This window comes from Neovison vison, chromosome 6 (assembly GCF_020171115.1).
Source record: "Neovison vison isolate M4711 chromosome 6, ASM_NN_V1, whole genome shotgun sequence".
Lineage (NCBI taxonomy): Eukaryota > Metazoa > Chordata > Mammalia > Carnivora > Mustelidae > Neogale > Neogale vison.
This window is the reverse complement of record NC_058096.1, coordinates 107,431,294-107,928,469: the sequence shown is the minus strand read 5'-3', so window position 1 is coordinate 107,928,469 and position 497,176 is coordinate 107,431,294. Positions and strand designations below refer to the sequence as shown.

The 497,176-nt window shown below is 44.2% G+C and overlaps 3 protein-coding genes and 2 pseudogenes across 6 annotated transcripts; 2 read left to right on the top strand and 3 right to left on the bottom strand.

Annotated features, from left to right (window-relative positions):
• Nucleotides 1-10,380: 10,380 nt before the first annotated feature.
• VPS8 (VPS8 subunit of CORVET complex) lies at nt 10,381-264,862 on the bottom strand. 4 transcript variants are annotated; one of them, XM_044251922.1, is made up of 48 exons: nt 264,782-264,862; nt 253,254-253,500; nt 252,241-252,309; nt 246,760-246,890; nt 241,513-241,606; nt 237,904-237,936; nt 236,888-236,942; nt 233,166-233,171; nt 228,774-228,898; nt 226,550-226,636; nt 224,121-224,188; nt 222,531-222,684; nt 222,364-222,423; nt 221,032-221,139; nt 218,530-218,610; nt 215,358-215,528; nt 208,439-208,513; nt 207,432-207,467; nt 206,025-206,115; nt 205,567-205,613; nt 204,301-204,390; nt 184,601-184,647; nt 176,810-177,032; nt 173,399-173,488; nt 170,388-170,439; nt 156,988-157,030; nt 155,479-155,551; nt 155,069-155,188; nt 141,456-141,527; nt 135,700-135,819; nt 134,363-134,419; nt 130,502-130,584; nt 129,681-129,765; nt 128,774-128,872; nt 110,400-110,489; nt 106,712-106,758; nt 90,605-90,752; nt 86,531-86,620; nt 82,965-83,007; nt 79,609-79,712; nt 74,598-74,679; nt 74,161-74,243; nt 64,075-64,155; nt 62,281-62,450; nt 59,239-59,404; nt 41,709-41,762; nt 13,947-14,027; nt 10,381-11,122 (listed from the first exon to the last, which is right to left on the bottom strand). In XM_044251922.1, the coding sequence occupies exons 2-48, from the start codon at nt 253,404-253,406 to the stop codon at nt 10,973-10,975; spliced, it is 4,287 nt and encodes a 1,428-aa protein (XP_044107857.1). In that variant the 5' UTR covers nt 253,407-253,500; nt 264,782-264,862; the 3' UTR covers nt 10,381-10,972. The 4 variants fall into 4 exon arrangements, with proteins under 4 accessions (XP_044107857.1, XP_044107858.1, XP_044107859.1 ...); XM_044251923.1 differs by lacking the exon at nt 264,782-264,862 and adding an exon at nt 264,232-264,383; XM_044251924.1 differs by lacking the exon at nt 264,782-264,862 and adding an exon at nt 264,263-264,383.
• On the top strand, nt 118,663-119,713 carry LOC122908768 (annotated as a pseudogene).
• Nucleotides 264,863-272,117: 7,255 nt separating the features above from the next.
• On the bottom strand, nt 272,118-272,243 carry LOC122910900 (annotated as a pseudogene).
• Nucleotides 272,244-348,920: 76,677 nt separating this feature from the next.
• MAGEF1 (MAGE family member F1) lies at nt 348,921-350,652 on the top strand. Its single transcript, XM_044251920.1, has one exon. The coding sequence runs from the start codon at nt 349,146-349,148 to the stop codon at nt 350,121-350,123; it is 978 nt and encodes a 325-aa protein (XP_044107855.1). The 5' UTR covers nt 348,921-349,145; the 3' UTR covers nt 350,124-350,652.
• A 109,910-nt stretch (nt 350,653-460,562) lies between these two features.
• On the bottom strand, nt 460,563-479,112 carry EPHB3 (EPH receptor B3). The gene is made up of 16 exons (XM_044251919.1): nt 479,004-479,112; nt 470,604-470,668; nt 468,591-469,263; nt 466,471-466,626; nt 465,340-465,690; nt 465,066-465,190; nt 464,733-464,892; nt 464,540-464,648; nt 464,180-464,232; nt 463,009-463,131; nt 462,631-462,878; nt 461,911-462,126; nt 461,650-461,799; nt 461,364-461,557; nt 460,891-461,046; nt 460,563-460,771 (listed from the first exon to the last, which is right to left on the bottom strand). The coding sequence occupies exons 1-16, from the start codon at nt 479,110-479,112 to the stop codon at nt 460,663-460,665; spliced, it is 2,997 nt and encodes a 998-aa protein (XP_044107854.1). The 3' UTR covers nt 460,563-460,662.
• Between the last annotated feature and the right edge of the window lie 18,064 nt (nt 479,113-497,176).

Genomic DNA, 497,176 nt, shown 5'->3' with positions numbered 1-497,176 from the left:
GTGACAGGAATGAGAAGTTAAAGAACCGAAGGACTGGTTAAACAAGACGGGGGCTAAAGAAGAGTCACTTGATTTGAACAGAAGTTCTGATATTACGAAGAGCTTTTTTTCTTCAGACTATAAAATGAAGAAGGGCCATCACCACATTTTGCTTTGAGAATATCAAATGCCTTTGGCTTTAATTTCAGGCTCATTGAGAAACCTGATATGTAATTTGGACAGGGAGCATCAGCTGCTCTGGAGTCACAGTTCTGAGTTCAAATCCCTGATCTACCACTTAAACTATTACGATTGGGTGTACAGCTTTAAAATTCGTTGGTGTGCATTACAAAGTGGTCACCACCATCCATCACCGAACACTTGACTCCTTCAGCCATTTTGCCCATCTTTCAACCCCTCTCCCCTCTGGTAACCACTAGTCTTTTCTTTGTATCTTTGAGTTTGGTTTTTTTTTTTTTAGGTTCCATATTTGAGTGAAATCATACAGTACTTGTTGTTTTCTGACTTATTTTGCTTAGCATAAGATCCACAAGTTTCATCCATGTTGTAAATGTCAAGATCTCATTCTTTTTTTTTTTTTTTAAGATTTTATTTATTTATTTGAGAGACAGCAAAACAGCACAAGTGGAGGGGGAAGGGCAAAGGGAGAGGGAGAAGCAGGGTCCCTGCTGAGCAGGAAGCCTGACTCAGAACTCGATCCCAGAACCCTGGGATCATGCCCTGAGCCGAAGGCAGATGCTTCATGACTGAGCCACCCAGGTGCCCTCTTTTATGGCTGAATAATATTCCACTTTGTAAATATACCACATCTTCTTTATCCATTCATCTATCAATGGATACTTCATTTGTTTCCATATCTTAGTTATTGTAAACAATCCTGAAATGGACACAAGGGTGCATATAACCTTCTGAATTAGTGTTTTCATTTTCTTCAGATAAATACCAAGAAGTTGAATTACTGGATCATATGGTAGTTCTATTCTTAACTTTTTGAGGAATAAACATGCTCTTTTCTGTAATGGCTACACTACATCCCCACCAATAGTGTACAAGGGTTCCCATTTCTCAACATCCTCTCTGACGGTTGTCCTATCTTGCCTTTTTGATAATTCCGGTAAGTGTTAAGGGATATATCATTGTGGTTTTGATTTGCATTTTCCTAATAATTTGTGCTATTAAGCACCTTTTCATGTGTTTGTTGTCCATCTGTATGTCCTCTTTGGAGAAGTGTCTATTCAGATCCTCTGCCCATTTTTTTTTTTTAAGATTTCATCTATTTATTTGACAGAGATCACAAGTAGGCAGAGAGGCAGGCAGAGAGAGAGGAGGAAACAGGCTCCCTGCTGAGCAGAGAGCCCAATGCGGGGCTCGATCCCAGGACCCTGGGATCATGACCCGAGCTGAAGGCAGAGGCCTTAACCCATTGAGCCACCCAGGCGCCCCCTCTGCCCATTTTTAAATCAAGTTTTGTTGTTGTTGTTATTGTTGTTGGGTTCTATGAATTCCTTGTATGTTTTGGATATTAATCCCTTATTGGATATATGGTTTACAAATATCTACTCCATTCAGTAGGTTGCCTTTTTGTTTTGATGATGGTTTCTTTTGCTGTGCAAAAGTTTTTTAGTTTGATATAGTCATGTTTGTTTATTTTTGCTTTTGTTTCCTTTGCCTTTGGAGTAAGATCCACAAAGACGTTACTAAGACCAATATCAAGGAGTTTATGCCTATGTTTTTTTCTAGGAATTTTATGGTTTCAGGTGTTACACTCAAGTGTTCAATCTATTTTGAGTTACTTTTATGTAAAATAGTCGTTTAGTTTCATTCCTTTGCATGTAGCCATCCAGTTTTCCCAGCACCATTTATTTAAGAGTTTCTCCTTTCTCCATTGTGTGCTCTTGGATCTTTTGTCATAGATTTATTGTCTCTATATATGTGGATTTATTTTGAGCTCTCAGTTCTGTTCCATTTATTTGTGTATCTGTTTGTTTTTTTTTTTTTTTACCAATGCCATACTGTTTTAATTAATCTCGCTTTGTGCTATAGTGTGAAATCAGAGAGTTTAGTATCTCTGGCTTTGGTATTTTTACTTACTCTTTCTCAAGATTGCTTTGGCTATTTGGGATCTTTTGTGGTTCCATGAAAATTTTAGAATGATTTTTCCTCGTTCTGTGGAGTATGCCATTGGTATTTTGATAGGTATTGCATGGAATCTGTAGATTGTCTTCTTCAATTTCTTTCATCCGTGACTTGTAGTTTTCAGTGTATAGGTCTTTTACCTCTTGGTTAAATTTATTTCTGCGTGTTTCACTCTTTTCAATGCAATTATTGTTTCTTTTAAAAGATTTTTTTTTGTCAGAGAGAGAGCGAGAGTGAGACAGTGAGCGATCACAGGGGGAGCAGCAGGCAGAGGGAGAGACAGGCTCCCCGCTGAGCAGCGAGCCTGATGTGGGACTTGATCCCAGGACCCTGCGATCATGAACTGAGCCAAAGGCAGATGCTTAATTGACTGAGCCACCCAGGTGCCCCCTTTCAATGCAATTATAACGAGGATTTGTTTATTAATTTCTGGGTATTTTTGGTTATTAGTATATAGAAATGCCACAGATTTCTGCAAATTGATTTTGTATCATGCAAATTTACTGAACTCATTTATTAGTTCTAAGAGTTTTTTGGTGGATTCTTTAGGATATCCTATGTAACATCATGTTATCTACAAATAGTGACAGTTTTACTTCTTCCTTTCTGATTTAGATGCCTGTTATTTTTTTTTCTTGCCTAATTGCTTTGGGCAGGACTTCTAATACTATGTCGAATGAAAGTGGTAAGAGTGGGCACACTTCTCTTGTTCCATTCTTTTTTTTTTTTCTTGTTCCCATTCTTAAAGGAAAAGTTTTCAGCTTTTCACCATTAAGTATGATGTTAGATTGTAAGACTGTCACATATGACAATTTGTTGAGGTACCCACTTTTGGTACTCAATACCCACTTTGTTGAGAGATTTTTTAACCATAATTGGATGTTGCATTTTGTCAAATGGTTTTTCTGTATCTATTGAGATGATCGTGTGATCTTTATCTTTCATTTTGTTAAGGTGATGTATCATGTTGATTGATTTGCTGATATTGAACTATCCTTAAATATCTAGAAAAAATAAATAAATACACTTGGCCATAGTGCATGACCATTTTAATGTATTGTTGGATTTCATCTGCTAATATTTTGTTGAGGACTTTTGCATCAATGTACACCAAGGATATTGGCCTATAATTTTCTTTTTTTGTAGTGTCCTTGTCTGGTTTGGTATCAGGGTAATGTTGGCCCCATAAAATGTGTTTGGCAGCTTTCCCTCCTTAGTTTTTTGAAATAGTTTGAGGAGGATAGGTAGTAAATCTTTGAATGTTTTGTAGAATTTACCAGTGAATCCACCTGATCCCAGACCTTTTTTTTTATATTGGGAGGCTTCTGATTACTCTTTCAATCTGCTTACTAGTAATTGGACTATTCAGATTTTCTACTTATTGGTAATTCAGTCTTAGAAGATCGTATGTTTTTAGGAATTTATCCATTTCCTCTAGGTCGTCCAGTTTGTTGGCATGTAATTGTAGTCTCATGATCCTTTGTATTTCTGTGGTATCAACTGTAACTTCTCTTTCATTTTTGATTTTATTTATTTGAGTCCTCTCTTTTTTCTTGGGTTGTCTAGCTAAGGGCTTGTTGATTTGATTTATCTTTTCAAAGAATCAGCTTAGTTTCATTTATCTTTTCTTTTGTCCTTTTAGTCTTTATTTCATTTATTTCCATTCTGATCTTTATTATTTCCTTCCTTTTATTAATACTTGACTTTGTTCTTTTTCTAGTTCTTTTAGCTGTAAAGTTAAGAGAGATTTTTTTCCCTTTTTTTTTTTTTTTTTAGGCGGTCCTGTATTACTATGAACTCCCCTCTTAGAATTGCTTTTGCAGCACCCTCTAGATTTTGATATGTTCTGTTTCTTTTTCCATTTGTCTCTAGGTAATTATTTATTTCTTTTTGATTACCCATTGGTTGTTTAGTAGTATGTTATTTAATCTCCACATTTTCGTGGTTTTCCCCATTTTCCTCTTGTAAATTAATTTCTAGTTTCAGGTGAGAAAAGGTACTTTATGTGATTTAGCTTTTCTTGAATTTACTGATACTTGTTTTGTGGCCCAGCATGTGACTGTTTTGGAAAATGTTCCACCTACATTCCTACATTCATGTTGCTTTAGGATGGAATGTTCTGCATATATCTAGTAAGTCCATCTGATCTAATGTGTTGTTTAAGGCCAGTATTTTCTAATTATTTTTTTGCTTGGATGATCTATCCATTGATGAAAGGAAGGTATTAAAGTCCCTTACTATTACTGCATTGCTTTCAATTTATCTCTTTAGTTCTGTTAATATTTGCTGTATATACTTTGGAGCTCTTATGTTGGGTGCATATATATTTATAAATGTATATTTTCTTGCTGGATTGAACTCTTTATCATTTTTTTAAAATTTATTTATTTGATAGAGAGAGACAGAGAAAGAGGGAACACGAGGGAGAGTGAGAGAGGGAGAAGCAGGCTTCCGCCTGAGCAGGGAGCCTGATGCGGGGCTCGATCCCAGGATCCTGGGATAATGACCTGAGTGGAAGGCAGACACTCAATGACTGAGCCACCCAGGCGCCCCTCTTTATCATTTTTTTAAAAAAGATTTTATTTATTTATTAGATGGAGAGAAAGAGAGATCATAAGTAAGCAGAGAGGCAGGCAGAGAGAGAGAGTGGGGGGAAGCAGGCTCCCTGCTGAGCAGAGAGCCTGATGCAGGGCTTGATCCCAGGACCCTGAGACTATGACCCAAGCTGAAGGCAGAGGCTTTAACCCACTGAGCCACCCAGGCATCCCTCTTTATCATTTTTTAAAAAATATTTTCTTTATTTGAGACAGAGCAAGAGAGTGAAGGAGCACAAGCAGGGGAAGCAACAGAGGGGGAGGGGGAAGCAGGCTCCTCACTGAGCAGGGAGCTGGACATAAGGCTTGATCCCAGAATCCTGGGATCATGACTTGAGCCAAAGGCAGATGCTTAATGGACTGAGCCACTCAGGTGCCCTGACCCCTTTATCATTATGTAATGCCTTTTTTGTCTTTTATTAGTCTTTGTTTTAAAGTCTGTTTTGTCTGATATGCATATAATTACTCCAGCTTTCTTTTCATTTCCATTTGCATGGAATTATCTTTTTTTATCCCTTCATTTTCAGTCTGTACATGTATCTAGATCTGAACTGATACTCTTGTAGTCACCATAATAGTTCTGGCCTTTTTTTTTTTTTTTAATCTATTCAGCCACCCTCTAGGTTTTGATTGATGAATTTCGTCACTTCCAGTGAAAGTAATTATTGAGCATATTATTATTATTGCCATATTGTTGTTTTCTGGCTGTTTTGGTAGTTTCTCTCTGTTCCTTCTTTTCTTGGTCTCTTCCCTTGTGATGGTTCATTGCCTTTCTTTTCCTTCCTTCCTGTCTCATTCTCTCTTCTTTTCCTCTTTCTCTTTTTACCTCTCTCTCTTCTTTCTCAATATTGTTTGGGCTCCTTTCTCTTTCTTTTTCATGTATCTATTGTAGGTTTTTGGTTGTGGTTACCATGAGGTTTATATATACTGGAACAAACAGAGCAGTCTATTTTAGGCAGATAGTTGCTTAAGTTTGAACGCATTCTAATAGCACTACATTTTTACTCCACCTCCCTAGTTTTGTTTTGGATGTCCTATTCTACATCTTTTATTTTGTGTATCCCTTAACATCTTATAGTTACAATTGATTTTATTATTTTTGCCTGTTAATCTTCATACTAGCTTTGTAAGTGGCTGATCCACTGTCTTTATTATGTATTTGCCTTCACCTGTGATATTTTTCTTTCATTTGTTTTATTATTCCTGGTTATAGCTTTTTCTGTTCCACTTAAAGAAGACCCTTTAACATTTCTTGTAAAGTTGGTTAAGTGATGAACTCCTTTGGTTTTTGCCTATTGGGAACCTTCAATTCTAAATGATTATCTTGCCAGGTAGAGTATTCTTGGTTGGAATACTTTTAATGCTTTAAATATATCTTGCCATTCCCTCTGGCCTGCAAAGTTTCTGCTGGAAAGTCAGCTGATAGTTTTATGGGGTTTTTCTTGTATATGATTGTTTTCTTGCTGCTCTTAAGATTCTCTCTTTAACACTTACCATTTTAATTATAAGTGTCTTCGTGACTTTCTTTGGGTTCATCTTATTTGGAACTCTGTGCTTCTTGGACGTGGATGCCCTTTTCTTTTCCCAGGTTAGGGAAGTTTCCAGCCATTATTTCTTGAAGTAAGTTTTCTGCCCTCCTCTCTCTCTCTGCTTTTTCTGGGACCTCTATAATATGAATGTTAGTGTATGTGTTTTCCTAGCAGCCCCTTAAGTATCCTTATTTTTACAGAATTCTTGTGTCTTTCCCCTCTTCTGGTGATTTCCCCTATTCTCCCTTTGATTGCTGATCCATTCTTCTGCATCATCTTATCTGCTGTTGAGTATCTCTAGTGTATTTTTCTTTTGAATTATTGTATTCTTCAGCTCTGGTTATGTCTTACATTTTCTCTTTGTTGAAGTTTTCCCTGTGTTCCTCCATTCTTCTCCCAATTTCAGTGAGCGTTTTTTATGACCATTACTTTGAACTCTATCAGATGGATTACCTCTATTACATTAGGATTTTTTTTCCTGGAGTTTTTATCTTGTTTGGTTTAAAACACATTTCTCTGTTCCATTTTTATTTTCTATGTTTGTTTCTATAAATTAGGTGGAATGGATGCCTGTCCTGGTCTGGAAGGAGTGGCCCTGTGTAGGAGCATTTCCTGTGGAGACTATTGTGTGGCTGGAAGCTTTGGCAGGCTGGCAGGAGCTAAGCAGGTGTGGGCTGGGGTGGGAGGGGTATATCAGGGCACTCACTCCATTTCAGGACTGCCTTGGCATAGCGGTTTTAGCTGGAGTACAGGCCAGGGCGTTCTTAGGTGCACCATGCCAGGGCCACCTTGATGGGACAGCTGGATTTGGAGTGGTCATGGGCTGGGGGACCTAGGGTGTGCCTTGTCAGGGCCACCCTGGAGGCAGTCCCTGGGTGCACAGTGCCAGAGCTGCCCTGGCAGGCTGGCTGGAGCTGGAGCATGCTGGGGGTCCTGGGGCACACTGTGCCAGGGCTGTCTTTGAAGGATATGGGCTGGGAGAGGCTCCTGGGTGTGATGCACTGGGGCTGTATTCGTGGGATGACTGGGTTGGGTGCATGCTGGGAGTGGAGGGGGTAGTCTTTGTGCCAGAGACCATCTTGTGAGGGTTGGCTGGAGCTGGTGTGGGCTAGGGGTCTAGGGTGTACTGGGGCAGCCCTAACAAGGCTGGCGTGAGCTCCTGGACCCTGCTCCTGCCTGTGCTGTCAAGGTGGAGGGTGAGTGTAAAAAATGGCACTCACAGTGCCTCTTACCCTGCAGAGAGTTCCAGCAGTTCCCTTCCAGTTTGGTGGATGCCCTGAGGTTAGTAAATGAATTTGCTTTGCTTCTAATCTAATTAGCCTTTAAGCCACTGTTGATTTGACTGTGCCTCAGGGTAGGGGAGACTGGACTGGGACCCTCAGTGACATGCCTTCCTATTGCACTGGGGGGTGTGTTCCCATTGTTACCATGTCTCCGTCTCTTCTAGTCTTCTGTGTGGTCCCTCTATTATGTACTGGGTAGAGGCTCTTCAATCAGCCCTCAGTTCTTCAGAAGGAATTGCTCTGTATGTAGGTGTACATAGTGTGTCAGTGGGAGGAGGTGAGCTTATTAGGGTCTTTCTCTGCTGCCATCTTGGACCATCTTCCTTGATTTTACTCCTTTTGTCTTTTAACCTTCATGCTTGCTTTCGAAGTAATTGATCCACTAGTTTTATTATACTTTTCCAGTGAGATTTAAAAAAAATGTTCGTTATCTCTAAACCCAATGTGGGGCTTGAACTCACAACCCCCAGATCAAGAGTTGCACCACTATCCTGACTATCCTGGCCAGACGCTATTTTCTAGTAAGATTTTTGCTTTAATATGCTTTATTAGTGCCATTTCTTTTCAGCATAAATAAATCCCTTTAAAACATTGTAAGGCTGGTTTAGTGCTGATGAACTTCTTTAGCTTTTGCTTACCTGGAAAGCTTTTAATTTCCCCTTCAATTCTGAATGGTAATCTGGCTGGGCAGGGAATACTCGGTTGGAAGTTTTTTCCTTTCTGAACTTCGAATATGTCATGCCATTTCCTCTTGGCTGGTAAAGTTTCTGCTGAAAAATCTGATTGCTTTATGGGGTTTTCCTTATATATTACAAGTTGTTTTTCCTCCTGCTGCTCATGATTCTGTTTAATTTCTACCATTTTTTAAAAAAGATTTTATTCATTTATTTGAAAAAGTGAGTGAGACATTATGAGCAGTAGGTGGGTAGAGAGAGTGGAGGAGCAGAGGGAGAGAGAGAAGCAGACTCCCTGGTAAGCAGGGAGCCTGTTGGGGGCTGGATCCCAGGAGTCCAGAATCATGAACTGAGCCGAAGGCAGACACTTATCTGAGCCACCCAGGTACCCCTAATTTCTACCATTTCAATTACAACTGTGTTAGTGTGGTTTTCTTTGGTTTGTCCTGGACCTGGATGTCTGATTCCTTTCCCAGATTAATTTTCAGCCAGTATTTCTTCAAAAATTTTTCCTGCCCCTTTCTGTCTTCCTCTGGGATCTATATAATGTGAATACTATTCTGTTTGATAAGACCCAAAGGTCCCTTACGGCATTCTCACTTTTCTTAATTCTTTCTTCATTCCAATACTTTGTCTGGGTGAGTTCTATTGCTCCTCCTCCAGCTCCCTGATCTGTTCTCCTACATCATCCAGTCTCTTGGTGGGACTCTCTAGTGTATTTTTTACTTCAGTTGTAACTTCTCTTTTTTACTTTCTTAATATATTCACCTTGTTGAAGTTCTGTGCTCATCCTTTTTTCTCCTGAATTTGGTGAGGATCCGTATGATCACTTTATCAGGCAGTTTGCAAATCTGTTTCATTCATTTCTTCTCCTGAGGTCTTGTGCTTTTGTTTGGAGCTATTCTTCTATCCCCTAATTTTGCCCAACTCTGTGTTTTTCTATGTATTAGGTAAGTCAGTGACCTTTCACAGTATTGAAGAAGTGGCCTTTTGTAGGAGGTGTCCCATGGGATGCAGGACGGTCTCCTCTGGTCCCCTCCATAAGCCGTGAGCTCCCTGCTATCGTGTGGGGCTATGGCTGGGGTGCGCTGGTGGGCGGGCTGGTCCCTGGCTTGACTGTGGGGTGTCGGGACTACTGTGTGTAGGTGGGGCTCTCAGTGGCGTGTAACCTCTCGGGCTGGCAGATTGCAGGGAGAATTCCAAAAGCGGCCACCAGTGCTGGTACTACTGAGGGAGACTGAGATTACAGATGTGGCTCCCACCAGTATCTCAGTCCCCAAGGGGAGTCTGCTGTTTCCTGCCTCTTTGGCAGATGCTTTATGGTTAATAAATGGGTCTCCTTTACTTAGTCTATGTGCTTTTTAAATTGGTGTTTTTGCACTGGTTTCTGGGTACAGTGAGTCTGTGCCTCAGCCGTTTAAGAGTGGGTTTCCCAGTTTTCCTGGACATAATCCCTATTGATTTTCAGAACCTGGTGTTTTGGGGGTTCATCTCTCTTGATCGCCTGTGGAGGATCTGAGGTTTGGGGTATCTGATGTAGAGCTCAAATCCCTCCCTCCTCAGGGAACAGTTCCATACCTTTGCGATCCCTCACTACTGTGCTTCCCCGTGGTTGAGATTTTCTCCCCCGACAAGTCCACATCTTTGCCTCTTTCCCACCTTGATGCTGTCCTTTCAGGCTTCGCTGTGGAGGCTCTGTTCATTCAGCTTTCAGTTCTTGTCAGAGGGAACTATGGAGTTGTTGATTTGTTGTATTCATAGGAGGAGATGGGCTCAGGATCTTGTTACACTGCCGTCTTGAACCCCACTTTGTTCTGCCATTTTTCTTTTTTGAAAAAGAGACTGCACGTACAAGCCAGGGAGGGGGTGCTGGGTAGAGGGAGGGAGAAAGTGAATCTTAAGCAGAGTCCATGCTCAGCACGGAGCCCCGTGTGGGGCTCGATCTCACAACCCGGAGACCACGACCTTAGCGGAAATAAAGAGTTGGATATTTGACCGAGCCCCCCTGCCACTTCTCGAGTGTGTTGCCTTCGTTATTCCTCATGTGAGTCTCAGCACTTTTATCTGGGAGAGGGTTGAGTGTGAACTAATAAAACTGAACTGTGGCAACAAGGGCTCTAAGTGTCCTTCACGACCCGACAGACGGAGAGCTAGCCAGCAGGCCTGCAGAACTTAAACACAGAGGCATTTATTGTTAGGGCAAATCTTACATTCAAACGGATTTTAACATAAAATCATCAAAAGGGAGATGCCCTGCCCCCAAGACTTTGCTTTCTGTTCCCCCTAGCCTGGCCCGCCACTGCTCTATCTTCCCGACAGCAGCAAGAGCTCAGGTTCCTCTGTGTTACTTAGCCGCTGGAGGGGACCAAGGAGGACAGACTCTTGAATGCCATCTGCCTGAGTTCCATCTATTATCGAAGCTTCAGGGAAACTGGAAAATATCCCCAAGGGCAACACTCACGTTCTTAAAAAGCTGGATGGAAGTATGGGACATCCCTTTGCTGAACAAGCAAAATAAAATCAACTGGTCTGATGACGTGGTGCTGCTGCGCTTCCTGAGAGACCATGGTCTCCCTGAGGAACAATAGGGAACAATGGGCATGGGAAAGGCCCAGCACTGACATCCTCCTCGGAACCTCTGCTTGGAATGGGGAAGGTGGAGGGGGCCAAGCCAGTTGCGGCGGGGAGGGGAGGATGTCCCTCCCTGGCTGCACCAGGGTCGTCTCTGATGTCTGGTGCCAGGCCCCAGAGAGGCCTCAATCCTCAGTCACAGGCGGGGGAATGAGCTGCAGCTGGAAATTCTCATTCTGGAAAATGCTGTTGAAAGCAGGGCCACTCTGGGAGCCACTGAATGGCCTGTAGCTCTCACTGCTGCGATTCTGGGAGAGTTCTGTGAGGAGAGCCAGCTGCAAAAGAAAGGCCACAGTTTAGCCCCAGTGTGTGGAACAGAAGCGAAGGGTCCTCGACTCCCCCACCTCAGATACCCAAGGGACAGCACCACCCCACAGGAAGAGCATAAAGCGGGCTCTGGCTCCCAGGTCTGCATCTCATTAACCCAAAAGGAAACCTGGGGCGAGTTTGCTGTACTTCCAGGGCCCGAGTTATTTGAGCAATGCCGTGCTGGACTGGGTACATCCCGCCGGAACCTCCCCCCCCACCCCCCAGCACTCTGAGCATTCCTGGCCGGGCTGGCGCTGTAGCCCCGGGCCTGCTGTCCCCCACAGACATGCCCCATGCCAAGGTGCTCTGCTCCCTGTACACTTCATTCCACGCTCTCCCTCTCGCTGAGCTCCTCTCAGGACAAACGACCCTGAATCATGACCCCTAGCTTCCATGCTGCCAGCAGCCCGCCCCGCCCCCCTTCAGCTGAGAGGAGGGAGGGAGCAGGCAGACATGGCCTGGCTGCTGGGTCACGGTCATGCTCTGGACCCCAGGCCCTCAGCGACTTCTGCTGGCGCGAGCTAGCTGCACCGCGGGCGCTACGCCAGGCCCTCCATGTGCGCAGTCCTGATCTTCCACAAGAACCCTCTGTGTACAGAAGCCCATGTCCTCAGAGGCTCTAAGTCACCAGCCCTGAGTGGTAGCGTAGGGCTCAACCTCTATGCAGCTGAGCCACCTGCGGTCCTGCCATCCCTGCTCTGACACCCATCCCCACTCACCCACCCTGCCAGGTGCTTTGCCCTCTGGCTCATCTAGCCACTGAGGGGCTCTCTCTCCCTCCAGGCGGTAACGGCACAAGGGTCACACAGATCCATCTGTCACTTCTGGTGAAAACGCACTACCAGTGACTGGGGGAACTGGAGAGACAGCTGGAGGGACTCTCAGTTCTCGCCCCAGGCCCTGGAACTCCACCTGCCAGGTGTGCAGCGGGCTAGGTCACTCACTCAATGTGCCGGGGACTCGCACTACACCAGGCCGGGAGACAGATGTCCCCTGGTCCACTGAGCCCTGTCTTTGCCACTTCTCGTCCTCTCTAGCCCTCTCAGCTGCCTATCAGCCTGTGAAGTCCTTCCTAAGAACAGTTCTGTATAAGACTAGGAACAGAAGAGGCGACAGATGTTACATCAACTCGAAGTTCTCTCACATTCAGACCCTGTGAGGTTTAGGAAGATCAACCGCAAAAATATTTTCCATTTCCTAAGAGAAGATCTGCATTCTGCTTCTGTAACTTTGTGATCTGGAAATCAAGGAGTCCTGATTGATGGCAGAACAGTGTGAAGCAGAATGTGGCTGAGGCTGAGAAGGGATGGAGAGGCTGCCGTCTCCGTGAAGCCACCGGGCCCTGTACCGGAGACCCCTGGAGAAGTTTCTCTCCAAGAGGGAACACGGTTTTTCCTCAGGAATATGCTAAGCCCCCCAGCAGCTATTTGCACAAGAACCAGGAGGAGAAGCAGGGAGTCCAGGCTCAGAAGCAGAGCTGCACATGGTCTGCACGAGCTCAAGACAACACTGAGAACAAATCAGGCCTGGCTGGAGTTTAGGGGCAACTTGGGGTGTGGAGGAGGTGGTAGTCTGGACTCCACCTTCCAGTGATGAGATGCAGGAAATAAGGGGGTAACCAGATACTGGGGTTCAGAGCGAGCCCCCAGGCAGCAGGGACAGAAGACCTGCAGTGACCATTTGGAGGGAAAGGAGAGAAAGCCGCAGGAGGTACAAACAAGGTGCCTCCGGGAGCTCCTTGGGGAGTTGGGGGAGTAGAGGGGTGCTGCCAAGCTTCTGCTTTAGGTGACTGGATGGGGAGCCAACTCCAGACAGCCACCAGACAAGGGGCAACAGGCAGAGAGGCTTATCGGGCCTCTGGGGGCCATGCAGACGGACACGGGGGCAAGGCTGCTAGTAGCTCTCCCGGGCCGTCTCTTCTTCGGGTTTATACAGGTGTCGACCACTTTAGCCCATGCCATTGGCAACAAGAGCCACTGCCCAGTCCTCGCTGCAGTGAAGTGTGGTCGTGTGTCTAAGTTCTGGACAATGGAAATGACACATGCAACTTCTAGAACTGTATTTCTTCCCGCCCTCCTTTTCCTCCACCTCACTAGCCCGCAAGCAGCTGTGACCAGGAAGCAGGAGCAGCCCCGTTAAACCATGAGAATGGGAGCCCTGTGCTCAAGGCAGGAGAGAGGAGAAAGCTGGAGGCAGGCTCATGGCGGGGGCCCTGGGCTGCCTGTGTTTCCACTTCTGTCTTGGGCACCCATGTCACTCAGCATTTGGGTTCCATTGCCAAAACACATTCAGCCAGCACAGATGCCCGGCGGGGTCTGGGACTTCAGGCAGATGGGATCATCATTGGCATAAACAAAGGCCTCCAGAAGGGAGTACACATGCAGATGCCCTTCTGTGTCCTCAGCAAGTAAGGGATGACAGTCTGCCCACTTCCTCTGTGTCCTCTGCAATCCGGAGTGCTCCCTGGGGCCAGGGCTCCACACCACCTTAATCAGGGTTCCAAACTAAGGAGGAGGCTGGAGTGCGGACTGGAGGATGCTGCACTTCCCAAACAGTAATTATACATCAGGAAATAAAAATATAAACCACTGGGCGCCTGGGTGGCTCAGACTGGTAGGCGTCTGACTTCGGCTACAGTCGTGATCCCAGGGATCGAGCCCCACGTCAGACCCCCTGCTCCATGGGGAATCTGCTTCTCCCTCCCCTGGCCTACTGCTCCCTGCTTGTGCTCTAATAAATAAATAAAATCTTTTATTAAAAACAGAATGTAAACCACCACAAAAACATTACCCTGGAACTTCCTCGGTAGAGACGACAAAGCTGATCAAAAGCTTGGATTTGCTGTGGGTCCAGGACAGGTTCTGAGGCTGCCTGGAAATCAGAAATGAGAAGGTAAATACCACACGTGGGCAGCCTCTGCACTTGGCCATGCTGACACAGAACATGGCCTTCCTTCACGCCTTTCTGAGGCAAACCATGCTACCAGCAGTTAACGAGAGAGACCTTACTGAACATTAATTAGGAAGGATACATCCTTCCGAAGCCCCTTGGTGCCAGCCCCCAGGTTGACCTGTGTATGGACCGTCCCCACTGTGGTCTAAGTGTCCATATACAAGCTTTGCTCGGGGCTCCTTGACCTCAACCCTTTTGTCTTTACTGTGCAGAGCAGTTCCATCCAGGCTCACCCTCTCATATCTGCTACTGAAGCTGATGGGCAGAGATGCTCCTTCTTAGTGCTGGTTGGGGAGGGTACATTATAAACACACAATCACGCCCTTTCCCAGTCTCCTGATAAAGCTGGCAGCCACCTAACGGGCTGCAAGGCTAGTCTACTGCTTTTTTGGAAGAGGTGAAGTCTAGCTTATTTCTACAGCTGTCCTGCTTTGTTCCACCTGTCACTGTGGTGGACACGCTGATACTGTGGTTCTAGGCTACTATGGGCACATCTGGTCCAATGCTCTCACCTAGAGAAAAGAAATGGGATCGGGCAGAGGCAGCTGCAGGCTTTGGGGTCTGAGGTAAACTGGAGCACCAGTTCTGACACTAACTTGCTATGTGAGCTTTGTGTCTGAAGTCTCTTTTCTGAGCCTCAGCTGCGTCATCTGTGAGAAGAAAATGCTTTCCTTATGGGATCACTGAAAATTAGATGAGGTACAGATTTAAAGTGTCGCTTACATGCCTGCTGCCTCACAAGGGCTCCGTGCATGCTAGCTTGTATTACTATAATTCAGAGACACTCTTAAATGTTGCTTTCAGGAGTTTTTATGCTTATGTGTAAGATTAGTAAAAAGAGGTCTTTGTTCTGTATTTATTATGAACCTCTCTAGGCATGAATAAAAGCATCACTAAGTACACACTGAATTTCTCTCTGAAGAAGGATTTCAGTGATGAAGGGTCTGGGTGGGGACAGGGTGCCACGCTCTGAGGAAGGCACGGTCATGTCCCTTTTTTCCCCCTCAGAAGGATTCTAAACTTTGAAATAAGCATTATGCAGAGACTACATAAATTTATTAATTTGCCTTCCAGGAAGGACTTTGCCTCTTTTCCTCAAAGTTCTTACTGTCCTTAGGGGAAACAATGTACTAAGATCTCAGAGAGAATAGAAAGAAGCATGACCCTTGAAATCACTCACGCCAGCCTAGCGGGGAGCTGTTCCACCACTCTACCTTCTGACCAGGCGAAAGGCTCTCCTGGAAGGCCCAAAAGGCAGCTATCAGAGAGGAGGCCCACATCTCATGGCCCCTGGGACCCACAGTGCTGCCCCACTAACTACGGTAACGCAGTCTTGACGCCCACGGCGATGGGACAGCTGCGGACAAGGCGGCTCGGTGGAAATCCCAACAAGGGCAATGCGATCCAAAACAGCCAGAAAAGAGAAAAGGGGACCCACAGAGGCTCTGCTTTTCATTCCATTCCATGTCTCTGGGTCTGCCGGACACATGGAGAGCATTCTCTGAGATGTTTAAACTTGCCTTGACACTTTTAAAAGATGCTTTTTCTCTGTAATTTGGTAGGAAAAACGATCATATTTTGGAGATAAAATATGTAGAGTATCACACTTCTGACAGACACTAAGTAAAATGCACAGGAAGGATCCAAGCTCAAGATGATTGGAAAGTCTGAGAAATATTACACACCTAGCTCAAACAAAGCAAAAAGAGAAAAAAATATAATTACCATCGAGAGACTTAACGAAAAAATATGGTTTTACCATCTGACTTCTCAAATCCCTTCAGTATCGCTGGCATAAACTGTGGAGCAGCATGGGTTAAGGACAGGGGTGATACTTGTCTTTCTCCAGCCATTCAAAACCTCAGCTGTGGGGCCTGCCACCACCCCAGTCCACAGGACAAGGGCCCGGTCACTGGATGTCCCCTTTGCTCATTCCCCGGTTACTCTATGATAAGGTCTCACAACGAAGGTCCAAACAGAAGCAAGTCAATAGTTGACTTGGTAAGGTAATGGAGGATGGGGTTCATGGTGAGGGGAAGGCAGTTTCATTACACAGAAGGTTTACATGCCAGGTTAGCATATGATGATGCAGCAAGAGCCAGGAAAGGTCTCTCCTTATGGAGCTACTTCTATAAAGCAGCCTTGGCCTCGAAGGGATATTTTAAGAAAAAAAATTTCATGAAATGTACTACTGTACTTGTTACATAAATGTGGGTGGTACTGGCCATTTAATGGTGACCCACTGAAGAAATGCCCATCAAACCTTGCTGAGAAAAGCTGTACTGGACACTGACCTGCTAATAACTGTATTTTCTTTTTTTGTTTTTAGCACTATGGAACTCGGCTAAATGGTTAGTTACGTGGAACTAGCAACTATTTAGGGCTTGGTGGCAAACATTTATGTATGCAATTATACCCCAGTTTTATAATAAAAATTTCCCCATATATTTCATCCTACTGGATGTGTTTTGGAAGCCAACTCAAATCATTCTGGCAAAGTGAAGGTCAGGTCAAAAGTAGAAAATGCCACTGCTAAAAACAGAATCCTGCTTTCACCACCCCCCCCCCCCCAGGAAATACTATGGGTAGATGAGTCTATTCTAGGCATAGAATAAATGGCTCTAGCCCCGGGGAGTTCGCTCACTGAGCCAGAAAGTGCAGAACTCATGCTTTCTGGTCCAGGACTTTTCGGATGGGAATGTGCAGGAGAATCCCTGGGAGATCTTGTTAAAATGCAGAGCCCAGTGAGAAGGTCTGAGGTGGGGTCTAAGGTGCTGGGTTTCTAACACACTCGCAGGCAATGCTGAGAATGCTCAACCTCAGCCTACACTTGGGGCAACCAGGTGCTACCCTGTGTTGTTAGACTGGCTGGAGGGGGGGACTTCATGTCCTGAGTCCCGCGGTAACAGAAAACTCTCTGGTTGCGGGAATTTCACCTACTGATCCCATTGCACCAAATCAATCATTCCACTAGCATTTCTCTTTCCCTAAGGCACCCATGGATTAGGGATGTTGGTTTTCAACACTTACTAGGTTCACAGGCATCTTCATAACCCTTGGATAGAATAAGAAAGTTTAATAAGGATGCTCTTGCCACCTGGTTTATTTTGAATCTTAATGGAATTGCAAGCCTTGCACCTGTTTTACTAAGTAAGGGAACTGGACTGTAAACTGAGGAAGAGAAGGCTAGGAGACTTGCCTAACAGGAATAAAAAAAAAATCATAACCAATTAAGGGTCACAAACAGGGCCTTTACCTTATAAACCCGAGTCCCCCTCTGCTCAGAGAATAAACAGGTAAGCACAGAGACACATATACACACACCCATAATTTCAAACAACATGATCTGCCCAGAGGGGTGTAGGGACAGCTTGACAGAATCTTGTTTTTGTTTTTTAAGATTTTATTTATTTATTTGAGAGAGAGCATGAGAGAGGAGGTCAGAGGGAGAAGCAGACTCCCCATGGAGATGGGAGCCCAATGTGGGACTCGATCCCAGGACTCCAGGATCATGACCTGAGCCAAAGACAGCCACTTAACCAACTGAGTCACCCAGGTGCCGCTCGCTTGCCAGAGTCTTATTCCTCCGTTAGGCCCTTAGACTCTTTGGCAATACCACAAGAAGGGGCTTCCTATGATGATGTCCTTTAGGAACTGAAAAATGTCACTGTTGCATGGGTGTGAAGTACCTGAGGATTACAGTCCTATTGTACCATGCAAGCCATCACCCTGGGTCACTTAGCTGAGGAGTGGCTGCTGGGGCTGCCCTGGAACCCTCCGGAAGCCACAGGATGGACATGCCCAGTTTTTGGCTGGGCCGCACTGGCTCTTGGGTAAAGTGAAGACAAGTCATTTGAGGCAAAATGGCTGAGCTCTTTATACACATGCCTCGGACCTAGGAGATGCTCACCTGTCTTAAAATCCTTCCTGGAATGAGACTGTCTTTGAAAAAGGAAGCACACAGGAAATGACTACTAATCACTGAGGCAGGGATTTCTGGACTCTTACTCTATGTTTCCATAGGTTCAGAAAGTGGGGTGGGGAGTCTGTGAGGGGAGGCACAGGGCATTCACGAAGTCAGTTTGTCCACAGAAGACTCCCTGCCTCTGCGGGCTCCTGTCCTCTCCCCTCCTCTCCCCACCAGACCTCAGAAACTAAGGTCTAGCTCTCTGGGTTAACAAACCTCTCTCGAGTCCCTCCCAGTATTTGGGTCTGGGGCACAAACGTGAACAAGAGCAGATTAATGTCCCAGAATCTGTGGGACATTAAAACCCCACGGAAAGATTCCATGTCCTCCAGTGCCGACAAGCAATGCCCGAGAGGTCACTGAGCCACCAACAATCAGTCACTGTTCCTCTGCAGAGCACACCTCATCTGCCACATGCTCTCCTGTCATCGATGGAAACCAGCAAAATCTCCGATGCTACAACATTTGTGGGCCTGGATCAGACTCTTACATGCGAGACATGGAGGCCTCAGCTCCGCACCTTTCCAGAATGCTCCTGTGTGCGCCCCGGTCCTGTCAACAGATCTGCTTCCACAGGCCCCATGTGCTGCCATCTGTTGCACTCACTGTGGTGTGATTCTCTGGGTATTGGGCTCATCTGTTAGACTGGGGGCTCCCCGCACAGCAGAACTGTGTCTTGGTCACCCTTCTGTTCCCCATGCTCTACAGCCGGCAAAAAGGCAAAAAATAGCTGCTGAAGAATCCCATCTCCCGGCTGCTCTGGAACCATCCGTTTTAGGTGTCTGAGCAGGCAGCCACTCGGCTGGCCCAATGTGATGTCACTGGCACTAGTCTTCCTTGTTCCAAGAACTGGGACTTATAAAGTTTCTTTGTGATTTCTGGTATATTTGTCCTGTATTTCAGTGAAAAATGCCAATTTCATTTTACTCAATTCACTTTTGGGGAGAGGATTTTTTTTAATTGTCAAAAACATAGGTAACGCCCCTTTTAAGAAGATAGGAAAACGTACCAAGCAAGCAGGACTTGTAGTGACAAGCCCCTCTCCATGGCTGCCCACTACTTCCAGTGCCGATGCCGCCACTCGGTGTGACCGCAGCCTGTGGCAGGGAGGCTGGGCCCGCTGCCCTGGTGCCTAGGACACCACAGCGGCTATGGTGAAGGGCCCCCACACAGTCTGCCTGAGCCCAAGCCTGGCATCGCCGGGCACTAGACAACACTCGGAAGCAAGTGGCCTATTCTTTGAGCTGGCTGGGGTTTTTTGCTTTTTGTCACAGGGGTAAGAGAAAAGCTATGCCATGGGAAGTGGTTCAGATGAGGAAGGGAAGGACTCCGGCACAGGGTCACTGGCCAGGACGCTGTGACTTCCTGGAGGGGGTCCGGGAGGGCCCTGCGGGCGCCACACACAGAGTCAGTTGGGATGGGATATGGGTCATGTGTACCTAGCCCTCACATGGCACCGAGAAGGAAAGAAAGGAAACCTCAGAGCACAGTGCCATCCACAGCAGCAAACGTGGCAACAGAAAAGGCCACCGGGGAGAGAGACCGGGGAAGTGAGAAGCTCTAAGAACACAGGGCCTCTCTCTTGCTTCCCGGCAGCCAGAGCTGCGCTCAGCACAGAGACACGGGAACAACTTCATTGCTCTCAGACGGAGGAAGGGGTGGGAAGGGCAAGCAAGCAGATTTTCTCCCTGTTACAGGTTTCTGTAGCTTCCACAAGCCCTCTACATGCAGGAAGAACACAGGGCGCACGCTCAGACAGCCCTGGGCTCCGTGTGGATTCTGCAACAACTAGCTGAACGCCTCTGGCCCACTTACTTAGCTTCTCTCAGTCTCTTTCTCTGCAAACTACAGAATTGTGAGGACTGGAGACCACATACAGGCCTGGCGCCTATTTGATGTTCAGTACATGGCTGCGGTGACTGCCACTGTGTCATCTATTCTCCCAAGAGATGTGCCCTGGAAGAGAGAACAGTGGGCTGGGACTCAGGAACCCTGAGCTCAAATCCTGTCCCAGCTCCGTATGTCACCTGGGCGGGTCACCGCCCTCCCAGGTCTACGCTCTGATCTAGAGAAAGGCAATGTCACCACCAGCCACTCTCTCCCACTCAGGAAAGACTCGCAGGAGGTAACAGGCATGGGAAGACATGCAGGTTTCAAGTAAGAAAGCAACATTCACTGAAGGTACTCACGGCTTTTATGGCATAATTACATGCAAACTAGAGCTAGGCATGAGAGGCCCCATCAGGAAGCCCCAGGACAGCCCCAACGAGAAAGAAGAACTGGTCTAAGATGCTGTACAGAGAAAGCGATCTGCCAAATCAGCGTCCAGCACATCAAAGTGTCAGTGACCAGATATGAACGCTATCTCCATAGGGCAAATGCCTCAGCAGGAAGCCCCCTGCCAGTGTACCAGCCCCTCTGACCCCTGCCCAGAATGGATCATGAAGCGTTTTCCAACTGGAAGAGAAGGGAAAAACACGTTCGATGCTATCTGCCAGAGCCTGTTTTCTTCTTCTCATGTAATGAAGTCTAGTGATAAAAGCTGAAAATTAAACTGTGGCTGAACATCAGAGGGACAGCTGGGCAGTGACCCCCCCACAGTGCCCCGCCTTGCCTTGCAGAGGGAGGCAGGGGCAAGAAGCAGACCTGGTGGCCCAGGAGAGCCCCAGGGGAGGGAGGCAGGGCTGACTTGCTGCACCAGCATATTTCAAAGCTCTAACTCCCACTCCTACAGAGCTGGCAGAAAGCAGAGCTATTCTTACAGCTGGAAGGAAGAAAACCACCCAGGGCCTTCAGGATCCACAGACTCAACTAGCACGTCAAGCTTTGAGATCGGAAAGCCACCGGAATCCACTGCCAGGGGACTGGAGCCCCAGGAACAGGGATGATAACGTAATGCCAGGGAGCCTGGATCCAAAGGCTCCTGCACCATCCACGGACATTAGGCGGCCACGGGATCTCTATAGTAAGCAAGGTCCTGCAATCAAAATCCCAACATTTCTTTTCCTAATCGTTTTCCCACACGAGCAGGCCAAACCTAGTTTCCCAGAGATGTGGGACACTTTATCTAATTCTGCAACACAGCTACTTGTCTTTCCTTCATTTCGGGAACCTTCTACTGGCATTTTTATAATTTGCTGGTGGGGCCAGAGCTGGAGGTGGAGTGGGATGAGTGGAAGGGGAACTGTATTTTCCCACTCTTCTCCCTTTCTGCCGTTGGCCTCACTTTTCAATCTTTCTTTCTAGCTGGTATGGGCTTCAGTCAGACTTCTGCCACTACCTAAGCTGTTTCAAACTAGAGGTCCTTAACATTTTGCCTAAAATGAAACCCTGGCTTCAGAGATAAGAGGGAACTGACACTTCCTTCCTCCCTGCAAACAGAAAACCCCTTCCTAAAATTCCCCTCTACACACACTTTGCTCCAGAACCCTGACCATTCACTCATGCTCCTTTTCGAATGCCTCCTTTTCCCTCGCAATTAATACTGAATTAGGTAATGAAAGGACAAAATAAGCAGGGATGTTGCTAAGCTGCCTGGAGAGAGGAGGGAAACACTGACAGGACAACTATGAAGAAGCTTTCACTTGGTGCAGTACCGACAGCTTTGGAATGAGCAGCCCTCAGGCAGAGGGTGCCTGAGATGGGCGACGGAGAGGACAAGCAGCTGACTGGAAAATACCCACAAAAGCGGAGACCTTTAGTACCACAATTAAAAAGAAACACAGTGACTTCATGGAAGCAGGAAGAACATGCTAGAGTAAGTGGGCTAAGATATGAAAGGAGTCAGCTCAATTACAGAGCAAGCAACCACTGTCCAGCCCATGTTCGGGGCACCGTGCATCCATTAGCTCATCTGATCATCACAAGAACCCATGAGGGCCGTACTTCTGGCATCCATATTTCCCAGCTAACGCAACTAAGGTCCTGGGGTCCAGTGCTTTGCCCATGGTCACTCTGGGTGGTGGCAGAAGCCAGACCTGAATTTGTGCAGTCTAGTTCCAGAGGTTTCTTTCACTTGCCTTGCTCCTGGCATCAGTGTGAATAAGCCTGACAGCCTTTTGTGTCACTGAAGGGACACAGAAGGCTATGTCAGGAGCAGAGTAGGACTAGCTGGGTGGTCAAGGTGCCTTAGCCATGCTCCTGAAACACGGATGGCCTCTGATCTCTTTCTGAAATCCTTCAGGATTCTGCTTTCTAGCTAAAGAAATTCACCCCATCAGGCCCGTGAAGTCTTAATAAAAGGCTCTGGAGAGAGAAGAGTTGATGAAATGAGCTACAATGATTAGCGTCATGCTTAAAAATACATTTTGGAGGACTGAGCTGAAGAAGCCCAGTGAGAGCTGACAATGTTAAGGACTGAAGTGAAGTTCTTAGAACAAATATGGAACCACAAAAGACCCCCAACAGCCAAAGACATCTTAAAAAAGGAGAAGAAAACTGGTGGTATCAATCCCAGATTTCAAGATAGACTACAAAGCTACAGTCATCAAACAGTATGGTATTGGCACAAAAACAAATGCACCGATCAGTGAACAGAACAGAGCCCAGAAAAAGACCCATGATTATATGGTCTGCTAATCTTTGACAAAAGAGGCAAGAATATGCAACAGGAAGAAAGTCTCTTCAACAAACTGTTAGGAAAACTGGAGAGCAACATGCAAAAGAATGAAACTAGACCACTGTCTCACACCACACACAGAAATAAACTCAAAATGAATTAAAGACCTAAATGTGAGACTTGAAACCATAAAAATCCTAGAAGAGAGCACAGGCAGAATTTCTCTGACACTGGCTGTAACAGCATTTTTCTAGATATGTCTCCTCAGGGAAGGGAAACAAAAGCAAAAATAAACTATTGGGACTACATCAAAATAAAAAGCTTCTGCTCAGCAAGAGAAACAATCAGCAAAACTAAAAGATGGCTTATGGAATGGGAGAAGATTTTTGCAAATGCCATATCTGATAAATGGTTAGTATCCAAAATTTATGAAGAATTTATACAACTCAACACCAAAAACCCAAATAATTCAATTAAAAAATAAGAAGGCCTGGATAGATAGTTCTACAAAGAAGACATACACATGGCCAACAGATGTGAGAAGATGTTCAACATCACTCATCATCAGGGAAATGCAAATCAACACCCCAACGAGGTGTTAAAATAAAAACCTCAAGAAATGACAAGTGTTGGTGAGGATGTGCACAGAAAGGAACCCTAATGTACGGTGGGTGGGAATGCAAACTGGGACAGCCACTGTGGAACCATGCAGGTTCCTCAAAAAATTAAAAACAGAACCACCATATGATTTAGTAATTCCACGACTGGGTATTTACACAACGAATACAAAAACGCTAATTCAGGGGTGCCTGGGTGGCTCAGTGGGTTAAAGCCTCTGCTTTCAGCCCAGGTCATGATCCCAGAGTGTCGGGATGAGCCCCACATCAGGCTCTCTGCTCGGGGAGCCTGCTTTCCCCTCTCTACCTGCCTCTCTGCCTACTTTTGATCTCTGTCTGTCAAATAAATAAATAAATAAATAAATAAATAAAATCTTAAAAAAAAAAAAGTATCAAAAACCTAATGCAAAAAGATATATGCACCCCTATATTTACCACACTGTTACTTACAATAGCCAAACTATGGAAGCAACCCAAATGTCTATTAATAGATGAATAGATAAAGAAGATATGGGATGAGTGTGTGTGTGTGCATGTGCTCACACATCTGGACCAGTATACACACACAACAGAATATCATTTAGCCATGAAAAACAATGAAATCTTGCCATTTGCAACATGGTGGATATACAGGGTATAATGGTAAGTGAAATAAGACAGAGAAGAACAAATACCGTTATGATTTCATATGTGAAATTTAAGAAACAAAACAAATGAACAAAGAAGAAAAGAGACAAACAAAAAGCCAAACTCTTAAATACAGAGAACTGATGGTTCCCAGAGGGAGGGGATGGTGAAAAAGTTAGAGTGGATTAAAGAGTACAATTATTATGATGAGCACTGAGTAATGTACAGAACTATTGAATCGTTATACTGCACGCCTGAAACTAACACAACACTGTATGCTAACTATACTGGGGGGAAAAGAAAAGAACTAAAGCTAACTTCTTTACAACAATGTGAAGACCGTTTCCTGCATACACTAGTTGCTCATGAATATTTTCTGCCATCACGGAAGAGATTCTGAACTTGGTTCTGAATCATTATTATTAATATTCTGAATTAGTGACATTAATTAGTTGTGTTGATATCCTTGATGTTAGTTAGTTAGTCATCACCAATGTGGGATAGCGGGCTATTGGATCAGACCTGTCTAATAGATCAGTTTTCTCACGTGTCAGAGACAACATAGGCTAATGCAAACATTGGGCTAATGTGTGCATTAAACATAAAAGTAACTAGAATAAGCCAGAGACCACTCCAGTTCCCTCATAAGAGCCTCATGAAGTAGGCTATGCAGATATTTTCTCTGTTGTCTACACAAACATAAGGTACTATGGGTGTATAAGGTATTCTTCCCATGGGGTACCTGTGTTACTCAGTGTGCTGGGACTGCAGGTACCGAGTACCCCACCAGCATCCTCATTGGGCCCACCACAGTGTTAGGGCCCCATCACGCTGTGCCATTAAGGTAATCTTTCGCTTGTCTACTCATTTTGCTCCCTCACAAAAATGACTATCACCAGATGGGTCTGAAGACTGACACGTGTATATTCTACCTGTCCACGCTTGGCTACTCCTTGCCTAACCTGCTTTGAAAGGCGACAACCTGGGGAAAACTTGTAGTGGCAAAAACTAAAAATCTCATGATGCCAAAAAAAAAAAAAAAGACTTTTAAAAACTTTTAGGCAACTATAGAATGTAGTTTAAATTTTAAAAAATATTGTTCCTTGGTCAAATGTGTTAAAACTTTCCTGTTATCTTGACAGGGATTATTAGTATTACCATAAAACACTGGTCATCAACTGCCTCACGGGTATGGGAAACTCAAATTCTCAAGCACATCAAAAAATAACCAATGGATGTTGTTGCCTCCAGTGTTCGGCAGCATTAGAAACAGAAATAAAAAATGGTAGTCCTGGGAAATAAAATGAATGACAGCTGGGGCTGGAACCCCTACCTTCTTTCTTCCTGAGGGAACTGTCCTGTGAAAGCTTAGGTTCCCGCACTGTGGTTTATTACAGTCTTTCCTTTTAGTCAGGAAAGGAAGATCTAAAAAAAAGAAATCTGGTAAGATTTATTTTTATGGGAAGTGGAGTTATAAAGAAAGCTTCTTCGTGGGGTAGCATTTTTCTATCGCTAGTCAGAAATCCTCCTTTGTCTTATCATTCCTTCCTATTATCTTGACAGGGATTATTTAAAAAATAATAAAATGACCTTATTAAAAAAAATAAAAACAGGGAAAGCATTCACTTCATATATGTAATTAAAGCTTGCTACCCTTTGATTACCTAACTGATTGTTGCCTACGTAAGAAGAAAGTCAAACAATTATTTTGATAGATGCCACTGTGGGCTAGCAATTAAGACAAAGAGCTCTTCTGAGGGCAGAAGAAAATGGAACTCACAGAACTAAATGAGGAGAGGTTAGCAAATGGACTTATAGCACTGCAAGTTTCCTGTATTTTATAATAGGTAGTAAAATAGTAACTCTAATTAGATTGTGATAAGGTAAAGATGTATTCTGTAATCCCTATAGCTACCACTAAAAAAAAAAAAAAAAGAACAAAGAGATATAGCTAAAAAAGCAATAGAAGAATCAAAGTCAATAGTAAAAAATAGTCAAATAGGGGCACCTGGATGGCTCAGTGGGTTAAAGCTTCTGCTTTTGGCTCAGGTCATGATCTCAGGGTCCTGGGATCGATCCCAGAACCTACAAGGTATTACGGACTTCGGGCTCTCTGCCCGCCTCTCTGCCTACTTGTGATCTCTCTCTGTCAAATATATAAATAAAACTCTTTAAAAATTAAAAATGAGGGGCGCCTGGGTGGCTCAGTGGGTTAAAGCCTCTGCTTTCGGCTCAGGTCATGATCCCAGGGTCCTGGGATAGAGCTCCGCATCGGGCTCTTTGCTCAGCAGGGAGTCTGCTTTCCTTCCTCTCTCTCTGCCTGCCTCTCTGCCTACTTGTGATCTCTGCCTGTCAAATAAATTAAAAAAAAAAAAAAAAAAAAGAAAAATGAAAAAAAAAAAAAGTCAAATAACTCCAAAGAAGAGAGGGAAGAAGTAACAGAGGAGAATACAGGTAAGGAAGGTTGTTGGGTCCCACAGGGCCTGCCCAGGACTATGAGGCCTGGGAGTGAATGGCACAGGTGTTCCCTCACACAGCACACAGGCCTCTGGACGCTCTTGTCAGCAGGTTTCATGGCAACCACTGTAGTCTTCACCAAGTATTTGACTGTGTAAACGGTGAGGAATCAATATCCTGGGTACACACAAAACTTTCTTCCTGGGAACCAAGGTGAATGTGAAGGACAAAAACGGAGGCAATGCAAATGTGGGTTTCACAGGGATGTGACAGTAATGATACACATATATTCCAGTTTCAGTCAACTACCCTGATTTAGGTAGTGGAGATTTCAAGAGGTTTCATTCAAGACTCTTCTTCCCCAAATGCTTTAAGCTATTATTGAATTCTAATCAGATTTATTTTCATTTTTTGAATGAAAATACCACCAGAATGGGGGCTCTGTGAAGGCAGAGACTGGTCTGGTTCCCTACAGGATCGCCTGCACTTAGACCCGTGCCTGACACATAGTGAGTGCCCAGTACGTGTTTTGTGAATGTATTAAAGCAGAATTTGAACTGGAGGCTAAAAACAAGGCATCACAAAAGCAGACATATGGACATGGGACTGGTTATGTTTAGGAAATGAGAAATTTCCACGGATTAATGAAGGAAGGAAAGAAGATGAAGATGAAGAGCAGGCCGGTGATGCATCCAAAGCCTACACTGTCAACCTAAACCAATTTGGACTTCATTTTGCTCGTGACAGGGTTCCACTCAAGTTTTCCAAGCATTAGAAGAGGGGGAGCATGGACTGGAGCCCTGGAAGACAGAGACCGTGGAGCTGGTGAGGACTTTCGGGGCAGCAGAGATACACACTGACTGGGGAGTGACAAAACACTGCTGAGGTAAACAGGAAGTACAGAGGGCTTCTCGGAAGCGAAGTGAAACGCAGGGAGAGGACATGGGAAATACAGAAGTTCTTTCCAGTGATTACAGGGACTTTTCTGTATAACTTCACTATTCTCTTATATTGCTATGAAATTGCCAGAGGCAGATATGGCATGACCTTTAGTACCATAAAAAGGCAGTCTTGGGGTGCCTGGGTGGCTCAGGGGGTTAGGACTCTGCCTTCGGCTCGGGTCATGATCTCAGGGTCCCGGGATTGAGCCGTGCATTGGGCTCTCTGCTCCACAGGGAGCCTGATTCCTCCTCTCTCTCTGCCTGCCTCTCTGCCTACTTATGGTCTCTGTCTGTCAAATAAACAAATAAAATCTTTAGCAAAAAAAAAAAAAAAAGCAGTCTTAACTGATTTAGTCAATATATGGAAAAGTTAAGTGATTTCACCATGTAGAGGGAGTCTCTCCTTTTAAGAATATGCTGCATTGAAATTCGTTTACCATCAGTAGAAACTTCACACAAGACGGGGCGCTATAACTTACTTATGGCACAAGGGAAGAACCAACGTAAATCATGACTACAATGTCCCTACAATATGCAAAACAACAAAACACAGGAGACCCCCGGCAGTGGCTTCTGTCAGAGAGAACAGAAGGTGCTCAGCACCAGCTCACATTTCATCTTTCCTTTTCCTTCCACTTTACTCAAAGACTTCTGCTGTTTCTTGAACAGACTCGACCCCATGTTCTGATACTATACACAAGGAGTGAGCTTTCAGGGATGGCACGTGAACTGATCAGGAAATGAGTCCTGATAGAAAACTCTACTCCGCAGTGATAGCACAACAGCCGCTTGAAAACAACATACATCAGAGCAGCTCAAACCTCGCAAAGCTCTGCTCTTCGGTTCCGTGACCTTTCCAAATAGAGGATCTCTCAGTGCAGTACAATTAAGAATGGCCTACTGAGTTGTTTTAATGAAAAATAATAGGCTGTTAGCTGCTCTGTCACGCATACTGAAAAGCAAAAACACCCCTGCCACATATTGCAGGAAATGCCCGAGAGCTTCCTCAGGATACTCTGTTGGAAGGGAAAGGCCCACATCTACCTTGAGCAATACTCAAAACTTCAGCTGTTTGTTATGAGGACAAGGGGCGTTAGAGAGGAGTAGGGAATTTGGGTAAATTGGAAGGGGAGGTGAACCATGAGAGACTATGGACTCTGAAAAACAGTCTGAGGGGTTTGAAGTGGTGGTGGGGGGTGGGAGGTTGGGGTACCAGGTGGTGGGTATTATAGAGGGCACGGCTTGCATGGAGCACTGGGTGTGGTGAAAAAATAATGAATACTGTTTTTCTGAAAATAAATAAATTGGAAAAAAAAAAAAAACTTCAGCTGTATCCCCAACTCCAAGGAGATGGTGGATATGGGGACATTACTTATTTTGGTAAGGGAGTGCTCCCCCACATGCTGAGAGGGCACCAGCTTGGAAGAGACAGCAGCCACTGGCTGGGATGTGGTCTCACATACAGCTCCACTGTTAGGATTGGACTCCGCTCTGAAAACCATGTCAACTGTTTAGGAAGGAGTGTCCTATTAGAGGCAGAAAAATCACACCCGTTAACACTCAATTAACAGAGCCTGGTGACTAATAAGCAATGCTATCTTGGTCTCCATGGGGCTCCCTCCCTTGCTCCGCTTTATACAAATATTTTATCAGTTAGCTGGATAAAGATAAAAGAGGCCAAAGCATGGAATGAAAAAACTCGATTCCCAAAGGGCTAATCTGAAACACTACAAGAAGAGTCTTGCATCTGGCTCTGGAAACCAACAGCAGTTACAGGAGGAGTCAATGGCATGCGTGAACAGAACCAGGAGTTTGTGATCACCATGTTCATTGAGTCACCCGTGCAGAATGGGTGCTGATAATCTAATGTGCTTTTGGTTTCCTTTGGAGAACCGAGAATAAGGACAGGGATGATCTCGCTGTGCTCTAAGGTGACCTGCCCTGAAGCGGCACGGTGGGAGTAGAAGAGATAGGGTATGGCAGGGCAGCGGTGAGCAAGGAGCTAACTGTCCACGTTCTGCCCACGCAGGAGAAGACGAAGGGCTGGGGACTCAGGACCTCACCTCCAGAGAGCACTGGGATAAAAAGGAATGAGCTATAAAAAGGAATGAGCGATCTTTCTGACGGCTTCCAGAGGAAGGGACAGGAGCAATAGGTAGAGAGGTGTCAACCAGAATAAGGAATAACTCTCAAACATGGGAAGTCCTGCCTCAGGAGGTGATTTTCACTCAGAGGCAGGATACTGCTTGTTAGAAACAGATGAGGAAAGAGATAACTCCTCTAGCATGACAGCAAGAGATGCTCTGATGACCTTTTCACTACTGAGGCTAGATGGATGGATAGAAATAGACACACACACACACTCCAAAATCAACCTTTTACAGACCTTAGAAACTGTCCTAAGGCCAAATAGCAAATGAAGAAATAAATATTTTTTAAAAAACAATGTAAAATCATTAAGAAAGGCGAGTTTGTGGTTTCTGAACCAAGACTGCTCCCCGCTCCCACCTGAGCATAGTGAGGTAGAAACACCACCCCAGGCTGCTGTCACCAAGAATTCCAAGCTCCTTCTCTCTCAAGCTCCGAGTTGGAGGGCTTTCTTTTCAGTAGAAGCAGGACTTGAGAATTTCTCTTCTTGCCTCCAGCTACCTGCTGCTGAGGCTAAGTCCTAGGCAAGCGCAGTCAAGAAGTGGTGAGGGCTCCCTTCTTCCACCCAGACTCCACTCATGGAATCCAGGCTCCTTCCTGGGGACTGTCCACTAAAAAACAAAAAAAACCTGGCTCTCTGACCACCCCTGCTCCAGTCTGTGAGGCAGTTGTTCCATCACAGGAAAGGCCAAGAGGACCTCATGCTGTTCCCTCTTCCAGCATGCATTCAAGTCCTAAATGGGGGTGTCATTCAGAGAGAAGCTACCTATCCCCAGGAACAGAGTTCTGGTTCAGAGATTATTCCTGGGGGAGGAGCAGGCAGTAAAACAGAGAGGTCCTAATCTCTTCTCAAAGCAACTGACTTCATTTGCAACTGAGTGTGGAGAAGTTTGAGCCCAAGAATAGTCTTAAGAACATGAAGGTTGTGGTGAGAGGCAATGAGGAGATTTCATGGATTTAATGTAGATACAACCTACACAAGGCCAGCTACTCTGTAAAAGAGAACTGAGAGAAATGATAGCTTGGGGGGGGCACCCCTAAAAAGGAGGTCAGAACAAATACTGAAAACAGACCTCAGAAACGATTCCTTCAAAGGAGTCACAATTTCACTGAATCAGTGTGTAGGGCAATTTATGCATCCAGGGTATTGCTGAAAGGAACAGAGCAACCAGTAGAGTTTAACAGCTAGTTTGGCCAAGGAAGAAGAATGAGAGCCCTACCAATACCACTCCTATCCCAGCTGTCTGTGGGCACACTCAAGGCTGTATCTCCCAAGGAGCAATATCAGAGGCTTAACACTTGGGGATGGGTAGGGGGAAAGACTTCATGAAAATAACCCAGCCAGTCATTGAAAGTAATAGTAATAGCTTGGGCTACAGCAGCCTGGAGTGGAGTGGAGCAAATAAGAATAACTCCAGTAGTTGGGGAGCAATGCACAGAGTTGCTACATTACCTAAAATATCTAGTTTCTATCCAAAAATTACAAGGCATATAAAGAAATAGTAAAGTGTGATCACATACTGGGGGGAAAAAAGCAGGTAATACAACTTGCTTGAGAGTGTAACCAGATGTTACACTTAACAGAAAGACTTTAAAATCGGCCATGATAAATATATTTACAGAACCAACCAACCAACCAAACAAACAAAAAAAAACCCACCCCCAAACAAACATCAATAAAAAAACAAAAACAAAACAAAACAAAAAAACCACATACCCCTACAGGGAATGGATGAAATGTAGGAAAGCACGATTTTAAAAGTAAAGGAATGTATAATGGCAATATTGCACCCTTAATAAAGAATATCAATAAAGAGGGGCACCTGGGTGGCTCACTAGGTTGGGCATCTGCCTTCAGCTCTAGTCATGATCCCAGGATCATGGGGTTGAGCCCCATGTCTGCTGGCACCCTGCTCAGCAAGGAGCAAGCTTCTCCCTCTCCCTCTCCCTCTGTGCCTCCCTCTGCTTGTGTATGTGGGCATGCTCTCTCTCTTCAAATAAGTAAATAAAACCTTAAAAAGAAAAGAGTATCAGAAAGGGAAATAAGTTACAAAAAAGATCACATGGAAATTCTAGAGTCGAAATAAACTAAATAAATTCTAATAATAACTAAAATAAATTATAATTTATTTTATAATAATAACTAAATAATACTCATATAATAACTAAATTAATAACTAAATAATAATAACTAAAATAAATTCAGGAGAGAGGCTCAATAGTAAATCTGAACTGGCAGAAGAGATAACGAACTTGAAGATAAATCAATAGAGTATGCAAGCTGAAGATCAGGGGGGAAAAGAGTGAAGAAAACTGAACAGAGAAAGGCAGGACACCATTAGTACAAATACATAATGGAAGTAAGAAAATGAGAGGAGAGAAAACGGAGAAGACAAAATATTTGAAGAAATTATGGCTGAAGAGTCACTAACTTACTGAAAAGCAGTAACCTAGGGGCACCTGAGTGGCTCAGCTGGTTAAGTGTCTACCTTCAGCTTAGGTCATGATCCTGAGACCCAGGATGGAGCCCCACATCAGGCTCCCTGCTCAGTGAGGTGTCTGCCTCTCCCTCTGCTCCTCCTTTGCCCTCCCCAACCCTGCTCATGTTCTCTCTCTCTCTCGCAAATGGATAAATACAAATCTTTAATAAAAAAAGGAAAAGAAAAGAAGAGCAGTAACCTACCCATCCAGAAAGCTCAACAAACTCCAAGCAGGTTTAAGGCCGAGACCCACAAATATCTCACAATAAAAATGCTATAAGTCAAAGACTTGGAGAAAATCTTGAAAAGCAACAAGAGAAAAATGATGAGTCACTTATAAGGAAACCCCAATAAGATTAGTAACTGAATTGTAGGCAGAAGAGAGGCCAGAAGACAACAGGACAGCATATTCTAAGTGCTCCAAGAAAAAAAACTTGTCAACCCATAACTTTATACCCAATAAAGCTATCTTTCAAAAATGAAGATGAAAGAAACACTTTCTCAAGATAACAAAAAAAGAGAGAAGTTGTTGCTAACAGACCCACCTTATAAAAAAAAATACTAATGTAAGTTGACTAGATACTGTTCACAGTCATTAGTGGAAAGTAATTCAAATCCATGTAAGAAAAATCAAAAGAGAACTGGTAAAAAGAACTAGAAGGCAACTGTATAATAATATGTACATAATATAATGTTGGCCTATAACATGCACAAATGAAATATATGTATAATGTATTTGCAAAAAGGAGATGGGTAGGGACAAAGCTTTACTGGGCTAAGAAAGTGGCTACAGACAGTAAAGCAATAATTATCACAATGTATTGTTGGATTTGTAACATTAATAGATATACCATGCACAAGAGTATCACAAAATGTGGGAAAAAGTAGTAGAGCTAAATGGGAGTAACACTTCTATATATAACTTGAATTAAGCTAGTTTAAATCAGAAGCTGAATCAGAAAAGTTAAGATGTATAGGGTAAACTCTAGAGCACCACTAAAACAAAAAACAAAACCAGAGAAAACCCCCTCAAAATCATTTAAAGACCTCACCAAAGAAGATACACAAATGGTAAATAAGCAAACAAAAAATACTCAAAATCGAATATCATTCAAAACACCACTACTAGAATGGCTAATATCCAAAACACAGACAACACCAAATGCTGGCAAGGATGTAGGACAACAGGAACTCACGCTCACTGTGTGGGAATGCAAAAATAGTACAGCCACTCTGGAAGACAGTTTGGTAGCTTCTCAGACCACTGAATGTTCTTACCACACAATCCAGCAGCTACTCCTTGGTATTTACCCAAATAAGCTGAAAACTTATGTCCACACAAAACCCTCCAAATGCTTTATTGACAACAGCTAAAACCTGAAGCAACCAAGATGTCCTTTAGTGGATGAATGGATGGACAACAAATTGGTATATCCAGATAATGGCATATTATTCAAAGCAAAAGGAAATGAGATAGCAAGTCATAAGAAGACATGGAGGAACCTTAAATGGGTAACAATGAGTAAGAGAAGCCAATCTGCAAAAGCTACATACTGTCCGACTACATGACATTCTGTAAAAGGCAAAACTATGGAGACAATCAAAAGATGAGCAGTTGCCAGATGTTTGCAGGGTGGGAGGGAAGGCTGAATAAGTGATGCATGGGATTTTGGGGACAGTGTAACTGTTCTGCATGATACTGTAATGGAGGCTACATTTCATTATGCATTTGTCAGAACCCAAAGAATGTACAACACAAGATGTGACCGCTGTTGTAAACTATGGACTTACATTAATAATAACATATCTATGTTAGCTCATCAGCTGTAATATATGTGCTGCCGAAGCAAGCACAGCTCATCAGCTGTAATAAATGTACCACAGGAATGCAGATATTAGTAACAGGGGGACGTGAAGGGGGAGGTGTATGAGAACTGCACTTTCTGATTGCGTTTTCTATAAACCTAAAGCTGCTCTAAAAAAACATTACATTAATGGGGTGCCTGGCTGGCTCAGTTGGTTCAGCATCTGACTTGAATTCCCTGAATTCAGCTCAGGTCATGATCTCAGGGCCATGAGATTGAGCCCTGTGTCAGGCTTTGTGCTGAGCATGGAGCCTGCTTAAGATTCTCTCTCCCTCTCCCTCTGTTCCTTGCTTGTGCTCTTGCTCTCTCTCAAAAAAAAAAAAAAAGTCCATTAATTTAAAATATCATTAAAGAAATCCAAATGCTACATTTGAAAATACTCACTTAATACAAAAGAAATGGGTGAGGAGTAGATTTGTACCTTCGGTAAGAACTCTGAGATCCTTTGAGACCCTCAGTCAATCTCACTTTTTAGACCAGAAGATAGGCCCAATCATCAGCAAGAGGGAATACCAGAAGGAACACCACAGTCCTCCCCTGTAGCTCTTTCCAGCTAACAGTCTCTTCCTCCACATGAGGACTACTAAGCAGGTTTCAGAAAGGCCCTGGCCACGGACTTCAGATCATAATCATGGAGAAGAGTAAAGAAAGAACATGGCAGCACAGTCAGACCCATGGTTACTTTATGCTTCACCTGTGCCCTGAGTTCCTGAAGAACAGTTCGAGTTAAGGAAATCCCCACACCCCATTGTGGGAAACAGCCTACTGCAAAGACCACACTTCCCCGTAAGTCTGAGACAAATCCACCATGCTACCAAGTTCATCTATAACAAAGCCAGACATAGATCCACCAAATTTCCACTCTTGGCCTCTTAAAAGATGAGCAGAACTGTTTGTCCTGATTCAATGGAACAAAATGCTTGTTAACTGATGAGCAAACTTCAGTTAAGCTTCTTTCCCGCCCCCAAGTCCCTGACCCACCCTCAGCCTGAGCCAGCCTACAATCTTTAATGATCCCTTCCAAGAATCAGCTGACTGCATGAAAGACATTTTTAATCAACTCTCACCTACTCCCCACATTTGGTTCTTTCTACCCTTGTTTATTTGCCCCTGTTTAAAAAAAAAAAAAATTCCTTTCTGCCTAATTTTTTTTTTCCCCCAGTAACCTCTATGCCCAGTGTGGGGTGGGGCTCAAACTCTCAACCTTAAGGTCAGGAGGCAGACGCTCTACTTACTGAGCCAGCCAGGTTCCCCACCTGATTTTTGACACCCTTGTGGATATTAAGGCTGGAACCTTCTCCTCATAGCAAAAGCCCCTCCTCTTTCTGCAATTATTCTTTCACATGAAGTCTCTCCTTCCCTAAGTCCAAACCTGCTTTTGTTGTTTTTGTTTTTTTATAGACTCTACTTGTTCAGGCTAGATGACGGGGTCTAACTGAAATCATCCAGCACATCAATGAACACATCACTAGAATTTAATACAACTGCAGACTCATAAAATCCTAACACACCAAGGGATCTAAAAATTATCCGGCCCACCTTCTACCCATGGCAGGAAAAGCTCAGGGACAGTTCTGAGCAGCAGCCTTGCTGCGGGGGTCAAACGCCTGTGGTAACAGATCACGGGCTAGCTCACAAGGCATCCTGTTCCACTCTCGGAAGATGCTCCGAACTGAGCTGACATCTCCATCTACACAGCAGCTACCCACAGGCACTGGTTCTGTCCTCTGAACTACAAAGAATGCCTATGTTTCCTTCCACATCTTTCGGCTGTCTGAAGGCAACCGCACCCCAGCTACTTCCCACCAGCATAAAAGGGCACCTGGCCTGTGGAGATCTTCCACCCTGTCTACGCCAAAACAAAGACTAAATCCTGTCCTCGGCTTCCTTCTGTCTTTTTAATCAGCAGAGGCATGGAAGTCACATGTGGATATAAGTCCTACTAAGAAAATAAGGAAAGAGGCAGCAGACATCCATCAAGGGCTATCATTTTTTGCTCATGAGGGGCCAGTCAGCTGAGACACTGCAGCCAGTTTTTTCTGTTGTTATGGAAACTGTGGCTCTGTGAGGCTTTTTTCCCTTAAAAATACCACCACCCCAGACCGCCCCCTGCAACTGCCAATGATTTAATAAAAATCATGATTGAGTTCAGTTGTCTACATTCCTGACATGAGTGGCAAGATCGGGAACGGACTATAAAAATTTTACCTCACCAGAACACTTGGACAAAACAAAAAACTGCTTCAAATTCCCGTAATATGCTTGAATACTTATGGAACTGCTAATCAGCCTCTGGGAGGTTTGGCTAGTACATTAAACAGTTCAGTCACTATTCCCTTGGAAATGTGTCTACAGCAATAACTGTATTTCACTGACCTTGGTCACTCCCAGACCTGGCATCGGGAAGTATGTGGAATATTCACTGAATTTACCCTAGACTTATGAGAAAGCCTTTCTACTCTACCTCTCCAAGTGCCTGTCCTAAACTGGAGAATTCACTCTGGGAATACCATCACCCCAACTGACTCTTCCAGTGGATGTCACTAGCTTGAGGATACTCATTAGTCAGAGCCCCTGACTCCTCAGGCTTCTGCAAACACACCAGCAGAGAAAGCTCATCTAAAACTGGGGAAAGCTCAGGGAATATAACTATGATTTTGTGATTGAGATGTAAGACAAAACTGCTTTCTTTGGTGACCATGCACGTAACAATCCCAATCTTGCAAATTCCTGGTAGGTGTTTCTTCAGTAGTTGAGAAAAGATGCATCAGAGCTGAGTGGTTTTTGATGCTGCCTTCAACTAACTCTCTAAACCCATTTATCACCTTAAACATTATCAACACCTCCCATTTTAATCTATTCTAGTAAGTTAATTGCAAGAGACTTTTACAGTAATTTTTATCTTAGGAAAGTGCTTCCTGATTTTTAAATTTCCGGCCATCCATGAACAAACACTGAATAAGCCCTTTAGGGCTTTAGTAGCATGTGCATCTTCTAACTTTACTGAAGTTATCAGAGCCACTTAATATTTATATAAATATTACACACAAATTTTATATGTCACATATATATAATACACAACAAGTATTTCTAATCCAGAGCTTTCTACACAAATACCTAAAATGCAAAATGCTTATGTTGCAAAAAAGAGTTACGTATACATACTCATAGAATTTGCTAGATTCTGACAGGTGGTAGTGTGGAAGAGCAACTCTTACATGAGACATTCATCTCAGGAAGTTAAGCAGAACCCTACAGAAAATGGCTGCTTCCTCAGCACTTGCATCCAGCTCTTGCCATAGCCAATATTGACAACACAGTCATCAAACACTTTCTTGAGTTATTGGTCAACAGAGAATCTTTGGCTCAAATCAAGAACACTACTGCTCCTTTGTGTTTCTTACACATCACTTTGGCAGTCAACTGTTCAACAGACACTGCTGGTGCCTCCATCTGTCAATGTAACTTTGACAATGGAGCTCCAGGATGATACCCAGAATATACATGCAGACGTCCACATATATGTACACACAAACACACACACACAAATACATATACAACTAGGGAAGTACCAGTTAGGTATTGAGTTTCACACTGGTCTCAGTCAGAATACTGCTGATGTAGCTCAAACAGTAAGGGACTCACCACACTGGGAATACAAGCGTGGGAGAGCAACGAGGTTTCATTTGTTCTTTATTTATTCAGCCCCAGAAACTTCTTTTTCCCCCCTCCCTTCCCGTAAACAGCTATGAAGTCCTATGGAGTCTCTTTCATGTATCTCTTTCATTCACTTGACAACTACTGACTGACTATTTGGTTCCACAGGGAGGGATACAAGAGCAAGCAAGTCTGAGGCAGGGGCTGCCTTCCTGAGGTGGACAGTCTCCAGTACGGCAGACATGTAAGTCACAAGGAAATTTTTATGCAGCCAGGTAAACATTTTGGTAGGTGGAGACTACTTCAGGGCACCAGAAGAGAAAGCTCAAAATGGGAAGGACATCTGGCTCACACTTAGGGTCTCAGAAAGAGTTTTGGGGAGGAAAAATAAGACTTGAATCTATCTCCTCTCCTCATTCCAATAATACAGCACAGATACAGACCTTTTTCTTGCCCGGGCACACTCTATTCTTTTGCTTTCCTGCCTTTAATCTTACCTTGGACAGAAACCCTTACCCTCAAGATAAGCAAACTTCACAACATAGGGTTCTTTTAAGATATGGCTTCCCATTCATTTCTTTCTTTCTTTTTTTCTTTCATTTATTTATTTATTTTTAAAATCATTTTGTTTTATTTATTTGACAGACTGAGATCACAAGTAGGCAGAGAGGCAGGCAGAGAGAGGGGGAAGCAGGCTCCCAGCTGAGCAAAGAGTCCGATGCGGGGCTCGATCCCAGGATCCTGAGATCATGACCTGAGCCGAAGGCAGAGGCTTAACCCACTGAGCCACCCAGGCGCCCCTCATTTATTTATTTTCAGCATAACAGTATCATTATTTTTTCACCACACCCAGTGCTCCATGCAAGCTGTGCCCTCTATAATACCCACCACCTGGTACCCTGACCTTCCAACCCCCGCCACTTCAAACCCCTCAGATTGTTTTTCAGAGTCCATAGTCTCTCATGATTCACCTCCCATTCCAATTTACCCCAACACCCTTCTAACTCCCCATGTCCTCCATGCTTTTTGTTATGCTCCACAAATAAGTGAAACCATATGATAATTGACTCTCTCTGCTTGACTTATTTCCATTCATTTCACCAAGATTCTGCCTGCTTCTGTATGTAAGACATACAGAACCATCTCTGTTTCTGAAGTGTCCTGTACTCACTCATGTCTACCTGAAGTATCTTTCCCTTTGTGATTCAACACTAGATCAAGCTTTCTCTTCTTTGAGAAGCCTTCCCTGATCACTCAGTCTGGGAGAGGAACCTGTTTTGATGTATTTTAAAGTTATTCTAGACATCATAACAGTGTAATATTAAGTATGCATTATTTGATTTAAGCTTCAACTTAGGGACGGTCAGCGGTCCTAACCAAGCATCCATATTTCAGAGACTGCTAGCTAACACGAATTCCCGAAAGTGGCTACTCAAAGTCCTTTGGCTGTTCATTATTGACCAATACCTAAGATCTTGCTCATTAGCTCAAAAAACACAGAAATTTTTCTACTGGTGAAATTAATGTTTGCTAATCTGAATGGTAAATATGAGAGATGGGCTCTCATTGCTAAAATAAAACATATTCAAGGTACACACACACACACACACTAAAATATTTTAGAGATAACCCCAGTTCTTGCTTGGACAGTGAGTAAGTCTGTACCTGATCACCTAGGAATGCCACCTGGGGCCAGTCACTGGCTTTGGAAGTTTCTGTTTGGCTGATGCTGATTACAAGAATAAGAGAATCCTACTTATCACACTGCTACCCCCCGACAGTAGTAAGACACTTAACATGACAGAGAGTTAGGCCATTACTAAGTTTAAAAAATAAGTTACATGAGGCTATTTCTAAATGACTATTTAATAAACATCTTTAAGTATGGCTGGGTTTGCTTTCCTTATAATTAGTAACAAAGCTTTAAGGAATAGCTAAGCATTTCTCAAACTTCTTCATTGGGCTTTTTACTGTAAGAGCAAAAGAGTCATATTAAATCCACTTAAGTCACCCCACACAGCCCCTCCACTCTGCTCTTGTGTACCCCAGACATCTTCTGTAGCATGTATCAACCTGTACAGTCACTGTCAGTTTACATGTCTACCCTCCCCAGTAAGTGCTGAGGTCTTTGAGAACAAGAACTATGTTTGTCATCTCCATAGTCCCTTGCTTAGTTCAGTATCTACATACAGAAATACCTGCAGAATGGACAATAAAAAGCAGCAATAATAAAGTGATAGGACATCTGATAGGACTAGGATTGGGGGATTTGGGTTTTAACACCAGTTTCAGTAATACCAGTAACACCTGAGTCCCTACTATGTGCCAATAACTTACCAGGGATTTACTTCTTGTCAAACACAGGGTTAGGCCCTTAAATAGTATCTCATTTAGGGGCGCCTGGGTGGCTTAGTCGGTTAAGCGTCTGCCTTTGGCTCAGGTCATGATCTCAGGGTCCTGGGATCGAGCCCCACCTCAGGCTCCCTGCTCAGTGGGAGCCTGCTTCTCCCTCTCCCACTCCCCCTGCTTATGTCCCACCCCTCCACCCTGGTCTGTCAAATAAATAAATAGAATCTTTTTAAAAAACAGTATCTCATTTAGTCTTCAGAATACTTCTGAGAGGTAGCACCATCATTTACAGCAGAGGAAGCAGATAGGCTGACTAAGAGAGTTGTTCCATTAGGGGCGCCTGGGTAGCTCAGTCAGTTAAGTGCCTGACTCTTGATTTTGGCTTGGGTCAAGATCCTCTCTCTCTCTCTCTCTCTCTCTCTATCCCTCTCTCTCTCTTTCTCTTAAAAAGAAAGAAAGAAAGAAAGAAAGAGAAAGAGAAAGAAAAAAAGAAAGAAAAAGTTATTCAGATAAATAAGCAGAAGAGTCAATCTTTGAACCCATGTCTGGCTGAATCGAAAGCACATTTTTAACCTGTACCTTAGAAGTGTGTCCCATAGCTAACACTTGAAAGCTTAGGCAAAAAAAGGTCCCTCTGGATTCCAATTTGCTCATCTGTATATGGAGCGAGGAGACCCGGTGATTCAAGTCCCCCTTCCCCCCGTCACAGTGCGGGGGCTCCAGGTGGCAGCAGTCATCGCCTCAGTCCGCCTGCCCTTGTGCTCCTGACAAAAATGGAAGAGATTTTCCTGGGCAGCATGGAATAGGGCTTTTCGGATAGCATATTTTGTTTTTATTCTTTTTCTCTTTTAAAAACGTCTCAGGGGATTCTACAGGCAGAGAAAAGGGACCCATTTTTGGCACAGGGCTTTGAAGCTAGAACCTGCTGTTAGTTACCAGAGCCAGCAAGTTGTTATTTTTGTTCTACAATTCTTCACTGACACGGATGCTGGCTGAAATTATAAAAAGGGCAAGGAAAGAAAACCTACATCCAGGGACACTTCAGTTGTCAACAAAATAAAAGCGGTAAAAGAAAACAGTAAAAATGTCAGCTTGTTAACCACATTTCAACTGCACTGTTGCAGCTGTATACAGAAAAGGATTTTAGACCTGGTTCTCTTGACACCATCTGAGAACTGCACAATTGAAAGACTCACACCCTTTCTGTGCTACAAAGTTCACAGTCAGGGGCTGAAGTGGCATAAGTAAGAGTTCCATCCCACAAGTATTTATTGAGCACTTGCTTATGCAGTATGAAATGCTAATATCTTGGGCCAGTCTTCTTTAGGCACAGCTATCTGGGGGGAAACACATCAGTAGGGAACGAATACCTTAGGCTATCCTCCTTAGAATATCTTTTATCTGCTACCACTCACTGATCAGGATACCTGCCTGGTAAGGAGAATGGGAATTCTAGAACAATGAAAGTTCTTAGTTGTCAACCCCCCCATTTGGCTTCCTGGAAGAGCCAAGGAATACTGGTGATATGTTATTTAGGCATCCAATCAGAAAGAACCTTTGACAGGACTGAGATGATTAAAAATCACTGTCATTTTGAGAAAATTGCTCAAGAGAGGAGAATTAAGACACAGAAGGGGTAAGGTGGATTTGTGCCTTTAAAAGTCACTACCATCTACAAATGAGCAGAGGGGAAAAAAAGAGAAAAAAAACAAGAAACAGACTCTGACCTATAGAGAACCAACTGATGGTTACCAGAGGGAAAGAGGTTGGGGGGATGGATAAAATAGGCCGTGAGGATTAAGAAGTGCACTGGTCATGATGAGCACGGGTGATGCATGAAGTGTTGAATCATTATCTGGTACACCTGAAGCTAATACAACTGCATGTTAACTGGAATTAAAATAAAAACTTAATAAATTGGAAAAAAAACTCACCTTCTTAACAGCAGAATCTCCTTTGGATGGATGACAAGAAGGAGACATTTTTACCTAGAAAAAAAAGGCAAACACTTTAATATTCTTTCTGTCATAATCTAGTTTTATTTGATCCACACTCAAAATAACTCAAATAGAATTGGTATAACTGAGAAAAAACAGGCATTTTCAGAGGAACAATGAATGGATCTTTTTTTTTTAAGTCCCTTTGAAACTTTTCTGGAGATCAAAAGTCAGTAGTTAGCCAAGATAAAAATATGATTAGGGTAAGAAAAGTAGAACAGATGGCCCAGACTGGTTTTAACCGAATGGTGAGGAATCAAACAGACACATATTTCTGTTGACAATGTTAATCAACTGATGCAATATGCAATGGTCAGCATTTCTTACAGAGAACAACTCAGAGTATCCTTGGTGATATAATACCCCCTTTAGGCAAGACATGCAACAAAGAATTTCATAAAATAGTGAAAGATTAAGAAAAAGTATCAGCCAAACCATATCAAAAAGATGTTTGGAGCTCAAGAAAGAGAAGACTAATGGTGTAGGGATATCTTGAAATACCTGAGGGTTGAAAAAGATTGTCAGATCAAAAAAAAAGAGCAAGACTCAACTATATGTTACGTGCAAAATCACATTTTAAATGTGCACATTTAAAATGTGCCTTTTAAAAGGCACAAATAGGTTACAAGCAAAAGGACTGCAAAGATCTACCATGCTAGCAATAGATTTCAGAGCAAAGATTATTACCAGGGATAAAGAAGATCACTTCAGAATAATAAAGAGGTTGATTCATAAGGAGGACATAACAATCCCAGATATCAATGCACCTAATAGCTTAAAAATAAGTAACAATTGATAGAACTGAAAGAAGAAAAAAGATTTTATAGTCAGGGAGTTTCCACACCTTTCTTTTTCAATATATTAAAGAATAAGGAGGCAGATATTTAGAAAGGATTTATTAGATTTGCAGGAAACAATCAACTAACTAGATCAGCTGGACATTTATAGAACACTCCACCCAGCAAAAGCAGAATACACATTCTTTTCAGGTACACATGGACCACCACACAGACTATTTCCTGTTAATAAAGTAATTCTCAATAAATTTAAGCAGATCCAAGTCATACTAAAGAAGGTTCTCTGATAACACTAGAAGTAACTTAGACTCAGCAACAAGAAAGATCTCCAAAAAACATTTCCAATTATTTAGGAACTAAGTTATATTTTCAAATAACCAATGGGTCAAAGAAGAAGTCAAAAGGAAATTAGATCCTAGAAACACACAACCTACCAAGAATGAATCATGAAGAAACAAAAAATCTGAATAGACAGCAACTAGTAAGAAGATTGAATCAGTAATCAAAAACCTCCTAACAAAGAAAAGTGCAGGTCCATCCAGAAAACTTATTGGTGAATTCCACCAAACATTCAAAGAATACCAAATCTTCCAAAAACTCTCCCAAAAAATTAAAGAGAAGGGAATACTTCCAGCCTCATTGTAGGAGGTCAGCATTACCCTGATATCAAAGCCAGACAAGGATACTACAAGAAAAGAAAATTACAGGGTACCTGGGTGGCTTCATGGGTTAAGCGTCTGCCTTCAGCTCAGGTCATGATCTCAGGGTTCTAGTATTGAGTCCCACATCAGGCTCTTTGCTCAGCGGGGAGCCTGCTTTCCCCCTGCTCCCACCTGCCTCTCTGCCTACTTGTGATCTCTCTCTGTCAAATAAATAAATAAAATCTTAAAAAAAAAAAAGAAAAGAAAATTACAGGCCAATATCCCTGGTGAACAAAGATGGAAAATCCTCAACAAAATACTAGTGAACAGAATTCAACAGCATATTAAAAGAATCACACACCATGATCAAGTGGGATTTATCCCTGGGATGCAAAGAGGCTTCAACATATACAAATCAGTAAGTGTGGTATCCACATTAAGAGAATTAAGAGGAAAAAAACTATATGATCATCTCAGTCAATGCAGGACAAAGTATTTGCCTTTTCATGATAAAAACACGCAACAAACTAGGATTAGAAGGAAACTACCCCAACACAATAAAGGCCGTGTATAAAAAAAAAACAAACCCACAGCTAATATCACACTCAGTGATGAAGACGGAAAGCTCTTCCTCTTAAATTAGAAACTAGAATGCTTGTTTTCACCACTTCTGCTGAACATAGTATTAGAAATTCTAGCCAGGGCAATTGGGCAAGAAAAAGATATAAAGACCATCAAATTGGAAAGGGGAAAAGTAAAATTATGTTTTCAGATGACAGGTTTTATGTAGAAAACTCTATAGAGTGGGCAAAGTAACTGTTAGAACAAACAAATTAAATAAAATAGCAGGCTACAAAATCAGCACACAAAAATCAGTGTTTCTGCACACTAATAATGAACAATTTGAAAAAGATATTAAGAAAACAATTCCATTTACCATAGCATCGAAATGAACTTAGGAATAAACTGAGCCAAGGAGGCAAAGATAAAAAGAAAACATCCTGTATTCCTGGACTATTAAGACTTAATTGTTAAGATATCCACACTACCCAAAAAATCTACAAATTCAAGGCAATCCCTATGAAAATCCCAGTAGCATTGCAGCAGATATAGAAAAGCCCATCCTGGGGCGCCTGGATGGCTCAGTGGGTTAAAGTCTCTGCTTTAGCTCAGGTCATGATCCTAGGGTCCTGAGATCAAGCCCCGCATTGGGCTCTCTGCTCCGCAGACAGCCTGCTTTTGCCTCTCTGCCTGCCTCCCTGCCTACTTGTGGTCTCTGTCAAATAAATAAATAAATAAAATCTTAAAAAAAAAAAAGAAAGTCCATCCTAAAATTCATATGGAACCTCATGGGACCCTAAATAGCCAAAACAATCTTGAAAAAGACCAAAATTGGAGGTTTCACACTTTTTTAAATTTCTAAACTTACTACAAAGCTACAGTAATCCAAATTGTGCTACTGGGATAAAGACAGACATGTAGACCAACAGAATAGAGAGACCAGAAATCAATCTTCACATATAACGTCCACTGATTTTTGACTAGTATACCAAGACCATTCAATGGGAGAAGAATAGTCTTTTCAACAAATGATGCCAGAAAACTACATATTCATATGCAAAAGAACAAAGTTAGACTTTTACCTCACACCATATAAAAAAACTAATTCAATGTGGATCAAAGACCTAAAAGCAAAGGCCAAAACGATAAAACTCTTCTTTAGAAGGAAACGAAAGTTTCATGCACTGGATTTAGCAATGATTTCTTAAAGATGACACCAAAGACACAAGCAACAATTAACAAAAAAACAGACAAACTGGACTGCATCAAAATTTAAAAGTTTTGTATACCAAATATGTAAATATAATAAAAAGGCAACTCATCAAATGGAAGAAAATATTTGCAAATGAAATGGGATAAATATCCAAATTAAAGAATTAATATCCAGAATATACAGACAGCTCTTAAAACTCAACAACAAAAAACCAAAGAATCTGATCAAAAAAAAAAATGCACAAAGGACTTGGACATTTCAGTAAAGGTGTATGGATACTCAATAAGCACAAGAAAAGATGCTCAACATCATTAGTCATTCACAAAATGCAAAGTAAAACACAATGAGATACCATTACACACCTAGTAGATAGCCGAAACTGAAGAGACTATACCAAGGGTGTGGAGGAACTGGAACCCTCATACAACGCTGGTAGGGGAATAAACTAGTACAACCACTTGGGAAAGCAGTTTGGTAGCTTCTTCAGATGATAAACACACATTTGTCATATTTGTCAACCATTCCATTCCAAAGGTATTTACAAGAGAAATGAAAGTATATGTCCATATGAAGACCTATACACAAATCTTCAAAACAGCTTAATCTGTAACAGCCAGAAACTGGACAGCTGGAAACACCTATCACCAACTGGTGCTATCATAAACAAACCATGGTATATGCATTACACTGAAGTACTACTCCATAGTAAGAAGAAACGAATTCTCATAACAACATGGGTGAATCTTAAATAATTATGCTAAATAAAAGGAGAACTTACTTGATGGTTCCATTCATGTTAAACTCTAGAAAATGCAAATTATTCTATTATAACAAAAAGGCAATTTGGTGGTTTCTGGGGAACAGATGGGAGAAACTGAGTAAGTTTTTAGCAGTGAGAGGGTAACTATCTTAATGGTAGTGATGAATTCAAGGATAGATACATGTCATATTTATATGCCTTTGTATATGTAAATTTATTTAATATCAGTTATACCTTAATAAAGCATTTAAAGAAATTTGTAGGATGCAACTAAAAATAGTGCTTAGAGGAAGATATTTACAGCTTTTTATACTGCACTGGAGAATAAGAAAGGTTAAAATGAAGGATCTATATGCTTCCAATTTAATAAGCTAGAAAAAGAAAATCAAAGTAAAATAAAACTAAGTAGAAGGAAGGAAATAAGGAGCAGAAATCAATCAACAGAAATCAAACAAAACACTATAGAAAATTGACAAAGCCAAAAGTTTATTCTTTGAAAATATCATAAGACTGATAAACTATAATTCAGATTGATCAAGAGAACATATAACAATAATATCAGCAATGAAAGATATATTACTGCATACTGGAATACTTATACACATTAAAAAGAGGCTATTATGAACAATTTTATGCGAATAAAATTGGCAAAATAAAGATCTGACAACTTTTTTAGGAGGGGAGAGAGGCAGAGCGGGAGGAAATGAGAGAGAGAACCTTAAGCAGACTCCACACCCAGTGGATCTGGGGTTTCTGATCTTGAGAGCCTGAGATCATGTCCTGAGGAGCAATCAAGAGTCAGATGCTTAAGACTGAGCCACCCAGTGGCTCAAATATGACAAATTAAAAGGACATGTTCCTTAAGAAACAGCTTATAAAGATGGACCCAAGATGAAACAGAAAATATGAATAACCCTATATTTATTTAAAAAAAAACCCTGAAGCATATCTAATTATCTCTTAAAGAAAACTCCAAGTCTACATGGTGTCAGCAGTGAATTCTAGCAAATACTAAGCACACAGGGATTAGTATCTGAGATTGGAATAGCAACTTGTTAGTTTACAAGGAAAAATAGAATCCGTATTGCAAGCACTGCAACAGACAGTAGACAGGATCGGTCTAGGATGATGTAGCCAAGGTGTAAGTATAAGGCAAGCAATTGGATTCAAGTTCTCCAACCCCTTCGGTTCTGACCGTCTATTTCTAAGAGCCTCCAGTACAGACAATGAAGGCATTTCCTATCACCGTGGCATCAAGCTATTCAAAAAAGACCACGTTGCAGCCCTTCTTTTTTTTTTTTTTTTTTTCCTCTTTCCCCTCTAACTTTCAGAGTAACTTTAGAAAACATACCTCATCTCAGGGGTCAAAACAGCTGGCTGCCCAGACTGTCCTTTTGGTCTTAGCAGGTCTGCAAAAATTAGACTTGACAGTCTTTGCTTTAACATACCATGACATTAATACTCTGGAATTCACTCCAGATGTATGATATAGCTTGCTAAACATGATCCAATTTTAACTCCTGGTATGCTCTTTTTGAAAAGGGAGAAAATAGATTTTCAAAGCAAAATAGATATTTAAGCTTAAAAAATGACCTCATGAAAGAATCTGCAGATTTTTAAAAAAACAAGCCAAGAACTAGACGTGATGCTGGACAATTTATCTGAGAAAGCTGTTCTCTGGAGATTAAGTTAGAGAGTGTTTGAAGTGGCAACAGAAATGGTTCAGCATCACCCATGAAAGGTCTTATTTTTCATTTAACAGGATTCCTTCTGGAAATGCCTCAGGCAATGCGGCTTGAAAGAGACACTTTAAATCCAGGTATGCACACGCTAGATCTGGGGATATGGATGATATATTAAGCTATGGCCTTAATAATGTTAAACTTTTGTGATCTTTGTTAATGATTTCCGACTTAGAGAAGCAATGTGATCTGAAGTTTAACAGCAATAGGGATACCTTCCTTATCACTTTTCTTTCTTTCTTTCTTTCTTTTTTTTTTAACAAGCCTTGGTTGTTCTGGTTACCAAAGGAATATATGTTCACAGACAGAAATTTAGAAAATACTAAAAGGCAAAACAAAGGAAATAAAAATCACAATCCGATTGCACAGCAATAACTACTATTAACATTTAGAGTCCCATTGTTTTGTGATCTTCCCATGTGACCTGTTGAAAATGTTTATTTCACCATATCGGTATTCTTCCACCACAGGATTTTTCTATTAAGCAGTCCCTTCATTGCAGAGATAGGCTATCACTAATTTCACCAACTATTGGAAAGCTACTGGGGCATTTAGGTTGTTTTCAGATTTTTTTATTTAAAAAAATGCTGTCATAAACATCTTATAAATACTTGGCACACACTCTTGATGTGTTATTTCCATTGCACCTATAAGTCCCTGCTTCAAAAAGTATAGGACATTTAAAAATACATACTGCCAATTTTTCTCCTGACAAGGAAGATGGACCCACACCCCTTTTCCTGTAATTCTGAAATCCCCAAAACACTGAAACAACAACAACAAAAAAATACATACATTTTTAAACTTTTGGCACTGATAGCAAAACCCCACCTGAAGTGAAGTAAGGCTATTTATAGTCTTTATTTATCCCACATATCCCCATTGGGAATGTTCTATAACAATATATGTACCGTATTACCTTTCTTTTCAGCACTTCAAATATGCCAATTTTTTTTGTGCAGTCATCAGAAACTTCTGCTTCCTTCCTAAACATTTTTTCATATTTTGTTAAGGGCTTATAAATGTTTACCAGAGAGGCTGTCCAATACAGGTTACCCTGCCATTACTAGAACTGGAGCTCTCTATATTATATTTCAAATACTTTTTCTGAATGGTCCCCACCCCTACTTTGTCCAGGACTCCAATTACAGGTGTATTTTGCCACCTGAAGTTGTTTCATAATTCACTGCTGCTCTATTCATTTCTTTCCAGTCTTTTTTCTGTTTGACCTGGCATAATTGTCGTGCTACATATTCAAGTTCACTAATAATTTCTTCTGCAATATCCAGTGTGCTGTTAATCCTATCCAGTGTGCTCTTCAACTCAGACACGAAGTTTTAATCATTAGATGTTCTATTGACGTTATGACTTCCACATCTCTTTCAAACATGTCCAGCCTCGCCTCTAGCTTCTCGAACATATGGAATATAATTATAATAACTTGTGATGTTCTTGTTTACTCATTCTATCATCTGTGCTATTTCTGGGTCTGTTTTTATTGATTGCTTTTTTTAAAAGACAATTTTTTAGGACAGTTTCACGTTCTTGGCAAAGCTGAGAGGAAGGTACAGAAATACTGCATACATCCTATGCTCCCATCCATGCACAGCCTCCCCTGTCATCCACAGGCCCCATCAGAAGGCTACACTTGCTACAGCTGATGACACGTTACACTGACACATTATTACCTGAAGTCCACAGTTTACATTAAGGTTCACGTTTGGTGTTGTGCCTTCTATGGGTTTGGACAAATGTGGAATGATATATGTCCACCACTACAGCATTATACAGAGTATTTTCATTGTCCAAAAAGTCTCTGTGTTCCATTTATTCACCCCCACCCCACCCCCACTAACTCCTGGCAACCACTGTTGTTTTTACGGTCTCCATAGTTTTGCCTTCTCCAGAATGTCATATAGTTTATTTTTTTCCCTTCGCTTTATGACTTGCATTTTTCCTGCTTTCTTGATCAAATGCCAGACATTCTGAATTTCACCTCACTGGGTTAAATGCTTTTGTAATCCTTAACATATTCTTGAACTTTGTTCTGAGATGTAGTTAAATAGTTGGAAATAATTTGGGGTGCCTGGCTGGCTCAGCCGGAAGAGCATGTGACTCTTCATCTCAGGATCGTGAGTTCAAACCCCATGTTGGACATACAGATTACTACAAAGAAATAAAACTTAAAGAAATACTTGGAAATAACTGGATCTTTTTTAGGTTTTGCATTTCAGTTTGGTTAGATAATTGGATCTTTTTTAGGTTTTGCATTTCAGCTTTGTTAGGTGGGATCAGAACTGTAGTTGGTCTAGGGTTAACTTTCCCCAATACTAAGGTTCAGACAGGACTTAGTTAGTACTCAGTGCACCCAGGAAGTATGCAGTGCCCCGGCTGGCAGTACTCCTGGCTCTGGATCTGGGGGCAGTGCTACTCTAATCCTTTTATGGGTTCTTCTGGCCTCGAGTATACACTATTTCTTCACACAGTGGACAGTATTCAATCTAATACTGAAAGTTGTCATCTACAGATCTCTGGGCAGCTCTCTCCCATCTGTACTCTGTTCTGCAAACTCCAGCCACCTTGCTGTCTCCTCAACTCTGACAGACTGGTGAGCTTTGCCTCAGTTTCCCCTCCCTGGGCCAGGGTGTGGAAACTTTCTCCTGGCAGTACACTAAAAATGAGCCAAGGGCTCACATTTTTTATTTCTCATCTCTCAGGAGTCACACTCCCTCACTGCTTGATGTCCACTGTCTTGAGAACCACTTTGTCTGTACATTGTCCATGTTCCCCCGAGAAACTCCAAATGAATCCTGTCAGAAGCTGAAGCCCCTATATTACCTTCTAAAATGAAATTTAAAATCAGAAAAATGCTCAATTCTGAACCTGTCTGGTCAGAGGGTTTGCTCGGACTTGTAGCAATATGCACTCCCACTGCTAATGCACAAAGTGTTGGTCTCTTCACGTCCTCATCAATATAAACGTGTCTGTATTTTGAAATGTATGACAGTGCCATCATTTAATATTTTATAATAAGTTATTTTTAATAACTTGCCAGTTCATTAAGTTTAAGAAATGGCATCGTATTGCTGTTTTAGTTTGTATTTCTTTGATCACTGATAGAGTTGAGCATTTTTTACATTTCACTGAATAGAATTTTCAAATGTCATCTGTTCACATTCCCATCAAGACTTTAGCTCTACGTAAAGACTCGAAACACTCTTCAGGCACTACTGTTATCATATGGTCTCTTGGACAGAAGCCATCTCTGGATCAAAGGGAAGTCAGCCAATTTCCAGGACTTTCAGCATCTGATTTTTAAACCGCGCCAGCAGCGGTGACAACGGAGCTGCTCATCGTGATGTGGCTCTCGATCCATTTTCCACAGTCACAGGAAGCGCACCGCAGCAGTCTGTTTCAAACCCTTCAGTGTTGCCTACTACTCTAAGGAAACTTCACCAGACCTTCCCGGCTCCTCAGGACATGATTGTACCTCCTCAACCGCATTCCTTGCCAAGTTCCCCTTTAGTTTCTCCATTCTGACCACTGAGCTTCTCTCAGGTCCTCGAATGTGTCATCGCTCCCCTCGGTTCTCCTGATGGCACGGTCTTCACATGGCTGGCGCCTTTCTATCCTTCGGGTCTCAGCTTAAACACCACCTCTGCGAGGGCGATTCCCGAATCACCCTCCAAAAGCAGGCTGCCCCTCATGTTGTTCTTCCCACAACATTCTACTCTTCGCCCTGATGGGACTCACAGCCTAACACAAGTTGGAATTACAAATCTGATATAGTTTGTTTACAATTTAATTATTGTCTAGCTACATAATGGGAAGCTACATAATGATAGGAAATATATTTTCAGTTTTAGGGGGGGTTGTTCAGTAATGTGTACTTAGTCCCAAGAATATAACATTTGCTCCAAATGAATCACTGAATACTAGGGTATAATAGAAAGATTATTGGAAAAGGGGCAAAAGTCTCCTCAAAGAGATTCATTTAAATTAGAATCATTTACCACCTCTATGTACTTCTAAGCTACATTAACCCTCATTTAACTTGTAAATTTAAGTTATAGGATATTCTTTGGAGAAATGCTGCTGTCACCAAATACTGAAATTTCACTGTTTAGCTTTTAATTTCCATCTAACTTGTTTGTAACAGGGAACTAACACTCTTTAAAAATGGACAAATGAAAACAGGCATTAATCCCAGTGTTCTAGTTTCATTAAGTTTGGTTTAGAGACTAAATCTCTGATTTACAGCAGGGATCCAGACTAAATAAGCAGTGGACCATGGTTAATAAAAAATTATGACCAGGGGCACCTGGGTGGCTCAGTGGGTTAAAGCCTCTGCCTACAGCTCAGGGTCATGATCTCAGAGTCCTGGGATCGAGCCCTGCATCAGGCTCTCTGCTTAGCAGGGAGCCTGCTTCCTCCTCTCTCTCTCTGCCTACTCCTGATCTCTCTGTCAAATAAATAAATAAAATCTTAAAAAAAAAAAAAGAGATCTTATTAAAAAAAAAAGAAAACTATGACCAGTGAGCACAAATAAATGTCATTTATTGAATAATTTCTTGGAAGTTATAAATACTTCCCTCTGACATTATTTATAAATCTACTCCAAAACATAAAACATTTTCTTAGACAACTCTAAAAATCAAGAAATAAAACCAACTCAAAGTGCCAAGAAAAGTATCAGCTTATTTCACTTAATTCTTTTCTGTTCTGATTATTAAAAGAGGAGGAGGTGGCTATATGTTTATTTCCAATCCCCTTCTCCTCAGATATTTACCTCTTAATTGGGGGGGGGGCTTTGATATTTGACTAATGTACATGCCTTTCTACCAACAGGAGATGATTTATCCAACCCTGTAAAAATACCAAGCAATAGGTTATAAAACTTTCTAATGAGTCTCTAAATACTCGTTTATTTTTTTTTAAAGTTTTACAAGGAATAACAATTTGAATGTTTCTGGCACATAAAATGTGTTCGCTTAGGGGTATCCTAGGTGGCTTAGTTGGTTGAGTGTCTGACTCTTGATTTTGGCTCAAGTCATGATCTCAGGATTCCTTGGGATCAAGCCCCTCACTGGGCTCCATGCTCAGTGGGGAGCCTGCTTGAGGATCCTCTCTCCCTCACCCTCCACCCCTTCTCCTGCTCACGTGTTCTCTCTCTAAAATAAATAAATCTAAATAAAAAAGTGTTAGCTTAATACCAGCTCTCAAGTATTCTAAGCTCTGTTAATAATATAATGTTAAAACTACAATTTAGTAAATCTTCAATTATGTTTCCTTGAATTCACATGTCGCCTGTTGATCAATTATTTTAAAATGGAATCGCAGGTTAATTTCTCCTATTGCTCACCAGTGCCAGTGAAGATGGTTATTCGCTACTATAAATTTAATATAGGAGTAAACAAATAATCTAAGAAAACCATTACATTATATTATATAGCATATGGGAACAACACTTGTGGAGAAAATACAGTAGACTGATAAGTACTTCAATTGAAATTTATTTCTCCAATGTAGTTTGTCTGAAATCAAACTAGAGAATCAGATAGACTTGCAAGATCTAGTTATGGGTCTAAACATTTCAGATTTAGCTATTGTAAACCTGAGGCAAGGAAAGGAGATAAGGAAGGAAAGAAGGAAACTTGAGTCATTCTTCCCATTCATAAGGAATAAAAGTAGTTATTCCAAAGGAGAGTAGGCTTTCTGGGGGAATAACTCCCTATCATGTCTGTGCACACATGCTATTGGGAGGCAACTAATATGACAGAGTTCTTGTTTATATATACTGACCACTTATGCAAAACAGAAATGAGGTAGGGAGCAGCAAGAAGACAGGCCTCATCCACCAAAGCCACAGTTTTGAGGGTAACTATTGCATTTTGTTGGGCTGGAGTCAGAAACCGAACAAGTGAAAAATTATCACAAGTCTTGGAAAAGAAGGAAACAAAAAGCTGATTGGACTGAAAGATCTTGTTACAGAGGCAGTGAGAAGGTTCAAGTGTACTCAGTGCCTCCTGGTAGTAGCGAGCAACAAGTGGGAGCTGACAGGCAACCTCAGCTTGATTTTGGAGTCACTGGGGTGGGCCCTCACTTCTCTTCTCCTCCACGCACTGCTTGAAACTTAATGACCAGGGCTGGGAGAGTTTTCAAAGGAAATTAAGTGAACAAAGGAGAACTTTCTTTTCTTTCTTTTTTAAAATTTTATTTATTTATTAGAGAGAGAACACGAGCAGGATGGAGAGGAACAGAGGGAGAGGGAGAAGCATCCCCGCGGAGCAGGAGCCCAATGTGGGGCTCGATCCCAAGACCCTGAAATTGTGACCAGAGCCAAAGGCAGATGCTTAACTTACTGAGCCACCCCGGTGCCCCAAAGTAGAACTTTATTTAAATTTCATTTAATAAAAGCTATCAAATACAAACCTAGTATTTTCATTTTAAATTTTCTTATAATTAAAAACAGAATGTCTCACACATGGTAAGAAATCTTAATTAGCACAGCCAATATGGTATGGAGGTATTTTAAAAATTGGTCTTACAGGTTTCAAGAAAGCCAAAATGCTAAAAATAGAACAGGATGGAGGCAGGAAAACTGCGGGTGATGACGGTCCTACACAAACCGAGTTCAAATACTGGCCTCCCTTCTCTGTTCTGCAAATAGTTCCTTCAGTTGTAAAAGAGGAAACATATCACCCTCGAAAAATAGTGAAGATTAGGGTAAACACATCTACAGCATATGTTTGATAAATTTCATTGTCTCTTTCCTTCTCTTGTTACCAATCCACTAGATCTTTTCACCGTGTCTTAGTAACAAAAATGAGACACAGACAGCTAGGAGAAAATTTAAGAAATCCCAAATAGTTCTCATTAGAGAACTATTACTTCATATGATTCAAGAATCACTGCTTCTTTACTAGGAAGTATCAAACAAAGATTTCCAAAAGGATCTGACCAGCAATCTTACTGGAGTTTCCTCCACAATGAAAAGGCTGAGTCATCTCTTTTTCCTTCCAGAATGGGAAAGCCTCAGATAGCTTCAGAAATAAAGCTGCCTTTGACATGTAGGTCCAATTTGAAGAGAATTCCCCCTTTCTAGGTGCTCTGAGAGAAGGTAAGAAGTCAGTGAAAGAGAGTACTGTCTTTCTTCACTGTCTGAGGTATGTGGAATTGGGTACAGGCCAACCAGTGCAGTATAAATGGCTTCAACATTCAACATCTACTTAGGAACATATTCTCAGCCAAACATTGGAATAAAAAAGAATTTCCTAAAACATGATAAGAATGTTACACACACACAGTCTGTGATTAACATCAGACTTGATGAAAAATTTGACATCTTCTCCCTAAAATCAGTAACAAGGCAAAGAGGTTTCTTCTCACCATTCCTATTCAACACTATACCAAAGGTCAATGCAATAAGGCAAGAAATAAAAGGTATAAGATTGAAAAGAAGAAAGAAAAGTCTTTATTTGCATATGATATGATTGTCTATGTAGAAAATACCAAAGAACCTATTAAAAAATAATACTAGTACTAACAAGTAAGCTTTTTAAGGTCACTGGTCCCTGGATACAAGGTCAATATACCAAAATAAGTTTCATTTCTATATTCCAACAACAAATAATTAGAAGGCAAAATATAAAACAATAAAATATACAATACACCAAAGGTCATTACATACTTAGAAATAAATCTTAGAAATAAAACATATAAGACTTACATGCCCAAAACTATAAAACACTGGTGAAATAAATAAATAAAGATTGAAATAAATTGATAGATATACCATGTTGATGGACTGGAAGACTCAATATTGTTAAAACATAAACTCTCCCCAAATTGATCAATCAATAGATCTAATACAATCCCAATAAAATCCCAGCATGACTTTTTGGTAGAAATTGACAAGCTGATTTTAAATTTTACATGGAAAAGCAAAGGAATTAGAATAGTCAAATGTTAGTAAGAATAAAGTTGGAGGGCTCATACTACCTGATATTCACATTTACTAAAAAACCACAGTATTGGAGAAAAGATAAGTATAAAGACCACTGGAAGAATACAAAATCAAGAAATAGACCTAAACATACATAGTCAATGGATTTTTGACTAAGATACAAAGGCAGTTCAATGGATAACCACATGCAAAAGAATAAAGTCCAATCTTTATCCTGTAGCCTAATAAAAATGAACTCAAAATGGATCTGTGGTTGCCAGGGATAAAGAATAGGGAAAGGTTGACTACAAAGAGATACAGGAGACATCCAAGAGTAGGTAATAATACTACAGCTTGATTGTAAAGGTGATTGTCAAAACTCATGGAATGTAAATTTTACTGTTTGAAAATTATGTATTAAAATATGTAATTACATGGATAAAACAAATTTTATTTTTTTTTTAAAAGAAAAAAGGTCTTTCTTAGCTGCTTGGGACTATCTAGAAAGACAAATTTAATTGGTAATATCCAAACAATTGGCAATATCCAAACAATTATATAATACAATTCATTCATGAATAGGATATAACTGAAAGAGAGAGAAAAAAAAAAACAACAACTAAAATGCCCCAAGATGTGACTTAAGAATTTGCATAAGAATCTGGATTCAGCTTGGAAGCATTCTGGATGACTAGTTAATAAAATTTTCAATCTGGAAACCATACTCAACATCTTTACGTGTAAAGTCCTGCCAAAGTCTCTAAATTCAACAATGAATTCTCTTATTCCCAAGTCTGTTCTTTGTTTACTGCTTCCTATCTCAGTAAGCATCCATCAACTGTTTAAGTAAGAAATCTGACTCCTCCCTTTGTCTTACCTGCTCTATCCAACACATTTATCATCAAATCCTGATAACTTCTCTCTCAGTTACATGCTATGAAACAGAAAAGAGCATGGAACTGGAAGTTGAGCGTGATTGGATAAGAGGGTAAAAAGAGGGTGGCCTGAGATGCAGGTGGTGAGGAAAGCAGGGGCTGTATTAATTATTCTGATGTTTGTTCACATCTCAAACACATCTCAAATATGTAGTATTTTCCCCATCCCAACTTCTATCATTCTAACACAAGTTATCACTTCTTTCCTCTAAATTACGTCAATATTCTTGGTCTCTCTACATCTGTTCTTGCTTCACTTTTCAATCCATTTTCTATACTGTAGTTAGAGTACTCTAAGAATACTGCTCTGGAAGAAATTGCTATTCTGATCAGATATCATTCCTTCCTTAAAACCCCTTAAAAATCCCTTTTTTTTTTTAAAGAAAAATAAGATTTTATTTGCCAAGGAGAGACAGCGAGCATAAGCAAGGGGAGCTTCAGAGGAAGAGGGAGAAGCTGGCTCTCCCTCTCATTGAGCAGGGAGCCCTACATGGGGCTTGATCCCAGGACCCTGTGGTGAGTTATGACCTGAGCTGAAGGCAGACACTTACCCGACTGAGCCACCCCGGCACACCATACCCTCCCCGTTTCTCTGGTACAATTATCAGAGTAATTAATATGATTCCTTTATACCACAGCAGCCTTACCTCATACCACTCACTCTCCATATTCTTGATCCAGTCATGCTCAATATTTAGCTTCACAGCAGAGATGCTATGTTAGTTCTACCCATATTGTTTCCTTGGCCTAGAGTATACCTCATTCTAACTACCACCGCACCTAAATTTGTCTAGCTTACTTCTCATTTTCCTTCAGGGCAGCTAACATGGCACTTTCAGGATGCCTTCTGTGATTTCCCATGTTGATTAAGTCCACTTATTACCTGCTCTTACAGCACAGTTCATCTGCAAATACTTGTGGCATAATAATAAAAGAATATATATAAAATAAAAAATATATATATAATATAGAAAATAAATAAATATATATTTAATAGAAAAAAAAAATATATATATATTTGGTCTTTGTCCCCAGTTTATGGTACTTTGCTCTTTAAACTCTTGGAATCTCTGGAGTGATAAGAGTGCCTTCTGTATGCTAGTGAGATGACTGGTATCTCTGGTCTCCTAGATGGCTTCAGGTTGTAGGTTGGTCACTAGAGGGTGGGAACTTTCAGCTCTACGATCCCCTGTCCTGCCCCCCTAATCCCCAACTTCTGGGGAGGGGAGAGAAGCTAGAGACTGAGTTTAATCACCAATTGTCAATGATTTAATCAATTATGCCTATGTAATGAGACCTCTACAGAAACCCTCAAATGGCCAGGTTCAAGGAGATTTTGAGTTAGTGAACATATTGAGGTATTGGGAAGTTAGCGTGCTGGGAGAGGACATGGAAGCATCCTTCTCCTCTCCCTACCTCATCCTACACATTTTTTCCATTTGGCTGCTCCTGAGCTGGATCCTTTCATAAACAGGTAAATGTAAAGCATTTTCATAAGTTCTAGGAGTTGCTCTAGTGAATTATCGAAATACAGGGGGGTTGATTCTGGGAACTTCTGAGTCTGCCAAGTCAGACGGAAGGGTGGGTAACTGGGGCATTCCATTTGCAAGTGATGTTTGAAGTAAGGGTAGTCTTGTGTGAATGAATCCTTAAACCTGTGGAATCTGATGCTAACTCCTGGTAGTTAGCATTGTTAGTAAATTATTGGACACCCAGCTGATGTCGAGTATTGATAGAATCAGTGTATGACCTGGTGTTGAAAAAAACACCATATATTTGGTGTCAGAAAGAATTTGAGAATACTAATTCAAAATCTGTTTGTAACTTCACTGGTTATATACTCCACAAGACAAAATGTCTTGTCATTGCTGGATCCCTGGCACTAAGCACAGTGCCTGGCATACTGTTCCATATACACTGGATGAACAACAATGAATGCTTACAAACAGAGTATAAAAATTCTGAACTGTTATTTGGGAGAAGCTAAGGCATAGTTTTTTTTTTTTTTTTTTTCTGGGTACTTCTAAAATGGCACTGAAAGCTGATGAAACAGAAAATCAACAGGTTCAACTTTTCACGAAGTGATGTTAAGGCCAACTACAGGGTAGGGGGCACAGAGGACAGAGCAAGAAACAGCAAATGTGACACCTCTTCTCTCTCTGAAGAGGAAATAAATCGAGAACAGAATAATGATCAAGTCAAAGCAGCTAGCAACTGCTCCTCCTCCACACTGGGGCCCTCGTGTTGTCAAGTTCTGTTGTCCCAAAAGTTAGTATGCAGTGGAGTTCAACTGCACTACTGCTTGCTTAAGAAGAAGAAAAGAAAGGCTGTAAAATAAGCAGAAGTTGTATCTACTCCATTAGTCAGACTCCAAAAGCAATGCCTATTTCTCAAATGAACATGACTGTGTGACGTTCTTTGAAGAGAGGTACCCAGCTGAGGAAACCATGTACAGAGCACGTGTGTACTTACCTTGTCTGCTGGCCCCACTTCAGAGTGACAGCTCCGCACTCTTCAGCACACAGCTACTATGAGGATAGCTACTAATGAGGACTACAGTGTTTGGACTTGCTGACCTTGTACTTGGTCAAAGGCTCCTCAGTGGGCTCATGGCGGTACATCCCCTCTGTTCAACTAGCTCTTATGCTTTTTAAGGGCATAAAATGTCTTCTCTTGCTCCTAAGCCCCTGTTTTTCAGTGTGGGGCAAAGAAGAGAGGGTCTTCAAATACTGAACAGGGCTGAGCAGAAGATGACATGCACTGGATACCCATGAGGTAAAATCTTTGGAGGTCTACCAAGAAAAATGGGGCCAGGCCTGCAAGACATCGGTAAGAAAAGACTAACTCCATCTTGTCATGAAAAGAAGTCTTACCTGGGATGGGACTGTCTTCCCCTTTTTAACTTCAGATGAATTTTCACTTAATTTCCCTACTTTGTTACTTGAGCTGCATTTGTAGCAGGTCCATCTCGTCTGCCCCTCGGTCTCTATGGTGCATTCTTTGTTTTGTAGACAGAATGAGTGGTACAAATGGCCACAGCTGCAAAATGAAGGCAACCAATTTGCACTTTTCTCATAAAAGCCACGAACTTACGCTACGTGAGAGTGTATTTGTAAGTGATGAAGATTTCTAATAAGCTGGAATGCACGGACTGTGGTACAGTTAGGAAGAAAGGAAATTTACTTCTTGTTGTCCTCTCTTCTAAAATCTGGACTCACATATCTGTACACGTACATTGTGAGTAGCAACAGAATCAAAGTACTCTGATTACAAACTACCTGGGAGAGGACTTGAACTTCTGTTCATTTCTCAAATCACGACATATTTTTAGATAGTATAAAAAACGCAATTGGGGAAAATCATAATGATTCAAGTAGCTTGATGACAACATGAGTGGTCTGCCTCATCAAACCCAAAGCAACAGTGGTGATTTGATTATTTACAAAAATGACACTGCTACAGTAAATTCTTACACTATCTGTAAGAAGAAATTCCCTGTTGATTACTAAATGAGCCTCCCAGAAGTGAGTGTTGAATAGAATTCTCAGTCATCTATAACTGAGTCCTCCTTAATTCTCCAACCTGAAATGTTGGACCACCTCAGAAGTCAATTCTTTTCTACAGTCTTTCTCTACTCTTTCTCTTCTATGGCTACGCTTTGCTCCTTTGGTGATTACTTTCAGTACCATAGCTTTAACACACCACCTATATGTGGATGGGATGTCTTACAGGCATCTTAACACACATCAAACCAAATTCTTTTTTTTTTTTTAAAGATTTTATTTATTTATTTATTTGACAGGTAGAGATCACAAGTAGGCAGAGAGGCAGGCAGAGAGAGAGAGAGAGAGGGAAGCAGGCTCCCCACGTAGCAGAGAGCCCGATGTGGGGCTCGATTGAGATCATGACCTGAGCCGAAGGCAGTGGCTTAACCCACTGAGCCACCCAGGTGCCCCCAAACCAAATTCTTAATTTCCACTCTGCTCTACCCCTACTGCATGGTTCTCATCCAACCTTCCACAATCTCAATAAAAAGCAACTAAGGAGATGGAGAGGATAGGAGAGCTGGGGAAAATTAGAGGGGGAGACAAACCATGAGACTGTGGACTCTGAGAGACAAACTGAGGGTTTTGCAGGGGGAGGGTGGGAGGTGGGTATTGAGGAGGGCACATATTGCGTGGAACACGGAGTGTGATGCATAAACAATGAATTTTGGAACATCGAAATAAAATAAAATCAAATTAAATAAAAAAAATAAATAAAAAGCAACTACATTCTTCCAGTTGCTCAGGCCACGAATGTGTTTTGTGGGTTTTTTTTTGTTTTTTAAGATTATTTATTTATTTATTTGACAGAGACACAGCGACAGAGGGAACACAAGCACGGAGAGTGGGAGAGGGAGAAGCAGGCTTCTCACTGATCAGGGAGCCTGCTACAGGACTCGATCCCAGGATCCTGGCAACATGATCTGAGTGGAAGGCAGACACTCAATGACTGAGCCACCCAGGTGGCCCTCAGGCCAAAAACTTTGGCATCATCCTTGACCATTCTCTTTCTTTCACACCTCATATCCGATCTATAAAGAGTCTTATCAGCTCTACTTTCAAAATATATCCAAAATCTTACCACTTCTTATTTCATTAGTACCGCCTTGGGCCATCTCTCCCTTGGATTACTCCAATAACCTAACTGGTCTCCCTGCTTTCACCTCTGACCTTCTGTAATTCATTCTCAACACAGCAAAGTGATACTTTAAGACATAGGCCAGATTATGTCAAACCTATCCTCAACCATCCAATGGCTTCTCATCTCAGAGTAGAACTTTAACTCTCTATAATGACCCAGATCCTACATGATTTGGCCTATCTTCCTCTGAAGCCATCTCTTATCATCTTCCCTTTCCTTCACTCAGCTCTGACAACACACCCCACTTACTCACTGTTCCACAAGTCACGGACTACGCTCTAGTCTCATGGTTTCTGTACTTGGTGATTCTCTGCCTGGGGCACCCACTCCCTGATACTGCATGGCCACTTCCCTTAGGTCTTTACTCAAAGGTCACTAAACTAGTGAGACTTTCCCTAATTACTCTTTGGATATTAGTAGCTCCCAACATTCCTTTACACCATATGTTATTCTATTCATGGTAATTATTGCATTTTTATTAATTTTTAAATTGTCTGTTATTAAGTCACCGTATCAGTGATGCTTTTCCTGATCACCCTATATACCATATACTCCCCCACCAAACACTGTTCTCACTTAGCAGGTCTTATTTTTTTCCACCATAGTCACTAGCAGGCATTTTACTTGTTTGTTTGTCCCTGCCACCGGACTATAAACGCAATGAGAACAGATCCTTTGTTCTGTTCATGTTGTACCCTATCCCTTTGAACAGTGCCTGGTGTACAGTGTGAGCTCAATAAACATGTGTTGAGAATGGACTCTTTGTGTGATGAGAACTTCTTCCTTTTCCAACCATCAAATCTACCAATTATCCTATGTCTATAATAATAGAAGCTATAACATTTATATAGTGCTTACTATATGTCAGCACAATGACACCTGTAATCTTCACAAAACCCTAAGGACAAGGTCATTATTATCCCAATTTACAGATGAGGAAACTAAGAAGTAAAGAGATTAAATAACATGTCTGAAGTCTCATGGGTAGTAAGTAGTAGAATCAGGATTTGAACTCAAAAAGTTTGGGCCCAGAGTCCATCTTATATTGTCACCACCCATATATTCCCCCAACTCCTATGCAGAATGTTAAGGTCTATGACAGGAACTTTGCCTCATTTTGTTCACTGCTAGAGTGATTGCTTGAGGTTGTGTATTCACGTGTATCCCTGCCTGGTAATACCATACAAGTCACACACCATACTGTATAACATTTCCTTTCTCTTGCTTACCTAAAGACAATGATTTCATCAGCCATTTCTTGGCGTCTCTTGTACTGCTGCAAACATATAGAGCAGTAATCCTGCTTGGGATTCAGTCCTCTGGTGACTGAAGCTCTCAGGTTACACAACGACCAATGGAGATCTTGGTTTAGAAGGCTAGTAGTTGTTTCCAGCAGGGTCTATGAAAGACCAAAAGAACACACACACATACACACAGACAAATTATTAAGTGAAAGAGAAAGAGAGGGTGAAGGAGGAATGGCACTGTTGAGTTTTCAACCACAAACGGTGAAGTTAGAATATACTATGAAGGCAAAACACTGATAAAACAAACACCAAATACTACGAGACTGAAGTGGTTAACTTTGACATGCAAGTAATGACAACTGCCTACATTAAGAGTCTCAAAATACTTATTAAAAGGCTGTCGTTAGTTTCTACTGAGAAATGTGTGCTCTGCCATTCTGTGGCTTAATTGAGTACTGAAGGCTTTCAAATGACTAGATAAACCCAAACCTGTTTATTTATTTTATTTCTATATAAGTTCCCTCTGAATGACTCAAAGTGTTAGCGAACAACCAAAAAATGCTGTGTGGTTTGTTTGCTTGTTTGTTTGTTTTTAAATAGAAACTGCATCTGTGGCAATATTTCAAATAACCTTTCAATGAAAAAGCTAATGGCCATTACTCAGTTTTCATCTCCCTTGGGCAGAGAGATCACATTTTCCTGATCACTTACAAGTCATTTGAATCTACTTAAGACTGCGACATCTGTCAGTAAGTCACATAAAGACATTTTCATAGCTATTACATTAAGTCATTTTAAGGCTCTGTGTGCTTGTAAAGTATTGTTTTCCTACTATCTAATTTTCAACATTCATATATATCATTTAAATGTGCAGTCCCAAAGGGGAGACATACTGCCCATCCTCTTTGCTCGTCCTTTAATTTTATCTATAATGCAGAATTTTTAGGTCTAACGGTCATACCATTGTAATTCTCTCCAATCAACCCCATCTTTTCTCCTCTTTGAAGAGTCTGCAAGAACTTCCTACCTTGCCCTCAGCTTCCCTTCTGCTAACACAGAGTCCATGCCTGCAGGGCTGTCTGTTCCCCTGGGCACACTGAGCAAAGCCGCAGTTCTTAAACACCCCAAGAAAAGTCCTGTCACCCCAATTTTTCTTTTCTTCTCTTGGGTTATTGAAAAAGCAGATATTGTATCTAACATGCCCAAATTATGCTTTTCCTAGGTGGCTTCATGAGTCACTTTGATATATAGTAAGGAAAAAAATCTGTTACCATGCTGGTTCTCACAGAGAATTAAGCTATAGACAGTTCTGAGTTAAAGGAAAACCAATGACCATTTTTGGTTAGTGGAAATTATCTGCTTCAGAATGTTTAATAAAAGACAAGGAATTTTTTTCCTTCAATTTTCTATACTCAGGCTGACTCTTTTCATGGGTTACATCTTTGCATTAAATTATTTTTCCAGAAAGTTTCTCACACTTTTCATTTGGGGAAAAAACAAACAAACAAAACTGTTCCATTGCTGAGTCAAATGAATAAAATGAATCCAAGTCTGATGCATTTCCACATTCTAGAATATCTATGTGTGTATGTGTATGTGCGTGTGTGTGTATTAATTAAGGCCAACGGATTTAAAAATTTTTTAAAAAGCATACACTTCAAGCTACCAAACTTCCATTAAATGGACAGGAATTTTTAAAGAAAAAGTATAGATGCAAAGAAAAAGAAATAGCTTCTTTTTACCTTAGGACAGTCTTAGAAACAGAAAATAGCTTACTTGCTCATAGTTAAAGGTGTCCAACATTCCCAGAATAAGTCCCTGGATTTCTCCAAGTTTTCCTTTTCCATAAACTGGATCCTAATTACAAAAAAGTTGCAAAAATGTTTAACTCTGTTCTTGGTATTTTAATATTACTTTAATATATGTTATCTGAAAACGCTGAATACTCAAATACTTTTCTACACTCAGTAAGTATTTATTCTTTTTTTTTAAATGATTTTTTATAGATTATTTATTTATTTATTTGATAGAGAGAGATCACAAGTAGGCAAAGAGGCAGGCAGAGAGAGAGGGGGAAGCAGGCTCCCTGCTGAGCAGAGAGCCTGACGTGGGGCTCAATCCCAGGACCCTGAGATCATGACCTGAGCTGAAGGCAGAGGTTTAAACCACTGAGCCACCCAGGCGCCCCAGTATTTATTCTTCCATGAACTTTAACTAGAAATGTGTATCAGTATCCCTCTGGCCATCACAAATATTTTGAAAAGATAAATAAAATTTAAGTGATACAAGCCCCTTATTGACATTGTCTTTTTCAAGTCTCATTAAAGTTCACCCAGGTTTTGTTTTGGCAAGAAGCTTCTTCTCCTTCATATTAAACATCACCGTCCCTCTCTGCAACCTTATTTATCTGCTACATTAAAACAACGTTCACCTGAATACCAGAACCTGTCCAACAAACCTTTCCCGCGACCCACATTTGGCCACCACCTGGCCCCATCAACTAAATCGCTTCAGTTTAGGAGACAAGACTTTCTGGATCCAAGGAGCAGCTTTCAGTTTTTCAAAGCTTTTTTAAGTAAAGTCCCTACTGATAAACAACAGATATGTAGATACCAATCTCTCTTCCGCCGCCTTTCCTCTGAAGTATGCCAAATAACTTGTTTATTATGTACAATCTGCAAAACACTGAAGTGTACAGAAACAAATAATAAACAGACACAAAAAACTGAAATCCAGCCATACAGAGATAAATACTATTGATACTGTTTTCCAGCCTTGTTTCTGGGAAAGGAGAGAAAGGGTAAGAGACAGAGATGTATTTCCTAGTGTACAGAATAGGAGTATTTTACATCTTTCATGATAGTATCTTGTGAGCAGTATCCGCAAGTATGAATAATGTGAAAATACCATGTGTCATTTTCTCTTGTTAGACATTTAAGTTTGCCTCCCTCTTCCCAAATCCCACTCATGATGGTTAAATGCTGGTAGTTGTAAATTCTGGTCTGAATCTCTGATTCTTTCTTTAGAGAAGATGTCTGGAAAGGAAATTACAGATTCAAAGAAGAATTTTTATGGGTATTGATATATACTGCCAAATTGCTCCACCACAAAGTCGTATTATGCAACTTTTATCTCCATCAGCATATTTGTGTGCTCATTTTACTGTACCTTTGGCTAGGCTGAGAATTATAATTAAAACATTGCTAATAACTGAGTATGTCAAGTCTATTACTTTACTCTAATATGAGGTTATGTCTGACATAAATGACTCTCCCATGCCAAAAAGGGGAGCCCAACTCTACAGAAACGATGAAAATAGCTGCTATTTATATGTGCCACATCATTACATTCCTTCCAGAACATTTATAAATGAAGAAATTCAAGCTCAGAGAGGCTAAGTAAAATTCTCTAAGATCACAGAACTAGTAAGCAGATAAACTGGGATTTGAAATGAGAGAGAAAGAGAGAGAAGGAACATGCAGTGGGGAGGGGGAAAGGGAGAAATCCATGCAGACTCTGTGCTGAGTCCCTGAACATGGGCCTCAATCCCATACCCCAAGCCAAGCCAAAATCAAGAGTTGGACCCCCAAAGGACTGCTACCCAGGCACACCAGAAACCACGTTTTTAATTAACATGTTTTACTGGTCTCCCAAGTATAGATACCTAAACTAATAAACTAAATAATAAGCTAATGTTTGTTGGAAAATACGGGCAACATTTCTGGTTACTTCTTAGGGAGTGGTTGTTATTAAATTTTTGGTGCATTAGGGCACCTGGATGGCTCAGTTGGTTAAGCCTCTGCCTTAGGCTCAGGTTGTGATCCTGGGATCCCTGGATAGAGCCTCATGTGGGGCTCCCTGCTCAGCGGGGAGTCTGTTCCTCCTTCTACCCCCTGCTGTTTATGCATGCAGGCGTGCCCACTCTCTCTCTCAAATAAATAAAATCTTTAAAAAAAATCTCAGGGCCTTGAAAGTAATTGTGAGTTCAAATGTTAAGACAAGACTGTAAAGCAGGAACAATGTAGGAGAGAGGTTCAGAAATATGAGAAGAAATCTTGTCTTCCTGCTCTTAGAGCACAGTCTGAACATTTCCTTCTTTTTCTCTTCTAGATTCCGACGATGGCTCCTGGAAGACTGGCTGCGTACAGTTTCTAACCAAATCAGTCTGTAGTAATTTCAGGTGCTCTAAAGCAGCAAAAGCTTGTCTGCCATAGGTTCCTGGTCCCTGCTGCTGAGCTTATGCTTAAGGAATGAAAGGCACAGAAAAACTATGTATTTGTGTACTAATTAGCACGTTTACAAGTCTGGATTAAACTGTCACTGAAGCTTAATGGGGACATTTTCTGTTTCACAGGTAGAGATTGTGTAGCTAAGGTAAAGGTACCTGTCAAACATGTGCAGGCCATTTACAAAAGGCCTGACTGTAGATATCTCAGACTAATTTTTTATTAGAAAATCAACTTTGGCATATACTCATGAGATAATTTTTTCTTTTATTTTTTGCATGAAAACAGATCCTTGTTAATGCTTCTGAATTTACACTCAATTATGCTTTGGGTCAAACTCTTAATAAATACACCTGTTTCTCAAAGTATCAAGGGACAGTGTGATACCTTAGCATAAGAAGCGTATTATAGCAGTTACTGCAAGACGTGCGTTCAATACACTAATACAGCTCTAGCACAGAAAAGCTCTCATTTGTTTCTGACAAGGGTAGTTTGGAGAGTAAAAGGTCTTTAAAAGGTTAAATTCTGGGAAAAGGAAGAAATCTTTATAGGTCATGTCTATATTTGTATCAGTACATTTCACTTTAATATGCATAATTTAAAGGCAAAATCATGAAAATTACCTCATGCTGGGACAACATATAAATTATAGAATGCAAAAGGGAGCTCAAGCCTTCTAGCACAGCATGTATGCAATCCAATAGCTTTTCAAATTATTTTCCAAAGATGTCTGTTAGATGCTTCGGCAATGAATAACTGCTGAGGTTTGTCTTCAACTTATTTGTAAGCCATAAAAGAAGAGCACACATGGGTACTTCACATAAACCTGGTTTCTAAAAAGCTTTTTAGAAAAAGATGTGACGCCCCCCCCCCCGCTTTCTGAGGCCTACTGTAGTATGTATGCGGTTTGTTTTGTAATTAAAATCTTTCCTAATCAAGCATTACTTTAAAATATGAATAATGCCCTCCACAGGCTAGCATATAAGTCATTTGTTTGCTTTAATTTCCTCAGTAAGACAGTCACAAACAGCTTCTCAGAAGCCAAGAATTACTTTTTGCCGTAGAGCAGAGCTCAATAAAAGCAAACTGGGAAGGCCGAATCTATAAAACACAAATATGGTCCTTTCAAAACACTCCCAACTAACTTACCATCTACTGCTCACGGAAGCAGCCTGCACAAGTCGGGTTCCAAGCATCAGTTGAATAAACATTTAGAGGTCAAGAAGCTCTTGGAGAAACCCCTATCAGGAGAACATCTTCTCTGGAGAAACAGTATCTATCTGAGCAACTGCTCGTCTAAGAAACTGTCACTCCCTCTCTTCCGTCCAGGGGACTTGGTAAAGAGGGGTGGATCTGAAGTATGCCAGGGCTGATGCTGGGTACGCAAGGCCTCAACTTTGGAGCTGGAAGACCCAGGTTCAAATTCCAGCTATGGCCACTTAATAACTGAGCAGACTAAGGAAGCACTTTCCTCACGAGCAACATGGGGATCTCACTACTTCTCCAGCTTAATGTACACAGAGGTCAAAGGAGATAAAGAACACAGAAGTGCTTATGAACTGCTGAGAACTACTGCTGAGATGACTGAGCCAGCTAAAACCCAGTAAGAATACACTATGTGCCCTGCATGGTGCTGGAACACAGGAAATAATCTAGGCAATATTTTAGTGGAGAACGCTTGGCAATGGATTGAAAATTGGTTCTAATGAAAAAAAAAGGTGATAAGGGACAAGATTAAAAAAAACAAAACACACACACACACACACACACACAAAACCAAACCAAAACAAATAAACAAAACAGAAAACCCCCAAACCTAAAGATATAAAAACTCCTGGTTTGAGTACTTGATAACTTAGATGGAACAGATCAACTCCTTGAAAGACACACTACTGAAACTCACACATGTAGAAACATTTAATAATCAGGTCTGGTCTCTTAACCAAATTGAATCCTTAATAACATTTCAAAATAGAAGACACCAGGTTCACATGGTTTCACTGGTTTATTCTACCAAATATTTAGGAAGAAATTATATCACTATCCTACAATCTGTTTTAGAAAATAGAAGCAGAGGGAACACCTAACTCATTTGATGAGGCCAGCATTACCCAGACAAAACCAGACAAAGACAATCAAAAAGCTGGCAAGTTACTTTGTGGATACAGACAATATGATTCTACAGTTAGGCAAAAGACCCAAAATAGCTAACACAACATTGAAGGAGGACAAAGTCAGAGGACTGACACTACCTGACTTTCAAAATTACTATGAAGCTGCAATAATCAAGATAATGTGGTACTGACAAAAGACCAAACAAAGACATCACTGGAGAAGAACAGAGCACTTAGCAATAAACCCCCATAAATATAGCCAACTGAGCAAAGGCTATTCAATGAAGAAAGGGATAGTCTTTTCAACAAATGGTGCTGGAAAAACTGGACATCCACATGTAGAAAAATGACTCTGGACTTTGACTTTACATCTTTCATAAAAATTAACTCAAAATGGATCACAGACCTAAAATGTAAAATGCAAAACTATAAAACTTCTAGAACATGGGAAAAAAATTTAGGTGAACTTGGGTTTGATGATGAGTTTTTAGATACAACATTAAATACACAATCCATGAAAAAAAAATCCCTGAAAAGGTGGACCTCATTAAAGTTAAAAAACCTTCTGCTTAATGAAAAGACACTGTTGAGAGAATGAAAAGAAAAGCCACCAACTGGGAAAATACATGCACAACATATCTGACAAAAACTTCTATAAAAAAATATACAAAGAAATCTTAAAACTCAATAATTAAAAAACACGACCCAACTAATGGGGATACACAGATGGCAAGTGAGCACATAAAAAGGTGTTCCAAGTCATTGTTCATTACGGAATAGCATATTAAAATAATAAGACCACTACAAACCTATTAGAATGGTTAAAATCCAAAACAACGGGTTTATGAACACTTGCTTTATAGCCCAGAGTATGGCCTATCTTAGTAAACATTCCATGTACAACCTGAGAAGAATGTGACTTCTGCCATTAGAATTAATATGTAAATGTCAACTAGGTCAAAGTGGTTAAAACTGTTTGACAGAAAAGTGTTACCATCTTATTTTTGTTCCTCTTTTCTTCCTCTGGTGCTGTTAAGTTTTTCTGTTAACCTGATTTTGAACAATTATGATGGGCCTTGTATTTTTCCTCATACTGCTCAGGTTTGGGATTATCAATCTGTGTGCTAATAGTTCTCAATAAATCTGAAAAATATTCAACCAGTTTTTCTTCAAGTATTTTTTCCTGACTCCCTGTTTTCAGGATTCCAAGGACACATATTCTGGGCTGCTTGAAATTGTCCCAGAGTTCATGGACTCATTTTTTTTTTTTTTTCAATTCACTTTTCTCTGTTTCATTTTGGATAATCTGTATTGCTAGGTTTGCAAATTCACTTATCTTTTCTTCTGTTTTGGTGTCCTTGTCCGCTAATTTTAATATCCAATGTCATATGTGGGTTTCATTTTCCAGTTTCTCTGAATACCTTGTAATTTTTTTATTTGATATAATATACCATAAATTTTACACTGTTGGGTCCTGGGTATTTTTGTATTCCTTAAAGTATTTTTAATCTTTGTTCTGGGAGGCAGTTAAATTACTTGGTAAGTTTGATCCTTTCAGGTTGCTATTAAGATTTGTTAGTATGAGTGGAGCTATGTATCGAGGGCTGCTTCCCACTATTGAGTACTTCTGAGTACTCTACCCCATGTTCTGTGCATTACGAGGTCTTCATTCTAGTCTTGCTATTGGCTCTGTGTACGTGCAAGTATTATTACCTCCGATCCTTTCAGGTGGTTTTTTCCTTGGCCTAGCTAGCTTCCTTATACCATCCACTTACACTTGAGAAAGGGGCCTTCTGCACATCTCCAGAGTTCAGCTGCCTGGTACTTGCCTGCAAACTCTGGCCACCTCAGTCTCTTGATTCTCAGCGACATCTCCTCAAAGCAATGAATATGCTGGAAACTGGCTGGGATCCCCTCCCTGCACTATTGCCTAGGAAGTCTCTCAAGACATTAAGGTGGGACAAACACAGGGCTTACCTTGTCTGTTTCCAGTCTCTCAGTTATCAATGACCTTTACTGCTTGATACCCAGTTTTTTAAAAAAACTATTTCAAATACTCTGTCCAATTTTTTGGCTGCTTCAAGCAAGGGGGTAAATCTGTTACTCCACTTGGGGCAGAAGTGGAATTCCTGCACCCTTGGCTTTTATTCACTCTAAAAATATTTAGTTCCTACTGTATGTCAGGTACCTCTGGGCTAGGTGATGGTGACAGAGTAGCAAAATATAGTCTTATTCTGAAGGTCCTTCCGTTCTAATGGTAAATAAAGATGGGTAAATAGACCTGATCCTTAGATGTTTCCAAGAACTCCACTTTTAGCCTTCTGCTTTTCTCGCTAATTCATTTCCTCCTAACATTAACCTAGTTTCAAGAACTGAACTACCACTTCTGTGCTGACAACTTCCGAGTCTATGTCTCCACTTCTACTTCTTCCCATAAAGTCCGGTCCCATGTTTCCCCACTGCTCATTGTTAGTCACATGAAACATGAGTTCTTGTGTTTCCTTACCTCTAAACGTCAAAAAGTCAAGCGGATTCTACTAACTAACCTCCAAATCCATCTTCTCCTAGCCACTCTATGCAACGCAATTAACAAATTTTGAGTACCTATTACATTCTGGGTATTCCTAGGCCTTCAGTCTTATCTCTTCCAATTTATCCTGTATAACATATTGGATGAATGATTTTTCTAAAGAGAAACATTATTCCATCATTCCTCTGCTTAAAATCCTTTGATGAGAATCTACTAATGTTAAAATTAAATCCAAAGTCCTACCTTATGGTTCACAAAGCAATTAAGAACACAGTCCCTGCCAGTCTCTCAAATTTCAGCTCCGTGACTCACCTTTATTCTTGTCCTATGTTCCAAGCATACTTAACACTTGCAACTCCTCCAAATATACCATGTTTTACCTCACATTCTTTGTATATATAGTTCACTCCGCTTAGAATAGCCCTATCTCCATTTTTCCCCTAATTCCTTTAGGCTATTTAAGATTCAGTTCAGACATTTCCTCCTCCAGGAAATCTTCCCAAATTCCCCAGTCTGTTTCAGATATACTTTTATTGGTACTCCTTTGACTAGATAAATTCAGAAACCCAACTCATTTCAACTTATTAAAAAAACTAACTGTTGTAAAGATACTGGGCTGTTTCAAGGATCCAAGCAAAGGAAAGCAGTGAGCCTTTACAACTAAAACAAAGGACTCAAATGCCATCAGGATTTCTGTGGTCTCCTCTCCCTGTGCCTTGTCTCTTCTCCTGGTGTCTTCTCTTCTTTTCTTCATGCATCTTGTCTATTTTCCTCTTTGTGTGTCTGCTTTACTCTTCCCCTTCTCTCCGTGATTTTTTTTTTTAACTATTTCAGTCAATATGATGGAAAAGTAGTCACTGTCAGTTGCTGAACTTTGTACCTTATATAACTCAGAGGCCTGAAGAACGGCTCATTCATCCTCTTCAAGTTCAGTTCTATAATTTCCTGGAAAAGGCACTGATTGGCCCTACTTAGTGGCCAGTTAGTGGCCAGTTGCTCACCCTGACTCAATCTAGTGGAGTCAGGGTCCTGCTGTCAGACACTGCTCCTACTGTAATCATATGGCCTGAAAATGTAGGGATGAAGTGGCAATCACCCTAGCGGGGGTTCACAGCAGATAATCCTTCAGGTGGCCACCATTACTTGCTTAGAGCCCAAAGAAGAGCTACATCAGAACATTTTCTGTCTCTCCTAAAAGCTCTTTAGGACAAGAGCTAAGGTTTTCATCTACATAGGAAATGACCAAACAGGGAAACATATTTAATAAACAAATTAGTTAACGCCTCAAAAGACCAGGCACTGAAACAACTGAAAAGCTTACACAATATAATAGGAACCAGCATAAATTAGAATGTGAGAGACTTTTGTGGTAGCCCGGGTTCTGCCACAAACAGCAAACCAAGTACTAGCTTTTCTATACTTCAGTTTCCTCCTTCATCAACAGAAATTTCTGTAGTAGCCCTAACTACCTGAAGAGAATGTTCAGTTTCAACTGAGATACTATCTGTGAAAGCAACTTGAGAAAAATAAAAATCTCTACACAAATATAAGGTAGAGTTATTACTACAGTAATCACAAACGTGCAAATAACAAATTTAAGAAAGAGCATACCCTCTTGATTCATGGGAAAAGAAGGTGGGACATACCTTTTCTACCACTGAAAATAGAGAATGCTAAGAACACAATTAAAATGAATGCCAAAAAAAAAAATAAAATAAATGCCAATAAAACTCAAAATAAAGGGAAGATTTTCTAATATCAAAAGCCTTCAAAGTCAGGAGCCTTGAAAAAACAAAAATTTTAAAAATCACCTGCTTTTGCCAAGAGAAAAACTGATTTTTTTTCTTGTAATTTATGTTCCAAAGTGTGGTTAAAGCTCAATATAAAGCAAAATGCATACACTGAAAGTGAAGCTATTTTTGACCTTAAGATTTCATTTTTTCTAATTTACTTGGTAAATTAAAGTATTTCTGCCTTATGGAAGTACTACTTTATATTCAATTAAAAACATTATGACTAACGTATTCTAAAATGGACATAAGAGAAGTGGTTTATATCAAAGACTTTGCCACCACATGCTCAGGATCAAACGAAAGAGGACGTGTGCAGATACATAACTGTGATGAGAGCTTAGGGATACAGCAGTCTGTATCAGCAAAGCCCAGACACTTCATACCAGATGCAAGTGGAGCTTGGCAAGTCTTAAAAGAGAGCTGCCAGGGACATTCTTGACAGGAGAAAAGTCATTTGAGAATTATAAAGACCAATGGCATCATAGTACTGTTTTTTGATGGTTTTGGGGTATGTGTGTGTGTCTATGCTGCATAAAATGAAGGAAGACAAAATGGATTCTAAGGATAATTCCTGCTATTTCCCCAGGAATGTTCACAAAGTTTCTGAAAAATTTATCCTGGGGTATTTTTGGTGTTCTTTTAATGATATTGGGAACATACATGCCTTTTGCTGAAGGAAATAGGTACTTCCTTCAAATGATATTTCCTACAAAGGCTGTGGACGCAAAGTTGGGTAACAATTAGAATAGGAGATGAGGGCTAGACATAAAATTTTTTTTATGAGTTGGAAAACTTAAGTTACAACCTATGATTCAGAAATGACTATATTAATGTAATTTTTAGGTTATTATATATTTTTTTAATCTAAAAGGCACAATTAGCTGGCAATAAATGGTGATTCTCTCCCAGTTAGCATATGAACAGGAAGCCTATATATCTGAATCCCCAGATGCCGGTGAACACGTGAAGGCTGCACACCCACCTGGAAGGTCCCCAGCCTGTGCCAGGAAAACCCACACTCTTGGAGCACCAGGAAAGGCTCAAGGATGACAGTTGTTAAGTTAGATAGTTAGCAATGACAAAAACCAGCTGCATTACTCTAGAGACCCATTTAAACATTAGCTTAATTTGTTATTTAAACATGACTAGAATATGAGTTGAAACTTATCAACATTGAGTTTTCTCTCCTTTTAACTCACCTGTAAGATTCTTTGCAAGATCGATGGAAGGGCAATAAATGCTGCCATGCTGTTTAGAACTTGCATGGTCAGAGATTTCAGAGCTGTTATAATAATAAAATGTTAATATTAAGGTTAGTTTAAAGTAAGTGGTTTTGGTTTTTCCTACATGTCAGTGTAAAATAGTAGATTTATATAGTTTCCTAGAAACTCAGCTAACCAGGGCCAGTTGGATATTTTAAAGTTAACTGCTGATAAATAACAAAGCTCCTATTATTCAAGACAAATGACACAACTGGTGCCACAGAAAGAACTGAATAAAAGATGAGATTAACACTATACAACAATTTCATTAAGAAAAACACTAATACTATGATACTGGGAAAAGGTATCGTAATGATAATTTTTTGCAGATGAAAGTTGGTGATGGTACAGGTGGATTTTGATGATGTAATTACCTTCTGGGTGCAGATGAGGTGCGGTTGATCCAGAGAGCTTCTGGGGGGCCATCATTGCCTCCAGTAATGGAAACCAGAGTGCCTACAATGTCAGAGGAAACCAAAGCACTCTATTATATTTAAGATTGGCTTCAGCATAGTGCTTTACAGGTTGAGATGTACCTCTCACATACATTTGTTTATAAACATTTTATTATTTTTAAAATATTTTATTTATTTACTTGACAGAGAGAGAGACAGTGAGAGGGAACACAAGCAGGGGGAGTGAGAGAGGGAGAAGCAGGCTTCCCACTGAGCAGGGAGCCGGATGCGGGGCTCAATCCCAGGATCTTGGGATCATGATCTGAACCCAAGGCAGATGCTTAATGACTGAGCCACCCAGGCACCCTGTTTATAAACATTTTAAAAACAAAAGATAGAACACTTGACTGGGAAGGGAAACAACAATAAAGAAGCAATGAGCACAGTTACAATAGGTATCTTTACTATGCCCTTTAGGAAAATAAAGAAACCGCAGTAAGTCTAGACCCTGGAACTGCAATCTTCTGTGTTTTAGGACAAGTCCTGTTGAAAGGCAACACGGTCGAGTTACCAGCCGGGTTCTCATATACAGTGCGGTACACGCACCCCTGACCAAGTCTAAGTGACTCTATGTACTGCAGGACAGGACACAGGACCGCCCCTCTGACACCTCACCTCCTCCACATTTCTCTTTAGCTGCATCAAGCAAGAGAAATGAATAAAGGTTGTCCAAAGTTTTCCCCTCTCTAAAGCGTTGTTTTGTATTACGTTAGTCATCATAGACCAAGATGTAGAAGTTAACATTATTTCAATTAACATTTCCAACCACATCAAGAGATAAATTAATAGATCCACCATTTATTTATTCCTATTATGCTGGGTCCTCAATTAAATGATTTACACAACTTTCTCATTTCAATTTCGTAACAGCCTTATACAATAAGCACGATCTTCACTTGAGATGAAACTTAAGTTTAGAAAAATAATTTGCCAAAGATCACACTACCAGTTAACTGGTACTCTGACTCCAAATTCTGTCCTCTTCCTTTTTGGGGGGGAGGAGGGCAGAGACCTTTAATCAAAAATCAAACTAATACATTTTAGGTTTCAGACATGGTTTCTTGTTGGACAATCATTTACAGAAGGTCTTAATTCTATGTCTTGGGAGGAACATATTCCTGAAAACACCTGGGGGCCATGAAGAAAGGTCAAAGCAGAACAAGAGTGGTTATTTACAGAAAAGGGCATATTCTGCACCCCACCACCTGACCCCATACAAATTTTATGGCAGTGGAGATATGAGAGCCTCTGAAGGCAAAAAGAACAGGCTGCAGGTCCAGTAACCACTGGTTTACCTCCCAACTGAAGAGCTCTACTAGGAAGCCTTTATCTGCCTCCATTTAAGGTTTTATGAGGTCAAGATTTCATACTAATAACTTTTGATGTATTTCTTTAAGTTCTCAAGATACTGGTTTTAACTATATTACATATGGCAATTTTTTATTTTATTGAAATTTTAACTTATTTAGTACTCATGAACTATTAGTGCTGTATTTTATTCTTGGATAGCTTTATTTAGCTTACCTTTTTTTTAACATGTTTTTATAACCACATTACTTATTTCTGTGTAGGTTATTCTAATTGTGTTATTTATTGTATAATTTATTTTATTTTGTATAATATTTTGTATAAATCATAATAAAATATATATAATACAATCTTTTATATAAATTATAATTTATTATACAAAATATTTTATAATTTATTTTAATATGGGATACATTTTGTTTTTATATTTATTATGTTTAGAAATTTCAATTTTAAATTTTCTTATTTAATCCAGACAATTCAGGAAGAATTACTTTTGTAAAGATTAGCTGTTTCTTGACTATAAATGGTAGACTGGGAGAAGCATGTTTGTGGAGGTAATAGCCATGGGATACGTTCACACTCTACACAGAGGAATTATTTTTCTTTAATTAGATCTCCACACAAACCATCCCTTGAGAGCAACACAACTAAACCTGAATTCCTTTCTTATGCTGTGTAATACACAGCTTCCTTTTCAGGGAATTATATGCATAATAACAAAGCCAAACTCTTTGTTATATGTAATCACCGTGTATTAGGGCAGCCCCATAAACACACAGAGAAAAGTAGGACAGGCAGAGATTCTACTTGAGAAAGGATTAACAGCCCAATTTCCTGTAGTCTGCTTTAAGTAAATACTCATAACATTAAGTCTTATGATGATAACTTCTGGAAAGAGATACTATGAACAGTCTACTGTCAAACTTCAAACACTTCAAATCTTCTAGTTAGTTGACTGTCTGTGGTAACAGCTTTTGTTCTCACTCTCTCCAAAACAAAACAAAACAAAGAGAATCAAGACAAACCACCATTAAAACCCCCCAAATTGAATGTTTGGTATTACATAAGATCAGTCTAGCATTTTTCACACAAGACAGTATTTATATAAAATTTACATTCAAATATTTCTGTTGTTATAATGAAACTTATTCAGAAATGAAGCAGAAACCAGTTGTTAGAGGGAGGGACCACAAAGAGGGTGTGTCTCTACACAGGAGAGGCAAACAGACTTCTCTCACACGCAGCCAGTCAATGGCGTAATAACAGCCATAAAGAAGTGAAAATTCCAAAGGACAGGAAGAAGTCTAACATCTAATATTTTTACTAAAACAAATCCCAACTCGGGGGGTGGGGGGGAGATGAAATGAGTTTTCCTTTGGCCACATCAAAAGAAGCATTGTTCCTATCTCTGATTAAGAGATACAGAGTTCAAATACAGTCGGAATAATCCCTAGAGCTCTGGAGGCATGGATTTTTATAACTAATTCTACTAGTTAATACATGTGAGTCATATATTTCAGCTTATGTGAACCTAAACAGCCCTACTTATAAAACATATAAACATATCCTTTTCCCTTAAATTTTCCATGAGAAGATGGAGGAGTATCAAATAGATATTGGAGAGGAGATGGAAGGGTTGAAAAGTGAAAAAGATTTAGAATTAAGTATGTATGAACATGGCTTAAAGAATTCTACCTTTTCATGTTTCTCTATCAAAATATAACCATGTCCAAATATAGGCAGCCAACCAAAAGACAAATGAAAATAAAAACTCAGGAATAGAAAAATCATGGCAAAACGACTGATTAAAAGCTCAAAATCCATTTTCAAAAGATTAAACAATTTATGGGAATTGTGGACACAGAAAAGAATGTATGTGTTACTGGCTTCTATGAGGTTATTTAAAATTAAGAGGGATGGAGGAGAGAGGTGGGAGCAAGCATGAGTTTACGTGTTTCCTTACTGGCTTGGCATCACAGATACTATAAAACAGAAATGTAATTATAAATAAATAATTCCAATCTGTTACAGTCATTCAGATTTTTTTAAGCTGTAGTGATATTTATTAAGAAATAGTATGGTGAAGAAATATTAATTTGAAATTCAGAAAGCTTCCTAATGGAGACTGACTACTATATTTATTTGTAAAAGCAAGCATTTCCTGATTTAGGCTGATAAGAAGTACCTGGACTGATGGTTCCCCCAGTGATAATGATGGTTATTTCTGGGTGATAGGATCTTACAAGGTAATTTTTATTTTTATTTTTTTTTAAAGATTTTATTTATTTATTTGACAGACAGAGATCACAAGTAGGCAGAGATACAGGCAGAGAGAATGGAAGGGAAGCAGGCTCCCTGCTGAACAGAGAGCCCAATATGGGGCTCCATCCCAGGACCCTGGAATTATGACCTGAGCTGAAAGGCAGAGTAATTTAACCCACTGAGCCAGGCACCCCTTATAAGGTAATTTAAAAAAAAACACATTGTTTTTTGTAACTTTCTGTTTTGCAGGATTTTAAAAAATAAAGAATATGTCTATCACACAAAATGTTTTTTTAAAAATCACCTCTGTTATGTAAATGTGCTTGTTGTATATAATTTTTCTTCTGAAGGGTTTCTGGAATGTATGGTCTTAAAAAATCTTTGACAAAAATGTCAAGTTGCAATTTACCCAACTCAAAAGAACAGGAAAGAAAAATAAGTTTATAATTCTCACTGTAACATGTATGGCTAAATATATTTAAAAAAGTCTGCCTTACTCCCCATATCAGAACCCTGGGAAGAGAAAGGCGCCGGGTGGTGCAAAGTCAGAGGCTGCAGCCCGGAGGGGCAGGCACTGAGGAGTTACAAGGAGGCCACATCACGCTGCACCTTCTCTTCTGAAAACTGCAGCAGAATGTGGCTGTCAAGTCCCATCCCACCCCCTTAGTCTCTGCTTCCCTGCTGTAACTCCCACCTGCACCAGGTGCTCAGCCGTGCCTCCTTCAGTTCTGTGCTCTGCCTTTTGGCAGTCTGGAATCTATTACAGCAGTGGTTCCAACCTTGGCTGTACAGTGGGATCATGTGGGAAGATTTAGCACTGGGTCCCCATCCAAAAACTGTAATTTCGTTGTTCTCGGGGTGCAGCCTGAGTGCTGGGATTTTCTCAAAGGTCCCCAAGTGACTATAATGTGCAGCCAGGGTTGAGAAACTACATCACAGCCTTCTTTGACCTTTTCCAGTGTTCTCTGTATCCCCTAAAGGTTTCCCTCCAGCTCCTCATGCTCATTTTCCTCCACAGAGAATAGAAGAGATGATAAATGACAACACATCCATAGAATATAGAATCGCTACACGGAATACACAGAATCACGGTCCAAAGAGAACAAGGACATCCAGTAATCACGTGCTTAAATCCTGCAGCACAGCCAGATCCAGGAATATAAAGCCTTTTGTGAGAACAAAGAGGACAAGCACTCCTCACAATAACTTTAGGAGGCTTATACTCCTGGGAGCACTAAACAGTGATTAAAATCTAGTTGAATTAAACTCAGGTGGCTGAGAGGGCAGAAGAAATAGAATTAATTCCTAGTTTCAGATCAGAACCGACTTTGATATGCCTAAGTAGTCATTCTCCTACCTCTCGTTGCTGCTGGTTCAAATTATGGGAATTTCTCTGGCAAAGGGCAATTGTCTCTACCATGGTATCTTCAACATCCTTCAATGAGAGCTCCTCTTTGGTCTCTAAGATTCAGAAAAATTATTAACAAGACTTAAGGATGTATTACTGAGAATTCTCAGAGCTTCTGTAAAAAAATTATCTTTTTCTTGGCATAGCACTGTTTGTATTATGAAATCTTCCATAAGCATGATACCAATGCTTAATAGATTAAAAACAGATAATTTTGTTTCCATGTAAATGCCTGACATTCACAGGACATATAAAGCTCATCACATTTAGCATTTTAATACACTTTAGCTATGGAACAGCTCTAATCATCTGTGGGTTAGTCAGCAGAAAGATGACCTTTCACCTTACTTGTTCTACCATTTCTTCTTCCCTCTATCTCTTAGATGTAAGTCATCCTTCAAGATACTATCTTAGGCCCTCTCCTTTTCATTTCCCAATAATTCACTTCCACTTGTGGTTTCAACCTCAGGTCCTTGCCAATAACTTCTGAATGTACACCTGCAGCCCATGTTCCTTTCATCATCTGCAGGGTGAACTGTCCACAGATTCTATCCATCTCTCCACGGATGTCCTGCGAGCACCTTGAGTTCATATGCACAAAAACCAGATCACTTTTTTTCTCACTTCCCAAACTAAGTTAATGAAACCATCTTCTTTAAGTCAGTTTATAAATCTTCATCGTCCCTGACGTTCCGTCCCCGCTTTACCCACACATCGAAATAAATTGCCACTTCCGTGGATTCTACTTCTGTGCCCTCACGTGTCATGACTTTTACCCTATGCTGCTCTTCACCTCCTGTGAACTACAGCAACAACTCTCAATTAAACTTCTGACTTCTAAATCTTGCCTCCCTCATTCTCTTTGTCACAAGCAAATCTATCAGTCTCATCCACAAAAATCATTAAAGGCCTTGAAGTTTTAAAAACAGAACATAAGTAAACCTCTGACCCTAAGTAGACGCAGTAACCATCTGGCTCATGTTCTCACCCTCTGTGCTCTTACTCCGCTGCGCTGTATCTTACTCCTGAGTTCCTGGTCAAGTACTTTCATACTCACATTCTGCTCAGCCCAGGTGCCCTTTCCTTGCCTTTCCCTATCAAACTTCTAGTCATCATTCCAGTCTTACATCAAAGGTCACATCTTCCACAAATGACCTTTGATTCATCAGTTATAAATCATTCTCTAATTTTTCACAATCATTTTCCACTCTCACTGCATCTCTTTGATAATACTTGATTCCTCCAGCATTCAAAGTTTTTATTTACATATCTGTCTCTTTCACAAGACTATAGTTATTTGGGTAAGAGCTGTGTTTTAGCCATCTGTGTATTACCCTCACGAGCACCATGTCTTATAATTAGCAAATCCTCCAAAATTCTTAGGCACACAGAAAAAATTAAATCTGAGAGTAAACAGTGGACATGAGACTATTTCTGAAAAATTGATCTTCAAAGAAATTTAAATTCAAAGAACTGGCTTCTCTACACATATCACTTGCAAATCATTGTAGTGGTTTTAGGGAAATATTCTTCTTTTCCCTCAACATCCCATGTAACGTGTGCAAAAATTATTCTAACAACAATAACAAAATATCATAAATGCAATAAATCTAATACAAATTGACTAAACAGAGACTAACAGTACAAAATTAACAATTAAATGCTTAGTTGAACTAAATATGGAAAAGTCAACCGTTTACTAAGGCTCCAAGAAGATGCCGTGTAATACAAAATGATCCAGATACAACACAGATCCTATCACCTAAGACCGAGCCACAGAAAACACAGATGAATGTAATTTATAGAGAATTAGGGTAAAGGAGTTTAAGGAAATGTGTGGGCAAAGGGGGTCTAAGAAATGTGCTGATGTGTTGAAGAGGTAGGGCAATCTAAAAATCACCTATCGAATGAACTTTGGAAGAGCTATTTTGGAAAATTTCAATAATGTGAAAAGAAATCATCCTATTCAAAAGCGGGCAAAGGACTTGAATAAACACTTGGCCCAAGAAGATACACAAATAACCAGTAAATATGTGAAAAGATGCTCTCCATTACCTGTCAATGGGGAAATGCAAACCAAAAGCGACTAAGCTATCACTTGGCACCCAGGAGGATGGCTATGCTCAAGAAAAGAGAATAGCACAAGTGTTGGTAAGGGCTTGGATGGACTAGAATTCTCACTGGTGTGCCGCTGACGGCCACATACACTGAGGCGGCCACTGCGGAAGCGAGTGTAACGGCCGCTCAAAAATTAACATTAGCATTACTATTTAATCCAGCAGTAACACTTCTGGGAATCTACCCCGAAGAAATGAAAGCAGGGTCTCAGAAGATACCTGGACAGCATGTTCACAGCAATATTCTTCACAAGGGTCGGGGAGAAACTGAAGTGTCCATGGACAGACAAAAGGATGCAAGATGTGGTACATACATAAATCAAAATATTATTCAGCCTTTTTAAAAAGGAATGAGATTCTGACACGTGCTACAATGCCAAAAAATTGTGATGACATTATGCTAGGCCAACACACCAGACTGAAAAGGGCAAACGCGGGACAATTCCAGTTATAGAAGGCCTGTCATCAAATTCAGAGTGGGAAAGCACAACGGGAGGTGCCAGGGACAGACAGGGGCAAGGAATGGGAGTAATTGTCTCACGGGTACAAAACTTCAGTTTGGGAAGTTGGAAAACTTCTAGAGATGGACGGTGGAGATGGCTGCAGGACAGTGTGAATGGACTCAATGCCAGTGAACTGGACCCTTACAAATGGCCAAAATGGTAAAGTTTGTGTTATGTGTATTTTACCACAATTAAAAAAAAAATGAATCTATGTCCTAAAACGTCAAGGAAAATAATGGGAATTTTACATCTGTCTGTGACAAGGCCATCTAAGATTCCACACTGTCAAGTTTTACTGCTTTGTGCTAAAATTATAGAAATTCACTACAGAAACCCTGGCTATTACTGATTAGAAGTTCGATTTGTTATTGCTCAGTACATTACAGTAACTTTAAAGACATTAATTATGCACCTCATTTATATATAACCAAAAATTGGCACAGAAATAAAACAAACAACAAAAAAATCAGTATTAGTGAACCCCACTGACAGCTGGCATCACAAAGCTGCAATGGTTTCCATGATTCCCCATTATGAGCCCTTGAAAATGAGCTAAAATTGGGATCAGTGTTTAAGTATTTATACAAGGTAATTATTATTTAGTAAATGCAGTTTCTTAGACAACATCTTTTAAAACACAGGGTCCACGGGAAGAAATAATTGTAAATCACACTCAAGAACTTACTTTCATCTTGATGTGTTATCTCTTGAAGTTTGCTTTGCAGTCTCTAGCAGGTGAAAAAAAAATGCAGGAGGTAAGAAGGATACAGTTACCTAATTCACAAATATTTGAACAAATACATTTTGTTTATTTTTTTATTATTTTTAAAAATTCTTTGTTGTTGTTGTTTTTTTTAACACCCAGTGATCATCACAACATGTGTCCTCCTTAATAGCCATCACCCAGACAAACACATTTTAAAGGAAAACCTTGAAGAAACAACATGGTGAAACAACAAGGTTAAGGATAGGTCGCTTACTGTCATTCAGAAGAGAATTCTGGGGTATACATAAAGCAAAGCTAGCAGTATTGGAAGGGACCCAAAATACTAAGTGTCGCCTATCTGCAGCACTTCTGCTTCTGTTGTACCATTATACCGTCATCAATGACATTCTTTAGGCACAGTAATAAAGAGCAGGATTTATCCAGACTTTGGATAAGGGAATAAAAGTCATAGTGGGCTATGAGAAAAAGGAATAAAAAAAGAACATAAAGTATGTCTCCAGAGCATGGGGCACAGACTTGAGTATGACAGCTCTAAATATGCAAATTTCAGTGTCCACTGCTACACCAAATACTAGATCCTTAGAAAGCCTTAACTGATGATATTCCAAAGGATGCTTTAAAAAAAAAAAAAGATTTATTTATTTTAGAGAGACAGTGAAAGAGAACATAGAGAGAGGGGTGGAAAGAGAGGGAGAGACAAAAGCTCAGGCAGACTCCCTGCTGATCAAGGAGCCCCACATGGGGCTTAATCCCATGATCCTGGGATCATGACCTGAGCTGAAATCAAGAGCTGGATGCTTAACTGACTACACCATCCAGGTGCTCCTCAAAGTCGTCTTAATATACACTGAGGCTGATCTTAACATATCCTTTCTAGTCCAAACTTGTTCCTTTCCTTGAGGTCCCTTATAGGCTAATAATGTAAAGCTAAAAATCACACAACTGTCATTAACCACTCCCTCTTATTCCTTCCATACCATATTCAAATGATCAACAGTTCTCAAGTCCAATCCTCTCCCCACTTCACCACCACCACTACCCCTAGCTTAAGCCTCATGGATTTATTACCTGTACTACACAGCCTCGCAAATGCTCTCTGCTTCCTCCCCAAGTTTTACCTCCCCCTTCTCTAGACCCCCATCCTCCTACAGTTACCAGAGCAATCTTCATGAAACATCATCATGTCAGTTCTTTTGTTTAACAACCTTTAAGTGGTCTCATGTGATAATAAATCAGTCCTAATTCTTCAGGGTGTCCTACAAAATCTTCCCAAATCTGGACCCAGCCCTTGCTTCTAACCTCACGTGTCTATTGATAGTGGAGCCCCAGCAAAGCTGCTGGATTCTCTCCTAGCAGCTCATATTTCTCAGTATTTCCATGCCTTTGTAAATGCTGGTCTTATTCCCTGCAAGGGTATCCTGCTTCTCTTCCCCCATCCATGCCAGGAATATGTTTAATTTATCCTTTAAAAATAGATTCATGGTATCTTCAACAAACTGCAAGGGAAAAAGAGATATAAGGATAACTTACTCATTAAAAGAGGCTGAGAGCCTACGCAAGCCTCTGTGGAATATTCTTCCTGGCCTGTTTGGTGACTACATAGCTTGAGAAAAACTAGAAGCCAATTTGGAACTTTTTTTTTTTAATATAAATAGGATATCCCTAATACGTAAGTAGATGAAAATATTTAAAATCACTGAGTAGATGACAGTATTTAAAATGGGTACTTCACACCCATTAAAATGGCTACCATCAAGAAAACAGTTTTGGAGAAGATGTAGAGAAATTAAAACCCTTCTGCACTGCTGATGAGAATGTAAAATGGTGCAGCCACTATAGAAAACAGTATGGCAGTTCCTTCAAAATTAAAAATAATATTATCATTGAATTCAGTAATTCCATTCTGGTTATATGCTTAGTAGAAATGAAAGCTGGGTCTTGAAAAGATATCTGTATACCCATGTTCATAGCAGTATTACTCAGAATGGTCAAAAGGTAGAAGCAATCCGAGGGTCTATCAATGGATGAACAGATAAACAAAAAGTGGCATATACACATAAAATGGTATACCACTCAGCCTTAAAACTGAAATTGTGGCACATGCTACAATATGGATAAATCTTGAAGACTTTGTGACAAATGTACACAAAAAAGCAAATACTCTGTGATTCCAAGTATATGAGGTACAGCAGTCAAATTCATAAAGTCAGGAAGAATGGTGGTTATTTGGGGATGGGGAGAAGGGGAGGTTATTATTTAACGGGTACAGAGTTTCCGTTTCAGAAGCTGAAAAAGTTCTGGAGATGGATGGTGGTAATAATTGCAAACAATGTGAATATACTTAATTTCACCAAAATGGTAAATTTTTGTAATATATATTTTATAACAATTTAAAAAGTGGATAAAAATTTTTGTAAAAAATAGACAAACTGTTGGGGAGAATGTGTAGCAAACCAAAACTCATACATTATTGGAGAGGATGTAAAATAGAATAGCTACTTTGGAAAGAGGTCTTATCATTTCTTATAAAACTAAACCTACACCTATCCTGTGACCCAGCAATTCCACTCCTTGGTACTACCTTCAGGAAAATGAAAACATTTATGTACAAGAGTGATCATAGTAGATTTATTCTTTTTTTTTTTTTTAAGATTTTATTTGTTTATTTGACAGAGAGACACAGTGAGAGAGGGAACACAAGCAGGGGGAGTGGGAGAGGGAGAAGCAGGCTTCCTGCTGAGCAGGCAGCCAGATGCGGGGCTTGCTCCTAGGACCCCAGGATCATGACCTGAGCCAAAGGCGGCCCAGTGACTGAGCCACCCAGGCGCCCCCATAGTAGATTTATTCTTAATAGCCAAAACCTAGAAATAGCTCAGGCATCAACCATCAAGAGAATGAATAAACTGTAGTATATTCAGACACTTAAATACTACTCAGTGATAAAAGAAACAAACTCCTAACACATCTCAAAAATATCATGCTGAAAGAAGAATTATACAAGAGTACTATTGGAGGACTCCATTAATGTAAGTGCATAAAAAAAGTAAAACTAATTCACAGTGAAAAAAATCAGAAAAGTGAATATGTGTGGGGGTATGGGAATGGAAACTGAGTGTGAAGGAACATGAGGAACTTTCTCTGGTGAAGATAATGTTCTCTGTCTTGTTAGGAACTAGGAGTACAGGTGTGTGCATGTATCAAAACTCAGTACATGATACACTTAAGACTCATACATTTTACTGAATGTAAATTTCACTTTAAAAAATACCAAAAAGAAATGGTGAGCTCTAGTCAGTGACTAAACTCTAGTCATGATAAAATCTAGTCATGATAAAATGCAAATATTTTTACATTTTGTGGTAAAATGTAGTATTGTCTGCAACTTATTCTGACACACAAGAGATTAAGATGAGTGAAAACTTACGCAATGTTACATGTCAAGTATATCTCAATTAAAAAAAAAAAAAGATGGGTTGATGAATGGAGGTCTGGAAAGAAACATGACAAATCAAATAAAATACTACCTTTAGCATTATTAAGAAGGCACCATGAATATCTCCTTTTTTTTCTAATAGGTAGGCAGTGACTTCATGAAGTTGATACTTCTGGGTAATCTAGGAAATAAGAAAAGATAAAGATTTTTGTTCACAAATCTTGTTTGTGGATCCTATTAAGGATAAAAACAACATGACAATAAATAATAAATTCATACCTCAGTAGTAGTCTATGGTCCAATATAATATGAAATTCTTGACTTTCTAGTCTTTTTTTTTTTTTTAAAGATTTTATTTATTTATTTGACAGACAGAGATCGCAAGTAGGCAGAGAGGCAGGCAGAGAGAGAGGAGGAAGCAGGCTCCCCGCTGAGCAGAGAGCCTGATGCGATGTGGGGCTCGATCCCAGGACCCTGGGATCATGACCCGAACCGAAGGCAGAGGCTTAACCCACTGAGCCACCCAGGCGCCCCTTGACTTTCTAGTCTTATAAGTGGCCCATCTTGGCAGTTCTTAACTAACCCATGTTCATCACGGATTTAATCTAAAACTGTCATTTACCCGAATGAGTATATCCACAGGAAAAAAGTAACACATATTCATAATAGGAACAATATAAATCAGAAAATATTTACAACAAAATGGCAATGAAACACAACAAAACAACTTCTGAGGTCTTAATAAACTAAGAGTTTCTAATATGTAAAGGAAATACCAAGCAAGCTCAGAAGAGAAATTAGAAAGAGAAATGCAAAAAATAATGCTATTGAAAAGAAACAAAGGAAAAACAATACAGAAGTTTAACAAGCCCCAAAATAGTCTTCCAAAAGACTAATAAAGTGGGATAAAAACTTTCTTAGCAAGAAGAAAAAAGAGAGGCACAAATAACATATTAACAGGTTCAAAGGAGAAAAACCTATGATCCTCTCAATAAATATACAAAAAAGTATCTGATAAAATGAAGTACCCATTCTCAAGAAAACCAAAAACAAAACACTATTACCCAAACCGAGAATGGAATTTTAATTTAATAAAAATTATCTATCAAAATCCCAAAATAAACACTACATTTAATATAAGATGTTAGACATCTTCCCTTTTAAATCAGAGAAAAAAACAAACAAAAAATTTTTTTTAAATCAGAGACAAGGCAAGAATATATACTATCATTGCTTCTATACAGTAATATCTTGGAGCTCTTGCACATCTGATAAGAGAGAGAAAGCAGGGTAAGACTGAAAAGAAACAAAAACAACTACCCTTATTCTTGGAAAGTAGTATTACCGTAAAAAAAATCTAGAAACTATTTGAATGAAGAATTCAGATTCTTTTTGATACAAACAAGGTAAAAAATTAGTAACACACAGCAGCAGCAATCAATTAAGATGTCATTTCAAAAACTTTCACCCTTAACAAAAAGTGTAAGTATTTAGGAACAAATGTAATAAAACACATGCAAGAACATGTATATCATATAAAAGTTACTAAAACCTCACTAGAGAGAATCAAAGGCTTTTAAAAAGACAACCAGGTTCTTGAATGTGAAGACTCTACATTGTGAAATGTCAGTCTTCCCTGACTGAACTCATCTAAAATTCAATATATGTATTTCATAAAAACACTGAACTTTTTTTTTTTTTTGAGGAACCTGACAACGTGATTTCTAATTTGATGTGAAACAGTAAGAGCCTAAGAATAGACATAGAATTTTAAAGAAGAAAATGAGGGACGACTTTCAAATAATAAGCCTTATTGTAAAGCTGTATTAATTAAAATATGCAGTAATGGTATAAGGAAAGACATGACCAAAGGAAGAGAAGAGCTCCCACAGACAGATCTACATCTCTGGGAGTTTGGTACATAGCAGTAAGGAATTCTGAATCAGTGAGGTAAGGACACCAAAATATCACATGGACCATTGGTTATACACAGGGAAAAAAATACATAAATCCCTCTCTTGATCTGTTTACAAAAATAAATTCCAGATAGATTAAAGGTCTAAATGTAAAAAGCTCAACTATAAAACTCATATAAGAGGATATCTTTTATACCATCAGAATGGAAAAGGAAATAAGACACATACAAAAATCTAAACTTTAAAGGAAAAGACTGGTAAGTTAAAACAGAAGTCACTAAAAACCAAGTTAAAAGACTTGCCACAACAGACTGGAAGAAGGCATCTCCAACACATAACATCAGCAAAGGATGAGAGATGCAGAAATTAGAACTTCTACAAATCAGTAAAGGCAAAAACTCAATAGAAAAAAGGACAAATGATACAAAACAGATAATTCAGAGAAAAGAAAACCAAAAGAGTCATTCAACATATGGAAAGATGTTTGATGTCATGAGTAATCAAAGATACCCACCACACTGGCAAAAATTAAGAAGTCTAAAAATGTTAGGTATCAGCAAGAATGTGGAAAAACAGCAAATAACAACCATGGGTGATGAGAACAGAAACAAACAGATCACTGTGGCAATAACAATAGAATAAAGCTACTCTACTGTCTAAGAATTCCACCTCCAGATAATTACTTGGAGAAACCTCACATGGGCACACAAGATTGATACAAAGATGTAAAATGTAGCATTGTTTATAAAGGTAAAAGATTAGAAAGAATACAAGCGTCTATCAATAGGGAAATAAACTGTGGCACATTCATTCAATTGATATTAAATGGCTATTAAAATGAAGGAACTCAATCTACATGTATAAAAGTGATAAATTAAAAAAATAATGAAGAAAGCAATTTTTCGGGGTGCCTGAGTGAGCCTCTGCCTCCGGCCCAGGTCATGATCCCAGGATCCTGGGATCAAGCCCTGCGTCGGACTCTCTGCTCAGCAGGGAGCCTGCTTCCCTCTCTCTCTCTGCCTGCCTCTCTGCCTACTTGTGATCTCTGTCTGTCAAATAAATAAATAATCTTTTAAAAAAGAAAGAAAGCAATTTTTCAATGGGATATATACTATATGATACCATTATACAAATTCTAAAAACATGTAAGACTGTATCATGCATTTTATAGGTGAATACCTATACAGATAAAATAAAATAACATGGAGGGGAAGGCTCCACTCCCCATCTTCAGGTTGGTGGTGACCTCAGTGGGGAGAAGGGAACAGACAGATAAAAAGTACTTTATTTCGGGACGCCTGGGTGGCTCAGTTGGTTGGACGACTGCCTTCGGCTCAGGTCATGATCCTGGAGTCCCGGGATCGAGTCCCACATCGGACTCCCAGCTCCACGGGGAGTCTGCTTCTCTCTCTGACCTTCTCCTCGCTCATGCTCTCTCTCACTGTCTCTCTCTCAAATAAATAAATAAAATCTTTAAAAAAAAAAAAAAAAAAAAGAAAAGAAAGTACTTTATTTCTTAAACAAACAATGAAGATCTGAAGCCAGTATGGTAAAATGTGACCATGTATACAATTGGATTGGCAGGTACATAGATATTTGATATTCTGCACATTTCTATATATTTTAAATACTTCACCATGTAAAATGTGTCAAGTGTGTGAGCAATTCAGGAGGTGGTACAGAGAACACGGGCTACTGGTTCAGAGCACTGACAGTAACAGAAAGGAGGGATAACAGTAGCTGACAAACTTTAAGTGAGGAACAACAACCTCTTTCAGATTAGAGTGTGTCTGTGTGCGTATGTACACACGCGTGCACATGCACAGTCATTTCCATTTGGAAACAGGAGAAAACAAGGGAAGGGGTTCAAGGCAATGAGTGGGAGAAGGCTACTGACCGCCTGAGCCCAAGTCTTAAGCACCACAGGACTAGCTAACTAATCAATGCCCACAAACAAGACCTTGGCTTTTCCTTTTAATATATTTTTATTGCATTCCTTCCTCCAGGCTTACTGTGCTGGTTAGAATATCTGTGAAACTTGATTAATAACAATGATGGACACATGCTCTTTCCGACTTGACTAGAATTAAGGGGCAGCACGATGGAAGGCATGTGCTATGGAGTCAGACCAGCCAGGTTTAATCCCACGGGCTATGTATTGGAACATGTGAGTATCCTTCTGCCCACGCGTAAACTGGTGACCGATGAGTATGAGCGCTCTGTTGTCTGCTCCACGTTACCGCTCTTACCTGGATGGTTTCTTCCAGGCGGTAGCACTCAAGGACCTGCAGTGTCTCTATAACCTGGTTTGGGCTGAACTGACACAACAGCTCAATGAACTGCTCCGTCACACATGGAGACATCTGCACCAATTCCTGATGTACGTGAACGCCCTCCCTGAAAACATAACAGGCAAGAGAGAAGCATTATTTCACCACATCTGTAATTAAGGCTACAGGTAAGAAGTACGAAAGCCTTGAAACCAAGACTGCCTCCTGGTGAGGGAAATCATGAAGCCAAAGTCTCACTGTTACTTGGGTTGTTAGGGTGAACCGTGGCTTACATCAGAGACAATCTACATCACAACAGTACTCCGTTTATACGGACTACCTAAGGAAATGGTATTCAGTGAAAGTGCCTCTAAAGGAACAACAAAATTGAGTAACTATATATATTAAACCAACTTCAGCCTAAACAGGGGTCCCTACTGTACTTCCCTCAGAGCACCAATCACACCACGGTGTAATTACTTCTTTAATTACCTTTCTCATGTAAAGACTATCAACTCTTGGAGGGCAGGCACCTGGTATCTTCTCATTAACAAATTCCTAATGCCTGCAATAGTGCCCTGTATGTTGTGAGGGCTAATTATTTAGGTATTGTTAAACCAAATGCAGAAAGTGGATGAATGGCAGGGTACACAGTATATATGTGTTCATTTGTCTTGTATGTCAGTGATTCGCAACACCCACCAAGCACTGGGGATACTGGGGCGCCTGGCAGGCTCAGTTGATAGAGCATGCAACTCTGGATCTCAGGGTTGTGAGTTCAAGCCCCCCCACCCCGGGCATATGGCTTACTTTAAAAAAAAAAAAAAAAGCTAGAGAAATAGGGTGTTAGTTTTAATCATGATGGACACTCAACTACCAGTGGCCAAAAAGAACTATTTAGAAAATCAATTACTGTTCATTACAGAACAAGAATCATCTCTGGAGCTTCAAGAAGTCAATTGCTTCTGGGAGCCCTGTCTTCTCTTCAACACTCCTCAACCAAAGCTCCTTATATAATGATATCAGGAAAGGGTTAATAAGATACAGAAATGCTTGGGAAACTAGCCTTCTGAAGAAATGGTAAGGTAGATGGTTTAAACCAACATCTCCCAGCTTTTCTCACGTCATGGCACACAGAGGAGGACAGTGCTCATATGGCCCATCAGAGTAAAGACGACTGATCACAGGGGACTATGGGTGCCCCAAAAGCCACCCCAAGAGCTGAGGGGATGGGTCTCGGGGCACACCTGTAACCCAGGCACAGCACACCAACAGTCACAGTGGGGCGCTCTGGACTCCACTGAGATTAACCTGAGGTTATAAATTCTCTACAAATGATGGTAAATAGCCCTCCTATTTTTAGTAGTAAGAGACTTCAGTTACAAAAAGAGAAATTATATTTAGACAAAGGAAATCCTTCCTAAATTAAGAGTCTTGTGACACTCTGTCCAAACCTGAGTGCTAAACTCATTAATTACGTTCTGCTGCTTGGGGCTGTCAATACTTGCTGATGGGCTAATTCAGTGTGTCCTCAAATTGGCTATAAATCTCTCAGATCAAGTTTCCTTTCTTTTTTCTTCTCTTTTCTTTCTTTTGTATTTCACAACTGCCTTTAATGCAGAATTTCATAACTGGTTATTTCCTATGTAGACCATCACCTTAATTCTTCCCAAAAATTATCTTCTGGAAGGCAGAATTTGAAAATTATCTGTTTAAGTGTCCCTGTCCCAACTACACTATAAACTCTGAAAGCAAAGGCTATGTCGGGGGCATTCGATGTCTCCCAGCACTCACATAGTCTTGGCACATAGTAAATAACTACTTAGTAAATGTACACTGAATTACACTGAATTGATTCGCAATAATGCACTGGATTGCCTTCAGAAAAAGGGAACCAAATACAAGATAGAAGGGAGAGAATTACAAGGACTAGGGCTCTGAATTTAGATTGAGCTACGAATGAATCTTGTCAGAAAGTTCTACATGGACAAAATAGTAAATGCATATGATAACGCAGGGAAATGATGGTTCTTTATGCAGGATTAAGATTTTGTCTCAAAAGAATGCTCAGTAAAAGAAAAAGGGAATGCTAATCAATGATCCTTGACGTTAAGGTAAGCCAGTGTTCTTTTCAGATGTTCATACCACACTATAGGTAGTGCTAATACTTTATCTACATCAGACTTGTTAATATGTCTTATAAATGCAAAATTATGGAGCAAATTAAGACTAGACGTTAGCATCTGCCAATGAATCTGGTAGTTGATTCTTTCCAGAGCATTTACTGACAAAACTCTTTATAAGTACTGAAGGTGTGACTATGCATCAAACCAAGCAAATCTCTCAAACAGACTCTGATGCATTCATTTGGGAGGGAAATAATAAGTCTGCTGGAAGATGACCAGGCAACATCAATATAATCAAAACTTTAATAAATAAGCTAACATTAATGAATTTATATCCATTGCTGACTATTGCTTATCATTCTGGTACACACATAGCATTTGTTACATCCATTTCTCAAAGCTACTTCTGTTACTCTTCTATTAGCCACCTGCTTTGCCACTGCTAACTTTATCAAAATTATGAATTTTAGACATAAACCTTATCTACTTTTTAAGTATTTTAATATTAACTTTAATATTTTAATAATAGCCCTGACTTACAGATATGAACATTTAAGTCTATATAAAAGGTAGAATTTTACAAGGCACACACAAGACTTTTCTCTTGTCAGCTTTAAAAGAAAGCATACACATGCCTTGTCAAACACACACACACACACACCAACCATGCACCAAAATTCACATTGGGGAAAACATTCATCCTTACTTGGGTTGTGAAAATAATTCAAAATTATGATCTTGTAGTACATTTCGCTATTTCTGGGGAAGGATAAACTATGTTTCAGTTTTAAATAAATTATATCATTAAAATGACTCAAATTCAAATTTTCTTTAAAAAATTTGACAAAGAATATAAAGGTTGCATGGGGACAAGTTAAGTCTAGTCCAGTCTCTCTCCTTCACTCTAAATATTGCACAAAAATAGGCCAGTCTAGACTACTCGAGATTTCTGAGGAAGAGAATTTCACAGTCTCCCTATAACTTGTTTTGACAATTTAGGGCTACCTCAGCTTAGACTAAATCCTGCCTGCTTGAATTCCCTGCTCATCCCCATAAATCCAGGTGGTAGCATATTGATGACTACGTGGTACCTTTTAGACTGAGAACTCAAATACATCACTCAAAACACAAAAGAGTAAAAGCAATTATTCTCCCTAAAGTCTTCATTCTCATCAAGTTGTTTTACAAGGTTGTTAGGCTGAACTTCCAGCTTTTCATATACATTCCAAGTTAAAAATGCCACAGTGGAGGGGCATCTGGGTGGTTCAGCTGGTTAAGCACCCAACTCTTGATTTCGGCTTGGGTAATGATATCAGGGTTGTAGGAATGAGCCCTGCGTTGGGCTCTAAGCTGAGCGTGAACACTGCCTAGGATTCTCTCCCTCTCCTTTTGAGCCTAACCCCCAACTCCGATTAAAAAAAAAAAAAAAAAAAAAAAAAGCCCACAATGTAATCCCATGTCATTCGAACAAAACAATGAATGTGCCCATCTGCCCGGTAAACACTGTTAAGTGGGATCATTAAAGGTAGCAAAGACAGTACCTACAAAATATATATGGAATTGTACCAACAGTAATGTCCCGCAAACTGGATAGGAGAGGCTTAGATGGAAACCTGTCCTGTGGCAAGAAAGAATGTAGTAGCTCGTATCTCCAGGATGGTCCTCTACCTCGTGCAGAGCAGCCAGTAGTCCTCACACAGAACAGCCACACTCCCTTATCAGCTCGTAGGAGGCACAGAGCAAAGCAGGCAAGCACACCATTGTGTCTAATGGCAAATATTCTGCCACATCCAATCGACCTAAGAGCAGATGTAAGCTAGATCTGCAGGGGACTTGTTCACTTTTCATTTCCCTAGTCTGACTGCTACTCAAGTGTCAAAATGTCCTCCCCCGATCTTAATAGAATTCTTTTTATCTCTGATACTCACAAAAAAGAAGGCACTGTTTTGAATGTTCTCCTGCATTAGCAGGAAAAATGGCTTTTATAAGCTAACAGAAATAAGAGCCTAATGATTTTCCTAGAAAATTAATTTCGCTCCATAACCTTATCATGTATAAAGAGTGCCTGGATCATTCCAATGCTGTACAGACTTTGATTAAAAACTCAGAGAGTAAGCTCAAACAATTCTTCCAAAATACACTATTCATGGTGATAGTAAGAACCAAATGCTGAGATTATCTTCAATGTGTATTTTCTTGCCCTGCCGAGCTCTCCTTCACACTAAAATCCACCAGTAATCCCACTAGCAAGAATTGTTTCAATGCGGCCTAAATCAAAGAAAGACCGGAAAGGGGCAGGCCCTGTCACCTCAGCATAATACCCAAACTGGGGCATTTCCAGGTCTGGATGAGACTCGAGATGCCATTCTCTCCCCAAAGTGACAGACACAATTGGAGACAAAAGAGATGCAGTTCTGTGACCCTGCCACAGGGACATTCTTTATATGGTTTTCAGAAACTGTTTTTGAACTGATCCTGCGTTGGCCTACTATAAACCTAATGTGATATCCACATATAATGTTGAACATATAGAGAACAAAGGCATTTTGTTTCTGATCTGGCATGGAAAGAGCTTGGAAGTTAACACTTCCATCCTTACAGGAAAAGTGCTGAATAAACCGAAAATCAACACCTCTTCTTCAATCTGCCAGAGAGCTGAGGTCCTAGGGCAAACTGCCACCCCTGAATTAGAGAGCAACAGGCAGGTGGCTATAAATAACCAGCGCCCACTGGAGTAGAGGCCAGGAGCAGAGACCACTGCTGCGGGAGCCAGTACTACAGTAGGAAAACCTCAACTAGAAATGACAAAATGCCAGAGATTCGCTGTGGACAAATTTAAGGGTTAAATTCTAGGGAGCCAAGTCTTAAGGGATTGTGGGGGAGTTCCCACATTGTCTTGAATTTTATCTGAGGAGCCACCAGGTTCTCACGGTGAAGACTAGAGAAAAATCCAGTCAGGCTTCAAGTGGAGAAGAAAAGTAGCCATTTAAAAATAGATCCAGAGCATTTTGTTCTCAACAAGGCCTACTGTTGTGGACTTAGGCCCCCTACAAATTCACAGGTTGAAGTCCTAACTCCCAGTACCTCACAATGTGACTTTATTTGGAAATAGCCACTTTGTCAATATTATTAGTTATATTAGAATGAGATAATGCTGGAGGAGGGCTAACTCATAATCCAGTATGACTTGTGTTCTTAAAAGAAGGGGAAATTTTGACACAGATGTACATATAAGGAGAATGCATGTGAAAATGAAGGCTAAAATCAGGGTGATGGCTTCTGCAAGCTCAGGAATGACAAAGATTGCCAGCAAATCACCAGAAGCTAGAGGAGAAACATGGAACAGGCTCCTTCTCACAGCCCTCAGAAGGACACAACCCTGCCACCACTTGTTCCTGGATTTCTAACCTCCAAAACGGAGACAATAAATTTCTGTTGTTTAAGTCGCACAGTTGTGTGCTTTGTTAAGGCAGCCCTAGCAAGCGAATACAACTGCCCTAAAGGAGAATTAGCTCACTCAAGCCTAAACAAGCTGAGGGAAGAGAAATAACCAAAGTCCAGCCCTTTCTTAGCCTTTCTGTCTCACTTAAAGGGCAGAGGGGCTACTGAGAAGTACTTGGGAGGGTCACTACCCAGAGACACAACTCACCAAAAGAGTGTAAACGAATCACAGGACTATGGAATACCTCCCCTTCACCATACCTCACTACCACATCAACAGGGCATGCCTATATAATAGGGAAATACAACTGAAAGAACACGCAGCTTGGACTTTAGGAAAAGTCTCTAGGGAAAGCCAAAGACAACCAGGGAAACAAAAACGAGGATACCCAAGGAATTTTTACCCTCAGACAACTACAGCTATAGTAAGCGGTAAGCGTAGCCTCATTCCGAGCCAGATAAACATTAAAAAGTCATACCAAAGGCTTAGTTGTCTCAGTTCCTTTCATGCGGTACCTCATTTCGAGCTTTCAAGAAAAAGTTAAAAGAACATCCTAAGAAACAAAGAAAGGATACAGTCTGAAGAGATTCAGCAAACATCAAACCAAACCAAACTGGATTTATCAGACAGGGTTTAAAACAACTATGATTAATATGCTGAGGGCTGTAAAGGAAAAAGCAACATGTAATAACAGATGGGTGAAGTAAGTAGAGAAATGGAAACTCTAAGAAAGAATCAAAAGAAAATGTTAGAAATGAAAGACACTGAATAAAATGAATTCCTTTGATGGCTTCACCAACAGCCTAGACACAGCTGAGCAAGGTATGTCAGTAACATGTCGAAGAAATTTCCAAGCTGAAATACAAAGGAAAAAACAAAACAAAACAAAACAAAACTGTGGGCAGGGGGGCTCAGAATAGAATATCCAAAAACTGTCGGACAAGTATAAAAGTAACACCTAAGAAAAAGAGAATATGGGACAGAAGAAATATTTGCAATAATAATGACTGAGAATTTCCCCCAAAATTAATAACAGATACCAAACTACCCCTCATGAAGCTCAGAGAATACCAACTAGGACAAATAGCAAAAATATATAACTGGGCATATCATATTCAACCTGCAGAAAATCAAAGACAAAGAGAAAATCTTAAAAGACATCAGAGGGAAGGAAAACACCTTACCTGTAGAGGACCAAGGATAAAATTATACCAGACTTCTCTCATAAACCATGCAAGCAAGAAGAGAGGAAATGGAAGTATTTAAAGTGTTGAAAGAAAAAAACCCATCAACCTAGAATTCTGTATCCAGCAGAATTCGCTCTCAAAAGTGAAAGAGAAAATACTTTCTGAGACAGACAAAAACTGTGAGAATATGTCATCAGTAGACCTGCCTTTCAAGAAATGTTAGAAGTTCCTCAAATGGAAGAAAAATGAGATAGGTCATGAATTTGGATCTACGTAAAGAAAGAGCATTAGGGAAGGAATAAATGAAGACAAAATGAAGTGTTTTATTTTTCTTATTCTTAACTGACCTAACAGAAAACAGTCTGCCCAAAATAGTTATATTAACAATGTAGTCAGTGATTATAACTTAAGGATAAGTGAAATGAATGACAGCAATGTTAAAAGGGACAAGAGGAAGGAATTAGGAATCCTCTGACATAAGGCACTGATCCTATGTCTGGGAACTATGGTGTTGATATTGGACTTGGATTACTTATATATGTATATTGCAAACTAAAAGAAAACCACTAAAAAAAAATACACAACTGATATACTAAGAGAAGAGAAAAAAGTGGAATCATATAAAATGCTCAATTAAAACCATGGTAGAATACCAAGACCAAAAAAAAAAAAAAAAAAAAAAAGCAAGGGGAATAAAAGCAATGAATAAAAAATAGTAACATAAATAGAAAAGAAAGGGTAGGATTATAAAAGCTACACAAGCCTTAAAATTTGTTTTTGACTGACTTATTTCACTCAGCATAATTTTCACTCTAGTTCCATCTACATCATTGCAAATGGCAATATTTCATTCTTTTTGATGGTTGAGTAATATTCCATAGTATATCTATACACCACATCTTTAGCCATTCATCAGCCAATGGACATTTGGGCTCTTTCCATAATTTGGCCATTGTTGATAATGCTGCTATAAATATCAGGGGATGCATGTGCCCCACTGAATCACTATTTTTGTATCCTCTGGGTAAATACCTGGTAGTGCAATTGCTCAATAGGGTAGTTCTGTTTTTAACTTTTGGATGCACCTCCATACTGTTTTTCAGAATGACTGTACCAGTTTGCATTCTTACCAACAGTGTAAGAGGGTTCCACATTCTCTGCATCCTTGTCAACATCTGTTGTTTCCTGAGTTAATTTTTAGCCATTCTGATAGGTGTGAAGTGATATCTCATTGTGTATTTGATTTGTATTTCCCTGATGATGAGTGATCTTGAGGATTTTTCCACGTGTTTTTTTGCCATTTGCAGGTCCTTTTGCAGAAATGTCTGTTCATGTCTTCTGATCATTTTTAACTGGATTATTTTGGGGGTGTTGAGTTTGAGAAGTTCTTTATAGATTTTATCCAATATGTCATTTGCAAATAACTTCTCCCATTCCATAGGTTGCCTTTTAGTTTTGTTGGTTGTTTCCTCTGCTGTGCACAAGTTTTTTATCTTGATGAAGTCCTAGTAGTTCATTTTTGCTTTTGTTTTCCCTTTCCTCCAGAGATGTATCAAGTAAGAGGTTGCTACAGCAAGGTCAAAGAGATTGCTGCCTGTGCTCTCCTCTAGGATTTTTATTTCCTATTTCACATTTTGGTTGCCTATCTTAGGTCTTTCATCCATTTTAAATTTATTTTTTGTGTATGGTATAAGAAAGTGGTCCAGTTTCATTCTCCTGCAAGTGGCTGTCCAATTTTCCCAACACCATTTATTGAAGAGAATGTCTTTTTTCTATTAGATATTCTTTCTTGCTTTGTCGAAGATAAGCTGTTGTGGGTCCACTTCTGGGTTCTCTATTCTGTTCCATTGACGTAGGTACCTGTTTTTGTGCCAGTAACATACTTTTTTTTGGAAATATTTTACTTATTTATTTGATAGAAATCACAAGTAGGCAGAGAGGCAGGCACAGAGAGAGGGGGAGGCAGGCTCCCCGCTGAGCAGAGAGCCCAACACGGGGCTCGATCCCAGGACCCTGGGATCACAACCTGAGTCGAAGGCAGAGGCTTTAGTCCACTGAGCCAGCCACTGGTGCCCCAACATACTTTTTTAATAACTACAACTTTGTAATATAACTTGAAGTCTGGAATTGTGGCAGCTCCAGCTTTGCTTTTCTTTTTCAACATTCCTTTGGCTATGTAGGGTCTTTCCTGGTTCTGTACACATTTCAGAACTACCTGGTTCTCTATGAAAAATGCTGGTGTTATTTTGACAGGGATTTCATTCAATGTATAGACTGCTTTGGGTAGTATAGCCATTTTAATATTTGTTCTTCCAATGCATGAGCATGGAATGTTTTTCCACTTCTTTGTGTCTTCCTCAATTTCTTTCATAAGTGTTCTACAGTTTTCAGAGTACAGATCTTTTACTTCTTTGGTTAGATTTACTCCTAGATATCTTATGGGTTTTGGTACAACTGTAAACGGGATCGATTCCTTGATTTTTCCTTCTGCTGCTTCATTATTGGTATACAGAGGTCAAGAGATTTCTGTTGATTTTATATCCTGCAACTTTGTTGAATTCACGTATCAGTTCTAGCAAATCTTTTGGTGGAGTCTTTCAGGCTTTCTACATAGAATATCATGTCCTCTTCTGAGAAGAGTGAAAGTTTGACTTCTTCCTTGTTGATCGGCATGCCTTTTATTTCTTTTTGTTGTCTGATTATGGAGGCTAGGACTTACAGTACTATGTTGAACATCAGTGGAAAGAACTGACATCCCTGCCATGTTCCTGACCATACAGGAAAAGCTCTCCATTTTTTCCCACTGAGGATGATATTAGCTGTGGATCTTTCATATATGGCCTTTACTCCCCCATCTTCTTTTTAAAATAGCTTTTTTACTATGTAAATGCTAATATGGGTAATTTAATATTAATTACTTTTTTTTTTCACACTATTTCCTTAAAAAATATTTTCCAAAACTGAATCACTGGATCAAAGCATATGTGTAACTTGAGAGCTCTCAATAACATATACAAACTAAATATATATATATATGTATATGTGTATACATACACACACACACACAATACATATATTAAATTGCTCTTGAGAAAACAAAGTGGTCTAATGGAGAAACGCACAGGCAAAGAGAGAAATGACAACATGTAGTGCCTCCTCTGAGCAAACAGGCCAGTACTGCCAAGGAATACAGGGGCAAAGAGAAATGGGAACAAGGAAGAAAATGAAGCTGGACAGATATGCCTGAATCACATCAAAGAGGGCCATGAGGAGTTTGTATTTTTCCTCATATAAGGGAAGGGAAAGAACTTTGAGAAGGAGAACTTTGCCTGTTTAAAAATGGAAGGAGAATCAAGAAGGTGGTTAGGAGGCCAGCAGGAGGGATCAGGAGAGAGACTGTGCGGCCAAACTAGGGCAGTGGGGGAGAGAAAAGAGAAGCCCATATAGACAGGAGGCCCCCAAGAGGCTGACGTCATGACTGGTTCTGTGTGGTGTGGCTGAGAAGGTGGAGTGGAGCGGGTAAAGCAAAGTGAAGAATCCATCATCACTTTCAGAATTTTATTTAAAACACTTGAAGGAAATTGCCTGCTAACTTATCTATTTCCTCCATTAGAGTGTAAATTCCCTTAAGGCAGGGCCCCATCTTATTCACTATTTCATCTTCCATGCCTGTCAGAGTGCTTAGCATGCTGTAGTTACTCAGTAAATTGTTAAATGAAATAAATGGGCAGATAATGCCATTTGCTAGGAGAGATAATAATAAAAGCAGCAGGTTTGGATTGAGAAGAAGTAAGTACAATTTTGAGCCATTTCAACTTCTAGCATAGTACTTGGCAGACAGCAATTTCATTATAAAGAAGTCTTGAATAAAGGAATAAAAAATAAACACATGTATACTATTTTCTTTCTTGCTTGCTCACTATAATCCATCCATCCACCTGCAAGGCCTGGAGATTAGGAAATGATATGTTATGATTTAAAAGACTGAACCTGAGCTGCTGGCAAAGTACTAACCAAAGACACTGAAGGGTTCAGAACAAGTCTCCTCAAAATGGGTTTCTATGGCATATGGACTATTTTGAGCTAAAGGCAATCAAGGCCCTGTGAGCTAAAGAGAAATCCTGCCCCTCCATTAGCTACCTAAAAGAATCTAAATTGAGAGCCTTTCCCAGAGTAAGAGTTATTATCAGAGATAAATTTTATCTGAGTGACCCATCTGTATGGCAGGGCAAACACCTAAATACTAAACATTTCCTCTTCTTCTTGCCCTGTGAATTGCCCCCCTCCCCTCAGAAGCCCCAGGTCCTTATATCCCATTCCTTAGCCCACGCCGGCAATATACACTTCATTTTACCTTTCTGTCTTTGATACTCTCATGTATGTGTAGTTTTCAGACATATGAAATTAAATTTTTCTCCTGTTAATCTGATTCATGTCAATTTGATTCTTAGTCCAACCAGAGGAACCTCTGAAGTGCAGAACAAAATTTGTCCTAACAGTATGATATCTGGTGGTAAACCTGGACAAGCTGATAAGAAATCACTCAAGTAGAAATGAATTTTCCTATGTCAAAGTTCATGAACATAATATTCTAATTTATCCTAACAATATGGTATCTGGTGCTAAGCGTGGATGAGCTGATAGGAAGTCGTTTGAGTAGAAATGAATTTTCCTATGTCAAAGTTCATGAACATAATATTCTAATTTTTTTAAAGATTTATTTATTTTAGAGAGAGTGTGTGCTTGTCCGCATGCTGCGGGGGGGCGGGGTGCAGAAGCTGTGGGGGGGTGGGCAAGAACCTCAAGCAGATTCGCTGTTGAGCAGGGGTTCCCCACGCAGTGGCTCCATCTCATATGAGCTGAAATCAAGAATTGGATGCTTAATCTGCTGAGCCATCCAGGTGCCCCTATAACGTTCTAATTTTTTTTTTTTAATTTTGAAATATGTTATTTCAACAATGAATGTTAATATGTTAAAATATCCTTTCAAAATTACCCACAGAAACACAGGTTCAACTTAAATCCAAGATATAACCATTTCCATAATCTATGTTACTCATTTTCTTAGTAATGCTCAATTTTTACTTTATTTTGATTAAAGATTAGAAATACAATGTGACTTCTATGTGGTTTTTTTTTCCCCTACAAGAAAACCGTACCACATATTTCAGAGGCCTCCAGGACATGGCTGACAAAAGCTAAATCGACATTACCAAGAGAAGTGTACTGAAGAAAATATTGTGAATATAAATATACTCGCACATTCTCTTTATTCCTTATGTAGCGCATAGCCCCACAAAAATCATCAATGTCCTTTTGTATTATCCTTCAAGCATCCCCACTGCACAAAAGGCCTACATCTGGATGTAAATACATCAGCAGAACTCCCAGGAGAATGCTTGGCCTGGCAGGAGGGCACACAGGGAGTGGGGGTGGGGTGAGCTTTGTGGAGCAGCTGTCCCAAAGAAGGGAATTGGAAGAGAATGCAAATCCGTTCTCTCCCAAGCTGTTGGCCTCAATTCAGGCAAGTAATTTGCTTCTGTAGGATTAACTCCCCCACCAAAAACTATCTAATCTTTCTATGTACAGATGCCACCAATATCTCTGTATGTCAATTAATTCTACTGAGGACATCATATACATAGTAAAGATAACATAGAGAAATTGAACAAAGACAACAGAAAAATATATGTAAGAACTCAAATAGATGATTTGTCCCTTTAAAAATGCTATAGACAAAATAAAAGGCTTTTTAATTTTTATTTATTTATTTATTTTTTATTTTTAAAAATAAAGGGCAAAATAAAATAACTCAACGAGTATTTGTAAATGTTAAATTGAAGACACACACAGGCCCCTATCAACTCGGGTTTTGTAGGCAAAAGTTAAAAAAAAAAAGGCAATATTCTGACACGACATACATATACAAACAATCTCTATCTGAAAATGACTCTTCTCTTTAATTTTCCTATCTTGCCAAAATGCTGCTAAAAGAGCTTCTTGAGTGGTGGGGGAGAACCCAGTTGTTTAAAAAATATGTATATCTATTGCAAAAGGACAGAAATGGAAGAATCAAAGGCAAGAACAGCCTCCACTATCTGCCGGTGAAAACCACCAGGCAGGCAATTTCCAGTCTATGTATTCTTGCGTTCTTTTTCCTCTTAGTATCTTTTCCATACTCTCTTGTTTCCCAGAACCTGACAATACTCTAATGCCTTTTTCAGATTATTCAAAAAGCATTTATTTTGAAAAGCTAAAATGTGGTGGAAAATCAGTCATTCCGAGTAGTAATTGTATTGATATTTATATAACCTAATATTGGTATTTTTTTTATTTATGAAAAGTAAGATTTGGTCGATATTACCTTCTATATTTTATTACATGTGAGAAAAGACCAAACACAAAGCTGAACTTCCTCTGTCCTTCTAGCTTGAGTCTCTCCACGTAGGACAGTTGGGGAAAAATGACCTGATCAAATAAATGATTCTAAGGGAAGAGGTGCCAGGTCCTAGTGAGGTAGGGAACAAAGGCCAAAGGAAATATAGAAGAAATTAAACTTCCTTATAACTGCAGCCCACTGACAGATACTTGAGGTGGGCAGAACACAACATTCTTCCAGGAACTCCCAATCTTAAGGTTAATGTCTTGCTAGAGGGGAAAACAACCTTAGCTTGACAATAGCTAGGCTGACAGCGTCCCAAGAGCCTTCTTTAGCATATGAAAAACCTTTTGGAAACTTCCCCCAACTCCATAGTGTACAATCAGCTGCTCCTCCCAATCTCAGGGTAGCCCTTTCTGCTTCCGGGTCCTGTCCCATACTATAAAAACACATTTTTGCACCAAAGAAGTCCCAAGAATGAATTCTTGAGGCTCCGTACCCCAACATTTCCATATCATTAGGAGAATGGACATGGCACAAGAGAGGAACAGAAGGAACTGTGCCATGGGAAAAGAGGTGCATAGGATCTGAAGAAAGGGCTGGAGCTGGAGTTGGCTCCTTCCTCTGCCTGCCTAGAACCTCCACCCTTCCTTCACATCTCTGTCCCTAGCTTGGCCCGTCTTTTCCCCACCAGCCCCCAACTGATCTAAGATGTTTCTACCCGTTCATTATAGAAGTTCATTATAGAAGTAGATGTTGGCCCAGAATGGCTCTGAGGGAGAGCCAAATGATGAACAGAAATAAAAATAAGGGTACCTAGCCTCGTTTGATATTATGAGAACAGGGAACTAAAATACTGGTAATTTGAATGATGTGGAAAACAAGGCAGGAGAAAATTTATTAAATTTCCTTACCCACTGACAAGCCCTTAAAACAGCAGAGTGACATTCCTCTAGGGACTCAACCGCCTCTACCTTAACACTTTGCTAAGGGATAAGGGCAAAGGGCAATCATAGCCTGACCGACCTCCTACCCCCAACCAGGATCCTGTAAGTCTACTCTAACAATTCCTTTGGAAACATCCTTTATCTCCAGACCCTCCAAGATAGTGTTGACAATCATTCCCAAGCACACCGCCCACTGATATACAGCTAAAGGGTCCCACACAAAGGTTTTATTACTGGTAATAAATAACCTTTTTCCCAACAATAGCTAGCCCCTCAAGGTCCTGGAAACCTTGTTTCCAAAACTCCTCAGAGACTTATACCATCCCTAACCTCCTCCCCAAATTGCAAGCATATAATGGACCACTCCTCACAGCCCGGTGGCAGCAGCTCTTTCTGCCCATGGGTCCTTCCCCATGCTTTAATAAACCACCATTTTCTACCAAAGATGTCTCAAGAATTCTTTCTTGGTCATCGGCTCCAGATCTCACCCCACCGAATCTTATTTATATTCTAAGACTTCATCATGAACACGTCTTGAACAGGGGTGCAGGGAATATAGTCAGACTGCTTTTCTAAACATCTGCATATGCACATGTGGATGACTGACTTCAATGCAGCCCAGTCTGCTCTAAATTCAAATGATGGAGATTTCAAAAATTATTACAATCAACAAAACTACTGGCATTTTGGTATATAAAAATAGCACCAAATACCAGAATAACCCAAACTGTGATTATCACTAAAGTAACTAAATGACTGTTTTCAATGGCTGGTGTACGTTCTAACACAACATGAAAGCTTGGATGTCTGACACGAAAGCTCTGTCAACTGCCACTCATGCTTAACTCTGAATGCACATCAAAAATATTCCTGCCCACAATGATTCTGTGGGTTTGGGCCCAGATGTCAGTATTTTTACAAGTTTCTAAGGTGATTCTGACACATACTTCCAGTTAAGACACAGTGACTGTATTAGAGGATGTTAAATATTATTCCACTCAACTCCCAAATAGTCCACTTAGTCATAGCAAAATGTTAAGATCTCACACACAGAGCTGCTTTGCTTACAAATCCATTACTAATCTCATCATTTCCCTGGCTTAGTTTTATTTGATGAGTACCACAGTAGCACTAAAAAAATAAAAAATTAAAAAAAAAATTAAACTTCTCTTCTCACACCACCACAAGAAGTTATTTTAAACTAACACCTCAAACGAGGATTTAAGAGGTAATTAACTGAAGGGTGAGCTGGGAACTAGCCGTTTACTTTGAAAGTAAAGCTATCAACCCACAGCGTGGAATAAGGAACAGGAAGGAGTGAAGTTAGGATAGAAAGGGGAAGCTAGATAGTCATCAGATTCTTCCTAAAACACGACTTCATGGCACAGATTCACTATTTTTTTTTTATAATGATAACAACTCAACATGTATGCTTATGTTCAAATGCAAAGAAAAGCATTCCCTCACAGTATAATCTACTTTCATCATATATTTTACTATAATCTATGAAACTATTACTCAAACTAACACTAAAAATCAAAAGTTGATTATACTATTTGGATATAGTGGGCCAGTTTCTCTTTTTCTCTTTTTGGAGAGTGGAGGGGCAGAGACAGAATCTTAAGCAAGCTCCATGACCCTGAGATCATGACCTGAGCCAAAAATCAAGAGTTGGACACTAAACCTACTGAGCCACCCAGGCGCCCCACAATGGGTCAGTGCTCTTTTTTTTTTTTTAAATATATATATATTTTTAATGTGACAGAGAGAGAGCACAAGTAGGTAGAGAGGCAGGCAGCGAGAAGTGGGGGGAAGCAGGCTCCTCACTGAGCAGAAAGCCCGATGCAGGGTTTGATCCCAGGACCCTGAGATCATGACCTGAGCCGAAGGCAGAGGTTTAACCCACTGAGCCACCCAGGCGCCCCAGGCCAGTAGTCTTAACCTCAATTTATTTCCTTTGATTTTTCATCTCTGTATAATGAGAAACTTAAATTTATTAACATACCTTGGGTCAAGAAGACTCCTCAGAAATTTGAAAAGCAAAACCTGGTTCTGAATTTAAAAAACAATAAAAAATACAAATAAACATTAAAAAAACAAATTCTTCACACTACGCCAAACTAGAAAACCCCTTTACTTCTTTTTAAAGATTTATTTATTTATTTATTTATTTGACAGACAGAGATCACAAGTAGGCAGAGAGGCAAGCAGAGAGACAGGGAGAAGCAGGCTCCCCGTCAAGCAGAAAGCCTGATGCAGGACTCAACCCCAGGACCCTGGGATCATGACCTGAGCTGAAGGCAGAGGCTTTAACCCACTGAGTCACACAGGTGCCCCTAGAAAACCCCTTTAAAGTGCACAAATTTCCATTAAGTCTTCTGTACAGATCTAAGAAATTCTAAAGAGTCATTTGGAGGTCATTTCCTCCCAGTAATTCAAATCACTGTCACACATCCTATTGTGAGAGCAGAAGAAACAAGTGCATTGTTAACTGCCCCTCCCTCAATGGCTCTCTACTAAGATACACCCCTAAGTGGTTCTCAGCAGGAGGACCCTGGGAATGGCAGGTGCTCTGAACTGCTGTGATGACAATGTGTTCTGGCCACACAGAGGGCTTCACACTGCCTCACCTGGTCCTCTTCTTGTGAGGATAGCCTATTGGGAGATCATCTAAGTAGGGGGGTAGTTTGAGGCCCAAACAGCAAGCAGCACCAAAAAAGTTCATTAACTCCCCCAATGTAATCAACTACAGAAGAGACAACACACTGCAACATGTTAGCAGGTAATATGCCATAAAATCTGGGTTCTGTTTCTTCCACTTATTTGCTATGTGACTTGGTATAAACCACTGTCTCTCTTAGCAATTCAGTTTACTTATGTGAAAAAGAGAACAGCAATTATCTTCTCTGCCTTCTGCACAGGGTAGAGGTGAGAATTAAATGAGACACACCTTAAAATACCCTATGAATATAAATAATGTTTTTAAGTTCTTAAGAAAGCTAAGCAAAATTTATAGCTTAGTTTTTCTTTTTTCTTTATTTTTGGATACATTCAAACTTTACCTGTACAAAGCATGGATCTCAAAACTGGAAAGGATTAATGTAATTTAGAAGGTGACATTTAGAATATATTTATCAGTTTTGATTTTCTTTGACTTTCTATCTTTTCCCTGGTCTATCATTTTGTTTTATTTAATATGATCTTCCTTCTGGTTATAACTTAATATTCTGGCTTTTGTTTTCATTTTAAGAATTCTCAGAATGATTAGTCAGAAGCATATTTCTTGCCACCAAGAAAGGTACGTTATAAAATTTGTGTGGGATTCTCTCATATTCAGTAAATCTCTGCAATAAATAAACACTTCATTTCCTTAAAAGAAATGTGTATGACTCTACAACCACTCCACAAAAAGCTAGTTAAAAAAAAAAAATCCATGATACTTCAGCTTTTTTATATTTGTCTGATGAGTGACATTATATTCATTTACTTGTCTTCTCTGTCTCTAAGGATCTTGAGAGACTAAGGAAAATAGAAAATGCTGCACTGGGTAGGCTTACAATTTAAATGACAGGAACAGCACTAAAGATGAGGAGATTCATCAGAAATTGCTGACTTTTTTTAAAGAGAGGAGAGGTTCTGTGGACTGAGAGTAGTTTTAGCAGAAATGTCCCCCTGCCTTCATCATTAGAATGGACTGGCTGACTCTCACACACTTCCTCAGTATCCTGAGCAATGCTCTATCTTCATTCAAGTCCAACTATTCTGCAACTGTCTTTTGGCTTATCCGTCTTCTTCCTCGAGCACAGGGATACATGTATATGTTTTTTATATCCTTGGCACGAAACAGTGTTTCTGGTTCATAGCAAGGACGTAATATTTGAATCCATAGATGTGTCTTTATCTTGAGTTCAAGGACCTCATCAGGCTGGACAGCCAAGCCTGATGTCTGGGAGTCACTTTTAACCTCTACCATCACCTACAACTTCATTTGAAGCCCTACATGTTTTACTTCACAAACACATCCTGAACCCGTCCATATCACTGCCACTTAATCCCCAACCTCACCATCTTCTGCCAAGACCCTTCACCTTCTAACTGGCCTAGGTGGTCTCTGTTCTCCATACGCTTTCTTTGCAGGTCCACTCCCTACATGATAAAACTAATTTTCTATATAAAATGAATCTGATAATGATTTTTGGTGGGAAACTTTAATAATTCTCTAGGTTATCTAGAAGATACAATATAATTTCTTAGAACTACACATAAGATAGTTCAGTATCAGAGTGCAAACTCTGGTTTCTAGGCCCTATACCTTTAACTCCTCCCTCATTCAGACCTTTTCTGGCTCACCTGAATGCTCCTCCCACCACTGCCCCCAGCATGTCAGGCTTCACAGACCTGGCCATTCTCTGGATATGCATGTTGTTTCATGCCTTCAAGTCTTTACATACGCAGAATCCTCTACTTAGAAAGCTATTCTCAATTCTCTGACTGGAAAACTGATGTCTATCACTCAGGACCCAACCCAGGAATGTCTGGGAGCTCTTGCCAGCCTCAGACAGTCTCTCTCTCTCTCTCTCTCTCTCCCTCTCTCTCCTCTTGCTTCTATAACACTTTCTCCACGTGTCTGGTGTGGCACTTATAACCTTGCATGTTATGTAAGTGCTTCTTTCTTCCATAGGGAAAATTAAAGAAAAAGCTGCACTCTTATTTGCAAACCACAGCCTACCATCCTGTCGTACATGGTGAGGCCACAGTTAAGTGTTTAAATTAATAGATTCCATATCTTTGTCTCTCATGCCAGGTGCCCTCCACTCACTGCCTTGGCTTTCCTCTTGCATAGTTATCCCCTCCTACAATTATGGGCACTTGAGGACTCTAGGTCATGCTTTATGTTGCCATTGTCCTGTTCCCTACCCCTACAACTTGTGGCCCCAACAACAGTGAGCAAAACACACTACCAGCACCGCAATAATAGTGACAAGTGGAATACTATGTTCACTAAATCACACTTCAAACTGAGCATCTCAATATTCAACATTAATATAACTGTATTCTAGTTAAGATTTTCCAAGAAAGGGGTGCCTGGGTGGGTCAGCGGTTTAGGCCTCTGCCTTCAGCTCAGGTTGTGATCTCAGGGTCCTGGGATTGAGCCCCGCGTCGGGCTCTCTGTTCGGCATGAAGCCCACTTCCTTCTCTCTCTGCCTGCCTCTCTGCCTACTTGTGATCTCGGTCTGTCAAATAAATAAATAAAATCTTAAAAAAAAAAAAAAAAAGATTTTCCAAGAAAAATTCTAAATAGTATTAACCCAATTTGAGGATGACAAAAGTCTGAATAAATAATAAATAACATTAACCTCAAAGAGAATAGAGCTGTAGTTTCTATAGCAGAAAACAAAAAAAGAAAGGGGGGTTGGAATCTTCTATGGATTACTAATTCTAGATTAAGTACAGGGCATAGTTCTAAAAATGTTTTGGTGATGTTACTATTTATTATACATAAAGATGAACTCTTTCCAGATGCAGAGATCATCACACAACTGCTTCCAAATATATATACACACATACCATGTGTAGAAAATGCTTAAACGGCAACTATCTGTTGTGGAAATTACTACAAAGTTCTTAAGTGAATATGCAATAATTGTCTCTCCACTAGATGCTTCTTCCCAATGTATTTTTGCAATATTTACCTGAAGTTTTTTAATGACTGTTTCAATCTGTTCAGAAAAGTGAATAGCAACCAGCTCTGCAGCTTTACAAGGCCTCAGGGATACAAGTTCCTAAAGTGAAAGGAAAAGATAAAATGATCTTTTATGTTAAGTTTAAATAGAATTTCCATAGATGTGAAGCATAATTACCTACTTCAGTATTTTCATGAGCTTCTACACTACACTTCAGAAGACCTCAATATAAGGTCCCAATTCAAAGGCACATTACAAGTGAACAAAATTAGAAATATGCCAGGTAAAACATTAGATTTTGATATAAAAGGTAATTCATGCTTAGAAAATGAAGGCACTAAAACTCTGGATTTAAGCCTTGATATCTACAGGATAAACAGAAGGAACAAGAGCTTTCCCAAATTTCCTGTCAGTGAATTTCACCCTTGAGCTTAAAGTAATAACTGAAGCAAAGAAAAAAACGGGGATAGTTGCAATTTTTCCAGCTAAGAATTTGAAAACTTTACTCCTAATGGCTGGTAGATTTTGAAATAAGGAGTGTCTTAAAACATTTTAAGGTTACAAGTCTTAAATGAGACAAAGAAATTGACAACTGTTTATTTACCACTGTTAATAAGATCTATTTCTATTAAATTTAAGACTTCCAACCTGCCCTCTCCTTGAACTTTCCTACACATTACTGATACTTATCTTCCTGAAACTCTCTTCTAACTTGGTTTCTGTGGCCTACTCTTCTAACCTTCCCACTGTATGTTTACATCGCAAAAATGCAAAGACCAACACCACATCAATGCGGCATATTCTCAATTAAAAATGAGACAAGTTATTGTGACTGCAACATTCATGATATATCTAATATTTCTGTGTAGTACCTCTTCTTTAATAATAGTGAGCAGACACAAGTAATTATAGTTTAGACTACTTTTATATAATACGTATCAAAATAGAGAAGGCACAACCAATGAACAACACAAATGAAAAGGGGATATTATTACCGATCTGAAGGTATTAAAAAGAAATTATTATGAATTTATATCAAGAACTTGAAAATTCAGACAAAATGGATAAAAGTTCCTAGAAAAAATTGTTTAATAAACTGACTTAACCATTAGAAAAACCTACATTGATTTTTAATCACTAAGGAAATGAATGAATACTCAAAAATCATTCTATATGGAAAACTCCAGGCCCAAAGAGCTTCACTGGTAAGTTTTAGCAACCATTTAAGGAAGAAATAATGCCAACATTAATTAACCTCTTACAGAGAACAGGAAACAAAACAAAACAAAACCAAAACTTCAGCTCATTTTATGAGACTAGCACAATTTTTGACACCTAAATTCAAGAGGACAAAAAAAAGGATAACTATAGATAAGTCTTAATCATAAACATTGATACAAATATCCTAAATAAAAACAAAGTCCAACAATATTTGAAAAGGATACTATCAGGATCAAGTTACATTTATCCACAGAATTCAAGGCTGGTTTCATACCAATAAGATTCACGATAACTATATACGAAGAAAGAAAAGATGAAAAAACTCATTTATGAAAAAACTGTTAATATACCAGAAACAGAAGCCTTCCATAAAAATCCTTATAATAAACGTACTTATGTTGGAAATAAAAATTAAAAACAAACCATTAACAACAGCACTGTTACCATAAAAATATAAAATTATAACAGTTAATCTAATGAAGAATAGAGACGTATTTTCTCTATAGAGAAAGTTGTAAACCTTTACAGAAGCTCTTGAATAAAGGCTTATTAACCACAAGGTCATAGACTGGAAGACTCAATATTGTAAAGATGTCAATTAAATTTAAAATAACAGAGATTTAGTGCAATCCCTGTCACTATCATAAGGATAAAATAATTTTTTTTTTGGTAGAACCTGTCCAGCTAATAATAAAATATATTTAGAAGTACAGAAGGTTGACAGGCAGGGAGGATGGCAAAGTAAGAGGACCCTAAGCTTACCATTTCCCACCAATACAACTAGATAACACCTACACACCTACATTAGTGCAAATTACCCAGAAAATGACCTAAAGACTGGCAGAACAAACTCTCCACTGCTAAATATAGAGAAGAGACCCCAATGAAGCAGGTAGGAAAGGTAGAGACACACTAGGGAGCTAAATGGACTAACAGGACTGTCCACAGGAGGGATGGACACCTCAGGCACAGAGAGGGAAAACAGACTCTTGCATCAGGGAGCCTGCATGGGAAGATGAATCCCCATAACATGGCTTTGAAACCAGAGAGGCTGGATTTGTGAATTCTTATAATCACAATTTTAAACTTGGAATTTTAAACTTGGAATTTTGGGATTTTAAACTTGGAACTTTGAAAATCAGCATTTTTTAGTAAGAGAGCATGGAGGGTGAGAGGAGACTAAGCCTCCACCTTTAAAGAGACAGCACAATAAACAGTCCTGAGGAGACACACAAAACAGAGCAGCACTAGTCTGAAAAATGCATCAGACATAGGGAAGGGAGATTTGTTTGCTAATCTCAGAGCGTGTACTCAAGGAGCAGGGATCATTAGGAGACCTCTCTAGGAACAAAGGAGCTGGTAGGCACCATTTCCTTCCCCTGCACCACTCCCCCCCACCCAAGCATGAACACACAGCCTCCTGCAGGAACCAGCACAGCACCCATATTCTCTAACTTACATATACCACCACTGCACCCCAGCTCTCCTGTGGACATGCCTCCTCCAGCCAGGTCTCCATTCCAGGTCCCCTCCCACAGCAGATCCATACATACCTTGCTAACAGCATGCATCCTGCCCCAGGGCACTTCAAAGAACCTGACCCCTCCAATCCAACCAGCCTGGATCCCCAGCAGCTGCAATTTTCCTCTGGCCAGTGTGGACCTTGCTAGCATGGCACACCCCACTTCAATAGTCTCCCGCAGTTCAGTGCTACCACATCTCTGGCAAACATATGGTCTAACTCACCTTAAGACCAAAGCAGCCCCAGACTGACCCACTAACAATACTGGGACAAACTCTGACCACAAAGGGCAAAGAGCTATTGCAGATAACTGGACTGAGATCAAAGGCAGCTCAACCACAACAGTAGGATACAGGCAACAGCCATAGAAGACCCACTAAAGCACCAGGTTCTGGTGAACAGGGGACATCACACTGCAGGCACTATATGACCTCTTCTTCATAAGGCCACGACTTTCAACAGCAGAAGACACAGCGGACTCTCCTAAAACACAGAAGCAGACACAGAGAGTCCAACAAAAAGAAGAGACAAAGGGATATGCCTCAAGTGAAAACAGGGCAAAACCATGGCAAGAGAGCTAAATGAAAGAGATAATATGCCTAATAGATAATTTAGGTTAGTGGTCATAAAGATACTCAGACTTGAGAAGAAAGTAGAGGATCTCAGTAAGACTCTTAACAACGAGACAGAAAATATAAAAAAGAGCCAAACGGAGATGAAGAACTCAGTTACTGAAATTAAAAATATATTACATGAAGTAAATAGCAGACTAGAAGAAGCAGAAGAATGGACGAGTGACCGGGAGGACAGAGTAATGGAAAGCAATCAAGCTGAACAGCAGAGGGAGGAGGGGAAAAAAAAAGGAAACAGACTTAAGGAATTCAGAGACACCATCAAGTAGAACATTTACATTATGGGGATTCCCAGAGAAGAGAGAGAAAAGGGTACAGATAATTTATTTGAAGAAATAATGCGAAAAACTTCCTGATTCTGAGTGCTGTGAAGGGTAAACCTGGCAATTCACAGACCTGTACCCCTGGGGCTAATAATACATTATATGTCAATAAAAAAATTAAAACAAAAACAAACCAAAAAAACCCTTCCTGATTCTAGGAAAGGAAACAGAAATCCAGATCCAGGAGGCACAGAGATTTAACATAATCAACCTAAATAGGTCCTCACCAAGACACAGAGTATTTAAAATGGCAAAAAGTACTGATAAAGAGAGAATTTTAAAAGCAGCAAGAGAAGACAGTTACGTATGAGGGAAACCACATAATGGTATCACTGATTTTTCAGCAGAAACATTGAAGGTCAAAAGACAGTAGCAAAATATATTCAAAGACTAAAAGAAAAAAAAAGTCTTCAGTCAAGAATACTCTATCTAGGGGTGCCTGGGTGGCTCAGTGGGTTAAAGCCTCTGCTTTCAGCTCAGGTCATGATCCCAGGGTCCTGGGATCCAGCCCCGCATCAGGCTCTCTGCTCCGCAGGGAGCCTGCTTTCCTTCCTCTCTCTCTGCCTGCCTCTCTGACTACTTGTGATCTCTGTCAAATAAATTAAAAAAAAAAAAAAAAAAAGAATACTCTTATCTAGCAAGGCTACCCATTCAGAATATGAAGACAGATAAAGAGTTTCACAGACAAACAAAAGTTTACGGAATTCATTACCATTAAAACAGTCCCACAAGAAATGTTCTTTGAATGGAAAGAATGACAATAAGTAAAATTAAGAAAGCAGGAAACACAAAAGTCTTAAAAATAAGTATATCTATGAAAATCAGTCAAGGCATTCACAAAATAAATGGATATAAAGTATGCCACCTTATACCTAAAACCTAGAAGGGAAAGGAGTAAAAAATGGGTTCAAACTTAAGTGACCATCAACCTCATATATGCATAAGGTGTTATATATAAACCTAAGGTAACCTCAAATCAAATCAGGAAAAGATATGCAAAAAATAAAGAACAAAGAATCCAATTATACCACAAAGCCAACAACAAATGACGAAAGAAGAGAGCATGAGAGAAAGGAACAGAGGAAAATTACAAAAGCATCAGTAACAAAATGGCAGTTAAGTACAGACCTATCAATAATTACTTTGAATGCAAAGGGACTAAATGCTCCAATCAAAAGATACAGGGTGACAGAATGGATGAAAAAACAAGACCCATCTATAGGAGACTCATCTATAAGAGACTCATTTCAGACCTAAACACACATGCAGATCAGAAGTGAAGGGAAGAAACAGCATTTACCATGCAAATGGAAGTGAAAAGAAAGCCAGGGTAACAATACTTATATTGGTCAACTAGAGTTTAAAACAAAGGGTGTAAAGACAGAGAAATAAAAGACACTATATAATTATAAAGGGACCAATCCAACAAGATGTAACAACTGTAAGTATTTATAAACCCAACATGGAAGCACCCAAATGCGTAAAGCAGTTAATAACAAAAAGTCATTTATAATAATATAGTAATTGGGTACTTTAACCCCTCCCTTACATGAATGTACAGGATCATCCAAACAGAAAGTCAACAAGGAAATAGTGGCTTTGAATGAAACACTGTACCAGATGGAAATCCACAGATCCATCCAGATATATTCAAAACATTCTATCCTAAGACAGCAGAAAAGACATTTTTTTTTCAAGTGCACATGGAACATTCTTCAAAACCGATCACAAGTTAGGTCACAACAAGTCCAGACAAAATGAGAAAGACTGAATTCATACCATGTACCTTTTCTAACCACAATGATACAAAACTAGAAGTCAACCAAAAGAAAGAGTCTGGAATGATCACAAATACATTGAGGTTAAGTAACATGGTACTAAACAATGAATGGGTCAACCAAGAAATCAAAGAAAAAATAAAAAAATAAATGCTAATGGGGTGCTTGGGTGGCTCAGTCGGTTAAGCGTCTCCTTTTGGCTAGGGTCATGGTCCCGGAGTCCTGGGATTGAGCCCCATGTCAGGCTCCCACTTAGTGGGGAGTCTATTTCTCTCTCTTGCTCTACCCTACCCTTGGCACATGCTCTCTCCCTCGTGCTCTCTCAAATAAGTAAAATCTTTAAAAAATTAAAAAAAAAAATGGAAACAAATGATAATGAAAATACAATGGTCCAAAATCTTCAGGATACAGCAAAAGTGCTCTAAAAGGGAAGTTTATAGCAATACAGGACTACCTCAAGAAGTAAGAAAAATCTCAATAAACAACCTAAACTTATACCTAAAGGGGTTAGAAAAAAAAAAAAAACAAACAAACCCCAAAACAGTAGAAGGAAGGACATCAAGATCAGAGCAGAAATAAATTATATAGAAACTGAAAAAACAGAACAGAGCAATGAAACCATGAGCTGGTTCTTTGAAACAAATCAACAAAATTGATAAACCTTGAGATAAACTCATCAAAAAAATACAGCAGGCTCAAATAAAATAAAAAATGAAAGAGGAGAAATAACAATGGACACCACAGGAATACAATTATAAGACACTATTATGAAAAATTACATGACAATAAACTGGACAGTCTAGGAAAAAATGGATAAATTCTTAGAAACATATAACCTCCCCAAAATGAATCTGGAATAAATAGAGAATTTGAACAGACTGATAACCAGCAAAGAAACTAAATCAGGAATCAAAAAACTCCCAGCAAACAAAAGTCCAGGACCAAATGGCCTCACAGGGGACTTCTACCAAACCTTTTTAAAATTATTTTTTAAATTAACATATAATGTATTATTTGCCCCAGGGGTACAGTCTGTGAATCATCAGGCTATCAAACATTTAAAGAAGAGTTAATACCTATTCTTCTCAAACAACTCCAAAAAATAGAAGAGGATATTCTATGAGAGTATGCCAGCATTACCTGATACTAAGACCAGATATAGACCCTATGAAAAAGAGAGCTACAGGCAGATATCTCTGATAAACACAGATACAAAAGTTCTCAATAAAATATTAGCAAACTGGTCATTCTAACTGGTATAAGGTGATATCTCAATGTGGTTTTAATTTGAATCTCCCTGAGGGCTAATGATGATGAGCATTTTTTCATGTGTCTGATAGCCATTTGTATGTCTTGATTGGAGAAGTGTCTCTTCATATCTTCTGCCCATTTTTTGATATGTTTGTCTGTTTCGTGTGTGTTGAGTTTGAGGAGTTCATTATAGATCCTGGATATCAACCTTTTGTCTGTACTGTCATTTGCAAATATCTTCTCCCATTCCGTGGGTTGCCTCTTTGTTTTTTTGACTGTTTCCTTTGGCCAAAATTAACAAAACAGGAAACAACATGTGTTGGAGAGGATGTGGAGAAAGGGGAACCCTCTTACACTGTTGGTGGGAATGCAAGTTGGTGCAGCCTCTTTGGAGAACAGTGTGTAGATTCCTCAAGAAATTAAAAATAGAGCTTCCCTACGACCCTGCAATTGCACTCCTGGGTATTTACCCCAAAGATACAGATGTCGTGAAAAGAAGGGCCATCTGTACTCCAATGTTTATAGCAGCAATGGCCACAGTCGCCAAACTATGGAAAGAACCAAGATGCCCTTCAACGGATGAATGGATAAGGAAGATGTGGTCCATATACACTATGGAGTATTATGCCTCCATCAGAAAGGATGAATACCCAACTTTTGTAGCAACATGGACGGGACTGGAAGAGATTATGCTGAGTGAAATAAGTCAAGCAGAGAGAGTCAATTATCATATGGTTTCACTTATTTGTGGAGCATAACAAATAGCATGGAGGACAAGGGGCGTTAGAGAGGAGTAGGGAATTTGGGTAAATTGGAAGGGGAGGTGAACCATGAGAGACTATGGACTCTGAAAAACAGTCTGAGGGGTTTGAAGTGGCGGGGGGGGGGGGGTGGGAGGTTGTGGTACCAGGTGGTGGGTATTATAGAGGGCATGGCTTGCATGGAGCACTGGGTGTGGTGAAAAAATAATGAATACTGTTTTTCTGAAAATAAATAAATTGGAAAAAAATATTAGCAAACTGAATGCACCAATACATTAAAAAAATCACTTATTATGATCAAATGGAATTTGTTTCTGGGATGCAAGGGTGGTTCACTATTCACAAATCAATCAACGTGATTTATTACAACAAGAGAAAGGATAAAACCATATGACCATTTCGATAGATGCAGAAAAAGCATTTGGTATAAAGTACAACATCTGTCCATGATAAAAAACACTCAACAAAATAGGCGGAGAGGTAACATATCTCAACAGAATAAAGGCCACATATGAAAGACCTGCAGATAACGTCATATTAAATGGTGAAAAACTGAGAGGTTTTCCCCTATAGGTTTTCTATATTTCAAAATGAAAAATATTTTAAAGATTTATTTATTTATTAGAGAGAGTGAGTGTGCACATGTGTATGAGCGGGGTCAGGGGGAGGAGGAAGGAAAAGAATCTCAAGCAGATTCCCTGTTGAGCGCAGAGCCCAACACAGGGGTCGATCTCTGAACCTAAGACTATGGTCTGAGCCAAAAATCAAGAGTCAAATGCTCCTTTCTGCCCGTGGACGCCGCCGAGTAAGCATCGTTAAAGTCTCCCCGCCCACCGCCGTCATGTCTAAGTCAGAGTCTCCCAAAGAGCCTGAACAGCTGCGGAAGCTCTTCATCGGAGGTCTGAGCTTTGAAACAACCGATGAGAGTCTGAGGAGCCATTTTGAGCAATGGGGAACACTTACGGACTGTGTGGTAATGAGAGATCTGAACACCAAGCGCTCCAGAGGCTTTGGGTTTGTCACATATGCCACTGTGGAGGAGGTGGATGCAGCCATGAATGCAAGGCCACACAAGGTGAATGGAAGAGTTGTGGAACCAAAGAGGGCTGTCTCAAGAGAAGATTCTCAAAGACCTGGTGCCCACTTAACTGTGAAAAAGATTTTTGTTGGTGGCATTAAAGAAGACACTGAAGAACATCATCTAAGAGATTATTTTGAACAGTATGGGAAAATCGAAGTGATTGAGATCATGACTGACTGAGGCAGTGGCAAAAAGAGGGGTTTTGCTTTTGTAACATTTGATGACCATGATTCTGTCGACCAGATTGTCATTCAAAAATACCATACGAGTGAATGGCCACAACTGTGAAGTAAGGAAAGCACTCTCTAAGCAAGAGATGGCTAGTGCTTCATCCAGCCAAAGAGGTCGAAGTGGTTCTGGAAACTTTGGTGGTGGTCGTGGAGGTGGTTTTGGTGGGAATGACAACTTTGTCGCGGAGGAAACTTCAGTGGTCGAGGTGGCTTTGGTGGCAGTCGAGGTGGTGGTGGATATGGTGGCAGTGGGGATGGCTATAACGGATTTGGTAATGATGGAAGCAACTTTGGAGGTGGCGGAAGCTATAATGATTTTGGCAATTACAACAATCAATCCTCAAATTTTGGACCCACGAAAGGAGGCAATTTTGGAGGCAGAAGCTCTGGCCCTTATGGTGGTGGAGGCCAATACTTTGCCAAACCACGAAACCAAGGTGGCTATGGTGGTTCCAGCAGCAGCAGCAGCTATGGCAGTGGCAGAAGGTTTTAATTACTGCCAGGAAACAAAGCTTAGCAGGAGAGGAGAGCCAGAGAAGTGACAGGGAAGCTACAGGTTACAACAGATTTGTGAACTCAGCCAAGCACAGTGGTGGCAGGGCCTAGCTGCTACAAAGAAGACATGTTTTAGACAATACTCATGTGTATGGGCAAAAAAACTCAAGGACTGTATTTGTGACTAATTGTATAACAGGTTATTTTAGTTTCTGTTCTGTGGAAAGTGTAAAGCATTCCAACAAAGGGTTTTAATGTAGATTTTTTTTTTTTTGCACCCATGCTGTTGATTGCTAAATGTAATAGTCTGATCATGACGCTGAATAAATGTGTCTTTAAAAAAAAAAAAAAAAGAGTCAAATGCTCAACTGACTGAGCCACCCAGGTGCCTCAAAATGAAAAACATTTTTTAAAAATCTAAAGAAACATGTTTTCTCTATATTGGAAAAACCACTGAAACTAGAGATTCTTTACCCGGAATCCACAGACCCAATCTAAGAATAGCTTTTAGGAGGTCTGTGGATCCCTGAGATTGTAAACAAAACTATGTAGCTTGTGTACACGCACAGTATATGAACAATATATGGATCCAAATCTTTCATTAGATTCTCACAGGAGTTCTATAATCCCTCAAGTGTTAAGAACCACTAATCTACTAACAATTATCCAGGCAATAGCTAGGTTGGAGAAAGCCATGGATGACCAAACAGAATTGATTAGGGCTGAACTGAAAGCGACCAGACAGGATGTTCACAATGTTAGGGCGGAGCTTAAAGCTACCAGGGAGGAGGTCCACAATGCTCTTAATGAGTTCCAACTAATCTAAACTCTCTCAAAGCTAGGGTAACTGAGACAGAAGATAGAATTAGTGATCTGGAAGACAAACAGATAGAGAGAAAGGATCAGGAGGAAGCCTGGAACAAACAGCTTAGATCCCATGAAAGCAGAATCAGGGAAATAAATGATGCCATGAAGTGTTCCAACGTCAGAATTATTGGAATCCCTAAAGGGGAGGAGAAAGAAAGAAGTCTAGAAGATATAGTGGAAAAAGTCCTTCATGAAAATTTTCCAAATCTCGCGAATGAAACCAGCGTTCATGTACTAGAGGCTGAACGGTCTCCACCCAAGATTATACATTCCAAAAAAACATCACGACACCTGATAGTCAAATTGAGGAATTATAATTGTAGGTATAATCTCTTGAAAGCTGCCAGGGCAAAGAGGCTCCTTACTTACAGAGGGAAGCCCATCAGAATAATGTCAGACCTGTCCACAGAGACCTGGCAAGCCAGAAGAGGCTGGCAAGATATATTCAGGGCACTAAATGAGAAGAACATGCAGCCAAGAATACTTTATCCAGCAAGACTGACATTCAAAATGGATGGAGAGATAAAGAGTTTCCAAGACCGGCAAGGCTTAAAAGACTATGCAACCACCAAGCCGACACTGCAGGAAATATTAAGGGGGGTTCTATAAAAGAGGAAAAATACCAAGAATAGCATTGAACAGAAATATAGAGACAGTCTACAGAAAGAAAGACTTCAAAGGTAACTCGATGTCAATAAAAACGTATCTATCAATAATCACTCTCAATGTGAATGGCCTAAATGCACCCATAAAACGGCACAGGGCTGCAGATTGGATAAAACGACAGGACCCATCCATATGCTGTCTACAAGAGACCCATTTTGAACCTAAAGATACACGCAGACTGAAAGTGAAGGGGTGGAGAAGCATCTTTCATGCCAATGGGACTCAAAAGAAGGCTGGGGTAGCGATTCTCATATCAGATAAATTAGACTTCAAACTAAAGACTGTAGTCAGAGATACAGAAGGACACTACATAATTCTTAAAGGGACTATCCACCAAGATGATCTAACAATTGTAAATATCTATGCTCCCAATATGGGAGCAGCCAATTACTTAAGAAAACTGTTAACCAAGATAAAGAGTCATATTGATATGAATACACTAATCGTAGGAGATCTTAACACGCCTCTTTCAGAATTAGACAGATCATCAAAGCAGAAAATCAATAAAGAAACAAGAGCATTGAATGACACATTGGACCAGATGGACCTCATAAATATATACAGAACATTCCACGCTAAAACAACAGAATACTCATTCTTCTCAAGTGCACACGGAACCTTCTCCAGAACAGACCACATACTGGGTCACAAATCAGGACTCAACCGATACCAAAAGACTGAGATTATTCACTGCATATTCTCAGATCACAATGCTTTGAAACTGGAGCTCAATCACAAGGAAAAGTTCAGAAGGAACTCAAACACCTGGAAGCTAAAGACCACCTTGCTTAAGAATGCTTGGATCAACCAGGAGATCAAAGAAGAACTGAAACAATTCATGGAAACCAATGAGAATGAAGACACTTCGGTCCGAAACCTATGGGATACAGCAAAGGCGGTCCTAAGGGGAAAATATATAGCCATCCAAGCCTCGCTCAAAAAAACTGAAAAATCCAGAACACACCAGCTGTCTCTACACCTTAAAGAATTGGAGGATCAACAACAAATCAAACCAACTCCACACATAAGAAGGGAAATCATCAAGATTAGAGCTGAGATCAATGAGGGAGAAACCAGAGATACAGTAGAACGTAACAATGAAACTAGAAGCTGGTTTTTTGAAAGAATCAATAAGATCGATAAGCCACTGGCTACACTAATCCAAAAGAAAAAAGAGAAATCCCAAATTCATAAAATTATGAATGAAAAGGGAGAGATCACAACTAACACCAAGGAAGTAGAAACAATCATCAGAAGTTATTACGAACAGTTATATGCCAATAAGCTTAGCAACCTAGATGAAATGGATGCATTCCTGGAAAAATATAAACTACCAAAATTGAACCAGGAAGAAATCGACAACCTGAATAGACCGATATCTAATAACGAGATTGAATCAGTGATCAAAAACCTCCCAAAAAAAAAGAGCCCAGGACCTGACGGATTCCCTGGGGAATTCTACCAAACCTTCAAAGAAGAAATAACACCTATTCTCCTGAAGCTGTTTCAAAAAATTGAAGCAGGAGGAAAACTTCCAGACTCTTTCTATGAAGCCAGCATTACCCTGATCCCCAAACCAGGCAAGGACCCTACCAAAAAGGAGAATTTCAGACCAATATCACTGATGAATATGGATGCTAAGATTCTCAACAAGATCCTAGCCAACAGGATCCAACAGCACATTAAAAAGATTATCCACCATGATCAGGTGGGATTCATCCCTGGGCTACAAGGATGGTTCAACATTCGCAAATCAATCAATGTGATACAACAAATTAATATGAGAAGAGAGAAGAACCACATGGTCCTCTCAATTGATGCAGAAAAAGCATTTGACAAAATCCAGCATCCGTTCCTGATTAAAATGCTTCAAAGTATAGGGATAGAGGGAACATTCCTGAACCTCATCAAATCTATCTATGAAAGACCCACAGCAAATATCATCCTCAATGGGAAAAAGCTTGCAGCCTTCCCGTTGAGATCAGGAACAAGACAAGGATGCCCACTTTCACCACTCTTGTTCAACATAGTATTAGAAGTCCTAGCAACAGCAATCAGACAACAGAGAGAAATAAAAGGTATCCAAATTGGTAATGAAGAAGTCAAACTCTCTCTCTTTGCAGATGACATGATTCTTTATATGGAAAACCCAAAAGACTCCACCCCCAAACTACTAGAACTCATACAGCAATTCAGCAACATGGCAGGATACAAAGTCAATGTGCAGAAATCAGTGGCTTTCTTATAAACTAACAATGAAAATACAGAAAGGGAAATTAGAGAATCGATTCCATTTACTATAGCACCAAGAACCATAAGATACCTGGGAATAAACCTAACTAAAGAGGTAAAGGATCTGTACTTGAGGAACTACAGAACACTCATGAAAGAAATTGAAGAAGACACAAATAGATGGAAGACCATTCCATGCTCTTGGATCGGAAGAATAAACATTATTAAAATATCTATACTGCCTAGAGCAATCTATACTTTTAATGCCATTCCGATCAAAATTCCACCGGCATTCTTCAAAGAGCTGGAGCAAATAATCCTAAAATTTGTATGGAATCAGAAGAGACCCCGAATTGCTAAGGAAATGTTGAAAAACAAAAATAAAGCTGGCGGCATCACCCTACCTGATTTCAAGCTTTATTACAAAGCTGTGATCACCAAGACAGCATGGTACTGGCATAAAAACAGACACACAGACCAGTGGAACAGGGTAGAGAGCCCAGATATGGACCCCCAACTCTATGGTCAATTAATCTTTGACAAAACAGGAAAAAATATACAGTGGAAAAAAGACAGTCTCTTCAATAAATGGTGCTGGGAAAACTGGACAGCTATATATAGAAGAATGAAACTCGACCATTCTCTTACACCTTACACAAAGATAAACTCAAAATGGATAAAAGACCTCAACGTGAGACAGGAATCCATCAGAATCCTAGAGGAGAACATAGGCAGTAATCTCTTTGATATCAGCCACAGCAAATTCTTTCAAGATATGTCTCCAAAGGCAAAGGAAACAAAAGCGAAAATAAACTTCTGGGACTTCATCAAAATCAAAAGCTTCTGCACAGCAAAGGAAACAGTAAAAAAAACAAAGAGGCAACCCATGGAATGGGAGAAGATATTTGCAAATGACAGTACAGACAAAAGGTTGATATCCAGGATCTATAATGAACTCCTCAAACTCAACACACACGAAACAGGCAAACACATCAAAAAATGGGCAGAAGATATGAAGAGACACTTCTCCAATCAAGACATACAAATGGCTATCAGACACATAAAAAAATGCTCATCATCATTAGCCATCAGGGAGATTCAAATTAAAACCACATTGAGATATCACCTTACACCAGTTAGAATGGCCAAAATTAACAAAACAGGAAACAGCATGTGTTGGAGAGGATGTGGAGAGAGGGGAACTCTCTTACACTGTTGGTGGGAATGCAAGTTGGTGCAGCCTCTTTGGAGAACAGTGTGTAGATTCCTCAAGAAATTAGAAATAGAGCTTCCCTATGACCCTGCAATTGCACTCCTGGGTATTTACCCCAAAGATACAGATGTCGTGAAAAGAAGGGCCATCTGTACTCCAATGTTTATAGCAGCAATGGCCACAGTCGCCAAACTATGGAAAGAACCAAGATGCCTTTCAACAGACGAGTGGATAAGGAAGATGTGGTCCATATACACTATGGAGTATTATGCCTCCATCAGAAAGGATGAATACCCAACTTTTGTAGCAACATGGACGGGACTGGAAGAGATTATGCTGAGTGAAATAAGTCAAGCAGAGAGAGTCAATTATCATATGGTTTCACTTATTTGTGGAGCATAACAAATAGCATGGAGGACAAGGGGCGTTAGAGAGGAGTAGGGAATTTGGGTAAATTGGAAGGGGAGGTGAACCATGAGAGACTATGGACTCTGAAAAACAATCTGAGGGGTTTGAAGTGGCGGGGGGGTGGGAGGTTGGGGTACCAGGTGGTGGGTATTATAGAGGGCACGGCTTGCATGGAGCACTGGGTATGGTGAAAAAATAATGAATACTGTTTTTCTGAAAATAAATAAATTGAAAAAAAATAAATAAATTTAAAAAAAAAAAAAAGAACCACTAATCTATGCACTGTGTCTACTGTCAGAAAATTCTGAGGACCTTTCCCCCTACACAATGAAGGTTGTGTAGATTTTATTCACATTGAATCTTCACATGAAGATTTTATTCACATTACTGCAGCCACGGAAGTTCTTCAACAAAAAGCCTACATATTTGTAATTGTAGCCTTAAGAAATACTAAAAAGTTCAAGGTAAAATATGTGCGGATGTGGGGAAAATAACCCGCAGAAGTAATTTTTGCGCAGAAAAAATACTTCTTGTTTCTCCAGTATGAGTTTTCTGCTGCATGGTTTGTTTACTCATTGATTAATTCATCACGAGGCACAGCTTCATTTTCAGGTATCTGGAGCCCATGTGCTCAAACCACTGCGTAATGCAGATGAAGTGAAATGAAGAAGAAGCCATAATGCAACTATGAAGACAAAGGGAATGATGAAAGGAAAAAGAACACAAAATGATTAAAGAAACAAAGATATAATGTATACAGAGAAAGATTTTCTTGGATTCTTTCCACATCTTGAAGATGTATTCAATTTTTTGTTAGCAGGAATAGGGTAACATTAAGTAACATGTATGTTCTCAATCCTACAGATGAAAAAAGCATAGCAATTACTTCAGACCACATACCTGGTGACTGACTGCCCCACCGTTCACATCACATGTTTCACGTAAGATGCTGTGCACATTTTCCATCTCTCTAAACTTTACAACCGTCAGGAACCCGAACAAAGAATTCACATAACAAGCAATGTTTCCTCAAAGTTTCTGAGCTCATCCTTTCTTATCAATTTCCATATGTATAACAATTTTTTAAAGATACTGAATAATCAAAATGGATAAAAGACCTCAACATGAGACAGGAATCCATCAGAATCCTAGAGGAGAACATAGGCAGTAGCCTCTTCGATATCAGTTACAGCAACTTCTTTCAAGATATGTCTCCAAAGGCAAAGGAAACAAAAGCGAAAATGAACTTCTCGGACTTCATCAAAATCAAAAGCTTCTGCACAGCAAAGGAAATATTCAACAAAACAAAGAGGCAACCCACGGAATGGGAGAAGATATTTGCAAATGACAGTACAGACAAAAGGTTGATATCCAGGATCTATAAAGAACTTCTCAAACTCAACACACACAAAACAGTAAAAAAAAATGGACAGAAGACATGAACAGACACTTCTCCAATGAAGACATACAAATGGCTATCAGACACATGAAAAAATGTTCATCATCATTAGCCATCAGGGAGATTCAAATTAAAACCACATTAAGATACCACCCTACACCAGTTAGAATGGCCAAAATTAGCAAGACAGGAAACAATGTGTGCTGGAGAGGATGTGGAGAAAGGGGAACCCTCTTACACTGTTGGTGGGAATGAAAGTTGGTACAGCCACTTTGGAGAACGGTGTGGAGATTCCTTAAGAAAAAAAATAGTGCTTCCCTATGACCCTGCAATTGCACTACTGGGTATTTACCCCAAAGACACTAATGTAGTGAAAAGAAGGGCCATCTGTACCTCAATGTTTATAGCAGCAATGGCCATGGTCGCCAAACTATAGAAAGAACCGAGATGCCCTTCAACAGACGAGTGGATAAGGAAGATGTGGTCCATATACACTATGGAGTATTATGCCTCCATCAGAAAGGATGAATACCCAACTTCTGTATCAACATGGACAGGACTGGAAGAGATTATGCTGAGTGAAATAAATCAAGCAGGATGGGACTGGAAGAGATTATGCTGAGTGAAATAAGTCAAGCAGAGAGAGTCAATTATCATATGGTTTCACTTATTTGTGGAGCATAACAAATAGCATGGAGGACATGGGGAGTTAGAGAGGAGAAGGGAGTTGGGGGAAATTGTTAGGGGAGGGGGCACCTGGGTGGCTCAGTGGGTTAAAGCCTCTGCTTTCGGCTCAGGTCACGATCCCAGGGTCCTGGGATCGAGCCCCACATCGGGCTCTCTGCTCAGCAAAGAGCCAGCTTCCTCCTCTCTCTCTCTCTCTCTGCCTGCCTCTCTGCCTACTTGTGATCTCTATGTCAAATAAATTAATAAAATCTTTTAAAAAAAAATTGGAAGGGGAGGTGAATAATGAGAGATTATGGACTCTGAAAAACAATCTGAGGGGTTTGAAGTGGCGGGGAGGTAGGAGGTTGGGGTACCAGGTGGTGGGTATTATAGAGGGCACGGATCACATGAAGCACTGGGTGTGGTGAAAAAACAATGAATACTGTTATGCTGAAAATAAATAAATAAATAAATAAATAAATAAATAAATAACAAAAAAAAAGAAATAAGTCAAGCAAAGAGAGTCCATTATCATATGGTTTCACTTATTTGTGGAGCATAACAAATAACATGGAGGACATGGGGAGATGGAGAGGAGAAGGAAGTTGAGGGAAGTTGGAGGGGGAGATGAACCATGAGAGACTATGGACTCTGAAAAGCAATCTGAGGGTTTTGAAGGGGCGGTGGGTAGAAGGTTGGGGCAGCCAGGTAGTGGGTATTATGGAGGGCAAGTATTGCATGGAGCACTGGGTGTGGTGCATAAACAACGAATTCTGTAATGCTGAAATTTAAAAAAAAAAAAGATACTGAATAATCATGTATCTTTCACTACAGCACTAAACCCATCACCAGAAGTTCCTCCACCAGCAGATCCATGCTACAAGAAGAAAAGCTGTAGATTTGTTATCTCCAAAGCAGTATTACCTCGGCATCTTTCATTATACTTTTGTTTTTTTTTAAATTATCAGTGATCCATTAAACAGAATAGATTTTAAAAAAACGGCTAACTCTGTTGGTTTTTGAGATGCAGCATACATGATGAATCTAAGGAAACTAATTGCAGGACTGATTCTGGGGCCCCTCCTAAGAATGCACTGTGACCACATGTTCATCACACATGCATTAGTCTCTCCATTTAGGTATCTATAAGCTTGTTTTCTAAAAAGTTCTTGCTCCAAAGTCAATTCCTGTATTCTTGTAACACAGCATGCATAAACAAAAATGAGAATCGCCACTCTGCTACATAAGAGAGAGAAATACATCGGAGAGAACGACGTATTAGAGGACTGTTTGTAAAATTCCACTGGGTGACTGGGGGGAATGGCTCCCTATCCCATTTCAGGGAGAACGACCAATGACCTCAGAGTCATTCTAAGGTTCTAAAAACCCACAATATTCCAGCTTGTCGTCCGGCTGATTGAACTTGGGTTATTTTCAGAAGTCGTGATAGAATACATTGTATTATGACATGGACTTTATGAATATGAATACGAGGTGAAATAAATAATCTGAAAAAGATGTTAATCCTCAAGTCGATCAACTTTATATGACACTGGGCGTTACTTAGTTAGCGTATACTTGATTTGGGTCATATCCATACAAATGGAGAAGTTTCAAAAGTTTTAATTGAATCAGCACCTCTATATGATCCATAGCTTTCTGCCATACAGACTGCTTCTCCTCTGCACTGTGTCCAGGAATGGATAAGATATTGTGAATGTAGTTAAAGACTTCTTCCTGAAGAACACAAGACAATGCAACTTATTCATTCATTCACTCAAGCAATAGTCAATCACTATCCACTATCTGTAACAGTCTTGGTAAGTATCTACTATTTGGAGATGGTAAGCCACTTGTAGATAGTTAAATTGTTGGAAAACTGACACTAAAGAGAATGAATTTAATGTTTAGGGTAGACTCTTGGAAGTTTCAAATCCACTCCAATTAATTTTGGTCTCAATTCATTAACCAAATGAGGGAATATCATATACTTTTATGTTTGGTGGAACCTATCTACATTCCTAATTTCATCTCACATCATGCCCTTCTCTATTATCCTTGTCCCTATCCTGCAATACTTTGCTGCTGGCTGTTTGCTTGACTGGCTTCATCTCAAATTCCAAAACCCAGTCTCTATGTCACCTCCTCCGAGATTCCTTCCCTGGCTTCTCTGTAGAAGTCAGTTTCCCCAATATCTTCCCAAGTTGCGCCCATTTTCTCCCCTCAAGCAATCATCACATCTATAATTAAGTATCTGGTTTCCGTACTGTCAGTCTCCATCACTAGATTGTAAGTTCTAAAGTTGCAGCAACTAGATCTATTTTAATGATCAGTGTATACTGGGCTAATAGTAAGCACTTGATAAAAACCTGGTGAATAAATGAAAAACAACAACAACAACAAAAACAAACCCAACATTGAATCAGCAAACAGATGTCCCAACATTTCTCCTGAATAGTTATACCTACTTAATAGTTATGTCTACCTAATGAGGGGAGGAGAGGACTGAGTAAGAAAAAAAGGGTAAAGCAGTCTCATAACTCACCTCCCTTAGAGGATCACGTAAGTAGCAATCAATTATTTTGTCATATTGGTGTTCTCGTTCATACATAAACTCACAAATTTGATAGCTATAACATAAAAGGGAAAACTTCAGAGTACCAAATAGGTGGTTATTAGCTTATTGTTTCAAGAGCTTTGCTCACAGAGGTTAGTGTCAAGAAAAATGAATATAGTAGATGTTATTTCTACCGTGAGATGAAGTTACAGTATTTAAGGGACAGGAGTGGCTGCCATTCCTCTAAATACACATTTAAAATGCTGCTGAATATGAATACTATATGTTAGAAGAAATTTCAAAGCTCGGTACAAAATAAATGTTAAAGCAACAATGTGTCACATAAAACCAGTTAATATATTAGTCATCAATTAAACTATATGATGTTTCTCTGTTGAATTAAATATGGCAAATGAAATAGTCAACAAATGAGATAAATGTTAACATACTGTATCTTATTTGTTATCTCAAATTCTGCACTGTTTAGAATATGTTTGAATAAGGTAACACAAAAATCTATAAAACAATGGAAGTTTTAAGTAAAGAAAAACTAAACTAGTAAATCATTAAGACTTACTTCATTTTCATACTAAAACAAATGCACAAGCACTTCAAATTTACTTAGTGTTAATTTACGCAAGTGTAACTTAATTTCTAGACTTGAAAGACCAGAACTTTTGCATTTAGGCTTTCTGCTGTTATTTATATAGCTTTCTTAATCAAAGATTGGCAATGCATCAACTGGGCCTCCAGGTAGAGAAGTCTAACTTAGGATATGGGAACTAATGTATACGTTGAAAACAACTTACAATTCTGCTTTCTCTGCCATCCGGATGAGCCGACTCTCTTCAAACTGAACTATGCCTCCAGCCTGCAGCAATTCTAAAAGGACCTGAACATTTAAAATAAACACTTTGGAATCTACTTTTATTTATTAGCTCTGTAACAGTCCACTCAGCTACACAAACTGTAACTTTTTTTTTTTGGTTGGTCATATTACTTGAAGTTTTGGCTTGGCTTTCCCATGTATGAGGACCAGAAGACTACCATCATAATGTTAGTGATACTGTAATTAAGTCTCACAAAAAGATAAATGGCTCTATTTTTCAAACATGGAAGGAATGTCATAGTGTTTATAAATAAAGTCTCATTAGACTATCTAATTAACCCTCCACTAAGCCAAAAATGTCTATATATTTATCTGGTGCTTTAATAGCTCATGGTTCTTTAAAATCTAGTGTCCACAGGCAGTATCCATGTTTACATGTTAATTTCTATAATTAAACACTGGGGTTTCTCATGGCAGCATTACTCACAAGAGGCAAATGGTGGAAACAACCCAAATGTCCCTTAATGGACAAATGGATGTACAAAATATGGTATATGCATAAAATGGAATATTATTCAGTCTTAAAAGGGAATGAAATCTGACACCTGCTAGAAGATGGATGAACCTTAAAAACATGCTAAGCAAAATAAGCCAGTCACAAAAGGACAATACTGTGTGATTCCATTCATATGAAGTACCCAAAGTAGTCAAATTCAAAGTAGTCAAATTCAAAAGTGGAATGGTAGCTGTCAGGGGCTGAAAAAGGTGGTACTGGGGAGTTACGGTTTAATGGGTACAGTCTCAGTTCAGGAAGATAAAGTTCTGAAGATAGACGGTGATGATGGTTATACAACAATGACACAGACTTCAAGCCACTGAATTATATACTTAAAGTGGTTAAAATCAATTTTATGGTATATATATTTTACCATAAAAACAAACACACCCTGGAGTTCATATAATTAATCCTTACCACACCAAGTAGATGAATAAAAAAGTGACTAGGATGTTGAGACTAAATCATTAATATTTTTAAATAAACCTTAAAATAGAATAGAATCATTCATTACATAGTCAATAGGACAATGTGAGAAAGATTTCTCTTATACTTAAGTTCAAGATCCAAAGGAACATGACCCTTCCAGAACTTTAGGAAACCATTCAACAAAGTACTTTTCTAACACAGGAAACTGATTAACTTTTAAGTTAAACAAAGACAAAAAGGGGGAGAAGAAATGAAACCTATCTCTATTTTACTTTTCAGAACCCTAATTTGGTCCATTTTGAGCACTGTAATGTACTGTTAGACAGAACCATGGAGTGAACCCATCTCCTGGGAGCCTCAATTTGGAATAACATAATAGAAATGCCATTGCTGGAGCCAGTCTTACCAACTCAATAGAGCTGACTGTTACATTTTCAGGAATTGTGTATGCCAGTTGTTAAGCACAGCAATTGTTACAAAATTAAATTATATAAACTTATAATACACTAAATTTTAAAAAGTAATTAACATTCAAAACTTACCACTTCCCAATTATTTTACTACATTTTACTATGCATGCTCTTGGGGTTAGTTACTGCATCTGTATGGTGGAAATATTATATAAGGGGATGGTACTATGCATCTCTTCCCAGTTCTATGTTTAAAACATCATTTTGGGGGACGCCTGGGTGGCTCAGTTGGTTGGACGACTGCCTTCAGCTCAGGGCGTGATCCTGGAGTCCCGGGATCGAGTCCCGCATCGGGCTCCCAGCTCCATGGGGAGTCTGCTTCACTCTCTGACCTTCTCCTCGCTCGTGCTCTCTCTCACTGTCTCTCTCTCTCTCAAATAAATAAATAAAATCTTTAAAAAAAAAAAAAACATAAGCTCTAAAAAAAAAAAAATAAAAAAAAAAAATAAAACATCATTTTGGTAGGCTGAAATCGGCCATAGAGATCCGTACTTACACTAGCGAAATTATCAAATGCTGTAAAAATCAGGTGTTACTGTATCTTTAAGGGATGTAAAACAAATAAAAACAAAAGCCCACATGCCTTCCAAAGACTAAAATATTTACTCTTTGGCCCTTTACAAAAAAAAAAATTTTAAAAATTTGCCAATCCCTGGATAAGAGAGTGATGGAAATAAGGCAATCAAACTTAAAAGTGTGCATGTCAGAATCATTATACTGTGCATAGCACAAAAAACTAAGTTATTATTTTTCCATTATTCAAGAACTAAGCACAGAAGTCACTTCGCTGATGGATCTGTGGGTTCTGTCACGCTTTCACTGTTGTGTCTTCATTTTATTCATTTAAATATTGAAAATATCAACCAACATTTGTATCAGAACTACACCTGGGGAACCAGTTGTTAAAATTTTATCAGCATACCACCAGAAAACACTCAAAAACACTGCAGACACCAATTTTTATACATAACACATGACACAAGAGTGCTAGATTAGAAGGGACGGAAGGGGGTTCTGATCTTAGTTGTGAACTTGAGCAGTTTACTTTATCACTTTTCTTATTTCTCAAATGAGTTAAGAAAAAACCTGGATAGTCTCAAAGGGGACTTCCAAAAGTACAGCACTACTATATGAGGATTACTTTTCAGTTTGACTTTTACATTTAGATTTGATTTTTATTTCTGTGTAATTTAGCTTTTTATATTAAAAGCGCTTATCATTTTATATAGTAACACCACACATACCATCATTCACTTTTCCTGCCAAGAGAGAAATGGGGCAAAGTGAGGGGGTCCACATTATTAGCTGTATTCAATATAATTTGAGATAACCAAAATGTTATCAGTCATTCTCTCTCCTAAGCTTGTCTGCAGCAGTCATTGGGACACAGCTGTGCAGGCAAAAGGGTCACCTTGCTATCCTCTGTTCTTTATCCGAGTCTCAACATTCCAGCTGTTGGGCACTATTACAATAAAAAGAAGGCCAGCATAGCCCTGCAAGTACTTATATTTTGTAGCTTGCTTATCTGACAGACTCTGGCCATCAATTTTAAATAGGCTCTCTTGGGCGCCTGGGTGGCTCAGTGGGTTAAAGCCTCTGCCTTTGGCTCAGGTCATGATCCCAGGGTCCTGGGATCAAGCCCTGCATCAGGCTCCCTCCTGCCTCCACCCCACCTCCTGCCTGCCTCTCTGCCTACTTGTGATCTCTGTCCGTCAAATAAATTTAAAAAAAAAAAAAAAAAAAAAAAAAGACAGCTGCAAAGGCTTCTATCCTTTAAAAAAAAAAAAAAGTAGGCTCTCTTCGTGCTCACAGTTATAGTGGGGTAAGCTTTGAAAGCTACTCCTGGGAGAGACACTCAAAGTGACTTAACTAGAAAGAAGTGGTAACCAAACAGTTATAATCTCATAGTGATTAGTGGAGAGACAGATGGGATTCTAGTCTCCAGAAATGTTTACCCCTAATGCAGGGGGGCTATAGGACACTCCCTAAAGTTGGATGTCCCAATACTCAGGAGCCTGCAGCCTTTCTGGTTCAGAGCCACAGCAGCTAGGGTGGTTATCAGATAAAAGGCCCAGGCAGAAAGCAGAACACAACAGGTGCCAACTGCTGCGACTTCGTAGAAAAGGATGAGTAACTCTTTTTGATGTCATGCTGAATGCAGACATGTCCAGCCTGCCTAAGAATTTAGTTTGATATAAATTGTTTGCAAGTGTACCTTTAACAACAACCCACACTATTTTCTGGTTGCCACCATCTAGCACAGTATTAGGGTTTGGCACAAGTAACTTTCCCCTTTCTTTCATGATGTCTAGCACAGAAGGATTCTTTCTAGCTTTTTCTGTCCTCTTTCCCATCCTTTAGCAAAAAGAGTTCCAGTAGTTCATACCTGCTGTCTTTCAGAGTGTCGGGAGTCATCATCAGGACTACAGAGGAATTCAAGGACCTGGTGAAAGAAAAGGTATTTTCTTTATTGGATACCAACATGGATGCCATAACACTGTAGTAATGAAAATAACAGGAAACACCCTCTCTGTATCATCAATTTACTCACACTTGGCCATAACAAGCCCCACAGATATATGGCTTCCGGACTAGCCTGTCAGAAGGCACAGCAGGCTCAAGGATGTTAACAACTTAATATGTATCTATCTTATCCTTACTATTCAGAAACCTGGCAGGAAGACAGCGCCATCTGTACACCTTAACCTTAAGATCCCTGAATACAATGGACCAGGCAAAGCATGGACTTTACAGAGTCAGGCCACCTGAATTTGAGTCTTAACCTCTTTAACATTTAATAACAACACTTACTACTGATAATAATACTTATTAAGTACGGACTTGGATGAGTGACATAACCCCTCCAAAGCTTTAGTTTCCTCATCTGCAGAACAGAAGGTACCAACAATACCAATCTCAGGGCTACCAATACAATGGCAATGAGTCAACACATACATATAAAACCCTGGAACAGGAGCGCCTAAGTGGCTCAGTTGGTTAAGCGTCTGTCTGCCTTTGGTTCAGGTCAGGAACCCCTGATGCTGGGATCAAGTCCCGATTTGGGCTCCCTGCTCAGCCAGGAGCCTGCCTCTACCTCTCCCTCTGCCGCATCCCCTGCTTGTGCTCTCTCTCTCTCAAATGAATAAACAAAATCTTTAAAACAAAACAAAAAAACCCTGAGCCTGGTACTATGAAGTGTCCAATAAATGCTAGTCATTACTGGGAACTTTCTCCAGATAAAAAGTGTTTTCTTTGCCACCTGCCTATGGATATACAGAAGATATCTAACTGGGATTAGGAGATACCTTCGGAGACAAAGTCATGTATAGGGAAATTCAGACTTTCTAATAATGATCTGTCTTCCAGATGATCAACATCATAGACGTGATACCAACGAGAGGCATGAATTCTTAAACTGAAAAATTCTTGAGCAAAAAATTCTAGGCAATTTAGAGCAACAGAATAACAGCGAATGAAAATTTCTACAGACCAATCTCCACAAGCCATACTCCCAAGATAGCAAGTTACTAGGCAAAGTCATACTATCCAGACACAACATCAAAAAACAGACAACTAATTTAATCCAAATTAAAAACCAGACCAGGCACCTACCTGATAAGACATTTACCTGCTAGGCTATTACATTAAGAAAATGTATAATCCAGTCATTTTCTATGAGCAGTAAAGAGAATAAAACCAATTCTCATCATTAAAGACACGCACCTGATCAAAAAGGGTTCTGTTTACAAACAAGGTATTGTCAGGCTTTGCAAGCTGCCGGGCAAGGAATGTGAAGAGACACCCAACTTGTGAGGGAGTGAAATCGGAATTCTCCACCATAACCTGGTGAGCAAAAGAGACCAGTTACTCCATATACCATCTGGTTTGACACAAAATTATACCATTAGAAAGGTGGCGAGAAGCACTATTACTGAAGATTCAATGGAATTCAATGCCAGGAGCACAAACTATTTTCATATTCTGAAAGGAAAACATTTCAGTGATTTTTGGTATACTTCTAGGCACAATTTGGGTAAGAACTGAATTGCCAGAGCTGGCTTTTGAAGAAATATTAAACATGTTTCCCTCTGGAATTCTTAAAAGAGAATCCTTCTAAAGTTAAATTTAAATTAAATTTAAGTAACCGTACCAAAAAGCTGCCTACCAATACAGGAAGAAGAGAGCAATTCTGGGGTTTAAAAGTACGTTAACGGAAAGGCACAGGAAAAGATATTCAACATCACTAATCATTGGGAAATGCAAGTCAAGACCACAGTGAGGTACCACCTCATACCTGCCACATTGGCTAGTATCAGAAAGACAAGAAAGAGCACCTGTCCAGGAAGGATGTAGAGAAAAGGGAAGACTCATGCACACTGTGGGAAGGAATGTAATTGGTGCAGCCACTGTGGAAAATAGTATGGAGGTTCCTCAAAAAACTGAAAGTAGTATGATCTAGGAATTCCATCTCTAAGTATTTATCTGAAGAAAACAAAAACCCTAATTCAAAAAGATACATGCACCTCTATGTTTACTGCAGCATTACTTACAATGGCCAAGCTATGGAAGCAGCCTAAATTCCATCGACAGATGAATGGATGAAGAGGTGGTATGTCACACACACACATACATGTATATATACACACCCCCAAACATACAGTGGAGTATTACTCAGTCACAAAGAAGAATGAAATCTTACCAGGTGTAACAACACGGATGGACATGATGCTAAATGGAATAAGTTAGAGAAAGACAAATACCATATGATTTCACTTATATGTGAAATCTAAAACACAAAGCAAACAAAACAGAAACAGACGGATAGGCACAGAGAACAAACTGATGGTTGCCAGAGGGGAGGAGAGGACGTGATTAAACAAAACAGGCAAATGGGATTAAGAGGTACAAATTTCCAGTTATAAAATAAATAAGACACAGAGATGAAATGTACAGCATAAGGAAGTCAATAATATTGCAACAGTTTTGTGTAGTGACAGATGGTAACTAACTAGACTTACTGCAATAGCCATTTCATGTATGTAAATATTGAATCACTTGTTATGTTATATACCTGAAACCAGTATAATGTTGTATGTCCATTATTCTATAATAAAAATTATTATTTTTTTAAAAAAAGCAAGTTAACTTGAGAGTGAAAGTGTCCCAGAAAAGGAAGTCCACTAGCCCAGGAATCAGTGAAGTGAACGGCTTCTGCCCTGTCTACAAGCAGTTCCTTAGACAAATGGTTTCGGGCAACAAGCTTGTTACAAGCACATACAGTTATCCAATCATAATCACTCCTCTGGTTTGAATGAGCTCTCACCTCCTGTCTACCTCCTGGGTGTAAGATGGAAAGGGAAACACGTTCAGTTAATCAGTAAGAAAGCAAGGAAAATCAAGTAACAAATCTGAAATAAAAGGCACAATGTGGGGACGTCTGAGTCGCTCAGTCAGTTAAGCATCTGCCTTCGGCTCAGGTCATGATCCCAGGGTCCTGGGTTCAAGACCACATCAGGCTCCCTGCTCACTGAGGAGCCTGCTTGTCCCTCTCCTCCCCACTCGTGTACTCTCTCTCACTATCTCTGTTTTTCTTTCTCCAATAAGTGAATAAAAAATCTTAAAAAACAAATAAATAAAAGGCACAATGTGACCAATATTATGAAAGAACATATGGTTATAAAAGCATGGTGGAGAAAATGAGAAAGGGAATTTGAAAAGAAACGAGAAAAGTTTGGAAAGGAGAGAGTTACCAAGGCAGAGAGAAGAGTGTGAGCAAAAGCATGGACACAGGAAAACACAAGTGTGTTTGAAGAAACGATGTGTTCCACTAGAATGTAGCAGCATGCATGAGGAGGAGAGAGATAGCAGACTGAAAAGACGAGGCCTCAAATGTCATTCCAAGGAATCTAGAGTTTATTCCACAGAAAACTGGGGTGCTACTAAACATGTTCAACAGGAGATCTGGTTGTGACCAGCACTGCACTTGGGAAAATTATCCAGTTGGCAGTGAACAGGACAAAATAACACAAGGAAGAATTAAAAGATAAAGAGCCCAGGTGAGATGCATGTGACTACAGGGGTCTAACAGAGAGACAAGGAGGTCTGAACCAGGATGGTGATCATGAAAACAGAAGCAGGAACAGGTGCAAAAGGCCCTGCAGAGAGGATGGCAACAGGACAAGGATTTACCTGAGTGGAAACGTGTGGCTAAAGGAGGAATAAACAGCGACAGACTTGGGCCTGAGAGGCACTTCCGATGATGACACCATCAGCAAAGAAAGAAAATGCAGAATACAGGGAAGGAAGATCAGGTATTTCTGGGATTAGCCGAACAACCAACTGTCTCATCCATTGATGGTCCTGTTCCCTTGGTTGTCCTGTTCCCTCTTGTACTCTCACCCGAAGATCAAGTGTAAGACTGCTCCTGTTGTAAAATGTTCCCTCAGGGCACACAGCTTTTGGCCTACCTCTTCCTATTTTGCTAGCAGTGTACCCCTTTCTTTAAGTCGTCCTGCTTTAGTCTGGCAACCACAGCTTGCTCAAGTGCATAATTCTTCATTACCACAGTTGGAGAATACTTCAAGTTATAATCTTTGAGGTTTCTAAGTTCCAACTGACAATATTCAAAGAACTCTCTATCGCTTTAAGATACTCCATCATCACTCCCTTGCCGTGCGCCTTTCCTAGACTCAACTTCCTTGCCTTTCCTAGACTCAACTTTTGGGCCCAGCTACTGCTCCGCTTGGCTTTTCCCCATCCTTTCACTCTCTAGGTGTGGACCACTTTACCAACTGATCCTAGAAACACCTTCTGAGAAAACACTTCTAACTCTCAGCCAATTCCCTTGGCACCTCACCAAGTGTCTAACAGTTATCATCCTCGAAATTCTGGTCTCTCTCCATTCTTCTCTTACCTATTCCAGGAACCAGGCTTAAAAAAATTTTCTGAGCAATCTTATATAAAGTCACAAAGTAACATCTTTTCACTTCCATGTCTGTAGTCATTCAGACACATAGTATCACCTTAGCTCTGATGCTCATCTAGTTCTCTGGTGCTTGCTGCCATTCCCATGTTCACTGGCTCTGTCAGCAGCACACTTGTTAATAGGACTCTCTCATCAGAAATGAGAAAATAATCTCAAGAGTTCAATCTTCAATGACCCAAGGTAGGCAATACAAAACAATATACGAGGGTAGCAATTCACCAACTGTAATAGTTTAAGTACTTCACGAAGCACTATTTTCTTCATCTGGATTGTTCCTCCAAGTTGGCACAGTTTTAAATTCAAACTCCCACTCACTCAACTTGCAAACATGTCTTGACCACTTACCAGCATGCACGCATTGTGCTGGACATACTCAGGGCATGTTAAAACAATGACACACACAAAAATCCTCATAGTCTCTGCTTAACGGAAACTCAACTTTATTTTCCAGGCAGGAAAATAAACCTGTAAATAATTCCCTTACAGCGTGCCATGTGCTGTATAAGTATGAACACGGAGAAGGGGCAACTAATCAAACTCAAATTGTGGAAAGGATTCTAAAGGAGTTTCTCGTGGATGATATTTGAGTTCTGTCCTAGAAAATGGTTAGGAATTTGCCAGGCGGGGAAAGGGAAGGAAGGGCATGATGGGATGAAAGGAAACTCACACAAAGAACGTAAGACATACAGATCATGCAGTTTAGTGAATCGCAATAATTTAATACAGTTGAGAAGTTCATTAATACAAAGAATGTGTGTGCCACAGGGGGTGTGTCAGGGACAGGAGAAGAGAGCGATTATAAAGAAGTAATCAGGGACCAGAAAATACAGAAGGATCTTGGATTCATATTCGACAAACTTCAGATGAGTATGACAGAAATCAGGAATTGTGCTCTAACATCTGCTCTTCCTTCCTAACTTAGAAACAGAACTCCTCATTTTAGGCTAAACACATGGTCACCCATAACATGGAGTACATTTCTCAATCTCTCTTAGCAGCTGAGAAGCAATATATCTAAGTTCTGATCAATATGTTGTAAGCTGAATTGTAGTATGCAAATTCTAAAAAGTCTTCTTAGAGAGAGGAAACTCTGCTTCATCTCTTTCTGCATTCAGACTGGCTAGAATGTTCAGGTGATGGCTAGAGCCGTCCATTGGACCAAAGACAGAAACCATGTACTAAGAATAACAACAGTTAAAGCAGAAGGCATCTGCATCCTTGGTAAGTCCGTGAAGCCACTCTACTAGAACAGGTTGCTGACCTCCAGACTTTCATGAGAAAAATAAACTCCCATCACAATTAAACTATTGTTACTTTGATTTTCTCTCACAGTGGAACTTAATTCCAACTGATCCAATAGGGAGCCACAGAAGAATAAAAGAAAGGCAAGATCACAAACTAAAGGAGGACAAGATTAGGTATAGAGAGACTGTTTAGGAGACCCAAGTAAAAATTCTCCACACCCCCTACCTGGATCAAACTGGCATTATTTGGAGGCTGAGCAAATCCTATTCTCATATTCATCAGTGCCTATCTTACAAGGTCAATAAATAGCTCAAATAAGATAATGTATATAAATGTGTTTTGAAAATTATAAAGAGCTATTATAAATGTAATGCATTAGTGTCATACACAATTAGGGAAAGTTTTGATTTGCTCTCTTGCCCAAAATAATCTAAAATTCACTAAAAGGAAGAAACCTCCATTTTACAGCCAAATGAACAGGATGAAAATTCTAAGATTTCAACTACAAGAAGAAACTGGCCTGGTTCAAGCTGTGCAGATGGAAGGGAAAAGAATCTGTCTCTGCATTCATTCATTAGCAGTAGCATGGATCTCAAAATAGCTTTGGACTGAATCTGGTTAGATTTAAACTGAGATGATCATCTCTGTGTGCCTCTAATCATTCTGAAGTTGTGCCCACCATCTCAGTGCCATGGTCAGATGACAGTACCAACTAAGCAACACAGCAAGGCTGGTATGAGATGGAAGAAGATTCTTCACATTAATTATTTTCTCAAAGCATTCTGAGTTAGTCACCATTATTTCACATAATCATACTGATAAAGCAACTACCATAATATGCATTTCACAGTAGTACCTTATATCCTATATCTAGTCTACAGCTGAAATACATTTTTTAAAATGATTAGTATTTTATTCAGGTTAAAGACAAAGATATCACAATAAAATCTTTAAATGAATTGAACACACTGCTTCATTAAAGAGGATCATTTTAGAACTTGCTATAAAACAATTCAGCTTTCTTAAAATAAACACCAATATGGGGCACCTGGTGGCTCAGTTGGTTAAGTATATGACTTGATTTTGGCTCAAGTCATGACCTCAGGATATGTGATTGAGTCCTGCATCAGGATCCACACTGGACATGGAGCCTGCATAAGATTTTCTCTAACCCTTTCCCTATAACCCTCCCCCCAATAAACAAACAAACAAACATCAATACAAAGACATCTATTCTCAGAATACTTACTTTCAATAAAATATCCACAATTCTTTGTTGATATTCTACAGCTTGCTTGTCATTTTTAAAATCTTCAAAGGTCTAACAGGAAGAAATTTTTAAAAATAATTATTTGCAAATGTTAGAAGGAAACAAGTTATTAAATTTTTATTAATAGTCTGGCAAAATCCCAAATAAGGTAACTATTCCTCATCAGGTTTTTCCTTATATACCTTTAAATAATAAGTTGCTTTTAGCGAGTTAGGTAGAAAGCTATAGCATATACTATTGCATGGTATCCTGGGACTTGAAAAATTAATAGTAAGTATAAAAATATAGCAACTATCACACTACCAAAGAGCGACTTGAGAAAGTTCATAGGCAATGAAAAAGAGAAAACACTAATGACAAAAGGCAACTTGTGAACAAGGGTTTGAGAAGATGAACCACAGGTTACATGCTCTGCCATCATTCCCACTACACTTTGGAAATAATAGCTGAAGTACAGTTCATTAACTTTCCTGAAAAATAACTTTCATCATTTCCATGACAACTAAAAACAAAATGATGTTCAATGATAGGTATTTCCTAAAAATTATGCTAAAACCATCACAATGTTAAAATCCTCAAGCCTACACACACAAAGATTAGGTATTTTATTTTCAAAACACTGCCAACTATAGCACTTTTATATCCCTGTGCAAGTAGAGCCAAATATATTTTCAAAGAATATACACCAAAGTAAATGACAGCGTCAGATTCTGAAAATACCTAATACTTACAAAATGCATATATGAGAATAAGAATTGTGTTCAATATCAAAAAACTGAAATAAAATTATTTATTAAGTAATAAAAATAATGAAAGAATTGAAGATCTTTCCCCCGGTTTTCATGTAGCACATGTGGGTCTTAGAAATATTTGAATCCATACACCAATAATTTACTGCTTATTTTCCTAAAAAAACAAAACAAAACAAAAAAACTATATATTGTCCCACTTAAAAATTAAATGATTACGGGGCACCTGGGTGGCTCAGTGGCCTCTGCCTTCAGCTCAGGTCATGATCCTGGAGTCCCGGGATCAAGCCCTGCAACGGGCTCTCTGCTCAGCAGGGAGCCTGCTTCCCCCTTTCTCTCTGCCTGCCTCTCTGCCTACTTGTGATCTCTGTCTGTCAAGTGAATAAATAAAATATTTTAAAAATAAATAAATAAATAAATAAATGATTAGATTAAAAAAAAGGAATTTCACAGCCATCAACTTCCAAGACTACATCATAGTTACATTCAACCCAAATACTGCTACCCTGTAAATGGGCCCTGATCTTCCCAACTTCTCCCAAGTACCTCTCCTCGTGATGTTTTCCAGTTAGCATGCCCTTCCTTTTACTTTCCTGACACACACTAAGTGCTTTAAACAAATGGATGCTTGTCTTCTTAATGACAGACAAAAACAGAATCTTTTCTTTTTTAAAAACTATTTCTTCAACTAAACTACTTTGCTGTCAGTTAATTGAAAAATGCTGACACAAGTTACCAAGGAGACTGTAGGAACTCTCAATCTGGGAACTCAAATAAAAGATATTTTAATGTTTAAGTGGGTTAAATATTACCCTGTCTAAAGACAGAAAGATGAACCAGAAAGTCTCTCAGTTCTATCTGCAGGTTTACAAAAACAACAAACATGAACACACTAACACAAACACATAACTCTACCCTGACCCCATCTTGCCAAAGAGAGAGGTCACTTTGCAGATACAAATAAACGGTATTATCTGCTAATACAAATGCTATTCAACGAAAACACAAAATCATGGAGAATTAACATCTGTATTAAAAAGCAAAAGCAGTGACAGCTAGTAAAAAAGAACTTCTCGTCTATTTTCCTTTTTGGCAGCATGTACTCACTACTTTGAAACAGATACTGAACATTTACTTCTATAAACATAATTAAGTGGTAATATACCACAGTATGAATATTATGATATACATAATGACATATTTTGGTTGAACTTAACAGCTGCTACTACCATGGTGTATCACTATTAAAACACTACCATTCCAGGGGCGCCTGGGTGGCTCAGTGGGTTAAAGCCTCTGCTTGCAGCTCAGGTCATGATCCCAGGGTCCTGGGATCGAGCCCCACATCGGGCTCTCTGCTCAGCAGGGAGCCTGCTTCCCCACCCCCCTCTCTCTCCGCCTGCCTCTCTGCCTACTTGTGATCTCAACAAAAACAAAAACAAAAACAAAAAAACACTATCATTCCACAAAGACGCTTCTACTTATACAATGCTTGGTGAGAGGAATAACATGCAAAGATGTCCTAATGGAGAATGACACAGTGCGTGAAGTACAAAGGCATACAAGCCACCCTTGGGAGAAAAGACATGACCAAAAGTAAAATAGGAGAACTAGAAAACATAAATGAAAAGAACTAAGAAAATGAAATTTAAATAAAAAGGTAAAACATATCAAAGAAAAGGTGACAAATAAAGAAAATACAACACACAAATAATTGCAGTTTAAAAATACAAAATAATGAAGTAGAAAAAGCACTTAAATCTGTAATTCAAGAAAACTTTCTTGAAATAAAGACATGAATTGACACCCTGAAAAGGCCTACAGTATACATGGTAAAAACAACCCCAAACAATCAATTCTGAGTGATATCTTTGAACAAAACTGTTAGTCTTTAAAGACACACTAGACTGGTAGAAAACATTTGCTAAGCTTATGTAATCTGATAAAGAACTTGTATTTAAAATTTGTAAAGAAGGCGCCTGGGTGGCTCAGTGGGTTAAGCTGCTGCCTTCAGCTCAGGTCATGATCTCAGGGTCCTGGGATCGAGTCCCGCATCGGGCTCTCTGCTCAGCAGGGAGCCTGCTTCCTCCTCCTCTCTCTCTCTGCCTGCCTCTCTGCCTGCTTGTGATCTCTCTCTGTCAAATAAAAAAATATAATCTTTAAAAAAATAAAAAAAAATTTGTAAAGAACTTTTAAAACCAGACAAGAAAATAAACACAATTTTTAAAAAATGAACAGATATTCTCACCAAAGAGAGTATATGGATGACAAACATATCTTCTCTACAATCTATCTTAATGAAAAGATGCTTAATATCATTAGTCAGAAGGAAAATATAGATAAAAACCATGAGATACCACCACATACCTTTTAGAATGGTCAATTTAAAAAAGATCAACTATATCCCAGTGTTGGTGAGATGAAGGAACGATCGATACTCATCTATACTTCTAGTAGGAATGTAAAATGGTAGAACCACTTTAGAAAACAGCATGTCAGTTTCTGACAAAGTAAAAGAATACATTTAACAAAAGACCCAGCAATTCTAGCTTTTAGTATTTACTCAAGAGAAACAGAAATGTATGTCCATACAAAGGCCTTTATGTAGATGTTCATAATAGCTGTATTCATAAAAGCCTAAAACACAAAACAACTCCAAGGACCATCTACTGGTGAACAGAACAGCAAATTGTATACTCACAAAATGGAAAATTATACAGCCATAAAAAGGAAAAAACTGGTTAGGAAGAAGACGGCGGCAGAGTAGAAGGACCGTAGGCTTGCCTAGTCCCACAAATACAACTAGGTAACTATCAAATCATCCTACATACACCAGAAATTGACCTGAAGACTGACAGAACAAACTCCACAACTAAAGGGAGAAAAGAGGCTACACTGAAGAAGGCATAAAGCATGGAGACGTGGTTTAGAGGAGCAAAGGGTTGAAGCTGCTGTGAAGAGGAGGGAGAGAGGTCATAGCGAAGTGAGAATAAGAGTGAGAGAAAGAGAGAGAGAGAGAGGAGCACCCAGGGGAATGCATAAGGAAAACATTTCCCTAGAGCCACTGGCTTAGGAAATGAGAGGGGCTGAGTTTTATGACTTCTTGCAACAAGCAGGGCTTAAAGCCTGGAATTTTAAAGGTCAGCAGGTTTGGCTGGGATAGAGCCTAGAAGGTACTGCAGTACTCCTGGAGAGAAGGCAGACAAACAATTTGGGGGCAGATACCATGGAAACAGCAATCTGAAGAGTGCCTGGGGGACACAGTGGGAGATTATTTGCTCTTCTGGAGCATATCCCTGAGAGGCAATGTTCATGGGCATACTCCCTCCCAGAAATGAGATGGCTGGTGCCACAACTCAGTATAAACACAGAGCCACCTGCAGGTAACACCGGCTGACTAACTTGCTTTCACCCAAGCCCAACCCCTCTGAGCTCTAGTAGAACTGCCCTTCTCAGTCACATTTCCCTCAGTCCCAGCTTGGTGAGCCCCTCCCCAAGAAGACCAGCATAAACCCCTACCCACACTAAGTCGCCTGACCAGAGAGTTTTGCAGGGCCTCAGTTCCAGTGTAGGTGGTGACAGGTCTCATTTTACAAGCAGATCACAGTAAACCTACTTAAAACTCACCACATTCAGGCCAGGGATGAAACAATGTCCACAGCAAGCAAGGAAAGTCTCTGCAGATGACTGGCATGAAGGATAGAGCAGCCAGAACACAACAGAACACACACAGTACACATTGATGACATTCCCTGAAGTGACAGGCCCTGGACACTACATGACCTCTTCATCATAAGGCCATTACTTCCAGGACACATAACTGGCTTTTCTAACCCTCATAAGGTGGCAGCAATTTAGACCAAAATGTGAAGACAGGAATTTATCCTAAATGAAAGAAGAAGACAGAGCAAGAAATAACAGCCAGAATCTAAGTGAAACAGATACATGTAATATGCCTTATGGAGAATTTAAAGCAACAATCATAGGACTACACGCTGGGTTTGAGAAAAGAACAGAAGACATCAATAAGACCCTTACCACAAACATAAAAGAGTTTAAAAAGAAAGATGAAGAGCGTAATAAACGAGATTAGAAACTCATTTGATACAGTGAACAGCAGGCTGGAAGAGTTGAGGAATGAATTGATGACCTAGAAGAAACAGTAACAGAAAGCAATGAAGCTGAACAAAAGAGAGAGAAAATTATGCAACAAGAATAGACTCAGGGAACTCAGTTACTCTACTAAATATAATATAATAACATTCATATTAAAAGAATCTAGAAGAAGAAAGAGAAAAGGGGGCAGAAAATTTATTTTAGGAAATAATGGCTAAAAATTTCCCTAATCTGGGTACGGGAACAGACTTACAGATCCAAGAGGCAAAGAGAACTCCCATCAAAATCAACAAAAGCAGGCCAAAACCAAGACATACCATAATTAAAATGGCAAAATATAGTGATAAAAAAAATGTTAAAAGCAACAAAAGAAGTCATTAACTTACAAGGGAAAACCCATAAGGCTAGGGTTTTCTTTTCAAAGAGATTTTTCAACAGAAACCTTGGCAGGCCAGAAGGGAGTGGCACAATACATTCAAAACGCTGACTAGGAAAAATCTGCAGCCAAGAATATTCTATCCAGCAAGGCTACCATTTGGAATAGAAGGAGAGATAAAGAGTTTCCCAGAAAAAAGCTAAAAGAGTTTGTGATGAGTAAACCAGCACTGCAAGAAATATTAAAGGGGACTCTTCGAGTGGAAAGGAGAAAATAAAAGTGATAGTATAAATACAGGAAACACAAAGCAGTAAAAATGAGTATTTCTGTAAAATTCAGTCAAGGACTCACACACAAAAAAGGATATAAAATGTAATAACATATACTCAAAATGTGTAGAGAAAAGAATCAGTGCCAATCTGAACAGCCATTAACTTAATACAGACTGCTATTTACAAAAGAGGTAATATACAGGGGCGCCTGGGTGGCTCAGTGGGTTAAGCCGCTGCCTTCGGCTCAGGTCATGATCTCAGGGTCCTGGGATCGAGTCCCGCATCGGGCTCTCTGCTCAGCAGGGAGCCTGCTTCCCTCTCTCTCTCTCTGCCTGCCTCTCCATCTACTTGTGATTTCTCTCTGTCAAATAAATAAATAAAATCTTTAAAAAAAAAAAAAAAGAGGTAATATACAAACCTAATGGTGACCAATATCAAAACCCCCTAATTAACACATGAAGAATAAAGAGAAAGAAATCCAAATACATCATGAAAGAAAATCAGTAAAAGATGAGAGAAAGACAAGAAAGGATCAAAGAAAAATCTTCCAAAACAAGTAATAAAATGGCAATAAATACATATTGATAATAACTGAATATAAATGGACTAAATGCTCTAATCAAAAGGCATAGGGTGTCAGAATGGATAAGAAAACAAGACCCATCTATATGCGGCCTACAAGAGAGTCATTTTAGACCTAAAGACACCTTCAGATTGAAAGTGAGGAGATGGAGAAATAACTGATCATGCAAATGGATGTCAAAAGAAAGCTGGAGTAGCAATACCTAGACAAAAGTCTAGACAAACTAGACTTTTAAAATGAAGACTGTAACAAGAGACAAAGACGGGCACTATATAATAATAAAGGGAACAATCCAACCAGATATACCAACTGTAAATATTTATGCACTGAAAATGGTAGCACCCAAATATATAACACAATTAGTAACAAACATAAAGGAACTATTAATAATACAATAATAGTAGGGGACTTTACCACCCCACTTACATCAATGGACAGATCATCTAAACGGAAAAATCAACAAGGAAACAGTGGTTTTGAAAGACACGCTGGACCAGTTGGGCTAAAACAGCAGAATACACATTCTTTTCAAGAGCACGTGTAACATTCTCTAGAATAAATCATAACCTAATAGGTAACAAAACAGGTCTCAACAAGTACAAAAAGACTGAAATCACACCATGCCACTTTACTGACCTCCACGTTATGAAACTAGAAGTCAACCACAAGAAAAGTCTGGTAAGACCACAAATACAAGGACGTGAAACAACATGCGACACAATGAACAGGTGAACCAGGAAATCAAAAGAAGAAACTAAAAAAAACACATGGACACAAATGAAAATGAAAACACAATGGTATAAGCTTTGGGATGCAGCAGAAGTGGTTCTAAGAGGGAAGTACACAGTAGTACATAGTAGGCCCACCTCAAAAAGCAAGAAGAATCTCAAACAATCTTAACACCTAAATGAGCTAGGAAAAGGACAACAAACAAATCCCAAAACAGTAATAGGAAGGAAATAATAAAGATTGGAGGAGAAATGAATGATATAGAAACTAAAAATGCAATAGATCAATGAAACCAGGAGCTGGTTCTTTGAAAAAATTAATAAAATTGATAAACCCCTAGCCAGTCTTATCAAAAACAAAAGAGAAAGGACCCAATTAAACAAAATCACAAATGAGAGCAAAGAAATAATAACCAACACCACAGAAACACAAACAATTATAGAAGAATGTTATGAAAGACTATATGCCAACTAATGTACAACCCAGAAGAAATGGATAAATTCTTAGGAATACATAAATTACCAAAACTGATATAGGAAGAAATAGAAAACTCGAATAGACCAATAACCAGCAAAGAAACTTAATAACTAAAAAAACCTCCCAACAAACAAAAATTCAGGACCAGATGTCTTCTCAGGCAAATTCCAAAGAAGAGTTAATAGCTACTTAAAACATTTAAAGGAGAGTTAATACCTATTCTTCTCAAACTATTCCAAAAAATAGAAAAGAAAGTAAAACTTCCAAATTCACTGTATGAGGCAAGCATTACCCTGATGCCAAAACCAGATAGACATCACAAAAAAAGAGAACTACAGGCCAATACTCCTGAGGAACACAGATGTAAAATTTCTCAATGAAATACTAGCAAACCAAATCCAACAATACATTAAAGAAAAATAATTCACAGTGATCAAACAGATTTATTCCAAGGTTGCTGGTTCAAAATTCACAAGTCAATCAATGTGATACATCACATTAACAAAAGAAAGGATAAGAACCATATGATCCTTTCAACAGATACAAAAAAAGCCTTTGACAAAGTACAACAATCATTCATGATAAAAACTCCCAACAGGGGCACCTGGGTGGCTCAGTGGGTTAAAGCCTCTGCCTTCAGCTCAGGTCATGATCCCAGGGTCCTGGGATCGAGCCCCACATCGGGCTCTCTGCTCGGCAGGGAGCCTGCTTCCTCCTCTCTCTCTGCCTGCCTCTCTGCCTACTTGTGATCTCTGTCAAATAAATAAATAAAATCTTAAAAAAAAAAAAAAAAAAACTCCCAACAAAGGAGGTTTAGAGGAAACATACCTCAACATAAAAAAGGCCATATAAGAAAAGCCCACAGTTAATATCATCCTACATGGAGAAAAACTGGCAGCTTTTCCTCTAGGTCAGGAACAAAATGAGGATGTCCACTCTCACCTTTTTTATTCAACATAGTACTAGAGGTTCTAGCCTTAGCAATCAGATAACAAAAAGGAATAAAAGGCATGCAAATTGGCAAGGAACAAGTAAAACTGTCATTATTTGCAGATGACATGACACTATATATAGAAAACCCTAAAGACTCAACCAAAAACTGCTAGAACTGATAAACAAATTCAGTAAAATTGCAAAGTTGCAGTATATAAAATAAATGTACAGAAATCTGTTGCATTTCTAAACACCAATAATGAAGCAGCAGAAAGAGAAATTAAGGAATCAACCGCACCAAAACCAGTAAGATATCTAGAAATAAATCTAATGAAAGAGGTGAAAGACCTGTACTCTGAAAACTGTAAAATACTGATGGAAGAAACTGAAGATGACACAATGGAAAGCTATTCCATGCTCATGGATGGGGAAAAACAGGTGTATTTTTTTTTAAATGTTTTTATTTATTTATTTGACAGAGATAGCAGGGGGAGCAGCAGTTAGAGGGAGAGGGAGAAGCAGACTCCCTACTGAGTAAGGAGCCCAATGCAGGGCTCAATCCCAAGACCCTGGGCAGACGCCTAACTGACTAAGCCACCGAGGCACGCCTAGAAAAATACTGTTAAAAATCTCTACTACCCAAAGAAATCGACAGATTTAATGCAATCCCAATTAAAATACCATCAGCATTCTTCACAGAGCTAGAACAAACAATCCTACAGTTTGTATGGAACCATGAAAGATCCTAAATAGCCAATGCAATCTTGGGGAAAAAAAAAAAAAAGCAAAGCTATAGACATCACATTTCTGGACTTTAAGTTATAGTACAAAGCTGTAATCAAACCACTATGGTGCTGATACAAAAACAGACATGTAGATCAATGCAACAGAATAGAAAACCCACAAATGAACCCATAATTCTCAACAAAGCAGGCAAGAATATCCAATGGGGGAAAAAAACAGTGTCTTCAACAAATGGTGTTGGGAAAACTGGACAGCCACCTGCAAAAGAATAAAACTGGAACAATTTCTTACACCATACACAAGAATTAACTCAAAATTAATTAGGACTTAAATATAACACCAGAAACCAAAAAATCCTAGAGGAGAGCACAGGCAGTAACTTCTTGGACATCAGCCATAGCAACTTCTTTCTAGATGTGTCTCCTGAGGTACTGGAAACAAAACCAAACATTAACTACTGAGACTACATTAAATTAAAAAGCTTCTGGGATGCCTGGGTGGCTCAGTTGGTTAAGCAGCTGCCTTCGGCTCGGGTCATGATCCCAGTGTCCTGGGATCGAGTCCCACATCGGGCTCCTTGCTCGGCAGGGAGCCTGCTGCTCCCTCTGTCTCTGCCTGCCATTCTGTCTGCCTGTGCTTGCTCTTGCTCCCTCTCTCTCTCTGACAAATAAATAAAATATTAAAAAAAAAATTAAAAAGCTTCTGGACAGTGAAGGAAACAAACAATAAAACTAAAAGGCAACCTATGGAATGGGAGAAGATATTTGCAAATGATGTATCTGATAAAGCGTTAATATCCACAATACATAAAGAACTTTTAAAACTCAACACCTAAAAAAAAATACAATTAAAAAATGGGCAGAAGACATGAACAGACATTTCTCCAAGACATACAGACAGCCAACAGACACATGAAAAGATGCTCAACCTCACTCAGGGAAATGCAAATCAAAAACTACAATGAGGTATCACCTCACACCTGTCAGAATGGCTAACATCAACAACACAGAAACAACAGTTATTGGCAAGGATGTGGAGAAAAGGGAACCCTCTCGCACTGTGGGGGAATGCAAACTGGTGCCGCCATGATGGAAAACAGTATGAGGTTCCTCAGAACGTTAGAATTATCCCACAACCCAGCAATTGCACGACTGAGTATTTATTTACCCAAAGAATAAAAAAAATACTAAATCAAAGGGATACACGCATTCTGATGTTTATAGCAGCATTATCTACGATAGCCAAATTATGGATACAGCTCAAGAGTCTACCGATTGATGAATAGAGAAAAAGGATATGGTATATACACACAATGGGATAGTACTCAGCCATAAAAAAGAATGAAATCTTTCCATTTACAATGGCACAGATGCAGCTAGAGAGTATTACCTAAGTGAACATAGAGAAAGACTAATACCATATGATTTCACTCATATGTGGAATTTAAGAAACAGAACAAACAAGCAAAGGGAATAAAAGAGAGAGAGGCAAACAAAGAAGTGATCTGTTAACTCTAGAGAACAAACTAATGGTTACCAGAGGTGAGGTGGGTGGGCAGGGATGGGGGAAATCGGGGGTGGGGATAAAAGCGTATACATGTTGTGATGAGCATGGGTTCATGGAAGTAGTGGGTCACTATACCATACACCTGAAACTAATATTACACTGTATGTTAACTAACTGGAATTTCAATAAAAACTTCAAAAAAGGGAACAACCTATTGATATAAGCAACAGCATTGATAAATATCAAAAGCATTATTTTAAGTGAAAGAAGCTGCCAAAACTACAAAGCTTATGATTTTATTTATAGGACATTCTGGAAAAGGCAAAATTTCAGTGTTAGAAAGCAAATTGGGAACTGGCAGTGGATGGGGTTTGAGACTAACCACAAAACTGCAAGTGTCATGGAAGTGTTCCATATCTGGATTGCAGGAGAGGTCACAAGACTATACATTTGTCAAAGTCTTCTCTTGAAATGGATGAACTACATTTAGCATAAATTATACCTCAAGGAAGCTAAAATTTTAAAACTTTACTTGAAAATATTCCTAAATGAAAAAAGGTGGTAAAATGTGATTTAAAAATCTGTCATGTAAATTATTTTGTGTCTCCCTGAAAATGTTTTTATTAAGATATATTAACTGAATTAGGAAAGTTATATGATCAATCAATCATAGCAAAATAGGTAGTGAATTCAGGATTTCAGATCCTAGGCCTTACCAATTTCTCCAGCTCTGGTACTTGGGCTTGCGACCAACACTTGATACAAGCACGGAAGAAAACCTCCACATATCTTTCAGGCATTTCAAATTCATTAAGTCCAAAGGAGAATTAATATCTGTACTCCCCCATCCCTCACCATAACCCTGTCCTACCCCCTCATCTCCCAAGAAATTGGTTTCTCCTGATTGCCTACTGAATATATAAACCACTATACATCCAGTTAACCAAGTCAGAAATCTAGGAATCTTTGATGCTTCCCATTTGTCTTAACCTTCACATCCAACTATGCAGTAAGTCCCAAGTTTAAGGCCAATTTGCTTCCTAAAATATCTTTCAAATCCTTTCACGTCTTATTATGCCTAGAGTCACTGCCCTAATTCAAGTCACCTTTAATCTTCTACCTATTCTTTTAAGATTTCATCTATCTGAGAGAGAGAGAGACAAAGAACAGGGGTAGGGGCTGAGGGAGAGGGAGAAGCAGATTCCCCACTGAGCAGGGAGACCAATGTGGGGCTCAATCCTGGGACTCTGGGATCATAACCTGAGCCAAAGGCAGACGCTTAACCCACTGAGCCACCCAGGCACCCTTACCTTCTACTTAGTAAGTACAAAAATTTGCTAACAGATCTTCTTGCCTTTAAAGTTGTCTTATTTCAACCCATTTTCATACAATAGTCAGAGGGAATTTTCCTAAACTATAAATCGTGATATTCCTTTGCCTAAAATGTTTTAGTGGCTACCTACTGCTCCAGCGTAAAATCCAAACTTCTCACCATGGGTTACAAAACTCCATCTTCAGCTACCTCTTCAGATTTGTTTCTTACTATAGGCTTCCATACACTTTGGGATGTGGTCACACTGATTCCCCCCTCCCCGCCGCCCAATTCCTTGAGCCTACCTTGCTCTGTCTTGTTTCCAGGTCTTTTTACATATTTTGTCCTCCTTCCAAGAATATTTTCCCCTAACCTTAACCTAACTTCTATTCATCCTTTGAGACTCACATGGACATCATTTCCTATAAGAAAACTTCTTTAACAAACCTCCCATGAGATTCTCTCGTAGGGGTGAGCACGGCATCCTGCACTTCTCCAATGGCAGCACTGCATTGTGCATAATTACTGATCTCAAAGTCTACATCCTCTACATTCTCCACCAACACAGGCTTTAGAGCTTGTAAGGCAATGGTACACCCCAGACAGTACAGACCATGTGATATACTAGGTGCTCAACTATTTGTCAAGCAAATGAGATTGTACTACAGCCTTACTGTCAATCCTCATAACATAATTCAGATGTCAGCACAATTCCACATGGTCTTCAGTGCTACCAGAGCCCTTACAAAAATGAAAATGAGTTAGAATTTTTTGTTGCTCTCCAGCACTCTTTCTGTAACCCTGCTCACGACTTTCTCTTTCTCATTTTCTGCATGCTGGATAGCAAGTACCCTTATGTTCTCTAAAGTTTCTTAAACCAACTAGGTCGGACTTCCACTTCTAAGTCTCTTCTCCCTTCTTTCTGTGCAATTAAAATTACCACTTCTGATGTCAGATATTCAAATAAATCAATTAAAAGTATAATATAATTGGGAATCTTTTCCTTCTCACAGGCATTTTTTAACAGTTTATTACATTATTCAACTTATAAATGTACGATCATTAGAGAAATTTGCCCCATTTCACAGTTAATCACTAACAATATTTAGTTGTATTTCCTTCTGGTCTTTCTTCTCTAAATACCTTGTATATATAACATTTGTGTGCGTCTTATACATTGTGAGGCTCCGGCTTCACTAAACACTGTAATATAAACTCTGTTCATGTTATCAAAATATTTTTTAAAAACATTATAATCCTATTTAATTGGAACGATATATTATATAATATATATATTACATAATTATTCCCTTGGGAGCATTTGCATGGAGAACCTGGCTCACTCAAATCCATCTTTAATTAAATATGCATAACATCACTTTTTTAGCAGGAAGCTTCCATGTTCCATTTAGACTCCAGTGATTTCCACAATCATCACCACTACAAGTCCGTCAGAGCCTTCTTCCATATTCAGTATGTCAACTACTATAATTTATGAAACCAAACATGCTACACATATCTAATACTGCTTTAACTTTTTGATAAGGATGTGGTAGAAAGAGACAGACACAGGGGAAGATGGGAGGGAGGATGGGAGGGAGGGAAGTGGGATGGAAGGAAGGGAGATAAAGAATTAGGAAATATGGGGGGCAGAACAAAATTAAACATGTTAAAATGTTTACTGCTCACTGTTAGGGCATAAAAATTGTACCTGCATACACATCCTTCTTTCTATTAAAAAGAATTTATCACCCTGTTTCCTCTAAAAATACCTTAAAATCATATTAGCTCTTACCAGTGCCAATACATTTAGAAATTCTCTTGTGTCAAAATGTAGCAGAGTCCGAACGTAGGGGTAGATTTCTTCCTCGGGGGAAGCTTCTGCTGAATGCAAGCGAATCAGAAATTCAAAAACCTGCAAGTTGAAAGAAATGTTGATTATTTTTTCTCCTTACAAAGTATCTTGCTGAAGCAAGGATTCCCATTTGGACAAAATAAGGGCAGGTCAAATTTGGCCTAAATTGCTACCACTTAATAACTTTTCTAACCTGTCTCAGCTCTAATTCCTGGCGGCCGTGATGAGGGGGGAGGCTCTCTGCTACCACTGCAGACAGCTCCTGACTCACATGTAACCCTCAATTACAGTTCCTCTTTCTTGCATTTAACAAGAAGTGATCATAAAAATGCTGTGGAAATAGCACCAACCTGGTTTTTAACCAAGGGAACAAGATCTTCAGGGATATCACCAAGGGGATAGGCTCGGCCTGCAAGACAACAGCTAGGAGAAAAGAAAGAGAACAGAGTTGGTGACTTTGTAGTGGGCTGACTTCAGGTAGCACACTATTTCTCAAACCCAACATAGTCATTTGATTTTTAAGCAGGCTCAGCTTTTGTCAGGTCAAGTTCAAATTCGATCAAGATGAGAGCCCGTTCAGAAACTGGGGCCAACAGGGATGGTGGTGAAAGAACACATCCCGTGACAGAGTAAGCACTTTCATTTCTCCTCATTTTTCCTAAGAAAAACCCAGGCTGCAGAAGTGGACAGAAAGGAATGAGAACAGACTATCTGAAGGTCTCACACCCAGCACCAGAAAAAGCCTAATAGCACCACTGCACTATGATTTACCGGCAAAAAGCCTAATGTTCTCAGGGACTTTGAGCCAGTGGCTCTAAGAACAGTGATCAAAGCCAGGGAATGAGCTAGGCTAACCAGTGTGTGGAAAATGTCCTCAATAGGACAAGTCTTCAGGGAGAGGAGGACCTGATGAGAAATTAACTGCTCAGTTTTACTTCTAAATCAGACCTTCCTTATAGCTAATGCTTTATGGGTTATGCCTTGTGGGCTGAACTATAAAGATGTCTTCTGAGTATGTCCTCACTGGCGGAGGTGGGGGGTGGAGACTGATCTTAAACTTCTTGAACTAGTCATCAATTCTGAATGTTGGATTAGGGAGAGCATCTTCTAAGAAGTGTAAAGTACAGATAATAGAGTACCAGGCAGATGCTGTACTGTTTTCAAGAATCAATGTAACAAGTGTGAAACAAGTCTCAAAGCTAACTCTGAAACTAGATAGGAGCTACAATAACACTGTGGCAGGTTCTGCCATCTTCCTGCCTGCTAGTCTGGCAGCCAGTCATCTGTCTTAAAGTTCTATCAGGACACAATTCTGAGCCTGCACAGTCTCCTGTTGGGAGAGTAAGGAGATAAACAGTTCACAGCTTAACCTCTGTCACTAACTTTCTCAAGATCTAAACATATCTCTTGCCCTTTTATATAAAACAGAGACAACACATCGCAGAGCTGACAGTAGTAAATGTAAAATACTCCACCGCCAGCCTTTCTCAACCTCAGTCTTATTGATATTTTGACAGAGACAATTCTTCATTGTGTGGACTACCCTGTGCACAGGAGGACGCCAGCAACATCTCTGGCCACCACCCCCAAGATGCCAGCTGCATCCCTCCCCCAGCCCCAGCTGTGACAAACAAAAATGACTCTAAATATTGCAGAAACTCAGGGTGGGAGGGGGGGGTTCAATGAGGGGGCACAAAATCACCCGCAGTTGAGAATCATACTGTACATGTGAACACGGAAACATGGAAAGCACTATACATAGAGGAGATGACGACACCTATAAGAATATGGTGAGGGGGGCAGGGAGAGGCGGTTATGGAAGGAGAACACAAATAAGTTTTTTTAAACAGATCTCTTACCTAATATATACAAGAAGCTTGTTGCCCATAACAACTTGCTCATCTGAAATAGAAAAGTATCTTCAGCAATTACCTCTCAAAACCTTTTCAGAAATACAATCTTTATGTGGAGAAAAATAAAACTTGGCAATTAAGGTATCTCCCTAAACAATACACAATTTGAGATAAGACCACTTTAATTCTTGTTTTTAGAATTTCCGTTAGATTCTTTTCACAGATACAGAATCCATGAGTCAAACAAGGTTACAGTAGAAGGCGTACATCTGAGGGTAGAGAACCATGCACTGTTGGCTTAACCAGTAGCTTGGGACCAGGGGAAGGTGTAGAACAGGCAATGAGTTGATGAGTTAAAGACCAATTAAGTAGTATTAAGGTATAACTATAATGTCTTCTCATTTGTAACATGGACTCTTACTACTTACTGTGCTCTAGGGCTGAGAAAGCAACTGCTCACAAGTAAGAGACTAAGATTAGTTTTAGGCCAAGGGGTTAGGGGCAACATAGAACAGAGCAGGAGACTCAAGAATGGATCAAGTGATCAGTAATTCTTATGGTGTGCAGATTATAGGAATCTGTAATTGGTAACAGTGACGATAAGCTGAAGTTTTTATTTTTGATACATGAATAACAGGCATAATGCAAGCAAGTGTACCTCTCTTAATCAGTAATCTTTTCTAAGTACTCCAAATCTATGCTGTTTGAAGCACAAATAAACTTGAATTGCTCAAAATTATACAAATAATTACATACTGCTTCAATTCCTTTTTGAAACTTTTAAAAAATTAATAAACTTCATTTTTTAGAGAAGTTTCACTAGGTTCAAAGCAAAATTGAGAGGAAGGAATAGAGATTTCCCATATGCCCTACCTCTACACCACACAATCTCTTCCTCTATCAACATCTGCTCCAGAGTGGTACATTTCCTATCATCAATGAATCTACAGTGACACATCATCACATGAAGTCCGCAGTTTACATTAAGGTTTACTCTTAATGTCGTGCACTCTATGGATTTTGGTAAATGTATGCTGATGTACAAACACCATTACAGTACTGTACACAGACTCTAAAGTCCTCTGTGCTCAGCCTATTCATCCCTCCCTCTCCATCAAGCCCTAGCAAACACGGATTCTTTTATTGTCTCCATAGTTTTGCCTTTTCCACAATGTCATGTAATTGGAATCACAGAATATGCAGCCTTTTCAGCTGGGCTTCTTTCACTAGTGATAGGCATTTACGTTTCCCCCACGTCTTTTCATACCTTGACACTTCATATCTTTTTAGTGCTGAATAATATTCCACACTACAGATGTGCCACAGTTTATCCATTCACCTACTAATGTACATCTTGGTTGCTTCCAAATTTGGGAATTATAAAGAGAGATACTATGAACATCTGTGTGCAGGTTTTTGTGTGGACAGCAGTTCTTCAACTACTTTAGGTAAAAACAAAAGAGCAGTAATTACTGGATCACACAGTTTAGTTAGAAACTGCCCAACTGTCTCCCACAGTGGCTGTACCATTATGCATTCCCACCAGCAACTAATGAGAGTTCCTGCTGCTCCAAATCACTGCCGGAATTTGGTGTTGTCATTGTTACAGATTTTAGCCATTCCAACAGGCATGTAGTGGTTATCTTGCTGTTTTAATTTTTACTGGCCTAATGATGTTGCACATCTTTTCATATGCTTACTTGACCTCTCTGTATCTTCTTTGGTGAGATGTCTATTCAGATCATTTGTCCATTTTAAAAATCCAGTTGCTCATCTTCTTATTGCTGAGTTTCAAGAGTTCTTTGTATACTTTGCGTAACAGTCTTCTGCAAATATTTTCTCCCAATCTGTGGATTATTTTCTCTTAATACTGTCTTTTATAGAGCACAAGTTTTTAATTTTAACAAAGTCCAGCTTATTATTTCTTTCATGGACGGTACCTTCTTTCCATTGAATGCTGCCTTATCAAAAAATTCATCACCATAACCACAGACAATTGGGTTGTCTCATATGCTATCTTCTAGATGTTCCCCTAGTTTTGCATTCTATAATTAGGTCTAAAATCCATTTTGGACTCATTTTTGTAAAGGGTGTAAATTCTGTTTCTCATTTTTTTTTTTTTTTTGGTGTATGGATGTCCAGTTGTCCTAGCACTATTTGTTGGAAAGACTACCTTTGTCCAATGCATTGTCTTTGCTTCGTTGTCAAAGTTCACTTGACTATATTTGTGGGAGTCTATTTTGGGGCTCTCTATTCTGTTCTACTCACTTTTTTTTTTTGCCAGTACCACCCTGTCTCAATTGTTGTAGCTTTTATACTAAGTCTTGGGTAGTGTCAGTCTGACAGCTCTGTTGTTCTCTCAATATAGCTCTTCTGCGTCTTTTGTCTCTCCATATAAATTTTAGAATCAGTTTATCAATATCCAAAAAGTAACTTACCTGGGATTCTGATTGGGATTATATCTGAATCTGTATAACAAGTTGAGAAAAAAAAATGATATCTTGACAATACTGAGGTTTCCATTCCATGAACATGGAATATCCTTCCATTTATTTAGTTCTTTCATCTTTCATCAGTTCCTCATATGGATTTTGTTCATATTTTGTTATATTTATTCATGTGTCATTCATTTTTTAGGGGGCTAATATAAATGGTAGTGTTTGTCATTTCAAATTCCACTTATTTATTGCAAATGTATATAGTAAAGCAATTGCCTTTCGTATATTAACCTTACACCCTGCAACTTCGCTAAAATTGCTTATAGTTCCAGGAGTTTTTTGGTCAATTCTTTCAGATTTTCTATATAAATGATGTCACCTAGGAACAGTTTTGTTTTTTCCTTCACAAACTCTATAACCTTCTTTTTCTTTTCTTGTCTTTTTGTATTACATAGGACTTCCAGTATGATGTTGAAAGCAACAGTAAGAAGGGGACATCCTTGCCTTGTCCCTGATTTTGTAGTAAAGCTTCGAATTTCTCACCATTAAGTAGGATGTTAGCTATAGTTTTTTTAATAGATGGTCTTTATCAAGTTGAGAACATTTTCATCTATTCCTAAATTACTGAGAGCTTTTTTGTGAATGGGTGTTGGATTTTGTCAAATGCCTTTTCTGGATCTGTTATTATGATCATGAGATTTTTCTTCTCTTCCTTATTGATGGGATGGAATACATTAATTAATTTTCAAATACTGAAGGAGCCATGTATACCTGGGATAAGTCTTACTTGGCTGTAGTGAATAATTCTTGTTATACATTTTTGTATTCAACTTGCTAATATTTTATTGAGGATTTCTACATCTATGCTCATGAGAAACACTTGTCTTTTCTTTCCCTATAATATTTTTGTCTGCTTTTGCTATTAGGGCATTAAGTGGGCTCACAGAATAAGTTATAAGTATTCCCTTAGTCCTACCTTTTAGAAGAGATTGTAGAGAATTGGTGTAATTTCTTTCTTAAATGTTTGGTAGAATTTACCAGTGAAACTCATCTACCAGTGAAACTCATCTGGCACTTCTGTTCAAGGTTATTAATCATTGATCCAATTTCCATAATTGATGTAGTTTTCCATAATTTCCGTAATAGATGTAAGTCTATTCAGATTGTCAATTTCTTCTTGTGTAAGCCTTGGCAAATTGTATCCTTCAAAGAATTAGTCTATTTCATGAGAGTTATCAAATTTGTGGATACCTAGGTATTCATAATGTTCCTTTCTTCTCCTTTTAATATCCATGGGATCTGTACTGATGTCTTCTCTTTCATTTCTAATATTAGTAATTTGTGTCTTTTCTCTTTGTTGGCATGACTAGAAGGTTAATCAGTTTTACTGATCTTTTCAAAGAAATAGATTTTCAAAAAAAGTCAACACTTTTTTCTATTGATCTCCTGTTTTTAATTTCATGGATTTATGATCCAATGTTTATTATTTCTTTTCTTTGCTAATTTTGGACTTAATTTGCTCTTCTTTTTCTAAATTCCTGAAGTAAAAGCCTTAGAGTATTGATTTTAAATCTTTCTACTTTTCTGTTTTTTTTTTTTAAAGATTTTTTATTTATTTATTTGAGAGAGAGAGACAGTGAGAGAGAGCATGAGCGAGGAGAAGGTCAGAGAGCGAAGCAGACTCCCCATGGAGCTGGAAGCCTGATGTGGGACTCGATCCCGGGACTCCAGGATCACACCCTGAGCCGAAGGCAGTCGTCCAACCAACTGAGCCACCCAGGCGTCCCAAAATCTTTCTACTTTTCTTATTTATGCATTCAATGTTATAAATTTCCCTCAGAGCTGCTTTTGCTGCATCTTACATATTATGAGTATTTTCATTTAATTAAAAAGAATCTTAAATTTCTTGAGATTTCTCCTTTGTTTCCTGTGTTACTTAGAAGTATATTGGTTAATCTCTATGTATCTTTTGAATTTTCCAGTGTTCCTTCCCTTGTTGTCTAGTTTAATTCTACTGTGGTCTGAGAACAGGCATTGTATGATTTCTGTTCTTTTACATTTCTTAAACTGTGTTTTATGGCCCTGAATGTGGTCTATCTTATTAGTAAATGTTTCACGTGATCTTGAAAATAATGCGTAATCTGTTATTGTTGAATGAAGTAGCTCACAGATGCTAATAATATCCAGTTGAATGAAGGTTCTGCTGAGTTCACCTATGCCCTTACTAATTTCTGCCTGCTGGATCTGTCCATTTCTGATACAGGAGTGTTAAAATCTGCAACTGTAATTGTGGATTTATCTACTTCTCCTCACTATTTATCAGTTTTTACCTCATGTATTTTGGCACTGTTATTAGGTGCATGCACATTATGGATTGTTATGTCTTCTTAGAGTATTAATCCCTTAATCATCATATAATGCCCCCTTTATCCCTAATAAATTTCTTTGTTCTGAAGTTGGCTCTGTCTGAAATTCATATAGTTACTCCTGCTTTCTTTTGATTAGAGTTAACTGTGGTATATCTTTCTGTTTCTTTAATGTGTCTTTATATTTAAAATGGGTTTCTTATATACAAGTTTTCGTTGTCTTTTTTTTTGGATCCATGTTAATAATCTCTTTTAATTAGTATATTTATACTATGGATTAAGTGATTACTGATCTATATTTGGATTAATATCTACTATATTATTACTGTTTTCTATTTCTTGTCCATATTTTTTATTCCTATTTTTGTCCTCAACACTTTTTTTGACTTTTGCGATTTTAACTGAACATTTTATAGTACTCTATTTTTCCCTTTTCCTAGTATATCAATTATGCATCCATTTTTTAGTTGTTGCTCTCAAGTTTGCAACACAGATTTACTACCAATCCAAATCTACTTCTAAATAACATTATAATGCTTCACCGGTAGTATAACTATCTTATTCTAACAAAACACTCTTAATTCCTCCCTTCTGTACTTTGTATTCGTGCAGTTATTTATTTCATTTATATATAAACATATACACACACAAGTATATGTACACACACTATCAAATCCATTGTTGTTATTATTATCTTTAACTATTATTTGACAGATGAATTAAGAATAAGAAAAACAGAGGTTTTCTTACACCAAACAGTTTGAATCTTGTTTGTGGTGTGATCAGTATCTGCGGTGTTCAGAAGGATGCAGGAGAGTGGGTTCATGACCTCAGCAGCCTTAAGGGAAAAGCATACCCCTCCAATTAAACCCCAGGATTGTAGTCCAGGCCCCAGTGCTGCAGCATCTCTTGCTTCATGCTCAGAGGATGCCATTTGCAGTGGCTTATGGCAGAGCAGTTTGTCAAAGTGGGGGCACATCCCAAGAAAACCACAGGGCATGTTTCTAGAAACTACTGTTGGAGCTGAGCTCTTGGTTTCTTTGCAGGATTCCAGAGTTCTGGCAGCACACTCATTCCTCTAAATGTTGGCTGTCATGCTATTATCTTTGAAAAGACTGAGCACCCCTGAGAAGGCCCCCTTTTTCTAGTAAAAGGCTTAGGTCCTCAGCAGTGGCTTGTTGGAGTGGGACCAGGTTGGGTTTTCTCTAGTACTCATAGTTTCCCTGTTTGTCAATCAAGTTTCCTCTTGAGGAAGATCATTTCCCTCACAAAGCCCAGATCTCTGCAGACCAACTTAGCAAGGGGCACTAACAGCCAACCATGTCCACTCCTCTGCCCCCAAAGCCCAGTGTTTTTTGCAAAGAGATAAAACTCCTGCCACGGCCGCCCCCCCCCACCATGTTTAGCAAACATCAGAGTAGGGGAAGAACCAAGTCCATTCCCTGTCCTTATCTCCTCTGTGAATTGAATTTCCAAAACTGTTTCCTACATGCAACACAAAGCTTCCAGATCCATAAAACATCCCAAGGATTAGGGGAGAAAAAGTATTTTTTTGTTTTGTTTTGTGTTTATTTTTTCTGGACTTCAAATTTTGCTATACCGTAGAAGCCCAGAAGGCCATGTGTTCTAATCTGCCTGCCTGATTGCACGCTGGTGTCACTTCTATGCTCTTGGCATTGGAACTGCTCTCCTTTACAGTCCTGTTCAAGTTAGAGTCACGTAAACTCTCTGGCTAGGAGCAGCACCCAGGCTGCTGGTGAATAAGACTGTGTATCTGGATGCCAAGCCACAGGCCTGATGAAATCAGCTGCTGTGTATCAATAATCATTACTGACAATGATGGCATTCTGAAAAGCTGCAATACTTACAGTACATTTTACATTCTTTGGGAAAAAAAGAGTAAGAAAAATAAATTTTTTGTTTTATCTTCACTTATGAACTCTCTGATCCTCCTTTCTGGATCTGAGTTTCCTACCTATATTATTTTCTTTCTCTCTAAAGAACTTCTTTTAATATTTCTTGTAAGAGTTCTCCTGGCATCAAATTCCCTCCATTTTGGTTTGTCTGAGAAAGTCTATTTGTCTTTCACTTTTGAAGGACAATTTTACAGGGTACAAAAGTCTATGTTGATGGGGGTTTTTTCTCTCAACACTTTAAATATTTGTTCCCAACACTTATTAAATATTTACTTCACTCTCTTCTTCCTTGCATGGTTTCTAAGAAATTGAATGTAATTCTCATTTTTGCTCCTTTACAAGTAAAGTTCTTTTTTTCCTCTGATCTCTTTCAGAATCTTTAGCTTTTCTTTTCTGCAGTGTAAATATGATATGCGTAAGTGTGGTGTGCGGTTGTTTTTGTTGTTGTTGTTGTTTTGTTTTGCTGTTTGGTCTGCTTAGTGTTCTCTTCCTGGGTCTGTGGTTTGGTGTCTGACATTAATTTGGAGAAATCTTCAGTTATTATTGCTTCAAATACTGCTTCTGTTCCTTTCTTCCTTTTCCTCTTTGATATTCCCATGACGTGTGCGTTATACCTTTTGTAGTTGCCCCACAGTTCCCACAGAACACTTGGATGTTCTGTACTATTTTTAGTTGTCTTCTCTTGGCTTTTTAGTTTTTGAACTTTGTTACGTCGTCAAGCTCAGAGGTTATTTCCTTGGCTATGTCCAGTCTATTAATGAGCCCATCAAAGGTATTCTTCATTTCTGTGAGTTTTATGACATTTTAATGTTATCTGTCCTATCGCCCTTTCCCCAGTTTTACCACAGCTCTGAAAACCAACAGCCTTGTACAAACCGGTGACCTAGTGGTGACTTGAGGGAACAAATGGGTTTGGAACTCCCCCAAAGCCTCAATCTCAGAGGACTGTAAATATGTGACCTATTTGGCAGCTCACTTAAAAGCTCCATTCTCAAGGCTTGTCTTTTTTTGTCCTGACTCAGAGCTTACTCAACACAAACAACACTATCTGGAACCCACCTCCTCCCCAGGATATCTCTAAGAAATAATCAGTGCATCTGTTTAACTTTACAGGTGCCAGAGGTGGTATTATCAGAATGAATAAATTCAACAAAAAAACTTAAAAGGAAAAACTGGATAATGGGAGTCTGCAGGGGGCTTTAAAAAGCTCCAACATTATTTCTAGAACTCCAGAAGGACATGTGTATAGTCAGGGCTGTACACATATCCAAGAAAGACCTGGGAAAGCCCTAATCTACTCACAGCAGACTTTGAGGCTCTGCACAAGCAAAATAAAAGTTAAGGCAGAATTGTAAGCGGCCTGCTGAAGCACTGAAAGTTCCAAAATAAAATGAAGCAAATTTATAAAACAAGACATAAATAATTCAACAGTAATACTTGGAGACTTCACTAATCCACTTTCATTAATGGATAGAACAATTAACAGAAGATAAACAGTAAACAGAAACCTTAAACAAAACTCTAAGTCAACTACAGACGTCTACAGAACATTCTACTCAACAACAAAACATATTCAAAATATTATTTTCAGGTGCATAAGAATATTCTCCAGAACAGACCCTATGTTAGGCTACAAAATAAGTCTTGGGGTGCCTGAGTGGCTTAACTAAGCATCCAGCTCTTGACTGCAGCTCAGATCAAGATCTCAAGGTTCTGAAATAAAGCCCCAAGTCCAGCTCTGTTCTCTGTATAGAGTCTGCTTGAGATTCTTTCTCTCCCTTTTCCCCTACCCCTGGCTCTCTCTTTCTCTCTCAAAAAGGCAGAAATCATACAAAGTATGTTCTCTGGCCACAATGGAATAAAATCAGAAATCAGTATCAGAGGGAAATGTGAGAAAATCACAGATATGTTGCAATAAAAAAAAAAATTAAATAAATAAATAAATAAATAACATACTTCTAAAAAAGCCCAGTATCACAAGGAAAATTAACAGTTACTTTGAGATGAACAAGAATAAAGGCACAAAATACCAAAACTTGCGGGATGCAGCTAATGCATTAGTTAGAAGAATATTTGTACATATAAACACTTGTTTTTAAAAAGAAAAATTATTTCAAATCAATAACCTAAAATTCTACTTCAAAAAGCTAAAAGAAAGGGGGGACGGGGGCACCTGGGTGGCTCAGTCAGTTAAGCATTTGCTTTCAGCCCAGGTCATGATCCCAGACTCCTGGGATCAAGTCCCACATTAGGCTCCCTGCTCAGGAGGGAGTTTGCTTCCCCCTCTACTCTTTCCCCTGCTTGTGCTCTTTCTCTCTCATGCTCTCTCTTAAATAAATAAAAATTTTTTTAAAAGGGGGGGGTGCAAATCAAACCCAACTAGTAAGATGGAGGAAGTAAATATTAAAGATTAAAGTTAAAATAAACAAAAAATGAAAGGAAATTTTTTTTAAATCAAAGAAATAAAAAATTGGTTCTCTGAAAAGACCAACAAAATTGACAAACCTTTAGCTAGACAGACCAAGAAACAAGATGACTCAAATTACTCAAATCAGTAATAAAAGAAATCACTACTGACCTTATAAAAATAAAAGAATACAAAAGAATACCATAAGCACTATATGCCAAAAAATTAAATAACATAGATGAAATGGACAAATTACCATAGAAATACCCAAACTGACTCAAAATGAAATAATGGGAACAGGCTATAATAAGGGACTGAACTTAAAAACTTCCAACTAAGAATATCCTAGGCTCACATGGCTTCATTAATGAATTCCACAAAACATTTTAAGATTTATTTATTTATTTAGAGAAAGCAAGCACATGAGTGTGGGGAAGAAGGGCAGAGGGAGAGAGAAACCCAAGCAGTCTCTGTGCTGAGCAAGGAGCCCAACCCAGGGCTCAATCCCATGACCCTGAAATCATGACTTGAACTGAAAGCAAGAGTTAGATACTTGCCCAACTGTGCCACCCAGATGCCCCTTTTTAAAAGATTTATTTTATTTTTGGAGGGAGGGGGAGAGAGAGCATGAGTTGGGGAGGGGGGTAAGAGAAGAGCGAGAGAGACTCTCTAGCCATCCTCACTGAACATGGAGCCCAACCTGGGGCTCGATTCCATAACCGATATCATGACCTGAGCCAAAACCAGGAGTCAGATACTCAACCGAAATGAGCCACCCAGACACCCCTGAATTCTTCCAAACATTTAAAAAACAATACCAATCCTTCATAAACTCTTCCAAAGATCAGAAGAGAGAACACTTCCCAAACCATTCCATGATGCCGTTATACCAAGTTTCAAGTATACATCATACTAGGACCAAAAATAGACATGGAAAGAATATAAAACTAAAGGATATCCTTTATAAATACAGACATAAAAATCCTCAAAAAATAAAAAATAACAGCAAACTGAATCCAATAGCATCTACAAAAGAAGTATACACCATTGTGTATATCTAAATACCAAAGGGTATTTAGCCTAATATAAGATTGGCTTAATATAAAAAATCAACCAAATCTTATAGACCATATAAAATAAAGGACAAAACCCACAAGATTATCTTAATATATGCAAAAAACAGCATTTGATAAAATCCAATTCTTTCATATTAAAACCACTCATCCAACTAGGAAAAGAATGAAACTCTTCAAACTGATAAGGCCATCTACAAAAAACTCACAGTATATAGCATATATAATAATGAAAAACTGAGGGGCGCCTGGGTGGCTCAGTGGGTTAAAGCCTCTGCCTTCAGCTCAGGTCATGATCCCGGGTCCTGGGATCAAGCCCCACATCGGGCTCTCTGCTCCGCGGGGAGCCTGCTGCCTCCTCTCTCTCTGCCTGCCTCTCTGCCTACTTGTGATCTCTGTCAAATAAATAAATAAAATCTTTTTTAAAAAATTAAATTAAATTAAAATAACGAAAAACTGAATGCTTTCTCTCTTAAATCACGAAAAGGATTAAAATGTCCACTCTTGCCACTTTATTCAATAGTATATTGGAGGTTCTAACCAGGCCAATTAAGAAGGAAAAAAGAAATAGAAAGCATTCAGATTAGAAAGGAAGAAGTAAAACTATCTCTGTTTACAAAAAAACATGATCTTACATATGCAGAAAATTCTACAGAATTCATTTAAAAAGTCAGAATGAATTCAGCAAGAATGTAGGATACAAGGTCAATAAACAATAATCAATTTCATTTCTGTACAATCACAAATAATATTCCAAAAATGAAATGAAAATACCAATTCCTCTTATAATAGCATCAAAATTAGTAAAACAGGAATAGATTCAACAAAACAAGTATATGACTTACACACTGAAAAACTGCAAAACATCGTTGAAAAAAATTAAACAATACCTAAATAAATGGGAAGATATCTTATGTTCATGGATTGGAGAACTTAATGATGTTAAGACAGCAATAATCGCCAAGTTGATCTATAGTGTCAAAGCACGCTTATAAAAATCCCAGTTGCCTTTTTGCAGAACTTGGGAAACCAAAGTGACTTGAAAAAAAACAAAATAAATGGAAAAACATATCACATTCATAGATCAGAAGACTCAACAGTGTTAAGATGGCAATCTCCCCCAAATTATTTTACAGGGTCAACTGCAATCTCAAACAAAATTCTGTTTTTTAAAAAGAAAGCAATGAGTTAACTTTAATGGCTATATGTAAAGACAAAGGACCTAGACTAGTCATGACAATTTTGAGAAAGAAAAAGTTGGGAGATCTAAGTACCCGATTTCAAGACTTACTATAAAGCTACAACAGTCAGAACAGTAAATTCCTGGCATAAGTACAGACGTATAAATCATGGAAACATAACAAAGAGCACAGAAAGAGACTTATATTTTCAAGTGATTTTTGACAAAATTACATTTTTGCCAATTTTTTAAACAAAAAAGGTGTCAATTGAAACAAGGTATCTTTTCAATAAACAGTAAAGAAACTGATAGCTTTATAAGGAAAAAAATTCCTTGAACGTTACCTTGCATCCCATAGGAAAATTAAGTTAACTCAAAATGGAATACAGACCTAAATATAAGTGCTGAAACTATTAAATTTATAGAAAAAAAAAACCAGAGGAGAAAATCTTTATGACACTGAATTGGACAAAGATTTCTTAAACACCAAAAGTCCAAAACTACAAAAGAAAAAATGAATAAAGTAAACTTAATGAAGACTAAAAACTGTTGTTCTACGAAAAACACGGTTAAGAAAAATGAAAAGCTAAGCAACAGACTGGGAGAAAAATTCTGCAAAACTAATCTTGAAAAAGAGCTCATTTCCAGACTACATAAAGAACTCAAAGGCTCATTCACTTGGAACTTTTACAACCCACTAATATGAAGCCCAGGAATACCTCCTCCCTAATTCCAAAAAAGTGTTAAAGAGTTAACTGATTAAAAAATACACACATACAAGGCGGGGGGTGGGGGGTACGGCACAAGAGCTCATGAAAAGATGTTCAACATCACTAACCACTGTGGAAATAAAAATTAAAATCACGAGATAACCATTACACACCCACCAGAATGGCTAAAATTTTCCAGAGTTATAGACTGACAGTACCAAGTGCTTGCAAGGATATGGAACAACTGTAAGTCTCATATGTTGCTGATAGAAATGCAAAATGTTACAGTCATTTTGAAAAACCAAGCAGCAGTACCTTAGAAAGCAAACCATGTATTTACCATATAGTCTCTCCATTCCACTCTTAGATACTTGGCCAAGAAAAATAAACACATATGTCCACACAGAAACATATTCATAGCTAAGGGTCAGTGATGGAGGATAAAGGCAATATAAAGTATACTATGGTTATTACCATAGTACCTGTTTTGTATCCCGACTTTATCAATGTGAATATCCAGTTGTGATACTATGCTTTAGTTTTGCAAGATGTTATCACTGGGAGAAATTGGGTAAAGAGTATACATGATCTATTGTGCCATTTCTTACAACTGCATGCAACTCTATAATTTTCTCCTAAGTTTAATTAGAAACAAAACTTGTTCACACATGTTGTAGCAACATTACTTAGAACAGCCCTAAGGGTGCCTGGGTGGCTCAGTGGGTTAAAGCCTCTGCCTTTGGCTCAGGTCATGGTCCCAGGGTCCCGCTCCCCAACCCCTCTGCCTGCCTCTCTGCCTACTTGTGATCTCTGTCTGTCAAATAAATAAATAAAATCATTGAAAAAAAAAAAAAAAAGAACAGCTCTAAATTGGAAGCAAGTCAAATGTCCATCCCCTGGTGAATAAACAACTGACAGTATATTCAACCTGTGAAATACCACTCGGAAATAAAAGGGAACAAATATTAATACATGCAACAACAAGGAGAGATCTCAAAAACATTATGCTAAGTGCAAGAAATAAAACACCAAAGAGTACCTACTGTAAGAGTCCATTTAAAAGACAAGTAGTGTCAGAAAATAGAGCAGTGACTGCCTGGAGGATGGCCTGGGGGTAAAAGCTGGAGTATAAAGGGGCAAGGGGAAACTTCAGTGTGAAGGAACTTTAGCTCTTTTTATAGTTTGATTATGGTGGTGGTTATATGATTATATAAGATTATCAAAATTCATACTGTATACATTAAATTGGCCAATTTCATGAAATTTAAATATCTTAAAATATAAAAAGGAGGAAAAAAGACTTAGAAAATTAATACCTGTTAGCGTCCTTCCTGCGTTCAAAGGAGGAGCAATGACTCTGAAAAGTTTCTGCATTAAAATTAAGAAGAAAACAATCACCATCATTTTCAAAAAAGAATTACATTTTCAAAAACATAATCAAGAATCTTATACTATTAATCACCTTTCTCTGACTGAATTAGGTATTTGCTATTGAGATTATGTATAAAAACTTTTAATGTGGCCATGAACTATTATCGAAGGGTCACTGGGGAAACAACTGGTCTCATATTCCTCACTCAAAGAAACTATTTAATAAATATCAGTTAGATGAAGGTCTTTGTTGGGATTGTAATTTCTGATATAAAATATCCCTAGGTTATTCAAAATGCTTTATTTAAAAAAAATAGTAAGAAAGTGAAAGGATTAATAGCCTACCAAAATGGTAATGAAGATTACTTTAAAATGAAAACATCTGAACAACAGTAGACACAAAAGGAAACATTATTTAAACTAAAGTACAATCTCTGGAAATGGTAAAATTGACAACAAAACTACATTGGCCTTCCTCAAAGGGAGTTCCCTGTTTGGGAGAGGACAGACCCTTAACACTGGGAAATGCAAATTAAACTGTTTAGTAGCATCAAAGAGCCCCCAAAACCAATCCATATTTTCTTTCCCAGGGAAACCCTAAGTCCCTCCCTGCTTCCCCACATTTTGTTAAACTGGTAGCTTTAGTTCCAGCTATCCAGTAAAGTACCCTTTACTAAGTGCACCTAGTACTTGTGTGAATAAACTATCTTTTCTGCTGTCTTTGGTCAGTTAATTCTCAGCCCTCCCTCCACCACTGGGATCTAAATTGCTAGAGGTAAAGTTTCCCCTCTGAACACAAGGCACTAATTTTATCTCAGAAGGAGCCAAAGTAGAACTAAGGAAAGATTTCAGAGACTGTGGTCATCATCTTAAATGTGATGACACTGTCACTCTAGAAAACCTAGAAAATATCCAAGAGGCAGGGCACCTTTTAATTTAGACCTCTTTAAGTACAAAAGTAACTAAACATGGACAAGTGATTTCCCTGTGGGCAAAAAATTATAAAAAAGGAATCACAGAGTGCCCGGTTTAACCTCCCATTCCTAGCTAACCTATCCAAATCACTATTTAATAACAAATACCAAGCACTTTCGGAAAATCATCAAACTTGAAAACTTCTCTTAACACAAAACAAGTCACCCTTAAGAACTCAGCAGTCCATCTGAGATGTATAGGTATAAATGCAAACCAGACTTTGAAGAATGAAACACACACACCAAACTAAAACTTAAAAAGCCCTAATAACAAAAACCACGCAATCACTTTTATCACCATAGAATGTATTGAATCAGAATCTGTTTCTAAGGATTATTTTGTGACAAACTAGAAATTGTAGAAGCCACTTTTGGGCAACAGGCTTAAGCAATGGAAATCCGATCAAGCTCAAAGGGCCCACAGCTCCTACAGAGCAGAATGCAAACAGGTGGTGCACACAGTCTGATTAAGTGACCCTCCTCGAAACAGCCACCGGCCCTAACTGACCAATTACAACAAGGCAGTTCCTAAGGTTACCAAAAAAGAGAAATTCCAAACATACCCATATAACTGTGGCCCCTCACCATTACCTTGTTTCAGTCTCTCCTTTGCCTGCCACTCCCTTGCAGTGTATTTAATAAACTTTTATCTCTTTTGTTCTTTCTTAGATGAAGTCTTTTGCCTCAGACGCCACACCACAGGCCCCCATCCAAGCAGAGTAACCCTACATTTTGTGGCTGCCCCCATCTGATCAGGAGACCCCCATAATTGAGATGCCTCATATTTGGTGGCCCATGTGGGGACCCTTTGTCCTCCCACGGGTCTCCCCGGATTCTTTAGAAATTTCTCGGGACTTTCCCTCAGTGGACCATCTAATGGGGGCATCTCACAGAAATTGCATTAATTCTTCCTAATTGTGGTTTAGCAGTGAGACAGAAAATATTTTTTACGTGCAGAGAGGTCCTGGACCTCACTGAGGATGCAGCCGACCTCTCTTTCCAGGGAAGTACTGGACTTTGATGGGGAAGCAGCTGAGAGGTGGTAAGTGTAAGGAATACTTACTAGACACACAATCAAAGTCAAAACCAGGGGAAAAGGGCTGTGGCACTCATTCTGGAAACTGACCAAGAGAAGAGAGGTGCAACCAAAACTGGAGGAGTACTGAATTAGAGTGATATTCACCTACCCAGTCAAGTGTATTTAAGAAAGCCTAGAATATCACAAGATACCTGTTGGCTTTGTAATATGGAAGACAGTTTTGATGTCCATTAAATATGCAAAACAAAAAAAAGTTGCTTGGATGCCTTCCGCAGATGAGCCAGGTTAGTCATTGTAACAAAACAATGGGCTGGCAAGGTACTATATAAATCCACAATCCATTATCTACAATTCTGTCCTCAATTTAAGGCAAATAACAAGATGGATATGGCATTTGGTTCTTTTTAAAATAAGCCCAAATGCTTTTTAGTGGTAAGGAGAATAAATTCTGATGCATGCTGTAAACGCTGAACTGGGAAAAGCAACAAATCAGCAATTAACAAAGAATGATCTTTCACCGTTATCAGGACCTTCCTCCAGCACAATGTATCTACAAAGAGTATTTCTCAATAGTACATTTACCACAAACAATAAGTATATAAACTAAATTCCTTATACCTTTTGGAAAACATACAATATCAAAAATCTTAAAAAACAACAAGAACAACAACTTAAAGTCTAACAGGCAAGCATTACCTTTAATTCTATTTGTTTCCTGGGATTTAAATACCTACTTATGCAGATAAAAAAGAAAGTAATGGCAAAAGGTATGAAATTAAAGGGTACTTAAAGTCCCAAGCTAAAATGGGTGCAGGTCTAATAATAAATCTACAAGAAATTAAGCGACTGGATGAAAATAGAAACCATTCAAAGGAAATGGATAACAGGAAAAAGCCATTAACAGACAGTATTAAACATGTGTCCAAATTTGGAAGTATCTTACCTCCATTGGACTAATAAATTCATTCATGCCTCTGTTGTAGACATAGATCATAGCATCATACAGACGATTTTCCCAACACATGAGAACTACCTGTAAAAAAGAAGAGTTGCTTATTCCATACAATTCAGTCTCACCAATTATTTTCCTTAGAGCTTTAACAGTGGAGAAAAACAAGTACTCTTCCCTAATTTTTCTTAGTCCTTCTCTGAAAAAAACTGAAGTACAGTTGACCCTTGAACAACATGGAGGTTAGGGGTGCTGATCCCTCCCAACCCCTGCACAGTCAAAAATCCATATATCACTTTTGACTCCTCCAAAACCCAACTACTAATAGCCTACAGCTGCCCGGCAGTCTTAATGATTAACAGTCGAGCAACATCTATTTCATACATTACATGTATTATATTCTGTTTTCTTACTATAAAGTAGGACAAAGAAAATGTTATTGAGAAAATCATAAGAAAGAGGAACTATATTCACACTACTGTGCTGTATTTATTGAAAGAAATCCACATATGAACAGACCTGTGTAGTTCAAAATCATGTTGTTCAAGGCGGAACAGTACTCAAAAACAATGCCAGGGTAAGAGTTGTTGGAGTTCAATATTACTTTTAATTATACAATTGCTACTTTTAAACATTCCCAATGTCTATTTTTTTTTCTCTATCCACCCCTTTTCCATATTCATTTTACCCTTGGTCAATAGCTCTACAAATTATTTACTGAACATCTATATTCAGGCCCCCTGCTAACATCAAACAAACCCAGACTTGGTCTATACCCTTACAGAATTACTGTTCATCTTGACACTAACCAAAAGAAGGGAGGGGCACAAAATGGTGTGAGCTCCAACTGGGGGAGATACTCAATTACACATTTAATTCATTTACAAATGTGATGTGTTACAAAGGAACCTGATTTGGTGTAATGGAGTATTCAAGTCACCCCTGAGGAAGCAATATTTAAGCAAGGGCCAAAAGAATGCACATATATAAGCCAAAAGCAGAGATGGAATCTAAGGACTATGCAGGCTGAAGCAGTAAAGATGAAAGTCTCAAGGCAGCAAGAAGCTTGAAGTGTTTAAAGCTGGAGAGAAATTAATTTCAGAAACTATTTAGAAGAGGAACAGTGACGATTTGCAGTGTACCCTATATCCCGCTCCTATGAAGGCTATATTATACTACAGTGTAGAGGGAAGAGGGCTGAAGCAGACGAGGAGAGGGTGGCAAAGGAGAATAAGGAGCAGCAAGAGAATTAAGAGGAAAAACAGAAGCAAAGGGTCATGGGAAAGTCTTTGTAGACTAAAGCATATTCTGGGCCCTCTTCTCTCATCTCACTATCCTCTCTCAGCCAGAGCTGTGTTCATACATCTCTACTGATGACTAACATATTTACATCCCCTCTGACTCATACATCCAACCACTTATTTGATATCTTTACCTGAATGTGTAATAGCTATCTCAAAATAAAATGGCAAAACAGAACTCCTGATTTTGTCTCTCAAACTTATACCTACCCAGTCTTCCAATCTTCTTAGAGGAATCAGTATCCACATTTATCTCACACCAAAAAACTAAGTATCATCCTTAAATTCCCAGAATAAAATGGGAAAATCTATATCTTGCTCTGAAAGGTCTAAATCTCTCTTTCAAGCAAGCTCCCAACCTGTTTGCCTCTTATCTGTAATGTTAACATTCAAGGCATTTTTTATTTTTTGCATTAGTTGTTGCTTTTACCTGGAACAATCTTGTCCAAGATCTCTCTGCATTACTGATTTCTTCTTGTCATTTAGATTTCAGACTCAATGTTATCTCCTCAGGAAGATTTTCTGCAGTTAAGCAATCTAAGATAGTCTCACATTCTCTTTCTATATACTGCCTGACTTTTAACATCACTTTTTATTTTTTTATACTTCTGCCTTATCTGTTTACTCTCAAACTTTTGGGCTAAAATATAAGCCTCTGAGAGGGTAAGTTTTGTCCACTAGGGTCACTGAAGCCCCTTGGAACCTGACAATCAACGCTTCTTGAATTAACAAACAAATGCTACAGAAAGAGTAAGTAAAATGTGAAAAATTAGATTTGATATAGTGGACATGGAGGGCATTGCTGACTCCACCGAAAGCAATAACTCCTGGAAAGTTATTGGGATGTGGAAAAATGGAAGTACAACCTAAACAATGCTTTCAAGACTTCTGGCTGTGACTGGAAAGAGTGACATCGGGCAGTAACCCACAGGGAAAAAAGCCTTCTATGGAGAGAAAGGAAACTGAAAAGAAGATTTTTTAAATTGTTTTAACAAAAAAAAAAAAAAATTACAGAATAGTTACATAATGTTGGGGGAAAGCTAAAAATATTGAGAAGACAAGAAATGAGAAATTTCTCTTATACTGGTGATGGGTGATAGGTAAATAAAACTAGATGGATAGCATGCTCTCAAATCACTGGAACTATTACTTGACATGAAAACTATGTCAAATTACCCATACAGCAGAAAGGAATACATAAAAGAGGATCCGCCTTTACTTTGCAAACTCACAGCCATTCATAAAGAGCTTCCAGGAAGAAAACAAGAACCATTTCTCCAAGCTGTTTACTTTATGTGAATTTGCACATTAAAACAACAACAACAACAAACTACTACTTTTGGTCTTCCTAAAATCTTTTAAGTCATCCATATTTTAGCTCAACAGGGCTTACTTATTAGCATCTTTGCACCTCTGAGCCTCTGGAGGAGGAGCATGCACATTACTAGGACTAATACAGAACTCAAGCGTTAAGAGTGAAATGTCTCAGGCAAAGTATATACTGCTCCTAAGTTAAAGACCAAAGAAACCTATTGTGGAGACCTCAGACAGATTGGAGGTATGTTTACAAACAATGGGCTGGCTGATCAAGCCAAGATATCCTGTAATTTGCTTCTTATACTATATCATGCATTTCAAAACTCAATGCATGGAAGTTATCAACTCTGGACACACAAAGTAGCTTTTTGAAAAATGGCATCATACTCTGAGAAGTAAAAATACTCCTTATTCACACAAGAGTACTCAGAGTTGAAATTCACTTGCAGGTGAAAACTGTACCAGTGAACAAACATATGGATGAAGAAGGGTCAGTCAGTAAGCATCTACCAAACAACTACCAAATGTAACTTTATGCCAGGTGCTGTGGGGGATGTCAAAGGAATAGAAGACTCTTGACTCGCAGGAGTTCATAATCCTGTTTTCATTAAGGAACAGTCCTAAGAAATATATTGACAAATACAAGTTTAAGAGACACCTTACCAAAAGTGCTCAGTAAATAAATGGGGTTGATGGAAGGGACAGTGGGGCCCAATCAGTCAGACAAGTATAATCAATAAAGGAATGGTGTATATTCTGTATATTAGTGATTTTTCTATAAACTCACCTGCTGAATATCTAGGCTGGTGATATCCATATGTACAATGAGGGCTTCCACATTTTCCATTAACTTTTTATCTTGAAAGTGAACAATCAAGTCTTTCATTACCTGTGGGGTCATCCCCACCAATTTATCACTTAAAATATATGGCTCAAGGCACTCCAAAAACACTCCTTTGGCCACTGAATTCTCACTTAGTTTGTCATACATTTGGCTAAATAAAAGATCCCTGTAAAAGAAAAAGAAAAAACACTTTTTGGAATATTCTGAGCATTCACTAAATTCAGTCTGCTGTTTCTCCTTTTTCCTATTTCAATTGACAAGTTTAACAAAAACAGTAACAATACTAGCATAGAGCTTTATATTGTGAAAAACATTTTATATGTAGTATCTTAATGAATTCCCCCAATATTTTTACAACCAAGAAAAGCTGAATAAATTACTTGTAGAAGGTCGCACAGCCAACAAGTGATAGAATCAGAATCTGAACTCAGCCTTCTGACCTAAATCCTCTGTTGAGTCTATTATGGCACACTGCTTCTTCTTCTTCTTCTTTTTTTTTTTTTTTTTTTTAAGATTTTATTTGAGAGAGAGAGAGAGATCACAAGTAGGCAGACAGGCAGGCAGAGAGAGAGGAGGAAGCAGGCTCCCTGCTGAGCTTCTCGAGAGCCTGATGTGGGACTCGATTCCAGGACCCTGAGATCATGACCTAAGCCAAAGGCAGAGGCTTATTAACCCACTGAGCCACCCAGGCACCCCACACTGCTTCTTAAAGACAATGGTGATGTCAGTGGGTAGTATAGTGAACATGACAAAGTAGAAAAAATATGAAAAAGACCTATTCCTGGGATACCTAGCTGACTCAGTCAGTACAGCATGTAACTCTTGATCTTGGGGTAAAGATTACTTTAAAAAAAAAAAGGATTATTCCTAATTTATCCTTTCTTCTTTCCTGATACCTAAATATTCCCAACTGATCTCCAAAGTCAATATATTTCTTTACCTACTTCTTTTTTTTTTTTTTAAAGATTTTATTTATTTATTTATTTGACAGAGAGAGAGAAAGGGAAGCAGGCTCCCTGCTGAGCAGAGAGCCCGATGCGGGGCTTGATCCCAAGACCCTGAGATCATGACCTGAGCCGAAGGCAGCGGCTTAACCCACTGAGCCACCCATGCGCCCCTCTTTACCTAGTTCTTATCCCTTGTTTCCCAAAGGGTTTGGGTAGTGATTACTGATGAAGAGGGAGAAAATGTTCATTTAAAAAAATATATCTAGAATCTATCTTATTGCAGAAACAAATTTTTAAATTAATCTAAATGCCCCATACTCAATAACTGTTATATTTATTCCATATTTCTTTTACAAATAGTCCATAAATAATTTTATACTCATCAGAGAATTCCAAATTCTGCTTTCTGCAACATTATGTAAGAAGCACCATTCTAAGATACTACCTACTGTTAAACTTACCATTTTGTCTAACTCAAAATGTTTCACCAAACTGACACTTCGGGATTTACTTAAGTATTCCTGAAGTGCTGGATATATCACTTACTTCCAGTATTTTACTGCCATGAGTGATGCCACAATGAACATCACCTAGTCTTTCTCATTTGGGGGACTTAATTCCTCATTCTACTTCTAGAAATTCACTTTAAGTCAAAAGATGTAAAAAATTCTGTGGCAATTCAAAATGTATTGCTAAATCATCTTCAAATAGTTTCACAGCACCAATTTATATTGCCACCAGCAATGTAGAACTGTACAGTTTCGCCAACAATTATGTTTGGTTTTTCTACCAGATAATTTAATAAGTGTAAATGAGGGGCACCTGGCTGGCTCATCAGGTTAAGTGTCTGACTTTGCCTCAGGTCAGGATCTCAGGATCCTGGGATCAGGCTTCCTGCTCAGCGGGGAGACTGCTTCTCCCTCTCCCTCTGGAGCTCCCCTTGCTTGTGCTCTCTCTCTGTCAAATAAATAAAATCTTTTTTTGAAAAAGTACAAATTAAATAACACTGTTCTTAATTCTCTGATGACTGGAAAAATTCAATGTTCTCCATGTTCCCATTCATACATTGTACTAATTTATTATCATTTGTCCAGTTCATTCATTCCCTTTTGTTGTTTAAGAAAAAACAAGTGCTCAGTCTCCTGGGTGCCTCAGTTCGTTGAGCATCTGTCTCTTGGATTGTGCTCAGGTCATGGCCTCCTAGGTCCTGAGATTGAGTCCCTGTTGGGGCTCTGTGCTCAGAAGGGAGTCTGCTTAAAGATTCTCTCCTTCTGCTCCTCCCCCTCAACTCACACGTGTGCTATCTCTCTCTCAAAGGAATAAATAATAAATTGTTAAAAAAAGAAAAGAACTAGGCTAATTCTATTTATCTGTTAAGACTGTTTATTTTTTACTGAATGTGTTATCTCCTTATACGTGCATCATGTCACTTGTGAAAAGTGGTAGCTGGTTCCTCTGCAGGTTCAGTCTATCCTAAATTCCACAAAAAGGTGAAGAAAGAATCTGGAAGGAGCAGGACTGGATCCTTGCCCCATATGAAGTCCTGGAATGGGACAGATGTTAAGAGAATTGGCTACAAATGCACCAGAAGCACATGCCACTTTTCAATAAACAGTATATGCAATATCCTGGGAGGGAAATCCATATCCATTTATTTTTTCCTCATATCCACAAATGTAATTTTTACATCCATTTTCCCCTCTGTTACATATTCCTCATGTAAGTTTCATTTTAATCAATAGTCCATCACATTTTTGTGATTACCAATTACTAACCAAGTAAAAGAAACTGAGATTAATGAAACTTTATTGCAACAAAGATAAAGAGTAACAAAGTAACTCTAATGAATATAAAGAAAATGCCATATTTGCCAGCACTTTCACTCTGTAATGTGTTGTTAAAAACAACATGCTAGGGAAGATAATTATATATTTTAGTTCAATACCAAAAACCCTAGGGAGGAAAATTAAAGAGTGAGAAATTCAGTAAACAGAGCATAAAAGATGACAAAGCAGGCAGTCCTGTAACAAACAGCAGCATGTAATGCTAGTAAGATTAATGGCCAAAACTATATGTTTCTTTGTTAACCAGTCAGAGCCTATAAATAAAGATGCAAGAAAAATAAAAGTCAGCAACTCCTATTGGTATCCCTACTTTACCAAATCAATCAATCAATCAATAAAATTCAAAAACATGTTCTCATCATTTTGGGAGAATATTTATTAGATCATCAAGGAAGGAAGAAGAAAGAAAAGTACATACAAAAAAAAAAGTGTTTAGCTCTTGTGTTTCTTTCTATATTTAGGAATTATACTCCAGGGTGCTGACTTTATTTCCTTAAGTCCTAACTTCAAACTGCTGTTTATCACTTCAAACTTAGCCACCCTGCAGCCACTGTAACACAAAATCCATTCTGAGTAACTGAGAGTCAAAGAGGTCTTCTTTCTACATAACTTCACTTTACGTTTATGCTCATATTAAAGACATTATCTGGGGCTTACCATTCATAACATCAAATTGAAGGAGAAAATGGCCAAACTCACTTTGTGCATTATCAATTTTGCAATTTTAAAAATCTGAAAAAGTAAGCTTTGATTTTAAGTACAAACTCAGACTGTCAGAAAGGGAGCAAGAGCATTAATCCTTAATACTTGCCAGTCTGAACGACATAACATAACCGAAACTGGGTAAATAAATCCCCTGTCAATGTGAGCAGGACTTAATAAACTCAAAGTTGATCTGGGTTGCTCTCCTTATTTATAAACCTAATGGCAAGGTTAAAATAAATTCTAAGAAATTATGTTCAAAATGCTCTATTCTCTGACATAAGTACCACAGTTTGTGAAGCTTTCCTAAAAAAGGCACTCAATTGGGCGCCTGGGTGGCTCAGTGGGTTAAGCCTCCGCCTTCAGCTCAGGTCATGATCCCAGGTCCTGGGATCGAGGCCCGCATCGGGCTCTCTGCTCAGCGGGGAGCCTGCTTCCTCCTCTCTCTCTACCTGCCTCTCTGCCTGCTTGTGATCTCTGTCTGTCAAATAAATAAATAAAATCTTTTAAAAAAAAATAAAATAAAATAAAATAAAAAGGCACTCGATTCTGGTAATGGTTGTACAACTCTGTGAACCTACTAAAAACTACTGAATTAGGGGCTCCTGGGTGGCTCAGTGGGTTAAAGCCTCTGCCTTCGGCTCGGGTCATGATCCCAGGGTCCTGGGATCCAGCCCCGCATTGGGCTCTCTGCTCGGCGGGGAGCGTGCTTCCTCCTCTCTCTCTGCCTGCCTCTCTGCCTACTTGTGATCTGTCTGTCAAATAAATAAAATCTTTAAAAAAAAAAAAAAAAAACCTACCGAATTATACACTTTAGAAAGGGTGCATTTTATGGTATCTGAATTATATTTCAATATAGCTGTTATAAAATAAAAAAGGCATAGCATCTTTTCCCCCTAGCTTTGATGTTTAAAATAGTAACATGCAGTTATCAAGAAAACAGATCTAGGGGCGCCTGGGTGGCTCAGTGGGTTGAAGCCTCTGCCTTCGGCTCAGGTCATGATCCCAGGGTCCTGGGATCGAGCCCCGCATCGGGCTCTCTGCTCAGCGGGGAGCCTGCTTCCTCCTCTCTCTCTCTCTGCCTGCCTCTCCACCTACTTGTGATTCTGCCTGTCAAATAAATAAATAAAATCTTTAAACAAAACAAACAAACAAAAAGAAAACAGATCTAAAACATCCAGTTTCTCAACCACGCTTGATAATTACGATCTTTCTCAAACAATAATATTAATGTTGAACAAGAATAAATAAACACCCTGGCTATTAAAGGCCACTTCTGATTCACTTTAGATTTAACAGAAATATTTCTGGTACAGATTTATACATAATTCAAGTCATCTGAATGGTATCTTCTTTTTGGATATCTGTTTACAGTGATATAAGCCCAAAGCGGTCAAGATCACACAGCATCTATTTTGTCTTCGGGCTTTATTGAGATATAATTCACATATAAAAACAAAGCCTATTTTTAAACAATGTTCAAAATTATGATTATAGTTCAAGTAAACTCTGGACCTATTTTCAAAATAAACTGAAATTATGCCTACCATTTTATAGGCAAAATGACAAATCATTAAATGTCCTACATAAAGCTTAAGATGTATCTTTTGTCTATACTAAAAAGAAAATACACACTACCAAACTGAAAGGAAATTGTGAAAGAAATCAAATTATACAAACAAAAGTCTTTGAAAAACTTCCAAAAAGTACAAGTGAATTTCCTGTCATTTGTGATTTTAAACAATTCACAAAAAGACTATAAAACCAAATTTTAACCAAAAAAAAGAGGTCTATAACATACTGGTCAGTATGCCTTAAAGAAAAAAAGAAATGTGGTTCCTGCCATAGTAAAGGGATTTTACACTACAAAAGAATTCTTAGGTATAAATAGGAATACGAATATAAGGTAGTTCAATTACTGTTACTCCTGGATGGGGGTTCTAGGAAGTAACAGAAAGTAACAGTGATCATAGTTACTCATATGTTACTCAGTCAAAATCAGTTCAGAACGTGTATTGTGCTCATAACTGGACTCACATGAGAAACAGTATCTGAAAAAGGGGTGACTATAAAAACAATGTACTCTATCAAAAGATATTAAGATAAAAAACATTAAGGGGCTAGGATTGAGCATTTAAGTGAGGACCCTTGAAGTGGAAGAAGTAACCTGAAATTAGCGGAGTATTATACTACATTTTGTAAAATGTTATTTGTGTTATGCACAATTAAGCTTTCACTCTTTTCTTGGTAAGAGATTTATTTATTTGTTTGTTTGTTTGAGAGAGAAAGAGAATGTGGGAGCATGAGCATGATGTGGGGAGGGGCAGAGCCAGAGGGAGAAGCAGACTCCCCACTGAGCAGGGAGCCCGACACAGGGCTTGATCCCAGGACCCTTAGATCATAACCTGAGCTGAAGGCAGATGCTTAACCAACTGAGTGACCCAGGCGCCCTGGTCTTCAGCCTTTGAAGATGGGGGAATCCAGAGAGGAGGAAGTCATACTATTTACACTACAGTCCCAGGAAAATATCCCTGGATGTAGGCATGTCTGAGTGTACCTAGTATGTATGAGTGGGAGGAAGGAGAGAGAAAGGTAAGAGCTGGGAAAAGGACCCTTGAGATCTTCCTTCCTTTAAAGATTAGGAATATACTATAACTGCTGGAGTTTCTCTCTGAGATCTCCAACAACAGATACTATATTTGTTTCGGACACAGCCTGAAAAATAACATGCTAAGGAGTCAGGGAAATTAAATGGAAAGGAGGAAGTTGGTAAAAGCAAAGAAATAATAAATAGATCCTAATTTGGTTAAAAACCCAGACGAGATCTTATCTTCTAGGTTATATGCTATGATTTAATGAAGTAATTATTGCATTCTCAGCCAGTCCATAGACTATTACATACAGCTGGAAATATTTCCTTTTCAAATCATATAAATAAGAAAAGCTTCTCTTTCAGAGATATTTTGGAAACAAAACAAAATAGCGCCTGGGTGGCTCAGTGGGTTAGGCCGCTGCCTTCGGCTCGGGTCGTGATCTCAGGGTCCTGGGATCGAGTCCCGCGTCGGGCTCTCTGCTCGGCAGGGAGCCTGCTTCCTCCTCTCTCTCTCTCTCTGCCTGCCTCTCTGCCTACTTGTGATCTCTCTCTGTCAAATAAATAAATAAAATCTTTAAAAAAAAAAAATATTTCTGAAAGAACCCATTTTTTCATTTCCCCTACATCATCCTTCATCTTATAACTACTGGGGCCATTTTAACTCTACACCACTGTAAGATTAGTATTCACCTATCCACAATAGCGACTGTAAGTCACCCCGCAGACCAAGAGGTAGAATTATTTCATTAATTCATCCATCAGGTACTGAATAGCTATTTTGTGCCAGGTACCATTCTAGGTAGAAATAATCCATTTTACAAATGTATTCCTTCTTAATCTAAACAAAATTCAGTCTTAAGTACTTTATTTTATCTCATAATTATGTCAATTTGAAGATCTGGACTGATCCCAGTACTTACTAGTATTCAGTACATCTCTACATTTCAAATTCCTCATCAGGAAATGAGAAAAACATTACCTTACACAGCAATTATGAAGATTAAAGAAAATATGTAAAACTGATCCATAAACAATTGAGCTGCTTTAAAAGATAAATAACAAGGAAGGGAGTATGAAAAGAGGGGTAAAGAGAAAACCAAGTTACGAAAAGCTGTTATGGCTCTTCGCAAGAGAGGAGATATTATTATTTTAAGTGTGAAAAAACTGTAAACTAGCAAAGATCGATTAATTTGTATAGTTACCATTTAAACCCACAAGGCCAAATCAAGAGATATCTTTTCAACAAAAGGCTCTAAAAACCAACAGAAAAAGCACTCTGAATTTTGTCCTTTTTTGGGTGGTTTGTAAAACTGTGTTTCAGTGATAGCTCATCGAAGAGGCTATATATAGAGGACATGAATCATACACTTTAACTTTTAAGATCTTTTAGTAGGATTGCTCTTCTGTAAGTTATGTTTGCCTCCACTATCCAGCCACACAAACACATAGATGATACACCCACAGCATCTATTTTAGAAAGTTAGTTTTAGTAGATAAATGCACTGAAAATTGTTAATTAAATTTCTGTAAATTAAACTTTCTTAAAAAACATATCCAAATTCATAGACTTTATAACAGTAAATTACAATATAAGCAAGAAGCAATCTGGGTTCAAAATAATTGAATCTGGCAGGCAGTGAATACTTACTTTCGCTCTAACAACAGGCAGTAATCAACGATGACAGGCACCATGTCCTGAAGAGAAACCATAAAGAAAACATTAGCACCACACCTCTGTCCCATGGACCATTGGTCTGACATAATCAAAGTGGTCTGCTTAAGACACTGGTAAATTGTTGGGAGAATAGAATTTTATACCATGCTTTTGTTAAGTAATTTGGCGCTAGGAGTCAAAAGTCTTAAAAATGTGAAAAGACTTTACCTAGTAATTCGAGCTGGAAATTTATCCTAAATACATTTAAGAAAAGAAGTGTTTAATGCATTAAGGTTTTCACTGCAAATCTATAACAGAAGCAACAGGAGAAGAGGGAGGAGAGGAAGACATGGAAATTAAATATATAACATGGGAACGTCATTAAGTAAATTTGCTATTTAAGTCAAATAGGTAGATATTACAAATTTACAAAGAGTTTACAACAACATAACAAATTTTAGGTGAAAACTATGCATTTATCTCACTACCTTTTAAAGAAAATTTGCAAAGGAAAAGAAAAAAATGTGAAGAAAATACATCAAATTGATAACAGAATACAGTTGGTCTTGTTGGTGGCTCAGGTGATTAAGGTTGTCCGCATTTTGTCACAATCCTCCAAACCAGCTATTTTAAGTTTGATTTAACTTCTCGGTTTCATAACATTTTGATTGCTTTAAATTCATCTTGTATAGACTTGTATCAGTGAATGGCAACCCATAATTTTGGCCTTTTTCAAGAGAAACAACAGCTTATTATTACTGGAAGTTGTCAAGTAACCAAGCATTAGATTTCAGTAGTACTCTTTCATTTTCTGCTGGGTGCAGGGAAATGGTTTCCTTAAAAAATAATAATAATAATAATAATAAAATCCTAGAAGGCCTAAGTTCTAGGCAGGGAAAAAATACCACCAGGGGAGAAGGCACTATGTGAAGAAGACAATACCACAGGCTAACACTTGTTTGACAAAACAAATAAAACCAAGGAACCCTTACTATTTGAGAGAGGTATTAGAAGGACCTATAATCCTGAAAGAATTATGAGGTTATACATGACCAGTTTGCTTCCTTTAGTCATCAACAGTTCTTACAACAAGATTTAAAATCTTATTTAGAGTCTTCAAAAACAGAACTAAAATAATTGAAAAGTGTTAGGTTATGTGAAAAATTATGTGACAAGTGTTCGAGTTACAGCAAGTGTCAACCCTGTGTGAGAATACAGTGGGCCAGATAATCTGGAGGGGAAAAAAATCTCCCTAGATATTTAATTAAAATTCCTTACAAAACATGGTTGAGTTCCTAAGAAATTAAGGGCAATATGAGTCTAAAAATGAAAAGGAAACTGAAATCCAAAGCAATAAATGTTCAGCTGTCACTGAGATTGTCTTATACATTTGTTGGTCACATTAAGAGCTTGGGTTTTAATGTCAGAAAGAAGCTGAGACCTTAGATGCCTGCAACTTAAAAGACCGAAACAAATATCTTCCTAAAACCAGGATTCTTGAAAAGCTGCATCCTTAGTGAAAGGAAAAGGGGTGAGGGAGATCCGCCTAATAACCTAGGAAGAGGACAAGAAAGACTGTCTGTCTTAGCCTGGACTCAGTGGGGGTAAATCTGTACTCTGTGAGGATCTATAATCAATATCCTGTTTGTAGGTAAATTTGAGATTTGAATTTACATGGTCTCCTTAGGACAGGAAAAATCAAGGAAAAAATGGAACATAAAAGATGATTCTGAGAAAGGATACTCTTGGGGCACTTGAAAGAGAAACAAATTCAAAATTTCTCTGGAGACAGTACTTAACACAGGCAAAATAAGTTCTACTGATAAAGACCTATTGAAAATGTGTTGTAAACAAAAAATTTTAAAGCACCAGACAAAATAATGCACCATGAGTAAACATCAGCAGAAACCACAAACAGCAGGGGTAGACTCTTAAAAGTTCAAGTATTATGAGAAACTATTAAATATATTTAAAATTACCAAATGCAAAAATTAAAGAAGTGCTTGGCATAGTACTAAGTACTAAGGATACACTTACTAGAGAGAAATCAAGACTGAAATCATGAGATTCATACATTTAGCACAGATCACTATAGTGATTTTATGATGGGAGTATCTGGAAAACCAAGACTGAAGGTATAAGGCTATTACAGCAGTTAAAGTGAAATGGGGACTAAACTAGGGTATGACGGTAGACCTGAAACACAGCAGACAGAATTAAGAGCTATTTATAAAGGAAAACCCTAGCTTGGTGACAGATTGGTTGTGGGCTGGACGGGATAGGAAGGAGTCTATGATAACTCCCAAGTTTCTAGCTTAAGTGACAGCTGAATGAAGATGTCACAAAATGAAATAAGGAATATAGGTAGAAGTGTTAGAAGAAAGAAACTAAGTGCAGTTTGGACTATGGCAGATTTTAGGAACATCTTTACTTAGATGCTGAATAATAAGAAACTGAGTAATCTAAAACATCGGGCTTAGAATTATAGATTTCTAGGAGTGCCTGGGCTGACTGTCAGTAGAGCATGCAACTCTTGATCTCGGGGCTGTGAGTTTGAGCCCCATGCTAAGGTAGAGATTACTTTTAAAAAAATGTTTTTCAGTTAAAAAAAAAAAGAATTATAGATTTCTAAGTTATAAGAGGAAACAATGTATATGAATAAACTTGTCCTGGGATAACAAACAGAGTTAGAAACCAGTGGACAATGAACTATCCTAAGACTAAGAGCTACACTATGGTCAGAAGATAGAAACAAAATCCAATTCAAGACCAATCACAAAGGTATACAAATCAGAAGGGCACACAATTACAGATAGCTAAATGATACAGAGCTTCAAAAAGGAAAGGTGATTGTCACTCTTTAATACAGCACTGAGGATGGATAAGATCTGGAAAGTGTTTATTGGACTTAGAAATTTGAATATCATTGGTACCTTTAATAAGTAGGTGTTTTATGTTCCTGATTAAACAGTAAATACAGTGATCGGTGACATCCAGCTTGCAGACAACTGAGTGGTAAAAGCAGTACTTGGTGGTATGTGAGGAGAAGGGAGGGAGAGAAAGAAGAGGAAGGAAGAGGGGGAAGGAAAGTGTCAGGGGAGGAAGAGGGAGGAAAAGAAACAGAAAACATCAAACTGGAATTCCTGAATAAGAAAACTCCAGCGGTGCAATTGAACAAACAGTTCAAGATACAACTCAAGAAAACTTTCCTGAAAGTAAAAAAAAAAAAAAAAAAAAAACCACAAAAACAACAACAACAAAACAGAGAGCGAGAAAGACTTAAATTTAGATATTGAAATAACACATCATATGTTACAGAAAAAAATGGCCTTAAAATGGTTACACTGAGACCCAGTGCAGTAAAGTTACTGGATTCCAACAAGTAGTAAAGAAATAGCCAGAAGAAATGATAGGTCAGTTATGAAAGGGGGGAAAACATGTGCCAAGCTTACTATTTCCCCCACAGTGGTATTCAATGCCAGAATGTCAGAGAGCAGTATCTTCAAGATCCATAAGAAAAGCCAAAATGTTTTTCAACATAAAAGCTAGAGTCCAACAATCTGAAGACTTAACAACTCAAAGAATATTGTTTTCCTGAACCTTTCTTCATAAACAACTTCAGCAACTACAAAATGGCCAGGGAAACCACAGCAAAAGCAATGGTGATCAGCACGAACTACATTTAACAGCAAAAGTAAAACAAACTGATACACTCTGACGATGAGTAAAAGGTTTATATTAAGACAAACAGAGGAGAAAGGAAAGAAGGTGGGAGGTAGAAAAGATTCACTGGCTTCATCTGTAAGGTGGTAGTCAAAAGATAGCCTTTAAAGCTCACATTAAAACTGGAATTAAAAGCCTGTTTTAACAGTCCAAGAGCAAATATTCAGATAATGGTTAAAATGTGGTAATGAAGGAGGTGAAAGGAAGAAGAAAAGGTATGCTAATTTTTAATCACTGCATGGGGAACTATGCTTTCAGCTATAATCCTAAAGGTAATCATTGGAATTAAATACACATTCCCAATTATCAGAAGTACATGCACAAATAAGAAATAGAGAAAATATAAAAACAAAATACATTTGGCTTACCTCCCTTAAGAATCTTAAGAATTTTTAGTATCTTTGCTGAGAAAAGCAAAAATCTGATATCTCAAAAAAGCAAACCCCCAGGTCTATGTAGTAAACAAATACAAATACAAATACAAAGTGATCCAGAAAGAGTGAAAGTAAAAGAGTAGGCAAAAGTACACCATGCAAAGAAAAACCCAAGGTGTGATATTTCAATCAGATAAAGCAAAATTCAGGCTAAAAGGGCAATTACATGAATAAATAAATCATAATGAAGGTAAACTTCCTATTTCTATAGGCTAAATTACTCTATAGTACATACTAAATTATACAATGCTAACAATGCTAACATTCCTAAAGCTAACAAAATTATACAATGCTAACAATGCTAACATTCATAAAGCATAAGATGGAAGGAAAAATAGAGAAAAGAACACAATCCAAAAGGCACTTTACTTCTCACTGTCCATGAGAAATCAGGTGGAGAACAATGAGCAAGGATTTAAAAGATCTATAAAAAATCTGACTGATACTGAACTATTCTCTGTGAAAACACACAAAGCACTGTATTTCAAATGCTCACTGAACACTAATGAAAACTGCATACCTTGGGCTACAAAGAAAATCCAAATAAACTCCCAAAGGTAGTACACACAACATTATCTGATCATGATACAATAAACCCAGAAAGCAATCACCTATCAGAAAATAAGGTACTTTTTCCACTTAAAAATAAACCTTCTCTAAAACTCTTCAAAGAAAGAATACCAAAGTTGAAGATTACATACAAAGACAATAATGAAAGTGATACATATTGAATTGATAGCTTTAAATAAGTCTATAAATTTATATTTTTAGAACACTCCATCCAAAAGCATCAAAATATACATTTTTCTCAAGTACACAGAACATTCACTAAGATAGATTATGTATTTTAGGCCATAAAACAAGTTTCAAATTTAAAAAGATTCAAGTCATATGAAGTATGTTTTCTGACCACAATGGAATTAAATTAGAAATTAACCAAGTAAGAATGACAAGATGACATCACTACAGATTCTCCAGGCATAAAAAGGGTAATTAAAATGTCATGAGCAATTTTTTCCCAATATAGAAGAAATATATAACCTTCTAAAAATTTGCACTGGTAGTTAAAAACCTTCCTACAAAGAAAACCCAAGGCCTTGACACTTTCAATGGCAAAGTCTCTTAAACATTTAAGGAAGAAACAATGCCAATTTTGTACAAACTCTTCCATAAAGTTGAAAAGCAGGGAATAATTCACAAATAATTCTATGAAGCTAGGCCTACACCAATCCCAGAACTACATTATATTACAAGAAAGACATTATAAGACATTAAAAACATTATAAGAAAACAGATCATCATTCCTCATGAACACAGATGTCCTTATAAAACAGATGATATATTTTAACCACATGACTTTGTCCCAGGTATACCAGGTTGATTTAATATTCAAAAATTAATCAATACAATTCACCATATTAACAAATGCAAAAAGAAAAACTGTGATCACCTCTATAGACAGAAAAAGTTTGACAAAAGTCAACAGCATTCATTCCCAAAAATAAGACAATCTTAAGAAATTAAAAACAGAAATTCCTCAACCTGATAATAGGCATCTTTGAAAAACTATAGTTAGTATCAAATTTATAAATCAAATATTGATGCTTTTGTACTGACAACGGAACAAAACAAGGATGTCAACTCTCAAAATTTCTATTCAGCATCATACTGGAGGCCATACTAGAAACAGTGGACTAAGACCAGAAAAAAACAAGTCATTCAGATTGGAAAAGAAGAAATAGTTCTGTCTTTATTTGAAGACAATATGATTATCTATGTAGAAAATCTGATAGAATATTAGAGCTAATAAAGAAGAAGGAGTTTACCAAGATTGCAGGATGTTAAGTTCGATATACTAAAATCACCTGCTTTTCCATATATTAGAAACAAACATGCTGAAACCGAAATTTTTTAAAAAATACAATTTACAATAGTGTAACAAAATAAATACTATGCAACTACCAAAGGGAAAAAAGACATTCTCTATGAACTAATATAAAAATATCTCCAAGGTATATTAAGTGGGAAGACAGTACAAAATCGCATATGTAGTATTCTATTATTTGTGCTAAAGGCAGAAAAAATATGAATGGGTGGGTGGCTAAAGCTGTGTATATTTGCGTGTATTTACGTAAAGGAAATCTGGAAATACACATAAAAACTTAGTTACAATGGTAAGAGGCAGGTGGGAACTGGGCAGATGGCATTAGCGTGGAAACAGACTTTTCATTGTATACATTTTCATACTTTTTGATTTTTAAACCATAAAGCTGTATAATTAATTCAAAAAATTAAATTGAATGCTTAAAAAAGAATAGACTCAGGTAATACAACAATGCATAGTCAATCTCAACACTACAGAAATAAGTAGCTCGCTCAAAGACACAAGGATATACCCAAATATGTCTAAGCTATATTTATATAGCTACAGACTACAGACCAGGGATGTTGCTAGGTTTGACTGATAAAGAGTTAACAAAACAGAAATATCTTATAGTCTGGTACAAAGATTTTTTTTTTTAAAGTAGTTAACAATGAAGTATGATTAAAGTGGAGAGAGGGGAAATGTGAAATGTCAGGGAAACTTATAACAAGGAGGCCTCACCTAAGTCAGCCTTCCTTGAAATGGGACATTTAAATGAATACCTGAGAGACAGCAGTGACCAACCAAACTCTAGGGAAGAATGTGCCATCCAGTGAGAGGGAATAGTATCTTGAAGGGAGTCCAGATATAAGAGACAGCAGAGAACCTTGAAGACTGAGAGAGACATTGTGACCAGAGCACCGAAAATGAAGATTGGCACTGGTTGAGGAAGTGAGAATGTGCAAGGTTCTGGACTTTATTCTAATTTAATGGAAAGCCACTGAAGGGGCCTTAAGCAGAGAACTAAGATTAAAAATTAAGAATTGTGACACTGTTACAAATGGTTTGGTTTTAGAATACATGTGCAGACTTAAATGACTTCTTTGCAAATCTCTACTATATGCCACTCCCCAACTTCTATTCTCTGCAGCACTTTTTAGTTTTCTTGGCCTAAACTCTCTCCAGTTCGAAATTTCTGCTCATTCCCTTTTCTTTCGTTATCCAAGTAACCTTGAAATGCCTTAAAAAGCCTTGAAAAGAGGTTACATTGGAGACTTCCACTTTCAGGGAACAAGAGCAGACATTTGTTCCTATCTCTCCTACTAATGTAATTAAAAACCCTGGACAATATATACAACACAAACAGAAGACTCTGAAAGATAGAAGAAGGCAGACCTGCTGGGATCTCAAAACCTAAGGAAAGACACAGTGGTGAGCTAGCTCCCTGTTTCCTTTTTACCATATAACCCAGACTTGGAACTGAAAAAGCTTGATAACTTGGAAATGCCTATGCATATAGACAGAAAAAGGCTCCAAGAAAGCTACTCTCTCTAGCCGCCCCCCCCCAAAAAAAAGAAAGAAAGAAAGAAAGAAACAACAACAGAAAAGAAGGAATCTAGGAAAAGGAAAAACAAAAAACAAAAAACAAAAAACCTTGTAAGAATATCTGTTTCTCTACTCTGGCCAAACACCACAGAAAAAACTGTGGCCCCACACTCATTGTGACAGTTAATTTTATGTATCGAGTTAGCTGGACAACAATGTATCTAAATATTTGGTCAACATTATTCTGGTGTGTCTGTAAAGCAGATTGCCCTCCCTAATGCACATCTGCTCTTCTTGGGTCTCAAGCCTGCCAGCTTTCAGGATGGAACTACATCATTGGCCCTCCTGGTCCTCAGGCTTACAAGACTTGGACTGGAACTACACATTAGGTCTCCTGGGTCTCCAACTTGCCAACTCAAGATCTTGGGACTACTCAGCTTCCAGAATCAAGTGAGCTAGTAGTTCCTTATCATCTCTCTCTTTCTCTCTGTCTGTCTGTCTCTCTCTCTTTCTTCACACACACCCACAACACACCCATACTTTTTATGGTTGAAGCAAAAATCATAATACTGTGTGATGTGGTTCTATATGTATACAGATACAAATATAGATATAGATATATCTCCTATGGGTTCTGTTTCTATGGAAAACCTTGACTAATACATCCACTCATGCCAGCAAAAGCTGTGTGGAAAAACCTAGATTTCCACCCTCCACAGCATGTAACAAGGTGCCCCAATTCTCCCTCCACTGAGCAGGATGGTATTGGAGAAGTCTAAGAAAGTGAAGACTTTCAATCCCAACAAGGCAGTGACAAACCCCTTCTCCTCCCACATGGAGAGTGCTAGTGGCATTCCTGTAATAAAGCCAATGGGGCAGTGTCAGAGGAGACTTAGAGAGAATGAGAACTTTCGCCAATGCCCAATCCAGTGCTAGTGATGCTACTGTCACCATGAGTTAATGGAGACCACATAGGGAAGAGCAATGAGGCATTTCTATCCCTAATTAGCCAGTGAAGTTTCAGAGAAGACTTAGTAAGGAGAACTCCCATTTCTGTCCAGCAGTAAGGATGAGCACCCTCTAACAGGTATCAATGGAGGGAAACCTGTACTTTTACCCCCACCTATCAGTAAGGTAGGACCCCTTCCCTTGTCAGAGCAGTATCAGAAGGAAGCAGCTAAAACAGAAGTTTAAGCAAGATCTGGAGTCTCACAACCTAACACTCACAATGTCCAGGTTTCCAAAGGAAATCACAAATCATACCAAGAACCAAAAAGATCTCAAACTGAATTAAAAAGTGATAATCAACAGATGCCAATACTAATATGACAGAGATGTCAGATGGTCTGACAAAGATTTTTAAAGCAGCCATGATAAAACTGCTTCAATAATTATAATTACATATTAAAACAAATAAAAATACAGAAAGTTTCATCCAGGAAACAGAAGATATAAAGAAAAGCCAAATGGAAATTTTACAACTAAAAAATACAATAGCTGCATTTTTTAAAAAACTCAAGGATTCAACAACATAATAGATGGTTCAGAGGAAAAAATGAACTGGAAGAAATAACAAACAGAAATTTCCAATCTAAATGAGAAAACAGGCTGAAAAAATAAATAAACAAATAAATAAATTGACACCCAGGTACCTATGGGACTAGAACAAAAGAACTAATGTATCATCAGAGTCTCAGAAAAGGAAAAGTTAAAGAGTAGAACTGACGAAGTATTTGAAGGCATAATGGCCAAAAACATCCCAAATTTGGCAGAAGACACAAATACACAGATTTATCCATATATGACCAATCTAAAGGAATCCACACCAGATTTTTAAGCTTCTGAAAACTAAAGACAAAGCAACAACAACAACCCAGAAATCTTCAAAGTGGCTTGAAAGAGATGACAACTTAGCTCTAAGAGAAACAACCTGAATGACTATATTTCTCATCAGCAACCAGGGAGGTTAGAGCAAGTGGCACAGCATTTCTCAAGTGCTGAAAGTAAGTAACTGTCAACTTAAAATCCTAAGTTCACTGAAAGAACCCTGAAGTATGATGGGGCAATCAAGACATTCTAAGATGAAGAGACTTTACTGTCAGCAAAACTACCCCGAAAGAATGGTTAACGCAAGTTTTCTAAACAGAAAGGAAACAATAAAAGAATGGACCCCATGGAGCATCAGCAAAGAAGAAAGAACATGATAAGCAAAAACAAGGGTAAATGTAATAGACATTCCTTGTCTTGAACTTTCTTATGTGTTATGATTGAAGCAAAAATTATAATCCTGTGGAATGTGGTTTTAAATGAAGAGTAGGAGGGAATAAAACTCAGAAACAAAAAGCAGCAAACTATTGACAGATGCAACAACCTAGATGAATCACCAGAAAATTATGTTGAGTTTAAAATTTAAAAAAAAAAGCCAATCCCCAAAGCCTACATACTATATAATTCCATTTACCTAACTTCTTGAAATAACAAAATTATAGGAAGAGAAATAATTAATGGTTGCCAGGGCCTAAGAAAGGGATGAGGGTGGGAGGAAAGAAGGTGTGGCTGTAAAAGGGCAAAATGCGAGATCCTTATGGTGATGGAAATGTTCTGTATCTTTACTGTACTAGTTAATAAGCTGGTTATACAGTTGTACTATGGTTTTACAAGATGTGTCCATTGGAGAAAACCACATTAAAGGTACTTGGAATCTCTCTGTATTATTTCTTACAACTAAATGTAAATCTACAATCATCCTAAGACAAAATTAATTTAAAAAAAAGAAAAAGGATACACACAGTTCTCAACTCACTTAAATAGAGCTAACTCATTCAAATTAATGCTTTCACTGGCTTCCTAAAGGAACCAAGTCCTTATCAATTTTGAACATTAGAACTATAAACAAAATGAAATATTAAAGCCAAATCCATTTCTATATATTAAACCTTCCTTTCCAGTATCTAATTATGAAGAGACAAACTAGACTGTCAAGTGGATTACCCCTGGTGGCAATCTCTTAAATGCCTGAAAATAAGCTAGGTAGGATCAGTAGCTCTCCATCTCCCAAGAACAAGGACTAAGTGAAGACCCAACTTTGCAGAGGATCTGTAGTCAGAGGTAGGCAGCTGACATTGCAGGACTACTATACACCACCTTGAGCAGCTCTCGGTGCCCAAGCTCAGATGATAACCCCACTTAGCTCACTGGGAAGGTTTCTCCCACAAAAGCCCTAAAAGAAAGGAGTATGGAAAAGAACAGGTCCTTCTCTTAAAGTAAAACCTCAGTCCATCTGGTCAGATCTGGTCTATACATGCCTCTCCATGGGATACTGAGAGATCAAGGGCCCGCATACAAACTTCTGACCCTTCTCCATTAAGTTCAGCCTGTGCTGGTGCTGCTTGTGGCTATCTACCTGAAGTCTTTCAACACAAACACAATGAGCAATCCCTGCTTTAAGAAGATTCCTCTGTCTCAAAACCTTGCAGAATGCCTCTGAAAAATGGCTGGATTTTTGGTTTCCAACAAAAAAAAAAAAAAAAAGAAAAAGCAAGTATTTCTCTAATCTCTTCTTCAATGCACAGTGCTATAAACTGGCCACAGGGAACTGGCGGTTAGATATATGCATATATTTAAGATTTAATAAGCAACAGATATATGAATAAAACACTGACCTGACAGGCAGAAAACCTAAATTTAAGCCTGGCAATTGCTTCAGTGAATAGATCATGTTATTGCATTTTTTTTGGTTTTGTTTGTTTTTTAATTTGACGGAGAGACGCAGACAGAGAAAGAGCACAAGCAGGGGGAGCAGCAGAAGGAGAGGGAGAAGCAGGCTCCTCACTGAACTAACTCCCCAAGTTTAGCAAGGAACCCAACACAGAGCTCACTATCCCAGGACTCTGGGATCATGACCTGAGCCAAAGGTAGCCACTTAACTGACTGAACCACCCAGATGCCTGGATCATTTTATCGCACTGTGACTATCTTACCATCCACCAACTGAAGATATCATCTCTGGCTTACCCTCTTTCATAGGGATGATGTGACAAGAAATGAAAATAGCAAATACAGATTCCTTTGCTTTTTGGAGCAATGGCATTCATTCTCATAATTTGTATTCTAGAAGTCAACCAGGCAATGAAAACTGAATTCCTTGAAGAGGATTCAAAATTTTAACAAAGCCTAGAAAATATATATGTGTGTGTGTATGTGTACGTGTGTGTATACAGAATAGATAGGCATTCCTAAACACACACACACAGAGACAGGCCAATAGATCTATCTCCATGGGCTATCAGAGGTAGGCAGCTGTATTCTAGTATTAGTATACAAACACCATGAGCAGCTATGTAGATGCAAGTATCTCTCTGTATGTGTATGGACACTTTTCCTTCTTTTTTTCCAAGTATGATAAAAAAACAATCTTCGGGCACCTGGGTGGCTCAGTGGGTTAAAGTCTCTGCCTTTGGCTCAGGTCATGATCCCAGGATCCTGGGATCAAGTCCCGGATCGGGCTCTATGCTCAGCAGGGAGCCTGCTTCCTCCTCTCTCTCTGCCTGACTCTCTGCCTACTTGGGATCTCTGTCTGTCAAATAAATAAATAAAATCTTAAAAAAAAAAACAAAAAAACAATCTTCTAGGAAAGACCTAACTCCCCAGAACCAACACATTAATCAAGCCTCTGGAATAAAGTGGTGTGCTAGACACCAACCCTTCCTCAAATCCCCTCAAGGAAGCATGAGTTAGACAAAGAAGCCTCCTATTGCTTCACTCTGCGTTCAGCTTTTAATCTCTGTTCACTCTTTGGCATGAACTCCTAATACAAAAACATATGCCAACAGCTGCTACAACCATGGCCTTGAATGACCAGCTTCTCATGGAGGGGAAAATGAAGCAGGAAGGAGAGCCTAAGAACAATTAATGTAAGGCTTTACTTTTATGATCTTTTAAAGTGATATTATTTTTCTAATCCTAATTAGCTTGCTTCATATAATTAAAGTGCCTCACATTTCTTTATACCTCTACCTTGTTTCATAAACAAACATGAGTGTAGCAAGATAAAAATATTCCAAAAAACATGAAACTGCTTCCACAGTTAACTGACCAGCTTCTGAGGTTAGAACACTGTTAGGAGAGACTTCTGATACCAGAGAAGCCAAGGGGACAGTTTCAAGAAGTCATTAACTGTGCTGAATGTTATGGAGGACCAGTTAGATGAAGAATAAATCCACAATCATTCAAATATGATTACTACAACTATATTAAAATGAATTCATTTCATATTTTTACTTTTTTATATATTTCAATATCTTCCTAAAACTTATATATTACTTAGTCCTCTCTTTTTCAAAGTGAGCTACTTAACAACATACTGGTCTCAGATAATCAAAGAATATAAAGTGTGCATGAAACCTAGCAGAATACAGGGTGAAGGCTCCATGAGCCACCCAGCCTACATGCTTATCATGATTCTATTTACTGGTTGTATGATGTCAGGGAAGTTATTCAGCCCTCTGTGTGTCTGTTTATACCTGTAAACATCTGTAAAACTGATATATAATTACTCAAACATGTTATGAAGATTAAATGAGATACTTGCCAGACACATAGTGCACAATAATATTAGCCATGATTATGGACATCTGTGTTGTATATGCTAAGTTCTATTCTCAGTTCAAACCTCCCAGAGTTGGATTTAAAACATATACCCCAGGGGTGCCTGGCTGGCTCAGTCAGTAGAGCATGTGACTCTTGATCTTCGGTTTGTGAGTTTAAGCCCCGCGTCAGGAATGGGAGCCTAAGTAAAAAACGCACACATACACACAAGACAACTGTACACAACATAAATACATGTTTCAAAAAAAAAAAAATCTGTCAACATATATTTCTCAAATCAAGGGCACTAAACCAGATGCTGGAGAAAAATCAGTCCCTAGACTTACAAGTTTAGCTGGGAAAGACTGATACTGAGTAAGTAATTTAAGTGCATGGTATTTTACAAATAAATGCTCCTGACTTAATCTGGGAGTCAGAGGAAGTGACATTTAAGCTCAGACTTGAAAATAAACAGGACCTGGTTAAGCTAAAAGAAGTAGGAAAGAATTTTTATGCAGGGAGAACACCACAGGAAAAGGTGCTGAGTTAAAAGAGAATAGGGATATCAAGAGACTGAAATCTCTAATATGGTAGGGACACCATAGAATGGGGGGGTGGATATATAATGAAGACCCTTAGAGACTGCTATGGAATTAAGTCTTTACTCCAGGACAATGGTCTTTAAAATATCTTAAACCCCAGAGAGTCTCAAGCCTACCACTGATACACGGTTTTTTTCTATAGAACCAAGTGCAGGAAGGGTATGTACAGGAAGTGGCTACGGTACTATACCAAGAGGAGATGACAGCGACATGCACCAGGATAGTGGCAGAATGGATGGCAGGATGTAAACAGAGTAGACAAACAGTCAAGAGGCTGAATTGATAGGACTGTCAATCTGTAAGACAAGAATCACTCAACTTGTTTTAGGTGTATGGTGGATCCATTCCCTTAAACAGGGACCATCAGCAAAGGCTTCGTGAAGGGATGTTCCTGAGCTTAAGGTACTTCTAAAACAGCCAAGTAGAGATGTAAATGGGCAACTTACTACATGGATCTCAGAACTTAGAAAACAACCTATGTTAGAGATACTGGTAAGATAGTCCTTTGTCTTTGTAATGATTCCTAAACTTTAACCTGCTTAAGAGTCACCGCAGGGGCTGACTGCAAATTGTGATCACCAATCCCAGAAAGCCTGATTCAGCTGACCTGGTAAATAACTAAAGAAAAAGCATTGTTAACCAATCCTCTCAAGTGATTTTAAAAATAAATGGGTTTGAAGTGGCAGGAAGGTGGGAGGTTGGGGTACCAGGTGGTGGGTATTATAGAGGGCACAGCTTGCATGGAGCACTGGGTGTGGTGAAAAAATAATGAATACTGTTTTTCTGAAAATAAATAAATTGGAAAAATAAATAAATAAATGGTCTAGACAACATCTTGAGAACACTGCTACAGAAATAAAAAAACAAGCGTATTGTGAAGAATTCTAACATTTATTGGTTAAAGAGAAGAAGAGGAAAAAGAATGAACAAAGCAAGCCAGTAAGCAGCAAGAGAGACACAAGAAACCTGGAATGTAGGACACCAAAGAAGTCAAAGGGACAGAATGATTGAAGAAATCATTAACTGTGTTTGACTACACTGAGGACCACTAAGAGGAAGGATAAAAGAGTCCAATGAATTTACAGACATGGAATGAGAGAGCAGTGAGTAAAGACAATACCTATGAGTCATTTGGGTCTGTCAAGGACATGCAAATAAGAGGCAGCAGGCTATTGGGGATGGCATGGGGCTAAGAAGGGATTTGTTTGTTGTTTGACTTTGTTTGGGGATGCAAAACACTTAACCAGAAAAAAAAAGTGAGGCTCAAGATGTATGAGACAGCGAACACTTTAAATCCTACTAGTTATTATACAAATATAGTTTCAAATCTTTTTTTCAGATAAATAGAAGCCACAGCCTATCAAAAATGCTATGAGATCCCAAAATTATTTTCTACAGTTAAGAAAGGACAAAATGTTGATTGGTCTTTGGAAAAAAGCAAAAATACTGAGTGGTATTATATTCCTGGTATTATATATCCTGACTCTAAGGAAAAGGTGAGGCTCCTCATCAAAGGTAAAGATGAAAATGGAGGCAGCAGGCATGAGTGCCACCTGCTGGTAAAATATAAATTCTCAGTATTCTGACTGAACTAGAACCCAGTCTTATTATAGAATTTCAACTAACTGGATAAGAGGTTATCTTTCCAATGATCATTTCTTCACACTGATACAGAATATCAGATCTTCCCACCCCACAAAGAAAGTCTTTGGTCAACTGGTCTTCCTCTCTTTATTTCAAAACATTCAACAGTAGGAGGCACTTAAGTCCAAGACCTTTTACATTTTCCCTGGGTAATTTTAAACTGAAATACACCTCCTCCTAATTTCTATCCACTGATACCAGCCTTCCTTCTGCTGTAATACAGTAAATCCCCATACTGAAGCCCTTCATCATCTGAAGGCAGGCATGTCTCCACTTACCTAGCCATCAGATTAAACAAACCCAGTACAGTTTTTTTCAAATGCTGTTCTTTAAATCTCCTACCATCCTGGTCGTGGGATGTAGCTTAATCTGTCAACAGTCCATAAAGTATCTCAGAATTTTTATTTCCAACAGTGGTACTATTACTTACCTTCATCTGGGCCTCCCTACACTATTAGCTCATACTAAGTTTGTGGTCAACTGAAGTCCTGTCCAGTGAGATCTTCCCAATCCAGTACTCATGTAATTTAATTATTTGGATCTAATGCAGCCTTGACATTCATCCTTGTTAAATTTCACCTCGTAACAATTTTGACAGGAATCTGTCAAGATCATTCTGAACCTTGATTCTTAGTGCCACCTAAATTTCATAGGCCACTCATTAAATCTTCATCCAAATCAATTATAAAAAATGAGATAAGAAAGAGCCCTGAAATGCAATTAATACTAAGCCACCAAAAGAATACTCCTTTGGGTAGGGATGTTTATCTAGCTTCAAAGCTATTTACTATTTACCAATCTATTTACTACTCGGTAATCTATTTCAGCCATTAGGATAATGGAAAATTTAGACAAATGCGTGAATGAAATCAAGGTATCATGTAATAGGCATTCCATGAATATACTGTCCTCATACTCTTTTCAAAAAGGTAATTTATAAGCTTAACGTGGTCATTTTCAAGTGAACTCATGTAAAATGTTCATAAACCACACTGGAGTTATCAGTGCATACTTTCTTAAGTCCTCTTCCTTTTAAAAAAGATCCACTTTAAGAATCAACCTATTTAATGATTTCACGATAAACTATTTAAGACTAAACACTTAAAATGGTGGACGTGTGGCCAACCATACATATATTTCACTCATCCTAATGGGCTGAAGATCACCTTTTCCAGAATAAAATTGTCCTCCTGGGTGAAATAAACTGTGTCTATTCTGCTTAGGCATCCATGCTTAATTGAACATACTTTATTTAAAAACGAATACAAAGTTACTTAAAAACTATGAATAGCAACATAGATTGTTCAAACAGTATCTGGGTTATAATTCCACTGGGTTTTGAGATTTAAACAATCATTATACAACAAACTATATGTCACATTTGCTGGGCTTCAGCTTTTCCTTTAATATATTTTTAAATAGGCTTTTCCAATCTAAAGACCATTCTCTCTGCTCATGAAATTGGAAGGAAAATAAGAAGCACTGTTCTTTAGTACAATATAGCAATCCAGACATGTACTCTGAAGCCTAACTTCCTGGATTCTAATCCCAGCTCTATCATTTATGAACTGCGTGACCTGGAATAGGTTACTTAACCTCTCTGTCCCTCAGTCTCATCTGTAAATGTGAATAATAACAGTACCCACCTTACAGAGTTATGGAAGAATTAAATGAGTTACTATGTGTAAAGCATTAACAGTGCCTCCCACAAAGTGAGCATTACATGGGTTCGATGTTTGCTGTAATTCTCATTCTTGGTCACCTGTTAACATCAGTCACCCTTTCTCATGGGTCCTTTCCCTACACTTGCTCTGAAAAACAACTATGTAAAACAACAGTTAGTTAGGAGCTGGGCTCTGAAACCAGAAAGGCCTAGACTGGAGTACTGACCTCACCACTTATGAGCATTGCTACCCTGGCAAATCACCTAACTTCTCCCAGCTCAACTTCCCTCATCCATGCAATGGGGATTAAAAACAGCATCCATCTTCATGGAGTTGTTGTGAGAACTAAATAAAAATTATTTAAAAAAAAATTTTTTTTACATACTACTTGGCATGTAGTAGATCCTCAGTGAATCTTGGTCAAAATCCCTTTTTGGTAGCCCTCAGCATTTTGGTAGGCACAGCCCAGAGACTATTTTCCTTTATTATAGGTTCATGATGCCTTTGACATATATCTTTGATTATCTGCCTTTCTCCATCTTTCATAGCTGATCTGTGCTTTGTAGACAGATATTTCTCTCAACATTCCTCCCCATTTCCTTTCTCTTTGAATTTTTGTGGTTATTATGTCAAAATTTAAGAATTTCCTGTTCTTTGTGAACCCATTTGTTTTTTGAAGCTTATAACCATGAGATTGTGCCCGTATTTTTCTTCTGAAACATGTGCTTTCTAAAATACAAGATTCAAGCTGAGCTTATTTCTCAACATTATTACAATCTTTTAAATAAAGTGGTTATTTTTTTTCCCCTCAAGAGTCTATCCATTCTATTTCCCCAATCATTGGTAAAAAGTAAACCCAGAATAATGGTTCCTACTATTGTTTCCTTTACCTTCTAGAAGACTTAATCGCTAATCAAAAATTGCAGCAGATCTCTTGCAGCAGAATGAAACTTCCAGTGTATATCTAAAGAACACATCCCCATTATGGTGTGTTTCTCTGTAAATTTTATAATCTACTAGAAACAATCATCTATAGTCCCTGTCATGCACGATTCTTTTGCATTTCTCCACCAGAACATCACCTTTTTTTCCTTTCTTCTTTTACAGCTCTCTGTCACATCCTTCCCCAGCACAGTGGCTTCTGTATTACACATATACACACACCCCTCATTAGTTCCTCCAAGCGTTCCCTATGAGAGGTCTCTTCCAAAAAGCACACCTTTCAATGGCCAGAGTTCTTTCATAAATACCATCCCATCATTTCTTGGTAACAACATCAACATCCCCTTGTTAAAACACTACATTCTATATATACTGCAATGATATACAAATTTATTTATATATAAGGTATTAGTGCCAAATAGTATTATTCCTGAGTGCTTTCTTTCTGCTATGTCTTCCTCCTAAGTTATCTGATTTCATAATTTCATTGGGGCTTATTCCTCTACTTTACTGATAAATCTAATGAGCCTACAACCAAACTAATAAAAGTTACTCTGCCAGAAGCCTACTACTGTGGCATTAAAGAGCACAGATCGTAAACCAAATCCTTCACTCATACCCTCCAGCTCTTAACTGCAATATCTATCCTTGTCTTCCAAAGTCACTAGCATTGAATGAAGATAAGGAAATATCTAAGCTGTGCCACTCTTCAGAACATCAAAACTCCTAGATTTCTTCTAAGTATTTCCATTAATGTACACAAACATTCTTTTGACTGGATTGCAAACTTTAAGATAGCAAGGACCATGTCTATTTTACACACTATACGCCCAGTGCCAGGGGCATACTTTGCCATATGGACCAAGTCCTGCCCACAGTCTGTCTCTGAACGTCTCATAGCTAAGAATGGTTTTTAAATTTTTTAAGCGCTGTTTAAAAAAAAGAAAGAAAGAAAGAAAGAAAACAAAGAGGAATATGTGACAGAGACCATATGGCCCCTTCACAAAGCCTAAGTTTTCCCATCTGGTCCTTTTTAGAAAATGTTTGTTGACCCTTCAATTTTTGTTAAAAGTGAAGGTAGGGAAGGGAGAGGTGAGGGAGCTCAAAAATGGAAAAGGACAAACAGATTTGCAATAAATATAACTGGAGATCACTACCAACAGTACAAATCACATAATAGGAGTTGTACAGGTCTTTAAATTGTTTCTTGCCTTCCATTTCCATGGATTCTAAGAGAAACTGAGGATCTTTCATTGCATATTTTAGAGATCTTTGGGGGTAACCAATCAGTTGTTGAATCACAGGTGCTCCTAGAACTAAATTTAAACATTGGTAGTACACCTCTTCTCCAACCAGCCTAGTTAACAGAAATGTTAGTCATCAGCAAAGTAGCAGCCACTTTAGTAAGGTGTCAGTTCACGGGTCTGGACCCTCACAGATACATCTTTCCTTCCACAGAGACTAAATAGCTGATTGCATCGACCCTCCACAACAGTTTCCACATCTGTTCCCATGTGACCTGTTAATTCAAAATGTCATCATTTAGAATGTTGCAAAAGCCCTGAGATAAAGTTCTGAATGCTGAAAAATGCTCAACCAAAACATGAAAGTTCCATTCTCAAGTAACATAAAGGAGCGGTATTAGACCGATTCACAGCAGTGTCTCTCAGAAGCACGTACAAAAGTGTACCTGGAAATGCTGCTCCATCACTTGGATTTTTCCCTGGTCTGGACACTTTTTCAGAGCTCGATCTGCATAGTGGAAGAGGATTTCTACCATCTGTAAGGAAAATAGCCTTGTATAGAAAATCAAAACATATCTCTAATATTTTTCAATATTAATATGTGTGGATCTTCCTAAATAATACTGAATCAAGCTATATTAAAAATATAATTTAAAATTTTAGCGTCTTTATTTCCCATTATTTTTAACCCCAGACTACTAATTTCTTTCAGGCTTGGGAAACTACTAATTTGCTAATCTCCAGGTTGTGGACCTCAGTGGTAGATATGCTGCTCAGGAAATGAAAAACTGAAGTCCAGCTCTTCAGAAATGCTCTGCTGCAGGTCTCTCCCTCAAGAACACAGATAGAGGGACACCTGGGTGGCTCAGGTGCTAAGCATCTGCCTTCAGCTCAGGTCATGATCCCAGAGTCCTGGATCATGCCCCACATCGGGCTCCCTGCCCAGAGGAAAGCCTCCTTCTCCCTCCCCCACTCCTCGTTGCTTGTATTCCCTCTCTCGCTGTCTCTCTCTGTGTGTCAAATAAATAAAATCTTAAACAACAAAAAAAAAGAACACGGATAGAACACAACTCCCTAAAGTATTCTAGCAAATACTTAGAAAACAATTCATGTGTCTGAAGAGTGACCAATTTCTATTCATGTGTCCTATATGCTTACACTAATTTGGAATATTATTTTTACCAATGCATTTGTACAATTTTAAAAAAAGAGGAATGACTATGTAATAAACAGATTCAACCAAGTCAACATTGGGGAAATAAAGCCAACATTAAATATTAATATTAACAATTTAATGCTAATTAATAATAATAAAACATTAGCCCTCTCTGCTACCTCAGGCAACTACACACATGTAGTATTTCTATTTCTCATAATCACCCGTTTATGAAAACTAACACAAGTTGACTTTCTATGGGCTATAATTAGGCTCAGAAATAATCCAGATCCTTGGCTTTCTCCCTTCTCTTTTCTGCTGTCTTTTGGCTATTTTACAATTTTATCATCTTCAAGAGAGTAAGCAAGAAAAAAAGGAAAGGTGATAAGAAAGTTTAAAACCATTCAGGATGATACCAGGGAATTATAAACTGACTTGTTTTTTATATATTCTCTCCTTGACTGTAGCCATCTACCTAATTATGCCCCAAATTATTAACGGATACCAAAAGCAAATCTGTACTGTACCCTAGTGAAGGCCCTATTAGAATACTCACCCGATCGGCAACAACAGCCTTGCGCTTACTGGCATCTCCTGATAATCCTGCATAGAAGCAAAATCCAGCATAAAAACAAAGTCCATATCTTCGGGACTGAAACTGTTACGGTCTTTTATTTACAACCTGTGCTCACAACAGACATTATTTTAACAAGCCTAGGTATCAAAATGTTGACTAATCTTCCATAAGAGCATCTCCCATCTACTGGACAACATAACATATCAACGTAATTCCTTTTTATTTCAACAGTGAATTTTCCTTACAAAATAATTTAAAAAACAACATTAAAACTCTATATCCTGTATTTGTCATTAACCTTTCTCACTGAAACATCTTGTTCATAAAATATTTGAACACTACACTAAAATGTATTCTGTGAGTGATTATTATTATTATTATTATTCATTCTCTCTACTCTAAATAATGTATACTATACAGGTATTCTGTTAACTTACCCACTACAGCTTTCGCTTTTCCTTCATGGAAAGACCATGCAAGAGCCAAGGCTTCTGTAAGACAATCTTGTTTGAGGAGATGATCCACTCTCTAAAATGAATAAATGAGAAAAGATAGACCCCTCTGTTTAATCAACTACTAGTTGGAATTCCTATTCTACCTAATACCGTTTTCAGAAGTTGTTGCTTAACAGCTAAAATTATTCCAATGACCATTTGACTATCTTCTTTTTTTTTTTTTTTAAGATTTTATATTTTATTTGAGAGACAGAGAGAGAGAGCACGTCCCCCACAAGCAGGGTGGGAAGGGGGAGAGAGGGAATTCCAAGCGGACTCAACACTGAGCACAGAGCCCAACGCGGGGCTCTATCCAGGACACTGAGATCATGACCTCAGCCAAAACCAAGAGTCAGACAGCCCACCAAATGATCCACCCACGCACCCCTGTGACTACCGTATTCCTAAGAAAAATAATTTCTTAAAGCACTGTATTGTACAGTGACTGTACAGACTAAAACAGGCAGCCACAAGGCCTAAAGATGAAAAGAGGAAAAAGCTGGAATGTCACCGTTAACAAAAATGGCCAGTTGTTTATCACAACATCCATTCACTCCCTCCTCTTCAGTAACAAATCCCATGTGTACCTGAGACAGCAATATACCAGCTTAAAGACATTTCTAAGACCCCCTTGTAGCCACTCGGTGCCATGTCACTAAGCACTGGTCAATGACAGGTAAGTGGACCTGTTGTCTGGCCTTTCTGGGATATGACCTTAAAAGGCAGGGGCCAGCCCTCTCTCCCCTGTCCTCCTGCCTGGAATGTGAACTTAAGAGCTAGAGCTCCATCAGTCATATTCGAACATAAAATGAACTAGAGATAAGAATTCACACACAAGGTTGGGGAACAGGATAGTTTACTAAAGACCATAGAGTTGCCACACTAGCCACAGACTCCCTACCTCCAGATTGTTTTTACATAAGAGAGAAATCTTGGGGGCACCTGGGTGGCTCGGTTAAAGCCTCTGCCTTCGGCTCGGGTCATGATCTTGGGGTCCTGGGATGGAGCCCTGCGTTGGGCTCTCTGCTCAGCGGGGAACCTGCTTCCTCCTCTCTCTGCCTGTCTCTCTGCCTACTTGTGATCTCCGTCAAATAAATAAATAAATCTTTAAAAAGAGAGAAATCTTGTTGAAACCACTGTTATTTTAAATTTTCTGATATACATAGCTAAATGTAATCCTCATTTAAAGCCAGTTTTGTCAAATCAAGTACCTAACAGTTACAGTGATTCTGATGTACACTTCTGAAATTAAAAAGCACAAATCCAAATAATCTTTTCCAGCAAAGTCAAAACAAATGTTAAGATATTATCAATTCACAGCCCTACCATGTAAAGTTACTTCGAACTTACCTCTCTCCAGCTTCTCAGCATCATCACATAAACAGACTGGAAAATAAAGAAACCATAATTAAATGATCATCTTTAACAGCCTTGTTTGGGACACATTTGTCCCAGTCCCACATCTCATTTTACATCTAAGGAAAAATACTTCATACTACAGTGAGAGGTATCTACTAAAGGGCTTTTAAGGGCCCACATTAAAGAGTAAATTAAACATTTAACGGTCACTAAGTCTATCATCCAAGGAGTTGATTCCACAGAGAAGGAACAAAGAATGCCCAAATCCCTGTACTAACTTAATAATATTTTGAATTGTAACAATGAAGAAATATTTCCTCTAAGTTAAAAAAAAGCAAGGAACAAACTAATATACAAAAAATCTCCTATTCCAATGATTCTATTCTAAGTCAAACACCTCAATGCATTTTAATATACCCTAAGCTGATGATCTAAGCTAAATAGCATCTTAATTATATGACATATATACATGATAAGGTACCTTCCTGGTCATGAAAACATTAATGTGAAAATTATGAAAGTATATCCTTGAATCAAGAAAATAAGCATCCTATGATAACCTAAATGAAAGTAAAAACATGTCTAAAAGTAGAGAAAATAAGCTAAAAATCACAACTATATAACCCCTGAAAAGGGAGCTGCCTGGCTCAGTCAGTTGGAGCATGAGACTCTTGATCTTGGGATTGTGAGTTCAAGGCCTGCACTGGCTGTAGAGCTTACTTGTAAGAAAAAAAAAATAAAATCCCCTTTAAAAAAAAAATTACTATATATATATATATATATATATATAGCAGTATATATAGTTATATATAGTTATATTAGTATAATCTAATATAGATTAGATTATAGATTATATATCTATCTATCTCCCCTAAAAGTTTTAGATTACTGCTATCAATATTCACTTTACAATGCCCAGCTCTCTTTACCAGAAACCTCCTTTAGCCCCAACTATCCTGACACAAACAAATGCCAAGTTACAGAGCAGAGGAGCTTACTTTTGTCCCCAAATAAAAGATCTGACCACCATAGCTACTGATGGATTGATAACAAGCCTTCTCTCCAACCAAAGCCTATAAAAAAAAAAAAAAGTAAAAATCACAACATGCATTAGAAGTCTCATTAAGTTTTATTTATTTTTTTTTAATAAGTCTTATTAAGTTTTAAAGAATGTTAAGTACACAGACTAAAATTTTAGGTCAACATAGTTTTATTCCATAAATTAGTGGGGAAAAAATGTCAGTCAAGTGCCAGTCTGTCAGAGGAAGTAGCAGAAAAGACAAAGTGCAGAAGGTTGATTCCCTGCTTGTATATGGTCATTTTACTTTTCAGAATAAGAGAGACATGGGAGGAATATGCCAACTTTCAAAATCTAAATGGAAACTGTTGCAACCTTCCCATTATTGGAAGACAGACATTCACTGAAGAACACGGCCGTTTGAAAATGGTACCTCTAAGCTCTTTGAAATCAACATCAACCTAAAACACAAGGAGAAACAGGAAGACGAAGCAGCGTAACATATGGGAGTCAGCCTAGCCCAGCTAAAGAGAAACAAAACCTATCATGTGATAAATTTGGATTGTGAATTTTTACTCTGTTACTGAAGGTATGACCCTACTCTAAACAACTTTCAAATTTCTGACATTCAGTTATCCCATCTTTGAAAAGCCCTGCAGTTTCTGTGGAACTTAACTACGTTAATATTTGTAAATGTCCCCAAGTATATAAATGGTCAATAGCTGATAACCCTAATAACTGGTAACTTTTCACTATGAAATTTAAAAATGTATACAAAGGTGGGGAGAATATACAATGAACACTCTGCAGCCATTAACCAGCCTCATCAATTACAAGATCATCTCCAATCTTGCCTCACCTGCACTCCCACGGACTACCCTATACACAGTATAATTCGAGATGATTCTCAGATTTTGAGTATTTATAAAAATTCAGTATATGCATAATAAATTAGTCCTTTTTAACATAACCACAACTGCATTAGTCTACTTCTCAAAATTTAACAATATGAAATAAAAATAAAATAAGTAAAAATCCTCAATATGAAGTAAGTGTTTGGACTGCAAATGGTCTCATAAATGTCAAATATTGTTGAGGTTTTTGTTATTTTGTTTTTGCTTTTTCTACGTTTCATGTGTCTAAATCAAGATCCGACCAAGGGCCACATTATTGGAGCTGGCTGATAGATCTCTTAATGCTCTTTTAAGTTTATCCATCTCACTCCTTTATTTTCCCTGAAATTTACTGCAGAGAAACTGGATACTTTTCTTATAGTTTCCTACTATCTAGATTTTGCTAACTGCATCCACAAGGAATCTTTTAACATGTTCCTCCACCTTCCCTTCCATATTTTCTCTGGAAGAAGCCTGATCAGAATCAGGGTCCTTTGCTTTGATTTTGGTTCGGTTTTTTTGGCAATATTACTTTAAGCACGATGTTAACTATAAGATTTTTATAGATGCCCTTGTTTATATGACTGAAAAAATTACTTTTTTATTCCTAATTTGCTGAGTTTTCTCAGGGATGGATATTGAACTCTACCAAATGCTTTTTGATTGTCTTGAGATGATAATCATGGCTCTTCTTTAATAATCAACTAATATGGTAAATTATACAGAATCTGAATGCTAAACCAAACTGGCATGCCTTGGAAAAACAGCATGTGATCATAATCTATTACTTTTTATACATTGCTGTTTTCTATTTGCTAATATTTTAAGTATTTTTGTTTCTATGCTTATGAGAACATTAGTCTGTAGTGTTCTTTATTGTAGTATCTTTGTCTGATTTTATTATCAGAGTTAATCTAGTCTTATAAAAAGTTATGTGGGGGCACCTGGGTGGCTCAGTGGGTTAAAGCCTCTGCCTTCAGCTCAGGTCATGATCCCAGGGTCCTGGGATTGAGCCCCTTATTGGGCTCTCTGCTCAGTAGGGAGCCAGCTTCCCCCTCTCTCTCTCTGCCCGCCTCTCTGCCTCCTTGTGATCTCTGTCAAATAAATAAATAAAATCTTTTAAAAAACAAAAAAGTTAATGTGGTCCCTTTTTGAAAAAATTTTTGTCTATAACCATTATTTTTTTTCCCCCTTATATAACAGACCTCATTAGTAAAGCTATCTGGGCCTGGAGCTTTCCTGTAGAAAAATCAATCTATTTCTGTAACTGCTGCACACTTAGATTCTCTATTACTTGTTGAGTCAGCTTTGGTAATTCGTGTATTCCAAGGAATTTTTCCATTTCATCTAAAGTTGTTGAATTGATTGGCATAAAGTTATGCACATCTTTTAATATCTATAGACTCCCCAGTGAGGACACCTCTCCCATACCTGATACCAGTAATTGTGTCTTCTCTTTTTCTTGATTAATGTCATTAGAGGTTTACCAATTTTATTTCTCTTTCAAAGAACCGGCTTTTGGTTTCTTTGATTTTCTCTGTCTGTCCATTTTCTATTTAATTGATTTTTGTTCACCTTTTTATTTTTCCTTCAATCTACTTTAATTTTGCTCTTTTTCTATTTCCCTAATTAAGACAAAAGGGCACTGATTTAAGATCTTCTTCTTTTCTAATGTAAGTATTTAATTCTGTGAGTTACCCTTAAAAAACTGATTTAACTGTAGACTACATATTTTGGTAAGTTGTATTTTCATTCAGTTTAGAATATATTCCAATTTCCTCTGAGACATCTTCTTTGACTCATTGGTTATTTATAAAACAGTTGTTTAATTTCCAAATATTTGGGTTTTTTCCAGATTTACCCTGATGATTCCTTGAACAATTTATGGACGTTTGTTTTACAGCCTAGCATATAACCTATACTGGTGCACATACCACATGCTCTTGAGCAAAGTTTGTAATCTGCTTTCCTTCAGAGGAATATTCTATAAATGTCCAGGTCAGTTGGTCAGTAGTGTTTAAGTCTTCTATGCCCTTAGATTTTCTGTCTACTAATTATAATAATGACAGATGGGTTTTGTCAGGTTTTGTATAATTGTGGCTTTGTTGGTTTCTTTCAGTTCTGTCAGTGTTTGCTTTATGTATACTGGAGGTCTGATACAGGGTACATAAAACTTTAAAGTTCTTATGTCTTCTTGTAACCCCTTTTTATCAATCTGAAATTTGTTTATATCTCTGACAATATTTCCTTCTCTGAAATCTAGCGATTATGATTAGTTTCCATGGTATGTCTTTTTCCATCATCTTACTTTTACTATATCTATGTCTTTATACTTAATGTGTTTTGTAGACAGCATAGAGTTGATTCTTGCTTTTCTTTATCCAGTCTGACAATCCCTGCCTTTTATTTTTATATTTTTATTTTATTTTCTTATTTTTATTAACATATAATGTAGTATTTGCCCCAGGGTACAGGTCTGGTGAATTGTCAGGCTTACACACTTCCCAGCACTCACCATAGCACATACCCTCCCCAATGTCCATAACAATCTCTGCCTTTTAATTGAAATATTTGGACTATTTATACTTCCTGTAATTAGTGATATGGTTGGGTTTGGATTTATTATCTTATTAACTGTTTTTTCTACTTGTCTATTCCCTTTTTTATGCTTCACTGAATTTGATATTTTTTAACATCTCATTTTGTCACTACTATTAGCTTATTTAGTTACACTACTTCTTTTTCAGTGACTGTTCTAGTATTCACAATATGTAACTATAACTTATCTCCCTGTACATTTCCATATTACACAATTTGATGTATAATGTGAATCCTTACAATGATATACTTCTATGCCTCATTCCCTGCTGCTATATACTACTTTCATCATTCACACTACTTCTATATTATCATAAACATTACAACATATTATTTTTGTTTTAAATAGTCAATAGCTCTTGTTATATAATAGTACCGAGGTATAATTCATATGCCACAAAATTCACTCATTAAATATAAAATTTAGCAATTTTTAATAAATTTACAGTTGCCCAATCATCACCAAAATCCAGTTTGAGAACATTCCCATCACTCCACAGAGATTCCTTGTTCTCATTTCTAGTCAACTTCATTCCTACTCCCAGTCTCGAGTAACCACTAATCTACATCTATCTCCATAAACTTGGCTTTCCTGGACATCTCACAGAATCAAACAATCTTTCTCTATGGCTTCTTCCACTTAACATAGTATTTTTGAAAAGGTTCATCCATGTTGTAGCATGTGTCAGTAGTTCATCCTCTTCACTGCAGAAAAGTAGTCTATTACAAGGCTAGGTCACTTTTTGTTTATCCATTAACCAAGTGGTAGACGTCTGGAAGGTTTCCATTTCCCAGCTATTATGAATAACATTGCTATGAACATTTGTGAACAAGTGTTTGCGTAGGCGTATGTTTTCACTTCTCTTGGGTATATACCTAGGAGCAGAACTGCTCAAATGAATATGTTCAACATTCAGAATATGTTCAACCTCTAAAATGTTTTCGACAGCAACTGCGCCATTTCCCACCAGCAGCGTGTCACAGTCCCAGTTTTTCCACATCCTCACTAACACCTGAGACTGTCTGCCTTTTGAGTTACACAGTCAGTCTGCTTGGTGAGAAGTGCTCGCTCACTGCAGTTTGGAGTTGCATTTCCTTGATGATGAAAGACATCTGAACATCTTGGCTATGCTTGTTAGCTATTTATCTATCTTTGGAGATTACTCCCAAAGCTCCAAAGTAATGAGAGTTGTTTCTGATGAGAGATCTGCTCTCATACTTACTGCTGCTCCTTGGCATTTAATGTGACTTTTCTCTGTGGCTGCTTTAATATTTTTCTCTGTGCCACTCATTTTGATCAATCTATATATGGTTTCCTTTATTTTACCTGTGCTCGGGTTCACCGAGCTTCTTGAAAATTTGTGTTTATAGTTTGGACAAGTTTTGGGCCACTATTTCTTCCTTCTTTTTCCTCCCTCCTTTTCTCCAGAGACTCCAAATGCCCATATATTAGGCTACCCAATGCTGTCTCACAGGTCATAAATATTTTTTTTAATTATTTTTTCTGTGTTTTATTTTGGGAAGATTCTATTGCTCTATCTTCAAGTTCACTAATGTTTTTTCCTATCTCATCTACTCTGACATTAATCCCATCCAGAGCATTTTTCATCTCAAGCACTAATAACTTTTATCTCTAGGAGTTAGATTTGCATCTTCTTTAGTATCTTCCATGTCACTACTTAACTTTTTGGACCTATGGACTATGGTTGTAATAACTGTTATGTCCTTATCTGCTAATTCTAACAACTGTTTCAGGTCTAAGTCAGTTTTGATTGATCTTTGTTCTCACTATAAATTGTGCTTTTCTTCTTCTTTACACACCTCATAATCTGACTGAATGGCAGACACTATGAATTTTACCTTGTTGGGTTCTGGAAATTTCTGTATCATTAATATTCCTATGCTTTGTTCTGTGGGTAGTTAAGTTACTTGGAAACAGTTTGATTCTTTCTGGTATTATTTTTAAGAATTGTAGTGGGGACCAGAACAGTGTTTATTGTGGTCTTAATTACTCCCCACTACTCCCCACTACAAGATGGTCCTGAGTATTCTACCCAATGTCCTATAAACCTTCTGGCTGGTATAAACAAGCCAATATGAGCACTGGATATAGTTCCTTCTCAATCTATCAAATAATTCTTTCCCTGGCCTTGGGTAGATCAGCATTTGCTGATCAGTAGTCTGCTGAATAACCAAGGGGAACCATAGGTATAGTGCTTGCTCTCTTCTCCAGTATCTGGCCCTGCAAACTCAACCCACCATAGTCTTCCCACAGTCTCAGCTCATGAAGTCCTTTAGGCTCCAACTGGGTTCCACTCCCCTGAGCTATAGCCTGGAAACTCTCTCTAGGGCTCTGTCACTTGTTTCTCATTTTGTCAGGGACCGCTGTCCTTCACTGCCTGATGTCCAGTATTCTGAAAAGTTTTTTTTTTCCTTCTATATGGGAGAGTAAATCCAGTGCCCATTATTCCATGTTGGCCAAAAGTGCAAGTTCAAAGTCTAACACCATTTCTAATAATCATTCAGACACAAGAAAATATGTAAGTATGGGAGAGTAATTAGTCTTCAGTGAATTCTACTGCATTACCATTTCTTATTACAGATTGTCTTGGTTTCTAAATTCTGTGGCTGGAAGACCCTTTCATATTTAAACTCTGAAGTTCTAATATCTCAGGGAGATTTGAATAATGGCTGCATATCACACCATAGGTGCTCATTAAATATGAACACCATTACTATTTTTCTTTCTCAAGAAATTACCCAGGAAAGCCTCTAGATGTCTCTCTTAAAAATTAATGGTTTAGGAAATCACAATTTGAAGCAATTTAGCTGCAAACTATCTGTGTAAATTGCTAAAGGCCATTATCATGGTTGCTTAAGATATAGTAAAATAAATACTAAGGTAATACTCATGTGTCTTCCTTCTTTTCAGATTCCTACATTTCATCTATCCCCTATTCTTAAAGAATCTTCTTTCTTTCTCTCAAAGCCATCTTGATCTTTTAATGCCCTTAGTCACCATACCTGCTTGGGCCTTTACCAATCACCCAAGTCAGTCTACCTATCTCTGCCATTCAACCCTTAAATCTATCAGGCTTACTGCCACCATATTAAACGTTCTAAAATATTCTGCTTATACAATTTCTTTTCCATAAATTTTCAACTGCATTTCATTATTTTAGTATAAAAGTGAAAATTCTTTGGTATTAAATAAGTCACACTTCTGAAGAAAAGATAACAGGAATTACTGTTTTAGTTCACATTCCTGAATACTTATAAACACACCCATATCCACCTCAATCTAGACAGCAAGGTAACTAACTTCTCGGGGAGTTCCGATTTCTAAAACAAACAACAATAAAATACCAAGTTTATCAAACGAATTCTAAGATAATGGATCACCCTTACCAGTGCCTGGCTAACATTTCCTCCAGTGGCCAGGGATTTGAAATGGCTGCTGTTATAGACCAACTGAACTTCTGAGATCTCCACTGTTTCCAGTTCTTCTTGAGTCTGCCGATCAATCACATGCAACTTCTCCACACTGTCCAAGAGCACAACTGTGCGTGAGTTTATCCACTGCAAATCAAGCACACCACAAAAAAAAAGGTGAGGCCCATCCTACATCATCATTCAGGACAAAAAGAAAGCCTGGCTGCTCAGTTAAATTATATGGAGGATTTTATCCATTTAGTAATTTGATGAAAACAAAATCAGAGCAAGAACTACTTGATGACAGTAGTGGCTAGACAGTACTGGATAATAGTGCATAACACAGTAATGAGTTCTGACAGTGTTAAAATGACCCATAGCATTTAAAAAGGTAACTAATAAGGGAGCCTGAGTAGTTCAGTCAGTAGTGCCTGACTCTCAGCATCATGAGACCAAGCCCTGTGAGCTTCCCTGAGGTTTAATAGATATATTAGAGTATAAATTAGTTTTAGTAAAATTCTTTAAATCGTACACTGGCACAAATGAATTAAACAGAATGATAAACTATGCATTTCTCATGTTTTTGACATTAATTAAAGTGCAAATAAACCTCATAAACCTATGTGGTCAAGTAATTGTTAGCATTTACATAATATATATTTTAAAACAGAAGCATTCTAAAATATGTATTTCTTTTAAAACCTCCCCACCATTACGGGAGAGCTCCTTGCTTTTCTATCTCTCCATATTCCAAATTTTCTTTAATAAGTACTATTATAATTTTAGAGTTATGACATAATAATATTAAAAATCTTCTGAAGGATGCCATTTTGATAAATTTCTTGGGTTTTATAGGTCTTATTTTCTTTTTTTTTTTTTAAAGATTTTTTTATTTGTGAGCCAGAGAGCGTGTGCATGTGAGTAGGAGGAGGGGTGGTGGGAGAGAGTCTTCAAGCAGACTCCCAGTGAGTGTGGAGCCTGACACAGGGCTCAATCTCATGACCCATGAGATCATGACCTGAGCTGAAACCAAGAGGTGGTTACCCAACCAACCAAGTCACCCAGACACCCGTATGATTTCTTTTAAAAAAAAAAACTTAAAAAAAAAAATTCAATTCCTCTCCAGGAAACAAGTGAAATTTTAAAATCTGCCCAATTTAGGGGGTGCCTGGGTGGCTCAGTCATTAAGCGGCTGCCTTCGGCTTGGGTCATGATCCCAGGGTCCTGGGCTCAAGCCCTGCATCGGGCTCTCCACTCACTGGGAAACCTGCTTCTCCCTCTCTCTCTGCTTGTGTTCCCTCTCTCTTTGTGTCTCTGTCAAATAAATAAAAAATAAAATAAAATAAAATCTTCAAAATCTGCTCAATCAGAATTTTAAATTAGCCAGAACAAAGTGCTTCTCCTGTACTTTCTCTCGCCAACATTCAAGTTGTTTTATTTATGACCTATTCCATGTCATCAAGGATTATTTGCATAATACTATATCAAAAACAACCAAGTTAAAATGGATCACTTTTAACATAAGTGAAAATACACTCTCATCACTATAAGGGAAGGGTTTTTGTTCTGTTTTTCCCCCCAAAATTTCTCTCTCAGAAAACAGGGAGTTTGATGCTCAAATCATTTACAAAGGGCTCCTATAAGGTGCTCTTTTGATTATTTTAAAAACAAAGTATCATTTAGGAAAGACACATTATTGGCCTTATACAACCTTAGTCAGTACTAGTTTTTAGATGCTATCAAAGGCCACCTAGTTTAAAAAGAATGACCAATGTTCTTAGCAGGTATAGCAAATTTTCCTAAGATTAGACCCTCACAATTGAAACTGCTGACACTGTTGTAAATGAGCCTTTTAATGGTAATTTATAAAGCAATGCAGTTACTATCATGTCATGGAAAAGCCACAGGACAGATGAAAACACCTACTACCCTACTGTGGGGAGAACAGCTACTGTTGGTTGAAGGAAAACTTTCCAGGGACAGAATCTTATGCAGATTTTAAGAGTGCTGTGTCTCAAACATCTTCAACAGAAGCAATTATGATGAATTCTAGGAAGCTGTGTTAGATAATCCAAAAGGAGTCCTGATGATGACAAAGGCACTGATGTCTTATATTCATGAGAAGAGTTTGAAAACAACATTTTGTGAAATATATGAATGGAAAAAAAGTATTGTGTCTAAATCCACAGTCTATCTGTGAGATTAAAAGGCAATGTGCAACTAAATTAATAAATTGTATATTATAAAGAAAAGATCCATTTCATCTACATCTTAAAAAGTTATTAAGTTAGAGGAAAAACTTTTAGCCAACTTCTTAGAAAAATGAGGCTCTGTCTCTTATTTAGGGTTACCTATATCCAAGCATATACAGAATGTTTCACTGGATATTGACACACCAAAAGCATTAATGACAGAAACCCAGAAATACTATAATTACACTATTTGCAAAGTTGACACACAACTTGAAAAAGAAAAAAAAACTTGATACAAAAAGAAACGTTTTTTTAAACCAAAAAGTTGCTTAAAATGGAAATGTATGGTGGAGAGAAAATTCTGCAGTTTTTAGCCGTGAAGAAAAAGAATGAAGTACATAAACTCCTGAACTAATGAGGATAAGCTCAGAAGTACAAAAGTATGTTTACAAAGAAAGCCGGGCAATGATCCTCAAGAAACCCACCCAAATTCTTCTGAACTTTCCTTTGAACTAATCAGGACATCAAAGAAAACTTTTCCTGACCCTGCCACACTGTTCAGCAGGACATAGGCTGAAAGGCAATTAAAAGTAAGGTGGCACCAGGGCATCTGGAAAGCTCAGTGAGTTAAATGTGTTGGTTTCGGCTCAGGTCATGAATTCAGAGTTGTGAGATCAAGCCCCACATGGGGCTCCATGCTGGGCATGGAGCCTGGCTAAGATTCTCTCTCTCCCTCAGCCCTCCCTCCTAGCTCTACCTCTTCCCACACCGAAAAAAAAAAAAAAAAAAAAAGTAATATGGGATTACACCGAACTCAGACTCCATTACTTTGGTCCCTATTTTACATAATCCCAAAGGTCAAGATTCATGGCAGAAATCCTGGTAGTGCTAATATACAGGGTCTCAAAACAATTACATGAGATAAATGGGGACAAATTAATCTGAATAATACTCACAGTAAAGTTGATGAGATCATAGTAGAGGTGAAGGTGCTTTTGCTTAGTAACATGAATTGCTCCAGACTCATCTCTCTTAACCTGATAGTGAAATAAAAACAACTTAAATACCAGATATGTTTTGAGGGGTTTTGGAGATACTTAGTTATAGTCTACCTGGAAAATGACTTCCATCACAGTACAGATAAGCCCAAAATATTGGCTATTAAAGAAACTATTACATAAATGAAAAAAATCATTCATACCATGATTTGTACCAAAATGCAAGGCACACCTGCTCAGTGCTGTCAGTCCTGTAACATGTGTTCACTCTACTATAATTCAGAACAAATGACCTCCATCCCATCAGTGACCGCACTCAGCTAGAGTTAAAGCATAAAATGGGACTGACCACATGATATGATAAAGTCATACTGGCCTCACCAGATACCTGAATAAAGTCTGCTGACCTCACCAGATACCTGAACACACGAGACCTCCTAACGCAGACCCTTCGCATACTCTCATCTTCACTTCAGCAGAGCACTCCCCCTGGAAGGAATGACAGGCCAGTAGAAGGAGCACGTGATCTAGACTCACATGGTTCAGTTCCACTGTCACAGCTGCGTGACCAAGGGCCAATCACTTATTCCTTCTCAGTTTCTTCAGTTGAAAAATGAAAATGAACACCAAATTTGTTACCTATTTGGCATATACTGAAAGGGTTTCACAAACAAAAAACAATGCCAACATTACCTATTCTCTTCTGATTCACTAAAGTCCTTGCTAAAGAAGATCACTTGACTTATACATATTCTAAATCCCACCCCCTTCCCCACTGCTTAATATTACCTCTCCCTTGCTGGCATATGCATTCACTCCCTTTTAAGGACACTTTTCCTTTTGCTATCTAACATATTTCTGATTCCTCCACCTTCAAATAAAAAACAAAAACATATAGCCATTCCCTGATTTGCTTTTTACAGATATTTAACCATTCTCATGCCTCTTGCAGCCAAACACTAGGGGTGTAAATCTGCTCTTCTTGACACATTTTTTTAACAAGCCTCTACAGAGCTTCTACCTCCATTCTGTTGATAATTAGTCCTCTGAAAAGTTTCTAATCAACAACTACTTATGGGGGCGCCTGGGTAGCTTAGCAGGTTAAGTGTCTGCCTTCAGCTCTGCTCATGATCCCTGCTCAGTGGGGAGTCTACTTCTTTCTACCCCCCCCACCTGCCCACCCTCACTCATTCTTTATTCTCTCTCAAATAAATCTTAAAACAACAGCAACAACAACAAAACCAACAAACTACTTGCACATTCAGTGGTCTTAACCTCAGTGGTCTTCTCTCTTGATCTTTATTTAATAATGGTATTACCCTGGAAGTGACCTAGTCCTGAAGCCTATCCTTTGTCTCCTATGTGGGGCCATACTGTCCCACTTCCCCTCCTACCTCTATGTGTCTTTATTGGAACATTCTTTCTTGATTCCTTTTCTTTTTCCTTTCCCTTGTGAGTGCCTGCCAAGGCTACGTATGCTCTGGCTTTTGATTTTCACAGCTTCAACAACATTCTCTATCCTGAAATTCTCACCTGCACTCCAGACTTGGATTGTTGTCTGCGCAGAGGACATTCCCTGAGAGAACACTTAAGAATCCCACCTTTGCTTCTAATGCAACATATTCAAATCCTCTGTAACCCTGGCCCATCAAATAGCTCATGCTTCTAAAGTACAGTCAGAAAAGATTAATTCATATCCTTTAGTTCCCAGATCCAGTGAGAAGCCTTGTCCTTCCTTCAAAATATCATCCCTCACTCTCACTGAAACCAAGCCTCCTTGTCTGAAGACCTCATACCTGCTTTGGCACAAGAGCAAAACCCTCCATTTCCCCCGCTATCACCTATAATCTATTTTTCCTGCTACTTCTATACCGGTCTTCCTAAAGTACCATTTTAATCACATCTTTATCTCTTGAATTACGAGAAACCTGTAGCTCCTCATTACCTAGACCTAATAATTATATAATCTTGATCAGGGGTCAGTAAACTTTTTTTGTAAAAGGACAAACAACAAATATTCTACATTCTGTGGATAATACAGTCTCTGTCACAACTACTCAATTCTGCCACTGTAGCATGAAAGCAGTCACAAATCATATATAATCAAATGGCCATGACTGTGTTCCAAGAAAACTTCATTTATAAAACAAGCAGCTGGCCAGATTTGGTCCATAGGCCAAAGGTACATAGGTACAATCACATATTTACACACACAAACCAGTAATCATTTGTTAGTCAAAGGAGATGAACTGAGAAATACATGGAGGGGCATGGAGCTGAGGTGATCCATTGTTTTCCATGTTAATCATTAAAGCCTAAAATTAAAATTAAATAATCATTCTCTCTCCAAAGAATTATAATAGCATATATTTTGACATAATATTAAATCGCTGATGAATCAGGAAGAAAATATTATGATAAAGGGCTTTATAACAGATCTAGCATCATATCAGGACTTACCAACAAAAAATGAACAACATCTCCTCTGCAGAAGGCAAGCATGGGATTCACATAATTATGTACTGCCACAAAGTGCCAGGCCAGCAATGGAACACTGGAAGGATCCATCTAAGTGAGTAAAAGGCCAAAAACACATATATATATATTATATATGTTTGTATATATATAAATATATATATATAGCAACACAGTTAACAGACAGTAGGACAAAAGGGAAACCAATTAAAAAGAGCATCTGGCTAGTGTTCCTTGATAAAACTTCTCCTAATTTCTCATTAAAATTGCAGTGAAGCAGGGACTGACTGGGCAGTATCAAGAGGGAACTTTCTGGGTTGATGCTAATGTTCTGTATCTTGATAGAGGTTTCGGTTATAAAGTATATATACTTTAAAGTTCAGCAAATGACCAAGATCTGTGCAGTTCACTGTAAGTAAATTCTACACTGAAGGAGAAACAAATATTGAACTCTAAATGTAATGCATGCTGAGTATTTAGGCAAATGAGTATTAACTTTTGCAATTTATTGGAAATACATTTAAAATAACAATTTGATGGGTGGATGGACAGAGACATATTTAATAAAGTACAATAAACTGTTATTCATAGAATTTAGATAGTAGGTATACAAATGTTCGATGTGAAATTCTACTTCTCTATTTGATAACATTATATTGGAAAAAAATAGTAGTAAAAACATACAAAAAGATGCCAACATACACCACCAAGATAAACCTCAGTTAACCAGTGAAGCTAACCTAAAAACACTAATGGCAATCTAAGCTAGCCATGCTCTCTGAAAGGGCAAATCTGTTTCCCTGGAGGCCCGGACATAATGGAATACCAAAAACAAACAGAAGAGTGGTCTCGCTCAGCACAGGGGCTGTGCTCTCAATTAGTATTGGCTCTGTACCATCATTCTCCATCTCATCCCATCAATACCTCTCCTCACATATACACTAGAAGATCACAACTCTCTGAAAACAACCAAGCAGCAAAAGAAAGGGAAACTGGGGTATGCGTCATAGATGCTCAGAAGTAGCATCTATGTACAAAGTATGTATGTACAAAGTAAAATACTACAGTTGTTCTCTCATAAACCTAAACAAATTAAAACAATAAAAGTAAAGAAGTACAGACCCTGTGATCTGTACCTCTCTAGTCACCAGCTTATACTGCTTTGGTCACATCAAGGTAACTCCAGATGATGATCTTTGGAGCACTGACTTCCATTCTACCTCGTTTTCTGACAATCTCACAGAATTTGCCACTTTCAAGTCATTTCCCCACTTCTGACATGGTCTTTTTGCCAGTAAGATGGAGAGGTTTACTCACCCGTCCATAGGGAAAAGTCATCCACACTTTCAAAGATGGTTTCAATCCAATGACCAGTATCTTTAGAAGAAAAATGTATTTTTAATGTTTACCCTATAATTTTCAAATTTTTGGTATTCAAAGCCTCTAAAAGTTAGGAGTTTCACCTTCTAAATATACCAACCAACCTTTGTTAAGGAAGCCATGGCCAATAAGGAAAACTGTGTGATGGGATGATCTTTCAACTCAGGCTTCGAATGGAGAGGCTCAATACAGCAAACTTCACCCTTGGAACCACTGAATAGACACCTAGACTCACATGTTCTCACTCCCATCACTCTCCTGCAAAGGTAACCAAAAAATTCAGAATTGATTTAGTAATAATTCAAGGCACTACCATCTCTAGCATGGACCACTACAATAGCCTCCTAACTCCTATTCTTGCCTCAATAATCCAACTCCATAGGACATCAGTAGGTTCTTTGTAATGTCAGATTTATCAGTCTTCTCCTAAAAACACTCCAATGGCTTGCCACTATACATAAAATAAAATCCAAACTCCTTACCATGTTTTCAAAGGTCCTATATGATTTGACTCCTGCCTTCACTCTTTTCCCACTACTATCAAAGTCACACTCCAGCCACAACTGCCTTCTTTCCGTGCCCACTTCAACACCTTTGTGCTTGAACATCCCTCCACCTAGAACACTTCTAGACCTTTGCATTTGTTGACCAGATTATCACTCAGGTCTTTGCTCACATGTCACCTTCCTGAATTATCCTCAAGTGCACTCCAGCAAGCTGACTGGTCTTATTTTCTTCAAAGCACTTGTAACTATCTGAAGTTATCTCATTTATGTATTGTTTAGTACTGTGTCCCTACCCCCACCCCAATGAGAATTCTTTTTTTTTTTTTTAAGATTTTATTTATTTGACAGAGAGAGATAGAGCAAGAGAAGGAATAGAAGCAGGGGGAGTGGGAGAGGGAGAAGCGGGCTTCCTTCTGAGAAAGCCTGATGAGTGGCTCAATCCCAGGACCCTGGGATCATGCATGACCCAAGCTGAAGGCAGATGCTTAACGACTGAGCCACACAGGTGCCCCTATAAGTTCTACTAGAGTAGTACTTTGGTTCACCGCTCCAAGTCTGATGCCTAGAACAATGCCTACACATAGGAGATGCTCACTAAACATTAGCAGAATAGTAATTTGTAAGCAATTACTTTGGGCTTAGCAATGTGAGAAAGAATGAGAAATATAAGAAACACAGTCCTGACTTTGAGAACTTATGGAAACACAATGTGCATTGAATTTTATGTTCAAATTGTTAAAAACAACAACAACAACAAAAAACCTCTCCTTTATAAATATCCGCCCATGTATCTAGACACTAGACAGTCTTTGTTCTTATAGAGAAACAGGGCAATTCCTAGGCAATAAAAACCTTTCTACACCGTTAGGGTTATAATCAACTGGGCCTGGGGCCTAAACTGAAATTAGTGACACACTCCAGAATCATGGTTCCCAAGACCGACATCTCGTATGAATTCCCTGGGGAGCAGGAGTTCAGAATTCCAACTCAGACCTACTGAGAAAGAATTCTGGGTGGACAGACCTGGATCTCCAAATGTTCTATAAGCCTCTCCAAGTCATAATATACAGCCATCACCTATTTTTAATCACATGGGTTTTCCAGACTGCTTCATGTTCAACATCAAGTCATTAAACCACAGCTAGTCTTTTCATTTCATTTGTCAACAAATGTTCTTTAGTCTCTTACTTAAAAGTCAGTTCAAAAACAGAGCCTCCGCTGTCATTGCAAATTGCAAGAGTTGGATCATCTGTAAACTGAACAGAGAAGAAATTCACTTTCTTAGAGATGTTTCAACAATCAGTCAACTATTAAAAAGGGAAAAAATCATAATGTCTTAAAAATCTAAAAAAAAAACCACATTAAATAGCATTTGAAATCACCTAGATTTAGTACATCATTCTAAATATACAAACTTACCCATATTCAGAATAAAAATGGCTCAATATCTTTAAAAGCCTGAGACTTTAAAAAGCAAACCCACCTTTCATCAGGATCAAAGAGAAATACAAACTATATCTCAGAAAAAGCCCTAAAGTTCCACTTGGGTTCTTAACAGTAACTTTTTCTAAGCTGCTAGTAAACTGAATAGGGTCTACTAGATACATTTGCAGTTGCCTAGTTTTCAAGAACAAAGACATAGTAAAAGATATTTGCTATCTTTGGGAAATAAACTTGAATACGTTTTCTGCCTAACTGAAGAATTAGTGCACTATATTTAAAATAGTTTAAATACTTTTTATGGAACGATTCCAAACATGTGCTGCCTCCTGATCTTACTTGACAGAGTATACTTCAGTTATTATCTACTCTGGAAAACTCCAAATAACAACTAACAGTCACAGTGACCGATGGTCCTAAGGGCTTATGAGGTATACAAAACTGAGTAACCTGAGTCAGTTAGAGTGACCGGTCTCCCTAACCCCAAAGACTGGTGAGCCATCCTAAATGGCATGTCTTTGTTCTCTCTGGGACAGCTGAGGTACAGCTGACTACTGTTAAATCATTCTTCTGGAGACTACTGTAAAATTATTCTTCCCACACACAGGCACAACAAAGAAGACCCACACCTCAGTTCTCAAAGGCCTCATGGACCAACTGCCAGGGCGCGGAAGTATATACCTGAATGTAGGAAAATCAACTGAACTTGCATTTTTATTTATTAACTTTCTACTTATCTTTGTGTTTTGGAATGTACTTAAATATTAGTACAGTACTACATTTATAGTATTTTTTAAATAAATAAATACACATATACACATACATACATATATACACACACATGTATTAAGGATGTAAGCCCAAGTTGTTATTGCTGGGATGTAGGGTTAAATTTGGAGAACAATGAGTAAGAGTACTAAAGAGCAAGTGGCTGTTGTCAATCCAAGACTCTGGAGTATTCAATCATATATATATCACTTGCTACCTCTTACTCCAACGTCACAGCCCCTGCGAGGGCTTTATCACCAATCCCAAGCAACACAATGGCTACCATTTCCATGCTTTTAACCTCAGCTGCGTTCTCTGTCCTCTCTGCCTTTGTATCTTCTGTTTCCTGTTTCTCTCAAGGATTTTGCCTTTTTCTATAAATGAACTGTCCTTTTACAAAACCAATTAGTTATCCCTTCAGCTAAACATTTATTGAGCAGCTACCATGAATAATCCAAAAATAAATGCAAAACAGATTTGGGTTTCAAAAACCCTCATCTATTAAAGGAGAGAAGACATAAACACAAACAACTGTAACATGCCATAGGAAAAGAGATCAAGAAAAACTGCCATGATGTTCAGAAACAGGGGAAATTCTATTTCTCCTTGTCTTGGTTGCTTTCAGTGTTACTAAATGCTTCAGTGCTGCTTTGTCACAAAAGACTTTTATGTAACTAACCTAGAAGCAGGCACATAAACTCCAGATGCTTACAGACTTTAAAAAGCATATGTATGGATAAGAGAGGTCTGCATGGCTAAGCAACCAAATGTGTACATGATTAAAATCTACAAGATCTGATTTTAGACTTCCCTAGTTACAGTCCTTTACCTTTTATGCTTCTGAACATGGGCCTGACAGTATACAAAAACCAAAGTTCACATTGTATTTATAAATGAAATGTTACCTAAGCTGGCTTATTTTTCTCAGACCTGTACGGAGAATGCCAAGACTCAAATCGTAATTCTTTTCCCTTAGAGGCCTGAAAGAAAATAAACCAACAGCTCTGTTTCTAAACATAGTGCAAACCTCTGTGCTTTCACAGCTGGCGTCTTGAATCTCAGGAAACTCCCAACAAAGTGTGACAGAGCAATGTCGGTGGACTAAACAAAAGGTAAAAAGGCCTTTTTAAATCTCCGTATGATTTTTCCAGGAGGATACTGCTGCCAACCTCTGGTCTAGAACCACATGGGTTTACTCTTTCTGCTGTTCTATTAGATGTCAACCCAACGTGCAGCTGAATATTACCAAGGTAGCCAGCCCATCTCCAGTTCTAACCTGCAACGCACCCAATGGGGCCAATCAAAGAAAACTTCAGTTTCAAGGATTCCGTTTTTAAAGAAATGTGCTTAAAAATGCACACACAAACATAATAAAAAGTATTAGACAAGGAAAAAAACCCAAGTATTACCTTAATATGCAATATTGCTGTTCCTGGAGGATGAGCATCTGTTATTGATCGTAGAAGTTTTCCGCTGGCCAAATCCCACATTGTGATCTAGAAGACAACTCAATGCTTCAAACACCAAACTATTGCTCTTTTTTGGACTTAAGTGTCCTGCCTTGTGGAGAAATAATCCATCCCTGGTCTATAAACATTGCAGGCAAAAAACTATGAAGTTGAAACATAACCAAAGGCCGCAGCTTCATTAAAGCACAGGGCCTTGATCCCATCTTCTTCATCTTCCCTTCATCCTGCCCAACCTACTTTTCCCTTCGGATTTTAAACATTGTTCTTATACCAAGAAGTAAACAATTTCTTCAATGAGTCAATCTCTTTAGCAATGGTAAAAATTATAAGAAAGGCTCACTGCCAAACCAACTAGTGATGTATAAGTCACACGAGAAAAGCCAAAACTTATTGCCAGTTTCAGAAGTAGAAAGCAATTCTAAGAGTTATCCAGGAACACAGTAATGAGAATAGGGAAAGCAGAATACAGTATATTCAAAAACCAGCAACAATTACCTATGCTACTATAAGGAATTAAATTTTGACATAATAGCCTGGTTGGTTTATAAAAGCTATTTATTTACCTAGACTCATAAATTAAGATATTAAAAATCACAAATTCTGGCTCAGTTGATAACAATTATTAAAAACTGAATAAAAGACCAAGCAATTTCAGGTTAGCTCTACAGACATGTCACTACAATTTTTGGTCTTTGAGATACTGATCTAGAAATATTTTTTAATTAATCAGACTGGGTAAATTTAATGCAAGTTTATTTTCATATCCAGATACTCATGTACAGAACTCAATGCAGTGAATTCCCAAATATCAACAAATGGACTGTAATAGCTGCGTTTGCATTTCACCTAAACAATTGCTTACTACATACTTAGTGCCCTCATCTGTCCCACCCCTGCTTTTCTCCTATCTCCAGTGTTATCCCACTTCCATTTTTTTCCTCCAGATTTCTATTTAAATTCTAGTTAGTTAACATATAGTATAATACAGGTTTCAGGAATAGTATTCAATGATTCGTCACTTACATGTTAACACCCAGTGCTCATCATAACAAGTGCCCTTCTTAATACCAACCAACCATCCATTTAGCCCATCCCCCACCCACCTCCCCTCCAGCAGCCCTCAGTTTGTTCTCTGTTGTTAAGAGTCTCTTAAGGGTGCCTCGGTGGCTCATTCAATTGGGTGTCTGACTCTTCCCAGATCATGATCTTGGGTCATGGGATCAAGCCCCCCATCAGGCCCCGTGCTCATCACAGAGTCTGCTTGTCCCTCTCCCCCGTTCCTCCCTGCTCATGTGCTAATAAATATTTTCAAAAATGGTCTCTTACGGTTTGCTTCCCTTTTTCCCCTTCCCATATGTTCATGTTTTGTTTCTTAAATTCCACATATGAATGAAATCAGATGGTATTTGTCTTTCTGACTTATTTCACTTAGAATACACTGTAGCTCCATCGATGTAGTTGCAAATGGCAAGATTTCACACTTTCTGATGGTTGAGTAATATTCTTCTGTGTGTGTGTGTGTGTGTGTGTATAAATCTTCTTCTTTAACCCACATCTTCTTTAACCATTCATCAATCAGTGGACATTTGGGCTATCTCCATTGTTTGGCTATTGTTAATAATGCTACTATAGGGCACCTGAGTGGCTCAGCGGGTTAAGCCTCTGCCTTCAGCTCAGGTCATGATCTCAAGGTCCTGGGATGGAGCCCCGCATCGGGCTCTCTGCGCAGCAGGGAGCCTGTTTCCCTTCTCTCTCTGCCTGCTTCTCTGCCTGCTTGCGCTCTCTCTCTCAGTCAAATAAATAAAGTAAAATCTTAAAAAAATAATAATAATGCTACTATAAACATTGGGGCATATCAACCCCTTCGAATCAGTATTTTTGTGTCCTTTGCATAAACACCTACTATTGCAATTGCTAGATCATAGCACAGTTCTATTTTTAACTCTTTGAGGAACCTCCATCCTGTTTTCCAGAGTGTCTACACGAGACTGCATTCCCATCAACATGTAAGAGGATTTGCCTTTCTCCACATCCTCACCACATCTGTGGTTTCCTGTGTTGTTAATTTTAGCCATTTTGACAGGTGTCAGGTAGTAGAGAGATACTAGGCTTTTTTAAATTGATTTTAACGTTGTCTTATGGATAAAATAAAGTTCACATTTACCTGTCCTTTAGCAAAGCCACAGAGAAGTCTTGAGCAGTCATTGTTGATACTGAGGGCAGAGATGGCTCCATACTGACCTCCAACACTAGTACTACCCAGACAAAGTCTCAAAGCTTGATTCTGATCTAAAGAAAGGGAATTTGTAAAATCAGGTGGAAGAAATGAAAGGAGTAGAAAAATATGTATTTAGTATCAGCTTGTTTTCAAAGACTTGGGAGGTAGCAAAAATCAAAAGAATCAAAGGATGAAGTTATATTCATATGTATTTATTGAGCATGTAGTAGATGCGGGGCACTGAATTATATACTAAGGATGAAGAAAAAAACCAAGATCTACAAGGAAGCATAATATAGAAGCTGTTAATAAGTAAAAAAAATCCATAAATAATATTTATCTCTCCGAACAAATCAAAGATCTTTCATCTGTCTCATTCTAAACCTGTATTTCTTGCTGTTTTCTGTATGTAAGGTAACAGAGAATATCACTTTTAAAGCAGCTTTAAAATTTCAAAAATCAAAATTTATTAATTAAGAATTTGGCTGAATTTACATTTATATTATCCACAAAGAAAAGGTTTCCTAGGCAAATTAACAGTGCAAACAAAATTACAGAGTAAATATTTAAACTATTTAAGAAAAAAAAAAAGAAAATTATTTTCAATCGTCAACATTTGATATGCTAAAAGCAAACAGTTCAAATCTCTACTAGATTAAGTTATTCAAAGGAAAGGATCTTGCCTTAATCAATTCCGATTTTCTCTAGGAGGCATTCAAATATTTATTAAAACTTATTATCTAATAATTAAAAGAAATTCCTCTAAGGCTTCTCCTAGGAAATGCTTATTTTGTGTACAGTTCATTATTGTATCCACTTGAAAACAATGAAATAAAAAATTCAAGTGTAAGAAGGCATGCCTACAAAAATTAACTGTTTACGGGGAAAGAAAGTCACCATATCTGCACAATCTGGAGTTCTCTGAACTCACCCAGCAATTGTTTGTGCTTCCCTTAACTACTCACACGCTATTCTTTGGTGGTAGGTATGTCTTACTTCCACTAATAGACTGTCCTTTCTAAGGGCTAAGATCATAAGTGAACTAACACTCCCGAAGTACCAAGCCTGGTGCCTTGCACCCAGGAGGCATCTGACAATCATCTATCTGAATAGCTTCCACATTTGCTTCTAGTTAGTTAACATATAGTATAAGGGTAAATCTAGTTATCAGAAAGAACCTAAGACATTCATTCTCAGATCTAGGGAATAATACTATGTAGGACTTTTGCCCATCCAAAGGGAATATTTCTAAGAATATTTTTCTGTGTACATAAACTGTCTTTAGGCAACAATGTTCGGTATACACACACACCACTACCTTAGGTCATATATGGAGGCAAGAGATGGAATGAAAGTAAGTTAAGAGGTCAAGGACAGAAATTCCACATCAGCCTCACAAAGAAGCCCTGTGAATCTGGGCCGCTTGCCTTCCAGGCACAGAACAGTGTCTGAATAGCACCTGCTGGGATCTTTTATAATCTGTGCTTTGAGATCCAAACTGTACACAGTTCTGATCCACCCATACTTATGGACACTCACTACTGCTTTCAGATCTAACAAAGTTCAGACTTTGCATTTTTAAGTATTCTTATAACTCAAGGAGAGTAAGAATAGGAGAATGAGGGAATATGATAAAGAATAAGGGTAAGTAAGATTAAGGGAGGAAATAAAGAGAGGAAGAAAAACTTAAAGATTAAAAACCCAAACAGGATTCTGCTTTCCTATGGGCCCTGTGTATTAAAAACTAGCTGCAACACGGGGGGCCCAATTATCAAGCTTGGTCATTCCTGAAATATGTATGAGGTTTACATCCCTTGGGACTGTGTTAATAAAAACACTCTGAACTTTTCCCCTTCATTTTTACAATGTATTTGTTATCTTTATAATGTCCCTTTATATGGTAAGCACGGCAGGGAGGTGTTGGGACAGTATATAAAATATACTCTGGTTTTAACTTCACAAAGATATTTGTCAATTCTTACTGCTGTCTTTTTACATTCTATTTACATTCTATGTTTATGGTACTGTAGTAACAAACCTGCCATCATGCAATTTAGACTAAATTCAGAAAATGCAGAATTTCTGTGTAAAGAAGAAACCAGAATCTTATGAGAGAGGCTTCTTCTGCTGGGGTAACTAAACATTCCATATCCCAGATTATTCTGGACACTTCTGGAAAAGGGCATTTGGTAAAAATAAAAATAAACCTCTTCCAAACACTTGAATTATAAAGTTATATGGAAAGAACAGAAGGACCTAAATAGAAGCAAGAGAGGTTTAAAAAAAAAAAAAAAAGATCAGAGCTCTCCATACTGCACTCCTCCAAAGGGCTCTTGAATGCCTTAATATTTAAGGAAAAATTCTGTTTTCCCCTACACTTGAAGTCTACTTTATCTATTGTTGGGAGAAACCATCAAATTAGCAGTACATCTAATTTCATTTACAGAGTCACATAAAATCACATGTGGTTGGCATTGTCAACTTAGTTTAAAAAAAAATTGGAGTAGGTCCTTATAAAGCAAATAACCCTAGGCAAGAAATATGAAATGAGACTATCAGTTTTCATATAAACTTCACAGAGTTGGCACAGAGCTTAAGTAAGAAAATGCCTATGAAAAATGTGAAAACTATCAAATGTTACAAAAATGCAAGGAATTATTATTAATGATAATAAATAGCTTATCAACTAAGACAACTTGAACCCTAGTTATTGCAAACACTGCAATGAATTATACCTATTTCTTTTATTCATCTATCTATCAAAGCATACTTTGCTTAGGGCAGATCTCAGCATATTCTGGGCTTAAAAATCATGTGCTAAATAGGAAAGAAAAGCCACAAGTAACGTATAAATCTGTAATAGCCATAAAATCTAAATCTGAACATACTTCAAGAGAATTTCTTCTCTTTCCATATACCAAAATTGACCCAATCTTCTACTTCTTCATCCCTAATTTGTTTTAACTAGTTCCCAAAGACCTTCAAAGGAAATAACTAGATCCTACAAGAAATCCAACTTAATCGTGTGTATAGAGCTCTCCTATTGCCAGCATTCATCATTCTTCAATACTACTCTTTTTTTACCCTTTGTGCATATTAAAATATTCTCTAAGACCAAAAGAAGAAAAGAGGTAGTAGAAAACACTTTTCATTAAAGATCATAAAACAGTAGAAGCACTTTACCTGACCTCTACCTAACAAACACACAGAATTCAAGTCCTCATCTCCTCTGTAAAGCTCACTGACAGAAGCCCAGGACACAGTGAATTCCCATGGCTAAATGGCAGTCATCTAGAATGCCAACACTTATAGCAAGCTATCTGTGTTCATTTCTAAACCTGCTCATGCCACTGTAACATTATTGGACTTTAAAAACTTAATTAAACAGTAGGTGAACTGATGGAATAGAGTGAAAAATAAAGAGCTATTGTTCCCATGAAAACTAAATGAATGCTCATGAAAAACTTGGTAAAGGTCTTTCTTTGAAAACCTGTCATGAAATAAGATGTGGACAAGGTAACTGTCAAAGATTGAAGAGTTGTTTGGTAAGAAACTACAATTTCATCCTCCTCAATTGATTCACAGGTGCCTAAGCTTCTTTTTTTCTTTTAATTAAAAGTGCAAATTTTGGGACACCTGGGTGGCTCAGTGGGTTAAAGCCTCTGCCTTCAGCTCAGATCATGATCTCAGGGTCCTGGGATCGAGCCCCGCATCGGGCTCTCTGCACAGCAGGGAGCCTGCTTCCTCCTCTCTCTCTGCCTACTTGCGATTTCTGTCTGCCAAATAAATATAATCTTTAAAAAAATAAAAAATAAAAGTGCAAATTTTATGTGTCTCATTAATGATGCAGTTTATTCCAAAAAACCTCCAACTGGCAGATACAAACTCAAAGAAAAGGCTTTGGACTGTATCAAAAGATTAAGGAGACAATATTTGTATATTTACAATCAAAAATAAAACACTAAGGGGAGGTGAACCATGAGAGACTATGGACTCTGAAAAACAGTCTGAGGGGTTTGAAGTGGCGGGGGGGTGGGAGGTTGGGGTACCAGGTGGTGGGTATTATAGAGGTCACGGCTTGCATGGAGCACTGGGTGTGGTGAAAAAATAATGAATACTGTTTTTCTGAAAATAAATAAATTGGAAAAAAAAAACACTGAAAGTATGCATGTATTTATAATTTTTAACATTCCCTGCTTTAACCAGTTTCACTTAGCTTTTTTTTTTTTAAGTAAGCATTTCATAAGAAGGCATCAACTGTAACTGACAGCATTCTCTTTCAACACTAAAAAGGTCAAAAGAAAAAACAGTCACTCATGCAAACCAAAATTACTATACCTTTTCCTTTGAGTCCATGGAGAAAAGATCAAAAGAAAGAGAAAAGCAAGAAATCAGTTCAAAAGTTCAGAAAAAAGGTAAAATTTTAAAAATGTAAGTGACAACCTTTAGTTATCTCTGGGAATGATACTAAGTGTGATTAACCAATTTGTGATTATATATTGATTATGGGAAAGAGAAAATGCATAATAACCAAATCACACAGCACAGTAAGTAAATCAAGTCCAGAAGGTTTTGTTTGTTTGTTTGTTTTTTAAAGATTTTATTTATTTATTTGACAGAGATCACAAGTAGGCAGAGAGGCAGGCAGAGAGAGAGAAAGGGAAGCAGGCTCCCTGCTGAGCACAAAGCCTGATGCGGGGCTCCATCCCAGGACCCTGAGATCATGACCTGAGCCGAAGGCAGAGGCTTCAACCCACTGAGCCACCCAGGCGCCCCAAGTCCAGAAGTTTGATAGAAACAAAAAACTTCAAAAAGATAATCTACTAAAGTATACTAACAACCCCCAAAAAAGGAAACTAAGGGCCTTGGAATAGGGACACATCTTTATGAAGATTTGAATTTTGAGATCCTGTGTAATAGGATAAAAACAGGATATGTAATAAATACCACATATCTATAGTCCATTAAAATAGGCAACATACATCACCTTTAAGAAGCTTACAATGACCACCATTTTAATGACCCAGGCCTCTATTCCAAAAAGAACTTGATGTTACTTAAAACAAGTACAATTCTTCTTCCTGCTACACTTTTCCTATGATCAACAAAGATACTTAAATGAGATCAGATTTAACCCAGACTTCTAATCTAGACACTTCATAGTAGCATTACTCTGCCATTTGTTACTGTCATGGCAAATATTAACCCATTTGTTAAAAATCACTGTCCAAATAATCAGATTCCCACAAAAATATTGAGTAAAAGTTACTAACTGCATGATTAAAAACTCAAAGCAAAACCAGAATATTATGATTCTTTCTCAAAATGTTCACTTTGGCATGCTTCCTTTTCCATGAGACTGTAATGAAAGATTACCATTTCATATCTACAACAAAGCTGTTGAGACCTAAAAAAAAAGTAAGAGGCAGGGCCAAGGAAATTAAGAAGACAGTAGCAAAAGACAATGTACTCTTCTCCTCTATTGGGTTTTTATTTTTAAAGTATTCATTTAATTTGTTTCAGTAGCTCTACATGGGTTTGATTATAAACTGATATATTCTTATAACCCTGTGTTAAGGAAGGGATGTTAAAGAGGACGGAGTTGAGGAAAAGTGAACACTGGTAAGTGGGAACAAAAAATCAATGTGCATTCTGTGGAGAAAGAAACATAAACATTATACTCAATTCTCATTCATCTTAGTTCCTCTTTTCTTCATATGTCTTAGAATTTGCCTCCTTTTCTCTGAGGACAGAATTACTGAGAATAGTGAAAATGCACTGATCTATGCTTCAGTATTTCTTGATTCTGAACTTGGCTCTATGTATCTCTCTTAATCTCTCTAGTTCTGTCACCTCCATATGTAAAATAAGGAGACTAAACTAAAGGTCCTTCTAAGATCCTTTCCCCAAATCCTTTCAATCTAACACCAATTATGCCTCCCCAGGAAAATAAGCATTCTTATACCTGATAGGAGAGCAGGCTGGTAAAACTTCCTGGAAGCAATTAAGTTATATAAGAAGTGTTTAAAATGTTCCTAATTAATTAAATTATGAAACCTGGAAAAAATAAAAATAAAAAATAAAATGTTCATACCCTGACTTTAAGGAATTTCACCTTTGGGAATTTGTTCTAAAGAAGTAATCATGTGCACAAAAATGCGGTTACAAAGATGTTCATTGCTGTACTGTTTGTCTAATGCAGTTACGAAGATGTTCATTGCTATACTGTTTGTCTAGAAACAACCCAAATGTCTCTGTGTAGGAAATGGTTAAGTAAATTATGGTGAGTCCATTTAAAAGAATATTATGTAGCCATTAAAAATGGTGTTACAGGGTGCCTGGGTGGCTCAGTGGGTTGGGCCTCTGCCTTCGGCTCAGGTCATGATCTCAGGATCCTGGGATTGAATCCCACATTGAGCTCTCTGCTTGGCAGGGAGCCTGCTTCCTCCTCTCTGTCTCTGCCTGCCTCTCTGCCTACTTGTGATCTCTCTCTGTCAAATAAATAAATAAAATCTTTTTTAAAAAATGGTGTTACAGATGAATATATAATTACATGCAAAGATGTTCAATATGAGGAAAAAGCTGGTTAGAAATTACCATGATTCCATTTTGGGTGTGTACATATATACACACATGTACAAAAAAAGATTAGAGGGCCATCCAGAAATGTTAGGGATTATTCCTGGAAAGTAGTTTGTCATACTGTATCTTCAACCTTTTGTTCATAGAAATTTTCTACTATGAACACGTATCCATTATGAAATAAGAAAAAAGTTATTATTCAAAGAATCAATTCTAAAGTTCTCTCAAGAGACTTATATTTTGTGTTCATTCTTCCCACTCCCAAAAAATAAAACTCTATTAATTTAAATCAATCACCTCTGAAAAGTTTAGGTATTAAAATCACATGATAATTAAGATTTTCAGCACATTTATAAGGAGGAGTTCAAACTGTTCAAAAACAAGAGAAAATAACCAGTTCTTCTCTCATATGGTAAATAATGATTCAAGGCCAACAAAGATCAAATTGTACTGTAGTACTGTGTATTAAAATATTCCCACATAATCCTCATACAGTACCTTGTAGATTCCATACTAAAATACAATGTTATTGGGAATTCCATTTAAGAGAGATGCAAAAGATTGAAGATGCAGAACATTTAAAATGACAGAAAAATATTATCTGATTGTTAAAAAAAAAAAAAAAACAGAAGATGATGTTCTGCTCATAGTACTGAATTCAAAAGTAAAGCAAAGAGTAAGGAAACTTGGGCCAGTTGGTCTCATGTAGGAAAAAAAAGAGAAAATACTTAAGACTGTCATCTACTATACAAATGAATGTTAAGTTGTCTTCTCAATCAATAAAGGAATGTGATTATGGGCTAGAAATTTTTCAGGTTAGAAGGATTTACAGTGTAAATGAAAAAAGAACTTATTGTCAGTTTGAGTTATGAAAAATTACTGAGAAAGCCTTTCAGTCTCTTTTCCTGAAGATCTTTTAGAATACCTGCTAGGATATGATTTAGAATAAAAAATCACCAACACTACAAACTGAGGCAAACAAGAGGACAACCCAAGGTCCCTTTCAACTTTATATTCTTTCTGTCCAGGTCTGCAGAGTCAAAGATATGATATGATAACTTACAATTCATGAAGAAGAAAAACTTGCAGTGAGCAACAAAATGAACTAGGGTCAACTAATTTTAACTACAAAACTACTGACTGGGGCGGGGGTGGTTCAATTCGTTAAGCATCCGCCTTCAGCTCAGATCATGATCTCAGGACTCATGACCCCAGGGTCCTGGAATGGAGTCCTGAATCAGGCTCTTTGCTCAGCAGGTGGTCTGCTTCTTCCTCTGCCCGTGGCTCACCCTGCTTGTGGGCATGCACAAGCCCACGCTCACGCTCTGACAATGAATAAACTGCTGACTGCTACTTTTCAAACTTTTCTGATTTTTTTTTTTAACAAGAAAACAGAGTTTACAATTAAACTATTAAAAGATATAAAATCCAAAAGGACACTTAATATCTACAGTATGGAAAGTACTTAGAAAATTTACCAAATATTAAAGCCAATCCATGAGATGTACCCACAGCTATCAGACTGGATACTGCCTGAGAACAAAAGGGAAGATTACATTTTGAAATATCACATCAAGGATCTTGAAACAATCCAAGTTGAATTTGTTGGTCTTCTTTCCTTTAGGCACCAGATGACATACCAACTATTATAAATAAGAAGAATTTCATCTAGGAGGCAAAACGGAAATGAAACTCAGGACGTTTTATTTCTGGGAATCCCTCTAAATTTACTCCAAGGATAACAATATCAAAATATCATATGTTGAACATTATAGGCAAAAACACACCACTTAGCTTCCTCTAAAGCAATTTAAAAAAGAAAAAAAATTTCAGGGGTCCAGACAAAGTAAGAGGCACTTGGCTACCCAACCAAGAGCCAGCTATGAGGTGTGGGAAAGGGGTGAGAAAGCCCTTCAGTTTATTCATAGAAGCCAAAAGGCACCAGAAATATTCAAAATTCAGCCCACTTCCTCACCAATTGACTAACTAATAAGAAAGCTACAGGACACAGCTGGAAGTATTCAAGAAAAGAAGGCACTAGTGTGCTTTCAATATTCCCCAGTTCGCTATAATCGCGCCACAGATTTACTATTTGGCAGGCTTGGCAAGGGAGTTCAGAACTATTAAATGTACTATTTACCACAAAGTGATTTCACCAAATGCTGGTTTCCACTCCCTTATAACCGAAGGGAGGCCAAATCACAGAAGAAGCAAATTTACTTGGGCATGGGAGGACCACATATAAATAATCCTGGAAAAGGCTAATCATTATTCCATTATATGCTTCTCAAACAAAAGCCTAAAGAATAATAATACACTAGAAAGGAAGAGAACATTCAATATAGAAAAATTTTAAACTTGACTACTGGCAGTAAATGACCTATGAATTTATTATCATAATAATTTATGCAATAACTTTGAACATTAGAAAAATAAATCTAAGAAAACCTAATCAAATTGAAAGCTTACCTTTAAAGAATTAAAGTGTACTTACAATTGCTGTAGGCAAGCCAGCATCCACTTTGTCCTAAGCAAAATTAAAAGAGTATTTGAAAAGATATTCTCATTTTTAAACAGAAAATGATGTAAGCCCCTCTTTTTACATATACTTTAATCCAAATCAACCCAGACAAGAGATGGAACCTTCATTTTTGCCCCCAACTAAGAGAAACAACAGAAGTTGCATATAACAACAAAATACAAAGAGGAGAGTGGATTATTTTATTTTACTAACTGTAACAAATGCTTTAGGAAAGATACTGATTATAAATGAAAACAAAGAAAAAGAGAGGAAAGAAGTTCCATTTTCAATAATGTGAATAAACCCTAAGCACTACAGGTTAAAAATGATAACAGTACATGAAAATTTTAGAAAAGGGAAACACGCTACAATATTCTTCCTCTAAGCTTCCTACCCAGCCGATTATCCAATAAACCCTCAATTAAACCCAAGTAGGGTGTATTCAGTCAGTTCTTAAGCATAAGAAAATTAAAAATTAACTCTATACAGTAACGTATGACCTTGGAAAAGTGACCTAACCCTCTGGTTATTAGTTTCCTCTGTTAAAGGAAATAGCATATACTGCCCTACATACCTCAATGAGTTGTCCTGAGGATCACATTAAATGTAAAGTATCATATAAACGTAAAGGTATCTATGTGATACTTTTATAGCTTTAAATAATAAGAGCTCACAATGATCAGCACTGTAGTAGCAAAGAGCTTTCACATATATATATTACACTATTTGCTTCTCAAACTGCAAGGGACAGATAAGACATGTATTAGACTTTCTAGATTAAGAAAACACGTTTTAAAGAACATAACTGACTTGCCCAAGGTTATTCAAGAAGTGGCAGAACTACGTCTCAAACCCAGCTTCAGTTCCCAAGCCAGGCCCTTTAATTAATATCACTCCTATATTTCTTTTCTGTCTGTCCTTGCCAATGTGGTCAATTAGTCATCAGAATCTTTAAGAAGGCAGAATCGATTTTATACAACTTTATGGAGCTTCCTGGGAGCTAACTCAAGAAAATTACTCCAGAGCACAGGAATATAAGGAAGAACAATGACAAGACTGTTACATTCAATGTTCTGGAGAGCAGGATATACCCAACCTTGTATGGACATGTGTGTGTTAAGTACACCTAACATGCCTGACAATTAAGATGCATGCAATCAAATGAATGATTGATCTGTGTCCTGGATAGGGAAAAAGAATAAGAAAGCAGATGAAGAACATAAAGTAAATTCGAAATGGAATCTGAATAATGAAATCAGAAAGTCAGCTTGCTTTAAAATTAAAAACAGAATTCATGGTTTATACACCACTGAAAAGAAATAAAAGATTTTTAAAAAAGTTAAAAACAAACAAAACCCCCCAAAAATTAAATTAAAAATATAAAAAATAAAAACAAAACAAAACAAAAAAACCCAGAGATGTGGAAAGCATTTTAGAGATAACAGAATTTTAGTACTGGTGTTGCAACATCTTTCAGCAGTGATTCTCGAGAGCCAGGCTACATTAAAATCATTGAGTATACCTGTTAAAATGCAGATCCCTATGCTATACTAGGAAAGATGCCAATTCAGTAGGTCTGGGTGGTGCCCAGGAATCTGCATTTTAATCAGCATGCTGGGAGCTTCTTATATGTTGGACACATTCTGGAACACTGTGTTATTATCTTGAGTGATCATCAAAGCAATAGATACCCTTTAAAATGATTTTGCATTAGTTTAAAATACAGTCATCTGTCATAGTACTTTCATCTGTGAATGAGCTGTGAACTTCATTCACAACTCCAAAAGTTTCACCTCTCCTACGTGTTCTTCATGCATGGGCTGAGCGAAGCCCCAGGCAACCTTAATAACAGAACCATCATTATCCACATGGCTGAACGTATTATTGAACAACAATTTAGGAGAGAGATACCCCAAAATATAACTAACTTTACATGTTAATAAACCAACCATCACAGAAGTGCATACAATTTAAATTGAGCTGGTAATCCAAAAGTAGGAAGGCAGTGTATGAGCACTGTCACAGGAAAAGCAGGTTTCATTTTAACAGACCAAAGGAGCTCAGCCATAGCAATGAAATAAGAACAGAATGCAAACACTCTGGGATTTATTAGAATTTTTCCCTCCTCTTCAAGAGGGAGAAGAAACCCTTTTAAATAACAGATTTATCTGATCAATGTTCGGTGTCTGAGTTTTAGTTCAGTCTCCATTATTCAAAATATTTTTAAAACTGCACAGGTGGGTCAAATGACTGTTCTGGTTCATCTTGATCTTGAAAGGAATGAATTTCATCACCTACATAAGGATTAAATTCAGAAAACGTCATGGAAATGTAATCCTCAACAGGTGGTTCCCATTCTAGCAAATCTGAGTTACTCTCCACCTAAAAGAGGAAGGACAATTGCCCAGGTTTCCTCCATGGCTTGACTATCTCTCTATTTAAATTGACTTCTGATTATGAGCTGGGCCAGGGTATACACAGAGAACACTTTCTTCCTTTTTCGCTTTGGTTGGTTTGGTTTCTACAACAAAAGCTTTCTCAGATAAACATGACAATTGCAATGTGATTATGATGTTGTGATGCCACTCCTTTATCAAGCTCTTACCCTCTGGAAAATTAAAACTGTCCAAACTGAATATGCAAAATACCAATCAAACTCCATGAAAACATTAAAAAAGTCAAGGTTCCTGGGATATGAATATGTCATCATTGTCATCATCATTATTACACATAGGCCCTACATAACCAATTCAGAAAACTGAAACTTAAAGGCCGCATAGAATTAATAGGCTCTGAGGTCAAAGGAAAATTTGATAAAACATACCAGAATCAGCATCTATTGTCTTAATGATCTATTAAACATTTTTGCATCAATTCTGTACTCTAAAAAAATTTTCAAAGAAGACCACAGACATTCTGTTGCAGCCATTACACACTGGCCACATTCACCAATACCACCTCCATTTCACAACAAAGCAGCACGACAGCTGGAGCCAGAAACACCAATTTTGAGTAATTGTTCTGCTATCTCCTAACCCAATGATGTAAGAGAAGTTAATATATCACCTCTCGGAGCCTCTCTTCTCATTTGTAAAACAGGATATGGCTTTCCTTACTTTCAAAGTCGTAAGAGTAAATAAAATAAGGTACATGAAAAGGGTTTTGTGAATTACAAGAAAATCACTCAGTTGTAAAAGATTCCGATCAATCATTTCTCCATATGAAAAGACTAAAAAAAAACAAGCACTCTAACTCAACCAAATACACAAGATGGCAACTAAACTGAAAAGGAATTTAAAGAAAAGGCAGATAGTGTTCCTTTTAGGCTTGCTGCCATATTTCATTTAGGCACACCAGAGAGTCTGAGCAGACCTTTATTTCATGGCTGCACTAATTTCTACGTCAAGATGTGTAGCCATGTCTTATGAGTCAAAAACAATCACACAAAACCCATGAAAGCCAGATTCTATTTCTTTTTTTAAGCCTCGGGCCAAGAGAAGTGCTGTGCTTTGTTTTATGCTCATTCCTACTTCATTATGCCATTGCAGGTTACAAAGCTGGGGAAAAGAACAAAATACTTACAGCTGCAGACACTATCTGGGCAGAAATTCCCTTCAAAAGTGAATGTCGCATAACTGACCCATGGAGTGAAAAAGAATCAGGTAATTTCTTCTTCCTAAAAAAAAAAGAAGAAAAAGAAAAAGAAAAGAAGAAAAAAAAGAAAATGTTAAGAACATAAAAAAATTTTTGAAAAACCAGGGTCTCAAAGCTTTAAAAGTCCAAAACACACATTAAAAATAAGAAAAATAAGGGCGCCTGGGTGGCTCAGTGGGTTAAGCCTCTGCCTTCGGCTCAGGTCATGATCTCGGGGTCCTGGGATCGAGTCCCACATCGGGCTCTCTGCTCAGCAGGGAGCCTGCTTCTCTCTCTCTCTCTCTCTCTCTCTCTACCAGCCTCTCCATCTACTTGTGATTTCTGTCAAATAAATAAATAAAATCTTTAAAAAAAAAAAAAAAAAGAAAAATAAGAAAAGTAGAAAACAACACTGACGGTAATTTGTTAGCTCTGTTGGCAAAAGGGTGTAAAGATTCCAACGGTCCTACATTAAGATGTTGTACTAAACCCACGCTGAACCTCAGAGAAGCACAAGCAGGAAAATGAATAAAGCCACCATTCCTTTTTCACTGATTCAAACTGCTCCTCACCCACCTTCAACTAGAGCAAGATACTCAACTACTCACCAGAAGACTGCCTATCGCGCCCTGCACGTCTGCCTTACCCATACCTACCTTCTACCCTTGCCCACCTTTCTTGCCCTCCTGTCTTTAACTGCCCTCTCTCATTCTTCCACCAAGCACCTCAAAATCCCCACTCATTATTCTTTCTCTGCTGCTCCTACTAAATGCTCCTTTCACCTACCCAACTCATCATCATACAAAAAATAATTTTTAATTTTCTCCCAAACACTGAGCTCCTCCTCTCTGTGACTGAAAGTATGCTCTGGGGAGACAAAGATAAGGAAGTCAAGGTTCCTGGTTTCAAGGACCTCGCAGCCTAAATAGAGGGATTCATAAGTAACTTAATCTTTTTTATTTTTAAGATTTTATTTATTTGAGAGAGAGAATTAGCAAGAGAGGGAGTGAGAATGCAGAAGAGCAGGGGGAATGGCAGAGGCAGAGGGAAAAGCAGACTCTCCACTGAGCAGGGAGCCCGACACCACTCGGGGCTTGATTCTAGGACTCCAGGATCAGGACCTGAGCTGAATGCAGATGCTTAACTGCCTGAGCCACTCAGGAGCCCCATAAGTAACTTTATCTTAAAAGATAAATGTTAGAAAAGAACAAAGGATAAAGCACTACAGAGATAAAATAAAGAGTTTAATCCTATTTATTAGGGGGCTATCAGAGACAGCTATAGAAAAGAGATGTCTGACCTGGCCTAGATGGATAATGAGGAGGGTGGCAGGCAACAAAAAGGCACAAATAGAAACATGAAGATGTCTATGTGAGGGGAATAGAAGTACACAAAAGGCACCAACCACAAGGATGGGTGTGGGGATGTTTAGAGATTAAGTCAAAATGGTAAGCAGGGTCCAGTCTGATGCTATGCTTTTATGTCAGTTCTGACATTAAAGAAGGCAAAAGCAAGCAAACAAACAAACAAAAAAACAGACACCATATATATTTTCTTAATTTGAGTACAACTGACACATGTTAGTTTCAGGTGTACAACTTAGTGATTTGACAAGTACATACAGTATGTAGTGCTCACCGCAAGGGCAGCTACCAGCCTTTCTGTTCCATCACCATTACAATATCACTGACTGGATACCTTGTGCTGGGACTTGTAATTCCTGTGACTTACTCATTAAAAGACATTGTATTTTCGAAGCAGGTAGAGACCAGATTGTCAAAATCACTTATCATGGTTCCATACAAATTTTAGATTTTCTACTTTTGCGAAAAATCTCAACTTAAAAAAAAAGTTTTAATATTAATAAAATATTATTAATATTTTTATTTATGTATTAAATAATACATATAATGTATTATTTGCCCCAGTGGTACAGGTCAGTGAATCGTCAGGCTTACACATTTCACAGCACTCACCATAGCACAGACCCTCCCCAGTGTCCATAACCCAACAACCCTCTCCCAAACCCCCCAATATGTTTTGTTTTGTTTTAAAGATTTTATTTATTTATTTGACAGACAGAGATCACAAGCAGGCAGAGAGGTAGGCAGAGAGAGACGGGGGGTGGGGAAGCAGGCTTCATGCTGAGCAGAGAGCCCGATATGGGGCTCCATCCCAGGACCCTAGGATCATGACCTGAGCCAAAGGCAGAGGCTTTTTAACCCACTGAGCCACCCAGGGACCCCCCCCAATATGTTTTTGATAAAAGACTGTGTTGCATCTACAGATGGGTTGGAAAGGGGGTATAGCTCAGTGGTAGAGCATTTGACTGCAGATGGCTTGGAGCAGTATGGACATTTTAATATTAATCCGTGAACATGGGATATTTTTCCATTTATTTGTGTCCTCAATTTCTTTCAGCAATGTCTTATAATTCCCAGTGTATAGCTCTTTCACTTCTTGGGTTAAATTTATTTTTAAGTATTTTACTGTTTTTGATACTACTATAAATTGAATTATTTTACTCCTTTTTCAGATATTTCACTGTTGGTCTTTAGAAACACAACTGACCCCAATTAGCCTAAGCAATCTCAAGAAAAAACAAAGCTGGAGGCATCACACTTTCTGATCGAACTCTCTCACAAAGCTGTACTCAACAGTATGAAACAAACACAAAACAAAAATCAGTATGGTACTGGCATAAAACTGACAGAGACACCAGTGGAACAAAATTGAGAGTCCAGAAAAAAACAGCTATATATACATTCAACTACCTTTTGACAATGAAATCAAAAACACTCAATGGGGAGAGAATATCGTCTCTAATAAATGGTGTTGGGAAAACTAGATAATCACATGCAGATGAAACTGTACCTTTATCTTACACCACTCACAAAAATTATAGGAATTAAATGGATTAAAGACTTATACAAAACCCAAGCCATAAAACTCTTAGAAGAAAACAGAGGAAATTAATGTTGGTCATGGCAATGGATTTTTTGTATAAGTCACCAAAAGCACAAAAAACAAAAGCAACTATAAATAAATGAGACTATATCAAACTAAAAACCTTTTGCACAGCAAAAGAAAATCAACAAATGAAAAGACAACCTACAGGGTAGTAGAAAATAGTTGTAAATGGTTTATCTGGTAAGGGGTTAATATCCAAAAAATACAGCAATCCTCCCTTATCTGCATGGTTTCAGTTACTTCTTGTCAACCACAATCCAGATGATCCTCCTTCTGAGGTGTTGTCAGAAGGTTAATAGTGTAGCCTAACCCAGTGTAATGCCTATGTCACTCACCTCACTTCATCTCATCATATGGGCATTTCATCATCTCGAGACATTATAAGAAGGGTAGGTATAGTACAATAAAATATTTGAGAGAGACCACGTTCACATAACTTTTAGTAATAAGAGTACATTCTTATAATTGTTCTATTTTATTACTGTTGTTGTTAATCTCTTACTATGTCTAATTTACAGATCATACTTTATTATAGGTATATACAGGAAGAAAACAATTTGAGTAAAAAATAGGCAGAGGATCTGAACAGACATTTTTCCAAAGAAGACATATACATGGCCAACAAGTACATGCGAACTGTTTAGCATCACTAATCATCAGGGAAAAGCAAATCAAAACCGCAATAAGATACTGCCTATTGCAATGGCTATGATCAAAAAGACAAGGTGGCTCGGTCAGCTGGGCATCCGTTTTCGGCTCAGGTCATGGTCATGGAAGTTCCCCCCAAAATTAAAAACTGAACTACCATATGATCCAACATTCCCACTTCTGGGTAGATAGCCAAAGAAAACAAATCACTATCTTAAAGAAGTATCAGCGCTGCCATGTTCATTACAGCATTATTCATAATAGCCAAGATATGGAAATAATCTAAATGTCCACCATCAGACAAATGGGTAAAAATGAGAGGATGGACACACAGACACACAAACACGTGCACACACACAGGAGTAGTATTCAGACATGATAAAGAAGGAAATCTTGCCATGTGTAACAACATGAACGGATCTTGAGAGCACTATGCTACATGGAGTAAGTCACACAGAAAAAAGACAAATACTATATGATCTCACTTACATGTGGAATTTAAAAGAAGACTAACTCATAGAGGCAGAGTAGAACTGTAGTTACTAGGGGCTGAGAAGTGAGGGAAACGTGGAGATGTTGGTCAAAGATATAAACTTCAAGTTGTAAGATGAGTCAGTTCTAGGGATTTAACGTACAGCATGAGGACTATAGCTGGTAATAACGCTTGACAGTTACTAAAAGAGTAGATCTTAAATGTTCTTACCAAACAGAAAGGGTAATTATGTGAGGTGATGAAGGTGCTAACTAACCCTACTGGGTAATGATTTCACAAATAGTGCATCAAAAAATCACTTACTCCTTATATTTGCCTAATGTTATCTATCAGTCATATCTCAATAAAGCTGGGGGGAAAACACATTTATCTATTTGTAGGAGTCAGTGATGAACAGGTTAATATATCCAGCAATGGTCCCTATCCCACAAGAGTTGACAAGCTAAGAAGACAGCACTAATACAGGCAAAATTTAGGAAAGGAAAAATACACGTGACTTTATCAACATTAAAGTTACACATGAATTCAATAATTCCTTCCTCCACTTTGCTTTCCTTTTCATGTGCTCTCCAAGAATTTGGAAGGTGAAAAGCAGCCAAAATGAAGTTACTTAGGGTTAGAAGTCCTTTTCCCAAATCTTTAATCATTTTGTGATTCTCCTCTGAACCCATTCCAAGGCAATGAAGGAATGCTGCAGCTGACCTTAGAGAGTGGGAGGAAGGGGATGGCGAGTGCAGAGACCATAATGGTGGTTAAGTGAACCAAACTCTGTGTTTCTACCACAGACACTGTGCCAAATTTGACTCATGCTCCCTCCTAGGACTCTACCACTTCTCGGGGGGCTCTGGCTGTTATTATGGCTTCCTAATGGAGGTGCAGAGGACAGTGGTCATGGCATCCACCTGTTTAGCCTCTCCCCTCAACAGTGGAAGATCTTTAGGGTCTAAGAAGCAAATTATTTCCACCCAAGTGGGTCTTCTACTCCCTATGCAGGGCTTCAGCAGACCATACTGTAGCACAGATAGTTACATTTTAAATGATCAATACTGCAAGCACATGCAAGTGTGATTTAAGTGAATACTTACCTTTTTAAGTTGGTCCTGTCACCACTATCTGAACTTGCCACAGACGAAGTATCATAGGAGTGAGAATCAATAGTATCAATGTTTAACAATGTAGGATCCTCAAGAACAAAAGACTCCTCTTCATCATCAGTCTAAATTGGAAGAAAATGGATCAATAAATTCAGAATTCCAAGTACCCTGTAAGTCAGACAGGCATTATGGGTTTCTCGAAAACACTCTTGTGCTCATTTCTGCTTATTTTTTTAAAATCTTTTTTCTATGCATTGTTATTGAATGAATAACATTCAATAATGAATCTATTTCTCTGTCTCTACAAAGAGTTCATTCCAAAAATTTCTCCCTTGTACCAGGAAGAAGCAGGAGCAGTTATGCAAATTATTGTTAGCAGCAAAATATTTCTTAAAATTCGAACCTCTACAGATGATTGACTAGTTAACTAACAGCCAGTGGCTAATTAGAAGAAAACAAATACCACCTTACTACAAACAGTATGCCGTGAGAAATAAGACAAACAGAAGAAAGACATCCTGGGTTTGAAAGGGCATCTGCAAAACAGTGATTTCATAAAACATATTTTGCTCCTGGAAAAGGTAGTCCTGGAATATATGAGCAGGAGTCATAGGTGATCCTATGGTTTGGGACCCAAACTGTAAAAAGCCTTATATTCCACCATGCCAGGTGACAGCAGGGCCCATGTCCTCCTTGTCTACCACAATCTTCCCTAGTGCCCAGTACTACACCAGACATACAATCAGTATTACTCATTAAATGAAATAGGATATTATATAGAGTAAACAGTAGGCAGGCAACAAAGATGACCGGACCCACCTCTTACTAGGAAAACCAGGGCAGCAGGAAGACGGATGAGGACACTGGGGGAGACTGAGACAAGGAAACTATTAAGAACCAGTAAGAAGGTATGGCAATGTCAAGGAAAAAGAGAATAGAGCAAAGAATTCGGCAGAAGAGGTCAAGAGAAGGAAAAATTAAAGAAACATTACTGGAAAACACAAGGTCCCTGTTTACATTGAAACAGAGTGGGCTGGGAGGTGGGGTGGTAAAGGAGAAATTGAGGAGGACTCCAAGGTTTCTAGCTTGAACAACCAGGCAAACGGTGATACCTGTTTCACTAAGGGAGCAGAAGAACGGCAGATAAGGCAGAAGGAGGGGTTTAGCTTTGAACAGGTTGATTCTGAGCAACAGACATTAAAGAAAAATGCTCTGACCATACTCCTCTTTCGGCTGGACTGCATTCTGCCTTACCATTTCCATCGACACCCATAATGAGAGCAATCTCAATTCATTATCTCCACACTCTCCACCGTTACTAGCTACTGACTACGGCCTCTGCTGAAGGTACCAGCCAAATCCATGGCCTATCTTCAGTTAGCATGCCCTTGTCCTGACATCATTTAACACTACTGACCATTCCCTACTTCTTGAAACTTTCTCTTCCCTTGGTTTCCAGTACATCTGTGCCCTGCTACACCTCCCAACTTATGAGGCCTCTTCTAGCAGTCATGTTCTCTATTTTCTCCTCAGCCCAACCTCTAACTGATGCTATTCTCTGGGATTATATTCTTAGCTCTCTTCACTTCCAATTTCACACACTTCCTATATGAAGAAGCTAATCCATACCTATAGTTTCAAGTTCAACGTCATGCTAATGATTTCAAAAGCTGTATCTTCAGTATCAACATTTCTCTTGAGGTATAGGCCCATTTCCAACTGCTTTTCAGATATCTATACACACACACACACACACACACACATCTGCTAAGAACAAGATTAGAATTAGCAAGGAGAGATTGTCTCTTGACAGCTGTACAGTGGAAAAAGGCTGTAGGGGAAAGGAAATAATTCAGAAATTAGAACTGCAGCACCAAGGGCTTAAGCAAGAAGGTCAATCAGAATCTTATCCGATTTTCCTAAGCAGCCTGGGGATGTAATTAATGAAAACAGATCAGTTAAATTAAGCCAGGGTTAAGGGCTTACAGAATACACGAAAGGAAAAAATGAAGAAGAGAATTAAAGCTTATCAATATGGCTAAATTTAAAATTACTATCTACACAGCAGAAATACCAATTTTCCTGCACTGATATGTAAAATCTACACAACCCTACCAAATTTCAGTGTGTATCTTTGTGTATAAACTAAAAAGTGATTCTAAAACTTACATGGAAATGCAATAGACCAAGAATAAGCAAGGCAATCTTGAAGAGCAACAACAAGGATCTGAGACTATTAGATACCAAACACTGGAATGTGATATTGGGGCAAGTGGAGAAAGACCAATGGAATTAGACCCATACAGACATTATCAACTAATTTAAAACAAAAGTGACACCACTTTTATGGTGAACTTCATTTATATGAAGTTCAAAGCAAGAAAGCTAATCAGCGCTAGAAGCTAGGATTGTGATTATCCTGGGCTTAGGTACTAAAGGGGCACACAAGGAGGTTCTGAGGTGTTAGTAATGTTTTATTTCTTCATCTGGATTCTGGTTGCACAAGGCGTTCAGTTTGTGAAAATTCACCAAGCTACGCACTTGCAATTCATGCACTTTTTCTCAACATACACTACCCTTGAATAAGAAGTTCAAAATACATTTCTGGCTACACAGAAGAAATGAAGTGAAGCAGGAACTTCCCAGACTGGGAGACAGGAAAGGAACAAGAGACTCGGTCTTGTTAGGTCAAAGAACAGGTTTAAGAAAGTAAGCAAATGAGGAGGCAAGGGGGTGGCTATGGTTAGACAATGGAATTCCACAATTAAAAACCTCAGAGGTTGCACAGTTCCAGACAATGACAAGGCCTAGTACCATTATTTCATGCCCTAAATTCTGTGATTCGGGAGGTCTCTGTAATCTCTAATTTTCCAGTCTATAAAACGTCTGGGCTGTCCATTTCTTCCCAATCTCTCGGCAGGTCGGTATTAACGAACATTATAGAATATATGCACGCACATATTCACACTTCGCACTTCTGCCCTTTCCATCATTTTTTTCTTTTTAAAAATCATTTTAATACTCTTTCCCCCAATAATCTTCATAATGTTCTACAACTTAAATTTCATTTTTGCTTTCACTTATCCATCTGCCTAGCTCTTTGGAAATGTGAAGGCTGGCCAATGTCCAGTTCCAACTCTCTCTCAAAGTCAGAGACAATCATACAGCATTTTATAATGCCAGCATCTAACATTATGAGCCTAACACATGAGGCACCCAAATTACTACTGAGGATGATATCTGCTCAGAAGTATTTTCTTCTCAGTAAATCACTAGTGACCATACTTACTATTAGTCATAGAAAAGTAAATTGTGCAAAGATGGTTTTTCTTCACTATGAACTAGTTTCATTCATATGAGCATTTTATTTGTCATTTTTTTGAAGATTTATTTATTTATTTTAGAGGGGGAGTTGGGGGAAGGGGCAAAGGGAGAGAGAGAATCTCAAGCAGACTGCCCACTGAGCACAGAGCCCAATGTATGACTCAATCTCACAACCCTGAGATCATGACCTGAGCTGAAATCAAGACTCAGGGCCTCAACTGACTGAGCCACCCAGGGGCCCTTGGCCATTTTTATAGAAATATGTTCAATATGGCTTTATATACAACCTTCTAAACTTACTTTTGTTTCACACTTAGTAAAATAACTGAAATGAGGATTAACCAAAATTAATCTCTTCATCTCTAAATGAAAGTTATCTTCTCTATCAGAAAGCAGTAAATAAGCATCATTATAACCAGCTATTCTTTCATTGACCAAAGCTTTCCATGTCAAAATTTCAAATGCTACATCTTAACACCAATCATACATTTTTTAAGTTAAAATATTCAAAGTAACAGCAACACCAAATGGATATAAAAATAGAAACTGAAGTCATATAAGAATAATAAAAGATATAGCTACAGAGAAAAGTAGTTTGCATCCTATGACGTGTTGGCTATAATCCCCAAAGTATAGGTGAAAGGGTAATAAAAAGATAATAGACCTAACTCACTCACAGCTATGGGGTCAGTGGGCATTTCTTTTAGGGAATGTCTGCATCATTATCTTTTAGAAAACTATGGATCCAAAATAGATTCATGCATTTAAATCTTTCTCGAATTTGAAAATAAAACTTCAAGAGGAGTCTTAAGCAAAAAAGACGGAGTTGAATTGTCATCGGATGTAAGATACATAAAAGTTCCCATACTTCACCAACATGTTACTTCCACAAAGTTCCTTGACAAAGCCTTTCTGACCTGCTACTTCAGAAAAGAATAATATCATTTCAAAACTCCAGGAAACTTTTTAATAAAGATGGTACTCATAAGATACAGTGTAGAGGTTTTTCCTTTACATAGAAAGGCGATGAGGTGCATTTCAAGGTTATATCTCGTATCAGAGGATGAGCTTTTTGAGTATCACTGGTAGAGATTATTACTGAAACATAATATAAACCTTAGAAGTGATGTGAATCTAATATTTCACCTTGCTTACTAAAATGTTTTCTCAAATCTACGAAGTATGAGGCATTTTACGGGGCATAGACATGAACAAGGCACAACTTCTGCCTTGAGAAGTTCATAGTCTAGTCACTGCTGTCCAACAGAACTTTCTCTAACAATGGAGATACTCTGCATCTGTGCTATACACTATAGTAGCCACTAGCCATGTTCCAACCGAGCACTTAAAATGTACCTGTACAGGGACACCTGGGTGTCTCAGTCCATTAGGTGTCTGGCTTCAGCTCAGGTCATGATCCCAGGGTTCTGGGATCAAGTCCCACATTGGGCTCCTTGCTCAGCGGGAAGCCTGCTTCTCCCTCTGCCTGCCACTCCCCCAGCTTGTATGCACTCTCTCTCTCTGATAAATAATTTTTTTTAAGATTTTTATTTATTTATCTGTCATAGAGAGAGAGAGAGAGAGAGCACAAGCACGCAAGCAGGCAGAGGCAGAGACAGAGACAGAAGCCGGATCCCGCTGAGCGGAGGGCCTGATGTGGGACTCAGTCCCAGGACACTGGGATCATGACCCGAGCCAAAGGCAGTGGCCCAACCAACTGAGCCACCCAGGCATCCCAAATAAATAAATTTTTTTTAAAAATGTACCTGTACACCTGAGAGACTGAATTTTTAATTTTTACTTAACTATTACTAATTTAAATTTCAATCACCACATGTGACTAATGACTCCTATACTGGACAGTGAAGATCTAGATATACATTATCAACCCAAAAGCATTAAAATCAATTCCATAGGGGCACCTGGGTGGCTCAGTGGGTTAAAGCCCCTGCCTTCGGCTCAGGTCATGATCCCAGGGTCCTGGGATCGAGCCCCACATTGGGCTTTCTGCTCAGCAGGAAGCCTGCTTCCTCCTCTCTCTCTGCCTGCTTCTCTGCCTACTTGTGATCTCCATCTGTCAAATAAATAAATAAAATCTTAAAAAAAATCAATTCCGTAACATGACCGTGGCCATTAATATATACTTACCTCATTAAGTATGCTTTCCAGTGTCGGAGGAGTATCAACTTGAGGAATATCAAACTCCTTGTCATCAATCTAAATAGAAAAAAGAAATGAATGTTCATATAATGCTGCTTTCCCTCTTAGAATCGTGAGGGTGTTTAAATTTATTAGAACCTTTACCAATTAAGAGACAAACATATCACCAAACTGATCATGCAGAGAGCCAACTCAATGATCCATGGTAGTAAGGACCAGGTCAAAAGACTACAGAAGGATTTTCTATCCCATCCACATATTCGGTGATTATCAAAGACAATTATGCACTGACAGGCACCATCTTGACAGCCCCATCTGAAAGCTTCTGTTCAAGGACTTTGACATGTGCATTTTAAACAGGACAAAACAGCATGTCTCATGACAAGCCCCAATTTTCTAAGTGTAGAAAGCAATATACAAAATAATATACAAGGTCATAAGAAATATATAGGGGTCTGACACTGCATTTCTTAGTTATTTCATAAATTATGGTGAGAAGTGATTAGGTCAAACAAATTGCGATTAAATATTCTCCCGGTCACAAAAGCTTATTACTATCAAATCAATGGAGAAAATAAAATCACAGCACATGGGGCATCTAGTGGGCTCAGTTAACAGAGCATGCGACTTGATCTTGGGGTCATGAGTTTGTGCCCCATGCTGGGTGTGGAGCCTACTTTAAAAAAATAAGCAATTTTTTAAAACTCACTGCACAAGATTTCTAAACCTACCACTAGCTCCACGATCCTGAACATTCATTTAACATAGCCAGCTGCACTTCAACTTCTTTCTCTCTAAAATGGATCATCAGAGTGTGTAAGGCTCAAATGAGAACATGTGTTAAGGTGCTTCATAAATGGTAATGACATACACAAATGAAGAGTGATATTATCTCATAAATCTGCATATAGATTTCTATTAATTCATGCAGAAATGAAAGACTGAGTCTTTAGGTCACAGCTCTAACCATCAGCATCACTTAACAAAAGCTGAATTTTTACCAAATCATTTTTGAATTCCAGTTCCTTGTCCAGATCTATGTAAGAGAATTTTGAAAGCGAAGCTTCAAGATTGAAAGATTTACTCAGCTCTTCTTCAGTAGTCTTGGCGCAGAGGTTCTGTTCCACATTTTCATGGTCTGGTTCATTTTCCATGTTTACTTATAATAATTATAATTCAGGCAATCCAAGCAAGTTTTTGTTTGTTTTAATATTTGGCCTTAGATCATGACGACCTCAATGATGATCTCTTTTCAAAAAAGGAAAAATATACATTATTTAGATATTTCTTTCTTGATTAGACATTCTAAAGACTTACGTGGTCAGACTTTTGTGGAAACTGATTCTTCATCAATCATCTGATTGTAAGGCAAAGAGAAATCAATATGGTTTGAGGTATGATATTGGGGGAGAGTTTCTATGGGAGTACAAAGGAGGAATATCTAACTCGGGAGTCTGGGAAGTGGCCTACCACCCAAAGTCATTAAGTCTGGTGATAATGATAGACTTGGGTTAAGTTTTCAGCCACTAGACTTGGTACCATACAGATTTATGTTTTAACAACATGACAGTAATCTCGTGCCAAGAACTGCAATTAACCCCTCCCAAACCTCAGAGTAGATCTGCTGTTCCCTTAGAGAAAAACATACAGGATCTGTTTTGTTGGTGGCATCCATCCAAGGCTACAGATCTCTCAAGAAGCTTAGTGTAGTCACAAAGGACCCTGGACAGATAGCTAGCCACTTAATGTGACACTAGCAAACGTAAGTGTTCAGATCTATTATGGGAGACAATAATAATGCCAGAATAAAATAAGACCATGGCCAACTAGGGATTTCTAGGAAGAAAGCTAATCATGGAAAAACATGGACATTTTCAGAGAAAACTGAAATACTAAAGAAAAATAAATATATACAAATGTTTTACATATTTCATAGCTCTAAACGATACAATGCAGTATCAAAAAGAAATAGTTGTCTGCCAAATCTCTAGAAAACTAAAAACATATTCAGGAAAACAATGTTTAAGTTCAATGAGCAAATTTGTTTTTAAATGGTTTTAGTTTGTGCTCTAATTAGGCCATAAGTGGCCAAATTTTTAAAAGTCCATCACTTAGCTCTGTTTAGAAATAAAGAAATAAAAATATGAAAATAAAGAAAAGCCACAGTAATAATGACAGTAAAAACAAAGGTCATTTTGTTTTCTAGACAAGGTGTTTTCCTCAGTACCCAGCAACATGTAGTAACTCTCTGTGGAAAGCTTTTTCAAACTACACAACCTACTGCCCACCACCCTCCCAACCATAAGAACTCCTCTCAATCCCACTCCTTAATGAAGCGAAGGCAAAAGAAAGACCAACAACTAAGCCACCGGAAGAACTAATTGTTTAAAAAGGAGTTGAAAATTAGTTGCAGGTATTGGTTTTGTTTTTTTTTAATGCCCAAAATTCACTGCCAATTTTATCCAATTAGGCTCCTTTTTAAAGTATTAGTGATGAATTTCACTTTGCTCAAAGTTTCATTTTTATCAGTTTAAAAGAAATGAGTATCTACTATTTGTAGAGACACGTAGACTACGAAGACAGACTTTTAGAGAGCTGAAACCAATTTCCCTCTCTAGTACATTTGGTATATTACCAAATACAGACTAATTTATTTCACATGTTACAGAAGATAGACTAAGGCCCAGTCCTACAAACACATGATACAGAATGCATTCCTAGAAGACATCACTGAGGGCACGCTATATCTGGCAAACATTTGAGAGTAACTTTCCAATCTCAGGTACTAAATGCATTTCTCCTCTTGCAGTGGGCCAAGGGCAGAAGCAACATTAACATTTATATGCCTTCCTTCAAAGAAGACAGATGGACTCATGACAAACCCCTTCTTAATGAAGCTCTCTTATTTGTATCACTTGGGAAAAATTATTACAATTAGTTAAGGAATGTTTGCAAACATGCATAATCTAATTCACATTCAGTGATTCCCGAGGACAGTTATTAAGTTTTATTCTTACACATTAAAATAATAGAAAAGACAATAGCCACACTCCCCCAAACCCACTTTTATTTAAATGTTTTAATAACTGAAAACATTTCATTCTTCACTTTGGTCTTTGCAAAATAACTCAAGAAGTAAAACAATATTTTTCTGGCTCTTTTTTTATGCCTCCTATCTGGTCTTAGTTAAGAGGTTCTCAGGGCAGCTCAGCACCTGTGAACACCATTACCACATTTGAGAAGTTTTAAATGATCAAGCGTCCCCTGAAGAAAGAGCACCACCCTGCCACTACTACGACTACTCTAGTCGATTTCCAATCTTCTCTTGACTGAGTTCCTGTTACTGTGATATGCTGGCAAAATCCAAAGAACATAAGCCAAACAGTCCATTAAAAATCAGTTATAAGGGGAGCCTGAGCGGCTCAGGCGGTTAAGCGTCGGTCTTTGGCTCAGGTCATGATCCCAGAGGGCCAGGATCGAACCCCGCATCGGACTCTCTGCTCAGCGGAGAGGCTGCTTCTCTCCCTCCTTCTACCGCTCCCCCCAACTTGTACTCTCTCTCTTTCTCTCTCTCTCAATCTGTCAAATAAATAAAATCTTTTAAAAAATAATAAAATAAAAATAAAAAAGTAAAATAAAATCAGGTCTGAATCTAGGTTTTACCAGTTCCTACCTGTGACCCTGATCAATCTAAGCCCTCCATTTCTACATCTTTTAAGATGAAATATTTCAGCCATTTGTGTTGTTTCCCCCTCTTGCTGGGGAAAGGGCTCCTTCAAACCACATGGTTCTTGTGGAGGCTGCCAATCAAAAATCCCCTAGTAACAGAGAGCACATAATGTCGCCAGAGTGCTTCACCAAGATTCATTAAAACGGAACTGGTGAGGAAAAGCCACTTCCACTGTTCTCTAAACAATGAGGAATAAGGGTGAGCGGCACGCCCACTCTCTACCTGACTCTGTTCTGCAGAAAAGGAGGTCATTTATTCAATATGTATCAACTAAACACCTAAACACATACTATACACACCATACTATACACACATCACTGGAAAGCCATCTCTGCTAACAGAATTGACATTCTAGGAACAGATTCTCTCTCTAGCAAGAATGAAGTCAACCTACAAACAGAGGCAGGAAGAGGTAAGAGTGTCCTGATACCACTCAGGACCCCCAATTCCAATCTTCTATGATGTTTGCTCTGGTCACAGCATTCTGGAAATTTGGCCACATAAGCCAGCATCCTCTCCTGACTCTCTCTCTCTCTTTCTTCAATCACTTACAACAGACAGTCCTGACTATTAGAATGCAACTACCTGTTTTGCAGAGCTACCATGAGGAATAAATGACATAACGACTGTAAAGCATTTAGAGTAACGCCTGGGCACAGAATGGGTTTTCAAGAAATATTTGCTATTATCATTTAAAATTTCCTCAAGATTTCCACATCTGTCCAAAGTTAAAGATCCTGAAACAAGATTGAGTACTTTTGTAAAGGTCTAGTTAGTTCTAAGCATATGATAGGATACCTTATTAGAAGGATAAACTCACTTCAGCTCTCAGATTAGAAATTTCTTCAAGAGTTAAATGGTAGGGGGTTTATTTATTTATTATTTTTTTAATTTATTTGACAGAGAGAGAGACACAGGTGAGAGAAGGAACACAAGCAGGGGGGAATGAGGGAAGGAGAAGCAGGCTTCCTTCCGACGATTAATGACTGAGCAACCCAGGTACCTGAGTATGGGTTTAAGACGAGTACAGCCTCCAGCAAAGCCTCAGAGATGCTTCAGAAAAAGTCCAATTATAATAATAAGTATGATATAATACTAAGTCATTCTAAAATGCTGCTTTCATATCAACTTCCTCTTTTATCACTTACCAGCAATTATACCTTTATGTTAGTCAGCAAATTTATTCAACCCAAACAGACGTAGGAATCAAAAGATCACCATGCTCAGATTTTTTTTTTGGGGGGGGGGGGGAGAGTTCACTAGAGCAGTGTGCTCACATTTTTTTAGAAACTGAGCTGTGCCTGAATCTCCCTGTGGTGGGCAAGATTATACTGCCCAAGGATGTCTGTCCTAATCTCCAGGACCTGTGACTATGTTGCCTTACATGGCCAAAGGAACTTCACCCGTGTGATTAATTAGATCCGGACTTGCAGATGATCCACGTTTGGCTCAGTATAATCACAAGAGTCTTACAAAGTCAAAGAGGGAGGCAGAAGAAAGTATCAGAGAACAGATATGACAACAGAAGCAGGATCACAGGGACGCCTGGGTGACTTAGTCTGTTAAGCCTCTGCCTTCTGCTTGGGTCATGATCCCAGAGCCCTGGGACTGAGTACTGCATTGGGCTCCTTGCTCCGCAGGAAACCTGTTTCTCCCCCTGCCTGCTTCTTCCTCTGCCTGCCATTTCCCCTGCTTGTGCTCGCTAACAAATAAACAAATAAAATCTTTTAAAAAAGAAAGAAAGAAGAAGGAGGAGGGTCAGAGAGAGGCTACGTTGCAGGTTTTGAAGGAGGAAGGATGCCCGGAGCCAAGGAATTTAGGCAGTCCCTAGAAGCTGCAAAAAGCAAGGAAATGGATTCTCTCCTTGAGCCTCCAGAAGGACCCCAGCCCTGCCACAGCTTCATTTTAGCCTAGTAAGACCAGTGCTGTTCTTGTATACTAGTGAACTAAAGAACTGTAAAATGATAAATCTGTATTATTTTAAACTACTACATTTGTGGTAATTTGTTACAGCAAGAATAGGAAATGACTACACTAACAAACTTCGAATAATTTATTTCTGGTATTACTACCAACATTCTGAAATACTAATCCCTCCCTCATCACTTGGTGTTGCCCAAATATTTACTGAGCAAGCTCTTCATTCCATACACAGACCAATGATGAAATGCTTAATATATGACGCTTACTATTACACATGTTGCAGACACTGCCTTCAGATACCACTTAAGGGCTATCCCAGTACAAAGGCTGGCAATAAACTACTGATAATTTCCTCCTGAGATAAATTCTACAACCAGTTCTCCACCCAACCATCCTGCACCCAGTGTTCTTACAGTTCTCAAAGGGATGCTCAGTAAGCTGGACAGTACCTACAGACAATGTAACAATTAAAATCAATGGTTTCTTAGTCTCTCCCAGGATGAAATAACATGAATCTGACAGGATAATGTAGATAATAGAATCGTGAGGACCCGGGGTGTGGTCCTCTTCTGAGCATGGATAAACTATTACTTTAACAGTTCTGATTTAAGATTAACATCTTGACAGTTCTTAAGGCTATTTCCTCTTAATTAATAAAGTTATTCACAACCAATTAATAATAGATCCAAGGACCATTTAAAAATAAATATATGTATCATATAAACATTAATGACCCCATTTTTAACCTGGACTAAATGAATAACAATTCCAGAATGTGACCAGTATTAGGCTGGGTTAACATAGAACTCTTCCACCAATTTTTTATTGTAGTAATTTTGTTTTTACCTTGGCAAACCTCCCCTACCGTGCTCATATTCCAGGATCCTATTTAACTTACTGACACTCTTTTCCTCCTAAAAGTTTCGCATGAGACACCTTTCACAGTATGGTGAGTCGAATCAAGTTTTGTTTTTAACTTACTGTATCCCCAAGAAGGTATCATGAAATCACGATATGGAAAGAATTTTACATTCCAACTTTGTTTCTGGCTTTCCCAATCCAAGTATTTTTCTTCTTCCATTTCTTTATTCTGTCTTCTTGTTTGTTTTGTGAGGAAAATACAATAGATGATTAACTTCTATTTGTTTTCTATTCTCTCTCTCTAGTAAATGGACTCATTTTGAACAGCTCCCCAGTGCCTACAGTATGAAAGTCCAAATTCAAAAAAAAAAAGAAAGAAAGAAAGTCCAAATTCTACCCACAACTATTTGGTCAACTAATCTTCGACAAAGCAGGAAAGAATATTCAGTGGAAAAAAGAATGTCTTTGACAATGGTGTTGGGAAAATGGGACAGCTATGTGAAGAATGACACTTTCTTACACCATACACAAAAATAAATTCAAAATGGATGAAAGACCTAAATGTGAGAAGGAAACCATCAAAATCCTAGAGGAAAACATAGGTAGAAACTTCTTTGACCTTGGCCATAGTAACTTCTTATTAAACACATCACCAGAGGCAAGGGAAAGAAAAGCAAAAATAAACTCTTGGGACTTCATCAAAATAAAAAGTTTCTACACAGTGAAGGAAACAATCAACAAAACTAAAACGCAACCTACAGAATGGGAGAAGGTATTTACAAATGACATACCTGATGAAGGGTTAGTATCCAAAACCTATAAAGAACTTATCAAACTCAACACCGAACAAATAATCTAGTTAAGAAATGAGCAGAAGACATGAACAGACATTTCTCCTTTGGAGAAATGTCTTTGGAGAAATGTCTTTATGTATCACATAAAAAGATGTTCAATATCATAAGAAGATGATTTTTATAATCATAAAAGATACGTAAAAAGATATCATAAAAAGATGCTCAATATCAATACATAAATCCTTAACAATCAATACAATATCTATCTTCATCAAGGAAGTACAAATCAAAACCACAATAAGATACCACCTCACACTCATCAAGAGTGACTAAAATTAACAACACAGGAAACAAGAGATGTTGACAAGGATTCAGAGAAAGGGGAACCTTCTTACACTATTGGTGGAAATGCAGCTGGTGCAGCCACTCTGGAAAACAGGATGGAGGTTCCTCAAAAAGTTCCCTTTCTTCACTAAACTTGTCTTCATGAAACTTTCTTGTTAAAAAGAGAAGTGAAGGGGTGCCTGGGTGGTTCAGTGGGTTAAAGCCTCTGCCGTCGGCTCCGGTCATGATTTTGGGGTCCTGGGATCAAGCCCCACATCGGGCTCTCTCTGATGGGTGGGGAGCCTCCTTGCCCCCCTTTCTCTCTGCCTGCTGCTCTGCCTACTTGTGATCTCTCCCTTTCTCTGTCAAATAAATAAAATCTTAAAAAAGAAAAGAAAAGAAAAGTGAAGGCAAAGAGTACCTGATGGGGCACCTGGGTGGCTCAGTGGGTTAAAGCCTCTGTCTTCGGCTCAGGTCATGATCCCAGAGTCCTGGGATCAAGCCCTGCATCAGGCTCTCCACTCAGCAGGGAGCCTGCTTCTCCATCTCTCTGCCTGCCTCTTTGCCTACTCTCTTTAAGATTTTTAATAAAATCTTAAAAAAAAAAAAAAAAAAGTACCTGAGACCTGCTGGGGGCATGGTGCTAAGTTACTATTACGAATTGTCAGGTACAACCTTTAGCCACATTCTAAAAAAGAAAAAACTAATTCCCTATGACAATATATGAATTAATAGTAAGAACTATGTCTACGAATATCTATGTTATGCATAAAACCTAATATTATTATTATACGAAAGAAAGGGAAGAAGGAAGGAAAGAGGAGGGAAGAGGAGACACGGCCATGCTTCTTTGTATACTGCACATCACTGGGCTTGTTGACTTGCTTAGGTATGTATGTGTTCAATAAATATTTGCTGATTAACACAAGAATCGGAAGACAGGACTAACACCTGTGTTGCAAATTAAATGGAACAGTTTTATTACCTATAATTGTTAAGCTTCATAGGATATTATTTGACTCACAGCCTACAGGAATCTATGCCATAGTAAGCCAAGCTATAATTGAGCTCTATCTTTATGTAATCAGGCTTGTCAACTACTGCTGATCATATTCATCCCTCAGATATCAGCTAAAACTCTGCTTCCTCAAAAAGACTTTTTTTGTCCTGCTCAACTGAACAAGGTTCCCAGTTAATATGCACTTAAAACATCGTTCTCCTTCTTCACTAAATTTGTCACACTGCTATGATTTTTTCAGCGTCTGAACCACCACTGCTTTCTCTGAGGAAGGAAAGGAAAACAGGTTCCAGGAGAGCAAAGAACAAATCTCCCTTGTCACCACTGGATTCCTAGTACTAATCAACCCACCAATCCCTCCCTTCCTCCCCACCATAAGCAGCCAAGCAACACTGTATCAATGGCTTCGAGGGCTTCAAAATAACTTATGGTTAATCATTCTACCCCAAAAAAAACTCCCACCTTGCAAGGCCCATTCTTTGCACCTAGATGAGACTTTTTTTTTTAGAATCCTTAACACTGATCTGTTTAAATGATCATTTGGTTCATGTTTAACATGACACATGTTTGTGTTCTTTTACATTAATCTAGCCTACAAGGTCAGGACGAAAACAGTGGAAATGTATCATATGTCCATTCCATTTATAGGAATTCAACTTATCTTCAGCACAGGTAAAGAGAAAAAAGGAAATTATTCACACAGAAATGGGGACTCTGCACACCATTCTACTCAATACTATATACTTCAAGGTGAGCATGGGCTAGGAGGTTGGTACCTGCTGTCCTTTTGGTCAGTCTCAGATCCTGAATGCCTCATACATAAGGATTCATTTCACCTGTGCTGAAAATCACAAAGAGCATGCCATTCCAACAGGGAGCAAAAACCAGCTGTGTCACACATCCTGAGAGATAGGTCAGTCTCTGCCATGACTCTTTCCCAGGTACTTCTCAGGGGTACTCAAGTGTCACTTTACTCATGGCCTTCAGAAACAGACCCTATGTTAGATTAACAATGCCACTACATACTTGGGTGAGATGCACACCTGGCCCGAGTTTCCTTCCAAAAATAGGCACATTAAGGCCCACAATGCTCAGAGCTGCCACCATGAAAAAGCCCAACCCTCTGTTTCGCTTTCTCTTCTCTTAGTAAATGTCTAAGTAAGAGTAATCAATTAAAACTTAGGAAGTGCATATGAAACAACAAAAAGAAAACCAAAGAAGGTTCCCAGTTAAAATGCACTTAATAACATCATTCTCCTTCACTAAACTTGTCTTGTTAAAAAGTGAAGGAAAAGAGTACCTGAGGCTTGCTGGTAGCATGGTGCTAAGTTACTATTATGTTACTAAGTTACTATTACAAATTGTCAGGCACAACCTTTAGCCACATTCTAAAAAAGAAAAAACTAATTCCCTATGACAATATACATAATAATATTAAGAACTAGGTCTACAATATCTGTTATGCATGAAACCTAATATTATTATCAGTTTTACATGTGTATGAGATAAAATGAATTAAAGAGGGGGAAAAAATAACTTCTTTCCAGCTTCCAGTAAGTACCCACTATTATAAGAATTACTCTTCCAAGATCCACCCCCTCCCTTCAGAGAGTTTCTCCTAAGAAGCACATGGGTCTTGTGTAGGCAGGCGTATACTCTTTCTTTTTAACTAAACTGGTATGAGTGAATTCTTATAAGTTAAATGCAAAGAAAACAAGATTCCATTCAATTGTAGGTTGAGTAGATGTTGGCCTTCCAACTCATCTTAATTAGCTTCCAATTATTTAAACTGTCACCTCAGTTTCTCTTGGTTAGGGGTCAAGATGGATGTAGAGTCACAAGAGTTTTTTTTTGTTTGTTTTGGTTTTTTTTTTTTTAATTTTTGTTTTTGTTTTGGTTTGGCTTGCTTTGGTAAAGAGTAAAAGGAAACTTCTCACTGAACTGCAGAGGAAAAACAAATCTGATTACAGTTAGAACATCCCTTCACTCTCTTTCCTTTGGAAAACTGCTCCTCCTCCACTCCAAACAAGTAATTTTAGGGATGCTACCAATCAAATACCCTATCTTCCTAGCCAGAAGAGTAAGCACATGACAGTCCTGTATCCACGTGGCCAATCATTTTCCTTCCCTGGAATTTGTAACTACTGAAGGTAGGTGTTTTCTCTTTATTCTGGGAAGATGTTAACACAGGGGCTGATAGAATGAAGATCATTCAAACATTAACTCAAGATTCAGTTATGACTAGAACAGTCTGATTTTACAAATACATACAGTTTACACCTGAAGCTGTGGCTCAAGAGGCAATCTAACCTCTGTGACAACGATAAACAGATCGAAAGTTAAACATACTTCCCTAAGTGTAAAACGTCTCGCTTTTCATTCACATATATAACTGACATATGGGATGAAATGGTTGAGATCTTCATGAAAGAGATATAGCTAAAAAGTGCCACTGGGTGTGGTGCATAAACAATGACTCTTGGAACACTGAAAAAAAATTAAAATTTTTTTAAAAAGTGCCACAATGCCTCAATATCCTGAAGACAAAAAACATCCAACTGCTGATGCTGGTCCAGATACAAAGAAAATGAAGAATAATCAACACACTATTATCTTAGAACTCTGAAAAGAATTTTTTCACATATAACATATGTGAAACACATATTTTTCACATATGTCTTTTTGACATATATAGCCAAGAATTCAACCAGAATTCCACCCACCCACTTATCTTTACTCTGCTTTCTAAAGGAACAGGCCAGCTATACCAGAGGATTCAGAATTTACTCTGCTTAAATTTAACCATAAGCAAACCCATGTCTTAAACAAACATAGGTAGATTCTCCACCCCCATTTGTATTAGACTTCAAACACACACACCTGAGATGTAACTGCCTCCCAATCACAGACATTCAGAGTTGGTGTCCTGCACCTGACATGTAATTACCTCCCAATCACAAACATCTGGAGTTGGTGCCACAAGTCAACAACCATGATTGTTCTGCTTATGTTTTCTTTGGGGTGGGGGGGCCGCAAGGAGGGAGTGTGGTAGAGGATGGACATGCAGAGGACTCAAGCCTTCTGGTCCATTCTATATGAGTCTAATATCAGAAGGTTATGGAGGAGGCATGCTTAGTTGAAGAAGGCTTCCAACGGATCCTAATAACCCAAGGCCATGGAACCTCCCTGGCTGACCCTACTTCATCCCACCCTAACCTCCCTCTGAAGCACACCCAAATACTTTAGGTAGCTGTGTCCCTCTTCTCCCAGGTACCACACTTGGTCAACCAACCAGGACATAGGAGTGGCCTCTAACTTTAGAGACCCACCTGTTCTCCTTCTGCTCACTCTGGAGCATACCTTGCAGGCAGAGACAACTGGAACCAGCTTCACAGGGTGCGCACCAATCCTAAGAGGTGGACACCTCACCCAGGCCTCGGCCTCACACTTGGGGAGCACACTCATCCCTATCTCTGAGGGAAGGACGAGCCCACACCTGTGCGCGAGGCCCGAAAAGCGGATTGCACACCTGTTCCATCCTGGGAAGTACAATGATCGCCTCCTAGTCTCACAATCAGGGGAAGCGTGTGCACCTGTCCTCAGCCCCACATTCGTTACGAACAAGTGGAAACCGTCTGACCCAATTGCAGGCCAAACGCAGGACACACCTCTCCACCCCACAGTAAACCCCACCCGGCCCGTGAGCCGTGAGTCCAGTTAGTCCGCCTGGGGCTGCTCCGTCAGCCACTCCAAGGCCGCGCTGCCGCACGAGGAAAAGAGCCAAGGCTCAGGAACGCGGCGCGCGTCCTCCTTCCGCCCCGGGGACTTCCGCTCACTACTGCTCCCACCCCGTTGGTCTGCTCCCGGGAGATTCGTTACCTGTACTTGTGGCCATTGCAGCCCAGGACCCTCACCCGGCCGTGTGACCCCGCCCCCTGCTGGAGCCTCACGCACGCGCAGTATATACCACTGAGGTCCACACTTCCGCTTTCCTCCCCGCACTCTGGTCCGCCCCTCTGTACCACGCCCCTATTTAAAGGGCCAGAGATGCAATGTCTTAAGCCAGAGATTTGATGGGGAATTAACGTGTTGGGGAAAAAGAGAATGGAAACGTGAGGGAAGCACAGGCGAATAAACAGCAGTCTTTGAGATGGGAAGAGAAACTCTCCGCCAGTCCTATGTCAATGAGTTCATCTGATCTTTTTTATCTGATCTTTAAGAAAGTGAACCTACCTTCAGCCAGCCCAGATATGACAGTAGACTCCCAGATCTGGGAATTTGAAACCACTAAATTTTTACTAAATCTTTTTAAAGACAAACATAGAATTCCCAGTTTTTTATTTTGCCAAGTAAGGACAATAAATACACACTAAAAACCAACTATTATTTTCTAACTTATGAACCCTGGTCCACAAAAAATACATTTTAACATCAAAAATATACAAAAGACACACTCTCAAATAAAGGAAATATATTTTAAAGCGATAAAAATTTATGTTTATTTCTCTCATTCCTCCTGAAGAAAGATGTAAGCTTTCGGCACAGACTGGATTTTAGAGCCACCACTATAGATGACACTAGGCCCAAGACGTAGATTTTATGTCTGCTGGGTCCTTAGTGAAGCAAATGAATAGAGGAAGAACAGAAGATGCTCCTGGAAGGCGATTTAGAAAAGATTCAGCTGGGAAGACATTTATTGCACATCAGCTAGTCTCACTATACTTCTGGGCCTTCAAAGGACCCAGAAGTGGGTATGACACAGCCTTGCCCAGGTGCTCTTTGCCACATAGACATAGTTACAGTGCAAGGCAGGCAGTTTTGGGGGCTATTAGAAAGGTAGGAGACCATCACTTTAGGATCACAGATGAAGAAAAATGATGGAACACTTCAGGGAGGAAGTGGTATCTTATTAGGGCCCCTAGAGAACTTCAGTAGACAGAGAACAGGGAGAACGCCTGGCTGAGGGAACAATGGGATCAAAGACAGTACAGATCAAGATCCAGGACTGGCTGCTGCTTGATGTGGCTGTGGCGTGGGCAGTGGCTTTCAAGCTTTTTTGATCATTATAGTAAGAAATATATTTCAGCTATGACTATATATATAGTCATACACACACTATATACGGTGAAAATTATTAAGGGGAAACTTCACTAGGGGCAACTGGGTGGCTCAGACGGTTAAGCTTTGACTCTTGATTTCTGCTCAGGTCAGGATCTCAAGGTAATGAGACTGAGCCCCACATACTCAAGAAGGCTGCTTAAGAGTCTCTCTCTCCCTCTCCCTTTGCCCCTCCTCCCACCTTCCCCAACCCTGTTCTTGCTTGCTCTTTGTCTCTCTCTAAAAAAAAAAAAAAAAAGGAAATCACTAAATTGAAGGCAGGAGACTAAAAGGGAGGTTGGAAGGGGGAGTCAACTACTACAACTACTACCGATGAATTGTCCATTACATACAGATCCAAAGAGAACATCATTCAACAGGAGAGAATCATCAATTACAGGACCCAACAGGGAAAGACTACGTTGTATTTCCTACAAGAAATCGACTACCCCTGCAACTGAGCCAAAGAAAAACCTTTTCAACAATGGATTTTCCTTCAAAATAATCCCTCCCAACTTCCTCTTTCTTTTCCATCAAATAAGTTCCTTGGGTTTGTTGGACTTGTCTATAGTTTTACCATAACTTCCTTGTCTGAAATTACAACTCTTAGTTATTCCCTAATAGACCCATTTTTGCTGATTAAATAACTTTTATTTTTCAGGTTAACAATATACATACATAGTATTACATATATAATATATATTACAATTTTTATATATTTTATTTATATATATACACACACACATATATGTATACATATACACACACTGCATGTGTATGTATTTGTGTGTAAATCCTAGTCTGTAATTGCCTTTATTATATGCAATGTAACATGGTATTTTATATTTTATTCTTTTTTTTTTTAATGCTGCTTGCTAAATTGATTTTATGACTCACTAATGCATAGCAACCCAGAGTTTGAAAGCACGGCATAAAATGTGTTAAAGGTACAATAGGACTGGGACCAGATCCAGGAGGACATTGAATGCCAAGCTGGGGGCATCTGCTCTTCTGGTAAGAGGCTCTGGAGGTTCTTAAGCAGAAGAATGGCATGACTATAGCTGTGCTTTAGAAGTCTGAAGACCTGCCTTCAGTTCTCAGTATCACATTTTTAGAGGAAAACTGTTAAACAGGAGCCCAGCTGAACAGAGTAAGCAGGCTGGTGAGATCAGAAACTGTGTCTAACAAGGAACTGTTAAAAGTGTTAGGCAGAAAGGAAATTGGCAGAAATGGGAGGCTGGGTTATGGTGAGGGGAGGTGGGGGAAGGTTGCTCACTGACCTTTTTAAATTATCTGTACAGCAGTTATAGACATGTTCTGTGAAACTCTAGGAAATAAGTCTAGGATCCCTTGCTGGATGTTGTAGGAAAGTGATTACAACTCACAATAAGAATTATTTTAGGACAGTCTAACCTGACATGCTATCTTTTATAAGACTTTGCATTAATTAAAAAATGGAAATATTGTATGCTTATTATATGAAGCTTGGAAAATTCAGGAAAAATAAAAAGTATAAATTACTCACATTTCAGGAAACAACCTCACCATTTTGGCTTACCTTCATTGAGTCTTTTTCTTCACATGTTTACATTTTTTGACATATTCTATATACTGGTTTTGTTTTTGTTTTGTTTTGTTTTTTTTGTTCAGTGTTATATCTTTTTTTATTTTTTTATATATTTTTTAATTTTTGTATAAACATATAATATATTATTAGCCCCAGGGGTACAGGTCTGTGAATCGCCAGGTTTACACAATTCACAGCACTCACCATAGCACATACCCTCCCCAGTGTCCACAACCCCACCACCCTGTTCAGTGTTATATCTTGAGCACTATCCACTGTTAGTAAAATTCATCACAAATGTTATTTGTAATGGCTACATAATTGCTGATAATTTAGTTTGTTTCTCTATTTCTGGACATTTGGGTGTTACCTATCTTTTCACTGCTAACAAGAACACTGACATCCTTGTACAGAGATCTTTGCCCACATTTAAAAATTATTTCCTTAGCACAAACCTACAAGTGAAATTACTGACTCAAAGGCTTTGAAAGCTCCTCAGCCTGTGAATACCTTCTGCCAACTGCTTGCCAGAAAGGTCGGGCCAGTTTTCGTTCTCAACAGAAGTGCTCAAGGGTGCCCATCACACCTACCTATCAGCATTTATTTTATCTTTAAAAAAAAGCTTTCTGGGGTGCCTGGGTGGCTCAGTGGGTTAAAGCCTCTGCCTTCGGCTCAGGTCATGGTCCTAGGGTCCTGGGAATGAGCCCCCACATTGGGCTCTCTACTCAGCAGGGAGCCTGCTTCCTTCTCTCTCTCTGCCTGCCTCTCTGCCTACTTGTGATCTCTGTCAAATAAAATCTTTAAAAAATAAAAAATAAAAAAAGCTTTCCCAATTTGATAGAGGAAATGGCCTCTCATTTTAATTTGTATTGGGTTACTAGTAAGGCAGAATATCTTTATAAATTTATCAACCCTTTATAGTTATTCTGGGAATGCAATTTCATTGCCCATGTTTGGATATGTGATTAGCAAATAGGACTAAGTGAATTGTTGCAGACTTACGAGAAAAAACAAAACAAAACAAAACAAAGAGGAACTTTAAAAATAAATAATGTGGTCACACCAAGTGACAGCCAGACTATATTGTGGTGTACTGCACAAACAGAGGTTAGTAGGAGAATTGAGTCATCACAAGGCATGTGGTTAAATACGTCTGTGCTCTTGTAATCAGTAAAACATGTTGTGCAGGGCAATTTGGTTTTAGCAACATATCATTCCTTATATTAAATCAACATTATAAATTTTAGTTTCCTCATTTGATAGTTTTGTTTTGTTGGTTTTTTTAAGTAAGCCCAACAGGCATCTTGAACTCAACCTGGAGATTGAGGGTTGCACGCTCTACTGACTGAGCCAGCCAGGAGCCCTTTGTCTGTATTTAATTTATAAATTTGTTTTGGTTCTATAGATACACAAAGTCTGTAAAAATAATAACAATAATAAGGGGTCATTTGGGGCATCAAGGTGGCTCAGTGGGCTAAGCATCTGCCTTTGGCTCAGATCATGAACTCAGGGTCCTGGGATCAAGCCCCACATCGGGCTCCCTGCTCATCGAGGAGTCTGCTTCTCCCTCACACATTCCCCCTGCTTGTGCTCACTCTCTCTCTCTCTCTCTTTCTCTTGCTCTCAAATAAATAAATAAAATCTTTTAAAAAATAAGTGGTCTTTTCCTTAGTTTTGTGTTTCCATATATATATATGTTTATGTTTCCATGCATATATATGTATGCAACATCATAAAAAATAAGGCAACTTTAGAGATCTGTGAGAATCTTTTTCTCTTATAAGGAAGCTGAACATTGTTTAAGTTTGAGCAACATTGATACATGAGATTCCTTAAAGTTTCATTTATAATTATTTAAACATAGGCAGTGGAGTTTTTCTTAAAAAAGTAATAATTATAACATTACATGTACATTCACTGCACTAGAATTAAAATGAAAAAAAGAAATCAGAAGAAAAAATAAAAAGGTAAAAAATGGTATCAACTTCTTTATTGGAATTTTTTAATGAAGAACATTGTGATGATTTTCTTGCCTTTGGAAAGAGTACTAAAAGTTATACTATGTTTAGGGTTCAGAGAGTGTATTTTGGCTTAAAATGTACCATTCATGAAAGTTAATTTTGTACAGGTCAGTAAGACTTACACAGAACAACATTTGGATTAGGACACCTGGGTAGCTCAGTGGGTTAAGCCTCTGCCTTCAGCTCGGGTCATGATCTCAGGGTCCTGGGATTGAGTCCCATATCGGGCTCTCTGCTCGGCGGAGAGCCTGCTTCCCTATCTCTCTCTCTGCCTGCGTCTCTCCCTACTTGTGATCTCTGTCTGTCAAATAAATAAACAAAATCTTAAAAATAAATAAATAAATAAAAATAAAATGAAACTTCTGTGAACTGGTCTTAGGAGAAATTTAACTGATGAGAAACCCCCTTCATGTGTTATAAAGCCTGGGAGCATGGGAGTCAGTGAGGGCTGGCATCTCTGAGGGGCCAGGAGCTAGAAGGGAAGCAGCACCCTGGAGCTGTTGCTGTTGGATGATGTCCCAATACACAGTCCTTCTCCAGCTCGCCCCACGATAGGGAAGATGGAGAGCGTGGGCCAGACATTGCTATTAACATTGCATCATGAGCAGGCCACATCTGTCCTGAAGGAAGAAATGGCTGGTACCTGGGAACAGGGGGCAGAGATAGATAAGTGTGTCATTTTTTCTTTGCTCACAATCACAAGATAAATTGACCCCTTTTAATAAGGGACCTGATATACGAAGTTCTTAATGGAGTCAAAATATCCAAGAGAAGTGAAATTGGGTATATCTGTAAGTTACTCAAGCTCATCCAGTTGTCCATTTCAGGTTCCCTATGTCTGGGATGCCCTGCCCCCATACCCCAAGATAACCACGTGGCTCACTCCCTCACCTTTGGGGCTTTGCTCGAATGCCACAGCATTGGTCAGGGAAATAAATACAAGGCAGATGGTGGAGAAGTATTCTCCATTTCAGTCTCAGGGACCCCGGTTCTTTCCATAGGGTTACACTCTCAGTTGAACACACGGCCTCCAACTTCTCCAAGGCTGGGGAAGGAAAAGGCCCATTAGCTCTCAATGCGTTGGCCAAAAAGTGACATGTGCCCCTTCTGCTTATAGTCCATTGGCCAGCATCAGCCACCTGCTCTACTACAAGGGAGGCCAGGAAGTGTAGGGGAGCCTTCAGAATATCTGCAGAGCACATGCAGCCTGCCACATGATCATCTCCATAACATCTCTCCTGACCACCCCTCCCTCCCCCAGCATTCCCTCTTAGGCTTCATTCTTCTCTATATTATTCACCGTCATCCAACATACTATTTATTTTATTCTTTCATTAAGTTTCTGTCTTTTCCACTGGTACATAAACATTATGAAAATTCATAATTTTTGTCTGCTTCACTTATAGGTTTTTTTTTTTAATTTTATTTATTTATTTGACAGAGTGAGAGAGAAAGAGAGCACAAGCAGGGGAGCGGCAGACAGAGGAAGAGGGAGAAGCAGGCTCCATGTTGAGCAGGGAGCCCAATGTGGGGCTTGATTCCAGGACCCAGAGATCATGACCTGAGCAGAAGGCAGACACTTAAACCAACTGAGCCACCCAGGTGCCCCTTCATTTATGATTTTATCCCTAGCATCTAGAATAGCACTTGGCATATGGTTGGAGCTCCATAATTTTTTATTAAATAAATGAATGAATTCTGCAATGTCTATATTTATATATAGAAGGAGTGTCATATACACGGACCTGAAGATGCTTCCTAAGGAATAAAGGACCCCCTTACAGCATACACAAGCATCTACTGAGTGTTCACAAGATAGCATGCTTGGTGCCAGGATCACAGATATGAGAAATAGTCCGTGATATCTAGCCAGCAAGAAACAATAAAAATGCAGTACTCGTTAAGATCCATAATGGGAATAAATCACATGAGCTCAAAGGCCAAATTCTTCTGAGCTTTAACAAGAATCAGATTTTAGGGGTGCCTGAATGGGTCAGTGGGTTAAGCCTCTGCCTTCGGTTCAGGTCATGATCTCAGGGTGCTGGAATCGAGCCCCGAGTCAAGCTCTCTGCTAAGCGGGGAGCCTGCTTCCTCCTCTCTCTCTGTCTGCCTCTCTGCCTATTTGTGATCTCTGTCTGTCAAATAAATAAATAAAACCTTAAAAAAAAATCAGACTTTAGATCCAAACATTACTAGAAGAGCAACAACAACAAAAAAGAAGCAGTGGGTGGGGCGAAGAGAGAGGGGATTCAGGAGTCATAATTGCTTCCCAAAGTCATAAAAGAAATAATATCTATATTTTCTGCCATTTTGTATTCTTGACAACAACTTGTCCACTTCATTCTAGTGCCTTCATTCTAGTGGCTTCCCTTATCCCTTGTCCCTTCAGCCTTAGAATATGTAGTAGCCCATGTACATTCAATTCAGAAACACTTGGAGATCTTGCTATTTAAATATTTAAATCCCTCTAATAATGTCACAATTTCAGAAATGGCATCATTTGAAATCTGCCTGGAGTATTTTGTCCAGCCCCACCCATAGTTTTGCAGAAAAATGAAGTGCAGCATTGATCAGCCTTTTAGGAAAAGTTTTCAATTAGCAATAATTGCGCCTCGGATAAACCTCATTGGCTACGATACTGCCACTGCGATCAGCCTTTTGAACTGAAGGCGGGCATCACAGCAGCCCTGCTGAAACTCAGGAGCAAAAAGTAGATGGAGACGAAGGCCCAGGGCTGGGACCGGGGCTGTAAAGGAGACCCCAGGCAGGCACTGAAGAGGACTGAGCATTAGAGCAGGGAAAGAGCAAGGACAGGAGTAGAGAAGATGCAGAAACAACAAAAGCATCAAAGGCAAATTTGACCTATTTCACCATTTTGCACGAGGATAGCCTCTTTTACACAGGACACACACACTACCTCTTTAACATAAAAGAGGAAGAGTTGGGCTCAAATGAAAGAAAATTCAAAATGAGATCAAAGTTCCACCACATCAGCACCCAGATTCCTGTCACTGTTGCACTATGGAGGGCCGCAATTCCCAAGTCTATCTCGTGATCCAAGATGTCTATTCCAACCATTACATTCACCTTCCAGCTGTCCAGGAAGAGAAAAGGAAGGAGGAAGGTATATAATTATCTATTGTTGTTTAACTACTCTAAAAGTTACAGGCTTAAGACAGTAACGTGTATAGGGTGCCTGGGGGGTTCAGTCAGTTAGGAGTCCTACCCTTAGTTTCTTGATATTGGCTCAGGTCATGATCTCAGGGTTGTGTTATCGAGCCTCACTACGGGCTCCATGCTCAGTGCAGAGTCTGCTTGAGATTCTCCCTCTCCCTCTGCCCTTCCCCCAGCACTCCCACACACACACACACACTCTCTCTCTCTCTCTCTCTCTCTCAAATAAATACATAAATCTAAAAAAAAAACAACCAAAACAAACAAACAAAAAAACAGTAACAGATATTATCTTGTGGTTTTTGTAGCTCAGGAATCTAGGTGTGGCTTAGCTAGGTCCTTCTCCTTAGGATCTCCCACAAGTTCGCAACCAAGGTGGTGGCTCAGGCTGCAGACATCTCAAGGCTCAAACTGGGAAGGATCTACTTCCAAGCTCACGTGCTTATGAGCAGGATTTGCTTCCTGCAGGCCATTGGACTGAAGTCCTCAGTTCCCACTGGTTGTTGGCCAGGGGTGCCCTCAGTTCCTTGCCACTTGGGTTTTTCTTTAATAAGGCAACTCACACCATGGTAGCTTGTTTCATCCAAGCAGGCAACCAAGAAGAGCCATCAAGAATGTGAGCAAGATGAAAGTCATAGTCTTTTGTAAGCCGATCCTGAAAGTGACCTCCCATCATTTTTTGCTACATTCTATTTGTCACAAGCTCTAGCTCCAGCCACACTCAGGGCAGGAGACTACACAAAAGTACAACTACCTGAAAGTGGGACCACTGCGAGCCATTTTAGAAGCTGGAACCAAAGAAAATTTTGCCCTCTCCCTTCAAAGACTCTTACCTGAAATTGCCTTTACTGGGCCTGTCCTCATGTAGCTGCAAGGGAGGCTGGGAAATGTAGTCTTTATTCTGGGGGATGATCAGCCCAGCTAAAATTTAGGGATTCAATCGTGAAGAGGAATTACAGATTTCTGGAGAGTAAAAGGCTTAGTTATTCGATGAACCAGCCCCAGGTACCGGGAAGGAAGATAAATATGACCAGGTAGAACTACAAAATCAGAATCCAAATCCTACCTCTGCCACAGCCTCTGCTGAGTGAATTAGTTAACCACACTGAGCCTCACTTGTATGTTCCGACCAAATGAAATGACCTACCTGAAGCATTTTGTACTTGAAATCTGTTTCAGAGGTAGCTTAATCTCCCAGAAACTTTTAAGCCAGGCTCTGACAATCAACCAGCTTGTTGTGTGACGCCATTTTCATTATCTCACTTCTTCCAGCACAAGTTCCCTGCCGGTAAAAGTCAGCACTAACACTTGCCCTACCTATCTTAACCAGTTGCTATAAAGATAACATGTGTGAACCTACTGATTTTTTTTTTTTTTTAATTTGAAATGCCAGGCAAACTTAATGTGGCATTGGTGGCCACCAGGTGGCAGTGGGAGGTAATGGGTTTGGGTTATGGCCCATGGCCACCAGATGGTGCTGGCATTCAGCAGATAACACCCTGGCTTGGCTGGGAGCCTATGCAGGAGTGCCCCGAAGGGCTCTTGGAGATGGCCAGTGTAACCCCCTCATCCTACAGAGGAGAGAATTGAGACCAGAGCAGCGTATGTGGAGGAGGCAGCGAGGTGTTTCACGGCAATGAAGGCTGGAGACCAGGTTTCTTGACTCTCAGCCCAGCGTGGCTCTTATCCCAACATGGTGATGATTTTCTCACATTTTCTCAAGACTTGCTCTGGAGACCGGAGGTGTCCACTGTCTTCCTGTTCATGAATTTACCACGTCTTAAAAGCCTGAAAAATGCCCACGAATATCATCTATCTCTGACTGTATAGCATAATGGTTACAAACATGATTTTAGAGTCAGACTTTAATTTTTATCTGTATAACAGTCTCCTCACTGCAAAGTTAGGATAATAATTTCTGTCTGATAAGGTTGGTGTGAAATTAAGTTTAATGAGATAAAATATGTGAAAAGAATAGTAACCTTAATGAGTACAAAGCAGTTTACGTGCATTTAATTCATGTAATACATAATATTTAATACTTATTTTAAATGATTTAATCATTATGGAATCACTATGTATTCGTTATTATATATGTAATCCATAATATTTAATTCTCACTGTAACATTATTATTATTAAGTCCATTTTACAGAGGAAGAAACTGAAGCATAGGAAGGTTGTAACTTGCCCACCACACTCATAGCTATAGGTGAAGGAGTTCAGGCTTAAATCTGTTTTCAGAGCCCACGCCCTTACCCTTAGTAATCACTAGTTGTTTGGAAGAGAGTAAATACCCAGTAAATGATAGATACAGATCTGTGGAGGCCAAGCTAAAGACCCCAGCTTGAGGGGCAAGGGTTTGGAAAAGAACGATAACCACCATTCATCTACACCTCCAGAGCAGTGGGGGTAGCACGCAGCTGCGAATAGCACACAGCTGGAAGAAAAATGTTAAGTACCCACGTTCATAAAACAAAGGTAACGTATAAAATAGATTAAAAAAAAATCTAACTCAATCACAGCTTGTGGGATTTAGACTTCAGATACAGAGAGAACAGGACTCAAATTCTGATACTGCCTCTTATTAGACCTAAGGCAAGTTGTTTAACATCACAGAGCGTCAAGTTCCTCATCTAAAAACTGAAGCTAATACTCTACCATGCAGAATTACCGTATTAGAAGCCAACATGGTTAAAAGGCACATTTTTTAAAATGTGCACAGGAGGGCAGACATTTGATTATTATAGTTCTTTTCACTCAACAAGTATATATTGTGTTGGTTGAAAGGGACTTAAGATGCTAATATATTGTTGCTTCCCTCAAGGAGTCTATATAGGAGCATATGGGCATTAAGGGAGGGCAGATGTTTTTCTAGCAGTAGCAATTGTAGAAGTTTTCATAGATATGATATTGAAGGACACAGGGAGAGCATTCTATAAACTTTATTAGCAAAGGTAAGGGGGCCAAAAAGAGTGGGCATGTTTGTTCAGGGAATAGTAAGCAGTTCAGACTGGAAGTGTGAGTCAGTTTTAAAAGTGTGGCAGCAGAACAAGAAGGGAATTTCTGGTTAGACTTGACACGTTAGATGTATGCATTTGACTCCAGTCCTAAAATGACAGTAAAAGAATAAAGTGTAAACCCACAAGAACTCTAGGAACAGAGAAGAGACAATGGCTGATGGAAGATGTCAAAAAAAATTAGACAATGAATAGTGGTTGGATGAGTATTGACTGACTTACTAAAGAAAAGAAAGCCGCCTACGGGGCAGGCAAGGGGTGGAGAAGTTTTCAAGAAGGAAGCCAACTTAATATGAAAAACAAAAACAAATAGAAATGGTTAGAAAATAGAGGTGCCAGATAACACAATAGCTAAGGGGATGGAGCTGGGCTGAAAACATAAGCATGGATTGAAAGTTTGATTCCTTTCTCCCAGCCCTCTATCCACATGGCTTTCTTTAGCCACCCAGCAACATACGGAGGTATACTGTCTGGAGAGGCCGAAGGAGAGAGGCTCTGGACTTGGGGAGGACACCAGGCGAGGCAGATGGAAGAGCTAAGTCACTATACTGAAAACAGGGGCATTAAGTGAGAATCTCCATTCTGAGCAATGCGACCACCCACCTCTTCCGGTATTGGGCTTCTGGAACTCTGGAAGCCAGGTTTACATTCTAGGAGAAAATGGTTAGGGAAGGGTCTACAAGGTAAGCCAACTGACCCAATAGAATGACCTAGATACTGACACCTGGTTGGGGGGTGGGGAGCTGTGTCCAATAAAAGATCATCTTCCTACCAGATAATCCTGTGGTGTGGTCCACCACTCAACATACATGCATTGAGATTTGCATACACGCAAAGAGATTTCAATCTACTCAGAAGAAAAAGACAATTTACAGAGAATTTTTAACAGCAAAATTAATATCCTTAGGGGAAAGAAACTCATCACACCCATGAAACAAAATCAAAGAGCTATACAAAAAAAAAAAAAAAAAAAAAAACTTTAGAGGTTTTTGTTTTTTTTCAATGACTCTTGGAAATACAGATAGCTAAAAGTTGTTTAATTGTATAGATTTAGAAGAAAAAACTTGAGGAAATCTCCCGAAAGTAAAACAAAGATTTTCTTAAAGAAAGAACAAATAAGAGAAAAAAGAAAAGAACACTAAAAGATTATTCCAGAATTCTCACTATTAGAACCCAGAGTTCCAGAAAGAGGAAATTGAGAAAAGTTTGGGAAATAATTGCCGAAGAGATAATTCAAATTTTTTTCTAGGACAGTTCCTGAAAATCATATTAAGGCACATCACTGTGATATTTCAAGACATCAGAAGTAAAAAGCAGATCCTCAAAGCTTCTAGAGAGAAATATCAGGCCACATATAAAGGATTGGGGCTCAGAATGTATCAGACTTCTCAAAAGCAATGCAGAAAGGGCATGAGAGATCTCTCTGGGTTGTTCTGGGAAATGTACATTTAGAAAATGTTCTAAAACTGGTTTGTGATGGGTGGTTGTATGGCTTGGTAAATTTAGTAAAAATCATTAAGTTGCACTTGAAATGAGTTAAATCGTATAAAACCAAAAATGTATCTCAATAATATTGCAAAAAAAAGAATTCATAAAATAAAAATTATGGAGTTACTATATAAGGCACTTAAAATATAAAAATGTACAAGCATATTATAAAACAACCACTAAAACCACCCATGTATAAATATTAAACATATCATTCAAATAAATTACTACATAAAGTAAAACAAAAACAAATATAAGAAATGCTAGGTGGAAGCTGGAAGACAATAAAACAATTTCTTCCAAATTTTGAAAGAAAGTTATTTTATATATAGAATACTCTAGCCAGTCCAACTGTCAATAAAACATGAACAAAGTTATTTGCAGACATGCCGGGTTTCAAAAAGTATGTTTCTGAGGTATCCATTCTCATAAAACTATTAAAGGATATAATGAGGAATAAACCAAGAAAGAAGGCAAAGGACCCAAGAAAATGAGAGAATCTAATACAGGAGAAAGACTGAAGAACTTTCTAGAAAGATGATGAAGGAAGTTCCAGGATGACAGTCGTGCAGCAAACCTCAGAAAACAGCCAATCCAGATTGAGACAGGAAAACCTCGGGTTTCAGGAGTGAAATTTCCAAGAAAATAATGCAACATATTTATAGATTTGATTTATTTAACTATGTAGAGAGAGTTCTAGCCTATAAGAAAGATTAGGGATGAATCAGTGATAAGTACATAAAAAACTAAGCAAAGAAAAAAAAGCAATTATCAACCTTAGGAGAAAACACTATTAAAAAAAAAAAAAAGAAATGTAATCATACATAGTTTATTATGTCACTCAGCTGTGGGCAATATTTACCTAGTCATAATAATGTAAACACTGAGCATTGATTCAACTAAAAATCCTCAACAACACTGGGAGAGTATGTGTGTGTGTCAGGGAAATGGCAGGTAAGAACAATAAATTCCCATCTTCCCATGGAAGTTGTCTTACTTTGGATTTCCCCAGAGGCAGACCCTGAGTCAAGGATTTGCCCCCAAGTAGTTTATTTGGAAAGTCAGGGGACACTTAAAGAAGGTGACACGGGGAAGGCAAAACAAGCAATAAGGAGTGTGGGATTAAGTCTGATACCAGTGTGGGTGATTGCTCCTTATTCCCCCTGGGAGGACTCTGGGAAGTGAGGCAAACACACACCTCGGAATTATTCTACCGGATGGGGAGGGAGCTGATGTATTCATACACCAGCCCCTGCGAATCTTTAGCTGAGGGCTGCTGGTGGTTGGGGAGATGGTATATTCATTTCCTAGAACACCAGCCTGCTGCTCCTGGGGTCACAGCCCCAAGGCCTTCGGGCACAGGCATGCAGGTTGGGAGCAAGAAGACTGCCTCATGGGAGGGTCTAAGGGATACCCGTGGGTCCTGACCGCGTCTGAGACAGAAGTCAATAGATAATGTCTAAGTGGAAAAACCTAAAATTACAACGTAAGCATTTACCTCCATTGTGAAAATGGAGGTAACCAGAGTAGAAACAGCAATAAATGCTGAAAGCAATTACCTCTGAGAAACAGGAATCAGAGGTGGGGAGAATGAAGCAGGGAGCCATTTGTTTTCTGTTACTTACTTAGTAGGACTATTTTTACCTCTTTAAGCAGGACTTTTTAAACACTGTATTCGTTTAATGAAAATTGAAATTACATTCACCTAAAAGTTACCGGGCCAGTGCAAAGGAAGATAGGATCATGATCTCAGGGCAGGACAAAGGCTGATGGGATCAGACCCCAGCCTCAGCCCTGACTTCCGAACTGACCTTCAGCTGGGGTTTCTGAGAGGATCAGGTGATGGCTGGAGGATGGTCATCAAGGGGCACTTGCCCATGAGTCTTCTGCCAGGTGACCCCTCTCTGGCCCATGCACACTGACAGCAAGTTTGGGAGGAGGAGGTGGTGAGATCTCTTGGAGGTGTGTCGAGGTGGGGGAGCTAGGAGGACACCTGGGGGAGATGTCCACTGGGCAGCCGAGGAGAGGAATGAGGGCCTCAGGGAGTCGCTGGGTAATTGTTCTGAGCCGGATAAACAGCAGGTGGTATGGGGATCAGCGAAGACCATCCCTGCGACAGTCAAGTGAGGGAAGTCAGGGGCAGAAAGAATCATGACACACTCAAGGGTGAGACAGAGGAGATGGTGAGTAGATAAGATGTGGTGACAGACGTGTGAGGAGAAGTGTGGGGTCAGAGGTCATATTTCAAGCGCAGCAGTCACCCGTGTTTCAGACTGCTGTGCTGTCATCCGGGAGGCCAAGAGCGAACAAAAGCTCTTGCATTCGGCCTGCACTCTGAGGTGGTAGAGAAGCCTCTGTCCAGGCAGTCAGGAGACCTAACTTCCCATCTTCCTCTCACGTCTAACCCTGTGCCAGTTACTCCGCCCCCCCCACCTCAATTCCCACATCAGCACGATTGGGCTGACAGAGGCAGTTTGGGGCCCTGGTGCCGTTCCATGGGCTTGACAGAGATGTTTCCAGACTTCTGGGTAGAAAGCCCTTTCCCCGGGTGCTTCAAATCGACCTGCTTCGCCTCCCCGTTCCTGGTCCCAGCTCTGGGACCCTTCCCTTTCCTAGATCTCCCTCCACCAAGGGAGGTCACCCTCCCAGCACGGTGGCCTGCATCCGTTCCAATCATTTGGGCCCCTAGTATATCGGCTGCTAACTAGTTTGATGATCACCAGCTAATAATATCTTCCCTGCCTACCTGACAGTGACCTGGTGAGGATGAAAGGAAGTAACGGTTGTGAAAGGCCTTCACACAGCCTCCAAGTGCAGCCACGCGTTGGCTAAAATATTGTTTGAACATCAAAATGCAGAAGTAGTGCTGCAGAGACACACGGTCACAAAGGGCGCGGACACAGAGCTGTGATGGATTGCAGGGCTGGAGACGGTGTGGGGGAGGGGAAGGAAGGAGTTGCAGGGCAGAGAAGGGAGAGAGGAAAGGAGAGGCTATAACCAGGCTGATCGTGCCACCTCCATCCCTAAGTCATCGAGATGCTGGGGCAGGACACAGACGGTTTGGGTCTCCCCCACTGTACACCCAAGAAACCAAATGCAGCTCAGACCACATGCTGGGTTTTTACTCTTGTACCAAACTGTGTGTGCGTGTGTTTGTGTGTGTGTGTGTGTGTGTGTTGGGGGATGGGGAGAGGCAGAGGATATAGAGCCTTATGCTTATGCTTTTGTTCATGTAGCCCAAGGTGGCCTAACTTTGCTGAAAGCCCCAAGATGACAGAAACCCTTCTACTCAGGTATTTGGGCCACCTCTAGATGTCTGAATTCTCTGAGCCAACCCCCACATGTGGGGTCTTCCTGGGATCTCTATTCCACTGAACCTGCACTCTCCTTGGGACCTCTACCATCACCATACATGTTCAAACACCTTTCTTCACTCCATGCTCACGGTCACTCTGCAAATTGGGTAATGCGATTCCTGGCTTAGCATTGAGCAAACTGAGGCTCATGGAAGTCAAGTGACTTCCCAGAGATACTCAGGGAGTGAATGGCAAAACCAGGATTCGGGCCCAGGTGTGTGCTTGTTTTCTTCTTCTTCTTCTTCTTTTTTAAAGATTTTATTTATTTATTTATTTACTTGACAGAGAGAGAGGGGGGGGGGGATCACAAGCAGGCACAGAGGCAGGCAGAGGCAGAGAGAGAAGCAGGCTCCCCACGGAGCAAGGAGCCCGATGCAGGGCTTGATCCCAGGACCCTGAGATCATGACCTGAGCTGAAGGCAGCAGCTTAACCCACTGAGCCACCCAGGTGCCCCTTGTTTTCTTCTTCTTTACTAAGCAGACAGGATTGACCGCAAAGGTGGGGATAATGGTGTTTGAAAGAAGGACGATATTCTTTTTCTGACTTCAAGTCCAGTGCCCACAGCAACGCTCTCCTGGAACAAGGGCTGCTTCAGCCAGAAAAGGAATTCTCCAGGAGAATCCGCTGGGACTCCTGTGCCTAATAATTTCAACATGGTCTCCCTAACTCTCGCATCCATCCTATCTTTTGTAGTCCTCTGATCTTGTGCTCCTCTGTTTAATAACCTTCAAAGACTTGGGATCGATTGCCTTTAGGATAAAACTTAAAGTCCTGGCATAGCACGCTAGACCCTTCAAAACAAAGTCTGAGCATCTAGCCCAAGGGTTGCAAGTTCATAAGCCCGAAGGAACCAGGTAGCTTACTTAAATAAATGGGTGAAGTAGGCCAGGGCCCAGGAGTGTGAGGGAGTGGTAAGGATGTCAGCTACCTAAGGCACACATGTGCATCTGAAGGGGGCAGCCGCTCCCCAGCTCCCAACAAAAGTGGCCATATGCGAACGCAAGCCTAGGGTTACCTAGGGTTATCTTCTGTTTTTTCTCAAAAAAGTCAAAAGTCCAGAGCTTTCTGCAAAATCACCCATTTTTAAAATGTTTGGACAATTCAAAGATATATATAGACATAGATATATCTATATATACCTACAGAATACAAGAAGGTGACAGCTGACATGTTATATATATTACATATATGTGTGTTATATATGTATATAAATTCAGGTTGAATTTGGGGGGTGTGCTGCCATTTTGTGATCTCTATTTTGAGCCATCTGGTCCACTCATTATTCCCCAAACACACCATATATAGCTCCAAGCTCAGGATCTTTGCCCACACTGTTCTCTCCCGCTAGAACGTCATTTCCTCCCTCCCCTAATCTTGTCCCTTTGACAAATCCCTACTTGTCTTTCAAGACCCATGTCAGCTGTCACCTTCTTTCTGTGCCTGTTCATGACCCCCTCTGCCTCCCACACTAACTCGAGGCAGAATTAACTGCTCAGTCATCTGGTTCCCACAACACTTGAGACGAATGTCTAATAACACCTTTATCGCACAGGATCTTTACCAGGACATGAGGGGAGTCAGTGTGTTTGTTCCATGGTCTGACTCTGGGACGAACTGTCTGATTTAAGTGCTAGGTTAAGTACTTAACCTTTCAGTGCTTCCATTTTCTTATTTAATAAATGGAAACAAAGCTAGTGCCTACCTCAGAAGTTTATAGCGTATGTGAGTTGCCTTCTATGGTCTTTGCAAGATACTGCGTGCTTGCTTGTATTTTAGCTATACCAAAAAAAATGCACAAACACTTGCTGAGCCTCTACCATGGGCCAGATTGAGGGGGAGGGTTCCTCATTTCCACACTCCTTATGAGAGGTACACTGATTTATTTAAGAGCAAGTCTGGAGAGAAAGACCTGAGCATGCCAAGATCAACCTCTTCTTCTCCCTTTCTCTTGGAGCCAATCTGTCTGCAGAACCCCTGCATTTGGGTTGCCCCTTCAGGTGATGGTTCCAGAAGAGGGCTGCAGCGTCAAAGCTCCACCAGCTCAGCTGAGGGGAGCAGCGTCAGGAAATCCACCATGGTCACGCATTTAGCCTCGTTTTCTACCCCAAGTTTACCAAAGATAAAGCTGACTTTTCTATCTGCATGCCCATCTCAGTCCCAAACTGAGTTGAGAGGAGGAGCGTTGTTTACTGGTTCCTCCAGCTGAATCCCGAGGCTCGGACATGACAGGTGGAGGAGCGACCGTCTTCTGGGCTCCCGAGCAGCTCAGTCTGGCTCCTGCCTGGCACCCCGGTGGGGAAGAGAGTCTCTGAGATAATGTGGCATGGGTTGAAGTGCATGGCATCAGAGTCAAGGTCACACAGGATCCCTCTGAATCCTAGTTTTGTCACCTCCTGGCTGGGCAAGACGCAGGCCAAGTTATTCTCGCTCTTGGTTTTGTCCTTGATCGTGTGGGATTGCTGCAAGGGTCAGGACCTGGTAGAGGGGAGGACCGTTTGCACATTCCCATCAGGGGTCGAATTAAAAGTTTTGACATTTGACCCCATCGTGTTGCCTCCTATGGCCTTCTTTTTCTCAAGGTATGGCAACTCTCTTCTTCCATTGCTCAGGTCAGAAAACTTGGAGTCATTCTCTTCCTCCCCGCCCACCACCCCCATTCCCATCCAATCCACCAGCGAATTCTGCTGGCTTCATGAGATTGGACGAGAATCTGACCACCGCTCCTCACATGGCCCTCTGCCCCTCTGGTCCGAGGCGCCATCTTGTCTCACCTGGGCCACTGCGGTAGCTGCCTCCCCAGTGCCCTGCTTCTGCTCTTCCCTCCTATACTGCATTTGCAGCCCAGCAGCCAGATGGAGCTCATTAAAAATAAGTCAAAGCATGTCCCTCCTCTCTTCAAAACCCTTCAAAGGCTTCCCATGTCACTCAGAGTGAAAACCGAAGTCCCCACAATGGCCCTACACAGTGATATCTGGCCCCCAGCTGCCTTTCTGATCCCGTCTTCCTGCTTTTCCCCTTGCTCTCCCTGCTCCAACCATCACCCTGCTCTCCTAGCCCAAGCCACACCACCCCCTCCCCCAACCCCAGCTGCCAGCCGTGCTCCTATCTCAAGCTTTTGCACTGTCTGTTCCCCCTGCCTGGGAATGCTCTTCCCCCAAAAAGCCACACAACTTGCTTACTTGTCCCCTTCAAGTCTCTGTTCAAATGTCATCTTCTCATGGAGGCTTTCTCATTTTTCTAAATTATAACATCCCTTCCCCTTTACTACCAGTCTCCTCTATTTTCTGTATCTCCATCTGATGACTGGTACTCTATAGGGCTGTCACATAAAGGGCATGCAAGATGGATACCTGGCTGAGGGAGGAAGAGTGGGCCCAAGGCACAGAGTTGCCTCAACCCAGAGGAGTGTCCTTCCCTTAATTTGCATGAAGATGCTGTATAAGCTAGCAGATACCTGAATATTACCTATTTTATTTCTTTATTATTATTTTTTTAAATCACCTGTCTCCACACCCTCTCTCACCAGAAGGTAAGCCCCACGAGGCAGGGATTTTTGTCTGTTTTCTTTACTGCTATATCCCTAGCTCTTATAAAGGCACGTGGCACACAGTTAGTGCTCAATAAATGCTGAGCCAGTGAAAACGATGCTGTTTCAACAGACTTTCATTGTATTGAGTTAAACATTGATGCTAAAATTAAAGATAATCATGCCTTTATTGAATTCTCTCTTCACAGTGCTCATAGATTCCCACTGTCTGGTGGAGTGAATATTCTGAGCGCCCATTACCACCTTTATCCTGTCCTCTTTGATCACCTTCTGCGTGTCTGACAGAGCGGTTTCCTGCCATCCAATACTGACTTCATTTCTTCTGCATTAATCACGTTCAGGGGGCCAGCTCCAGGGCCCATCGTCTCATGTTTCCTGTCATTGTGTTCCCGAGGAGGAGCTGTCTGCAGGACAGGGCAGAGAAGATGGAACGGTAGCCAAGGCCATCCTGATCCCTGTATCCAATTGCCCACTGCTTTCTACATACCTGGGAGTCCCTCGGCACCCCCAAAGCAGCGTGTCCAAAATTGAACTCATTGGCTCCCTACTTTCACCCTCCCACAAATCTGCCCCTTCTGCCCCAGCTGTGGTCATAGCAATTCCCAGGCCAGAAACCCAAAGTTCATCCTCACCACTCCTAACACCTCTAATCCCCCACACCCCTACACACACGCTTTTAATCAGCCATCAAGACCTGTTGACTCAATCTTCTACACAAATTTTCAAAAAGCTGACCCCTTTACTACCTTAGTTCAGTTCCTCATCATCTTGTTACAACAGCCTCCCAGCTGTTCTCCAACTGTTCTCCACTCCCACCACTCAATTCATCCTGTAGCCAGAGCGGTCTTTGTTAAGAGTATATCTGACCTGGGGGCGTCTGGGTGGCTCAGTGGGTTAAAGCCTCTGCCTTCAGCTCAGGTCATGATCCCAGGGTCCTGGGATCGAGCCCCACATCAGGCTCTCTGCTCAGCGGGGAGCCTGCTTCCTTCTCTCTCTGCCTGCCTCTCTGCCTAGTTGTGATTTCTCTCTGTCAAATAAATAAAATATTAAAAAAAAAAAAGAGTATATCTGACCTGGTGACCCTCCAAGGATGCCTCATGACAAGGGGGTGAAGCCTAAGCTCTCAGACCCATACGGTCTGGCCCCTGCTTACCTCTCAACCCCATACTCCTCACCTCCCTGCTCTTAACCCTCCTTGGCCCTGCAAAACCAAGCTGCTTACGATTCCTTGGACATGTCGTGGGACCTCATATCCTCCTGCTTTGTGTATGCTCTTCTCTCTGCCTGCAGTATTTTCCTCTGCCTTCTTTCCCAGAAGAAATGCTTTTTCATTGGATGTTTTAGGAGGTCAGCTGAATGTAGCAGCTTCAAATCCTGCTTTCTCACCTACTGGCTATGTAAACTTGGGTCATTTTTCTAAATGCTCTGTGCCTTTGTTTCCATTTCTGTCAAATGGGAATACCAATGGAACTTACTTCATTGGGTTTATCTGACTGTTAAGGGAGTTAACCAATGGAAGACTCTAGCATTGTATCCGGAACCTGGTAAATACTTAATAAATACTTGCTGCCTTTTAATTATTTATCCCACAAGTAAACCATTTCTTTCCTCTTCTGTGCCATTTCTATACCTTGTTCAAATGGCCATCATGCATTAATCTCAATGAGAGATGACTAGATCGCTCATTCGTCCCTCAGACAGGACTCGCTGGACTGGGAGCCCCTTGAGGAACAGTCTTTAAATGTTGGCTCAGTAAAAATAAATTCCACTTCATTGACCAAAAGAAATAAAGACGCACCTTAGGAGAGGCATTGAGAAGGGCTATGCCAAGAAGGAACGCTACAGACTTTTTCCTTCCAGTTCATGGCTCTGCTCTGCTGACTCTGGTCCAAGGTTGCCTGGCAGCCTTCTGCCTGCATGGCTTAGGGAACCCACCTCAGGACTGCACATGCCACTGGCTGTCCTCAGCCCTGTCTTGCCCAGGGAAGTCTGACGTCCACGCCTGGAGAGCACAGACAGCTACACCCTCCTCCTGCTCTGAGCAGCTTCGGCGTGGGCTGCAGATTGATGTTTCCTTGCTCTGGGCTTGCCAGCCAGCATGCCAAAAGGCATGCTGGGTTTCTTCCTTCCGTCCTTCCCACTGCCTTGGTACGTACCTCTACTGAACATCAGGGACCTCTCACCTCAGCGGTAATAAATAAATAAATAAATAAATCAGTCTTTTCACCTTTCATAGCCATTGGGAAATGCAGAGTGCATTTCTGTCTCTCTCTCTCTGATTTCTTACATAATGTAGTACATAGGAACAACCGTCCCTCCCCAAATCTGTCATTTCTGTAGTCATTGCCGCATGTCCAGAAGAAACATGCTTCTGAACATTTGCTGACAGTTCTTCCTCGGCAAGAAAAGGCTCCCAGCGCTATGCCCAGCCACAGCTATTTATGCCTGTTCTTCCCTCCGAAACACATCCTGCCTTGGGCCCCGTCACCTCTCACAGGGTATACCGAACGAGCTGCCCAGGGCACCGACACCCCATTTTCAAGACACAAAGAGACCACTACTTCCTTCGCATTTGCAGACCCCCTTAGTTTCCCTCTGTCTCATATGTATCACTACACGTCAACACTGTCCTGCTCAGCCTGGCTACTGAAATGGGGGAGACCCGAGCATCACCGGGTAGGGAAGGAAGGAAGCACTTTGAGTTTGCCAAGTACTTTATAGACAGTAATGCAATGAAGAAATCAGAAACTATTCATACATGTGTGTCTGCATCCAGCTTTACGCACAAAGAAGCAGATTTGGGATAAGAACAGAGGACAGCTCAGTATAAAATGACCCTTCATTTGGTTCCTCAGAATGGCTGGGGATGGACGCTGCCTCCCATGCTGTTGCTGGTGCTGTCTCTTGTTGACCTCTTCCCATGTCCCTCCTTTCTGGCTCCTTTTGCTTTCTGAGAGCCCAGTTTTCTCTCCCAAAGTTCATTCCCACCATGCCGTTCCCTGCCCCTCTCCCTCCACCTCAGCTTGCCTTTTTCCAGGGGTCATTTGTCTCCCTGGGCCTAAGTCTTCAGCCCGCCACTTCCTGGCCAGCTCTTCCCTCTCCCCCACTGCTTTCTCTCCCCCGTCTCTCAGCCATACCTTAGTTTACCCTCTTGCTCCCGCGGTTTCTTAGCACTTTCCCACCGACTTTAAGTTTCAGACAGCAGAACTAGGAGGGCAATGGTCCCTCCCCAAGAATCTTCTACTCATAGAGGCTTGTGCCCTTTTCTGGGGAGATGGCCTGAGGAAGGGAAAGCAAACCCATCATTGTTCAGGGTGATTAGCCATCATGGACTAGAGCCATGGAAACGTTGCCCACGAGTGGGAAGCTCTTGGCTACAAAAGCCCCATTCATAATACATTTTACACAGAGCTAGAGGGCTATGAGAACCTCTACCCAGACACCCCACTCTGCAGGAGAGAGCATTCCTGTCAGCTCTGAAGGAACAGATTTAACTCCCTCAGATTAACCATAAATGGGGAGTATCCCATATGCAAACGAGCTTTCTGAAGCCTCTCTCTAGAGAACAGACCTTCTTCTGTGAGGGCCGGAAGGGGTAACCTTAGGAAAAGTGTGTTTCAGCTCGCTCCTGTGCCCAGCTACCGACCTCTCTGCTTTCTGATCATCTTTATGTTAATGTAAGACTATGGTAAATGTCAGGATGTCATGAGATGGATGGATGATATAATTTATTTTTGCAGGGGAAAAAAATGGGATTGAAACACCTATTTAAGTCAGGTGTTCTGAAAATGATTAAATAAGAGGAATAAAAGGAGGACCTGAGTGTAAAATACAGCTCAAGAGGCCTAGTGCCACAGATTGAACCTGCTTATTACACTCGATGATGTGAATAATTGATCACATTGTACCCCGCACTAAGCCCTGCTAAGGATTCATCCTCAAAATAACTGCAGGCCGTGTTAACCCCTACTTGCCTCAATCAGCCATTTTCCTGGGGGAGGCCGCGGAAACTCTCTTGGCTGTTCTTGTGCACACGTTAGTAAGGGATGGACAGCAGTAACCAGCCTAGCTAACCAGCCCCAGCCAGAAAGTCATGTGGGATCATCAGGGATGCCTGGGGCCTATTCCTGGGCATACCCTCTAGTCCAGGCCCTTAGACTCAGAGCCAGAGCCTCCCTCTGGTCTTCCCCGGCCAGTCCCAACCTCCAGTGCATCCTCCATTTGACCAATGTTCCTAACACCTGATTTTCACTCCAGCTTAGCTGGGCTTGGAAACCTTCAGTGGAGGGCTCTGATCAAGGACACGGACCTACCTCCTTCACCCAGCATGTGAAGCCTCCTTGGGTCTGGTACCATAATCTGTCCAACCCCATCTTCTACTTTTCTGCCCCAGAGACCTTCCCTTCTGAAAAACCAACCCCTATGTCTCCCTGAACAGCCGGACTCTCTCCCACTTCCACCTTCGCCCTCTTCCTGAATCTCTTCTGCATCCGGCCTGCCTAAAGTCCCTACTATGTCATGAACTCATCCCTCATGGCCCCAGACCTCTCTGGGCGTCTCCTGCCAGCCAGCCTTCACTCCATCCAATGCGTCGTGGAACGCCCCTGGCATGGAGACCAGGTTTTCTGCCTTGGAGAGAGTTAGAAACAGCAGTCTGGTTGATAGCCAGAACTGGGAACTTGTCTCAGAGCTGTGGTGGGCATTCAGCCGATTCTTTACAGATCAATAAAAATAGCAACTTTTCTAATGGGGCTTGTAGTCACATTTTACATAAGATATAAGAGACATCGACTGCCTATGACCAAAAAGCATTATCTTAAGCTAGTGTTTCTTGAGGGAGAGACTAATGAAGATGAGGAGGGCCAAACATACCTTTCCAAGTCCCTCTTTGGCACAGCTACTGCCCTTGAACTAGTAAAAGAAATATAAGAGACCTACTTACAAATCCTTCATACCTAAAAGTGTTAAATGCAAAGTGCACCTGGCCCCCGTTAGCACTATTTGCAGAATGATATGATTCCAGCTTTTGGAACCATTTATTCACCTCATTTTCTGCCATCTTATTTGGTATTCCAGATGTCTTGGAAGGTCTGTGCCTGCTCTTTCCCAACACAGCAACTTTCTAGGACTAGTTCACCAGGAATACATGTCCCCACCTGCTCCTTCCAATTGTCCCGAGGATCCACCTGACCCTCTCGGGCCTCCACCTCTGTGTTCTCCCTACGCATCTGGCCTTAGAGGCCCACCCTCCTATTCACTTCCTTTACCCCCACTGGAGACAATCTCAGACATTATCTTCTACGTTAGGCTCTCAACAGCATTTTTCCTTTGTTCATTTTCCAGCTGGGGCCCTTGGCCTCCAACCCCTTTTAGAATGGAGTAGGAAATGAGCAATATGAGAGAAGGACATCTCTCTCTCGTGTCCTCACCCATGTAATGATATCACCGTTGCCCTTCAGTGGCCTTTCACGGCCATTGCATCACATCAGCCCTGAGGGGACACAGCTGGAGGAGTACCACCCTTCCCTTAGGGCTTTTAGGCCACCTGGGAGCACCCCATGTTTCTGACCGAGCCAGGGTCAAAACTGAGGTTTACAGTCTCCCACAGCAAATGACCTTCACTCATACCGACATATATACTTGCCTAAAGGACAGAATAGGGACAGGTTTGCCAGCCCAAACAGGATGGGTGGCAGCTTTCGAGTGGTTCCTCTTCGTGCATGGTGAGTAGCTCAGCTTCTATGCTTGGAATGCATCAGTGAACTGCCTTCTGGTCCGTGCCTCATGACCTTCCTAGTGACATGGGCTATCTCCCATTCACTTCCTGTCCAGACTCATTTCCAGCTGCAGCCTCAGCCCACGGGCCCAGCAGACACCTGGGAAACAGTGGCAGGTGACACAGATGGCTTGTGGTCCAGGCCAGCCCAGTCTAGCCAACAAGCCACGACTCATGGAACCCAAAGACAGTCCCAGGATCTCTCACCAGCTGGCCAGGGAGGCAGAAGCATGTGGCCAGCTACCCTAGGGCCACTGTCCGGTCTTGGAGAAGGTTGGCCCCAGGACTATAAGAACCAGACCAACCTAGAGAGACCTCATCTCCAGGACGGTGATTCAATCTGCACTTGAATGGGGCCACTAATTCACACAGGCCACCCGGACCCCACTGCTCAGCAACTTAATTCAGCGTTGGAACAATCAGAATCGCGCATAGACTAAGAAGAATTATTCACAGTCAAGAAAGCAAATTCGGAGGAATCTAGAAATCTTAATGAATTCTCTGCACTGGAAGAAAGGATTAAAATCTAAGCGAGGTAGAGGACAGCAAAGAGAAAAAAAAAAACCCTCAAGTGTGGCAGGAGAGGCTATAATTAAAATAGCAAATTGCAATTTTGGGGTGGGGGTGGTATGGGGGAAGGGTGGAAGGGGAGAGATGAGTGTAAAAACCAAGGGACACTCAGCGAAGCATCTGACAGGAATGATTCCCAGGGATGTTCTGGGGAGAAAAATCCATCTGGAAACGGAGAAAAGGAAATGAAACAAGAATTTGCTGCATTATTTAAAGCTTTCCATGGTGGGGGTGGGGTGGGGGACATTCAGGAGAGAGGAGGTTAAGAGAGAACAGAATGGAATCGCTCTACCAAAGGGATTAAAGGAATCATAAGGGCTTTTTTAAATGACTCAAGCAAAAAAAAAAAAAAAAAAAAAAAAAAGATACAAATAATTGTAGGCTGTGAAATTAATGGTGACCAAGATTCTTAGTTCATTCTTTAAATCTGCTTAACAGGAAAAATGAAGGAGGAACATTTGTATGCCTGGGGAGCAACGGAGTCCTTGAAAATGCCGTTCCACAGAGCACTGACAAAACCAGATGCGTGCCAGGGAAGACATGTCCTGGGATAGGGCAGAGCTGGCAGGGAAATTAGACTCCACGGCAGGGGCAATCTGCTTACATAAAAATACCTGGCACTCCCTCCCTTGAACGTTTGGCTTCCCAAATATTTGACTCTTTCGTGGAAGGCTCCACAGCATGCCCAGAAATTAGCAAAGTCCAAAGATGCTCTTGTAACAAACCACATGGGGATGAGCCGGTCTGTACCGCAATCTTGGTGCTGTGACTTACTGCTTCGTGACCTTGGGCCAGTTACTTAACCTTTCTGAGTTTCTTTGCCTTATAGGTCCATGGTGAGGATTCAGTGGGTTTGAATATGAGCGAGTGCCTATCATGGTGTTGAATCCGTAGTCGGGTGTGGGTGAAGGTTCACTGAATCTAAACCCTTCACCCCCCTGCCTGATTGCTTTTTTTTTTTTTTAATATTTTATTTATTTATCTGACAGATCACAAGTAGGCAGAGAGGCAGGCAGAGAGAGGAAGGGAAGCAGGCTCCCTGCTGAGCAGAGAGCCTGATTCGGGCTTGATCCCAGGACCCTGGGATCGTGATCTGAGCTGAAGGCAGAGGCTTTAACCCACTGAGCCATCCAGGCGCCCCTCCCTGCCTGATTTCTTTAGTCCAAAGGACCTTCTTCACTGAGTTCGCCCGTGGAATATACAGCTTCCTAGGATCCCCATTTCACAGCTCACTAGAAAACACACAGGCCTAGGATCGTGGGGGAAGTACAGCCACTCTGAGTCCCCACAGGGACTTAACATCATCTCGCACCTAAATGCTGGCATGCGCCATCGCTCACCTTGTCGGTCTGTCCAGCTGCTCACACTCAGGCCCACCGCGGTGTTTTACCACACTGGGGGGCTCTTCCTCCCGGCTCTGTTCCTGTTCACGTAGACTTGTCTGTACATCCTGGGGTCCAGACCCACCCTAAGGGTCTCCAGCGGGTGGGACTGAGACGGGTCCTGTCCTGTCAAGGGAGACTGTATGGAGGAGAGACAGAGTGAACAATGGGGAAACAAACGATTTCCAAGCAGAGAGTGACAGGATTTGGACCGAGGCCAGCAGCGGGGTTGTTGAACAGTCTGGGTATGGAGTTGGCCCGACCCCTTGATGAACTGGCTCTGCAGCCATGACAATGAGAGGGAGCCTAAGTGGACCCACAACCCCCTCGGTGAGGAATGGAAGGTCAGCCTCCAGCGCTGACGGGGGTGGGTGACTCCTCCCTACGGCCTTGGGCCATTTTACTCCACCTGCTTCTAACTAGCCGCACCGGATTGTTCCTTCTTCTTTCACAGGGAGGCCAGTGGGACCTGAGGCAGGTAAGGGGCGTGGAGAGGAGGCTCCAGTTTTGTGCCCCACCCTGAAGCTGGCCAACCTTACCATGGTTCCAGCAGGACCTTGGTGCTCAACCCAGGCTCCCAAACTCTGATCCCATCACATGCCCAGTGAGCATGAAGAGGAAACCAACGGTCTCTCTCCCACGTGGCCACCAGGCCCAGGACTCTCAGGTTTGCATCTGTTAGGTGATGCCCAGCAGGCGTCACTGTGCGGCTCTGGAAAAAGAGAACCTGGCTTCCTGGGGGATGGGAGAAGGCCACTTAGCTGTTCAAATCCCTAACTTACCAATCTTTTTGTAGCAGAGCTGGTCAGCCCCCACCCTCAGACCTTGCCTAGTGTACCCACCTCCCCATGGACTGTCTGGCCCTGGAGTAGCTTGGAAACTGTACTAATCAAATAAGAGTCAGTCAAAGACTGTGACTTGGAGTGAATCACTTAGTGTCTCTGAGCCTCAGTGTCTTCATCTGTAAAATGGGAAGAATTATATACACCTCAGGAGACTATCAGTAGGATAAACTAGGAAATGCAAGTGCAAATTTTTGGTGACCTGTGAACTCCTGGGCAAATGAATGGTAATTATTGATTGTTTATGCATAACCTGGGAACCCTGTCCAGCCCATACCACTTGAGGAATCTCAGGTTCCTTGCCTGGAAGCTGGGATGACACCGACCTACCCGCTTCTTTCTTAGCTTCTATTGTACTCTAAGCTTACCTCTATAATAGCATTAATCAACCTGCATTGTAACTGTTGCTTTGCATATCAATCTCCTACAGACTACTGGCACCCCCCTCCGTCCCTGGCCCACAGCAGCCGGCGCATTGCCTGTTGGATGAATGAATAGACCGAGGCACCGAAGATGCCACCCATGACCACCAGGGGGCAATCAAATCATTCTTAAGCAGGTGGACTTGAGTCATTGCAGAGGCCCTTCTCAGAAGGAGAGCGAGCTCTGCAAGAATAGCTCTCTGGTGGGTGAAGGCCAGGGCCTAGGGCCTGGGCTGAGAATTCCCCCTTTGTGTCTGACACCAGGTCGGTACAAAGACAGGACCGTATCTACCATAGAGTTCCCATGTCTGCGTGGAGCCTGAGTGTCCGAGGGGAGAGGACCAGGTTGTTCTGGAAGGAAGCTACTGACGAGCTCTGCTGACAAAGTCTGAGGGAGAGTGTACATGCTGGGTGCACACACACGTGTAAGTCCACGCATGGCATGGTCATAAGAGTTCTTGTCCCTCCCACCCCACCCCCCACCCCATGGAGATCTGGCCGTCCATTTACGCCACTAAGCAGCATGACAGCGCCAAGGCCTGGGTCTAGTCCACTCACTGACCCACCGTGTGGCCTGAGCAAGTAACTTCCTTTCCCTGGGCCCTGTCTCCTCATCTGTGAGATGAAAGCACTGGGCTAGGTGGCTAAGGGCCTTTCTAGCTCTGACATGCATCCTTTATCTCTCTGACATGCTGGCTGATTCAGGTGCAAGAACTCTGGGTAGACCTGGGACTCCTCAGACTGGGTTAGAACCTGAATCCTTGAGATGGGCCTCTACCACTCCGGGCTTCCTATGAGGGCAAAACTCAGACTCACCTGGGAAGTCACCTGCCAAACGCTGCCCCGGGCTCAAAGAGGAAGCCTTTGAATACCTGTGGGGGCACTGTCCCTTGCCTTTGTCTGTGGAGATTTCCCAGGTGGGACAGCCGGACAGCCCCAGCAGTTCTCTCTCTCCTTGTTCTGTGCCTCCCCTATTCTCACCTCTCATTCTCAAATCACCAAGGCCCTCCCCTGTCATGGATGTTGCTAATAGCTGCACAGGTGAGAATCGGTGACAGACCCACAGGTTACCGACAGCAAGCAGAGCCTAGAGCTTCAGTCTCTGGGGGGCCTCTTGGGGTCTGTTTCCTCTGGGACGCCACCCTAGTCCCTCCTTCTACCTTCAGGCAGGACAGACCAGACAGATGAAAATCTACCCAAGCCCAAGCTGCCGTTGAAATAAAGGCAGAGATATTTCTTTATAATTTTCCCCTTGAAATAAACCCAGACTTAAGAACAACAGAAACACGCAAAATGTGTTTTTAGTGGAACCCAGATGGAGGGCTGGAAGCCCAGCGGGCTGTCTCCATAGAGGGCTCTTGTCTCTGGAATTCAATCCGCTCCTCCCCACCCCCTCAGGAACCCACCGCTCACCCCCAACCCTTGGGCTTGGGCTCTGTGGCCTGGGGCCAGCTCCTTGGGACCATCCCCTTTGGGGGGTGGGGGTGGGGAGGAGGTGTTCCCAGGTGGGCAGAATGCTGCCTCCATCACCCTCAGGACAGAAAGTTGAGTCTGGTATCTAGAAAGATCTGTGGTTTCGGGGGATTTGGGGGTGGGGAGTGGGGACCAGGACCAACTCAATCCAAACACCTGGGTCTGCAGCAATACAACAAAGAGAGTGAATTAAGACATCTGAAAAAAATACTCTGAGGAATTCTGCTCACCCACATGGCGCACTGCTTCTCATTAAATCGCTACAGTTCTCTATATTAACATATGCAAATCCAGCCCTGTGCGTGAGGATTTAGGATGGAAAGGCAAGTCCTGACAGCCCCCTTCCAACCCAAAATTGGTCGAAGGGTTCCCTGTGGGATGAGCATCTCTCACCAGTTCCATTTTAATTCCACTAAAACAACAGTCTTGAGAGTTGTCGTCATGGGATGGTGTTTCCTGGGGAAACAGATGAGAGGGGCGTGGGGGGAGAGGAGGGAAGCTGATCCTATGGGCGCTGACTCTTCCATGAAGCGGTATGGGTCATTTCCGGCAAATTTTCCTGGACTCCTACCATGTGCCAGGGGCTATACTGGGTGCTGGGGCTGCAGAGGTAATGAAGATGTGGGCCTGGCCTCAGATTGTTCGTGATCTGGTGGAGAAGGAAGAAATCAGAGATTATAATTAAGCAACTGATGGAAGATGGTGAGTTTGCTTATGGATGGTTTGCCTCTGGCACCTCCAGGTAAAGTTAGGTGGGTATAGGGGATCTGATACTCAAAAGTGAAGTTTGGGCAAGAAATAGAGGCTTTGGCGTTATCAGTGTCAATGTGGTAGACAAGTCACCTGGAGAGCGGAGAGGAGGACGGAGAGCCATTTTGCAGGAAGGGGGGTGACATGGGCTCCCAAATCATTCAGAGAGGCCAGTTTTCTGTTTCAGTCCGTCCCGAGGTCATTCCGGACCACAACCCTTCCTCCTGGCCACCTCCTCTCTCTTCCTTCTCCCTCGTTCCCCTTTTTCCTGTTTGTTATGTTTGTTATTTACTGTGTGTGAGGTGATCAGAACCACATAGAAGCAGGAAGGGGTGCCCTGAGGACTGGGACATTGCCCCTCTTGTTTCTCAGCTCCTAGCTCCCTGTCCAGCACATAGTGGGCTCTTAGTACAGAGGCGCTCAGTGTTTGCTGCCTGAATAAAGTCAGGCTAGCATTCCCTTTGCCCCCTCCCTTCAGGTCTGTGCAGGGCCTCAGTGCTGCTCTGAAAAGGAAGGAGCATGGGGAAATGAACGGCAGGGGGGCCCTGCCAAGGTCCTCGGACTGGCGGGAAGGCGTCCTGTCTGAGCCTCACCTCCCATATTCAGCTGTGACACTTGGACCGAGGGAAGCCGTGTGCCGTCCCTGGGGACCCTCAGACATGAACCCTGCTCCATATGCATGAAGGAGCCGGCCAAGAGTGGAAGGAAGTGCCCAGACAGAGGGAGACAGAGTATTAAAATTCCAGTGACAATTCCATGGGAAGGAGTTTACAGTTCCTAACTGACCGTAAACCCTTTCTCCTGACAGGTCTTGGAATACATCACTCCGGGCTTTCCCAGAGCAGCTGACACATCGCAGTAACGCTTCTCCAGAAGTCAGGGTCTGCTGATTCCAGCAGGGACGGGAAGGCAAGCTGGGAGCAGCTGAACCGGCCCCCTTCCTCCTCAGAGTTCAGAGACAGAGGGCAGGCGGCCGCTGGAGGCCGAACCGAGTGCACGCTGTCAAGGGCAGCCCTGAGATTCCCAGCCCGAGCCAGAGAAGGTGGTTTGTTCACTGTCTGCCTCTGGGCGGAATTCTGTTCACCTCGTGGAGGAAACTCGTTTTCTCTCAACGGCAAGCTCTGAGTGGCATGTCGCATATGTCTTTTATTAATAAAAACGAGAAAATGGAGTCATTATTACTGCATAATTGCAGTTCGTTCGCTAGGCCAAATCTTTCAAAGCCCAGGTGCTGGGGTGGAGGTGGGGGGGCGGGTGGAATAAAAGGGACCTTGATATGAACCGCTCGGGAACCACCTGCATAGGAGGAGCACCTTGGGAGAGACTCTCAAACGGAGGAGTGCCTGGAGAGAATGTGCGCAGGCGCACCCGGTGAAACGCACACATTTGTCCTCTGCGGTGGCCCAGGCGCGCACTCTAGGAAGCAGCGCGCTTTCCGAGGGGGCCCTACCTTCCTGGAGGCTCCTCCTCTTTTCCTTTTTTCTTTTTTCTTTTCATTTCTTTCTAGCCATTCCCCCCCCCTCCGGAAATCAGAGCTCATTTCCTGCCTCCCTTGGCTCCCAAGGTTGTCCTGAGAATCAAATGACCTCCCTCGTGGATCCTTTCCTTCATCCATTCGCTCACCCAACAGTCATCCGCCCATAGGTATGCTATGGGCCAGATGTCATGCTGGGTAATCAAGTGTAAGCCCTGCCTTCAAGGAGCCCACCGCCTAGTGGGAGCCACAAAGAGAAATAAACTTGAATAATGATACCATGTGGTATGAGGGGTTCTAGATGCCCGTGGCGCTTTGGGAAGCCGCAGGAGAGCGACCCCACTCGTCTTGTTTAGGGAGGGCTCCCGAATGGTGAAGCCTGAGCTGACTTGTAAAAAGGAGAGCAGGAAAATTAGAGATGTATCACATCATTCCCAAAACGTGGACATGATCATGGTGCCTATGGCCTTGAAAGTGGACCTTGATGCTCCAGTCTGAATGTAACTATTGCTGTGCATATTTTATGACCATGACTGCCCTGTGCGGCTATAAAAGAAGGAGGGAATGGAGGTCAATGGGGACTTTTGCCTGGAGGCTTTGCCCCATGTGGAGGACAGCACCTTGTCTCCTTAAAGTCATTTACTTGACTCCCAGTCTGCTGTGGATAAAGCCTGCTCTTCAGACCAGAACCTCAATGTGAATAGGAAGCCCCAGGTGGGCTGTTAGAATGCCATCTTACGGGCTTGTCAGAGAAGATATTAAGATGGGAGATTACCCATTTTAAGATGGTGGCCTCTACGGGTTCACAGGCAGGGGCCAGACCAAGTGTATATAAATGATTTTAGCCCTTTAAGGCAAAACAACAGTTAAAAACACCGCAAGGTAGAACAGGACACCCATACTTTGGAAACATGCACGTCCTTATGCTGTCGACATTTTCTATAATTATTTTCTTTCTGGTCTCCTTTGATATGAAGAACGGGTCTTCTCTCCCAAGAAAAGATGGAGCTCAAGAGATCCAAGTTCAGGCCATGGGGTCAGCCACCGCTCCCAGCTGGAGTTTCTCCTTCCAGCATTCTTCTGGGTCACATTTTGGAGCATGTCCATGTTTCTGTGTGTTTCTTTTCACAGAGAAGATGTTTCACTTAACATGCCTATAGGAAAATAGGACTAAGACTAAACACTGAGAACTTCGCTCTTTCCGCATGAGGGAGAAGTCCCAGGAAAATGGGCTGGGATGCCTTGCTGGGACCTTCGGAACCCGTCGCCCTGTGGATGCTGGACGCTATTTATTGTCTTGTCTGCAGGCAAGACTGCCCAGGTTCACCACACCAGCCGGTCATGCTGCCAGGGGTCCTGCTGGAGAGGTGGGTGGGCAGGCCGGAGGGTCCCCCAAGATAGTGTCTGTTTCCTGGCTGAACCAGGGAGAAATGTTTATCTCTCACCTCTGGGCCTCTAATGAATTCCAATTCAAGCCACACAGGCCTAGGAATCCATAGTCTTAACCATTTCAAAAACTAGCCCCACTCTGGGTAAAATTACAACTCGCAAGAAGCTCAATGGAGCTTAAAGGCCACAACCTCATTATCATTTCATTAGACTCACATTTCAGCAAGATGGAAAGAAATGTTCTCACACACCACCCCCTCCCACGGCTTTCCTCTCCTCCCCCGACCCTGGGGAAGAACTCTAGAGGACAGAGATGGTTTACAACAGCTGTCAGCTCAGAGAGCCCCTGGCCCGCTCCCATCATGCACTCTGCCCGAGGAGGAAGCCCCGTGCAGCCGCTGGAGACCTCAACGCAAATCAGCGCAAATGCCTCCCAAATCGAGTTTGCAATCCTTCGAAGTTTAGTAAAAACAACCCCGCTGTCAGTTTGGCTTCTCACAGCTGGAGGGGTCAAGTCATCAACACAGTATAAACCCAGGCCAGCAGAACCTTGTCCTGCCCAGGGCCCCAGACGCCCTCTGGGAAGCAAAGGGTTGGAAAAGTGTCTTAAACTTTCCCAGTGTGTTTATTTTCCAATGTTTAATGATATTGTCCATGCGAGGAGCAGAACCCCCGCTCCTGCTAACAATTAAAGAGGTTTTCTAATTTAGGAGAAAATGTGATTTAAAAAGAGAGAGAAATAGAAAGAACTCGCACAGGAAGTAAGGCAAACCGTTCAGTTTGAGAACACACATGCAGAAAAGCCTTGAGCTGCGAGGACCGGGTTGGGACGATGAGCATAGGGTGCGAGAGCTGTTCTGGGGTGCTGACCTGACCAGGGGCAATGTCAGAGCAGGCTGGCGAACGTTGGCATGTCTGCTACATCTCTTACTGTCGCACTGCCGTGGCTGGGGTCATAACTGTGGCTTGTAACTGTGGCTTGTAGCTGTGATCCACGTGTTTACAGGTCTCACCGTCTCGTGAGTCCGGGTGCCTTCCCATCACTGAACTCACCCCGTTCCCCTACCGCTTGGCCCCATCTGCTTTAGGCTTATTCTGTGACATGCAGGACTCCTTGGGGGCGCCCCACACATGTTTGCGAGCAGGACGCCATCAAGAGTGGATGCCACATCTTACCGAATACTCCCTGTCTCCCCCTGTCCTTTGTTCTCTGATGCCATGCGGTCCATGGGCACTTTCTGCTGGCATGCCCTGTCAGAATGCCACTACCCATGCTCCCCAAAAGCTCCCCCAAGGGGTTGTGCTGCCCATCTGGTATCCTCAGTGCACTGGAACCTCAAGGGGTCCTGTACCCTTTCCCCCTTCTGTCACACCCTGTCATCTGGACAAGGCTGCCTTCTCCGAGTGTTACAGGAGCTCCTATGAAACCCCCGCTTGACTTCTTCTGAAGTCTCTCTCTCCACAGGGCTGAGATGCTAGGGCAGGCAGAAGCAGGGGTGCAGGGAGGTATACCTCCCTCCATTTCCCTGTCCTTCCCCACACCACTAATAAATGCCCGTGCCCAGGCTTCCCCCAATCAATCTGAATCCCGCAGGTAGAAATGGTATAGGCTGGAGTTGGATGTCCTTCTCCATGTTCTCTGACAAGTGGTCCTCAACTGTGGCTGCGAATTGGAATCACCCATGGAGCTTTTTCCAAATCCTATTGCCAAGGCCACACCCCATACCAAGAAATCAGAATGTCTGGGACCTGTAATTTTTAAGTCTCCATAGGCAGTTCCAGTATGTAGCCAAGGTGGAAAACCACTGCCTCAGAGGAATGAAAGGAAGGGAAGAGGGACGGAGGGAGGGAGGGAGGGCAAGGCTAAAATGGGGAGTCCTTTTTCTGGGATGGAAGGGAACCGAAGCAAGCCAGACCTGGTGCCACACCCCAGGACACACAACCGAGAAAAACTCAGTGAGTCTTTTGCCAAACCTGCCAGTGACTCGTGCTGCGGTTGTCAGTATCTCTTTCAGTTGAGTCAAAGTATTGGGAGAGTCAAAGAAGACATGTGCCTATCAGATCGCGTGACATCCAAGGTACCTGGAGGAAGCGGAATTTATCTGTGGTTGTGGTGGACTCAGAAACCTGCAGTTGACCGGGTATCAGGAAGGCTCTGCTCTAGCCCTGTGTAAATTCCCAGCCATCCAGGACAGCCAGCCATCTGCTGGTCAGAGCCGTGTAACCCAGGAAGAGCCTGCATTAGCTAGGTACACAGCATTTGTTTGTTCGTTCATTCGTTCATTCATTCATTCATTCATTCATCCATTTGTCCATTTGTCTATTCCCTCACTCACATCTGAGCGTGTCAGAACTGGGTGTAAGGACCTCAGATATCATGAGCACTCAGTGGTTCCCAGGCTTTGTTTTTAGCTGAGGAATGCTGGTTTAAGTGAAACCGTATGGAAACATAAACAAATGCAAGGAGAGTTGCTCTGGTTAAAGTAGGACAAGAGGCCCTGGGCCTGGCCCACTCACCTCCCATCTCCCAAGGGGCCTTCTCCAGATTCTCCTGATCAAGGAGAGACAGGGTTTGGAAAGCTTTCATCTCATGGGGACACTGAGGCACAGAACAGGACGGTGCCTTGCCCAGAGTCATACAGATTTCATGGAACAAATTTTACTGTGCGAGGTATGGGGATACAGAGCTGAGTAAGATACGGTCCTTATAAGATGGAAATGCTTACAGCATAAATTAACAAGTTTGTCTTGGACATTGAACTGAATGATCAGTTTAATTGGTAGACCCACCTCTCTCTGTTTTTAGCAGAAAGCCCTTCCCACGTTCCTTTCCCTGTGACTGCCTGGCACTCACGGGGAGCAGCAGCCTTGTCCTCCAGCACCTACCAGGGTTGATTCACATTCAGCGGGATACATACTACCAGCACCCATACCAACTGTCCTGGTTGTTTTACTGGTTATTAAAGATTTTGAATGTCATCCTTGGGTTCCACCATCAAAGTTTCCAAAGAAAACGTCAGTCACTAGATTCTGCCAAACCTGCCTTCTCACTGCAATGGTCTGACACCGGATCCACCTAAGGTCTTTCATAAAAAAGGGAGCCCGTTTTCTTCATGGGGTGATTTCCACTGGGAATTTTCTAGCCATGGCCTTCTGCAGATGCTTCTTGGGCACAGAGTGCCCAGGCTGTCTTCTGATAAGAACTGAAAGGCACCCAGTACCTCAGGACCACGACAGTCCTGAGTTCAGTCCCCAACCCTTCCGCTGGCCAGCAGTGTTCTCTGTGTGCCAGACAGGCACAACTTGGATCTGGAGTTGTATATGCGGTGTGTGCTGTCCTCCTAGGAACTACCCTCAGCTGAAGGGAACGAGTTGTCTTGCCTAAGTGATGCCCCTTTCAGGATACAATGACCTGGTGCCATTGCCTCAATGGGGAAACATCTTTGAAGGACTACCAAAGCTTTAGCATGCCCCATGGGAGCAGGATCGTCCTGTCCCTCTGCTCAGTCCTGCTTCCATGACCCCCTTACGGAGGTTCCTCCACGAACATTCCCTGAGGAATCTCCATTCAGATCTTCCTCTCAAAGTCTATTTCCAAAGGAGCCTGACTCTGAAACAACACATCCACAAAATGGGGGCAATAATCCCTACTTCACAGATATTGGAAGTGTTAAGTAAGCTCATGGTTCACCTGAAATTTCCTCTGTAACATAGTACCTGGAATATAGTGAATGATCCATACACACTTACTCATTTCCTTCCTTGCTCTAGTCTTTCTCCCTCCAAGTATGTTTATATGTCTTATAATGAGTGTTCTCTCTCCTCTGAGGGAGACATCTGGCTCTCTATTCATTGGCAGAGCAGAAGTGATTGACACATTCCACACCCAGTGAATGCCCAGTCCCTTCTTTGAGTTCAGGTGTTCTGCATAGCTGTGCTCACCCTTCACATCAAAACATAAACACACACATACACACACACAGGATTGCAGAATTCTGTAATCTTGGAAGCTTTACAAACACCCAAAGCTTTGTACCATCACCACAACACACACAATCCAAGAGGTGCTTGTGTAGAGACCTATATAAACAAGTGAGACATCCCAGGAAGGAAAGATCATTTCCTGGTGGTGGAATCAAGAGGTCCTCGTAAAGGAAGTCAACATTTGTCATAGGTTTTGAAGGATGAATAGAAATCCAGCAGGCAAAAGTGTGGGAGTAGATTTCCAGGCCAAAGGAATGATGTGGCGGTCAACTGTGGAGTTGGGGAAAACACAAAGCATGCCCAGGCGAGTCCTACAGTCTTGGCTGGAGACAGGGTTCTGCCTAGGAGGACAAGGGGGAGGAGCCTAGCCTGGGAAGACAGTCTGGGACCTGATTGGGTGGGGCCTTGAATGCCAAGCCGAGACTGGAAATAATGGGCTTCCACTATTCATGAGGGACAAGAAGAGCTTTCGGAAAATCAGTCATGGAGAGGACTGAGTGGGAATGACACCAGAGGACAGGAAATCAGCGCAGAGGCTATGGGAACAGACAGGGCTAGTGGGGACATCCCCCACCTGGCAGGGCCTTTGGTGGGGCAGGAGGGCAGGAGTCCCAGGGTAGGACCACTAACCTCTTTTTCAGATCACCCTTATTAAAACCTTCAGGGGCAACCGTGCAAATGACTTGGCTCCGATCCCTGAACTGGCAACGAGTGAGCTTGCTCCCCAACAATTGTTTGGGGAAGTGAAAGAGGAAACCGACCTCAATATAATGATGCCTGACTCACTGTTTCTGAGTGACCCTGTACAGAGCTCTCTGAGCCTACTGCCAGTCACCTCCCATGTCCACACCTTACCGCATAGGAATGCAGACACCAAAAAGAGAGGCCCATGCATGAAACACCTAGAGAAACTTCTAGAAATAGGACAGACCCAGCTTTTCCCCTCACTTCCTTGTTATAAGGCCTTGGGCGAATCACTTAACACCTTTCTGAGCCTCAGTTTCCTCGTCTATAAAATGATGATAATAACTATCACCACCTATTTGTGGGACTTTTATGGGATCAAATAGCCTAATAAACCTCAAGGTACTTGAGGCTCTTTGGAAGCAGGTGCTAAAGACACACAAGGATGTAATTGTCCATGCTGTTGTGTAAGTGCTCCCAGCCCTGTAGCCCCATCTGCCATTTCCCTGAAGAGTCCAAAGACTGTTCATGCTGTTCTGCTTTTCACGAATTATTCTCAAATGCCTCCTCTTGTTTTGATGTGGGCCTTACATCAGAAGGCTCCACAGATACTGCCTACCTACCTGAAAGGGACCTTGAGTCAGATACTGCGAAAACCAGGAGGAGGACCTGGCTCAGAGTACCTTGGGGAGGTGGCAAAAGGGAGATGAGTCACCACCACTCAGCAGGGAAGCTGCTGGTGTTTCTGTCAGGGTCAGGGAAAGGCAGATGACACAAGGTGGGACTTTCGGGCACAGAGAAACTATGATCACTCATCCCTCAAATTCCACTGTCTCCTTGAGTGCATCGACCCAAAGCCCACCCCCTAGTCCGTGAAATCTAACGGGGTAACCAATGGGACTCAGCAACCATGTGACTTAGTTTTCCTTATCTATAAAATGGGTCTGATCATCTCTGAGCTATGTGCCTTACAGGACTGATGTGAAGAGGGTCCCCTGGGCTGAGGATGCAAGGATGCCTGGGGACTGTAACACGTACCAAAGTAAAGGGCTGTTTAAGGGGATTGTTCAAGGCTCTGATAAAAGATGATTTGTGGCTTGGTGGGAGGATAATGGCTAAAGACTATGAGAGAAGCTGTGGGGATCCCAGAATGTCAGCTCTCTAGACCCAAAGCTGAGTAGAAAGTGTCTCTTAAATATGAGTGTCCAAGAGAATCTCTCTTGGTGTTCTGATATAAAGCAATCCCTCGAGAAAAAAAAAAAATCCCCAAACCCCAAATCAGAAGACCAGGACAGTACGGGAGCCACCATCTTCCAATGGCCCATGCCTTAGCTGTTCCCAAATGTCTTTGGACTCTCTGGACAGAGGGACGGGGCTGGTCAGAGATAGTGACACCCACCCACCCAGACTACAAGGGAGCATGACTGGGAGATGGCAGTCTCCATCAAATTAGGGAGAAGTCAGAGCTGAGCTACCAAGGGGCTGCAAGTCCTCTTCCCAGGGGAATCTGTCCTCAATGGAGAAAGGGAAGTGTCCCCAGCAGCAAAATCCCCAGTCCTCCCAGGACAACAAGTGTCCAGCAGGAACAAGGACAAGGTCAGAGGCAGGGCCTGCTTGCTGTCTCTGGCTTGGATCCCCTCCTCACAGGTGGGCTGGGGAGAAAGAGGAAATAGGTTAGTGTTCTCTAAGAGAAGAAGTGTAGGAAGAACCTTTTGGGGCTTCCTCATGGGGAACATAAACAGTGTTAATGGAATGGTGAGCCCCAAAGTCCCTGAAGCAGACAGGTTCTCCAATGTGCAGAGAAGGTTTGGACCATCAGAGACTCTGTCCCTACCTCTGACTTTTAAGTGTTCCACAGGCTTATATGAGTTCCTAACCCATCAGACTGGGCTTTAAGTCTTTAACTTGACAGATCCTATCCCTCAAACCAGATCTGATCACACTCCCAGACTGCCAGCCAGACCCTCTATGTTGAGGACCCTCCATAGCCATGATCTCCTTCCTTGGTATGGTGGCCGTGAGCATGAACTTGGGAATCAGACTGTCTGGGTTCAAATCCCAGGTCTATCACTAACAGGCTATGGGAACTTAGGGGGCTTATTTACTTTTCTGGGCTTCCACTAACTCATCAGTACTTGGAGATAATAGAATAACCCACCTCAAACCCTTGTTTTCAGAATTAAATGTATTAAAGGGCTCAGCACAGTGCTTGTCACCCAGTACGCACTCCTCATTGGCTCCCTTTAAAAATTGCCCCCCACCATTGTCCTTTCAGGATGGGACTTCTGATCTGTTTTTCGAAGAACCTCTTTGTTCTCTGGCCTGTGCCTTCCTCCACAGTGGCCCTGTCCCCTGCCATGCTGGTTTCCTCCAGGCTTCATTGGGTACATAGTAGCTTACATGAGCTCATGGGAAAAGCTGGCCTTTGTTCATCCTTCTTGGGAACCCTCTGCTCTCCTTCTGCTTGGGCCTGAGATCCCCCTCTACAGATCTGTGTTCCTCTCATCTTCTAAAACTGCTCAAAACCCATGACCTTCAGGAAACATGGCACTGTATTTCAAAGAAGCATAAGCTCTGGGCTCAGGCAGACCAGTTCAAACTATACCAGCTGTATGACCTTGAGCAAGTCACCTAAACTCTCTTACTCTCAATTTCCCGATATGTCACATGAGGTAGGTGCCCCTTCGTCACAGGGTGAAGGAGAGGATAAAGTGAAATAACAACCACCCCCCATGCCTGAGGTAGGGCTAAGAGGCAGTCCTGGTACACAGTAGGAGCATAATACACATTTGCCTTCTGTCCTCTCCACCCGTTTCTGAAAGCACCTTCTCTTCTCCGTCCTCCAGGCCCCAGCAATTAGCTCACTCTGTGTCTGTTCTCTAGATCACAGCATATGGAGGAACTAACACTGATCTCAGTAGTCAAGGGCCTTAAAGCCAACTTGGCAAGCATTGACTGAGCCCATGCTCTGTGCCAGACACACTGCTAGGTACCAGGGATTCAGGATGAAGAAGACAGTGCCTCTATCCTCAAGGAGGTTGGGGGCCGGTAGGGAAGACAGACAAGAAGATGTAAGGGTTACACCGTATGGAAAGTACCTGTGTACCCAGGGTGTTGTTATGTAAGAGGAGGACAGCTCAGTTATGCAGCAAGGAAGACTTCCTGGAGGAGATGGCATCTAAGACTCGAAGAACAAGTAGGAATTGGCTGAACAAAGGATAGGTGGAAGGCCCATCAAGGTGGAAGGAAACAGCCTGTGCAAAGTCCAGGAGGAGGGAGTCCAGGTAGAGGATTCAGGGACCTCCAAAGGTTCTGTAATGCTAGATACAAATGCATGAGGCTTTCAGCTTCTAGCAAGCTCTTCTTTGTTCTCTTTCTTCCCCCAATATCCTATCTCCAATCAGATACCTCAGCCCCAGCTCCAACTCCCCCTTTTCCCAGAGGCTTTAGGCCTTTTGGGGGTCTTACAACCGAGGTTCTTCCTAAGAGCCTGGGAAGCTGCCAAAGGAAAAAGGGGATAGGGGAGACCCTTCATGGGTGCTCAGGCTGAACTGGAAAGAGATCAAAGTCCCCACCCCCCTTCTTCCTATGCAAGGACACTGACCAATGGCCAGGGTTAGCCTCGGGTTGTGGTTAGTCCATGGTAAGAGCTGCTAGATAACAGGAAAGGACCTGCTTCCTTAGCCGAAGCCCCCACAACCCCATCCCCTCTGTGTCCTTGCTCTCTGTTTGGTTCCCTAAGGCCCCTGCTCCTGCCAAATCAGTTCCTGCTAATGTGGTCAAAGGGAAGGCCCCTTCACTTTCCTGGAGTCTCACTACATAGCCAGCGGGCCACAGAAACTGCCAGCACCCCCCACACCTGCTGAGGGACACGCATGCACAGTGACTGCCTGTGCACACTCACACACATGTACACACTCCTCTCCTGCACGCAAACTCAGGGAACCCACACTCACACACAGATTCTCACACCACTCTCCCCTGCATCTGCTCATTGACACATATGCTCACACACACTCAAACACAAGACGGGCATGGCTTGCCTCTGTTCTGAGAGCTCCCCTTGGGGAGTTAGCCCCTCAAAAGGTTTGGGGCCTCCAGCCCAGGGACGGACTTCACACTCTGCCTTAGAGAACCCCGGGGTCTCTCACTGAGAGGGTAGCAAAGGGTTAAGAAGGAACACTTCCAGGGAGTTTGCCTCTTAATCAACACAGTTAATTCTTTTCCTTTTACAAACATAAATTCTTGGCAGTCAGTAACCAAGAAAGAAAGGGCTAAGAAAAAAACCTTAACCCAACATTAGTCAAATCTTTGCCTCTTCCTATTTTTTTTTTTCAAGTTAAAACCCAGGGGAATTCAAAGCAATGAGAGAAATCCCAGCCCAGATGGAATGTTTTTGCTAATATATGTCTGCAAGTTATTTAAATGTATGTTTAAGTGTACATGCGTGGGGGGGGATGGGGAGGGAATATGAGAGCAAGCAAGTATGGCCGGCGCTGGGGGGCGGGGGGTGCTGTCTGTGCATGCGCACATGTGACTGCAGCAGGCAGCAGAACAGAGGAGTCACCAGAGTCTCTGCCGGAGCCCCAGCTGTCCCCTGGCCCCAGGACCAGGCTTCTAGACCTGAAGCAGGACAAGGCCATTGCCCAGTACTGTCCTTATCCTTCTACCTAGGGTCTCCTGGGACTATAACCCCTGTCCCTGCCCCTCAGTCCCCAAATGGCTTGGGGGACACATTCTGCTGGTACTAACCTGCTTTCTTGCCCTCTTAGCCAGAAGAGCTGGGGCTGGAATTTCTAGTCATGAAGGAAAGGGACATTTGAGAGGGCCAGGTACCCACCCCCGAGCTACCCCCATAATGGCCCTCCTTGGATTGGAAATTAGACTTGAGCTCCATTCCTGGCCTCTTGATCTTCAGACCCCATAGTTGTCACCGTCTACTTTGACCCTCACCCCCTTGGACTCCCACCTGGGTGACAGGCCTGATGCTCACTTGGAGACACCACCCCAGCAAGGCTCCCCACCTCCTCCCCAGAAGCTCTCCCAGCTAGGTTCAGGTTGGGGGGTGGGTGGCTTTGTAAACCCCACCTCTGTCCCCACCTGCCCCAGGCTCCCTCTCTCCTACTCCCCTCTGAGCCGACTTTAATTCTGCTAATCTTTTTTCTGAAATTGCTCCTCTGGCCCCCTAATCAGCTGTGTGGGTTCCAACTTCCTGATTTCCAGGGGAAGATTAAGCAGCTTTCTCCATCTAAAGGCTCTTTGGATGCCTGGGCCACCCCACAGGCTGGCTAGACCCCCTTGGCGAGGGGCCTGCTCTCACTCTTCTGAGCCCCGGCCCACCCTGAGTCCTGGGCCTTCCACAAGGAACTTCCCATGCCCCTACCTTGCCCTGGCCCCCCAGAGACTTCAGCCCTCCCATCATTCCTCCTGCACTCAGAGGCCTCTCAGCTCCTCCTGCCTGGGCCTTAGGCCTGGAGCCCACCACCTCCTCTCACCAGCTCTTGGGAAAGGAGTAGGGGAGGGGTGGGGTGGGGGTGGGGTGGGGGTGGGGGGCGGGGCTGTGCTCAGAGGCTGGAATCTGTAGAGAGAAACCCCACTTTGATAGGCTCCCTCCTCCACCCGTTTTTTCCTCTGGCTTCTCTGCTCTTTCCACCCACTCTTGCCCTCAGAGGCCCTTTCTCTGAGAATGTGGCCATCCATGGTCTTCCTTGGCTGATGAGGGGACAAGGCGTATCAGCTATCAACTCTGCAAATGTGTCATCTACTCTGCTCATCTTCTCGAGTCACTTCAGGATCTGGTGCTCAGCTGAGCCCTGGCCAAATAGAGTCAGTGTCACAGACTGAGCAAGAAGGGGGCCGTTGGGAGGGGAGATGGAGAGAAAGAGAGAGCCTGGTGGAAAGAACAAATGAGTTTTGGATTATGTGTCATTTGAGCTTGTCCGATATGTAACTAGGCAATAGTGTAGCTTAGATCCAACTTTTGACATGGAAGAAATAGTTGCCTAGAAAGGAATCTCTGAGACAGTAAGAGGAAAGAAGATACTCTGTGGAAAGTGTCCAAGAATGCCACCTTGTCAGGGCTATGCCTTCCCTCCAAGACTGGTGGGGTTCTGGGACTTCTGTCCATGGACACTGGCTTCCTAAGGCCTGAAGCTGCCAGGAGGACACTTCTGTCAGCCTTCAGAGAATCCATGAATCCCTGACACTATGGAAAGTCTTGTGAATATGGACATTATTATAAGAAGAACCTCCAAGGGCACCTGGGGGACTCAGTCGTTTAAACGTCTGCCTTCAGCTCAGGTCATGATCCTGGGGTCCAGGGATTGAGCCCCGCATCAGGCTCCCTGCTCAGCAGGAAGCCTGCTTCTCCCTCTCCCTCTGCTGCAACCCCTGCTTGTGCTCTCTCTCTCTGTCAAATAAAATAAAATCTTTTAAAAAAGAAAAAGAAGAAGAACCTCCATGGCCTTAATAATATTCTCAAGATGGTCTCTCACCCCACAAGGTGAAAAAAACGACAAACCAGAGATTAACATGAAAGTGACACTTGCTGATGGCTAGGGTGACCCAAAGGACTGGGCCAGAGTGGAGCTGAATGTTCATTGCTGAAGCGAGTGGACAGGATCAGGCTCAGGTAGTGAGTCGGAGGAGTTGACCTTCTCTTCTATGTGAGTGTGGAGTGACCTGGAGATTGGGGGTTCCCCAGAGATGTGCTGGGTGCTTGGAGACCCCATCTGAAAGCTGATCTCTGCTAGGTGAAATCCTGGGGCGCATGTGACACACTTTTACTGGGCTGGGCTGTCTGTTGTCTTTGCTGCGGTCCCCGCAAGTACAGCTGGTACCGAACGGAGCCCTATGTCTGCCTGGGGCTTCAGGGAGAAGTGCACCCAGAACTTTCACAATGCGTACAAAGTTCATCTGTCTCTGAGTAAAAGTAGCCTCCACTCTTCAAGGGGCTGTAAGTGTGTCTGGCACTGATGTGGGCAAGTCAGAGGAATTACAGAAAAAGAGGGGAGAATCACCAGTGCCAGGGGGACAACTTGGAGGGAAAGACAGCTGCTTAGCAGAAAGTCCCCTCACCTACATCTGTGCTGACCAAGCTGTTGGACCTTTCTGGGTCATTGTTCCCTCTCCAAGGAAATGATGACATTGGACTGCGGGTCCCTGAGGACACCTTCAGGGCTGCCACCTTGGAAACTAAGTACCTTTTCCAGTCTCCATCCTGGAGCTCTTGTGTGGGGCAAACCACGGGGCGCTTTCCTAGCCTTCTCCAATGTGCTTCAAGACCATCCAGCCAGGACCTACACACAGCCCTCAGCTCCCACACAGTCACTTTCCCTCCAAACAGGCTGTGGGAACAAGATGGTCTCCTCTTCCTTTTCTGACTTGTGCACTTGCTCGCTGGCTTTCATGTTCAGATGGAGCGTGTTCAAAGGACGGAGCCGGGAGCCTGGCTCTGACAGGTGCGGAGGGAGCATTCTGGCACCATACCATGGGTGGTGAGGGCAATGAGGGCTGCAACACAGGGCAACTGGGAGGTGTGGGGGGCGGGGGGGAGGTGAACTCTCCTCCAGGCCCTCTGAGAAAGAGATAACCTTCCTGTGGTCTAGGACTGTGCACGGCTGTCCTAGATAACCTCCCAAACTCGCTTCTAGAGCCTGACGGTTCTCGCGTGTGTTCTTCTGGCCCGCGTGTGCCTGGGTGGTTTCTATCCGTCTGTGTCTATAGCTCCATGTGTATAAATATAGATGGACTGATACAAATCAAGAGTTTATGAGGTGGCAGCAACACTGCCTGCTGTTTCTAAGAGGCAGCTCCCATGGCTCTCCCTGCAGGTCTCTACTGCGGCTTCCACCCGGGATTCTTTGCCCCCAGCTCCCCACATCAAGCGGTCAGGGTCATGGTCACCATCACCGTCTCCTCCCTCACTTTTCCTCTCCCCAGCCCGGCTGCTGCGATACCCTCCCTTCTTCCTCTACAACAACTCCAAAGTCTGTTTCCTTTCTTGGTGTCCGCCCCTCCCCCCCACTGGCATCCCCCTCCTCGTGCCCCATCTCTTCTGCCTCTAGTCTTGGCTTCTGTTGGCTTTTCAGCCTCTCTGACTCTGTGCACTCTCTGGCTGCTCTTTGTCCATCTGTCTGTCCCCCTCTGTGCTTGCTTTAGGTGCAGCTTTGTCTCTTAGGCCCTTCCGAATCCCCGTCTGCCTCTCTCTCTGTGTTTCCTGTGCTTGTCCCTCTGTCTCTCCATCTCTTAACAAGGCACTCAGCCAGGAACTGTTCTTCAGGGAAGTGGGGTTTCTAGACTCCTCCTTCTGACCTCGCTGTCAGGCTGACTCGTCCTCTGGCCCGGGCTGTGAGCAGAGCAGAGCCGAGGCAGCGTGGTAGTGGGATGGACCTCCTCGGCCCCATGCGAACCACTGGGCCATGGGAAGAACAGCTGGGCTGGGAACCAGTGATGCAGGCAGGCCTGCCTGTTACTAAAACAAGTGGCTGCCCCTGCTCATTTGCATGACGGGTCTCTTTTACATAAATCTGCATGTCAAGCTGGAGGCCCTGGAGCCAGGTAATGCAAAATGATGCAAAATAAATTAATCACTGTGCCCTACTGCAGGTGTAAGCCAGCCCGGTCTTCCAACTGCCAGAGCAAACCCCACGGGGGCTAGCTTCCTTAGGGGTCTGCGGGATGGAGAGGGGGGCCCAGGCAGGCTGCTGGCCTAAGGTAGGCAAGCAGGGTTCCTTTGGGCTGTGGAGGGCCCCAAGGGCAGCGTGCTGTCCAGCCTGCCTCTAGAGTGGCCCCAAGAGACAGGGTGCATCCTGGTGGTACAGAAGGCAGGGAAGCCAGCCAGCATGGACCACAGCCTCATTACCCAGGCCTTGGACACTCGGACTCCAGAGCTGGGGAAAGGGTGGATGTTGGGTACCTCATCCGGGGGGAAATGGAGGCGCAGGCAGCATAGGAGTAAGTTTTCCAAGGTAACCCAGCTCCTTATGATGGGGTCCAGATCAGAAGCCTGCACTTCAAGCTCTCAGGAAGCAGCCTCCATGCTCTTTAGCGCTGGCTAGAAATGGGTGCATTTTACCCCTCCATTTGAGAGCCTCCAGGGACTTTGGGGGATCAGGGATGACCATCTGGCCTTCTTCTCCACCCTAGCCTTTGGGAGCACTGCCCGGCTCTACCCACCTTCAGGGACCCTTCAAGCCTCCGCCCTTCAAACACAGAGCCCGGCTCCCCTTTTAGGAAGAGGCCTTGCATGTGACAGAGTGGTGACCATTCTCCCTCTGTATTCTCCGGTGTCTGGGAAGTGTGACTTCTTGGCTCCTCTCTGAACTGGGAGATGGTTCCCGAAGTTCCAAGTCTTTCAAGAGGCCCCTTCCTATGAAAGGGAGTTGTAGGGCGGGGTCACGAGCCCCCAAACTAGCCCCACTGCCGGCTCTCTTTCTCCTCTGAAGGCAAAGGTGAACCAGCCTTGGGAGCTCAAACACCTCTGCGAAGACCGCACACCCTCTCCAGACACAACCCACAGTCGCGTTATAGGAGACCCACAGCGAGTTGCATTTGTACGTTTGTACCCACAATGACTGTCTCCATCCTGCCATGGGCCAGGGCGGACCAGCTGCAGGGGTAGGACAAGCAGTCGGCAAAAGCCAGAGCTCTAGAAGGAGCCGCATCTCTGCCCGTGTCCTACTGCTACAATTACCCGCTGTGTGACCCAGGGCAGGGTGCCTGGCCTCTCTGAGCCTGGTTTTCTCATCTGTAACATATGGGTGGTATGACTTCCTACCTCCTGGGGTTATTCTGAGGATTAAATGACACGAAGCAAGCACAGCACACCACACAGCCCCTGTAGATGGTACCCATTATGACCACTCTCACAAATACAGCTCTGACAACCAGTCTAGCCCACAGAGGAGGAAAGAGGGTGCGAAGCAGAAATAAGTCCACAGGGAGCCTTTCTCCCACCGCCCTTCCTCCTGCCCCACACCAGTTGCCTTCCCTGGGCACCCCCTTCAATCTAGTCTGCACGTTTGCACCAGTTTCTAAGACACAGATGGCATGCCACTTCCTGGCTTCAAACCCTCTCTGACTCCCTACTGCTGTCAGGATAAAGCCCAAGCTCCCTGACACGGTCTTACAAGGCTCCTGCTTCTTTCTCCAGGCTCCCCTCTCACCTTCTTGTGACCCAAGCTTCAGGCCTGAGGTTACTCACATGTTCGTTCACTCACCTTCAGGCCTCTGCCTGGCTGGTCCTGATCCCAGCCGTTCACCCCTTCTCCTCTTAGCTTAGAAGTTGCCTCCTCCCCCACACTCCCACTCTCATGGCTGAGGATGCAAAGAAAACAGTGTTAAGGGGCTCCTGATCCCCGGAGAATTCGTCTTGAGAGGTCCAAATGGTAGGGTTGTCCGAGATCATCTAGTCTGACTTTGCCTTTGGCAGAGGAGAAACCTGGAATCCCAAGGGAGGGGGCTTCCTCCAGGGTCACCCTCCAACACACACACATACCAGGGCGAATCAATGACCCCTGTGATCAGCAACATCTCTCCTCTGACACCACGGGCCTCTCATTCTAATTCATTTGCATTTAATCATTTAATCACTTCTTCCAGGGAGAATGAATAAACAGAAAAGACTTGGGGACCCAAAGGAATGAATTCCGAGCCCTGGGAGACACCGGGAGGGTTGATGTATTTGGGGCCAAGGGCTGTTTAATAGCACCCCTTTAGCATAACCATAGGGTGACCATCTCCTTCTACCTTTTCCTATGATCCTGGTCTGCCTCACGGACAAGTGAGCAGGGCCCGCGAACAGGTGAGAACCAGTCAAGGTCAACACGGCAGCAGCATGGAAAGCACACAGGATCTAGAATCAGAAGACTTGAGGGATACCTGGGTGGCTCAGTGAGTTGGGCATCTGTCTTAGGCTCAGGTCATGACACCAGGGTCCTGGGAGCCAGCCCAGCGTCAGGTTCCCTGCTCAGCAGAGAGCCTGCTTCTCCCTCTCCCTCAGCCTGCTGCTCTCCCTGCTTGTGCACTCTCTAACAAAAAAATAAATAAAATCTTTTAGAATCAGAAGACTTGAGTTCCAGGGCACCTGGGTGGCTCAGTGGGTTAAGCCTCTGCCTTCGGCTCGGGTCATGGTCTCGGGGTCCTGGGATCCAGCCCCACATCGGGCTCTCTGCTTGGCAGGGAGCCTGCTTTCCCCCCTCTCTCTGACTGCCTCTCTGCCTACTTGTGATCTCTCTCTCAGTCAAATAAATAAAATCTTTGGGAAAAAAAAAAAAAAAGAAGCAGACTTGAGTTCAAGTCCTGCCTGCAACCTGGGCTGATGGGCAAAACACTTAAACCCTGCACCTCAGTCTCCTCAAACGTAAAATGGGGTCATAAGAGCTCTCACCAGGCTGTCAGGAGGCTCCTGAGAGGTGACAGATGGGAAAATGCTTCCCAAACAGTCTGACATTCAACACGCTTCCTTAATGAAGCGGGACGAGCCCCTGAAGTTTCTGATCAGGAACCAGGCTTTAATGCCCACGGTTGATTGCTAACTCACCCTCTGCTCCTGCTCACATTCTGTGCCTAATCTTTTAGGGACCAAAAGGTGTTGGGCTTATAAATATTTGTTCCTTATGGCCAGACTTTCCTGGGTTTTATCAGCCAGGCTGATAAGATAATCCCGCCCTGTGGGCTGAGCTCCCGCACCTGGCGTTTGTTCTGCGTAGTAGGTGACCTCTCAGACCTAACTTTTTAATACCTAGCAAGTCAATACATCGGCTCTCAAATTACACGCTGGAGGGGGAGGGGCTGTAGAAGGGGGCCTCTGAAATTAATTCTCTTTGTTTCTGAATCTGATGTCTAGAGTTGACCAGCGACTCCAAGTTAACACCTTTCATGCCAGATGGTGAGTGGCTCCCTCCACTGGCTCCACTAAGCTCAGAATCCAAACGGTTTTGAAAAGACTTAAAGTGAGCACCCTTCGCCTTTAATTAAGCACGAAATCTCCATATCTGTTTCAGCCTTTGAAAAGTGAAACCCAGGAAAGCAGCTTCCCCAGGCTGAGAGGAGAGGTGTGCAGAATTAATATTCCATCTCGATTTTTCCTGTGTAATTTAATAAGTTGACTAAGCTTATCAGGGGTACCTGGGCTGCATTCAGCCACTGGGCGAGCCAGACTCCTGCCGCCTCCCTTTCCCCAGTCAACAAAGCGCACATTAGAGCGGTTGACCGGTCAGGCGAGGTGAGGCCGGGTTAAGGTGAAGAACTGGGACCGGGCTCACCTTGCTCAGTCACATGTTCACATTTGGCTACACGTCCCTCCCCCGTCAAACACGCTAGCTGGATCCCCGCAGAGTCCTAGGTGCAGCCTGAACCACACCTCCCCTCCCAGGCTCTGAGCCTTGGGTCCCAGATGGGCCCCCTACCTTCCACCTCCCCTAGCCTCAGGTGGGATGGACCCAAGCAAGGTATTGACTTGCTAGGTATTAAAAACACAAGTGAAAAAAGAGCCATTCAGGGGCTGCCTCAGACCTCCAGTAGGCCCTCCTTCCCAACCTCCCTCCCACCCTATTTCTCTCCTTCTTCTGCTGGCCTGGAGGCCAACCCCAGAAGTGTTTCTCTCTGGAGCTTCTCTCTGCCTCAAGGAATCTGATTCATGAAAGCAAAATGTTCATGGAAAATTCCAGAATCCCTAGAAAGAAATCCTTGGACCCCAGCGTGAGAAACATCATTCTGGGTGTCCATCTCTTTGGGAACATCTACTGAGCTTCTGCTTACCTCCACAAGAGGTACCTGGGAAGGGGGAGGGGTACCAAGATAGAACTTTTTGCCTCATAAAAACAGAACACTAGAGGGGCACCTGGGTAGCCAGTGGGTTAAGCCTCTGTCTTCGGCTCAGGTTGTGATCTCGGGGTCCTGGGGTCGAGCCCCACATCGGGCTCTCTGCTCAGCAGGGAGCCTGCTTCTTCCTCTCTGCCTGCCTCTCTGCCTACTTGTGATCTCTCTCTCTCTGTGTCAAATAAATAAATAAATAACATCTTTAAAAAAAAAAAAAGAGAGAGAGAACACTAGAGCTAGAAGGGATTTCACAGATCAACTAATCCAACCCCCCCCTTTTTTTTTACAGAAGGCTAGTCTGAGGTTCGAGGAGGAAAATTGGTCTGTCCAATGAATTCTAGTATATGTGCTGCCGAAGCAAGCACTGTCCAATGAATTCTAATAACTAAGGCAGGGCCTGTGGATTTTAGCTCAGGACTCCCTAGTAGGATGGTCTATCGTGTTCCAGTGGTTAAAAGCAGAGGCTCTGGACTCAAATGCACCTGAGTTCAAATTTTGGCTCTACTGTGAGATTTGGCCAAGTATTTACAGTTTCTTTGTACCTCCGTTTCATCATTTATAGAATGGGGACGATAGTAACCACCCTGCAGGGTCAATAAATGAGATGGGGTATGTTAGTGCCTGTCATATCACATCATACATAAGCTCCCTGAAGGCAAGGGCTTGGTTTCATTTATTGCTGTAACCTCAGAGCCTAGGATGTGCCCGGCCCAGAGTAGCAGCCCATAAATATATATGGAGTGGATCAATGCAGCCTATGCTTCTCCCATTATTGACCAGAGTATTTTCTTGTTCTGCTTCAATTCCTTTTTCTTCTCTTATCCTGGACACCTTTCTCTGGTTCCTCCTTGTAGCAATGTGCCCAGGGGCACACCTGCACACACAACCCCACACACACCTGCATCCCTAGGCCTCCCTATACCATGGCTCTGCGGCTGTCTCTCCTGTGTCTCTTCTCACCTGCAGGGGGAGAAGGGGAACTGTGAGGTTGAATCCAGCCCTTGCTTTCCTACCCAACCCCCATCCCATTCAGTGATCACATTGCTGTCCCTTTATATTCCTGAAATCCTGGCCCCCTTCTCTAACGTACTTTGTGCAGCCTAACAAGCCAGCGGTGGTTAAAACAAAAAAAAAAATCCTCTGCTATTTTTTCCTTTCCAAGGAGCTCTGTCCACTTATTTTTTGTGTCATTTGATTCGAAACTGACTGATGCAATCCCCTTCTGCTCTGACAAATAGGGACCCTCAGCAAAGAAGGAAACTAGAGCCCGAGTGGGAAGGGAATGGGTCAGAGGCTTTCTGGAGACTTCTATGGCTCCCTTTGGAGCACAAGCATCTGGACAGTTCTCCTCTATATGTTCAGGCCTCGAGTTTCAAGAAAACAGAAAGGCTCAGAGACGCACCTTTCTTTGAGTCACTTGGGTGGAGCTGGTGTTTTTAATCTGTGTTATCTTCCCGTTTCCCTCCGCTTCAGAGCTGGGAGCAGCAAGCCGAGAGTGGGAAAGCCCACTTGCTCCTACCTCTGGGGTCTAGGATACTGAGGCAAAACACAGAGAAAACCTACAGTTCCCAAATCCCATTCCCTGCCCTCTCCCCCACCCCTGCCTTTAGGGATTTAATTCATTCTGAATTAGTGATCATCTTTGAGGAGCAAAGTGTAGGAAATTGATAGACTAGATTGAATACAATGTAAATAACTCAACCCTGCAAATTAACATAGGCCCACAAGCCTGGACCTGAAAGAAACAGACCATAGGCAAGTAAGAATGCGCCTAATAATAGCAAGTAATCATAACCACAAACAATGCCCCTGGTCTGCCAGACACCTGACCACTGTGACAGAAAGACTCGTTGTAAAGTGAAATACTCCATCCAGGCAAACTGTAGGGGTTTGTCTGTTTGTGAGTTCGGTATGACCGATCAACACGTGCCATTTACTTTCATCTTCTTTTTAATGACCCAACTGGACAAAGGTCTCAGTTTACTAAATCAATGGAAATGTTGGCTCTGTGCAGATAAGTAGTTTCCATCTTTTTGAGGTTGGCCTCCCTGTTTGTCTGAGCTCAGATCTTATTGGGCACATTGCCTGATGCGAGGAAGTGTCCTCCACCCCACCCTCCGCTCCCCTGCCCCCACTCCCCACCCCGCTCCCCACCATCCTCAGGGGCTCTCTCAGCAGAGAGGCCAGGCAGGGTGGTCCACCTAGTGGGTCTCCAGTGAGCTGAAGCAGGTAGCACGAACTTCTCTCACCACAATTATTAGCCCTTGGAGAGGAAGGGATGTACCTACCCAGCTGAGAACGAACCAAGCTGGTCAAGTTCAGCAAACTGACCAAGAGGTCTATTATGGACTAAATTCAGGGTGCCTGGGTGGCTCAGTCATTAAGTGTCTGCCTTCAGCTCAGGTCATGATACCAGAGTCCTGGGATTGAGTCCCGCGTGGGGCTCCCTGCTCAGCAGAGAGTCTGCCTCCCCTACCCCCTCTGCCCTTCTCCTCACCCCCCACCCCTGCTCATGCTCGCTCTCTCGCTCTCAAATAAAATCTATTATGGATAAATTCCATGTGTCCCCCACCTCCATAGGTTGAAATCCAATCCCCAGTGTGATGGTATCAGGAGGTGGGGCTTTGGAAGGTGACTGGGTCATGAGGATGGAGCCATCGTGAAAGGAACAAATGCCCTTAGAAAAGGGACCCTGGAGAGGTTTCTTGCCCTCTTCTACGATGTGAGGATACAGAGAGAAGATAGCCATCTTCAGACTAGGAAACAAGATGTCACCAGACACAGACTCAGCTGCTACTTTGATTTTAGGTTTTGCAGCTTCCAGAACTGTGAGAAATCACTGTTGCTTAAGCCACCCAGTTTATGGTATTTTTGTTATTGGAGCTCCAGCAGACTAAGACAGAGTCACAGTGCCTCATGGGAGCAAGAAAGTCTGAGGTGGGTGTGAGGGCCGGAGTGTATAGCAGGGAGTCCCAGAGCTAGGGAGGCTCTCCCCTAGCCTGGGCGTTAACCCCGAGAAGCTTACCTCTGCATGGGCCACAGGAGCCACATAAAACCCCTGCCTGCTCGACAGTTCAGTGTCCGCAACTCTGCTCTGCCCAGCCACTGGCTCCCGCTTGGTCCCAGGCTCTCTCCCCGTTCAGCCTTCCAGGCCTGTCCTCTCTGGACTTGGCAGCCTGGTTCCATTTCTGCTTCGTGCCTGTCTCGGAAATCCCATAACCTCAGCTACCCACAATTACCCCTGAAGCACCAACATCTACCTCAGTCCCTACACCCAGCTCAGGTGTCTGGGACACCACAACATGCCAGACTCCTGGTGGAGGCGGGGAGTAGACCTGTGGGGAAGAGAAGGTAGGAGTCAGAGAATAAAAAGTCTGGGTCGGAATGGGCAAGGAGAACAGTTTGGGTGACTATTAGGAAGAGAGTTAAAAATACACTCCAGCAGTGTGTGGTGTGAGAGGGCTGGGTTCTTTAAAGGGCTACTGGCAGCAAGATTGAAACATTAAATTGATTTCCAACACCCTTTGGCATAAGCAGAGAGCCCCCGCTGTGAACCCCAATGATGGGGCCTCAGTCTGATTCTTTTGGCTTTTAGGTGTGACCTCCAAGGAATGACAGAAGGGAATGGTTTTTTTGAGCTGAGAAAAATGTATTCAAAGACCATGCGGCGTTGCTAAAACTCTTTTTTTGTTAGCTCCATCTCTGCTCCAAGAAGGTCTTCTTTTTTCCTTCTAGAGATCTTAACACTCGCAGCCATCGCCTGGCTTTTCCTGGTCTGGAGGTTGTGTCGGTCTCCTCACAAAGGGCCTTGCTTCCACCTCATATCCTCCATTTCCACTCTCAGTCCTTGTCACCAGGGGCTAGACATGAAGGAAACAATCAGATCTACAAACCAAGCTATCAATATTTGCCTTCCTGCCTCGTCATGGCTCAAAGGCTCTGACGCAGAAGCGATGCTGTACATGGCTTTACCTGTTACCCTGCTCAGCCCCCCAGAAAGTTCATGGTGTCGGTCACTCACGTCGGTCCAAACAGAAAACATCCAATTGACGTCACTCCAGCTTTGCCGCATCTTTCTCCCACAAACCCAACCTTGGAAAATTTTTTATTCGGCTTAAAACAAAAATTAACGATAATCTGAATGGGAACCCAGATGGCATATTTATCAGAATTTCAGATGATACAAAATGGAATCACTACATAGGGTAAAAGAGTAAGGTTCCAAGTCCACCTGGGTAGGTTGGAACAGGGAACTGAGTTCAACACGATGACAGGTCCTAGTGATCAATGTAAAGACCCACTCTTGGGTTCAGAAATATAACACAGCTGTGTCATTTCAGAGTTTGGAAGATGGAGCCAACAGGGCAACTCCGTAGGAGTCAAGGGTGTAATGTGACTCTCAAAAACCCGAAAACAAGTTTAGGCTGCATCCACGGAAATGTAAAGCACAGAAGAAGGAGGTGATGATCTGGTTCTCCTTGGCTATGTGGGACCACCCCAGGTGTGTTGCCTTCCGACACCCCTCCAGGATGAACACTGGCAAACTCTCCAGCATCAAAGGAGTAGAAACAGGAAGATAAAGAATCTGGAAATTGTAACCAAAGAGGACCATGAAAGAACTAAGGAAGTATAACTCCCAGGAGGGAAAAGATTTAAGGGGTTATGAAAGCTGTCTTCCAGGACTTTAAGGACCAACCTGTACACAAGACAGAAAGCTTCCCTGTCCCTAACTCTAGAAGACAAAAGTAGATCCATGAGAATAAGTTCCAGGGAGCTAAACTTCAGTCCAGCACGAGGAAGAACTCTCTTTCCTAACCGTGAGAATTATCTGAAGCTAGAATGAATGAATGGGCTGCCGGATGAATGAATGATTCCCCATGACTAGAGGTATCCCTGCAGAAGCCGGGGGATCACAGAGGAGGGATGCTGTGGAGAGAACTGCGGTATTTGCCAGAGGAGTGGGTCAGACCCTTCCAGTTCACAGCTACTCGGATTCTGGGGATTGCCATTGTAATTTATGACACTATCAACTGCAGGAAAACAGTGAATTCCCTCGGTTAACACAATAAAGCTGATGAATTTTGGAAATGTTTCCCGGTTCTTTTCAGACTCAGTTTTAAAATGTCAGATAAAGAGCACAGGCTCTGAAGTTCAGACTGCCTCTGGGTTCAAACCTGGCTCTGTTACTTACTAGCTGTGTAACCTTGAGCACATCACTCAACTTCTCTGGGCCTCAATTTCCTCATCCATGAAATAGGGATACCTGCCTCATTAGGGACATCATGAGGAGTAAATAAAGTCGTATTTGACAAGCATTCAGAACACTGCTGACATATAGTAAGTACTGTGTGTTTAAAAAAAAAAAAAAGTAATGCAAAATGGCTGAAAACAACAGGAATGGTGTCACATTTAACAAATGGTTCCAGGATGTCCTCCTCCTTTATGGACTCATCACGAGCAGCTCTGGCTATAAAATAGCCAAGAGCCCAGACGTGGCAAAAAAAATAAAAAATCACAGTCTCCCTAAGCTTTCAGGGGAGAAGCAAAGCTTCCTGCTATTGGCTTACGGTAACCTCTGAAAAGGCCTGTGTTTAATGATGGCCAGCTTATCCCTACCCCCGCCCCCTCCAACCCCCCCCCCCGAGCCCCCCCCCCTTAGAGTAGCTAGGAGGCCAGGGGTGTGCTGCATTGTAATAAAGCAGTGCCTGGGGACAGCGGGGGGCCAGAGCACGTCAGATATACAGGGTCTGTCCGCGGGAGCTTAATATCCTCTTACTGGAATAACTATTGTCCCAGCTTCTCGACAAATACCAACCATCATTAATAAAAGGACTAATAAAAGCATTTATTGCGCTCAGGCAACGGCCTTGCTTTTTCTAGCTGCGGGGCCTTGGCAGAGGCAGCCGTGGAGGATGAGGGCTGGAAAAGCGAGACTCCCACTGCAGCCCAGGGATCAGCCCCTGCCCCCAGCCCCGACCTGGGCCCCGACACAGCTCCGACTCAGCCTCGACCCAGCCCTGACTCAGCCTCGACCCGGCAACGTTCCTCCAGAGTGGATATCCAGAGCAGGGAGAGACCAAACAGGAAGATCATGGCTCATGGAAGCATCAGACTCCTGGGACTTTTTTGATTTCAAATACAGGTTGGCGATGCTTAAAGAAAAGATTCTGACTATGACATTCTTTCGAGAAGCTTAAAGCACATGTCTTGCAAGATTATTAACCCCATTTTAAGGAGAGGAAAACAAAGGCACAGAGGGAATTAGGGCCTCACACAGCCATATGACGTTTGGGCCTCTTTGCCTGAACTGAGGCTAGAATCTGATCGTCCTGACTCCCAAATCCAGGAACATTCTGAAATTTTGAAAGGGCGAGACTACACCTCCATGTGTCCAGCCTCCGAAGGGGGATCGGTGAGTGCTGTGAGCATCACCACTGCTGCTCTAAATTATTATTGTTGTTATTATAATAAGTAGTGGGTAGAGTTGAGTGGGCGGCGGATACCAGATAATTACTAAGACCCCAAAATTAAAGTGTTGAGTCTTTCCTTTCCACGGCTGCTCAAAGATGAAAATGAAAGCTGGCCTGCAGGGATCCCTGGGAAGAGCCCTAATCTTGAGATAGAGTGTGCCCAGGAGGGGAAGACATGGAGAATGGCCAGGGACAAAGGCCTAAGAAGTCAGCCTTCAAGACCCTGGGATTATCGACTGTGGATGGCAACGCGGCCCAAGAGGCCAAGAAGACACTGTCAAACCTGGGTTCAAATCCTGACTCCGCCACTCTCTGGCTGCATGACCATGGGAGAGTTACCTAACCTCTCTGAACTTCAGGTACCTCGTCCTTAAAATGGGGATAGTAATCATCCCTACCCCCCAGGGGTGTTAGGAGTATGGACTAGAGGACAGACTGCAGAACAAAAAGCGGGGGGTGGGGGGGTGGGGAGAGGTTCTTTCCCCCTCTAAGCCCAGAGCTTTGCGGGTGTGGAGGACCACTGACTGTGGGCCCCTGCAAGCCTCTCCTGATGTCAAGATGACAGTAGGAGGCAGAGTCTTTTTCTCAGGACTACCCAGGTTCTTTGGAGAGTAACTCTGGCTTCAGTTCTCCCCTGTTTTGGGACAGGGCCACAAAGATCTCTGTCCTCAGCTCCTCCCTGCCCCAAGGGCTGTCAGATGGATGGAGGAGATACCACCCTGGGAGGAGGGGTGGGAGTTAATAACAGCCCCCTGGATCTCTGTTATTATTGTCATTATTCGGGCTCTGTCCAGTAAGCAGTGGGGACCCGCGTGACTCACTGTCTGCATGCCGCAGCCTTGGGTCGCCTGTTGGGACTTGCCTGCCTGCCAGGTTGCCTCCACCTAAGAGGCCTCCACCTCTTTCCCAGCTCCTGATGGCGGCTTAGGGTCCTCCACTGCAGGATGGGAAGGGAGCATTGGGGAGTACCTTTGGGAATAGAGTACCCAGCTCAGAAGGGCTGGGACTCCCACGTCACTGGGCTACAGCCCTGGCCTGATCGGTAGTCATAAAATAAGCCAGGGTTTGGACTGGTGCTGGGGGCAGGGGTCCCTAAAGGTGGCAAAGTTCAAAACCACCACTCCTATAGAGAGAGTTCCTGATTCCTTTGCAGTAGCCGCCGGGATGCCAGGGACAGGAGAGAGGGGTTCGAGAGAGAGCATTGGGGTCTGAGTCTGGCCCTATGACAGGCCCGTGGGAGGGGTGGGGACATGGTAGGAGGAGGGTCAAGTCCCTGCTCACCTCCAGGGGACCTGCTGAGAATGACAGAGGTCTGGCTGAAGGAGTAGCCTAGGAGCTAGGAGTCATCAGAGGAAGGTTCTTAAAAGCTATAACCCAAATACTTGGGTCCTAAAATCTCAAACAACTGCTGGGGTAGGGAAAGGGAACTGGGGTGCTTCTGACAACCACAAAGCACCCCCCCACCTTGCAAGCACTCTATAAATGTGAACTGAACATCTGTGACTCGCCCGCACACACCCCTGCAGTTTCATGGTGAAGACACAGCTAATCATAGCTGCTGTTTGGGGGAGAAAGAGGGATTTTGCCACAAGCTCCATGACAGACTGTCTCCCTCCCTCTCCAGAATGTTAAAGAAGGTATGACTGGCCGGGAGTTGGACAAGGAGCAATTTCTGTCTCCCTGAGGACTGGCACTGCCTGGGGGAAGAGCAGACTCCCCAGAAGGCCATGAAGGTCAGGGTTGGTCCACTGGTTTCTGATCAGAGATCATCCCAGGAAGACCAGAGCTGGAATCCCGAAGATCTGTTGGTGACGCTGGCTTTGGTTTTGTTTTGGTTTTAAAGCTGGAAGGGACCCAATTATAGGACATCTAGTTATATCCTTCACTCTTTTTTTTTTTTTTAAAGATTTTCTTTATTTGAGAGAGTTAGAGAGCATGTGTGAGCACGCAGGCATGCATATATGAGCAGGGGGAGACGCGGAGGGAGAGGGAGAAAGAATCTTAGACTCCCCACTGCACGTGGATCCCATCTTAGGACTCAGTGCCAAGACCCTGAGATCATGACCTGAGCCAAAGCAAAGAGTTGGACGTTCAACCAACTGAGCCACCCAGGCACCCCTAGTTATAGTCCTCACTCGTATAAGAAAACTGAAGTCTTGAAAGCTGAAATGATTGTCCAAAGAATTTGGGGTCTTAGACATAGAGCTGTAACCCTGACTCGGGAGTCCAGAGAAAGATACTGAAGAATAGGTCCATTTTGAGTCCCTAAGAAATAACAATAGCTACCATTCACTGAGCATCTAATATATGCGAGTTACTGGATTAGGTGGTTTGTGTACGTTACATCAGGCTAGAAATATGGATGAGGGATTCGAACACCAGAGAGATGGTTCACTTGGATCAACTGTAGATTTTCTTCAGGTCTGAGGCACAATGATTCAGTGGCACATGTTTTCAAATTCATAGCCTTTCAGGCTGCACTGCTTTATTGAGTATTTTCCAAATGCCATCTCTCCACTGGGTCCTGGGAATCCAGGGATAAAACTGGAGAGGGTTTCTGACAGCACACTAGAATCAATGATTTACTAAAGTTATAGACAAAGGGTCAGGAACACAGGCAAAAGTTACTCTGGGAAGATGGAGGAAGCTTCCGGGTACATTTAGGCAGAGTTTTGGAGGGTAAGGAGGAGTTTGCTAGGTAAGGCTATGGATAGAAGAGATGACATGCATGTAGAGAAAATAGCATGTGGAAGAGCTATAGAGTAGAAATGCTGTGTATGTTTGGAAAAACCAGACAGTTTGAGACAGAAATTGGAGGGATGGAGGGGCGGATGGGAACTGAGTTGTGGCCAGCCTGAGGAAGGTCTTAATCAAGCTAAGGAGGGCACCACTCAAGAGTTAGCTTTGGAGGTCTGCTTTTGGAAGTCCTCGGAGATTGTCATTCCTAACTTATGTATGTATATTCTACCTCTGATTTGTCCTGTCTCCCCATCCCCCAACTCTCTACATTGGCCTGGGCACCTGTGAATGTGTTTCTTCACCTGGAGTGCTAATTAGACCCTCCAGAGAGTCTGACCCCAACAACCAGCTGTGGTGGCAACCTCTAGCTCTTCACCTCTGTACAGGAACTTCCTCAGTATCCCCTGGTGCTCCCCCAGTTATTGGATGTTAGTGGAGCCTTTACCCCTTGGCGTTCCGCTTGGTCAGGCTTCGTCAGGTGGACCAGTCTATGAGGCACTTGTGGAATCTCCAGCTAGCTCCCGGAACCACAAGTTCCCCTTTTCTGTCCCTGTTCCGGTCCCAGCTCTTGGCCTGCGTCAAACCAAACTCTGCCCCCATCAAAACTACCCACCCAACTCCCACCCCACGGTGTTTTCAATCTTCTTCTTTTTTTTTTTTCTTTTTAAAAATTTTTTAAGATTCTATTTATTTATTTGACAGAGAGAGACACAGAAAGAGAGGGAACAGAGCAGGGGGAGCGGGAGAGGGAGAAGCAGGCTTCCCGCTGAGGAGGGAGCCCAATGCGGGCTCCATCCCAGGACCCTGGGACCATGACCAGAGCTGAAGGCAGACACTTAACAACTGAGCCAGCCAGGCGACAGTCTTCCTTCTAGAGCAGCATACCTTCCTGCCTTTCTTCCTGTTTGGCTTTTCAGTAGACCCTACCCTGGGTGCCTGGACAAAGTCAAGAGTAGACCCTCACCCCCATATACATTTTCATTTTGACCTCAGATAATCATCTCAAAGGAAACTTCCTGAAAGAGAGGACAGAGGGTTCATTTCGGCCTTTGACAAATCATTTCACTTCTCTGGGCTCCTGTTTCCTCATCTGTAAAATGGGGACATCAGCCCTCACTGCACAGGAATTAAAACAGATAGCACGCAAGATGCCAGTCAAAGAAGGGCTGAGCTCAGCTGACAGACCCAAGCAGGAAGGGACACATTCCATTGCTTCCTTTTAGAACCGGTACCTTTAGCTTCTAGGACCTAGAAAAACAAAACCAAACATAAACTAAAGGGAATGCGTTCAGTCAGGGCTTTGAGCTGTTGCAAAGGACTCAGTAGTGAAGTGGGATGGAGCCTACCCTTTGAAAGTCTCCCCAGGCCCCTGCCAACCAGAGGAAGATGTGTCCTTCCTGTTCCAAAGGGAAAGAAGAAGGCAAGCCAAAACCACCATCCCAAGCCAGGCAGACAGGTGGCTCTCAGGCTGACCTTTGCCCGGCCCGGTAAGCAATGTAGTTTCATTGTTCCACCCGGCTGCAGAGCTGGTTGGTGGAGTTGGCTTAGAGAAGGATATTTTGTATTTGGCTTTTGGAATGACTAATGAATGAGCTGTCTCCACTGCAGGAGAATTATGCCAGTTAAGCAAAACCCAGCCCGGCTGGTCGGCTCAGAGATAGCTAATAGGAAATGCCTGTCAGAACACTGACGCTTCAAAGCCAAATATATTCTCCCTGTGTTCTCTGTTTGCTAAGTTTACTTTATGCAAAATATAACTCAGCTGAAAATATGTAGATGGCAGAAAGCTTGCTCCTTCCCTCTGGAAGAAACTGTGATGACAAAGAAGAGAGCAGCTCCCGGTTAACCCTACTGGGCCTGTCAGGCTGAAGAACAGGCCAGGCTCTTGGCATGGCCAAGAGAACAGACCTCTATGCGATGGAAAGTCTGTGCCACTAATGGGCCCATGGCAACTACAGTCCTCAAAATAGAGGCAAGTGTCCCCCACTGGGCTTCCAGACCATGGGAGCAGAGGGAGTGTGAGCCCCATGAGAGCAAACTGCCATTTTGTCAGGTTGGGAGGACCAAGTTCTCTTCCCGCCAATGCCCATCCCAGAGGTGAGGTGCTGAGTCCTCCAACCAAGAAGCAACTGAAAAAAATCAGCAAACTTCAGAACCCCAAACTGGGTGGCAGTGCCTTGGGAATGCAGTTGATGCTAAGGCAACAGGATCTGTGGGAAGAGCACTGCCCCGGGAGTCACGTATTTCTGCCTCTTCTCCCTGTGGGATCCTGCGGGACACACGTCCTCTCTCTTGGTCTTGGCCTCCCTATACATGGAGAGATGGGAGCAGCTGCAATTCCTAGGGTGACATTGACCTCACACTGTCTATTATACACAATAGAATAGAGGCAGGAGTGTGGTAATAGGACCCACTTCTCAGTTCCCCGACCTTCTCGCTCTCTCAAGGACTGCTTGAGGAATTGGGTATAAAGACAGGATCATCTTTATAGATAAAGATACCTAAGATTTCTCAATACCTGAAGTGGGAAAGATTCCTCAAGGCCATGATCAGGGATGTTAGTGTGTGGAGAGGCCTGGCTGAGGAGAAGCAAAGAGATAGGGACTCCTACAGCCTCCGACCTGGAAGACTTGCTCCTACAGGGCCACAGCAGCCAAGCCGCTTGGCTTGGAAGCCCCTCTTCCCAAACACTCTCCCCTAGATAAGGGGTCTGGCCTAATTCAGGAAAGCATTTGTATGGACTCCTTTTGGATCAAAGTGAGAGCCGTGCCTTCCCAGAAGGACCCAGAGAACAGGGAGCATGGAGCCCCTGCCACATGCTAGGCAGGGTATGGACGCAGAGAGGAATCAGATACCACTTTGCTTTCCAAGAGTTCTCATTCACTACAAGATGGGCCTTTCTAGGGGAAACAAAGAGTTCCCCTAAAAGGTTAATCCCGGGATTCTGACTGTAAGCACATCAGAGAGACTCTTGCTGGGGCAAGCTGCTGGGAGTCTCTGAGCCTGGGTCCTCCTTGGTAATGACCTACTTGAGCCGACCAGAGGCAATACAAACGCCCACCGTAGCACCTGCCACATTCGAATCACTCGCTAAAAAGGAGTTACTATTTTTATTGCCATGGCTTAGAGGAGAGCTTCTCAGGAGAATGGGTTCCAGGTGAGCAGAGACTCACCCATCCCTGTAGCCCCCCCCCGGGGGGGGGGCGAGCCTGAGGTGTCTGGACCTCCAAGCTAGCTCTTCCTAGCCATTCCTCCATTTACCCCGCTTTGTCACACAAATAGTAGCTTTTTCTTGGTGTGCCAAGAACCCTGGGAAGCCCTGCCCGACATCCTCAGAGCAGGCTTCCTGGGAAGGTGGGGGGGAGAGGGGAGGGGTACACTCTGGTGAGATATAGTAGAACAGCCAACACCAGGCACAAAGGGTACGTGGCAGTGGGTCTGGGAGCAGGAGGCAGCTGGGAGGTCTCAGTGCCCCACACCACGTGGGGTGCACGTGGGTGCAAAGCACAGATTATTAGCTCAGTGACTGATTCTTCTCTAAGTGGAGCAGAGGCTAAGTTGGAAGATGTTGAGGGGAAAAAAAAGGCTGGGTAATGTCCCATCAGGTGAGGCAAGAGAAGTGGCCAGATGAGGGTCGCCAGGTAGGAGCCGGGCCTGTGGGGACATGCTGAGGCTCGGGACCTATGCTCCTTTGGGGGCTGAGGGAGTTAGGATGCAGGAGTCCATGCAGGCAGGCATCCAATCTCAGACAGGGCAGAATCGGCATTCAGCAGGGAGCAGGGAACCAGCGAGAAAGCCGTGAGCCAGGCTCTGCCTAGTATAGGGAATGACCCCAGAATGTGGGGTCCCAGAGCCACAGGGAAGGCTTGTCCCTGATAGAGAGATGATGCCCAGCAAGCCAAGCAGAAGAGTTTGGACTCACTCAAACCACCTTGGAAAGCCATGAGGTGTACAAGCAGACTCTCCTAGCCTGTGGAACTCGTGGGGAGATGGTGGGTGGTGAGAATCACACAAGGAATGCTACACATGGGCGAGGGTGGGGTTTGGGACGTGGAGGGAGCAAGGCCAAAGGAACTGACTTGCCTGCCGGGTTGGCCAGCAGTGCCAAGCGCAGGGACAAGAGGGACAAGCGAATGTGGCTGGCTCTGGGTTGAGCTGGAAGCTGGGTCCATTGGTGGGGTAGGCAGCAGGAGTCCAGAGGCTGAAAGGTGGGGGCAACTTGGTTTGGGGCAGCAGGACCTCAGCTAGAAGTGGGGTGCAGCAAAGAGAGGAAAGCACCATCCGCCAGCTTTTGCAAGAGTGTAAAGAGCAGCAGCTTTGGACTCAGACAGCCCCGGTTTGCATCCCCGCTCCCTCACCTGCGGGACATACGACATGGGAGGCAGCACTTAATGTCCCTCAGCTTCCCTCAAGCACTTTGTAGGGCTGAAGATTCAATAAGATCCCTTTATTCTTTTTTTTTTTTTTTAAGATTTTATTTATTTGACAGAGATCACAAGTAGGCAGAGAGGCAGGCAGAGAGAGAGAGGAAGGGAAGCAGGCTTCCTGCTGAGCAGAGAGCCCGATGCGGGGCTCGATTCCAGGACCCTGAGATCATGAACTGAGCCGAAGGCAGAGGCTTTAACCCACTGAGCCACCCAGGCGCCCCAGGTCCCTTTATTCTTAAGGGACTTTAGAGTCCCTTAAGGTTTCTGGCATACACAGATGCCCACAAAATTGTACCTGTTCTAACTATGATTGTTAGCTCCTGGGATTGTGGGCTTCCCAGGAAATGGGGGGGGATTTATAGGTTTGATGGGTGGAATGTGGCAGAAGCCCAGCCCCCAGGGAGGAAGGGCAGTGAAGGGAAAATCACAAAGGATCCAAACTCACATAACCCACTTCTCAGAGCCCCGACCACCACTGCCTATCTGTGAGTCCTCTAGCAAGTGATGCAATCCCTTTAAGCCTCAGTTTCCTCAGGTGCAACAAGGAGATGCTACTATCTGTCTTTTGAGGCTTTTATGACAATCAAAGGAGATAATCTATATGAAGTGCCCGACCCAGTATGTGAGGGAGGTAAGGAAAGATGGGATCTGGGGGCATATCAAGGCCCAGGACTCACCCTCCTGTGTCCCAGATCTTAGGTCTATCACGGCAGAAAGACTTTTGTCCTGCAGACTCAGAAGCATCTGGAGCTATGGGAGCTGCACAGAAACGGACCCTGCTAATGCGCCCACATGCTCTCATAATCAGATTGGCTCAGGAACGAGGTGAGCCATGTCTGATGGTGGAGGGTAACAGTGGCTCCAGCTGGGAAGGACCCAAAAACAGAATAAGGGAAGGGCTGGAGGAAGTCTTCTCCATTGACTCAGAAAGTAAATAAGTACTCATTGCTCACTTTCTGTGGACTAAGTTCCATAGACATCACAGTGACCAAAACAGCTGTGTTCTCCGTAGCTGCAAAACTGAGCCTGGTAGGGGAAGAATGAAAGGAGCCCGAGGAAGACCTTTCGTTGGCTCCCTCCTGGCTGGGATGGAGCAGGGAGAAAATGAGGTGTGGGGTCTGTGCAGAGTGCTTGCCATGAGCTGTAGGCAGGGATGAAAGCTGGGGTGGTGGCCGAGGATACAGGCTATGCCGGGGTGGAAAGGACATGGGTGTGGATCAGACAGACAGACGCCGCTCGACTGCTTAGCAGCTAATGTACTCCAAACAAATTAGCACTCGGGGTCTTCAGTTCCCTTCCCTGTAAGATGAGAATCATAGTACCTGCCTTGTAGGGTTTGGGGTGACCATTAAATTAGGTGACACGTTGAAATCCTGGCTCTCAGTAAGTGTTCAATAATTGGGGCTGATGTTAATAAAAACATTAATAACATGGGGAACCTAGGAGAGACTTTGCAGGAATAAATACATGGCAAGACTTGGTGACTGAGTGCAGAGAAGAGTTCAGCTAACATTTGGACAACTACAATGTGATTGAGTATCTTCGGGGGTCAGAACTGGGACTGACCCTGCTGGGAAAGAAGGCTTGGGCTGGGCGGGAATGGGGAGTCACAGTCCCAGCAAGAGAATGCTGAAGTCGCCTTGAGTCAGGATGTACAGTGCAGTTCAGGGGGGCGGGGTAGGAGGTGGGGGGTGGGGAAAACAACTGGAGTTCAGTCTCTGGGCTAAACGCTTCCACCTTCATTTTCTCCTAGAGTCCCTCAGACAGCAGTTGAGAGGGATCCCCTGTAGGACTCCAGAGCCAGGGCCAGGGTTGGACTCCATGTGGTCTGTGAGCCCAATAAAACCCTGGGAGAAAGATCCTGGACCCAAAGGGGAGAACAGAGCAAAACTGGCTGCTTGGGGAACATCTTTCTTTTCACAGACTGAACGAAAACCTCAGTCAACACATTACCTTTTTTTTTTTTTTTTTTTTTTTCCTTTTTAGCAGCAGTCCCATTGTAAGACCAGGGCTTACAGGACGGGGCCCCAGACAGGAACAAAGGAAACACTCCCACCAACTCTTGTGCCAGGAATGAGCTGAAATTCTTGAAGTCTTTCAGCCAAAACTCTCAGGGTGAAGACCCAGAAGACTGCCCATCAGGTGAGAAAACAACATGCAAAATCCTGAACCAGAAAAATCACCCAGCAAGTCCGCATCCAGCTATGTCTTACTGAGGCAAACTCCAAAGAAGTTTTCCCTTTAATCTGGCATTTGAAATGAAATGCTGCTAGGAACCCCCACCTCACCCACCCCACCCTTCTGTGTTGCCATGACTACCCGAGTTCTCAGAACCCGAAAGAACTACCTCAGCACTTCCCTCTAAAACAAAAGAAAACTATTCCGGGTTCCTAGGCAGAGAACTCCAAGGAATGGGACCTGTTACCGCGTGGCAGGTTCTTCGGAGCTGCTGGCGAGCACCAAGGAGCCTTTGGGGACGGGGCTTCCGAAGAGCTAGGGAAGGAAACGAGGGGTGATGGGAGCCCCCCCACCCCCTGCTCGCCCCAGCTTACAGAGCTGCACTCTGCCGGCAGTGCTGGCTCCCTCCCCTCAGCTGGGCCTCATTTGCCCCAGCAATGAAGCACATTAAAAGAAAACACATCCTCTCTCCAGATGGGAAGAGCCCTTTGGCGGGGAGCAGGTCCCGGCTCAGGAGACCCCAGGGTGGCCGCAAAGGGGGGTCTTCTCCTTGCACTCTGCGCTGGTTTCCCGGAAAAGGGGAAGCGAGGCCAACGTGTGACAGGATGAGGGAGCCCCTGTAAAGCCCCCATGAAAGTAAAGATCCTGCCAATGTAGGCCAATGAAAACCTTCCCCTGAATCCAGAAGGCAAAGCCCATGAGGTGACAGCTGGTCAGCCAGACAGCTCCCAACCCTGCCTGAGCTTCAAGCGGAAAACCAGGGCTCGGCCCTCACACCTCCCTCTTTCTCAGCCACCACATCCAATTCTTCATCACCCCCTGAGCCTGTTTCTTTAAACCTTTCTCAGAATCCATCCACTTCTTTTTCCCTCCACTGCTGCTGGCTTGATTCAGGCCTCACTGGTCTCTAGCAGGAAATGATGTCTCTAGATCATCTGTGTGACAGGGGCCGAGTGGTCATTTTTAAAATCCTAATCTTTGGGGCATAGGGGTGGCTCCATCGGTTAAGCATCTGCCTTTGGCTCAGGTCATGATCCCAGGGTCCTGGGATGGAGCCCCACATCAGGCTGCCTGCTCAACAGGAACTCAGCTTCTCCTTCTTCATCTGCTTCTCTCCCCACCTCCTGTTCATGTGCTCACGCGCCCATGCTCTCTCTCTCTCTCTCTCAATGCACTCCCTGCACGGCTCAGTGTCCTGAAGGACTGCATCCACAAACTCCAGTACTCTCCGGCTTCTGGTTGCGTTTGGCCAATAAGGAGCACCAGCAGAGAGTCAAGGATAGGAAAGAGTGAGGAAAGGATAGGGTATGTAATCTCTCCCTGTGGTCCTATCAGGCTGGCTGATCCCATATGGGAGATCACTCCTTCTATCAAGGTGGCCTGTACTCATACCACTCTCCTCCCAGAGTCCAGGAGACCCCCTACCCCCTACCCCGCATCTTCTGGCCTAAAGGTGGTCCTAGTTCTGCTGCTGCCAGCCTTGGGTTCCTGTGGTGTCTGCAATGGTCCCCCGTCCCCTACCCTTGCAAATAACTCCTCTGTACACAAACCTTCCTCAGATTATCCTAATTTACATGTTTCTTCCTTCCCTGTTGGGATCCTAATATTTTTTTGTCTGCGCTAAATCATAACCTTCGCTCAGGACTAAGCACAGTTGACACCTCCCCTAGGAAGGCTTCCCTTTTCTCCCCAGTCTGGCTTGGATCTGGGTTCCCAGAGCCTCTGTATATTCCTTTGTCACCACTCTTCCTGCACTTGGCTGCAAATGTCAGTCCTCTGTCCTAAATCTGAGTTTCTTGAGGGTGGGGACCATGTGTTGTGGCTCATTCCTGCACCCCAGTATCTGGCACAAAGCAAAAGCCCAGAAGATATTTGCTGAATGAAGGAAAGAAGGAGCAGCTCTGAGTGAGACCTTGCCAAAGATGCGTAAGAAACACAGAGCAACATCCCTAGGCGGGCTGCCTACTCTAGGAGCTGGTGTCCCCGAGCCAGAGTCACATCTGAGACCAAAGGACCCAAAGAAAGGCTGTTATTTACAAAAACACCCACCTCCAGGGCCTGGAACCCTGTCCATGAGGATGGGGAAGGAGTGAGAAAATTGTGCTGCTTCCTATTTCAACAGCTGTGCTTCCTGGGAGAAAAAAAAGGAGTGGCCCACTTCCCTCAGCCCTGGGAAAACGATGGAAGTGTCCATCCTTCAGCTAGCGGCCCTCTGAGCCTAGTGTCAACCTGTGGAAAACTCACATCAATTTACTGAAATAAATTATTAAAAGCCCAGGGGCCATTCTGAAGGACCCAGCACCACTCTACCCAGAACATGACCAAATTACTCATTCCTTCATTCACTCCCCAAAGTTTATTAGTGGTCTGCTCTATGCCAAACACTTCTCTTTGATTTCCTCTACTGAGCTTCTAGCCAAAAGAAAAAAGTCACTTTTTTTTCCTTCCAGTCTAAGTCCCTGCTGAGTCCTCTAAGAGGTCTGGCAAGGTCAGAGGATGGGCTTTCAGGGAGAAAGGCCCCGGGCACCTGGAAAAAATCAAGGGCAATGGGGCAGACCTAGAGGGTGGACGACAGGATAGTGAGAGGGTACTAGGATCCTAGCTCCTCCCTTTTCCAGATGGGTGAACTGGGGCAACTTGCCTCATGGCTCTGTGACTCAGTTTCCTTCTGTGCAAAATGGTGGTCATTGCATGAACAAAGCTATTCACAGAGCTATTGTGAAAATTAGATAAAACAAAACACCCTCGAGGAGGCTGCCTAGAGCGATGGGGCCCAATCCTTCCTCCCTGTTTACAGCAAATATTTCATAGCAAATGAGACCACCTTTAATGTTCTGAAATGAAAAAGATCATAGAAACCCCCAACACACATAACTTTTAGAAGAATGAATATCCTGCTATAACTATAGGATACAGACCTAGAGGGAAATCATTTAGAATAAAATAATACAGATTTTAATCTGTAAATGTTTGTGTGTCACTACACTAGAAGATAGAAGACAGTTATAGCCACTTATAATGAATATTGAATTTAAGAGAAGTAAAAAATATTGACTGGAACATTATGGGTACTTCTTTAGATTTGATGTTCTGAAACAAAACTAAATAAGTACTATATATTTGTACAGATCTGTATGAACACAGATGAACAGAGGTGTGTTGTTTTGGCAACTCAAATACCATAAGCATTTTGTTGTTGGTATCATGCTTTCCTGAAATGGAAAACAACTTCTGGTAAACATAAAAGACAGTATTCTCTTGATTTATGTGATGCTAGCATTTATGAAAAATTCAACGTATATTAAAACCACAAAAAGTACTTTGTGTTTACGTGCAAACTAGAATTACATTCTAGGCTCAGACCAATGTAAAGAGATTTCCTACCTACAGGAATGTCTGGTGGAGCATTCAAATGTCTTATGAAGTGCAGGACAGATCTTCACTGTACGACACTGGCCCACCTAAGGCAAGAAGTCCGGTTCCGCCTGCTTTCCCCAAGTAGTACAGGGTCAACAAATTCAACAGGAAGCCACCATGCATTCCTAAAAACGCCTCTAGGGGGAAGCACTGACTCCACGGAGGATCACTGAGCCAGAGTTGATGGGGTTATCCGACTGATAAGGAACAAAGAACGATAGCCACACAACCTCCAGGAACACAAACCAGACAGACGGCATTATGCAAGTGGGTGAGTGCATTGCCCTCTGGCCCCAGTCTCTTGTTGTGTCCTCTACATTTGTTCGGTTGGGGTTGTAGGCTAAGGTCATTCCCCAGTGCATCGGGGGCGAGGTCTCTCTTGGGTGTAAAGAAGAAATCAGCACCCTAATAGGCAGAGGTATGCCACCCAGACTTCCAGGTAGAGGAAAATGTCTCAGCAAACCTCCAGACACTTGTATTTTTCCTCCCTCTACACAACTATTGGGACCTCTTTGAAAAGTGTATCATCAGCACTCTGTAAATAACCACCGGTTCGTTTGCTCACCTATGGCTCCATCATGAATCAACACCACAGAGCATTTCACAGTGTTGTGACATTGTGCCTCTCGACTGAACGTATCTTAGGAAGGGAAAAAACCATACTTCTAGCCGGCAAGGCAGTGAGGTGAGCTGCTATGTGTCCACTCCATTTCTTCCTGCAGACAGCCTTGAGGATCAAGAAAGCCTGACTTGAGTCCAAGGTCCCATTTCCCACAAAAAGACACAATCATATCGGCCCTCCCAGGAAGGGGCAGCTCCTCAGACAGGAAACGAAATTCATATAGTGTCCGCTTCTTGGCTCCATTCTTTTAGTGGCTCCATCTGAACATTCAAGAGGGCAGCTGTCCGAGCTTCTGGCCCAAGGCCAGGGCTGCTGTGATGGTACTGACCACACAGAGGCAGCCCCTCATTAGGAGGAGGCAGGCCCTGCGCTCTCATGATCGAGTCATATCTCATAAATGAGATTATGTGAAGTCATGTTACTCTCTCTGTTTATTTCTCTCTTGTTATCCACAACTTGCCATAAACACTGGTCTGAAGGATCCAGCCTGGTCTATGGCTTCCGTGTGTGTGTGTGTGTGTGTGTGTGTGTGTGTGTGTGTGTTGGAGGGCAGGGACACAAGTAGTGTCAGTGATGAGTGAGAAACCCCAAGGGAAAATTCCAGTCACCTCTCTCCACAGAGATTCTCCTTTCATTGTTAACCTTGGAGGAGTTGGTTCTAATTAATTAGGAGGGGTGGTGACTCTTCCCTGCAGGGTCTGGTGGAACCAGGGAGAGACCTAGAAGGAGACTCAAGCCCATAGGGTAAGCACACAGTCAGGTTACCAAAACTGGAGCATGCGATGAGATGAAGGCTGATCTTGTAGCAAAGAGACTCGATGTTAGGGCATCCTGTGGGCCGTACTGAGCACACTTGTATCTATTTCATGAGGTAACAGAGTAGGTCTGCCAATAGCTGGTTGGGGGTGAGCCTGCCTTCGGGAGATGGTGGCTCCAGCCAAGGATACAGTGAGTCTGCTGAAGCTGGGAACCAAGCAGGCTTGACATGTGTCACCTACATGTGTTTTGGGGGACAGAGAAGGGCCCAAGAGAAAAAGGGAACATGTAAACAAACCAAATAGAAATAAACCTAAAGGTATTTTCTCAAGATTAGTTTCTCGTCGCCTTCCACTCTCCTCAGGAGTCAAAACCATGGTGATCTCAGAAGGCCCCTAGAGGCGAGAGGCATCAGGCTGGGGACTGGGATGGCTCTGTTTTTTGAAGAGAAATTGCCAACAGCATTTCCAAACGTCCAGAGGAACGTGGCTTTCCGGGCGAAGGAGACCAGAGAACTGGAGCTGCTCTATTCGGCAAGCAGCGGCCTCCAGAACATCCCTGACATCTCCACCATCTGGCCTTTTCCACTCTATAGCAAACCCCCGACCCCCAACTTGAGAACCATTTTGGGAAGGAGCCAGAATGGGAGACCCCCGAGTGTGAAGACAGATCTCACAAAGCCAGTGCACTCCCAGCGCCAGGGGTTCTCAGCCCAGCTAGCAAATGAGAATCACCCGCAGAGCTTTTTAAACATACCCAGGCAGGGGCCCAGCCACCGGAAATGCTGATTTAATTGGTCTGGGGTAGGACCCAGGCGTGGCTATGTTTTAAAAGCTCTCCAGGTGATTCCAACATGCTGTCAGACTTGGGAACCACTATGTTCTACAACAGGAGAGGCCCTCAGGCCCTCACTCAGATCCCAGGTACTCTTAATTTAAATATACGTCTAAGAATCCAGTTGTCTGGCTTCCTAGCTGGTAGAAAATGAAATTTCCTATTTAGAAGGGTAGAGAAAGGCTGCTAATGAAACAACACTAAAAGCAGCAAGACATAACAAATGAGAGTCTGATCACAAGTGTAAAGATAGAAAGCCTATAAAAAGCAAACACAGCACTCAACCCCTCCCCTCTCCAGCATATCCTATTTACAGTAAGGGCCTCAGGGGATCATGAGATGGGGGGTGCCGTGTAAAGGGCGAGTGACACACGTTGACTGTCTGTGACATGTTGGCATATGTTGACAGTTGCTACAAACATTACTTCATTGACTTCTCATCACAGCCCAATGAGATAAATATTATGACCCCATTTTACAGATGAAGAAACCGAGACTCAAGGAGGATTATGAGCCCACTCAAAGTTGCCCAAGCGTGGAGAGGCAATGTTGGAATTTGAATGTCAGACGTTGGTCAGTTTGACTCAAAAGCCCACATATGCTGGACAGTGCAGTGTCTGCCTGGTTAGTATGATAACTGACATTTTTCACGATGACCCAAAGCCTAGAGCTGGATTACCCTCAGTATCCAGCTGTTCAAGATGTTCCTTTTAGGAATAGTTATACACACACACACACACACACACAAATACATGCTTTTTAACAGTGATGAAAGAACAGGGTATCCATTTGGGAAATAAATAAATAAAGAATACAAGTTATTTCCCAGCTCACACCATTCATCAAAATTAATACCAGATGGATAAGGATGGAAATGAAACCATAAAGGTACTAGAAGAAAATAATAAGTGAATATTTTATAATCTTAGGATGGGGAAGAACTTTCTAAATATGTCAACAAAAGCAGAAACCATAGAGGAAAAGATTGATAGATTTGACTACATAAAAAATTAAAAACTTCTGTACATCAAAAACCACCATAAATTGAAAAAATATTCAACCTCACTAGCATTCAAAGAAAGCAAATTAAAACAGCAATGAGAGACCCTTTTTTTTCTCGTTTGCTGATCAGATTGGCAATGATTAAAAAGAATGATAATACCGAGAGTTGGCATGGGTGAGGGGAAATCAGCGCTTACACATTGTTGGAGGGAGTGTAAATTGGTACAATCTTTCTAGAAGGCATTTTGGCAAGATGTATGAGAAAGCCTAAGAAGCACATACCTTTTGACCCAGTAATTCCATGTATAAAATTTATCCGAGGCAAAGAATTGATCCACTTAAACACGAAGGCATACATAAACGTGTGCAAGGATTTTATTCACTGAGCACTCCATGGAATTTGAAAAACGGAATGCAACCAAGATGTTTAACAAAAATGAATTTGTCAAATAAAATATTTTATATATATAAGAAGCAATACCATGCAGCTACCAAAAAGGATGTTTTATACACAAATAGGCTAATGGGACAGAAATAGACATAAAAATATATGAAAATTTGGTGTATGCTAAATATCAAACCAGGGAGGCAAAGACAGGCTCTTTAATAAATGGTGTTTCATTAACTGGAAAAAGAGAGAGATTGGGCCAGTTTTTTACACAATACCCCAGAACAAGCATCAGCTGGATCCAAGATTTAAATGCACAAACTAAAACCATAAAATTACCAGAAGATTGAATCACTATGTTGTACACCTGAAAATAATGTAACATTGTGTGTCACCTATACTCACATTTTTAAAAATTACCAGAAGAATAACAGAACCCCCTTGTAATCTTATCATAAAGACCATTTTTAATTTATTAAAAATCCAGAAATCATAAAATAAAGGACTAATAAGTACAGCTGTATAAAAGTCTTAAAACTCTTACATGATAAAATCACCGTAATTTTTTTTTAAAGATTTTATTTATTTATTTGACAGACAGAGATCACAGGTAGGCAGAGAGGTGGGCAGAGAGAGAGGAAGGGAAGCATGCTTCCTGCTGAGCAGAGAGCCCGATGCAGGGCTCGATCCCAGGACCCTGAGATCATGACCTGAGCCGAAGGCAGAGGCTTAACCCATTGAGCCACCCAAAAAGCACCAAAAGCATCGTAATTTTTTTAAAAAGCTGCCCCCAAAGCACCATAATTAAAAAAAAAAAAAGTATATGACTAACTGGAGAAAAAAAACCACAACTCTTTTCACAAAGGATCAATCACTATAATACATAATTTATTTCTGTAAATCAAGGAGACCAATAACCAAATAGAAAAAATACCTGTTTTCAGGGAAAAACAAAAACAAAAACAGATGGCTTTTAAGCACATGAAAGAATGTTCAACACCGTTAAGAAGAAAGTGCATATTGTAGTTACAATGGTATACCCAATTTTCGCCTATCAGGTTTGTACATATCCCAAATACACTGACAGGCTGAAGTTGTAGGGAAATGGGCATCCTCATGCAATGCAGTAGGAATAGAAAATGGCATAGCCCTATGAAGACCAATTTGGCATTTTCTATTAATGCTGTTAATATACTTACCCACTAACTCATCAATCTCACCTTCAGAATTTTTCCTGCAAATATATTAGCACACATACAAAAATTGCATTTGCATGTATCATAGCATTGTTTGTAACACTTGAAGTTCGAAAATAACCACAATACCCAACTATATGAAATTGGTTAGATATTATGGTCCATCTACACCATGTTATACCAGGAAATTCTCTATGTAGTGATAAGAAAAAGTCTCCACTGTATACTATTAGGTTTTTTGTTTTTGTTTTTAGGTGCCTAACAATGTATACAGTGTGCTAACTTCTATGTAAGAAAGGATGGGGCATACATAATTGCATTTGCTTGTATTTTCAAAAAAGAACATTATAACTATTAAAATCAGTGACCTGTGGGGGGAAAATCAGAAAACCAGGTGAAATAGGGGATGGGGATTAAGGAGGGCACTTGTTAGTGATGAGCAAGGGGTAATGTATGGAATTTTTGAATCACTATATTGCACACCTGAAACTAATAAAACCCTGTCTGTCCAAAAGAAAGAAAGAAAAAGAAAACCAGGTGAAGCAGGACATGCATGGAAGCAAGAATTCTCAGTGTCTACTTTTTTTTAAATTAAGATTTTATTTATTTATTTGACAGAGAGAGAGCACAAGCAGGGGCAATGACAGGCAGAGGGAGAGGGAGAAGCAGACTCTCCACCTAGTGTGGAGCCTGATGAGGGTCTCTATCCTAGGATCCTGGGATCATGACCAGAGCTAAAGGCAGATACCCAACCAACTGAGCCACCCAGGTGCCCCACAATGTCTACTTTTTTATATTGTTTTGATTTTTGAACTATTTTTGAACAAAGGTGATGTCTATTTTATTTTTTATTTAAAAAAAAATTTTTATTACATAATCTGTATGCCCAGCATGGGGCTTGAACTCACAAGCGTCACATGCTCTAGCAACTGAGCCAGCCAGGCCCCCCAAGTATTTTCTGTTTTTAAAATAAAATTAATTTAATCCATAATGGTTCAGATTCATTTGTGTTGACATGAGAGATTTTCAAAACGGATTTAGTGCATAAAGCAGATCACAGAAATATATACAGAAGAATTTTGTTTTTTTTTTTTTAATATATCTATATGGCTATTTTCTTATATATATATTGGGAAATAGGAAAACCTAGAAAGATACATTCTAAAATATTAATAATAGTGGTTATCTCCATGGGGTGCCTGAGTGGCTCAGTGGGTTGAGCCTCTGAGTTCTGCTCAGGTTAGGATCTCAGGGTCCTGGGATCAAGCCCTGCATGGGGTTCTCTGCTCAGCAGGGGGCTTGCTTCCCCCCAACCCCCGCCTGCCTCTCTGTCTACTTGTGATCTCTGTCAAATAAATAAATATCTTAAAAAAAAAATAGTGGTTATCTCCAGTTAGGAGGATTTAGGGTTACTTAATTTTAATTATTTTTCTTTTTATCTATATTTTTAAACTTTTGCACCATGACCATGTTTTATTTCTATAATCACAAAATAAAGAGAAATACACTTGCCTTAAACAAGCCTCAAAGAAAAATAAATAACCCAGGAAAAATGTGCAAAATTACAAAAAATTTAATATCCTGAATATTTAAAGAATTCTCTCTCTCAAAAAAAAAAAGAATGCTGCAGAAAAATTTAAATGAGGAACCACGGGACAAAGAAATGTTTGTATACTTAAACAATGTATTATTTGAAAGTGATAAAGTAATACTGAACACTGCCAAATGATGAGGATAAGCATTATATAGTAAGAAGGAAGAGCAGGTTGGCAAATAGTGTTATTTTCATAAAAATATTTTTATACTAGACTTACAGATTTTACTGGGTGCCTGTATTTGGGTACAGATATAAATATGTGTGCATAGAATAGAATCTGTAAGGATAGGCTCTGAAAGGTAAAGAAGTATGATGTCTGAATGGTGGGAGGACAGGTGCTTACTTGTTTTCTTGTCTTAACTTCCATTTCTCTGCAATGAAATGGTTATTCATATAATATAAAATAAAAGGAAATATTATTTGTAATATCGCCTTGTGAAAGCCACAAGTAAGTTCATCATCACATTGTATGTATTGAAGAAACACTGAAAGTAACCTAAGTATGTAAAAATAAGCTTTTAAGGCAACAGGGAGGGATGCCTGGGTGGCTCAGTTGGTTTAGCGTCCGCCCTCGGTTCAGGTCATGATCCCAGGATTCTGAGATAGAGCCCCACATCGGGCTCCCTGCTCGGCAGAAGCCTGCTTCCCCCGTTCTCTGCCTGCCTCTCTGCCTACTTGTACTCCCTCTCTCTCTGTCAAATAAATGAATATATCTTTAAAAACATAAAAATAAATAAAGGTAACAGGGAGTCTATGGGATATTTTCAATCACAAATCACTATGTTATAGAAAAATATTTATTAGTGTGAAAGATTCACGTATGTAAAGAAATATATATCATATGTATACAAAGCACTATACACTAGATAACTCCATTAAAAAATTAGAATGTATATGCTTAAAAAAATTGGCAGAGGATACACACCAAGGTATTTGTAACTATGGTTACCCCTGAGTAGTGGAATTGTAGGTATTTGTTGTTTTATTCTTTTGAATGTTCAAGGTTTTTTCAATGCTCAGCAATAAACAATCCCTCCTAAAATGAGAAAAAAATAAAGCACTAAGAAACTTTTTAATCCTTAAAAAAATAATGCTTTAAAGACAAATTCTAAACTATTGAAAAAATGTCACCACCTCCCAAAGGAGAGGGGCGGTTAACTTGCAAACCTGCTGGGCTGGAAGGCGGATGGATGGCGGGCGGTGTGGTGGGGGAAGTGACCAGGGCACGAAGGTCGTCTGGCTGCTTCTGCTAAGGCCTCTCTGGCCATCCTAGAGTAATCACTGAGCCCCTCAGAGGAAGGAGAGGCTTGTAGGGGAGGTGGGCTCTCTCAAATGGCCCCCTCCCCAAAGGCCAAGGCAGAGAGGTGGGCTATGAGACCCGGGCAGCCCCCTGGGCCCTTCAGGTCTCCTGAGTGTTTACTACGACATTCTCTTCTCTGGACACCTGCCCTCAGTCCCTGCCCTGGCCAATCTATCTATCTTCCAAGCCCCTGTCACCCTTCTGAAAATATAGCTAATTATTTTATTCCTGGAACCAAAACATTTTATCCCAAGTCAGTACTTCTCCAACTTTCCTGCTGAAGTACACCAAGGGCAGACAAAAGAAATGACTTCAGTTCCCCCAGGGGACCTCACAGCCCGAAGCTTCTGCCAGCACACCTAAGCGCTCTTTGAAGGCTTCTGTTTTCTGTTAAAAATGCATGAGAATTTTACATTCTATTCCATAATATATCTGAATTTCTTTTAATATGAAGATGTTTAAAATTATCCACCTCAAGGAAAATTGGTGCTCCCGAAAGAGATACTGTGTTTATGTATCCTCCTTGGAGAAGGACCTGTAGCCTAAAATCCAGATTCCCGACAGGCAGGGCTCCTGACAATTCGGCCCTCTCAAACCTTTCTGCCCTCTTCCCAGGGCTCCTGCGCACACTCCCCAGTCACTAAGCCATCTGGACTCCCCTCATATCCCGGATATGCCAGCTTCTTCCTGGCCTCCTTGTTCCTGCTCACACTCTTGTTTCCCATGCTACCCCACTCTGCGTGCTGACAACCCCCCCTCCCCAAAGGCCTCAAGGGGAATCCAACTCCCCCTTCACATTAAACCCCTTTGACTGCTCCTGCCCGGTGGACTCCTGCAATAGAACGTGAGAGATCGTGAGAGATCGATCCCTGGCCTGAAAACAGCCTGTGCTTTGCAACCAGAAGACCAAGGTTCGAATCCTACCTCCAGCTCTTGACACTGGACAAACCACCTAATTCCTCTTCGATCTCATTTGTAAAATGGGGAATACTCACAGTTCTCTCACAAGGCTGTTACAGGAATCAAATCCTGTTCAAACCACAATGTAGGACCCAGCACATGCTCCCTCCCCTCCTCTCAACCTCTTTAGCCTGCTATTTGCATCACTTGCCAGAAGACTATACATTTACGCTTTCTTTTAAGTAATGGTTTCTTTCCGCCAAATAGATCAATGGCTCCCAGTGTCCCAAAGAAGCTTCTTGCAGTAACCCCTGATCTCATGGCTTGAAAGAATTTGGTTATGAAACCAAACACGTTCATGGTTTGTCTAAGTTCTCTATCCCATTAAGCTTTTTTGAACATGGAAAGCGGCCCCAGCCTTTCCTCTCCAGCCCAACTTTGGGGACCGGGACTTGGGAGCCACCCACCGAGACCATAAACACCTTGAGACTAGGGCTCGGTCTTCATACTTCTCACCGCACCGTACCACCGTAAGTACTCAGCACCTCGCGCTTAGAACACACCTAGTAACTGCTTGTGGCATAAACAAGAAGTTTCACACAGATGACAGGGGGTGGGGAAGCCGTCTCCAAATTAGCCTTTTGGTGTGCAGAAAGGGGTCATTGTTATGGGAGGCAGAGCTGGAGGCAAGCCCTTCTCCCCCCACCCGCCCGGAGCAGCACCCCAATTACACCAGCTGGCCTCCAACTTCAGTGTGTGAGCCGATTAAAAAGCGCCCTCTCTTCAGTTGTCTGGAAACCCCTGCAAGGAAAGTTTGCTGCCCAAAGTTGGCTTTTGACTAGAGTCTTAATAAGAGGCCTCAGCAGGCTATGGCTAGAGAGACAATGTCACTTAGAGGAGCAGCTTGAAGCGGCAGTTAGGAGAAGAATTATTTTAATGAATACATTTCCTTTCAATTGTATGGGAATATCAAGATCCCATTAGAATAGGGAAGCAATTAGAACTAATAAAGATGAATGCACAGTGCTCCGTGCGTGCGGAATAACAAGCAGCCAACAAAGGGACTCCCGAGAGCGTGCTCTAATCCAAATGAACCGGCGGCCCGCGGAGGGGAAGCGGCTCTGTTCAGCGGCTCAAAGCCCATGGGTCCCGCGCATTCTGATCACGGCCAGCGAATGGCGTGAGTTGGACCTCCGGGGTGGGGGTTGAGGGCCCCCGCCTGGATCCTGGCCTGGCCCCTCGGGGATAGAGATGGGCCGTTGGCAGCCCCTTGGCGACGGCCATTCAGCCCGGGGCCCTGGCTCCCAGCCAGCCTCACGCCTGCCCCTCGCACTGGGTCTCATTGTGTCCAGGTGGCAAATGCCTTCTCGCCAATTCTCCTTCGAGGTTTAGAGAGGGGGTGGGACGCTGGAGGAGGGAGAAGGGGGCCCTGTGTGCTCTCCCCACCCCTGCGCCTCTCCCCTCCCGCCCGGGCCAGGCTCTGCTCCTCCTCTGCGATGGGTGTTAGGTTACAGATACTGGTGGGTCACAGGCAGCCCAACACAGAAGCACTGTTGCTTACACAATTGCTGTTCAAACAGTAACAAACAATTTTCATTACCCAAGTCAGATCGAATCATCCGCCCAGCCATCCCGCCTCCATCCCAGCCGCTCCTCCAGGACCCCCAGCTTCACGCTCTGCCCATTCCGCTGTCACTGAACTGAGCTCCCTTTTTTCCTCCCTGGCCCAGGAATACTCGACAAAGCTCTTCCTCCGATCCTTCCTTTGAGCCGGATCAGCTTGCACGGCTGTCAGAACTGTCGGGAGCAATAGTGAAGACACAAGCACCTGTGCCGACCCGGGCTCCAGCAAATCTGGGGTGACGTGTTACTCAGCATCTCTGCGAAGAAGGCACTCAAGAGTTTGGAGGACTCTCTTGCCAAGTTTAGAAGGAATCCAACAAGATAACCTTGGCTCCCCACCAAAGCGTTCACTGGCCTTAGAAGGAGTGTCAGGACTTGACATTTCTTTATTTAATCTTTTCTGGCCAGACGGTTTTTTCAACCAGGAATGTGTAAACTCGTTCCAAAATGTCTGCATGAGAGACGAGTCACACTCATTACTGAGATTTTTCTACCACTTATCCCTTAAAAAAAAAAAAAAGTCTGTAACATTTTATATTTCTTAATGATAGAGCACTTTAAAAGTATGTTTACATTTATAATCTTACTTAACCTCAAAATAATTCTGTGGCGACAGGCAAAGCAAGGGTTGGCAGGCCTACAGATGAGGAAACAGTAGCCCAAAGAGGTTAAATGTCCTGTGCAAGGTCACAAAATGAGTGGGTGAGGAGGGGCACCAGACCTCAGGACTTTTGACCCAGTTCAGGGCTTTGTTCTAAGACACACCTTTTCTACACCCACAGAGTGCTGGACATTTCCAGGATAATTCATCCTGCCGTTCTGCTTTTCCAGTGTAACTCTTTTATCCCTTTCTGCATACTAAACAATGCTAAGCACTGTGGACTTTCTAAAACTATTCTAGGCTACAACAGATCATCCCTCAGGAAGGTTTCAAGGCAAGAGTCATCAAAGTATTTGTTTTGCTGTTCCCCTCCCCCAAACGAAGAGGTATGCATTGCCTCCCTTTTAATAGCTTACGTAAGGATTGTTTACAAAGTCTGCCAGTCCTGATAAGGTAGGCACAACCAAAACTAAAAATGATTGTCTTAGGTGCCTTCCAGTAGAACACTGTAGCATCTAGGGATTGGCAAATGGTAGAAATAAAGTCACTCAAATACTTTTTTTCATAATTTTGAGGTACAATTTATATATTGTGAGATGCAGAGCTATGAAGGGTATAGTTAGACAAGTTTTGACAAATAGCTACCCCCAAATCAAGACACAGAACATTTCCATCGCTCCCAGAAAGTTCCTGCATACCCCTTTCCAGTCAAGCCCACTCTAAACCTCCACTATTCTCATTTCTATCACCATAGATTAGGTTAACCTGTCTTGCACATCCAGTTACATGGAGTGCTATTGTCATATCTTTCTTCTTTCACTCAACATAATGGCTGCTGGACTCTTCCATGTTGTATCAGTAGTTACTTTTTTTTTTTTGATGCGTAGTATTACATTATTCACTCATTTTCTAAAATCCAGTCATATTACTGCAAATTTGTCCCTTGTTCAGCGTTATCTCCTGTGTGCTCCTTCCCAGGAGTCTATCTCCTGCCTATCTTCTTGGCAATGCTTAAATTGAGGGAAATATGTAAATGAGCTCTTTTTATCTCTAGCACTGTCCTTCTAGGTAGGAGTGGTTCTCTCTACCTTCAGGAGAAACAGGTAACCAGGCAGTCCAGCACGAGTACGTGAAGACAGTCATGAGTACGGTCTTTGGAATAGAGACATCTAAGTTCTCATCTCTGGTCCAACTCTTAACAGCTGATTGGTTTGAGACAGGTGATTTCTGTGACTCTTTTCCCATTTGTAAAATAAGGGTAATAATACCTTCTTAATAGGGATTTGTGAGGATGAAATTATATTGTACGCAAAATGTTTGGCACAATGAAAACTAGTAACAGTCTCAAGCTGGACTGTAATAAACATCCTTCTTCATTCACACACTTTGAGTTTTTTTTAAGCCAGATACTATAAGTGGGTATACATTTTCAGAAGTTTTTAAAGTGAAGAGCTCATGATTACATCTAGAAAAATATGACTGTCAGATATTTACTTAAAATAAATGTTATTTCCTGTGGGGGGAAAAAAGCCTTTCGTCATTTATTCAGTGACAATTATATACTGAGTGCTGAATCTGAGGCGTTCTTCAAGAGTTAAAGACATAGCCTTAGCTTTTAGGATGTTTAGTTTTGGAAGGTAATGAGATAAGCACAAAAATAATTATAATACGAAGCAGAGTATGGTCAATAATAATAATTTAAAACTATTAATATAGTGGTTAAGAGCATGGTCTTTTGAGTCATCCTATATGGTTCAAATCTCAGTCATGTGATGTTGAGGAAGTTACTTAACGTCTTTCTGTATTACTTCACTTATAAAATGGGGATAATAATACCACTTATCTAGCAGGGCTGTTATGACTAGATAAGTTAATACATGTAAATACTTAGCACAGTATCAGCACATTAAAAATATGCAATAAATAATAGCTAACATTTATTGAACACTCCATATGTGCTGAGCACGGTATTAAATACTTTATATGCATTACTTCACATAATTCCCATAATGTTACTATTATACCCATTTTACTGATAAGGTAACTGAGAGGCAGGGAGTTTAGGTAACTTGCCCACGATTACATAGCTAGCAAATAGCAAATGCCATGGGAAAGACAGATCTATAAAATGGGGATGATAACAATACCTCTATGAAAATTAAACAAATTAATATCTGAAAAGTGGTTAGAACAGAGCCTAGTACATAATAAGGTCTATATAAGTGGATGTTAAATAAATGTAAATTGCTATGGTAATTCAGAGATAGTAGTAAGTAACTTCCATGCGGGGAGATTAAGGCAGGCTTTGGATTGGTGACATTTAAGCTGAGCCCCAAATAAAAGAGACAGAGAAAGAAAGGAAGGGAAGGAGGGAGAGAGAAGAGTGGAAGGGAAAGTGAGGAGACAGAGGGAAGAACTGGGGATATGCAAAAAGAGAAAAAGTGATGGGAGTAGTTAGTTTTGATTAGGTCAAAGAGTCTCCTCTATCCTTCCATCAGTCAATATTTCTGTCAGCCAGATTTTCCTTTCACCCCTATAGAATCTGCTATCCTCACTCCCTCATCCTCAATTTTATAATACTTATGGGGAGCCTGTAGGTGCCAGGCACCGTTCTAAGAGCTGGGGATACAGCAATGCACAAGAGAAGCCAAGTCTCAGTTCCTATTCTGCACTACAATAAGGCTCCAAACTGGATTCCCAGCTTTTGGTCGTCCCTACTTCCAATCCATCCTCCACGCTGCCACGAGAAAGATTGTGAAGATAGAGATCTGGTCCAGGCACTCCCTGGCTTAAACTCCCAGTAGTTTCCAGTAAAATCACTCAAAATCAATCCTAGATACACACTTAAAATAAGCACTTGCTGAAAAGACGTGGCTAGAACGCCTTCCCTATTTCAACCTTGTCCACGGAAACATTTCCCATCCTGCAAGCCTTGGATGAGAAATCCAGGGCTGGCCCCCTTCAGCTCTGGAGCCTGAAACGCAACGCTGGGAGCACACCTCCCACCTCCCCTGCACGTAAACCCAAACCCAGAGGGAGCCGGAAGGGGCGGGGCTTTGCTCGGTCCCGGGCCACCATCTTGGCTGAGCTGGCCGGAAGTGGTCCGGCGAACCGGCGCGCGGGCGCACACTGAGGCTGCGCCGGGGCGGCGCGCAGGTCTTCAGCGCCGGCGGCGTTGCGGCAACGGTCTCGAGCCCTCCGCAGTGCAGTCCAGCATCCCGAAAGCCCTTTCAGACCTCTCTCCTAGTCCTCCTCCCGCTGCCCCAGGCTCTGTCCCGCCCCTCCGCCGGGGTTTGCGCAGCGGCTTGCACGCCCCTTGGCCCTTGTACGTGCTCTGCACCTGCCTGCCTGAAACATGTTGCAGAAACCCGAGAGCGGGGCTCTCCCCATCCCTCAGGCCGAGGGGGAGAAGGATGGCAGCCGTGACGGTGAGACCCAGGCCCTGACCGCCTCTCAGAAAGAGGTCCCGAGCCCCTTCCTGCAGGAGAGCCCCAATGAGGATCTTGGCGCCCGGAGGGAGGAGGGGGCTACGGCGTCCGCCCTCACCCCAAAAGGCGCGAGGACCTTGGCAGCCAAAGCCTTGGCCCGGCGCAGGGCCTACCGCCGTCTGGATCGGACGGTGGCCGAGCTGGTGCAGTTCCTGCTGGTGAAGGACAAGAAGAAGAGTCCCATCACTCGCTCCGAGATGGTGAAATATGTAATCGGAGACTTGAAGGATCTGTTTCCTGAGATCATCGCAAGGGCCGCAGAGCATCTGCGGTATGTCTTTGGTTTCGAGCTGAAACAGTTTGGCCGCAAGCACCACACTTACATCCTGGTCAACAAACTCAAACCTCTGGAGGAGGAGGAGGAGGTGGAGGAGGAGGATCTGGGAGGAGATGGCCCCAGATTGGGTCTGTTAATAATGATCTTGGGCCTTATCTACATGAAAGGTAATAGTGCCAGGGAGACACAGGTCTGGGAAATGCTACGTCGTTTGGGAGTGCGTCCCTCAAAATACCATTTCCTCTTTGGATACCCAAAGAGACTTATTATGGAAGATTTTGTGCAGCAGCTATACCTCAATTACAGGCAGGTGCCTCACACCAATCCGCCGGAATGCGAATTCTCTTGGGGTCCCCGGAGCAACCTGGAAATCAGCAAGATGAAAGTTCTGGGGTTCGTGGCCAAGCTCCATAAGAAAGAACCCCAGCACTGGCCAGTGCAGTACCGTGAGGCCCTGGCAGACGAGGCGGACAGGGCCAGAGCCAAGGCCAGAGCGGAGGCCAGTATGAGAGCTAGGGCCAGGGCCAGGGCCAGGGCCACTGATAGGGCTGGTATATACCCCTGGTGAGGACTTGTGGAACAGTGGGCAGCCAGGTCCTCCTGGTTATGAAAAAGCTACTGTCTGAGTCATAAGTAGTATCACTGGGGGTAGGTCGCTAATTAGAAGTTGTATTTGTGTAACTAAAGGTTTTGTATCTTGCTATGTTTTGTTAACATTTTACATACTGTTAAATTGATGTTTATAAATGAGACTGGTCTACTTTTTCCTGTAGCATTTTATTGTAGAGTTTGGCTGGTTTTGTAAAGTGGATCGAAAACTTTACATTTTGTTCTGTGATCTTGAACAAATGACGCAGCATGGTACTGCTGTATGTTAATGGTTTCAAGGACCTCAGCAATGTGATCATCTGGTACCATGAAAAAAATAGCTGATCGGTGTCTAGCTTCCCAGTGCTTTTTGTCTATATTGTATAAAGAAAAAAGACTGACCTGTATCTCTATTTGTGAGCTATTATAGTATCTAGAGAAAAATGAAAATACAATAAATTAGAACTCTACCCCAGTACACTTAATAAATTAAACATTTGCTGAGCGTCTTCTATTGTGTGGTGTTTGGGGCACCTGGGGACAGAATGCTGAGCAAGATAAGGGTCCTATATTTGTGAACTAGAGATTAAGAAGGTAAACCAGAAATTAGAGAGCTGTGAGTTGAAGGCTGCAGAGGGACCCCTAACCCAGCTGGGGTGATTGGGTGAGGCTTGCCTGAAATAACCTTTAGTCAGACTTTGCGGGTTGCAGGGGAAGGATGGGGCATGTGGAGGGGAGGGAAAGGAAAAGCAGAAGTTGGGGGTGGGAGATGGTATTGGGAATAATGGGCACAGTTGCCCCTGTGTAACATAGGAAGAAGATTCGATTCATGGCAGAGCTGGAAAACACCCTCCCTTTGCCAGGGCTCTTGTTTCAGAACAACTCATTGCAATGCACAGTGATGGTGACTATTAGCATTGTGGTTCCTTCCATCTCCCTTCTCTCAACCTCTTTCTACCAAAGCTGTCAGAAACCAAATACTGTAACTCACGAACGGTGTGTCTGAGGGTGGAGGGTACATGTGATGTCCCCTACTATCGAGAGATTCCATTTCAAGATTTCTTCCCTAGCCTAGGGCCCTCATCCCTGTTTCTACCTGCTGCTTTCCACCTGCCACCTCCCGTTTGGAGGAGACTTGTAAGGCATTGTTCACATTCTTAACTAGCCATGAAGGGTCATCCACAATGCTTGCCGCTTTCACTCTGGGGATACAGCCTATGGAAAAATACATAGAATAATAGGGAAAGTGGTAACCAAGCCAGAGGGGACTGTAAAACTACTCCTGTCCCCTGCAGCTGCTATATACAGATGAGCCGCTTTTCTACACTTCACTGCCAGTTTTTTCCTGCTTTCAGCTGTATTCAAATAACATTTCTGAATATGTTAAGGTAGGTATGGAATACAGATAAATACTTGGGGACACAGGCCCAGGGATCCAGCAAACCAGACTGAGACTGAAGCTGTAAGCTTATGGGCAGGAAAGATTACTAATGAATTAAAAGAGGACTTCTGAGGGCGCCTGGGTGGCTGAGGCTTGGGACTCGGGTCGTGATCTCAAGGTCCTTGGATGGAGCCCCGCATGGATGGAGCTCTGCTTGGTGGGGAGCCTGCCTCCCCCATCCCCCACTGCCTCTCCGCCTGCTTGTGATCTCTCTCTGTCAAATTTAAAAAAAAAAAAAAAAAAAAAAAAAGGACTTCTGGGCAGTTTATAATTCATTAAACAAACAGAAATACTGAGTGTCCACTATATGTCAAGGACTTTGCTGGGTTCCAGAGTTTAACATGGGAAGACTGGCTTTACCTGTGAGGAACAGTAACAGTGATAATTTCTCACATCTGTATTTTCTCACCCTCTATGTGTGCACCCAAGGATCAGATTACTTGGGTGGTTTGCCTGCAGTCACTAGGTTAGCCAAAGGCAGCACCAAGACTAGAACCCGAGTCCCTGCCCCCAAGTATAGTATGTTTCACTTGAGCATTCCTGGCTTCCAACATGTTGTGTGTGATTTTACACAATTCCAAAACACAAGCAAGGGCCTATAGAATTATCTCTAGTTGCCACTGCGATCCTTAGGGCAGCAAAATAGCATAGAAATACTCTCCCATTTTACCTGTACCTGTAGATGTGACTGATGAAATTTGGATGTGTTAACACTTAGCAAAGACAGGACTAATAACAGTGCCATTTATTAAATATCTACTGTAAGCCAAAGGCATCCCTCCAAACCCCCCACTTTTTACAACTACATTGCAAAGTAGGTATTACTAAACAACTCCATTTTATAGATGTTAAAGATGGTAATTCTTGCCATTTATCTACTACCTAAGAGAAACCAGCTTTTTTATGCTTTACATATATTTGATGATTTTTATAACAATTTTACAGGGTAGATCTCTGTTCCATTTTGTACTAAGCAAAGAGTCAGGAAAGCTGGAAAGTTCTGACACTATATCATAAGGATTGGAACTGAAGTCTGAGTCAGAAGCCTGACTTTTTCACTATTATACATTTCCTTCTTTGTGGGAGCCCTTCCAGACTTGGGTCATCTGTCTCTGGACTCATGTGCTTTCTTTAAACACTGCCGTCTCTCTGGAGACACAAACAAGTACAGTGTAGTCAGGCTAATTATGACAAGACACTGGCCTGCAGGAGGGCAAAAAGGAAGCTAAAATAAAGTTGAGGAATTATCTGCGAACACTGATTCCAGCTCTGCTTTCCTCTCCCCGCCGTGTGCTCAGAGAGCTGATTACGTGTGGAGTGTGTCGCTTTGCTCAAACCCCGCATGTTTTGCCCTTTAGAGGCCATGTTGCCTCAGTCCACTTTAGTCTGCTCTCTCCGCTGAGCCTCAAATTAAGACGTCCACGCCATGGAACAATCCAATAACATCTGCAGGCCTTCAAATAGGACTCCCAGTGTTTTTGCACATGGTGCAAAGGGCTGCCAGGACTCATACCCTTGCCTTAGCACGAAAGACCTCCCATGTCACAAATGTCATCATCAGCTTCTCAGAAGTACTAGAAGTTTGGCCTCTGGGCCCACGGGTAGAGCAGACATTGGCCATGGTGAGCGCAAGAGATAACGGGGCCTCCTGTTACTTATGGTCATTCACATGAGGGAGAAAACTGGCCTGGATCCCCTCGCTCATCCTCCTTTAGGCACAGAACTAGCATGTGTTGGGTGAAACACCAAGTGAGGAGGGCCCAGCCCTGCTGTTGGGGGAGCGGTGGCGGATGGAAGGCTTCCAACCGTACTTATTCTACGACAACCAGGAAGCAACGCCAGGAAAGGAAATTGCCTCGGAAATGGTGAGTCCTGCTTTGGCCAATGGGAAATTCTTAGTTCAGCCCCAGCCTCTGCAGACATCCTGACGTACACCAGAGTGGGGACTTCGGACCCACCGGAACTCGGAGAGTGTTTGGAAACAGGCTCGGGTTGATGACAGCCCCAGCATGGAGCAGGCTCATATTGGCCTAGAAGTGGCAGGCAGCTCATTTACAGCCCCTGTAAATCAGGCCTCGATTCACAGACTCCATCACAGTTCCCACTTGAGATAATTATGCTCCTGGCCTTGGTCATGGTGGCAACTGATGCTTGTACAGATTGTTCCGCAAATCGTGCAGGAGACATGGGTAACAACCACCTCCCAGCAGAAACACAGTGTACTGCCCAAGGAGATTAGGTGTTTTGAAAGATGTCCTAATCAAGGCCTTTTAAAAGTCATGACTCTGTGACTTTGAACAAGGAATTCCAAACTCAGACTGAACCTCTAGGACAAAGTTTAATGGGTGGTGGAAGTGGTGGTCGGCTACCACCCACACCCCTCATCACCAACGGAGTGAACTGCAGACCCAGCCCCGTTCCCAAGCCGGTCATGGCAGCTAATAATACCAGCCAGCATTTGCTACCTCCGCTGTTAGGCATGGTGCTAAGAATGACAATCTCCTGCATCTGTACCCCGGCCTCATGAGGCTGGTCCTACATTGGCCAAAATTGCTGTGCAAAAGGGAAACCAGCAGGGAAGAAGAATTCCTTCCATTCTCTCAGTGCACAAGTTAAATGACTTGCCCAAGCTCATGATATTACTAGTGAGCAACAGTTCCAGACCTGGAACTTAAATATTCTGGGTTCCTGTGGGCAGTCCACCCTTCTGATCTTCAGAAGCCTCTTAGGGGAGTGATCAACCTCCTTTTAGGAAAATGGGGCCGAGTGAGAAGGAAAGAAAAGCTCTCATCCTGCCCAGTTATACCATAACCTAGAGCACACACAGGCTAGAGAGTAGAAGCAGGAATGACGGAGAGGGGCAAGTTGGCATTTCCAGTTGTAGGGTTATGGGCCTTTTGTCACAAGAAGGGAAAGGAGCCCATTTTGGGGGAATGACACTTCAAAGCAGCAGCCCTGTGGTCCCAGCAGTGGGGGAATTAGTATAAGGGAAGCAGCAGCCTCGGCCTGGGAATATTCAGGAGTCCTACTGGGTGTCTAGCATGATGAGGAATAGCCACAGTACCTGAACCAGGGGGACAGAGGAGAGCTGAAATGGAAAGCTCCCAGCCCCTGGAGCAGACAGGACCTGCACTCCAGTCCCACTCTCTGCCACGTGATAGCATGTGGCTCCGCCGAGCTACCTCACCTCTCTGAGCTTTGGTTTCCTCGTCTTTAAAACAGAGGGAATGCTACTTATTTCAAAATCCGTGAGAACTGAATGTGAGGATCACCAGCGCCATACACAGTATCTGGTACATGGTAACTATCGTTCTCATAAAATGTATTCACTCGTTCAACAAATATTGTTTGACCAACTTCTATACATATGAGGTATACACGCTAGGTAGTGAGATTACAGCAGAGAACAAAAGGGACAACAATCCTTATGCTCCCAGAGCTTACACACTAGTGTGAGGAGACAGGTAATAAAGGATAGAAGTAGAACACACAGCATGGCAGATGGAAATCTGTGTCGTAGGAAGAAATGAAGTCGGCCGAGGGAAAGGGCGACGGAAGAGTGTGCAATGTAAAATTGCCTGGTTGGGGCTTGGGGCGCCTGGGTGGCTCGGTGGTTAAGCGTCTGCCTTTGGCTCAGGTCATGATCTCAGGGGTCTGGGATGGAGCCCCGCCCACCAAGCCTCGCCTCCCTGCTCAGCGGGAAGCCTGCATCTCTCCCTCCCTCTGTCTGCTGCTCCCCCTGCTTGTGCTGTCTCCCAAGCTCTCTCCCTCAAATAAATAACTAAAATCTTTTAAAAATAAATAAATAAAATAATAGAACTGCCTGGCTAGGGAAAGCCTCACTCAGAAGTGATGTCTAAGTAGAAGCTGAAAGTGAGAAGCAGGGGAGTCCACAAGCTGTCTGGGGGGACTGTGGAAGGGGAGGCCCAGCAGAGGGCACAGCAAGTGTGAGGCCCAAGCAGGTTCTGAGAAGTAGCTCCAGAAAGCAGAGGGGGCTGAGCGGGAAGGGTTAAGTAGGAGGCCTTGCGTTCCTGACCCTGAAGGAGCAGGCTCAAGTGCCCAAAACAAGGAATGGAGGCAGGTCTGCCCCCAAGAATGGCTGTGGGAGTCCCGCAGGGGCAGAAACCATAGTGGCTTTAGGCCTGAGGCCTGGCTGAGGCTTCCTTTGGACCCAGAAGGGGAAGGAAAGAGAAAATATTCTTTCTTCATGGCTTTTTTCCCCATTAACTACAAATGCTTGTAGTGGAAAATTTGGAAAGTCGCATAAAAATAGAAAGAAGAATATGAACTCTCGGGGACACTGGCACCCAGAGGCGATCGTAGTTAATGGCGCCACGTGGTTTTTACATCTATCGCTAGTATATTTCTTCACCCGCTGAGGGTATAAACACTTTTTTGCTACTTTAACAATGAGTTACAATGACGGTGAGCCCTACTCCTTGCATTATTGCCCTCGAATATTTCTGGGAGCTCCCAATGGGGCATCTCTGATGATGTCACAAACCTGTCCATCCACAGCAGTTCACTATGTAGGGTTCATGGAGGCCCAGGAAAAGGAGCCTCTGTTGGAGAGGCTCCTTGTGGGGTCTCCCCGACCACACCTATGGCTTTGCCTCCTGTCATGCTCCCAGGATTCTAGAAGAGCTGCTGGGTCTTTGTAGGGGTGGACAGAGTGTCTTGCTCCCTCACTCTGTGCCAAGGTGTGTCCCCTGGGTCCCAAAGCAGCAGTGCCAGGCCCTCTCCAACCTCCTCAGGAAGCCTGCTCATCTATGCTTGCGATCTCCTGCAAGTGACTCTCCAAACTTTAGCTGAAAAGAGTCGAGTCACCTGCACAGGGACCAGCCCAGGCTCCCCCTTCCTCTGCAATTCCTCTCCTCAAACCTTAGGAGAAAAAGGAATACAAAGGCCGTCCCTCTTTCCCAAAGCATGGCTGTTTACACTGCTGGACCAGAACTGTGAACATCTGCGTTCCGGCGGACAGTGACTACACGTTTTCAGGCTTACATTGCTTTTCCCCAAAGAAAAGGCTACCCCGAGTGTGAACTAAATGCTCTACTTCTAGCAAACTGCTGGCAACTATAGCTCCCTCCTCCCCTCTTCTCCCACCTGCTCAGCATGTTGTCTGTTTTCTTTTCTTTTTCTTTTTTCTTTTTTTAAGATTTTATTTATTTATTTGAGAGAGAGAGCACGCAAGAACATGAAAGAGAGAGGGCATGAGCTGGTGGTGAGGAGTAGAGGAAGAGGGAGAGAGAAAAAGCAGTCTCCCCGCTGAGAGGGGAGCCTGACCCTCGGCTTGATCCCAGGACCCTGGGACCATGGCCTGAGCCAAAGACAGATGCTTAACCCACTGAGCCACCCAGGTGGGCTTGCTTATAATGTTTCCAAAACCAGGAATGTTATATAGTGTTAGAGATGACTAGGGTTTAGGTAAGATGTTGGAATGGGGAAAAGGATTCTAGGCAAGGGAAACAGTTCCAGCAAAAGTAGGATAGCAGGAAAGTGCACAGTTGTCCTGGGAAGCAAGAAAGGACCAGAAGGTTGGAGCAGAGTCTGTGGAGGAGAGGAGAGGGCACTGTGGCTGAAGAAAGCAGCTGAGGATGGTAGCTGAGGTGGGCACTGAGCACATGGTGGTCCTCCAGGAAGGCGGACTGGCTGGACAGGAGAGGGAAGCTGGAGGCAGGGAAGCCAACGGGGAGACCCTGGCAATAGTCCAATTAGGAGCTGATGACAGTCTGACCAGCGGGAATGGGGGTGGGAAAGGGCTGGTTGGGGGACTAACTTGAAATGATTTGACAACTGATTAGCTGTAGGAAATGAAACAGAAAGACATATGAAGCATGACTCAGCAATGTCAAGCGGGAGTGACTGGAAGAAACTAGATTGTTCATCAGAACAGCTGAATGCCCAGAGGGAGCTGGCTTGGGATCAAGAGATGGATATAGCTTTAGGTACATTGAGTCTCCACTGCTCAGCGGGATACCCAATGGACACTTAGAGATGGAACAGAGGAGAGACACTGAGGCTGCAGGTAGATGGTCTGAGTCGGCCTCTTAGAGTACATGGCCCAAACCATGGCTTTTCTGCATGGGAAAGTGTCCAGAGGAGAGAACAGGAACTTGACACACCTTTCTCCTGGCCATATGGGAGAAAGCAAGGATCTTCAAAATTCCAACAGATTACACAGAAATACAGTCCTGCCCCTACAGTTGATTTTTGAGGCCCGGGTCTGGATCCGTCTTTAGATTTACTTCTGTGAATGATCTGGGGGCTAAGAAGAAGGTCTCAGTATGGCCAGGGAGTCACGAAACTGGAGAAAGAGAAGCTGCAGTTAGTTGCAGTTGGGTGTCAAGGAAGTGTTGGCCAAGGGTCTTTGTGTGCACTAAAAACAGAACTTCAGGGCACTTGGGTGGCTCAGTTAGGCGACTGCCTTCAGCTCAGGTCATGATCCCAGAGTCCTGGGATCGAGTCCACATCAGGCTCCCTGCTCCATGGGCAGTCTGCTTCTCCCTCTGACCTTCTCCTCTCTCATGCTCTTTCTCACTGTCTCTCTCTCAAATAAATAAATAAAATCTTAAAAACAAAACAGAACTTCAAACAACAGAGTCACACTGCAGCTGGAAGGACTCATGACAGACCCAAATCAAGGCTTAACTGGGCCAATGCATGGGATTTCCAGACATAGTAGCCTTTCTTTCCCTACTCTCCAGCAGACTTTCTTGCTTAGAAAGGAAACACCAGCATCTTTAATCAGACCCAAGACATCTTTGCAGCACAAGATACACTCCAAGGGACAGAGGTTCTCACTCGGGGAGAACCCACATGTCCGGACCTCATCCAGATGCGAACATGAACTTGGCAGACACACGTAGATGCATCTCCTCCGATTCCGTGGAAAAAGTGAAGGAAAAATATCACTTGACAACCATCATAGGCCAGGCACTTTCCCTAGAGCTCTCTAGGTATTTTCACTTTCAGTTTCAAACCAATTGTGAGACAAAGACATTATTTTCCCATTTCATAGAAAACTAAGGCTCAGAAAAATTAAGCATTCGGCCCAGGATCACATGCTTGGAAAATGGCATAGGGTTCCTGACCTAGATCTGCCTGTGTACTCATGCATTCTTCTTCATTCTCACATACAAAGGCACAACAGACTCACACACACACAAACCCGTCCGTGCCCTCTAGACATACAAAACCCTTGTAGAGTGTACGCTCCTTGTGGGCAAGGATCTTTATTCTGCTCACTGATGTATCCCAGCCATCTGGAAAGGGATTTGGCACAGAGGACACACTTGGTAAATACTTCATGGCTGCTGGTAAATGAATTGAATGAGCACAAACGTATGTAACACTAAACTATGCACGTCTACACACACACACGTGCACATATAACACACACACTCATCCCCTCAGCTTCACATGCACTTACAGACACATCAAATTCACCACCTGGAAGGAGATCCCAGGGGAGGGGACCCCAGCTCTCAGAGCTGCCCAGGGGGGCCTGCTCCTGGAGGGGTGACCTCAGGCTCATGGGCCTGCAACCGGTTTCCCCAGCCTCCCCCCAACACCCCCCCAACCCAGAGCAGACAACTGGCTTCAACACAGCCTGCCTCCTTCTTCCCCCAGCTCAGTCAAAACAAAGAATTCTTCTGCAAGAGTTTTGCTAAGAGAGAAAGCAGAGAGAAATAAATCAAGAAACTGCAGGCTCCTGAGCGGATGAGTTGACCGAGCCCGAGTCTTCTCCTAAGCCATGCCCTCCAGTCTGGCCTGGGCCTGGCTCGTCCACAGGGTGCTTGGCTCCTGGAGCCCCAGCCCGGCTTGGAGGCTCTGCCAACAGCTCGATGCTGGGCCTGAGGGAGGAGGGAGTTGGCGCAGCTGCTCAACGTGGGGGATTCTCTGTCCCTCCAGATACCGCAGCTTCTGCTTTCAGGGCATAGACCCTTCTGCCATGCTGGCCTGGAGCAAACTGCAATTTTACATGTTCCTGTCTGTCTGCTGTGCCCTGGGCTCGTAAACCAGGCTGATCTGACCCAACTTACTCAGCTGCAATCGGTCAGTCCCTTGCTTAAAACCCCAACCACCTTCATTCCGTAGAGCCTAGGCTCTGCGTGGGGCAGCTCCTATCTACCTCTTGGCCTCTTCCCACTCCACCCCTTCATCCAGCCTCCAGGCGTACTGACAGAGCTGTGCTGATGGCTGCACCAGAGCCCACGATACCAAGGACTAGATACGGCCAACGACTCCAGAGCAGACCCCAACATCACCAGGCCCTCTGGATTAAAATGTAAATTCTGGGGGTGCCTGGAAGAGGGGTGTTCAGTCGGTTGAGCACTGGACTCTTGATTTTGGCTTGGGTCATGCATGATCTCAGGGTCTTAAGATCAAGTCCCATGTCGGCTCAGTGGGGAGTCTGCTTGATATTTTTCTCTCTCCCTCTCCCCCTCCCCCTGCTCATTCTCTGGCTCCCAAATAAATACATAAATCTTTCAAAAAAAAAAAAAAAAAAAGTAAATTCTGAGCCTGCCCAAGCCCTGCTGAATCAGAATCTCTGTGGTTGAGGCCCAGAATCCAACACTTTTAACAAGCTCCCTGGGCAATTCTCACACTCCAGAATCCAAGAAGCAATACCAGATCTACCAAATTCCATACCTACCCCCCTGCATATATAATAATAACTAAAACATTTATTGAGCACTTACTAGGTGCCAGGAGGCATTTTCTTGTCTCAGTTCCGTGAACCCTCCCGAGGCTGCTGGGAGGGAGACATTTTCTACTTCCGCTTTCACACTAACTTGCCCCAGCGCCCACAGCTCTAGGTGGGAAGGACAGGAACAAATCCAGGCCCCGTAACTTCCAACCCTGCAGAGGAGCCACGACCGCCCTTCCTACCACATGGCAGGGTGCTCCTACCCTCCCTGCCGACTCCCACACCGACCACACCACACGGACAAGGACCCTCGCCCCTTCAGAGCTGCTGACAAGAGGAGACGGAGGCCAGGGCATTTTCGAAGGCCCCTGCTTTCTTTCCCACCCTAAGTCTGGCATACACAGACCTGAGCCGAGGGCGCCAGCAGCCACAGCCGGCGGGGCCCGGGTGTTGGCGAGCCGCGGCTCCAGAGCTCTGGCAGCGCCCACGGGCCCGGAGGCTCAGCCCTGCCTGCCGCAGTGCTCGTGCCCGCTACCGGCCTCGACTACCGGGTTTGGGGGTGGGGGGCCGGACCCTGCGCGCCAGCCTCCGTGGGCCTGGCGTGTCCTGGCTCCCCAAGACCAGCGCCCCTGACGGGGCCCTCCTGGAATGCTGCAGCTAGAGAGCAGATGTGCTCGCAGCTCTCTCCAAAAACTAGTCTTCTTAGGAATCCTGCCACGGCCCCGGGGAGGGGGGAGGGATTGGAAAAACAACTGAAATACCATAACGCAGAAAAGTGATCCAAATAAAAAGCAGCAACTGTGTATCTGGAAGGAATAAACCGAGAAGGAGAGGCGCAGAGTCGAGCAGCGAGCAGCGTGGCCACGAGGCTGCCAACCTTGGCTGTTGCAGGGCCTGGGGGCTGGGGGCTGGGGGCTGGGCGGCAGCAGCCAACCGGCCACAGAGCTGCTCTGGCCAGGGGCCGGGGTGCCCGGAGAGCAGAGTCTGGGCTGATTCATGGGCGTGAAGAGCGCATCTCAACCAGCAGCGTCCTCCCTCCCAGGGCTCCACGCGCAGTGTTCTTCAGCTCCCAGAGCTCCAGCGCTGGAGACCTGTCTAGAAGGTCCTTTCCCTCCGTTCTCTGCTTGGGGCCACGGAGAGAGCCAGACCAGCCTCACTGGTATTCTGCACTGGGGAGAGAGGACTTTCTCAGAAGAGGGCTTGGATACCAAGACAGTGGAGGACAAGAGGTGGGAAGACTTAGTTTGAGGTCCCAGAATGCAGAATCAAAACAGGCTCCCACCCAGTTCCCTCCAGATGAACAGTGCAAATGTGGGCAACTCACTTATCTGCATGGAGCCCAAACTGCCACCCTGTAAGATGGGCAAACTCAAGCTTTCTCTGCACACCTCAGGGTCACCCAGGACCAACGCATGGACGGGTTATCAAGGCTTGGCCCCAGCACAGAAAGGGAGATGGTGGTATATCATAATACCTGGAGGTGAAGAATCAGGTTTGAGACCTGCTGACCAGCCAGGAGACCTTGGAGTAGACACCTAACTTCTCTGCTTAGGAGAGACAAAGCTGAGGCAAAAAGCTGTTGAAGCGCTTTTATAAGCTGTAGCTGCAATCAGCTCTCCCTCCTAAGCCATGTACCAGGTACAGAACTGAGCATTTCCACATAGTGTCCATACACTTCTGTGAAGTATTGTTCCCATTTTACAGATGGGAAAACAAGACTCAGGCAAGTTAAGGAACTTCTAAAGACTGCAGATGCAGGGTTTGAAGCAGGTCTGTTTGGCTATGGAACACAAGCCCTCTCTCCCGTTGCAATGCAGTGGGCAGGGACAGGTGGCGTCCCTGTTGGCAAGGGAGGAGATGGAGTCTCGGCAGAGGGAAAGGCTGGGGCTATTTGGCAGCAGGGGTGCTGGGATGTCGTTTGGGGTCGACCGCTGCAGGAGGCTTGGTGGATTGAGGTGCCCAGGTCCGGAGGAACGGAAGCCCCCTGTGCCCCATACCAAGCTGGAGGCCAGGTGCCCCAGGGTTCAAAACCGAAATAGTCCACCATGAGAGAGATAGCCAGGCAGGTCCTGGGGAACAAAGCAGGGAGCATGAGAGCTGCTAAGTAGGTCAGCAGAGCATCAAACTGTTGAGCGAGACAGGTAAGGAGCTGGGAGCAAGCGGGATTGTTAACAGGGCAACTGCAGATAAAAGGAGACCCGCCTAGGTCCCCAGGATGATGCAGGAATAAGCCCCGCACCCATCAGTGAGGCCTCCTCCTACATCGAATGCTCTGGGAAACTAGGAGGGCTTTTGGATGGATACCTTATTAAGGCCTAGGCTCCAAAGCAGAAAGCCTGATGGTGGTATGTCACAGAATATGGAACCAAAGAATCGGATGTGAGACCCACTTACCAGCTATGTGACTCTGGAATAGACCCTTAACCTTTCTTTGCTGGAGAGAGCCAAAGCCTTAGAAAGGAGCAGAGCGAAGACCATTTTCCCTCCCGGTCTGCTCTCCAGCCTCTTGCCCAAGCCCTGCCCCCCACCCCATCCGCCCCGTAGAGCTTGCCTTTCTGACAGCCATGGGCCACTCTCATCCTTATGCCTTGTAACCCTTGCACAGGACTTGTATGGGCCCTTCTGACAGTTTTGACCACCGTAAAGAACAGCGTGCATATCTGACACCCCATCACGACTGAGTTTCTCAAGGACAGCCCCTCTTGGTGCCTGAGGTAGGACTGATAAGTGTTTGAGAACCGAAGGAGGGACTAAGTGGACAAAAATTCCTCAAGGGGGCCTCCTGAAGCGGTAGTGGTCAACGTGGGTCTTAAAGGAGTGGGTATATTTAAATAGTATTTTTTTCTTCAAAGAAATCAAAGCTCTTCTGAGTTAGCCATACCACTCCCCAAATGCTAGAGGAACACTTTTAACAATATTTATGTATTTGGAGTATGTAAGTATGTATTGTAAGTATGTAAGTATGTATTTGGAGTATTTAAGGAGTATATGCCAGATTGGAAAGCAAAAGCTACAGGATATGGGCCCTGTCCTCAGAAGCCTGATTACGAAGTGACTAGGAATGGGTACAGGAAAGTACATGGATAATTACACTCTATAACCATCTAGAAGATTCTGTGGCAGCCTTAAAAAGATAACCAATTCATCAAGGAGAGAACAAGAAAAGATAGGATTGTCATGTGTGGCTGTGCACTGTACAAGCTGGGGCACTCCCTGGAGTTGAGCAAGGCAGGGGCCCAGTCCTTCCAGGCCAGCAGCATCTGAAGCCTTTGTGCCACCTCCCCCAATCCCCAAAGATTAGTCCATCAACAGGGTCCCTATAGGGGTTTCTTTTCCTCTCACTCCCCTCCTCTCTGAGAATTCCTTTGTCCAGCTTTTCAGAGGTTTCTTCAGGAAAACTCCCCCAGGAGCCCCTGCTATCCCCTTTCTCCTGTCAGTTCTATAAAGCAAGCTGGCTCCTCTCAGAGAATTACATTTTTGGGAAGTGTGATTCATGGGGAAAGAACTCTTACCACGGCTTTCTAACCTTTGATGTGACCCCAAAAAACCTGTGGCTAATACAGAGCGATCTAAATCTCACAAAGCTCATAAACACAAGAGCCGCACTGCATTGGGCCGTGAAAAAGGCCTCTGGCTAGCCAGCTCCTGCCACCAGCTGGAGGAATTTTCCCCATTCCCACCCTTCACCAACAGCCCTCCCCACAAACCCTCCACTCTCCTGGCAGCTCCTGCAGGGGCAGCGTCCCAGGACCCCAGTGGCTGAGAGGAAGGCTTGCCAAGGCCCCCACGACCCGTCAGTCTGTAGCTGGACCCAGAATGTCCACCCTCCCCTTGCCCCAATTCTGATAGGAAAGTCCTCGGTTGTTGAGCAAGGGTGAGAAAAGCCAGAGAAACATCTAAAATACAGCCTCCTTGATGCAAAGAACAGCTGGGACCGGAAAGATGCTTATGAATTGTGGATGGCATGTCTGCAGAGGTCCTGCTCGCTGTGGGCACCCGCAGCCTGGCTCAGACGGAGGTTTCTGGAGGTTTGCTGCAAGGTGAAACACTATAACTGAAGTCTATTTTTCCCTTGAAAATGACAGAGGCTAATAGATGTACAGATGAATCCATCAGTAACCGATTTAATGAACGAGGAACAACATGCAGGTTCTCTACATAGCATACCTCTATCCAAAGCAGGGCACAGAAGAAACGGGACCAGGGGGTGACAAATGGGAGGATAGAAATGAAATGCCTCACGCACTGCCTGGCTTACCGTGGGTGATCAATAAATGGTAACTGTTATTATAATGCCTTATTTTATGATTGGAGCCATCTCTGGGAGAGGCACAGAGCAGAGCAGGGAGCAGGGCCATAAATTTCCAGGAACTGGTGTGAGGCCCTGCCTGCCTGCTGTCCCGGGAAAGGGCCCGGGGCCTCTGGGCTAGGGTTTCATGTTGGGAAGCCGGCCCACGGCAGGGGGATGTTTGGGCTCCTACTGCGCATGCCCGAAATAGTCCCTCCACAGGCGCAAAGGCAGAGGGACAAGCAATGGCCGAAGTGAGTGATGGCTGGTTCGGGACACTTTGTCCCGGTGTTCCTTTCCTCCCCCACCATCTCTCGCCCCACCCCACCAGAAACTTCACAGCAATGTCGAAGTCAAGCCTCTTGAAGTGAGAGTTTGTCATGGGGTTTGGGCCTCACAGGTGGTGGGGAACCCTGGGCCCCCACTCTCTCCGCAGGCACAGGCAGGGTAATGGGGACTGGCCAAGTGCCAGCAGCTCTCACTTGCTCTTAGCAAATCTGTCCCCATCCCGCCCCGCCCCCCATCCTAGCAGGTAGAAGACAGGGGCTCTTGACCCAGGCACGAGAGACAACTGGAAGAAGGGATTCCTTTCCTACCCTTCTGAGCACTGTGGGGGGTCTTGCTCTCTGGAAAGCCTTTCCAGAGATTTCTCTACCCCCAGGGCCAGCCGTGCACCAGAAAGGAGAACCTTGTTCTCTTGCAGGGATGTGGCTGCATTGTGGGAAGGCCTGGGTCCTGTCCTGGTGGGGCCACCTAACAGGGCCCAGGTGTGGGGCCAGCAAACCCCCCTATGCTTGAAGCACCACCCATGGCAGGGAGGTGGCTGCCTTCTCAGCTTATTAATTTCACACCCAGCACCTGGGGAAAGTTACCTCCCCTCCCCCTCTGTTTTCCCCACCTCCATGTAAATCAGATTCACACTTTTCTACTGAAGGGAGAACAGAAAGGACCTCCTGTTGGCGTGTGCAGGGACTCAAAACAAAGGGAGAGGCCCCAAGAGATGTGTCATTGAATACAGCCCTCCACCCCATTTACCATGTTTACTTTCCAGGGTTTTCCGTCAGGAGACATTGCTTTACCACCTACCTATTCTCATCATTTACTCTTTTGGGGCCTCAGTGGCCTCATTTGTGAAATGAAGATAACAGTATCAGCCTACAAGGTTGTTTGTTGAGAGGAGGAACTAGGATGAGGTATGACAAAGCACTTTGCAAACTAGAGAGTGCTACACAATAATGATAATTATTATGATTAATATTACAGAACTGCAAGTGCTATAAAAACAGCCACTGTCCCTCAGAAGATCCCCCCCTCTCCAAAGCCCGTGTATGTTTCCGGACTGGAGTCTCTGTCTCTTGCTGTCCAATCCTCCAGTGTGGGGTGGCCAGGGGCCAGGGGCAGAGTGAGGGCAGCTCTGGCTCCATCCTCATCCAATTCCAGAAAGAGGGCAGGGATTATAATCCCCTAAAAAAAGAGTGAGGTTCTCTCCCTAGGGATTCCCTCACTCCTCCAGAACCAAGTAGACAGAAAGAAAGGGAGAAGGAGGTGGTAAGGAGGCTACCTGAAGTCACATGACATCCCCAAAGCTGGCCCTACAGGAAGGGCCCTCAGAGCAAAGCACCAAGAGGGGCCAACCTCAAGGTCCTCTCCATACCCCAAGAGCCCAGTTCAGGAGGGGCCAGGGTGACAGAAGCTTCTGTCCGTTTTTTCTCACCTGAACCCTAATCATAGTCCCAGCAGACAGGGTGCCATTTTTCAGAGGAGGCTCTGATCAGATGTCATTTTCCTCAGATGGCTCATTTAGTTAATGACAAAACCGGTCTGGTTGAGGTCTGATTGGGCCCAAAGCTCAGAACCACTCTGTCCACTGCCTGCTTCTCTGTGGGCTGGCCCAACATGGCAGGGTGGCCTGGGCTAGCTTCTGGGTGGGCATCCTGTGATGTGGGGGGCGGAGAACCTAAGAGGAAAGGAGGGTTGTTTGCTCTCAGGAAATGCACCTCTGGACAGTGGCCCACCCTGCACGCACCAGGCTCAGACCTCAAGGCGGCTCTGCCCCTGTGTCTGACTGGGACAAACGTCAAGGGTGACTGGTCTCCAAACATGGGGGAGGCACCCGGGAGTTCTTGGAGGAGGACTTCCCACTTCTCTTCCTGCAGAACAACAGGAATCAGATTATGGAGGCCAAAGGACCGTGCTCTCAAAGAGGAGGACACAGCCCTTCAGCCTTTCACTCCCAGACTGGCTGCAGAGAGAGGTGCCCAAGTCCTCATCCCAGGGAAGGGGCTGGCCAGCTCTCCAGGGTGGCCTGCTGCATGTCCCCAGCTCTGTTCGTGTCACCTCCCAGGAAGGGGTAGGGATGGGGCGGCCTGGACTGAGGAGAGGATGAAAAACAGTGCAGATCATACTTATGGTTTGCGTTGGGATGGGTCACTCCAAAGGAATTTTTCCTTCCATTTATTATAAAAGTCATGCAGACATATTGCAGAAAATTTGGCACATAGAAGAAAAAGGATTATCTGTAATTTCACCACCACAACACAACCCCCAGTAACATTCCCTCATACTTCCTTTCCTGATCTCCCACCTCTTCTTTATTTTTAAAACTTCCAATAATTGTCATTATGCCATTTCCAGAATGTGCATCTGGCTTTTCCTGCCACTTGTCATAATACTACAGTCTTCTTCTCAGATCGCCATGCAGTCGGTCTGTCCTCTGCATGACTGCAGGTGAGTCCATCGTGTGACTGAAGACAAAGGCTTTCGGCGTCTGATTTAAGCATGTTTGCGTTTGAAGTCTTACGAAAGTAGAAAGCTTGAATCACATTTAACCAAGCCTTTCATAAACCACCTATTTTGAAAAGAATAAAATGATATAGACTCAGAGGTGGTCCAGAAAATCCAGGCAGCCCTCGGTTGTGGCAGATTTGGTGGGGTGGGGGGCTCCTTTTAGCAGGGGAGGCACCATGGGGGTGAGAAGGGTCACCTGCCACCAACCCAGGAATCACAAAAATCAGGCCCTTGGGCCTATGGTCCTTTCCAGAGCCTTCCTGCACTTGTTAGGGGCCTGCCTGGGGAAGGTAGCCCCCAGACGCTGTGGTCCCTGCTTGGAGCATGGCACAGACTCCAAACATCCCCATGCGAGGGCCCAGCCCCGCTCAGTCAGTCTGCTCAAGACTGCTCTCACACAGACACCCTGAGGTTTATTCAGTACCTACCAAGGCTTACCAAATGAATCATAAGTCCTGTTGCAAGAGGGAGGAAAGCATCCCTGTGCCCAGAAGCTTATATTCTCGTTACTGAAGAATTTAAATGAAGTCAGTGTGGGCAGGCAGTCAACGGCTCCCAGTCCAGAGTCAGACTTAGTTGGGTGGGAGGCTTCTCCGTGGCTTCCCTCCACTTACTGAACGAGTAAGTTACTTTAACCTTTCTAAGCCCCAGCTTCCTCATCTGCAGAATGGGGTTAATCTAATTTACCTTGCAGAGTTGTGGTAAGGATTAGAGACAATATATGGAAAGTGCCAGACATTTGGTAGGCTTTCAGCAATGTTGGTTATAATGAAAGTAGCACAAAACACATGTAAGGTGCTACAGGGGAGCCACATAAAGCAAGGAGGTCAGAGCACTGAGAGGTGATGGAGTGAACAGTTATCCCAGAACAGAGGTTCTCAGCCCTGGGTATGCATAGGAATTATCTGGGGATGGGGGGACTTTGAAATTATGTAGATGCCCAGTCATAAAGCCAGAATGAGGCCCAGGGCCAGGTGTATTTTTAAAACACTGCCCAAGTAGGGGGCGCCTGGGTAGCTCAGTGGGTAGCTCAGTGGGTTAAGCCTCTGCCTTCGGCTCAGGTCATGATCTCAGGGTCCTGGGATGGAGCCCTGTGTCAGGCTCTCTGCTCAGTAGGAAGCCTGCTTCCCCCCTCTCTCTCTCTGCACCTGCCTCTCTGCCTAATTGTGATCTCTCTGTCAAAAAAATAAATAACATCTTAAAAACAAAACACTATCCAAGTAGTTCTGCATGCATCCAGAATTGAGGTATTTGAAATGAGATGTGGAAAGGAAAGGTAAGGAGCTCAGCATTTGTTGAGTTAACTTGGATATGCTAGGGAATTGCACAGTTCAGCTCGTCTAGGTTCTCCCAAGGATCATCAGAAGTGGGTACTTTGAATCCCATTTGAAACCAAGGGAAGGAGAGGTTTAGAAAGGTCGCTGACATCCGCCCAGGCACTTTTTATGCATGACGTCCTAAAGCAGCCCTGTCCAACAGAGATATAATGGGAGCCACAAATAGGGGCCGTATGTGTCATTTCAAATTTTCTATTAGCCACATTAAAAAAATTAAAAAGAAACAGGTGAAATTAATTTTAATAGTGTTTTATTTAAGTCAATATATCCAAAATATTACTATTTCAACATGTAATCAAAAATAAAAATTATAAATGAGATCTTTTATGTGACCCTTTTCAGACCGAGTCTACCAAATCTGGTGAGTATTCTACACCTTCCACACATCTCAGTTTGAACTGACAACAAGGCTCAACATGTGGCTAGTGGCTACAGTATTGGACTGGCTTAAAGGACAGTTGACCTGGAATCCCCCTGGGCAGATAGTAAGAGGCAGTGGGAAAGATCTAGGGGTAGGGGTTGGAGTCATTTCAGGATTAGCCAAGGGGTTCCTAAGTGAGAGAGTGTCCTGTGACCCAGTGGCTGAGACAGCCCTGATGGCTGGGGAGTTTGGAGATGACCCACCAGCCAGAATGAGAAGTCCGACTGGATAGCCACATGCCAAAGAATGATGTGGGACCATTCCGTTATGACACCATGCACACAAATCAACTCAAAATGGATCAAAGACTTAGACATAAAACATGAATCTGTAAAATTCCTAAAAGAAAACCTAGAGGAAAGTCTTTTTTTTTTTTTTTGGTGAAGATTTTATTTATTCATTTGACAGAGATCACAAGTAGGCAGAGAGGCAGGCAGAGAGGAGCAGGGGAAGCAGGCTCCCTACTGAGCACAGAGCCCAATGCGGGGCTCAATCCCGGGACCCTGAGATCATGGCCTGAGCTGAAGTCAGAGGCTTAACCCACTGGGCCACCCAGGCATCCTGAGGAAAGCCTTCTTGACGTAAGTCTTGGCAATTCGTTTTTGGAGCTGACACCAAAATCACAGGCAACCAAAACAAAAATAAACAAGCAAAACAACATCAAACTAAAAGGTCTCTGCATAGCAAGGAAACATGGAATAAGATGAAAAGACAACCTACAGAATAGGACAAAATATTTGGAAGTCGTATATCCAGAAAGGAGTCAATATCCAAAATAAATAAGGAACTCTCACAACTCAATAGCAAAAAAAAAAAAAAAAAAAAAAAGTGACCTAATTTTAAAAAATGGGCAAAGGACCTGGATACTTTTTTTCAAAGACATACAAATAACCAACGGTTATGTGAAAAGATACTCAACCCTCATTCATCAGTAATCATCTGGGAGATACAAATCAAAACCACAGTGAGGGCGCCAGGCTCACAGGCTCAGTTGGTAGAGCAAGCAACTCTTGATCTCAGGGTTATAAGTCGGGGCCCCACATGGGGTGTAGAGATTATTTAAACTTCAATTCTTAAGGAAAAGAAACCACAACGCGATCTCATCTCCCAACCGTTACGCTGTCTCTTATCGGAGACAGAGGTAATAGGTGTTGTTAGGATGTGTCGGAAAGGGAATCCTTGGGCACTGTTGGTGGGAATGTAAATTGGTACAGACATCATGGAAAACAGTATGGAGGTTCCTCCCAAGATTAAAACTAGAATGACCATTTGATCCAGTAATCCCATTTCTGGGTATATATCCAAAGGAAATGAAATCACTACATCAAAGAGAGATTTCCACTGCCATGTTCATTGCCTCATCATTCACAATAGAGCCATGGTATAAAATGTCCACTGACAGATGAATGGATAAAGAACATATGATACGCACACACACACACCCCCCTCAGATTTATAGAATATATAATATATATACACAATGGACTATTATTCAGCCATAAAAAAGAAATAGTTCCCATTATTTGCAATAACATAAATGTAAGTAGAAGGCATTATACTAAGAGAAAGAAGTCAGACAAGGACAAACCCTGCATGGTATCGCTCATAGGTGCAATCTAAAAACAAAAGTCAACCTCCTAGAAATAGTAGAACAGTGGTTGCTGGGAGCTAGGATTTAGAAGAAATGGGGCTATGGGTCAAAGGGTACAAACCTGGGGCACCTGGGCGGCTCAGTGGGTTAAAGCCTCTGCCTTTGGCTCAGGTCATGATCTCAGGGTCCTGGGATGGAGTCCCGCCTCGGGCTCTCTGCTCAGCAGGGAGCCTGCTTCCTCCTCTCTCTCTCTCTGTCTCTCTGCCTGCCTCTCTGCCTACTTGTGATGTCTGTCTGTCTAATAAATAAATAAAATCTTAAAAAAAAAAGGGGTACAAACCTTTAGTTATAAGATGAGTAGATCCTGGGGATCTAATGCACAACACAGAGATTATAGTTAATAATCCAGTACTGTATACTTGAAATTTGCTAAGAAAGTAAATCTTAGGCCTTCTCACCCCATAAAAGGTAAGAAACTATATGAGACAATGGATGTGTTGATTCACTTGCCTGTGGTAATCATTTCACAATGTATATCAGATCACTGTGTTGTACACTTGAAGTATACACGATTTTATTTGCCGCTCATACCTCAATAAGGGAAAAAGTCCAAAGAAGAAGGAGACGCCAGCAGGCAACTAGCCCCATAAGGAGGACTGGGAACCGTGGCCCCTGCCCTCAAGGGGCTGCAGGAGACCCCAGGCCATGGCAGCAAGTGTGAATCTACCGGTTGGGAAATACTATTTTTTTTTTTTTTTACCGTCCTTTTGGTTTGGTATCCTATTCCCGGGAGCAGACTTCCACCAGATCGCACCCCTCCCCCCGCCTCTGCAGCCCATAAAGGGTAATGGAGCTGAAGTTAAAATAGTTACATGAAACCCACCTCATTTGAAAGGGCACCTGCTTTAAAGGCCAAATTTCCTGAGCGCAGGTTTATACATTAAGCTACAGAAAGACCTAATTAATTCAGACCCCACTGACTTTGAATTTGGGATAAAGTCGGCCTCAGGCTGGTCTGAAGTCTTTCCTTTTGCACTATCTATGAAGAAATGGTTTGCTAAGCAAATAAATAGTGCAGGCCAGATTACAGAGACAAGTCTGGTTTACTTAAAACTGTTTTTAAGGACACTAAGAATCGCTTTCGCAGCTTCGTTCACAGGCCGTTAATGAGATCATTACAGCTGGCCCTCATCTATTTAATTCAACATTTCAGTTATCCAAGCACCTTCACACACGTTATTTGGTGTGACCCCTTTGGGTGGAAAGCCTGTCATTTTTCAGGTTCCAGCAAATGATTTCAGACTTGGCACATAGTAGGCTCGTCATGGTTGCTAGGTGAACGGAGGCAAATAATAGTAGTCCCCTATTACAGGAAAGAGAAGTGAGGCTCTTTTTTGTGTGTACTGTATCTTGGGGTGTCCCTACAGCTGGACCACCCACATGGTTAGTTAAGGTGGTAAAGTTCGGGTTTGAAACTTTCCTTGCTTTCCAGATCTTTCTGCTGTTCTCTGGAACAGCAGTCTGTTATACAGACTGTTATACAGTAGTCCCCCCACTTATCTGCAGGGGATCCGTTCCAAGACCCCCATGGATGCCTGAAACGGCAGATCGTACCAAACCCTACAGATACTAGGTTTTTCCTATCCATACATGTAATAAAGTTTAGCTTCTAAATTAAGTACAGTGAGAGATGAACAACATTAAGTAATAACAGAATAGAACAATTTTATTGTAAAAAGTTACGTGAATGTGGTCTCTAAATATCTTCTGGGACTGTACTCACCCTTGTTTCTGTGGTGATGGGAGGTGACAACTCGCCTGCGTGATGAGATGAAGCAGGATGGAGGACATCCGGGCACTGTAGGCATGGTGACCTAGCGTCAGGCCACTTCTGACTTTCTGAGGGTCGTCAGGAGGGTCATCTGCTTCCAAACTGACCACAGCTGACCGTGGCTAATGGAAAACTGCAGAAAGTAAAATCAGGGATGAGGGGTTGTCTCTGGACTGTTCTCAGGATTGCCTAATAGCAGTTTATTAGCTGAGTTTGAGGACGAGTCTGTTTTTAGGAACAACAATAAAAAGCCCAATTTTCCTTTTGTGTATAGATTTTTTTCTCCAGATCAGGGGATTAGCGAGTTCTGGAACCAGTGGCTCCCCACTGCCCAGTGGCAGTCCCCTTCTGTCTGGATCATGGGAGGCCTTTTTGAGCAGGCCTGACTATGACACAGGTTGCCTGCCAAGCATGGCCATTGGGATGTCAGGGCAAGCGTGAGTTTCCTCCCTGTGGTGGAGGAGCAGGTGTGGGGCTGAGAGCTGGAAGAAATGGGAACTGCTGCAAAATGATCTGGGCCCGGGCCCTTCCAGGGATGGCTTCCCAAGGCTCCAGTCTCCTTAGAAAGGATGGTCTCTGTCCTCTGGGACTCCCCTGCCCCTGGGTTCCAGGGAACAGCCTCTGTCCACTGGGTCTCTCCTGCCCCGGATTGTCTGGGTGGGGAGTGGGGGGAGGGTGGAGAGGTTGGTGAAGCAGGGAAGACGGTTGCTGTCTCTCCCTGCCCTTTGTGCTGGAGGCTCTGCCGGCTTGGAACACTGCACAGGGAAAATTCCCTGACCGTGAGATCTGCAGGCTGCAGGGTCCCCCGGGAAGGCCGGGCCTGGGGCTCTTTCTTGCTGCAGCTGGAAAGAGGGGTTGAGTTTCAGTGAGCTGGGCTGGGGGAAGGCAGCCTGCCTTCCAGGCGGTGAGGGAGTGGGCCCTGCAAGCCAGTGGTGCCGACAGCTTCCTGTCGAGAGCTGGGGGTCCACGTGACCGCTCCCCATTCTGTGGATTAGGGGGTGAAAGGCCCGAGGGGAAGGAGAACAGGAGGGGGACCCAGGAGCTCTCTGGCCTGGCTGGAGGAGTGGGAGGTGAAGCATCAAATCCTTTTTCACTAAATTAATTCTGCTGGCTCCTTGTCACATGGCCCAGCAAGCCACCTCTGGGGGGTGGGGGGAAAGAGGGGGGTATGGTGAGCCCTGGCGCTGACTGGGGCCATGGGATGCTGTAGCTGCAGACCTACTCAGTGAAGAGGAAACAGGCTCTGCTGTGACAGAGGACAGATGGGTGACCGGGCTGGGCTGAGAGGCAGTGCACGGGGCCCAGGCCTCCCTGGCCTCTCTTTGAACTGCTTCCTCCAGGCCAAGACCTCATGTATCAGGCCTGGTCTAGAGATGCCTTGTTTTGTGTGTGTGTGTGTGTGTGTGTGTGTTAAAGATTTATTTATTTATTTGACACAGAGAGAGATCACAAATAGACTGAGAGGCAGGCAGAGAGAGGTGGGAGGAAGCAGGCTCCCTGCCAATGCAGAGTTCGATCCCAGGACCCTGAGATCATGACCTGAGCAGAAGGCAGAGGCTTTAACCCACTGAGCCACCCAGGCACCCCGTGTTTTGTGTTTATTAGGCACCTACTGTGTATGGCAGTGGGCACAGAGACAAGTCAAATGTAAATTGCCTTAAGCAGTTAGACATGAGAATGTGACAGGGTATCATGGGGTGCAGAGGAGGGTACGTAGCTGGGCCTTGAAGCTCAGATCGAGCTTCCTGAATCGATGGGAACTCTGAGAAGGGAGAGGTTCTCAGAAGGGAGGACTGTTCAGAAGTTCCCTGAGGACCCAGCTCAGTGGTAGATTTCTGGGGCGGTGTCAGACCCCACCTGGTATGCAGGTCACCTTTCCCTCCCCAGCCCTGTTCTGCCACCGCCGCCCAAGAGGTGGCCTTGCCCCAGTGAGCCAGGCAGCACCTGACAGGGTCCCGCCAACCATACTCCTGTGAGGGAGGTCTTGCATAAGGAGAAAGAAGGGCCACTCAGGCTGCCAGGCCTCCACCGCCCTTCCCCCACAGCCTCAGGACAAAAGCCCACACCACCTAACCTTACCAACGTCTGCGTGTGAATCCAGGTAAACGCCACCTTGGAACCTTGGGGCCTCCGCCACCTCTTTGGGATTTCTGGTGTGGCTCTGCCTGCCCTGTAGGTAACTTCTGCTCCAAGTTCCAGGTCTATTGCTTACATAGCTCAGCGTTTCGTGGAGTTAGAACAACATGCTTTCCTTTCCAACACATGCACTATGAAAAACACCCGGTCGGGGCGGGGGGTGAGGGGGGAAGGAAGGGCCATGTGTGCTGTCAGACCCCTCATTCTGCTGGGCTCCTCCTTCCAGAATAGCCTTCTGCGATGCTTGCCTCAGAGCTGGCCCGACCCCAAGGCTGGGAGTTCTTGGAAGTGGCCTGGGACTCTGAGGGAGCCCAGGTTCTGGAAATCTTGCCCGGAGTTCTGGCTGTAAGAATGGAACATCCTTGCATGGGGTCCTACAGGTCTAGGATACCACCAAAAGAGCGGGGTGATGGGAATGCACCCCTCTCCAAAACAGCTACCAGCTGCCACCTCTTGAAGACCCTAGGGCAAGGGGGCAAGGGAAACAGATGCTTCAATGTCCCATAGGCAGGATGCCGGCAGAGTGTGGGTAGGGGACGGAGTGGGTGGAAAAGAGGAGAAAGGCCGTCTGATCACTTTGAGGAGGGTCTGGAAACTTCTCCCTATTTTTAACCAACATGTGCTGCCTCTGGGTATTCTCTCCAGCACTCTTTTTCCTTCTCTACTGGAAAGATCTGGCTTCTCCCTTGCTTTACATAAGAACTGTCTAGATGCAGTGGGCAGAAGTCTGGATGCTTGAGGACTCTGGCAATTATTCATCAGGGTCTCATCCTGAGGTCCCCTGGGAGCCTGGCCTAAAGCTCCCAACCCCCACCCAAACCTCATGGTCACTTGTTTCTCCCAGCCCCTGTCCCTCTAGCACATTGTATCTCTGGGTCTGGGCTTCTCCACTCACCCTGTATGTGGCTTGTCCCTACCCATCAGCCAGCAAAGCTATAAGCAAGTCACCTCCCTTCCCCCAAGCCTCTGTTTCCTTGTCTATAAGGGAATAACAGGGGTGGGGGAGGGTTATATGGTCTTGAGAGTTCCTGCAAGCCCTCCACTAAAATCTAAAGCGTCTACTTATGAAGTCCTGGTGCATGGGCAAGGTTATAAAAAGAAAAAAAAAAAAAAAAGGACTGTGCAGTATGTGTACTAGGTCCCCTGGTCCCTCCAACCCAGGCCAGTTCAGGGTTAGGGAGCAGCTTCCTCTCACCAGTCAATCCACCACAGGTCAGATGACAAGCAGGGGCACAGCTGAACCCACACCAGTGGGAAAAAGGGGGACTGCAGGGAAATGAGATGAGCCTTCTGCTCTACCCTCTCTCTTGACTCGTTCAAATACTCTTGAGCTCTGACAAATTCCCAAACGTTTCTGAGCCAAGAAGCCCCCCAAAGGAGCGGCCCAGTGTCTGGGGTTACAGAGACTTTGTTACTTCAGCAAAGCGTACTACAAGCCATTTACTGGTTTAATTTAATTATTTATGATAACACTTCAGAGTAAAAACTACACTTGTCAAAATAAAAGGGACTTTGTGCTGCAATGACCCAAATTTTATTGTTGCATTACTTAATGCACCGAAACCTGGTAATCGGCACCAGATCTCCCTGCAACTTGGGCAAATCAGCACGGCAGGAGGAGGACTGAAATGGATTGCTGCTTCCTGGGGGAATCGTTTTATACTATTTGGACAAAAAGGCATTTGGAGTCCATCCTCTCACCCTAGTGGCATCTCCTTTCCCCCAAACAAACTGGTTTCCAGACACATTTGACTAGTTGCCATTTCCTGTGTGGCCCCTGGGTCACCTCCCCCGCTTTGCACGTGCAACCCTCTCTAGGATGCCTTCCCCACCACCCACAAGCCAAAAAGATTCCTATGCCTGCCCCACAACAGAACACCCTAGTGAGTTTTAAAAAGAATTCAGATTCCTGGGACCCACCCTGAAGAACCCCCACTGAGCATAAATGTCCCCTTCGCAGTGGCACCATCCCTGATGTCCCCAACCTGCCAGGCATTTCCTCCTAGGGGGTTCACTAGCACTTGGCTCTTTTCCTAATGGTCTCTACTCCTTGACCATCGTCAGTTCCCTGGGGACAGGGACCTTTGCTTTTCCCTCTGCCCTCTCAGCAGAGCCCAGGGTCTGCCCCAGGGAGAGCTCAGCAAAGGGTGGCTGGTTGAGTGGAGAGCAGTACTTTGAGGAACTAAGAGTTTGTGGTTCCTCAGACCCAGTGCAGGGCTCTAAGTCTTGTCCTTGTCCCCCACTGGGTCCCTCTCCTCCCCATCTGATGCCTGCAGGACCACATTCTTCCTTTAGCAGTAATTTTTTTTTTTGGCCAAATGATCTCTGAGGAAGGGGAAACTCTGGCTGTGCTCTGATGGGCTTTGGGTGTTGTGAATTCACAGCGGGGTATCCTGGGCATGTAATCTGGCTTTGCCACTTGCAGTAAGTCTGTAAAGACCAGCTTTGGATACCTACTCCTTATTAGCGGCCCTCTCCCAAGTCTTTGGTGGTCCCAAGGCCACCAAGTTCCCTCAGTGTCTCCCTCAGTCCCTGTCCTGCCACTATTCACACCAGGGACAGTGGTGATGGCAGGCCAGGTGACCCACAGTCAAACCTACAGACGAGGATGGCTCCATCCATTGGTCCTGTCCATCTGTCTGTGCGGCTGTCTGCACAGTCATGGAATGCTAAGTCAGGAGGTGGATAACAAAACCAAACAGGAGCTCTGACCCCTGCTCTTAGGGGTCGCGCAATCGAGGTGGGAGGACAAGGCGTAATTATGATCCCAGTGCTCCATCTCGTTCTTCATCCTCCTTACAGATGGGAATAACCTCCTACCTTGTTATTGCTTTGCAGATTAAGACCCTCCTTCCATGGGGGCTAGGGTCGCTCGCATGGAGGATTCCTCGGCTTTGCCATCGCTAAAGCCAGTTTGGACCAGATGAGTTCTGAGGTCCCTTCCTGCTCCAGTCCAAGTGGGTTTGTTCAGGAGGAGGTCCGAGAGGAGGGACATCTGGGGGCTCACATTTTGCAGATTAATAGCTTCCTGGAGGCGGTTGCTAGGGAACCAGGAATGTTCAAGGAAGGGCCTAATAAGCCATAGAGTCGGACCTTGCGAACCACCCGAAACAAGGACTTGGAACCCTGGCTGCATATTATAATCGCCTGAAGACTTTGGTGGGGTGGGCGGGGTGGGGGGTATGAAGTTTTCTGAAGCCCACTTTAAGCAGATCTCTGGGAGTGGGGCCTGGGCGTATTTCTTAAGCGCTCCTCAGGCGGCCCCGGTATGCAGCTAGGGTTGAGAACCATTGATCTAACAAACTGGTCTTTTCTATCTTTGAGGGACTCGAGGCCGAGAGAGGTGGAACATGAGCAGAGACACGTGTAGAGAGCAGCAGAGAAAAGACACGCGGCCGCTGGAGCCCCCGCTCTCCCACAGGGCCTGTCCGCTTAGCCGCTTCTCTGCGGAGGGTCAGTTCTCTCTCGACTCCCCTCCGAAGACATGCTGCTAAGATGTGCTGCCGCAGAGATCCCGCTCCGGGCCCATCCGAGGACAGTGCCTAGAGCCGCCGGCCTGGAGGTGACTTTCCCCAGTGCCAGAGGCAAGCGGTGGCAGGTGGTGGCAGGTGAGCCCGGGGCCTCCACCAGGAGCCTTCTCCAGAGCCGACTGGGATTGTTTGTCTTAAACAAACAGGGCTTGTTCCAGGAAGACGTTTGTCTGCATGGGGCAGCGGTGCCATTCATCATGGTGGCTCGGGCGCTGGGGGCAAGATGTCAGCTTTCCAAGGCCCCGGGCCCATGGGGAGCAGCCCCGGGGGCCGCTCCCCCAGGAACCACCCGGAGAAGATGTCAGGAAAGCTAATGAGCAACTGGACAGCTGCAGCTTGTTAAAGAGCGCCCGGAGCCCATTGTAACTGAGACCTTTAAATATACATCCTAGTCAAATAAACATCACCCTCCCAACGGCCAGTCCCTCCAGTGCCAGGCCAGTCCGACCCAACCCACCCAGCTCCTCCCCTCCCTCCTTCCCGTCCTCCTTCCCTGACTGGAAATGAATGGATTACAACTGGGAGAGATGGGTATGGCCCCGTTCTCTGACCAACCCCCTCCTGCCTCCCTCTAAATAGGAAACAGCTGTACCCCACTGGTGCCCCTATCACCCTGTTGAGGTCCCTGTGGGTTTCAGCAAATCTGAACGGCACCATAGGTCCCTGGACAACCTCTAGAGGTTCACACACACCCACCCCTACCCTAGTCAGAACCTTCCAGAACCACGGAGAGTTAACCCTAGAATGCCTGGTCCCTGATTCTCTACTCCCGCTCTGCCTTCAAAGCCCACCGCAGAGGTCACCACCTCTGGGGAGTCCTACTCGAGTTTCCCAGGCAGAGCTAGTTGTCTGTTTTGTGCTCTGAGTATGTTGTTCAAGCCTCTGGGAGTGCCCGGAGCCCAGGTGAATCCGGGAGCGCCGTGAGGGGAGACGAGTCTTTATTCAGGTCTGCGTCCCTGGGGATTAGCACAGCGGGTGACGCCCTGGAGGTTTCGGTGCGCATGTGCTGAACCAACCCGTGTGTGCTCATTACTGGACTCGTCCATCTGTCGGGCCACGTTCCGGGCCAGGACCACACCCGGCGAAGTGGGCTCCATACAGTGTGCCACAGCAAGGAGAGGGTGGCTGGGAGAAGCCGGGACAGGAGTTCAGGAGCTCTTCTTAGAGTGGTGTCTGTTGGAGAGTGGTATTTTTAGATCCATTAGGGAAGGGACCCTGTCCAGGACCCCGTCCAATTTAAGAGTGGGAGAGTAGATGTGGAAAGACCAATAGGACTGTGGAGGGCCATGCTTTCCTACCAGAGCACTTCTCCTCCCCACAGTGGATCTCCTTTTACCACTGTACCCATTTTACCTCAGTGGCCACAGCTCCCCTCGGTGTACTCCCCCTTACCACAGGTCCCTCAACTCCCCTCAGTGTACTCCCCCCCCATCACAGGTCCCTCACCTCATTACAGTGTACCGGGTCGGGGAGTCTACATCATCCTTTACCACAAATGCCATAGAGGTACAAGCTGTGGCGCAAAAGCTCGGCAAGGCCCCGCCCTGATCAGCAGAGGCAACCCTATCTCTAAGCTCAGTAGTTTTGGGGAAGAAACCAGAAGGGAGAAAAGAGACCTAAGACAAATCAAGCAGAATGGGTCTCTGCAGGCACAAAGACAGAAGCCAGCCCAACCGCCTTGCCCCAGCCCATTGGCCTTACTGAGGTAGACCTTCCAAAAAGAGTGTGTGTGTGAAATGACATCTACCGAACATTTATTAATCTTTATAGTCCTTGTGCTAGGTGCTATATACATTCAATCTTTATAAACTCCTGGGGCATGGTGTAATTGAATTTATTTTACAGATAATGAAACTTGAGACTTATCCGGGGTTACGCAGCTTCTAAATTATAGAGCTAAAAGCTGAGATTTGAACCCTGGTCTCCCCAACCCCAAAAATCTGTTACCTCAGGACACGTATAGGCTGGAGATCATTATCTTTTGTCAATCGTGAAAAAGGCAGAACATACCAAATTCAGTGGGCCGGTGAGACAACCTCTAGTTAAAATTGGTTGTTGGCATCCTGCCCAAGGAATGATCCAGAAACAATCAGTACGGCTGACCATGTATCTCTGTGTACCAGGCTTAGTACGGAGAGGCATCACTGCCTCGGGGCACCCGTATTACCAGCCAGCCAATTCCTCTAGGAGTAAGCAGACTAAGCACCTTATGCCTACTTGCTCTCCTCAGGCCCCTTCCTCCCCAGTCAAGCCAGGCTGCATCCCCAGCCTAGACCTCAGATCGGCTACTTCAGTGTGGTCTTTCCACGTCCCTGTGCCTTTGACTTGCATAGGGTCTGCAAGGCCAGGGCCCAGCCCCACTCACTCCTATCATGTTCTGCGTCCCTGCCTCCCGGCCTTAAAGGCCCACAGAAGCAAAGTGCACGGAGTTCAAGGGCATGCTGTCCAACTGATTGCTTCTCCTCTGTTCTTCTGCGTCCATAATCCTCCCAACATTGGATACTTCAGGGCACCTCGGGCTGGGACTTCCATAGCTCAGAAAACTCTACAGAGCCCAACACAGTATCTGGTACCCAGGCCATTGAGTACATTTGGGTAAGTTGTTTACAGTATGAAGACATTGGGCCCTGTGGCCAGGGAGGGGTCAAAATCCCCACTCCCTCAGAGATACTGTCTACTTCCTAAGCCTCTCACCCTTGAGGCTGTGTCTGCCCAGGAAGGAGACGGAGTGCCCTTCTCTCATTCACACGAAGGCCAAGGCACTGCGTATATGTGGAGGGTCCTGTTTGTGCAAGAGTCACACGTCATGGAGTAAAGATTCTAACCTGCTTTCTAAATCTTCGCACAGGGGCAAACTTGCCTTCTGGGTTCCCCCATCCCATCCCCTCTTCCATAGCACTTCTTTCTGTTTCTCCGTCCACTTCCCACTCATTCTGCTCTGAATACAAAATGTCCCTTGCACTTTTCCAAAAGCATGCCTACTGGGACACCAGGCTCCCAGTTCTGCCTGCCAGGAGTCCTGGCTCTCCCCTTCTCCCCTGCCTCTGCTCCTCCTCCTCTTTCTCCTTTTGTAATTCCTCTCAGTTACTCATTTTTTGCTTTAAAAGACGGTGCTAAAGTATGCCTCACATACATTGGCCACTTTAACCGTTTCTGTGTGCTCAGTCCCTTGGCATGAAGTATATTCACAGTCTTGTGCAAACATCACTATCCTGCAATCCCAGAACGTTTTTATTTTCCAGAACTGAAACTCTGCGCTCGCTAAACAATAACACCTCATTCCTTGGTGTCCCCCAGGCCCGGGCAACCACCCTCGTACTTTCTGTCTCTCTGAATTGGACTTCTCCTGGAATCTCGAGAATCTTGCACAAGTGGAATCAGATAGTTTGTGTCCTTTTGTGACTGGTGTATTTCACTCAGCATCATATCCTCATGGTTCCTCCTTGTTATAACATGTTTCAGAATTTCCATTCTCTTTAGGGCTGAATAATATTCCATCAGATGTACACACCACATTTTAACTCTTCCCTGGCCAGCGGACCCTTGCACTGCTTTCCAGCTTTTGTCTCTTATAAATGATGTTGCTGTAAACATGGGGGTGCCCCCACTTCTTAGCACCCTCTTTATCTTCTCCTTCCTTTGTTCCTTCTTCCCAGGTGGAAATCAAACCCACACCACATTCAGCAGCCACAAAGCCTGCATGTTTCTAGACAATCTTGGTTTCCTAGCACTTTTTTTCTGTTGTCCCCACAAGCCACAAAAAAAAAAAAAAAAAAAAGTCTCAGAAATTCCAATAAATTTTCTTCCTCTGTCTCTTACCTCCAGAAGAGATACAAAAGTCCTTTATAAGATCTTGGTTTTCTTTCTTTCTTTCTTTCTTTTTTTTTTTTTTTTTTTTTGCTCAGGACATTTTATTACCATTGAAAGTCCTTCCCACATCGAAAAAGGAGCAAACATCCTTGCCTGGCGCTGCTGCCTCCGGGTATCATCCCTGTCCTTCCATCTACTGCCAAACCTCTCTGAGCGTTCCACGCATGCCTCTTCCGCTTCCGCACCCCCTGCCACTTTCTTAATGCCCTGCAATCTGGCTTGGCGGCAAGCTCTACCATAGCTGCTCTTGCCAAGGTCACCAGTGACTTCTTTTCTAAACAAGTTTCAATCGTTCTTGTTCTTGGTTATCCAATAAATGCTTCATTGTAGAAAAATTGGCAAGTTAGAGAGTCATAGGGAGGGGCAGAAAAAGGATTACCCATACATGATCCCACCTCCATGAGGAAACGTCTATGAGCATTTTGGCACCCTTCCTTCCAGTCTTTTTTCTTCATTCCAATACTTTTCTTGCTTTTCACCATCTTTATCTTTCCTGATTCCTCATAGCTCTAGGTGTTTTTGAATATTTACTTCTTGAAACCCCTTCTTCTGGCCTGCTTCTCTGGTTTCTGCTCTATCTAGTCTTGCCCACCCGTCCTCTTTGCGAACTGCTCTCACACTGAGTATTGCCAGGATTTAAATGGTGGCTGGGTTGAGGGTTCTCGAGTATGCCGGGATACCTCCGGCCAAGTAGTGACCCCGGGACACATCGTTATCGGAATTTAGGAATAGAGGTAGAGGTGAGGTGATAAATCCAGGCCACCAGACCCCAAAGTGGGGTAACTCCATCCACTCTTCTGTCTGACAAACTCCCATCATCCTCCAAATCCTTATTCAGATGTCACCTCCTCAGTAAGGTCTTCCCTGTCTCCCTCAGGCAGATTAGGTCACTGTCTCCTCTATTCTTTCCTCTTTCCTCTCAATGTGCTATCTATCCATCCTTCTAAAGAAGTACCCACCTTGGGGCACCTGGGTGGCTCAGTGGGTTAAAGCCTCTGCCTTTGGCTCAGGTCATGATCTCAGGGTCCTGGGATCGAGCCCCGAATTGGGCTCTCTGCTCAGCAGGGAGCCTGCTTCCCCTCCTCTCTCTCTGCTTGCCTCTCTGCCTGCTTGTGATCTTTGTCTGTCAAATAAATAAATAAAATCTTAAAAAAAAAAGAAGAAGAAGAAGAAGAAGAAGAAGAAGAAATACCCACCTCACTTACAATGATCTACTTACCCAACTATATTCCTCTCCAGACGGGAACTCCTGGAGGGCACGGACCCTCTGTTAATGACCGTTGTATTTCCTGAAGCTACTGGAAAGCCCACTGGCCAGTTCTGAGGACCAGAGAGGGCTGCTGACTTGTCCAAGTTCATATAGGCACCAAGGCCATCAAAACCCAGCCTGTGGGACTCCTGGTCCTGAGTTTCTTTCTTTCTTTTCTTTTTTTTTTTTAATAGCTTGCTGTTGTTGTTGTTGTTTTAAAGATTTTATTTATTTATTTATTTATTTGAGAGAGAGAGAGCACAAGTTGTGGGGAGGGTGGTAGAGGGAGAGGAAGAGAAGCAGAACCCCCACCCCCTGCTAAGTGTGGAGCCTGACTGGGGCTTGATCTCACAACCCTGAGATCATGACCTGAGCAAAATCAAGAGTCGGACATTTAACCGACTGAGTCATCCAGGTGCCCCTGTTTATTTATTTTCTAAGTAGGCTCCATGCTGGGCATAGGTGGGGCTCAAACTTGGGGCTCAAACTCATGACCCTGAGATTAAGACCTGAGGAGAGATCAAGAGTCAGACATTTAACCGACTGAGCCATCTAGGCACCCCTAGAACCACATAAACGTTTTTAATGCAGGAAGGAAACAGCATGAGCCCAAGCATGGGAATGAACTGGTGTAGGGCACTAGAAAACAGCTAGTCAGCCAGCAGCTCCTGGAATAACCCTCCCTGTCCTTAAGAATGCTCCCAGGTTGCTCTTCAGTCATGCCCCGGGCTTTCTTTCCAATGATATAGTCGTTCTGGCAACCACAACATCTGTGTCATGTGCGACTTGGGGGCATGGAAGGGTTGTGTGCTTTGAAGACCAAAAATCAAGGTTGAAATCCTGGTTCTGCCTTTTACTGGTTGTGTTACCATGAGCAAGTCAGGTAATGCTTGGAGCCTCTGTTTCCTCATCTGCACAACAAGGATTATAATACCTACTTCGGAAATTGTTGTAAGGTTTACATACAGGGATCTTGCGCCTGTAGTAGTTGCTCAGTAAGTGGGACGTAGCATCAGCCTCCTTCTAATTACTATTTTAAGGACTCTTATTTTCACACCTAAACAATGCTGGGGGAACAACCCGGTCATTGGAAGGGATTTAGTCGGATTTCTCTATAGCACCCTTTGCCATGTCTGCTTTTGCTGAGATGAAAGAGAATCAGAAGAGCTGGGTCCTAAGAGAGAAAGCGAGACCAAGAAACAGACTCTTAACTACAGAGAACAAACTGCTGGCTGCGGGGTCGGGAGGCGGTGGGGTGGGGAAGATGGGTTAAAAGGTGATAGGGATGAAGAAGTGCCCTTGTGTTGTTGTGATGAGCTGTGGGTGATGTGCAGAACTGCAGAATCACTAGAGTACATACTTGAAACCACTCTAACACTGTATGGTAACTAACTGCAATTAACATAAAAACTTAAAAAAGACCTGGATGCTTGTTCCACTTGGCCATATGACCTTGAGCAAAACATTTTAAACTCAGTGTCTCCACTGTAAAACGGGCCTAGTACCTCCTACCCCAAGGGCTCTCTGGGAAGCTTCCTGATGTGCGTGTTAATGTTAAAGCCCCAGCCAAACTACTCCTAGGCCTCAAGTCAAGGTTTTGGAAATCCTTGCCCTCCCTGCAATTCTCCCAGAGCCCAGGGTGCAGCCCAAAGTTGGGCTGCGGGTCAGAGTTGCTGGGTGGTGGGTGGGGTCGGGTGGAGGCAAGGCCCAGAGCTGAATGCATAAATAACCAGCCATCCCAGTCTTGCTTCAAAAGTCCTGGTCTCCAACCCTTTAATCATGGAGCTGCTCTTCCCTGGCTACTCTCCAGGTCCCGCCCGCCTACTTCCCAGGCAGAGGAGTGCCTGCAAGGGAGCCCAGGATATCTGCAGCCTGCCTGTTCTGCGCGGCATGCTTTCTAATAGATCCCAGGAACCCAGGGGGCTGCTTCTCAGCTGACTCACCCCATACCCAGCGTCCCCCCCATCCCACCTCACAGGTTAGGCTCCGGACTCCCCAGATCACCTCCTTTCCAAGCAGACCTATGCTTCAACCCTGCCAGACTGGAAAATGGGTTTGCTAGGATAGCACCCTCCACAGTGACTATGTTTTATGAGCCAAAGCCTCGGTCCCCAAGGCCTGATCGTTCCAAGCGTTCTCATGGGACAATGGAAACCTAATATTAGCAAGTGAGCCAGTCTCAGAAAATCCAGGACATGTGTTTGCCATGTTGATTACCAGCCCCCCTCACTGGAGGAGAACCTCTCTTTAGGCAAGGCGGAGTATTCCTTTGGGATCAGGAGTGAGAAGTGCGTTGGGGCTGGGGGTGGGGAGAGGAGATTGCATATGAAATCACATTTGGCAACTGGAGTCGTATTTTTAATGCACTAATGGAGTTGGCTTCTTGAAGAAAAGAACCAGTGATTCTTTTTCATATGGGAATGAATTCATATGGGAAAGAGTTCCAATATAAGAAGTTATTTTTAGATTTGGGTATACTAGATTTGCTTAGACTGAGGCTCACGAGCATTCAGTCTGCAACCCTTTCATTTGAGGTTTTCTTCTCTGAGTACTCTCCGTGTTGAAATTCAGCTGCCAGCTCTGTCATTCCCGCTCCCACCCCACAGCAATGAGACGCAGGGTGTATGACACGGTGAGGTGGACAGCGCCTGGGCATTGATCAGCACCAGCGGGGCCTGGGTTTGAATCCCTGCTCCGCAGCTTTCCAGCCAGCTAACCTTCCACACCTCCCAGGCTGCTTTGGCCTCTGAGCTGCTCTGAAGGAGGGAGCTGGAGAAGGGGGTGGGGAGAGGAGCGCAATATTCTTTCCCAGTAGATCGGGTGGGAGAATTAAATCAGGTCATGTTCATAAGTCACTGAGCATGTGCTGGGGCACAGAAGAGATGAGGCCACAAGATTCTCCCCCCACCCATTCTGCCTTCAGAAGTTCTTAAAAAATAACATCTGCCAGCTTAGGGAGCACATCTGCCCGCTCCCCAGCACACCATTAGGCCCCCTAACCTGAGCACATCCTTTCTTTTGTAAATCATCTTCAGAGGGGCTCCCCTTATCCCCGATGAGCCCCTCCTCCTGAGCTCAAGCTCTGGCAGACAATGAAGCTGCAAGATTTGAACAGACCAAGGGCCTGGGCCAGGACACCCGCTGTTCACAGCTTCCCTGCACCCAGACATGGCTAGCCCACAGTACTCTCAGAAGTCACGGAATCCTGGGATCCTAGGGCTGGGAATGTCCTCAAAGGCCTTATGCTGCCTGATCCCTGGGGTGCAAACAGGGAAACTGAGATTTGTACTGACTCAACATCACACAGCCGGTTAGTGGCAGAAATGAGAGCGGGATGCTTAGGAGACACAGATTGTCCTCCCTCTCTTGTTTCCCCCTGGAGGACTGCAGGTCTGGCCTCCCTGGGAGCCTGCATTCCACCAGGGCAAGAACTGTGTCCCTCATTAGTCCACACCCAGATCTCTGAGTAAGTGGTGTTGGCTGATGGCTGACAGAATTCTTCACAAAGGAAGATTTAAAAAGAGCTGTTGGAAGCCTCCTGGTTTTCCATCCTTGTCTTTGGGAGGCACTGTGGTGCCGAGAAAGAATGTGGACCTGGGGCCAAATACTCGGGTTCTGTAAAATGCAACAGGCTCACATATCTGAAGGGACTGGCACGGTGCTGGGCCCATGGCAAGTGCTAGCTAATGGGGGCCAGTGTTAGGTATAAGGGTCCTGATTCTGCCACTATGTGACCTTGGCCAACCTCTCAGAGGCTCGGTTTTCTGGAGAATAGGAACAGTTATACCCCCAGCCTCTCTCCCTCCCCTCCCCCACCCCTGGCTGGGGAAAATCCGTTCTCCCAGGGATTTTTCAGGGTTTCACAGAGAAGGTGACACTTGAGAGAAGAGATGAGCTCACTACAAGCTCAGGGATGAAATAGGAATGTCAGGTTGAAGGAGCCAGAAGACAACAGTGATTCAGGGAGAAAACTGGGATGGATAGAGGACCCTTCTGGTGGACACTAAACACAAAACCCTAAAGCTTCTAGGGACACAGGGTCTTCACTCCACCCATCATCACCTCAGGACCGAGGGCCTGAGGGGGACCAACATTTACACAGCCCTTCCTGCTTGCCCTGCACGCAGCAGTGTACCTGAACCTCATTTACTCCTCCCCACAGCCCTGGTGGGCTTGACATTACTCCTGTGGAAGAAGTTTCATTGCCTCAAGGTCACACAGGTTGAGAATGGAGGGCTTGGGGCTAAAGCCCCACATGCCCAGAGCCTGGCCCATCTCTCTGCAAGTCACACACCTCAACGTCAGCCTTTCACGTCCTCCTCAACTCCAGAGAAATCCTCACCCCTCGCCTTAGTGCCCAGACTCCCACTCTCTTCCAGCAAGTCAGGGTCCTTTCCAAGACTCAGGAGCAGGCCTGAAACTGATTCTTCCGACACGGACACAGGTAACAGGTGTTTGTAAAACCTCTGAAATCACGTGCAAGCCCGTTCTTGTGTGAATTTGCGCTTTTCTGAGGTACAGCCGCCAGCTCTCTTCAGTTTCTCAAGGATGGCCATGCCTCAGCTCCACCAGCCCAGGCCGGTGCCGGAGGGCAGGCTCCAGCTCCTTCAGGCTTCAGGGAACTCGAAGCACTTCTTGACCGACCCAGTGCCCTCATGCAGGTGTTCCTTTCTGTTCCATCCTCCGTGCAGACAGAGGAAGAGGCTGGTGGACTCTGGAGAGTCCTACCGGGGAAAATGGAAACGAAGGGGCAGACTGGGATTTGGGCTTCTGGAAGCCTCCAGGGTAGGGTGTGTTGCAAGATGAGCAGCTGGCCCTGGGCTGTGGGTGCCGACAGAACAGAGAGCATCTGCCCTTCCCCCCTAAGGTTTGGGCAGATGAGGAGTGAGTGACAGCGGCAGGTCCAAGCCAAGTGGCCCGATGGGGCTCTCAGGGCTCTTGAGCCATGAGGGAGGCCCCGGAAATACCAGGGCTGGGAGGGACGACAGGGGGCGGGGGGAGCACCTCGCCCAGGCACCCTCAGACCCACGCCTGTCCCCGGCCAGCCCCTGAGCCTCCTCTCCTATCAGGCTCCAACACCACACTCAGAAAGACCTTGTATGTTTTTCAAATTAATGCAATTAAGAGCATTAAAGTTTGCGAACGATAGAGTTTTTCATTTTCCTTTTATTTGATTAGAGAAATTCCCACCGCACAGTTCCTCCAAATGAAACCCAGACCCGAGGCCCATTGTTCCGGGGGCTTCCATGAGAATGTGTTACCTTTCAATCTCACACACTAATGTGTTTAGCGTTAGAGTTCCCCCCCGGGCGGCTGCAGGAAGGATCTGGAGCCTTGATTAAAGCGGCCTTTGCTGGGCAGGAATGTGGGCTCCTCCGCCCGGGAGTCACAGAGGAGTTGGGTGTTCGCTCAGCAGAGCCTCTGCTCACATGGCCGGTGGGCTGGGGAACTGGGCTCTCGGGCAGTTGCGCCTGGCTGTCATTAGGCATTTTCCCCTCTCTCCTGCCTTGCCTCCCAGACCTCCTGTACCGCCACTCTAGGCCCAACACGGGCAACAACACAGTATCCTCCCAAACACGCCCTCACCCTGTCTGTCCTCTCCAGCACCCTCCTCCACGCTTCTCTCCTCTGGCCCATCTTCATTCCCAGGCTCTGCTGGGCGTCCCTCCACGGGAGGCCTCTCCATGGTCAGCTCTGTTCAGAGGCAGCATTCGAGAAATCACACTGATCACACGTCTCCTCCCTCGGTCCGGCCCAAAGCTCCAAGGTGAAGAGCAGAATTAGAGCCAAAAGTGAAAATTGATTAGAGGAATATGTAAGGATAGGCCTGGGAAAGGGAGGAGGGCAGGTCATAACCCCTGTTAAAAATGCGACAGAGTGCCAAATTTGAACAGGATGTTAAGTCTACACCCCTCCTGCCCCAAATCAGCAAAGGCACGGGGCTGGGAGGCCCAAGTTCCTTCCTCTTCCAACTGGAGCGGCCGGTCCAGACCCCAGGGTGGCTGATGAGGCTGATTTCTGCCCATGCCCAGGGACCGGAAGCTGGTGGGACTTCCCTGCCCGACAGCTCATGTCCTACAGACCTTCAGCTGCCCAAGCTAGGGTCCTAGGAGACACCACCACGACCTGGCCCAAATTAAGCAAAACTGAAAAACAGTTGGGCTTGTGAGCTAGAATCTGGACTAAAAATAAGCCTGCCAAACCCCAAAACCCTGACATTCCTGGGTCCCAAGGAGGTGGAGGAGGGCTGGCAAGAGAAATGTGATCCACCTTCACCCCCATGCCAAAGCTGCCCGGGGCACTGCTGCATTCCTGATGCCCCAGAGTCATTCCACAAGCATCCTTGGAGGACCACGCCCCACGAAGCCGAGTGGACACTGGAGGGGTTCTGAAAGGAAGCACGGGGCTTAAGTATTTCATGTTATTCTCGTGGCAACATTCTCCAAGGGAGAGGCGTCTCCCCTAGACCACAACCTGGACCAGCAGGGACCAACCTATATCTGCAGAGAGAAAGCCCCTTCACCCCAATAGACTAAGAACGGGGCTTAAGCCAAATTGAGCCTTCCCTTACTATCTCCCTTCTAGGCTGCTGTAGAGCTCGGTGCCTGATTGTCCCTGGGTGCACAACCCAAGCCATTTGCATGCTCAGATTTGCTTTTGAAGAAGGCGTCTCTATGGAGAGTGGAGGCAGGGAGGCCAAAGCCTGCTTGGGGCAAGGGAAGATGGAGCCCAAGGAGAGGTATGGCAGAGGGGGGGGGGGGCGGCACCAGCAGGATGACTCAGCCAGCTCAGAACCAGGTGCCTCACCCCCCACCTGAGCTGCTGCCTCATTTATTCTACTAAATCCCAAGGGAGGAAAATACCCCCTCCCACGGGCTGGGAAAGTTGGGGGACTGATTTGCAAGGCTAAGTGAGAGGAGTTCACTGTCCTTTTGTGCATGCAGACACTCACTCAGGCAATACTTGGCCGATGAGATAAATCCACCTACACCTTTAAGCTGTACCTCCCCACGCAGGGCCCAGAAGGTCTAACCCTTGGATCGGTCCCAGGGTTCTTGCCGCAAACATCTGCCAGGGCCAACAGCCCCCAGGTAGCAGATGCATAATGCGAACTGCATTTGGATGAAGGAGGAGTTGGAGAAGGCAGTGTGAGGGAATCGGGACTGCAGTGGAAACTGCTCAGGAATGTGGCTTCACGTCCAAGTTGGTTCTTCCTAGACAATCGCCTTAATGTGGGTATCTCTCGGTTACCCATGCTTCGGGGAAGGATGGGGAGGGGGCGGATGATACCAAAGGTGAATAATCCAGAGACTATTTCTGATTATTCCTGTTGGACTTTGCCAGTTGGCTGTTTTTCCCCCTGCTGGGAAACTTGCTTCCCTAAGCAGGATTTTCTTTGACTATTTTTCAAAATTTACTCATGATTTCCAACCACGAACAATGCTTCCCCGAGATGACCATGCTTGGCTTTATCCTGAGCTCCGTTCAAACCACAAAGACAGAAAGTTGGGATGGGGGGGGATTGATGGAGATTAGCTGAGCTAGCATGGGGGGCCGGGCACCCATATTAAAGGGGTCAGAATTGCTTGTGGATGAGTCCCAAGGTGAGGAAACTGCCAGGGGAGATTCTAGCCACTGGGGATCAGTGCCTGTCTATTCTCCACGGGAAGGTCCTGAAAGGATGTGGTCACGCGAGACACGCGAAGGCCGTAGTGGTGGATTGGTAAGAAGCAGAGAAGTAAGCTTGAATTGTATGGGGTAGGGGTGAGGGGTAGTGGACCAGGGGATAGGCTGGTTCCCATAGAAGATGGGGAATAGGAGCTTGAACACAATTTCCAAAGGAGTTATGGAAACCACATTCTGATTTAAGCCAGCACCTACATTCCCGCAGAGCCGCCAACACAGAGGCTCAGAACAGTCCAAGGGCACTCAGAAGCCAGGGCCCATGCACTGAGGGTTCCGTGGTACCCAGAGAAGATGCGCAGGGTTCTCCATCCTGCCACATCACTCCACCCCCCTTGAAGCTCCGAGTCCGGAAGGCACTGCAGCAAGGATTCTGCTCTGAGTTTCAATTTTCATGGAAATGAACCATTTTATCTCAGAACACAGGGTGGGGTGGGGGGGGGGGGAGGAATGAATTCCCTTTCCTTAATGCAGATGGACTAAATCCCCTTCGCTTCTTACTTGAAAAAAAGAAATCCAAAAGCTGCTGCCATTTGCTCCGTTGGATGCCCGCTGATAACTCAAAGCCAGGAGAATAAACCCAGAGGGTAGGTGGCTTACAGCTCCTAGGCGGGGCCCTGGTTGGAGCAGCCTCAGCTACCAGGCTGGGTTGCCAAGGCGCAGGAAGGACAGAGCAGGGTGGGAGGCGGGGGGGCAACCTGACTTAGAGGAAATAGAACTTGAGCAGGAGGCCTGGAACTCTTTGAGCCAAAAGACCAGTGTGCTCAGGAAGGGCTTCACGAAATACTGACTAGCTTTGCTGCCACGGCTTCGGCCCAGGCCCGATTCAGGCAATGTCAGCCCATGGATGTATCAGCTGTGTTCTCTCTGTCTTGTATTGTTGGGCAACAGCCCAACATTGATCGACTGAGCTCTTACCCTGTGCCAGGCGCTTACCTGCGCTCGCTCACTAACAATCCTGGCAGTCCACATTAGCATTAGACCCCACTTTGCAGATTGTGGAACTGAGGCTCCGAAAGACTAGTAGCGCCGCAGAGATGTGTCAGAATCAGGAGTCGCAATCACATGTCTGATCTCTGAACCTGCATTCTTCATTGTTAAGTTAGGTCCACCTTACCAGGCCTCTCCACTTTGCTTTTTTAAGGCACATTCCAGTTCAGCCCCAGAAGTGCACCATCTCCTAGACTCTCCTCTATCTGGCAGGCCCCTCACCCTGACCTCCAACTATGACTTTTTATGCTGACTCAATATGCCAAAGGCCTATTCCCTCTTCTGGGCCCCGTTGGCTCTCTGTTTACTTTAGTGGTTCTCCAAGAATATCTCCAGACCAGCAGCAGCAGCATCAGATCCCACCTCATACCTGCTGAATCAGAAACTCTGGGCATGGGCCCAGAAATCTGTTTCGACAAGCCCTTTGGGGGATTTTGATGCATACTCAGCTTGAGAAATATTGGGCTACCTCCAGCTTCTCCAGACCCCATCAGTCTTGGTAACAGTTATGGACAAGGTTAGCTCTTGCTTTAGGCTTTGACACCTGAGCCTGCATCATCAGGTATATTATAAAGGGATCTTGAGCAGCTAATAATGAAATGAGTGAAGCTTGTTTTGACTTCCGCTGCTGCTTTCCTCTCCACTACTTGGCATCCCGTTCTGGAACAGCCAACAGAGTGACCATTGCCACATGGGCATTATTACCACTATCTTCAGAACCAGCTTTGATACCTTCAACCGCTTCCTCCCCACCTCAAGTGGGGCCTGAGCCATAGGGTCTTCATAAAAATCACCTGCAACCACTAGTGTTGCATCCTCAAAGAATCTCTCTGGGCTTTGTTGCTGAACTGCAGCTTAACCCCCTCCTGGCCTCTTCCTTCGGGTATTTCACCACAGTGCACAGCCTACAGCCCAGCCCTGGCCTAGAGGATGGCCTCCCAAACCCATTGGTCCCAGATGTGCCATCAGACAACTCCACCCTTACTGATGAAATCTGCACCTCTGATTATGGTAGTCTCTACGTCTCCCTTTAATTCTGTCAATGTGTGCTTCATGTGTTTGAAGCACTGTTATTAGTTGTATACATAGTTATGTTTTTCCTTCCTGAAGAATTGACCCTTCTACCATTGTAAAATGTCCCTCTTTATCTCTGGTAAAAATCCTTTGGCTTGAGTCTATTCTGCCTAATATTAATACAGTTTCTTCAGCTTTTGAATGTATATCATTTTTCATCCATTTATTTGCAACGTATCTGTGTCTTAAAGTATCTCTTGTAGACTACAAATAGGTCCTTTTTCTCTCTAATCTATTCTGACGATCTCTGCCTTTTAATTGGAATGTTTAGCCCATTAACATTTAATGTAATTATTGATATGGTTACATTTAGTTTTATTTGCTCCCTCTGTTTTCTATTTCTCTGTCCTTCCTTCCCTGCCTTCTTTTGGATTTTTAGAATTCCATTTAAATATATCTATTGGATTTGTAGCTATACCTCTTTGCATTAATTTTTTGATGACTGCCCCAGGAATTATAATATACATCCTTAACTTTTCACAGTCCATTTAGGGCTATTATTTCAAGTAAAATGTAGAAACACCACAACCACCCCCATCCTTCATGCTATAGTTATCACATGTATTTCATCTACATACATTATAAAACCCACAAGACAATGTTATAATTCTTCCTTCAAATAGTCTTATAGACTTAAGAGGAATTAAAAGGACTTGTTGCCAAATGGAACCTCAAAATTAGGAGAGGTCTTCTTAGGAAGCCAATATAACTCATTCTTACCAAAAGGAACTTGGAGTTTTCAATGTTCCTTCATTTCCCTCTAGCTGATGGTGAGTTCCATGTCCACAGGGCAGAGCCACAGTTGATTCATCCTTATTCTTGTCTTTAAGAGTCTTTAACCCAATCCCCTTGAGACCTGATTATCAGACCCAAAGTTTTCTCCAAAGTTTCTTAAGAGTCCTTGACATTCAGACATGATAACCCAGAATTCCCAGAGTGATATGCAGATGAAGCCTCACCAGCATCGTGTCCCTCAAAAGAGGCACTTTATCCCATGTTATTACTCCTGTGTTGTTATTATTGTCCCACGTTATAGTTATGGTTTTTTTTTCCTCACCTCTCCTCTTAGATTCTAAATCCTGAAGGTAAGGGATGTGGTCTTATGCATGGTAGGTACTTAGACAACTTTGCTGAATGAGCAAATAAACCCCAAATGCGTTTCCTGGCACCTCCAAGGACAGTTGAGTACAGAAGGGAAAGTGTGCTGGGAAGAGAAGGAGGTCTACGTGTCTACATCTGGAGTGGTGGGAAATCATTTCCAGGGGCAGGGGGCACAGCCAAAAACATCACTGTGGATTGATGAGGGGATCCCAGAGAGCCTGGGGTTCACTCCAGTGAAATGTGAATGTGGGAGTTGAGAATGTGAAGGCTGCAAAGGGAACAGGGGGAGGCTACCAGGCTGGGATGTGCGGGTGGGACCGGGATTTTCAGCATGCTCACGTGTACCTGGAGGAAGTGTGTGCTGGGCCACCCAGAGCTGCTGACACTGCAGTCCAGAGCGCTGAGGCTTTTTAGAAAAACCATTAGTCTCGTGACAAGGAGAAGAATGAAAAAGCTGCCAGAATCTGGGAAAGCACAGGGCTGTTCCACAGGGCTCCAGGCCACGCATGAGGGAGTAAAGCGGAGGTCATTCATCTGGGTGCTTCCAGGAGACACTGGGGAGGGAGGGTTCATGGGGGTGGAACTGGAGCTAGTCAGAAAAGGGCCTTTGTCCTGGAACCAAGGGACCTGAGAGCTTAGTTGAACCCAAGCCTCGGGGGAAGAAGGGTGTCCTGACCAGACAGGGTCTCCGTGGGGTCAGGATAAAGGAGGAAACCATGACTGAAAAGAGGTGAAACCAGGAGGGCCTCTGAGTCACGCCCTCAGCCTGCACCGAGCTAAGTGAGTAAAAGAAGACCTGCAATACCTAATTTCATATGAACTGCGATAATCGAGTAATGGGGCTGATTTTTGCATGGGGCTGGTAGAAAAGCTGAGGAGGAGGAGGGACAGAACAGGAACAAGCCACAGCCTGTGCCAGCCTGTGTGAGGCGGCTAGCTGGTCTCCCATGAGCTACCAGCTGAGGTGAATGAAATGCCCGTTGTCTCAAGGCAGGGGGAGAAGGAGCGACCGTTATTTAGAGTAAGGAATGGATACCCAACACGGTGTGAGGCTAAACAAATCTGCCAGTGAGACCTGACCTGCCACAATAACCTTAAGTGCGTTTTTGGGGGCTCAGGCCAGGAGGAGAGGGGAGGGCCCCAGTGCTCGTGAGAAGCCACTGCCTACCTCCTCCTGGCAAGCTGGCTCCAGCTGGCTCCAGTGGAGGGGCGACACTAGAACTCATGGATGGACTCAGGGCCTTGGGAGATGTTTAGGTCGTAGGCATTTTCCCATTTCACAACAAAGAATGGTGGGCTCCTTTGTGCATTCAACTTCCGTCCAACACCATGTGGTGAGCATGATTACAAAAATATGGAGCAAAGCCTTCCATCAGGTTTCTGGGGATTCAAGTCAAGAAGAGTATGAATCCCAATCCCAGACCCCCTCCCGCAACAGGCAATGCCTGAATAGTGGAAAATGCCCTTCTGTTTCCGGTCCAATCCAGCTAGAGGGCTTACGTCCAAGATGAATGCCATTTCCACTGATGAAGGACGTGGACAAACTGGATCCTGGAAGAATTCAGAGCAGGTCTGAATTACTCCTAAAGGCTTTCTCTAACCGGGGAATTGGAGGCCATCACCCAAACCTTCCTCTTCCATCTCCTGATCTCTTGGCTCGTCAATGAAAGGGCTGAGCTCTCTTTTGGCTGCACAACTATCCAATTCTATCAGGTGACCCTGCTTCTCTGCCCGATATAAGAGACACCAGGGCTTATCCCAACTTTTGGGTTGCTCATCCCTGTCGGGGAATTCCAAACTCAGCAACATCCCTGATCAGGATCCATCAATCAGGATGTCCCTTTCTGGACTCTCCAGCATGAATGGTTTTGCCTGGACCACTAGGTCTCTCCTAGTTGAAGTTCTTTCTCTCTTTCTTTCTTTAAATAGACTTATTTATTTATTCAAACTAAGCTCTACACCCAACGTGGGGCTTGAACTCACAACCCCAAGATCAAGAGTTGCATGTTCTACTGACAGAGCCAGCCCGGCGCCCAGGTCCGGTTGAAGTTCTTAAGTGGGGACTTTAAAACGGAGGAATTACTGAATTCCTGGTGAATAGCCAAATCACCCAAAGAGCCAACTACAACTTTATTAAACAACTAAAGTAAGCATTTTGCCTAATTACAGGGGTAAGGCATGGTTGTCTTTCTGGTTCTAGCAGCCCATCCCTGCTCCTGCGGGCAGGGGTAGGTGCGCCTCATGCTGCCCCAGACCTCAGCCATCTCTCCATGCTGTCAGCGTCTACTTCCCTCTTCTGCCATGTTGCCAGGAGCCTGGAGACCCTATTTCTATTTTCTTAATACCTGGTGATTGTATTGCAATACTTGGCTGCAGGATTGGCACAAAGCTCAGGAGAGCTGTGCTGCTGCCAATTCTCAGCGTGCTTCTCACCCCCCACCTCTCATCACATCACCCTCTGTTGGCTCACACCTCTGCTCTCCCCAGTCACTGGGCTGGCCCTAATTCCCCAGTTCCCGCACCAGCCTCTCAGCGCCCACTCTCAAGGCTCTGGCCAGGACTCAGCTGCCCCCAGACCCTGGACTCAGCCTTCCTGCCCTGGCCGTGCCGGCTCCAGAGGCTGGGCCGGCTGCACAAAGCCTTCTTGAGACACAGCCCTTCAGCCAAGCTTGGTGGTCAGGGCTAACAGTCAGCCCTAGGACGCCCACGTCACGTACTTCCTTTTTGTTGTCATTAAGGATCAGCCCTGTGATCCCAGCTGTCTACCTCGATTGCTTTCTGACCGGTCCGTTGGCAAAAAAATCCCTTCAGTGCAGCGTTATTGCAATGATTATCATAATCATTCTGAGGACGAATTCATAAGCCCCATCATTAGTACTTAAACAGTTAATCAAATATTAATATATTTTATTTAACAATTAGAATGATTAATAATGATTCATTATTAAAATATCATCATCAGTCTGGGCCTCCACTCAACCCCCCGAGGGCTTTGGCCAGCCTTTGCCAGTGGTACCTGTGACAATGGGTTCCACGTGGAAGCCTGACCCCTGGGGTAGTTATGGCCATTTGTCTTTTGTTTGGCACTGAATGTTCAGATTGTACCCCAATACACCCCCACATCCTGTCCCTCCTCCCCTTGGTTCTCCTCACGTCACATCACCATCACAGGTTCCCACACATGTGTGTCACACAGGTGTAAGTCAGTGGTGGGGGGCATGAGAAATGCTCAGTGTTTCTGAAGGCTGTGAGCAGGAAAACTCCACGGTCACACTGGATGTTCGGTGTGGGAGCGCAGGCTACCCAGGGGCATTCACACATTAGCCTAGCCCCCACTGCTCCCGGGTGCCGGCTGGAGAGAAGAGGAGCCCGGGACAGGCCTTCTGAGATTGCAAAGCCCTGGCCTTCACATTCATATCCTCCCCTTCGACCTACTCAGGGTGGATACTGCCTCCTGACAGAGAGGAAACTGAGGCCCAGAGAGATCACATGACGGATCTCTGGCCACCCAGCTGATGGAACCAGGAGGAAAATCTGGGTCTCCTGCCTCTCCAGCCAGGGCTGTCCTGGGTTCTGTTTTCTGAAAGAGAAGTAAAATCTTCTCTCTTGCCCTCTCCACTCTGCCCCTGCTCCCATTCCCCCACCGCTCTGCTTTTTTTCTCTCTTGTCTCTTTTTCTCTGGTGTTTCTGGGGAGATGTTTGGCTGGTTCCCGAAGGCTGTGAGGCATGAGAGAGGCAAAAAATCACACCAGCTCTGTGGGTTTGGGGCATTGACAAAGAAACTCTCTTGGCTTTCCAGAGGCTCCTAATGGGAACGGGGGTGGGGCGTAGCTGGGGACGGAAGAATGGATAGAATCACTTGCAAAACCCTAATAAATCTGCAGACCCAGCTGTTCTTCATGTGATGATCCTGAAGGGAAAGTGTGAAATAGTAGAGATGCTGATGGGCCTGGGGGGCCCCTTCAAAGGCAACCCGGTTTTCCCAAGGACCCCAGAGCAGGGGTGGGAAGTGTCCGGAAATGTCTGAAGGGCGTTCGTTAGAGCAGGAGGCTTAGGCCTCCAGAGGCCATATGCACACATGGCGTGTGTGCCTGGGAAGGCCCCAGTCCTGGAAGTTCCGGGAGGGGAGGAGGGTCAAGCCGTCCTCTCCCCCAGCATGAGAGGGCATGGCTGGGAGTCAGGCAGACCCACCTTGGGATCCCTGCTCCGCCATTCACTGGCTGTGTGGGCCTGAGTGAGATGTTTAACCTCTCTGAACTTCATTTTTGTCACTTGTAAAATGAGGATAATAATCCTCCCTTCGGGGTTGCTGTGAGGATTAAATGTGCTAATGTATGTAAAGCTTCTGGCACTGGATAGGTGCTCTGTCGCTGTTCTTTCCCTTTGCTTCTTTTTCCTGCCCCAGGGAATCAAGTGAGGCCAAGCCAGGGAAGGAGGAACAACCCCCCTGCTGCCCCAGCTCCTCCCAGGCACTCACCCACTCTGCTGGACGTGGATGGGGGTACAGCCTTGCCCAGCCCTGTTCCCACTCCCCGGGTCTCTCCCTCTCCCTGCCAGCCCCTCCAGGGGCAAGCCGCAGAGAAGACAGAAGGGTGGCCAAGCAGTGTCCCTTCTGACCTGACCCTGATCATTCTTGGCCAGTGGAGCTGGGCGTGGAGGGGGGTGCTCTGTCCTGTTAGGACTAGCGGCTTCCGAAGAATAAGCCTTGGTCCCCAAAGCAAAGGGCACCCTCTCTTTGGCTGAGGACTCTGGCAGGAGTTGAAAAGCCTATAATTGGGTTCTAACTTCTCCATTCCCTAAGAGACAGCCATCAATCCTCCCAGCAAACAGGCCAGACAGAAGCCTAGCCTCCAAAAGCAGATACAGGGAACCTGGCCACAAGGATACCACGCCCTTGGGACATCCTGGGCTATGTGAGCTCGCACAAACCAAGCCAGGAGTCTCTGCCCCAGCACCAGTAAGTGTAAGCCCTGCATTCTTCAGGGCCTAGAACCTGACCTAGGCTTGAATCAGCCAATCCTGGGGTCAAGGCTTTCACGAGCTGGGGAACCCCATACCAGCGTGGAACCCCTCTGAGTGGATGTTACACACCTGTAAAATGCTAACTCTCCTGGGCACCTGGGTGGTTCAGTTGGTTAAGCGTCTGCCTTTGGCTCAGGTCATGATCTCAGGGGCCTGCTCAGTGAGGAGCCTGCTTTTCCCTCTCCTGCTCCCCCTGGTTATGTTCTCTGTGTGTTTCAAACAAATAAATAAAATCTTTAAAAAAAAAAAATTCAAAAAAACACTAACACTCCTCTAAGGATGGGGAAGCTTGCCCAGATCATCTTCCCTGTATTAAACCCTGGTTTGGAGACTTGGCCCAAGTGACATATTTGGGGCCTGTGGTTTTCTTTCTTTTCTTTTAAGATTTATTTATTTATTTGAGAGAGAGCAAGAGCATGTGAGAGAGTGGTGGGAGGGGCAGAGGGAGAGAATCTTCTAGCAGGATTCCCACGGGTTCCATCTCACGTCGCATGAGATCATGACCTGAGCCAAAACCAAGAGTCAGACACTTAACCGACTGAGCCACCCAGCACCCCGCCAGTGGGTTTCTTTTTAACACTGTAAATGGAAAAGTCAGCTAACAGGTTAGAAAATGTAAGGAGCTGGGCCTTTGCTGGGTTGACAATGAGAAGTGGTGATATTTTAGGAGAATGATATACACAGAACACACTGGGAAACTGTGGCCTTGGATAGATACCCCGTATGGCTCCTGGCAGTCCCTCCCTTAGACCCAGGCCTGAAAGACTCCACTTCTTAGCCTACTTGTAGGGCTAGCCTGGGCTTCTACCCCCATTTGGAGATCAGGAGGCCAAAGAATGGTGCAGTGCTGCCTGATTTTGGAAACTGGATGTGCTTGGATGGCTAAGTTAGTATTCAATGCATGTGTGCAAGGCCCAGCTCATTATGGGAAGTAGCCAGGAGTGGGGGAAAAACGCCAGCTTGATTTACAAGTCTTAGGCATTTAGACATATGGCATGTAAGCCTCTCTTAGTACTCTTGCATGGAGTCCTGCAAATGTTAGTGGCAAGACTGTAGACTGGCCCCCTAGTAGATGCTCAATAAACTTGACACAGTGAGCACAATAACTCAAAATGAGCAAAGATGGCAGAGAGTGAACCAAATTGGCCAGAATTTCCAAGAGACAAACTCTTCTGCTATATTTCCAATTCCATTTAGACGAACGGCATAAATTCATTGAGGCCTGCCTCATGGGCTCTCTGCATGCTAATCCCCTTCCTGCATTTCTTTTCCATTATGTCCTCTCTTGGATTTTTCTCTTCCCTTGTCTCATTGACCTTTTTGCAGCTCTAATTCCCTCCCTAGTCTATGGCCATACCACCCTGAACGCGCCCGATCTCGTCTAATTCCCTCCCCAGCACCTTCATCAATTGCTCATGCTGGTTGCTTTTCTCCTCTCCACAAGGGGAACAGCACAGGTGGGGAGCCAAGCACTCATGGAGGTGGGGGAGGCCTGCGCTCATAGGCCTGCCTGACAGGGGGCTCACCTGGGCTCACAGCCTATGAGCAGATACTAGTACTGACTTGGGCTCCTTTTTCCTTCTGGAAACTTCTGTGTGGTTCAAAAAAGGGAGCCGTCAGGAGACAGCAAGGTGAGATGGGGCGCAAAGACTAGTGGAGCTAGAGCAAGTAAGCGCGAAATGGCCCCCGAAGTGAAAAAGGAATCGAGGAGCAAGTCCGCACACCTGCTCACCTCCGCTCACTTGCAACTGCTCTTTGCATCCCAGCCCCAGAAGGAAGTCCTTCCTCGGACCTAACCAACAACCCTTCCTGCTGTGATTCCTGCCTGCTTCCTCTTGGTCCGTGTGAACGATGCTATCCTCCTCATCCCTCCACTCTCCTCAATTCTGTTCAGCTCGAAGGCCCCGGGGGAGTGAAAGCGAACTTTAAGAGGATGTTTAAAGTTTGGCTTCTCATCACCACATCTCAGCTGAGTCCATAAAACCGCCTTATAAAGCCCACTGGCCAGCCAGCTGCCCTCAGCCTCAGGGGCCCCCCTGTTTTATGATCAGCCCCAATTCAGACACCAGCTGGATATAGGAACTCACTGGCTTTTACGAAGAGATGTTAACGAGAAGCACCTCCTTCCTTCTGTCTTATCCTGAGTCTCCACTCCTTCCCTCATTCATGTGTTTCTTCCGTCAATAACCATTTACCAAGCGGCTCTAGGTCAGGCCCTGGGAGGAGGGGGGGGACGGTCACAGGTAAGAGCTGGGGCAAGGGGCGGTTCTACCTGGGAAAGGCTGACCCTGCAGGAACGAGAGCCTGGGCGGGCCCTCCACAGTAGCTGTCCTAGCTAGATCACACGGCGCCGGCCGTGTTGGTAAATTGCACAGTAATTGTGAAACAGTGTTGGGAAAACAAACAATTACAGAGCTCCTGATAAGAGCCACCACAAGATGTGCTCAGAGAGCCGGGCAGCCTGGCAGAGGAGTCTCCAGCTCTGCTGGGGGATCAGGGAAGTCTTCCCAGAGGAGGTGCCCTTTGAGCTGTTCCCTGGAAGATGCTGAAGCATTTTCCAAGCAGCCAAGGTGGAGCAGGTGAGAGCAAAGGTGGGCCTCTCCTTTGCTCAGGCCTGGGAGTGAGGGCTGGGTAACGAACGAGGGCTGGGCTCCTGGCAAAAAGCCCGGGAGCAACACAGGCTCAAGTCTTTCCGTCCCTGAGATGGATAGGGCTGGTTGGTTAAAAGAAAAGTCAGCAAGAATAATAGCTGGCACGTGAATACAGCCTTCCGTTGTTCCCAGCCACTTCCTTACAATAATATTTGAATTCCAATTTTGCAGATGAAGAAACTGAGTCTTAGAGAAGCGCCATGACCCTGTGGCAGGCAAGTGGCAAGTATGTCACTTGTATTCTGCTGGGGCAGCTTGGAGGTGCTTAGGGGAGTGCTGAAAGATGATGGTGAGCAGTGGAGAGGGAAGAGGGCAGGGCAAATAAAGCATTCCCTCTCCGGACCCTCTGTTTTGGTGTCTGTACCCCACTCCGCTCCACGTCCCACCTAATACTGGGGTAAGGGCTAGGGGCGGGTAAGGGAACACGGGCAGATAAAGTCTCAGATTTCTCTGGGGGCAGGAGAAGGAAAAAGAGGACCCCCCTGGAAGGTAGACTCACCTGGAGGGGGGTCCTAGGCAAAAACACAATTATGGGGCCCCTTGACAAAGTGAAGGGTATGGAGAGAAGAGACACTGAGGGTCAGCCCTGAGCCCCCAGGCAGCCACTATCTCTGGGTTGGGAGGTGTTCAAGGACTGAATGCCCCCTCCTGGCTTGCCCCCAGTTGGGGAGATGCCCTCGTCCCCTCCCCATTCTCCATCTGTCAAGGCAAACTGCAAGGGGTCAGTCCAAGCCCCAGGGACTGGGGAGAGAATCCGAACCCATAGTTAGGTGATCAGAATGGAAGGGGTAGAGGGAACCGGGCCTGGGGCATGCTTCATCACACTGTCCCCAAACGTGCCGGCAGTCCTAGACAAACAACAGCTGGGGCCCTGCTCACTTGGTCTCCAACAAGCACAGCCCCTCTATTCCCACCCTAAACACAGATACCTCCCGCGCCACAACCCTCTTCTCTACACCCAAATACACGACCAAATCTCTGCCCCCCACCCACGGGCCCATTCCTACTCCCACGCAAGCATGAGCAGCGCGCAAGGCGGTTTAGCATTTACAGACGGCGCAGACACACAAAAGCGCAAGGCCCCGGATCCACACAGGGTAGCCGGATTCACTTGCCCACTCAGGCGCATGACCGCAGCTGGAAATAGTGTTCATGCACAGCCCTGCGGGCCCGAGATAAGGGACCCAGAGGGGTTTGGGGTCTAAGCTGTGGTGCCCAGCAAGGGTCCCCTGCCAGGCTTCCTTTAGGCTTGTCCTTGCCTTCCCAGCCCTCCACTCACTCTCAGCTCGGACAGATAAGAGTTGACCCGACTGGGACCAAGTCTCCATCCCTATCTCCCGCCTCCACTCTCCTTACGACCTCTCAAGTACCTGTCAGGACACCAGAGACACTCTAGGGGCTCTGTTAACGTCACCCTCCCTCTTGCCCTATCACCCTGCGGATTACCTAGGGCCAGGAAGTGTGAGGTTAAGAATGGCTGCCTGGTCCCAGAGTCCCTTCTGGTGGCGGAGGGGGTACCACCCGAAGCAGGAAACACTCCCACCAGGGCCTCTCTCCTCGGACCTCAGACCTCCATCTTCCCTCCAGTAAAGCAAGGGGAGGCTTGGGAGGGGGAGGGGGGTTGCCATACCCACAGTAGGAAAGATACCATCTTCTGGCCAGCAGTGTCTAGGTCTCTTCTTACACACACACACACACACACACACACACACGGGCGCACCTCCCCCACCGTAATTAGAACGGTCGCTCCAGCACCAGGGGAATGGTTGTGATTTATGAATGGGAGTTGGTGTAGAGAGATTCTAGCACCATCTGCTTGGGAGCAAACAGGAAGAACTTCAACGGGCTGCAGACCTGGGGAAGGGAGCCAGTTGGTGGAACACGCTCATAAAAGCCAGTCCTAACGGCCACAGGTCCGCAGGTGCTCCTCCCCGCCCCCACCCCCACTCCCCTGGGTGGCATCCGCTCCCCTAGCTTATGGCCATGCCTCCCAGAGATGGTGCCGTGGAGGGAAGAGCCTGGACTGTCCAGCAGGCCTGAGTGCCGGCCCCCATAGCTACTTATAGCTGGTCTTCCCCTCACTCACCTGCAAGAAAGGGCTGTGATGTACTATCCATTCACCATGCACCTGATCAGGTGCCCCCAATTTACAGAGAAAGACACTGAGGCTGTGGAGGTGAAGGGACTGCTCCAAGTTCATGCTCGTGAACCTCAGGCTTGAACCTGGTTTAGCAGAGGTCACTGCTCTGAACCACCCCCCCCCCCCAGTACTCCCAAACATAGAAGCTTTGGGGATTAAAAGAGATAAGTATTTCAAGTGCCTGGCCGTATGGTGGGGTCTCGGTATGCGTTCACTTTCTTCTTTCCAAAGAAAGTGCATGTCGGGGAGAGGGCCAGTGAGAGAGATGCTGTGATTAGCACTTGGTTTTTTGGGCAAGCCAGGCCAGTCCTGAGAAGTTTAGACTCATGATCTGTGTCACCTACAAAAAAAAAAAAAAAAAAATTCACCAGCACCTTCCAATGACATGCCTAGTTGTTACTGTGCTTCAGTAATGAGTTTTTAGTTGTGCACGGGGCTCGTGAATGATGCTCACCATTATGTGGCCAGTCCTAATGTAGTTTTTCTCTTCTTCCTTTGTCAGTCCCCAGCATGCTTAACTGTCTCTCCCCAGTAGTGGCTTCCAACTGGAAGTAAGATTCAGAACCATCTGAGGTGTCTAAAAATTCAGAAGTCCTGACCCTTGCCCCCCACCTGCCACAGCCAGATCCCTGGGTGTAGTCTCTAACCTTGAAAGTTTCTCCAGATGGTTTCAGGGTAGTTCCTACCCACCCTTCTCTTTGCAAGTCCTAGCCCTTCGGATCCAGAAATCAATCGGAATTCATTGACTCTATGACCAGAATGCAAGCTCCTTCCCTCAGAAGCCGTGCCTTATTTGTCCCCATAGCCCCTTCAGAGCGGAGGTCTTGCCCTCAAGAATGAAGTTGTATAGAAAATGCAGACAGACTCTTGGGGCGCCTGGGTGGTTCAGTCGTGAAGTGTCTGCCTTCGGCTCAGGTCATGATCCCAGCATCCCGGGATCGAGCCCCATATCCGGCTCCCTGCTCAGTGGGAAGCCTGCTTCTCCCTCTGCCTGCTGCCTGCTGGTCCCCTGCTTGTGTTCCCTCTCTTGCTATCTCTGTCATAAATAAATAAAATCTTTTAAAAAAAGAAAATGCAGACTCTTAGTGACCAATGTTAAGACTGATGGACACAAATGCCAAATGGAAGGACTGAGAATCTTGCTATCATAACAAACGATATTGAGAAAGGGAGATCAGAAAGGAGGTCCCACCTCCTTGGAGGGGCTTAAAGGTCAAGCAGGATTTTGATAAGGGCTATAGGGGATGAGGCATTTCAGATGGAGCCCCCATGATACTTGATACCACTACACCTTAGCTTATGCCCTAACACTCAGCATTTCTTTGCATTGACTTCATTTTCCATATGGGAGTTGAAGGGTAGAAAAGCTCTACATGTCCCAGGAGATGGGGAAGAGGCAGAGAAGGCTGGCAGGTGGTGTGGCTTGACCCAGAACAGCCCCACACTATCTATCAGTATCCCAAGCTGCAGTGTCCAGTCCCCTTTGTGCTGTGTATTTGGCCCATTTCTCAAAATATGACTGGGTCCATAATATACAGGGGCCACAATCCACTCTACAGGCAAAGTCCTGCCCTACCACTTTGAGGGGAGAAAAGCAAGCATTGGAGTTGTGTATACACAAGGATTAAGTGGAGTCCTTCAGACTCAAAGAACAATGAAGACCAAGAAGGGAGTGAGCCAGTGGGCCTGCAGGAGGCACGTGGCCACGCTGAGGAAAGAGTCAGCATTCTCCCCCCTTCCTCCATTACACTTCCTCTCCCACTCAAAATCAGACCTCCTGGGTCCTACCATCCAGCCGTTATACTCTTTACCCCACGTGGCCGAGATCACCTATCCGCCCAGAGCGTCACCCAACAACTTTTGAGGACTTGATCATCGGCTCGTCGTCTTCCTCTGTATCCCCTGCCATCATCCTGGGTAACTTGAATGTCCACATGGACCCCAACTTCCTCATATCTTGGCTCCCCTGCGTCCCCATCCTTGGGGACCTTCTTTTTTTTTTTTTTTTTTTTAAGATTATTTATTTATTTATTTGACAGAGAGAGATCACAAGTAGGCAGAGAGGCAGATGACAGAGAGATAGAGAGGAGGAAGCAGGCTCCCTGCTGAGCAGAGAGCCCGATGCGGAACTCGATCCCAGAACACTGAGACCATGACCTGAGCCGAAGGCAGAGGTCTTAACCCACTGAACCATCCAGGCGCCCCCGGGGACCTTCTTTTTATCTCAGCCACCCACATACCGCCTGGAATGTCTCCTATAAAATCTTAAACTTCAGTATCCCCCTCTCTTGGACCACAACTTCTTTCCTTTCTTCCCATAAAACCTGGCCTCCTTTCACTGAGACTTCTCCAATTCCCCCATTCTGTCTTGCTCATTCAGCTATGGGACCAGAGCACCGGCTTTGGACGAGGCACTCTGCCAGGCTGTCAGCTCCTTCCTGGCTCTCTTCCTCCCCTATCGACCCGCCCGTGATGGGCCACATCATTCATTCTCCCTGGCACCCTCGATTCCCACACCCCCTGGCCCTGCCGTTCCCAGCCCTAGAAGAGTCCAATCATCTGCTTTCCCCATCAGGATTCCCAGGCTGGGAGAAGGCTGAGGAAAATCACCCAACCGTGCAAACTGGTGCCACTCCAGAGTCATGGTCCCTGACGTCAGTCTAGCCCTCCAGGCTGCTGGGTCCCTGGTGGTCAGCTCCTGTTTTAAACCTTTACCACCTTCCAGGCTTCCGGCCTGTCCCTTCCTCCCTCACACAGCTGGATCAGAGAAAATAGAGATCCTCAAACCAGAACCACACCCCCCTCAATTTCCCTCTCCTTCTCCTTTGGGCTTAACCCAGCCCCAAGCCCACCTATTTGCGATACCCTGTATTCACAATGCAGACCCCCAGCTCTCTCTTGGCGGCTGTGACACCATCACCCTCTTCCAGACCCCCTACTTTCTGATCGTCCCTTCCCTGTCTCTGCCACTCTCTTCTCCTCCTCTGCCCACTGCCTCTGTGTTGGGTTCCCAGGACTCCACCTATGACTGCTGATCTTGCCCTGGCTCCCTCCAAACTTTCTCCTCTTAACCCACGATTTCTCACTCCAATGGCTCTGATATCTGTAACTCTCTGTCCAAGCTTGTCCAGCTGTCCCAGATGTTCACCTATCTATCCTGCAGCAACACCAAAGTCCCCAACTAGGGCTCTTAGCTCTTGCCTCAAACCTCCAACCTCTCCCTTGCTCCTTTCTCCATCCCTGAATGTTTCCCTGGGGCATCCCCATGCACCCAGTGCCCCAAGCTAGAGACCAGGGAGTCACCCCAGCTCCTTCCCATCCCCCTTTCCTGGTCACCACCTCCCAACCCTCTGTCTCTGAGATGGTGCCCAGACCCATCTAGCATGCAGCCACTCTCTTCTCCAGTCTGTACCATCTTCTGCAATGGCCTCCAACTGGTTTCTTTCCCTCCAATGGCTCCTTGCCCCTGACTCTCATGCTTTTGTATTTAAGCTAGACACCGTGGGACGGCTCATGGAGACCCTGACATGCACAAATCCAACCCCTCCCACCCGCCTTTCCTGCCTCATGGTCTGCCACCCCAACCCACTGCCTCTAAGACACGCAGGAACTGCTGGGACACCCTGTCCGCGCATTCGGGGACCCCTCTGTCTAGAACGTTCTCCCTCCCTCTTCCTGGGCTGGGAAAGATCACCCTCCAAGAGCTCGTTCAGCGGTCACCTCCCCAGATACCCCAGGCCCTCCGGCAGAATCTACAATGGCTCTTCTCTCCATTCCCTTGTACTCAGCTACCCAATCTATGCTGTGTCTTGGTTCCCATTTGGGGCCTTCATGAACCATACCTGCCAGGAACATTCTTCTCCATGCATTCGCCATTGGTGTGCACCGTCTTTGACCTGACAGCTTAAACATGGGCAGGCTGCTACCCAAGAGGTATTGGGGAACTCCCTGTGGCACAGTTTCACCAGGACTGGGTTTGATCAGACTTTTCCATGGGTGCCCATCTGGCGAGTATGTGGTACAGTCTCACTTGGATTTGAATTAGCATGTTCTTGATAACTAACCGGGTCAGACACCTTCTCACTTATTTACTGGCCCCTTTAATGCTCAGGTCTGCCGTCTAGTTCTTCCGCTGGGTTGTCAGTCTCCCGCATCATCCTCTGTGGGGGTTCTTGACACCTTCTGGAGATGAACCCTTTGGGGGTGGTGCGTGTTGCAAATCTTTTCCCCATTGGGACTTCCCTTTTCTCTCTTAGTGGTATCTTTGAAGAACAGAACGTCTTGATTTTAATGTACCTAAATGTATCAATCTTTCCCTTTATGGTTAGTGTTATTTTTGGGTATTGTTTGAGAAATCTTTCCCTACCCTGGGGTCATGGAGATATTTTTCTACATTGTCTTATAAAAGCTTTATTGTTTTTGCTTTTCATGTGGAGGGCCCTGTTCCACCTGGAATCCCACAACACCTCATACTTACTTCTCCAGCACCACGAACTCCATCTGTTCATGTGTCTGTCTCCCCAGCTACACAAAGACTTCCTTTAGGGCAAAGCACAAATCAGTTTTTTAAGTCTTTGTATCCAGGGGTCCTAGTACAGTGCCCCCCACACAGTAGGCCCTCTACACACCCTGAAGTGCATGGATCGCAGGATCTAGGTCTAGCTGCTTCCATATCAGAAGGCCCTCTCTTCTGAAGGCTCCAACCTTTGCTAACTGTGTTCAGGCCACAGGCATGCACCAAGTCCCTACTGTGTACAGGCCCTGGGCACAGTCTAGGGCTATGGAGCTAGAGATGGTGAAGTCTCAGACTTCAAGGAGCTCACCACCTGGCCCCTGGCTTTCTGGCCCTGCCCAGACGGCCACACACTGATCTGGGGAGTCAGACAGACCTGGGTTCAAATCCCAGCTCTATCATCTGTGTGACCTTGGGCAAGTAACTTCCGTTTTCTGGGGTTCCATCTATCTACTTTGCTAAAGGGAGCACAACAGACCACTTCCATGATTGCTGTGAGGACTGAATGAGACAGATAAGCAGGTGCCAGACACATGGTTGGTCGCCAAAGATTGTGGAGTCAATGAGAAGAAATGAATGAATAAGAGATTGCAGTGGGACAGGGGATGCCCGGGGAGCTGGGATCGGGCAGGGGCCGCCAGCAGGAAGCAGGGGCTGCCTGTGGGTCTGTGGCAGGCCCTCCTTGTTGTCACAGTAACTGCTGTCAGCGAATGTCTCCAAGACAGGAATCCCCTTCAGGGCTCCCTTCCCCAGCCCACTGCATTTGTTGACTCAAAACCTCTCCACTGCCAATTTAGCCTGCAGTAAGGAAGGGGGTTGGGAGGGGGAAAGAGGTGTAGGAGGGGTGGAACTGTATAGAAAGGGGTCTTTGTCTTAGCACTCGGTGGCATTTCAGAATTTCAGCAGTGGTTGTGTGTGTGTGTGTGTGTGTGTGTGTGTTTAAGCCTCCTAAAGAGTTGAGTGGGCTGCGCTTTCAGTGGGAGGTATCTGAATTAGACAGCAGGGAGGACTTCCAATGGGCTTTCTGTACTGAGTGGTGGAACAGTGGGATGTGTTGTCAAGGCCCTGGGGACTCTACCTGGGGCTTAGGCACAGACACACGGGCCTGTCCTTGTGAGGGTTTCCAAGGGACTCCACCCTCTGCTTCCCCAGAAGCTCCCTCCCGTTGAGCTGAGAGGCTCCATGTTCAGGAAGCTTCTCTGGACCCAGCAGCGGCTGGATCACCTGACTTCAAGGCAAGGCTTCTAGGGGCTTCTTCCCCTCTGCTATTCTCTGTTTTGGGTTCCCTGTACTAGAGCTCAGGCAGGGGCAGCTCTGAATCCGGAAGGGGCCAAAGCTGGCCCCAGGCTCCTCTCTGACTGGCAGAGAACTTCCATCCAGCTCCCGCTCAGCCTGCTTGGTACCCCAACTCCCAGTCAAGGAGAGGAGCCTCAGTGAGAGGCCCTGGCCTCCTAGTGCCTCTACACCTGTCCTGGCCCCCTCCAAGCTTCAGGCTGGACCTTCTCCCTCAAGGCCCTCTCTGTCCCTTTAGGGGGATTCTGCACTTCTTCCATTCTATGTATCTATGTGTTTGTCAAGTTTCTCTCAGGCTCTCCCACACCCTACATCTGTCTGTCTGTCTGTGTGTGTCTCTCCTGACACCTCCTTCCCTCCCCGCTCTGCATCTTCCTGCCCTCCTTGCCGGTCTCCCTTTTTGTCTCTCTCTCTCTCTTCTTTTTTTCTTTTTTTAAAGAGGGGTGGGGAGGGCAGAGGAAGAGTGAGAGCGAGAAGCCCAAGCAGGCTCCCTGAGCTCACGACCTGAGCCAAAGTCAAGAGTTGGACGCTTCACCAACTGAGCCACCCAGGCACTCCTGTCTCCTGTATTTTTCTCACAAGCTTTCTCTTCCTTTCTGTGACCCTGTTTCTATCTTTGTCTGGGTGTCTCTAAGCCTTTTTCGGTATCTCTGAGAGTCTGTTGGTCTCTCTCGGTGTCTGTGTCTCCATTGCCCTCTCCTTTTCATTCTGTCCCTCTCTCTGTCACCACATATCCTTCTCACCCACAGTCCCTGCCTAGGCCTCCCAGCCTCCGTCTCCGCCTCTCCCCCTCTGAGCCTCCCTCTCTCCTGGACTCTCAGCAGGCCAATGTCAGAGCCAGAGCCTGGTCAACAGCCCTACCTATGGCGTCACTACTGGGGACAGGCTTTGCCAGCAGCTGCCAGGTGACAGCCGCTCTTGGGATCCCTAGTCCTGCTCCGTGGACTGGGGTCATAGGAGGCAACAGCCCATCTTCACTCAGCACACTCGGCACCTGCTGCGCGCTCCTTTCTCCCCCTCTCCCAGACTTGAACTCAACACACACACACACACACACACACACACACACCCCTCCCTGCCCCCTCTGAAGTCCCTGAGCCCTGGCTGTGAGCCCAGCGCCACTCACAGCTCCATGGAGGCTCTCTGGCAGGCCGGCTGAGATGCCCCCCCCCCTCGTACACAGGAAGCACAACACAGGGCGTAAGAATCTGAGGCCTGATGTGGGCCACAGACTGGAAAATCCCAAAGGAAGGAGTCTATGTCAGAAAGGTCAGGCTCGTGCTGGACAGGACTGAGTCATGTGGGGAGAACATGCCGATGAGAGGCCCGAACTGGCAAAAGCATGGAGGTGGGAATAAGTAAGGGGTCCATGAAGGGCAGGAGTGTGCAGGCCAGAATTAAGATTTGTGTGAGCATCTGAGGGCAGCGAGAAGATGAAAAACTATCTGTCTGCTGGTAGGTAGAGGGAGGCAGGGCTTTCACAAGGGATGATAAAGAAGAGGGGGAAAGCATTGCAAGGTATGTGGCCAGGAAGAGAGGCTCAGGGAGGCCCTGGCTCTGCGTGGTGGGGAGCGGACCTGGGAGGGACAAGGCACAGAACGAGGAGCCTGGTGGGCCACCCGAGGGGTCTCTCCTCAACCTGCTGTCTACCAGGGAAAGGTTTTGAGCAGGAGAGTGACACTGTCAGGTTTTACTGGTTTTTACTTTTTAATGCATTGCTGGCAGCTGTGTGGAGGATGGGCTGGCAGAGAAGGATACTAAAGGTAGGAGACCAACTAAGACCTACTGCAACAGTCCTGGCAAAGGCTAGGGAAGGGCCAACCAGGGCTGTGCTCCTGGGAGTGGGGACAAGAGAAAACTTGGAGGACACTGGCTTAAGGAGAATTTTGACACTCAGCCAGCAGGGGGGAAGGCAAGGAGGAAGGTGGGGATGTTTGAAGTTTCTTATAAAGGGGAAGGGGTGGCATTTAGAGGAACAAACCAACTACTTCAGGTTTGACATACCTTTGGGGCTTCCTGGAGATAGAGCTCTCTTCTCCCGGGCCCCTCTTCAACTCCTGGCAGTTGTGGAGGCCTAGAGAGGACCCAGGTGGCACAGAGAGGGCTGGGAGTTGGCAATCCGTGGGGCTGAGCAGAAGCTGAGCGTGGGTCTGATCTATTTCTGGCTGGTTCCAGCTCCAAAGCAAGAAAGGGGTAAGAAATGGCTTCGGAAACATTGCCTGGTGCCCTGTCTGGAGGACTGCTTCCTCAATGTCTTCTTACTCATGCCCCCTACACACCTGCACCTTCACACACATACACACACCACTGGATCAGCAACACACCAAATGTTTCAGGCCAACCAACAAGTATTCTCAAATGCAAATTCTCTTCCACAGTCCCCACACAACTGCTCTCTGAGCAGCTGGAGGCAGAGCTTGTGGAGGGGGGCGGGGGGAGAACAGCAAAAATAAATCCCATTTTCTGCTCCTTTTCAGTGTCGGGCTACAATCCCCTACTAGCTTCCCTCCCTCTCCACAGATGGGGGATTCGACTGGCCTCAGGTTTGGCTCCGTCTCATGGGGAGGGTGACAGGCCAGGCAGGGACAGAGTCGGGGAGGGGTGGAAGTGTTCAGTGACAGGACTAAGAATAACAGCCTCCATCAGGCCCGGCACCCTCTTCCACTTGCCATGACTCAGGCTGTCCCATGTGTGCGGGAGACAGAGAGACAGATACAGAGTGTCTGCATGGGGCCCTGTGTGCCTGTGTATGGGTCAGGGACTCTAGCAGGGGACTGGGGGCTGGGGGCCAAACTGACAGGCACAAGGCTTGGATGTGCTTGGGAGAGGCGGGAAACAGGGCAGCCCTGGGTGACAGCGAGCCAGCAGAGAGAGAGAGAGAGAACAAGCTCTGTGTGTGGGGGGGGGGTTGTTAGTGGCTGGAATTGGGAGGGGGCATGCTGTTGTGAGAGAGGCCGCTATTGTGTGGGAGAACACAGGACAGGCACGGTGGGACTGGGTCCCGGTGTGCGTGTGTGCACGGACACACACGTGGGGGCAGGGCGGTGGGGGCAGGGTGGTGGGGAACTGGGAGGTAGGCCTCGCTCTGCCTGAACCACAAAGCAGCCATGCGCAAGGCAGTTCAGAGGCTGCCTCTCCCCTCTGAACGGCCAGGGAAGAGGGAATGGGTGTGTGCACATGGGTGTGTCCAAGGATATGGAGTCTGTGGGTTTCATATGAGGGTGTGACTTGTACGAGTGTGTTAGTGCCTGTGTACGGGTGTATCCGCACGAGTGTGTGTTAGAACGTGTCTCTTCGTGTCAAGTTTGTGTACATGTCTGTTTTTGTGTATGTGGCCTGTTTATGAGTCTTGTGTATGAATGTGTAGGTCTGTGTGTGAGCGTGTATGTGAAGGCACGTGTGTGTGTGTGTGCATGTGGTGGAGACCGATGATGGGGTCCTCTTGCCCTCAGCCTGCCCAACCACGCCCATTGCCTCCAGCTCCCAGCAGATGGTGAGGAGCCTGTGTGTGGGTCTTTAAATCCGCCCCAGCATTTCCGGTGGAGAGTGAGCTGAAGGGGGTGGTTGTGGGGGGAAACCACGAGGCTGCGGCACTTCTGCCCTTTCCAGAACAGCGTTTGCCGACCATGAGAACCTCACCCACCTACCTGTTCTCCAGCTGTTAGTTGGCAGGACAGCGATGCCTCTGTTTACCAAAAGCACCTGTCGGGGAGGGGCATACACTAGAATTCCTATATGTGAGTCACAAATGCCATGAGAGGGTCCGCAAACAGACGTACGGTGTCTTCTTCGTTGAGCGGTACGTCATGTCCTGGTTGGGGCCCCAGCCTTGTCAAAACAACCGTCTGGGAGGACGGCTTCTTCCCAGGACCCTGCAGCCTGGGCCCCAGGCCTTGCTTTCAGCAGCCGGGAGGGTTGTCCAGCCAGGTATCTATCCATCTGTAACATCACCTACACGGTTTCTTTAATTCAGGACTTTATGAAACCAACTAAACGGTTCATGGAGAATGACTAAACTCAACCTTGGAAAGAAAATCATAAACATTTTACTACCTGGCTAAGCCAAGCATGATTACATGTGGAAACTATGGACACTACTCACTGGGATTTTGATATTAATTTCCAATTTCCTCCTCGCCGAGGAGCTGATGAAAACCCAGTCTCCGCGCTATCCAGGCGAGAATCAGCCTTGCTGCACACTGTCCACCCGAACTCTGCTGCTCCCCCCACCGCACTCCTCTGTCCCACTCCCCCCTTCCGCCCCTCTGCAGGGCCTTGCCCCACAAACGCCAACGGTGTGCCCACTCTGGGTTCATTTAAGTGAGATCTCTGTTCTCTGCCATTCTCCCTGAAATCGCCAGCAGCCCGCTGCCATGGGTGTCCCTCCCTCGGTGGGCTCCCTCCTAAGCCTCTGCCCTCTGTCCAGTTCCCAGCACATGTTTGCCTGTTCTGGACTGGCCTTCCTGCTCTGCCTACAGGGGCCATGTTTGACCCCCCATGGAAGAAAGGGAGCTGTGTGCCCCCCCTTCCGAGCTGGAAGCAGAGAACTGTTTCCCCATCTAGCAGGAACAAAAAGACACCTCAGCGCTTCCCGCCTCACCCCTTGCTGTCCCCTCCACTCCCTACAGGGTGTCAGGTTTAACCTCCATGTTGCATGGAGCGAGCAGCTTCAAGTGGGAAATCACTCTGGTGTGGGGGTGGGGGGGGCCCGGAACAGGGGAGTGGGGGCTCAGCCCTGCCGCCCTGTGATTCGGGGCAAATTAGCTGATCTCCCTGTAAGAAGGGTAGGGTCGTACCTTTCTTGAAGATAAGCAAAATTAAATGAAATAACCTATTCCTGTATAAAGGCCATGCATCCAGAAGTCATTCAGGACAGGACGCTTATCACGACTCCACAAATGGAGGGGATGTGGAGAGCATCCGTGGTTTACCCAACTTTGGCTGTCTATCACGTACCCCGGAAACCTGCTGAAGATGCAGATCCCTGGGCCTGGGGGGCCTTAGCATCATCAGTAGGTCAGGCTTCACGCCCTCCAGGCACCCTGGCTTCAGGATGCCAGAGGGTGCGTGCCCACCTCCCACCCCTTTCTTGCACTTCAGAGGCCCCCAGAGTCTGCCAGCTCCTGGGGACTCCCTCCCAGGAGAGGGCCCAATTGAGTTTGACATCGTCCTCACCCGAGAGCACCCTGGCGGCCGCTGTGGTTTTGATTACAGGCGGCCTGGCACAGGGTAGCCCCAGCCTGTTCGCCTAAACTGCCGGCACCAGGCACAGATGCTAATTACACGGGTAAGTACTTACAGATTTCCCAGGAACAACAAAGATAATTTGTTTGCTGCATGGCTTGTTAGGAGGGAAGCCGGTCTCTGGTGGCAGGGTGGCTTGCAGATTAGGCCCATGGCCTTTCACCTCCTCCTGCCCTTGCCTGCTGGTTCTCCCAGCTGTGCTGATTAGAAGCAGGAGAAATTAAGATCTCCCCCTCGCCTGCCCCCGCCTTCCAGGCTGGAGGAGGAGGAGGGGAGGACGGAGGGGTCTGGCTGTGAGGCTAGGCCAGGCTGAGGATGTCTAGCAGGGGCCCCTGCCTGCCCAGCCTGCCGCATGTGAAGCCAGTGCAGACAATGAGCCAGGGTCTCCCTGTGGACACGCACAACATCTCTGCCACTGCCCATGTGCATTGCGGACAAGCAGGCCAGGAGGCGGTGGGCAGAGGAGGAATGAGAAGGGGTCATGCACAAAGGCTGGGGAGCTGGGGCGGCAGAAGAGCTGGAGAGGGAACTTCCCGGGGCTCCCACAAAGAGTGGTGAGAGGGTGGCTGCTGCAGGGAGGGGTCCCCCTGGTCCTGGCCTGGACTCTTATGGAGGGAGCGGGAAGGGCACTCCATCCAGCAGAGGACATGGTCGCGCCAGGTCCCGGGTTCTGAACAACATGGTGTAAAAGGAACTTCACCATGGAAATTAGCCAGAGCCCATATGCCTGAGCGCAAGGCCATGTGGCCCCATGAGAAGCCAGACAACGGGGCTGGAAGGGCGGGAACAGTCCTCTGCCTTGCTTCCTTCTGCCTGAGGGAGCAAGTAGAATGGGATAATTACTATAATTATAGTTAAGGTTGGTCTCCCTTATACTTTTATGTGTCTTAATGGTTTTACACATCAATAGTCACTATTTATGGATGACCTACTATGTGCCAAACAATGAAATGGGTGCTCTACATATGTGAACAGGCATATCAGGTAGAGTCATTATGTCCAGGGGTGCCTGGGTAGCTCAATCGGTTAAGCATCTGTCTTTGACTCAGGTCACTATACCAAGGTCCTGGGATCGAGCCCTACATTGGGCTCCCTGCTTAGCAGGTAGTCTGCTGCTCTCTCTGCCTCTCCCCCTGGCTTGAGCTCGCTCTTTCTCTCGCTTACTCTCTCTCTCAAATAAATAAAATCTTGAAAAAAAAAATAAAGAAGTCATTAGGTCCATATTACAGATGAGGAAACCGTTGTTCAGTGAGGTTAAGTACCTTGACAAAGTCACACCCAAAGAGGCAGAACAAGGATTTGCCCCAGGGCCCCATGTCTTCCTCCCCAGCCCCAGGTGACAAGCATCCCTTGATGGACTCCTCCCCATGGGACCCTGGGGTATAATGAGGTCCAGAATGCAGTGTCTCCCTCCCAAGCACATGGCTTTCGCAGGGAAGCTGGTGAGTGGGAAAGGCTGGGGAGGGAGGATGAGTTCTGGGTCCCCTAAGTAGGTGTGCGGGTGAGGAGACTTACAGGGGCTTCCCCCCTTCTTCTGGGACAGTGGCCACTCCAGCAAAATAGCCTTGCTGTGTTCTGGTGAGAAGAACCCTCATCCTGGGCCTCACCGCCCTCCCTTCCCCTTTCGCCCAACTTCCTTCGGCTGCCAGAGGCTTTGAAGGCAGATGGAAGCTCTGCCTATGGGGGCTGGGAACCTGGTCTCCACCTAGTGCAGAAGCCAGTCCAGGGTGGGCGTGGGTACAAGACCTGAAGGGCTAGCCAGCTGAGTTGCTGGGGGTGGTCAATAAAATGACAATGCCAGCCCTTTGATCGCCCGCTCCCCGTGGCCGGGGACTTGATCTCACACTGCATCTACTTTATCTTTTCATGCTGCTTTCACTAATCATCGTGCCTCTATATTCCTCTTAAAAACCATGGAAAAGTTGCTTGTTTGGGAGACTTTATTCGAGGCAAGTGACTTCTGCCCATGGCCACCCCCCTCTACCTCTCCTCTTCTATCCCTGGGCCAAAGACTTCAACCCCTTAGCTGCTGAGAAAGAAAGCTCTCCTGACATCATTAGTGTGGCCAAGACAGCCCAGTAACACATATTTGTGTGCCTTCCAATTAAGGTGATTCATTAAAGCTCTGGCAGAGTTCATTTTTATTCCTTGATAAGAACTTTCAAATAAATACATTCAGCCATGGAAAGAATCCTTTGACAGAGCACATGTCCTAATTTTGGCTTAGGGAATGCAGTCCTCAAATTGTCAGCTGGGAATGTGCGGGAGAGACGTGGGGGCAGTTTTGCAGCCTTTGTACAAGAGAGGTAAGCAGACCCACTCGACCCTGGCCACTTGGCAGGGAGCAAGGGAGCTCTGGTTTCACCCTGGGGGCCTGGGGACAGCATCCAGGCTCTCAAGGTCTCAACAGGCCCAGCAGCCTCAGCGCACACCGGGTTGCTGCCCAGCAACAAGCCTCGGCTATAGCTTATGTTGTGAGTGAGTAGGGAAGAGGACCCCGCACTCCAGGCACCAGGCCTCCACAGAGGAGACCACGTGGCTACAGGCTCGCACCTTGACAGAGATTTGACATGCTGAGTCTCTCCTCGGCTCTGCTCCATGATTTGGGCCCCTTGATGCTCCTTTCTAAGCTTTGGTCACCTTCAAATGGAAGACATTTCTCAGGCACCTACCCTGTTACCAGATTTGCAATTCTAAATCTTGCCAGTGACCCCAATTGACCCATTTTACAGATGAAGATGAAGAGATTTTTGCTCAGAGAGATGGACTTGACCAAGACCATAGGACTCTAAGGGAAAGATCCAGAATGAATCCAGGACTCTTGGCTCAGGATTCTCTTGAGACGTCAAGGGGAACCAGTGACTGGTTCCCTGAGTACAAGGCCCTGTCCTGGTAGCTGCTCCTGAAAAAACAAACAGGACTCAGAGACCGTAGGAGCAAGCCTCAGACTTGGAGGCCTGCTGGGAGGATCCAGAGTGAGAAATGGGACACCACCCAGACTGTGGGTGGGCAGGCAGTAAATGTACTCGGCTGTAGACATCCAACTCTCCAGTTTTAAGAGATAGGACTGAACTCTAGTAGAATGGAACTAGAACCTAAATCCCTGATCTGAGGAGATTGGGCATGGTGGTAGAGTCCTATATGTATTAGGAAGCATTTGACTACAGGCAACAGAAAATCTGACTAACAATGGTTCAGTCAAATAAGGGGTTGTTACTCCCACAAAACAGGAAGCTAGAGGAGGTGATTATGGTGATTATGGTATTGATTCAGCCACTTAAACAGTAGCATTAGGGATCCAGTTTCTTTTGTCTTACCTTTCTGCCACCTTCACTAGGTTGGCTTTTCATCCTCATGTTTGTCTAGCTTTATGATATTAATGTGGCTGCTGCAGTTCCAGCCATTGCATCTGCATTCAAGGCAAGAAGGAAGGAGAGATGGTATCAATGGCATTTTCCCCCTTAATCAGGAAATCAGAAGACTTCAACTTCCCAGTTGAGAGATTTGATAAGCAGGTTGAAAATGTAGAAGGAAGGAAGGAAGGAAGGAAAGAAAGGAGGGAGGGAGGGAGGGAGGAAGGAAGGAGGGGAGGTAGGAAGGAAAGAAAGAAGAAATTCTTCTTAAAGCCTTTCCTTAAATCTTTTTGGACAGAATGGAGTCATGTTGTCACTTTTAGCTGGGAAGTAGATTATCTGGCTTTTGCCTTCCATGGTGAGAGAGTAACAAGCCAGAAGGTGATTGAGAATAGCTAATTGAGTTTGCCACCAACAGAAACTGCCACAGACTTCTCCATCTTAGCCATGTCATGGCATTCAAGGGATAAATCACAGAAGTCCTGGCCCATGCACCTTTACACAGGCTGTTTCCTGGAACTGGGACCCCCATCCCATTTCTATACCTCTCATATTTGCCTAACAAAGCCCTCAGTGTATTCTGGAACTATACTTTTAGAAGCAATTTGGCAACATGTATCAAGGGCCATAAAAGTGTTCATAAATTTTGACCCAGTATTTCCACTTCTGAGAATTTATTTGTTCCAAGGAAATAACCCAAGGGGTGGGGGGAGCTACATGCTCCAAGATGTTCACTGCAGCTTTAGAAATAAGAAACAACCCAAAGATCCAACAGTAGGGGAATGAGCAGTCAAATTGTAGTACACTCACGGGATGCCACATTGCACAGCCATTAAGAGTGATCGTTATAAATGTTACTTAATAATATAAGAAGGGCTATGATATCATGTTATATTTAAAAAAAAAAAGCTAAACATAGGGGGGCAGCTAACTGGCTCAGTTGGAAGAGCATGCAACTTTTGATCTCAGGGTCTTGAGTTTGAACCCCACATTTGGTATAGAGATTACTTAAAGAAATAAATAGATAAATAAACTTTAAAAATAACATATAATCGGGATGCCTGGGTGGCTCAGTTGGTTAAGCAGCTGCCTTCAGCTCAGGTCATGATCCTAGCGTCCTGGGATCCAGTCCCACATCGGGCTCCCTGCTCTGCAGGGAGCCTGCTTCTCCCTCTGACTCTGCTTGCCACTCTGTCTGCCTGTGCTTGCTCTCGCTCGCTCGCTCTCTGACAAATAAATAAATAAAATCTTTTTAAAAAATATATATATATATATATAATCAAAGACATTATTTAAAAAAAAAAAAAAAAGGAGGGGCGCTTGGGTGGCTCAGTGGGTTAAAGCCTCTGCTTTCGGCTCAGGTCATGGTCCCAGGGTCCTGGGATGGAGCCCCACATTGGGCTCTCTGCTCAGCGGGGAGCCTACTTACCCCTCCCTCTCTACCTGCCTCTCTGCATACCTGTGATCTCTGTCCCTCTGTCAAATAAATAAATAAAATCTTAAAAAAAAAAAAAAAAAAGACATTATTCAAATTGCGTACTTGTCTTAGGCAGCCCGGGCTGCTATAACACAATACCATAGATTGGGTAGCTTAACCAACTGCAATTTATTTCTCACATTTCCGGAGGCTAGAAGTCCAAGAGGTCGTTAGGTCGTTGCCAGCAGTGTCCATGCCTGATGAGAGCTCTCTTTGGGTTGCAGATGGCTGTCTCCTCACTATGTTCTCACGTGGCCTTTCCTGGGTGTATGAACAGAGAGAGAGAGAGAGTTCTGGGGTCTCCCTTCTTAGAAGGCACTATTCCCACCATGAGAACCCTATCCTCATCACTTCATCTAAACTCAATTTTTATCTCCCAGAGACCCCATCTCCAAATAGTATCACACTTGGGATTTGAGCTTCAACATGGGAATTTTGTAGAACACAATTTGGTCCATAGCAACACTTACCATATGCCTGCCTTGTGGACAAAGACTTGAAGGGATTTCACAAAAGTTATTGGCTCAGGGTGACGGGATTATGGGTAGTGTTTTGTTTGTTTGTTTGTTTTCTGTCATTCAAAATTTCTGTAATGGTGTTAGGTAGTTTGTAACATAATATGTGTCGTGGGGGTGTCAAAAAAAAGGATCCATCTTTCAAGTGTCAGTGCAAATGCCTCCTCCTCTAGGAAGCCTTCCTTGGTTCTTCCTCCAAACACATTTTCTGAAGTTCTTATTTTGCTGGACCATGCACTTTCCTGGAGCAAGGGCCATGAGCAATTCCCCTTTTTTCCTGACTATGAGAGACCAAGTGGCATAGGTTGAGAATCCAGTGTGATGGAGATGGTGAAGGATGGATGATGTGAGAAGTCAGGAACCAGGCATGGGAACCAAGCAACAGGGGTCACCAGCAGTTTCAGACTTGAAAACTAGGGACACAAACTACTGGCCACTGAATACGAGCCAGTCTTTCTATTTTTTTAAAATTTATTATTATTATATAAGTAATACAGGTACACATGCTCACTGTAAAAAAATTTTTTTAATTTCAGCTAAAGCCCACCTTGGCTCCTCATACTCCCCTCCTCAAGGATTGTCAGCTTGATATGTACCCTTCTAGAATCTTCCTCCTCATGCACCTCATTTCAAAATCCGTGTTCACATAGATAGAGCCATATTGTTCTGTGACCTGGTCCTCTCTCATAATAAGACCTTTTCACTTCAGTGTGCAGAGGTCTACTTCATTTGTTTGGGCCTCAGAAAACCAGCACTAACTGGATATTCAGAAATGGAATTAGCGCTTTATGAATGAGCATTTTGGGTCATTTCTGACTGTCCGCACTCCTACCACTGCCATCCTGGCCACCGTGCCTGGGCCTCTTTGTGTGGCTGGAGCCGATCTCCAGGCAGAGACATGAAATTGCTGTGGCGAAGAGTTGGGACATTTTACCTTTTCACAAGTGCTACCAGACATTGTTCAAGAAACACCACAACCAGTTCCACTCTTACCAACAGTGAAAAAGGTGTTTGTTGCCCTGAAGTTGTTACCAGCGGTCGTTATTGAGAAACTTTGGAAGATTCTGCAGATTGGATGAGTGAAAAATGTTACCCCAGTGCTGTTTGACTTGCATTTCTGGGATGACTAGAGCAGCCAAGCCTGTTATATACTTAAATGGCCCTCTTCAGCTCCTCTGAGGTGAGCTGTCTGTTCCCGGCAATCACTCATTTTTTCTACGGTGGTTTATCTTTCACTTTCTCTGTAGGCTTTCATTCTACACCCAGAATGTCCACCCTTCCAGTTGTATATGTTATGGATGCCCTCTTCCAGTCTGTCACTTGTCTTTGAGTGGTATTTATGGTGTCTTTTGTCATACAGCAGTTTTAGATTTAAACATAATCAATGTTAGCAGTCTTTTCCTTTATGGTTTCTGTTTTATGTCTTGCTAAAGAAAGCCTTTCCTACCCCAAGGTTACAAGCGAGTTCTCCTATATTTTCTTTTAATAGTTTTATAGCTTTGTTTTTTCACATTTAGCTCCCCGATCCATCTGGAATTTATTTAGTGAATAGTATGAAGCCAGAATCAACTTTCTGCTTTCTCACAAGGATAGCCAACTGTCTCTACGGTATTGATCGAAGAGCACATCCTTTTCCTACTGCTTTTAAATGCCACTTCACCACACACTGAATCCTTCTTTGTACAAGAATCCTTTCTGAACTCTGTGTTCTGTGACCTTGATCCACGTGTCTTGTCGCAGGCCAGCCAACCACCATTTTAATTAGTACAGCTGGGCCATGTTTTGTTATCTGTAGGGCATGTCTCCCTCATTGTCCTTCTTTTTCAAATATTTCTTGGTTACTCCGACACGGTTATTCTTCCAGATTAGTTTTAGGATCAGCTTGTTACATTTCACACACACAGGTCCTGTTGAGATTTTGACTGGCATTATATTGCATTTATAGAATTCTTCGGGCAGAAGTGACATCTTCACAGTTTCACATGTTCTCACCCAAGAGCTCTCTACTTAGGGCTGCTTCTTTGTCTCAGGTCTGATTCTGAGACCAATTCAGAACTCAGCTGCTTCCTAGCCCTGTGGTCTGGGGTGGGGCTCGGCCTCTGAGTCCTGGCTCCAACATCTTTGAAGTAGGAATACTGCTTCCTGTCCAGCGATGACAGAGGATTGACTGGGAGCAAGCGCATGAAAACACTGGATTGTGAGCACCTTGTTTAAGTCAACGACTCAGGACACTGAGTTCTTTGAACAGTCCTAAGAGGAAGGGGAAAGCACAAAGTTTTAATTTCAGTAGACTACGGGGGTACAGGGTAGAGGGTTGGCATGGAGCGAGAGTCAAAGAACCAAAACGTTGATCAGTGTGTTAGGTACTTTACATGTACTACCTCATTTGTCGCCAAACCAAGCCCATGAAGTGGGTCCTTTTTATAGTGGAGAAAGCTGAGACTCAGACAGTGACCTGTCTGGCCTCAGAGGCAAAGCTCTACTAAGTTGTAACCTGTGCCCTCGGTCCCGCCCAGTTTCCTGGTCATCAAGCCAGAGCGGCTAGCCAGTCTGCTACTGTCCTGTCTGAAATCTGGTAAGCAGAGCCTAGACTTAGACCCAGGACACACATGTGAGCCTTCAGCACTTAGCCCAGTAGCTAGCACACACAGGAGTGTGTTGAATTAGATTGGGACAAAGGCCAAATGTCATCATGTGACTGCCACAGATAGTACTGTAAGGGCTAGACAAGCTTAGAGGAAGAAAAGGAGTCTGTGGGCCAGAGAAATCAGGGAACGCTCCCAGGCAGAGGTGAGATTGGAAGTAGACCCTGAAAGATGTAGAAGATTTAGACAAACATATGAGGACAGAGCATTCCAAAAACCGAGCTAGGATGGCCAATCAGGTGAAACTAGCTGGCTGCATGGGCAGCGAGTGTGAACAGAGAAATGCACGTGTTGATGACTGAAGCCTTGTCTATTTGGATGGTGTCTTCAGGCTGGAGCAAGGCTAGGAGGCCAGAAGTTCATGGACCTGGTATCTTCTAGACCCATCTAGTTCCCCACAGTGTCCTAAGGCTAAGCTTCGCTTTCCACATGCAGCCCTCACCACCAGTTGCCATGGCACCAAAACACACAGAGAAGCCATGGGAAGCAAGCTGGGAGGGGCAGGAAGGGGCTGCTTTCCTGAGGCCCTCTGCCTGCCCCATACTACAGCCTGACCTTCTCTCTGACCCTGTCACCCCACTCCAGACACCATCGTGCATACATGTGGGCACCCGGGTATGAGCTGTGTTTCTTAAGTGAGTGCCTCAGCCTCTCTGCACTCGGGATATATAGTTTCCAGGTATGCACCAATTCTCCTGGTCATGGGGTGGTCCATTCTGCTCCCGGCGGCAACAGGAACAGCCTCACGGCACAGCCACCATTAACACCTTCACACACTGAGGAAAAGAGAAGAGGAACGGCCCAGCACGTGCCAGGTGCTTTCTCTAGACTTTGCCAGGTTGCGTTTTAGAGGCTTAAAAAACCAAAGCACTTTAGCGCAGGTCCTCTAAGAAGCCAGGCCCTGAGGTGGGATTAGATATATGCCAGAGATTTATTTGTGGAAACATCTGTGAAAGAGAAACGAGCCAGAGAAGCACAGAACTGTCAAACCGTGACGTGGGTCTGACCTCTGTGAGGGAGAGAGTGAGGGATGGATGGTCAGACGGACAAAGTCTCAGGCTGCAGCATGGTTCTAAGGAGCATTCAGCCAAGCCAATAGAAGTCCTTGAGTTAAAGTTGTCCCCCTGGTATGGGGCCATCTTCAGTGCCCCTGCTGTGCTCAGTGTTCAGCGGGGAGCAGCCCGTGGGAAGCGTGGCTTCTGACCAAAGCACAGCAAAGCACAGCATCTGGGGCCCTTGTTCATCTAAACTCCCCACGGGAGATCTGAGGGGTGCACTTCCATGGCTGCCCCCAGAAGCTATGTGACACTACCCCCTTTGAGATTCTGACGTGATTTAAGCTCAGGAGAGGCTGGGTGTCAAGGCAGAAAGAAGAGGAGCTCGGACAGACCTCCCTGTGGGGCTCTCCCACTCCGTGTGGCCACAGTCTGGTGTGACACTCATCCAACTTTCAACTTTCTACAAAATAGGGCAACAAAACCTTTTTCGGTGAGTTGCTAAGAAGATGACCTAGGACCTGAAACCCTCTCTCCCCATCTCTACTGCGGGAAAACTAGATGCAACTAATTGAATGAGAGCCTAGGTCAGAGGCCCAGAGCGGAAAGCTCCTTCCTTTTCCCTAAGGGAGGGTCAAGAGGTCAAAAGACTGGGAAACAAGGACAGAAAGAAAAGTCTCCTTGAGGCTCAGGCAAGGTAGCATAGAGGTGGTACTGTCACTGGAGGGGAAAAGTACAGATTGTTCTTCACCATCTGGATACAAAGTGCTTCATAATCTCACAGAACTGTGTAGCTTCTAGCCCCGTATCGGGTTCCCTGCTGGGGGTGGAACCTGCTTAAAAGATTCTCTCCCTCTCCCTCTGCTCCTCTCCCTGCTCACACACACACTTTCTCAAATAAATAAATAAATAAATAATATTTATGTTCTACAAAATTTCAAAAAATTTTTAAAGATTTTATTTATTTGACAGAGAGAGACACAGTGAGAGGGAACACAAGCAGGGGGAGTGGGAGAGGGAGAAGCAGGCTTCCCGCCGAGCAGGGAGCCCCATGCAGGGTTGGATCCCAGGACCCTGGGATTGAGCGGAAGGCAGAGGCTTAACGACTGAGCCACACAGGTATGCCAGTATTTCAAATTTTTGTCTCAAAATAAAAAGTTTATTTGCAAGATATATCAGTTAAGAATGCTTTCAGCTGGGGCGCCTGGGTGGCTCAGTGGGTTAAGCCGCTGCCTTCGGCTCAGGTCATGATCTCAGGGTCCTGGGATCGAGTCCCGCATCGGGTTCTCTGCTCGGCGGGGAGCCTGCTTCCTCCTCCTCTCTCTCTCTGCCTGCCTCTCTGCCTACTTGTGATCTCTGTCTGTCAAATGAATAAATAAAATCTAAAAAAAAAAAAAAAAAAGAATGCCTTCAGCTGCAAATATCAAAAGATCCAACTAATTGTGTCTTTTTTCCCCCAACTGATTATGTCTTAAGCAAGCAAAGCTTTTAATTACCTCACATAATAAGAAGCTGGAAGGTAGAGCAATCTGGGGTTTGTTTGGTTCCTCCATAATGTCACTGTGCTGAATCCAGGTCTCTGTGCTTCTCTTGACCTTTGTCTCATGGTCATAAGATGGATGCCACAGCTCCAAACATTATATTCTCACCGAATGGTGTCCCAAACAAGAGGAAAGGGTGAGGTATACAAGAGGCCATTGACCTCTCATTTCTTCTTTTCAGAGAGAAAAACCTCTTCCAGAAGTCCCCTAAAGACTAGTCCTTCATGTCTCACTGGTCAGAACCAGACCACTCCTCAACCAGTCACTGGCAAAGGTATCTCCAGGCACGTGCCTGCCTGAACAAGACCGAGGTCTGTTAGCAAAGAAGACTCCAAGAAATAGCTCCTGAGTAGGCAATGGGAGTATCTTCCACAGGCAGAATTTCTGGAAACAGAATGAATCTTTCTGTCCTTCTGAGCATAGCTAAGGGCTTGCACAATTACATAAACACATATAGTGTAATGGGAACAACGATAAATAACGTACGTGACACAGGAGTCGGGCTAAGAAAGGAACCCATTCAATCAATGAAGGGCGGGGGTTCGGGGGTGACTAGAGTAGTGGACACAGCCCATTACAGTGAAGCTGACAGACTCTTTGTCCTGGAGGTGGGAACAGGTCCGAGGAGCCCTCGCAGAATCCCTGTCTGAACAGAGCACTGCCAGATGAGTAGGAGTTCACTAGGCGAACGGAGCTGGAGATGAGCAGACTCAGCCCATGAAAAGCTGTGTCTGTGCAGGTGAACAAATGGTTCAGTATTCTTAAAGGTTAAAGTTAAAGAATGAGCAGTAAGTTGAGGCCAGATCATGCAGCGGCCGGGAATGTGGATAATGAGGAGTCACCGAAGTTTTGTTTTTTTGTTTTTTTTAAAGATTTTATTTATTTATTTGACAGACAGATCACATAGGCAGAGAGGCAGGCAGAGAGAGTGGAGGAAGCAGGCTCCCGGCTGAGCAGAGAGCCCGATGTGGGGCTCGATCCCAGGACCTGGGATCATGACCTGAGCCGAAGGCAGAGGCTTTAACCCACTGAGCCACTCAGGCGCCCCAAGAGTCACCGAAGTTTTAAGCGGGAGACTGACTGAAATAAATATTCTCTTTTTAAAAAAAAATTTTATTTATTTATTTGAGAGAGAGAGAGAGAGAGAGAGAGAGAGAGAGAGAATGAGCAGGGTGGGGGCAGGGAGAGGGAGAAGCTGACTCCCCACTGAGCAGGGAACCCAACTTGAGGCTCAATTCTGGGGTCCCAGGATCATGACCTGAACCAAAGGCAGATGTTTCACCGACTGAACCATCCAGGCGTCCCAAAACATTCACTTGAAAGTGATCCCATGACAACATGAAGGGATCTTGAATACATTTTGCTAAGCAAAGAATACAAACTACATAATTTCATTTACATGAAGTTCTGTAGAACAGTCAGAACTAACCTCTGATGAAAGCAGTCAGTGGAGTGATAGACTGTGGGAGAGGGGTTGGCCGAAATGGATCACGAGAAACTTGAAGGAATGATGGAATTTTTCTGTATCTTTATTGGCATACTGGTTCCACAGATGTAACATATTTCTTGAAATTCGTCAAATTGTTCGCTGAAAATATGTGCATTTTATTGTGTATAAACTTTACCTCAACTTTAAAAAAAAAGTATTGGTAAGACGTATGCTGGTGGGTGAGTTCCAGGAGAATCTGGGCGTGGAGAGCCAGTGAGAAGGCTGTGGGTACAGTCACTGAGGAAGATCCCAGGGCCTTCACTGAGGAAGAGAGCAGGAGCAGAGGAGGGGCAGGGCTGAGGGCAGGAACAAGGCTGTTTGAGGCAATGGATGTGAGAGGGGCCTGGAAGGGAAAGAGAAAGTTTCCCATCTCATTATTCTGTCTTCTCACTAGGAAGAATAGCATCAGTCACTGAAACAAAGATTCCAAGAGAATGTAAAGGTTGGGAGTAAGGAGGAATGAGCTCAGATGTGGAAACACTGAATTTGCAATCATCTCTGCTGTCTTTGGGCCACGGAGTACATGGATCTAGATTTCAGGGAAGAAGATGAGCCAGAGAGAGTCTGGTCCTAGATGTGTGGAACATGGGTCATCCGAAAGGACCAAACTGCGTGTGAGGAGGTGGGAAGAGACAGGAGGGAGAGAGCCCTTGGGAGTACCAACATCTAAATACTCGTCAGAAGGAAAGATTCTAGCTCAGGAAACTATGAAGGAAGGAAAGGTAAAACACAAGAGAAGGGCTGAGGTGGCAGGTGTCGTCAGAGGCTAGAGGGAGGAAGGAGGTCAAGGAGAGGAGAGGGGTCAGTTGTGTTAAATGCTTCCAAAATGTCAAATAGCCTCAGAGACACATACGAATAGATCTGAGAACAACTTATATGAACGAAAAAGAGGCTGCATTCAAATTCCCATCTCCTGACACTGGAACTGGGGCTGTTTCTATAGCCTTTGAATCACTGTGCTCCGAAAGAACAGAGAAAATGCAGGAGATTCGGGGTTCCTGGCTGGCTCAGTCAGTGGAGTGTGCAACTCTTGATCCCAGAGGTGTGGGTTTGAGCCACGCATTGCGTGGGGAGATTACTTAAAAATAAAATTTTAAAAAGTAAGAAAATGCGGGAGAGTCTACAAAGGCTCATTTTGGGGCTTTTTGTTTTATTTTGTTTTCAGTCAGTCAGCACTATCCATCAAGCTTCCAGGTTTAAATAAACTGTGGTTCACTTGAGCAGTGGAGTACTATGTGACTGTTTAAAATAATGAGGCGGACCTGTGCATATTTCTGGAAGATGCCCATATTGCTGACCACATGTTTTGTTCAAGGAAATGATACACCTGGGAGGCTATACATCAAAATGTCAACAAGGTTAACTGAATGGTGGGATTATGTGTGATTTTTGAAACTATTTTTAAATGTTTGCTAAACTGTATTTTCCATGTTTTCTAGATATAAAAAAACTTAATCGTGGGGCACCTGGTGGCTCAGTCAGCTAGGCGTCTGCCTTTGGCTGGGGTCATGTTCTCAGGGTCCTGGAATAGAGCCCCATGTAGGCATTGTTGACAGGCTCCCTGCTCAGCAGGGAGTCCGGCAGCTTCTCCTGCTGTCCCTCCCTCCTGCTCCTGTTCCCTCTTTCTCTCTGATAAATAAATAAAATCTTTTTAAAAATTTTAATCTTGGGGCACCTGGGTGGCTCAGTGGGTTAAGCCTCTGCCTTCGGTTCAGGTCATGCTCTCAGGGTCCTGGGATTGAGCCCCGCATCAGACTCTCTACTTAGCGGGGAGCCTGCTTCCCCCTCTCTCCCTGCCTGCCTCTCTGCCTACTTGTGATCTCTCTCTGTCAAATAAATAAATAAAATCTTTTTAAAAATAAATAAATAAATAACAATTTAAAAAATAAAAAATTTTAGCCTAGAATGTAGAGGTTGCTTGGCTGGATCCTGGGAATGAAGAGAACAGCCCTATCTTGAAGGGGAGGTTCAAAAAGGGTTCATGGACTTCCCCCTGTCACAGCCGTGGCAAGAGGGAAGGGATGAAGTCCTGAGCCTCCTCTCAGGGATGCAGGGACACCTGTCAGCCAGGCTGGGTAAAGAAAGTCTTCACTGAGGAGGCAAGTTTGAAGACAGAGGTAGACAACTGGGAGCACTGGGCCCCTGGGGAGGCACAGAAAAGGGGCCTAGAGCAGGACCATCCTGACTAGAGTCGCCCAGACGGCTGGGAGCCAGGAAGACCACAGGCCCTCATGGAGGACAGAGGCTCTGCCTGCCCCACATGGCCAGTGCCAGAGGTCGGTCTCTGCCCCTGCGTCTCCTGTTCTGCCCAGAATGCCCTTCAATATCCCCCTTCCTGGCAAACGCCTTCCTAACTTTAAAGACCTTGCTTTTGTCTGGTTTTCTTAGAGGAAACCTCCCCTACTACAGAAGCAGAGCACATCACGTACACACCGTTGTCTTCATGCCTTGTAAATGCCACTTCTTTGTAATTAATCTGATTTCAGGTCCATGTACTGGACTTGGTGGTGCACTCCCTCGGGTCATCCTCACCCTGACTCGCCACCCTGTAAGCCTGCAACTGGCCAGGCCCCAGACGAAAACATAAGTTCTAGAAGTAATGAGGGAGTCTGAGAATGAACAAATGAGTCCCTGCACACGGAGAGCCTCCATGGTAACCAAACAGTCCTGGTAAGTGTCTACACCCAAACTCGGCACCAGTGACCACATCCAGGTGCCACGCCCCGCCCCCTGTGCTTCCCCAAGTATGTGTCCTGGGGAGCAGGTGTCGGCTAGCTGTGACACACACTGATGCCGCTGGAGGATGGCAGGGTGTATGAGAATGGTGACTGCCACCCCAGAGAAAGGGGAGAAAAGCAGGAACTCAGACAAGATCCAGAAACTGGCCCCTTCTAAAAGCGTTCCGCACCGAGCTTTGGGAACCAAGATGAAAAGCATAAATACCGAGCTGAGGAACCAAAGGCACTCTCTAAGGAGAATTGGACATTTCCACATAAGGCAACAAAATTAGGAGACGAGAAGAAAACTCTCCTGATGTATAAAACAGCTAAGAGAGGCCCGGAGATTACTTGCTAGTTATGCAGAAAGCTTCCCAGAGAACTGAAATGAAAACGGCCGTGCCAAAGAAAGTGGAAATCAGGCCAGGTTACGAAGGAGGGGTACATACAGAAAAATAACAAAAGGCTGTGGAGATAAAAATCAGAAGAGTCGTTCAGGGAAAGAAATGAGATACAACTTGCATAAGGCAGCAAAAGAATGAGAAAAACATTTTCTAACTGTAACAGGCCAGCGAAAGGGGATAAGGAGATTGCTGGCTCCTTTTGAGCAAGGAGAAAAAGCCTATAAGCAATGACACTAAAAAAGCAGAGGCTTTTATTTTTTTTCTTAGCCTAAAAAGGTCAGCTGTGATCTGAAAACTGAAAGAGGCACCACATGGGATCATGAGAAGGCAGGAAGCCAAGAGGGAACGAGGAAAGAACTTGTGTATTCACATTCACGAGTGCTGATGACTTACGTGCTTAGGTACTTAAGGAATTGGCCCAAGGTGGAGTCAGATCCCTAGCTCTCGCTCTGAGGGGATTTACGGAGAGCTGGTGAGGAGCCTGGAGACAGGGGGAGACCTAGGCCGCCTGTCCTTGCCTCTTTTTAAACCCCGGGGGAAAGCAGATGCCTCTGAAGTGCTGGGCCCATCAGCCACGCTGCTATAATAGAAAACTACTGGGACACGTCGTCAAAAAATCAATCTGCAAACACTAGGTCATAAGGAATTAGGTAATAACCAGCACTGCTTTCCAAAGAACACATTCTGTCAGAGTAATCCAATTTCCTTCCAGGACAGAATGATGGGCCTGGTAAATCAGGAACGGCAAGAGACACATAATCTTCCTTCACTTAAAGAGCAGGGCATTTAATTTCGTCTTCTGTGAGACGTCTCAAAAGCAAAACTGGGGAAACGGGGTCTACGGTTGGGCCTTTCTGGGGTGGGACAAATGAAGAGAGGTCGAAGGGTTAACCCGAAGAGCAGTTCTTTATATTCTGTGTAGTGTAGATGGAATACAGTGCGCAGCAGGCGACAGAAGGGTTAGGGGAGTGAGGGGTGGTGATGATGGTGGAGATGTTCCTGGGGATGGTGATGGTGGTGCTGGTCACGGCCGCAGCAAGCAAACCCAGACGGGACATGGTAAATCCGCGTTTCACAGCCGTGCTTTCAGACATGCCTGATGAACACCCACACTAACTTGTTCTTCCCACATCTTTGCTGAAAGAAGTCGGCATGAGATTCTAGGCCATTCTGACCGCCCCACCATTATCCCATTAATCCTGGGGCAACGAGACCCCTCTGCCCAGATAGGATGGAGGCCCAGGGACCCCCAGGGGCCTGTGCGAGGGGAGGATCTCCTCCAGCCCAAAGGTGTGGGCACAGCCTGAGAGCACCCCCTCCCCAGACAAGGAGAGGAAAAAGACTCCCAGGACCAAATGGGAGCAGGCCATCTGTGTCCAAGGGCTCCGTTAGCTGGAGGCCCTGGGAGTACCCCCACCCAGGAAGCTGTGCAAGAGAGGGGTCTGGGCAGGACTTCCAGAGGTTCTGACTTTCACACCTTTTTCCAATCTGAGTTCTATTATTGCAAAGTCTACGGGTTGGAAACAGTGGGCTAAAGACTTCCCTCCACTCTGGTTTCTGCCAGGATGTGGCTGTTTGGTTGAGTGGAAATAAAATTAAAATACCCCCAGGTTGTGGGCCATTGTGCCTCCTAAGCCCTGGAGGCCACAGAGGGCTGTTGCTGGAGTTGGCTGGGGGTTTCGTGGAGTGTGTGGTGTAAGAGGGGGTCCCCAGCACGGGTTGGACTACCTGAAAACATTCTTGAGGCTGCAAACTTGGCTCCAGATTGAACACATTCTTGCCTACCTCCTTGCTGTCTGCATGGCCCCAACTGGCTGTGTGACCTTGGGGAAGCCCTTGAACCAATTTGGGCCTCATGATATTCTCTTGTACCCTAGAGAGCTGGATGAGCTAATCCCCAAGGTTCTTCAATTATATGTCCAGTCCCCTAAATGTACTTCACACCTCAGCTCTGTCCACAAGCCCACCCCACACCACCCATTCAAGGTCCAGCTCAAAGCCATTGCCACTTTTTTTTTTAAGTAAACTCTCCTCTCAATGTGGAACTTTGAAATCACGACCCCAAGATCAAGTGGCACGTGCTCTACTGACTGAGCCAGCCACATGCCCCTCAAAGCCACTTCTGTCACAAAGCCCCCCGTACCCAGTGGGCACAAGTGACCTCTACTTCTTAGACTGCTAGGCTTTGCCTACCCTCTGCCATGAACCATCAGTGCCTTCACCAGCTTGTCTGGACCTCCTAGGCATAAACCTCACTCATCTCCTACCCTCTCGGGAACCAGCATGAGTCTGACACAGAGGACACTGTAAAAATGAAGAGGGAATGAATTTTCCACCTGAAGAAATCGAGACCCCAAGTGACCCCACGATTGAGACTAGAACCCAGATTTCTGGGCCTCAGCAAAGTGGCAGACGTGATGCCAGGGCCAAAAGGCCCATTGCAACAGAACTTAGGCCCCTGTGATTTCTGCACAGAACCTCCCAAACTTGCATAGGAACAGATCTCTTGCAAGGAAGGGTTATTCTCATAGATCCCACCTGGGAGCCCCCAGCAGCTCCCAGGCCCATGCTGGTGCAACAACTTGAGGAACTGAAATCCTTTTCCATGAAAACGTCCAACTTCAGAGTCCTGTACTTATAACTGCTAAGATATTTTAATACCAGTGGAATCCAAATTTTAAAAGTATTCAGAGAACTTAGGAATTCTGAGGATAGATACTCTTGTCTGAGACACACTGTCCTAACTAACACACCGTTCACAGGAAGGTGTGGATGACTGCTATGTCCTCTTCACTGTATTGCTAGGCCCAGGGTACTCTGCATTTTTACATGTACCCTTGGAAAGGAGAACAGGTAACTTCTCATGTGGCCCAATGAGGTCAAATGGCGGTCTTTGGGTCACCCAGGATGGTGGGAGGCTCTTAGAATACTTCAAAAACTCTGTCCAGAACACCAGTTTATGCTGTGGGCAGGCTGGTCATATATATAGGGATGGGGGCTAGGAAGGGAGAAAAAGAGGGGAGGGAAAGTTTCCGGGTTCTCGTTATAGGAAAAGAATGGCACCCCCAGATTCCCCTTCCGAACAGCTACTCTGCGTCCCAGTCAGCCTGGCTGATGATGGAGGACTTTCCCCAGCACTGCACACAGCTCCCTGCCCACACCTGCCAAGCACGGGCGCGCACACACACAGATTCTCCCTCCAAACTGCACTCACATGTGCTCTCATCACTCCCGAGATGACACAAAGCCTTTTATCCCCAGAGAAGACCGGGAGATCTGCTGGGGAACCTGGGGCACGTACCCTCTGTGACCCTCCATGTCTCTATCTACGATAAGATTCTGATCAGATGGCTTCGGAGATCCTTCCAGCCCTCACCATTCTGTGGCTGTGCAAGCTCTCCTGTCCTTATGTTGTAAAAGGCCCTGGGATGATGGGGAAGGGGCAGGGCTTCTGATTCATACGGATCTGAGTGCAAATTTTAGCTCAAATTCTTTCTAGCTGCATGATCTTTGCCAAGGTATTCAGCTTTTCCCAACTTCGCTTCCTCATCTTCAAATTAAAGGTAACACTTACTATTACATAGGCTTGCTATAAGCATCAGAGACAAACACGTGATGTGCCTGGTCTGCTCTCAGTTCTTGGTGGTTATTATTATATTAGCTAAGGAAGGCCATAGAAAGCCATGCACGGTGGTGGTTGGAAGCGTGGACTCTGAAGCCCCATGGCCTGAGTCTGAACTCCAGCTTAGCCACATTTTAGCTGTGTGACCTAGGGCAAGCCACTTAACCCAAGCCTCTGTATCCTCATCTATAAAATGGGGATAACTGGGGCACCTGGGTGGCTCAGTAATTAAGCGTCTTCCTTTGGTTCAAGGCACAATCCCAGGGTCCTAGGATCGAGCCCAGCATCGGGCTCCCTGCTCCATGGGAAGCCTGCTTCTCCCTCTCCCAGCACCCCCACTGTGTTCCCTCTCTCGCTGTGTCTCCATCAAAAAAAAAAAAATTTTTTTTAAAGATTTTATTTGTTTATTTGACAGAGAGAGAGATCACAAGTAGGCAGAGTCAGGCAAGGGGGCGGGGGAGCAGGCTCCCTGCCGAGGAGAGAGCCTGATGCGGGGCTCCATCCCAGGACCCTGAGATCATGATTCGAGCCGAAGGCAGTGGCTTAATCCACTGAGCCACCCAGGCGCTCCTAAATAAAATCTTTTTTAAATAAATAAATAATAAAATGGTGAAAACATTTATACTATCTTAAAGAATTTTTGCCAGGATTAAATTTTTCGATAAATTGAAATGCTTAGCACACTGTCTTATCATATAATAAGCACTCAAAAAAAATACCAGCTATGGTATTATGAACAGGCTACAGACAGAAGTATATATGGGTCGGGGTGGGTACTTCCACCAGCACCTTTGCTAAGCAGAGTCTGGAGTCCCATCCTCTTCCCATCACTGACCTCCCCAGCCTATGGCTCTCCCAGTTTTCATTTAGCACCCAGAGCCTGGTGACCCCCGCCTTCCCTGTATCCTCCCTGGAACCTGCCCTCCTCGGCCCCAGGCAACCTGGTAGTTTGTTTCTGTACCCTCTGCAGAACCAGGCTTCACCAGTGAGTATCTGGCTGCAGGCCAGGAGACCCTAGGTAGCCAGCCCGCACTCAGAGCTCTGAGTGTCTGATCCCTCCACAGCATGGGAATGTGCCCAGAGAACAGAATTCAGCTGCCTCCCTTGCTGAGGTCCTGATAGCATTGCCTGGCAGTAAGTCCTTCCTCAGAGCTGCCCTAAATCTGCCACTCGTTCTTGAGCTCTCCTTCAGGTCTTCCCAGATGATGCTTTCTTTAGCTAATGGGACTTTGGCTGAGCTGTGCGGACTCGGAAAATTGAAATGCAGACAAACGTACAAAACTCTTTTTGTCTCACTAGATGGGCCAATATGTATATTCTACATGATACCCAGTGGCAGGGATGTGAAGGAATGAGCACACTCATCTTTGGATGGAGGGAGTGTAAACTGACACCGCCTCTTTGGAGGGAAGATCGGTACTAACTGTAAGAATTTAAAATGAGTATATTCTTGACCCAGTGATGCCACTTTTAGGAATTTGTCCTCAAGAAATACCCTTGGTTGCACAGAGATATTCTTACAAGGAAGGATGTGCATGGAAGCACTCTTTGTGACTGGAAAACTGTGGCGACGATACGAATGTCCAGAGGGAGGGGAATAGATAAAGGAGTACTATACAACTTTTAAAAAGTAAATGGAGATAGATAGATATGTATGCAAATATTAAGAGAAAAAATAGCATGTTGCACAACAACATATATGGTTTGATCCCATTTAGGGAAAGTAAAAAAAAAAGCCCACCCATTCCCCCTCCTCTCAGGAAGGTGGAAGCTTCCTGCTAAATTCAGGCAGGCTCAGGACAGGCTGCACTGGGTCAAAAGCCCAGCCTCTTCCTTCCAGCCAAATGGGTCAGTGCCCCAGGATGGCCACACCTGGGGAAGGAAGCTCAGCTGGGGCCCCGGGGTCAGGTCTCCTGCCCAGTGGAGCACAATGGAAGCAGCCTCCATTCTGAGACAGACAGACCTGGGTTCCAATCCTGCCTTCATCCAGTACCAGATGACTGACTTTGGGCAAGGTTCCGCACCACTCCAAGCCTACCTTTCCCCATCTGTAGAATGGGATGATAACACTTGCCGCTCTGTGTGCCAGGCATTACATGAGACAATGTATAGACGGGTGCAGGACCATCTCAGGAAATGTCAGCCCTCTCCTGTCCCCACAAATGTTTCCTTTACATTGCTTTCAAATTCCTGTAACCCAACTCAGCTGCAACCCTGCTCATTAGCCCTTCCATCACCCCTACCCTACTCCTGACTGGGTGTCCATTGTGGACTCTTCCCAGACCCACTTACTCCTCACTCCGTGACAACATGGAGGCCTCCTCCAACACTGAGCTGAGTAAGCTCCATGAGGAGTGTTCCCTCCAGGTCAAAATACCCTCTCCTCTCCCCGTCACCACAGTATGACTCCTGTTCCTTCCTACCCATGCGCCAGCTCTCACCCCTCAGACTTGTTCAGGACACGACCCCATCAGTCATCTCCCCTTCCACTCCACATCTTTAAAGTGGCCTTCCCTGCCACTCCAGCCTCTGATTAAGCTCAGGTGGGTGCCACCATGAACCACCCACTTCTCTACCCTGCTCCCCACCCCATCTCTGGTCCTCTTTTACCACCAAGCCACCTCCTTCCATCTCTCTGGGGCATCTCCACTCAGCCTCCCTCCTCTGCCCCCCTCCCTTTGACCTCTGGGCAACAGCAGAGACAGGCACAGGCCCTCGGAAACGCTTGGGCAACTCTGGGCCAGGATTCTCCCTTCTGACACACACCTCGGGGGCACCCCTCCTGCAACCCATCCCCGCTCTATCCTCCGAGAGCACCCTGAGAGCCAGACTTCCACCTCTTTGCTGACTGAATGAGCTTGGGAGGGGAAAGTGACCCGCGTTCCTTGTTTTTCAGAGGAGAAAACTGAAGTCCCCAACTAACCTCCCCGAAGCCATACAGCGGGTGGACAGGAGAGCACAGTACTCTTTTATCTCAGAATCATAGTGCTTCCTGAAGTTTCCGCCTCTCCGGAACTTCTTCCCTTCTTTTCTACACCCTTTCTCGGCCCTAGAAAAGCCCAGCCAGGTGCTTGTTAGCATGAAAACGTCCCTAATTAGACTACATTTCCGCGCGGCTGGGTCAACCCCGCTCCCTGGGTCCCAGCCTCGGGTCCCAGCACCGGTTCCCGGCCTCCCTTGAGCCCAGGAGTCTCCGAGCACCTGCCCCGGGACGCCGCTGGCTTTGAGCGCTGAGGCCCGGCCCCTGCCCCACCCCGGCCTGCCCGGCCCGCCCCGCCCGGTACTCCCACCTCCAGCCCCTCGCCCCCGGCTGCCGGGAGCCCGCGGCGCGCACCGCCCGAGCGTGGGAGGGGTTGGATTGACCTTGGCAAGAGGCAGCGAAGCCCTCAAAGGCCCCGGCCCCTCGCGGACGCTCCGGCGCCGGGGCTCCAGTTTCTGCTGCCACCATCTCTGTTTCTCGTCCAGCCAGGGCCCGGGGGAGGGGTGCTGGGAGGAGCCCGGCCCGACCCCCGGCAGCAGCGCTCGGCTGCCGGAGACCAGATCTGATGAGAATGTCTTCCTGCAAATTAAGCCTTCTCGGGACTCTCCATCCGGTGCCGGCAGCAAGCCGGGCGCGCGGGGAGCCAGTCCCGGGGGCGGTGGCGGCCAGGGATCCGCACACCACCCTCGGTGCCCTCCTCCCGTCTGCACTCAGGGTCGGAGGGTGGAGCCCACCTACCCCGGCTCCCAGAAAGTGGGAACTCCTCTCCCCTGCTCGGGCCATTGAAGGTGTTCGAGCCCCCTGTCCCTCTCCTACCCGTTACCCGTGGGGAGAAACCTTCCTGGGCTCTAGAGGGGGGACCCCTGGGTTCCAGTCCCGGTTCGGCCCCCGAGTAGCCGTGATAATTGAACAATTGCTTCTCCGTCTCCCCAGGTGTAAATCAGGGGCGGTAGTACCCTTTGTGTTTGTTTCTCAAGAGGATTCCTGATCCGCAGGCGAAGCAGCTGCCGCAGTCCCAGTAGAGTGAGCCTAGGGTCCTACCCAGCTGCAACCCCCGAACTCTGGGACCTCCTCCCACTGCCATTGTTTGCAAATGTTCTGGGAAAGGGACTCTGCAATGGGTCCCTTGTAGGGGGTGGAACAGTAGAGGAGTCTGCAAGGGGCGTGAGACTTTTCGGGTGTATTTGGAAGAAAAAGAGGTAGGATTTTGGAACACAGAACTATCCTAGAAAAATACTAGACTCTAAGATTTTCTCCAGGAAAATAAGAAGGGATAATGAAAGAACTTCACTTTTCTCTGGCTGCCCTCTTATGGGCAATAAATCTCATTTTTGCTTAATAACTACTGTTATCCCCATTTTATAGAGAGGGAACTGAGGCTCAAGTGATTCCTCAAGATTACAGAAGGGTTTAAACAACGGAGTTCCAAGTTTAACACAGCTCCTCATTCCAAATCCTGTACTCTTTGCTCCTCTATAATGTCTTTGGACATGACTATTTGTGCTATTTATAGTTTCTGCACTTATCACTTTTTCCCTAAATATTGGTGAATTTTTTAAAAAAAAGACTTCGGCTGCTTTAACTCTAAGAACACAAAAGGGAAAGTATGTGTCTCCACTTGCATCTCGGTTCAAAATACCAGGCAGGGTGTTAAGGTGGGGTCGGGAGGGGTGGAGTGGGCAGAGTGGTGGGAGTAGAGATCCCAGGAGCTGGAGTGGCAGGACATCTAGAAAAGACCCTGGGATCCCCTCTGGCTCTAACCATGAGAGTTGTTGACTCAAATACAGCCTCTCCCACACTTCCCACACTGGGGATCCAGGTCAGTGGACAAGTGCCCAGCCCCAAGCCTGCCCAGCCCTGTAGTGCAAAGGATGCTTGGCCCAGAGGTGGCCCAGCACTACCCCTGCTCCCCTTGGGGATATCTGTCTGGCAGCTAAGGGCGGGCGGGATGCACCTCCGGGAGGACAGACAGAAAGGCATTCAGGGGTTGAGACGGGAGAGACAAAGGTGGGGAGGAAGCACTGGTATGAGAGGGAGAGACAGGAACCCAGAGGGGGAACAAGGGAGCTATTCAGAGTTAGAGAGGGGAGGCCGCTGGGGAGAGAAAAGACAGACAGACCGACAGGCAAAGGGGTGGTGGGCAAGAAAGGGAGGAGACAAAGAGCAGAGGGGGAGAGTGAAGAAGTGACCAAGATGGGCAGAAAGGAGACAAAAGAGAGAGAGAAGGAGAAGAGAAATGAAGAGACAACAAAAAGAGGAGAGGAGAAAGGAAGAAAGGGAGGGAAGAAGGAGTGGGAGAGGAGACGCGGGCGGGGGGCGGTGAGGCCGCGGGGCCGCGGGAAGCGCGGGGAGAGGGAGAGGAAGAGGGAGACCGTGAGCTCGACGCGGAGGGCTGCGGGGCCGGTGGGTGGGACCATGCGCTAAGCCTTTTCTTTCTCTTTTTGGGGTGGGCGGCGGATCTCCGCCGAGATAACCCAGCCAAGCCCCCTGCCCCGCGTCCCAGCGAGGGGCCGCAGCTGTATAAATACCGGGGGTGGGGGAGCGGAGCTGCTGCCCAGGGGTCAGCGACACCGGAGAAGGCTTTGCTGTCATTAGCTAATTGAGCCCCAGATGTTAAGAAAAGGTTACGTCCTCCTCCGGAGAGTTTTTCTTTTTAAACACTTTACACAGATTCCCCGGCCAAAATGGCCGGGAGGCGCCGAGTTCCCCCCACCCATCAACCCCCCACCCCCGCCGCAACCCTTCCCCGCCCCCAGCCCCTCCCCTCGCCCCGCCCCCTAGGGCCCCAGCGCCCCCCACCCCCCACCCCACCCGCCCCCGACCCGGTCCCCGAAGCCGCCAGCCGCCGCTGCTGCCCTTGTAATCCAAGTGGCCTGCCCGGAGGCGCGGCGGGGACCACCGGCGGCGGAGCCAGCCCCCAGCCCCGGCCGCCGACTGGGAGGTCAGCCCGGAGGGAGGGCGGCTGGGGAGCGGGGGACCCCGGGGAGAGGGGCTCTCAGACTCTTAATCCCCCTGAAGGTTGCAGATCAAAGACGCTGGTACCGAGGCTGAGGCGGTGCGGGTGGGGGTGGGGACCTGGCTGGGGCTTCAGCCTTCCCCCTGCTCTGTGGGCTGGGGCTCTCCCGCGGAGGACCCCAGGCTGCCAGCTCCAGGGGAGGAGGCTCCGGCTGCGGGTTGAGGACCGCAGGCCTGCGGGAAAGTTGCCCAGGCGCCCCCACAGGGCCTTCACGGAACTTGCCCCTCTGGAGGCTGAGGAGGGGTGTTTGTCCCAGCCACTCCCAGGGAACCAAACTGCAGCACGCCGGGCACTAGATACATATTATTTCATTTATCCTCCACAAAACCCAATGGGGTTTTTAATTGCTGTTCTTCTTAGTTCATAAATGAGGAAACGGGCTTCTAAAAGGTTAAAGTCGCTGGCGCAAGGACACAGACCGCTAGAAAGTGGCAAACTGGGGTTCCCCAGGCGCTGCCCCGCTCTTTCCCTCACTGCTCTCCTCCAGCCCCTCTCCCGCTCCCTCTCCTCTTCCATTCTCTCCCCCGGTCCTCCCAGGCTCCTTCCGCCCACGAGAAGGGATCCGCCCACCTGTGGCCCTGGCAAGTGGGGGAGGGGACTGGGGGAACAGCAGGGTGCCAAGGGCGTGGCCAGTGTGGCAACCGCTACGGGCAAAATGTGCGGGATGGGGCTGGGCAAGCATGTGCCTGGGTTGAATCCCAGCTGAAAGAATGTTCACGTTGCCCCTGCCTCAGAGGTGGGGCTCCCTGCTCAGAATAGAACCAAGCAAGTCAGAGCTGGAAGGGGCCTTCAAGAAGACCTGATACAACCTCTTGTTTGACAGATGAAGCTGAGCCCCGGAGCCCAGCCGCGCAGCATCCTTCCCAAGATGACAGAGCTCATGGTGGGCCCGCAAAAGTAAGCCCAGGCCTTCCCTGGGTGTCTACTTCGTGGCCGCACCGGATGAGCTCCACACATGTGATCATGTCTAACCCTGCAGCTACACTGGGAGGTGGAGATTAGCATCTCCATTCTAGAGCCTTGGAAGTTTGGAGGAGCTCTGTGTTCCCGAGGTCTCCCAGGGAGAAAGCAGGAAGCAGTAGAGCTGGCTTTGAACTCAGGTCCTCCTAATGACTTCCCTTTCCATGTCCTCAGACTATTTGGGCTAAGAGTGGACATTGAGGGATGGAGAACCCATCCCATGCTCAGTAGCTATAGAGACACAAGGTGACAGGGGGTGCTGGCTGGGAAAAGTCCCATCCTCAGCTTTAGTCTAGACCAGCTCTCTGTGCCCTCCCTGAAGTGGCCCAAATATTGAGGTCTTTCTCAAACTCCCTTCTTAGAGGGTCAGTGGGAGGGGGAAGACAAGGTCAGTGGGAGGGAGAACACAAGGTGGTTAGGGGCCTCCTCTGCTGAGAGGGTCTGGAGATGCAAGAGAGGCCTTCATCCCCTGGTTCCCTCTGATTGCCTACCCGAGGTTCAGCTCAGAAGGTGATCACATCCTAAGGCTTAGCTGCCCCACCCCAGCCACACCTGGCTTCAGGGGGCAGTCCCACCCCAGCCACACAGACTGACTCCAAAAGCTTCATCCTCATGCCTCATCCCCTTCCTGACCTACCTCCTTCCATGGTCCTGACCTATCTTTTCTTAGCTTCCTACTGACTCTATTACACTCATCATCCACAAAGGTTTTCAACAAATTTTGTCATGTACCTGCTATGTGGAACATTACAGGCCCTGGGAATCCACCAGAAAGCAGACGCGCCTTTGGTGCTTGTGGTCCAGCAGGAAGACAGAATTTTCTTTTCTTTTCTTTTCTTTTTTTTTTTTTCTTTTCACAGAGAGAGACACAGTGAGAGAGGGAACACAAGCATGCAGAATGGGAGAGGGAGAAGCTGGCTTTCCACTGAGCGGAGAGCCCGGTGTGGGGCTTGATCCCAGCACCCTGGGATCATGACCTGAGCCGAAGGCAGACGCTTAATGACTGAGCCACCCAGGTGCCCCAGGAAGACAGAATTAACTAAATAGATGTGTAAATAGATTTATCGTTACAAATTGGTGTTGTGTAGGAAAGTGGTGGGTCCTTTGAGAAGTTACAGCAATAAGTAGTTTGTATGTGTGGGATGATCATTAAGACAATAGAGGCTAAAAATTATTACTATTATTACTAATAATCACCCAAACAGGCAGGCTGAGGCCACTGCTCACTGGCAATCATGCCTTCACACCACCTGTAATTCTATAGTGGGTCTCCTGTCCTTCCCCAGTGGTGACCACCCAGTGTGTCCCAGAGGGCCCAGCTAGTGATGTGGGGAGGAGTGGGGTGATTAGATGGTGGCCCCAGTGCTAACAGTCTCCTCAGCTAGCCAGCTCAGGATTGGGGAGGGCCCCACCCAGAGGTGGTGAGGAGGCTGGGAGAGAAAGGGTTTGCCCAGGTGAGGAGGCTGGGAGAGAGAGGGTTTGCCCAGCAAGTCCGGGATGAGGCCAGAGACCGGGAGCACTGGGAGAGAAGGGGACAGTAGGCCTCACTGATGAGTGTGTAAAAGTCTGGCATCACCCCAGGGAAAAATCCCTCCTGCTCTGATCTGGTACTCCCATCTACACTCACCCTCTCCTGCACTTTCCCTGACTCTTTGGGAAAGGGCAGGTCCAGCATGCAAAAGCAGAGTAGAGCTGGCCAGGGCCTGTCTTGAGGTCAGACAGCCTTGCCCTCAAATCCCACATCAGCCCAGTCTCTGACTAGGTGACCTCAGGCAAGGTTCTTGGTATCCCTGAGCCTCCTGACCCCTGACCCCTCTCTGTTCTGTGAGGAAACACGAGCCTCTGCCATGGAGGGCTGTGAGGAATTGAGGAACTCAGGTACGGAAAGCCCTGAATACCATACCCAGCCCATGGTTCACCATGAATAGAGGACGGCTGTCACTCTGATTATATAACCTGATAATTAATATATAATGGTAATAAAAGAAACCTCACTTATGCCCTCTGGGCTCCCACCTGGTTTCCTGAGCCTCTCTGGGAGGTCACTTGCAGTTGGCCTCCTGTGAGGAGGAGTTTTACAAGTCTGTGAAAATTGTCTCAGGGACCCCAGAACCTCCTGAGGCCCAGGCAAGACACACAGTAGGTATTCAGCACTGACTGTGGTAGGTGGGGCAAGGTGGGGAAGAAAAGCCTGGAAGCCCCCATCTGTGCTACTGGGGGTGGGCACAGGGCCTCCTGCCTTTGCAGCCCAGGCTCTCTGACTATAGGGCCGGCCAGCCCACCTTCGTGGGGAGCCCTACAGTCTACACGGTCCCAGCTCTCCATACTTCAGAGGCCCGAGGGATGGGCTGGACAGGTCTGGCCTGGTTGAGACTTCCCAGCCAGCTGGGGAAAGTCAAAGCCACAGCCAGTGTGCGCGTTCAGCCTCTGCAGGGCACCAAGCGCACCTGGAACCCATTAGGCCTGGCCAGGCCCTTGTTCCCTCTTGGCATAAATAGATTGAAGAATTTGTTTTGACTACTTCAAATTGTGCAGATTTTAGGGCCTGAGAATTGGAAGTCCCCAGGCCCCTGATGGACAGACAGACCAAGAGACAGAGGGTTGAGGCAGCAGGAAGAGAGTCTGGTCCCGTCCTGTTCCTTGTGACGGTCTCAGCTTAGCTGGGCCTCTGATACTGGTCATCATGGCCATGCCCCATGGGTTGTGTGCATGCTGCCACCTCACATACCCTCTCTTCTCAGAAACCATGCAAGGTAGAAATGAGAACCCCTGACTTCTAGGGGAGGAGGGCCAGTGACTTGCCCAAGGTCACTGGGCTAGTAAGTGGCAGGTCTTGATTCTATACTTCTATACCAGGCTTGTCTGATGTCAAGGCCAGTAGAAGTCTTTCCAGGGATCTCCAAGACTGCAGGGGTTTGGGGTAGGGCTCCAGGCCCCTGTCAGGAACATGACGCTCACAGAGCTGACGTAGTTCTGTCCCTCACCCCAGTCAGAGGACAGGGATCTGAACCTCAGTGCTAGGCTCCCTTTCCCAAGTTACCAGCCCCTGACCTCAACTGCCCCAGGAGTTGTGCCCCCCAGGTCAGGGTTGGGTTGACCTTGGCAGGAGAGAGAGTCTGTGGGCCCTGGGCTGCCGCCAAGACCTCATGAAATGAAAGGGAACGTTGTCCTGTCCCACACAGGGCCCATTCTCTGAACACTCTTGAGCCAGCCTGGCCCCCGTGGACCAAGACCTGATCCCTCTGTGCCCGCTATTCATAGATCACGGAAGAGCATCCGGGCCAGGGGCAGGGCCTTAGAAGTCCCCAGGCCCAGCCATAAAGTTTACAGTTATGGAAACTGAGGCCCCACGAAGGGAGGGACTCCCTGAAGGCCACCCAGTAAGCTAATGGCAGAACAAAGACTTAAACCCCATCTCTTTCTTCCTAGGCCTGAGCCTTTTCTCCAGGACCCCAGGCTTCATCCCAAATAGGCAATCCTCCCTTACCTCCCTCCCTCATGGAGACATCCACGGCTATGCTCCCGACCCCCTTTTAACTACCCTGGAAGGACTGGCCATATATACTGGTTGGATTCTCCATTTTTAATCATCTCAGCTACCCAACCTACAAGGGACTACCTCGTGAGGTAATGAGTACCCCATCCCTGGGACTGGTCAAGCAGAGACTAGATGACCACCTGCTAGGGAGGTTGTAGAGTGAGGGACTTGTCTGAGAAATGGTCTCTCTAGACAGTCCCAGCTGACCTGGCTGATCTCCTCACAGCCCTGGGGTGCCCGAAGTGACTATGAGGCCTCGTAAAAGCATGGGGCCCCGTGGGGCTGGCATCTAGTAGAGGAGACAGATTTGTGAAGGTACTCACTTTACAAAGATACCCAGAAGCCATCCCCTCTCCTCCAGCTTCTCACACTTCCTTCACAATGGGGAGCCCACACCTCAGACAACAGTAGTCTGGTCCCCACCCAAGCCACGTGGCAAAGTCCATGCCCTCTTTGGCCTCTGATTCCACTGTTCCTTGCATCTCAGGACACAGTCCCTTGAAGCTGCATCAGAGTATGAAATTCCAGAGGAAAGCAAGGCCTCCCCGGAAAGGGGAACCCCAGCTAGAGGTTTCAAGGGGGAATCAGACCAGCCCCCTCCCAACTCGCCCCAAGCTGTGCCCTTGGCATGGCCCAGCCCAGTGGGTCTGTTCAGACTCCGGAGTAGGGGCCTAAAGTAGCCCATACAATTCCTGTCTACTCTCTAACGAACCACATCTACCCTCCAGAGATTCCTGAGATCTAGAAAAGGAGGTGAGCCTGCCAGTGGGCCAGGGGAGCTTAGGGCAGAAGTAAGGTTAGTCAAAGATGGTTTCCTAGGAAATATTAAAATGCAGTGGCAAAGAAAATATTTTCTAGGGCACCTGGGTGGCTCAGTGGGTTAAGCATCTGCCTTCAGCTCAGGTCATTATCCCAGGACCCTGGGATCCAGCCCAGCATCAGGTTCCTTGCTCAGTGGGGAGCCGCCTTCTCTCTTTCCCTCTGCCTGCCACTCTCTCTGCTTATGCATTTCTCTCTATCAAAAAAACCTAAATAAAATCTTAAAAGAAATCCTTAAAAGCAAATCCTTTTGCTGGTTGAAATATCTAGATTTCTGATAGTGGGGATCTGTTTTGAAACAGGGTGAGGCCCAAGTCCAGCAGGGACCCAAGGGCAGCACATAGGGATCCTGAGGGGCTCTGACAGTAGTCACAGGGATCCGGATGGGGTGCAGTGGGAGGCAGGAAGGGGACATTGTGAGGACCCAGAGGGGAAGGCCAAGAAAATGTCATGCTGGATTCCTGTAGGAGGAGGCCCATGGCAGGCAGGACAGGGCAGGATTAGGGCAGGGCAGCCGAACTTCTAGCACACGTTGCTGGCCACATTATGCTGACTGGCCCCTCCGTCGACACAGGTGTCTTGAGTGGGGCAGTGGCCAAGTGGGACTACAGCTCAGCAAAACACCTGCCATGTCTAGAAGGATGAGTGGGAACAGAGTGGTGGCAAATACGGAGGGTGTGGGTCTATGAGGGCTTCTGTGTTTGGGAGCTGGGGCCCCTTGACCATTAGGAGCACTTGATTAACAAAGGGAAGAGGTGATCTTTGAAAGTCTGAAAGACTTGCAAACACCCAAGAGGCAGACACAAAATCAACAGCCTTTGACTGAGACTCTGCCTTGCCAGTCACCTAACACACAAGGTCTCTTCACTCTCCTCACAGCCCTTCGAGGGAGGCATGATTATGCCCATTTGACAGACGCAGAAACTGAGGATAGGAGAGTTTGTGTGCCCCACCCAAGGCCAAAGGTATTAAAGGGCAGAGCCCAGACACCTAACTATGGTCCTGCCAGCTCTAGACCAACATTCCTCCCTCTGCCAAGCACTGAGAAGGGCTGTAGCTCAGTGTCAGAGGACTGGACCAAGCCCACATCCTCGTACACCTTAGGTGACTGAGGCCTGGAGAGGTGAAACAACGCGCCTAAGTCACACAGCTTCTCAGCTTCTCCAGAGTGGAACCAGGACAGAATGCAGGGCAATAAAAGTGCTCTGAATGACTGAGCGGAAGGGGGCCCCCACCTCACTGCCCCCATCAATCTGTCACAGCCATCCTGGTTCAGCTCCTGGAGTTGTGAAGTTGTTTTCTCAGACGCCTCCCCCACCACACACACACACACACACACCTGTTGTTTTGGGGGGCTCGAGGCAGGGCTCTCTGAGCAGGGTGCTGCCCCTCATGGCAGCCCTTCCTCCTCCACAGCCCATCGGATGGTCTGTGGCCCCCTCTCCTGCTGCAGCCCCCAAGGGACCCGGGGTCTCTGGTTTTTGTCAGGCCCGAGAGCTGGTGGGATTGATTTATGAGAGGAGCCCCTACCCCCATCTCACCCTGAGCCCTGGGTCCTCCTCCCCCTTCTCCTCCTCTTCCTCTTCCAACTCCTCCTCCCCTGCCTGACTGCCTGCTCAGTTTTCCACAGAGTCAGGATTTCCCTGGGGCTGGGGGCTCCAAGCCAAGAACAACACAAGACCGGTTCCCCCACCTCCCCTACCCCTCCAGCCCCCTCTAGCTCACTCACCCGCCACAGTGGCCCCGCAGTCAGAGGAGGGGTTGAGAGTAGAGGTCCAGGCCCAGCCTCATCTCTAAGGAGGGGCCAGAAGCCCAGGTCCCTCCCATCCTGAGCCTTGACTGCTCCCCACTTCCCTCCCTCAGAAGCGCCTTTTTTCCAGGGTCCCCACTGGGGAGTGTGCAGACCAGGACTTTGCAAACCCACAGTGGGGTGAGGGGAGGACAGAGAGAATTCTGAGAGCTCGGTGAGGTGGGGCGGGGGTGTTCAGAGTAGTGAACAAGACTGGAGACCCACACTCAAAGAGGGCAGGTCGGTGAAGACCCTTGGGAATCCATAGTGAGGGCAAAGCAGAGAGAACTCCGGGAGGGAGGAGCGTGGGGAGATCTTGAGACGCCCCACACGGGAGGTGGGTTGGAATAGGTTCTCCTGTTGGCTAGTGGACTCTGATTCCTTCTCCATGGAGAGGGACTTGAGTCACAGAGGAGGAGGTGGGAACGGAAGGTAGGACAAGGGCAGACTCCTGCGTGATGGCGGTCGTTGGAGGAGCAGCAAGCCAGACAGACTCCAGGGCTGGGGTCAGAGAGGGAAGGATGGGGCAGGAAGAGGGTGGGGAGGGGTGTTATGGCTTGTGTCTGGGGTCCTCCTTCCGGCTGGCTTGGAGACTTGATTTGGGCCCTTGAGGAGGTATAGAGATATGGGGGTCTGGGGGTGGGGTGACTGAGGAACCCTGTTTCCTCCCTAAGAAAAGGCCGAGACACACAGACAGCCAGACACAAGGCTTCTCCTGAGAACAGAGCTTGGTGAACCCCTGCCTGCAACTAGCCTTGGATGAGGAGCCTACTGTCCTGTGCTTAGCCACTCCCCCTCTCAGCCCCAGGCACCTCCCCCTCCCCCATCAGACTAGGCCTTCATCCCTCTCCAGGCTGTGTGAACCCGGGTGACCCCTCCAAGTTTGCCCCTTTCACACAGCAGTTCCTTTGATGAGTCTCTGAAGGCTTCGGTTTTCCTCTGCAGTGAGCCCCTGCCTGGCCCCCACAGTGAACCACCCTCCCTGCTCCCCCCCCCTCACTTCCGACCCATTGCTATCCCTAGCTCTGCCTGGGAAGAAGAGGCATTCCCCAGGCTGCCCATTTTGTAAGTCACACCTCAAAGGCTCAGCGATGGACTCCTTCCCACCTAGCCCTGTATTGAGGGCCTCCTTGCATCCCGGGCTTAGCACAACAGAGGGGACTTAAAAGGGAAGTCAAAAATTTTCAGTGAAGACTTGGTAAGATGGGAAGTCACAGGGGCCTCTCCGCTTCAGAGGTAGGGGGGGGTGAGGGGGGGGTGAGGGGGGGTGGGGGGGTGGGGGGGAAGGAACAGGGACAGGGGAGGGGCATCGCTGGGTTATAGCCCGGCAGCCCTAGAGAGTGTCCCTGAGGGACTAGACAGCTTCCCTCCAGGACAGGCCAGAAGAGTGACTGTGGCACCTGACTTCTCCCTCCTGTGTCTCAGCAGGCAGCCCAGGGGGATGGCAGCCCCCTCTGCCCATCTCAGCCTGGTCTCTTGGGAACACACATCGGGAGTCCCGTCCGGCCCCTCCCCCTCAGCCTGGGCCCAGTGTCCTCTACTCCCCTCATTACCCCCCTCCCCCCAGGCCAAATCTGGCCAATTTGTTCTGAGACTGGGTTCTGGTTTCATAGCCTCATTTGAATGATTTCCAACCAGAATTCCTGCCTTCTCCTCTGCAAAGCTCTGCCCTCCCATCCCCCAGCCTCCCTGCTGCTTGAGCTGCAGCCTCAGCCAAGGTTGGTGTAGAAGGAGAAGGGATGGCCATACCCCCCCCATCTGAAATGACACAGGCCATCCCCCCTGCCCCTCTGGACACTCCTGGCCTCCATATAGCTTGCAACCCCAGAAAGGAGACCCTGCAGGCTGGCCACTCAGAGCTCTGTCTCAGTCCTGAGACTGTGGGAGCTCGGGCTCTGCAGGCTGTCTCTTCTGGGAACTCATCCCCCTACCTGTGCCAGGAGCAGATGATGTTCTAGATCTGAGCCCAGAGCCCAGCCCCGCCCACGATAGAGTTTAGTTGCCAAAACAGAGTGAATCCATCCTACTAACCCTCCCTGCGTGCCCCAAACATATTCTCTACCCTCCAGGAGCAGGAAAAGCTCTATTTCAGATCAGAGAAAGGGTGTCAAGAGGAAGCTCCCCCTTATGCACAGCCAGACTTGTGAAAAAAATCCCAGGGAGCCCCCAGGGTGCTGTTCCATTCTTCCTATCACTTTTTCCCAACAGAGAGATCCGGCAGAGATTCTCTTCCCCGACCTCTTTCTGGAGGCTCTGCTCTGATCCAGAGTCAGAGCCCCTTGGGGTAAGAGGTCTCTTCCTTCAGGCCCTCTGCCAAGAAGGTAGGTGAAGGTACCAAGAAGGTAGGTGAAGAAAATTCTTCCCTTTGTTTACCAAAGAGGGGCAGAGACCCAGAGAAGTTCAGCAACTTGTCTAAGGTCACACAGTAGGACTTGAGCCACAGCCACTTGACCCAAAGGCTGCCACATCTTCACCTTACCCCCCAACCGCTGCTACGACTGGGTCTGCCTGGAGGGCACTCCTCCACCCTCCTCCCTCCCCGGGGCAGCTGAGCAACCACCTGGCAACCCCTCCCCTGGGAGGTAATCCTGGAGTTGGGTCCAACAATCTGTTCCACTGTTCAGGTGTGTCATTTCCTGAGCCCTCGGGTGGGGGCTGGAGTTGGGTATGGCTCTGTTGGCACCCGTTCATCATCTTCATTTCATGAGTGCAGAACTGGGCCCCCAGCATGGAGCCATACGTGGAACCGGGAGCCTGGGTGCTCCCCGTGCCACTACAGCCTCTCACCTCCTCTTCTAGGCCCCCATGGTTTTCCTGTCTTCAAGGTCCTCTCTCTAAGGTACGTACCACTCTTATCAAGTCTCAGGCAGCCCAAGTTCAAACACAGGCTCTTTTACTAGACATGTGACCTTGGGTAAGTACTTTCTCTGAGCCTCAATTTCCTTATCTGTAAAATGGGGCAAGATTGTCTTCCTCCCAACCTCATAGGACTGCTATGGGGATGAAACGACATAAAAAGTCTAATACAAGACCTACTCATTCCCTTCTCCTCCCTTCATATGTCCTGCGTTGAAGCCCAGTGCAAGCCCAGTTTAGGAGGAGAGAGCATCTCTAGCAGCGTCCAAAGTCCAGCTCTTCAATATCATAGACATCTCTGAAACCCAAGGCAAGATTCCCAGCCTCTGTTCTTCTATCTGAAAACATAAATACAGTAGAGATCAAATGAGACAAGAGAAGTGAAATAAAGCAATGGGAAGGGAAGGGTACAAACACCAGTTTCTGGCTTCCTTTAATCCCTGTGGCCCACACTGAGGTCTGGCTGTGGGAGAAGGACCTTTCCTGGGTCGGGGAGGAACCCTCTCCCTCTCTTTCCTCGCAGGGCCATTCGAGGGTCTCCATGATGACTCACCCTCCACAACAAGCAGCCCTTTTTTGTCAAGCACCGAGCCGAGTGCCCTGCCTGCTGGCGCCTGGCCCAGAAAAGGAGGGTCAGGAGCTTTGGGGAGGGTCTCCCCTCCTCTGGGGTTCCAAGGCGAGCTCTCACTCCCACCTGCATCCTGACACTCTTTCTTTCTGCACAGGCCTTTGAAATTTCCAAGGACCTGAGTTTGTGGGGACAGGAAACAGGACAGGACTTCTCAAGGAGTTTCCTATGAGGCTATGCTGGTGCCCAGAAGCCATGGGGACCCCAGACCCATGATGTAATCATCCCCCAAATTCACGCTTCTTCCTAAACAGACACAGGACAAAGGTTCCTGAGCTTATCTTTCCCCAGGAAAAAAAAAAAAAAAGAACTCTGTGTACTTCATTACCTCTTGAAAGAATTTTGTTAATGGCCTACTATGTGCCACACAATCTCTTTGCATCATCTTCATCTTCTCAATGGTCATGTGAGGTGGATGTTATTTAGTTCCTTTACAGATAAGGAGACTCAGAAAGGCTAAGTGAATTGTCCAAGGTCACAGTTCCCACTTAATAGAGCTGCGGATTTGGCATCCGTGCCTTCAGATGTGGATACTGTCTTCAGACTCAGCCAGGCCTTATTCCCTCCAGTCTGCCTGGATACCCCTTCTTCCCAAAACCCCTTCTCTGCTTGAGAATAGATATGGCTGGCCTGCCAGCCCCACAGAACACACCTCTCCCTGACACTGTGTCCCTAACACTTTCTGTGATGCCTCTTAATTTCCCATTCTAGTCACAACTTTCCAACGTTGACATCTGCTTGGGCCCTGGGGCTCCAGGGTTAGGTCTATTAAAGACACAACAGGGGACAGAGGGAGGAGCCCTCAATCACCACTTGCCTTTTCCCTGGCTGATTTTTTCCCTGGACATCAAGATTGAAGAGTAGGAAAATAAACAGGATGGCTGGAATCCATTCCAGAATGTCTCTGTACTTGGGGATGAAGGTAGATTGAGGACCAGGCTTTGATGCCTGGTTAGGGATTAGGAGAGTGGTGGGTAGGGCAGGACAGAGTCTATATACCGATCTGGAAGAAATGGTCAGGAGAAGGCATTGATGTATCTAAGGGAAAAATGTAGGAGTCATAATTTGTGTATTTTCTTGTTCTCTTTTATGGCCCTAAATATAGGAATTCATTCCTCTATCCATCCATTTAACCACCTAAACATCCACTCATCCATCCAACCTTCCATTCATCTAATCATTCAACCATCTAATTATCCAGTTGTCTTCCATTCACTCATTCTCTCATCCATTACCCATTGTCTAGCCATTCATTCATCCTACCATTCACCCATCTTCCCATTCACCTTCATTTATCTAATCATCCATCTATTCACCCATTCAGCTAGTTCTCCAACTTCTCTTCTATGCTTGGGTATCCATTAGATTTTCCATCTCTCGGGGCGCCTGGGTGGCTCGGTGAGTTAAGGCCTCTGCCTTCGGCTCAGGTCATGATCCCAGGTTCCTGGGATCGGGCCCCACATGGGGCTCTTTGCTCAGCATGGAGCCTGCTTCCTCCTCTCTCTCTCTGCCTGCCTCTGCCTGCTTGTGATCTCTCTGTCAAATAAATAAATAAAATCTAAAAAAAAAAAAATCTATTAGATTTTCCATCTCTCTATTAGCCCTTCTATCCACTCATCCATTCCCCCATTCTTCCATCTATTCATGTACTCATCCATCCATCCATGCATTTTCTCACCCATACACATGCTTGCATATCCTTTCATCCAGCCCCCCATCCAGCCACATGTCCATTCATCTCTTCATTCACCTACCCATCACTCATTCACCCAACTATTCTTCATTCGTATGTCCATTCACTTATTTATTCATATTTCCATCTATCCTTCCATTTACTTTCTCAACTACCCATTCATTCACCCATCCATTCACACCATCCATGGATGAATGAATGTACGTACATGCATACACATTTTACTCCACCCATCAATACATTCACCTATTAACTTATTTATATGGAATTAAATATCCTAATAAAGTTCTCAGCACAGTGCCCAACACAGTAAATGTTCAGTAATGGTGCTCATAGTAGACATTCTTTTTTTTTTTTTTTAAAGATTTTATTTATTTATTTGACAGAGAGAGATCACAAGCAGGCAGAGAGGCAGGCAGAGAGAGAGAGGAGGAAGCAGGCTCCCCGCTGAGCAGAGAGCCCGATGCGGGACTCGATCCCAGGACCCTGAGATCATGACCTGAGCCGAAGGCAGCGGCTTAACCCACTGAGCCACCCAGGCGCCCCATAGTAGACATTCTTATTTTAAGATTTTATTTGAGAAGCAGAATAGTGTGGGAGTAGGAATCAGTTCTGAAGCTGGACTACCTGGATTCAAATCTTGGCTCTGGCTCTGGCTCTGTCACTTACTGGTTCTGTAAGTGGACAAGTTACTTGGATAAGTTACTTAATTTCTCTTAACCAAGCTTTCCCATCTGTAAAATGGAAATGATAAGAGTACATTTCAACTAAGAGTTGGAAATGGAGAGCTGTCCTAAAGATTAAATGAATTACTAAATGTAAAACACTAAGAATGGTGCCCTGCACACAATAAGCCCTCCATACATAGATTTACTCTCCATTCATCCCCCAGGCATTACTGAGCCCTCATCTTGCACCAGACCCAGGCCCATCTTCCTGGGAAACATGCCTCATAAAGATGTGATTATCTTTCAAGGAGCACACAGCAAGGCAGAGAAGGCGAACAGCAACATTGACCGTGTAGCGTGATAGGGCTCTCAGAGAGCCAGGAAGGATACCTGTAGGAGCAGTGAGGGGGCATTCGCCACACGCCCACCCCGGTCTGTTCTCCTCACTCTTTAACTCCTGGAGGCCATCTCACCCACTCTCTGAACTTCCTCCCCGGCCTCCGTGCTCAGACCTCACTCCTGAGCTCCAGGTCCACACATACAGTGGCTTACTGGGCAGCTCTCCTTGAAAGTTTCAAACTGAACCCATTGTTAGCCTTCACACTGTTCTTCTTATACCTTCTGATTCTATAAATGGTGCCAACATACATCTAAGTGCCCAATGTTCTGAATCACCTGGGCTCAGACTTCTGCTTCTTTCCTCCCATACCCTGCCAGTCACTAAACATGTTGCTTCTTACCTCTGCAAGATCCTGAACACCTGCCTCCTCCTTGTCATCTCTACAGCACCTCCTCCTCACCCTGTCTCCACCTAGGGCCTTATTACCCTTGACCTACACCATGGCCTCCTCCCCTGCCTTCCTGCTGCCATCACTGTGTCCTCCTATGTATCCCACACCTGTCTCACCTCACTTCCCATGACACTGTTTTCATGATGTCACTCAAAAGCCAACAGTGACACCTGGAATATTTCTGTGTCACCCTGTCACATGTCTTTCTCCTCCACTGGACCATAGGCTTCTTGAGGGCAGCCCGCTCATCTCCCTTGCCTGAGGTTCAGTGCCTGGCAAAGAGGAAATCTCAAAAGGTGTTTGTGGAGCATTATTTTAGTAAACTAGGAGGTGAGAATGGGAGAAGGTGTAACTGGGGGCTCTCTAGTAGTACAGGAAAGTCTGCACCAGCTGTTATCAGAGAATTGTGTTAAAAACTCACAAAACAAAAAAGGGATTGGTCACAGAGGTTGCAGTGGCGATGTCTGGGAGTGAGAATAGCCCAAGCTGGATAGGGAGAGAAGTGTACCCCAGAAGACCCCCAGGTATGGGACTGGGACCAGAGATTTCAAAACTGGGCAGACAGGAGGAAGTGGTGGGAGCCTGGGGCATCAGACTTCCAATCTTGGAGACGGCTAGATGATAACAAGGTCCCTGTGTAGCTCAATGTGATGTTGGAGGCCAATTGGGAATGAACATAGCTAGGGAGGGGGTTGCCTGGCTGGCTCAGCCAGTAGAGCATACACTCCTGATCTTGGGGTCATGAGTGCCGGACCTACACTGGGCATGGAGCCTACTTTAGAAGAAGAAGAAGAAGAATGATGATGGCAAAGATCACTAGAGGTGAGAAGTCAAGCTAGAGCTGAGAAGAATCTGGTGGGCCAGTATCAAGTCCCAGAAGAAACCTGACTGTGAACGTGAGGCTCAGGAAAACCGAAGGGGGTGAGGATGGGTCAAAGGGAGCCTACGGTGGAGGTGGCTTCAAAGGTAAGCGGAGAGGAGGCTGGGAGAACAGTACAGGGGAGCGGTGCAGGCATGAGTGGCAGGGTGTGTGGGAGGCCGTGGTGTCTGGGGAAAGCCAGTTTCTGTACCCCTCACATTCCGCAGACACACCCTTGCCTGGTCCCTCCAGGCCACTACCACCTCTCTCACCTGCCCCATGTTCAGTGCCCAGAGAAGGGACAGAGGTTTTGGCTCTTGCTTCTCCTTTTCCTGTCACAGCAAGACAAAGTGGGCAACGGGGTCTTTACCAGCCCCCAGTGGTCAGGGTCAGGGCAGCCACCTCTGGGCTGATGTCACAGCAGGCCTTCAGCCAGATCCTGAGTCTGTTTTCATTCCTGCTCCATGAGATGGGAATAGTTAATGAGAAACAGAGAGGGGCAGGGTGGAAGAGTGGAGGGACAGAACTGCTTGCCTGTCAGACCTGAACCCCACCCTGAGGTGGAACCCTATGTATTCCTGGACTGTACTCCAGACTGATGCCTTTAGGGCCTGGGGCCTGGCTCTCCTCTCTCTCCTTCCCTCTCTGAGAAAGGGAAGCTTAGGTGGCCCTTGTCCATGTGTGCAGAGTCCCCTCCTTGGGGCATAGGGAGTGTCATTTTGAAGTGGCTCAGGAATGGTCTGGGCGTGCCATTTAGAAGCAGGACTTCTAGGTTCCCTGAGGCCTCTCCCAATGTAGTCTGATGCAGTGGGGAGAGCCCCGAATAGTGGACAGGTTAGGTCCAACCCAGATCTCGGCTTTGCCACTGACTTGTTCTGCAACCTCAGGCCAGCCAGGTATCCTTTCAGAGCTCTTCTGCAAAAACGGGGATAGAACCCATCATGTACTCAGAAATGCTTGTGGGCAAGCGTGCCTTGTAGCAGGGAAGAGGCAGAGCAGAGGGTTACAGAAGGAGTAACTACTGGGACAGATGCCCAAGTCTGGCCCTCTGGGCTGTGAGAAGCAGCCAGCCTAGCTGGGGAAGAATTTGGAGGAAGGGAAGGCTTAGTCAACTTCATATGTCTATGACCTTCTTCCTTCCTCCTCCTCTGAGTTAGGATGGCCTCTGGGCCCCTAGACTGCCTTACTCCTGTGAGTCCCAGGACTTTTGCATATACGGTTCCCTTCTCGCCTCCCGCTAACTGCTAAGAGTCCCCAACACTTAACTTAGGTCGTCTTTTCAAACAGCCTTCTTTGACAGAATTTCCAGGCTGAGTCCTTCCTTACAATGCCTGGGGCTTACTTCCCTATAGCACTTACCATATATTGTACTGGCTGATTCATATTACAGTGATCCCCTCTGAGCTGTGGTACCTCCAAAGAGTAGGAGCTGTAGCTGGTTCACCTCCGTATCCTCAACTCCATATACTGGGACTCTTATATTCATTTATTTATTCATTCATTTATTCAGTTGGAAGGGCCCAACTGAATAAATGAATGAGGGAAGGAGGGAGTGAATGAAGATATACTCAGTCAGTTACCAAAAGGTTAAAGGGACTTAGTTGGTAATGGGGGCCCCGGCTCCCCCTCCTGCACACCAGATAACTGGTTAGAGGACCCTCAGCCTGGCCCAAGACTATGTCGGGTCTCTAGAGCTGTGATTCGGTCCCACACCCATTAATATTTACCTTGACTTGTAATTTCACACATTTCTTTGTACGATTATATAAATAGCATCCATGTCCCTAATAGACTGAGCTGGTTGAAGCAGGGGCTGTCTCTATTTTTGCTCATCACAAATTCCTAGTACCCAGCACAACACCTGGCACATAGTAGATATCCAGCAAATATTCGAAGAATGAGTGAATATTGGAGAGAAGGATCACTCCACCCCCAGCCAGACCCGGGATCAGTGCACTAAGGAGAGAAATGCAGGGGCACCTGGGTGGCTCAGTGGGTTAAAGCCTCTGCCTTCGGCTCAGGTCATGATCCCAGGGACCTGGGATGGAGCCCCGCATCAGGCTGTCTGCTTCAGCAAGGAGCCTGCTTCCCCTTCTCCCCCTCTCTCTGCCTACCTCTCTGCCTACTTGTGATCTCTGTCTGTCAAATAAATAAATAAATAATCTTAAAAGAAAAAAAGCAGGAACCGAGTTCCCTCTACAACTTGCTGCATTCTCTACTGCTGAAGTTTCTACACCCTCACTGCCTTCAAACCATCCAGGCCCCAGCAGCCCCATCCCAGGAAGTGGGCCAGGACCTGGGCTAAGCCTGCAGCAAAATGTCCAGCACCCTGTGAATAGAATGGGGTCAGTGGATTTTCCCCAAGTGCCTTGGTTTATTCAATTCCTGCTGTGTATGCATCAAACACCATTCAGTATTTTCCTATATATTTTTTCTTTTCCTATATTTTATTTAAACTTCTAATTTTTAACTTTCAAACTACTAATGAAAATATTATCTGATATTTTTTAGTACGTCCCATGATCTTGGCACACCTTTACATTTATTCACTGATTGAATGTTTGTAACAATCTTGTGAAGTTGGAATGATTACTATACCTTCTTACAGAGGAGGGCACTGAGGCACAGAGAAGTCAACCTGTCCAAGGTCACAGACTAGGAAGCTGGGCTTTGACTCTAAATCTGCAGCCCTTCCCACTCACTACCCCCTCATCACCCCAGGTTCTCATTCACAGTCTGGCCACACTGGCTTAGATCTAGGGGCTGCTGCCCAGGTCCCTCTCCCTGGGACCACCCTGGAGGAGTGGGATACTGTCAAGTGCTGAGGAAGCCTAGAGCAGCTTACTTTCCCTAACTGCCTGTACTCTCTGAGTTTAGGCACAGCGAAGAGCATGAAATGGGTCATTTGGGGCTGCAACTTCCCCTCTGGGGCAGATGGCATAAAGGGAGGTTTGCCAGAGCTGCTCCTCCCCCAGCCTCAATACCACCCCCTACCCTCCACTGGCTTCCCTCTTTAAGCCCTAACTCGGAAGATCTAGTTTCTGCCCCCACTAGTGTGTAATTAAGACTGGGCAGATCAAGACCCCGCTACCTCTCATTCCTGATCTGCCCGCAGAAAAGCCAGACCCCTCCTGAGTACCCTCATTCTTTCTCTGCACTAACCACTTCCCACCCCTCCTTGCACTCCTGCTCAGAGGTCTTGAGGACTCATCCCAAACCCCACTGAGACACAGGTTAGCTGGGTTAGGTGGCTCAGGTAGGAATGCACCTTCAAGGATGGGGTGCCTTCAAGAAGGGGGTGGTTTTAGTACTTCTGGTCTTTGAATCCTTTCCCTCACCTCTTCTCAGTCATGGACGCTCTAGCCGGTGTAGGTTAGGTAGTTGGGACAGGAGGGTCTTGAGATCGAGGATGTGTGAATCTGTGAAGCTGAATGAAGGAGACTTGGGGACCTGCTGTGGGTATGGTGTGGGTAAGTGTAGTGTGCCCCTGTCTACTGTTCCAGTTTTTAAGTGAAAGGAGAGAGGTGTGCACTCAGGGGAATACAAATCCGAACACACTTGGAGGAGGTACCTGCGATGAGCTGCACAGGGCACAGCCAACAGAATACCTTACCTACCCCGCCCGGATTTCTGGATTCAAGACCTCCCTCGAAATCTTCACCCTAGGGCACACACACCAAGTGCCGCCTCTGTGCCGCTGAAGGGGTGGGCACTCCTCCCAGGTCACTGGACGTCCAGCATCCCGCCCTCCGGACCCAGTAGGTGGCGATTCCTTACCCCTTCGGGGGAGCCCCCATCCCAGACTCCCACTAACAATGTTAACATGACGGAGTAGGGGGGCTGAGGGGGTCAGTGCAGGAGCCTCGCGCCACCGGCCCTCCCTCACCTCAGAGCCTCAGGAGCAGGAAGTGACCACTTGAGCAGGCGCTTGGAGCACCCCTCCTCTTTATCTGAACCTTCGGCCTGGGAATGTGGCGCGGGGTGTGCAGGACGCCACTCAGCGCCTCGTCCCCTCCCCCGGCCGCCCGCGACACCTCGCGCCGTTGACAGCTCGGGCGCCTGGGCCCAAGGCCACCTCGGACCCGCGCACCGTCCCCGCCGGCAACAGTCCCCAGCCGAGGCAGTAGGGCTCGTCGGAGGAGCTCCGGGCCCACACCCCTCCCTACCCTCTCTCCCCGCCCCGGGGGGCGCTGCTGGCAGAGCCTGGCGGGGCGCCCCTCCCCCGGGCCAGCCCCTGCTGCGCGGGGCTGGGCTCCGTGGGGGGAATATTAAGGAGCGGGCGCGGCAGGAGACGCGGGACGCGGGAGCGCGCAGCCGCAGGGCCGTGAGCGCGCCGGGACCCGCGCGTCATCCGCTCCTCTGCCCCGGATCCCGGCTCGCAGGGCTGCAGCTCAGCTGCCCAGGCGCTGCACTAAGCCACAGCCTCCGAGCTCGGACCGCACAGGCCTGCTCCTTTGCGCCCGAAGTAGCTGCCCCACGCCTTATGGCCTGCGGCGGCGCCAGCCCTGGGCTACGTCCCGCGCCAGGAACTGTTCTGCCAGATGACTGGGAGTTGTGCGGGGCCGGAAGGCGTGAACCTCGAGATCTACGGGGTTTTGCCCACGCCCCTCCCCCTACCGGGGCCGGCCCAGACCCTCTAATTTAGGGTATGCTGGTACTTGGAGACATGTTCCACGCCCAGAAAAGGTTTAAAGCCAGGAGAGTCCCTCCTGACACAGGGAAAAAGGCCTGCACTTGCCCCCCAACCCCGCCCCCAACCAATCCGGTGTGTTTCTGTATCCAAGGGGACTCTGAGGGCCCCCCATGATTTCTCCTTTGACATTTCCAGAAGCTATTTTCCTAATCCTCTTCCTGGTTCTTGTTATTTATCCTCCGAACCTTTCAAGTGTGCAAAGCAGTCTCTGGGTGGGAATCCCAGCCCCAGGCCTCACTTACTGGCTCAGCGACTTTGGGCAAGTTACTTAACCTCTCCCTTTCCTCCTCTGTAAAAAAGAGATAAAAATACTTCCGTCCCTGGCTGGTTGTTGTGAGATTAAAAAAGATCCATGTATATAAATGGAGCATTTTAGCCCAGTGCCGGCAGCATAGTAAGCGCTCTGTGAAGAGTAGCAACACTTCTGGGCTGATGCTTGCTCAAAGGGGTTAGCCTCAGCATCTGAACACCAGTGTGGGCTCCTGGGCCTTGTGTCCCAAGGTCACTTGACCCCCACCCCTTCAGCTCCCTCAGAGACAATGGGTGTGAAAGGACTCCATAAAACACCAGCAGACTGGGAAGCATCTGCTCTGACCCCAGGAACACCTGGGCCTCTGCAGGAAGGACTCTGGGGCAGCTGGCTCTCCTGTCACCGCCCACTTCCCAGAAGTTAGATGCAATAAGGCTGAAGCACAAAAGGGAAGGTGAACCTAGAAAGACCTGGATCTGGTCTCCCAAAGACACCAAGGAATTCTGAAGGGGGCTGGCACTGAGGGACTGTGAATTCGAGGGCATGAGGGAATCCCGCCTTGGGAGGTGCAAAGAGAAGGGGCAAGAGAATCATCTTATTGCCTTTATTCCGCTGACGGCCCAGCTCGCCCCACTGCAGGGCACAGGGCCAAGCTTTTACACACTCACCCATACTCTCCGTGCAGGCCAGTGCGTGCACAGACACATACACACACGCGCGCGCACACACACACAAACCCACTCACATACACATCCAAACTCTGGCTCTGAGAGTCAGTCTCTGGGGGGCAAGGGGCTACTCCTCAGCCTGCCCCTGCCTGCCCTTTTATGACAGCACCAAGGGTGGGGGTGGGGCAGGGCCCTCAGTCCCCAGAACAAGTCCCTGTGCAAACTGGAGGCGCCAGCTGGCTTCAGGATGGGGTGTCACATTTCCCCATTCCCGGAGTCCCTTCCTCCAGTTCCTGAGGGAGGGACTACTCTGCCTACCTGGGGGGCCAGACCCCTGCCAGGGCTGGGCCCTATAGAACCCAGGCTTATCCTCCACCTGACCCTACCAGGACCTCCAGCACTGAAGAACAGCGAAGTCTGATGTGCTGGAGATCCCCCACTGGAGAGCAGGAAGGCCTGGGCCCTGAGGGGCTTGGGGAGGGGTCATCACCCCCTCTCCTAATCCATCTTCAATATGAAGAGGTTTGGGGCACACTTCCTGGGGAGGGAGCACAGGCCTGGAGGAGAAGTCCCAGTTTGGGCCTTCCCCAAACTTCCATCTTCTGGGCCACAGCCTAAGGCCAGGCATCCAAAAGTCCAAAAGTCCAGCCGGCTGGTCAGAGTCCCTGCACAGTCCTTGGGGGGCACCCACCCCGTAGGGGTCAGGTGTCAGACCTGCACAGGCAGTGTCTGGTTCATTTGCAGCCGCATGTCCTGGATACTGCTGAGGATCTTCTTCTGATGGCCAGCCAAGGTGACCCCGATCCGGAGCAGGTCTCTGCAGATGGAACAAAGGCATGGTCAGTCCTTTCCCTCCTGCCCCCGACTCGGGGCCCTGCTCAGCGCCCCCTGCCCAGCGCCCCCTGCCCAGCCCTTCCAAATCTGAGGCACACTCACTCTGCAGTCATCTGAGCCACCAGGTCAAAGGTCGCAAATCCCGCACTGACAAAGCTCTCCTTGTAGCGCCCCATCTTGATGGCATCTAGCCAGTCACCAACTGTTGTAAAGGTCGTGTAATCCGGGACCGTGCGGTCCAGGAGGGGCTGTGACATGCTGTGGCAAGAAGAGAGACTCAGTGAATCCTAACGGCAAGGAAATCAGGGGCAGGAGTAGGAACACAGGGTGCCTGGGTGGCTCGGTTGGTCAGGCATCCGACTCTTGATTTTCGCTCAGGTTATGATCTTGGGCTGGTCGGGCCAAGCCCTATGTTGGGCTCTATGACCAGCAGGGAGTCTGCTTGGGATTCTCTTTCTCTCTCTCCCTCTGCCCCTCCCCCTGCTCACGTATGTGCTCGCTCTCTCTCTCTCTCTCTCTCAAACAAATAAATCAATCTTCAGAAGCAGGGTGGGAATAGAGGCAGAGACACTGACCCAGACTGGGCACTGGCGATGACCTTGAGGCTGGCAGCATTGCGGATGAGCTTGTCCAGGGTGTTGACAATCTGGGAGAATTTAGGCCTGAGGTTCCGGTCCCGCACCCAGCAGTCCAGCATGAGCTGGTGCAGGGCTGTGGGGCAGTCCATGGGTGGGGGCAGCCGGTAATCCTGCTCGACGGCATTGATGACCTGAGGCGAGAACAGGGAAACCTCGAGTGAGCTACCACCTTGCTCCTGAGCTGACCCCCACCTACCCGGCCACTCTGGCTGGCCCCACTCACATCCTGGTTGCTCATGTCCCAGTAGGGTCGCTCTCCATAGCTCATGACCTCCCACATGACGATTCCATAGCTCCAGACATCACTAGCAGAGGTGAACTTCCGATAGGCTATGGCCTCTGGGGCAGTCCAGCGAATGGGGATCTTCCCGCCCTGGTGGGGGGGGCACATGCCCTTCACCCTGTGACTCGGGGCTGCTCCCCAGCCCCAAACCCCTGCCTGGTCGGCCCCGCCCCCAGTCTCCCTCCCAGCTGCTTCCTGTACCAGGGAGCTGGTGTAGGTAGGATCGGAGGGATCATCCTCCAGGAAGCGGGAGAGGCCAAAGTCTGAGACTTTGCAGACCAGGTTGCTGTTGACCAGAATGTTGCGGGCGGCCAGGTCTCGGTGCACATAGTTCATCTCGGACAGGTACTTCATGCCGGCAGCAATGCCCCGAAGCATGCCCACCAGCTGAATGACTGTGAACTGTCCATCGTTGAGCTGGAAGCAACAAGTAGGCTCAGGTGGGCCCATCACCTCCTTACTGGCCCAGGACCCTCCCAAGACCTTCGTGCCCGCCCATCTGTGCCTCCACCTACCCTCTCTAAGTCCTCGGAGACCACGCCTCACCTATCCCTGTGACTATGTGCAGAGATCACTGGAAGTAAGCAGCCCACTTTGTGGCAGAGGTCTGTATACAACATCCTAATGAACCCCGGTAAGGATCCAAAGAGCTCTCACCACTCATTTTATAACCAAGGCAGCTCAGACTCAGAGAGGTTAAGTAAAGCCTGAGGTCACACAGGCAGTAGAGGGCAGAGTCGGGACAAGAACTTCGGTCTTTCTGGCTCTGAGAACCTGGCTGATCCCCTGCACCAGGCCACCTCAGTAAATAGTTGTAGACCTGAAGAGGGTAGGGTCTGTCTGGCCTTGCAGGAGGGGGTGGTCTACCCAAGGCAGCTCTCTGGAGTAGGAAGGGGGAGAGGGCTAGGGGCTGACTCATACCCGGAGGAAGGAGTCCAGGGCGCAGTTCTCCATGAACTCGGTGAGAATCATGACCGGCCGGCTTTTAGTGACCACGCCCTCTAGTCGGATTATGTTGGGGTGGTCAAACTGACCCATGATGGACGCCTCACTGAGGAAGTCCCGCCTCTGCCTCTCCGTGTAGCCCACCTTCAGCGTCTTGATGGCCACGAACACCTCCCTGCGGCCGGGCTGTTTCAGCCGACCCCGGCACACTTCCCCAAATTCCCCTGCAGGGCACAGGGCACAGGTAGGAAGTGGCTTCTGAGTTTGGCCCTATATGCAATGCATGGCGGCCCCTCCCTGGGGTAACACCCCCTTCCCCCACCTCTCCTCCCCACTGTGCCCTAGGGGACTCACCAGCTCCAATCACCTCCTCGATCTTGACACAGGATACATCTATCTCCTTGGCAAATTCTCGCACAGCCTCATTAGGGTCCTCATAGGTAAAAGGGTCAATGTAAACCTTCATTCCAGGAGCAACTAGAAGAAGAAAACGAGAGCATGAGAGGGGCCAGAGCTTTGGCCTGGGGTGGGGGACAGTGAGGGATACTGCACCTTCCCTGTCCCTGATGGGAAAACATTTCACACCCTCCCTCCTAAGTCTGCTCCCTATTCCTCCCTGCTGGAGTCCCAACTCGCTCCATCCCCACCCACTCACTGTTCCCTCCATGAGAACTAGTGACCATAAAGGCTAGACACCTAGGATTCTTATTCTTCTTTCTCCCTCATCCCTTATGTCAAAACATCTCTCGGATTCATCCCTCTCTCATTCCCATTGCCCCTGACCTTATCCAGGCCTTCAACACTCAGACTATTCCAATAGTCTCCCAGCTGGGCTCTCTGCCTCTGGACTTTTCCCACCAATCTATCCTGCATACCTGTCTCCCTAAAACAATACTCACATTGTATCACTCCCCAGCTTGAGAGCCTTTCGGATTACCTATGGTGGAGTCAAGTCCAAACTCCTCTGCCTGCGTTTCACGACCCTTCGAGAACTGGCCACAACCACCCAGCCTCACTCCCAGGCAGCTGTCAAACCAGTCTTCTCACTGCCCCCACAGTCGGGCACTCTCCCCACCCCACCCACTACCTTCCAGAGGCTCCTCTAGCCAGGAATGCTCTCCCCCACTTCTCTAAACCCTGCTCAACCTGCCTGGCTCAGCTCAGTCCAAGGCCACCTCCTCCAGGAAGGCTTCCTCTTTTCTGAACTCTTACCACCCTTTGTAACAGGAACACCCAGCTTAACACCAAACTGTTTTCTCATTTTTTTCTGTGTACATATCTTGTCTTTCTCCTAGGATTAGCTGCCTTTGAGGAAAGGGGTCACTTCTCATGCGTCTCTGAAGCTGGCAAGAGGGAGGTGGGGGGGCTCAGGAAAGGGCACTTGAGTGGAAGCAGGAAGGGCTATCCGGAATAGGAGTATGAGGGATGAAATCCTAGGCAGGGCAAAGGCTATCTCTAAGCCCTGCAGTAACCAGGGGAACTTGGGGTTGCGATGAGCAGTATCAGGATGAAGAAAGAAACTTACTGTATTGCTGCAGCTTCTCTGTATACTCCGAGTCAGAGCCGTGCCGCTGCTTCCTGGAGGGGGAGGTGGGGGGGCAGCCTGAGACAAGCCCAACAGCTCCCTCTGTTCAGGGGACCCTTGGGCTCACAGGAGGGGCAGGGCGCGCTGGGGAGGACCTGGTCCCTCCTGGGTCTCTGGGCAAAGGGCTCAGTGGGCTTGGTCCCCAAGGGGATCTGCCGGGGATCAGGCCAGGGGCATGGACTGGAGAGGTGCGGACTGGAGAGGGTCTGGGCCCACCAAGGGCCTCTGTAGCACATGGGCTCTAGGGTATTCCAGGGAAGCTCTCGCCAGCCCATGGCAGAAAGCCAGGCCCAGGAGTACCTGAGACAGACGACAGCGATGACCACGACAGCCACCACAAAGACCAGCCCAGCCGTGGCAGACCCCACGATGAGGGGAAGCTGCTCCTGGAGCTGCTGGGTGCCGGAGCCTGGAGACCGGGAGGGAGGGGACTGGGTAAGTGGAGAAACAGAGAGTCTGAGGCAGGCGGGAATAGAAACAGTGGGGTACATACCTCTCTCGCTTGTGGTCTCAAACTCAGCCGGACGGCTGTACTGCCCGTAGCCGGCCACGGTGCGGGCTCGCACCTGGACCACATAACGGGCCTCAGGCCGCAGCCCATCCAGCTGCACTGAGTTCTTCTGGCTGGTCACCGTGGAAGCAATGCCCTCACTCTGCGACACCAAAAGGGATGAAGCACCTCAGCGGCCCTGAGGCCCAGCAGCCACCCACCAGGGCCCACCTGTGGCTGCCCCAGTACCCAAGACCTGGCTCCCCAGGACCCCTGACACCATTTGGGGGTCCTCTTCTCACCCCAAGGCCTCCTCCTGCCCCTCAAGGCTCTGACCTTCTCAAAGTACTTCATCTCATAGTCCAGGATGACTCCATTGGGCCGCTCTGGGGGTGCCCAGGACAGGGTCAGGCTGCTGCCTGAACTGCTGTGGAGATGGAGTGTAGGCACTTCGGACGGGGCTGAGGGAAGATGGGCGGGGGCTCACGACGGGCTCCCTAGGACCCGGTGCCCAGGGGACCCCCGGTGGTCCGCTGGCAGGCCCTGGGCAACCGATGTTCTGTGTGGGAGGAAACGACCCGGGCCCTACCCTCCTGTGTCCCCTCCTCACCGGCCTGGTTGGTGGTGATATTCACGGCCGCGTAGCGGGGGGGCAGAGGGCTCTTGCCCGAGACCCCGTTGACAGCCTGCACCTCGAAGGTGTAGCGTGTGTGAGCCAGCAGATGGCTGATGTGGACCCGGCGCTCAGTCAGGCCCAGCTGCCGAGGCACAAACTCCACATTGTCATCGCAGCGAGAGCAGGCTGAGGTGCCCCCAGCCCCGGGGCCCCCGCGGCACTTCTTGCAGATGACGTTGTATAGGAGGTCATCCCGGCCCCCCAGGTCCCGGGGCTCGCTCCACTCGAGGATCAGTGTAGTCTCATTCACGTTGGAGATCACACCCCGGGGGGGAGATGGCACAGCTGTAGGAAGGTAGAGGGAGAGGGCAGTGAGCGAGGGCCCCAGCACTGCCCTCCCATTCGGAGTTCCTGTGTCCAGTAAGCAGTTTCCTATGGCCTTACTCTTGTCTCTGCTTTAATAAGCATAAGAGCTTTCCTACACTTCTCCATTAGGAAGATTCGATTTAGCCTTCAAGGCCAAACTCAAGATGTCACCACTTTTTGGAAGACTTCCTCAACTCTTCTCCTTCCTGTCCTCTGCACCCCTGTAACACAATTCCTGGGCATCCTTCCAGCCCGGCCCTTAGCACATTATATGGTCTTTTATCTGTTTTTGCCTGTTTCTCCCACCAGGCTGCAAGCTCCTTTAGGATGGCGACAGTATCTTAAGTCTCCTCTGCATCCCTGGCACCTGGCACAATGTCTGACACCAAAGACCAGAGCAGGGAGAAAGCAGGGCACTAGGCTGCCCCACAGATGTGAGGCCCCCTCCACGGTTGGGGTTGGGCCAAGAGAACAGCAGTTCTACACAGTGGAAGGAGGGAGGGGCCACAGGCCCCAGTGGCTCTGGATGCCTGGCTAGGAGCTAGTGGCTGCTTCCTCGGTGTTGGTGGAAAGGCTGAGCCAGCTGACCTAGACTCTGGCTCAGGGCCAGTCGCTTCTCAGCTGCACCATGCTGCACACCACATAGAACCTCCCCAAGCCTCAGCTTCCCTGTCCAAAAAGTGGCTCTTCACAGCAACCATCTCGGCCCCCCCAAGGGAAGGCCTGCAGCAGGGCTGAGCGGGCCACGAGTTCGCTTACTGGTACAGGCACTGTCTGCAGAGTCCGAATCCGCTCGGTAGAAGTTACTGTGGCAGGTGCAGATGCTGGCTGCTGGCGAGGTGGTGCGGCTATTGGGGGGGCAGGAGAGGCAGGGCCCCTCTCCCTGCTTTGCCTTGTAACTCCCGGGGGGACAGGCTGCGGGGTAGAAGACGATGGATGTGCTCTTCAGATTGGTGAGAATCTAGCCCTGCCCCAGCACAGCTCCTGGCTCCTCTACCTCCCAGACAGTGGGGGCTCTGCTGGGATTGCCTAACCCCGGTGCAGCTACAAAAGGCCCTTTTGCCCCATGCAAACCCCACGTCAGCGGATTCCTCCCCGCCCCGGGCCCCCACCCCTACCCCGGGGCCTCACGGGCAAAGACGTCAGCCCCATCACCTGGGCAGCCTGGACTTGTCGAGGCACGGAAGGGAGAGGGAAGGAAGAGAAGGGGTGGGGAAGAGACCACTGGCAGGCTGGCCGCACCCTCTACTCTGCCAGTTTGCCCCCGGCCCTGCAGAAACTTGAGAAAAATCACCCCTTGGACCCTCATGGCCACCCCAGAACAGCCAGAGGTGGGACCTTGTTCCCAGGACCAGCCTCTCTCCCCACCCACCAGGAGCAGGGGAGCAGCTCCTTCCTGCCCTTGGGCAGGGGTGGGGGGCTGAGCAGGGGTGAGAAAAGGGGAAAAAGACAGCGGAGAGGGCAGGAAGGCTGGGGTCACCAGGAGTTCAGAGGCCTCAAAGCATCCACAAGGGGCACCCCAGGACCCAAAGCAAGGCCAGAGATGAGTGCCTGAACATCCCTTCTCCTCAGTGTCCTCTCTTGCCATCTACACTAGGGCCCCCCGTGGTCGGCTGTGGGGTTCTGTGTATCTCTGACAGCCGTATAATTTATTTTTCAAACTGGAATATTTTGAGAGTGAAAGGGGCTGCTAAGAATAATCATGGGATCATGAGCATACGCCAGGACGACCCAGACACATGAAAGCATATGGTCACTCTAACCACACACGGCTGGCCCAGGGGAGGTCCTCCAGAGTGTGGAGTGCCCAGACTTGGGGCTGTGCCCTTCTCCAGGGGGTACATCTCCCCTCACTAAGGTGATGTTCACCCAAGCTCTTTCGAGCCAGTGGGGGAGGGGGCAGAGGCCAGGCCAGGCCGGTTGCTATGGGAACCAGCATGCATTTCCTGCCAGGGACCTGCAGAGTGTTAGCCCCTCTTCAGGCTGTCAGGCTCATCACCCCCACCCCCTTTCTCCACTTAGGAAGAGGAAGTCTGGGGCAGGCTCCCATAGAGAAGTGGAGAGGGGCCGGGTAAGGCACTATTCACCTTTCCATGACAACACCCCACGTGAGGCCTCCTAGCCAGCCCCCACCCCTGCAAGTGCCAAGGCAGAAGGGATAGAAGGCAAGGCCCTCAGCATCTTGCCCTGCACAGCAGAGCCCTGGATAAGGCCAGAGCCCCAGCTCCTCCATTTCCTGCTCTGATACCTTGACTATTGTTGTTCTCAGAGACCCTGTGTCCTTACTGGTAGCACTGGGGAGATAACTGGACTCTACCTTATGAGATTGTGATGAGGCTCAATAAGAGGCCTTTGTGACTGGGTTTTATAGCTAGAAGTCTAGTATGCTGTAAGGTCTTAGGAGTCTTGGCAAGCCACCGCAGACAAGCCTCCTAATTTCCTCCTGTATGAAGTAAGGACAAGAGAATCCCTGTCCCCCACACATCCCCAGGTTCCCGAGAGAGTCATGGCTGACACTTCGGTGGTGATGGTGTTGCCATGTGCCAGGCACTGAGCTTCACATGCATCAACTCACTTAAGATCCCTACGAGTCCACAGAGGAATCACCACTATCGTCCCCATCTAGCACACGAGGAAACCAAGGTTCAAAGAGTAAGTAACCTGCCCAAGGTTCCATAAGTTCTAAGTGACAGAGTCAGGACTCCGACTTCAGGGACCGGGCCCCCAATCTCTGTGCTGTCAACTCGGCCTCTCAAGAAGCAGAAGAGACACCAAGGTAAAAGGGCCAAGCGGGAGTGCCCATAGCTCTGGGGCCCAGCTGGTACATGGCTTGGGCCCCAGTACCCCCTCCCCCATCCCCCAGGCCAGTCCCCACTCACGGCGGCACTGGGAGTCCTTGGCAGCTGGCTCGTGGCCGGCGGCACAGGTGCAGGCACCCACAGGCACCATCCACTCCCCGTCGCCGTTGCAGTAAAGCTTGAGTGGCACAGACACCTCCACAGCATTGGCAATGCACGTGCCGGGGGCGATGACCAGAGAGGTGGGCTCGGCCCCTGTGAGGGTCTCGGGGAAAAGGGCGAAGCCTGCGGTGGTGGACGCACACTTCTTGTAGAAGGCACGCACGGAGATGAGTGACATGCAGGCGCCCTGGTCCTGGAAGGCCAAGTAGAAGCCGGCCTTGGAGAGCGGTCCGAAGCTTCGCACCTTGGTGTTGACGCGGCCAGTGTCAAGCCGCGAGAAGCTCTCGTCAGGCGCGATGGTATCCACCTTCACGTAGGGGTTCTCCATCCAGAAGGGCGAGGAGGCCGAGGCCACATCGCTGTCAGCCTCATAGTAGAAGAGGTTGAAGGTCTCTTTGCAGGAGCCAGGGATGTTGGGGATGCTGTTGCAGTCACGCACGGTGAACTTGAGCTCCACGTAGACACGCTGCACCTCCCGCCGCCAGATGAAGCCCGTGCGAAGCCAGTTGTTCTGGCTGGACTCCTGCACGTTGCACACCTGGTACGTGCGGATGGGGTTCATGGCCTCATCGTAGCCACTCACCTCTTCCCACTGTGCCGGGACCAAGCGAAAAGGACAGAATGAGTGCCAGGTGCCTACGCCATGCCCAGATGCGTATGTGTTTCACTGAGATGCGTCTGTGGTGAACTGGCCTGAGCATGCAGGCTACACGGGTCCAAATCCCAGTCCCTGCTCAGTGACTATGGGTCAAGTCACTTAACCTCCCTGTACCACAGTTTCCCCATCTGTAACATGGCGAGAATGAAAACATATGAGGAATAAGGGACTTTACGTGAATAAAGAACTGAGAGCATTTGATAAGGACTATGGGACTATCAGCTATAATATTTGTTATCTTTATGCCTCAGTTTTGCTGTCTATTAAGTAGGGCTGATTAGATGTAAATGACGTAGTAGGGAATCAAATCAGGTTAACATATATAATGGGCCTGTGACAATGTCCCATACAGAGCACACGTTCAATAAACACGGGCTGTCACCATCACATTTAACCTTCACTGCAACCCCATGAGAAGGTATATCTGTTGTCCCCATTCTATGGAAGAGGGAGCCAAGACTCTCTGAAGTAGAGACTTGCCCAAGGTCACACAGTCAGGTCTGATGAATGAGAGCCTGGAATACCATCCTACCCCAGAGTTTCAAAACTCAGGGGGGTTGTGAAGTCCATCTAGGGGGGTTAATTAGAGTATTTTAGAAATGTCAGAACTACAGGAATTTAACCGCTAAGAAATGGAAGCCCATGGGTGCCTGGGTGGCTCAGTGGGTTAAGCTGCTGCCTCGGCTCAGGTCATGATCTCAGGGTCCTGGGATCGAGTCCCGCATCGGGCTCTCTGCTCAGCAGGGAGCCTGCTTCCTCCTCTCTCTCTGCCTGCCTCTCTGCCTACTTGTGATCTCTGTCTGTCAAATAAATAAATAAAATCTTAAAAAAAAAAAAAAAGAAATGGAAGCCCAGAAAAGTGAACTGCCTTGCTAAAAGTCACAAAGCAAGTTAAAGATCTGGAGCCAAGGTTTCCTGGTCCCCAAGCCAGTGACCTACCCAGGGACCCAGGAAGGAGGGAGATGGTTAGAGAAGACAAGCAAAGCACTGTCAGCCAGGAGAGGGATGGTGACAGGCTGAAGGTGGACTGAGGGGTGGGCAGAGGGAGAATAGGACAAAGACGGTGTGTGTGGGGAGGAGGACACAGGCAGACTGAAAGCTGAAAGGGTGAGAAACACTCATAGGCAAAGAAGGAAGGTGACAGGTGCAGAGGATGGGAAACTGATAGGCAGGGGCAGAGGCAGACCTTCTCCAGCCCTGGTGAGGCAAGGGGAATGAACACTGGTGGAGGAAGTGGCCCCTGACATTCAGGGGAGATGGTGGGGAAGGCTTACCCCACTTTCTGGATGAGATGTCCATGCCAACTCTGATGTCACCCACTTTGTGTCCATGAGGGTTTCTGGGGAGAAAGAGAAGAACAGAGGTCAGAGGCCATGCTCAGGGTGGGGAGAAGGAGGTTGTCCAAGAAAGGCCAGGACACCAGGAAGTGATTCCCACCAGGCACTACCCCATCCCACCCCACCCCCAAGTCCTCGAAGCTCTCAGCCACCCTTCCCTGGAGAAGAGCCTGCAGCCACATCCCAGAAACTTCAGGCACCAAAGATTTGAGCCATCAGGTTGTTGGAGATGGGTGTCTACTACTGATCCCAGCCGAGGTCATAGAGGCAAAAGCCAGGCCCAGTTCACACACCTACAGGCTCGGCTAATCTCCACACAAAGGGGTAGCAGGCCCTTTATCCTGGAACAAAGGACCCTGTGCTTCAGAGCCTGCTGCCCAGGCCTCCCCTGACTCCATTCTCAACACAAAGGCCTGGCATCACATATGCCCAGGGGAAGGGACGGTTAGTTACAGGGCAGAGCCTGTTCCAAGCCGGCCTCCCACTCCACCACCTCTGGGGGATGGGGCACGGATACTCTCTGAGGCTGGGCTGAGGGCCACCAAGACACAGACCAGCTCCTCGAGAGCTAGTTCAGTTCTTGCCACAGTCCTTGGATAAAGGTGCATCATGCACCCCTTTTATAGGTGAGAAAACTGAGGCTCAGATAAAGTCAATATATGGCCTAAGGTAAAACTGCTAGGACTTGGGGTAAAGGGTTGAAAGGTAGCTGACTTGATAGCTAACCACTTAACCAGAGCACTCTGACTGCAGTGTAAAGGGAAGAAGAGAGAAAGGAAGAACAGAGAAAGCCTAGAAAGCTATGTAACCTTTAAGTCCCAACCCAGCTCTCAGCCACCCTGCCCTGGAAAAGAGTCTGCAGCCACTTCTCCAGAAATGTTAGACACCAAAGATTTGAGACATCAGGTTGGCCTCCTCCAGGAAGCCTTCCCTGAACCACCAAATTAAGGTTAGATGCCTTCTTCTGTGCATCCAGGGCTGGGAGCCTTGTCACAGTACTGATCCTATTCTAAGCTTCAGTTTCTCATCTGTTTCCCCCTGCTCAGCCATAGGAGGGGCCCATTAATGTTTTTGACATAAACTCAATTCCCAAGGAATCGGGTTCTGGGTTCTGGCTAGACAACTCTGCTCTCTGAAAGGAGAGGGATGCCAACACCTTTCTTAGAGCCTGGGAGACTTCCCCTCTGCCCTGAGCTGGAAGAGGGCAGGTTGGGGCTGCCCAGGAAGAGAAAGACCCAAACTCCCCAGATTCCAGGCTTATGGCCATCACTGATTTCCTGCACTCTGGGTCTGAGCTGAGGATGGCAGGTGAGGTGGTTGTGGCCCAGACCCTCATGCAAGGCCAAGTTGGGGGGAGGCTCCCTCCTCTTCCATCAGAGATGGCTGGTCCCTGGAGGACCCAGTGCAGGGTGAGCTGTCCCAGCCTCATGGGTCAGTGGCCCGACAGGCCTCTCTGGCACACAAACAGACACACACAGACATCTGGTAGGGGTCTACGGGAGGCAAGGAGAAATGGGCAGAAGCAGGGGCCCAGAGACAGGCAGGGAGAGAGGTGGTGGGGCAGGGGCCTTGCCGAGGCGGACGGTGGGAGGCTCAGAGCTGGAAGGATGTGCAGAGCCACTGGCTAGGACCAGACAATGCGGTGACCAGTTGAGGACTACAAAAGACGGTGAGGTGGAGAGACAAGGAGGCCCAAGGAGACAGAGACAGAGGGAGGTTTCCAAGTAGCCTCTTCCTCAGCCAGCAGCCCAGAGCGTTCCGGTCCCTGGAGGCAGGAGAGCCAAGCGCACCCCCTCCCCCCCAAGCCAGCCAGCCAGCCAGCCAGTCCGCCTGCTTGTCTGCCCGCTGCCCGCCGCCCGCCACCCGCCCGCCTGAGCAGGCAGGGGCTCCCACCGCTCCCTCAAGCTGCCTCCCTCCTCCCTCTCCCTCACTTCCTTCTGCTCAGCCTGTGCCAAACCCATCTGGAACTGTTTAAACCCAAATATTCAGCCCCCTCCCCCCTCCAGCCAGATTCCTCCACAGTTTAAAACAAGCCCTGTGCTGGCTCTGAGAGGACGGTGGGGCTCGGAGGGGCGGGAGGGGATGATGGGGAGGGGGAAGGGAGGGGGGAGGCAGGGGTGGAGGGAGGCTCTTCATTTCTGTTTAATTTCTGGGGAGCGGGAGAGGGAGGGGGCGGGGATCGGCCCTTGGCCATCGCTCAGCCTTGGCCATCGCTCAATCTCGGCACATTTTTCCCATTAATGAGGAGAGGACTTGGATTTCGAGTCATGTGTGCCCGAGGAAGGGCTCCGGTCACCCTGGTGGGGAGGGGGTTTGCTCTCTGGGGAAGGGGAGGGGACTGCTCCCTTCAGCAAGAGGTAGACCCTGAGGTGCCTGTGTCCCAGCCTCAGGAAGGGCACAGAGGGGTCCCAGAATCTATCTGTGTGGCACTGGGAGGGACAGACCCAACCCAACAGAGCCCACCTTTCCTCGGCTACATGTGTGCCGCACACGCGTATGCGGACGCAAGCTGGGGTGAAGTATATGAGGTACCGGAGGTAAGGACAAGAGAGGGCTGAGAGAGCAATCTCCAAACTCCCCAGCTGCCAATCACACCCCCATCCTCCTCTCTCCCCCATGTGGCTGCTGGAGGGAGACCAAAAGGCGGGCAGCCACTCTCCGGTACCGGGCTCTGTCAGGCCAGAAACCCCACCGGCCCTTCCAAAGTGAGCAGGGGAGTGGACAGCAGGCCTGGGGACTTTCCAGGATGGAGCTTCAATGTGCAGAAGTAAACCAGCACCCCTTTCGGGTTTCCAAAGGGCCACAGAGAACGGACACGTGGCGCAAATCACACACACGAGCACTCCCCAGTTCTCCATGGCTGGGCTCATTCTCTGCCGTGGGGGCCAAAGAATGACAGGTCAACACATGTGGTGGACAAAACACACAAAGCCACAGCCGCCCGCAAACACATACACACACACACACACACACACACACAGAGCTTCATAATCAGCCATGGTCTGTCTTTTTCAGACACACAGACGCATATGGTACAAACAGATCTGTCTTCCTCAGACACTGACATACAGTGAAGCCCTCCTTTACACAGATTTGGTTTGCCTTAGGCAAACACTCACTCTTACAGTCTTCACGTGTGCGGATTTCCAGAGAGATCTGCGTACGGAGGGCACGCACACCGAACGGTGCACTCTCCTTACACACCCAACTGCACACGATTGCCAGCCTCGAGTCACAGTCTTGAGTGTAGTCAAGTACAAACGCAAACACCAGCTTCTCCATACAGACGCAATGACGTGCTCTCACGCAACCACACATGAGCCTGGGCCGCATACTCATACGTGCCCTGGGAGCTCGCAGACAGCGCTGAGGCCAGCACCTACAGTTTGGATAAAGCCTCCAAGGCCCATCCTCCACACACATGCAACACACACACACACACACAACAAGCATGTTCTTTCTGTGAGCTGAGTCTCCAGGTGGGGTGGAGGAAGGGCCAGGAGAAGGCAGCGTCTGCTAAGAAGGGAGAGGGACTAGAACAGTCTTGGCCAGAGGTGCAGGGAAGGAGCAAACCCCAGACCTGCTATCTATGGCCCTGGCCCAGGCGGGAGCTGTCACCAGTCCAAGTCACAAGGCTGGGGGCAGGACAGGGGCATGAAGATGGTTCTGGGTGTGGCTGGGTGTGGCCTCCCCAGGTACTGCCCTGCCAGCACAATGGCACTATCCCCAGCACTGAGCCCCTGCAGTGGGGCGGGACGGGGGGGGGGCGGCATCACGAAGGGAGCTTTGGGCAACCCTTCCATACATACGTTGGGTACCCAGCAAGAAGAGAAGAGTATCATGGGCCCCCAGTCTGTGTCTGACAGCCTCCCTGGTCAGCCCAGGTGTAGCTGGGAGCCAGCCACGAATCCCGGTAAAGGGCCAAGTCCACACAGCTTTATGGGGCTGCCAGACTCCACAGTACCCCAAGTCACAGAGAACACACTGCTCTGGGTCCGTGAGACCCAGGAAATCAAAAAACCCTTGAGACAAAAGCAAGAAGCCCAAGCTCCAGATGAGGGACTTGATGGCAGTGGAGAAGGTCAAGCTCCCAGGCAGGTGGACAGAGGAGCAGAGCCTGGACAAGGAGGCGCATAGCCCTGCCTGCAAAGAGAGGGAGAAAACCCCATGCCAGCCCTGAGTTTGTCCCCCTCCTCCCTGAGGGGCTCCTCACCTTGGCCAACCAACCCAAGGGATCTGTCCCATCTTCTCCCTGCTTGCCCCTACCCTGTATGTAAGCAGACATACATGGTGTACCAAGCCGCACACTCAGGGTGGTCAGCCTGAGGAAGAAGGGAGCCTGGGTTGGGGGGAGGGTTGCTATGGGACCTAGAAAAGCCTAACTCACCCCAAGTTACCTCTCCCTTTCTCTGCCCATGGCCCTCGATGCTGGGATGGAGGGGAGGGGAGCATCTCAAAACAGAGAACACATTTTGTTTTCCATTCCACCCCTCAGATCGTGGGGATTTATAATTAAATAAACCTGAGAGGGAGAAAGGAGGAGAAAGCACAGAGCAAGGAGCCCAGATGCCTCCATGTTTGTCCATGCCCCCACCCTAGCCCTGGCCTTGTCAGTCAGCCAGCTGGGACCCGGGACAGACGGACAGCTAGTCCTTCGCCGGCATCCCAGCCACGGTGGGTCTGGCCAGGGGTCTGGGGGCAGGAGGCAAGAGGACATTTGGGGCCAAGGCAGCCCCTAGGGGCAGGGGGCCTCACCCACCCCATCAGGTGCCCAGCTGTACCGAGTCCCCCTCACCGCCACCCCCCCCCCACCTCCCCAGCTGCCCAATCCCGACAAACCAGTTTGACTCAGCACAACAGGCAGGGCTACAATTTTCAAACTATGCAGGCCTGGTGATTCAGCCTCTTCATGCTGTTTAATTAGTGTAAGGCCGGGTGGCGGAGGCCTTGCCTTGCCCACGGCAGCTTAGGCTCTAGCTCCCTGCTGCTGAGGCCACAGAGCCGGTGGTGGCAGCAGCGCTGGCTGAAGGGAAGGCAGTGACAAGCAAACTAGTTCCCCCAAATACCTGCCACTGTCCTTCAGCGGCTGCTCTGAGGTGCCAGCTCGTGACAGACAGGGATGGGGTGGGGGCCACCAGAGGCGACTCGATGCGTGAGCCAGCCCCAGAAATCCCAGGCCTGGCGTGCCCTCTCAGGGAGCACCTCCTCGGGGGTCACCACTGCCGCCTCTGAGAGAGACACACACATGCTACCTCCTTCCCTTGCACCCCACGTGCTCCGCAGCGGTCCCCACCTCTCATACCTGGCAACCAGGTCTCCCCCTCAAAAGGGTAGGCTCTCAGCAGACCTCTCCCTGGTCCCACGTGTAAGTGTCCTACGGACCAGACATCCTTCCCCCTCCCACGCCTGTTCCTGGTCTGCTCGCCTTCCGGTTCGTGGTCCTGGAGGGGAGAAGGATCTTGGCTCGGGGGACTGGGAGACGCTACTCGAAGGGAGAGTGGGCAACAAGGTGGCCCTGTTTTCCTATGACTGAGGGTAAATCTGAGGGCAAAATTGGTCTGTGTTTGCACGGGGAGGGAAGCAATCAGAGGGCAAAGGGAGGGGAGTTTTTTCAACCAAGAAGGACAAGCAAGGACCCTGGCTCCATCCTCACGGAAAACTGATGAGGTCCCTAGATGCTGCCTTGGGGGACCCCAAGTGTGTAGGGAGGAAGAGCAACCAGCTGCTAGACAGCACCTAACCAGGGCATCCATGAAAAAACAGTACGCACAACTCAGGACTCCTGGCTCCAAGTATATAGGCCCCTAGATGTGGAGAGCCAAAAGGCTCCCCTAGGCCCAGGGCAAGCCAAATCCTGGCAAAGCCAAATGGAAGGCTGGAGCCTACACCCCCTGCCTGTAAAGCTTGGGAGTAGGGAAGCTCCTAACTAGCCCCGCCCCATGGCCCTAGCCCAGGACCACCAAGTCTTCCCACCTCACCCTTCAAGATCCAGACATGGCTGGGGGATGGGCAGGACACAGACAGCTGCCCGGGACCCAGCTCTCATCCCATCCCAATCCCATTGCTCCCAGAGCTGAAGGGAGATGGAAGAGGGCGACAACTTGCTCTTCAGATCAATCTCCCCCCCTCACCCCCCAACCCCTTCCTCTAACCTCTCTCCAGCAGGTAAGGCACACACCAGCTTTACTTCTGCCCCTGCTCAGGGGACAGACCCCAGGATAATGATAATAGCACTTAATCCCTGAATAATAATGGCTGTGTGCTAAGTACACACATTAAGGACTCAATCTTCACTATGACTCTAAGATAGTGGGTACTACCACTATCACATCTCAACATGAGGGAGAACTGAGTGGGGAGGCATACTTCTGTGTGGGGCTTCATGCCCCAAAGTATCTCTTTTTCCTTTCATTCTTGAGCACACACACTGAAAACCCTAAGGTCTGAGATATGGCAGAAGTAAAGGAACTGGTAAAAGCCACACACGGAAGGCACCCCACACTGGCCTGGCCTCCCAGCCACCACCTACCCAGTCAGGGAGTAGCCCCAAACACAGCTAGGGTGAGGGGGAAGGAGGGACAAAGTTGGGGCCCTGCTGCCCGCTCTTTCCTGTGCTGCTACTGCTCATGGGCCCTCCGGTCAGCCCAGTCAGCCCCTCAGCTCCTCGGCCCCAAGGCCTGGATGCCAAGCTCCCAGCTATGGCCTGCCGCTGAGGGTCTAGCAGATTGTGAGGAGTGCAGAGGAGGAAGAAAGGCAGGAAGGAGTGAGCCTCTTCAGGCAGTCCTTGCTCCCCAGACCCAAACCACACCCCCTCCACCCCACTGTTCAGCAGCAGCACCCACCACACCTGACAAGGAGGGTCCTGTGCCTAACACACACAGAGTCCCATAAGCACCTGTGCCTGTGTGGCCCCTCCTGGGCTAAGACACGGAGACACAGACCTGAGAACTCCAACAGGCTCCCTGGCTCACACCCTTGAGGCAATCAACAACAAAGCCCCACACTGGTTTCTCACGCCTGAGATCCTATCACACACATGTGGGCGCGACCTCAGTGTCTCTGCTGGGATTTGCATGTGTCCACCCGTGTGAACCGGCCTGTCAGCGCCGGTGGGCTCCGAGATAAAAGGGGTTGGGGGTTTGTAGGACCGTTTCCCAGAGAGAAAACTGGAAAGCACCAGAAGATGCCTTTCTCTCGGAACTGTGCCCTTTTTCCTTTAAGTTTACCAGTTGTGAACATACAAACAAACCAAGCTACACAGAATTCCTATTTTGTTCCTATACTAAGAAAGTGACTAGACGTGCTGTTAAAGACACCAAAACTAAGTACTGTCTATATTCCAATGTCCCACAAATTTCTGTGGTGTCCTACCCTCCAGATTAAGGTCTTCTCTCCTTTAATGGCTCCAAAATTTTAGGAAACCCTGTGTGTGTGCGTGTGTCTATTGTCTGTGACCAGTGTCAGTGCCTCTCTCTCCCGCAGACTCCTGTCAAGTGGCCACATGTGTGTGAGCTCTCCCACCAGGGCCAACAGCATCCTGTTCCCCCAAGTACAGTCGTTTGGAAGTTGGAGCCACCCGCTCAGCACCGTCTGGATCGGTTTCACACAACCTACTGAGGAACTCGGCCTTTCCCCACCGCCAAAAGGGGCAAACCCCTGAACTTCGGGGGTCCAACGGAGACCCGAACATTCGCATGTCCTGCTAGAAGGCGGAGAACCGCAGAGCAGCGCGCACTGCCCGTGGGGGCAGCACCTCGTGTGTAACTGGCGCTCCATAAACCATAAACAATAACAGGCCCCCGCCTCTCCACCCCCGCAGCCATCCCCTGACAAAGCAGGGTGCACGCACTCACACCTCTCACAGTCGACTCCAACGGGTTCCTAACCAACGCCGCCCCCCAACCTGGGAGTCCCGCTTCGCCCCCACCCGCCACAGCCCCGCGGCATTCTCGGAGGCCCCCCGCCTCGCCCGGTGGGTCGCCCACACTTCCTCGCCTCCCCGGGCAGCTTAGGGCTCCGCTCCTCTGCGGTGAGTGCGGGGTTCTCCCCCATGAGCTCACAGCGGTTCTGTGACTTTCGGGGACGCTCAACCCAAGTCGAGCTGCCCGAGATCCACGACCCACGTACCGCGGGCCTCTGGGCCATCTGGAGCCTGCGAGGCGGCTACGGGGGCCATCTCCCCACCCCATCCTCCGGCCCCCGGAGCGGCGCGGGTGACGGAACCTCCTCCGACGTGCGCCCAGCCCGCATCTGACCCACAGCGCGGGTCCTCTCCGGCCTACGCTCGGGCGACCCCGGCTACCCTAAGCCTCGGACGCACCCCCCGACGCCGCTCACCTTCCAGCGCCCGGCAGCCGGCGGGCAGCAGCAGCGGCAGCAGCAGCAGCGGAGGGAGCAGCGGCAGGAGCCCCGGCGGCGGTGGCGGCGGCGGGCGGGCTCGGGCCATGGCCGGGGCGGGCTCCGGGAGCCGAGCCGGGCCGCGCCGGGCCGCGCCGGCGGGGCTGCGGGCACCCGGGGAAGGGTCCGCTTCGCGGGCTCCGAGGAACGCTCGCGTACGGTCCCAGGAGATCCGGGCAAGGAGACGGTGCGATCCAGGCGGGCGGCTCCGAGACCCAGGCGGCGGCCGAGCCTGGCGATGCTGGGGGATGCAGGCAGGTCGGACCCGCGGGAATCTGGACGGACCGGTCCAGGAGGATCCCGGGCGCTGGAGAGCTCGGAGCCGGAGAACTCCGGGAGGCGGGCCGGGGCGGGAGGGCGCAAGTGGTGGTAGTTCGGGGGCACAGTTATCTGGCGGTCTGCCGCGGGCCCGACTCGGATCCGGGGCTCCGGGTGCGCGCGCCGTCCGGGGTCGGAGCAGGGTTCTTGCAGCGCCGCTCACGTACTCACTTCTGCTGTCCCCAGCGCCGGCGCTGCCGCTCTGGGCGAGAGGGGCGGGACCGACCTCCTGCCTGTCAGCGCCTTGGCCCCGCCCCTAGCCTCGGGCCGCCCACTCACAGACCGCCAGGAGCGCGGCTTCGTTCTCCTCAGGAGCTCTCCGCTGGAGTTCAGTCGGCGGCGCCTCCATCAGGCACACCTTCAGGGTCTCCGAAGCCTGGAGTGGGCGGAGCCAAGAAAAAGATGAATTAGATTGGGCGGAGCGATGCTGTCAATCAGACGGAAACCCCGCCTCCTGTTTCCCATTGGCCTTTAGTAGCCGAACCGGAGTCCGAAAAGGGGCCGGTCACATACAACGAGCTGAGGGCGCCCCCCTGTGGCCCGTACTCTCCCAGGGACGCCCCCACGTGGCTATCTTTTCTCCAGGCGCTTCCAGACCCTAACCTCGAGTTTAGGCACTTCAAGGGGGGCCTATCCGCAACACATCCTTCGACCAGGGCCTTCTGCTCTCTTATTCATTCAATCATTCATTCATTCATTCATTCAGCCGTTCTCTGAGCGTAGACTCTATTACTGCGGGTGCTACAGCAATCGACAGAGGTCTGTGTTCTCTTGGAGCTAGTTTAGTGGTGGAGGCGGGCATGAAGTCATCCCAGCAGAACAGAGGACAGAGTTGCCAGAGCACATGTGAGGGGGATAGCTATGTCTGGCCCTGAGTGAAGGACATTTCAGCTGAAACATGAAAGATGAGTAGTAGGTGAAGGATGTGTGTTTAGAGACAGGATCAGGATGGGGTGGCTGTTTCAGACACAGCAAACACACTTTGTGCAACATCCCAGCGGCAAGAGAAACTGATATTCACTAGAAGAATCTGAAACAAGTTCAGAATATCCTGAGTGTAGGGTTAGAGACTGAAAAGAGGCTTAGAAGTAGGTGTAGAGGGCCAGAGGAATTGTTTTCAGACTCATGCGGCATTCTTGAGAGCTGGAGCTTGAAGCAAAGGCTTTGCCTTACCCGCTTAGGGTGGCTGCCCCTGGGAAGTAAGAATGGGGGAGGCAAGGGTAGAAACAGGGAACTAGAGAGGGAGCTGTGCGATAGCCAGGTGGAGGAACGTGCTGCTTTGAACTAGCGTGGAGACTGTGGGGACAGAGAAAAGTGGACAGGTCGAAGGTGTTTCAGGAGGTAGGATTCATGAGATTTGTGACTCAGTGGTTGAGAGGTACATGGTGGATGGAGCCATGATGGAGAATCCCCCCGGGGTTTCTGGATTGGCAATGAACTTCTATCCCATTTGCTCAACCAATGTTTACAACATGCAGTAAACACTCTGAAAAAATAGGTCTTGTTTCTTAAGTGGTAGAGGTTATTATAGCCTCATTTTACCAACAGAATTGACATCTAGAAAGACTTGGTGACTTGCCCCAAGTCATAGTGCAAATAAGTGACAGGGGTAGGATTTGAATCCAGGACTGTATCGTGTTTAGGCTCCTTTATTCCACTTCATTGGAGATCTTAGGATCACCCACATGCTTGTTAGAAACTCAGAATCCTGAGCCAGCCATTCCTCCTTGGATCTTGGGACTCAGAAACTCTGGGACATGGGGCCCAGGATTCTGCATTTTAAATAAGCATTCCAGATGCTGCTGCTGCACACTGGTGGTGGAGAATGACTATCACCATGCAGCCCGTCACTGTCCTAGCTGGAGAAACCTCCTTCCATGAGCCATCCCAGGGCCTTCCCCAGCTACCCTGAGATGTCTGGGGGGCAGAACATAAGTGATGAGACTTGAGGTGGGCTCATACTTAACCCTCTGATCACGAAGTGTCTCAGTTCCAGTCCTGGAAGCTCCGTGGGAACAAATGAAGTCACAATCTGGTGCCTGAAGACATTGTTCTGACAGCAGGCCATCCTCCCAGCCGGAGAAAGGGTGTGTGTGGGCACACAGGGCTGCAGTAAAGGGCGACCATGAGACAGAGGGCCAGACTGCACCTTAGCCTCCAGGCTCTTCTAACTCCAGATCTGTTCTCAAGCCCAAGAGATCTCTCCCGACATCCTTCAAGGCTCAAGAGCACAGAAGGGACCTTGGAACTCTCCCATTGTAGAGCTAGAAAGCATGAGGCCCAGAGAGAACTGTTTGCCCCACAGCCCCCTCTGCCCTGGGGTGCTGGTTGGCACTGGGTAGTATTTTGGCAGGCGTCCTGACAACAACACCTCTCAGCTGAAGCCCTGCTCATTGCAAGGCGGATCTGTGAGGCCGGCCCTCCTGTTTGCTCAGCAGCTGTGCCAGGCGAGGCCTCACCCTGGACAAACACAGCCTGCCGGGCAGCAGGCACCAAGATCCTTTGTTCTTGGGCCTGATAGCAGGACCAGCAGGTAACAGAGGGCCCGTCACCGGATGTTGGCACCATGGTTCCCACGGGAATGCTTCCTGATCAAGAGGCCGACAGACTGAAGGGCACCCAGGTACTGGCTCCAACAGCCTGGGGCAGGAAGGCGACCACCTGGCAAGAGAGCAGACGTGAGTAGGGAGCAGGTGGAGGCATGGGGACCAAAAGCCAGGCCAGATAAGGAAAGCTGAGACACCTCTATCTCTTTGGGGGTAGGCGGGCAGGAGGTCCTAACCTACCTTTCCAGGCTGAGAAGGTGCCAAGGAACCCAGGGATCAGCCTCTGACCTTTGATTTGGAATAAAGGGAAAATGTCCAGAGTGAGGTCCAAGTCCCTCTCTCTAGCCCACCATCCTTTGTCCATCTGAAACTAGGAGGAAGCTTCATGTCGAAGCAAGAGCTTGCTGAGACCCGAGTACAAACCCTGGCACGGTCATTCACCAGCTGGGGGATAGGAAGCTAAAACTTCTTGAGCCCAGGTATCCATGGGAATGAAGGTAGGATGGTGATCCCACTCCCCTAGCAGGCCTATTGTGGTAGTCTGGCCACGGGGCAGGAGCGCAGCAGGTGCCGGTTAAATAGTCCCGATGATAATTAATACCAGTCCCCATAACCTCTCTGGCAATGCTGACAACTAGAGGAATGACTATGAATTGAATTGGGGCTTAAAGCCCCCTGCGGCTGTGACCAACTTCAGATTCTCTTTTAAAAAGATAATAAATAGGGATACCTGGGTGCCTCCGTAAGTTCGGCTCAGGTCATGATCCCAGGACCCAGCTCCTTGATCAGCGGGGAGCCTGCTTCTCCCTCTGCCTGCTGCTCCCCCTGCTTGTGTGATTTCTTTCTCTCTAACCAATAAATAAATAAGTAAATAATCTTTTTAAAAAGAAGGATAATAAATATACGTCCCTTTGGGTTTGTAGGTTGGGGATTGTTGCAAGAAAATTGAAACTGGGAGAAGAGAGCTTGGGGGCAGTAAATGAGGTGAGAATGATCTGATGAGTGCTTTGGGGGTTCTGATTGAGGACCCCGGGGTGGGGACAAGGAGACCAGTGAGGAGACCACAGGCGAGCACTGACGATGGCCAGGCTGGCCAGTGGTCTGAGCAGCAGTGTGGGTGGTCATTTACAGGAAGAAAAGTGAGGACTTAGGAGCCATTGGGTTGGGGAGGGGCTAGGAGTTGAGGACTGAGGGTGTCATTTTGGACTGATAACTTAGGAGGCCGGTTAGACATCCACACATGCACATCGAGGAGACAGCTGGCTTCACCACTCCCATGTCCTCCACTGACACCGCCCCCCCCACCTGCCCTTGCTATCTACACAGCCTCAGCTCTGGTCTCTCTCTGTCCCTTGGAGCATGACCTCAGGACCTTTGCACTGACTGTTCCTTCTGCCTGGATGCTCTTTTTCCAGTTCTTACAGAGCTGCATTCTCTCAGAATTTAGGTCTTTGCTTAGAGGTCACCCCCTCCCCGTCCACTTCGATTCCCTCCCTCATCCTCCACACCAACACTGTCTAGCCCATGGCACTGTCTCATTTCCCTATACTACTGAGCACTAACTGAGATTATATAATTTTGTCATTTGTTTACACGTGTATCAGCTGTCTCCCTTTCTAGAATGTAAGCTTTCTGAGAACAGAGGCTGGCCTTATTTACCAACGAATCCCTGGCGTAAGGCCCAGTGTCCTGCAGGAAGTGGCCTCTCAGTAACAGTTTACAAACCAAGTCAGTAAGTATGGCCAACAGATGGTATTCATGCTGCAGCTTCTTCTCCCCAAGACTTTGGTGGACATTGCTCATGGCTTCTGCACTCTTTCTTCAACATGGCACTGTAGGCAGCCCTTGTCAGTCAGGGTTGGCACCTGAAGTCAAACCCATCTGCCATCCCTGTGGTGGACAAAGGTCCCCTTCTTACTACTGGTGTGGCTTTGTGTGAATCTTTTCTTTCCTTTTTTTCTTTTAAAGATTTATTTACTTAGGGGTGCCTGGGTGGTTCAGTGAGTTAAGCCTCTCCCTTTGGTTCAGGTCATGATCTCAGTGTCCTGGGATCAAGCCCCACATCGGGCTCTCTGCTCAGCAGGGAGCCTGCTTCCCCCTCACTCTCTCTCTGCCTGCCTCTCTGTCTACTTGAGATCTCTCTCTCTGTGTGTCAAGTAAATAAATAAAACCTCTTTAAAATTTTTTTATTTATTTATTTTTAGAGAGAGAGAGAGAGCATAAGCGGGAGGGGCAGAGGGAGAGGGAGAGAGAGAATCCCAAACAGACTCTGTGCTGACCCCGGAGCCCAATGCGGGGCTCCATCTCACAGCCCTGAGATCATGACCTGAGCAGAAAGCAAGAGTTGGACACTTAACCAACTGTGCCACCCAGGCGTCCCCTCCCCCCCACCTCCATGTGTCTTTTAAAGTTCCCTGGGCCTCAGTCTCCTTCTCTCCTCCAAGGTGTAGGAGTCTTCCCATTGCTCCTAACTGCGGAGGGCCTCCAGGGAGGTGGGAGCCTGCTGCCACAAGGCAGACAGGTCGCTCACTTACCATCTTTCCCCAGAGTCACTCTGCACTTCCTCTCTGTTCCCCTCGGTTTTCTCAGCGGCCCCAGACGAGACGAGGCTAGAAGGGACCTTTGATACATGACCCAACCAAAACCCTTATTTTCAGGTGAGGTCCTAAAGACAGGGACGGTCCATGGAGTCAGAAATCCAACAAAAACGAGTTGCCCCCACCCAGGGCTCTGGCAGCAGCCATCCCTTCCCTGGATCTCCCGCAGGGCCTGGGCACTTGCCATCAGTCCCCTCCTCCTCATCATCATCTCAGGGAGGGGTGGGGTGGCCTGCACGTCCTCGAACTTGGGCACATTCCGAAGCCCCAGGAGGCACGAGGCCAGGCTTCCCTCCAGGCCCTGGCAGTTGGTAAGAAGGATGGCCTGTGGATTCCTGGCTCCTTCCCCAACTTCTGAGCTGCCCGTTCCAGAAAGAGGGGAGAAAGGTGCAGCCCTCTTCCTCCATGGTTGCTTTTGGAAGTTGCCTCAAGTTGTTTGGACCAGGGCGAGGCTCTTAGGGGTTTCAAAGCCAATTAATGGCCTGTTGGCAGCTTCTCACCTTCATCCTCTCCTGATCCAAGCTGGATCACCCCCTTCACTCTCCTGAAGCCTTTCCACAGTCTCTCTGACAAGAGCTGGGTTCTGGCTTCCCTTGAGGAAGGGTGGAGGAAGAAATGGTTGAGTATTGACAAAACCTCTCTGTGATCTTAAGTGGAGGAGCTTCAAATGTCTCCCAGAGAGGGAAACGCTTCGGTTCCTTTGAGCTTGCCTGTGCAGAGCCCTTGTTTGCAAACTGTCTTTTCTTGGGGAGCTGCTGTACTTCCTTTTCTAGGAGCTATTTGGGGAAACTCTAATGTTTGCAGGAACAGAGAGCTAGCTCCCTGCTCAGGAGGACAATGAGGACCCAGAGGAATCCAAAAGTGCTAATTAAGGACCAATACCCATAGACATCTGGGGAAAGTTTAAAAAAAAAAAAAAGGAAAAGGCTGGAGCTTTCATGTTTAATGAGGAAGGAGGGAATAGCAGGATCGAAGGGAAATTTGGGGAGACAGATTTCAACATGATATTGGACATTTCAGCCCACTTATTGAACAGTTCCTGGGTGCTGTGGGGCACGGGCAGAGACAGGCACCGGCCCACTCTGCCCAGGGGAAGAGTCACAGACACCTTCCCGAGGTGGCAGATGCTCAGCAGACACCAGGCTAAGGCCCCAAGAATAAGAGGAGGCTGCCAGGGGAGGACGACAGATAGGAAAGACCAGGTAGTGGGCCTTCGAGGGCCCAGACATACCATGGAATCACCTGGGGAGTTTTTTGTAAAGAAGGGTGGCTAACCCCAGAAAGACTGGTTTGGGGGCAGGGCCTGGGCCTTGATGTCAAGTGGGTCTAATGTTGGGGGGCAGGTAGGGAGATCATAAGATACAATCATAAGATCATAAGATACTGGGGGCACAGTCCAGGAGTCTTTGGTCCCTGTCAGCGGCAGCCACATGGCTCTGTTAAGGAGTTTGGGATTCAGATGAGGGAGATGGGAAGTCTCCCATGGGTTTTAATCTCCCAGCAGAGGATTAAGTTGGTCCCATTTGCTTTATAAAACTATGTCATTTAGTTTAGCTTTCCCCCCCTTTCCTCCTCCAAACTCAGCTGATGGGAAAGGTTCCCTACAGAGGCCCACTCAGGACCACTGGGGTCAGTGAGACCCGCTGGGGCCTCTCCCTTCCTCTGTCAGGCCCAGGCTTGGTCCCGGCAGTGTGGGTCCTCTGTACCCATGTCAGGTGGTGAAGGGTCATCGAGAGGCCCAGCCCCTTCTCCCCACTTGTCTTCTGTCCCCAGCAGCTACCCAGGTACTGGCTCTGGTCAGTTCCTCCTGGGCTTCTTTCTCAGCCCAGCCAGACAAGGTGCTTGATCTGCCTCAGGGTTCCAGCTGGCACAGTACAAGTAAGGCAACGTCTCCTGTCAGTTTTCCAAAGCTATCACTCTAGGGGCTGGAAGCCCTCACAGCTTTTTCCTTCTCAGAATGCGTTCTGTCAGGCCTTCCCAGGTCTCTGCTGATTTCCACAAAGCTTTCAATGGGATGCCCCTCATGCTCCCAGCTGGGCGGAGAGCGCAGGGAGAGAAAGCTGGGCTTCAGAGTCTGTGGGACTTGGATTAGAAACCTCTCAGGAGCTCCGTGGCCTCAGGCAGATCACTTCACCCCTGTTCCTGTTTCCTACTTGTTAAACAGCAACACCAACCTTACGGGACTTCTGAGCATTAAATGGGAGAAGTATGTAAAAGTTTGAATGGAGTACCTAGTACATAGTACGTCTTCAATAAATGCTAGTGTCATTTACTGCTACTACTACTACTATTACTAGTGAGGGTGGGTAATAATTCCTCCTCCTATGGGGGTATAGCCACGAGCCAGATAGGTACAGTCCTAGCCTTCATGGAGCTTCCTGTCCAAGAAGGGTTCAGGGTTCAATGTTAAAAAGCACACTGGTGAGGCCAGCAAGGCCATGCTCTGGAGATGCTATGGGCACTGAAATGATGAGACTGACTTACCCAGGTCAGGGAAGGGGGAAGAAGTAGGGGGGCCAGAAGAGGCAGAAAGAATCACTCCGGGGTGCGGTACCAAATGAGACACGTTCCCCCGTAGCTTCTCATACAGTTGCAGAACCCTGAGACTATTGTGAACTACTTCTAAATGTCGTGACCCCCGCCTTGAGCCACAGGCCTCCATTGGTCTCATACTACATGGCGTCCCCGGGGGATAGCATGTGCCTGTGGCTCTTTCCCATGCCTTGGACCCACTCCCTGGCTCCTGGACATCTCCGTTGGGGTGTCAAGTCCACCATGTCCTCAAATCCAATATGTCCGAAGTTATACTCATCTCCCTTGGCCGCCTGCCACACTGCTTCCTTCTGGGTCTATCTCAAGGAAGAATAGGCGATTCCATCTTCCAGGTGTCCATACCAGAAGTCAGAGTGTCCGTGTAGACAACTGTCCTTCCTTCACACATCCCATTCATTATCAGTCATGACAGGTTTTAGCTACTTAGAATTTCTTCTCCTGCTCTCTAGTGGTTCGTGTCCTCACAGCCATCTTAGCTACCGCCTTGGTATAAGTGAGTCCTTCCTTGCCTGCCTGTTTGGTTGCAGTGACCTCATAATTGGTCCCCAAACTTACTTTTTTTTAAAAGATTTTATTTATTTATTTATTTGGCAGAGAGATATCACAAGTAGGCAGAGAGGCAGGCGGAGAGAGAGAGGAGGAAGCAGGTTCCCTGCTGAGCAGAGAGCCCGATGCAGGACTCGATCCCAGGACCCTGAGATCATGACCTGCGCCCCCCCCAAACTTATTTTTTTAAGATTTTATTTATTTATTTATCAGGGAGAGAAAGAGAGAGTGCACACAAACAGGGGGAGCAGCAGAGGGAGAAGCAGTCTCCCTGAGAAGCAAGGAGTCTCCTGCAGGACTCGATCTCAGGACCCTGGGATCATGACCTGAGCCGAAGGCAGACACTTAACCCACTGAGCCACCCAGATGCCCCTGGCCCCCAAACTTGACTATGATGTTATTCTGACAAATTACCATTTGTGTTCAAGTCAGGTGCCCCCACGAGCCACCTACCCGCGGTATAGAGATTCTGAATGTGGCTCTGAAATCAAGCAGGTGGGGTTCAAGTCCTGTCACTCACTAGCAGTGTGACCTTGAGCTCCCGCAGACCCCCCCAGGCCTGCAGTGTCTGACATTTCACAGTAGGTCTTCAATAAACATCTGTTTAGTGTTGATGACGTTCAGAGTCTACAGATACAACCACCTGTCATTCTTGCCAAGGGGATGGTCCTTATAAAACCTGGCTGACCTGTGGTTGTTAGAGCTGCCACAGTCTTCCCTCCCACAAGAGCAATCCTGCTCCCCAGCTCAGAATCAGCCTTTTTAGGAATTGCTCAGGCTTTCCCTGCTCTGGCTCCACATGTCTGTTATTTCTGTCTTTTCTTTCTTTCTTTCTTTCTTTTTAAAGATTTTATTTATTTATTTGACAGAGAGAAATCACAAGTAGATGGAGAGGCAGGCAGAGAGAGAGAGGGAGGGAAGCAGGCTCCCCGCTGAGCAGAGAGCCCGATGCGGGACTCGATCCCAGGACCCCGAGATCATGACCTGAGCCGAAGGCAGCAGCTTAACCCACTGAGCCACCCAGGCGCCTTATTTCTGTCTTTTCAAGATCAGCCCAATCCCCCCCACTTTGGGGAATTGCTTCTCCCCCAGTCCAGTGATGTGATTCCAGTGATCCCTCCGGTCAGTGTAGCCCATGCCACGGTCCCGGGGGTGATCAAAGGACAAGCGGAAGAGCATGGATCTGCCTTCGTTTCCCAGAGCTGAAATGTTGTGAATTGGGGCTTGCCGGTTGCCAACCTCCCCAGACATGGAGACGGTCTGGACAATAGAAAACGAGACAGAGGAGAAGAGCAGAAGGGAATAGAAGATTTGCCAGTGTCACCGAGCTCCTCCACCCAGTCTGCTTCTGGGAACAAACCCTTCCAGGTGAGGGGGGCGGCTCCCTTCTTCCTTTAACAAACTTTCGCTGAGCTGCTAGCACATGAAATAATTCAGATACCATCACTGTCCTTGTGAGAGTAATTGTGCTGTGACAGGGATGTGTGTGCACACACACACACGTTCATTATGGGTCATGGAAGAGGCACAAAAGCCAGAGGGTACACTGTCACCTGGGGGTAGCTCAACACAGACCTCGTGGAGGAGGTGATCCCCAGAGGAGTCTCGGATGCCGCTGGTAGGAGTAATCCTCTATGGGTCTACTCTTCAAAGTGAGAGGCTAAGCTTCCGAGGCGGGTCAGTTGGAGGTCCTGTGTGGACTTATTTCTAAGGCGAAGCCTTTGTTGTATGAACACACCGCAGAGAGCAGGCATTCTCCCAGGAGGTGGCAAAGTGCTGGAAGGGAACCACCCAATGCGGATGCCCTGAGCTGTCCCCCGCCACAGATCTCCCATTGTGTCCTGCCATTTCCTCCGGAAGTTTCAGCCTTGGATGGCCGCCCTGACCTACCTCTTCAGGTTGATCAAATGGCCCAATTCTCTAGCTAGGATCCCAGATTGTCTTGAACTGAATGGATGTGGGATTGGGGGGGTGGGGGCGGCACACGTCTAGTAAAGAAAGTGCCAGAGGGAGTCCAGCCATCCACAAGCTGTTAGCTGGAGCCGGCTTCCACAAAGGATCCTTTTGTTATTCCAGGAGGTGTTGTCACAAGAGCTTGGCCACCACTCACAAAGCACATCCAGGAACTGTGTTCATGAAAGGGCTGGCAGGGAACACTGTCTGGTGGCCTGGAATGGATTCTGATCTTGAGGAGCTGGGGAGGGGAACACCCGCCAGGCTACCCGGCACCACCTGTCCCCAGAGCTGGCTGTCCCGTGGGCAGTGACCAAGACGCATGGCTAGGATCCCGTGGGCAATGACCAAGACGCATGGCTAGGACTCCGCGGTGACAGCAGCAGAGCTTCTCAGAGAAGGGATTCTGGGCTGTGGTCAGCTCCCTCTGAAAGTCTCCGAGGGCTGCTCGTTCCATCTTAAGCCTTATTGCAGCAACAGTTGTAGCTCTCCCCCTGTGATTTGTAACCCACGGACTCTCCGGGCCTCAGTCAAAGCCACACTGACCTCAACAGAGCAGCAGAAATCAGACCCGTCCCGGAGAGGAAATTGATTTGAATTGCCACTCTCATAGCTAGGGCGACCCTCAAACCTGAACACTCCCAAGAGTCAAAGGACATGCCACTGATGACGTTACTGGGACAACTGAAACGGACAAGCAAGCCTAGAAGTTCGGACTCCCTATTCATTCCCTGGAACAAAAGGTCAAGACAAAAGGAAGACGTGTTGAAGCAGATCATCAGTGGAGACAGCCAGCCAGCCAGCCTGTCCAAATCCCCCGTGTGCCTCCTGTCTCTTACTTCCTGTGTCTCAGCAGGAGGCTCTGAATTCAGAATGGCACAGACTGCCTCCAGACTTTGCTGAGACTTCATAGCCAAGAGTATACTCTAGATGCATTCCTGTGTAACTATTCTTCCATTGTTCTTACCACAAAAGGCTACTAAGCACAGACTAGAAGGTAGGCTAGTGCATGTGGGGGTGAGAGCCCTCAGCTGGAGCGGATGGGGTTTGAAGACCACAGTGCCCTCAACCCAGTTAGTCCGCTCCTGGGGGTACCCCCTTGTGAGACTCTCCTGTGTGTGCAGAAAGAAAGCTGAACAAAAATCTCTATAGCAGCATTGTCTGTAGCAGTAAGAAATTGAGGGCAAACCTAAGGGTCCATCAGTAGAGTCACGGATTTTTAAAAGGGACGATAAAAACAATGCAATTTAAAAATGGGTAGAAGATCTGAATAGACATTTTTTGCAAAGAAGACATCCAGATGGCCTAACAGACACATGAAAAGGTGCTCCACATCTCTAATCATCAGGAAAATGCAAATCAAAACCATAATGAGATAACACCTCACACCTGTCAGAATGGCTGTTATCAAACATGCAAGAGATAACAAGTATTGGCAAGGATGTGGGGAAGAGAGAATCATTGTGTATTTCTGATGGGAAAGTAAGCTGGTGCAGCCACTATGGAAAACAGTACGGAGGTTCCTTAAAAACACTGAAAATGGAACTACCATGCCGTCCCGCATGTCCCATCATTCTGGATCATTACCCAAAGGAAATGAAGTTGTGATCTCAAAAAGACATATCTGCACCCCCATTTCATGGCATTTATAATACCCATGATGGGAAACAGCCCAAGTATCCATTGACAAATAAATTCATACAGGAACTGTGGTCATATATATAATGGAATATTATTCAGCCACAGAAAAGAAGGAAATCCTGCCATTTGCAGCAACATAGATGAACCCCGAGAGCATTAAGCTAAGTGAAACAAGTCTGACCAGGAAAGACAAATCTGAATAGATTCCAGAGGCTGGCAGTGGGGGTGGGGGGATGAGAGAAATGGGTGAAGGTGGTCAAAAGGTACAAACTTCCAGTTATAAGATAAATAAGCCCTAAGAATGTCATGTACAGCATCATGGCCAAAGCTAAGAAGACTGAATTGTAGATTTGAAAGTTGCTCAAGGAGTAGATCTAAAAAGTTCTTGTCGCCAGGAAAAGAAATTGTAACTATGTGTGGTGATGGACGTTAGACTCCTTGTAGTGACATGTCACAGCATACACAAATATCACATCGTTATGATGAAACTGAACACCTGAAACTAATACAATGATATGTCAATTATATCTCAATTTTAAAAAATTTAAAAAGTGAGGATAATACATAAGTTAAAGATAGATGCATCAATACGGGTAAATGTCAAAAATGATTTTGAGAGATAAACTCAAGTTGCAGAGGATTTCTTTTCTGGGACACTGACTGTAGAAGGTCTAAACACCGGGAAGGGGACTACATGCCACATGAGTTCTCATATAGATGGTAAACAAAATAAAGATGCATGAAAATGATAAATACCCACACTGGGCTTCCACTGTATAATAGTTGGTTTTTTTCCCCAGAGATTTTATTAATATATTTGACAGAGACAGGGACAGTGACAGAGGAAACATAAGCATAAACACCCACTCTGGGCTTCCACTGTGTAATAGTTGGTTTTTTCCCCCAGAGATTTTATTAATTTATTTGACAGAGACAGGGACAGTGACAGAGGGAACACAAGCAGGGGGAGTGGGAGAAGGAGAAGGAGGCTTCCCACTGAGCAGGGCTCCAGGGATCACAACCCAAGCCAAAGGCAGATACCCAAAAACTGAGCCACCCAGGCACCCCTGTGTAATAGTTTTTGAAAGATTTTTTCATTTATTTTATTTTGGAGAGAGAGAGAATGCACTCAAGCAGGGGGAGGGACAGAGGGAAAGGGAGAGAATCTCAGGCAGACTCCGTCCTGAGCACAGAGCCCACCCACTCGGAATTTCCAGAGCCTCTGACCAGACGGTTTCAAGGTGATGCCAGGGGTGACGGCTCACTCACTCCAGTTCCCATGTGCTCCACCCTTCGCCCATAGCCCCACAGTCCAAGCATCCTTGGGGTGCTTTAACTGCTAGCCAGCCTGGAGCCCCGAAGTCCATGAACTTCTTGACAGCACAGTACGTACCCTTCATCCTTGGACTGCCTCCCTGGAAGACGTGCTCCTGAAGAAGCAAAGGCTGTCTCTGTTCCTAAAGAACTACTGCCTCTGTCCAGATTCTACTTATCTTACCACTGCCAGTTAAGTGGGAGTTTCCTCCTCACATGTCTTATTCCTAGAGGTGCAGAGTTCCAGTTCAGGAAGGTGACTGGAGCTCATCTCTTCCAGCCTCCAGCCAGCCTGGACAGACATGTTCCCAGCAGCAGCTCTGCACACTCCATGGTGGGACCATACCTCACTGGGCAGACAGCTGGCACAGCTGTGATTCTTGGAAATTCCATCCTTCCTTGGGTCAAAGGTCACACTCTGTCCCCCCATCGATTGGTCCTGTTCTGTCTTCTAGAGTGGCAGCATTCTTTTCTTCCACACATAGGGTCTTGTAGGTCACAGGAAGGAGTTTGGGTTTTAGATCAAGTGAAATGGGGGATAAATAAAGTATTATTAAACAGGGGATGGCAATGTGATCTGACTTATGATTTTAAAAGAACACTCGGGGGTGCCTGGGTGGCTCAGTTAGTTGAGCTTCCTCTTGATTTCAGCTCGGGTCATGATCTTAGGGTCATGGGATTGAGCCCCCCCACATCAGGCTCTGTGTTCAGTGCAGAGTCTGCTGGTCCCTCTCCCTCTTCTCCTCTCCCTTCCTCCCACCTTGTGTGCACGTGCACATGCTCTCTCATAAATAAATAAAACCTTTTTCAAATAAAATCTTTTTTTAAAAAAAAGATTTAATTAATTTATTTGTGGGAGAGAAAGAGCACATGTGAGTGGGGGAGGCAGGGTAGGGGGAGAGGAAGAAAGAATCTCAAGCGGACTCTTCTTTTAAATTCTTTTTTAAGATTTTATTTATTTATTTGACAGAGATCACAAGTAGGCAGAGAGGCAGGCAGAGAGAGAGGAAGCAAGCTCCCTGCCAAGCAGAGAGCCCAATGTGGGGCTCCATCCCAGGACCCTGCGATCATGAACTGAGCCCAAGGCAGTGGCTTAACCCACTGAGCCACCCAGGCGCCCCAAGCAGACTCCTCTTGAGAGTCATTTCTGCCTGAGAAAAAAAGAGAGCGTTGGGAAGAAAGGGTAAGTTTGGGCTTTCCCTTACTTACCCTGCTTTCCTGGGCCAAGTGGTCTCAGATCTGGTTTATTGACATCACCCCTTCTCCCTGACCACCCCAGCCTCGCCCCCACACACCCTCAGTTCTAACTGCACCTCCCTCTCTGCAAGGCAGAGAGACCAACAGCAAGGGAAACCAAGCCCTCCTGGATTCCCAAAATAGACGTCTGAGCAGTGGATCCTCAAACCTAAAGAAGTTCAGATAAAATCCACTAGAGGGCACTGCAGCGCTGCCCAGGAAAGACTATCCCAGGACTGATCTCCTTCCCCGGCTGCATTCAATTAGCAAAGAAATCCTGCTGTGTTGAGCACACGTTTACACACTAAGATACGGTGGTCAGGGCACAGGTGCTGTCCACAATCGAGTTGAGGGGCAGGAACAGGCTCAGAGTCATGGAGGTGAGTGAGGTGGTGGTACCCAGGGAAGGACTGTCTTATTCCTACTTCTGGGGACTTAGAGGCCATATGCACACATACAACACATTAACAAGGCACAAACAACACAAAGGCATATGCACGCACACCACACAAACCGCACACGCACACCCCACAGTCCTGTGAGGGCTGCAGAGGAAGCAGGCTAGAACTCCAAAAATAATGAGGAGCAGAGGAGTGGTGAGTTTACAGCTCGAGAGCACAACCCCACAGCCCCCAGACAATCCACACATCATTAGAGTCACTGTACAAAAGCCTATTAAAATACACACATGTTAACCACATGTGACCCAAGGGTCATGTGAAGTCACTGACACCCACTAACACATTAGCACAGATTTACTGAGCGCTGGGGGGGAGGGGCATCTTTTGTCAAGGGTCCCAGGGGAGAAGAATGATAGCCAGCCTTTAAGGATTGCTGAGGACACGCAGACGCCATTGGGGCCTGTGAGCTTTCTTTTCTTAATGCTCACAGCTCCACGGGGCTGCGGGCACGGACACATCCCCAGTTTATAGAAGGGGACACCAAGGCTCAGAGAAGGGAGGCGGGGCACCCAGGGTCACATAGCTCTGCAGGCAGAGGAGCCGTGATTAAATGCCGCCCCAGAGGCACTCACCGTTAGCTGGGAGACATAAAAAGATCCAGACAACACCAGAGGGGCCAGCAAAGAGCAAGCTCATCTTCTGTCTAAGAGCGTACTATGTTTAATTTGCGATGCTTCACCTGAGACTAAAGGAGAAGCCCCTGCCCAGCCCCACTCTGAGTCCACAAGTGGCCCTGTGTTACCTGGGAGGCTGGCAGCTGTCGCCTGAATCGCATGACTGGCCAGCACTGTGGTGCCAAAGGGTTCTGTGGCAGGGAAAGAGGCCTTGTGGGGTTGGTGGCAAGCTCCCATGGGATTCTCGCAGTGAGACCCCTTCGCTCTCCAGCAAGGTCACGTCAACTGCCGCAGAGAACTATTCATCAACCATCGAAACAAAACAAGCTTCCACGGGACACCAAGTGACCATGCAGCTGGAACTGCCCATCCTGAGCTGCGTCTGGTCGGGATGGAAGGCCTGGCCGGCCCAGTGTCAGTCCCTTGTACCACGGAGATGGTGTCTCCGGGATTTAACAGGGCAGGAACAGAAGGTACAGGCCAGCTGTGCCCCATACCCCGCCCCCTACTGTTGTCCCAGTGTGCCTCCCTCAGCTCATACCCATGGCTATTGGGACTCCTGTCTCATCAGCTGAAGGAGGAAGAAAAAGCCAGAGCTGGGGTTACAGGTGGGCCAGCTTCCTAAGCCTGTGCCAGCCGCACATGATCGTAACGGTACAACGGCTCCCTGAGGGGTGGCCTTGACAAACGCTGGGTGAAAACCCTCCAGTAAACAGGCAGTGTTATGGATGGCACAGCTCATCATTTCCTTTGTGTGGACCGAGAAGGGTCCTGAAGTCAGAATGGGTACAATGCATGGGTGGTGGCTAATGGCTTGGCTAGTCAGGGGCGTGGAAGGAAAAAAGATGGGAAGATGCAGGTGGGGAGGACTGGGGTAGAGGATACGGGTAGACATGTGGGAGTAGATCAAAGGGTGACAATCTCTGTGTCACATGCTAATAACCACCAGAGAGCATCTGCCACGGAAGAGGTACAAAATAACCAAGGACATGAAATGACCTTGCCAATGGCCATGGGTCAGCCTCTCTCATTACACACCCCTGTGCTGGCACGATGGGTGCAGTGGCCACAGAGCAAAGATGCAAGTGGACCTGCATGGACCCAATGGCCGGATTGTCCTTATCCAAGCCCCAGCCAGGTCCAGCTAGGTACATCCTCCTCTGAATTCCAACCTTCTAGGTGGGTGACATTAGAGAGACTCCTAAGAGTCACCACCAGGGGGCACTAGTTGAACAGCCACCTCCTTGGGCAGCAAATGACCCACCAAATGTGGAAAAACTCCACTATGGGAAGGATCCGTGTTTCTCTTTTCCTACTTACAGGGAGTGGAGGCATGGAAACTCCAGGAACTGGGGAGATAGGAAGAGAGACTCAGCCTCTACCCAGGACAGGCCAAGTGAAGAAGGCTCCTCAAATATCCAAGAAAATGTTTAAGGAGCTTGACTAGTAGTGAATCTGGGTAAAGGGAGAGTTCTGTCTGTCTGTCTGTCTTCCTTTCCTTCCTTTCCATCCTTCCTTTCCTAGCCTTCCTTCCCTTCCTCCTTCCTTCTTTCTTTCTTCCCGCTTTTTTGTGGTTTAAGAAAACATTTTATTATTTTAGGATTTTAAGGTTTTCAAAGTACCCCCAGGTAGGTTTTGTTTGTTTGTTTAAGTTTAGCCTAACCTCTAAACAATCTGGAGAAGTAGGTATCATCATGCTCGTCTCATTGAAAGATAGACTCCAAAGGCTTAGCTGACGTGTTCAAGGTGACCCAGATGGCCAGAGGCTAGACCTGCACCCAGGACCTCTTCAACTTGAATGACTAGATTCAGACTGAATCTCAGCACAGTCGGATTTGTGGTCTTTTTTTTTTTTTTTAAGATTTTATTTATTTATTTGACAGACACACAGAGAGAGATCACAAGTAGGTAGAGACAGGCAGAGAGAGAGGGAAAGCGAGCTCCCCGCTGAGCAGAGAACCCAACGCAGGACTCGATCCCAGGACCCTGAGATCATGACCTGAGCCAAAGGCAGAGGCTTAACCCACTTAACCCAGGCGCCCCGGATTTGTGGTCTTAAGCCAGAGCCTCAGGCTTTCTCTGTGACGCAGTCTCCATCTAAGTGAGGGAGAGCAAGGAGGGCTTGGTCACCACTTTTCCAGCTTTCATCAGGTACGTATACTACTGCAGCCAGTGGTGTGCTGGAACCAGGGGCCCCTAGGCTCCCCCAACCCCCAGATCTCTTTGATAATGTTCACAGCACACCACCGCATGCGGTCACACATGGTGGTCTTGATGTTTACCTCAGGTGGGCCTCTGCGCTGCCCAGCAGCCCGACCATAATCCTCCAAACCC

Excerpts from the sequence above, each read along its gene's own strand:
- VPS8 (XM_044251922.1), bottom strand. The coding sequence starts at position 253,406 with ATGGAAAATGAACCAGACCATGAAAATGTGGAACAGAACCTCTGCGCC. Across the intron at positions 206,116-207,431 it reads TGCTGAGAAGCTGGAGAGAG|AGAGTGGATCATCTCCTCAA; the intron begins GTAAGTTCGAAG and ends TATTCATTTTAG. Across the intron at positions 106,759-110,399 it reads CAGTCATTAAAAAACTTCAG|AACCAGGTTTTGCTTTTCAA; the intron begins GTAAATATTGCA and ends TTTTAAATTCAG.
- MAGEF1 (XM_044251920.1), top strand. The coding sequence starts at position 349,146 with ATGTTGCAGAAACCCGAGAGCGGGGCTCTCCCCATCCCTCAGGCCGAG.
- EPHB3 (XM_044251919.1), bottom strand. The coding sequence starts at position 479,112 with ATGGCCCGAGCCCGCCCGCCGCCGCCACCGCCGCCGGGGCTCCTGCCG. Across the intron at positions 462,127-462,630 it reads CCCTGGACTCCTTCCTCCGG|CTCAACGATGGACAGTTCAC; the intron begins GTATGAGTCAGC and ends TGTTGCTTCCAG. Across the intron at positions 461,800-461,910 it reads CTACCTACACCAGCTCCCTG|GGCGGGAAGATCCCCATTCG; the intron begins GTACAGGAAGCA and ends CCCCCCCACCAG.